At 42.2% G+C, this 475,767-nt stretch overlaps 5 protein-coding genes and 2 long non-coding RNA genes across 26 annotated transcripts; 3 read left to right on the top strand and 4 right to left on the bottom strand.

Annotated features, from left to right (window-relative positions):
* Positions 1-19,511: 19,511 nt before the first annotated feature.
* On the top strand, positions 19,512-93,200 carry SLC16A10 (solute carrier family 16 member 10). Of its 2 annotated transcripts, none has more exons than XM_048081106.2 (6): positions 19,512-19,994; positions 58,369-58,513; positions 61,785-62,223; positions 83,291-83,434; positions 86,481-86,709; positions 87,897-93,200. In XM_048081106.2, exons 1-6 carry the CDS (start codon positions 19,658-19,660, stop codon positions 88,130-88,132), a joined length of 1,530 nt encoding a protein of 509 aa, XP_047937063.1. In that variant the 5' UTR covers positions 19,512-19,657; the 3' UTR covers positions 88,133-93,200. The 2 variants fall into 2 exon arrangements, with proteins under 2 accessions (XP_047937063.1, XP_066850523.1); XM_066994422.1 differs by lacking the exon at positions 19,512-19,994 and adding an exon at positions 33,195-33,914.
* A 3,369-nt stretch (positions 93,201-96,569) lies between these two features.
* On the top strand, positions 96,570-107,697 carry MFSD4B (major facilitator superfamily domain containing 4B). The gene is made up of 4 exons (XM_048081046.2): positions 96,570-96,846; positions 96,941-97,109; positions 100,099-100,215; positions 102,447-107,697. The coding sequence occupies exons 1-4, from the start codon at positions 96,646-96,648 to the stop codon at positions 103,679-103,681; spliced, it is 1,722 nt and encodes a 573-aa protein (XP_047937003.2). The 5' UTR covers positions 96,570-96,645; the 3' UTR covers positions 103,682-107,697.
* A 240-nt stretch (positions 107,698-107,937) lies between these two features.
* On the bottom strand, positions 107,938-229,955 carry REV3L (REV3 like, DNA directed polymerase zeta catalytic subunit). Of its 3 annotated transcripts, XM_066994418.1 has the most exons (32): positions 229,685-229,955; positions 183,786-183,975; positions 180,307-180,381; positions 178,715-178,875; positions 175,777-175,873; positions 163,562-163,656; positions 162,924-163,028; positions 161,859-161,943; positions 161,625-161,773; positions 161,209-161,337; positions 158,788-159,025; positions 154,778-154,917; positions 147,524-151,724; positions 146,165-147,147; positions 145,479-145,561; positions 144,224-144,349; positions 142,478-142,670; positions 139,966-140,077; positions 130,726-130,841; positions 126,013-126,131; positions 125,265-125,383; positions 124,137-124,278; positions 120,887-121,131; positions 119,775-119,883; positions 118,696-118,902; positions 117,965-118,074; positions 116,791-116,905; positions 114,991-115,128; positions 113,752-113,942; positions 112,620-112,866; positions 111,597-111,806; positions 107,938-109,095 (listed from the first exon to the last, which is right to left on the bottom strand). In XM_066994418.1, the coding sequence occupies exons 1-32, from the start codon at positions 229,821-229,823 to the stop codon at positions 108,955-108,957; spliced, it is 9,510 nt and encodes a 3,169-aa protein (XP_066850519.1). In that variant the 5' UTR covers positions 229,824-229,955; the 3' UTR covers positions 107,938-108,954. The 3 variants fall into 3 exon arrangements, with proteins under 3 accessions (XP_066850519.1, XP_066850520.1, XP_066850521.1); XM_066994419.1 differs by lacking the exons at positions 178,715-178,875; positions 180,307-180,381; positions 183,786-183,975; positions 229,685-229,955 and adding an exon at positions 176,826-176,880; XM_066994420.1 differs by lacking the exons at positions 158,788-159,025; positions 161,209-161,337; positions 161,625-161,773; ... (6 more) ...; positions 183,786-183,975; positions 229,685-229,955 and having other exon boundaries at positions 147,524-151,760; positions 154,778-154,915.
* Positions 223,581-229,676, bottom strand: LOC136790463 (uncharacterized). The gene is made up of 2 exons (XR_010830421.1): positions 227,808-229,676; positions 223,581-227,346 (listed from the first exon to the last, which is right to left on the bottom strand). It is a non-coding gene; the product is annotated as an uncharacterized lncRNA (long non-coding RNA).
* A 193-nt stretch (positions 229,956-230,148) lies between the features above and the next one.
* LOC106032578 (uncharacterized) lies at positions 230,149-261,953 on the top strand. Of its 7 annotated transcripts, none has more exons than XR_010830419.1 (5): positions 230,149-230,588; positions 235,386-235,501; positions 246,318-246,465; positions 246,553-256,730; positions 258,505-261,953. It is a non-coding gene; the product is annotated as an uncharacterized lncRNA (long non-coding RNA). The 7 variants fall into 7 exon arrangements; XR_010830418.1 differs by having other exon boundaries at positions 246,318-246,469; XR_010830417.1 differs by having other exon boundaries at positions 246,318-246,844; positions 248,387-256,730.
* TRAF3IP2 (TRAF3 interacting protein 2) lies at positions 261,754-289,770 on the bottom strand. 5 transcript variants are annotated; one of them, XR_007169881.2, is made up of 12 exons: positions 289,468-289,770; positions 288,139-288,306; positions 279,820-279,906; positions 278,837-279,580; positions 275,603-275,792; positions 273,191-273,366; positions 271,864-271,952; positions 270,378-270,446; positions 268,331-268,447; positions 267,267-267,355; positions 267,093-267,167; positions 262,299-262,363 (listed from the first exon to the last, which is right to left on the bottom strand). XR_007169881.2 is itself a non-coding variant. In XM_013175572.3 (11 exons), the coding sequence occupies exons 3-11, from the start codon at positions 279,833-279,835 to the stop codon at positions 262,217-262,219; spliced, it is 1,623 nt and encodes a 540-aa protein (XP_013031026.3). In that variant the 5' UTR covers positions 279,836-279,906; positions 288,139-288,306; positions 289,468-289,763; the 3' UTR covers positions 261,754-262,216. The 5 variants fall into 5 exon arrangements, 4 of the variants coding, with proteins under 4 accessions (XP_013031026.3, XP_047937070.2, XP_066850517.1 ...); XM_013175572.3 differs by lacking the exon at positions 267,267-267,355 and having other exon boundaries at positions 261,754-262,363; positions 289,468-289,763; XM_048081113.2 differs by lacking the exons at positions 267,267-267,355; positions 289,468-289,770 and adding an exon at positions 288,782-288,931 and having other exon boundaries at positions 261,754-262,363.
* An 8,065-nt stretch (positions 289,771-297,835) lies between these two features.
* Positions 297,836-431,393, bottom strand: FYN (FYN proto-oncogene, Src family tyrosine kinase). 7 transcript variants are annotated; one of them, XM_066994410.1, is made up of 14 exons: positions 431,067-431,392; positions 373,751-373,821; positions 351,520-351,654; positions 336,267-336,524; positions 335,578-335,674; positions 331,986-332,084; positions 330,621-330,724; positions 326,179-326,328; positions 322,907-323,071; positions 318,063-318,242; positions 316,384-316,460; positions 316,134-316,287; positions 308,467-308,598; positions 297,836-299,447 (listed from the first exon to the last, which is right to left on the bottom strand). In XM_066994410.1, exons 4-14 carry the CDS (start codon positions 336,511-336,513, stop codon positions 299,239-299,241), a joined length of 1,614 nt encoding a protein of 537 aa, XP_066850511.1. In that variant the 5' UTR covers positions 336,514-336,524; positions 351,520-351,654; positions 373,751-373,821; positions 431,067-431,392; the 3' UTR covers positions 297,836-299,238. The 7 variants fall into 7 exon arrangements, with proteins under 7 accessions (XP_066850511.1, XP_066850515.1, XP_066850512.1 ...); XM_066994414.1 differs by lacking the exon at positions 322,907-323,071 and adding an exon at positions 322,275-322,430 and having other exon boundaries at positions 431,067-431,391; XM_066994411.1 differs by lacking the exon at positions 431,067-431,392 and adding an exon at positions 382,390-382,412.
* Between the last annotated feature and the right edge of the window lie 44,374 nt (positions 431,394-475,767).

Below are 475,767 nucleotides of genomic sequence, written 5' to 3'. Positions count from 1 at the left end.
TTTATTGTTTCTGTATTTCAGTTTTTGCACAACTGCAATACTTAAACTACAGATCATTTTCTAAAGTGCGAACTCTCAAAATGTGTCTGATGCCAGACTGTGTTTTTAATTATTGCACCAAGCCCTACTTTACACTTGCAGAATTGGGAGCGATTAAGGTGTTTTTACCGTGTTCATCACCATGGTAGCAAAGTACCTGATATTTGCTTTAGGCATAAATGAAACCTTTACCGTTTGAATTTCAATCTTTGATGCTTGATTTGTGCCCAGATTAGAAGTAGCAAAGGTACGTTAGTGTTTTTACTGTTCTTAAGTATTTCTACCGTGCTTCATTTTACAGTATGTTTAGCAAACATGAAAGGCCCAACTATTTTTTTTAACCTGCATTTGAAAGCTGCTTCCCTCTGAAGTTTATGTCCATCAGTTGGTGAAGACTCTGTTGAAGGCTTGGATAAAAAGGATGAGAGCTTCAGAGCTTAGTGAGACACAGCTGTGGCATTCTATGTTTTGGAACATACTTTAAAAAAATGTTTTTTTTTATTCTGCTCATCTCTTTGGACAGTATTTTTCTGTCCTTTAGGATAATTATGATGAAAGTGTGTACACAGCAAGCTTCCTCTTCCCAGTTATATTTTCAATACTTCCTTGCTGTTTTTCTCAGAGTTTAATCAACTGAAGTGCCACATTAGAAACAGGCAGTTCATTATTTTTACTTCTGTCCTGCGTCCTGGATGGAAGCTGTTGGGAAGCTTTGCTCTCCTTGTGAGAGTGCTGAGCTGAACACATGGCTGTGCAAATACCTCGTATGATGTTCTTATTGTGCTGGTTTGATCAAACTCGCAGTGTGACAAAGAAAGGGCTTTAAAAATTTGTGGCCTTTTTGAGGGTATTTAGCTAAGAAAAATATGTATCTTCAATGTTTTACCTAAAAAATACTATGCATCGTTATACAAAATAAATTGCACAGCTCTCTTGATCCTTATTTCTAGTCTCTAACTACATATTTGAGAAATTGATAATTCCATAAGCTACTTCAGATTTGTGTTCACCACTTATCTCTCTGAAATACAAACCACTCCAGTGTTCACTGAAAGCAACATCTGGTAAAAGTTACACAAGAACTGCACTACTGGACATGCGGTCTTCTAAGGACTTCTAGTCAATACCCATCTTCCTGATTTGAAAGCTAATACTGGTGCTTACTTTGGTGTGTGAGGACCGATTTTCACAGAAGCAATGTAGACTTTATGATGTCCTATCATATCTTCATGCGAAAAGGGAGATGGTTATTTGGTTGTGCTCGGAGATGAACTGTTGCATCGTGACACGGGTTTTGTTTAAAGCTGCTGCTGGTTGGCTCCTGGTGTGAAGAGGGAGCTCAGACAGGTGAGGGCTGCTTGACCTTCGGACAACTGAGTCTTCAGTCCCTGTGACTACTGCCCAGCTTCCGAGAGATGCAAAATCCCTGAGCACAGGAAGCTGGTCAGTGGAGAACTTGCCTGCATCCATTGCAGGTCTTTTGTCTCTGCTGACTAGAGGTGGAACCTGAAGTGCTTGAGGCCTGTTCTTGCAAATATCCTTTTATTCTTGCTGAAACAGTCACATGAAGGACAAAATTTGAGGCAAGATGTTGCCTGGATACAATGTAAGGATATTTAGGCTATAGCTTTTTCATACTAATTATTTTTCGGTTATGTCATTAACACGGATTTAAATTTGCTCCATTTCTAATAAATACTTTGTGTTAGTCGAAGTGGCACCATCTTGGTGCAAACTGAGTGGGCAATGGAAATTTCTTACGGCAGAAGTGACTCACTGAGTGTGTGAGGAGATAAGACGATGGCAAGTCACAACCGAGCTCACCCTGCTTCTTCTGAAGTTCAGCCTTGCTGTGAAGCAGTGCTTAAGGCACAAGATGTATGGCTGATGTGATCTCAGACGTACAGCGTGCACAACTGCACCTCTGCGTGGCAGGCAGTCGGTACTCTTCGAGTACCTGATTTAACTCAAGGTAAATGGAGATATGAGGGCTAAATATAACAGCTTTCTGGTGGCATGTTCTAATTTCTCACAGTCTTAAAAGCGTGAGGAAAATTGTCAGGTGCTGCGGCGTAGCTGTGTGCGTGGGGAACAGAACACGCTGTGCTCAGAGGGCAGCTGATGAAAGGGGCCTGCCTCACCTCAGTTGCCCCTTGCCTCCAGAGCTCACCGGGTACTGAAAACATAAACACGGCCCCAGGGTCTGTGTGGTGTGGGCAAGGCACTACTGGCTGGTACATTCACCCCTTTCCCTTGGCTTTCATCTCCTTACCTCCCAAAGATGCACCGGAGATAGCTTTGCTTACGGGTTGAGCGCAGAAATGAGTTTGGTTTGGAGAAGCTCCCCGCTGGCGAAGCATTCCTCCCGAGGCTGTGCCTGTGTGGTAAAACGGAGGTGGAGTTGCAAATCAGTAGCCGAGCCCCTGCTGTCTTCAGCCGAGCTCCAGGATGGCAAGGGCAGGGATTTGTGCCTGCTGCAGAGCTGGGGTTTGTAGGCTCGCGTTGCACCAGCTCTACGGCTGGCGTCATCGCTGCTGCTGTAATTAAAGCTAACCTAAGTGGTGATACACTTAGAATTCGTAGTCTACCTGCACTATATGCTTACTTTGCTCTTGTTGTGTGGTACGATTTAAAAATAATGACGGAAGTGAGGTAGATACTTAGTGACACCGTGCCAGGCCCTTGTGGGAACCTAGGCTCTAGGTTTCCCAGGTTTTTGGGAATTAGTACAACAGGACAGAACGAGTGCAGAAGGGAATGAGCAGCATCTGTCTGAAAAGAATGTATGAACTCCTTTCCATTTCCTGGATTTTGTGGGTTTGAGTTTACCTGGTGTTCCTTAGCAACCTTACTTGTTTTCACCGAGTGCCCTCTGGGTTTGACTGTGATGGGTTTCCCGCCCCCGCCCGCGTGGGTGCAGCTGGGGAGGGATAGGAAAAAGCTCGACGAGAGGAAAAGTCAAACACCACAGTTGTCCTGGGTATAGCACTGACTGCTGCCTCCTTCAGCCGGGGGGAAAAGGCCGAGAGGACCGTCGCTTATTCCAGATGCTGTCAAACGTAAGGAAGCCAGAGCAGAGCTGTGTTACTGAGAAGTTTCCAATATTAGAGAGAAGGAAGTCGAAAACATTAGCTATATATAATACATATAACATAGCCATACATAATCCATATTAACACGTGTGGTGCATGTGGTGCGGGACATGTTTGTGAGTGAGCTTCACCACAACTTTCCCTGTGAAGCAGACACCATTTCACAGGTGTGACAGCAACAACTAAACGACTTTTGGAAGGCATTTGCTTTGGGATCAAAGGTAAACCATGCAGGTTGTGAGTTCCCTGCCTATTTGACGGCTTTTGTGTATCTTCCTGTGCCTGTGCTGTAGTGGAGCTGGAGCAGCTGGCACCAGCGCTTGGCTGGAATGATGTTGACCTGTGTGGAAGCACTCCACGTGGGTGTTTTGCTCTGTAAAGCTCACAGAAGCTTTGAGGTTTGTCAGTGCAGACCCCTGACATGCCCTGGTCAGTAGTAAGAGAGGCACTAGTTCATCTGCGTACCCTCTAACGAAGCACAAAGAAATCTATTCAGATCAGTTTTAAGGCAAGCTTCAAAATAATGTTCAGAAAACTTCTTGAAATGGTCTCCTTTCCCTCAGGAGTAACCTTCTGACAAAACTTCTGATGTGGCATCTCTCTTAGCTGGAAGGATTTTCTCTGCTATAAAGATTTTTTTTTCAACAGATTTCTCTCCTCCCCCCTCCCTGCCTTGATGCTCCGGAGCTATGCTATGAATGAGGCTTTTTGAGCTGCATTGCATGCTTTTGTTTAATGAACTCGAATGAAATATCAAGTTGTACTTGTTCTAGTCTGAGCATGAGCAGAATACTACATGGTGGTATGTTGTACTTGGAAAGCCAGCGCTGCAATCCTCAAATCTTCTGAAGACAGATTTAGTTATTTTCCTCAGTTATGAAAAATATTTTACATTTCTTTTAAACCCCGTTAGACCTGTGTTGCTCTTTTCAAGAGGTAATAGCTGATTAGGCTCTCAGTTATTTCTTTTCCTTCTGTTCCTGGAAGGAAATTGTTCTGTGGCTTACGTGATGAAGTGACCGAAGAGTTTAAGTGTGTATGGACAAAGCTGCCCTGTTAAAGAAAAAAGTATAGTTAAAGGAACAATAAGGAAAAGTTAAATGCTTTTGCAGCATGTAGGTGTATAGGACACACAAAATCTAGCCCAAAAGATGCTCTCATAGTTGAGGTCCTATCAAGGGTAAAGCTCGTTCCTTTAGAGACTTGTGCTTGTGGCAGGAGACTTAGGCTACCTGACACGTGTGCCTCGAGGGAAAAAATGTATTAAATGCTAGAAGAGAAGAAGGAAAAAACTTGTCAAAATTTGTGCTTTATTAAAATGGTGCCAGCATTTGGTCAGAGCCAGCTACACTAGACTTGTAATGGATTCTGGGAGCTGAGTTTACAGGAAAGTTTTGTTCTATTAAAAAGTAGAACAGGATGAACTTTTCAACCTAGTGGGTAAAGAGCTAGTTTCCATGGGCCTAATTCTGTAAGCAAAACAAATGCGTGCTAAGAAAGAACAGGCAAACTTTTAAGACACTCTTGGAAGAGGTGTTTTCTCATAGCAAAAGCCAGATGACTGAAATCAGAAACTTTCTGGTCTTCTAAGTCTTCTCCTGGGCATTGAACATCTGACTTGCAAGATGAGAAAAGGAGAGATCAGAAGAACTTATACTTACATCTGCAAAAACAATTCTGAGGCCTGTAAGAAAACTGACGCGTTCATCAGTGTTTTTTTCAGTTGAGAAAGAATCATCACTTATAAAATGAAAGAGTAAGTCCTTTAATAGCTTTTTCTGTCTGTCACACAGAGAAAGCTGTTGCCTCCCCACACACATAACCATATAGGTGTCCATAGGTGCACCACAATATAAAGTAACATTTCATTTCTACCTAAGGATCGTGAATCGAGTTCAATCTAAAAAAGGTCTCAGGGCCCACTGAGACTCTTATTTAAAAATAAAAATCACAACTCCCCAACTCTAGATTTACTTGGCACAGTCTGTTTTATAGCAGACTCATTGGGGAGGTTTGCCTTGAAGCTTATTCTATCCTTATCCAAACCAACAAAGTCCAGCCTTCACGAAGAGCAAGTTTTGAATGCTTACAATTATTTATTTGTTGTAGGACAGTAATACTTAGTTTCCTCAGAGAAGTATCCAGAACCCTGTTGTGCTAGGCAGAGTAAACACAGCGTAAACAAGAAGTCCTCACCAAGATATCGACGCAGCACATGGCTCTTCAGAGACTGAATGTGCCTTTCCCACGTTGTAGTAGCTTCCCTTTAAAAAAAAAAAAAAAATAGTGCCTTCAGATCTTAGCCTTCGAGGGCCCCTGGACACTTGCATTGGACGCTGTAGAAGAGTGTTGAGGGCAGTCTGCCCTAGAGAACCCTGTTTCTTGCTGCTGCTGAGTGAAATCCAAGGGAAACCCTTAATGAGAACAAGCATTCCTGTTTTTGTTTGGAGAATCGTTATTCTTCTTTTGTATTTTGTGCTTGCCAAGAAGCACTTGTGTGATTTAAGCGATTTGTCGTTTTAGATCGACGCTTTGGGTGGGGGATATGGGAATTCCTGGATCCAGGTTCTGTGGACCAGAAAATCTAACTCAGCTTGCTGCTGAGGGAGAGATCTTAGTGGGATCACTGAGGATTAGCAGTTGTTTAAATAACGCTATCTACAGGATAAATGTTTGTAAGCGACATGAAGCCTCCTTTTCCAAACACGATGGCATCTCCCAGTCTGCGATGAGAAAAAAATGTTGAACTTCTGGGAACAGTAACATTTGCAGACCTCGTGGAGTTCCTCATCATGTGAAAAGCCAAAACTTCCCATTGAAGGAAAATTCTGGGGGTAGGAGGAAAGTTGATTTGTGATCATGGAAACATTTCATACCTTTATATTCAGTACCACATGCCAGTAATACAAACAGTAATGCTAATGTTTTGTAAGTTGAAGAACAGTTAAGTAGAAACAAAGTGCTTTACTTCTTCGAATTTTCACCCACGTCACAAGACCAAAATCAAAACCATGCTCAGTTCAGATCAAGAGTTCTTTTGATCTGAGGTGACACGATTCAGAGAAAGACTTCTCTAAAGATAGACGGGTTATCTGTGCATTTTCCCCAAGACATGAGAAAATAAACTGTGTTATCTGAGGTGGCAGAGAGCTACATGTGTGCGTCACCCTGAAAGATTAAAATGAGGGTAAGTGTTCCAGGTGCTTTGGAAAAGGGTAAGAGAACAGGGAGAAACTCAGCAGAGTTTTATTCCAATACCTCCTGTTATCTCATAGTATAAGGAAACCAGCAGTTTATAAATTTATTGAGGTAGAGATAATTTCCTGTTTGTTGAGGGTTTTGTTGTTAATGGATTTTTCTTTTATGACTACCTATTGGTTTGTTGAGTAGATCATTTTGGTATCTCAAATATTTTGTATTGATTAGTTCCATAATTTAGTTTTGTAGAGTGAAGTAGCAATTATTGGCTTAAACTTGAGGCCTGCTCATCTTTTTGGATGTCCATTAACAGATAAACATTTCCCTTCGCCTGTTTCATGCCAGTAATGACTTAATAGGCCTCGGTTTCCTTAGTGATTTCTTCCCCAAGCTGAGGAGTTTTGATTAATTCAAATGCTTTTCCTGTAGAAGCAGTGTCATACTGCTAATTTGTCCTCTTTGTACTTTTTCTAGTTGTTACATTCTTCCCGAGAACGTGATGTGAAGGAGCGTATGTAGTATCAAAGGTATTGTTGCAAGACTAATTACGATGTGCAACAGCTTATTTTTGATTTTTCTCATCTTAATAATGATTAATGTGCTATATGCCTGTTAGATATTGTTGCTTAGTGAGCTATTACTGTCAGAGAAGGAGCCTACGTAAGCCCAAGACGTCTCTTCTCTACTGAGCTTTCTAATGACAATAGCATACTAGAAACTATCAATTTATGTACATAGAGAAGGGTGATTTTTTTTTTTTCCATTTATGCTCTCAGTGTTGAATTTAACCTTCTATTTTCCTCCCCAGTTACTGGCTATATTCAAATTCTTCCACAGCTTATAATTTGGTTTAGGTTGGACATACTTTTTTTTTTTTTTTTTTAATCAGATTTTATATATTTTTAAAATCAGTTTTTATCCACATTCTCTGGGATCTTTGCCAGGTCCTCTGAGCTGGCAATGCTGACCAGTGTTCTGGTAACTCAATGATCTTATGAAATTTGCTGCTGATGTATAACTTGGTGTTGTAGAGATGAGTGCCACCTGCAGAGATATCCAGAAGACTCTTCTGAGAATGCTATTTTAATGCCAGCCAAATTTAATTTGCTGTTGGTAAGTGCAAGTGATGAACAGTCCTGACATCAGCTTTAAAAAAATAAAATATTGAGTTAACCAAGGCTATTTAGGAGTAAGACTTTGAGATTACATTAGAGTGAAGAAATCCCTCTGATATTCTCAGTCAAAATAACATTAAAAAAAAAGGCAAATGTTAAGAATTATTATGGGAGAAGGAAAATTCAAGTACATGAAAATTTGCTGCAGTAAAAGTTTAAAGGGTGTCTGTATCCTGATTTCTGTGTGCAGTTCAGCTATCCCTGACCCCTACCTTGAAAAAATCTATAACAGAACTAGCTCAGAGAAGGACAAAGATAATCAGGAGATACGATATGGGGTGGCTTCTATATAAAGAAAGACTGAATCACTTCTTCAGACTGAGAAAAATATAACTGAAGGGAAATATAGCAAATAGATTTAAATTTATGAGTGATGTAGAGACAGTTAAAAGGAAGTGGTGGTTCCTGTATTGGAAAAGACAGTGAATTTGGGGCTATCAAATGAAGCTTACAGGAAATAGGTGGCACATAAAAGGATGCAGTTTTTCACGCTGCAGTTAAACTATGGAGCTCCTGCCAGAAAATAGTGAGTGATAACTCCATTTATTATAATTCCACTGAGACTGGGGAATACTGTAAGTCACTGCTTTACTTCATCCCACCCTGTTCAGTGGCATAGTCCACATGTTCATGAAGCTCGCAGGTGAGCTGAATTAGAGGAAGCAGTCCTACTGAGGTGCAGGATAGGTAATTCCTCCACCTTAGCAAGTTCCTTCTGAGTGGCCAAGCAAAAACCTTATGGAGTTCGATAAAGGTAAATGCCAAATCCTGCACCTGGGATGTCAAAACCCCATGCACCAGTGCAGGCTGGGGACAGGCAGGACAAACAGCAGCTTTGCAGAAAGGTGCTGGTGGGCAACCAGCTGAGCGGGCATCTGCAGTTTCTCTTGCAGCAATGGGGATGAACCACGTTATGGGTCTGTATCAGCAAGAGCATGGCCAGCAGGCTGAGGGAAGTGAATATTCCCATGTGTTTGACACTTTTGGGTCTTTGTCTGGAGTACTGTGCTTGGTTTGGGGCTCCCCGGAGCAGAATGGGTATTTACAAGTGGGGAAGGCCCCAACAAGATAGTCGGGATGCTGGAGCACATCCTGCACAGGGAGAGGCGGAGAGCACTGAGCTGTTCGGCTGGCTGGTGAGGAGACCAAGAGGGGGCTCCAGCTCCTGCCTTCTACCACCTGATGGGTAATTGTCAGGGAAGAAGCCGTCACATAAACCCACCCTGTGTCTTCTCACACAGAAAGCTCTGAGAGCGACGAAAGTTAATTTCCAACCAGGGCTACTGATCTCCTTCCCTTGGAAGTAAAAAAAATCAAGTTTAATTTCCAGAAGAGAACAATATTTTTCTATCTATTTTTAAATCAACACCTCACCAAACCACAGGAGTGTCGCAGATCCCTGAACGCCGTTCCCTTCTCTGCTTTTTTCCCCCATCCCTTTCCAGAGCGAGCCTGAGCAGCGTGCACGCGCTTCTGGCCCCGAGTGCAAGCTCGGCTGCCGATTGCGTCGTCCTGCTCCCACGTTGCACCATCTCTTTTGCTCAAATCCATTTCCAAATTTAGCCACGCAGATGAAGAAATAAACTGTGGGCAAAGACCATTCCTGGCTTGGCCGGCAGATGGCAATTACTGCTTTCGTTATCTCTAATTAGGAAAAGAGATCTTGAGGCAGCCTTGGAAGCTTACAGAAGCAGGAGTTTGCAGCAAGCGAGTCTCCCCAATATTGCAGTGAGTGTAAAAAACACCTCTGAAAAGGGACTTTGGCTTTCTTGTCACCTGCTAACAGATCAGATATCAAAGCTTAAAAGTCTGTTTTTTTTTTTTGTTTTTGTTTTGTTTTTAAATCTGCTTTGTTCCTGGAATGCTTCCTCTCACATCAAAGGGTCCTGATATTCATCGTCACGAATAGCTGAAATTAAAGAAAAAAATAATGTATGTGTGCCTTTCTTATCGTTGTTACAGACCTAGGGAAAAAGAGCTGTTCATTTCATAAGGAAAAAAGTAAAGCAGAGCATGCAGGTAAGGATAACATTAATAAATTACAAACTCCTGGAGCAGGTTAGCAGTGAGGACTGCTGCGGCAAAATAATGTAAACTAGAGTCAGATCCTTTGCTGAATAAGGAGAATGATTCAGGGGTGACGTAAAGACAGTCCATAGACGCTATGGTTCATGGACAAATATATCAACGCTATCCTTTCCCTTGCCTTCATTCCTGCTTCATTTTCACAGTGAGGTGGCTGCGTAGTGCTGGCTGCAGCCTGGTGTTTTGGGGCCAGTGTCTGGGGACAAGGAAGGGGACAGGGGCCTCGAGCTGCCCCTGGGCCTCCGTCCCTAGCCATGCTGCCGCCTGGAGTGCAAAAGTCCCGAGTAAGCATGGGGGAAAATCTTTCTTAAATCGTTCTCTGGAGGCATTTTTACCCAGAGAAGCATAAAGAGGGCATGAAGCAAGCTTTATTTAGCTTTGCTTGGCTCAAAGTTGAGTTGCCCTGACATGAGACTGAGGGCTGAAGGGAGGAAAGAAGGAAATTAGTGGGAAGAGGAACTCGGAGTCCTCCCAAAAAGGCTGGTTGAATTTTAAACACTTAATATTTCAGGGTGACTGAAACAGCACATTTTTCTTTCCAGTCATGCTGCTATGATCAAACTATAATGAGAATGAGCTCCCAGACTGAGCATGCAATTAACAGTTTTTAACTCAAGGTCCTTTTTCCTGAGCTATTGGAGATAAAGCAGGAGTCAGACGTCTGCTGCTGGGTTTGTATGTGGCCAGAGCCCTGTGAAACCTCGCATTGTCAACAAAAGAAAGTTTCCTTGAGTAAAGAGAGGGCATGCCACCAGAAACAAGCCAGTCAAACGGGAAGTCTGGAGCGGCTGTCTGGCCTCAGGCTTCAAAGGAAGCCCGGGGTCTGCTGGTGGTGAATAGTTGAGGCAGACCACAGGGACTATGTTCAGAAGTTTGTTTAAAAACAAACAAAACCTGTAACTCTTACGTGTTTACGGGTAAGAAATTCCTGTACGAAGGCTGTGCTCCTTGCTTTAACACCAAACTTGTTTCTGAAAACTGTTGTTAGGAAACAGTGTTATTAGGATCAGCAAGGCAGACTGGGAAGGAATTTGTCCGAGTAATTAGAGAGGCTGGCTGGGGGCAAGGGGCAGAAGAGGCTCACGGTGGTGGGCGTGGGGTTAAACAGGGGATCTGTACCTGGCAATTTGCTTGGGAAATTCCTAAATAGAGACACAATGGGTCTGTCTGCACCAGTGAGGCTCTGAAACGCCTGAGGTTAAGGCTGGGCACAATTGCAACAAGTTGGTGTCTACCCAGAAAACAGAGATCAATGCACCTATGACAATTAGCACTTCCAGTCAGTATCTCAGAGAGATATTGTTCCCCAAAATCAGCTCTTGACATCTTGTCCTTTAAAAGAAGAATGTATTGTGGCTAGGGGGAAGAGAAAAAAAAAAAAAAAAAAAAGTGGTGTAGTTCTTTAATAGCATAGGAAAAGCAAAATAAGCAGAAAAGAAAGCACGCGAATCCCCTCGCAGGTTACCCCGAGGTGACGGTGTTGCTGTGGAAGCTAACATCAGACGCAGGGCTGGAGTTCTCTGTTTGTCTCTCTAATTGCTGGCTGCGGTTGGACTCATTGCACAACCAGAAAACTGCTTTTTCCAACTGATAGCCCTCTCCCATCTGATAGCCTTGCAAATTCAAACTGGAAAATGAAAATAGTGTGTACTTTGGCTGAGGTGTCACCAGCCATAAAGATCTGGCAATGGCAGCTGGTGTTACAATTTCGCTAATGCTATTTAAATTGGAGTGAATCGAGCATTCGAACACTGAATAAAGAACAGCTTTATTTTTCCTAAGGAGAAAAGCAGATAGGAGACTGCATGTGTTCAGGTGAGCTTTGCTTTTTTTTTTTTTTTTTTTTTTTTTTTAACACACTACAATTTGGCACTGGTTTAACTCCATCCATTCATTAGATTGGTGTAAAACAGTAAAGTAAAAGCTGATCTGAAGTTAAAGCTCTGTATAATTCCACAACAATTCATGATCCATGGTTTGTATGTAGTTAGTCCACAAAGCACAACAGTTCACACGTGAACAGTCTTAAATCAGAATACATTTTTCTTCTTATTCAACTTTTTCCACGTCTATGATACATTAAGCTAACTTATGCAAAACTAAACCCTCCTTCTACGTGTGGATATACATCGGTATGTATAAGAAAGGTCCTGCGGTCCTTTAGCTTCTGCTTTTCTAGTGACTGGTGGCAGAACGTCAGCTATGCTGCAGAAATGCAGATAGCAAAATGCCTTAAGATAAAAAGGAACTGTAGAATTACAATGTCTGGGAACAAACGGAGTCATAAAAGGTCAGAAAGCACTCTTTCTGAAAAAAAATAAAAATAAAAAAATAAGGGACACAGGTTGTTTTTAAGATCACCTTCCCATGTTAGTCGTGACTTTCTTAGCAAGAATACTCGATAGGTTTGGGTAGTGATACAGAAAGCTGAGATGACTTAATGATTAATAATGCTATTCTGCATGGCAAATTTACCCTGCGTTTGGGATCGTACGCCACACAGTGCACAGTCTTCAGGCCTATTCAGTAGCATTATAGATCTTACTAACGTCAAATCCTTCTCTGTGCACAGTAGTACCCTGCATTATATTCCAGCGCAGTGTATTTCGAAACAATGATACTGCTGCTTGCAAATGGTTATAAATTGGATTCCTACACACTTAGGAATCATTCATGTGGGTTAAGTGCCTTGGGTCTGTGTCATCTTATAGCTTATTTGTCCCATTTTAAGCATAGGGCACTGCTCTGTGTATTAGATTATTCAAGCAGTTGATGACTTCTTAAAGGTTTGGAAGATGTTACTTCTGAACATAGAAAGGTTGAAGGTTTCTAGCACAATGCCTTAGATGGGCTCTCATTTAATCTTAAATATTGCTATCTCAGGAAGAATTAACTCTTAACTAAAATGATCTTGTTTTCAACCTGGCGAGGGAAGGAGGGAAGACGCACCTTTTTCTTTATTTTTCATTGTTTATAACCAAAATATAAGACACTGCAGCACTTGCGAGCTGCTGAATCTGGACAAAATATGCCTGACTTTTAAGTAAACGCTGCATTATGAATGACCAGCTGTTTGCTAACCTGGTAGTTAGTCCTTGTGAGCGTGCTAGCCAGGGGTAGCACACTGTCTTTCTTGGCCTAAGCAACATAGGAAACAGTAACAGCTAAATTTGGGATTCCTTTATGAAGTTTTGTAGCATGAATATTCTTTACACTATAGATTCTTTTTTCTCTGTATTCCTTTATATTATTTCTATACCTAAAATAAGGGTTACTGTTAATCTGGTAAGGATTTTTTTTTTTTTTTAATCAGAGTGTAAACAGAAAGTGCAGGATCTGCGCGTGTGCTTACTTTTGAGCAAGTGGTGTATTTATAGTTAGCACTAAGCAAGCATGTATTTTGAGGAAGGGCATTGATATCTGATTTATTTAACTTCAAAAGAAGAAATCCCTGTCAATTCAAGAATCACCTCAGTTCTGCTTTCTATTTCATGTTAATTATTTTACAGAATACAGTTGTTGCAAAATGAATGAGGCATTTCTATGTGACTTTTTAAAAAGCTATTTTACCCGTATTACCAGATATGGGATGAATCGTGGGTAAAATATTTACCAATTGGAGAAAACCATAGACAGTATGTATTTTCCTTTTTTCTGGATTGACCTGCAACCGACTAGATTTTTTTTTTTTGCTGTGGCATACATCACTTTAAAATCAGTATTTCAGATAGAAGTTAAGGAAGAGATATACAGCTAGCAAAGTAATTTCAAAAAATGTTTAAAAGATTGCCATTCTGTTACTTTTTATATATATTAGAACAACATTTTGTGAATAGAAAAATAGAATGAAGATCTTTTATGCCAACTTTCTTTTTTGAAGTTCTTTTAAAGTGCTTTTATGAAGAACTTTTATGCAAGGTGTTATGCTGTATGAAGTGATTTATCCTATATTTAGTATGTGTCCAATCTGGTTTAAGTATTTCAATGTAAATATGTACACAATCTGAAAATATTCCTTGATATATTTAGTATCCTTATACTACTCTTAAAATGTCTTTTTTTTTTTTTTTAATGTTTGTAATTTTCTACAGAAATCAGTTCAATTTGCAAAGGCAAGTAGGCTTTCCACACGGAAGACTTTGTTAACAGTTTTAATATGCCTTAATATTTGAATTGACTCATCCAGATACACAGTTTTGCTTACCCAGTAAGTAAAATGCTGACAGTGTTGTAAATCATATCTTGAAATGGGGCCACTAACACCTGCTAACCCTTGCTGTAGCCTTTCATATAGAAGCTCTTTCAAAGTGACAAAAAGAAAATTGGTGATATATAAAATTAATTTAATTGGAATAGAAATTAGAATTCTTAAAAAGCAAGTAAGATTAGTCACTTCTATTCTTGGTGATTTGTTACTTACATAGTATCAGCAGTGGTAGCAGCTCTTTTTATTTTTTTATTCTGAAAAGTTAATTGAGTTGCAACTGAGCAGACAACAAATTACTTCTAGAAAATAATCAGATAGGGTTTATTTGATAAAATATTTGCTTCTCTGACCCTCCATACTCTTGTTTAAAACAAAATGGAGCTGTTGAGATTGCAAAGGTGTTCTGAAAGATATTAAATCTATGTAAACAGAGGAAGGAACTTAGAGGTAGTTAGATCCTATGATAAGGAATGCAGTATGAAATACTTGACCTGGATAGTGGTATCAAACCAAGCCTGAAGACATCCTAAAATGATGGCTTGAAGCAGTTCCTGCTCATTTGAAAGAGTTGTTAACTTTGAAGCTGAGTGAAAATGTTGCCAAAAGTGTTAGTTATTTCACTGCCAAGGAAGAGGCAAATGATCATGCTACGGCAATGTATTCTTTGTGCTTCCTCGTTTCTCAATGGGATCAAAACAAATTCCACGTCTGAGGGTCTGAATAAAAGTTACCTTAAGATGTTCTTCAACTTGATATCTGAGGGTGGGATTAGTTTCACCAAATTTTAGATGCCTAGAGTTCTCATATCTACATCTAAGTTATTCATCTGGGCTCCTTTAATATCACTTACCTCATCGTAAATGTTAATGTTTAAAGCGAATCCTGTGAATTGTCCCCTGGAATTTGCTATTGCCTCCTACCAGCAGTATGCAGATGACCAGCTCCAATTGGGTGTTCACCGGGGAGCAAGTCACGAGGTAGTCCAAAGGAATCCAGCGCTGAAAGACTTCAAATACATAGCTTTACGCAACCTGAGATTTGCAGGTGGCAGAGGGCTTTTGTAGTTCATGACTACCACTTTCTTTCACGTATCTCCTTTCAGTAATAGCAGTTAGAAGATAGCTGTCCCAGATAACAGCTCGTCAAGTGCCTTCTACACTTTACTGAAGGAAAAACTAAAAACAAATTTAATTTGTAGAGGAAGAAGGCTTGAGCCATAACCTATGCTCTAGGGGAACCTAAAAGGGGAAAATGTTAAGATAAGTCTGGAACTGTTGTTTTAAATAAACATTGCAGTGGGAATCGGAACAGTTGCTTACTCTCAACTTCATGAGTTAGACATCAGGCTATTCTTTCCCTCTGTTTTTCTGCTCCTTTTCTTTAAAAAAATACTCCCCCCCCAAAAAACAAACAAACAAACAAACAAACAAACAAACATAACTCTTGTTACTTGTGAAGTAGGAGGGAACCTACATTTTGACAAATAATAGTCCTTTAGGGAACTTGTAGCATAGGTATAATCAAATGCTAAAACCAAGGTTTGACCCTCCGAATGCTCCCCACAGGAAAACAAGTAAAATCTCTGCTTTGTGTCTTTGGAAATGTGCCTCATTGACTTGTGGGGTGAGATGCAATCCCTGTGCTTCATACTGCTCAGCAGGAGCCCAGTCTGAAACATCAGTAGAACATCCTGTCTGGCTGAGAGATGCATAAACACTGCTTACTGAAAGGGATTTAATCTGATGTTGATCTTCACACAGTTGGTGATACCGTATGTTTTTGTGTTTTAATGGTTATCCTGTTTATCTCATCTTTCTGACTTAAGGCCAAATCCTTCTGTTGAATAGGTGCATTACAAATACTAGCTGAAAATTAAACAACTAAAAGGCTTAATCATTACGTGCGTGCATTACTGTAGGTGGTCACATAATTTTGTGTTAGCCTCATATATTGCCTGTGTTTCTTGCTTTTGCCCCCGCTGTACTTCTTGTTGCAAATTTGCGACAAAGGCAGAGAATTTTTGATGGTCATGATAAGCATTTTACTAAAGGCCTTTTTTTTTTTTTCTTAGTGTGTAGGCATATACTTTTCATTGACTGCAGTACAAATTCTAATCTATTCAACAGAAGAATTAAACTCTCTGAATATGCACTCTTCAGGCTTGGCATTTTATCCCCTTAACCTTTGCCGAATACTACATAATGCTGAAATGCTCTGCGAATAAAATGATTTATGGAAAAAGACGTCTAGATGCGTCACTAGCAGCATACTTGAATTATATGCGTAATTATTTTATGTTTTTAAGTAGTTGGTAATTTAAACATGCCTTATGCTGGAAGAGGATGCTGCATATGACAGCTACTGAGGTATTGGTCTATTTTCAATGGTTTATGAGAAATTTGCATGGACAATTGTTGTTACTTTATCAGCAGCAGGGCATTAATAAAACATACAGAACAAGTAAATGACTATCAACAAGAAAAAATCTTAGACAAAACCAAGATGTTTCTCACATCTTAGTTTGAAATCGGTATTTCTCAGCTTAGTCAGTCTCTGTTGATTTTTTTTCATTTTCCTCTCTATTTGTGTTGTTTATATGTTTGTTTGTTTCTTTTTCTTACTCATAACAACCATCTAGCTGAAATAGATACAGTAATTTGTATACAAGTCCGTAGTCTCTTTGTTTTCTCTATTTTTATGGCAATTCTCTGTCATTTGTTGTCCTTCTTTCTCCCCTTCTTTTTCTAACTATTTTTCTTGTGATTGTGCAGGGTTTCTTTCAGGTATATTTCCTGAGCTAATCTTTTTCCTTCATCTTTCTTTTTTTTTTTTCTTTCAAATACTTTTTTTTTTTAAAAAAAAAAAAACTCTTTGATAGCAGGATTTAAACTCCAATGATTTTATTTTGCATATTTGGGATACAGAAACTTTAGAAATCAAACTGAAGTGAAACCTGCCCTTGTTCTGTTTGCAAAGTACATTTTCTGTGGAAGCTGGGGATTGAAAATTATCTAATTACGAAGGGTGACTCTTCATTGTTCTTGGGAACTATGAGGGAAATAGCTGGGATCTCAAGAGACCTGTCTTGAAAGGGAAGAGACTTAGTTTTTGACAGGAGCATAGTGTACTGAAGACCAAAGTGGTACTAAATTTCCGTAGATATCTACTTAAGACTTCTAGAGAGACCATGTAAAGGGAAGCCCCACCTGCCCTATTTTTTGATAATATAAACCTTTTTTTTTCTGACTTACTATAAATAGCAATAGCTCAATAAGATAGAGAGTACTGAAGGAACATGCAAAATAAGTATATCCATCAAATTTATAAAAATCATATGTGTTGGAGAACCAGATTTTGTGAGTCTACATTCCCAACAATGTGAGGAGAAAGGGAAAATAGTCATTTCATACTACTCCGGGGGAAAGCAACACTTAACAACTGTAAAATAGAATCTATTATAAAAATGTCCTGAAGCAGAAGTTGCACACAATATGTTCACAATGGTTTTAAAAATAAAGGATGTGATTTTTTTAAAAAGTGGGAGGATTAATTGACAGTGTTTATGGGAAAACAGGGAAATGAAACTGCAACACATACGTATTATATTGAAAAACATATGGAGAAGGAATTAGTCTTATGCTTAACTAAGCACTGTCCAAAACAGGAAAAAAAAAAAAAAAGTGCTTCTTGCCTCATGCTAGTTTGACTATATATCATATAGGTCACGGGGCCCCATTCAGGAAGGTAGTTCAAGTGATCCGAGGAGTCTAGCTAAAAGTTAGAAAAACATTGAAGTGCCTGTAGAAGTGGGACCCTTCTGATTAGCCACATTAAGATCCAGTCTTGGATTTCACCCTTGTTTATTTCAACGCAATCGAAAGTTTAATTAAGTTAATCATTGTTGACAGACATAATGAAGATTGAATCTGGTTTCTAAAGAAGGTTTGCTCTGTCTGAACTGCTCCAAACAGTTATATTGTGCTGGGTGAAGCCAGACGTACTGTAAGAACGCTCAGCAAGATTTGGAGAGCAACCTTTGGACAAAGAGTCACTGAAGAATGTTAAGTGTTAACTTCTGCATGTTAAACTGCTTACGAACTATTCTGGACATACTTAAGCTAACGATAGGTTTGGGGTTTTTCACAGGCATTAAAACTTGTTCCTTGGGGGAACAGATGTGTTTTCCAATGGTTGGCCAAAAGTTCTATTTGTTTTGACAATTATTATGTAATTGATACAACTATACTATGTTTTGTTAGGGATATTTATTTGTTCCACATTCTGCTGTTGTTGTATGTGTATGTTCAATGTGTTTATATTTAATCTAGACCGGCATGGTTAGCAAGACAAATGGAGTGTGGGGCAAGATTGGTGCATCTATAAAATGTATTTAATTTTTATCATGTGTATTTTTTAAAATTTATTTTAAGACAATTTGGAGGATACTAGATATGTAGATTTAAAAAATCAAAGGTTGATTAATTCCCAAAGCCAAGCATTCTTAGATCCGACACCTATTCGATGTGTGTTATTGCATGGGATTCCACTACGTCCTCATGTGTTTTTTTCTTTCTTTAGCTCCTACTATCATGTGGAGAGTGACTGAGTAATTTGTACAAAACAAGACACGGTGCTTTATTTTGGAACAAGTATTATTTCCCCTTGTGGCCTCGGGTAGGTAGGAAGGAGAAGGAGGTACAGGAACAAAAAAGGAAGAGACTTCAGTGGGCAGCAAGCGTGTTGAATGGCGTGGCAGATATTTGCCAGCAGCCGCCCTGGTCCTGATGGGGAACCCTCCAGGTGCCACGGGGAAGGATGATGGGGTTTGGGTCTGATCTGGTGATTTTCCTTCAAGAAGCTCTTCCTCAGCAGGCCCCAACTGCCTGTGACGTGCGTGGCTGCCAGCCACCCACACACCCAGGCGGGTGGTTGGGAGTTTGGAAGTAGGATCAGCGGTCAAAACTCTTGCCATTTTAACACCCCCGTCCTCAGCTTTCCCCGGCCGTTGGCTGTGGGGAGCAGAGGGTGAGAGGAAGCGTTGGTGCCTCCGCACAAGCGGGAAGCGTTTCACGAAGAGTGCAAGCGTGGTGTTTTCTCTTCCTTTCTTCTTAAAAAAAAAAAAAAAAGAAAAGAAAAGAAACCCGGGGAGAAACAGTTCCACCGCGGTCACCCCTGGCTGTGGGTAAGGCGCCGCGGGCAGGTGGGAGCTGTCCGGGAGAGCCGCTCCCTCAGGGCCGTGAGGCGAGCGGGGGCCGCAACGGCCGTTAACGTACACGTGTGTGTGTGTGTGTGTGGGGGGGGACGGCTGGGGCGCCCCTCGCTTAGCATTTTGGGGTGGTTTTTTTTTGCCTTTTTTTAAACTTTATTATCGTTAACAACGCGGGGGAACCGGCTCGCTTCGAGACCCGGGGTCTCGCTCACTCCCTCCTCCTCCCGGCTCGGGGCGGGGGGGGGGGGGGGCGTGAGGCTGGGAGGCGGCCGTTAACGGCCGTTAACGGCCGCCTCCCAGCCTCACGCCCCCCCCCCCCCAGCCACGATCGCTTATCGCCGGTGCGGGGGGGGGGGGGGGGGGAACGGGACAAGGGAAGGGAGGCGAAGCCGCGCCCCCCCCACCCCTCCCGCCTCCCAGCCGCCAGCCAATCAGCAGCGGGGAGAAGCCCTCGCGCCGCTGCCGCCCCCCCGGGGGCTCCCCCCTTTTAAAATAAAGCGGCGGCGGCGGCGCGCGGCGGAGGCCTCGTGCGCGCGCGCGCGTGTGTGTGTGTGGGGGGTCGGGGGCGCGCACGGCCGGCTCCTCGGCCCTGGGGGATGCCCGCGGCCAGGGGGTGAGGCTGCGAGGAGGAGGAGGAGGAAGGCGGCCGAGGATGGCGCCGGTGAGCGAGCAGCTGCCGCCGCAGGGCGAGGGGGGTCCCGCGGGCGCCCCCCCGGCGGGGCTGCGGCAGGAGAACGGCGGCGGCGGCGGCGAGCGGGGCCCGGCGGGCGGCGATGGCGGAGCCGTGGCCGTGCCCCGGCCGGAGGTGCCGGGACCTGGGGAGGGTCCCGGCGAGCCCCCCGAGGGCGGCTGGGGCTGGGTGGTGATGCTGGCTGCCATGTGGTGCAACGGCGCCGTGTTCGGCATCCAGAACTCGTGCGGCGTCCTCTTCGTCTCCATGCTCCAGCTCTTCGGCGGCAGCGAGGACCGGCAGATGGCCTTCAAGACAGGTGAGGGGCGCCGGGGGGGTGGTGGCTCTGACCGGGCCCGGGGGGCTCCGGCCGAGGAGATGGGGTTTGGGGAAGGCCCGGGGTGTCCTGGTGCCGCCACGCTGCCGTCCCCGCTCCCCGCAGCCGCTTTGGGCACACGCGGTGCGAACGGGCTCAGCCGGGCTCAGCTTCACGTGTGTGCGCCTTGAGAAGCGCCCGGTGCTCTGGCGTGGGGGGTGTGCTTCTTGCCTCTCGCCTTTACCGCGACTAGTCTGCCGTGGAAAATAAGAACGGAGTTCGCTCGTTAAACACGCAGCTCAAAGTACTAAAAAGGAGCGCTGAAACAACCAGCGTTGCCTCATGTGTTCTTGTTTCTCCATAATAAAAAAAAAAAAAAAGGCGTTCCAGTGAAATAGCCCTGCAGAGGTGTTAGCCTTCTAGGAAACTTGCAGTGCGGAGTTATTACAGACCTTTACAGGAGCTTTGGAAATCGTCTTCCTTAACTCTGGGGCAAACTGGGCCTGAAGTTGAGGTGCAGGAGGAGAACCCATTCCCTCCTTGCTCCCCCCAACTTAACAGCAATATCTCTGTCTCGAGTCAACAACCAAGGCAAGTGTTCTCTCTGCACCGAGTAAGAAAGCTGTGGTGGAGCGCGAAGTGTTGCACTCCCCGGTGTTTCAGCTGCTTGTGGTGCCAGGTAAGGTATGTAGCTCTACAGCTCTTGAGCTAGGAAGGTGAGGTGCTGCGCCTGTCCCCACATCAGCTGTCACAGCGCCTGCCCCCGGGGGCAGATGGATGCACGGGGCCGGGTGCCTGGTCAGAGGAGGTGCCCAAAACACCTGCACCCGGGGCTGGGAGCCACTGGCAGGTCAGGAGTGAGAAATGACACCGGTGGTTGCTGCTCCCTCCCTTCGTGGGGCAGAGGGATAGCTGCTGCTTTTGGAGACCTGATGCTTTACTGGCCGCCTTTCAAAATAGAGTCCTTGTGCTTAAAAAATGTGACTCGTTAGGTTATGGTGTCAAAGTCAAAACAATCAACAAGAGGAGGGAGGATTGGGATTATCTTTTACCCTCCAGAAAAGTAATTGCGCCACTGGTTTTAAAGTGAGGTGGGATTGAGGGCGTGCTCCACCCATGTTTTTGACACTTCACTCAGCCTCAGAGAAGGGGGGGTGGGACCTGTTTTTGTAGCCTAGCTGTTTTGCAGCCTGTTCAGAAAAGCAAGAAGAGTTTTGAGTCTTGTTGGATGCAGTCACGGTGATCTGCATCACTTCTTTCTTCCTAATTTTGTTTAAAAAAAAGCTACAGCTGCGTTCTGTTTTGTTTGTTGTCAGGTGTGCTATGGTTTCAGTCATGCAGATGATGTTCATTTTGCTTGTTTGTTTTAAATTCAGACAGGTGTAGGTTCAGGGGAAATGGCCTCAAATAGCTGCCTTGGCTAGATGACTTGTGTGCTTGTGAGGAGAAGGGACTGCAAATACAAAAGTGCAACTCAGTCAACAACTGCAGCTATAAAGGTGCTCTCTCTTCTCACACCTGAGAGTACCCTGATGAGGGCAGGCGCCATAAGGACTAAGCAGCAGCTGTCAAACACGGCTTTTTTTTCCTTGATGTTGGATTTTTGTTGTCTTAAACTGCTTGTCTGCTGTTTGTGATCTTGATGAGGATAAGACTGAGAGTCAGATTGAACTAAAACTTTGATGCACTATTTAGCTTGTCAGAAAGGGGATTTATGATCAGAAATGGCAAACTGCTCTTAGGGTTGCTTTTATTGAACCACTGATGGGTTAGATGGCACACTAGAGAGAGAGAAGGGATGACTAATGGATGAAAATGGATGAAGTCAGTATGATTTTAGTGTTGGAGACAACCCTAGCCAGATCATTCACAGGGTTATCGATGATGGTGCTTAATCTAGTTAGTCTCTTGTTCAAACTGACTGCAGCTTGTGTTTGTGAGTCGGACTTAGTGGATCTGAAAAGTGGGATTTGTCGTGAAAGTTTTCTTGCTGTATGGTTTTGCTTTGAAATATAAAGTTTAATATTCTAATCTTTGAGGAGAGGTCACCTTTAAAATCCAGAATGGTGACTTTTGAGAACCGTAAATATTCCAGATCACCTCTTCTGGGACCCCAGCTGTTTATCCATAGTACCACAGAATCCAGCTTCTTAATATAATTACAAAATTACTTAGCTGTTGCCAGAAGCATGCTTGTTGCTGGAGGTATTTGTTTAGGACAAGGTAGTAGTTGTCTGTTGCCTTGTGTTTTCCTTGCGAAGAGGAATGAAGTAGACTATAGCACATGCTATTTCTGTTATTTTTTTTAATGGATGAATACTTAATGTGCATGAAAGGCAAAACAGGAGGAGGCAGGAGGGAGGAGAATGCAGTCAAGAAGCCTTGTAAATAAGGAGTGGAAGGAACCAAAAGTACAGGCAAGGCAGCTGGGCTATCTCCAGAGTGCAGAATCCACGCTGGGTAAACAAGCTGAGTAACTACACTTAACATTGTTGCAGGATTTAGAATGATTGTTACTGGAAGAACTGGCAAACTTCTTTACAAATTCAAAATCTCTCCAAGGGGCACCTGATTCTGACATAGTTTTGATGAAAAAATTTGAACATAACTTGTATACGATATTTTGTTAATTATATTGCTCAAAATATAATTTTCATAGCTTATGTAATGCATTTTGTAAGCGTCTGTTGTTTCCTTGTGTATCCATTCCTTGTTTGTTCAAAAGCTAATTGATGCACAACTGCAGAAAAGGAAAAGTTCCTAATGCTAAGTATCAAGCTTCTAGAAAAATGTGCCTGCAGTCTCAGGAAACCAGTCCTTTCATTGTTTAAAGTTCATTGCATTTGAGAAACAAATTGGGTGGGAAAAAAACAATGGCAATGAAATATATCACAATCTAATAGCCCTTTTTTCTCTTTTCAGAGAAACTTGTCAAAACAAGGATTTAGTTTGGAAATTTGTTGTGTGGGAGGCTTGAGGATGGTCTGACTAATAAAAGGGTAAAGTGGTCTACAAACAACTCTCCCTTGGCTTGGAGCAATGAAAGTTGGATGGCGGGACTTAGATTTGACAGATAAAAATCCAGACTGTTTTAATTAATAAAATAGATATGATGAAAGAAAGAAGGATTAAGTCTATAAATTGACAATTATGAGCTTGTAATAGAGTATGCGCACATCAGAGCGGCTTGCTTAGTTAAATTAGTGGGACCCTTCATTTATTGTCATTCTGGTACAGTCCTGTGGCATGCAATATGTTTTTCAGTGGAGTCATGAATTAGCAAATACAGCAAAAATGACAAATTTTAAGACTTTCAGGAAGAGGTGTGCTTGTACCAGTTTTTATGGCCATCTTTAGAAGTAGTACTTCAGTTTCACAGGTATAAAAGTATAAGAATGACTGGCTACTGTAACCATTCTGCATGTGAGATGCAGGTGCCTCAAGTTAAGCACTTGCCTGTGCTGCCTTTCAGACAAACTGCGTACTCAACAATCTCCTTCAACTGAATCCTCATAAATGCAAAAATTTTACTGTACTTTATGAGGTGACAAGCTGGATGAAATCAAAATGCTATTGAATGTTGTGCAGTGTAATTTGCTGTTAGTGTATGATGTTTTGTTAGAACTGGTGGTGCTCTTGGAGCACTAAACAGCTAGCTGTAGTTTAGTGCCTGCCTGTAGCTATGCTAACCTAGTTATATGCATCCAAGTAAATAATGAAAGAGTTCATGAGTTAACGTGACGTTAAAACAGTTTAAAACTTCTTAAAACTATTAAATGAAACTTCCTTTGGCGTATTTTTTATTCGTAAGAGCAATATGTAGCCTGATGGCTCTTTAGACGTTGTTAAAACTGGTTCCTAGCCTCACCCTAAAACAGCAATTTCTAAACTTTTTATTGAGCACTCTCATTTCTAATCCAAGTAAGAAGCATCACGTGGTTGGACTGTGCTGCAGATAGAAAACCTGGATGAAAACCAATCTGATTTCCAAGTAGCAGAAGAAACTTTTTTCCTTCTTTGGTTTGAACATACCTTATCTGAATGTTTTGCTGGTCTGTCATCTGACATTTTGCTTTCAGGTGAAGTGGCTTTTTAGGACAGGTGTGTGTGTGTGTGTGCGCAGCTGGTGTGTGTACGTATTTTCACATGTGTCCCCCTGTGTCTTTTCTTTGGATAAACCTCTCAAGTCTTACCAATTTTCATGCTGTAGGTTAATATTTTTTTTTCTGTGGCATTGTCTAATTTTTCTATGTTCTTTTGCAAGATGGAGAAGAAAGGTACTGTGTGTCATACTCCAGATGAGGCTTTGCTGTCTTATGGCGTAAGTCATGTTGTGATGGCATTGCGCTATCTATTTTGCATTATTGATATAACCTAATGTTGGCTGCTTTTTGTCAATACGTGCATGTAGCGCAGTTCAGATAGCTGGCTTTGAAGCTTTCCACTATGTATTGCCCCTTCATTTTCAAATTTGTTTTGGTTAATTGGTCCCAGTAGTCTGCTCAGTTTCTTCTTATTCATCCATTTTGGCCAGTGTTCTTTGATGTTCCTCAAATCCCTTCCTGATTTTAAGCTAGTCTAAATAACTGTTGTCTAAAGAGGAAGTTAGCAAATTGTATGTTTATTAATAGACCCTCTTGCTAGACTCAGCAAGATGCACCAGTGTTGTTTGCCTAACCATAATGGTAATTTTTGTCTTTTAACTTAGTCTGCTTTGCCTCCAGACACTAGTTTCCTGGTAGTATTCAGTCTTGTTTCTTATTATTTGATTTCTTTAGCCTCTTGTGACGCAGCGTTGTTAAAGGTTCACTTGAAGTTTAAATGTTATCGGGCTCCTTTCCTTTTATTTACCTACTTGGTCTGCATGCTGAAATGTGATTGACCATTCTCAAACTGTATTATAGCACACCTCTAAATTTGTATACTTTTTTATGCAGTTTGGGCTAATTTGGTAACTTCAGGTAATGACAAAATGGCCAAGGTTGGAAAGGACCTCTAGAAATTGTTTACCACAGCTACTGCACTTGCAGCTGTGTCTACCACAGCATGGTGCTCAGGACCGTGCCTGGTTGGGTTTTGACCATCTCCAAGGATGGAGACTCCACAGCCTCCATGGGCAACTTTTTCCAGTGTTTGACCACCGTCACAGTAAAGATTTTTCTTATGTTTCAACGGGATTTCCCGTATTTCAGTTCATGACCATTCCCTCTTGTCCTTCCACTGAATACCACTGTGTAGAGTTTGGCTCAATCTTCTTCCAGTTCCTCCCTTCAGGTATGCACGCTGGCCCCATATCCCTTCGTGAGGATTTTCTTCCCAGCCTAACCACCCCTGGCTCTGTGTCTCACTGTGCATCAGACGTTCCTTGGCCATCACAGCTCTTTGCCGGATTCTCCCTAACTTGCACTGTCTGCCCGCTGTTCCTTCAGTGTGGTTGCAGGTTCGGACTCCTGAAGCTGCAGGGTCATGGAGAAGGCCCAGTCAGTCCCTGCCATCTCCGACACTGTGCCATGTGTTGAGGTTCTCACGTTTCCTTCATGTGGTGAGATGCTCAGTTCCACCAGCGGTCCCTCTGCTGCTCCCTTGGTGAGGGGTCCAGTCCTGCAGTGCTGCGTCTTCCCTCGGCAGCTCTGTCTGGGCAGAGACCCACTGTGTTGAGGGGCAATCACTCCGCTGGTGGCTGCGCCTCGTGGCACTGCCGCTGCTCCCCTAGAGCTCTGCTCTAGGCCATCACCTTTCCTTGTGTGAGGGTCCAGAAGCTGTGTGAAACTTAGTGTTTCCTAACCTTCATACAGAAGTTTGCTATTCAAAGAGGAGCATGAAGGAAATCTTAACTGAGGAACAGGGTGGTGGGTTCAGATTTAGCTGCGGAATAATTGTTCTACTGTTGGAAGCTTAATCTCTATTTCAGTTCCTCATTTCTAGTGTGCTGTGGCTTAGTTTATTAATACAGATAAAACACTTGGATGGAAATAGGTAAAAGTATTTGATCAGTCATGTGAAAGTGTTTTTGGTTTGCTAAACATTAATAAAATTTGATGGTCAGAATTGTTGATATTCTCTTGCTGTTTACTTTCAAAAAACATGATGTAATGTCACGGTGAAGAAGGGAAGGGTTTGTCAGTCTGGGTTACAGATAACTTTTAATAACAACTTTTAATAAAATCCCACCCCTCAAAAATCATGTTCTGTAACAAAATATTCATAAAACTGTTTCTTAGACTAGTTTGTGTTACTAGGGAAAATAAGGACTTTCAATTAACACTCATTACGTTTAGCAAGCCGTTGCCCAATTTAAAATCGTTTCTGCTGCATGAACTGTAAGGAAGGAGATGGATTGATGACTTGCAGCCAAGCTGATGTGGCACTCTGATGATAAAACTGACTTATTTTAGAACTGCTGCTGCGGTAGAAGGAATAACGTAGATTTTTTGTCATAGATCTTTTACAAATTTTTAATCTTTTGTTTTGTGAACACACATGGTTAAAGCAGCCGCAGCCTATTGCAGTTGAATCTCCAGCAAATGTATACAGAAAGGATAACGCTATGAGAAAACATTCCCTTGTGATCTTACATTCTGTTTTACTTCCATAAATCTAATTTATTAGATAATAGGCGCTCTGTTTTATATCCCGCCTTTAATTTTCATGGGAACTGGATAGGAATGACTTGTTGCAATAGCTAAGTTAGAGTAGCAGCTCTTTAGCAAGGATGGGACCAATTTAAAAATCATCAGTATTAGTTCCCACACATGGGAAGAGACTACTGGGATGTTGACGCCAGCCTCTTGCTGTTATTAGCAGCACGTCTCTGATGCCATGGAGCGCTGTCTCCCTTAGGTGGACTTGGACCGCAAGTTGTAAAGCAAGTTTCTTGTTGCCTTGTGGCTGTCATAAGCAGGACTAGTGAACTTTCTTGCTAACTATTTTTTGCAGTGTGCTTATGTTCAGTAGGGTTGAGTTTGAAGTATGTACATGCCCAAAGTACTCCAGGGTATGTTTTTTCCTTTTGCATTATTAAGAATGTTTATGTGAGGAACAATAAGTAATTTAAAGCACATTAGCTCATTGTTTATTATTATTTGAATTTCTAACTAGCGGTGCTCTTGCAAATCACTTGTAAAGCGGGCAGTAGAGTTTCTGTCTCATGGTTTGAATTTTAGTCATTTAATACAAGACGCTTCACTAATAAAGATCCAAATAGAAAATGCAACTGGATAAGTACCTTAAAAATCTTTCTATTTCATTGTAAAGAAGTTTGGAGACAGATTTATAAAATACTTAGTCATCTTTACTCCTTCTATTTTATCAATGCAGTAACTATGAGCATGGGTAAAACTCCATGGTGGAGCATCCCAAATAAACTGGGATCTTTAAGCTTTCTGCTTCTGCAGCCTAGAAGGAAAGATCATTCCATTCCTTTGGAACAAAGCACAGCTTTGATAATTGCAAGTTCATTATATGATGACAAAGAACACTGTTTTTGTGTACAAGGTAGGAAAGCTGCTCTGCTGCAAAACACCATTTCTCAACTGTAACACCAAAAAAAGGTTTCTTCTAGTGAGAGAAATCCTCATTTGAGCTCTGACTGAGTATTGCGCTGAGTGCTTATGAGCCAAAGATTCCAAGGAAAAAAAAGCAAAGGAACATTAATATTCATTAAAGACTGATCTGTAGTGAATATTTAGATGGGCCTTATCGTCAGAGGCTTTTGTCTGTGCTCTCTGGTATTGGCATGGCAGAGCTCTGCTGTCCTTGGAGTGACTGTTGTGAATCTGCATTGTTTATTTTCTACATCCAGACATCTACGATCCAGATGTCTCTTAAAGAGCTTCTTAGTTTGCTCTGGACTGGAGTCAGCGTGGCAGCTAAGTAGTATATAGGATAAACAATTTTACAACAAAAATCTTGGTATAAAGGAGAAACTGATTTCATATGCCCCAGGAGGCCTGTAAATTCTATTGAAAACATCAGGAGTCTGACTGTTTTTGGGCTGTACAGTCAGGGCTTACTTATAACACAGGATCGTGTTGCTGCCTAATTAAATATGCTGGGAGAACAATTAAAAAGTGACGGCATCAAATAATATTGCAGTTTAGTTCAAAGTGGGATTAGAAGAATCTCAATAAGCTAAGTGAGACTGAAAGACTACTCGTTGCCATGATTAGTGTGTACTATGCTAGTTTCAGTGTGGTTTGAGCCGGTTAGTGACACCAGCTGCTATCTAATGCTGTTTTTCTTCTCCTGAAAAGAAGAAGGTGTGGTAAATGGTGCTTTACCTAGAAATGATACTAACATCCAAAGCAAGTGACACTGAAATCAAGAGCGTGAACTATGGTGCGTATTTTGAACATGTCAGTGGTATGTATCATGGTTCAGAGTAACAATCTTCCCAGAAGGTCGATTTAATGTGCCTATATTTTTCCCCAAATGCTGAATATATAACTTAGAATGACTTTTAGGTTCTGTTTCAATTTATTTGTGAAAACACTGCCTGTGGCCCCTTGAGCTCATTTGTTTGAGGTGTCACGTGACAGAACTGAAGAAAATTGATTTTAAGAAAGCATTTATGGTTTGGGCACACAAAAAGCAAATTGAAATTGCCCCTTATTCCTTTGTACCTTTGAGTTATTTCCGATCTTTGAAGTATTTATGTAGCTTAGGCTCTTGAAAACCCAACATAGCATTCCAAACTTGAAAGAAATTAAAACTATCAGCTTATAATTTCTGACACAGCTGGGTGCAGGCAGTGATCTAGAAAATTAAATCAGCATTAGGAAGCTGTCTGGAAGCTTAAATGTGCAAGCTTGAGATGAGTTTTCTAATCCTATCAGAGTAACCCTAATTTTTACAAATCGAAGCATGGAGCATTAGCAGTTTTCTCACCCCTGTACGTATCAAAATCTTTTGTTCATAGTGCAGCAGTTTAATGAACCTATTTAGTTTCATGCAGTGAAATCACCGACTCTTGAAGGTGTGCACCGAGTGGGGAGGGAGTCAATGACAGAACGGGGCAGCTTAGTGGGACGGCTGGAGCAGTACTGCACAAAATTGATAGGGACAGCGTTACTCTTTGTATCCACAGAAGTTTATTCAGTGTGACCTAACTCTGGTGTTCAATTTTTTATTACTTTTTCTAATAGTAGCTACTCTCATTTTTTTGTTTAAAGTCATTTCATAATTGTAAAGCCTTTATCCTTTGAAACTCTAAGTAATGAATTTCAGTTCAGTAAGTCATGTATATTACGAATGTTTTGTGGCAAAAAGCAGTACTGTGGGATGTTAGAGCTAGCCTCTAGGCTGGTCTCTGATTTAAGGAGTATAGGTTTAAAGGTATTAAGTTTCATTTTCACCCTCAGCAGTTATTTCTGGCATGTGCTAAAATCATAAATAGATAAACTATATATAGTTATTCCCCTCCTTGCTTTTCTTTTTCCTGGTTTTATTTGGATCACTATGGGACTGTTGAAGCCAATGTGACTGTCTGAGGGCTGAAGTACGTTCTGAAAGTCAGAACTGGGGTGCAGTTGGAGCCTTCCTAAATGGTGCTGCTGCCAAATAATTCAGTGGTGTTTGGCATCACATTCTACCAGTACTGTGTGCACTGCTTGTATCAGTGTTTTTTCCTTTTGCCTTATTCTGCTTGCCTGTTTTGCTGTGTTGAAATGCAGGGCAACATGGACACTTTCAGGCAGCACTGCAAAATGAGTGATATTTCTCCAGGAGAGACCTGCGAAGGTGCGGATTCAGCTCACAGTGTATAGTTGATGGAGATCCAGTTGTATGTTCAATGGGATCCAGGGAGTTGCTCAGCTGGCCAGGTGCAGGCCTCTGCTTCAGGGTGGGCTGATCTACTCTGCAGGTTACCCTACATGTGCTGACTAGATCTCTACTGACTTGAGTGGGAGTTCTGACTCCTCGCTCACACAGACACCTGCAATTGGATGCTTTAAGGTGGAAGTTGACTCCCACTCAATGTCCTGTGTCTCATCTGAGCATTTCATATTTGTTGGTGGGCACAACAAAAACGTCATGCGTTTACACGAGTACCTGTTCCATCTGTACAGTCTTAGCTCTGACAGTAACAGAACCCATACTCCCTGACATTCACACCATTTCAAGCTAGTAGAGATCACAAACTCAGTTAGTTGGATCTTTAGGGTTTCTGTTGTCAGAATTATCTTCCATTTTAAAGGTTTATCAGAGCCTGTCAGGATCATACAGCAAACAACACCCATAGAACTGTGTGATGCCCCACGTGTAGCTAGTAATTTAGCTGTATTCCATGGCTTGTCTTCCGTGTGATTTCTGAGCTTCAGCCTCTAATGTGGTTTCTTAAAGTGCAAAGTTAAGCTATACAGAAGAAAAATCAGTATAAATACCTCAAGAAAGACGAAGCAGTTTATTTGCCTAACATTGGTAGAGCTCTAAAGCACGTTCTCAGAGGAAGGTGTAGCTGTTCCGTGTGATTTTCTTATCTGTAACCTCTTGGCTTCCAGTTTTGATGTTGGCAGGATTACAGGGTCCCAGCTATACATAACAGACTGGTGCTGCCCGTCTTCTGTGTCCTGGCTCTGGAGAGTGAGTGCATGCATGCTGAGCCCCGGATTTGGTAGGAGCTGAAAACTGGAAATTGCTGCCTCTCTGAAACTACTGCTCTTCAAGCTGTCATGGCAGGGCATAATGCTTTGCCACAGTATCTGGGAGACGCCACTTGGCGCCTGCCAGTCACTAATTTTTTAATTGTTAAAATATTGGCTGGGCTAGTATGCCATTTGACACTTCTGGTCATGTGTCTACCTTATGAAGATGACTACCTGTAAATGAAGTTTGGAGGTTTTCTAGGTAAAAAGCAAACAATAAGCAAATACATTACCAGAATGCTTCCACTTGTTTTCTTATTCTAAGGAAAAGACTTTAGACAGTATTCTAACAAGTAAAACTTGAAAGTATTCATCTTTTAACATAGAACTTGTAGATACTTTTGGATTATATTGGTATTACAGGTTAGATAGTAGAACAACAATTGAAAAACTGAGCTTAAAGCCTAAATATTAGACATGCTGATCTCTTGATTTAAAAAGTCCCGATTGTTTCACATTAGCAGTCTCATTTTTAAATAAGCTAATGCATACTAAGTGTTTTAAAAAATCATTTATTTGACTTGTGTTATACTTTCTTGTTCTGTAATGCTTTCAGTGTCTATGAAAGTAGATCAGTTGATACAAAAATAGATCATTGGAATAGTGTGCTGTGTTTTGGCTTAAGCAGGTGTGAGCAACTAGTGTTGCTCCCAAGTTGCTGCATGCAAATGAAGGCCCCCTTCTTTCTTTTCTTAAAACTTTCTTAAAAATTAGTGTCTCAATCCAGGCTTTTCCCCCTTCCAGATACTGAGCAGCATCTGGAAAGGTCAGTGCTGCCCAATTAGAAAATGCCTAGAGGAGTATTTTAGTGTTTTATCTTCCTGAACTTGTTTACTTCTCTTAAGTAAAAATGTTATCTAGCCAATTCATTTCTTAAGAATTTGTTGTTGTTGTTTTGGTCTTCAGCAGCAAGATGTAGGGGCTCTGACTTCCTGTGCGTATGGGTGCTCTCAATACTTTGCTGATGCAAATAGCCACTGTGAAGCACAGCTTTCTACAGTTCCTGTAGCTGACTTGTTTGCAACTTGTTGCTTTTCCTGGCACTCAAACCAGAAGAGAAATGCAGGAAAATGAGATTACTCCTCTGTTATTTTACTAGGCTTGCTATTATTTTTACTACATCTATTTTTGCATTCCTTTTATTAAATGAGGTAAAATGGTTTTCCATTTTCAATCGGAAAGAGGGAAAGGTAAAAGTAACTCTTTAATCCAATTAATGTATTTTCCTGCTTTGATTCATTGTAATGACTTTGAGCATCTGGTAGCAATGAGCATGAACTGCTTAAAGTCATGGAAAACCAATCCCCATTATTTCTGCTCATTGAAGAGAATAAATGAATTACCAAACACTAATCTTTGGATAATTGCTCTATAAGCAGGACATCTTAGCTCTTAGAGAAATTACTTTTGTAAGTTTATAGAACTGTCAGAACTAGTGAACTATTAAAAAAGGTTAACAATAGATGAGTAAAAGCTGGCGTTTCTTTTTTATTCGTAATTATTGCAGTTGAACCTTTTGGGATATGTATAAGGAGATATATACTTATTGATCAAAATTGAACTGAAGATGGAAATTTCTGTGGACATTTCTGACAGCAAAAAGCTAGAACATATGTGGAATAAGGTACAATATGTATTGCTGTTGTATGACCAGACCGTTTGGGGTTTGGAGTTACTCTTGTTCACATTGGGTTGATCTTCAGACATGAAAGAGGTACGTGCTTTTTAGCTTTGGCTTTAGACAGCCTAGCCTGTGACATTATGTCACGTATGTAGTTTTCCTGATTCTCCCTTATTCAACATAACATAGGTGGGTTAGTTTTCAAAATTCTTTTTGGTCTTGATATCTGGGTGTACTTGTGTTTTGTCTTTTAGATACAGGTACCTGAAAGTCATGTTTCTTGTCGCTGCTGGCTGACACTTCTTTGCCTTTGGAGAGCAGCCTCAGGATCCTAGGAGTCATTACTCACAGCTCCTACACAGTAGCCCAGAGCTGCCTTTACTGCTTGGACCTTGATGGAGTCTTTGTATGTCTAGGAGCAAACTTCTCCCCTCCTCACAGCCACAAAATAATTAGATAAAAGCAAACCTCAAATCCACCTTAAAAAAAAAAAAAAATACTCTATCAGGTCTGCCTGCTGACTTAATTTCTTTCATTTTGCAGGATATTTGCAGGATAATTGAAGAGTAATTTGTACTTCCTGGATCTTTCCAACCCGATGAGTATTTTCTGTCTCTGTAGATTATTGCTATGGAAATTTTATGCCTTTTTTTTGAGGCTATAGAAATCTGTATTTACCTCTGTCGAATTGCTATTCTGCTGTTGATCTTTTCAAATGATACGATATGTTCCTTCTGGTTTTATTACATTGTGTATATTAGGACTTCTATTACATTACATCTTTGATTAAAATTCCACAGGGATTCTGGCAAAGGGATGACAACATCCTGGTTAACTCAGATTAAATACTCTGGAAGTAATTGTCCCATGCAGTATGTTTCTGCCTGTTAATGAGAACTCGACGTCTTTCCTGTAGACAGTCTTTTCATTGTGGGGTCTCTGCTTGAGACTTCCTCAATTTGGAGAATTCAGTTTTATTTGATCTCCTTTCACTTATTTTAATTACTGTCAAAATATCAGGATATAACAGACCTAACATGTACACTGTTATTAATATTCTGGAAGGACAAAGTGATCCCAGTAAGTCATGCTTTACTTCCATTTTGAGTTGTTGCAGAATTTCATGCTAGTATTGCTGTAAATTCATTTTCCAAGCCCCATTATGAATAGTAGGGGGAAAAACGTTCAATATTGACAAGACTTCTTGATGCACAAACAAGTTTAACCAGTTAACGACATGCTTCTTTACCCCTAGGGACTATATCCTCCACAATTCTAAACACAGTCCAGTTGAGATATCCCATTAGTGCTGAAGGTCTGTCTGGCTGTGCTTTTAAAACCACTTTTCCTTAGACCCAGCCATGCTCAGACCCTCAGTTGGGTGGATGGGTGTTACAGCTGTTTTTAGCTAGCACACTAAGAAACAGAGTGTGTGTGTGTGCATATTTGTCTCTCCTGAGGCATGTTATAGCAGGCACTTGCACTCCCCTCCCCGGGAGCAAAGGGTGCTAATGGCCCTGCATGCCTCCCAAAGGCTATTGAGAATGCTTGTGGTGAGCAGAAGAGGGCACAGAGGCTTTGGGAGCACTCCTCGAGAGTCAACGATCCACAGCTTGATACAGACAAAGTATGCAGGGTTGCATGTTGCAGATACTAGCTGTAAGTACATTATGTCTTTATTTGGAATACACAAACATAAAACTGCTTCTTGCACACAGGAACTTCTGTTTCTGAATACGCGCACAGACACTTCTAGGAAGGTGTAAAAGCAGAGTCAAATACAGCCTCCTATTTTCAGATTCCTGTTTCTGCCATGACACATCTCTGGTGTTTTGTTCATAAAACCTGTAGACAGTGGAAACCTGATCATTAAGAGGTCAGGCATTGTATTTTCCATTACAGATATGAATTTTGATGTTAGTATTGGTTAGCATGATTGATTAATGAAAACAAATCTAATTCAAGACTGACTTGAGTAGACATACCTGTGCATTTTGTCCACTTCATGTGTTTTGAAATCTATGGGTCTCCTGCACCACATACTTGCAATTGTCACGTGCAAAACAGAAAACACCCCCAATATTTTCCTTGAGTGGTTTAACATTTTTCTTTTGTGGACCACAGCTAATAGAAACTTGTTTGATTTGATATTTCCTAGTTTCTTTTTATTGCTATTTTTTTGCTGACCAAGCAAACTTGGAGATGGTTAGAATTGCTTTATACCTTTCTTGCACACATGTAAGAATGATCCTGGTGGCTATAAAACAACATGGCTCAACTTCTGAATTACACGAAGTTGGTGTACACAAAGGAATTTATACATATGTATAGAATTTAAGAATTTTGCAAGTTTTGTTTTTAATAAGCAAAAATACTTTTATGGCAGAACAGAGCAATTGTTCTGCGCCATGGGTATAAATATAGGTCCTGAAATTGCAGTTTTTGATATAAAGTAGCTACTTTCATTGTCAGAATGGACTGAAGTTTACAAATGATACTAAACATGGAACAGTATAAATGAGTCTGCTATTCTTGTTGATGCTGGGCTTTGCTTTCCAAGTTCTTTCTGTAGTTACAAAGGTGAAGTTTTATTGGGTACACATACTGTTTGATGAACAGTTTGTTGATTCATCTTTACCATAGCTATCTTAGCTTCCTGGTGGTATATTGGATGGATGTTTTGCCTTTTAATACATTCTGGGTTTTTGTTTAGAGACGAGGAATTCTATCAAATTTTAAAAATCAAGAACTCCTTTCGTGCAACTGTTAATATTAATATCAATACTAATTCAATAACTTTTATATTACTGTGCAGGGCAGAAGTCAGATTCCTGGGAAGAACTCTCATTCATGTGCTCTGAGGCTTCCATGTCCTTCCGTGTTAAAATGTTTGAGACAAAACCTGTCTCATCCAGAGTTTAACTTTTGAATGTAAACTGAGAACACCGAATCATAATAAGAGTTGGTAATGTTTAGTTTGGACACAAGTGGTCATGTCCATCCCTGACCATGTGATTTGCCATTTTTCTTGAAGGGCCTTGAATTGTCGTGATTAATGAGTAGTTAAATTCTACCAGTGTGCTTGGTGGCATCGCTGTGGTTGAGAAACAAATGGTTTTAAACCCGATTATAAAGGTTTTTATATAATTGAGTTAAACTTTTTGTTTTCAAGTTAGCATTTTCAGTAGTATGAGAACTCATCCATAGAGAACCAGAAGCTACTGACAAAAATGTAAATCAACTATGTAATTTGCTGGCAGATTAGATGATTAAAATCAGTGTTTTGTTTAGTTATCAGCTTGAGCCACTTGGGAGCAAACCTCTGGAGTGAACTATAGAATGTTTCAGACATAACTGAAATGTCAAAAAAAACACAGTTGTTTTTGTTTGTATTTGGTAGCTATGGAGAAGAGAGCCTCACTGCATGGAAACATTCCACTAACTCAATTTATAATGCTGTGCTTGCATGGAGCCTCCAGCTAATTGCCAGGAAGATCTGTGATCTTTCCTTGCAAGTGTCCTGGCAGCTCATCTTAGAGGAAATAGTCCTGTTTCACTCAGTCTTGTGCTGTCGTCTGTATTCATAGAATCATAGGATAATTAAGCCTGGATAGGGTCTCTGGAGACCATCTTGTTCAACCCCCAACTCAGAGAGCGAGTCCAGTCAGGTCAGATCACTTGGGGCCTCATCCAGTTGAGTTTGCAGAGGTTCCACTGTGGCTCCGGGCAGCACATTCCAGTGTCTGACTGCCCTTCTGGTGAGAAATCCCATGTTTTGTCATGTCTCCTGCCTCTTGGTCTTTTGCTGTGCTCCTTGGAAAAGAGTCTGGTTCTGTTTTCTCTGTCCTTTAGGTAGTTGTAGACCGCAGTAAGATCTGCACTGCTTACAACCGTAGGCAAGTCATTGCAAGGATGAACAAAACTCAGTTCTCCCAACCTTTCTTAATATATCAAATGGCCCAGTCCCTGGTTGTGTTGGTGGCCTTCTGCTGCACTCTCTCCAATATGTCACTGTCGTTTTTTGTTCTGGGAAGTAGAAAACCCATCACAAGTCCAGATGCAGCACTATGAAAGAAGCATGCCCACTTCCCTCAACCTCCTGGCATTGCTTGAGCTAATGCAGAACATGTTTTTTTTGTTGTTGCTGAAAGCCATACTGCTGAATCAGATTCCACTCGTGTCCATGAAGTCCCCTATGTCTCTTTTTGCAAGTCTGATTTCTAAACAATCTGCTTGCAGCTTGTACTGGTTCCTGTTTTTTTTTCCATCCCAGGAGCAGGACTTTACTTCTGCCTTTGAACTCATTGTGGTTTCCTCTTGGCTTGTTTCTCAGCCTGTTAAGGTTCCTGCTCGTAGCAGCCCTGTCCTTCAGCATGTCATTCACTCCTTCCAATATGGTGGTGTCCCAACTCAGTGCGTACAAAGTCTCTTTTCATCTGTATTCTCTCTTGTAAAACAATTACTGGTACACAGCAATGAAAGAAACTATAACGCTACATATTGTGTGACTGGATCGTGCACAAGCAAATGGAATAACATGAAAATAATAGGTCACACTTCAAATTGATGTAAGCCAGTGTTCTTTATCCAATACCAGTAAGTAATAGATACTTAGGAAGCTTAAAAAGTATTCCTTCCTGTTGTATACTTTCTTCCCTTTGGCAAGTCAGCTTTAGGACTTGGCAAGACAGAGAAGCCCACCCTATATCAATTGATTTTTTTCAAAGACACTTAATACCTTCTGGACTTCAGAATACTCATTTGTAGTGGATACACAGCTGAAATGTTTCTCTACATACTTTATATTTCCTTGTGTTCTAAATGTGCTTTCTGAAAACTGTGGGAGTCCCATACCGTTTGTATGCTTTATGAGAAATAAATAAAAGTTAATATTTACTCATATCCATTCTCTGTGTGTATGTAAGTATGTGTGTGTGGTGTGCATGTATATGTCAAATAGAATAAACATCTTACTGCGATCACCTGAGTTTTCTGTTCCAAAGTGAGGAGTTCTGTCACTTTAGCCTTGATTTTTTTAATATACCAAACAGCAAGGGGACTCACATTTTCTGGATGTTGCTGGTAAGTGCTCTCTGTATGCTAACGTGACCTCTTCTTGTTAAGCCAGTTAATACTTCAGAAGGCTTTTTCTCTAATCTTATGGAAAATTTCTTTTTATAAGAACATTTTGTGATGGATGAATCTTTTGATAGCTGTAAAAAAAAAAAAATTACACAATTAACACTAGACCAATTTTGAATGGCATGTTTACTTTAGTATATCCAAATAATTCTCAATGACTGGAGATACCTAACCACTTTAAAAATATTTTTATTCAAAAAAAGTTTAATCACAATTCATTACTCACAATTCGTGATTGATGCATGATACATATTTAAATATCTTTTAGATATTCAAAAGCTCATGGTATTTGTTTATCTACTTCGAAGAATCCTTTCATCAGAGGAGGTGAATTTAGTATGGTGAAGAAAGAATAAAAATTAGATGGGGGGAGAAAATCTTTCTGAAAGAAGAACAAAAAAGAAAGTTTGTACAAGGAATACAAGAAAGAACAAGATAATTTTGCTTTTAAGTTTTATTCTAGTTTCTTAAAATGCGGAAAACATACTTAACACATGACTTCTCAAATTGTTTACTGAAATGCCTTTTTTCATCTAGAAGGATTAGTTTCTAAAACAATTCTTAATACCATTTCTGCTTGGTAAAGATGTGATGTATTCTTCTGAAACAAGAATAAGAAGTCTTTCCCTTATCACCTTTTTTTTGATAAAACTTATTTTATCTGGCTTTATTAAAACTCTGAAAAGAATAATTATTCTTCATGAACCTCCTACCAGCCTGCACCTAGAAGGATCTTTAGCTCTGATTTGGAGGAAAACTACTATTTATGGTCACCATTCTTGAAGTGTATGGCTTTTCTTTTGTCTGGGCAGGATTACACGGAGATATTATTTGGCTGGAGGGGGGGTGGTGGGGTTAAGGGAGGAAGGTACTCTTGTCTTCCTTGCAGATTTATAAAGAAGGAAGAGGCAAATCTCTTTGACAGTAGTCCTCCTGAGTATGAGAAACTTCAGTGAATTTGATCTCTGGTTTCTAAGAGGCTGTCTCTAGTTTCATTTGCCAAAGGAAGATAAATACTCATTAACTTTCTGGGTTTGAGTGTTTTTATTTTCAAACTTATGTAATTTCTCATATTTAGTCCGTGATAAATACTCAAGAGTAATCTGGTTGTAGAACTACTGGAATACTTTTTCATTACTGGATATGTTGGTAAGGACGGGGGGGGGAAAAGTCACTTCAGAGCTCCTGAAAGTAATAGCATTGCCTCAAGCTAAGCATGGTGTTGGCAGGAGCTGTGCAAATTTCTTTGTGTAGTTTTTGCCAAAGAACCTCTTTCTTGACCTGAAATATCCCTGCTGTTTCCAGCTGTGAGCTTCATGAACAAACAGTGTGAATTTTGACAAGATGATAATTATTCATGCAGAATAATTTATTAGATCACATTCTTGTCCTAATCATGTTCTGTTTTTTAATAAGTTTTACTTTGTTTTCACTTGTTTTCTAATAAGTCTTCCTCTTTTTAGCTGATTTCATTGGGTTGACTAGGTAGTCCTAAAAAATGACCGAAGGATGCATGTTGCTAGGGATGTTGCTTTGTCTAGCTTAAATGGAAGGCACCACTTATAAGTTCCTGTCTGAGAGTACACTACATGATTGTATTGGTAGTTGTCTGAATTGGTCTTTAAGTTGTGAGGTTTGTAAGCCAGGAGTACTCGGTGAAAATTAAACGGGAGCCATAAAAGAATGTTGAAGTGGTTTGACATTTAAATTCTCATCTTTTTTAACCACAACAAACTAGTGTTAGATGCTACTAAGGAAAGCAGCAATTTTTCCTGCAACCAAATCTTCTTCACAGCCAAATAGTGGGAAATCTTGAGTCAGAAATAAAATGGTTTGTACTAAGTTTAGAGTATGTGATGCCTTAATGCCTGGATTAAAGTGGATAAATGGTGTGGATTATTCCCTTTGCTGTGGTATCATTTTTTTCTCTTACCTATCCCGTTACTCCCACGGAATTTGTGTGGCACATAATGTAGCAAAGCTCACTGTGATCTGTTAGAGGATGGGGAGTTGACTTTTTAATTTAAAAACAAAACAAAACCCGACTATCCTACACTCACACAGTCGTACCTACATATTCAGGAGCATCACACCACATGTCTACAAGTAGCAGGCAGGCCACACAGTTGCATGTGTCAAAGTGGTCTGGTCAGAAATCCTTGGAATGAAGTGAGGGATGAGAGATGCTATCAAATACTTGTCCTCTGGGTGGTTCTTAGGTCAGCAGCTGTATGCTAAATTTGGATGTGGCTTTTGTACCCCATAGGAGCTGTTAGTGGTGAGGATCTGTCCTATTCCACCTCTGTGAGTCATTAACTGTCTTTTGTCTCCTGTTGGCCGTTTTACAGCTCCAGAGCTGTTGTACTGTCATCTCTCAACAATTTAAGTCTATGGTTTGTCCTTTGTTTTAGTGTAAATGTGGTCCTTGTTTTTACCAATTTGTGTACTTTGAGGAGCTGGTATGTAGACCTACTGTGTCCTTTGATCTGTTTATCTAGGTATCATCAGTGCATAATGTGCTTAAGGCCATTCTGACATTCTTTCTGGAGCTTCCACACTCAGGCATTCCCAATTCATTGTCCAATCGTATCAGCCTTAATGTTTTCATCACGTAATTTTTTTTATGGTTCTATAAAACAGGGGCTGCAAATACCTGTCAGTTTCACACCAGCAGCCCCTAATCTGGTATTACTCTGTAAACCACCAAAGTATGTTTATCAGACCTATTGTCTGATGTATTAAAGTTACTCAGTGTTTATTAACTTAGTATCTGCTATGGGGCTCTAGTTCCTCCCCCCCCATCTTTGTTCCTATTCTGTTGGCTAGAAAGTCATGCCTTTTTTCCTCTTTGTCTTCCTTTTCCATCTTGTCAATGCCAGAGGAAACATAGGATTTTGCTGTCACAGCTTTAGCTCTTTGGGCTTATCAGTTTAATCCTTTTCTTATTCTTGGTATTTCAGACTGTCTTGTTCATGCATGCAGATTTCTTCATCTCCAAATCCTATTAACTTGCCCGATACTTTGCAGTTTCTCTGTGCCTTAGGCTCCTCATCAGTTTTTACTTGTGGGTTGACTCATTCCTTGCACAGTGAGCCTTTGTGCCACAAAGAACATACCCAACATACCCAAAGAACAGCCACCACCTGGTGATGGAGTGCCATGGGACTGAGTAGGGTGGTTGTCATTCCTTCTGATTTCACCTGTTCTTGGCACTCCGTACTTGTAACTAAAAAAGAAGCACAAGCAACAGTGCTTTCTGAACTTCAGTGTTACAGGGTGAATTTGAAAGCAAGGCGGCCTTGATAAATTTTGGTTGTATTTGGGCTGGCTGGGGGGTGTTGATTACTAACAAAAGTTTTTCTTTGTGAAGTACTTCAGCTGAAGGAACAGTTGCAGTAAGCTTTATATTTGAGTAAGTTCAGGATATTTGAATAGTAGATACTAAGCTTCTGCTGTCCACAGTTCATGTAGTTCATAATCATAGGATATCATGAATTGTAAGGAACCCACAACCCTCTAAGTCAAACTCCTCACTCCACATACGACCACTCCCCCAGAAAAATCAAACAAATGCCTGAGAGCATTGTCCAAACACTTCCTGAACTCTGTCAGGCTCGGTGCCATGACCACTGCCCTGGGGAGCCTGTCCCAGTGCCTGACCACCCTCTGGGTGCAGACCCTTTCCCTAACCCCCAGCCTGACCCTCCCCTGTCCCAGCTCCACGCCGTTCCCTCGGGTCCTGTCGCTGTCCCCAGAGAGCAGAGCTCAGCGCCTGCCCCTCCGCTCCCCTCGTGAGGGAGCTGCAGGCCGCCATGAGGCCTCCCCTCGGCCTGCTCTGCTCTGGGCTGAGCAAACCAAGGCACCTCAGCTGCTCCTTGTATGTCTTGCCCTCCAGGTCCTTCACTGTCTTTGTTACCCTCCTCTGGACATGCTCTAATAGTTTTATGTCCTTCTTAAATTGTGACACCCCAAACTGCACCCAGTGCTCAAGGTGAGGCTGCATCAGAGCAGAGCAGGACAATCCCTTCCCTTGACCAGCTGCCAGTGTTGTCCCTGATGCACCCCAGGGTACGGTTGGCTCTCCCTGCTGCCAAGGCATGCTGTAGACTCATGTTGTGGGAATAAAAATGTTGTTTTTGCAGAGTTACGTTTTTTAAAAGTAAGGAATGGGGTATTGAGATATGCTTGCAGTGATAAGAAAACTTAGCAGGTGACCTTGTAAAATGCAGACAACCAGACTCCTTAGAACAATTAAGTGAAAATCACGGTGTTAAGTCAAGTCAGATAAGTGAAGAAACATTACCATTTCAAACAGTAAAAAAGTCGAAATATATACAGGCTGGCAACTGAAGGCCATGCATTGTCTGTGAAGCATCAGATAGATTGTGAACCTGGATTACCCACTCAGTGGGGAAACAGGGGAGGGTCCTGTCATCAAAATGTGTATAAACTGTGTTTTGGAACCAGTAGGTGTGCTCCTGCTTGTGGGATGCCTGCCATTGCAATCGCGAATAAATTACTACTACACTGAGATCCTCGCCTGAGCCTGTTACTGGCTACGGAGTGTTTCTCACAATGTTCAACTTGGCATTAACCAGAACCCCGTCTCCTTTTCTGCGGGGCTGCTCTCCACCCTCTCATCCCCCATTCTGCACATACAGCCAGGGTTGCCCTGTCCCAGGTTCAGAATCCGTCTGTTGCTGTTGTTGAACTTCACATGGTCATTGATTGCACAGGTCTCTAATTTGTCCAGATCTCTCTGCAAGGCCTCTATGCCCTTGAGGGAGTCAACAGCTCCTCCTAATTTAGTATCATCGTCAAACTCAATATGCATTCAAGTCCTGCATCCAGATCATTTATAAAAGCATTAAAGAGAGCTGGCACCAAAATGGACCCTTGGGGCATCCCACTAGTGGCTGGCCACCAGCCTGATATGACCCCATTTACTATAATCCTCTGAGCCTCACCCATCAGCCCACTGTTCACCAAATCTACTATATATTTGTCTAGGTGTATGCTGGACATTTTGTCTAGAAGTGTACTTTGAGAAACAGTGTTGAAAGCTTTATGGAAATCCAAAAAGATTACATAAACTAGTTTTTCGTGATCAACTAGATGGGTGACCTCATCAAAGGAAATTAAGTTGGTTAAGCAGGAATTTCCCCTTGTGAGCCCATCTTGGCTGTGACCAATGACCTTCAGGTGTTTTTCAATAACTCATAGAATATTTTTCTCCATAATTTTACCAGGCACTGAAGTGAGACCATAGACCACTACCAAGGTCATCTTTCTTGCCATTCTTGAAAATTGGAACGGTGTTTGCTAGCTTCCGGTCAAATGGGACCTCTTCAGATTCCTCAGATGGTTGAAAAATAATTGAGAGTTCTCATGATGACAATAGCGAGCTCTCTGAGTACTCTGGGATGAATCCCTTTGGGTCCCATAGACTTATATGTATCTAGGTGAGCAGCAAATCCCTCTAAGTTTGAGGTTCCTGGGAGTTTATTGTTCCTGCAGTCATGGTCCTCCAACTCAGGGCACTTGGGATCCCAGAGCTTTAGGACGCAAGTTATACAAGTTAACTACTGTGTAGTCTATTAGACTAAAATTTTTATTTGCAGTCTTACCTGAAAGTTCTTCCAAACTGTACTCACAGACAGGCGTACTATTAATTCATGGTTTTTGATTTTGCCTTTTGATTGTGCCTGCTGGGATCTTTCTTGAGAAAAATATTCCAGTAACTTTTGCCTAATGCCAGTTTACACCACTTTTTGTGATCAAGGTGAAATTATATGCACCAATTTTCCGTATTTCTGATTAGGGATCATAAAGTTTGCTGTCCACTATTTATACGTAAAAGTTATTTAGATATTTGCTATCTTGTTTCTTTCTGGATGCTTTGACTGGTGTAGTTTAGAGCAGCTACTGAGATACTTGGAGATGGGCTCACTATTTCTGTGGTGCGACTGGTAGAAGCCAAGGCATAATTTGGGCTCCCCCTCCTGCTGTTGTCCCTTTTATGGGTGTGCAGATGATAATTTATCACATAACCCAACACTGTACACAAAGACAGCTTGATAGAAAGAGTTCACAATCTGATACCTGCTACGATCAGCAGTGATACCTGCAGCAGGGTGTGCTGTGAGCAATAGAACTAAAGGATGTTGTTCAGAATCTTGCATTTAATACACGTAACAGCACTTTTCCTTGTTCTATTGTCTTTTCCACATTTTCTTTCAGAAGTTGTAACTTATTTGTTGGTGGGGAATAAAAAGCACGTCTTAAGCTTTTTTAGGTCATTGTAAGAGCTTGAAGTTTTTTGTTTTTGTTATAGAAGACCGAAAATCTCTGTATGTAGTATGGCTGTATTCTGTGAAGCGTGAAAGTGTATTTTATATGTTATTTACACTTTATCTGGCAGTGCTTACTGTTTATCATGTAAAAGCATTTCTGTTAGGTTTAGTATTATTTTTATTCCTTTCCTTCCCCTTAAAATCAGAAATAAGAAATTCTGATTTCCTACTCACTCATTCATTTGCAGTTAAGTTCTGACTGCAAAGATGGCAAATTGTTGGTATAATTCTCGTGTGCTGGAATCTAGTGCTCCGGAAATAACATTAAAGTAAGTATGGTTGTAGACATGCTAGTAGGCAAGCTGCTTGCCGCTTAGATTGTAAGCTGATAAAATAAAATTGCACTTAAAATGCTCACTCTTCTAAGAAATTAGAACACAGTGTTAATGGATGGAGATTGATCTTTCAGCAGAAAGACTTAATTTTTTTTTTTTTTTAATACTAATGACTGTTTATTCTATGACATACTATTCTACAATATAACCTGGAAAAACTCTCTGCTGATTATATTACCAGTTCTTGCCATTGACACAACAAAAATAGCTGAGTCACTTCAGGAAAGAGTGTTTCAGATTTGCACAGCTTAAGCACGGCTATTGCAACTGCTATGTAGAGTGGTGGATTTAGGCTTCATCTCAGCAAATAAAGATAAGAATTCTCTAGTGAAGGACTAGGGAGTAAGGCATTGAAACTCCCTGAGGTCATTCAACCCTCATTGGATCTTCAAGGAGATGACTGATTACAACAGTTGTCTTGACTAAATTTTACAGTTCAGAAAGACTTTTATGTCTTAAAGAAGTAATAAACAATGTTTTAATCCAGGACTTCAGAGAAAAAATTCATGCTAGACAGTGTGTGCCTGTGTCTGTTTGCTTATGTCGGGTACAAAGAGTCTTTTTAATGCAGCAACCCAGAAGCCCGAAGAGCGAAAGGCATTGGTGAAAAACGGGGGAGGAAATGAACCAGCAGTATGATTGGCTTACAGCTTTCTGCTGTTGTACATATTTTATGAATAAGAGCTTTGCACTTCAGATATTTTTCAGAATACATCAAAATATTGAGTAAATCCATTGATTTTCTTTTTAAGATAAGATTCTTATCAAGCGGGATTCTTATCAAGCAGAAATTTTAATTCTTTAAAAGAATTTTCAGAAAGTTGTATGTGCTAACCATAACCCTGACTTTGGTTTTTAAGAGCAGGTATCATAGTTTTGGCAAAGGATCATTAATAGGTGGATCCAACGTAAAAGAACAATAAGTAGAAATACTGTTGGAATAGAAAGATGTTTCTTGAGTTAAACAACAAATTTGTTCCAAATACCATTGTTTATATATGCTTTTTGTTTTCTATGTAAAACGTACTTTATTACTCCATTATTTTTTAAACTGGATTTTTGCTATGTAAGATTCTGGAAATACTTTTTTCTTTAGAATTATATATTATTCTATTATATTATAATAAAGAATATTATAATATTCTTTAGAAGTATATTCAGTATTTTTAGAACTGATTAGATGTCTTTCAAGCGTAACCATATTATTTTTGTAGAGCAACATAGCATGATAAAGGAGACCACTTGTGTTGCTTAAAAGTCCCAATATATGTGACAAATGTTGCAGAATAAAATTTACTTTCTATGTTAAGTAAATAGAATTTTAGCTCAAAAGATATAATTGTTTTCTTAAATTTTTAAAACTGATGTAGTTGAATTACTTGCCCATTTGTGTGTATTTTAAATGAAGTTGTTATATTTTGCTATGGAATTAGCTGGTGCTGAGAATGAAATACTGAAGTTGTGTGAAAATGACTATGAAAAAATGAAGTTAATTTTTTGGATAAAAATGCGCATAACCTTTTGCTTTTTCAGTCTGGATATTAGACTAGATGGGACAGATGAAAACTCCAAATCTGCAAACCAACACCTCAGAAAGCTGTAGTTCCTATGTCCTAGCTCTCACAGGTTGAGTTGCAGATGTCAAATGCTACATATGCAGTGAGTCGCATGGATCAGGGATGTGAGTTGTGCTGTATATCTGAGATGAAACTACTTTGTGCAAACTGGCAATTCGTTCAGGTTTTCTGGATGTACAGCATTTGGGTCGCTAGAAAGAAGGTGACTGCTCAAGCAATTGGACATAAAGTTAATGAGAAGCAGTTTAATATCCCAGTTAATAATACTGGCAGGCTTGACAGTTTTGGATGGAGATGACACAAAGATACAAGGTCAAGAGTTACTGGCTGCTTCACTTGGTTACAAGGGTTACAGAGAGCACAAGCTGAGTCACAGGTGCGTGTAGCTGATAAAAAGGGCACGTGCTGACACAGAGAATTACTGTCGTGTATGCTTATCATGTATTTGCTTTTATCAAGCTTTCCATGCAAATATTTCCCTCTTCCTATTAATCTTCTGAAAGAGACAACGTTTTAATGCATTTGTTTGTGTTGCAAAAAAAGACAGTGCCTCTGTTATTTTACTAAGTTTTCAGTGTTTGAAAGGAAGAGAAGTGAAGATGTGGGGGGAAAATGTGATGCATATAAATCACTTTTTTCTTAGCCTGTGACAGTATTTAATTCTTACACAATCATCTGAAAATAGTCCAGTTTTTAACTCTGTATTTCCTTTTGGCAGTGTATTTGTGATGAGACAGATAAATTTATAGGTAAATAGTTTAAAAAACAAGTAAACATACTTTATGAAATATAAGCGTCTCAAACTTCTTATTCGTCTCACCTCGTTTTACCTTAAGGTTGCTTTTTTTTTTTTTAAGTCAAATGTAGCTTTCCACATGACTTCCAGTAGAAAGTGTTACAATTGCAAGGAGGGACTTTTGCTGTATAGCTCAGTGTTTGTACTTGTAATACTAAATACATTTGCTTGGGTTGAAGTGTCTTGTTTCACAATCGACAGTTTTGTTTCCATATACATGCAGCTGCTTCCCCTCTGATGTGGATACTACAATAATTGGGTCTTACCACAAAAAATATTTACCTGTTACAGCATCAAAATGATCTGTCTTAAAATTACTTTTATTTTGGGCTTGGTTAGTGTACTTCTTTATGGTATATTATCTGTCACTTGCTGAAAATGGGGACTTTGAGTTTGCCTATAAAGCCCTAAATATGAAGCTCTTAATGGGTAATTCGAGGTGAATAGTGGTGAATGGTGGCTTATAACGTTAAGGCGTCTCTAAGGTAACAGCTGTTTGAGCCTTGAAGGTACATATTTAAGGCCTAAATCAAGTCTGATTTTAAAGAGAGACCTATAGAACATAAAGGAGGGCATGCATTGGTGTACTCAGGGAACACGTGCTGTTATAGTGGGGCTCGAGGATGCTCACCAAGTTGCTGAGGTGTGATGGGGTCTCTTAGCCAACTGTGATGGGTTCAGAAGGATCTTTGTATGTGAAAAGTTAGAATGAATTTGTGAGCTGCTTGATGGTAAGCTACTGTCCTGGACTGCAAATAGTATACCAAATTTAGCTGTTTTTTTTTTTTATTCTTCTTATTATTATTGTGTCTTTTAATCTTCATCATGGTCTCACAAGGACTTGATGCTGTAGAAGTGCCATAGGCTTGTATCATTTAAAAGACAATTTTGATTTGTAGGTCCTTACCCAATCCAAGTGAGATGGGCGGAAAGGAAAAAGACTAGTAGCTTCACCGAGAACTTTAAAATTTGGGTCTTGTCATATAATCCACAGTACAACTCTAAAACACAAGACCATTGCATGACACGTTTGGTTGCAGATGTGTTCTGGTTATGTGTGTAACTTGGTTGTGACAGCAGTTAGCAATAAACCCTTCTGGCAAATCAGGCTGTCATCTTTGAATTGAGGAGCTAACACTTTGTTATGCAGAGTGTTATTGATCCTAAATCAAAATACAACGTGATTCTTGGTGTTAATCTGGTTGGTATTTAGAGAAAAAAAAAAAAAAAACAAAAAAAAAAAAAAAAAAACCAAAACAGTGCTAATTTGGGGTGGGGGAAAGAGGGAAGGAAAGATGAAAGCATGCCTGGGAATCTGAAATGGAACTCCAATTTTTCAGGCCAGTAGTTAAAAATATGATTATGTTGTGCTTTAAAAACTGTCTCAGTCAGCAGAAAACATTCTTGTATGACTTCTAAAAGGAAAAACAAGGGATTACAGCCATTTCTTATCGATCTGTTCCTTGTTTGTTCTTCCTACCACAGCATTTTCAGACTTCATTAAGTGTCAAAGGTCAAACTCAGTTTGCCATGAAATGGAAACGCGTATGTTTTTCTGTTAATGATTGACTTCAGCCTTTTTTAAAAGGTTCCTGAAGGCTTTTGTTTGTAATCTCTACTAGCAGAATTTGACTAACAGTGCATTTTTTATTTTTGAGCTTTTGTTTTCTGAGCTCTTATTAACTTAAATATTTGTTTATTTTACTTTAACTTTGCCAATTTTATAGAAGCTCTGAAGTTCTAATAGTAAAAGTTGTTTGTCTGTAAGGACATCTTTAACCATTTTAGATTCTTATTCGTTGTCACATAGTTTGAAGAAAACACCATGATTAATTTCCTATGATGTTCGCTTTGGATTCAACAGTACTATCTGATTTGTTTATTTGTTAAGGGTGGGGACCAACAAGCAAAAAAAACCCAAAACAACCTCAAAACTGCCTAAGCCTGTGTTATTTTAGCAAGCATAAATTAAATTGTGAAGCAATCAGTTATCCGCTATCACTGCATCTAGCTGTTTCATCACTGCATTTTTTCTGACTTCACCCATTTTTCTGTTTTCTTTCTCTTGATATAAACTTATTCTGCTACTTTCACAGCCTGTGGGCAAGTTTATACTTCTTTCCACCCTGTTGCATGAAGATTAAAATGGCACATTGAAATCTGAAGTAGCATTTTGGACAGTCACAGGGCGTGCTGAAGAGATGCTACAAATAAACATAGTAAACTGTACAGCTATTTGTAAAGTCTGTTGAGTTCAGTCTTTTCATTCTGTGGAATAAACTGATTCAGGTGGTCTGTTAATGACTTGATGTTGTGATAGCATACAGTTTGATTATGGAGACAGCGTATCTGTTCAGAGATCTCTTTATTGGGATCCAGCGGGTCATATATAGTTCTTGGTTTCTGATTCATTGTAATTCCCAACATCTTTCAGTAATTAGGTTATTTAATAATTGACTTGCTCCCAAAGGACAAGAGAAAGGAGGATTGGGGTAAAAACAATGCGTTGTATTCCTGTCAGGTATTTCTACTCATGCCAGGTTCATCAGTGTTTATGTATTAGTCATGATCTCTTTGTGTTGTGGAAATCTGATCAGAATCATTTATAGATCATTCTGATTCTTAAAGACTGTTCAAGATAACATCTTTTGGGAACACCAAAGCTATTTCCTTGCACTAAAATTTCTTTGCCCTGAATATTTTATAATTTTCATTTAAACCAGGGCTCATATTTTGGTTAGCGTTGCTTTAAGGGAGAGCCTGCCTCAGATATCTGCAGTGTAACCTGAGTTCAGAGTATAGGATACTTCCTGTGGCAGCATTATGTCATAAATTTATTTTTAGACCTTAAACACATACTTGCTCTAAATGGGATCAGCAGTCTTTTTGAGTAGAACAACCAGTGCACTCAGTTAATGACAGTGGGAATTCTAGATGTCATGTGTGTGTATATATATATATATGTATATATATATATATATGTCACAATGCTACCTACATTTCAAATTCTACTGACGTATGGTTCTGTGATCTGTGGATTGCTCAGTAATGGGAATGACTAGGTGGAAATTCAGTTGTTCCCTCCACTGTGCCCCCAGTGATAGGAACACGGGGGTACTCTAATGACATTAAATTCGTCAGAATTCATGAGAAGCTACTGAGCCGTCAGACAGTTTTCATGAGCTCCTGTCAGCAGGGAATGTAGTGCAAGTCATTTGACATCTTTGGCTAGTGATAGGCTGGTTAAAAATAGGGCTGGCAACTTCTAGGGGGGCTGACCTACAGGGGCTCTGTGGGCATGCGAGGGTATTCTGGTACTTGCTGGGTCTGATGGTTCTGTGGGACCGTTACTAACGGCTGTTGAACAGTTCCACGTTTTAGAAATTACTAGCTTTGCCCTGAAGGAAAAAAAAAAAAAATAATTAATGGGGAAAAGAGGATGTGTCTGGAGTGTCTTAGGCAGAGGGTAACCCCATGCTTCTGGGTACGTGCAATAGGAAGAAAACAATTTTGATGGAAAAACTGCATCAGTAGTAGGGAGATTAGTAGTTTTATAATAATGAAGCTCACATCTGTAATGCTAATAATAGTTTCTAGAGATCTGCCTGTAAGGATCTCTTTGGCTTAGAATTCAGGGATGCCATCTACTCCTTTCCATTTCCTGAGGGGGATGAGGGGAGGGAGGGAAGGCATCTTAATCTTTCAGCTTTGCCCTTTTTTTTTCTTCCTAAGTTCCACATACAAGGGATTGATGGCTGGCCTAACATTTCTAGCCTGAGATTTTTTATTTTTATTTTATTCTGAGGAACTGCTGAGGCTTATTAACATGATCTTCAGCACCTATTTTTTTTCAAGAAGCAAGGATTTAAAACAGTATTCCTCCAGAAATGGAGGAGTTCCCTAAATGGACTGTTCCATCATGGAATGACTTGAGTTGGAAGAGGATAATTATTTGGTCTAAGTGCTAATTATTTGGTTCGAAAGTGCATTGAACTTCTGGATTAGATCAGGTTATTCACAGGGCCTTGTCCAGTCACATTTTCAATATATCCAGGGAAGGAAATCCCACAGCTGTTCTGGACCACACTTTCTGGTGTTTCACTGCCTTTGTACCGTCTGACTGGGATATTATTTATTGTGGTTTGTATCAGTTATTCCTTGCCCTGTCACTGTTCACTGCTGAAGGCTAGCCCTGCATTCTCTAATAATCACCTGTTGGATGTCTGGAGCCAGTAATTAGATTTCTTTTGAGCTGCTGCTCTTCTTGCTTACAAGCTGAAAAAATCCAAAACTGTAGCCTGTCCTCATACATGAGCTTGCAGGTAGCCTCCTTAGACTTGCTGTGTTGTGGTACTGCTGAATGACTAAGCATACATTTAGTAGACTGAACTCAGTAAATATACCTGCAAGTCATTGCTAACTGTGGGAAATATAATCCAAATACATGCAGATTTTTTTTTTGTTTTGGTTTGTTTTGGTTTTCGGTGGTATTGGTGTCTGAGCGTGTTCTGTAACTGATTACAGTAAAATGCAGTGAAGCCAAAGTGTTATCGGTAGAGCTAAATGTTCTTGAAAAATGTTTAGATGCAGCCTTCTGCTTTGGAAAACCCCTGTACTCTGCTCTGGTGAGGCCACACCTCAAGTGCTGTGCTCGGATTTGGGTCCCTCACTACAAGAAGGACATCGAGGGCCTGGAGTGTGTCCAGAGAAGGGCTACGAAGCTGGTGAAGGGCCAGGAGAACAAGTCCTATGAGGAGCGGCTGAGGGCACTGGGGTTGTTTGGTCTGGAGAAGAGGAGACTCAGGGAAGACCTTATTGATCTCTACAACTACCTGAAAGGAAGGTGTGGGGAGCTGGGGGTCGGCCTCTTCTCACAGGTAACTAGTGATAGGACTAGAGGGAATGGCCTCAAGTTGCACCAGGGGAGGTTCAGGTTGGAAATGAGGAGACATTTCTTCTCAGAAAGAGCAGTCAGGCATTGGGATGGGTTGCCCGGGGAGGTGGTGGAGCCACCGTCCCTGGGGGTGTTCAAGGAAAGGTTGGACCTGGTTCTTAGGGACACGGTTTAGTGGGTGATAGTAGTGGTAGGGGGATGGTTGGACCAGATGATCTTGGAGGTCTTTTCCAAGCTTAATGTTTCTATGATTCTATGAGGTTTCTAAGCTGCTTATTGCTGGATGTTGGGAGAACATAGCTAGGGAAAAGGTATTACAGTATGCTAGCCCTGTTTTAAATGTTCTTTATCTATGTATTTTGTGGTGGTCAGAAACAGGATGCTAGGCTAAATTAGTCTTTGATCTAGACAGTATTGCAGTTCCTTCTTTCTTAAAACAAATGCCATGTAAATTTGATTATGCGGGCAAGGAATTATTAATAAGAGATGAAGACTGTCTTTCACAAAGCCTATAGTTGAGTTATGGAGTAGTTTGCTGTAAGATGATGTGGGTGCTGAAAGTGTATAAATGTTCTGGGAGAGGATAGAAATAGAAGTTCTCATAAGAGAAGTCTAGAGGGATCTGGGGGTCGTGGTGGACAGCAAGTTGAATATGAGCCAGCAGTGTGCCCTGGCGGCCAGGAGGGCCAACCGTGTCCTGGGGTGCATCAAGCACGGCATCGCTAGTAGGTCAAGGGAGGTGATTGTCCCGCTCTACTCTGCGCTGGTGCGGCCTCACCTCGAGTACTGTGTGCAGTTCTGGGCACCACAGTATAAAAAGGACATGAAACTGTTGGAGAGTGTACAGAGGAGGGCTACGAAGATGGTGAAAGGCCTGGAGGGGAAGACGTACGAGGAACGGCTGAGGTCACTGGGCCTGTTCAGCCTGGAGAAGAGGAGGCTGAGGGGAGACCTCATCACAGTCTACAACTTCCTTGTAAGGGGGTGTCGAGAGGCAGGAGACCTTTTCTCCATTAACACCAGTGACAGGACCCGCGGGAACGGGGTTAAGCTGAGGCAGGGGAAATTTAGGCTCGACATCAGGAGAGGGTTCTTCACAGAGAGGGTGGTTGCACACTTGAATGCCAATGAATGCACTGGGGGCAAAAAAAAATATTATTATTATTTTCAAAACAGAAAAAAAAACTGGCTCAAGAAGTTCCTCGGCTCTGAATGGTTTGAGGCTGGGAGAGTACTTACATTCTTCCCTGTTCTTGCATAAATCACAGCTAATCACTTAATATGAAAACCTTCATACTTCTGTTGTGAATATTATCGTTCCATTTTCTTCAAGTATTTTTATAAAAATACAAGGAAGACACTCCTAAATAGCATTAAAGTTGTGTATTCAGAAGTTACTAAGTGCCATTATTTAAGCAGCTACATTAACTCTGTATTATAATTTCATTGTAATAGATTACTTTTTTCCCTGCAAACCTTTTCAGTGTGTGACAGTGAAAGTTGTTAAACGTCTGCTGCCCATATAACTTGTCCTATATTGCTTATTTTACACATTCACTTCGAAATATTTTTTCTTAGAAATCTACTTTCTAGGGTACTTGAAACAATAAGAATCTCACATGTTTTCTTTAGTATGTGAGAGAAGTATTTATTTCCGTCTTATAAATCTAGAGACTGACAGGGTTTCAGTTCTAGAGTCTGAAGCAGTTTGTCCCTGGTTCTGTACTTTCTGCTCATTTCGAGTTAAAACAAGAGCTTTACATTACCCAGCATCGTTACAGGCTGTACGGACAACCATTGGTGTAGTACAGCCCGAACTACTGTGCTCGTTACCCAAGGGGACAGTGGGAGATAGGGTTTTTAGGAAGCACACCTGACAGCAAGCAGCATTGTAGGTGGTGGTTGGCCAGGCTGTTCTGCAGATGTTTCAAAACAGTGTAGCTGTAGGTCTTTGTGCATGGGGATCTGCTGTGATATTAAACCTAGAAAGCTTGCTCTCGCTTTCGAAGGTCTGTGCTTCCGTCTTAGCGCGTGTACTGCCAAATACATTGTTCTCCCAGCTGTCCTGTGAAGGGTAATTATACTGCTGTCTTGGTTTGCTACATGAGCTACACAAACACGTCTTTTTTTTTTTTTTTAATGTGGGGAAACAAAATATTTTCAGAGTTGCTTTTGAATCCTCAGTTTAAATATTCTTCTCTTCATTTGCCCCTATCACTTCTCTTCCAGACAATAGCTTTTTGTTCTCTGTCTCAACGAGAAAATTCTCAGGGGAAAATATTTTTAAAAAATCTTGAAGTTCATTAGGGAATGAACTGTGTTATTACTGTATTAAGCCAACCACTTGAAAGACATTTGTGAGGATAAAACTGATAAGACTTAGAGTAATGCACAGAAAAATTTTGGTGTAAAGAGGAATGCTATGGAGGGGTAGCCTTTATTTATATTTATGCATAGTTAAAGCATTCCAATATGCTTTGGTATTAATGCTTTCTTTTCTGTTGTCTTCTAAGTCCTTGTGTTTGTGTTTAGAGAGTGAACTAAAACTTCTGACAGCTTGATACGTAGTTTGGGACATAAATGTGTATTGCATAATCCAGCTGTGACAATGGGAATGATTTTGTGAACAGTCAGATATTGGATGCTTACATTTATTGCTAAAGCAAAAGACATGCCATTTAAATTACTAAAAAAAATTAATTAAAAAAGAAGTAAAATAGCAACATATTTGTGGAGTATGCGTATATAGCTGCATCGCTGTATGTGTGTATATATATACTATAGCTGTAGACCTTTGAACACAAGTAGTGTGCAAGCATACACTCAGATTACAGCTGCATTATTTATATTTGTAGTGAACTGATAAGAAAAGGACATGTAGCTGTGATTTTTATTTCGGTATAATTTTAGTTACAGTATTTTTTTTTTTCAGTGGCATAGAAACACTTTTCGATATAGTTGCTGCCAATAGGCATGGTATATCAATGCTACCGATAGGCATGGTATATCAATATCAATGGCCTGATATTTTTAACGTAAGAAGTAACTTCTGTTATGTCTTCTAAGGAAGCTCAATAATTGGTTGTTTTGCAGTTTCGTGGTTTGAGGAGTTAATTCTTAAGTTCCAGTGCCTAAAGGAGGGCTTAAGTCCTCCTAAAGTAAGAATAGCTTTTCTTCTGTGGCAATCAAAATGCTTTGTGTATGAATGTTAATGCAGTTACATGTAGCACTTAGGTGTTGTATTACTGTCTGAACTAACAGCTTTGGAATAAAGCCAGCATGTGGCCAGGAAAGCAGCCAATAGCCTGGAAGAAAAATGTTTTAATTAGTATGTAATAAGTGCTCTGAAGAACTCTTGCAATCCTGGCAAGCTGTGCATTTGTAATTTTTCATATTACTTATTTGGGACAGTTACTGTAATTTATGTTTTAAAATGCAGAAGACAACCACAACTTGTTGTACCTTTCTCATACTGAGTGGAAGAAGTGTGTGAGAATGCCTGAAAGCTTATTATAGCAAAGAAAAATTGAAAATCACATAGATCTGTTGAGTATATTTTATGTCCATCAACTTCTTCACAGGATCAAGATATTGCAGCAAGACTAGTTTGCCTTAAGGAAATAAATGATTCACATGTGCTCTTCTGCTTATGATATCTTAGATTTGTTTTTTTTGGTGCTGAGCTTCTTCATAAAGGATGAAAACAAATTTTCTTGAAGTATGCATACATATGAAGTTTAACTTAGAGAGCCTTCTTTCTGTTAAATAATCAGGGTGTTTATACAAGGCATGCCAACAATATCTCTGTAAGCTGTGTTTCTGTAGGGTCCAAGAACCTCATACAAACTCACAGTTGTACATTAGAGGGCTGCGGTTTCCTGCAGGTGGATAAGTGGTAAAGCGTGGACTCCTGCTTCTGGATTCAATTGCAGTGCTGTTGTGAAATGCATCAGTGCGTTGGGTTACATGGCAAGGGCTTGGGTGCAGGGGGCTGCAGGGGTGGCCTCTGTGAGCAGAGCCCAGCAGCTGCCCCATGTCAGAGCAGAGCCAGCTCCGAAAGGGACCCGCTGTGGAGGTTGTACTGAGCCTGGCAGGGACGGAATTAACTTTTTCTACAGCCCTCTGGCTACCAAAACCTTGCTGTGTAAACCCAGCGCATTCAGATAAGGTCGTTGTCCTTCCTTTCTGCTGCACGCTATGTGGGAAATCTGTGGAGCCATCCTTCTGTTTTAGGCCAGCCTGTCATTGCTGTAATAAGGAGGAAATCAAGTGATATGGCACGTTTCTTTCATTAGGAAACATGAAAAGACAAAGTCAGCATGTTGCTAATTGAATGTCATTTGAGCTGAATGTTTTCACTGCAGGCTTTTATATTCTAATTTTATTAGCTCTGTAAGCCATTAAGAAGTACTATAAACTATTTGATTAAGCCAAGGAGAATGCTACATGAACCACACAGCCTGTGCAAACTGGGAAATAGGACTGCTGCACGCTCACATGGGGATCTGAAGTAACTTAGTCTGTGCCTTTATGCAGGCTACTTGAACTTTTTCAGCTGCCCACCTTCTTCAGCTCGCTTGTCGCAGTGGATGAGGCGCCTGTACCCACGCAGGTGAGACTGGATGCTCACAGCCAGCAATCGCTGGTGGGCTTCTCTGGTGCCGCGGCTGCCCTTGTCCTCTCATACGGAGGCAGAAAGGCTGGCAGAAAGGAGCTTCAGCCGTTCCTTGGACCTTCATACCGCTGCCAACCTGATGGCAGCGGGCATTTCAGTGCCCACTTCTCAAGCTCCAGCTGCCTGTTCTCTTGGCCTTGCAGGTGGCAGAGGCAGCCGTCCCCCTGAGTCACTCAGTGAGCTGGGGGCTGCCCAGGGTGGCAGAGCTGTCACGTTTGACGGGGGGGGAGCGTGGATGTTCCTTCTACCTGCGTACGCTACTTCCTTTGGACAGTGGAACTGGAGGCTCTGTACAGCTCACTCTGGGCAAGATAAATAAAAAAGTGAGGAGTCTTGCAGATGATTTCTTCTTTAAGGAAGAACTCCTTCACTCAGAGCGTCGTGAGGCACTGGCACGGGTTGCCCAGAGAAGCTGTGGATGCCCCATCCCTGGAGGTGTTCAAGGCCTGGCCTTGAACTGGCCTGAACACTTGAACTGGCCTCCAGTGGGAGGTGTCCCTGCCCATGGCAGGGGGTTGGAATTGGATGTTCTTTAAGGTCCCTTCCAACCCAAAGCGTTCTGTGGTGATGAGATATTGCAGATGTTAAGTTGGACATCTCAGAAGCTCTACAACTGGCGGGTCTCCAGGCTGTGAGAGCAGTTGATCCCTCTGACTCCTGCTTATGAATTGTAGAACATCAGCAGCCATCTGTGCATTTGCTTGGGTCTTCTTTTGCCACATCCAAGGTGCTTTTGAGCCTTTTTTTTCTTCTTTTTTTTCGACTGCAGAGGAAGAGGAAGGACAGACATTCCATAAATTTGTCCCTTACCTTTCAGCATCACTGGATTGTGAAAGGTGCAAGGCTGACCGGGCTTGGGTTAGTCAGGCCCAGGAAATGCAACAAATACCCATGAAAGTACCTTTCACCTCTACAAAATGCTCCTTGAAACTCCATGATATTTATCACATGCTCAAAAAAACAAATAAACAAACAAACAAAAACAAAAAACCCACCAACACACACACACATAAAAACAAACTATCCCAAACAGTTCATAGTTCATTGAGATCATTGTTTGCACTAAAATTAAGGTTTTATTTCATGTGCTCTCATTATTTGTCTCTAGCCATCTGTTCTTTTGTCTTTCATTTACATTGTAAACTCTTTTGAAGAAATGGTTCTTTGTTTGCTTGTTTGTTTTAGTCTGTGTTTTTTCAGTGCATAGCACAATGGGGTCTTCATCAGTGCATATGCCTCATCAGCACTTCAGCAGCTTATAAATCTTGGTGTTGGTATATCTGCTTCCAAATAGCGTCCCTTAGGTCTCTTGGATACTTATTAATTTCAAGCAGTCTTATTTACCCTTATCAGTGAATCACAATTGTTTATCTAACTGTCTTTAGCAAAGATACTCTAAACAAAATCCCTGTTACACGAATCTAAACCTATTCCAGAAAGAAGTTAAAGTACTTTTTTCCCAATGCATCTTGAATCAACAGCTTTTTTCACTATTTTTTTTTTTTAACCTAAATAGATGGGGAAATTTACCCACTTAGATACGCTTGCTGTAAATCCTGTGTTAGAACAGCATAGTTTACCTTTATGACCTGGGAACACCATTGAGTGTAACATCACTAAAGTGTATTTAGAAGAATGATTACATGATAGCTGGTAAATGATGCAGTTCTGTATGCCTGTGTAAAGTGAAGCAGAAAGTTGATTTTTAATTTAAAATGAATCAAATACTCTTCCACCTAAGTTACTTGAAGATATTGTAACATGTGATTCGGTATGCTTGAAATTCAGCCCCAAAAGCGTGTTTTGTAACTTTAGTGTACTCATCTGAACTAAGTCTTAATGATCTAAAGACTCGTTTATAAACAAAAAACTATAGTTTAAACAATACTTGTAGAGCTGGAGCTGGATCTAGATCCATGCAATTAAAGTTTGTTAAACTTTTCAGCAAACCTAGCTGTTTAAAGTCATTGAAGCATAGAATTAAATCAAGTGAAATGTATTAATATATTTCAGAATGAATGTGGAGTTATCTTTAATGGCCTAGTCATCATCTTGAATACTTGCTCAGTCACTGGTGGAATAATTGTGTTGAAAAAAAAAAGAAAGAAAAGCAATAATAATTTCTGTAGATAATTGTATTTCTTGAGCTGATGAAGTCTAAATCATTTGATCATGTAAATTGGTCAGGCTTTTAATTTTTACCATGTTAGGTAAATGTATTTTAAAAATTATATAAGTGTACAGTTTTAGGTATCGTGATGTGTTTCTGAATTAAAACAAATAGTAGCTGAAAGCTTAAATTACTCAGTCTTCTAAAACACTGTCTTTTTCTATTCTGCAGCATGGGTGAGCTCTCTTTCTATGGGAATGGTCTTCTTCTGTTCTCCAATAGTCAGCATATTCACAGACCTGTTTGGTTGTCGAAAAGTTGCTGTTATTGGAGCTGCAGTAGGGTTTGTTGGACTCCTTTCAAGTTCTTTTGTAAGGTAAAAGAATTTATTTACATTTAAAGTATTTTTATCAGTTTTACGATGTAGAGGTTATGTTGGTCCTATCAGCAGAATATGAAGAAATAAGCAGAGCTACTTTATATTATCTGCTAGGTGAAGCTTAGAAAGTTTGTTCTATCTGTTTCTGTTTTTCTAACTATATGACTTTTGTCAAAACTGTAAGTGGTGCTTTTAACTTCAAAAATTCTTTTAAACATATAATGTAACCTCATAACAGCACACCCTATTTAACAGGAGCTGCTATGTATGAATGTATCAACAGCAAGACTATGCAGTAACCTCCAGGGAGGTGTTAATGTTTCAGTCAAAACAATGTTTTCTTCTATTCTTCCTGTTCCAGTTGCCTAACCCTAAGATAGTGACAAACTTGGTATAATGATATATGCTTAGAGTTAGAGTTTACTGTCTTTAAGGAAATCTCAGTTCTTTCTTGTGTGACTGAAAATACTTAAACGGTAGATGGGTGTTTTTCTTCCCTCCAGATTACACTTTATTTTCTGTAACTTTTGCAGAATAAATCCTAAGAAGTTCGAGTGACTGATTTGTTGGACATGCACAGTAGAAGATGAGGAAACAGGAAACTTACTTTAGTCATCAGCAGAAACTGGTTAGTGAAGATAGGAAAATAGCAAAATAAGCTATAGTTACATCTAGTTCTCAGTCTGCCTTTTCCACCCTTAGCAGAGAACAGAGACTCTGCTAAGTGCATACAAGGCTTAAACGAAAAGCAAAATTCTGAAAAGTTTTCTACATAGAAGAAAACATATCTATACCAACAGACTTGTGAAAATGTGTTTTCTGTGCCTCTGTTCTGAACCAGACAGATGTGAGCTGTCTGTTACCTGAATGGGTGGATATTGATGCTGCATGGCACTATGCCTGAGCTAATGCATCTACTTTGGGTTATGTCCTCTAATGTGAAAACATACCCACAAGTTTACTGAAAGAGAAGACAAGTGGTCCTGGTTTAGGTGCTGAGATTTGTGTTTTTTTTTTTTTATTCTGGGAATAAAAAATATTTATGGGAAAAGGAAAACTACTACTTGCTACTTGAGCAAGTCGTCTTTTTTTTAATTAATCCAAATGCAAGTATGTTTTATTTAAAGCAAACAAACAAAACAGAGCACCTACTCCCTGATACGTTTTAAGAGGCTTGTCACCACATTTGAGGTGAAAACTAAAGAATATGTATTGGAAAAGTCTTTTCTCCCTGTTTAACACAATATTGTGGTAACTGATAAATACTAACGGAGCCTGATTACTGTAAATTAAAAGGGAAAATGTTTCCTGCCTTTGAAGAAAAGGTTATTATCTTTATACATTTCCCTGATATCCACTGGAACAACATCACAGAAGCTGCATGCAAAAGGAAGTTATTTTGTACCGGTTTTAAAAAAAAATACTTTAGCTTGTTTGAATTTTGTTTTAGAATTTGAGGAGCACTTGTGCTTTGGATAAGAGATGAGTTCTTATTATAGTACTTTACAAGTTAATGTGCATTCTTAGTGTTTTATTATGTTACTTACACTATAAAATGATTTATGCTGATGTTATCAGTTAATTGAGGATGTATAGTTCAGATATAGAAGTGTTCTAGAAGTGATGAAATTTCATACAGCAGGCAAATTTAAATATGATTTACTGCTTTTGTTACATACATACTTGATACAAATTGTATCTCTTAGGAAGCTGAGATGTAAGAGCATTTGCAGTGCAGGAAAAATATTTTTTGATGTATGTCATACTGCAAACTGTTTGAATCCACAGAAAGGAAGCAAAAGTTATTTGTCCTTACTATATTATGTTCCTCCTCTCATTTTATATCTTCTGATTTTATTTTTCTTGGATGTTTTCCATTGCTTAAGGTAATCAGTCTTTCCCTCTTACGTTGTTTCTTTTGGCTACCTCGTATATAATGTTTTATAAATTGATAGTTTAATTTAGAAAGCAACAATAATGTTACACATGTAGTCCTTTTCACAATTACACACAACACCATAGTTGATGGTGTAAGACGTGTTAATCAAATACTGTTTTCTAAGAATTTCTGTAATTGCATGGGAAGCTTGCAGAACATATTGGGGTATGCAGAGATGCTGGCAGGTAACATTCTGTGGTGAAACACGCCAAATAAAGCATTCATACTATTAATAAATAAATAAACTGGTTAATATATTGGCGAACAATTTAACTGGTTTTCTGCAACTGCTTTAAAAGCAGGTGCTAGCAGATTAAAAAGAAGCTATGGTTCATTTATAAACATAATATAAAAAAAAAAAAGTAAAAATATCACATTTCACTTCAGAAAGTTAGTATAATACTTCTCACACGTTGGTGCCCCTTCATCAAAATGTAAAAATGTTTTCTTTGAATTATCAATAGTAGAGTACTAATTTAATACTAACACTGCTACTTCATACTGTTAACATTTCTTACACAACGAGCTTTTTATGTCTGTCTGTGGTATAATGCAATGGTCTTAATTAATTTCAGTCATGTTGTATAGTAGATGATGGTGGAGAAACTTGTGATGGGGATCCTCCTTAACAAGAGCTGAAATATTTCATTATTAATTTTTTTTTCTTTCTTGGCCTATCCAGTATTTGAATCAAAACGAAGAATTTAGAATATATAATAAAGAAGGGAATATTTGTCTTAAACTCTAATAACTAAAAATTCTGTCATTTCCTAATAATGGTTTATATTACCAAAACTTGAAAAAAAAAATATTACTAATAATGCTTACTGCTTTTGCTGTTTTATTTTCATAATAAACTATGTAAATGTTTAATTCTTCTGGGCTCATGAGGAGGACCAAATATTATGTTTGAACTGCTAGAACAGGGAAGCAATGTGTAAGTCAAAGCAATATAATTTTATTTAAACAAACAAAACAAACACTAAAAACTAAAAATAATAATTAAAAAAAAAAACTAAAATGTTTAAAGTTGTATTTGGCTAACTCATCTTGACAATGATTTTAAAAATTTTATTCAGACTATTTGGTGTAATTCTACCGAAATATAATATTGATTTCTTGTGTTCAGTGAAGTTCTCGGAAATGTTCATTAGAAAAAAGAGTTGGTTAATTAAGTCTACACAGTGTAATTCAACCACAAGTACATATAAACTCTTAACTCACACCTGAAAATATGTCAGTTCATTAGAAAAACTCTTGTATATGGTAGTTGAATGTGAGCATAAGTTCTTAACAAAACATTAATTTTTTTCTTTTCTTTTGATATAGCACCATTGAACCTCTGTATTTCACCTATGGAGTCTTATTTGCCTGTGGTTGCTCATTTGCGTACCAGCCATCTTTGGTCATTCTTGGGCACTATTTCAAGAAGCGCCTTGGACTAGTGAATGGCATCGTCACTGCTGGCAGCAGCTTGTTCACTGTGTCACTGCCCTTCCTCTTGAGAGTTTTGATTGATTCTGTTGGCCTGTTCAACACCTTACGGGTCCTGTGCATTCTTATGTTTATTCTGTTTCTGGCTGGCTTTACGTACAAACCCCTCATTCCCAACGCCAAAGACAAGGAGGGAGCAAAGAAGGGCAAGTTCAGATTTCCTCCTGAGAAAAAGATTTTCAATTTCTCCGTTTTCAAAGTTATGAGTTACCGAATCTGGGCTTTTGGGATTCCAGCTGCACTTTTTGGATACTTTGTGCCTTATGTCCACTTGGTAAGTGCAGATCTTTTCCTACATATGATGTATTTAAAAGTACTGTAATTTCCCTTTGTGCTACGGACTAAGATCAGTGATAGGAATCAACATTTAAGTTAAAGATGTCTTGGGGAGAAACATGAAATTAATTCTGATGATGTCTGTGATTAAAGAGATTCCAGGGCTCTAATCAAAACTAGTAGACAAAGCCAGTTAAAATTTTAGCTCCTTGTTCTCAACTTTAGGTTCTATAGAAAGAAAGATGTAAAATACTTTAGCCATGAAAAGAGACATTTGAAAAGTATTCTGTGCTATTCTGAAGATAACGGTGATAAGGAGGATTGCTTGTTATTTTTGCCACTAAGCTGCAAACATTGCCAATGGTACTTGTGCATTTTAGAGATATAATGGGAGGAAGGAGTAAATAACAGGAAAAGGGAAAACTATCTGATTTCTAATTTTTGTTCCTTTAAATTATGATATGTTTGTTAAAAATTGCATTTTAGGCTATATTTTATCGGCTATTTTCCTTTTTTTGTTAAAAGCAAAAGATTAGGATTTATCTGTCTCTCAGACTTTAGTTTTGTGGTTTATCACTATAGCACATATTTCTGGCCCTGTTATCTTGGGGCGTCTAGCTGCCATTTCAACAGTTTTTTATCACTGTTTACAATAACTGCTACAGCTTTAGATTCTGATGGTGGGGAATCTGTCAATCAACCATTTCTTACTCATGTACTGAACTTTTTTGTGTGTACACTGCTAAGACATTTAGATGCAACTGGGAGATGCATTACATGAAGTGTAGTTAATGACGAATTTATACAGTGGTTAATTATGTGTGAACCCTGGTGGTGCTGTCTAAACTGAAGTGTTGCGAACCAAAAAGCTTAAAGGGGAAAGAAAACAAACCACCAAACCTGCAATGGGCTGTGCTATTTACACCATCACTCATCCTCCCATTCAAGAGTATTTGATAAAGGGCATGATCTAGTAGAATTACTACACACTATGAAAACAGTGATATCACATTAATATTTATTATTCATCCATGACATTACAGTAAGATTCATGATAATAAATGTCTTGAATTCTGTCAAAATTTTCTGACTCTTTATAAGCCCTTCAGTTTGTGTATAATATAGCAGGTGGCATTACTGCGTTCTGGTAATACATTGGCTAGGTTACTGACTCTGGATCATGCATACTAACATTAGGAAAAAAAATACCTAGGGATGTGCAGTGGTTTGTTTTTGAGCAGTTATAAACTGATTTTTATTCATGGCTGGTTCTTGTTACTTAATTTTTAATGATATGTAGATCTTATTCTGTAAAACAGTGAATAGTCCCTTGAAATAGTCTAATTCAATGATAGTCTAATTCAATTGTGACATCTTTCTTCGCTATGACAAATTTCTTTGCTGAAAAGGTTGTGAGGTGTTAGAACAGGCTGCCTAAGGAAGTAGTTGAGTCACCATCCCTGGAGGTATTCAAAAGACATGTGGATGTGGCGCTTAGGGACATGATTTAGTGGTAGACTTGGCAGTGCTAGGTTAACGGCTGGACTTGATGACCTTAGAGGTCTTTTCCAACCTAAATGGTTCTATGACTTTACGATTTTATGCTGTTAGATTCTGTACAGATGTTCTGAAATAAAACAGTGTTCAGAGGAATAAAAGGGAAGTGTTGTAGAGCAAACATTACAGAATCACAGAATGGTTAGTCTGGAAGGGCCCTCTGGAGGCCACCTGGCTCCAGCCCCTGCTCAAGCAGGGACACCCAGAGCTGCTTGACCAGGACCATCTCCAGGTGGCTTTTGAGGATCTCCAGGGAGGGGGCTCCACAGCCTCTCTGGGCAACCTGTGCCTCTGCTCTGTAAAACACACAGTAACAAAGTGATTCCTGGTGCTCAGATGGAACCACTTCTGTTCCAGTTTATGTCCATTGCTTTGTGTCCTGCCAGTGGGCACCACTGAAAAGAGCCTGGCTCTGTCTTCTTTGCACCCTCCCTTCAGGTATTTATACACATTGATGAGATCCCCCTGAGCCTCCTCTTCTCCAGGCTTGAAGAGTCCCAGCTCCCTCAGCCTCTCCTCCTCAAAGGAGAGGTGCTCCAGTGCCTTGATCATCTTTGCAGCCTCCACTGGACTCTTTTCTGTATGTACAGGACTTTCATGCACTGGGGGGCCCAGAACTGGGCACAGTGCTCCACGTGTGTCCTCAGCAATGCTGAGTTAAAGGGGAACGATCGCCTCTCTTGCCCTGCTGGCAGGACTTTGCCTAATGCAGCCAAGAATACTGTTAGCTATTAGATACAGCTATTAATGTTTCCAGAGAATTGAAGAACAAGACTATTCAAGCAGAACCTCTAAAATACAAGTATTGATATTTTTTTTTTCCCTCCATATCAGATTGGCACAAATTTTGGTTGCAAAATACAGCTCCAGTACATGAAAAGGCTGCAAAGATGGCAAAGGGTCTGGAGGGGAAGATGTGTCAAGAGAGGCTGAGGTCCCTTGGTTTGTTCAGCCCCGAGCAGAGCAGGCCGAGGGGAGGCCTCATGGCGGCCTGCAGCTCCCTCACGAGGGGAGCGGAGGGGCAGGCGCTGAGCTCTGCTCTCTGGGGACAGCGACAGGACCCGAGGGAACGGCATGGAGCTGGGACAGGGGAGGGTCAGGCTGGGGGTTAGGGAAAGGTTCTGCACCAAGAGGGTGGTCGGGCACCGGGACAGGCTGCCCAGGGCAGTTTGGACAACGCTCTCAGACACATGGGCTGAGTTTTGGGTGGTCCTGTGTGGAGCCAGGAGTTGAACTGGATGATGCTTGTGGGTCCCTTCCAACTCAGGATATTCTGTGATTCTAAAAAAATTTAATGGAGGCTGTTTGTAATACAGTGGTTGATAACCTACTTTTAAATAGTTCTAGTGTTTATAATGTATTATTTTAAAGACTACCTCCAAATTATAGTAAAAGATTTAAATGCCTTTTAATGCCTTTTTTTTGGATTCAGAGGAATAATGAAGCCTAACTTTCTAACCAAGTCTTTGGCAGTCAGTTTGGTTTCTATGTTTATTTGAGAGGGGAAGCTCTACCAACTTTTAGGAACTCCTTACAAGTCTTACTACTGAAAAAAACCAAACTCTGAAACCCACACGTTTTGTTTTAAGTTTTCTGTTAAATACCCAATTTTACAGTATAATTGCTCTGCTACTCCTTTAAACCAGAGGAAAATCTTCTTAAATAATGCATACTAAGCTCCCACTGTTTTTAAATACAATCCTTCTAAACAAGAAGCAGCTTAGCTTTCATTCTTGTGTTTACACATATCATTCATATAAATGGTAACTAGCATAATAATTTCAAAAAGAAGGTATTTTTTATAACTGGAAACTTGAAAGATGAATTTATTTTTATGAAAACATGAATAAGTAAAGAACTATAATACTATTCGCTGGTGGGCAATGATGTGTAGAATCATCTAGGTTTGTTGGACTTGGTGATCTTGAAGGTCTTTTCCAAGTCCCATTGTATGCTTGGTGGACTCCCTAAAACTTTAGAAGGTCTCTGTGAATCTGTATTTGGAAGTCCGAATGTGCAAGTGTTGGAGAACACCTCTGTGAAGGAACAGAATGAAGTCTGCCCTTCAACACAAATACTTAAACTCCAGTAGATAACTCTGGATTTTATTTTTATTTTTTTGAACCTAGTTTTGTCTGCTTTTGATAAAAAAAAAAATAAAAAAAATATGTACTTCTAAAGGCTCCAGATAAATTGAAGGCTATAAGGAAAAGAAAAATGACTTGCTTGTGCATCTTCCAAACAAGAATTACTTTCCTCTGCTTTAGAAAATGGAAGCTACTACTGTCCCATGGCTTACTGTGTTTTTAAAATTGTCTGCAAAACTGGAAAAGGGATTTGATGCTTGGACAACTGACAGCTTTCATTATGCTATAACTCTTGAAATTCTTCTGCTGTTGGGGATGGTTAGCAATAGCCAGGCTGCTAGACTACTGGTTGCAAGTGCCCAGTGAAGAGAAATCTACATACGATGCTCCAGGAAAGATTTAGAGATGGAACTGTAAATTATTCTCCTAAAAGTAACAATAGGGTTTCTTCTGCTGCTGAGAAGGCCTGCCTTGGGCCTGTCCGACTTGAAAACTATGCCCAGCCATCTTCTCTACCTGTGTACTACCTTATATCAGGATTTCAGCTTTGTTTCCAAACACCACCTGTCTTCTTAAGCTGGTTTCCCTGTGTCAGGTAGTTCTCCCAGACTTCCACAAAATCAGCCTGACTGGGACACCTGGCCTGTTTCTTCCTCCCTCCTACCCCAACACCCTCAGCCCTGATTCCTGTATTTACCAAGTCCCATTCTTCCTACCTGGAGCATCAGCTTCTGTCACCGTGTGGGTGCTCCTGGCCACATGGTGAAGCGGGCACAGGCTCCACATGCCTACCAGTTGTGTGCCACCAGTTGAGCCCAGGGGAGCTGAAGATTGCATGCATGGTGTCCTGCAGGCACAGCACATCATCTGCTGCCTGCTGGCTTGGCACAGCAGCTGGTCAGTAAAATAATCTCTGGCTCCGTCTGCTTCTGAAGCCAGAACGGATTTCTGTTTCTTTCATGTTTCCTGAAGCATATTGGGAAGAAGGAGGTAAGAAAAATGTATAAGTTTATTTTGGGTTTTGGAGTAACAGAATTAGCCAGGCCTTCACAATTTTATCCAGCCTCGCCATGTTTGCTAGATTGAGCAAAAGTCTGTTAAAACAAGATAAAAGAACCTCCCATGAACTAGGCTGTAACCAAAATTAAACAAATGAGCAATTTATATGGTGTGCTAGCTGGCATGAGTTACCAGTGCCTGACTTGTAGCCGTCTGCTAAATTTGAAATAGACGTCATATTCCTTTTGGCTTTTCCAGGGGAGAAACAAAAAAGGAGAACTTTTATTTAACCCAGCTTGCTTCATGTCAAATTCTCTTAGTGGGTGTTCCATTCCATACAGTTTTGGTGAACTGGGCTAGGAGAATTAGTATACATAGGTTTTGACTCAGTTTTATTATATACTTTTATCAGTGATTCAGATTGTTGTTTAGGAAGTTGATAGTTCATGGGATTACTAAATCAAATGGCTGCTACTCCTCTCAATTTTAAGGATCTTCTTATCATACATTGTTAATTCTTAGGAGCTTGTTAGTCAACTCCGTCTAAAATGTGATATGGCATGCTAGGCAGTCAAAAAAGAATGCCCTTGCTTTTTTGTGCTTTATTTAGCAGGGTGAAAATAAATACTGCTTAAAATGGGTGTAGTCACTGCATAGTCTCTTCTAAGGTGGGTTCAGTTTGAGTTTAGGACTGTCAGTAATGACACATTTCACAAAATGGGGCCCAGTACTGTGTTGTTTTTTGATAGCAATAGTCAGCCAATGTGAGGAATACTGATAGGACTGGAGAACATCGTCTTAACACGTTGCGTGCAATGTTTCAGTCCCATAGTAATTTGTCCTGGGATGTTCACAATACCTCCATCAATTCAGTTTAAAATAAAGATGTAGTTTGGTGTAGCAGTTGCTTTTATTGAATATGTCTTGTTGCTAATGATAGGTCATGTTATTTTTTTACAGTGCTTGACACCTTCAACCCTGTATTTCAAATGTAGGCTGAAAAACTTAATTGAATAATTAAAATAGTGTAAATATATATTTTTTTCTAAGACAAAACAACATCAACAAACAAACCTCAAAACAACCAAACAAAAAAATGGATGGAAGGCAATATAATAAAAATGCATATTGATAGAGATTGTTTCTAAATCTGAACCTTTTATTGATAAAGAAAATAGGTACTCCTCAGGCATGGCCAGATTTATTTGAAAATTAAGCTTATCTTAGTTTAAATAAGATTATACACTTGGATACAAAGCTATATCTTGTAATGTCTATAATTGATACGCAATGTGAAAGTTAGCATAACACTGAAACATGGACTGTACTCTATTCCTGAGTTTCATAGCTCAGGAAACAGAGCTCAGTATTTCTCACCCTGCTTTGCTTCCTATTTCTTATTTGGCTGTGTAAATCTGACTTTTTCTTCGGATGTTTATCCACATTCATGTTCCATACGTGCATACTTGCGTATGTAGAGATTTTTGGTTAGCAGCAGCTATGTGGAATGCATGTGTTCTGTGTCTGTGTGCTTCATATTTAAGGTCTAAAATGTGGTGTGTTCTTGGCTGTTTTTTCCAACAAATTCCTTGGAAAAATCTGTCTTGGGATCCATATTTAAATACTGGATTTATGCCCTTCCATACATAGATACTACAGATTCAGTGTTTCATTGCTTTTGTGAATCTGAACATACCAGGAATAGGGTCAGCTGGACCTTCAAAGAGCAGGAAAGTGAGAGTGCAGCCACAGCTCCTGGAATAAGCAGGTGGATGTTGCCTCTGGTTCTAGAAGCTGCCACTGAGAAACAAAGCATCTCCTTGAACTTTACTCTAAGATTTTCATCAACTGTACTGGAAGAGAAAATGCCTCACAAATTAAGGATTAAAGAGGCTTCAAAGCAGCTGGCCAGATGAAAAGTGTTCTCAGGAAGATACAGCAGCCCCAGCACTGACGTTAGGTACAGACTAGGGTTCTGCTGGCATCTTACGCTGTTTCAAAATGTCTTTCGCTGCCTCTGCTGGTAAACTGCTGTTCAGATTCTTGGGGAAACTGCAATAATGTGGTGAAGGATTAGCATCTTGGCTGCCAGCAGTGGGCACCGGTTTGTGCAGCTGTGATCACTGTAGAAAGAGAGACCCTGGTTCTCACTGTGAAATAAAAATATACCATAGTATATATGTCCTCTGTATTGCTGTGCTTTTCCGTATGTAAACCAGGAATACCGTGCTTGGAAAAGTTGAGAGATTCGATGCGTAAGCTGCATGAAGGTGGTTAGTTCAGCCTTCTTCTCTTTTTATAGACCTTAGGAACAGCTGGGAAGAAGAGCCAGTTATGTTATGCATTCCTACCAGGCCAGTCATCCCCTGCCCTGCTCAGCCACAGGCAGCTGTGACAGGGATTAGGTGACTGGCCGTGTTATCCTTCGGAGGCCCTTGGCCCAGTCTGAGGGTTTGAGTCAGCATTGCCCACCCCGCGTGCCTAGTCATCTTGGCTTCTCTTTCATCTGGGTGCTCAGGGCGTTACTTCCCGTGGTGTTTCAGCTGTCCTTCCGATATCTCCTGCAATAGGAAATCTCCTGGAAAAGAGGAACTGGATCACTTTCCTCTCAAAATGTTTGGAGAAACTGGTTCATCTGTGAGCTGACGTGTAATTAAGAGACTGGTTCTTACGTCTCGACTTCCAAGATTCCACGCTCCCTTTGCACTACCCGGTGTGTTCCTTAAATTGTGCTAGGTCAAAACCATTGACAGGACAGAGTCCTTGTCATTTGAATTATTGACAGCTTTGAGGATTATAACCCGGGTCTTCAAGGTAGCTGACTAATTAAGAGATCTTCTCTACAGAAAATACTTAGTGGTGAAATATTTAGGGGCCTGATGGAGGAGCTCAGTAGGATTTTTTAACCTGTGGAAGTCAAACCTTTTCCCTTTGCATAGTGAAGGTTAATGAATGGTGGTCTCTTTGGTCTCCACATTTGCAAGGGTGTACTTCTCTGTAAGTTCTAGACTGTGTTCAGTCTTGTAGATCGAAACCCAACAGTAACAGTGTGTGTTTCGCCACATGCCAGCCTGTATCTCTGGTGCAGGTGGGTTGCTGAAAGTTGGACTGTTCAACCGGCAGGTATTTTTTATCGGTAAGTTTCTGCCGCCTTAAAGTTCTGGAACAGTGTAGTGAGTCTCTGTGAGGGACTTTCTGCTGACATGCAGGGCAGAAGTGCTGGTGAGCAGTTCACTGGGGGAAGAAGCTCACTGGTTTTAGTGACAGATACGGTGCCCACAAAACGCGAACTGTTTTGAGAATTTAAGAATCCATTCTTTTACATAAGCTCTGGGCTTAAAGATTATTATGGGCAATACTGCAGTTGTATTTTCTATGATTGGAGAGAAAGGTCATAGTCCTTCCCCTGTGTAGGGAATTCACTGCTTTAAAGCAATTAATTTGTTTCAGTTATATCTCATCAGAACATATGACTGGCACCTAAACTCAAAATGTTTTTTTTTTTTTCTTCTGTCATAGAAAAAAAAACAACAAATGAAATGATTTAGGCAGTCTGCTTCTCAGGAGGAAGCTAATCTGAGTGCAAAATCTTCACCATCCTAATAAGAGCCTTTTTTTTTTGTTGTCTTGGAGAAGGGCATGGGGATGGTTGGAGTCTCTGTAAAGTACTTTGTTAGTCATAAGAACTTGTTTATGCATACAAACAAACTCATTCACCTTCCAGGCTTCATCACAAAATCAGACAGCTCCAGCAGACTTAGTTATGTGCTCTTTGCGGCTTAGTCTGTCTCCAGATCTTCTCTGTTTGTTACTTTGAAGTTGCTGGATCTAGCTGCTACACCCACGCATGTAGTTTGTCTACAAAAAGATAGTGCTGTTCTGGTCTATACTTTCCATCTTTTGCTACAACATCCATTTTGTTCCGTCTCTTTAGTAAAAAAAAAAAAAGTTTTTTTTTTTTTCCCCCACTTTAGAAAGAACATAGTGAACAGGGGAACTTGCTGATATGGATCATGGATGATGCAGATTTTTGTTGCTAAGCAGATTTGATTTTTTTCTTCCTTTTTTCCTCCGTGAGGGCAAGATCCTTGCTTTCCTGTGATTCAACTTTTTTTTCTGGCACGCCCCCCCCCCCCCCCCAATTGGACTGCATTCTTAAATTGAACCAACATGATTTGTCCTTCAGCCCTGTTCTTTAGCAGCCAGCTATTTTGACTTCTTGTCTCTACCTCTTTCTCAGCTGTGTAGCAGTGATTTGCCTTGTTCATGCTAGTAGAAGATCTGTTTCTGCTGTGTGAATTCAATCTATTCCTCATGCGTGCTTGAACCTTTGCCTCGTGGAACACTTGCCAGTACAAACCATCTTCCTGTGCAAGCAACTCACAAGTAAAAAACCAGGCTCTCATGAGATCCTCTGTACTCAGTTTTCCTAGGAACTTACTCAAAGTTCTTGCTATGTGTTTTGAAAACTGTATTCACTTGTGTATATTCAGTTTGTGAAAGGACTTATTTATTCGGGACTATACAGTCTCTCTATTTTGCCCATTCAGAAAGACAGCTATTTTCCACCTATAAACTGCACCTTCCCCTGGCAAAAGCTTTAGTTCCCTAAAAAGAATTACACTGGAAAATACAGACTGTATAGTGACCACCAACATTCTCCAGGTAGATCTGAGCTGCTCTATCTGCAAAAGCTAGGGGTTGGCCAGGCTAAATTTCACTGCAGTAGTTGATGCACTGCTCACAGGACCCAAGTCATTGTTCACAATGACACTTAAAAATATTTTGGTAACTCTTCAATGCCACCCTGCTGATACTGTGTTCCTTAAATGTTGTCAGGTGTGACATCTCTAGATTTGAGTCCTCATTTGAGAAACCAGTGTTTCAGTTACTGTCCTCGCAAGACTGGTCATCTGTGCCTAGGTGGTGGCAGTTCTGCTGTGTGTGTTCCCTGCAGTGGAACATCAATCTGCTTGAGGAGTCACAGTAGACAGTTGTTATATACCTTGCAGTAACTGAAGCTCTTCAGGTTGTGCATTTTGTGTGCACAGTCCTAGTCCTGCACCTCTCTTCCCTCCTTTGAAGTCCTGTGCCCTGGATTCCCTAGTGGGGACAAATAGCAACACGGCTATAGATGCTGTCCTGTATGTCTGAGTGCAAAGGATGATGAAAAGTACAATGTATGATATATGGACTCTAGTAACCAAAAAGCTCTCAACTTAAACGTTTAAAATACATGCACATCCACAGTAAAGTATGTACACATAGCACATCCTGAAGAAATTCAGTTCTTGTAAGGTAAGTTTTGTCTCTGTTTTGTGAACCGCTTGTATTATGTCACAAGTTTGCTACTAAAAAAAGTGTAAAAAGTGTTTAATATCTGATTGGTATATCTGGATTTTTTTTAACCCCAAAAATGGAAAAAAAAAATCACCCTCCATCACCATGTTCACTTGCTTTCATTGGTTGCTGATCAAGAAACTCATTCATTTTTTCAGATCTTCTCCATCATTCATTCGCCCAAAGGCTACTACATCATTTATTTCCCAGAAGTTATTGTTAGTATGTTTTGTAAAGATAGGATAGTATCTTTCAAATGATGTTTAGTACTAACAGGTAACTGTATCAAACGGACATTTCTCCATACTGTAGGTAATCTGAAGATAAAGCTATAGGTATACCTGTTGATTTTAGCACTATTACCTTTCTCATCCACTTTATCTACCATATTTCTGTGTCCCCCCCCCCCCCAAAAAAAAAAGTTAGCAAGGCACTGGTTTTGTAAGGGTACAGTGTAATTAAGGAGGATATTTCTGAGACCTCAAATCTTCAGTGGCTCCCCATGCTTTACTTGCTTTGCTAATCTTTGCATTTATCTCCCTTCAGATCTCAACATCTGCTGCAGTTTGACTGCCCAGGTTAGTGAAATTTTCCCCCTTTACCCACTTCTGTAATTATCCTGTGCACCCCTTTCTTTCTCAGTATTCCTCAATGTTGATCTGGCAGTATTTATTCTTGACTTTTTAGTTTTTATCATCTACTTTTGACAGTGGGGGGTGGTGGGAGTGAAAAAAGAAAAAAAAAAAAAGATTTCCTACTTTATATGAAAACATATTTAAGCTGTTTTCCAAGTACATATTGGAGAAGGGTAAAAATCGTAAGTACAGAAAGAACAGAAACTGAAAAGAGTAAGTCCTATGTGTGTATTTCCCTCTCCTCCCAGACATGAGAGTAAATGACAGAAAATACATTAGGTAGCAGTATATTCAGTAAGACTTTGAAGGATAAGAATGAAGCATAAAGCAAACTTCTGGCCTGTGCAGTGCTAGCAGATTGAAAGGTCTGAATTACATTATAACTTTCTTTGTATCAGTCTCTAATAGTATACTACTTAATATATTTTTGGATAATACAAACTATTCTAATATCAGACAAGATATAGTTAAGTCAGAGTAAAAAAATAAAAATGTATATATATATATATTTTTTTTTTTAAAAAAAATGCTATTCTAATGGTACTCAGCTTCCTGTCTTTTTGGGTGCTTGAAGCATCGTGGCCTGAATTAAACTCTTTCCGCTCCATAGGTGCCCAGAAATCTGGGATCACAATTGACTTTTTATTGTACTATTCACATACAGAGTCAAGAAACCTATACATCAAAATTAAGTGAAGAACCTTCCTTCTCTCATGCAGACTATTTTTTGTGTCCAGTTTCTGCTCCAAGAAGAGCTGCGCAGAAACCCTCTTTGCTCTTTAATTTTTGTTCGGACTTCTGAATTTCTTTTCACGTATTTTGTGCTTTCCTTTGAGGAAATCTTGAAACCTAGCTGTTTCCATTCGGCTGCTGCTAGTGAAGTCATGATCTATTTTCCAGGTTCTTTCCTGCTGATTGAGTTAAATTTTAAGTCATTACTACCGAGTAGAGTATTTCCTAGGAAAAGGGAGGAGTGGTTTTAGGTTGCTTCAGGCTGGAAAGAAAACTGTACACAAACGTCTATACCTTGAGTGAGGGCTGTATCTCTGTAAGAGGAGGGGAGTCTGTCACGATCATCTCTTTTTACTGTGTTTTAAAGGAAAATACAACTACTGGACTGAATTTTGCTGGGCCCTGATCTGGTAGATATTTGTCAGCATTATTTGGCACTTCCGTCTAGAATCAAGACTATCGAGAGATGTGGTTTGTTTTCCACTGTGTCTCCCAGTAGAATGAGACAGGTACTTCACTCAGCCCTGTCAAAACTGAGGTGATTATGAGCATGTCCACAAGCAGATCTTAAATACTGAAGTGTTGTGGATGCCCGCAAAGTTATGCGGTAGCTGAATGAAGGCTTGAGAATGTGGTTTGATTTTACTCACCTGAATCCTATGGTTTCAAGAGTCTAGTCCTAATAGACCTAATATTGTTGTGTGGACTAAGGAAGTCAGCCTGTCTTAGAAGAAGATAGTAGCATTGTAACATTTATGTAGGTACATGAATGAATCTATATTTTATTAACCAGTCAACTCCCTCCATCAAATTAGCTTCACATTATGTTATTCCTCAAGATATGTAAAAAACACGATCTTCTTTATGTTCAAGATTTTTAGAAGGAGCCGCTGCAATCAGCTGCTTTATTTTGACACAAATTAATTCTATAATTTTACTTGTTAATCTTTTTTATAATTCTACTGTTAAGTTGAAAAATATACCTGAGCTAATAGCATTATTTTGTAAAAATGGAAACTGGCCTTTTAATGAAAGCTTTAGTTTAACTATTCATAAATTGTTCCCACGTTAACTACTTTGCTTTATGCAAACACTTATTTTCACTCCGATTTCAGTCCAGCTTCCAGAGTTTCACTTTGTCATCTTCTTGTCTAAGCAGTTATAAAACAGGAATGTTCTCAAGAAACAGAAATAATGAACTTCTTTAGTTTTTCAATAGGGCAGATTCCAGAGACCTTGAATCAGTCCTGCAGCGGTCTTTCAGAAACGTTTTTCAGTTTGAGGGGTATTCATCTTACTTAACTAGAAGATTGTTAACTTGACTGACTAGTCCTTTTGACCTTGTTTGTTTGGAAGTCAAGGCCAAGGCATAATCAATAGCAGACAGAATAATACAACAGATCTACTTTTTTTTTTTTTCTTTCAAGTCCAGGAAGACTAAAACTGGATGTGTAGCAGCAGAACCATATCACAGTTTTGCTTAAGTATGCTAAACAAAATTAGTCCATATTGTAAGTTTCACTCCCATTAGCTGCTTTGAGAATCCATGGTAAATTATGCTTAGAACAATTAGCCTAAGTGTTTTTTAATAAGCCCAGTGCATGCAGTGTTAATCATCAGTGATTATGAAAGTATTTTCTTGTAACTGGATATTTGTACAGGATATCTTGATCCATTGTTTTGGATTAACATAATTTCTTAATCATAGTATAGCATATAATATGCTTGCTTTAAATTAGACAAGTTATAACCTGATACAGAATAATTTATCACATTAGTAAATGCTACAAGGATTTGAAAAGAATTACTGTTTTTCTAAAATGTAAGTGAGATGTGATGTCAGGAAATGTTTTCCTTCAATCATAAGCTTATTACTAATCAAGTGTTCAGCAGAATTTTACCAAGCCAGAGCTTAAACAAACAAACTTTTCAAGTTATAACATTCAGTATGTATGTATTTGTAGTTATATACATCCATCAAATCACTTCACTGATTCATCAAGAATAAGAGTGGGGGAATCACAATACTTTACCCAATTTAAAGTTTAACTAATATCCGACTATAGCTCAACTAGAATTAAAAATCTCCATAGCTGCTTTCAGTCTCTGCTAGTTGGCAGTTGTTCCACGTTTGGAAAGGTTTTCTTAATGCCTAACCTAACTTTCTTTTGGGGTAGCTTAAGCCCATCGTCCTCCTTTCCTCCATCCTTTTTTTTTTCTTTTTTTTTTTTTCCCCTAGCCTTTACTCTCATTGTGAGAACCATGGGCTACCCAGTTATGAGTAATGTCTACACTTGGATGTAACCCAACTGAGGCCTTGGTACAGAGCAGGGTGTGAAGATCACACCATGTGCCTTATGAATTGACATGTCTACTATTGTTTTTGCAATACGATGGCATTATTGGAACATGTTGAAACTTGATCTGCCAAACTTTCAGGTCCCTTTCTGAAGAACTGTTGCCAGGTCGTTCTCCCATCTTGTTTTCATCGATCTGATTTTTTGTTTTAAATCTCAAGCAGTGTTTTTTTGAATATTATTTCCCTCATACATTTTTTTATGAAAATTAATCATATTTAGTTCACACTACTCACACTACTTGATTAGGATGCCAGGATGTCAAGATCATCTTGAAACTGTCATTCTTCACAATACCTGCAAGTATTCCCTCATTTGATGTAATCTGCAGATTCAGTAAGCATTCTCTACTTCACTGTCCACATCATTAATGAAAGTGTTAAATAGTGTTAGATTGGGGCAGGCTTCAATTCTACAATGAATCGCTAATAACTATTCTTCAAGAACAGCTTTTCCAAACAGTTGAACATCCATATCTAGAGTCGTTGAATCTAAATCATGTATCCCAAAGTGGTTCATGAGAACTGCTGTGTGTGAGAGAATTTCAAAACTCTGGCCAAGGTCAAGATAAATTACATCTAACCTCTGTGTCGACTAAGTTTGCTGCCCACCATGTAGTGGAGAGAAATTAAGGTTGTTTGACATGATTTTTTTTTTTGATGAATCTATGTCGATCCCTAGCTTGGGATATTACCTGTTAGATGTTTAAGCATGGGGTTTTTTTTGTTTGTTTGTATAAATGTGCTTGACCCGTAACTTTCTAGGACTTGCCGATAGTAGCTAATTTTAGACATAGTGGCTAGTTCAGTTTTGAGAGTAAGATAGGTTTAGGAAGTGCTGGATGAGGGCCTCAAGGAACTTGTAGAACTGTGATTGTAAGTTGTGGGCTGTAGTCGCAAATGAGAATCAATTTTAGAAAAAGGCTAAGTTATTCAAAGATTTAACTCTCTTTCCTCGGGTACATATAACACTTCGTGCATATCCTGGCTTTACTCCTCATCCTTGCCAGTCACTGTGAGCTTGCCCAGAGACGTGTGTGCCTTTTCTGTCTTGCTGCTGCTTGAGCCAGGCCAATCCATGAGTTTCCTTGTGCCCATTTCTTTAAGCTGTCTCTTGGGGATCCAATGGGATGCAGTCTCTGGTGACATCTCCAGAAACTAGGAGCTTCTAGTGGGGGACGGGACATGAAAATATCCTGAGAGGGAGAAAGTGGAGCTGAAGAGGGAATGAGCAGAAGTCAAGGACCATCTTATGCTGCAAGTGTAGGGGTTTTTTCCTGCTTCAGGGTACTCTCAGACCCCAGCGTGTTTTCTTGCACCATTCCCTGAATATTTTTTTGGGCCTTCCTTGCTGGCATGTACCCTTTCAAGACCTGAGATATGGTTTAATTGCTTTAAAAATGATTAACCTTTGTGACTCTAATAAGTGAAAAAATGGTTATTGGTTAATGACCCTTGCCTTGTTGTCTCCACTTTGTAAGTCTTATGCATATGTTGCCTGTTTTGATCTCTGAGATGATACTCATTCTCCACACGTTCTTAAAGATAATATTAACATCTCCTCAGAGATTTTAAAAAAAATACTGTTTTGGGTGGCAAACTTCTTCAGGACTAGCTATTTTGGAAAACAAAACAAAACTAACTGTGATTTTCAACCTAAGTTTTTCTTTATCTAGTCTGAATTCTTAGCCTTTTTTCGTGTTAAATAGGCCAAAGAGTTAACCTGTTAACTGTTATAATCTGAATTTCTCGAGTAAAACTGAACGTACATATCATCATATCACAGAATGGCTTTGGGTTGGAAGGGAACTTAAAGATCATCTAGTTCCAACCCCCCTGCCATGGGCAGAGATACCACTCACTATCAGGTTGCCCAGGACCTCCCTCATCCAACTTGGCCTTGAACACCTCCAGGGATGGGGTATTCAGTGCCTCGCCACCCTCTAAATGAAGAATTTTCTCCTAACATCTAATCTAAATCTCCCTTCTTTTAGATTAAAACCATTCCCTCGTGTTTCATCATCTACCCAAGCAAGAAGTTGTTCCCCTTCATTTTTATGAGCCCCCCTGAAGTATTGAAAAGATGCAATGAGGTCTCCCCAGAGCCTTCTCTTTTTCAGTCTGAACGTCCCCAGCTCTCTGTCTTTCAGCATTATAGTGTATGGATTATTCTGTTTAATCTGCTTTACTTGGTGGAATAATAGAAAATTTCCTGGTTGTCATGTAATAATCACCTTGTTTCTTGTATTCTTTCCTTGTTTGTTATGTAGATTAAATTGGCCAGAGCTAGAAAGAGGAAGTGTCACTGTTGTGGCAAATATGTAAATGGGAGTGTCTCTTCCAGGAACATATATATACACATACTTTTGTCAGGTGAAGACACTTGATTTATTAAAACAAAAATGAAAAAAGAAAAAAAAAACTTTATCAATCTCAGATATGTTTTTATGGGAGTGCTGTCATTCTATGTTAGGTATTAATAGTGCTATTTCATGCTTACTGGCATGAATATCACTATTTCAGCTGATGTTCAGGAGTCAAGATTATTTCAGAAGTTGCTGGTCCATGAGCTTTTGGTTCAGCAGTAAGCATTTCATCAGAGTCTAGATCAGAAATGTATTTGCATGAAATGATCTTCCATGTGCTTATTATTTTACAGTTCTCTGGGAACCAAGTTGCTTTTTGTGTGTGTGTGTGTTGAGTTCTTTTGTTATAGAACAAACAGTGATTTATCTAGAATTATTTCATGCTTTGTTTTTCAGCACACCCCGAAACTTTCAATCTTCTAGGACAGCTCATTGCAAAGTTCTTGATAAATCTTTATTAAGGCACTCAAGGCCTTTGAAGGAATCAGTTTGTTCAGACATGTGGTTGGTTCTTTAATTGAAAGAAGGATTCTGTGTGATGGCACTAACAGAACAGAAAGGTCTGTGCATCATCAATAAGGCTGTTCTTTTCTCGGATGATGTATGAAAGAAACAATCATTTAGTCTTCTGAAATTTTGAAGATCTAGTTTTTGTCTTGAAGATGAATATCAGTATATTTTTTCCATTTATACCTGCTCCAACCTTGGCCTGTCAATTGCTAATACATTTACTTGGACGTGCGCTTAATTTGTTGCTGTCTTTTGCCTTTCTTGCCCTTCCAGCTTGAAAGAACAAATAATCTGAGTTCAAATATCAACAAATAATCAGATTTCCCGTGAAAATCTGAGCTCAAGGCCATCGTGTCTTCTAATAATACTGAATGGGTTTTTGAATGCCATATTAGAAACAGATCGACAAATCAGTAGATTATGGAGATACTGCAGTGTCTAGACTGATCACTGAGTTTCATGCTTTATGCAAGTCTAGAGTTATTTGGGGTGTCTGGATTTGAAATTATCCTCTGGCTAAGAGGGCCAATTAGTACTTAAAAAAAAAAAAAACAAGAAAAGAAACAGGTCTGAATATTAGTTTATATCTCAGGGTGGATCCCATACGGAGTGGGATGGCCACTATGATAGATCAGTCTCTGATCATAGATTTTGTGTGTAAGGTTATGTTTTAGCCTCACCTGGCACCTCATGCAAAGCTTCGTCTTGGTTACTTGTAGTCACGGGTCACTGCTTTGCATTCCAAGGAATCACCGTTGTGCTTGGACATCTACAGGACTCATGCATTTCTGGAAAGCCTGAAGAATGAAAAGTTTGTTTGTGTAGACTTTTTTTTTTTTTTTTTTTAATGTCTGGGGAAGAAAAATCAAAACCAAAAGAACTTCCCAGCTACTTCAGAAAAATGTTAATTTGGAGCAGTTAGACTTCACTGGAATATTATCTCCAATTTGCATACAGTAACAGCTGTTTCTGTAAATGTTTTCTTTCTTTTATTCAGAACCAGTGTAAGGGTAGTGTCAGACATCAGGACTTGCTTTGTTTGAAGAAAATGCTACATTTTTGATTGTGCTCAAACTTTCATAGGTTATATATTGCTGTTGGCCCTCCCTTTCAGTAAGAAAGAGATTGCATTGCGTTTAACCTCCTAAAGCTTTACTTGATTGGGAATTCCCAAAATGGAATATACACAGGAGAAAATCAGCTGATAGAATAATTTCTTACTAGTTTATCATTTCTCTCAAATTTGCATTCTCTGGTTCTTTGTTTTCGGAAGAAAGAACTGGAGCTGTACTCAGATTTTTCTCTCTCACTGATTCAGTGCATGAACATAGCTGAAACATGTATGCATTGAAAGGAAGATCTTAGCAAAATCTGAGTCTTGTCTGGATGGAGAGTTGCCCAAGATAGTATATCTGAAACCCTTACAGCCACTGCCAAGTGGCTAATCTTTCTTTTAGTCTCATCCTAACAGTAATGGGAATTTGGACAGTAAGATCTGTGTATGTGTTACCCTGATACAGACAGCAATGGTGTGAGGTAGAACACCAGTGCCAGGGAGGCATTCAATTCTATTATGCATGTTCTATATCTTGATTTGGTAAATGATACAAAGATAACTTATTTTAAAACGGTGAAGAAGCTGTGCTAGTCTGGCAAATCTTGAAAATTTTCAGTTTAGTTCTACTTTTCATACTGTAATGTAGAAAAAAAATTACTTCAACTTCCTTTGGGAAAAATGTGTATTCTAAAATTAGAATAATGAAAAAGTGTAAAACTCTTAATAATTTGCTAATTCTTTTATTTATAGATGCGTAGCCTTCATAATTCGGAAGTGTGGCAGATTTTCTGTCATAACTTTCTATTTAGAGATATGTAATCCTAGATTTCCTTCGGAATGCTTTCCTTATCTCCTAAGCCTCTGGAGCTGCATTATTTGTACTGGTTGGCTCAGGCAAAATTGCAGGCCTCTGCTACACGTGGACAAATTAGATTTGCAACTTAACAAGTGTGAAAGGTTTGGTACGTTACTGAGGACAGGCAAAACCCATAGGGAAATGCTTTGGCCTTTGTGTCTGCCATGTGCCTGGGTCCCCCCAGATCTCTGGTCCAACCCCTGATCAAAGCAGGGTCAGCTGTGAGCGCACACCAGGTTGCTCAGGGCTCTGGCCCATTGGGTCTGGAAAACCTCTGGGCAGCCCGCTCCGCTGCCTGCTGGCCTTCTGGGGAAACAATTTCTCCTTGCATCTTCTTGGGAGCTCTCTTGAAGGTTGCGGTGCTCTTATAAGGAGTGAATTCTGGAAAAATAACTGCTAATTTAGATGTTTGAAGCTCAAGACAAGTAGCTGTTGTTTTCCTACCTAAGCTGGTTGAATCTAATGCTTTCCCTCTGTTGACCTGAGAGAGGACAGCATTTCACCCTTGGAGTGTTGCTTTGAGAAATCCAGGTGCTCATTTGCAGATGCACAGCTAGTAGTTATCTAGATGTAGACCTTTATCTTACCTCTTGAAAAGCCTCTGGGGATTGGGTGAATGAGGTCTGCTAATTAAAGGAGCTGGAGGCTGCAGAAACATGAAAGCAGAACAGGTGGAAAGAGTGGCAGAAAATACCTGGGCTTCTCTGCCAGTTGTGCCAGCAGGTGTTGACAGACACAGAAAGGTAGGGTTGGGAAAACTCAGCTTTTCTTCTCCCCTTTGACAGAACACCATCAAGTACAACAGATTATCTTTTATATTAAGTATCACTCCAGAAGAAAAACTTCATCAGAAGCTGTTCCTAAGTGTGCCTTAAAAAGCAAGAAAAAAATCCTCAAAAAATAGAAATAGGAAGTATCTTTCAAACAAGTTAGACTTGATGCTTGAAAACAAAACAACACTTGTTTTTCTTACTTTCTGTCAAAATCAATTATATTAGACAAATAAATACTGGATTTAATAGACTTCGTGATATGTAAACAAAAAACAACTGTTTTTATATTTAAGAAAACCAACCACCACTTAGCAAATGTTTATGTTGAAAAAAATGGCTCTGCTTGTGTATTAACAAGAGAATCCTGAGTATTTCTGTCTCGAAGTATTTCCTAAAACTGCAGTTTTCCATTATAGATAGGGGAATAAGGATTCTCTAGTTTAAAGTGATATTACATAATCAGAATTGCTCTTAACAAAAATTGCTGTGTGGCTTTTGCTAACCAGGTCTGTCAGCCTGCAGAAAAACGTTTGAGTCAAGGTGACCGTGTCATTCCTTAAAAATCACTTTCTTCAGATTACTTCTTACCTCTGAGTCTCTACAATTTCTTCTTCAGAACTAGTTCTGAGCACAGCGATCACGGGACCATGCGGATAATTTCTACATCTCTTCATGCCCACTTTGGTGCGTTTAGTGTTGCCCAACAGTGTTTCAAAAAGTGGTTGCGCAAAAGTCTGTCTGATGGCTAGTTTCTGGCCTTCATGGCAGTTTTAACCCCACACATAAACAAAGAAACCACCAAAACCCAAACAAAATGAAAAACAAAACACCACCTAAAATTATTGGGCTTTAATACCCACAAAAGCTATTATTTGTGGTCCAGAAAGAATATAATAGAAATCCAAATCCATCAAGCCAGTCTTGTGATTTTTCTTCTTCTTTTCTTTTTTTCTTTTACACGACTTAAAAGGTTAGAATTACCGATGCTGGTAATTCATCACGTCTGTATTTGATGGTCTACTTGCAGGAGCATAGGTCAGTTGCTTTAGTTCTGTAGGTCGAAGTGGTTTGTTAAATTGCTTTTCCCCTGCGGCTGCCCTATTTATTGTTGCTGTTAACGCTCCCTCTCCTGCAAGTGCTTCCCATTGTGCTTGGCGCTGCTGGTGCTTCCTGCTCTTCTTCTTCCTTGTCCCTCGATGTCAGGATGAGCCAGCCTGGGAGACCCATCGTGCCTGCACTGTCTGGCCTCTGCCGCTTTGCCCATTTCCTTCTTGCTCCTCCCCTGAACTGTGTTACAAGTTTGGTATACCTGCCTTAATGCACAAAACAGGATTGTGGTGATGCTCATTAATCATTCGGTGCCCTTGGACCTAAGAGTATGACCTAACCAGTGAAGCAACCAGTTCTTCTAGAGATCATTTGTGGATTCAGCATTTAGTCGCATCTATTGCTAGTATATTAAATGTGCCTGGGGGGGATGCTTTTTGAGATCTGTTTAATTTGCTGGTGTTAGCCTTGTTATTTTCTTGAAGTAAGTTCCTTAAAAATTGTGAATAAAGTAACAACACATTCTCAGATTGTTTTTATTGTATTGCACTTAATACTGGTAAGTCGGGGCAGCAAAAAAAAAAAAAGAAATTAAAAACCTGTCCAAGTAGAAAATACAAGTTGGATCATTTGTCGACATATTTAAGTCTGAGGTTCGCAGATCACCTCTGTTTAACTCAAGGTTTTCTACAGTTTCTCTTCCTTTTTGTTCTAAAGCCTGTTTATTTTCTCAACCCTCTTTTTAAACAGATGAAGCATGTAGAAGACAGATTTGGTGACAGCGTGCGAGAAGAAGTGCTTCTGCTGTGTCTGGGCATTACTTCAGGAATTGGCCGATTGATTTTTGGCAGAGTTGCCGATTATATTCCCGGTGCAAAAAAAGTTTATTTACAGGTATGTCTTCACATGGTTTTGAAGGAATATGCATATATACAAAAAGTATTCTGAGGGCTACAGTTGAAGGAACCATTAAGTAAGCAGAATTAACTGATTGAGGATTCAAATTTGAGAGATTTCAGCACTCTAGCAAACAACATATGTTTTTTGATACTAGGGGCCTCTGGTGTAAACTTCATGAATCTTTTTTGATCTTTCTGGTTTTGTTTTTAGTGTTAAGAAAACATGGCTACTACCTACTGGAAATTTTCATCTGGGAATGCCAGAAATTAGTAATTGTTAGCAAGGGAGTGAGAAAACCTTTCATGATTCTCTGGATTCTGCTTTCCCTGTTTTATCCCATAACTGCTTGATGCATACAGAAAGATTTCTTCATGTTCCTCCACTAAGGGTTTTGGTTCTTCTTTCTTGATATTTGTTAGGTGATAATTTGGTCCAGAGTATATTCTGTGCATAGCACATGCTGATTCAGCCAATGCGAATATTAGAGGTGCTCAGTTGAGAAGTTTTTGCTGAATGAAGTGAGTTACTTGCAAAAAGAGTTGTATGGAAGAGATAAAAGTACTGTTCCTTCAGTTTCCGGAAATGCTGAGGCTTGGGGATGAAGATGGATACCCATTTCTTGCCCTCCACACTTATAAACACTTTATTTTTTATTTTTATTTTTTTAGAAAGTGTCAGTTTTAGTTCAGATTTTTGGAAAAGCTTTAGTTAATAACTTACATGTTATCAACTACTGGGTGTTCTTATTCTGATGTTTTTTATAAAATGAGGTATAGCAAGGGAGACATCTAATGGCTATTATCTGTACTACATTACTCAAAACAAAAATTCTTGGGAAGGAACCAACTTTCTGAAGAAAAAGTATTTGTTGCCACGGTTACATACGTATAGACTCCCTGATGAAAGAGACTGTGACTTTATCTCATTCACTGAGATTGATCCAGTACCTATTCTTACACTTTTAGGAAATTTCAATATTAAGTTTTAGAAGTGAAAAGATGGCATTGAGGTGTTACAAGGCACAAATACCTTCAGTTCTTTTTATCAGATACATATCAAACTTGCAGTAATTCTCTGTAAGCTTTTTTATGCTTTTTGTTGGATGGCTACAACTGAAAAGCCATGGACCTACTTAGGGCATGAATTCTGATGCTTCTGCACACCATTGGTTTCTCCTACTTTCAAGTGAGAAAAACACGTTCACATTTGCTAGGCTATTCTCTGCCTCTTCATCTTCAGCTCTCATGTTGCAAGTAAGCATTTGTAGGAGGGAAAGTGAATTTTCACTGCGGGTGTTATTCTGGGTTGTCGAACCATTCATACTATCATCCTATCTTGTGCTAAAATTATTTAAAATGAATTTTGACCAGTGCAGATGAAATCTCTATTTTCTCTTCGAACTTTACTGTGTCATAGTTGAACAGCTTGTAAAAGCTCTATCCAGTAAATCCAATCTTTCTTCTGTTTCTGCACTCCCTAAGGAGCTATTTCACCTTATTTTGCTTTGTAAATGATATCTTTAGTAATAAAATTATATATTCTGTCTCTTACAGATAAAGATTCTGGTTTTAGTGCTGTGTTTAACCTTAATATAATTAATATAATTAATTATAATTACAATCAATTAATAATTAATTAATAATTAATTAATAATTAATATAATCAATTAATTATAATATAATTAATGTAATTAATATAATTAAAATACAGTTAACCTGGTCAACTGTAGAGTTTGTCTACTGATGGTTTAGAGTTTTGTCTACTGATAAGCACATAATTTCTTAGATAAAAACTCAGCTTAAATAATGTTTGTATTTTACATATTGGAATACACAGAACTGAGAATTCCTTCACCTCTGTCCTTAAATTCCTATAAGAAGCTAAGTTCTTCAGTAGTTTCAGTTTCTGTGGAATACTTCAAATGATTCATGGCAGTTTTCTTTAGTATCCTAAATAAAGTACATTACCTAAAAGTAATTTTTATGCTGTCCTAAAAATTAAGGCTTGAGGATTTTTCCTAATGAACTCATTTGATCATAGAATCACAGAATATCCCCAGTTGGAAGGAACCCACAAGGATCATTGGGTGCAACTCCTGGCTCCACCCAGGACCACCCAAAAATCAGACCATGTGTCTGAGAGCGTTGCCCAAATGCTTCTTGAAATCCATTAGCCTCGGTGCTGTGACCACTGCACTGGTCCAGTGCATCTGATGTCACTTACCTTTCAAAAAGTTGTGATGTTTAGGAGTGACAAGTGACCTTGTTTTCTTTCAATGCTTATGTCTTGTGTGGAAACCTGTTTGTGCATTTAAGTGGGACATTGGTTTCCTATGCTTGACATATGGATGGTGCATAAGCGAAACCTTTTCTTTAAATATTTGATTTTACTTGGAATGACTTTTGTTTCATTTTGTGGAAAGACATATTTGTATTCCTTTAATTTACTTCAAACAAATAATAATCATAAAGTTCATAGAACATAAAGATTAAAGAGAACATTAAAAATATACAAAGATAAACGTGGCTACAGAAATACAGCAAGATGCCTTTGTGGAAAAATTGAAATGAGACTTTCAGGTACCACCTGTGAATATAAGCACCGTGAAGTCTTTGCTCCTAATAATGCTGATATTGTTACTTAAATTACAGCAGTGAGGAGTCAAATCATAGAGAGTTTTACTTGTATGATTTTTAAAATATATTTTGTGGCTTTTGTTTGTGAAAGGATTGAAGAGTAACTTTTCAAGAAATGTTGGTATGCAGGAAATTCCTTCCTTACACAATCATCGCAGAGTAGTTTATTACAAGTGCATTTTGAAAAATTGTGAAACGAGTGTTGGAATTTCTGTGATTGCATGTCGTGATAGTTCTAAGTGTTTTATTTTGCTTTGTAATGGTGGCAATCCATGCTTATTTATCTTAAAGTAAATATGGACAGACGATTCGATTCACTACAAATGCAAGAAAGCTCATCTATTCCCATTGTTTTTGCTGATCTGATGCAGTACGTTTTTATATTTTTTCATGGTTACATTTAGGTGGCCTCATTCTTCTTTATTGGCTTGATGTCTATGATGATTCCACTGTGCCATGTCTTTGGAGGTCTCATTGCTGTCTGTCTCTTCATGGGCCTGTTTGATGGGTGCTTCATTTGCATTATGGCTCCTATCGCCTTCGAGCTTGTTGGGGCTCAGGATGTCTCCCAGGCCATAGGATTTCTCCTTGGACTCATGTCAATACCTATGACAGTTGGGCCACCCATTGCAGGTGAGAATAAACATGGTCTGTAGCTGTAAATATGCTTCTATGGTTGCCAATTTTTCTGTTCCTATGTCATCTGCAGTGCATTTACATTGGAAGTTTTTTCTGTCTGTGCTCCAGAATATGTGATGAATTTAACTCCTGCTTGTGGATTATTAATTCACCGTGCTTTTAAAAAGTTTGCTTCAGACTTTTTTTAAAAATTATTTTGGTAAAACAATCCTCTCAAGAGAAATACAGGTTTTCAGGTTGGATTTAGGACCTGACGTTTTCCATGCTGTTGAAGTGATAGCCTATGTGTTGATTGTGTAACAGAAGGACTCCAAGTTAGAATCTCTGAAAATTAAATGGACTCAGAAATTTACTCTTGTAAAAACAATTGTGAGCATAAAAGCTCTGGTCACTTTAGTTCCTTCTTCTAAGCATCCTTTAATGGAAGTCTGTTTGACAAAATACAAGTTTTGAAGATGAAAATTGGGAGTTCTTTGTGAGGTGAGAATAACTTTAGCTGCAATACTTACCATCAGTGATTTTTGGTCGTAATTTACCCTAAGGTGTTGGAGGGCTACTGAAAGATTCTTAGTAAGACATAGCTGACCTATGAAGCATTGTAAAGAACAGAATTATAAAGCAGTAACAGCATAGATTAGGTCATTTCTGATCCGTATATACTATCTCAGCTATTAATACTTAAATAGAATTTAACTGACATAAATAGTTTTGAGATAGGGCGATTAGAGTGAATTGCTGAAAACCACACTTTTCTTTTTAAATAAGAGGCTGCCAGGAATGCAATATGTACAGCATATCTAAAATAAGATTGAGACAACTTGATCAACGGCAACTGTTAGCAAAAGAGGGAGAATTTCTCAAAGTCATTAGAAGACTCAAGTGTTGGAGAAGGTGAAACAAATAACTTTCAAATAGGAAATATGATGCACTTTTTAAATGATGGATGGTAATTAAGTATTTGAGTGATGACATTATGAGATCATCTTTACCTGAAATCTTTAAATCAATTCTGCAATACCTTTCTACAAATATTATGTCCATATTTGGCCTTCAGGTAGTCAGGTTAGTGATGATGATAATCTGTGGCAACCCTCAAGTTTCTGAATCCAAAGACAAGACACGATTTTTGTGTATTCCCAAAGCCCCAGCATTTATTGGTGGTAAATTCTCTGCCTTTCCAGGTCTGCTTCGTGATCGCCTAGGTACCTATGATGTAGCATTTTACCTGGCTGGAGTCCCCCCACTTATCGGTGGAGCTATTTTATGTATCATCCCCTGGGTCCATGAACGGCAGAAGTTAAAAGAAAGAGCAAAAACTGTTGATGGAGAAACTACTGAGAAAATGCTGGAAAATGAAAGCACTTTGGTGTCAGATGCTGCAGAAAAACCAGTCAAAGAAATGGAATCAGGTTTTTGATGCTTTCTTTTCCTGTACCAGCATAACTTTATTCTACCAAAGCTATGTTTCTACTTTTTGGCTGAAGTTACTATATGATACTAAAGAACTTCTGAACTATTGCTCAAATTGCAAAACTGCTCTAAGAATCTTTTATACCATTGAACTTCTTTTGATGAGTTGTTGAGTTTGATTTCAAGCCACGTCTTCAAGGTATTTGAAGTTTTGTAGCATTAGTGTGTACATGCGTAGTGATTCTGTGTGTGAAGAGAATATTTTTCTAATTCATCAGAATGTATTTCTGGAAGTGTGGAAGCTGTTTTTGGTTCACTGACCCAGGATTCTTCAGTAACTTTTATGGTCCATTCAATGCAGGCACACCCGTGGGTGTTTTATACTGGAATATGTAGTAGCTCTTAAAACTGACTTAATTTGTGAAGTTTCTCATGCTGTTTTACAGTCTTTCATAATTCTATATCATGAACATGAATATGCATATTTTAGATTCCCTTAGCTCTTTCTGAAATCATTTTGCATTACAAAGCTAAATTATTAAACATCTCTTTTATTTTCTCTAAAAACCTCAGCTGGCTCAGTTTAATCATTCACCTGTTCTTGCGTTGATTTGTATTTTCACAGTAGCCTCAACAAAGAACATCAAGGATGAAATTTCTTATGGGAATAGGTTTTGAATATGCACAAACTGAGCTCAGAATGCAAACACATTTAGAAGTAAAGCTGCTGAATGATAGATTCTTGAACCCTTTTTTGTTGTTTTGTTAATGCAATACTATTGTGTGTGTACATATATCTATTTTCCGCTAAACCTCAGAATACCTGATAGATCTGAAATTGTACTGACAGCAGTACTTTGGAGCAGTATTGTGAATTAGTCTAAATTTCAAATTATTCTATCGTACCTTTTAGGTTTTTATTTTTTTTATTCTTAAAAACAAGACAGCTTTAAAGAATACATCTTAAGTGCAATAATATGAAGTTGTTTTTAACATGTGGAAATATACGTGAGCTATTTAAACAACATTCAACAATTAAAGATTTTTGCACTAAGTGAACATGCAGCTTTATTATGGGTCTTTACAGCTGTGTTCAGTTGTGTGTAGGATACAGCTCCGTATTTTATTCAAATGTAAAGAAATGTCTTTGCGTGTCCTATCTGTTGCTTACCATCCTAAATATGTCCCTATTACTTATGTATTCTTAGGTATTACGTATTATTTGTCAAGTGTGTATTTCTGAACACCTCTTTCTCTGAAAAAATATTTGAAAACAGGATACTTTGCGATGAAAACATCACTACTTTTCAGTTTATGATAAAACACTTCCAAGTGCATTGTTTATTCGTGGATATGGATCAGCAATGCAGTGGGAATACTTAAATATTCTTTGTTTCAAGTCCGTTTAACACCGACCATTTTTGTCGTCTTCAGAAGTGTCATAGCAAAGAGTAAACTAAATGTGATCTTGAAGACTAAATGCACATTTAAATGCATTTTCTTAATCAGTGACAATGCCTGTTCTTTACTTAAACCACAGGGGGATACTGTTTTAAAATTATAACATTTAATATCCCTTCCATTTCTGTTGTTTTTCCCTTTTTCCAGCATCGTAGGAAACTGCTCAGAAAGCCCGTGTACAGTTGTGGGATATGAAACATTCTGTTAGCAGTACCATTACTTAGAGTGTTTACATCTGTCAAAATGCAAAGTCCTTTAACCGTAATCATGCAGAGCATCCTAATTATTGCAGACCAGAGCTGATACCTTGCTTTTATTGTAGAATTTCAATCCGTGACTCACGTGAGTAAGGCTGAAAGGAACTGGATTTTAAAATGTTAATGAGGTATGTGGAGGTAGAAAAAAAAACAGTCCGTAAACAGTGGTCCCTTCAGGTTCACTGGGACTTTTGCTGCTTCTGCATGTCCTACGTACTTCTAAAAATGTCACTAAACGTTAATAGTATTGTTAATTAAAAACAACTACAAAGTGCTGCCTTCATTACAGAAACGATAACAACAGCCTATGATGTTCTTGTCTGGAGTATTTCTGCAGAACATTTTATTCAGTATTATCTTCTGTGTGGGCGATGCAAAAAATGGTGATTAAGATGTTGATAAAAGTCTCTTGTTTCCTATTGCTTTATGAAAAATTATTCATCACAGGTCTTAAATTTCACGTTTAGCTTTGTGAGTTTTAAACCAAAACTAAGGTTGCTTTTTAGCACTAATGCAATTTTAAATTATTTTGATAAGACATCTTGACATAATTATGGCATCTTCCTGACTTGGTGCTCTGTAGTATCTATATAAAATATCTGGGAGAGAACATAAAGTAATTGCTTTATAAAGTTTTATAAATAATATAGAAACAGCATAACATTAATATGGATTAATTATTGCCAGACCCTTTAAGGACATACCTGTAAATAAAAATCCAAATGTTCATATTTGAGTAACTGAAAATGTAAGTTATCTTCATAAATATGAACAGCATTTAAAAAAAAAAAAGAAAAGAAAAGACTCCAGGGGAAGGACAAAGGGACACAGTGAATAATCATTGAGGCGTGACTACTGCGGTGTTTAAAAGCAGCTAGTGAACTTGGGGTGTCACAGGAGAGGGATGCAGAGTTAGGGTTAATGAAGTTATGTTGGTGTGATGACGTTGGAATAATGAAGCCATTTCCGATGCTAGTGTTTGTTTTACAACAATGCTGAAATTGGAAAGGCTTCAGAAAAATGTGAAATTCCAGAAAAGGTTGTAAAAAAAAAAAAAAAAGTTAATGCATGAGAATTCTGTTAGCATCTTTACTGCTAGTTTGTATCTATGGGGGAAATGTCCAATAGAAAAAGCTCTGTATTGGACATAAGCATAAGAGGACTGTGCCCTATAAGGTAAGATGCAGTTAAAATAAAGGAAAGTTCAGATTGTTAGCAGTGAGGCTAATTAAACATTGAGAAACTTATATAAAGATATATAGCATTCTGTGTGCCCTGAGGTTTTAAAAATGAGACTGTCTTCCCTTTCAAAAAAAATAAAATAAAAAAATACATCACAAATAGCAACTATTCAGTACACTTAAGAAAAAATAACTGCATGATGTGGAAATGCTTGTTACTCGGAAAAGTGGGAGAGAAAAGCACTGAATAGTCAATTTTACTTTGAATAAATGTAAATTGATTTTTGTAACAAAACTTAATTTTAGGTGTGAAAACCTGGTCAAAAAAAATTGTCGAACTCATATTTTGATGACCCAATTTATGTCAGATTTAATCTTGTTCGGGATAGATTCTAAACTTAAAATACTACTTTAGTTCAAAAGAAACCCTTAAATCATTCAAAGATCCGGATGTATCCCTCTCTCAAGTTCATAGTTTTGTATACGTTGCCCCCCCATCCTATAAACAGAATAATCTCCCTCCTTTTAACCATTAAATATTTTCAGGGGAGGCTTCAGAAGAAATTGGATAGAAATAAGCTCATTTAAGATGCTAGCGTGCTGAAATTTCTAGTCCTACTCTGCTGTAACTCAGTGCTCCAGATCCTGAAACCAACGCTAATTTTGAGCAAGGGGTTGGTTTTATGAATGACTGACTCTTGTGATGTCTCCTCAGAAGGCATGAGATCCGTGTAAATCCTAATAAATCCGTTCAGCAAAGAGTCTGAAATAATAATGAAGAACCTTCAGATTCTTATTTACATCTATGCTATGCAACAATATACAAAACAATTTATAAAAAGTATTGTTGGATTTATTCTGGCTACATATTTGAAGACTGTTGAAGTACCAATCGAACGTACTCATTCATTTCAAATGAATGTACTCTTATATAGATTTTTTTATAACAAATCCCTTTTTAACATTTAAAAATTCTTCCAACTTTCCCTCCAATGACTATTCATGGACCTCCCTAAACTGTAAAGTCAAAGATGACATAGCCACGAGTTCTCTGGTCCATCTGTAGGGGCATATTTGCTATCAGGTGAGGTAAACAATTGACAGTTTTCTCCTTTGGCTCCTCATATGTTGTTTGGGCATATACATTCCTAAATTCCCTTTGGAGACACTGGATTTTCAGTCGATGCACATCACGTTGCATGTGGACAGCACTTTTTCAGCCTCCCTGTTCTCAGACCTCTTCCCTGCATTAAACCTTAGCGTAGCCGTAGCCTGATAGATAAGGCAAGTTTTTGTGAAGTGAAGGATGAGGCCGAGTCAACTCAGAAGGACGCGAGGGCAGTTTTCACACATACCAGATGAGTGCTTCACATATAAAATATGGACACCGCCACTTCAAAGGAGAAACGCCCTGCTCAGTTACTCGCATCGGACAGCGTGTACCAGAGGGGCAGATGCTTCCTTGCAGCCCTGAAGGAGGTGTCTGAGGATGCGAAGGAGCACCCCTATCCTTAGGATCATCCTTGGGGGTCAGCTGGAGCAGCTCAGTGGTGAGCAGGCCGGGGCTCCTCCACAGGAGCGTTAATGGAAGCAGATTTCGGGCACCACGGCGCTTCTGTCAGATCTGTCCCCCCGACAACGAGTGCGTCTGCGTGCCTGTACATATATCTAAATACAACATGTTTTGGCCGGGGCATACACAAGCATTCTGCATTTAACTACAGGAGCACTGGAATGTGGGAGACGGCTGAGGAAATAATTAATTTCCCTTGCACGTTTCGCTGTTGACAAGCGTAGCGCCGTTGCAATTCCAGAGTGAGTTTCTGGGAATGTTAACCGGCATATTTTTTGGTATGCCTTTTAGTCTTTTATGTATGGTGTCAGCGTTTTAAATGTTTCAAAACCATGTATGCTAAGATTAGAGTGATTTTATACTAAAATGTGTGCTAATACTGATAACACTGACATGTTTAAGTATCTTTATAGATATCATATTTTGTATGTTGTTTTTGATATAAAGGATATACGTTTTGCTAGCCTTAACTCCATTCTTTAAAATTCTGCTTTCTTAGAAAGGTTTGAAAAGAAAAAAAATAGTGTCTAATGTCTTTCATGGTGCTAAAGTAATTGTGATCAATCTCAAATTATTCAGAATAAAGATGATAGTTCTTAAGTGTCCCATTTGTTACTGTTTATCATTTTTAGTCTGGTTCTCATGGAAAGCTAATTTTTGGAATAATTTTGTGTTATATTCTGATACTGAATCTCGGGTGCGGACTTCTGTATAAAAAGCCCTTACAGCTTTTGTTACCATTTATTCTGATTGGAAAGTCTTCATCACATTTGCCCCTAAATTAATATATTGTGGAATCCATTTCTTTCTAATTGCACTGACTATCCAATTTAAGAGCTGTGGTTTATAAACATAAACTACTGGCTTTCCAGCATTACTTGCTTCTAAAAAGTCTATGTACTGTATTTTACTTTCTGGGGTTTATTATCAAACGTAGAGCAGTTTCATTTACAAAAGGCAGAAGTAAAATCGAGGAAGAGTGGGGAAACTGGTAGAGCAAACTCCAGTGGCATTTTAAAGAATTCTGTATGTTTTGCTTCATGAACTGCTAGTGTAATTGAGTGAACCTCTGATTACTTACTGGCCCAGCGCCAGTTTCACCTCGACTTACCTTGGCAGAACGAAGCGTTTCTTCATCGACAGCCTCAGTAAATCACAGGGGTTCATTCACCTTTCCTTGGTAGCAGGGCCAAGTATTTCCTTTTCTTTAGCAAACATAAACAGTGTCTCCCCCCGATGATACGGGGGAGACATTCCTATTCGTTCTGGCTTAGGCTCCAGGCTACTTGTATTTCAAATTAAAATTTGAAAAAGATGTCTTTTGATAAAAGCACGAGTGTTGTTGCCATTTGTACGCCCTTACGGTTCAAAACATCTTTGTAAGCACAAAAAAGGCAAATAGGCTTCTTTGGAGAATTCCTTATGCAATACATTACAAATACTTTTGTACATTTTTCATTTGGAGTACTCTCTACCTATGGGCCTATTAACAGAGGTTCAGCAGCGTTGTAACTTTGCACTGGCTGCAACGATATTAACATGGCTTTGAGCAAACAGACTTAAATGTTCTCTTGCATGGTTATTTCTCATAGCTAGATTTTTTTTTTTTTTTTTTAATATATATGCATACATCCACTCCTTCAGGTTATTGTGCTGGAGCTGTGCCTACAACATGCTAACCAGTGCCAGGAGAAACGGCTTTGGGTTGCCAAGATCTGCATACAGTGGCTGTTATATGCGGGACATTTCTGTCCTGAACAACTCGGGGGACCAAAACAGACACATCGAACTCGGAATTATCTTTTGGGGTGTTGTTTGTGGGGCTTAAAAATAACACCTACTCTGAAAGGCAAATCCTTAAAGCCTTTCTGAGAGAGTAGCACCTCCGTGCTGAACAGCAATGAAGAAACATCTGAAAAGCCTGTGAGCTACTCTTGACAGGTAGCAAAGATTTATACATGAGTGTTTTAGTTTAAGCTAAAAGGAGACCCTACATGTATGTGCATCTTGGCAAGCTTTATGAGCATGACACGATTCATTCAATATAGGAGACAAGGAGACCTTTCACGCTAAGTTGTCTTAAGAGTCTGGTTTCAGTTATATGTTAATGCGGATTAAAAAGATAAAAAGGCAACTGTTTTGTGTCTCGCTCAGTACATACAAAGTAACACAGTGAGAGCAAGTCACATTAATTTTAGAGAAATTGAGTCCAAAAAATATAAAAGCGACTTTAAAAAAATCGTCTGCTGTGTTCAGTGTATGCTGATTATGCCACCCAGGTATAATGAGAACGATGATTAAAGCTTGGCTTAGTTTCTCTCAATTGCTTTTGCATTGAGAAGCACACAAACAGACTGCTGGGTAAGTGCAGGAGTCGCAGCTTTCCTTGCTCGACACACAGCAGTGAAAACAAGGCCTGGGTTTGGTCCCTTTTTGCCCCGGTGACCTTTTATCAGCAAGAAAGTGCTTTAGGCCTTTGAAAGGTCTGCTCTTAAATGTTACTTTTGTTTGCCCAGAAGAGGGAGACCAAACGATTTTATATTTCTTATAACAGAGGTTCCTAAAGAATTACTTTTTTTTTTTTCTTTTTTAAACTATTTGGAAATTTAATATAGTTTCATTGAAGTGTTTTCCAGACCTTGGATTTGATCACGGGAAAATTTTAAGTTTTACATGAAAGAAAAGTAGAATGGTGCAAGTTAAGGTGCTCTTTGACTACCACACCTCGTTTGGATATTTGTAACTGAAAGGGACGTGTGCGTGAAATTTAAAACCAGGCACACACATTGAACTCCCCGAGAAAGGGCTTTTAAATCTCCCGATAAACACTGAGGGAACCTTTGGTTGCTAGTGACCCTGACACACAGATAAAGTCCAACTAATTCTGAACAACTGGCAACAAAAAGTACAGGTTTTCCTGGAAGATCGTAAAGGCTCCAAGATGAGAAAAAGGTACTCATGGTTTCATAAGGGCACTCTTAATTGTCTCCTGGATATAATTAAAGTAATACTGCATAAGACTGTAACTATTTTGGATTGTGTAAGCTCAGTAATAGCAGTTAAAAAAAAATTCCAGAGGCTGCAGATGGTTGGTTGCAGAGGTTGCAGATAAACTAAAAGTACACAGTACACAGTATTCTACACAGTATTCTTGGAAAAGGCTGTATTTTTCTCAGGCACTAGATATAGATATAGCAGAGATATAACTTGTAGCCACTATAGGATGCTGCCATACATGTGTTTAGAGTTAGCTGTGAAATCACCTCAACTTAATGTTTGAAAAACTGGCAGACAGAAACAAGTTGCCCACTGGGAAACTTCAGAAGAAGGAAAAACTGGAGATGAGAGATGCCTGAGTAAGCTGTTTGCTGGGAAGGAAAATATAAAAGCTTTACATCGTAGAATCAGACGCAGGACACAATGGAAAGAATGCCTCTGCCACCCCCAGCTACTTCAGGTTAGGTGTTTGACCCACGAAGCAACTGTCAGAGCAATCAGCTGGATAAATCCTTATGGCATCACCGAGTCCAACTCCTGGCTCCTCACAGGACCACCCAAAAGTCACACCAGGTGTCAGAGCGTTGTCCAAACTGCCCTGGGGAGCCTGTCCCAGTGCCCGACCACCCTCTGGGTGCAGAACCTTTCCCTAACCCCCAGCCTGACCCTCCCCTGTCCCAGCCCCATGCCGTTCCCTCGGGTCCTGTCGCTGTCCCCAGAGAGCAGAGCTCAGCGCCTGCCCCTCCGCTCCCCTCGTGAGGGAGCTGCAGGCCGCCATGAGGCCTCCCCTCAGCCTGCTCTGCTCTGGGCTGAACAAACCAAGGGACCTCAGCCTCCCTTCATACCCCCCCCCCCCCTCCCCCCCAAGCCCCGGCCGCCATTTTCCCCATGGCAACAGGCGGGGGCTCCCCGGGCAGCCCCGCGCGGGGCACGCCGGGCCCTGTAGTCCGCGCGGGGCGGGGCGGGGCGGGGCGGGGCGGTGCTGCCCGGTGCTGCCCGGTGCTGCCCGCGGTCCGGCGGGGCCGTTGGTGGCGGCGGGGCCGCGGGCGCCATGGGCGGCGCGGAGCGCAAGAAGCACGTCCGCTTCGCCGCCGGGACGGGGGCCGGCAGCGGGACGGGCCCGGGCCCGGCTCCTCGCTCCCCCGGGCCGGAGCGCGCCGAGGTGCCGGCGGCCGCCGGCCGCTGCGGCGGGGAGGGAGCGGCGCTGCGGTGGTGCATCTCCGGGGCGCTGTGCGCCGCCTTCCTGGGGCTGGTGAGCGGGCACCGCGCCGCGACGGGCCGGGCCGGGCCGGGGGGGAAGGGGGAGCGGGGCCGGGCGCCGCGTGACGCCGCCCGGTGCGTTGCAGGGGATGAGCATCGCCGTGCTGGGGCCCACCTTCCAGAACCTGGCCGAGAACGTGCGCAGGAACGTGACCGACATCTACTTCGTCTTCGTGGGCCGCTCCCTCGGCTACCTCGGCGGGTCGGTGCTCGGCGGGGTCCTGTTCGACTGCGTCAACGCGCACCTGCTGCTGGGTGAGCCGCCGGGGCGCGGGGGGACCCCCACGCGCGGCACCCCGGGCCCCAGGCTTGGCGCGGAAGGGCCCCGCTTCGTGTTACAGGTGCCCTTGTGCCGAGCGTCGCTGGGTGGGAGGAAGGGGGCTGTGTGGCGAGGGGTGGCCCCGCTCGCCTGGCAGGGCTGAGACATGGGCACCCAGCAGGCCTGCCACGTAGCGCTGCTCCTCGCAAAGCCCCGCGCCCGTGCTGTCGCTCCCTGTCGCAGCGTTCCCCTGGGTCTGGTTTCTGGTGCCGGACGCGTCCAGTTGTTGCTGCTGTACAGCATCATGTCCGAGTACTTGGGCTTGCAGGGCGTGCTGGTAGCCAGAAATGTTTTAGAATCGGCAAAACTTTGGGTTGACCAAAAGGGGCCTTTGCTTTGCACAACCAAAGTACAAACTTTTCTCCTTTGTAACAAATGGCATCCTTGATGTGGAAGCCTCACGCGACACAGAACCCTGTGTAACATCGCTTTATGAGGTGCATGTGTGAAATAGGTTGAACTGTCTGGGTTTTTACTTGCACACAGCTGAAACCGGCTGTGGAGGTGCCGAGGTACAGTACTGTAGGGAAAGCCATGTAAAGCTCAGCTGAAGCGTTCATGGCCTAGACAAAGACGTTGAGATTTTGACTGGAGGAACCTCAATCAAATTAGAACTTATTTAAAGTGGAAAACTGTATATACCATCTGTGATTTTGAAAGCTTGCTGCTTGGTTTGTGCCTAACTATGGAAACGTTTAAGGTCTATAGGAACAGCAGTTGATGCCCTCAACAGCTTCCTGGGCACATTACAATTTCCTCCAGTGTTAGGGCCTTGTCCTGTTGGAGCTGGGCTGCTCGGCCGTTGGGTTGCCGGGGTCACGCTCAGAATCCAGAAGGGCGACGCTCCCTTCTGAGTCCCGTTACCCCCTTGCTTGGGCAGGGGCTCTCAGAGCAGCTGCTGGGGCTCTACTTTCTCCTTCTCCCTTCCAGACGTTGTCACAGAATAGCTTGGGTTGGAAGGGACCTTAAAGGCCGTTCAGTTCCAACCCATGGGCAGGGACACCTCCACTAGATCAGGTTGGCCAAGGTGTATCCAACCTGGCCCGGAACACCTCCAGGGATGGGGCATCCACAGCTTCTCTGGGCAAAGGAAAAAAAAAAAACAACACAAAAACCTTCACCTGGGGAGATTCAAACAGAACTCTGCGTCCCTCAAGGGCAGCTCTTTAATCACCAGGTTGGGTTGGAGAATATGAGAAGGTCCATTTTCCACTGCTAGTGTTTGAACCAAGTCTCTTCTTATCCCTCTGTGCCTACCTCTGGCTGTCGTGAGCAGTCGTGTCATGTAACATCTGTGTCTTTTACTGTTTTCCCCTCCCTGCATCGGTTCGTCTTATTTGCTCTTGCTCTAAGATGCTGTTCAGCTTTATTTGTTCTCCTCCCTGTTCTTTACTCCTCTGCTCCAGAACTCTTGTAAAGTGGCTTCCCTTTGACTTCCTGATCTTTTTATATACAGTGGGGTCAGAGGTGTTTATGTCCGAAATTTGAGACTGTACCTCTCAAAATGGAAATAGTACACCTGTGGAAGTCAGCATTAACTTGAAGTAGTTTAGTATTTGCTTGTTTTCCTGATGTATCATGGGGTGGCTGTTCGTTAGTAATGCTTGGAAAATACATTTCATCTCCGGATTCCTTCCAATTTGGTAGCACGGCAAAAACCCAGTCTGAACTGCTGAATCGTCTCGTGTTTCCAGCATCGGAGGGCTGCCTGTAAGGGATTGTTGGCTCATGTAGCTATACCTCCCAGCCTTCAGCTGCTGAAACTCTGCTACTGTACAGATTTTGAATACGTAATCTGTCAAGGAGGCTTTAAAGCACCAGTCTTCAGGGGAAGGTCTGAAGTGGGCAGCTGAGGGCTCGCCGAGAAGCTGCTTTTCAGCTCTCAGTGAGGCAGCAGGGAAGCTGTCCTCGGTACGCCCCATCTTTAGCTTTCTCCCTGTGCAGATCAGTAAGCTAGCCTTTCAGATTTCTTTGAAGCATGTATTTCACTAGGGTTCTGGATTTTTTTCTTCTATATTTTTTTTCCATTTTGGAATTAACGTAAGCGTTAATTGCATCTGTCATCACTGATCTGTAAGTATCTGCCACACCAGTGATGAACTAGTGCAAGCTATGTAGAAGCCTAATACTGTATATTCAAGGCGCTCATTGCAGAATATTTTCTTATAATGGTGATCATAAGCACACAATTTAACTGCTGAAGGTCCTCCCAAATTTCAATAAAAATAAATTCCATCGGCTGTAAGATATTTTTTAAAATGGCATGTGAGTTAATAGTAGCAAAACTAATACAGTCAGTGAATTGTTGCTAAATTTATGACGAGACATTTTGTATGTCGACATCTTAAAACTCCAGAAATCACTTGGAATACATTGCTTATGTGAGAGCAAAATGAAAATGAAAGTTGGCATTTTTATATGGAGGGTGCTTATTGGCTAAGGGGAATTTCTTTATAGAATTTTACGAGTGCAACGAATTTTAAGTGGGGCCAAATATAATACCGTGTAGGTCTCAGAGGAAGAAGTTCATTTTGCTCAAAACCACTTTTTAATTCTTCTGTGGAAAAGTAATGCTTCTAAATCAAAAGTCTGCAGAAAAATACTTCTTAGTGTATGTGGTATAACGAGTATGCTTAGCAGCAGATGGTACCCTATTTGCAAATTAAACTTTAGCAAAATAGGTGTTTCTTGAAACATTTATATTCTGATGAAACTCAATTTTTCCAGGTGTAAAATTGTTCTGTTGAGTTTTCTGGCTGCTTTTGCTAGTCGTGAGCTCAGGTAATGAGGTTACATCAGCTGTTGGGATTATCTGTAACTTCAATAATTATGAACAAAGTTTTATTTCTTAGTTTGCTAAACGTTCTGCAGGTTGAGTAGAAACTGCAGTATTTATGGTCTTTGTTTGTTTGTTAACCTCTTCAGCGCTATCCATGCTTGGAACAACGGTTGGCCTTTATGGCATTCCTTGGTGTAAGAAATCCCTGCTGCTGACCGTCCTGATGTCAGTAATTGGAGCTTCCATGGGAGTCCTAGACACAGGTAAGTGTGTCTACACACATCTGGAATTAAAAGAAGGGAGCTGTGTTATCTGCTGCTTTTATCCTGCTGGATTATTCTGGTCCTGAGGCTTCAGTGTTTGTCTCTCTGTAACAGGCGCAGTTCAGTGTGTGTGTCTATAACAGACTTAAGCGGTCTGGGGAGATGGGTATCTTGCTTCCTGGAGAAGATCGATGTGCATTACAGTGGGCAATTATGGGCTTAAAGTGCCGTGTGCCCTTTGAACAGTGTTTTTCTTTGAATTTACTCATCTACAGGAAGCTAGCTGGGTTGCTGGTCGTTAGTACTAGTTGCAGATGAGGATCAGAAAACAACCAAAATGTGCCAGTGGTGGAGTGTTCTGGAGTTCCTGCAGAAGCGGTGGTGCAGCTGCAAGAGGAGCTGATGTGCCAGCAGCGTGCCAACGTCAGAATTGTAGAGCAGCTCAGGTTGGAAGGGACCTCAAAGCCCACCCAGTCCCACCCCCCTGCCATGGGCAGGGACACCTCCCACCTGACCAGGTTGCTCAAAGCCCCATCCAGCCTGGCCTTGAGCACCTCCAGGGATGGGGCATTCACAGCTTCTCTGGGCAGCCTGTGCCAGGGCCTCACCACCCTCTGAGTGAAGGATTTCCTCTTAACATCTAATCTCAGTCTCCCCTCTTTTTGTTTAAAGCCGTTACCCCTTGTCCTGTCACTATCTGCCCATGTAAAAAGTCACTCGCCATCTGTTTTGTAAGCCCCCTTTAAATTCTGAAAAGCCGCAGTGAGGTCCCCCCTGAGCCTTCTCTTCTCCAGGCTGAACACCCCCAGCTCTCCCAGCCTTTCTCCATAGGAGAGGTGCTCCAGCCCTCTGATCATCTTTGTTGCCCTCCTCTGGACCCGCTCTAACAGCCCCACACCCTTCTTGTGCTGGGGGCCCCGGACCTGGACGCAGGGCTCCAGGTGTGGCCTCCCAAGGGCAGAGCAGAGGGGCACGATCCCCTCCCTCGCCCTGCTGGCCGCACCTGTGTTGACGCAGCCCAGGATGCAGTCGGCTTTCCGGGCTGCAAGCGCGCACTGCTGGCTCATGTCGGGCCTTCTGTCCAGCAGAACCCCCAAATCCCTCTCTGCGGGGCTGCTCTCAGTGAGGAGCTCTGTTGACATTAAAGGCAGCCTGTCACAGGATCCAGTAGAGAAAAAAGAGATGTATTCGATGCCGTTGGTAGGATCATTATACTTGGCCCCTGGATTCAAATTTCATCATACGGGACAGTGCTGCGGGCTTGAGGTAAAAATGTCCTCAGTAGGAGCTGCTTGAAAGCCAGGCCTTTGAGACAGGGCGGCCTCCCAGCCTGAGGAGGGGTGGCAGGAGGAACTAAACAAGGCAGTAGGACGTAGTTTAGTTGATTTGGAAGAGTATTAGTGATGGGTGACTGGGGCTGCTGTACTGCAGCACAGGAATTTGATTACTGTCCTTATTCTGCATTCTTCTTGGGGGGTATTTAAAAATCTCTCTCAGATCTTATTTTCTGGCATTATTCTATTTCTATTATTTCTGGAGGGTACTGTAGTTTGACCTCTGCAGGAACATTTTTATAAACCTTTCTGCTTCTGGAAATACCGTAAACCATTTGAACTCAGGTGGGGTAGTCCCTGCTCGTGGGGTTTCCTGGGATGTGTAATGAGACCTTTGGTTCTTAGCACCGCGCATTGTTGCTTTTAAAACTTACGAAGATGAGAAGCAGTTAGACTGGCTATTTCGGGGAAAAAAAAAAAAGAAAGGGCTGAAAAAGCTGCAAATTATAAGTGAGTGTGAGGGATGGTCTGTTAGGACAGTAGTGGTGGTGCTTGAGACTGCTCGATGTGCTGAGGAGCCTTCAATTTACACCCTCCTCAGAGCGAGGGGGAGAGCGTGGGAGCGGCTGGCCGAGGCAGGTCCGTCACATCAGCTACAACGGGGGCACAGACAAATTGTCACATGAGGTAATTAAGTACGGCCGTTGTTGCTCGATTAAGCCAATTTGTGGCTCTTTGTTTTAACCGCTGCGAATACCCTCCGAAATTGCAACCAGGCACGTGAGCTTAAGGTGCAGAGTGACATTAATTACACTTCTGCACATTGTGTTTGCTGAAGTGGGTAGTATCGCAAACGGAATTCATAATGCAGAGGTTTTTTTTTTTGTTTTTTCCCTTTTTGAAAGGGTATCTGGTTTAAGGCTGAAATGAACGAGTCCTTCTCTCTCCCATCTGCAGGTGGCAATGTGCTTGCACTGAACACGTGGGGGATAGAGGCCGGACCGCACATGCAGGCTTTGCACTTCAGTTTTGCTATAGGTGCGTTTGTGGCTCCGATTCTGGCTAAAATGGCACTGGGAAGTTCCGAACCTAGAGACCTTCCAGTAGGTGAGAAGACAAACCAGTCTGCCCCGAGACCTGTGCCCACAGCGTCGGCTCCGCTAGCGCTGAGGCACCGCCTCGGTGCAGAGTTCCTGTGGTCCTATGTTGTCATAGGGACCTACCTCCTGTTTGTGTCCTTCTTCTTTTTTATTTTGTATTCAAAGAGCGGCTCAGCCCGAGACAAATCAAAGGCTTCTGTGCAGAAATGCAAGGTTGCCAAATACCACTACGCCCTTATCATTCTCCTTTTCATTTTCTTCTTCTGCTACGTGGGAGCGGAGGTTACTTACGGCTCCTACATATTTACTTATGCAAAGGTCTTTGCTGAGATGAATGAAAACGAAGCAGCTGCTTTGAATTCCGTCTTCTGGGGCGCGTTTGCTGCTTGCAGAGGGGTGGCAATATTTTGCGCTGCTTGCCTGTACCCTGGTACTATGATCCTGCTGAGCCTCGTCGGCTCCGCCGTCTCCTCCTCGTGCTTGGCGTTCTTGGCGCAGTACGCGGTTTCCCTGTGGGTCGGGACTGCTGTGTACGGAGCGTCGATGGCCACCATCTTCCCCAGCGGCATTTCCTGGATCGAGCAGTACACGGTCATACAGGGCAAGTCGGCTTCCTTGTTCGTGGTCGGAGCCGCCCTTGGGGAGATGTGTATCCCCGCGGCGGTCGGGTACCTGCAGGGGCAGTTTAACCATGTCCCCGTGGTCATGTACACGGCCCTGGCAACCTCTGCCGTGACGGTGCTGCTGTTCCCCGTGATGTACAAACTGGCCAACGCGCCCGGGGAGAGCGAGTCGAAAGCAAGGAGCGAGAGCGAGGACCGCAAAGCTCTGTTGTCGAATTCGGGGCTTAACGAGGACGAAGAGGATGAGGAGGACGCGGGAGAGTGGAACGAAGCGGACTTTGAGGTAATAGAAATGAACGATACGCTGAGAAACTCTGTGATAGAGACCTCCCGTAAGATACAGGGGGACTCTCCAGCCAAAGCCTCCCTCCAGCCGCATCCAGACGATGTTTTGGGCGATTCTCCAGCGGTGGCTGGCGGCTCCCCTGGGAGAAAAAATGCAAATTCCGACCGGGAGAAGAATGATTAAAGTAAAAACTGTTTTTTTTTTTTTTTAAATGGAAATGCAACTGAATTGTAGCTGTTCTTGTAAAGTGGCTCAAGGATCTTTCCGTAGTGGTGCAGAGCTGAGTGTTTCGTTTCTGTGTTTGTCCGGTCCGGTCCTTCCTCCGTTTCCAGTTTCGGTCCGCAGCAAAGTATCTCGGAGCGCAGAAGTCCGTGATGATGTGAATGTGGTAACATGATGAAATGTATAGACTATACCGAAAATGTTAAAACATACGAGATGTTTTCTAAATGTCAGGCATGCGTGTAAGTAATTCATGCTGTAAAATGAGCTAGCTAGGAAGGAGCTGCTCAGACCACGCAGCTTTTTGGAGGTGGGTGCAGGGTGCAATTCCGAGCTGCTTGGTCACAAAATGTTTCCATCGGAAATGGGAGAGATCTGCTATCTGTGGTGCTGAACCTTCTTATCTTGTGAAAGAAGAATGTTTCTACTGTACTGAAATTTGTGTGTGACAAGCCAGGGAATCGAGTTAAATTTCAGGTGATGTCTGGCAGCCGTAGAGTAGTCGTCCTGCTGGCAAGCTACGTACTTGTCTGGTTCTGCCACTAGGATGAGAAAAAAATCCAGATTCATTTTTAGGAGTGGAACCGTGACTTCTGGGACATTTAAAAGTGTCGTGTGGGAAGGGGGGACAAAATGGGTCATATTTATCAGTGTAAGGCTTGGCTCTGATTTACTAGTTAAATGATGTCGACAAATCAAAGCTGAAAGTACTTGTGATTGTTGTTATGATTTCAATTACTGCACTACCACTGAAATCAAGTTTAAGAAGAAGATAAGTGATATGTTAGATATAATTTTAATATGCGGTATTGACACAGGGCCGTGAGATTTTAAGCCTGTTGCTTACTTTGAAGTTGTAACAACTTCTCTGGCTTCCCGTGCCAAGACTTGTACATAGCAATATGTTACAGTGCAAATTTGAAAATAAGATGGAATTATTGATGAGACAATCCCTTTGGGCTGTGCTGTGTCATCGCTTGCCCCAGACCAGCTGGGTTGGTGCCACTCGGCTTTTGTTTCTGTGGGTAGTGACTTACAGGTAGATTTTTCCTAGAGGAGAAGCAGTTTGTGTTTGTGGATTCACTGCTGTGAAGGAGGAAGCCCTCAGGAGTAATTGTGTCAGCAGGCACTGCCCTGTGAGAACAAAAACGCAGCAGCTGATGGCAAAATCTGAAACAGTAGTCTTGCAATTTACCTACTTGAAAACCAAAATTTGTAAGGTAGTATTTTTTAAAGCTGTATGATCAGAATATTTTTAAAAAAATTGCACTTTTCTTAGCATTTTTTTTTTTTTTGCTAAGAACTTTAATTTACTAACACAAGAAAGAACTCTAAATGTAACACAGCACAGAAACTTAGATGTTTGGTGTATTTTCAGGTCTGTTTTGTTCCTTCTCTCGTCCTTTGAGTGTTTAACCTGGAACTTAGTGGCATTTTCCTGTCTTTTAAGAAGTTGATAAGAAGCAGGAATCTACTTGTAGTGAAAACTGTTTTATTCTTTTTAATCTTGAAATGTTAAAGGGCCTCCTTGTCCTGCTGCTATAGGCATTTAAATGCCATTGCATATTTGCCTGATTCCTCTTTCCTTTTCCTTGTGTGCTTACTTCTGTGGCATCTTTTCGGTGCAATGCATGAACTTGCACTTTAAAATATGGATTTGTTTTACTTGCTACGCAAGGGTTTTCTTTTCTGCTTAGAGTTTTTCCAAATGCTTCTAATTATAAGCCCAAATCCCATTCCTGCTACAGGTGACAATGTTTGGTCAACAAAAGCAAGTCTGCTGGCCTTACTCATTCAGTAAATTTCATGTAATAACAATAAATGAAATGGCATGGCAGGGAGAATGATTCACACGAGTGCAGATAAAGATTAGATTTCTTGAAGTTTTCTTTTTCCCTCCTGCACTCTGTAATAACTGCTTCATATTTGGAGATCAGGGAGTGTTATCTGATGGTATGCCCAAATCCTGCCGGTGGGTGGAGAGGGGGGAAATAGCGACTGCTTCTACTCTGCTTTGGGGGATTTCCTTCCACCCCCAGGGAGATCAGAGGTTATCCTTTGGGTTCAGTGCAGGGCAACCAACAACGGATGCAGAAATGGTATACGGCAGTGCTCCACCGTAGTAGCCGTCCATCTGCTTTATCTGAATTCATGTAAAGTCCTAACTATGTTTGCAAAATTAATACAAGACCCCATGAATGTCCTAGACTGGAATAGTTACCAAAATACTAAACCTTTGGCTGGCTTTCTGTCTGAATTAGAATTAACTGTAATTAGCAGTTTAAAAATGGTGCAATGGGGACTTCTGGTGGTGGGAATCTTTAGTGATTTTACAAAAGTCTCCACATACCTGAGATCATGTTGCCAGAAAAAAAAAAAAAAAACCTAGCTTAAGAAACCTACCTGAAACCAGGAAGATTTTTAAATAATTCTCAATTCATACACAAATTTTTGAATGAAAGTTCAAATTGGAATGTGCTGCAGGTAAGATTATTCTCAGGGATAGTTAACAAATGTTGCATAATCAAGTAGTAGAAAACAGGAAACGAAATTTAAGACCTCCATTAAGAAATGTGCTCTACCCTATATATATAATTCGTGTGTATATACCCTACATACTATATGTATATGTATGTTGTACATATATATTACAACAAATGTAAAAATGCTGTGCAAAAAGGAGTTACTGGCTGATACCGCCCACCTAAGGCACGTGAAGTTACGAGGCACACATCAGTGTTGTTCCCCTTACAGATGCTGAGCAGACGGCACAGAGCCGCAGCCGGGAGCGCTAAGGTCAGTGCGTCCTTTTACAGAAAGTGACCCGCAGAAGCCAGCAGCAGGCTGATACAGGGGCACTTACCTGCAGGTCTTGTGCGGCAGCGTGTAGCAGCGCGTTGGACTGATACCAGGCGCCTTTGGCTGGATGACATCTAAATTGTGAGTGGGCTTTGCCAGGACTTGGCGCCCTCAGGGTCTTAATGCTGGCCTCAGACTTGAAATGGCATACACGTCTATAACGTGCTCTCCTGACTCCCTGAATGCAATGCTTTTAATGTCAGGGGCTGCCCTTTAATGAAAATGAAATGTTTAACCCAATTTAAGAGTAAAGCAGCTCGAAGACGTTTCAGTGATGAGGCTGGCTCGTAGCAGGTCTCCAGCCTTGATGTTCAAGGCTGCAGCTTTCTTCCTAGTTAATTGGCTTTTTGGTGCTCCTCAAGACTTGTTTTAGAAAATGAATTAGTTTTCATATGTTTAAATTTCCAACATAAATTACTTTGTGGCATACGTAGTCTTACAGTTAAAGCGAGGATCTATTTACAGTGCCTTTTAAGTTAAGGGTAAAAGAAGTGTTTAAGCTTTATGGAGGATCTTTTAAGTGTTATGGGTTGAAATTAATACAGTAAACTGTATGACCTTCCTATTGCCTTGTTTGTGCTAGAAACTTATCCTAGTGCAGGGGACAAGAGCTGCGGTCAGTGGGTTAGGTATCTGAATTTAATAACATTCGTATTTTTGTCTATAAAAACAGGAATGGGTTGAAGATGGTCATGCGCCCATTTCCTTCAGTGTTAAAAGTAAAGTCTTAGCGTTAAATGTCACGTAATGTTTTTATTTATCCCTGAATCATCCCCAGAGGCTGGTCTGTACTGCAGGCACCAAGGCGTTGGTCCTGGCATTTGCACTTTTACTCAGTAAATGACCATACAGTGCACGAATGCAAGAGCAGGCAAAATTTTGTGCCTTGATGTTTTTTTTTTTTTTTTTGGTTACTTTGCATAAAAGCTCCTAGCAACCTGCGTATGTTCTGTTATATATGGAAAGGTTTTATTCTGCTTGTTGTGGGGTTTACATTGTACTGTATTGTGTGAAATTTAATAGACTGACTCGTATCTTGAATGTAATAAATGCTGAACTGGAGGAGGCACTCAGGTTCCTTTTATGTAAATAAAGTTTTGTTCTATTTTTAAAAGCTACTCTGGACTTCTAAATATAAAACTCACTCCTGGTTAGACTAATGGAAAACAACTGGAAATGTTTCTCTTCCTCTTTGGAGAAGGCCTCCAGGAATTGATACTGTGGTTTTAGATCACAAAGTTCAGGCTGGAGACTGAATTGTGAATTCTGCTGTCGGCAGTCTTGCTTTTGATGCTATTCATGTGCATAACGAGGGAGACAAAGGTGTCTGCAGCTGGGTGTTACAAAGAAGCAGTGTAGAGATTTTTACCATATCATTTTATTCAACTTTAATATGGTTTCCATTATTAACTTCTAAAACAAAATGATTTCCAGTTTAGAAAACAATGCACTGACCACATAATTCCTTTTCCATTTTATACAGTTATACAAATATTCTAAATACACATTTTGTCAAGATGGTGGCAAATAAGATTTAACTGTACAGTACATAAGGAAAGAAAATATTTTAAGCATATTTAGAAGCAATAGAAATGTCTATACAAAACAAGCAAAAATGGAATAAAATTTTATATTTAAAGTATTGCAACAGTCCCACAGGTTTGTAACAAAAATGTCTTTGCACAGTTCCTCACAATGCCCCATTAATAGCTAAAGCAAGACAGCAATTTTTAGAAAATAATGTTTCAAAATGCTACACATGATACTACTGTTTGCACAGTCTGATCAAAATAACAATCTACTTGGAATCAAGCAAAACTTAGGAGGAGATATACCAACCAACTTTAAAATTATCTGTATAAAAGTCATTGCACATTATTTTACTCAGTTGTTTGAAAAGTAAAAAAGTGTATTTACAAAATATTTCGCAGACAAAATTATAAAGTGAATGGATAATATATAATAACACGTCTTGATACTGACAGTTCAAGAACACACACTAATGGTTTTATCGTTTCAAGAGGTTTTCAGTGCTCCTTCCCCCAGGAAGTAAACTTGACTTCTACTTTGAAATGGATTTACAAGATGTTACACATAGCTATTTCAACATCAGCATTATAAAACAGTATGTTAGAAACATGAAAGAAAGAAGGAATTTGTACATCTTAAAAAGTGAGCTATTCATAGATCAACAAATGTATTTATTTATTTTTTTTAATTTAGTTAGGATAAGTGTTCATTATTCTTCAGATAACAAACCCAACAGTTAAAATGGAAATCCTGGACTAGATGAGTTGAAAAAGCACCATGCACAATAGTCTTAGTGTGGTAAACACTGAAAAAAAAATAGCACCTGGAATCCTGTAACAGATCATTTAAAACTGGTCAAGTAGCTGGCGAAGATACGGTGCCTTTGATAATTCTCTGCTCACTCTGGATAGCTTGAAAAGTACAGGACAGTTCAGGGAGACACACTGGATCTGTCGATCAAAGCAGCCTGTACAGTTCTTGCATATCTGGATCGCATATGAAAAAAGCAAAACAGATTATTTTAAACTTAACGCAAGGCTACAAAGCTACAAGACTACTGCGTCCTTGACGTTTCAGCAGCAGAACGGGCAGAGCCCTGCAGGCAGCCAGCACCAAGCTTTTCCTGAGCACAGAGGCTCCAGGCAGCTCTCTCCTGCCCCTGCCAGGCAGATAATTTTGGTGCTAGCGCCTGGCAGGCAGACATCTGCTGCCAGCTGGGCACAGGTCAACAGCTTGGCCACACAGCGTGTTTTTCACTTCTACTCATACGTGGTGGCACTTGGGAAAACATACTAAATGGCTGAGTGGCTTCAAGTGGGGGCAGTGTGGTATACTCATGATAAACCTACCCTGTGGAAAAGTTTCCTAGTGGAAAAAGACAAAAACTGTTATTCTGCAGTCACTTGCTATGCAGGAAAGAGACTTCATTAATAAGCTACTCCTATTTCAAGATAAGCTTCAATTAGAGCTTTTACTTTCCAAGTCAGAGTCAATCAATCCCAAGACCTAAACACAAAGGCAGGTCTGACTGTTCTCTTTGTTCACGGAACTGCTCATTAACATAGCCAACGCTGCTTGAAAGTATTTTTAACGTGAGATACTTGATTGAATAAAATAGCAGCAGGCAGAGTTTTTCCAAAGGTGTTTTTGGAAAACACACTCTGATTAGTTTTCAAGAGAACTCCCCTGCTTTGCTCTTTTATTTTTCAACCCCTCCAGTGCCTGCCACCCCCAACAGTTTTTCCAAAAACTCAGCAATTTGCTTCCCATCCACACCTGTGTTTTGTAACGCAAAAACTTTGAGCCCTCCTACCATTTGCATAGTTTGAGCAAGAAGTCAAAATCGGATCAATGAACGCCCTTCCTCTGCTTTTAAATTTAGTTCCTGTCTTTCTTTCCTTGTGAGAATCCTTTGGACCAGCAGCCCTCAGCCAGACCTGCAGCAGGATTCAATCGCTGCAGACTAAAAACGCAGACAGGAGCTGTGGAGGAGCAGCCCCGCTCAGCCAGGTCGCACACGCTGTGCTGACACCAGCCCCCTGACCTGCACCTGCGACCTTCAGGGTTTAAATTGGGTTTGTGCTAGGATTGTAACCACCAGCAGAGCCTCAGAAATTACCGTCTCCCCCGGTTCTTTTGAAAGAGGCCGAGGCTGGTTTGAAACCATGGGACCAAACTAAATAATACTCAAGACGCTTTCAACGCTCAGTTTGTGTCTTGTGAACAAGTCTGTGGCCCTAATCTAGGGCAGCTAAGTTTTAAGCCAAGTTTTAAAATAACATGTGATTCAGTGGCATTAAACTGATACATCGGTTTTCTGCTGGCTCTGGAACATTTATAATCTAGGAGGGCCAAGAATTTGCGCCATGAGGCACATCTAGATCAGGACACATGCTCGTACTGACAGGTCGAGTCATCAAATACTGACTAAAACTGGATCCCAGGCCTTGCTGACCCGGCGCACGTTGCAGTGACAAGAGAGCAAAACCCCTGGTCCTTCCGCAGGGCCGGACCAATCCGCCCAGTTTTAATTTATTCCAGAACAAAGGCAATGTAAAAGGGCGAGGGCACCACAGGAAAACGCATCGCTTTCCTTTCCTGTCGTTTACAATGCAGATGAGAGCCACTATTGCAAAATACAGCAAGAAAACAGAAGTCCACATCTTAGTAATGTGGTATTTATGAATCGAGAATTATAATGGTTTTCTAGGAACAGAGCCCCGTAGGAACGTAGCTAATTAATGCCCAGATTACAGGGGCATTTATATCCTTGCAATTCAGGCAAGTAATCAAAATGGTTCATGCGCGAGTGCTAAAAATGATTTTAACAATAACAACAAAAATAAACCCAAATGTTAATTTTAAACTACTGCAGTACAAAAAGTAGGTGAGGGCATACTTATGTTTCCGAAAGGGGAGGCACAGTGCTTTGCTATAACGTATTTGGGAGCACAGTCAGCTACCCTCTTAATCGACTTCTAGCTCAAGGGAAAAAAAACAGCTTGGAAAATTTGTATCAAGAGGAAAGGTAACAAAAAACCCCAGACTAGAACATATCCACATTATGCACACAGATAAATATTTTTTTCTGAGACAAACATTTTTTGTTTCTGGAACATCATCAGTTATTTTATAACAAAAGCTGATTTTTTCAACGTATTTTACAACCCGCCATCAACACTGTTATAAAAAGGAACCTAAAAAAACACGTAAGATATTCTTAACAATAAAAAAAAAGGAAGAAAGGAAAAAAGCATCTTTTGTTCAGATCCTCTCCGCCCCCTTTGGCTTCAGTTTTATGCAAAGCTAAGGAGAGTAACAGCTGCTACGCTGCCTTCAACGGCAACGGGAAAAGCAAACAAGTTATAACACGTTTAACACCAGGGCTGCACTTCCTATTTCTGTTGAGGGTATTCAGTAACACGCTGCTTTGAAATTTCAGCCCCTGTCTGTGGCTGACAGACGTCTGACAATGCTTTAATCATACCTTGACCAGCTGTTCTTGCTTACGCTCCAGCTCTCGGATTTCTTGGTTGAGAATCACTGCCACATGCTGTGGCTGGCTTCTGCATTTATTACAGATCCCATACTGGGTCAGTTCATCACACACGGGACAGTGTAAGGTCGTGAAATACTGGGAGATTGTGCCTTTGCGTCCTTCCAGCTCACTGCGGGCAGTGGAGGCAGTTTTTTGAATCTGATAAAAAAGTAAGAGGAAAGAAACTTTGAGGAGAGCAGCTTGCATTATTCCTAGATTACGCAGACTTTTTTTATGGAGTATGGAAGCATAACATAGCTTGTGGGGCACGGGTTCACATGCAAATTATTAATGTGGATTGCATCGCTCTGAGGAGCGCCTGCCCACGCACTATGACCTATTTCACAAGGAAGCTCACCAGAAAAGAGAAACAGACTAACTAAAGAAATCCTAAATCACAGGGTAAATTCCTGAGCTCATCTCAAACCCCGCTTCCTGCAGTTGTTCATCTGTGTGCTGACCTGCTGCTACACATGTCCTGCTGCAGCTCCAGTGGCTGCAGTTTTGGAAACAACCAGTTTAAAATTTCCGGTGATTTTTAAAAAAGTGTTCCTGCTGCTCTGGCATTACCACCTTTTCTATGAAGAGGAAAGATCTTCAGAACATCTTGGAAAAACATTCCAACATTGACTGAGCAGAAATTTAAATTAAGTACAGCCAGATAGATGCATATACAGCTATTACCTAAAAATGAACAATTACAGCGAAATATTATTTTGAACTACAAAAGGAGTCAGAAAATAAAGACGTCAGCGTGATCAACCTTGAACAGAAGGAAAAATTTGCTAAGTGAAAAAATCACACACAAGATCTAAGAATCAGGCCTGCATGTTTAGGCATCAGACCACTGCCTCGTAAAATAACTAACCTCTGTTACCTCCTACAAGCCTCATTCTGTGAAAAAGCAAGATAAAACCCAGCACCGCATAGATGCGCTGCACGTGTAATCTGTTTGTCCTCAAACACACTTACCCGTGGCAATTCGTGGTACCAGCTGAAGACATCTATGCCGATCAGCGAGAAGACCCTGGCCAGCGGTGGCAGAATTTGTTTGGTAATGTAGTAAGTGGCATTCAGCCTCAGGTTGGGATCCTGCAGGACTTCAATGGGCCGTCTCACCAGCTGGATCAGAGGCAGTCCAGGCATGCCATACACGATGACATAGGGCACTCGCTCTCCGACTCGTGGTTCAGAGCGACGGTCATAGGCAAGCATTCTCCTGTTTAAAAATACTTTTTACAATGCACCCAGAGACAAATTACAAGCAAGCGAAACAATTGTGAAAATTCCCCATCTGGTGATATTTAGTAGCTCTGCAGAAGACTGAAGTTGGCGTCTACTGGGAAGCACAGGACCAAGTTGTTTTATTTTTAATCTGTCTCAGGATCAGACCCAAGTTTTAGAACCTGGAACACGAACACTAAAGACACCTCCTCTTTCAGGTCACTTGGATTTGCATGCTGGTTGCTTTCTATCACGTCTTTAAAGAAATATATTTATAAAGAGCAGCCACAGCACTAAAACGAGCTCAGGAACCCAGAAAGCAAAGGACCATGCATTTGGAAGGAGGAATTAATCCAGGAGAGGAATTTTATTTATTTAAAAAGCTTGGCTTAATTTGAAGACATACTAAGCAAGGTAAAACTGGCAAAAAACCAGCTCCCATTATTTATTACACTGTGTAAATTACTTTTTAAGAAATGAAAAATTATGCCTGGTAATGTGTTTCACAGCACTGAGAGAGATTAGTATTACAGAATTTTAACTCTAACATATGCAATATCTATGAGCGACGAGCAACGTTTTTGCTGCTCATCAAGCCCCTTTACAAAAACAAAAGCATTGGTAATAGCAGAGGACACATCACTATACAGTCTTGACATGTCTTGACAAGAGACCTTACTCTTGAACATGCCTGGCTTTTTCCAGGAACAAGGAACGGCTTTCCAGGACTGTCTGATACCTGATCTCTCTCCACACACAGAAGACAGTCAGGGCCGACTGCTGCAATAATACCTGAAGGAGACATCTCACTGCTACCTGTAACTTGCCAGGACAAAGGTTAAGGGGAAAATCTACGATCAACACTTCTTAATTTTATTACCTGGTGATTTCCAGGGCTGGTACACAGGATCCAGGTCTGTAGGCAGAGCTCCCTCTGTACTCTTTCGCAAAGATGAAATCTTGTATGCTGGCTTTTCCTTCCAGTAACTTCATGCACTGATTCTGAACGTACTGTTTGATCTGACTTATGTCACGTGTTTCAAATAGCAGCTTGATAGAACACTCAAGTATCTTTACAACCAAAGGAGAAAGGTTATTTTTAACTCAAAAATAAGTAATTCCAAATAATTCAGTTAAATTATATGCAAGTATTAATACACTGTTTAGGAGAAGTGTAAGTTGTGAACTAGGATGTTAATATGACAACAGGTTGCCCTCTCTTCCACTCACATGTTACTGAATGTTTTTTCTCAGGTTGACACAAACGTGAGCCTGCAATTCACGTATTTTCTTCTCACACTAGTTCTTTTTGTAAGGAAAGAGTTAGACATTATTGACAGTAATTCATATTTATAAATATAAGGATTAAGAAGAAGGTGCCTGGGACACTGGACAATATTTAAGATAGCAATGCAATCCCAATGTCAGTCAATCAGCTTTCTGAAATTTCACATCTTTCATGACATGACCATGCTCAGACACTGAGATTGCTTCAGCAATTACAGAGGTTTTTCAGAGTATGACAGATTTTTTTTCCCTGTCATTTGAGACTTTTTGGTACGACTTTCTGGCTGCCTCAACAAACAAAAGAATTGGGATTAAAAAAGAAGAATGGAAGTAAATCCTAAGTGGTTACCTTTCTTACTGGGATAAATTTGTTTTGACTTGATTAAGAACAAGAAACTTTTCTTTTTAAAATCCCAATACACAGCTTAAAATAAACAAACAATTTTATTTTAAATGAATTATCAGCTGAACTTGATTTCTGTAAGTGAGTCATTTAGCAAACACCCTTTAGGGAAAAGTCTGCCTCATCTTGGAGTTTAACTTACTTCCCCGTAAAGCGAATTGGATCAAGGATGGTCTTCTAGAGAACTTACATGGAGCTGAGGGTTTTTATGTTTTTTTTTAGGGGCCAAAAGACAGTAATTGTTAAGGTAGAAACTGCAAAACCTTGTAATGCTGCACAAGTTCTTCAATTTGTTTTCCAAACTACTCATACCAGAAAAACAAAGTCTCAGACAGCTAACAAAGACTAGAGACTCTGAGAAAGGATAAAAATGCAATGAAATAACAGAATACTGTGATGTTTTTCAGAAAGAATGCACGAGTATCTTACCTTGGAAACAGCAGGACAGGAGTCCCTTCGGACGGTCTCTATGCCTTTTGCATCAAATACTGGGTCCTTCTGGTCCAGTGTTTCATACATGTAACCCACGTACCTCTTCTTAGTTTGCAGGACACATGGCAAGTAAACCTGGAATGTTTAAAAAGAACATAGCCCACTCTGACATTTGTATTCGTTGACAGTATTGAATATAAGGTGGCTCTGAACATAAATGGTTTCAGTGGGGTTCGGTGGTGTTCCATTCTCGAATCGCTTTGTACTTCATCTAGCTGTAAAAGACAGGCAACCTGAAGCTCAGATGCAAAGTGATACACAGTACAATCTGAGCATCCTTACTTTTTTGGACTGCATCTGCCAGCATTTTTAATGCAAATGTATTATCTCTCTTTCTTAAAAAAGACAACAACTTCATTTTAAACATTAGAGAAGAAATCTGTCTCTGCAAAAGTAGTGGTGTTTGAACTTTCTGATCTCAAATTTCATCCAATTACGGGGTGTCTAAAATCAATTAGCATCCTGATTTGGGGAAAGCATGCTTTTTGGATATCTATGCTTAGAGAACAGTTTCCTCATAAATGGATTTTTAGGGTCACGGTCTCTTTTGCTTCTTCTCTCCAACTTTTTACTTCATTTTTGATGGTCTGAGTATTCCTTGAGCAGTTTTAGAAGAAAGAATGGGGAACAATTGCTTCTCACTATTACTAGGACAACGCCACATCTTCTGGGCTCTGCTGGGAAGAGGGAGCAGTGAGTTCAGACACCTGCACATAGGTGTTCCACTTCTTTAACAGATGCTCCAGCTTTGTGGCTGTGTATGTTATACATTTTCCTCTTCCTGTCTTAGGAGGCCTCCAAAAAACTCAGTATTTTGACCCAAAAGTGAGTAAGGGCACTTGAAGTGAAGCACTTGGACATCTGCTCAAGCGTATCTTTACGCCTAGTAATTTTTCTGACTAATTACTCCTTCAGCTTAATGACACGGGATTACCTCAAAGAAACGGGAAGGGTCTCTGTATATCAGTCAGCGAGGAAAGGTTGCTGTGCCTTCCACAGGTATTCTGACTTTTCTAGTTAATATTTTTCTACTGTATTTTCACTGAGAAATGGTAATTTGCATATGAATTCCGATTGAACTTCTTGAATCAGGTATGTACTTTTAAAATGTCTAGAGCATCTGAACTAATTACTAATGACTTTCCAAGGATAAAATTCCATCAAAATTAGTATCACATTGCCTTGCTCTTCTATGGCTTGCAGTCATTAGTGCTTCTTTCAAAAGCCTGCTGAATGAATGTTTATGATTTTTCATTTTATATGTATACGTATCACATGGACATATCCTGAAGTGTGCTAATGCTGACTGAAGAATAAACATCTGGCTAGGAATTAATGCACTGGAATCACTTCAAGGGATGGTGTACATTTTCACTACCAAGTTGCCCACATTTGTTTGGTAACATGCATGTAATATCAAACCGAGGGAGACATTTCCAAAACTTGATGAGATGGGAATTTCAAATTGCCTGGTGCTGCCACGGTAACAAGCCACCAGGCATCCAGATGTGAAAAAGGGAATGTTTCTTTTTGTGGTGCATTCTGCAGCGCTCCTCTGACAGGGTCGCTAAAGCATTAAGAAGGAGCTGGCAACATACGTGCAGAAACAGTATGGTGCACGACTGCTGTATATCATTACATGAAGTTAATGTCCAGAAAAATCTTTTATCTTCACATTGTTCTTAGGATAACAACGCTTTCACTCAACACACTTGCAGTAAAACATTCTCCTTTTACCTTTTCAAACTTCAGTTTAACAGGTTTGGGGTTTGTTGCTGTTACAGCTTCAGCAATTTCTTGACCAATCTTGAAAGACTGCTCCTTAGTTGCTCCTTTCAAGAGTACAAACATGCTACAAGAAATCAGACATAGGAAATAAGAACAAATCTGTTCAGCATAGTTCCTGAAGCTTATAAGCTACAGCTTCCTGGTGGCAAGGCAAAGATGCAAGCTGTTAACAATTCTGTTCCTTGCCTTCATTTTGAAAAGCCAAAAACCTGAGAAGATTCAGTGTTCAGTCTGAGATCAGGAGTGCCAAACGCACGATGAATGCTGGGGCTCTCTTGTAGGCAGGGCATGTGATGGCTCCAGGCACTGCAAAACTTCTGAGTTCTCAGGAGAGAACTGTAGAGAGCTCTGGGTACGCTGTTTATTTTCACTATGGCCAGCAAGAGGATTTTACTTCCTTCTCCCAGCAGTAATTTTTTAGTGTGTGTGAAACTACTACAAATTTAGTATCTTTAAAATTTCAAATCTTCCATCAATTTTGGCTGAAATCATTCACCGGATTCACAAGATATTAAGGAGGAACAACCAGATAAGCTGTTTCCTATAGCAGAGAAACGACCCAAATCTAGCACCAGAGATGGGTAAGCCTACAGCATGGCCATCATTTAGAAGGATGATTGACTAAGAAAGGGGAACTACTTATATAATGTATTTCATGCAGCATATCTTTGTATACTTTGGTGGCTGCTTCTGAACTGATCCACTTACGAAACTTAAAAGAGTGCCTTCCACTGAGCATCAACGCGTAATACCTAATACATAATAAATCACTGTTTTCCAAAATAAAAATGGCATCAGAAACAGGCACAAAAATGCTCATTCAATAAAGATGACTAGTATTAATTCACACCTGAAAAAACGTGTTTATTTATCCTCTCCTTCCTGTTCCATAAAATTTACAAAAGAAAGAAAACCTTCAAAGTGCTTTCTAAGAGTACTAAAAGCAACTCCAGGAAAATGAACATTCTTTACTTTGCATCATTCTGCAAGACAGTAAGCAACATCCCAAAGAGGGTTCGTCTACTTTTTCCAGTATCATAAATCATGTTGACACAACAGAAAAATATATATATGAAGAACTATTACGATTTTAAAACATTGTAAGATACAGACTGTTAGTTACCTGTCAGTATCACCATACACAACGTGAGCACCCCATTTTTTGGTATCATTCACCAGTTTTATAGCACGCTCCAATGTTTCTCTGGCTTTGTGGACAATGCTATCACCAAGCTGCAATGTCAAAGAGAAATTGAAAATCTTTATTTTATTGCTGAAACCAATACTAGCTCTTGGTAAATGCTGGTAACTTGGCTTGATCTGTTTAAGAAAATTATTATATTGAGATAATGTATTGTACTTCATTGTTTAGAAGAATATAATAAAAATTAAAAAGGTTGCTTACATCACCCTAAAATAGCAGGAATTAAAGGAAGAATGACCAAGTTACTACCAAAGGAATGAAAATAAAATTTAGTTTAAACTTCTGTAGGCACATGAACAGTATAAGGAACATGAGAAGATTGCTTAGGTTTGTTTTCTCCAGTTCTTGGATTTTGCTGATTCCTCCTTTTATAACAAGTATCAAAGAGCTACAATGTTCTATTTTATTTCCACCATTAGAACTGCAATGCAGTCTACCTTTGGAGAGATTTCTACAGAAATGCCAACTGCAAATGTTTTTAATAGGAAAAGATTTTTTTTAAAGGACAACAAAAACAGTACTACAAATAAACAGCTTTTATGATGGTACTTTGATTACATGTTTCAAATAATAATACTATGTTATCTTACTATTTTTTAATAATTGTGTCTTTCCCACTGTTTTTCTGTATTGTTATCTGCAACCCTTACCTCAATGCATGGCATTCTTCCAGAAAAATTAGCAGCAGTGTAACCATATGTAAAATTAGCTATATATTTAAGACCCAACTGCCGAGCTTCAAGCATTCGAGTTATAGCCTTGTCATGCTTGTAAGCCTTCATTGACTGTTTCACCATTATCCTAGTCTTCAAGATTTCTTCTAGCATTCTTGGCAGCACACCTTTTCTTACCGAAGGCTGCCATAAAGGGAACAAAGAAAAAAAAAGGTTAAAAAGCCCAACCAAAACAGTTAAGAGTAGAAGCGAAACCTAGAACTATGAGATAATCACCGATAAGATGAATAATAGCAAGATGCCCCAGGCACCAATGGTTTGGCTCGTCATGGAAATATTACAAGCAACACAGAATATATGCAAAGCTCTTAAGGGCAGGGTTAATAGCTTTTTGTTGTTATCATCAGCCCTGCTAATATAATGTTTAGAAAACCTTATTAACTAAAATGGGACTTCAATAGTTAACTTGCTGTATTAATTCTCGAAGTGCTAAAAGGTGAAGGAATATTATTTTTTTAAAATTCTGCAAGCTTTCTTTACCTAAAATTTTGTTTTACATTAAATATACATATGCTGATGACTGGCACATTATTTGTATGTGCTCCAGGCCATATTTATTGATTTCATTATATATCAGCCAGCAGTATGCACAGCATAAAATAAGAACAATAAAAAGCAAGTCAGGGAGTTTCATCTCCCAAACCACGACTCTTTGTCTAGGAAAGCGTTGTGCTTTTCAAGCAGGAGAATGAAGTGTTACACGCAGATAATTACTGTTTGATCCCCAAACTGCACAAGTAAAATACAGTTTAATTATAGATGAAATAAGCCTTTGGTATAAATGAAAGCATGAAGATGACATTTTATTTTTTGAACTGTCAGAAGTTCAGCATGCTGACAAATATCAACAAACACTGGGAAATGAGAGACTGAACCTCCCCCCTCTTCTGTCTGCTCTTAATGCAGCAAAATATAAACTCCAACATCAATTTGATCTTAAGCTAGACAACCAACAGGAAGTAAAAATGCCTGTCACAGAGCACTAATGTCATTACCTTGACAAAAGCCACTCCACTGGGTGACACTGTGATATCATGCCTAATCTGGTAAAGCAAGTCAGGAGGTACTCGCAGAGATGTGCAGCCAAATTTGAACGCATCGTATCTATTAGAGAGAAAATTAAATATGAAGATGATTCGTTCATTTACAGCCCGACGAAGCAAAAACATCAACTCACATTAAAATGCTGATAATGCCAGCAAGGACAGAATCACAAGGTATAAATCTCAGGTATAAACAAACATACCATCATTTAAATTTCTTAGCTACATGCAAAACACTCTAGGAGAAAAGCAGCAATATATGTCTGAATTCCACGCAGTGTAATTTACCTGCCGTGTGTTAATACATTACTTCCAAATGCTGAGTTAGTGGAAGCCTCTAATCACACCCTAATCCTGTATGGAAACCATGCATGTCTACCAAGTAACATGCTGCATATATTTTCTTCCTACGACTTCAGAATTTCCAATCAGAAACTTGAAGGCCTGCTGGTGACACCTAGTAATCACTGCATGCACCTTCCCATTCTTCCAAATATTGTTTTATAAAGGTAATTATAATGAGAAGTGGGATTTTTCTTCTTTTTTCCAATTAACACATTTACTGTTAATCTCAATAAAAGGTGCTACATAAAGTAACTAATTGTATTTTTTCATTTTCAGTAGTTAAGACAAGAGTGAACCGCAACTCTTAAAAGAGCACAACAATTTATGAACATACAGTGGAATAATACTAGTCCAGTTTTGAAAATACAGTAGATTTATGTTTCAATTTATTTTGAAGCAACATTAAAAACTAGTATCAACACAGCAATGCAACATGTGTACACACATGCACGTACACACAAATTACTATTATTATTTTAACAGAACAGAGACTAATTCTGTAATCAAAAAGCACATATTGATGTGCATGTGTTTGTGTGTATACACACATGCACACACCCCCATGGTTGATCTTTACCGTCTCACACTTTCTAACAGAAAATGGTGCTATTCATACATATCCATAATTTCCAAGGATAACCAAGGGTTCTCAATATCTTACAAAGGATGCTGAAGTCTCTACCAAATCAAAGTTTGTAAGGGAAAGAAAAATAACTTACTTTCCTAAGTTTTCAACATGTCCCAGGCAGGTTGAAAAACAGTAGTTGTATGCTATCACAATGGAAGGATATAATGACTGGAAGTCTAATACAAGAACAGCGTTGCTGTAGAAGCGGGATTCTGGCTCCATTATTAAGGGAACACATTGAGGGGCTTTCATCTGAGCTCGCTGCTGGATACTGGGTGTCACAGGAATATAATTCATTGGCTTTGCAACACGTAGCATCATAGACTCCACACGATACTGCAAAACAGATTGGATACAGTCATTATAACTATAATTCCAAAAACGTAGAATAAATATGGATGTATTAAAATTATATAAATACGCACTTAGATTTCCTGAATTTAAGGTCCAGACAAATAGTTTTCCCAAATAAACAACTATACTCTTATTTGTAATGTATATTTTCTATCACACTTAATGGAACTTTTCATTGTGTTTCCTCAGCATTTAGCCCTAACTTTAAAAAACAAAGTACTTCTGAGTGATATCTATGGAAAAAAAACAAAATAATAATAATAATAAAAAACACACAACATCCAGCTCAGGGTAAAATTAAAAATCCAGCAGGCTGCAAAAAATTATACAGCCATGCTACAGTCAGTGAATGAGCATTTGCTAATTTGTGTTTTTGTTAGACTTACAGAACATTAAAAAAAAAGATATAACGTACAGTTGGTTTGCTTACCATTTTCTATAGGAATTTGCACAGAAATTTTATTCAAGAAAACAGAAAAATGACAAGCAAGCTGTGTAAGGTAACAATTGTACTTCCAAGTTTGTGACTGTACAAGGTAACTACAATATACTTGGCAGCAAGAGAACCAAGGGAAGAGTATGTCGGCCCGTTTCTAAAGTCATTTTTTGCATTTAAAGCTTTTCACTGGGTACCATGATTTCTCCCTCATGATGCCACAAATACTACAGGAAGGATAAAATAACAGAAAGTTTAAGTACTTTTACCTTGTTTAAGATACCACAAAACGTCATCTACGGAGGCTGCCACGTTAGATTTATCTCTAATCATTTATATATTATTACAATGTTATAGTAAGGCTTTAGAAGCACTAATAGCAGGTACTTATATTATTGTATGTATTTACAATAATAATAATAATAAACAGCTGAAAATTAAGTATATAAATGTCAAAGGAGTGAAAATCCTGCCTTACCAAAGAACAATCCTACATAATCCTAAAATCCTCTGCTTTGTCAGCAACTAGATAACTCTTCACAAGCCCTCTGCCTGATGCACTATATATTCAGTCATTGTACTGAACTGGTTAGGTAACATTTCAATAACTCTAATTTTATAAATGAACTTACAGAATCAGTAGCTTTAACAAGACCCTGTGACCTTACAAACAGGTTGGAGTTTGAAAGTGCAGTGGTGCAGTAGCTTAAGCTGCTGCTGCCTTCCTTGTGCACATGCGTATCCAGTGATGAGCTCAGATGCGTGATGAGATGGTCAGGGAGCAGAACTGTGCAAGAACTAATTTTTTTTTCTATTTTTCAGCAAGTTCTTCAACCATCTGACTAATAGCCTATATGCCTACGACCATATCATGTTAGACTTGTTTAGTCTGCTATGGAATATCCAAAATAGCTTAATAAAAGAAAAGAAAATCACCTTTAGAACAGTCTTGTAAAACTTAATGAAAGAAAAAATTTTGAAAAGAAAAACCTTAAAATAACTGAAATCCTTTCTCAGTACAGAAATCCTTTCTAACATCTGTTTCAGATAAGGAGAAAAGGAACATCTTCCTAAGATGCAGTGATTGTTCTTTGGAGTGAAAAAAGGATTATCTGAGGTAACTTGGAGTTGTTGCAACTGCCATTTCTGTGATCTAGGAAGTTTCAATGATAAAAAAAAAAACGTGCACAGAAGGAAAGAGAAAAGAACAGTCAGGATTGAAAATGCTGCATGTTTCTGTTGCTCACTCCCACTCACAGCCATTTGAGAAAATGACAGGCAGAACAGTCTTCGCAGGCTGTAATCATGATAGTTTAAGCATATCTACGTTGGCAGTATGCCAGCCCACCCTCCCTGTCCCTAACTGTGCATTTCTCTTCCCTTGTGGTACCTTTCTGATGGTATGGTAAGCCAGTTCAGGGAGCTGAACTGGTGAATAGCCCTTTCTCCTCACCTCCAGCTCCTCACCAGTAAAAGAAAAATCAAAATAAAATAAGGCCAGTATAGAGCTCTGTACCAGCAAAAACCTCTGTTGGGTTGAGAGATGACACAGGCAGTTGCAGTCTCAGAAAGTAAGTGGCAGCATTTTAAAATTGTCTTTATTCATTTTAATTTTTTGAAATTGTTAAGGAACTGACACGCTAGTTTCTGGCTGCCTTAAGACAATGTTGGTCTGTTTAGGTCATTAATTTTTAAGTTGTCTTTCTGTTGACAGAATTTGGCAAAGTAATCAAATCCTGGTCAGCTAGCTGAATGTCTATTTAAGCAGAAAGATGGTAAGAAAGAATAATTATGGTAGGAAAGGAAAGACAACAGAAGCAAACACGTGAGTAAGAGCAATTGTCTTCTAATTTCAGGTGCTGTTCAAGGCTCATGTGAAGTCATAAAAAAAAAACAGCTTAGTTAGCCTAGTCAATCAGAACCTGGGCAAGAAAAGCCTTTCTAATTAATGAAAACTCCTGTGGTCCCAAAGAAAGAGAAGGGTAAATCTGTCCTGCTCACTTTTCTTCTGATGCTAGTGTCAAGTTAACAGAACCATGCATCTTGCATTACACATGTACTTAATAAAGCCAGAGCCATTTCTGTCTCATCATCAAATCTTGCCCAGTGGTCTGCTTCGCAGGAAATGTCAGTTACAATATAGTCAATGCAGCTTTGCCTCCCATGGAAGAAAATCATCTCACCTCTTGATTATAAACATGTTTGATTAAATTTCTTAATGTTTTATAAAGTGTTCACTTTCAAACTCATGTAAGTGTGAAAAATATCAACCTAAAATGAAAATTTAGTGCTCTCAAAGTCATTAGAGGAGACTCAGTGTAGTAATTATATTTGGGGCAGTCTTAACTATTTTTAACAGCTACTTTTAATCTCTGGAGACTAACTATTACTGTATTTGAATTGCCTTTCTTAACATTTCAATTTCTTATTATACAAAACAGTCCTCTGACCTTATGAAAATACATACACTGACTCTGAAAATATTGAAGAACTAAAACATTTCGTAATGACTATTTTGCTTTTGTGAAGTGTAAGGTAAACTAAATCTTACCTGGGAGCCTCTTGTTAATACATGTAAGAACTGAATGCCAAAAAGTCTTGCCATTTCACTTGTTCTGTCAATCAAATCCAGTTTTTCTAATAACTGGAGGTTCCCATGGACCCGACTAACATAATGATCAACCATTTTCCATCTGTGAAAGTGAACACCTTGTTATAAACAATCAGAACAATGCTGCTCTTTCTAAGAAAAATGTATTTTTATGACAGCTTATTACAAATGAGCAAATAAAATTTCCCATAGGACATTTTTATACAGCTCTTTCAGAAATGTGGCACACAAGCATACACTTACGTATTCTAAAGATACACACACAACGTGGTATAGGAACCTAATGCTAAGAAATATCTCAATAACTTTCTATATCCTGTTTGCCTTAGCACCCTAAAGAATTACTAAAATAGAAACCTGAGTTTTTCTTCACCTGTTCATGTTTGCTTTTTTTCCTTCCCAAGTGGAATTCTGTGGAAACAACCTTCTGTATTTGTTGAATATAAATTTGTAATTTCAACACTAGGCCAAGTTTCCACATAGTCCAAAAGTATTTAAGAAAACAAATACATGTTATTTAAGACATTCAAATCAGTACTCACAGTATATTATGAATTGTTGACATGACACAATACCAAAACACTCCAAGGAAGAGTGAAGCCCATTGTGATACGTGTCATATACAGGTATTTTTAAGCAGCTACAGTTACTCTCTGAACATCTTGTACACTGTTTTGTACTATTCTTAAGCCTAGCTTGGTTTGCATGTACTGTGAAGTAAAACAGAAACCTGACAGTTCATAAGAAATCCTTCTGATGAATACTACATACTGAATAAAGACCTTACAGAACTTCAGAACAGAAGATCTATTCAGATATGTTGAGACTGCAACTGAAAAATAGCTTTGCTTTTTTAAATAGAAAAACAAAGATATCATATTGAGGGTATAACCATACAATAGAACACATCAGGACAGCAAAGTAAGGTCATGTTGCTGTATGTAGACTGTTCTAGTACCTGAGCTAAACTGGTCATTTCTATCTATGGTGGTTTTAGCTTATACCTATACAATTTTAAGAATCTGGCCTTAAAAAGAGCAAATAAAAAAACTCGTAAGAATGGATTACCTGTAGACATCTGCCTTGTTATCAAACCAATCAGAAAGAACTCGGAAAGTAAATAAAGGAAAACGCTGATGAAGAACATGAAAGCCCACATTTTCAAAGGTGTAATTCATTAGATTCACCTGTAAAAATGCAGAGAATGTGTTAACATGCATAATGTCTTTCACAGTCAAAGAAATCTATGCTTTTAAAAAATAGTAATAACTGATTTATTACCTTTTTATTAGCATTGTTACCAAAGTGTAAACATTTATATTTAGAAGTCCCTAACTATTTAAAAGTCATGAAAGAATATCCCTCATCAAATGAAAAGACTACATAGAATTAAATAGATCACAAAGATCTGTTTGGTCAGAACAAAGTCTGTTAAGACTCAATCAGCTGAATGTTGAATGTAAGGTCACAAACAGCAGAACAAGTAAGTATGAGAACTCAAAATAATTTCAAGTATTTAATTTAGTACAAGCACCATAATAGCTGACTTACTATAACTGATAAGTTGTTCTCAAGACCCACAAAGAAGTATAAAGGAATATCATTAAGAAACAATACTAGAAGAGAATGGCTTCAGTATTTTACGTTTTAGTGATATGCAAAATCCATTCTCATAGAGTAGCAGATAGCTGTATTTGAAAGGGTATTAAAAACAAAAAAGAAAGAGCTATATAAACTATATGAATTTTTCAACAAAGTCTCCAATAATTAAAAAAACCACATAAATTTAACACACTAAACTGTTTTTTAACGTTACCTCATTTCTCATCATTCTCCAAATATTTAAGGTAATTCGCCCAACAATATTTATTTCACTCATTGTATCTGACCCATATTCATCCAGCTCAGCTGCAAATCTGTTCTCCTTCTTATCATCTAAAGACATTAAAAGAAAATACATTTAGATAAGTTACAGTACAGTCAACATCAGATCAAGTTATCTCTCTGCCCATTTGAGCTGCCTAGAAAAATAAGAATTCCTAAAAACTGTTACTGATTGTACAAGATTATTTATTTACCAGTCTTCTACAAAACTGCTAAATAAAATTCCCCCATGTTTTTCCACTCTTGCACATCCCTCTGAAGGTAACTCTTACTTTGGGTTCACTGAAATGGTGTCCACGGCAATATATTCTCCGTAGTGAATATATTGGCTAAGCAGTGCTGAATGTTACTTGAGAGCTAGCTGCATGCACGTTAGTGCACAATACACACACACGAGAAAAGCGATCTCTGTCCTAAGGAGTTTCTAACTCAAGGTTTTACCTTTCATGATCTTCCACAATCAGAACCAAGTCATGGGAGAGAAAACTCAGCACCTTTTATATTGTGAAAGCAAAACAGAGTGGGAGCAGGTGGACGTAAGTTCTGGACAACACAAATGGAGAGAAGGATACAGGAAGGAACAAATGCAGAGGCAGAAGGAACAATGTGACTCTTTCTGTAACAGTGACTGCTGTAGAGAAAAGAACCTCTTACGCCTTTTTTTTTTTTTTTTTTTAAATATACTTTGAAATACTACTACACAAGAGAGGACAGTCCTTTTGGTATATGTCTTTCTTTCAGTAAACCTAAGGCTACAGCTTTGACATTCTTTCCTGAGTTTACATAGATGTTTTTTTTTAAATGCATAATAGAGTTTAAAATTCAATATGAAAACGCTCTGTATTGTTAGATGTATTAATCAAGGTGCTTTTAGGGCCACCTCCACAAACCTCTAGTCTTGTTCCTTCTTTTTAGTTTAACGGAAGAAGAAAGCATTTTGAGACAATTTCCCCACAATTCTACATTCATACCTATTTTTCAACTGTTGGTTGGGTACTCTGACTCTATCAGATATGCCTGTACAGTATCCTACTCACAAAAACTCACAGTTGCTCTACAGCTGGCATGGGGAATATCACCAGAACCATTTGAGCCTCTCTGGGAACAAAGTATAGAGAAGGAGAGCCGGGCAGTCTTCCTGCCTTCCAAGTGTGTGAGATGAAACGAAAAGAAGTCTCCTCTCATCCTCTGTTCCCCACTCCCTATCTTTGAGTTGTGATGCAAAGGAGGAAACAGGAGGCCACAGTGCACACACAAAAAATGCCACTACGCACAGGCACAGTACTCACTTCTCTTGTGGTGTGTCCTAATGACTTATGAATAGTTCACTTGCAAATGGCAGAGGCAGCACCAGACTCAGCCAATAAAGCAAAACCAGAGAGAAGTCCAGCTTTCTTTTGTTAAGTTGAAATCACAGGAAAGGGAAGGAAAAGTACCTTCCATCTTTATTTCAATAGGAGGAAAGAGGAGCATACTGCTTGAAGGAGCACTTCCTGTTCTGAAAATACAGCATGTGAAGAAGGGAGGGAAATATGAAGCATAGGGGTTGGAAAAGCAAGAGGGACACAGATGGGGTAAAACCCATGGACAAGAAGGCCACAAAGCAACACAGAACACACTTGTATGTTTATGGTCATGCATGCAAGCCAACACTTTCGGCATGACACTTTTGGGAGGAGCTCAGTGTGAATTTCCTTATCTTTCTCCTGTGGTTCAACAAAAGAAGATACTTACCTTACAATAACCCTGGGTCTTAGAAATATTTTAAGTGTTATGTATTACACTTCTGGGTGTACATCTAACACCTAGCACAAGAACTCATGTACTATGAGTAACAGTGCAGTGGAGATCATGCCTATGTCCTGCATGCCCTCTTGCACTTTATGTCCAACGGTATTAAGTAATACAACCCTTTATTCCTTCACTAGAACTAAACCCAAGCTGTGTAGGTAGGACCCCATAGATGTAGGGATGGAAGCCTGACTCTGAAATACACAGGGACATCACCAAGAACCAGACAGTTCCTACAGAGGTAACCCTTCTTTAAGGAACCCTTCATGTGTATTCCACTTCTAGTAATTCGAACAACAGCTTATGTTATGAAGGTGTGTACTAATTAGAGCTTTGCTGATTTAACTGTTGATTCTGCAACAACCAAAGTGCAGGCGAAGTTATCTTGCAAGACAAGAGCTGTGATTCAGCCTTTGAGAACAAAAGCAGACACACAAGTTGATGAACAGAAGTTATGAACCCATCCTGAAATGAAAAAATAGTTGAGTCATAATTCCACAGTAGAGCAGTAAGCCCTTGTGATCTTTGAAGGTTTAGGAAACCTTTGAGTGCAACGCTTACCATTACTCTTACCAAAGAGATTGCTAATCTCAAGGTAGGTCAAAAGGTTTTCTGAACATCCTTCAATACATCTTAAGATTGTACCCAAAGGCATTATTATTGCAACCACTGTATCACCTCAGTTCAAGCCATCAAAGGAATTTAATAACAAGGTTCATCCAATTAGCTATTTTTCCTGCAGCACAAATTTGAGATCTTTGTGCTGAAAAGAGAAACTTGTTGTAACCTCTGATGACCAGCTCACACTTAAACTGTTATGTGCGCCTGCTTTTGATAGATTAAATGCTTAGAAATAGACTGAGATCCAGTTACAAGCAACTTTCAGCTGAAGATGTAAATCTGTTCTTATGTTTTCTTGTCCCTGGGTGGTCTCTGCAACTCAGACATTTTCTAAACAAGTCATAGGTACCAAGAGTATCCAAAGTTTTGGAAGTATAAAAGGAGTGCACAAATATTCAAACGTCAAGGAAGGAGTGAGTGAACTTAGCTCCTCTAAAACATGTTCTTCTCCTGCCCAGGCAGATAGGATGCCAACATAAAAGATGCTACTGCTACGTTGGTAAGTCCAAGGATGCAACTATCCCGGTATCACGTTCTATCATGTACCCAAAAGCAGATGCCTCAGAAATAGGGGAAGCAAATTACAGATAATCCCTCTAAAGCTCTTTTAACATCTAGCAATTTGCAGCCTCCTGGGCCAGACATTACTTTCATATATACCATAGTACCCAATGGATTCTTCTTCCAAGAACTTCTCTCTTGAAGTAAACAAACTTAAAGCATTCATACTGTCTTCCGGCAAGGAGCTCAATAGTTCAACAAGCCAGGGATGAAAAATCAACTCCTCTTCTGCAGCTGCCATTTGCTAGCTTCATTTGATGATTTCTGGTTTGTGTCAGGAAAAAAAAAATCACGAACAACCAAGCCATATTTCCCTTTATACCCCTCAAGATTTCACAGGATTCTTACTGAGGTCTGTCTATTCTGGAATCATACCTTACTAAATCATTAGCCACATTTGAATTACCCTCCTCATGTTTACCAGTTCTCCCATATCCATTTTGATTGGCAAGAGGTTATGAAGAGGCTAGAGCCACACTATCTAATGTGCTAGCACACTACAGATTTTTTCATGTATATTTCTTGTTTTTCATTTTATTTTCTCCATATCTTCTAATAATTCATTTGCTCTTTCAACCATTACAGAGTAACAAGACCAAGTTTTTAAAAGGACAATCATAGGCAAACACTTCTTATTTCATGGCTATTTAGTTTCTGTACAGATCTCTGACAAGAGCCCTGTCAAAAGCAGCTTTTTTTTTTTTTTTTTTTTTAACAAAAATCCTATCTCCCCCATCCACATCTTTTTGACAACTGCAAAGAGCTACGACACATTTTTAAGGCAGTTTTTCACTTCATAGAGCTATCTTGAATCTTCTTGGGGCAATATATTTATCCAGCTGTTCACTAATTGCAGTCTCCAGAATTATAGTTTCTATTAATTGGCTAAGTACAGACACCAGGCTTACTACTCTCCTGGATAACTTTCCTTATGTTCTTGAGAAAAAAACACCACCACAAAGAGATCTTTTTCTGAATGCTGGAGGAAAGCATCAGCAACTGGAACAGTAAAATTTCCCTGAAGCACAAGAATGGCTATTTAAAGCAAGGTTTTTATTACAGAGCTGCTGACCAGGACAAATAGTGCTCAGCAGCATCTTTATGTCACTGTACTCCAGTCAGAGAAACCACATACTATGGTTATGGTGGTTACCCTGAATGACATAGATATGACTGAAGCCAAGGAGAAGCAAGAGAAGGTAGCAGAAGCACCACCAAGACCTGAAATCTTTCTGTAATTTATTTATGCTACGGAATTACAATTAGAACTAACACCAAAAGATACACAACGCACAGAAACAGGGACTGTTCTTCAGTGATGAGCTGGGGAGAAGCTTCAGCAGCTCTATACCCCTTCTACTTTGGGATGCAGCATAGCATGCAAAATGGGGGCCTGGCAAGAAAACACACACAACTATTCAAAATGAGCTTAGGTTCATGCATAAAGGGCACACCCAGAAGTGGAATACACAAGAAATTTCAAGATTCAGAAAACATTGAAAACCAGTATCTTTTTTTGTGTGTGTGTGTGTGATTATAGCTATAACAACACAACAGCAACAACAAAAAGGAGGTCCATACAAAAAAGTACTCTGCATTATTTATATGTTTATTTTTAGATTTTGACTCTTTTCCGTTGTAACTGAACTGAAACCCTACATTAGTAACTTACCTGGCACGCGAGAAATCATCTGGCATAAATCAACATTTAATGCAGCAGCCCTCTGTAACAGATAACCCCAGGAATGCATCTGGACTTCATAGCCTAACAAAATGTCTGGGTCATATCTAGAGAGGGGGGAAAAAGGAAAATGAGCTTCATATTATTTAAGAAAATATTTTCCATGAGCAGAGAATAAACAGGATTTCATTCTAATCATGGTCAGAAAAGCATTTTCATAGCATTCAAGTGAAAAAAAAATTAGGAGTAGTATTTTCATTGGGAAAGCAATTCTTTTTTATATACTTCTGTTAATTCAGCTTTTACAAATAAAGAACAAAATCTAGATCTATCAGGTTTTAGGTATTGTAGTCAGAAGACCGATCCACAATGAAGTGTAGTCCATTCCTCAAACTTTGCAGTATTATTTTTCTTTATGAAACAGAATAGAATTTGCTACTCAGCTACTCAAATGTTTTGCAAATACCAGTGTGTCCTGCATATTGTAGTGTATTTTATAATAATCAGAGGACATTGCTGGTCCTAAATGATGACCCTATTGGGAAAGTTACAACTGACAGTTGAGTGAGCTGTCAGCGACACGGAGAAAGGCAACCTCATCTGGCAACTTCATCTGCCAGTTGCATTTAAATACCTCTTACTTTAAGGTAGCCTTTTCTTTCTTTAAGATACACAGGAAAAACTGATTTTACGTTGTACTTCATGCCAGGTAGAAAATTTGACGCACTCAGGTATAAGAGAAAGAAAAGACAGCTGTTTTTCAACACTGTCACTGCCTATCTTCCAGTTCAGGCCTCAGAGAGGAGTTGACTAGACAGAAGGACAAGCAAGGTGGTTTCAAATCAAAGTGTAGGTAGGAATTGGCTCAGAGGAGCCTGTTTCATCTACCTTTTCATTAGGCACTATTAAAAATGGAAGTCATGATTTGGGCAGCTGGTCACTTGTAGGAGAAGAGCTTAAGGATAACTTTGTTGTGCTGGGCAGAAAAAGACTGCCCAAACAGATTTCTGTTATTTTTATAGCCAAAAAAAATAGCTCGGTTTTGAGTCCCAGCAGGCAGGATTCAATACAGCTGAATGATGACAAGGAGGTAGAGGACTGGACAATAATGTGGGTCCTGCACCCACAGTCCATGCCCAACCCCACAACAGGATACAGGCTTGTAAACCTTGGTTATGGAAGAAGTCGGGTCCCTGGCTTATGGACAGGATCTCTACTTTTTACATCCTTAAACACATCAAAAAAGGCCAACATTTGCTGACTGCTCGATATAGGAAAATACCCCTTCCCTACATCTTAAGTTAAAGTTATGTCACAGACATGACAAATGAAGATTCAGACTTTCATTTAACATGGAAGCGTCTCCTTGCTCACATGTCCCAGCCAAAGGTGCATGACAACTCACTTTAAAGTAAGCAGCTACTCTGAGAATAGCTCTACAAGAGGCTCTCCACACTTCTGCCACAAACACTAACATTTTGTCAAAAATATAGGGAAAAGTATCTGAATCTTCTAACTCATTGCGACCATCTCCTTACTACAGTTTGGGCTTTTGCATCACCTAGGAAAATCTGCAAAATCCTTTTTACCACCTACTTCTACCTCTGAAGGAAAGGCTTTTATACAATTTTTGTTAAGGCAGAAGACTTTAAAGTAAATTTTTGATTTCTCACATTCTAAAGACATTAGAAGAACCATTAAAAGAACTTTGCATTTGGGGGATGTTTTGCTATTTGCTTTTAATGTCAAATGAAATGATTCTTTGTTTCTGGATACAGGTAACGATCATCTGGAGCAAAAGAAATATAAATACTAATTTCTGTTCTCCATTCGAACAGCACACAGTGGCACAAAACCAAAGTTACTTGGAACTTGGACGGACAAACAAATGAATTTAGCCTGCAGTTTCTTCCAGCTGCAGAATCACAGCATCAAGAAGAATGATCACTATTTGCTGATCAACACAACACACAATGATTGTCAACTGAGGTTCTGAAACTATGAATAGCTTCGATCTAAGATTTGAAACCAAAAGAAATCATATAATATTTTATATAGTCAGGCAATAAACATCAAAAAAATTAACATATTTTCACGCTAATTCTCATAACTAAACTATCCAGGTACCAGCATACCATAAAATGCTGTTTATTATTTCAAATGAAGGAAAACATTACAGGACTGGTCATTTATTTACATTCATATTTGAAAATTGGTTTCACACTGCCCCAAACGGAAAATGCTTCTATATTTTATGCAGGTCAAGATGTTACGCTTACAAGTTCTACAACAGATGCATGCTTGAATGTGAAACTTGTGAAGAACTGCTTATCTGATAAGAAAACAGTATCTATTATGCCATGGGTTGCTTGCTCTTTTACTTCAGTTCTGAACAGAAACCAGGATACTATTTGGAAGCAGCAAGTCACTGTAACTATACTAGCAGCTACCATCTGTGATGAAGGAAGTGTTTTGTGTTTTTCCTTGCAGAAGTAGTGTATTACCTCCCCTCACTTCCTACTTATTCAAAATTTGGTGGGTATTACATTCTTACTGCAAATACCCCTGCTTGTATTGCAACTGAATACAACATTCGATCACTTCCTGCATTAATCTTACTATTCACTTTTAAGCTAGTGAATAAAACAACCTCTGTAGACCATCTGCATGTAATCTCAAGAATTGTTTCTCTGGTATCCTTCAGATGTGAAGATGTTCTACAAGACAAGACATTAAAATACTTCAGTTTGCGTTTTCAGATACATGCATTTTCTTACATGAATAAACTGCTAGATCTAACTTAAAATACATATTTTGACACAATTTTAATGTCAATTTACATGTAAGTTGGAAAATTTATCACTCAAATGATTAAAAAATGAATGTGCTAGATTTGAACTCAGCCTTGCATTGACAAGGCAGGTAAAGGTTGCCTGTAATGGCACATTACTGAGTCAGAGATTATCACTTTGCAGTGCATTGCCTACCCTGCTTTTCCTTCCCAACTAGACACTGCACACGTACTAAGGGAAGGGTCTCATTCCAACTGATTTAGGCATCTGAAGTCTTATAAGCTAATCTCATTATTGTCAATGAAGAAAAAGTTTACCTTTGGGTAAACTATCCCTTATATTTTAGCCACCTCTTGCAGAATGAGATCCGGTTCTTTCCATTTAACACACATTGTGACGAGGGTACTAGCTATTTGGATATGGACAATTAAGTACAGATTTCTAGCTTTCAGTCAGATGACTCTCATATAAAGTTATCTACATGGAAAATCAAGGCAGAGTAGCTAGCAAATGGTAAATTCAGACAGTAGCGTAAATTCCCTGTAAACATAGTCCCTTAGCCTCATTTAATCATATTTAAAGCTTGTATCCAAGTGGCATCCTTCTGGAAGCATTAAAAAAATGCTAAACACACTACCATCAACTGAGTTGCTCAGATCCTCCAGTAATAGTTGCACATCCACGTATTTTTTGCGTACATCTATATGCATTGAGAATGCATATGCACAAAGGACTATAAGTATTAAGAAATTTGTGGATACTTCGATACTTCCGATCTTAGCTGTTTAACTTTACAATCAAAATAACAATCTTTGGTTAAGTGTATCTCTGAATTATCTTTGAAGGCAAAAAATACCTAAATAAAATTAAGTTCCAAGTAAAACTCTGTTCTACTGAACAACACTGACCCCTCGAACTCCTGCATGAGAGTAGTCAGGTCTACTTTATGAAACAGGTTTAACAGACCTGTTAGATTTCTTGCACCTGACATGAGGTGCTGCTGTTTCCTGATCATTTTCTTGCTGATCAACTCTGTTTCAATTTATGTAGTAAAATTGCCCTCTCCTGCAGCCCAATTCCATGTATCAGCTGTACCAATGGGCCAGTGTGTCTTTTGTTGAGAGCTCCTGTGCTGTTCTTTTTGCTATTAGAGAAGAGGTGACTGGAGCTAGAAGTTATTATTTTAAATGGAGAAAAGAATAGGTAAACCCAAGGTTTAGCCAACATGGGGAGAGCTCAACAGAAGTTTATCTGTCTCTTTCCCCATTTCATGTTGTAACATAAAGAAGAGAGGCTGTGAGCAAAGGAGAGGACAAACTCATATTCCTCATTCTCCCTTCTCCCAGTTTTTACAGTATACTATCCAGTTGGTCTTCATCACCAGATTAAGCTGTCTTATTAAAAGAAATTGTAATGAGACCAGCTTTTACACCTGCAAGAAACTACTAAGTTGCAGCACTGATACTTGAAAGCCCTTGGCTAGAACTAACATGACAGGAATATGAGGTGTGCCTGCCAACACAGTGCTCTTTTGTTAAAAGGATGGGCCCTGATACTGCTTTGCATGCTGTTGCCAGTCTCTCTGCAAAGATGAAAAGCAGCATTCATACTGGCAGGATTTACACATGACAGCATTAGCATTCAACTCATACATGCTGCAGAGAGAAGAAATAAAATTATTTTCCTTTCTAGCTAAGTTGTATGTGCTGTTATGCCATCTCTTCCACTTTCTCGCGTGATAATTTCATGAATGAATACTAAAGCTCCCAATTATGCCTTCCTTTCTATTATGAGTCTGCTTTTCCTGACTGTTATTTTTCTTCCAGCTAAAATTGAGAGAAAAAGGGGGAAAAAAATTAGGCCAGACCTACAACACAGACAAAAGCAGAATACTTGGTGACTCAAACATATAACTGAAATCTCTGAGAACATTTTTCCAGTTTGCTTTGGACAACAAAAATCCATGAAGTTGATAAAGGACATTAAGCAGAGATGTTTACAGGAGTACTCCCCAGAAGATGGTACTAGACTGGGAAAAGAAGGTTAGATTCACAAACACATCTCTATTTTGTACAGGAAATGTCGCTAGAGCATTTACAGAAGAACAAACATAATGCATTGTATTTAATACAAAATTTTGATTAGCATTGTATCTTACAAGAAAAACATTAGACAAAACATTTAAACATTAAGTATTAACAACTAAATAAATTACAAATGGTGCATCCCCCCAAATTTTAAAGAAAATCTTATAGCTTTATTCTGTTTTTTATACTTTTACCAGAAACTACTTCCATGGGGACAGAGCGCAGTTGGTGGCTAGTGAGTGACAAGTAATAGTGAATCTACTACCTTTTTATTTAAGCCCATTCTGTTTACAAATCCTCTGTGTGTCACAAAGATGGGGACTGTGCATTCCCACATAGATTCCCCAAATCTTGCTCCTCTCATAATTGCAGGACCAGCCCTTTTCTGCTACCTGGTGGTATTTGCACTTACAGAAGAAAGGCATAATTTGCCTTAAACTGAAAGAGAGGCCCAGACATTTAATTTCTCTTTCATGGGAATCCACTGCTCCATCAGGCTTGGATATCTCTAGTTTTCCTGCCATTTTTTTTAACCTCTCCAAGACAAACATTCCTGTAGCATTCCCTTCCTTCTCCTCCAACAGCCAGCTCTTCTATGTTTTGTACAGACGGGTTTATGGAGCTATGTGAATGTGTTTACCCATCTTTGTGCCCTTAGATTCAGAGAGGTAGTTCTGTTTTGCAGGCATTCTTCCAGTTTTTCTCCAACTCTCTGAAGCTGACACCTTCTGATAAAGACAGGGTCTATTCAGGAAGGCTGTTCAGGTAGCATCACAGAATGCTTTAATACAACAATAAAGATACAGGCTCCATATCAAGGAAAAAAAAATAGAAAAGAAATTCCCCTATGGCAAATCCGAAGGGCCTACAACTCCTGTACTTGGTCTCTGGGCTACTAGATCACCCTCACTGGCTGCACAAGATGGAAAGCAGGTTGTTTTTCAGTTGCTTTATGCCAGCTTTGAGCTCTGGTCCTACTTTCCTGTTTACAGAGGACAGCTTACCAAAGATGGGAAAACTGGACATATCTACGTGAAGCTTCCTCTTAAACTCCTAGACAGCTGTCAGGGTACCAAGAATCACTTTAATTGTGCTTTTCTTTGTTCCAAGTACTTGTTTACTCTTCCCTGCCTCCTCGAAACTCACCTCCCTTGCTCTTCATTTCCAACTGTTCCCTGTCTCTCAACCCTCAAGCAACACAGTATTTCAGTATCTCTGAGAATTAGAGAATTCTCAAATTTCCTTTGCAATGATGTGCTTTCTTTCAGCTGTTCTTAAATAGTTTTGATACCCACACTTGTAAGTACTCCCATTCCACAGCTGAATCACACTCAGTAATAATATAGAAATAAAGGTACTTATTGCCCTCAATATTTGGACAAATATGGTAGTTTTCATCATAGATGAAATCACAGATCGTGATTCCAGACAAGGAACAATTAAGTTTTCTTCTGCTCTGCAGGCCTCAGGATGTCATTTTCATTTGCCAACTGCCCCAAATTAATCAGAGACGACCTCTATTCATTTCACAGGAGAACAATTAACCTGCTGTTTGCTTTATCAAGGCATTTACTTTGTCTTGTTGGAAAAATGCTTATCTTGCTGTGCGCGTTCAGATCTAGTAAACAATTTCACAGTGGAAGTATAACTCAATCCAACTTCAGCTAACCAATTCCACTGAACTTTCTGAAGCAATATTTGTCTTTGATGAACATACAAAACAGCAACTTTAACTCCACTATAAAAATTAGCTTTGGGAAACGCTATTCATTGACAAAGGACCAGTGGTACAGCCCAAGAATAAAACATCTTCAAGCATTAAAACCTCACTGATCACAGAACCATAAAATGGCTTAGGTTGGAAAGGACCTTAAAGATCATCTAATTCCAACCTCCCTATAACTGGGGATCTCCCAACCCTGTAGTAGAGATCTATAACCCTAGTTTATTTTAGCATCTCTGTCCCTCAATATCAACCAGCACACTGTAAAGATTATTTGTATAGATACTCTTTGTTGTTTAACACTTGTGGATTTCTGATGGAAGAAGAGGCTGCTGAGCTAAGTGATAAAGTAGTATTTGCTAAGTTGCATAAAGCAAACCTTTCGCAGAATCACCTCTCCTCATCCGTATGCTGAAACAATGGTGAGGAATTCTATAATGTACTCTACCAGAATTTACATCTATTGACAAAAAGTGACAGAATCAACCACTTCTAATATTCAATGACCCGAACAAAGGCCTAAACAGAGAAATGAAAGATTGGAACTTGAAACAGATGAGTACGTTCCACAACATATATGAAATAAGAGCAAGAATTAGGCCAACTGATAAGTGAATGACTAGAAATGGGAACAAGAATTCTTCAATTGGACAGCATAAGACAATTCCTTCCACAGATGATGTACTCTGTTCAGTGTACCAACAAGCTGGTATTGACAATCAAGACTGAATAGAAGTTCTGTCATTCACTCTAGCCTGATGCACTGCTCCATGAGCCCCAAGTGGTAATGCTTCTTGAACGTGGCCTGACTGTTTCCTTTCTCTGACCTATCAGACCTCCTATTAAGTGAACCTACCAGAATAACCAGAGTATCTAGTCTGTGCTGGAAAAAAGAGCTTAAAAAGCACAACAGAAGGTTATTTTAGAAATAATTCCTGAAGCTGAAAGTTTCCATTAAAGCTGTTGGCTTGTTCATTTCCTCTTGAGGAAAACTTTTGCAGTCCACTACTTTTTAATCAGGCAGTTTTACAGTAGTTCTTCCATCAGTTAAAGCTACTCTGAGTCTAAACCCTTATTTTGTGCTTACAAACTATTTACTCCAGCAAAATTTCATATTCTTTTTGGCCCATGCTAGAGAAAATAAGAGGGAAAAAGAGCTTCAGTTCGTAGATGTGGTCCAAGTTTTAAAAGCATTTTCATAGAAAATTCAGTAGAAGTTTGACTCCTTAGGTCATACTGCATAGATGGAGAAGGGAAGTAGACTAAGAAGAATTATATAAGATAGCAGTCTCCTCCTTCTCCATAAATAGATCAAATCTTTTGTATTCTGCGAATACAAGTTACCTGACTCAACCTTTGAAGATAAATTTGTTGAGTCAAAAAGGCATACTAGCACAGTGTGGAAAGAGAGCATCTCTTAAGAGATTTGTCAGTCAGTAACCTAGTATATTCCATCTTGGAGTACTACAAAAATTGAATGCTTTTTTCATCCAGTAATGCATTCAGTATGTACAGCTGTAGACTTCTGTTCTTCAGCAAGAAATATATATCCTAACTGCTGAATTCTCTTTCCTACACTCTCTCTTTAATGTTTCCCACAACTGGTGGAGGATTTTTAATTTACTGGCAGCTTCTCATTCTCAGTATTTTTCCTAAGTTTGATGGAGCACTAGATTTCCAAGAAAGAGAAAAATAAAATTATTTCCTTACCTGAATTTTGTCTTCTCTGAACAAGGATCTGCTGCTCTGTCAGGACCCACCCTGTGCTGGTTGCATTCAGCAACTCTTTTTGTATTCTGGCTTCACGGGGTTGGTCATTGTCTTTCTCATCAGAGGTTTTCTGGTTGGAGAGAGAAAGAATTGCAAATGTACTCTGCCTAGTACAATTTTTTTTTCTTGAGCCTGTATTCCAGCAGGGTGACTCTTAGTTTAAATCTGTTCATTTTTTCCTTGCAATTTTATGGATTTGCACTTCTGTCAGTAGGGCCTGAAGGCCTACTGTGGTATTGTGGAGTCTGTGGTTCCTACCTGCTCACAAAGCCAAGGGCTGCAAAACAGGCCTCCCAGCATTGGTGAAGATGGGGAAAACCAGCAGTTTTCCAAGTCTGTTGGAGCAGGGGATTTCCATTCAGAGAAGACAAAACTAATGAAGGAAACTAATTTTCAACTACTGGTTACTGTAATTTGTCCACAGCAGTTTCAGTAACACAGAAGTTTTTTATGCCTTGCCTCAGAGTCCCTAGAAAAAATCTTCCTGTCTAAGGGGTTTTCTATAGCTCTCAGCACTGTTAATATCTACTATTCTGAGAGTTTGAGAGAGAGATGTGTGATGAATTCTGGGATTAACTGGAAAGGTTGTATGTTAAAGAAGATTACCGATATGGCTGATTAGTTTCAAGACTGTAACTCAGCTGCTTAAGAGGATCTGAATGTGCTTGCTGTCAGAGAAAAGGAAAAGCAGAAAAGTATTTTTATTCGAAAGACCACCATGCTTGTCCACTCTAGAAATAAGCCTTTGAGGGAAACAACAACAACAAAAATCAGTATTTGAGAGACTGGTAGGGGTTGAAGGAACTAAATCTGCTGTACCAAGCCTGAAAAATAAAAGCAGAACGTACAGATATGCTACCTTTTTACAATATTCACTACTTCCTGGAAAAGAGTTCTTTCATCAGTAGCGTAACTGACTTCTAGTCCTGTAACTCCAGATCTTGTGAGCAAGGGTGCTTGGTCTCTGCTCCCTAGAAAATAAGTAAAACAAATCATTACATTTTAGAAGGAATTCCATGACTTCAGTCAACAATATTGCTATAGAATAAAACGTTAAAAAAAATAAAGTAAAACAAGGAATACATCTATTTTAATCTTTAACATTAATTATTAACACAATTAATTCCAGAAACTTATTCTGTTCATCTTGGGTGGAAAAGTTTGTTCATTTCACTTGGTAAAATTACACTACAGCGGTAATCTCACACAAATTCTCACATATAAATGAATTTAATTCAAAAGATGTGTCACCATTTTAAATGCACAAGAGTCCAGATATTAGAGAATTATTTTTGAATAAGAAATATTAAAGGACTATATGATAGCTCACACAATGTTTTCATGCAAAATATGTACTTTAATTGCTAGCTTAGAGTAGTTCTTTGTAAAATCCTTTGAGGAATGGAAATGCTACATAACAGTATAGTTCTGTTTTTCGGTACACTTCTTAAAAACACTGTGAAGTCACCAGTAGAAATGGAAAACCATCAGCAAGTGTGCTCACAGTCTCACAGTGCAAATTAAGAGTGTCTACACTGGTAATGTGTGTGTAACAGCTAAATTCATGTTCATGTAGGAACTGAGCATTTGCCTTTCTGAATACAAAAAAAAATTAAGTGAAGAATAATATACAACACATACTCTGTCTCTTCATTTTCTCTGTACAACAGATTGTAATATCTCTGATTAAGGTAACAATCTGCAGTTTTTAAAAGGCATTCAGCTTTGACACATTCTTAAGATCCTGATAATTAAAAAAACCCACATGCTTTCAGAAATAAATGTTAAAATGGGTACTGTAACTTGCAAAGCAATAATAATACAAAAAGGGAAAAAAAGGTGTATCTTAATGTCAAGTCACTCCACAGGGAATTCAAAAAGTTCTAACCAAGGAAATACTGACAGCCCACATCAATGAAAGCAAGAAATGTCACATGAACATTTAAACATCATTTCATTTCACTAATAAAAACAAATCAGAACCTTTTTTTCAGAGTATTATTGGACCTCTTTACAGAAAGCTTTTTCTTGATAATTTATCAGACTGGCACGCACCTAGGGAGCCACAGAATTCTATACTGTGACAAATCTCACTCAGTAAGTTAATGGAGATAATTTTCCTAAAGATAGTAACAAGCATATAATATCAGAATAAACTTCACTGAGAGTAGTAAGGACTTAGTGCAACATGATAAAATATCCACGGTACTTTGAAAAATAAACTGGTAAAAGAAGGAGCTGTTGCCTTAATGCTAAATTTATTTTTGGTAGGTTTTTGTCCAGACTTTTTAATTTTAGACAGTATTTTGTGGTTTAATACTTATTACAATGCCAAAGAAACCCTAAAGGAAAGAGGACAATTTTTTTTACTAGCCTAAACCAGTGGTACTCAACCTTTAACAGCTGGAGAGCCACTTCTTTATTAAATGGAGTTGTAGAGCACCATAAAAATCAAGTATCAACAGTGTGATTTTTGTTTTCTATCATGACACTTCAATGTGTGATGATGCTGCCTCATCATCATCACATATTGATACATCACGACATGACACATCAGCATCCTCTCTCCCAGCAGCATTCTGTCTTCAACCCCTTCTGGCTGCTAGGAAGAAGTGAGGTGGAGGGGTGGAAGGGGCAAAAGGGCAAGTTTTTCCCCATTCTGCCCCACGGCTGCTGGGTGGGAGGTGATCTCTACTCTTACCTGTGGGGGGATCCCAGCAGCTCCTTTTCTTTCCCCCTATGGGAGGGGGAACTTCAGCGACTCCCACACTGCTGGTCCATTTGCTCAGTGCTCCCCGCGCTGCCTGATAGAGTGGAGCGCCGATCAGATGCCTACATTGCGAGAGCCGCCTGTAGGGCCATGAAGAGCCACATCCGGCTCTAGAGCCACAGGTTGAGTATCACTGGTCTAAACAAAGCCAAAAAGGTACAATAGAATAAGGGCCCCTGTTTAGATCCTAAAAGGATCAGATAAAACCACAAAAATAACCCTTAAGTAAAATATAAAACATACTGTCTTGCTTTTAACATTTTCTATTTGTAGCTATCCAGCAATTTGAGTAGGAAACTAAAGGCAGGTTTTCCTCTTTATATTTTCAGAACACTGCAGGAGCTTGTCCACAAGTATGCAAGCATAGATATTTTGCACATGTGTATATTATTTGTGGTTTACAGCCCATGCAATAGTTCTTTAGAAGATATAAGCAGGAAAACTCTATGTTTAATATGGCCATTCATCCAACAGTCAACAAGACAAAATTAAATGAGCTAAATAGTAATATAGATACTCGATTATATTTTGCTTGCTACTGTTTGATTATTATGAAACAAGTATTTTTGTAAAGTATGTTAAGAAAAAAAGAAATAGGAACCTTGGCTTGAGAGTGTCCTGTCTCTATCAATCACAATAGCACCAGTGATTTCTTTTTTATCAGTATTTGGCAGTGCTGTGTCTGATGAGATGCAATAGAATAAAGCACAGATCGGATCAAACTCCGGGTCTGGTTCCAAATCTCGTCTGGTTCGAGCATGTAACTCCATGCTGATGAGGGTAAGGTGTTGGACCTACCAACAAATAAATACAATAAATTAGTATGCTTTGGAGCTTTCTTCAAAAAAAAAAAAAAAAAAGAAAAAAAAAGAGATTATTAATGCAAATTAACTAATGACAGGCTTTCATACGGTCATTCTATATTGTAACTGAGAGGTCACACTTGAAAATTAATAGAAGTGATCAAACATGCATCTCTGGACCTCACCTTTTTGCAAAAAGCACCATATTACAAATAAATTTACCATTTAATGCATTTTTATACTCAATTATTAAAATTCAGTATTTGTTTCTGAGTATTGCCTTCTTGTATCCAAAGCAAATACAAATAAGCAGAAATGCTCAATAACAATTAAATTCTCATAGTATTTTCAAACAGCTTAGTATATCAGGCAAATTCAGTTACCAAATGACTCAGGAACAACATATCACTGTCATTCTTTATTTTCCTTTCCCTCCCTCACCCCAAACTTGCAAACAGGCATGAAGACTAACTCACTTAAAGGAAGATGTGGAGAATACCTCTTTTTCCCTTAACTTGCATAAATGAACTTCCACATCATGTTGCTATACCTTTTTGCAAAATAGTTTGCATTAAGAAAATGCTAATTCCTGTTTATCGTACACTTTTTAATTTATACAGTATTTAATGCCGTTTCAACACTATTTTGTTTCTGCATTGTCTTGCATGATATAGTTGGTAAAATTAATGAGTGAGTTGGGAGGATTACAAGAGAAAAATTACAAATACATCTGAGTAAGCAAGCTGCTTCGGGGACAGTCTGATTTGCTTTGGGTTTGTGTCCTAGATCACTAGAGCCATCACTGAAATAGAATTGCTCTACCAAGCTACATCTCTATTTCCTGCGATATCATTAGTTTCTTGTGGCTTCTCCTACGTTATCTACTAGGCACATAACACTGTCTCCCGACCTCATCTGTAAGTTGGTTGACAGCTAACTCCAAGTCATGGGCACAGGGACTGTCTGTGAGTCAGCTGGCCAGTCAGCAGCCAAACGCAGCAGCACAGCATTCACATTACATCCCTTTCTCCAGCATTAATTTTGATCTTTCTCCTCAGACCAAGCTCTGACTTACATGAAACATATCAAAACACTTTTTGAGGTATCCAGCACTCTGTTAAATGCAGCAGCAATGGCCAACAGATCCAGAAGTTACCACGTAGAGAGAGATACAAGGAGGGACTACTGACTGAATGAGGTCAGAAGACTTGTTAAGGAAATGATCTGTGGAAGTTACGACCAACTATTTTTTCCAGTAACATCTTTATAGAAAACCCTACTATTTCCTCCTCCTGATCTTCCCCTTAGTGTTTGTTTAAAGGAAGGTTTACCATCTACTCAACAAAGTATTCTGAAATTTAGTCCAACACTATTAAATAAAAGCATGTAGAGATCAAGTTGAAACTAGTACAGCAATTACTTAAAGCTGCAGACATCACAAACTGACTACTTATAAGTCAGGAGGAAAGGATTTGTAAATACTGCCATTATAAAACTAGTCTGATGAACTATCATTTTATAAAATAATACATAATGTAAATTACCTCATGTAGAGATTTTGCTTCTTGCAGGTTTTGCACACTGACTTTAAAACCATAAGTGTTATTTAAAGATGGTCCTTCGATCTCAGAAGACTCTATCTTTGGAGCACCAAGGGCAGCAAACTGATTCTATTGAACAACAAAAAAAGCAACATACACACACACACATATTGAAAAAAATGCAGGTTGCTAAATAAATACACAATGGTGTCAAAATTAAATACAAGTTTATCAATTAAAATTAAAATGCTACACTACAATTACTAAAAGAAAGCTTTCACTATTCCTATCATTTTGCAGCCTGGAAACAAAAGTTGTATCTTTCTCCTTTTTAGGAATAATGTTAACGAAACATCATAGTAAAGCCAAAGGCAGTTTAAAATACCTGTTTTTGTTTGTTTGTTTTGTTTTTTAAATAAATTCATGTCAGTTTTCTTAGAAACCTGAGGACAGCAGAACCATCAAGTCTCTATTTGCTCTTGACCAAAAATTCATATTAAAATTACCCTGTTTTGGTCACTACTTTATAATGGCACTGAATTAAGGGTACACTTACCCACTCGAACTGGGTGAATACCAGTATATTAAGAACAAAAGAAAAGACTGTCAGGTCAGATCCATGATGCATTTAACCAAGTGTTCTGTTTCCGGTAAGGGGAACAGAAATACTCTTTAAGGAAAACATGCCAGTCTTATCATTTCACATGATCCATTCCCTTTCTACTCTGTCAGCATACCAGTGCCATTCACTGTCTTTTATGTTTTCAGAAAATGCTTAAAACATTGTCTGAAAACTAATATAAACACACAGAGATATAAATATATATATATGTGTATGTGTGTATGTATTAAAGGGAAATCACAACAGAACTTAAAAAGTATGTTGTAAACAAAACAGCGACACAACATTCTTAGATGGTGTCTCTTATTGTTTCATTAGTGTTTCACTACCCTAAAATATAGAACATACCCTTAAAATTCAACTTGTTTTTTTCTGCAAATAAAACTTATTTCTTCTTCCTGAGTGTATACTGACTGTACAGCAATCGCACCCTCCCATCTTAAATATCTTTTCAAGATCTTAATAACAAAAGAAAAAAACAACACAAATTATCCTAAAGAATTCTAAAAAGTTCCAAAAAATATGTATTAAAGGTATCTGTTTAACTTATGAGAAAGATTACTTTCGTTAGAAAGAGAATGGCAATGTAAGTGTAGCATAATAAAAAATACATCTGTGCATAAAATCTTTATTTACCTTCATTTGTGAGGTTAGAAGTACTCTTCGAAGACCATCAGTATTATTTCCTCTCTTATGACACAGTTTCTGGGTTTTTGGTTCTGCAAACAAAGAGAAGCGAAAAACTGTTTAGCCTCAATAATATTGTCTAGACATTAAACAACATGCTGGAAACACAACCAGAGGCATTTGGTTAACATTATAAACATATATATAACATATAAACAAATATAACATTATTCTCTCTCCAATCCAAAGCACAACTATTACGATTTAGTATTTACAGACATTTAGGAATGCACAGTACACAGCCAATAATTTACCACACCTTATCTCTAGCATCAGAATGTTATTTACACTCTACATTTAAATGATGTTTGTAATATAACTTATTAAAAGCAATGTAACAAACAAGATTTTCAAATCCTCCAAGTTAAGCCATACTTTTAAATAGATTTTTTAACCACCATTTTGGAGTTCAGACACTAAACAACATCAAGAAGCAAAAGTGTCTTCTGCTACTAGACTTTTGTCATAATTAAGTAGTTACTTTAACAACGATGCGCAGGCCTTTTCCTTTCCCAAACTAATTTAAATAAATTTTTGTGAAAATCTAGGCATTTTCTCAACATGTCAAAAGAAATGTATCTTATCATATTCAGGAAAACATTTTGAGTATCATTAAGATCAGTTAATGAGTTTACCTGTTGATAAAGGAGTAAACCCCAAAACTTCAGGTATTCCATCACTATTTTTTCTTTGCATGATGGGTGTACTATGTAAGCAAACGGATTCAGAATTTCCAGGATCTTCACTAAGTGGAAATGGAGACATGTCAAAAGTCATCTTGATATCCTCTTGGGTGGACGGAGAATTTTGTGCACTTCCAACAAGTGCTACATCATTTTCTTCCACAGAAGACAAAATAACATCCTGACTTTTCCACTCTGCATCTTCTGCATTGGACTGCTTGGGATCTGGAGATGCTACTTGTTGCCAAGGTGGAAGCACTGGAGAATCTGGTGAACTATAATTGACATAATAATCTTCTTCCTCCTCCTCCTTATCCCGTTCTAGTGTTGAAGGAGTAAGCATCTTGCTTTCAGATGGAGTTTTATTGGAGTCTATGTCACTTTTAATATTTATAGAATTTCCTGTAGTACTTACAGACTTATCACACATTTCCTTGGTTTGTATTTTTGTAGGATCTGCCACAGAAGCAGGAGAATCCTTTGTAGGCACAACAGGTCTTTCATCTTCCAGGCTTGACAAATTTAAATCTTTAGTTGCTTTTACTACTTCTTTAGGTTTCTCTCCAGACAATACTGTGGAGCTGAAATTCTCAGCTGCCTTTTCCAGCTCAGCAGGATGATTCTTAGGCAATTTCTTGAAATGTTCATACTCTTCTTTGGCATGAAGCCATATCTGAACTTGTTGCTGGCTTGGAGCACACTTGCATGGCATTATAACTATTTTTTTGTCTTCACTAGTTTTATGGCTATTACTTTCTCTTTTATTAACAGTAGAGTGACTGTAACGAGGAGGTGACCCTGGTCTAGGACCTTCTGTCATTGCTGAAAACGCAGTCTTCCAGAGTCGTAGACCTTCTAATGAGAAGTCTCCCTCAAACTCAAGCAGGTCATTTGGAAGTCTAGTTTCTACTGTGAGAAGCCGTCCTCCAATCTCCCTGAAAAGAAAATAGTTTGAATTATTGCTTTGCTCTAAACTGAATTGCAGGCAGTCCTCAAGATAATAGGCAAGCAGAGTCCTGCTAACTAGTTTTTTCACAATGCAATTCCTGTGGGCAGTATCTCTCTTTTACAAATCAAGTAGGCAGACTTCCACTAACTGCAATAATATCAAACGATAAAAAAAGAAAGTGTCGTGAATGAAAATGGGTATTTGCAGGAGAAGTACAATAATTTTCAGCTTCAAATATAGATATATCAGATGGAATCTTTCATGCATCTGTGCCACGTAACAGCATAAATTTGTTTACAGGAATAAATTAAATTTAATGTAATCACAAGCATATGTAGACAGAAACGCCTTTAACACAGTACCTTGGCTTTTCTGGAGCATCGGAAGGATTACTGCAAAATGGTTCCTGATAAATTGTTTCTGAGAGATCATGATCCAGCAAAGTTGCCATGATTTCTTCACGGCTGGGTGGGGACATGAGCGGCTTAAGAATGTGAGCAGTACGAGGTGTAAAACTTCCATTCTTTGATTGTGAGGGAGAACTGGTAGACCTTGGTGAACTATCTGGAGTTGGAGTTAATGCCTCGTTGTTTCTCGAAACATATAATTCTAAATCCTCAGAGGCTGCATCTATAAGTTCACCATCAGGAGAAGACAATATGGATGCAAAGGAGGTATTAACAGAATCAAGTGGTTGACAGGGTTCAAAAGTGGTTTCTTTTCTCATGTGGCTCTGAATCCAGTCTGAGCTGGTTGGCTGAGGAAGGTTAAGAAATCTCTCCTTATTTACCGTACTTCTATTCAATTTGAACTTTTCATTTAAACAAACCTCTGTCTCTTGCGTACAAGAGGTATCGACAGAGTTAGATCTAGAAGCTGAAGGATGAACATTTTTCCTCCATTGGCTATGGCAGTGGTTCTCGTTATTATCCAGTGATGTTTTCTCAAAAAGCTCAGGGCTCAGAGAACCAGATCTTATCCACTTACTTGTGCTTGACGAATGCTGTTTTTCTTCATCAGATTTTTGGTCATTATGATACAGAAAGTCATTTTCTGTTGTTTGTCCAGAACCAAGATCTTGAACTGCATCACTCAAAAATTTCTGGGGTAAATTTTGATCTGCTGGGACAAACTGGCTTGCAGAGTAAAAGCTACAAAATCCAGTTTGCCCTATAGTATTAATATCAAAGTTGTAATTATGGTCTGGAGACAAGCTATCTTCTAGCGAGTAACAGCTTTCAAAACCAGGGTCTGAAAAAAAAATGGGGCTGTCATCAGACACAGAATGATCGATGCGACTAGAGACCTGCTGGCTTAAGGACTCCATTTTGGAAAGCTTTGCTGATTTTTCTTTAGGTTTTGTATTCCTGGGAGCACGTGCTTTTCTAGGCGATGTGACTGTCCGTGACCTTTTGACTGCTTTATTCTGTTCCACGGGGCACGGCGTACTTCTGCTCAGCTGTGTTTTAACCGGTAATGGTTCTTGTGTAACATTTGCATTCTGAGCTTTCTGCTGCCTCTTCTGGAGCAACTCCTTCAGAACAGCTAGGCCAGACTGTCCTTCACTGAACACTGACGGGGCCACTATAGTCCTGTTTTTATACTGAGAGATGGGTTTTGGCTGCATGGTTGTTTCTGAAAGAGGTTTCTGTTTTACCGTTTCAGGTTTAAAATGTGACATGTCGAAAATAAATCCTCTCTGGTTTTGATCCCAATTTAACTGTTTCACTGGACTCTTCAAAGAGGTTACAAAACAGTTCTTAGGCAACTGAAGAGGCCCAGGGCTTTCCTCAGATGACTTAAGAATAGAAGAACAAGGATCAGAATGCTTGGAAGCCTCTGGTAAACAAAAAATCTGCTGTTGATTATTGTCTTTACAATGCAAATAGTTAGTGGCATGCAACTGATCCATCTTTGTTGTGTCCAAAGAGTCACGAGCTTCATTTAATTTTCCGGCTGACGGTAAATACCTATTTTGCAAATTTTTTATCTCTTCTGCTTTTACAGAAGTCTTATCTTTAGAGATGCGCGCATTCTGTGTTACCTGAGTTGAGTGATTAGACGGGTCAAATATGTTTTTAATGAGAGCAGGTTCCTTCATTCTAAATACAGCATTTTGAGTCCTAGGCCTTTGAGAGCTCATTTTTGGTACTTCCCTTCCAGATGCTGGAGGAGTAGACATGAGAGATGAATGAGGATCTTCTCGAGGAGCAGGTAAACACTGTGCATCTATAGGCTTATCAATTTCCATCAATGAGTGAAAACAGCCTGACGAATTACCTTGTGCATCAGCTCCTGAAGGGAGCTGTGCCGATGGTAGATATCCTGCTGGATAGCCAGGAATAGGACCATCTTTCGGATTATGAAGTGGCTGTGCGCTGTAAGAAATCTCAGGCAGATCTTGACGTTTCAGCACAAACTTCACTTCTGTGGTAGAGTGAGTATTTCCTTTTTCATCTTTAAATACCATGCGCTTTCTTGAGGACACTTTTTCTGTTGTTTTCTGTCGTTGCTTTGTTCTAGGTTTCTTCTTTCCATCATCTGCTGTTTTATCAGCCTGAATCATCTTTTTCTTTTTCTTGGTTGATACAGCGGGACTAGCAAATTTCTTTTTACATTTCTTAACCTGAGTTTTTGCTCTACTATTTTTTCCTACGCTAGAATTAACAGCCTTGCTGTTGTACATATTAGGGACTCTAGTATGTAAAGCTTCTCTATCCATGTTGGTCAAGATTTCTTCTGCTTTTGGATCAGTGGGAGACCAGCAGCGAGGTGGGGATGTGTTTACTGGGCTTGTGCTTCTCTCAGAAAGAAAACCTAATTTAGACATAACATCACTATAGTTATAGTCACAGTCTTCAGCTTCAGCATTATATGACGGTGAAGGAGGAGAAAGAATTGTATGAGTCCTTTTCCTGAAAGATAAAGTTCTTTTAATATTTTTACTACCTGTTTTTTGCGGTTTTCCAGCTTTTTTCTTGGTGGACTTATGTTTTGCTTTCCTTTTGTGACTTTTCTTTGGTGTTAGTGGATAAATAGGATATTTGGTTGCAGGAGAGTCAGGAACTTTTGGCCAAAAGTCTTTTAAAGGTGCAAGCTTTCTATATAAATTCATCTTTTCCTCTGTAAGTACTACTCTTTCCTCACTAGAATCTACTTTCCCTAGTTTAACAAGCATATTTTTTCTCCCTCTAAATCTATTGATGATAATATATTTAATAATAACAGGTGGCAATTTTTTAGAAAGTCTTCTACGTTTTCGAGACTTCTGAGACCCATCCAAACTTTCAACACTTTCTATTGGTTGAGGTAGATTAATTTTTGAGTTGTGTGCGACAAAGCTTGATTCACTGTCTTCAGTCTCATAATTTACCTTCCGTTTAGTTCGAAGTGTGTATTTATTCCCACATAATCCAAATGACTGCTCAGTTTCAAGAGATCCATCTCCAATCTGGCAGTCATTACAATTAGCAGTACTTGTAGGCATTTTGTTTTCAAAAGCCTCAAGAGGAACTTGGACTAAGTCACTAGGTAAAGCACTATCCTTATCAGGAATATTACTACAAGCATTACCTTGTGTATAGCAGCTTTCCTTCACTGATACAACATCATTTACAGTTGCAGGCTCCTGATGATTGATAAAACTATGTTTCTTTTTATTCAGCTTCAACCTGGACTGTTTGTTGCCTTGCTGTAATTTATATGTTACAGGAGCTAACTTTTGTGGTCGGCTGAGACAATTAGAAAGAACAACACTAGGAAAGAACATATAATGTGCTGCTTGTTGACTGAGGCTTGGCTTTTCTGCCTTATGCTCCTGAAATTCTTCATACCTAATTTTAAGCTTATTAAGGCCACCTTCATCAGTGTTATTTTCAAGTGCATGTACCACAGTTCGACTGCCTCCTGAACAAGACACCAATTCACAATTTTCTGTAACTGTTGCTGGAAAAAAACTATTTATACTTGCACTGCTGGATTTTTCATTTACTTCAGAGGATATTTTACCTTTGGAGTGGCCAGAGTGGCTCAAATCAGAAAAGTTAAAAGAGTTTTTATTCAACATGCTGTCACCAATGTGGCGGCCCACATGCATAAAAGAGACATCCTTTTCAGCTTTTCTGATGCTAGTATACTTCCTGCTGGGTATTTGTCTGCTCACTGATGAAATATCATCTTCATACTCAAAAATATTATTTTCACATGAAGGAACTGGGAGGGTATCTTTCTTGTTACTCTCTTTATGCGAGTTTTCCGCATGGGTACTATTGCTGAATGATGTTGGGTACTTTGCTGTGTAAGTGCTTTCTTTTGTAAGAGAATGGACTGAAAGTTCAGGTCTTGTTTCCGTGTTTGGTTGCGAGAGATCTTCTACTAAATCTTCATTATTCAAAACGTGGTTAGAAAGGGCACTTGTGTGTTTACACTGAAAAGTAATTTTAGCAGAAGACGGGGGCTCTAGTGTAGCAGCATCTTTGTGAAAGATTGAGGTCTTTACAGACATTTTGCTTGTTGCAATGACGGAGGAGTGAGTTCGAGAACTTTCATTATTCAAAGGATTGTCTGAAATGGAAGACAAGCAATTTTACTCTAGTTTTCCTGTAAAAAAAAAAGAACACCTAAGGTATTAACCCTTTTAATGATATTTTCATGAAAGCCCTCCCCTACAAAAACAAACAAACCCATCAAAACCTCTTCTAACTCATATTCCATTTATGATCATGACAACTACAGATCCCAAATACATGAGTTGCTTAATCAAAATCACATCATTAGTACATTTCTGTCTCAGACATTCTATCTAATTACTCATAAATGGTGGACATATATATTTGGCAAAGATTTCATGCTGGCTTTCTGAAAGAAGGTTTCTAAAATCATTTTCCAAAAACCAAATACAAAGAGATTTACTTTTAGAAAAGCTCGTATCCTGCTTTGTCCCTGAAAAGTACGCATACTTACTGGCTCTAAAAAACAAGGGAATGTCCTTAGATGATTTTCTCCATATAGAAAAGTCATTTCAAAGAAAGCTGAAGCATGAGCTTATAACACAGCAAGGGCTTTGGATCAGCTATCCTGTGGTTGATCCATTCAGGCGTTTATGTGAAGAGCTTGCACTATTTAGTTAGATTATAAATTCATATTCACACATTAACTTTCCCATACAGGTCTACAACCAGCATGTGCTGTGATAACTGTCTGTGCAGACTCGTGACATGAACTAGGACTATTTCTCCTCTCTTTCATTGTTACTTTCACCACATTTACTGCAGGGTAAGTGTGTGCAGGCAGACGGTAAGTAACAAATTAACATCTGCTTTGCAGTACGTATGCTTGTTCATAACGATAGTCAACACAAAGTAACTACAAAGAGCTTATTCCACTGCAGAGGCAGATACCACAGAGCTCCTGGCACATGGCAGTTTGTTGATGTGCCCACAACTCTAGCTGAAATGCTGAAGGGGAACAGGAGTTAATGAAACATGCTGTATGATTTGGAAGCATGAGCTGCAAACTGTCATACTAGATGTGAGACTCTTTGAGTGTTTGCCTTTTTTTTTTTTTTTTAGTCTAAACTAATTTGTGGATTATCTTAGATTCATAGTGCCTTCATCTTTGCAATTTATTTGTAGCTGGGTGAGAAAATAAAAGGAAGTTTCAATCTGTTTCTAATAACACTTCCTAACGCATACACAGAGTCACTGAGCTGTGAAGCACAGCTGGGAGATGCAGCCTGTGATTCTTGGGAGTAGGAGGAAGTATCCACACAAAGAACAAGGATGACTAATTGAAGACCAAGAAAATGGGAGTTCAGTGAAACGCCAAATGAACATTTGCAAGATATCTGACTATTCAGACACACATGAAAACTGCAAAAATACTATCAATCAATCAGATGTTATGGACACTGAGATTCATGTGTGGATAAACATTTTTAAAATTCCGATGAACTGGACTGAGATCTGTTCTGAGTATCTCCTGTTTTACAAAGTTTATATATAGTAGAAGTTACTTTATAACTGATTAAATGAGCAGTAATAAACTTATTTTAAGTGGACATTCTTTTCCTGCATGTGAATATTCAAAATACTTAGACTATTCTACAATTTAAGCAATGATTTAAGATACAATTTCATTAGCCAGAAACATCCCTTTTTACAGTAAGTTACAAAGTATAGCAGATAAGGAAATCACAATTGTGCATTTTGCAAAACCAATCATATGAGTAAGTACATCAAGTAATGTATTAATCCTACTATTATACCCATAAAAGCAAAGGAAAAAAGCCAACTATGCTTTAAACAGTGAACATGAAAGAATGGTTGTGGTTGCCTACATACTAAGATCATATAGCTCACCTTCTTCAATACAGAATTGCTTATAGGTATATTAAGGTATATTTTGTGTACTGATACATGATGTTTATTTTTTTTGTCAAACAGCTTCAAGAGACACAAATACATAACTTCTGTTATAACTTCTAACAAATACATAACTTCTTCTATATATAATATATATATATATTATATATAATATATAACAGATTATATCCCTTCCCCTAAGACGAAATGCAGCAATAGGATATTAGGTACACGCATGTGCGCCAACAAGATTTTTACACTAAACAGTTTTTACTATGGATTAAGGAAAGTTTCTACCAAAAGCGTTGTTAACCACTAATTTCAGATTTTAAAGACAATGAAATATGAGTAATACAACGTCTCTGAAACAAAGAAAATCAATTACTGTTGATTATACCAAGAACAAAAATGAACTTAATACTAGGATAACTCTGGATACAGACGTATTCTACCCCCACCCCAGGATATGTACATTTGACATTGTTTCACTCAGAATTTTATAAATATGAAAGTAGGTAGCTTGGCTAATGAAACAAATAATATTAGTTATGTATTTGCCTAATTTCAAAGTGTGCATTGTAGTAACCAAGGTTATTTCAAACAAAGACAGCCTGTTAGAAAGAGATGGCAAGACCTATCTCTACGTATTATTTTTTTTTTTAAATATTTTAATAGACTTTTGAAAGGCAGTTTCTTCTGCAGCAGCCTTCTACTGCATAGTTTTAACTCATGCAATCCCAGGATGTGAACATGCAATCTGCTGAATGTAACACAGGCTCAAACAAAGGCTCACTGTATTTTAGTATGGGTGGCAAAATACTTGCAAAGCAAAGTTAACCATCTAAATTTACACAATAATAAATTTACTACATACGATAAAACCCCAGCAGGATAAATGGTCCTACGGAATCATTAATTTCAGCACCATATTTGTAGAACAAGTAGTAACAGAAAAATACCCCTTGCAACAAAGAACTTCTCCCTAAAACTTATTAAACAATACCCTTTTTGAACCATTTATACAATACGAAATGCAGATTCTGTTAATTCACTGTAGATGATGGGATTACAATACTGTTGACTGATAAGGAAGATGTTAAGGGCCTTCTTCTGCAATAGACTGCAATACATTTCCTTCCAGCTGAGACAAGAATCGAAGACGCTTAGGACTTTCAAGAATTAGCAAATTGATCTGAAAGCAAACTATGACCCAGTTAGTGATTCAATTCCAAAGCCATTTTTCTATTTACTTACCACCATTTTCATCTGCAGTCCCATCTAACTGAGGTATAGAGAGATTAGTTAGGAGCATATTGCTACCACTCCACTCCATTTCTTCCTCTGAAGATGAATCCTCTTCTGTTGAACTTCGATGCATATTTTTGCCAGCTGACCTAAAGAAAATGAAGGAATTAATTAATGCAGAATACTTCAAGTAGAAAATACCTAAAGCCACAGGGAACCTCAAAATCAAAATGATGCGATGTTATATGGTTGTGAAATTTTGGCAAGCAAAGTGAAACAAACAAAAAAACTATTATATTTCTCACTAAGAAACTCAAAATATTATTATTTTAACAGGCAACGAAAGTAGTAAAAATTCTAAAATCTACAGAGAAGAACAGCAGAAATCACTAGGTTAAGAAGTTAGGGGATTTCAATGCTTGATTTTGCTTCAATTTCACTGAAATTTAATTTTATTGCTTGAAACTTGAGGACTAAAGCAACTGTCCAACATGCTTTTCAGTTTAGCTCTTAGGAAATGGCTTTTTTTTTTTTTTTTAAGGAATCTCTCTCTCATGGCAGGCTTAATTAAAGCACAATCACCAAAGAAATGTTTGTTTCCACCCCTCCTTGCATATTCTGAAGTTACTGTTGCTAATACTTCAACCACTCTACATTAACTGCTCCAAGCTGCTGTTTATACAGTCATAAATCTGCTGGAGAAAAAAGAATAAATCTACAAATACAAACTTCTGATGATTTTTTCCAGGTTTTTAAGGTGGAATTACTATATAATGGGAAAAAAATAAAACAGAAAACCTCCCAAAACAAACCCATAAGTAAATTACCACTCTAGAAGCACTGATTAATTTGATTTCTTCTCCTTTAAAATAAATCATGAGATAGACTTAATTCTTTGAAGTGGCAAGTTATCCTGTGGTTACAAGAAGTGAGTCCAGATAAATCTTTAAGAACTTTTTGTTCGTCTGTTTTTGTTTTTTTTTTTTTTAAGATAAAAATAAATCTATCCTAGTAAAGAATTTTTTCAACAGATGAGCAGCTTGACATATATAAAAATATTATTGTGTAGTACCTTAGAAGGTGTAAATAGCAAGCTTTTGAAGTCATCTAGGTTAGTGTGCTTTCTCATTGCTAATTTGTCTATTTCTGAAGAACTCTTATCTGTGGAGTACAACTAGATCATGAATTATATGCATCATAACACCACAGACATCTGAATGGGCTCAGCAATGAACCATCTTGGATGAAGCCATGTTTATTAGTTCAGGAGCAATAAGCTCAAAGTCTGGAAGCAGCATGGGTTGGAGGAGAGATCTCAGTAACAAGGATAGATGGATTCCCAGTGGCCATGAACTAAGTCAATTTAGTTTTCCCTCTTCTATGTTCTCAAAACACAAAACATGGAAAAGTACAGTGCAAAGACATTCAGCTATACATGCAAGTGAATATCAAACTGAGGGGAGCAACCAATACTCTGGAGAGTAGGGCTGTTATCCCAAGGGGTCTCAACAGGTTGTGGAATAAACTGACAGAAACCTCAAACACTCCACCAAAGACAAATCCAGTGTCACACAAATTAGATGAAATAACTCCATACACTGCTACGGGCAGGGAGCGACCTAGCTACGAAATGGTTTTGTGGAAAAGGATGTAAAAGCCCTGGGGTCTGAGTGTGCAGTGTGCCTTTGTAGCAAAGGTGCAAGACTGCAAGACTGGAGCCAGTATCAGTAGCTGTGAGGCTGCATCTGGAGTATTGGGCTCAGTTTTGGGCTCCCCACTACTAGGCTGACACTGACAAAACTGGTGCAAATCCAACGGAGGGCCACCAAGGTGAATGGAGGCTGGAGCACATGATTTATAAGGAAGGGCTAAGGGAATAGGATTTGTTCAGCCTTGAGAAAAAACTAAGATCTTGTTGCACTCATCAGAGACTCAGTGGGTAGATGTAAAGAAAAAAACAGATTCAGAGGGCCATGGTGGTATGATAAGGGGAAGTGGACACAGGGCTGCCTCAGGGTACATCATGTATAAGGAGAAAATTCTTCACCATGAGGGTGTTTGAACACTGGAACATGTTGTCCATAGAGGCTATGCAACCTCTATCCTTGGAGATATTCAAAATTCAACAAGAAAAGGTCCTAGGCAGCTGATCTGGTCAAAGCTGCTTTGACCACAGCACTGGACTAGGTAACATTTAGATGTTTCTTCCAGCTGGGATTACGTTATGATCCTGTGCACAAAGCAAATCTTTGTCAATATTAGTAAATCAAGTCAGGCTTGAGATGACTTCTGCAAAGAACAACTTGGATCTCTCTGCATTCAAGCCTAGCATTTAGACTCCAGGAAAATTTGTCTAACACAGCATGACACCACCATATGGCTCTTCGTGTCTCGCTGGGCTTTTATCTCCCATCACAAGTCAAATCCAAGCTGTTTAATTTAGTCACTAGGGTGTTGTGGCAACCCATTATCTCAATGTATTATTTGATATAATGGAAGATTTGTGGATTTCCAATAACAAAAAGTCATAGTATGTATGCATGCATTAAGAAGCAGCACAAATAGAATGAACCATGAGCAGAATCGGGTTGGATCCATCGTCAGACTCAAACTGGTTCTTCATGCATGACCAGAATCATACAGGGGGCTGAGATACCCATGCTATCTTCTGAACTCGGTCCAAATTCTGAAGAGATCACACTGAAGCAAAGCTTGTAACTCCCTCTAGATATCATCTGACTCTGTGGAAGCACTTGCTATGTACATTCTCCCTAGTGCTTTCTGTCTGAGATGAAGATGTAGGCATACACGAGCAAGTTACTCATGAGCCAACTCATCATGTCTGATGAGTTTTTAAGTTGGATTCTTTATCGTATAAAAACAGTTAATTGCTTCAGGATCTACTTGACTACAGAAATTGTACAGTCATGCCAATAGAGAGCCATGCCCAAGCTAATAAATTCTACAAGATATAGGCTAGTTTTACTAGCCACTAAACTGCCACTAAACTGAAGACTAATGTTAAGTGTTTTAGATTCTGGAAATTTCAACTTTCCAGAGTACTGAGGAAAAAAAAAAAAAGAAAATAAAGGTCAAATAGGAAAAGTTATTTTAGAGATGAAGTATCTCTAGAACTAGGAGACTAATGATCTAACTTTGGATTCTGTTACAACTTTTCTGCATGCCTTCACAAAATAAAAGATTCAATATTTCTATGCCTCTCTTGCTCTCTGAATCATAGTATAATTGTGATTTTCTATTAAAAAAATAGCAAAATGTTACATCTGTTAAGTTTCTCATCTCTCAGATAGAATTATAAATACCAGAAGGTCTGCCTAAAGCATGAGTGAAGAGAAACTGGATATAGCTTCTTTCAACAGTCATCAGTGCAGACTACAAAATGTCATTACAACCTGAGAAGGTGTTCCAAGAATCTTGGCCTTAAAAATATTCAAGCTGCTGACCTTTAGCAGTCCAACAAAGTGAGCAACATTCATGTTTCAATTTAAGCTTTGAGCATGGAAACAAATGCCTGTTCTGAGAAGAACACCCATTCTGGGTCAGGTCAGTCTTTGCAAGAATGTTTCTTAAACATTCACTTTAATGAAAGTTAAGGCACATGCACGAAACACACCTTGCATTTGTCCTATATTCATGGTGTGACTTTAAAAAGAGGTTACAACTAAAATTTTCGTATCTGGACTTGTAGAAAAAAACCCACACTACTCAATTTTTCCCCAAACAGCAAGCTAGAAGCTTACGTCTAGTCAAACCTAAACATTTCACCTATATCTGCAATATGAAACTGGTGAGTCACAGCATCAGCTGCACAACTGCACTCGGTCCCAAGATCTGCATAATTTTTTTCAGTGCTTTCAACAGAGACACCTCTACAGTTCACATTAGCACACTTGAAAATGGGGGGGGGGGGGGGGGGGGGGGGGGAAGGAGAGGAGGAAGAAAGGAGGAAGAAAGGAACCAGAAAAGAACACATTATGAAAAGAAAATCACATATATACCTCCTTTTTGGCCCAGGCTCTTCAATGCTACTGTCCCACCTTTGCGACATTACCAAGCTAAGTTCCATTTCCTCTTTCTCGCGCTGTGGCTCATTTTCTTCATCATCACTGTTCTGAGAATTTCGACAGCTTCCAAGAGAACGATGGTGAGAGAGTGTTTTGTGATGTCCCATCTGATAGCCATCATTCTCCAAACCAGCCAATAGATCAATCATGGCATCATCAGCACTACTGTTCACTGCAGAAAGAGCCCCCAAAACACAATTGATATTTTTTTCTACTTGTAAATGACTAGTTATACTCTCCTGGTAAAACAAAACAAAACCCTCAACATTTAAAAATCTACTAGCTTGCTACTGTCCAAAGCAAGGTGGCTACAGAAACAAAGCACTTTTCATACTTGTCTTATTTATACAGTTTTACCATTTGTTGTGTTTTCTAGTTCTTTATCTAGAATACTGACAATCTTTATTTTATTTCTGCCCTTCTGTTCCAACTGTAGTAGGATTTAATGGAAGCACTTCTCTTGGCCTCCACCCTCCTATACCTCCTCTTGTTCAGTAAAGCCTCACTCTCCCCTTTCATTTCAGCATGCGTGCCGTCTTCTGAAGCATCCTTGCCTTCTCTTGCTCTCTCCATTTCAATGGCTGCGCTAAGCTTTGTTGGGCACTTCTCTGTGTTGCTTGAAGACTTTCTATTACTGCATCTCATGAAGGATGGTGCTGATTTTTACTGACTGGTCCTTCTTTCCTTTTGTTATTGCTTAACTTCATCTCCCCTTTCTTGCTACTATAACCTACTCTATTTCTGTTTTCCTTTATTTCACACCAAAAGTTCATCTGATTTCATTCATCCCTTTTATCTTATTTTTGATTTGCTTTGTCTGAACTGAGTTTATACTAACTCATGCATGTTTTCTCATTCTTCATTTTTATTTCTTAAGCATCATTCCAAGTCATAATTTTTCTATCACTCTCCTCCTGTTTACCTTTGATTTGACCTCATCATCAATTTATGGTCTCCAGTCTATTAGGCATCTTTGTTACTTCTCTCTCCTTTTCCTCTGGCTGAAGAACTACAATGTCTATTTTCTTTCCTCAGGAAATATCACGATTTACAGTGATCCTGAGAATCATATAGGTCTCAGTATCTGTGAGAAAGGCATTTTCCAAGCTTTACAAACGCTTCACAAGACACCACACTATCATTTAGAATGGAAAACATAGCCTTGGCTGGAGTTCTGAATAAAACTTCACTTTCTTTTCTTGCCTTCTTTGCCCTTCATAAGGCCTGTCATTAACCTCCAAACTTGACTTCCCATTAATGTAAACATTATTATATATTTCACACCAGCAGAAGTAGTGTGTTTCACAGCCCCTATGGCACTTTGACTCTACAAAGGCATAGTAAAGACTAGTCCATGCTATGAAGGAACATGAGAAACTGATGGTAACATGAGACACCAGCCATTAGTAGCCACATGACAAAAAGATAAAAGGACAGAAAAAGAAACAAAAAAATAAAGCATAAGATTTCCATCTGATTCCCTACCCACTGGAAAAAAATGCTCCTTTCAACAGCCCTATTTAGTTGAGCAACTCAAACACACAGACACAGGACACATCCGTATAATTTTAGCCATTTCTCAACCTCTCGAAATAACCTTTTCACTACAAAAATCAGTGCATATGTTTGTCAGCTTCCATGTACCTTCTTAGAATATACATAGAATAGCATGAACTATGTACCTTTTGTTTCCCCTATAGCATTTCTACCTGAAGTAACTTTCCATGCAAGTTCCTTTGTAGTGCTATTCTATTATTGTTTTCCCCTCATGCCACTCATGTTTGTTTGCTGTCATGGTCTCTCTCCTTCTCTTTAATATTTTATTGTTCTCGTTTCTTTGCTTTCAACCATTCTTTTGTATCCATACATTTTGGGAAATATTTCTTCTGTAATTTGCCTCTCATTAGCATCCTACCATAGCCCAGTATCTCCAGACAGCAGAAATTCTAAAGACAGCCCATGAGCGTGTTCTCTACCATTACTGTGAAAAAGACATGGTAACTGCAAGAATATCACTGACAGACAGTCAAAATCCTGTTTAGTCTAATAGTTTTAGTCCTACAATCCAAGGAGCATAAGGAAGAGTACTTCCCTCCAAGAGGCTGCGTTGAGCTGACCCGTCAAGAGGACAGGCTTACTTAACCAGTAAAGCACAGTAGCTTCTACAAACACACTGTACTGGTGACATTATTAGAAAATAAGATGTTTTTGTGGTGGCGGAGGTGAAGTTTCTATTTGCTTGACAAATTCTGTGAGATAAAATACTTCCTTTCACAACCAGTAGGGTAAGAGAGCACAATGAAGACTGGAACAATAAAAACAGCCCAGAAGAAAAGACATTCCAATTATACTCACTGAAAACTGTAGTCTGACTCAGTCTTTGAGACAAATGATGAAAACTCTGACTATTCTCCACAATGTTTAAAATTGCTTCTTCATTAATAAGTGCTTCCTCTTCTTTATCAGTATGCATCCTATTAGATTCTTTAAAAGAAAAACAAAAAGCAAAAGGATAAAACTTCAGTCACAGACATCAATACAGTATGAAAGCAAACTACTTAAAATGGATTTTACTATTCAAGCATGTTTCCATTATTTGCTGTAGCAATTTTTAAAAGGCTTACTCTAACAACAAAATAAAAGTAAAACTACTCTTCAGAGGTTTTTTCATACTTGACAATCAAATCTTCCTTAGCTTCTGCTAATAGCATATACAGCCAAAGCATGACATAGATTTACGCCTAAGCAATTATGCTATTAAAAATACTCACCTTTGTTCATCTTTTTATCTTTATGCACTTCTACCATATTAGCTGGCGTACACTGAAAGGCTTCAGGAGAAAGTACCTCAGAATGTAGTGTTAGCTCAGCAGAGAACTCCTCTGATCCATTACTGTAGTCCACTGATCCTGACAACGTTCTAGTTAATTGAAAACCAATTTTTAAATGCATATTTAAGGTTTACACAGAATACTATAGTTTATGGCAAATGGCTAAGCACTTACACAGAGAAGTCATTTTGCTTGAGGATTTCTTTAAGTCTCTTCTGAAAATATTTTTCACTCTCTGTTGCTGGCACAAATCCACGGTCTTTAAAATTTAAAAAAGATATGTTACTCACTTTTACTTGGGCCTACCAACACAGAGAGAGGCTAAAATTCCTAATTCTATTAGGAAATAGCTCAAAGTGGAAGTGTCCGCTAATTTTAAGTGTCAAATTTGAGGGCTGATTTTTCAAGTGTATTCAAAAACTTGAAAATACTTCATCTACTCCCACTGATCTCATTTTCAACTGCAAGTATTAACAGCATTTAAAAATCATGTGGCAATTACATCAAGGTGAGCATCCAAGAAAAGACTACTTAATCAGTGAACGATTTTGAGAATTCTGGTTTATGAAGCCTGAATAGAATTACAGAGAAACACAGGAACAAAAAGCAATCAGAAAGCAGTTTGCCTCAGCCAGAAACCCATCTTTTTCCTTCTTACAGTCCTCTGATTTGCTTGCCAAATATCATTCATATTTTAAAAGAAACAAGGCCTAGGTTCTACAGAGAATAGTCTTGTTCATTATACAATTAGTTTGCAGAGCACAGTCTTCCCTGTGCAATGAATTTTACATAAAAATAAGGGATTTCTCTATCCTTCTATGATTTTCATCTAACATCACCTTAGCTTTATTTCAAAGGAACTGGCCTTATGCATAAACTACCATAGAAAGCTTCAGGATAAGAGATTTAATTTTGCCAGTATTTAAACATTTAAATATTTTCCATCCACAGCACACAATCTTAATTGTCATCACCATTTATCCTGCAGAATGCTCTGCAGCTAGCTGAATCAAGACGCTTTTAGGCAAAGTTTTGTATCGTACTTTTAAATCTGGAATACACATCCTGGTCAATCAGTAAACTTGGAGCAGCAAAACACTACATCCAAAAAGCCCTGAAATTTGATACGCTGCTTTCAGTTCTACCTCCTGCTTGTTTCTCATTCAAATTTTTTGATAGACAGCTGCATAATATATGTTTGGTGATGTTTTTATTTTTATTTTTATTTTATTTTTTTACCTTGTGAATCTGGTGTCTTAATCTGAGAAGATTCACATTTCTCTCTCCGTCGCTGCTTCTCATCTTCCCATATAGCTTGCAAACCAGGGTTTCTGCCAATCTGGGCTGAAGTACACAATAATACATGAAGAGAAGTCTGTCAACATGTTGAAATGCATTCTTTCCCCCAGATTAAAAAAAAAAAAAAAAAAAAAGACTTTTCCACCTCTTTTGTCATTCTAACCTGTTATCATTTTTACTGCGATTCTTGCCTTACTGAAGGATTCAGTGTTATGCAAAAGTTATGGCATAAAACTCCTAATTGTTTCTAGAAAATTCTTTAGCTTTTGCTGGTCTTCTCACCAAGTTTGTCTGTGTATGTATATGTACGCATACTTGACATTGGTATTTTACTCATAGGTCTGAAGCCTTCTGTTATAGATTAACAAAACCCTTTTTGTATTGCTCTGAAAATAAACTATATTCAAAATCTGCTTTCTTTTTTTTTTTTTTTTAACTTTAGAAATGTTATATGTTAGCAGATCACTAATACTGAAATCTGGAATCTGGACTGTGGCTTAACTAAACTGAACCTTAACAAAGAGATGACAATACAGTTGTTTTAAAATATTTTATGTGCAAAGTTATTGATACTTCACCTTCAATATCCAGTTGATTTAAAATGTCAGCAGCTACTGCATCCACCTCCAATTCACAGGTACTTTGTGGCTCAACACCTTTCAACATTAAAGAACTGTGACAACATAAATAATGTCAGTTAATTTTATCAGTATGTTGATTTTAAAACATTCATCATCACTGTTTTTTAACTAACATCTAAAGTATTTCACGGGGGATGAGGATGAGTAAATGAATACAGAATTACCAGTTCTCATCCTCACCTGCGAAGTCTTAAATTAATGGTTATATCCAAATCTAATTAGATGGGGAATTTGTCTCTTCAGTTTAAAGGGATTACATTTTTTCTTTGGTGGGAAGAAGAGAAAGAAGTGGTAAACAATACTAAATACTACAGCATTTATAATAATGTTCTCCTCATCAAATACGGTATGAAATGGTCTGTAGAACTCTCAGCCAATAGACCACCTGTGTTAGCATAACCTTATATCCAGAAGAAGTATCAGGAAGAACTTTCCTTCCTTGTTCACAGTTCAGAGCAATCAAAACAGTGTAAAACTTCCTACTAAGGGAAGTGAAGCAAAAAATGTTTTATTTTTCACAACCTACTTTTTATTTAGGGGGTGGGGTGTGTGCCTGGGGAAAGCCTAGTAAATATGACCCGGGTATTAGCATCCCAAACATAAGCACAACTAGGGATAACTAGCTTAGTAAAGACTTAAAATACAAGAAACAGATTTAAGCTTATTGTGTAGTGATCTGATCATCTTTCTTTTCAGTGACATATCTGTTAAGGTCAGTGGCCTTCCACCTGTTGCTGTCAGTGAGCTAAATTTAAAAAGTCCATGGAGAAGGCTAAGAAAGAGAAACCTCTCAGGTTTATGTCAAAGTCTGTTTACCCTTTGCAAACTTTTAGGGAAACAGCGAAAATCCTTTTAATGCTATCAACAACTAAAATAGGCTATTCTTTAATTAAAATAGGATAATCTTTAAGATCCTCTGTCTAGGTTAATTATCTCGTTACTTACAACATCTGCATGTATTCTCTAACAACAACAACAACACAGGCTCAAGAATTTCAGTGTAGAATCTAAGATATAATTCATCCGTATTTCCAATCCTCTCTGTAAGCTCTGAATAGAAGGAAGTATAGTGCAAAGAGGCAGCAGGTGTATTTAAAAGCCAGATATCCCTGACACCTTCTCTGAAAATGAAGTATTAAGCTAGCTAGAAAACTGAAAGAAAGGTAAAATTAAACTGCTTAGACATATCGCATATGTTTTAAGAGCAAAATTCTGACGACTTCTCAGAAAACAGCCCATGCAAAGACCTGCCTACAGTCCATGATGTAAGTGAATTGCCAAATGAAGGAATACTTCCAAACGCGTGCAACATTTCCTTCGTCTCACTTTCTTCTGGTCCCCAGCTTTCCAGGGTTCCCCCAGAAGAACAATCCTTTCCTCTGCAAACTGAGGTCCTACTGCCCAAAGGTCAAAGGCTAAGATATTGTCTTCAAAAGAAGAAAAGGGTGTAGGGAGTGGGATAAATTAAGAGGGCTATCTATAGATAAGGTCTTCTATAGACACGTAGGAGCAGCCTCACATTCACAAGCCCTGGTCCTAATGAGGGACCTTAACCACCCCAGTATCTGTTGGAGGGACAACACAGCAGGGCATAAGTAATCCAGGAGGTTCCTGGAATGCGTTGGTGATAAATTCCAAGTGATAGAGGAGCCAACAAGGAGAGCTGCCATGCTGGGCCTTGTTCTCACCAACAAGGCTCGTGGGGAATGTGAAGCTCAAGTGCAGTCTTGGCTGCAGTGACTGTGAAATGGTGGAGTTACAGATCCTTAGGGCAGCAAGCAGGCACACAGCAAGCTCACTGCCCTGAACTTCAGGAAAGCAGGCTTCAGTCTCCTTCAGGGATCTGCTTGGTAGAATACTGTGGGATAAAGCTCTGGAAGGAAGAGGGTCCCAAAAAAGATGGTTAATATTCAAGGATCACCTCAAGCTCAGGAAGGATGCATCCCAACAAAGAGAAGTCAGGCAAAAACACCAGAAGGCCTGCATGGATGAACAAGGAGCTCCTAGCCAGACTCAAACAGAAACAGGAGGCCTACAGAGGGTGGAAGCAAGGACAGGCAGCCTGGGAGGGATACAGAGAAATTGTCTGAGCAGCCAGGGATCAGGTTAGGAAAGCTAAAGCCCTGATAGAACTAAATCTGTCTAGGGATGTCAATGGCAACAAAAAAGGCTTCTGTAAGTACATCAGTGATAAAAGGAAAACTAGGGAAAACGTGGGCCCGCACTGGAAGGAAATGGAAAACTTGGTTACCCAGAATATGGAAAAGACTGAGGTACTCAATGACTTTCCTGCCTCAGTCTTCACTGGCAAGGGCTCTAGACACACCACCCAAGCTGCAGAAGGCAAAGGCAGAGACTAGGAGAATGAAGAACTGCCCACTGTAGAAGAACACTTTGGGACCATCTAAAGATCCTGAAGGTTCACACGTCCACGGGACCTGATGAGATGCATCCAAGGGTCCTGAGGGAACTGGTGGATGAAATTGCTAAGCCACTCTCCATTGTATTTGAGAAGTCAGGGCAGTCCAGTGAAGTTCCCACCGACTGTAAAAGGGGAAAATAGGAAGACCCAGGGAACTACAGGTGGGTCAGTCTCACCTCTGTGCCTGGCAAGACTGTGGAGCAGATCCTTCTGGAAACTATGCTATGGCAGATAGAAAACCAAGAGGTGATTCGTGACAGCCAACATGGCTTCACTAAGGGCAAATTGTGCCTGACAAATCTGATGGCCTTCTACAACATGGCTACACTGATGGTAGATAAGGAAAAAGCAACTGATCTCACCTATGTGGACTTGTGCAACATGTTTGACATTGTCCTGTGTGACACCCTTGTCTCCAAATTGGAGAGACTTGGATTTGATGGATGGACCATTATCCATTTGATTTGATGGACCACCTGGTGGATAAGGAATTGGATGCACGGTCACACTCAAAGAGTTGTGGTTAACGTTTTGATGTCCAGGTGGAGATCAGTGATGAGTGGTGTTCCTCAGGGGTCAGTACTGGGACCAGCACTGTTTAACACCTTTGTTGTTGGCATGAACAGTGGGACTGAGTGCTCCCTCAGCAAGTTTGCTGATAACCCCAAGCAGTGTGGTGCAGTCAACATGCTGGAAGGAAGGGACACCATTCACAAGGACCATGACAGGCTTGAGAGGTGGGCCTGTGCAAAACTCACAAAGTTCTACAAGGCCAAATGCAAAGTCCTGCACCTGGGCCGGGGCAATCCCAAGCACAAATACAGGCTGGTCAGAAAATGGATTGAGAGCATGCCTGCAGAAAAGCACTCGTGAGGGTGTGGGAGATGCTTGATGAGAAACATAACATGAGCCAGCAATGTGCACTTGCAGCCCAGAAAGCCAACCTAGGAACTACATAAAGATTAAGAAAGGCACTGGAAAACAAATTCTTTTCCTAGTAAGACTGTTTGATCACACTATTATGTAGAGGGAAAACTGAAATTGTTAGGCTATAACTACTTTATTACTCCTGTATATATTTATCAACCTATGAAGAAATATTATCAGTTGAAATATCAACTGCATTTTGCATAATGCAGAAATAGCTTCCTGCATTGCTGGGGAGAACACTGAGACCTTCTAAGTAAATAAGAAAATTATTTTTAAACATAAAAGAATGAAGTTCTGAAACAGTTCATCTTTTCTATTTTATTTAAGTCTCATTTCTATACACTTACAGCTTGGTAGCTTTGTTTAGGCAAAGAACTGCATGACAAGATGGAAATAAAACCAGTGTTTGAGTTTTAAGCAGAAAATTAAACAAGTCTTAAGTAATCTTAAAATATTGGCATTTATGGGTGTAAAGACAGAGAGCACTGAAAGGAGATATATAGTTATTTGGTCATTGATTCTGTCCATGTATCACAGTAATGCAAAGCTCTAGTTTGGTTGGTCAACTGATGCATAATGTGACTTCTCGGGTAAGGAAAAAATATTCTTCTACAGTAGGCTGATGGTGTTTTCTGTGATAACCTCAACCTGTCTACAGCAGACTCAGCTTCCAAGAATCATCCTTGCTCTCCTCTTGTATCACATTATAACAAGGGAAATGCTATTGGGAACTGAAACCCTGTATTATACATACTATAAAAATGAGAAACAGAACTAAAATGAAGGATAACAAAAAAGGAATAGGTATCATGAAAGTAAATTTTTAGAAATTGGTAGACACTCAATATTTTGAAAGAACATCATTTAAAAGCTGAGAGAAAAAGTTTGCAGAATAATTTCTGGGCAGCCATAGTTTTAAAATTTGTGATGTCAAGTTTTGCAGTTGCCTTAGTACCATAAATGTAATATTGCAAATTTATTGCATTTTTCTTTTGGTTTTGGTTTTTGCTCTGTTAGAGGAAAAGAATGCAGAGCAGGACATTTCTTTATTTTAAACATCAAAAAGCAGTCCAGCAGAAGCAGTGAAGCACCTATGTAGAATTCATTAATGACTGTAAGATACGTATTAGCATATGATTACCAGTCCCTCCAGTCAGCAGTATTGGTTCAGATCTTTTGTGATAATTAAAAAAGTAGATCATAGAACTAAATCAAAGCAGCTCAGCCTTCCACCTGAAGCAGACTGCCCATGCCCTAATGCATACTTAATGCATACATGAGGACTATCCATTGCTATCATTTCCCTTCCCTCCTAGTCACATTATGAATTATTATGAATTGAGAAACGAATCCACAATATGATCAGAATGCACACTTTTCATGTCACGTCACTGCATCTCCCAATACTCCTAAATCAAATCACATATCCTGAGCAGCTATAAGGCTGCAATTACCAGGTGAGAAGTCAGCATGAAAATGCCAGAAAATATCCAGTCTCCTAACTTTCGCCAGTTGAACACATGAACTACTTTAGGTGATTAGCAATTATTATGACTTGGAAGATTCTCAAAGTGGTCTGTTCATCACAGATTGCCCTATGGATACAATACGGATAAGAACAATCATTGAGCTTATACCATATGAAAAAGACAATGTCTATGTAATCTCAAAATCATGGTTTGAGAATCTCTCTACTAAAACAAGGTTAGAAAATAAGATTTACCATGTCCCAGCCAACACTTCTCATATCATCTAGGTTTCATTTTGTAAAACAGAATGTAGACAGAATTGTTCACAAGACACAACCTGTAATACACATGTATGAAAGGCAGGCTTAACCGAGGAGCACAGGATTGGAGGCAACCTATCTGTACAAGAATAAAGTTTACTCTGATGAGAAGCAAGATAAATCATGGTTGCTAAACATTGTGTTGCCATGTCTAGAATACTAGAGATATTCAAATCAATTCATTTAAAATTCCCTTTTATACCTGCAGACTATGCTGAAAAATGGAAATACAAATCCATTGTACCTTTGTTACTAAGGTCCAAATCAATTGCCAGGGAAGCTCATGGAGCAGATTATCTTGAGTGTCATCACGCGGCACTTACAGGGCAACCAGGCAGTCAGGCCCAGTCAGCATGGGTTTATGAAGGGCAGGTCCTGCTTGACGAACCTGATCTCCTTCTATGACAAAGTGACACGCTTGGTGGAGGAGGGAAAGGCTGCGGATGTGGTCTACCTTGATTTCAGTAAGGCTTTTGACACCGTTTCCCACAACATTCTCCTCAAGAAACTGGCTGCTCATGGCTTGGACTGGCATACGCTTCGTTGGGTTAAAAACTGGCTGGATGGCCGGGCCCAAAGAGTCGTGGTGAATGGAGTCAAATCCAGTTGGAGGCCAGTCACTAGTGGAGTCCCCCAGGGCTCAGTACTGGGGCCAGTCCTCTTTAATATCTTTATCGATGATCTGGATGAGGGGATCGAGTGCACCCTCAGTAAGTTTGCAGATGACACCAAGTTAGGCGCATGTGTCTATCTGCTCGAGGGTTGGAAGGCTCTGCAGGAGGATCTGGATAGGCTGGAGCGATGGGCTGAGGCCAACTGTATGACGTTCAACAAGGCCAAGTGCCGGGTCCTGCACCTGGGGCGTAACAACCCCAAGCAGAGCTACAGGCTGGGAGATGAGTGGCTGGAAAGCTGCCTGGAAGAGAAGGACCTGGGAGTACTGGTTGATAGTCGGCTGAATATGAGCCAGCAGTGTGCTCAGGTGGCCAAGAAGGCCAACAGCATCCTGGCTTGTATAAGAAGCAGTGTGGCCAGCAGGTCTAGGGAAGTGACTGTCCCCCTGTACTCGGCTCTGGTGAGGCCGCACCTCGAGTACTGTGTTCAGTTTTGGGCCTCTCACTACAAGAAGGACATGGAGGTGCTCGAGAGAGTCCAGAGAAGGGCAACGAAGCTGGTGAGGGGTCTGGAGAACAAGTCTTACGAGGAGCAGCTGAGGGAGCTGGGCTTGTTCAGCCTGGAGAAGAGGAGGCTCAGGGGAGACCTTATCGCTCTCTATAGGTATATTAAAGGAGACTGTAGCGAGGTGGGGGTTGGTCTATTCTCCCACGTGCCTGGTGACAGGACGAAGGGGAATGGGCTAAAGTTGCGCCAGGGGATGTTTAGGTTGGATATTAGGAAAAACTTCTTTGCTGAAAGGGTTGTTAGGCATTGGAATGGGCTGCCCAGGGAAGTGGTTGAGTCCTGGAGGTCTTTAAAAGACATTTAGATGTTGAGCTTAGTGATATGGTTTAGTGAAGGACTTGTTAGTGTTAGGTCAGAGGTTGGACTTGGTGGTCTTGGAGGTCTCTTCTAACCTAGACGATTCTGTGATTCTGTAATTATTTTGAGATAAGGCAGAGAGGCTAAAGAGAATGATCCTAATTTTTGAGGAAAGTAGAAGCTTGTTGGCACTATCCACTGCCATAATAACAATGTAGGATGAAAGCTGAGCTCACTGTACTCAAAGAAAGTACCAAGGTTTGGTTCCTCAGGTGCTGAGACATTGAACTAAAGCAAGAATTGACACAGTATTAAAAAATTACCCACTACAGTTTTCTAGATCAAAGCCCTCAAAAACCTTGAAGAATGGACATCAAGGTCGGTAACTTAATTCACCAATATTAATGACAGGCTAGGGAAATGAGTTCTGTGATGACTGTCTCAGGTATTTATAATGTTAAACTGAGGATAGCAGATATAAAATGAATCCCACAGAGGACCTGAGATGTCACTCAACTGCACTGACAAGGACTCTACCCTTTCACATAGTAATTTTATTATTTCGTATTCTGTTCATGGAAGAAAAACTTTCTTTGTCTGCAGCTGTTCCAATGACTTGAATAATATATGTATTTTGCTAAAAGCCAAGTGGCTAAATAAAAACATGTACATTCTGACAAGGGAGAAAAGCAATTATGACAGCCAGAAAACTAGTAGAAACCTTTAACATTATATAACTGCTAGACTGCACAATAGTGTTATTTGTCAGACCTCTCCACTTCCACATAAAACAGAGTTCAGTAGCAGATCTAGGATTTAAAAAAGAAATCTTTTCTCAAAAAACATCCTGCCAATTGTTCTGCTTTTAACACACCATGTCCAAGTGGTAGACTTGACTGTCAGATCACTCCAAGCCTGATGTTTACCAGAAAGTCCTCACTGGAACCCATGGAAGTGTTTCATCATTTATTATCAGCTACCTGAGGGATAAACATAAATGTGTCCCATATGAAGAATTCCTCTTGTCAAAGCTGTTGGATAGCACTGTCAGGTTCAGGTGACTACTGCCTATTTTTTGGCTGGCTTTGCAGGTTCCAGTCTGATAACCCTGGCACGTATCATACCTAAAAACCTTACAACATCAGAGATTCCTGGGCAGTAATGGTTTTGGACATCTGTCTACTTCATAACAGAATTACTCCAGAATTAGATTAAAAAAACTACCCCTGGCTTAATAAAGTAAGCTAACAGTAACAGCAAGTTAGTCATTAGTAATTCAGGTATTTACCAGAAGCAAGACAGAACATGGCAGGGTTAATGGTGTTCTGGAGAAGCGGTACAGTAGCAAGGTGCTACCTAGCACTGAGGAGTTGAGTTCAGTCACCAAGAAACTTTGGCACGGTTCTCAATTTTTTTTTTCTGAAGTAAGAATTCACCGCTGGCATTTACTCATGCAAAATGCTGCTAATGTTACATACATAAATTGTGAGTAATGTTTTGTATATTAAATACCAGGCACCAGATTCAACCATTTACTATACTGTACCACAAAGTCAAGAAATGACTAATCACTGGCACAGCTTGGTCAAATCAGAGAACTTGGTATCACCTGCAGCAAGGACTTGGCAGATACACGCTAGAATTTATCTCTAAGACTGATTCTGAATGTATGCAATACCAAGAATAATGATTCTAAACAGATATCCCCGTCATTAATACAAGGCAGCCCTATAAATTTTGTGGTCTCAAACAACATTTGACTCAGTTTTCCCATTTTGCTTTTTCTTGAAAGACCAGCTAACAACCTAAAATACGTATAGGTGTGACAGATTCATGAGATCTTCTAATATGATACAAATGAAGAGCAAAGACTTAAGAGCTCAGTACTGACATGTAAACTCCAAGTATGGCTGCAAGCATTCAAATGGTGAAATACAGTAAGTAAAAACTTTGTGCTCAACAATTCACAAAGCACTTAAATATTTAACTTGAACTCTTCAAGATAACTGAATAATAACACGAAGGGACTGTGCTGGCAGTGCACAGCAAAGTACATACTAATACAGCTGTTGATATAGCTATACACAGAAAACTAACGTTTGGAGTATAGAACATACTTTGTTAAGGAAGAACAGAAGAAAAGGCAGGACACCTTTACATGTATCCAGTAGTAATGCAGAATACAAGAATAAAACGGCATGGAACAAACCTGAGCCACAATCATTTTAGGTAACAACTACAAGGGTTTTCTTGGATAGACATCTCCTATACCATCTGGGTCAGATCTATCCCTGAGCAAGGTTGATCATAATGCTTACGGGCCCACTAAACTAATGCAGATGGAAGTTTTCAGAATTTTAAAGGAAATGAAGTAGGAAGGCAAACTGAAATTGAGACAAACTACAATATGGTTATAATGACAAGAATACTGTTTTAAGTTGATGTCTCCCATAATTAATCCAGGAGAAATTAGGCAAACAATTTTGTATAGATTTAGAATAAAGCAAAATCATGAACAGAAAAGAGTTTAGGTTTGTTACTTTGCAGTGACATGTACATCCTATAGCACATGGAAGACAGTCATGCTAGAAAACCTTTAATAAAATAATTAATTTTCTAGACAAAGGAACGTTTGACACAGTATCAAATGGGAAGCAATTTAAGTTGGAGGAGATGTAAATTAGTTCCTAAATTATTAAAGCAAGTAAAAAGCTGGCTAAAGGCAAAATTCCTACTGGTTATACAAAAAAGACAGCTGGGTTGATAAAAAAATTCTTAGCATGGAATATGGATCAGTTTATGGGACTGAGTTTATTTGTCATCTCATTAATATTGTTGTCAGGAAATCCAGAAATGTACTAATGAAATATGCTGATAAGACAGTCTGGTAGATATACTGGATACATTGCCAGATCATAGTATCATAAAACAAGAACTGAATAACTGAGAACTAAAATAAGAGAAATATGATGAAATTAAAAAATGGGATACAAGACCCTACGTGAACTTATAAGAGATTCCAACTAGAATATTACTACTTGGAAAAAAATGGAAGAGGAGAAACATCTTGTACTAATGAATCCTAAAATGACTGAGAGACAAAGTGACATGGTAAATGAGACTATAAAAGATGTCAGGGAGAGAACTACCAGTATCATTGCATAACGCGCTGAAGAGAATTTGTTTGGTATTGCGGTGGTTTTACCCTGCTGGGCAGCTGAACTCCACCACAACCACTCTCTCACTCCTCCTGCTCAAAGAAAAAAGATGGAGAAAATATGATGGAAAGGGCTCAGTGGTTGAGATAAGGACAGGGAGATCACTCACCAATTATCATCACAGGCAAAACACATTCAGCATAGGGAGATTAATATCATTTATTGCTAGTAGGCTAGAACAGACAGAAACTAAAAACAAACTAAAAACACCTTCCCCCCATTCACCCTCTTCTACATCTTCCCCTAGTGCGGCGCAGGGAAATGGGGAATGGGGGCTGTGGTCAGTCCCTAACGCTTCATTTCCAATGCTCCTCCACGGTCACTCTCTGCCCTTGGCTCCAGCGTGGGGTCTTCAAGATGCCTCCAACGTGGGCCCATGCTGTGGGGTGCTATCCTTCAGGAACAAACTGCTCCTCCACGTGCTGCAGCGTGGAGATCTGCTCCGTGTGGGACCCATGGGCTGCAGGGGGACAGCCTGCTCCACCAGGGGCCTCTCCACAGCCCGCAGGGGAACTGCTGCTGCGTGCCTGGAGCACCTCCTGCCCTCCTGCTGCACTGACCTGGGGGGCTGCAGGGCTGCTTCTCACTCTTCTCTCCCAGCTGCAGTATTTTTCCCCTTTCTTCAATCTACTCTCCCAGAGGCCCACCCAGCGTCACTCCCTGTGACTTGGCTCTGGCCATCAGTGGGTCCCTTTTGAAGCCACCTGGAGCTGGCTCTGATCTGACATGGGGCAGCTGCTCTGCTCTACTCACAGAGGCCACCCCTGCAGCCCCCTGCCTCCAAGCCCTTGCCGCATAAACCCAGGACAGGTAATAGTGTGTAGTATGCAGGCTTCACATTTGAACAAACTCCTACTGGCAAAAGAACAAACGGACAGGCTTGATATTTGCCCCATTACTGTTAACATCCCACTGTTGAAGTGTGTGTGTGAGCTGGGGATAGGATGGCACAAGTGAGGTGTTGCACCCCTGGCTGTATACACAAAAGCATGGAAGCAGGGGGAAAGAAGGCTTGTGTGCAGAGCCATGAACATGAGAGCCTGGAGAGGAGACACCCGTGGCTCCTACAGCACTGGGCACATCCCTCTTTGGGTGTGACAGCCAAGGGAGAGCTATTTGTTTTCTTTTTCTGCTTTCCCCAGTATGCATCAAGTAACATCAGATAATTCTGGCCTACGTTATGATCCACCTCTGTACCCCCAAAAAGGTCAAGTAATTTGGCTCACATAACCTAGTCAGATAAAGGTCGAAATGTGCTATGAATGAAGGAACCAGCCCAGAACGTGAGAAGTAATAGCCCAAGAAAAAATGGCTATTACTTGAGCACAAATAAAACCATGAGACAACTATCAGATTAATGTTGTTTCAAAATCTCCTTAAAGTAGGAGTAGCAGTATCATAGAAACAGACATTACATTGCACAAACTCAAGTTTTTAACACACTGGAAAGATAAGAAATCTGGTTTAAAGGACTTGCTTTCTTCTGTGGAAGTGAATGATCCCAGCATATAATGCTAGCAAGCAGTGTCACATGTTGAATCTGATAAACTGCTCAGGGAAGAATGACAGGAACTACCCAAAGACTAAGACTACTAGATGACAGAGTATTTAAAAGGACATGTCAAACATTAAAAAGTAGCATAAAAATGGATTTGTTACGGGTAAACTACACAAATTTGGGTTGCAGCAGATACTGGCTGTTTTCCTCCCTCCCTCCCTCCCTCTCTCTCTCAACTGCAAAAAACAAATACATGCTTTTTCTTACAGAAGCAAAGCTGTTACAAGCTGTAGACTATCAAACGTCTAGAAAAAATTAAGAGCATGGCAGACAAGCATGAGAATTCTAAGCGGAGATTCTTACATAGCTACTATGGACAAATTACAACAGTGGCAGCACACTATTCATCTTAGTTAAGGGTGATTACAAAAACAGAATCTGTGAACTGATGCGTAAGTATTCGCTGTAACTTCTAAACTGGTTTAGCTTTTCATCAGAAGTCGTTAGCTAGAAACATATTTTCTAAGAAACAGAAAACTGAATCTGCCTTATATATTGTTATTGTTAATTCCCAGTTAGATTCTCCCCACCATTTAACCAAGGATACAAAGTCTCAGAAGGACAAAATACTAAGAAACAAAATAATGATCATCTGTGTCACCTTAGTGCCTTTTTAAAAACAAACAAACAAACAAAACAACATATAAAACCCTGTATATAGGGTTCCTTTAAATGTGAGACTGGAACCCTGTAGTACATAGAAGTTGCTACTAATGAGCAAATACAGTGTATGTTAAAAAAATTAGGCACACTGACCTTGGTATTTCATCTTCATCCCATTCAATGAAAGATGTGCTGTTTGAATTTTCTGCAAAATGAATTCTGTGATGTTTACTTGCACCTGATATATCACCTAAAAAGAAAAATAGTATGATAAATTAATTAACGTATGCTTCAGTAATGTTTTAATTTTTTTACAAATATAATTACATAATTTCAACTATTATTTAATATTATCAGCCAAAATGCTTCTGAAGAATGAACTGCACTGCGTGACACTAGCTTCAGAATAACTACACTATCATTGAAATGACTTGGCTTTCTTAATTGCATGTGGACACACAAGAAGAGAAAAGTTTTTTCAATACACCAACTTTATTAGAATTGAATTTGCTGTCATCTGCTCATATCTTAAGCTAAATTCTAGCTTTTATTTTTTGAGTACGTTAGTATATCATTGCTTAGTCTTAAGTAAAATTCAGGACTCCCAAGTGTCTGGGTCCTCAGGTCAGATCCCAATGGAAATTAGAAGCCAAAGTAAACACTAAATTCTGCTTCACGCTTTTCCTCTTTCTTAACCATGAGCTGAAAGACAATACAATACATTCCAGAAGTAGTGGCATGGTAGAAGTTAAGTGGAAAACCACAATGAAGGCAGACGTTGTCTGACCTACAAATACAGAAAACACTCGCTTGGAGGTTTCAGTGTAAGGAAGTGTGCTCCAAGGTCATCCTGGAGAAGTCCCCTTTGAAGATTTACCACCTCCCTTTGTGGTCTCCTTCTGAACCTTTGCTCTTCAGATGAAGGAAAGACAATATACACAGGATGTGGCACAGGAAAGTAAAAAGCCCTGGAATGGGGTTGGAGAGGAAACTGGAGGAGAAAACCTGAAAAATTACTCAGTCTCCCACTTCAACATAAAAGACCTGCTTGAACCTTGAATTTTCTCAGCTATATCAGCTTATATCTGTGTATTCCTGTTACTACAAATTTACCAGCTGACCTCTCTCAGCCTTCAAAACTGTCTACTCATCTAAGTGACAAAAATAGCACTGGAAACAGGCTTTTGATGCTGCCTACTTACATTTAGGAACAGATTTATTATGGATGTTTCTGTTCCTCATCAAACTGATTTTTAGATCATCATCTGCAAGGGAGGAAAAATAAATATGCTGCACGTATTTAGGTGAAGGCTTATATTGCCATCTAGGACACACAGTTCAGCCTGGCCTGCGTGGCACAAACTACAGTTGACTAAAATGAATGTATGCACCCAAGACACAGAAATTATCAAGCAGGCAGGTTAAGCGTGCCAGTCATAAACAGAGACCATGCCTTCTTCACCAGTCTGACAGGTCTGGGCTGGGAAGGGATGGCTCTTCTTAGGTCTGCTGTGCAAGGACTGGCCTCTCAACAGCACTGCCTATAGGCTGTAGCAGAGACAAACCCCTTTGTTGCTCAGCCACTCTGCTAGGGGTAGTAGATAGCAATCCTCTGCCTGGGGGCTACAGCCAACTGAGGCAGGCTACAAGCATGATGTGGAGACACTCAAAGCAGTATTAATCCTGTGAGGAGCACTGCTTCTATTATCTGATCAAGCGAGGACAAGGTAGTCTGTTTCTTGCTTTTATCCTCTTGGATTCTCCCCTGTAAGAAGTTAAGGTCCGATGGTTTCAGCCCCTGCTACTACTCTTCCATCCTCTCCTCCCCATTCAAGACTTGGTCTCTCATTCTTAAATAAATGATGAATGAGAATATAAACAGCTTACATCTCTATCAACTATCACGTGCAAGGGAAAGGAAGAAGGGCTATGGAAAACCAACGTGAGCAACTATTTAATAAGTTGGATTATGTGTCTCCAGAATGTCATCCAAAACTTTGGATGTTTGGAAGACGACAGGTAGTGACTATACTTCCTCAGGACTGAAGGTCCTGAAAATGCTGTGGCTGAGCTTTTGATTTTCTACAGTTATGACACCACCAAAAAGTGCGGCCTACTGCTGTGTATGGAAAGAGTATTTTTCTTTAGATGTTATGAAACTCCACGCAGTAATCTATTGCTGTCTAGATATATATGCATAAGAATAATGGGAAGAATTAAAGTCAGCATGATTCATTTCCTGTTTTTACAGAAAGGTACTTTACTGTTCTTTTAAAATCTTGCTTTAGCTGTAAGAACAATTATGATTTAACAAAACAACACTTATTTTTCTAAATGTAAGTACCAAAGACATAATGTTTTTCCTACTGCTACATCCCCTTTATACTGAAGCATTTAGATAAAATTATGGATGTTCTTACGAATCTTTTGTTTTATCCAAGTGTATACATTACAAATGCCAAGCTAATTTTTAAAACGAAAAATGAAAAATACCTCCATTGAGGTATTGCTCAGACATTTATACCTCAAATTTCAACAGTGAGCTAATGACCTTAGTACAAGCAGAAGCATTCCAATTAAAAACAGTGGAACATTATAATCTAGCTAAAATTTTGTAAAGTCACTACTGCAGCAAAAAATGAATTAAAGTTGGCATAGGGATGAAAAACAAATGTCAATAAAATTAAAGAAACACAATTACTATGCATCTTTTGTAGAAATTCAAATACCAAACACTATAAATGATAATTTTTGTTTTAAATGTCTAACTTGAAAGGAGAGATGAACATCTTGTGAAAATGGTCGAAGTGACATTGCTGACAGAACATGTGGTTTTTGATACATAGCATCTAATTTCAGATAGTCTTTTCTCCAGTCCCAATACACAGGCACAAGAAGGAAAAAAATACAAAAACAGAATTTTTACACATGGAATTTGTTTTGACCCAGAAGACAAATTATAAGGAAACAAGATATAATACCCATTCAGACACAAACCATGGCAGGAATGCGACAACTAGAGACATTTTATTCAAAATGTTAGCTTTTAGCTTTCAGAACAATTATTTAGTCTTAAGAAAAAACTCCTTACTTTTCCTCCGTGCCTTTCTGAATTTTACAGCAGCCAGGTTTATTAAATTCATTCCATATAAGTTGTAATCTATAAAGAGTTGAAGGAGGTAGGGAATATGGGCTTCATGAGGCTGGTAAGATTTGTTCATTATGGCTCCACCTTGCAGAAGCTCACATACTCTAAAATTAAAAACAAATGGAACATAAAACAACAATTGTGTTTCCTGTACAACAATATTGATGTCTGATTTTACCAAAATATAAAGTATGTAAACTTCTTAAATTTTGCTTTAGTCGTAAATCTTAAGAACTTTGTTTTCACAATAAAGGATCCACAAAAATGTCTCCTGGTAATGAACACTGGGTGTAAATTACAAAGGAGCTGTAAATCCTCCAGCTTTAAAACAAACAAACAAAAAAATAAAACAAAACCTCCAAAGAAAAATCATACCATGTACTATTTTTGCAACATGTCCAAAGCTACTGTGGTCCACGGAAATCCGTTTACAAAACAACTACGGCAGCTGTAGGCCTACAAACCAGTAATAACTTTGAATTTCTCTCCAGTTCTCCCTTGCATATATATGAAGTCCTGCATGTTTTTAAAGTTTCAAACTGTCTATGTGGAAGCAGCATTTTAATAGCTTCCCAGAAGCATGACAAATCTGCTGTTTTAAACACCTGCACGTTAAAAAGCAACTGCAGGTATTTGCATAATTATGTATTGGTGCAATACATTTATCCCTAAGTAATATGAGATTTATAGATCAAAGACTAGCACTAAGTATTTCTAAATGCAATAAACTGTATTCAAAAAAATAAAGTTTTATCTAAGATTAAAAGAATAAACTATGTGAAGTGTCAGTCCTTATTTGGGTAAGAGTAATTCAAACATGAGAAGTTTCAAAGTAAAAGGTCCAAACAACTGTCACCAAGTCATACATGCACGTATTTTACATTAAGATGGAAATTTAACATAATGTGGAATTTTACTAGCCTAGAACAAAAACAGGCAATCCCATCTTACAATCACGTATTAGATCTTTAAAAAAAGTTTGATAGGTAATACCGGACAATCAATGCTTGAGAAATCATTCCTCCTCACTTATTACTGTCACAGTAGTTGCAGCAAATTCAGGAAGTCTGAGGTCAACAGTGCTTTTATTTTATAGGATATTACTCTTGAGAAATACAGAAACTGTCTAATAACAAAAACTATCCAATTTTCTAAGTATATTTTAATTTTAGTAATGGGTACTGGAATCTAAAACATAAGAACTACCAAAATCCACTTCATAATATATGAAAGAGCACTACATGTACTAACTACATCATTTTCCTTAGGCGTTACAGGAAAAATAACCTGATGCAAGTATGTTCAAATGCAGAGTAATTACAGTTAAGACAACTACGCACGTATAATTTGGTCTTGCTTTCTTAACGTGTTACTCCTTTAAAAAGATTATTGATGTGCTTAGAATTAGTAATTTTCTCACTGTTTTGAAAAACTTGAACAATACTTCTCTTGTTAAAATGTTGTTGAGTCTTGCTCCAAATATTACTTTTTCTATTCAAGATACAAGCTAGAACTTCACACCACCATAGCCTTACCTTTTAACCATTGCAGGATTGTAAAGATAGATCTTCATGAACTGTCTCTCCTTTTCATGGTAACCATAAAAAGGCCTGGAGAGGAAGAAGTAAAAGCAAGAGGCTAGCCAGTTATACAGTGGCATTTATTCTGCTGCAATTTACCATGAAGCGTATTAAAATCCAGAGGGGGGAAAAAAAAAAACACAGAAGAACTGCATATCCAGGAGACTGAAAACTCCCACGCACTGGGCCAAAAATCATTATAATCCAAATGTATTACTTAATAATACAATGTCATTCAATTTCAAAACAGAATCTTAACCCATTATCTTTACACACTATTAAAAACACATCACACATTTCTGAACAGACATATCATAAAAGATGCTGACTCGATGGGATCAGATCTGGAGCACGCACATGTGAATTTGGGGAGGAAGGCAAAGCAAGAATGGAAAAAAAGAATGCAGAGGCTGGGGTAAGACAGGGCTACACTGCACACTCTGCAGTAGAAATTTCAGTCTAATGCAGGTAGGTGGGTTCATCAGGAAGCTCTTACCACGGGTCACAAGTTTGCCAGAGATGGCAAGATTACAAAATGACAGGTAGGTAGTGCTTTTTCAATGTTGCCACTCCTTTTCTGAAGGACTAATTTAAAACAGTTTCCACTTTATTTGGTGAAATGCCAAGTACTCAAAGCTGCAGCTGATGCTGAAGAGGGCACTACTTTACTAATATAATGTTAAAGATAAAAACAATAGGTTCTGTGCACGTCGGAATATCTAACAAAAATTCACTTAAGCACTTCTGCCTTAGCATTGTTTCTTACCTTCCCCCCATGTAAACACATTGATGTCATATCATAATAGTACTTTCACTGCATTTATTAGCGCTGGACTGCCTCAAAACAGCGTTCAACTCTTCTGATAAATGTTTTAACAAAGTCCTTGAGAACATTAATTCCGCAGATCAGGTGTAAATGAATAAATATCGGCTGTGTAATGTAAATAACCGAACAATGAGAGCAGCTTAAAAGAATGAATAGCTGCCCCTTTCCAGTGATTACTAGTCATCTCGTGCACTAAATGAGGCATGAATCCTGAAGAAAATAGGATTTGAGAATGCAATTAAAGAATACATGTCATAATGAATATGTCAAGATTAAGCTGAGGTTGCACAGGCAATATTAATTCTGGTATTACTTGACTGAATTACTGACTTTTCAGCATCAAGAATGCTAATCTAATCTAACATGCTTGTAATACAGCATGTTAAGGAAACAGGCCATAATTCAACACATTGGGTAAATGCAAGAAGCCTATCGTTTGCAGGAAACGTGACTGAAGTCAACAGAAGTTCGTGAAAACATACATTTAAATCTTAGGTCTCCAAAATAAAATAAAATCTCTTAGTCAAGAATATTATTAGAAAGTGCAGCTTTGATGCTTACTTGCTAAGTCTAAAAAACGAGGTAGTAAGAAGGTTTTCAGTCCTAAATGAAATGCAAACTCAACAGAACTGTACAACCACAGCATTAACACTGCTGTCCTTAATACGATTATGTTTGCAGACATTTATACTGAACTGTTTCAAAAGATGTTTGTGCTATTAAAGCTGAGCTAAGTTGTAACAACAAACTTAGAGCTGTTGTGCTGAAAAGGAGAAAATGAGATCTTATATAACGAAGCAATCTCTTACAGAAACAGTAGGAAACTTAATGGCAGTTTATACACATTGAGTTATAATGCCTCAATATGCTGCAGGCAGGTAAATTAAAAGCCGGTTTTAAAAAAGTCAGCACTTGCATGGCAAATGATCCATACTTACACTGACCTGGCACAACAGGGAAAGTAAGATTTATGACCCCTTCAAGGTTAGATATGAACACCTACTTTAACTACACGATGCAAAAGGACAGCGTATTTTAACCTCTTGTTTATTCCTGGACTTCTGCTATATTTGGAAGTTAACACGACAACAATCCTATGTTAAACCTGCAAAGGTTTAACAAACATCCTTATTACATAACAATTTTCCTACTAATACAGAAAGGAACAGGTAAGATAATCTCCAAGATTTAAAGAAAAATACAGGTTTCTCACCACGGAGACACTCTAACATCCACGACTCCAGTCAGAACAGAAGAAAGCAAACAGATTTCTGTCACTACATAAGCATGTCTATCCACCCAGCTAAAAGATGAAGGTGTGTTGCAATTTCTGCTAGGTGTACCGCATCAGCCTCTTATGCAAGCAAAGAAAATACTTGAAACAGTCTTTCCAATGCTTCTTTGAGGCAGTGAGTATCTCACCTTCAATAATGACTTGAAGCTCTACGGCAAGAGAGGTGACAGAGGCAGGTTCTCCTACTCTGTGTCTGCTGCCTTCTCACTGATTTGAGGAAGAAAGATTGCCTTCAACATTTTAATCCGCCTGGGTTAAACATGAACAAGCTATGCCAATGTTCACATAGCTCTCAAAGAAATAACAAAAATAAAAGATACGGTGGGTTAGCTTTCCTGCTATTTAAAAACAAAGTTCTGATTAAAAATATTAATAAAAAAAGGTATTGCAGCCACTTTGCCAGCAATATCTAGAAGATAGCACTACAGCTAGCTGGGAACAGAAAGATTATCTTCCTGAAACTAATTGTTAGAAAGGATGTCTTTCAACAGAGCGTGGAACAAGACAAGTAAAAGGTAGTGCTGCACAGTACTGAAAATTAGCATTTACATTGTTTTGCAGATGAAAAATTCAATGCATATACAGATTAACTGTTTTCCTCCAGGACAGCTTCCTATTATTCACCATGATTTGACATATTTTTCAGTCCTTGGTTATGCAAGTCAAATAAAAATTGATCAAGAGAATCCTTAAAATGTTAACATTCAGTAATAATACATAGTTTCAGCAGCAGTAGAAAGCTACTCTAAATAAAAACAGAGCAGTCAGCTTGACAGATAAGTGAGAGCCTCATCTTCATGGTCTGTGCTGCTTGGAGAATCAGATGGATAAGCATGACCTGACAGTCTCTGTGGTAGACTTAGAGGGGCCATCTTAGATGATCAAAAAAAAGAAGACCTGGAGGCAGACTCCTGCAAGACGTGCTTGGTCACAGGGAACCTAGAATAACCCAGACATGTAGCAAATGCTGGCTGGAAAGTACTGCTGTAATAGCAGAGACAGAAAAATCTCAAAGGAACAGATTTGGAAACATGACGGGCAGTAGTTTAGGAAAAAATGTTGTGCCAACCATTTGTGTCAAGCATAACTGTTGATTATGTTAGATCAAAGCAAGTGAGAAAAGTTTTCTAGTTGTACAGGCCTGTAGGAAATCACACATTGAGGGGAAAAGAAAAAAAGAGAAAAAGAGAAAAAGAAAAAAAGAAAAAGGAAGAGCACCACAGTCACCCAAGTCCATGTTAAGTGTTTCTAAATCGAACTGCAAAAAGCATTTCAAAACAAATAACAGAAAGAACCGTAGCAGGTCATACTTACATTCCGGATACTAATGACACTTTGAAAACATGTTGAACAGTAGAAGACGGATTGCCTAAAGCCACATTAAGTGCTCTGTCAATGCTGAATGCCACTTTGCGGAGATAGTGTTCTGGATGCTGTCCAAAACCATCATATGGTACGTAGAGGTAAGGAAAGATACCATGTAAGTGGAGACAAGTCTTTTGACCTAAAAAGAGAAGGTAAACTTTTATTTCTGAATGACTACATCATTATTTCTTTTAAGTAGTCCCTGAATTTGAAAATTTTCCACGATATTTTCAGGTTCCACTGTCAGGGTAAATTGAAACAAGTTCAGGTCTAATTCATACAAAGGTGCCAATCTACAGCAGTTCTCACATTTGATTCATTGACTAAAGCAATAAGAATCAGATGTGGTTAGATGACATACACAGTGGCAAATTCTGCTATTGTATAAGCATGATCCTAATGATTTTATTTGTAGTAACAAGACAACACCATTCTGAGAATAATTTTGCATAGTTAATTAGTGTTGGATGGTTAATGGTTTCCCAGCCCTTGTAAAAATTTTGCGATATCAAAATTCTTCTCATTCCTCACTGGGAGGAACATATAACTTCCCAGAAATTAAAAAAGAATGACATGGTGGATGCTCTGGACATTCAATGTTCTAGCCATTAAGGCATAAATTAGGACGTAGAAAAAAAAAAACAAAAAAACAAAAAAGTGATTTTCAGCTTTTTCAGTACGTGAATCTCTGTGAGGTCTCCACTATCAGTGCAGGTCTTTAAACTTCTACCAACATGCTTACTTCTCAGCATCAACTTTCATGAGTTTGCAATAACAGCAGAATAAAAAACCACACCATGAAAACCTTTGTGCTAGCCTAGACCACAGCTCAAGCTTCTGTTTTGGACAAGGTAAGGACAGTGACGTGGATTGGGATATCCCAAGCATGTCCATTTTATTTTTATTTTTTGGCTAGTCTCAGCTGTAACGCATGTTCTTTTTGTTCCTCACCATAAGACACCAGAGCATGCATTCACTCCTGAAGCTAACAAATTCCACATCACCACCCTCCTAGCCCACAAAAGTCCTCATGACTTCTCACTGGTCAGTGAAAAAGGTTCGCAGAAAACTACTGTAAGCACACATTGATTATCCCCCATCCCACTGCAGTGACAGGCAAAGAGCAGCATTTTGTATTCTGCTTGGATAGGCACTCTGCGTGAAGGCAGCCAAACAGTGTCTACAGGCAGCGCTTTCATCAATCACAAGATAACACTGCAGGGAGGCAGCACAGCCTCACTGGTCCACAACTCCAATGAACAGACTTCCACAAGTTTATTCTTCCAAACTGAGATCATTTCTCAGCAGAGGGACCTTGCCTGTACTACTTAACACTCACTCACTCATCTCGCATCTGCATGGGCGCACCACGGGCCACCCAGTAAAGAGAGCTCTAAGTCCTCTAATGAGCAAGCAGAACAGGCTTCCAGGGTCAGGACGTCTGTCAATTCTTACAGCTGTGAAACCCGTACCTCCAAATACCACAAGCAGCACAGTTTAAAAAACAAAACAAAACAAAACACCCCTACCAAACTGGGTTTCAGATAACACCGTTCTTTCTTCAAAGATTTATCAGTCTCTCATGTAATGTCCAGAAGTGAAAGAAATGGCTCAGAGGATGCTAGCACATGGGACCGTTCTCCACTGTGATTTTTCTCTTTTTACTTCCTGGAAATCAACCCCATCAAGTCTCTTCAGCGATGTTTAAATACAACGCAAGTACACAATACACATTCATAACGTCAAGGTCACGTATGATGAAATCTGCCCACATTAAAGAAACCAAACTAACTAAAGAAACTAAACAATATGAACTAGAATTTTTGGAACGGCAAAACAAAGGACAGAATCAGCGGCTTTTTATGGCAGGAAAACCTCTGCTACCTTTTTGTGGGAAAAGTCATCTATTAGCAGCATGTGAACTGAGACAGCATTGATCTGTACAGTGATGGCAGACAATTAATTCTCTGTACGAAGTCACCAACAGATGAGTGTCTCCCCATGGCTGTACTTAAGACTGACTGAAATAAAGGGTTTTTAACCCCGATGTTAAAAATAGCAGTGGTCTAAACCTCTGCAGTTCCTTTTTTTTCCCTTTACCTTTTTTTTTTTTTTTTAAAAAAAAACGTATGCAAGGATGACATTCAGGGAAAAATTCAATTTTTTTTTCATATATGTTTCTGCAAATGCTTACTGAGGCATTAAGAAAATGAACAAACCAACCCACCCCGAGCTATACTTGATATTGGAGCTACAGAATAAGAACTTCTGGCAGATATATAGGTCTATCCCCCTGTGAATGTTAAAAATTCCCACTTTTGTTACCTTTAACTTGTCAAGCCAAATCAGTTCTTCACTTGGGTCTGTGTTCCAGAAGTAGCTATGAACTCTTGTTCTTTCTGATAATGCTTAAATACCTTTGCTTTAATGGTTGCCAAACTATTCTGAATTATAATTAAATCGCGTTCCCCCACAAAACAAAATTACAAAGCACTAAGTAAAACAGGGAGATTGTCTGAACTTATTATTTAAATTCAGGTTCCTTTCAAGTTATGGAGAACAATTAATAAAGCTTTTATAGCTAGCATCCGGTTAGTCAAGTTAATTGAATTAAAAATATATATCCATTTCAATTGCATATATTGAACAGTTTTTGCTGAACACCACTTTATTGCTGAATAAAAAAGAACATGTACAGAGGAAGCTTCCTTCTATTCCCTTCTGTCCCCTTGCCCTGTACTCCCTTCCTGTGCACAAACAAAAAACCCACCAAAAGAACCAATACCATGGAAAACACTATAGCTTTCGGTTGACCAAAGAATCAAAATGCCATCTAAGTCCAGGGAAATCTTCTAAAACACACACACTGAGTCAATCCTCGTTTTTGATTCTGCCAAGAAAGCAAGCAGGCTAGCAGCTGTCAAGTTGCATGGGTTTATACGGTTCCTCACTTTGATCCTTATCAGCATTAACTCATTTGTCATGGCATTTGGTTATACTTCTATTTTTATTTACAATCTGCATTACTACGAGTCTTACCCTACTGATGTAAGCACAGAGTCATTTGCTCCTGTCCTTGAAGTAAAAGCCCCAAATTGCACCAAAGGTTGTGGTGTTGGGTCTGAGGCTGGACCCCAGGAGCAGTGGCCATGGTTTGCACTACGCCGCTACGGATTCGAGTGGATCCCTTCCAACAGAGCCACAAGAAGAAAACAAATCTACCCGCTGAGGATCTCAGACCACACAGACTTACCAATTAACATAAATTAAAAACTTGGCCTGGGATAAGGTTAAGAGGTTTTATGCTTTAAACACGTCAATCTCATGTTTCTCTTTCTCTTCAGAGATATAGACAGAAGCAAATTTGTACCACTGGAACAAGAGCGACCACCTACAGGGCCCTGCAGATGTTATTTTTACATCTATTCATCAGTCCCTTTGCATCTGCCGAATCAATGGAAGCAGTGCTCTACAGCGCGTTCTGGAGAAGAGCCATCCAGGTGGCAGGGCCGCTCCCCTCAGCTTCCTGAGGCAAACCTGAAGCCATGCAGAGGGATTCCCAGGGTCTTCAGACCAGACAGGCCACCTGCCTCTCCTCTGCAAGAAGAAGGTTTCATGCTACAGCCCCGCTGTGGACCTACCGTGCACGTACATCACAACCATTCTCTACACGAGCAGTACATATGATGTCTTCGTTAATAAATGAATGCAACATCTACGTAAATACACCAATTGGTGGTGATAATGGGCTATAGGTCTGCTTGCGGCTGCTGCCCAGACACTTCTCTAGCCCAAGCTCTGCTAAAGAACAGGGCCTGCACTGGTTGAGCCATCTGCAAGTCACAGAGCGAGCCACTCCAGCACGTGACTCGAAGGGGCTCAAGCTGGGAAGCAAAGCTGCGGCTTACTCACAGGTCTTTTTCAGGCACTGAACGAAGCAGTGAATGAATGAACGTGAGAAGTGCTGCTACAGCACAGAAAAGAAGCACTACACAAAACCTTGAGATGTTACGAGATACTCTACTAGCAAACTGGCTGTATTCCAAGAAAAGAAGGAACTGGAAACTAAACGTCGATAAAGGTGAATAGCCAGAATAACAACGAATTGATACGTCAAAAGTTTTTTAGACAGTAAAGAAAGTGAGCCTTAGCATTTTTTTAGACAGAGCCCTAAACCCATACTTACCGAAGCAAGTGGCATAAATGTTGCTGAAGCATTAAAGCCAAACATAGCATTTTGTACACTTGAAACCCATGAGACAGGGATTAAGAAATCAAGCCTGCTAATTTTTGAAGCTGGTTGCTATATGCATTACAATTAGGAACACATACCAAACATAATCCTTGCTCTACGGTATCATTTAAAATAGAAGAAGAAAAAGCTGTGGTAAGCCTGAGACAGAAATCTTCGATACGATTAGAAGAGAAATGAAACCAGGAGCATAAAGGATTGCAAAGCGACTAGACTTCTACTCGGGAACTGATTTCTTCTGACCACCAGAAGGCTCAGCCACACGGGATGATGGGGCACGGCTAAAACTGAGATGCAATCTATACAGAATCACAGAATGATTGAGGTTGGAAGGGACCTCCGGAGATAATCTGGTCCAACCCTCAGCTCAAACTTAAGTACACTTCATTTCCTAGTACAGCAAGCTACAGAACCTGAGGATTATTATTCCAGCATCCTCAGAAGTGCTTATCCTCAATTTGAAAATAAAATTTATTTTGCTTTGAACTTCTAAAAATAGCTTTGAGCTAAGACTGAATTGGACAAATTTCAGCACAAATGAAAACCATGAAAAATATTATGGAAATATGACTGGTTTCGGTTGGAAGGGACCTTTAAAGATCATCTAGTCCAAAGTCCAAGACCCCTGACAGAAGCAGGGACACCTTCCATTAGATCAGGCTGCCCAAAGCCCCATCCAGCCTGGATTTGAACACTTCTAAGGATGGGGCATCCACAGCTTCCCTGGGCAACCTCTGCCAGTGCCTCACCACCCCTTGTGGTAAAAAGATTTCTTTACAATATGTAATCTAAATCTAGCCTCTTTCAATGTGAAACCATTGCCCCTTGTCCTACCACTACAGGACTCGGTGGAAGTCTTTCACCATCTTTCCACCCTTAAGTACTGAAAGGTTGCAATAAGGTCTCCCCGAGTCTCTTCTCCACGCTGAACAGATGACAGATATCATCTCATTTCATATTTAGGAAAAAAAACCTAAGTTTAGATAAACACAACATTAGAGAAAAGTTCAATGATGGTCTACAAGCAACCATATTTTGCTGTGGTGTTTCTGCTGCAGAACAAGATACCCCCGTTATAAGAAGCTAAGCAAGAGCCATAGGAAACAAGTGCACAAAATCCATTCCTATACGTAAATGAGCATTGTTTTGTTGAAACTCTCCCTAGAACTGTTACTTTAATTATTGAACCATGACACACTTTTCCCCCACCACCATACAATGCAACAGGATGGGACCAAAAATAAGAAGGCAGCAGCACTTAACTACATGGCAAAATCCCAAGATTTTAGGAAAATTCTGGCTGGAGATTAAGAAAATGATGTAAAATATGGAAGACAAAGGGCTTTTTATGCATTTGCGATCTACTAAAAGAACTTTAAGTGCAGTTTTGTACAGTGGCAGGACTAATTAAGCATGGATTGTATCAGTGGAAGAATGCATGTGAATGCATCAAGTGTGTGTCACAGAAAGGCTGGGCACGCATAAGAGATGCTCTTCCTTTACCAGTAATAGTAAAGCAAACTCAACAGAAATCGAAGATGTGACATTGGCATCTTTAAAAGATGAACAGGTATTTTCAAGTAACTGTTTAACTACCTAGATTTAAAATTTTCAAAAGAACCACAAACCACCAACCCTGTAAGTGATAATGACTACTGTGAGTGAGAGAATTAACAATTCTGTTAGAAGAAAAAATAATCTAAAAATCAAAATTTGCAAATGGCACAAATACTAGAACAACAAATGGTAAAAATATTAGAGTAGTACAACTTATTCTACCCCAACTGCTAGCTAGTAGTGGTATGAGCATCCCCTGCACAAGTCAGATGACACTTTAAACCATCTCACTCACTGCAGCGAGTTTGTCAAGACACTGATCACTGAATACTACTCAATACTGAGCTACTAAAAATGGATAGGACTCCATTGCCTTATACTGCTAATACAACCTACTAAATGAAAGCCATCACTCTTTGATTCACACAGAAAGCAAATAAATCACATACATGAATTCAGAAACAAGGTAATACTCTGATGAAGTCAAATCCCTTCACTAGCATAACTCAGGAAGGTCCTTCTCTCTTACAATGTCTGCCACGTCATTAAAAACGTAAGAGTTTCATCTCTGAATGCTGAAGTGTCCTTTAGTAGTATATTACACTTATATAATCTCTTCTGTGACTAAGTGAAAACTCAACATTTCCCAGAGTCCTAAATCAAGCCATCTTTTTTCTAAGAGGGTGAGAAGAAAGGGAGGAGTACACGCATTGTAGTCTTAAATACTGGATACTGGAGAAACAATAATAGAAAAAGATCTTCCATCAGCAAGATAACCTCAAAACAAAATCAAGAACAGAGCCCAAAGACCATATTTCATATATAATATTACACACTTGTGTCAAAGCTTTCAGTTTTTCTCTGGCACATATGAAAACACTTATTTCAGTAACATTTGTAAAAGGAATAGAAAAATAGTTTAATTAAATTTGTTTGAATCCAAACGGAGTGTTTGGCTAGAGACGTGCCACTGTTTATAATTCGTCAGTCAGTAACTGTTTCCTCTAACATGCAACACCTCTACTCTCATGAAAAGAAAAAAAAAATAAATAAAGTTTATCCATTAGGAAGATGAGGGCCTGTGATTCATTACAGCTCAATTATTCCTCACCCTCGATGCAGAGATCCTTAGAGGGGGAGAAGGACTGGGTTTTCCATTTGTAATTTAAAATTAGGAAACCGTGTTGCTAGGTGCATATTGAAGTAATGCCTAGCCTAAAAGCAAAGAGAAGACTTCAATTACCACCTAGGGAGACTTCATGTGTGGCCCTGGGCAAATTGCTTACCACAGATGATGCACTTTCTCGTGAAACAGCTGTAACAGTACTTTCATATCTGAAAGATCTGTTACAGGGATAAATATACAAAAAGAACACTAAGGCAGAAAGTTGGCTTCTCGGAGTGTGCAACAGCTAGAAAAACAGGATGAAGCGTTCACATGAGCAGCAGTATCCTGTTGAGGACATTGCCATGTCTGTCTCAGCAAGCCTTCGTGAAAAGAAAGCAAACTGGCACAAGCAACTTGTACACCTCGAATCTCACCACTGCACGTATTCTTAGAGTAGCAGGTCCCCTGCATCCTTTCTGATGTCACACTAAGAAACTCTGAAATTGTACCCAGCTTTCTTTAACACTTTCACGTCACCAAAACTGAAACAACATGCTTCCTTGAATCCATTATCTTTCAAATGACCAATTCCTCTGAAATTCTTTAAGTTCCAAGGCCCACAGGTCTGAGAACGCTGGACTGTTTCTACTGCTCAGAGGTTCAAAGACAATAGCCCAGGTAACACCAAACAAAATTACCTTTGAAACACTGATTTAACTGAGTGCTTAAGTATACACTTCAGTTGTCACATCGCCAAATGATATCTACTCAACTAATGTGCTTACAGGCAAGCTTTCTTCTCAGCAAATACAAGTTGTGTCAGTCATTTGAAACATGAAATGTAAGAGACAATTTGGTTCACCAAATCCTGTTTTCTCCAGTCTGGAAAGCCGCACAATCATCACACAGAACTGAAGGCCATTAGACACTTTTAACTGTGAGGTATTTACAAAAGAAAAAATCTCTGTGGCTGCTCTCCCTTGAGTACACACTGGGCATTGGTGTTGATGGAAATTATCAATTGTATGCTGCCAAAGCAAGGCTACTCTCTTCACCTTACTGAGGATTTTCAACAGTTCCCCCCCCGATATGGAAATATGTAACACAGACTCGAATATTCCTTTTTCACATAAGCAACAAATAAACCCAAGGAAAAGCACAGAAATTGAAACAGTAATATGCCAACTCAGTGAGGTTGTTCTGATGATTTCCGTAAAACTACCTGCTCCTACCTTGAATTGATTAGGACCTTTTCTGAACTCCTGATGTGACATTAGAAAATAATATGGTCTCCAGTTTCAGAAGTACTACTGATAAACCTAGCCATTTACAGGATGTAAAGGCACACCGTCAGACAGGAACAACGATTACCTACAGTTCTGATCAAGGAAAAGAACAGAATACATATTGGAGGTTCTAGGAAAAATCTTACTCAGGAAATTTACTGTCAAGCAGCCAAACCAGAATCAGGAGGGTCCAGAAGTGAGGAAGATTGTTTCAAGTACTATTAGTCTCCTGAAATGAAGGAGATCGAGTAATTTAAGCACCTCAAAGATCAAGGGTGAGCTATGTACAAACCACTCTTCGTAAGTTTGATGATTTCTGAATTAGGAGGAAACAGCAACAGTATTTTCTTCTTTTCTTAGTACAAACAAGCGGACATACAAGACTAGGTTTGGTATTTGTGTATCAAATACCCATCTACAAAATGAGCCATACAAAATGTTATTCTTGCTTCCTCTACTGACAGATAGCTCATGTAAGCAGCTGGACAATATCAGTAATATTTTTAGTATGAGTGTCAAAAATCACTGGATAGGATGCCAGCTAAAATGACCTCATGAAGGTGGAAAATGCAGCTGGTCCTAGCTGTAGATCCTAACTGTCATACTAGGCTCTTGCCATGTCCAGGCTGGCAACAGAGGCCAAACTATTATTCCACTATGAAAAAGTAACCCTATGACTACAGCAGAGAGGCAGGCTGTATTAGACCACACCGACCAAAGCACAGCTGAATATAAAATAGAATATTTCCTACTCCCACTGCCAGATAAGCTAGTGGTGTGTGTGCTTTACTGCATCCCGTAAAAGATGGAAAAATAAGTCAGCAATAAAAACGGGAAGCAGAGCAGCCACACAGCCTCTTTCTTCCTATTTCTTTCAACTAGCTTTCATTAAAAACCATTACTGCTACACAGAGTTCTCTTAGCTATAAGTCTTTCTTGATGAGCGTAAAACAAATCACATATAAATGTATATCGGTGCATATATATCCAAAGGAGAACAAGTTTCGTTTGTTGTTAACTGAAGTTGAACTTCGATCTCTATATGAGTGTATGCACATGATTTGTACAAGTACTGTAAAGTGCGCGCATCATTCCAATCACGACTCTCGTCTTCCCTGCATCAGACAAAACCAGCTGAAACATTTTTGTTCAACCAGAAGAAAACACATACTCTTCTGTCAGCTAGATAGTACGTTAGAAAAAACACACCGTAAGATATTGCCAAAGACCATTTATTACTCTAAATTGTAGGCAAAAAAACCTGACATTAATTGTGATAAGGTTAACAGTGTTTTCATCAGCATTACCTTTCCACAGACACTATTCAGAAATGTTGAATATTTATAAATTCATGAATACCACCATGCTGGTGTAATCCCAGAGAAGTGATACACTGTAGAGTATAAACACTCTCACAAGTCAGATTTGTTTATGTTAACAAATAAATGACACCATATTCTGTTTGCTTTCTCTTGTCCTATTCTTCAAACAGGACTAACTAACTCCATGAATACCTCTTGGACTTTTTTGCCTTTTTTTTTTTTTTTTTTGCATTTGCATTACTCACAGGTAAATGTCTCATCTCAGCCTATTCCTCTGGCTGAAAGCTAGATAACATGCTCCACAAAAACAACCGCTGTTCTTATCTATCAGGTTTACATGACAAGGGCTTGGTAGCAACGGGACTGCAGGGGTGGCCTCCGCAAGCAGAGCCCAGCAGCTGCCCCACGTCAGATCAGAGCCAGCTCCAGCCGGCTCCAAAAGGGACCTGCTGCTGGCCAGAGCCAAGTCGGGGAGCAATGCTGGGTGGGCCTCTAGGAAAGCTGTTTGAAGAAAGAAGAAGAAAACCTGCTGCACAACAGCAGCTGGGAGTGCATGGAGTGAGACCCAGCCCTGCAGCCCCCCAGGTCAGTGCAGCAGGAGGGCAGGAGGTGCTCCAGGCAGGCAGCAGCAGTTCCCCTGCGGCCTGTGGAGAGGCCCCTGGTGGAGCAGGCTGTCCCCCTGCAGCCCACGGGTCCCACACGGAGCAGATCTCCACGCTGCAGCCCGTGGAGGAGCCCCCGGTGGAGCAGGTGGATGTGGCCTGGAGGAGGCTGCGGCCCATGGAGAGCCCCCGCAGGAGCAGGCCCCGGGCCGGAGCTGCAGCCCGTGGAGAGGAGCCCACGCAGGAGCAGGGGGTCTGGGGGGAGCTGCCGCCCGTGGGGGACCCGTGCTGGAGCAGTTTGCTCCTGGGGGATGGACCCCGTGGTACGGAGCCGTGTGGGAGCAGTTCTTGGAGAGCTGCTGCCTGTGGGCAGCCCACCCAGGGCAGAGAGTGACCGTGAAGGAGCGGCGGAGACGAAGCATGACAGAAGGACGGAGTGGCAGAGAGCAACCAACACACACTGGCTGCAACCTCCCCCCGTCATCCTCCATGTGTGGCTTACAGGATGGGGTGGGGTGGTTTGGGGACTCTGGTGTGATGGATGAAGCTGAGCCTGGGAAAAGGGGGAAGAAAGGTGTTGGTTTATGTCTGAGTTTGTTTCTCATTACCTGAACCAATTTTAACGGACAATAAATTAACTTAATTTTCTGGCTGTCGACCTCAGAAGCCTAAAAACTATTTCAGAAGGTTTGAAAAAGGTAACCAAGTAAAACAAGTCCTTGTGTTAGTTGACTTATACCTGCTACCGAGTAATCTACAGTTTCACCAGAAGATTTCCATATTTACAGTTGAAAATATCTGCTTTAAACTTTTATTCAGAGTAGAAGTTTCAGCCTACCCGCATTAACGTAATATAAAACAACACGTACCCTCAGAGCCCAAGGTAATAAAAACTTTCAGTGCAACATTAACATATTTGACCACAAACTTTCCATAAATTAGCCATATTACTGTAACTTACATTGAATACCATAATGGTATAAACATTGTCCATTTGTTGTATTATAACAATAATAAATGATGTGGAAGAAAGTAATATCCTTTACAAGGAACCTATCTAAAAATATATCAGTGACAGATACGCCTGCTCATGAGTCTTCCAAGAAAGGCTACACACAAAGGGGCAGGATGTTCGAGACATTTCCAAGTGTGGGAAAAAGAAACTCCAGCAAGCAGGCCGGGCCTCAAAATACTCTAATCCATTGTAGCTTTTTCAAACGATGCTATAAATTGAGATTGTACATATCTCAAATCCTTATTCTAAGTTTTCCCTATGGATTCTCATGATAAGACCCTTCAGTTACACGAGGGAAACGCTTTTCAGCTGGTGTTGCTGTAGCAGACCGGTTTGCTACGAACCAATCCCCGGCCAAATTCGATTCTATGGAGCTGTTACAGAGGGAGCAACTCCACAAATAATTTACAGAAGCTGTATTCCTGAAAGCTGGTGGTCTGAATCCCAAGTCATCTCGCAGAACTGTAAATCCTCAGCAGTTCTACAGTTTGTACCATAGAAAAGCCGCACACTGAAAAATGCTCCATCTTACTGTCCGCCTTTCCCCAGATCTTTTTTTTACCCCCTTTGCTCCAGTTTAACAGCTGTTCAATGATTATTATACTTATCATCAATAGGTATTCAGGATTAACTTAAGAGGTACTGTGCAAGTGCAAAAATAATAGTTTTGAACTGTAGAAATAAAAGCAGCATTAGAAAACTTATATTCAAGTTACAGTATTTTTCAGTATCATTTTTTGTTCTGATGAAAGATTTCTTCATCCTTTACACTAAAATAGCATGGAATATAGAAATCACACATTATTTCTGTATTTTTATGTTGCTTGCTATTCAATTACTAGGTAGCCTCCTTGCTTGTCAAAAGACACATGACGGCAAGTCTTATACAAGAAAAAAAGTCTTTGAAAACCAAAGTAAATGAAACTAGCTCTTTTTACACTTATTCTTTTCCCCCAATTTATCCACTATATCTCAAAGAAATCTGTATTGTAGCTTTTTGTCTTCAGCCACCACGCCCTCAGCTGCGGTTTCTACCAAGCTGTTGGTTTTTCATTTACTCCAGGTAAACAAAGATCTAGACATCCACTAAAGCCAATAGATGCTAAGCTCATGCACCGCACCTGTCACTCTTCCAATGTGATCTTTTTATGCCTTCTTCTGATCTTTTATATATTGCAAAATATGTAAATGAATGCTCTTTCAGTAATACAGCTGGTGTTACTATTTTATTCTGCACATTTTGCAATACTATTAAGTATCTTACTTCCTATTTCGGTTTCTTTTGTAACATGCTACTTCACTTCCTCATCTTGAATTAGGCATCCATCCCCCTCTTTTCATCTTCTGTAAAGTCTGCTGTCTCTTGGCAGCACTTGAAGGGTTCCATGGCTTTTTGCCTGCTCTACCCTTTCTTTCTGCAAAGAATGCCCAGCCTTTGTAGCACACTTATCTTAGGCTTGTTACAGTCATTAATTGGTAACATACACACTGTTCTAGTTCTTCCCATAATTAAAATTGCAAGGTCCTTTTCTGTCTCAGTGTTACAGAAAAAAATATCCAACATTTGAGCACTTTACAGAAAGCACGTATCCAAAGACCGTTTGCCTTGTACAGATCATTTCATGTGGTTGGCTTGTATTTACTCAATAACCTTCAGAGTGACTGCAAAGACTGCGTAGACTGGATGTTTCATTTGCCAAGACAAGGTATTTATAGCCATGTCTGCATTCTTTAAGAAATATTTAAGAAGTGTTATTCAGAATTATCTGTTGCTAATGCAATATCACCCAATGCAGATATTCCTATTTTACAGGGTCATCTCACTGGCTATTAAATTTTGAAATGTTGAAGTTCTGTGCACAGCACTACTCAAATTACTGATCACCTTTCTGCATGGAAAACAAAAGCTCTCCCTCACACATAATTAAAAAGAACAAGGGTAGAAAGACAGCTAGCAATCTAGCTTCACATTTTAAGCTAATACACTAAATGCTCAGAGTAGAGGGAGTACCTAATACCAATCGTCCCCCGCCTTTTACTGTTCAGATTTAACTCCCATCTCCCCCTGCTTACCCTTTTTCCCAGCCCAATGACAGCAGTGATATGTAGGCAGTACGTTTTAACACCTTTTAACCATAAATCCACAAATTAAATCTTGTGCAACAATCATAATCACTTCAACTTTGCTCATCCTGCAGTTGTAAAAAGCAGTAGATGAGGGAGCTCTTAGCCACACTTGGAGACACATCACTGCTCTCCTGGGAACACGACTACTAAGGAGAGACTTCCAAACTACACTTTTTGTTAAGATACCTGTGTCAGTGCCCTCAAAAACTAGGTTTTGTTTTCCAAATCAAGAGGAACGAGTACCTAAAGTAATGCTCTTGCATGATTGTCCGTGTTAGAATAATTGCAGAAGTAGGTGTTTCAATTTTCTTCTGAACACATTTTCTTCACATTTGACCTTAAAATTCTAAGATCCGGACTAGAACATTACCGATAGCAACAGAAGCGTGACAGATTCCTTCTGGCTGATGTGTTGTCAGAAAAGATGTTTAATTCTCACCACCAGACCCCTACTTTTTCTGAAACGTAGCTTTCTGTTAATGCTTTCAGAGATCTCCTGCTCTTTCACGAGTCAGGATACCGTGCTTCAGAAGCTCCCTCCACCCTGTGTTTTGAAAGGCCCACAGCAGACTGAACTCAGGGAGGAGGAGGAGATCGAGTACGTGTACTTGGGGAATTACCAGCACTGCTCAGGCTCCTGAAAGGTCACTGTGAACTCACGACTCAGGCAGCTTGCTAGGATTATACCTACTGGAAGACACTTAACGCCGTTATCATTGATGATTTAATGAACTGTGGATCCACATACTGATGATAGCAACTATATGGACGACCACATTACTTTTTAAGTAGTGCTATATAAGGAAACTGTTCATGTATCTGATTTTCCTTTAATGTAGCACATTGTTCAGAGAAAAACAGGGAAAAACCTGGGAAACTGTAGAATCAACAAGAAGAAAGGAGAAGTTAATACTTGGTGACAAGGTGATACGTGATACTATTAATAAAATTCTTTATGAATTATTTTGAAAATTGCTCATTTGCAAAGATCTTTAGATGAGACTGTTTCTAACAAGTTAGCTTTAAAAACCTACTTACATTTTTAATTTTCAGATGTATGGCATATTATATTTCAAGTCGGACAAGTTTTCACGTGTTATAGTTCTTTAAAAAAATCACGTCATTAAAATGACTCAGACAACTGCAATTTTTTTTTGAGCTGCATTTTCATATTTTTAGTGACTGAAAACAGGTAACGGATTCTCTAGCCAATTAAACAAACCCTAAAGTAACACTAAAAAAGTAACATTCATTTTTGATGATGATTTAGCATTACTTGAGATTACAGTATTCAAATAGTCTGCATAAAGCATTATGTAAAAAAGTTTTAATTGCTCTCATTGTATAGAAATGCTGTTACAAACAAGGACTACTAAACTACATAAAAGGAGATGCTTCATTTTCATCCCATAAACAGTCCCACGGAAGGCGACGTGAAAAGACAAGCGTGGGCACAGGGTTTTTTTTCAGAATTAAGGAGTTCCTGAATACGCTGCTGTCAGATTTAGCGACAGCAATTTTACACTAGAATGCTTAAATTTAGCTTTCTTCCCAAGATTTACCATACATATGTAGCTATTCCAGTCCTTAGCACATTTAATGACGTCTAAAATTAAGCAAAGCCAAATATGGCCACACATCCTTAAGTAAAACTTTTCCTTTAAAAATAAAATCTGAGCAATAACGGGGATTTCTTCTGTGGTTTTGTCTGAAAGCATAGCTACAGTGTGCAGAAGGAGCAAAATAACTGCAGTCAAATACTAAGGCCACCTGCCCCCTCAGGTTTTCAATAGCCCTCCCACTGGGAACCTGCTAGCATAGGAAGAAAAAAAGCAGAAAGCGCATGGAGTGGGGGAGCAAGAAGATAAATGGAGAGACACAGAAACTCAGGGAGAAGACAGGAAGCAGGAGTCTGAGCACAACAGGAAGGACAGACAGAGCAGTCTGGCAGATAACCCTGACACCACACTAAATCCAACTTGCAGCTCAAACAGCCCATCTACCGAGAGAAACCTGAACTAGCTGCTACTATGAAAGCCTCTGGCTCCTCAGGTATATATATTAAATGAAGTTTATTTGTGCAACTGATAGCGGTTCTTTCACGGAACCTTAGCTTCACTTGGTACACAGGAGAGAGCTGGAATCTGCAAGCAAGTCAGAGCTGCATGCCGGGTGAATTGCTTACATAACGCACACATCCCGTTTGTCACCGTAGTTAGACGTTCATGCAAGCACAGCAGGCACCAACACAGAGGAAGACTCATCACCGAGGCAGATGAATGTCATTCTAAAACAGATATCATTCCCACCTTTCTCTTGGAATTTTACTGGGGCTGAATCAGCCGTCAGTTAAAAAAAAGACAGTCTTTTTTATACTCAATCAGACAGAAATGTTTTAGAAAATTGCTGAACATTTGCACGTTTTAAACATTTTTAGTTAAATCATTAAGCACAGCAATAATATAGAAACTTAAACCCTGATACTTTGGGGTCGAGACCCCGCAGGAGTTCCTAGAGTTCTAACTCTAGTATCGGCATTTTGGAATCTCAGTTCTTCACGTACAAGACAATAACATTACCTCAGCTCTGACTTGTGGGGAGCTTCACAAAACATTATAAATACATCAGTATTACAGGAGAAAGCCTCTCATAAAGTGAAGGTTTTACTTGGAATCCGTTTTTGACTGTAGATGGTAAGATTATGCCTAGCAATTGAATAACTGGATAAAATGTCACTAAGTACCATGTGTTAATTGGTGGAAAGAATGTGAAAAAATAGCAGTTGATCCCATTATTGAAAACCACTCTAATGCTTTCACACAAGGAAAATGAATTCTGGCATACCTTCACACTATTTAGTGACTGCCACCCTGGCTTTCTTTTAAGAAGGAATTTACACGCAACAGACTGATAAATAAGGACTGCAGAACTCCTACAGAAGATGAGGAAAAGATGAGATGGGCTGGCGATGGGGTTGGGGAACTAGTTAAAATTTGGCAATTTGGAAGAGGAAGAACAACCTATTTGAACTGGCCATTAAATGCCGCCAGACAGACCTTGCTGAGATAGATCAAGAGCTCGAGCAATCCACTCCTTCCTCAGGACATAGCAGGACCTAAAGTCTTTATTATCAAAATTTCTGATGGTATTTCCCAGGGCCATTATTGGCCCATATTTTTCTTTTGCTGCTGAGATGTAGCTGATTTTTCCAGCTAGGCTTCTCTGCTGATTTCCTACATGTTGATAAACAGTTTAAAGAAGCAAATCAATTAACAATAAGAGATTGAATAACCAGAGAGTCTGAAATAGGTAAAAGCTTATGCAGTCAAGCTGAAAACATCAATTTATAAATGTTCAAGGATGCTGGTAACTCATAAAATTGTTACAGGAACCAGCAATGCATTACTACAACTTAGAGAACACAGCAACCATGAACGGTATGATGGCAAGTATGCTTTACTGGTGTAAGCTCCTACATCAGCTCTTAAACGCGTCATGTTTGAGAACAACTGCCTACCTACCACAAAGCGACTGACGGTAAATTCAGCCTCAGCACAACTGACACCTCTCAGACTATTTAATCTTCTCAGTCATGATCAGGCCAGGCCAAAAATAGGGAACCTGGCTCTTTACAAACTGCCTTGGGTTCGGCCATCTCCGCATTCTGTCCTTTATTGCCTATCTATTCTTTCCTGCACAGTTTCAGTTCTGCAAGAGTGACCTAACAGCAGGAGTCACCTTGTGGCTGGAATGACTAATATGCTAGATTCCTTATGAACTTTAGCCTAAACACAGTTTTATGACAGCACTGCACATTCAGCATCTGCACACATCAACAAGTGTATCAAAAGGTGAAGCAATGAATGCAGTTGGTTGCAGAGATTTACCTCTCACACTAACAGAGCAGAAGCTACATTATAAAGGTATGTAGATACACGAGGTCAAGCATTTGCTCACTGGTTAGTTTTTGCAAATTAAAATGTCACATTTATGTAAAAATATATATGACTGTACTGTTGAAAATATGCATATTCTAATTTATTATGTTTTAAAATAACTTTTAAAAGAGATTTATTAAAAAAAAGAGATTTATTAAAACATCACTTGAACCTTGCATATAGTAAGCTGTTTAGATTTCTGAGTTTTCAGATTATGCTAAACTGAATGGAAAACATCTCAGTGTTCAAGATACTACCTCCTTCTCCCCCACCCCCACTTTTAACATAAACACCATTTAGGAAGAAATGAAGTAATACACTGCTGTATAAAACTGAAGTATTAAACCTGCTATATATGCTCCTTAGTTTTAAATTTTAGCACCTTTATTCCTCTAGGAGAGGTGAAGAAAAGAGGGGAAAAAAGCAAAATATAGCAGAAGGAAAGAAAAAAAAAATTGTCCTCCAAGCATTTAAATACAAGATATTGCCTGTGTATTTATACTGAGAGATGACTTGACATACAGAATGATTATTCTTTAGAAAAAGCAATTCAGCTGTAGAGACAAAATCAGATGAAAATCAAGCTGCCACAGTCATCTGCTCTTGCCCCATTTCTCCACTTCTTGTTTGAGAGTGTAAAAGTCTTTGAACATATGCACTAAGAACTGGGATGGAACATCGATTTAGCTAAAAATTCACCCTACAAAAAGATTACCCTTTTCAATACACCAGTTCCCCAAGTCCGGTTCACCACTGCCACCCAAATTACTGTGCCGGCATGCACACAAAGCTGCATAAGGCAGATAGCAGTTCTTGCTTTGTACAGTACCAATGCCAGCAAAGAGACAGCTTAAGCAGCATTCAAAAGCGTAACCTAAAAGTTCACCGCCTCCAAAGCAAAGGAAAGCACGCTCCTGTACTGCCACATTCTTGAAAGTGGGAAGGAACTGTCAGACAGTATGTACATCCATATGTGCACGGTTTTGCTGAAGAGATAAAAAGTGGTATTTCCTGCAAATACAAGGAAATAGCAAAAAGGCCAGTTAACCACCTACTAAAACATAATTGGGCAAACAGTCTTCTGTGAGGTCTTTTATTGGTTACTGACGCAAAACTCTTAAGTATTACAAGAAAATTAAAAAAAAAAACAACAATCTCTAGATGTCCCTTGCTTTTCAAGCAAGCAGGTCAGACAGCAGTTTACAACTGTTTTGGAAAATAGACTGAGAAAGCAAATAAGTTCTAATGACTAATAAAATGAAATGGGATTTGTTCTACATTTGCAAGATGCAAATCCTACTATTCTTATCACTTGTAAACAACATAAGATGGCTTGAGGTTCATTCGGAAAAAAGACCTAATCAATCCAGAGTATAAAGCAAATCAAGTGTTTCTAAAAGCAGAGCAACTCTATCAGTGTTAATATACTGGATCTGAGTTAGGACACTGGTTATTGAATGGGAAACACATTTTCTTCTCACTTTTTTTTTTTTTTAAAGTCATATAATCAAGAATTTTGCCAGTAAAGTTTTATATACCTTGCAGTTTTTTATTGTATAACGTAAACAGACAAAATAAATAACTAATGTTAAATCATGTAATCATACTTTAAGGCAATGGGAACACAATACCCCAAAAATGAAGAAAGAAAGTACAGTTTCAAGTGCACCACTTCAAGACAGGTTCTCTGAACACCTACTAACTAGAATACAGCCACAACTCCCAAACTGGTTAGAAGAATTAAGAAGAACTCAGACATGACAAAAATTTCATACAGTAAGATTTTTTTTCCCCCAAAGTGAATTAATGCCAGTCTGGGGAACGTTCTTTTTTTATAAGGATTTATACAATGAAAACAAATGGGCAAAAAAGTTCAGAAAGAAATCACAGCACAAGAAATCGTCTTGGCAGTGGAGCTTCAAACACATCTACACAATAGAAGCAACGCATCCCCCAGGGATAGCACAGCACACTTTTTAGTTACTGTGTCAGAACTATAATTTATCAAACCACTTAAAAAAAAAAGTGAAACAAAAGCAATCTAATTGTAATACCCCCAATAGTGGATTTGAGACACACCCACCACAATCTGTAGCTAGGCATGCAAAAAGAACACCAGCTTACTTGAACATTTGGAAAAAAAGTAAGCTTATTGTTGAAAGAAAACAAAACTTTTAACAAATACTGATGATAGAAATCAACATTGTGGCCTGCCATGTGACCAGGCTTACATTTTTCCTCCAGAGAAATTTGAGGTTAACCAACTAATAATTAACATCTGCACTCAACTGGAAGACATATAGCTCTAGGGATGTGTATTACAAAACACGGTATTTTCTAAAGTCTTTTTATTCTAGTTAAAAAGAAATGCTTAACAGTAATTTGCAGCTCATTGCTTATAAAAAAAATTGTGCAGACAAGCTCCCAGTGTACACCATAAACATGAATAAATATAACTTTCCTTTTTCTAATGGAAACATCTAACGAACTATTATCTAAGTTCAGATGGAAATAATATGGTCAACATCGTTTTTAAAGCTTTCCTGGTTCCCAGTCAATTATTCCAGCAGAGGCACAATTATTGCAAAAATAAGTAGACAAAAGACAATATACTGATAAAATTACTCTTTGTTCATACACTTTGTTTATCACACTGTGCGTAAGTAAGTTAATCTGTCTAGTTACCTGCCTGCACTTTCAGACCATATGCATCCTGTCTGTGTGAGGCTCTTTATTGGTAATTCCCTTTCTTGACTCATTTCACTGTTTACTTGAATCCCAACTTTCTATCATGTGCTTTGTGCTACCGTTCACTCCAAGAAGATGTTTCTGTACTGTTGTCTCCTGAGGAAAAAAGGATACATTTATTTTCATCTGTCTAATGGTCAACAGAACCGTACCGTTTACATGAACTGAACAACAAGAGGAGCCTCAAGACACCTACCACTGAAGTCTGACTTGGGAGGAAGAGGTTAAGTGTTCAGGTAGAACCATAGAAAATAGTAGGAATAGCACCAGCATCTCTAACAGCCTGAATTTCACACATACCTGCTATAATGAGTCAGATGAGTCTTTTTTTCTTGGTCCACAGACCTACTTTTTCTTTTACACACGGAACTCATCCACACAATGACTTAAGCATTATGCTCCCTCTACAGTCAAAGAGGTATGGGGCAGATGGACACCTTCAGCAGGTAATTCATCTTACTTCAAGACAGCGGGTACGCAGACAACACCCCTGCAGTGTTTTGGGAGCACTGTCAGCTGTGCCCATCTAGAATTGGCTACAAAGCAGCACAGCAGTAAAAGATGGAAAAATGAGTCCCCCATCCATGTAAATTCTGAATAGCACTTAACAGACGTGGTACATACGTAAAGATTTGGAAGAGTTGGGTGAAATTTCAAGTTCTTACCACGAGATGCATTTTTCTAACAAACTAGTTACCAGACATGACACTAAATCAGGTTTCTTCCTACTACCACCCAATCTAAAACGTTACACTAAGATAGAAAGGAAACAAACTGAGCACCACTTCTTATCATACTATCACTTCCTTTTGAAATTGAGGAAAAAAAAAAAAGATGTTTTCATAAGCACAAAGAAAATCACTTCTAATACTTAATTTGATAAAATATAAATTAAATCATAAATTTCACTGCCTTCCTTAGGCAGAGGAATGGTCAATGGCCGTCACCTTCCTAAAGTTGCCTAGGGAGAACCTCCTGCTTAAAGAATCAAAGCCACAGTAATATTTCATCAGAAACATCAAACCAACCAAATCACAGTGATTCTATGCTGCGAAGCTTTATGAGAAACACAATGAAGACTGCCTTGATAGTTTGCCACTAGGATATAATGTCTTCTTAGCGAAGTACTTTTTCAAGCCTGTCTTTTACCCCTCGAAAAGGAAGATCTGGCCTGGTTTTGCTGGAGTTTCTACTTGCCTGAACCCTAAAACTGGTGGGTGAAGACTGCTGACAGAAGGGGAACAATTGCACGTTGTTCAGAGGTGGATGAGACAGAGAGCAGTGATCTTCTGGCAAATAATTTTTCCTTTATTAATCAAAGTATGAAGGGGTGCATAAATTCCATTCAAATCACATTTATTTTACAAGCCAAGAACTGAATTGGTTACTCACTACGAGTTAAGGTACGCAGACATCACAGGTTTCTGCCTTATAAGCAGCAGATGACAGCAGGTTGAAGCCACTTGCCCTTTATACTCGGAGCTACCCAAGATGAGAGCACGCACAGTGCAGGCATCATCATTCAGATCAAAAGCAGTCAAAAAAATCCAATCCTGCCATGCTGAATTATTAATCAGTTGCATTTCTAAGAATAAGCCGATCTCAGAAGTTGGATTATTGACCCAGAGATTACTCAGACTGTGCACTTAACAGCTTCTTTCAGAAGGCAATACAAGCTTCTCCGCTCTGTGACACTAACCTCCTTTCCCCTTAACAAGATACTAAGATAATTGCGGAGAGAAACCCTGATTACCTGAAGAGACATTTCACAGGAAAGTTACATTTAGCTTCCAATCCTGACTCCGCTGTGACAGGGCGAACGGTGGCTGTAACACCAGGTGAAGATGCAGCAATTGATTGCTCAAATGCTTTTGAAAGCACAGGCGTTTTGTTTTGCCTGTCATCCCTGAGACACGCACAAGCTACATCAGGGTTAAGCAGCACGTAACTTGACCAGGTACCAGCTGCTCCTGCCAGGGCAGCTTGCCTAGCTGGTACCACAGGGTAACACCGTGAGAGTGGAGCTGCTCGCACGAGCTCTCAGTTACAGCAAGCCCAACCCCGTTCGTAGCTCAGCAGACTGACTACAACATTTATCGATATCCCCAATTCTTGGGGTCAGCTGTTTAGATGTAACTCCGATCAGCACAAGCCACTAAGTTCTAAGATAATGCATGGAGGGAGGCTCACAGGGAATTCGATCTCCAATCCTCCTTCGCACGCCTATAATTAGCAGTCCACATTGCTGAGACTGGAGCAGAAGCAGAACTTGTGCCCAGGGGCAGCTCTGCATTGAACTGATGCAGTGGACTGATATTTAGTGTACTTTAAAGTATGGGGGAAGATGTGATCATTGTATCTGCCTTCCAGATTATTGCAGACCTACAAGTTAACCTGGTTTCACAGCAGCTCACATGACAAAAGCAGTCCTTTCTACAAGGAAGATCAATGTCCAGCTTTAAGAGAAGAGACAGCTACCACTTTCCTTGAGCAGGCAGTCCCAAATGCCTCACTCTCTAAAACTCCTCCTTTCTTGAGTATGTAAGATGTTGACTAGCTTAAATACAAGGTATTTGTTCTTTCTGTTCCCCCCCACTATGCTAGAACTTCTAGTACAGAACTAGAACTTCCCCACCCTCCTGGTACAATCTAATGAAAACATGTCTTATTATCCTCTAGAGGAGGAAAAGCATATTTGAGCTCTCTTCTGATCTCCATTTTTTCCAACATCACTTAAAATACATTGGTGCAGGAGTCAGAGACACAGCTTGCCACACGTTTCACAAATGCTACCTTCAACCTCCTCAGCATTCTCCTGTTTTTAATGTAACCGGAGATGACACCAGCTCTTCCAGCATCACACCGAGATTCGCTCAGCTGCTTGTCTGCAATCACCCAAAATTCATGTCACAGCCATTGTTTTCTATACAGTGGACACCACTTACATGCTTTGTTCTTATATACGTCACTCTCTGTTTGAATATCCAAACTTTATTGAGTGATTTACATGTGTGATTGTTGCACTACTTAACTTTCTGTAATTCTTTGCCTTCCTCGAATGCTATCAGCATTATACTTTATCGATACAAATCAATTGTACAGTAAACTTGCACTAAAATAGCTTATTATAAATACAATAACCAGTAGCTTCTCCTGGAAAGCATGAGAAATATTTATGCTCCTTAAAGGGGCTAGAAGTTAAACTCTTCCAAAAATGAAAAAACAGCACTTATTCTGCAACCACATACTATAATTCAAAACACATGAAAGCATATAGCACCAGGTGATATGCTCTATCAGGAAACTTTGACCTTGAATTCTCTACATCACAGTGTTTATTTTTTTTAAAATCGCCAAGCAGCAATTCTGTGTCTTATACCCTTAAAAAATTACTTTCCTTACTTTTATTATAGCTGCAATGAATATTGCTGTTCATTAGGCCAGAAACAACCAATATACTTATACTTCATGGCACATGGCTCAAGAACAATAAAGCTGTAATAAAACAAACAGTGGAAAAATAAAAACATAAAAATGCATCAATTACAATATCAAAAACACATGTGCAAAAGCATGCAAGAATTAATATTTTTACCATAGAGGTAAAAAAGAACAAACTAAATGCAAAATGCATTGGATATTTAAAAAGATAATTATCGTTTCTAACTAGATATACTACATAAATATGGCGTGTGTGTGTGTTCAAAGCAGCAGCACTGCAGCTGAAATGTCTGCATGCTAGAATTTTACATGCAGCACTAAGAGAGTACTGTCATACTCTGCATCTTTGTACTTGCATTGAAGCATTCCTAGTTTAAAATTCTTTGGTACTCATTGCAATCACCAAAACTGACAAATGAAAATTTGCTAAAGGGATACTCTGCATGCTAAGTGAGCTGTTAAATGCCAACAATCAAATGTAACAATCTGAACTATGCAAATTCTACCAAGTGTTGGCTGTTTGCCTTTGTTCCATGATTGAAGATTTAATCACTTACTGCCTTAATAGTATGTCTCTTGTCAAACTCTGGTAGTTCTTAGAAGTCTGCAGTGCTCGAGTGGAACAGCTGTAGTGTGTCACCATGAACAAATACGGTGTACCTGTTAGCAGTGCTGAATTTCTCCCTTAATTCCACCTGGTTAAAATCACAGTCCTATATCCAAAGAGGCAACTGTCACCCTTACATTTTTAGGCAGGCACAAATTATGTCAGTACTATCGACAAATCACATTTCTGAAAAGACCAATCAATGCGAACTAAAACATAATCAGCCCAGCCCTGAGCCTTAAATCACTTAAGTGCTTATGGCAGTGCCATTTGACTCTTTCACAAAATGGATACAAAAAAAGCCTCAGCAACTAAATACCAAAAAACTATTAAACCTTTTTGATAGGGTCATATTAGGAGGAGACAGCCATAAAGCCAAACTGTTTCCATTTAAGTAACTTTCAAACAAACCCTTTCCTTTTAAAGCAAACCTTTTAAGGATTAAGCTTGAAAGTACAACAACTTACACTGAGGTTTTTAAGTTTGATGCAATCCATTAACATCATTTCAATTAAATGGTTTTAAAAGTTAAGGAAGCCATGTACAACACAAACATTTTAACAGAAAATCAAACCATGGAAATAGAAAAGCAAGCAACCTAGAATTACATTTTTTTTTCTAAATCCAGTTTGTGACAGTCTCTCTCAAACAGATGCAGAACATATCTTCATTTTTTTCAATCAGCTCAAAGCTCAAAACTTGGTTTTAGTTTAGATTCTATGAATAAACACTAGGTAGAAGTGGCTTTCTTTTCATTGAATACAACAGAACGAGTTGAACTATTTCAACAAAGAATAAAATATTTTCAAATATAAGCTAGTCAGATATTTTAATCCAACTATTTTAATTCAATTAATTGAAATGCAATACTTCTGTCACATTAACAGAATCACAGAAGAGTTGTGGACAGAACATCTGGAGATCTATCAAGTCCAACCTTCCTGCTCAAAGCATCAACTAGATGAAACATCGGCTAGCTCAAAGGATCAACTAGAACATGTTGCCCAGGACTTTGTCCAGTCAGCTTTTAACTATCTGCAAGTATAGAGGTATATGTTACTTTATATTTTGTTCTTGTTTTCTTTTTTTAGATTTGACTTGAGCTTCTAGTTCAATGTATTTTGACAAAAGTTGAATCCATTCATTCACAGTTAACCTTTATCCTAACACAAAAGAGAAACAAGAGAAAAAACAGTGAAGGTAGTTTTTCCTCAAGAAATTAAGTAGCTCTAAACTTCACAAATGAACGCGTGTATGCCCTGTAAGTACAACATCCTGAATTGAAAATAAATATATCAGTATGTCTACACTTTTACAATATTTATTTCAGAAAAGTCACATCAATTCTAAGAGTTTGCTGCTGGTTGGTTTACTACCCGTGTACATATGTACCTCTGCTTATTTCATTGACTCTGCCAGCCTGTCTAGGCTCTGCATTTTACAAAATGTGAGAAGATGCATCATGGTATTACTTTCTAGAGCTTGATGAATGGTCATAGTAAATAGTAAAATCAGAATAGTAAAATACTCTGACATTTTAAAACGTCATTATTGGCACTCAAATTGACAAAGTTAAGAACAAGTTTGTTCATACCTCAGAGCTGTTGCCTCAAGCTCTCTTACAAGCTCAAGCTGACAGCATTTTATCGGACTGACTTAGTTTTAGCGTTGAATGTTTCTTTGCAATTACAACTACAGAACTGATTCTTATTTGAAATCAAAGCTAAGAAGACAAATCACAGTTCTACCTGTTTTCCCAAGTGTTTTCTTTCATGTCCTTTGGGATTGCTGCTAATATTCTAGGAAATCTGTCTTCACACATGATCCTGCTTAAATCGAAGGTGACAAGGAATAGTATACATTATACAAACCTGCATACATAGTTCCACTAAGAGAACTTTACTGATTCAGGCTTTGAAAATTTAAGTCTACAGATTACCACGTTTAGAAAAAGGAATCAAAGATCTATATAAGTTTAAAGACAACTATTTCAAATCACACTACATTAAGTCTTTGATTTCAATAGATGATCAAAAGCAATTCGATTTGAAAAATGCAGGAGAATATGCATTTCCAATGCACTGAGAAAATACCAACCAAATACAACCATTGAATTGGATCAAAGTAAATCCACAATTTTTACCTGTTTAAATGCTACACGTTTTAGTAATAGGACGGAAGACATCCCACATTTAAGATACCTATAGGACTTCATTAAGCTCCTCACTTCACACTGATAACTGAAGAAACAACATCTAAATAAAATACAGACATCTCACTGTATTAATCAAAGGGTTTTTCATACAAAACTACATACTACAGGGTTTTTCATACAAAAGCATGGGTAGTGAAGACCTAAAGAAAACCAAGACAACAAAAAGAACATTGGAGAATTTTAAGACTAAATGTCAGCTCAAAATGGGAAGCAGTCAAAACAAAGCAAAACAATCCATTCATTTCCCAGGACAACATACACTTTGTAAGTAAACAGGATGCAATCTCTTTATCAAAGGAACAGAGGTAAAACTTGGGGCTAACGCTATAGGTTAGCTACGAGATGTGATTTTATCTGCTTCGACTGTAACTTTTAATGAAACGACTGCAAAGCAAACATTTGAAACCAGTAAGTTCCATACTGATTGGCTTTCTTCACTGACTCTGTTGCTTTTTACCCAAGGGCTTACAGAAACAGAAGCATTTATAAGGTCTTTTTTTCAGCTGATGGCAGAATAGACATATGGCAATCTTCTGAAACCATTGTTTTCCTTTGGTACAACTACTGGAATACCAGAAGCTAGCACTAAAGGAAAACAATGACTACTAGAAGCTACTGAACATGTATTTTTTTTTTTCCTTTTCAGAGATGCAATTGCCCCCATCTCTTTGGAAATAGCTTTTGTTTTATTCAAATGTACTGATGTTTTCCTCATGAGAACTCAAATGAACCTGAAGATCCAGGTCAGCCTTGCAAAACTGCAATTCTGCTCTCTCAGTACCTTTTGCATTCATCCATTTACCTCCAGTGGCACATTCCAGTTGTTCATGCTGAGATCCTCCAAGAGCCTTTACCAGCCATAACGCCTGCTCGTGATCCCTTCAAGAACTGCAGCAAGAGGACTGGAAGACTACAGGCCATTAAATAATTTTACCTGCATTGTCACAGCAAGCTTGAGTAAGAAACGTGCTTGAATTCTAATCTATGGCTTTCCCAAAAGGCAGTAAATTTGACTGAATTTGAAACCATGTGCAGGTTGTTAATATAAATGGTATGATACACTTTTGGGCAAGAACCAAAAGCACTACTACTAATTGCTTAGTGAAGGCACACCGTAAGAGAGCCCTTAAGAGTCCTCCTCAGAAGCAATTATTTAAATTTCCAAGAGTTGAAAAGAAAGGTTGTCTTCCTGAAGTCATGCAACAACTTCACTCTAATGAGTGTCAGGAGACAGATGAATAAGTTTATACAAGTTCAGAAGCATACTCTCAAATCATGTCTCCAATTTTCTACTCACTGAGGTCTGTTGGACAGTTGCTAATGCAGTGAACTCACAGTCCATAAACATTACTAATTAGTAAAAATGTTTGGGGGCTGCTGGAGTATAAAGTCACCATCATCTCTCAGGGTGTACTCAATTTTGAAAAGCGAGAGGTCTCTGAGAACGCCCGTATGAGAGAACACAAATATCCCATTCCTGAGTTGCAGATTTACGTAGCACTTGGATTTTATTTCCACTACTAATGGTATGACTTTTATTTTAGATGTTGAAATCTATTTTGCTGTCCCAGCTCCTGGCCCTTGTGAGAAGAGCTGAGTAAGTTTAATTCAACCCTCTGGATGATAAAGATGTTATTATTAACAACGAGTTTAAGAAACAACAGACATACTTCAACTTGTTCTGGCACCCACAACAGAAGAAACTGGAAATACTGATAGCAGAGACAAAGTCCAGGACAATGAAGAAACAGAAGGGATATGTTTCTTATTGACAATTAGACCAAAAGGTAAAAATATGATAACGTAGATTTAAATTATTTTGGTCAGACTATGTGGACAGCACTTTGCCAATTTATTAATTTAGTTTTCTCTTCTGCTTTATTTTCTTCTTATAGATATCAGAAGCTTCTTCCAAAGTGTCACAGGAAATCGTTGGAACAAAACAAAATCTGAACTCTTAACATCTTACTGCTCTTCAACTTTTATTCTTCCAGTGAACACTCAAACACTTGGACAACTGGAGGAAACATATGACCATAACCAGGAATAAACGTGTTTAAAAAGTATTTGCATAGTTGGGAACAACACTTAGTTATTATTTCAAATCCTGATCAATTAACTTAAATATATCAGAAGTAAAATAAATGAGAAGTGTGTCCAGAGCAAACCCCAGATCAACAGGAACTTCTCACACAGAAGGTGACTGCTACGTCATATCAATAAGAGCGATGGCCGTGAACTGGGAAACCAACCTGAAAACCCTGTATTGAGAGAAGGTAACAGTAAGGCCTGGGCAACTCTTAACAGAAGCTGCCTATAGGAACATCTGGGGCTCCGGCCCCTCGAGAGACAAAGAATTCCTTTGTTTCTAGGAGAAGTAGAAAAGAAGCACCATCAGAAGCAACAAAAGACCCTGAGATCTAAAAACATAGATTAGGCTATTTTTTCCTTTATCTTTGGTCAGAACATCATTCATCAGTGCTGCCAGGGGCGTTTCTCCACTGCCCTGTACTAAAATGAATGTCCCATCAAAATTTTTGAATTCTAATATTACATGTTATTAATTTCCCCAGAAAAACTTTAAGAGAAGAACTGTGTTTCCAACTCTGATGACAAAGGCAAACTTCCAAATACGAATCGTTTCAACCCTATGCCTGTAGAAAAATTGCTCCTCTGCCTCTCCTGTTGCTATTCATAGATCTCTAAGCAGCTACTAGTCCAGACCAGATGACTGTAACAAATTCAAACACTTCTGGCAGAGGCATGTTTATTATTTTCCAATATGACTGTCTGCCAAGTTTCCCTGTCCAGGATTTTTTTTTGTTGTTGTTGTTAAAGAAAGGAACTGTGTGAGCCAAACTATGTCAGGGACTAGCCTTCAAATAATTTTTTTAGAAAGTGGAAGTGCACTAGCATACATACAGCCTAGTATCTGAAAGTGGGTCAAAACATTAGGAGACGCAGCACGATCAAAACTCAAATCTTCAGGAAACAAAATGCTGTGCTGTCACTCCTAAATCATTTATCAGTACAGAATACTCAAAAACCTTACTAATACATGTGCTGAAAAAAGCATAAACTTTAATGAAATAACCTGAAATTGATGAAAACGGACATCTTTATTTCCCCCTAAAATATAGCTTTTTAATAACACCCTTTGTTTTATGACTTTTCAGTACATATTCCACAATGTCTGTTTCCACTCTATTTCTCATTACTTTCGTTGTACAACTCTGCACACAAAATTATGGCAAAAAGGCACGGATCTTGTGAGGAATTGTTAGAGGCACTGCCTCGTACCGTTATCTTAAATGCCGCTGCGATTAAGACACCCAAAGGCAAGAAAAGTGGGGTGAATCCCACTTCAGCCACTCCATGACCTTGTACAAGTCATTCAATCCTCACTCTTGATTACCAAATTAAAAATTACCCAAGCAATTTAAAGCACAAGATCATTCACTAACTGTATGCATGACACTCAAACAGAAATATGGCCATGCAGTCTATAAATGAGAAACACACACAAATCCTTCCAAAAGAAAGTAGAATTAAAAGAGAAAATTCAAGAAGTCAAATGTCTTCAAAGGGGTTCTGCATGTGATTGACTGTTTTCAGTCTGAAAACAATCCTGAAAAGCAAAGTTGAATGAATTAGCAAGAATTTAATCCCGTTTACAGTTACTCTAATTAGCAAAAGTACAAAGTAAAGACCAAACAACACAGGTACTTCTTAAAAGAGCAGCGGTTTGATATGCCAAGTCTTTTGATTTTTCTTGCCATTACCAGGTTTTCAGGACGCGGTATCTAAAATTCGGTTTGGGACATGAACTTCCCATAGGGAGAGGAGAAAATATCCCTGAAGTTATGACTGCAAGAAAAATGCCAATCACATAAAAATTATGACCCTAAGAAACAAAAAGCTTAACCTCACACGCAAAGCAGAAATAAGACTATGAGTTCTGTCTATTCTCCCCTACAAATAAGTAACTACCCTTGACAATTATGCATTAGAAGGAAACAGGACTCCAATTATTGTTTCTAAAGAAAAACATTTGTAGCACATTTCCATTAAAAAAAAAAAAAGACAGACCATAAGGGCGGAACTCCTGGACGCAGCCAGAAATACCCTGATTTAATAGGAATCGTGAATGTTACATACATTTAAAGATCAGGTCTTGATGTTGTAGAACCACGTTAGCTAGATAATCTACTGACAAACTGCTTTGCACCCAAGGAACTGTCGCTTGAAATTTTAATAACATCCCAAATATTAAGAAGCTGTCTTACAACAAAGAAAGATCTAATACATGATTTCCTGCAACTGGCTAGTTACCAGAAATCTTTAATGTGAGATCTGACACATTAATCCTGTTGTTGTGGCTGCTACTGTTCAATATCTAGGGAATCGAGATCTCTGTTAACAACAGACAATTACAGAGCATTAATACTTGTGTTCCCGCTCAAAAAGAGGCAGCCTATTTCTAAGTAAACAGTAATTATAATCTTTTACTACATTTCTCACTTTTTTCCACATTTCGCTAACGGAAATTGCGTTTTAATTGTATCTAGTTTCTTTTGTGTTGTTTATTTCTCACTTTTGGAGAGGGTCACTCCATTTTCATCATATTCTTTAGCAACAGTAGGGAATGTCTGACTTTTTACAGATTTCTTAACCGGTTGAGCAAATCTTAATACAAAACAACATGAGTTCCAGCCATTACAAACCCTCTTCGGAGTAAAGCCTTTTGTCTATGATTAGGCCTACGCAGAAGTACCCCCAGGCCTTATGAGAGATGATTTTAGAAGTCTTTTTTAAGCTAAACAGTTAACCATAGAGGTTAGCGATGAGAGGCACTGACAGCCAGTTGCAACCGAGCTTCTTTGCAAAGTTCCTGAATGGAACAAAGAGCTCTTGAAGGCATTGCACAACCACAAACCCAGTCAAAACAGCAACAATCTTCACTACAGATGTGACCTGTGCTTCGTTAATTCAGAGCTGAACTTCAAGTAACTCGCAAAGTCGGAAACTACCTCAGATCGGATTTAATTCCGAGTTAGGGATGAGTGTACACAGAAGCTATTTGCCAGAAAAACAACGCTCCCTGCAGTTGGCGCCTTATCCTTTTACATGGCCAGCCTCCAACATCAACTTGGAGATTTCCTTCTTCTAAATGCTGGCAGCTACTAAAACACAGGTCGATGAAAACACACTTTTCTCCTTGTAATATATGTAATGTACCATGGTGGTGAATTCTGTTGGTCAACTCAAAAATAATCAGAACTAAACAAAAAGGTTAAAAAAAAAAAAAAGACTGCTTCCTTACATAGAAAAAACAAAATCCACCAAAGACCCACATATTCTCTCCTTTCAGTTCCAATCCTGGCTGGCAAATAATACCAGAGGATATAAAGTTCCTTCATATTGTGTACTAATAATCACAATACATTAAAGGCTAAAATTAGAGAGTGCTTAAAACACAGTGCTTTGGAAGAAAACAATTATTGTAATCAGACACTGTAAAACGGCTGCTGTACTGCAGAATGTGTAATTTCATTTTCTTTCCTAAAGTGATTTTTTAAAGACATTACATAGTTAAAACCACATTTAGTTCTCACATTTCTTTCAAAAACTGAGAGCAATACAAGCACTGCAAGGAGAAACGAAAGATCTTTCTTTTTAAAATATAATCGATCGGTATTCTAACAGCAATAACAATGGTGGTTTTGTGTTGTTTTTTTTCCCCTTAGCTGGAATGAGGAGAGAATTCCCAAAGGTAGGTCCAGTTCCCTACCACTATGACAACCACACCATGTTGCCCTTTCCGCTAGCATTGTAAGATTCAGCTTAGAAACATCCAGGCAAGTAGCAGCAGTGCCACCAACAGATTTGAGCTGACAAATCAGTAACAATAACCTGGTTTTAAGAACCCGTAGAAAACAGACGCCAAAAGAGAACTGGCACCACCTTTATAAAAGTTTGCTAGAAGTAATTCCCTTTGTATATGTAACACTGTCACCCTTCATTACAGTTATTTTTTTAAACTGATTTTTTTAAACAATATTTTACCAACATTTTCATTTTCTCTAACGAACCCACAGCAACATATAAAATACACACTTCCAAGTATAACAACAAGAGGCTGCAATCATAACCAGTCACTCCAGTAACTAAATATTGACAGAGCTAAAGATTTAGGAGATAGCTCTCCCTACCATATTTTCCTCCTCACCTATCCTAAAAACATGCCTCCAATGATCACTGGATGCTGTATGAAAATAAATGCTTGCAATACAACACTTGAAAAATTTTCCGGTTATGACTTAACTGCAAGAAGAGGTGAAAAATCAAAATCATACTGAATTTTAACACAGCTTCAAATAAAATTTTGGATACCATAAGATTTGTAACAGCTACACTGGGTTCTACTCCATCACAAAGACTGTGGTTCTGGGGTTGCATTTAAACATACAATTTACAGATATTGAGGAGCCAGGCTCACACTCAGAGTAACAGAATATATCTAACTACATACGGTACTGTAATGAATTCCTCACAGTAAGGAATGGCTTGGTATCTGTAACAAATCACTACATACTTGGAGAAATTTAGAAACTGTTTCTAATAATGCTTTGAAGGAAAAAAACTGAGACTCCTTCGCAACTGCAGATGCAATGGACTTCTAATTCCCTGAGTTGTATTTTTGTCCTCTGTATGTCTCCTCCTGCAATCTTCACATGAATACACTCTCTCCAGTACCAGCAACAGCCTTTTGTAGTGTTTTGATCAACTGAAACATAGCAGAATTCTTCTGCAGAGCTTCTGTAACGTGAAATATTTAAGAATAAAAAAGCAGTAGAAAATCGTGTACCCTTCTCCAATTACTTCTTACAACATCAAATATAAGCTCACAAAATACCCTGTAACATTATTTTCAGCTCTAGAATAGTCACGACCTAAATTATGCTGTAGTAGCACGACGAACCCAATTATTTGAGGGCAACAGACTGAGTCTACCTCCATAAAAACAAATCCCCCAAACCTCCTCAGCTCTGCAAATGTATTGCATCAATCTTTCCCCTCCTCTTTCCCATTCCCTGCAACTCTGAGTGACTTCCTAGTGTAAAATCACTAGCGCAATTGCGTTTGTACAAAATCAAGGCAAAAAAAAATTGAATGGCTTCAGAAAGCCACATTCATGCAAAGCGACTGCTACTGCACCAAAGTCTTGGACTAAAATTCCCAGTCAATATTGCACATCACAAAACATTTGAAATTATTAATATAAAATAAAAAATGCAAGCTACTAGATTTGAAAGCTCATTGGAAATAATGTTAGAGACGTGCACACATATTCAACTGTACGATCAAGCTTTGAGATTTAACTGATGGCTGCTGCAGAGCAGCTACAAAAACTGCCAACGATTTGTACGACAGTTTTAAACGTTACTTGTGCTTCCCCCGACTGCTGTGTATCAAATTAAGTATCTTCAGATGATAAAAGCATTATAATGCAATCTTATTCATCAGATTTTCTCCTAAACCAACTTATCACAAAGTCTCAAAAGGAACTGAAAGAGACTCATTGACATTTCCGCCTATATTTATGAATGCTGCAATAGCTGAAGCTTTATTTGTAACAAGAGGACAGTATTTAGATATAGACACTTGATTAAGCGATGAATCAGCTTTTTACTCCAGAAACCCTATGCCTGGGCTAACATGGAACTCGCACAGGAGCCAAAGACGTGTATACACACCGGAGGATTAAAATCATACAGCCCAAGCACCACCCTGATAGCCAACCCCCTGTGAATGCTGACCTAGTTCCCACTAAGCCTTTACCCCTCCTTTAAGATTGTTTTAAGAATGAAATGTTTTTCAGAAGAGTTTAAGAAGTCCTGCAGAAGGTTCGTAAATGGTAATGATGCTATGTCTGCGTGAGATTTGTCTACCATGTAACAGAGAATGTAATACGCAACATGCAAATTATTCTGCTCACTTGAACTGCATCCAGACTAAGAAAATAAAAGACTTCTAACTTCTAAAAGTGTTCCCTGGCATTTGGTAAAGCTGCAAGTAAGGTTAACTGCTACTGTGCTCGCTCAGCTCATTCACAACATAGTTACTGCGGGTATCTGTGAGAACACAGGACATGAGACTATTGGGCTTTCAAGAAATATCTCAGTCACCTGAATCTACTAGAGCATTCTGTACGCATATCACATGGTGTTCGCCCTTCTTTTAGTCACACACAAGAAAGTCCTTATTCAAGGTCCTAAAGGTGCCCATGCCACCTTCACTCTGGTCTACTGTCATTTTTCCATCACCTTTTTATCTCCACAGCTTTCTTTTCACATGCCTACACTTCAGCTTCTCACCATGAAGGTACTGCTATCAAAATATTAAATCTCTCGTTGGGAGGGTGTTGTAAGAAATGCAATCACTCATTCTTTAAAAACTATAGGGTTCAAAATTTCGGTGAAATTAAACAGTCTGCTAGGAGTCAGACAGCTACAGAAGCCAGATTATTTATCAAATTAAAACACTGCATTGCTAGTGGGCTGTGTAAGAGAACGACATTCTGAAAATGCTGAAGATGAACTTGGAAGGAATAAAGCCTTGCTAAGGCGTCTCCCTGCCCGACACACCGAGCTTACACGAAATGAGTAAGGTTTGTACGGAGGCAACTGAGGAACACAACCTGAGAGCAAGCTACTGAAAGCATCATTTACACTAAAGAGATGATCACTTGAAGTGATTCATTCCTCTCCTTTTTTAATTTACACATCTGCCACATACATCCTCGTGTTATGTGGACCCATCTATCTTCCTCTGCCAACAAAAGATGTATTTTCTCCCGCATGCTTCACACTGCAGCGTCAGGCTTGAAGTGTGCCTCATTTTATTTTATTGCCACTGATACATTGGGAAGACGAACACAGGATATTCAAAATTTGTTTTATTCATGTTTTCACATCCCTTCACCTAAAAACAGTGATACGAGTTTTCATGAAAGCCAACAACATAAAAGATGCTTGCAAACTGCAAATCCTCCTGAGGATATTGTAGTTCTCCAGGACGCTCCACACCTCTTGGGCAGTTCTCGCTACCGGGGGCTTTGTTTTGTTCCTCTTCTCCCATTGCACAGAGCAATAAGCCTCGTGTAACACCTCCTCTGCTTCCAGCCACCAGGCTGGAGAGAAGAAATTCCAGGGGATGAACCAGCCCCAAGGGCCAAAGCAAGTGAAACCAGAAGGGAGCAGCCTCAGATAACTGGTCCCTGTTGTCGCCGCTCCAACATCCAACATTTCCACAGGCCTGGCCCTCAGCATTGTTTTGCCTGCCTCCCCCTCCCCACCTCACCTCACATGCTCTCCATATCCCCGTCCGCTCCTGGCTTTCCTTTCAACACGTCCTCCCCTCGTCCTGTTTTTCCATTCAGACAATCCCTCCTACAAAATTCCACTTCAAAATAATGACTAGCAATATCGCCGCGCCATCTGCTTTCCTAACATATCACTCTTTCTACACCTTTTAACGTCCCATTTAAACAGAACACAATTTTCTTGGAGCAAGGACTACCCACCATTATCTGCACACTGTCTAAAACAACCGGGTTCTGTTCTTAAGCCTTTCATCTTTATTACAGCAGTGGTTAAAAACACCAATTTCTTTCTTTGATTAGGCTTCCAACTGCTGGCATAAGAACACAAGCTCACCAAAATCTGACACGCTAGCACAATCTGTAAATGCTTAGCAGAACTTTATTTCTTCCCACCCGACCTAAGGTTTTTGGTTTGGATTTTTTTTTTTTTTAAATGCATCAGACTCAAAACAGGAATCCAGCCTGTGATGATACTAGGGTCATCTTTGCATGGAATTTGCAGGTTTACAAACCTGTCTAGTATACAGGAATGCACAAAGTCATGAAGAACCATACCTAAAAAAATGTAATAAAGAATGGCCTGAATCACCATGGCAAGTTAAATTACTTTATTCACAACAAATGCCACTTTACCCGAAGTAGAGAAAATGGGAGGATTTAAAGAAGTAACTCTTGATACAGAACACAGTTTTAGTCAAATGATGATGCAGTTATTTTGTATCATTCCCACGTTTTCTGTTCAGGTAAAACACACCATAAAAAATAGAGAATGTAAAAATAATAATGTTGGGGTCTGTACAGTTATACTTTACTTGAGGTATCTACATATAAGCGTTACAAACACTACAAAACAAACCTGGCTGTAAGCAGGAATGACGTGAAGCACATATTCAGTCACCCCAGAGGATGACACTGTTAAATAAACGAAGAGGTAACAACAAAACACGCTGCGGAGAAAGAGCTCTGAGATGGCTTTGACTTATGCTGTGAAGTAAGAAATTAAGCGTGAGTGAGGGGGAGAAGTCTTGCAATAACACAGAGGCAAGCCCTTTGTGCTATACCCCAGAGGTCAATACTGGGCCAGTACCGTTTAACAATTACCTCAGTGACCTGGACGTTGAACAGGTGCACCCTCAACACGTTTACAGATGATACAAAAATTGGAGGAGTGCCTTACACACCAGAGGGCTGTGCTGTGAGATTCAGCAGGACCTTGACAACATCGGGAAGTCCAGCAAAGGGAAACACAAAGTCCTCACCTGGAGGGGAACGACTCCACACATCTGTACAAGAGGCTTTGCAGAGAAGGACCTCAGGGTCCTGGGTGAACGCGAGCCAGCAACGCGCCTCAGCAGCATCCCCAGCTGCGCTAGGAACACCACCTCGGTCAAGGGAGGCGACCCTTCTCCTCTCCTCGGCACTGCCGAGACACGCGCAGAGCACCGGGTCCAGGCCCGGGCTCCCAGGTCCAAGGCAGACACGGACACACTGGAGCCAGGGCACGAAGGCGACCGAGGGCTTACAGCACCTGACGCACAAGGGGAGGCTGTGGGAGCCCCGACCCCGTAAGCCTGCAGAAGAGGACTGGGGTTCGGGGAGGCACCTTATCAGTGGGTATAAATCCCTGACGGGAAGCAGGGGAGGTGAACAAGTCTGACTCTTTCCCAGTGGTGCCCAGTGAACGGACAAGTGGCAACGGGCACAAACTGAAACATGGGAAATTCCACTCAAACTTGAGAAGGTAGCGGGTTGTTGTTGTTCTGTTTCTAAAATGGCGAGAGTGGGCAAGCACAACACAACAACTTATTACTCAAAGGGAGGTCGTGGAGTTCCCGTCCCTGGAGCTGCTCCGGGTGACCCTGCTTGGACAACCCAGCTGATCTCCAGGTCCCTTCCGACCTCAACAATTGTGCAGTTCTGTGAGCGTTAATCTGAGGGCAAAACCACGCTTCAGCTGAAGGAAACGCACAAACAGCTAATACCCAGAGCAGCACTGGGTTGTTTTTACTGCTGCGATTTAGGCCTAACAGTAAAGACGGTTAAGCCATAGTTCTACAAAGCTAATTCAAACAGCTCAAATATTAAAATATTTGATTCCAAGTATTTATAAAATATTGTCAGTGTATGTCAACATAAGAAAGAGCCTATAATCCCTTCTAATTCCTTACAGATATTAAAATGGGTTTTGCTGCTTATAAACATGAATTCACAGAACCTCTTGCTTAATGGTCAACGGATAAAAACACAACACGGAAGAACACGAAGGAAGAGTGATCTGCAATGAGAACCTCTTGTAACACCTTTGCGAGGTTAAATAGGTAACTTTTAAAACGGAAATGTAAAAGCTGCTATATTGAGAACTCCACAAAATAACCTCCTCATCTGGATAATAAATATAATAGGGGTGGCAGCAATAAAAATTTGTTCATTACTGATCTGAAGGCAGTACCTGCAGAAATGAGGGCTGAATCAGTTTCCAATTCCCACGGCTTAATAGGATCGGCGCTATACAGAAAACTACCTAGGTAGTTTCAAACACAAAATGAACGACTCATTATACATCTCATTATACAAAACTCAGAAAACTTGTATTGTAAACCTCCCCTGAGGAGTAATGCCAAGTATTATGGATTAGGTGCAACATTACACAGCCCTTTCAATATTCGCACCGAGTACTGCATGTTGATATCGCACCTAAAATAGGACATGCAGCCTTGCTGTAGTAAACACTCGTTTAGTCAGCAAACAGTATAGAGGTGCAATTTGAATGTAAATCAGCAGTGGCTGCTCATACTCTCTCTGTAATTTGGGGGGAAAGAACCTGTCACTGAGGGACAAGCCCAACCCAGCAATGGTATATGTAGTGAATACTCTTTCCAAATCTCTACTGGCTTTCAGTAATACTACCAAGAGCTTCCAGGAACTTTTACAGCAGTAACGTAACCAACTCAAAGCCATGTTGCTGGCACCCTTCCCGCACCCTCTGGATGCCACCATGCTGCCCTGGACACAGGAACAGGCTGTACGGAGCACCTCGTGCTGACAGGAGCGGTCCCAGGAAGCACAGAACGGCTGAGGCTGGAAGGGACCTCTGGAGGTCACCCGGCCCAACCAGGACCGCTTGCCCAGGCTCACGTCCAGCCAGGTTTTGAATACCTCCAAGGAGGGAGACTCCACAACCTGAAAATCTGAGAGGGCATGCACACGCACACCAAAGCCACACACGTGAGCTCAGAAACACACAGGCAATGTTATGGGCTGCATACATACGTGAGTGGTGGAAGAAGTTATCTGAAATGGCTGTCTGCACGCTGATGGCAGGACAGGGAAAAGCAGGAGCATGCAGACATCAAATGGCTCTGTAATAACTCATGAGCCACTCCCGGCCATCAAGTGCGAGGTTTTATTTAAGCACTCTGCCAAAATACCCGCAAACTTCTAACACACCTTATAGCTGCTCTGTAAAAAAACAGCTCTTGAAAGAAGAGAAGCTTAACAAGCATGCATGAATGAAGCCTGTGCAAACGCTGGCATTTCAGGCAATCCCTTTATCTTGTACATTTTTTTTTTGATATTTGTTTAGATTCTTGCATATTTTGGGCTGTATCCTCATCCTTAAAGTCACTGTAGCACAGGCAGGAAAATATTGCCTGTTTGTACGCTCACAGATTTGATTCTTCCTCTGCATTCTGCAAAATTATTTTCACCAGAATACACAGAGGTATCATGAGCAACAGTGCAATTACAGCCTAACTATGCAGATTTCATGGCAGATCTTGCCAGCCAGTCCCTGGACTCTGTTAATCAAGTCTAGGCTTTAATGTTATAATTGTTACCATGACTATAACTTTTCTCAGCATATAAAGGAACATTATTTTGCTATTTACATAAATTTATCATGGGGCAGGGTAGTATCATAGAAAAAAAATACTGCCTGCAGACAGTAGCTGCTTCACTGTATTATCAGTTTTGCTACTGATGTGATGTGGGACCCTATGCAAATCCATTCTTTTCTCTACCCAGGTATATCTCGCCATCTGTCAAGAATACGTTCCTGAAATGCACGATAGCAATTCAATAGACAGGGAAACAATTTTTCCCCACAGAACAAGTTAATATAGAGGAGATGTACACAGGAACGTAAGGAAGGCACACAGCTTTAATATGCAGGGACGGTACATACGACATGGCAAAGAGAGGAAGAAGCAAGTCCATCAAGGGTCAACTTGACGTCCAGCAATGACAGGTGAAGCGCAAGAGATGCAGGCTTGTCAGAGGCTCGCTTTGTGACAGCTGGAGACGCAGAATGCTTTATTAAAAAAAAAACAAAAAAATCTCCCCCCCCCCCCAAAAAAACAAAACCACTCAAAGGTTTGCTGCTAATTGGCCTGAGACTTTGATCAGGAGATCTCCCACAACATGAGACCGAATCTCCAGTGATGCCGTCCAATCATTCCGAAAGCTTTCAGCTGCTTCATCTGAGACCAAACTTCCAACATAAATCTTTCAGCGTGAGCGCTCTTGCTGCCTCTCTCTGAACAGTTCATTTCATTGTCATCTTCGTCCTTCTCAGAGGCACGCTGAGGTCAATCAAGTCAATCAAGGGGAAAGGACAAAAACAGGGTAATGACAACAGTTAGCAGAACAGGGTATTAAATGATCGATACTGGAAGTCTGAAAGAGGAGACTGAGAAGAAATGGATAGCATGGTGTTACCACACCTGCTTCCTTCTTCCAGAGATTTATCTTGTCTGCTCAGACTGCAAAAATTACTAAGCAGGAGCTGTTTCTCACTGAGTGTTTACACATTGCCTAATCCTGCCAACCTCAGTTGTGACATCCATGTGCTACTCTGGTAAAAATAAGAGAGACGACTATTTTCAGCCCAGCGTGTTATTTTGAGGAGGTTCCTCTTACACACCGAAACAGAAAATATTTCAACAAGCAGCCAAAAAAGACCCACAAGAAATATGCAGCAGAACTGGAAGTGGTATCTGAGACAGATAAGCTGCTTCCAGGGGTGCTGAGCATAGAAATGAGTTCCAAGTCAGGTACTGTGGACAATACTCAGTATGGACCCGGCTACTTTGTGAAAAACTCGGGACTCTACAACAGCTGAAGGGGTTCTAGGCACATAGTGCCAGTTACACATCTATTTCTGACTGAATTACAAGAGCACAAACATTCAGTGACTTGACCGGGAGCTACTCGCCAGATGCAAACAGAACAATGGTTATGAAACCAATGGTTGGATTCTAATTAGAATATCAACTTTGTCACAGTATTTTAAGGTTTATTTAAGAAACAATTATAGCAGGTCTACATATACACAGGTACTTAATTCGCTGCTTAACGATTTTCATACCAGCAGAGCAGAATCTCACAGTTTATTCAGGCAGCCTCTCATTGCTCAAACACCTCAGCAGGCAACCTATACAAAGTAGGTAACAAATGCCTCCAAAAAAAAGTACAGTTTTTAAAAAATATAAAACAAAAAGAAACCCTAAACCAACAAATGAAACAAAAAAACAGACTAGAAAACATTATTTTTAAAAATCAGGTAAGTTACTGGTTAATGATCTCCAATCACATCACCGACAGACCTCAAACACCGAGAACAATCTCAGCATGAATACTTTATCCCAAATTCCGCAATTCCTACTCGAGCCCTGTTCACATCTTATGGAAACTATAAACCTCTGGAGAAAAGCGAAACAAATGGGCATGAGGCTATTTTTTAACTAGCTTTCCAGAAGCATGAGAAGCGTGCCACTGCCCAATGCAGAACTGGTATGCTGGAAGTGGAGCTACACTGTGCAGCCCCAGGCCAGTTGTACCTGGGTATATTGAGGGAGGAGAATAAAGAGGTAAGGCAGAGGCATAAGCCACACCACAGTGGCTGCAACCTATTTTGCATCCTCATATCCCCCCAGTGAAGGAACTGGAAGACCATAAGAGAAGTGCCCGCTCCTGGAGAACTGAACATTGGAAGCAGGGGCAACCAGAAGGATCCCTGGCTGCGAACGCTGGGGTAATGAAACAAGAGGCTACGGGGAATGGCTAGCGCTGGACAACGTGTCTGGAGTGGTAGCAAGAATGAGGGGAGGAAAAAAGGTTAATCTTGAGCTGAGCATAAAAAGCAGCAAGTTCCTGTGATGAGCTCATTCCTTCTCGAGTGAGCAGCAAGGGAGGAGAGAGAGACACTGAGATGGGATCAGATATACAGCCTAGCCAGGTCAGTGAAGGGGGAGAGGGGAGGGAAGAACAGAAGAAGATAAGCAGGCCCCCTCACTGAGTCATAGCAGAGCTACCGCCGCTGGAAGGGAGCCAGATCTGAGCTGGAGCATTTGCCTCTGCTTTTTTCCTCTCGGAAAACCGAGAAACCAAACTCAGCTGCCTACCTGAGACGCATTCAGACTTGGTTGGCTCCAAACCCCTGCTCTCAATTATGCCCAGCCTCAGAAAAACGCGGGGCCAAAAGTAACTTAAAAACATCCTCTTCTTCAGCTGAGTTTTTGTGCTGCCCTGAAGTAAGATTCAGTCTTGAATCAGTGATTTCGTAACACAAAATATAAAAATTCTTCAAAAAGAGATGAATAGTGGCAGTTGAGGACAGCAGTCTTACGTTATCCCTCAAATTGGACACCACTTTTTCTAAGGTAAATTTCTAATCTGCCTTCTCCAAAGTCTCTTCCATCACTTGAACAAACATTTCCCAGCCTAACACTCTTCAAAGCAATTTCAAAACATGCACCTATTTCTGTAGAATTTATCACGTCAGCCTCAAATCACACCCAAATCTGAATTCTGATTATTTATTTTTTTTAAATATTTCAACTATCCATTTAAAATACGCATTATCGTGCACCAACAGACATCTTCTGTGTGGCTTAAGAGTGTCCTCAGCTACTTGGACTCAGTGTTGTTAAGTGAAGTGATTAATTTAGCAACCGCAGCTCATTTATTAATGTCTTCTGTAACACGACACGTATTCTCACCCTGATTTCTTTATGGATGGATTTACAGTTTGCTTCTGTCTTTCAGCAGTTGAACAACACCTGACAAACACGCAGCCGAGCATTCAGATACTTCTTTGGAGGTAGTCAGTGAAATCCTGCGGAAAAACTCCAAGACCTTGAAATGGCCAAGAGCTAGCAGGAAATAAATCACAACCTTGATAGCTCCACATGCCACGAGTCAGCAACAAGAATGACAACTCAAAAACCACCAATTAAAGAAAGGACCGTACATAAACAGAAATTCAATTTTCAGCATGCTTTCATTGTTACAAACAGGCCTTGCCATTTCTCAGAGGCTTATTTTTTTCTAAAAAGCGTTTACAAAAATTGCTAGCCAGCAGAACAGAAATACTGCCTGAGAAGATAATGAAATTTTGTTTCATAGTTCAGCATTACCTAGTGAATTAAAGCCTATTGTTTTTAAACAATATCACGAGACTCCTTTAGAAATACAAAGATGTCTACATCAAATAGTATCTATGATCTTATACAACAAAGCGTGAATTTAATACTGCTTTTACTGTACTACCACCATGGCAGCGTTGCAGCATTTCTGGAATTTTACTTTTTGCCCAATTCATTATGCCAACAGACGTGCAAGTCTGCTTTTCAAGCACCAAACCGCTAAAACGAAATGAAATGGCTTAGCCAGCTAAGATGCATTCAAACAGGAATTCTAGCAGTGCTTCACTTCGCCGTTTGCCATCGCAGTCAGAATTCTGCTCTTTGTGTTTCACAGAAAAACAGAAAATAGTAGGCGGGCTCTAGGCTTAAGGAAAGTTTTGATTCCTTGCCTTTTGAGCTCTTATTCAGCAAAGATGTAGGACACCAAAGGATGACTCGCATGGTCTTGCTGAACAGAATGACATTTCTTCTTCTTCAAAAGACCTAAAGAAGTTGTCGAGCATTATCACAAATACAGCTCATTCTGGGAGTTCAGTCCTTCGTTATTTTTAACTAGAAGCCTTGTTTTACCTCCCCCAACCACCGTTACCACAAACCACTTCAATTTTGGAATGGTTTGCCAGTACAATCTCTAAATCAATTGTTAAGTATAGGATTACAAAAAAAGCCCTCAAAGATAAGAACATTGGCAACCTTTGCCATTCATACACCTCTTTGAACGCAGAAGAGGAGGCAGAAAGAGCATGTGCCTTCAGAACCAACGTCCATTGCTGGTCCCAGACACAAGATACACTGCTGCCAGACGTTTTAACTTTCTGAACATCTGCATAAACCACTCGCGTACACCAATCAATCTCCCTTCACTCAGCAGGTGGAGTTTGGAGCCTGGTCTGAACCTGACTCCCAATTAGCTGCACAGCATGGACGCGCAGCTTTAAACATACCAAGATTCGTGCAGAGCTAATCATGCCGGAGGTGAAGCAGCCTACGCAGACGTCGTGGCTTGCTATCACGCAGGCAGCGTGGCAACTGAACACCTGTCCTGCAGGCAAGACGTACATGTTAAACCCAACGAGACGGGGCTTTTCTCCTCCCGAGCAACTCACGTGAAGACAAGCATCACGGTGCCTGTAAACCAGACAATAAGCACACACTATTGCCCTATATGGTGTATTACAAGTTGGTTTTACCTTTTTTTTTTTTTTCCCCTCAAGGAAAACATCAACGTAGATGTGACTGTACTTGATTTCATTTTATATTTTGACTCTCGAGGCACGAATCGGATAGCCCTCTCTCTGAGGTCAGGCACTCTGCTTCTGACAATGACCGCTTACTCCCAACACCTCTGAAGACAGGCTTACAGGTTTGTTTGTTTTTTGTTTTTTAAATAGAGATGCAATAAGAAACTCTTGAAGACAATGAACGAACATTAGGTGGACAGAAAAGAAGAGAGCCGTAAAAAAGTTTAACAAGGAAATAGAGAGAGGATAGCCAAGTCATGCTTCCTTTGCAGGCTATAGTAAAACGTGCTTTCTAACCAAGATGAATTAGAAACACTTCAATTATGCAAACTAACATTAAAGCTTATGGTTTGGGAAGCCAAGGATTTCCTACTGTGTTCCTAATAGCTGGACAACTAAACTACTGCACTGTTTACTTTAGGATGCCACATTCATGATATGGCATAGCCTAAACATTTTCTTTAAAGAAAACAAGCCTTAATGAGTTAACCACACACACACGCACGCACACAAAGCCTGCTACCTGCCAGACAACCTCAGGCTCTACATTTTTTAATAATGAAATAGCTACTCATGCCATTACATAAATATTATTACATAATATCTCCTTTGTATGCAAAATCAGAGCTACAATAAAATAGGCCCCACTACCTCAATATTGTACCTATTAATCCCACTCATCCACTTCATAATTCGGAGCTGGAGATGCACCAGATCACAACAGCTTTAATACCTCACGTTTCTCTGTATGTGAGAACAGATAATTGGGAAAAATGAAAAATGTCTGTTCTGCCATGTAAGTGGATGAAGGAAAGACGCTATTGCTGGGCTATTTTATTACACGTTTTTTTGTCCTGCTTAACGTTTTAACGTATACGAGCGGTATCTTTTCCAGCGCGTCAATAAAACACGGAGAAATGCCTTAATCCCCAAGGTCAGCATTATACAACGTAAGCATAAAGGGGACGTAAGCAGTGACCCCTTCGCACGTCTAACACCTCGGAGAGGAGGCTGTTGTTTAAAAAAACCACGCCGATTAACGCGGGGGGAGACGGAAGGGGGCACGAAACCCGCGCTCCCAGGCACCACGGCTGGTCGGCGGGGCGCCGAGGGCCCCGAGCGCGGCGGGGCTGCGGGGGGCTGGTGACACGGGGCAGCCCCGGGGGGCAACGGGTGGCCGGCGGCGGGGCCGTGCCCCTCTGCACTGCAGCACCCGCCGCCCCCGGGGAAAATAACGACGATAATAATGATAATAATTAAAAAAAATAAACCGCTGGGTGAGTGCCACCCCCCCCCCCCCACACACACACACACACACCCCGGCCTTCCCCCTTCACGGGGGGCCGGCAGGTGAGAGGCGGGGAGGGGAAGGGAAGGGGATGGGGAAGGGGAAGGGGCCGCGACCCAGCCACAAAGAGCAGGAGCTGCCTCCCCCCTCGCCGCCGGGCGGGCGGCCACAGGCCCGCCGCCAGCGGGCCCCGCGCCGCAGCGGGTGAGGGGGGGGGTGAGGGGGGTGTCTGTCCGTCCGTCCGTCCGTCCGTCCCTGCCTCTGTCCGTCCGTCCGTCCGTCGGTCCCTTACCTGCGGGGGTGGCGCCGAAGACTCTGACGACGGGCACCCGCCCGGCCGGGGCCTCTCGGAAGTGGGCCTGGCAGGGGTCCAGGCCGGGCAGCGGGCTGCCCATGTAGTAGTCGGCGGTCACGATCCTCACTGAGAACATGGTGCTGCCCGCCGCGAGCCCGCACCGACACCGCCGCCGCCTCCACCTCCGCCGCCGCCACCGAAGGCGCGCGACCGGAGCCGACGCCGAGCCCGCAACGGCTCCGACACCCCCCCCCCCCCCCCGCGCGCCGCAGCCAGCGAGGGCGCGCGCGCAGCCCCCCGCCCGCCGCCTCCTCTCCTCTCTCCCTTCCCTCCTCGCGCGCGCGCGCACGGCCGCGCGCTCCCTGCCTGCCTCCCTGCCTCCTCTCGCTCTCGCCCCCCCCCCCCCGCCGCCGCTCCGGGCGCGTGCGCGCGCTCGCCCCGTCCCCCCCCCCCCCCCCCCCCGCCTCCCCCGGCCGGGTCGTTCAGGGCCCCGCCGGCCGGCGGCGCCTCAGGGGCGGCAGCAGCACCACCGAGACCGCCGCCGCCGCGCGTGAGGAGGCCTGGGCTGGCCGGCGGCTCCGCGCTGCGGCTGCCGTTGCCATGATGGTGGCGTCACGGGCGCAACCATCGCAGGACGGTGCGGGGAAGGAGGGGGGAAGGAAGGCGCCGCCCGCCCCTCCCCTCCCCTCCCCGCCCCGCCCCGGCCGCGCGAGGGGAAATGTCCGCCCGCGGCTCGGCGCTCGGCCGAGCGGGCTGAGGGCGAGGCTGCGGAGCCCCGAGCCGCCGATGGCGCCGAGGGCTGAGGGGGCCGGAGGGGCCGAGGGGCTGAGGCAGCGCCGCGGCGGGGCGCGGGGCGGGCCCGGCCGCCATTTTGGACGCCGAGCCGCCTCGCTGCGGGAAGGTGAGTGTCGGCACGCTGCAGGGGCCGCCGAGCCCGGCAGCGAGACTGAAAGGAAAAAAAAAAATAATAATAAAGCAAAATAAAACAGAACTACACGCAACGGGGGCGGGAGGGGGGGGGGAGCCGGGCGATGCCGTTCCCCGGCCCTGCCCGCCGGGGCCTGCGCCCCCTGTGGCCGGAGCGGCGGTGGGGGCGGTTGGGGCCGGGGCGGGGCCGGGCCCTCACCTTCCCTTCACGGCCCGGCCTCCTTCGTTAGTGCCCTGCCGTAATTTGGTGGGGGTGGAGGGGTGAAAGGGGCTCCTCACGCCGCCCCCCGGGCCTCCAGGAGGGTGTGGTTCACGGTGTGCGGCTGGCTGGGGCGGGCTGCCCTCCAAAAGGGGCACAGCCCCCCCGGTCACATCCCCCTCGTAGCCTCTTTGTCTTGGAGGTGAGGTGTGGGGGAAATAACCAAGAGTCGGCGGTGCGGGGGACCCACCTGTATGGACATTCAGCATGCTTACACCTAAAGTTAGGTTGTTACGTGTGCGTGCGAGACCGGATGGCAAGAGCCGGGTGTACGAATCTATAAAACCCGACAGAAGCCCAACATGTAAAACATGTGTTTCGCATTTTCCTTACATGTGTTTTGGGTTTGGGCTTAAACAAAAGGCAGGTCAGGCAGTTGCTACCCTTCGCTTTTTCATTGTAATGAACAGGAAGCTTGCCTGCCTGCTCCGAGGGTAAGCGTTCAGCTACTCTTTCTTAGTAAGCTGTTTATTTTCACTACCTTACCACTGTTTCCCGTAAACTCATTTTTATGCAAGCAGAAACAACGTCAAACTACCTAGTCTTCAAAAAATCTTGTATCATAAAAGTGAGTAGTTGAAATAGGGCCGAAACCTAAACTGTTTTCAACTAAAGAATAACTGAGCTACACCTTCATTTTTTATTTTTTGATGGATATTTACTTTTGCAAGGCTAATATTTGGAAAACCTTTGGAAATGAAGGAATGTTCTTTTATGATCACTTGAATTGCATGAAGACTAGTAAATCACTAGGAGGTTGCCAAGCATGTTACCAAACAAAGTTTCTAGCCCGTGCTATTTTAATACATTTTGTACTGCTGCTTAATTAACATTTTCTTGATTTTTCCATCGGACTTTGGTATGGACACTACTTCGTTCCATGCTCTTGTCTTTCTGTTCACGTGACGGTAGGACTTCCTCAACATCGTATCTTCCAACCACTCCATATTTCAGTGAGATCTTTATGGCTTTGAACTCTGGCAGATGTGCTTTGGCACCCCTTCCTGCATAGGTGTAAGGTACTGCAATATCAGCAGTCCACCTCTGTAGTGGGAGGTACCAATCCAGTACCATATTGTGTTGTTACAGGCAGCAGAACATGAGTGTAGCTGTACCTCAGCTGGGTTGGAATATAATCCAAGGCGTTTAAGCTACTGGAGGATTCTGGCTTCTTCTGAATGAGTGCAGTGTATGAGATGCAGGCACAAGTTCACATCTGCTAGCCCGGCTGAAGGGAAGGCAATCGCCCATGACAGGGTAGTGTAGATAGCTGGAATAACAAACTTTTTAGAAGCACAGAGCAAGAGTCACTGAAGCACATCAATCAGTCTTCTATTTTGTTACCAAAAAAATTTGTTTATTAAATCAGAGAGGGCTGTGTTTTGAGTTAGGAGGAACTGTTGCAAAAAGGAAGGCAGTGGGACCGAGACAAGAAAAGTTGATACCTAACCAAGAGCCAGCTTCCTGTTCCTATGGGCTATTTATTCAATTTCTGAATGTGTTGCAAGGCACTTTAAGAAAAAATTAAGGGTCTTTCCTTTTTGATGTAAGTAGCTTGATCCAAGTGGTAGTCTTAGTCATGAAGACATTTATTGGGTACTTCCTCTGAGCTATACTTTTTCAGTTTCTCTTCATTTCTTAGAACACACTTTGACTGCAAGAAGGATATGAAAGCAGAATAAAGAATTGTCTGCAAGGTCACACCGGGGTAAGAATGTATTTTCGGAAGAGATTTGAGTCAGCACTGTCACGAGAGGTCCCCTGCCTCCCTCTTCATGGTAGTGCAAGTATTGGAATAGCTGCATAATAAATTGGATGTGGGAACTGAGCCAGGTAAAAGTGATCCAACTAAAAAGTTGGGGTTATATTTAACCTAGAGCAGGTCCCTTGTCTGCCTCGTTATGTAGGTGTGTGAGTGCCTGTGCTTGCAGAGTGGAGGAGGCGGCGCAGGGGCTGAGTTTGAGCAGCAGGGAGGAAAAGAGAACGCTGCTTGCAGCAATGTTGGCTTGTGGTAGCTTAAGTTGATCGCTCGTTTAAGTTGCCGAAGTCAAAAAAGTGTTGATGGTATTGTCAGTAACCCTTACAGGAGGTGATGGAAACAAAGTCTGTTTCTGGATTTTCCTACATTTCAGCTTGTGTGTCAGGGTTTGGCTTTAGTACGCGCTTTATTTGTTGTTCGTGCATGCGTATATGCGGCTATTACATACACATTTCGTTGTAGCTGATCCCTTGTTACCTGAAGATGCCAACGTCCTAGGGTGTCAAAAATCGCAAAAGGAAGCGTCGTGGTTAGAGAGCACTGTCGCCCATTTCCCCTGCTGTCTTCAAACTCTGTATGGACTCTGTAAGGTTTTAGTCAGTTTTAAAGCAAGTCACCCCCTTTCTCTCTCCTCCAGTTGCTAAGCAGCAGCTGTTCTCCCCATTAGCCAGCCACGTATTTGCATGAAAATAATCAAGCTCGCATATACAACTGCTTCTAATCATGCAGTTAAACAGCTGTACAGTAAAAAATGGAGCGTTAGTAGTATTAGTTATCACTGTAACTGATTGCTGTCTTAAAAGTTAGGATTTCCATGTAGCGTAAAATCAGGACAGCTACTCTTTTTTTAACAAAAGACACGTCAGCCTTATTTCTCTTAATCCATACTATATGCCTACTTAGAAAAACTGTTCACAAAATGACACCTGCAGTTCACAAAAAAATGATAAATGCAAATATGAGCAGACAGCTAGCAACTAAACATGGTAGGGGGCAGGGAAAAGCCACCTCTTCCAAATATCTAATTATAATAGCAAGATCCTAAAAAAATTGGCATTAAAATGTTAAACTATCACCCAGAAGGTAACATTTTGTACGGGACATCTTAACTTACAACTGACTTACGTACCCATGTTTGCGTTCCTAGTGATTTCCAAGATACTCAGTTTTTCGAAGGTCTATGCTCTGAAATCTTGGAGTGCTCTCTCTGCCTGAGGATGCCCTGGATTTATTCCAACTGTGTTTCAGAGCCAGAGCCGGGTGAGGGCCGTATCTTCTCAAGTGTCGGTTCAGGTTACAGAAACACGGTTTCTGCAGGGAGAAAACCTGGGCGTACTGGTCTGGAGTAGTGTCTAGTACGCTCAGCATCCCGATCTAGACAGTCCGTCTGCATTGCACAGGAACTGAATTTCCCTGTGTGCACCACAGGCTAAGTGAATAAAGGCTAAATCTTCAGACTAACGTGTTGGGTGCTATGCTGTGTAGTGCCGGACTACTAAACTTTGACATGCTTTGCCACGTGTAAGAATCCATAGTCTCATGTTAGGCTCAAAGCTGTCTAGAAATGCTGAGAAAGTATCACCTAAATATTCCCCTGCCCAAAGGAGTAAGGGTCTAGTCTTCTCTTGGGATTCTCACTTTGGAGTCCTTTCGTAGTGTTAGGTACCTAAGCCCAGTACAACCTTGATCTTATCTGGGAGATGAAAGAGCAAGGAAAGCTCTCTCTTCTAAGTTAGGCAGATTTGGGGTTTGAAAACAGATAAACATATGGGTGCCTTAACAGCAGGCTAATGGATAAATTCATGCACCCATGCAAAATATTAAGAAGGATTAGTTTCTGACTGTCTTTAATGTTTTAAGAATACTTATTGGACTGGGCATCTTAGGCAAGATACACAGGAAGATTCTTCATATGACAGTCCTGACAAACCCTTCTTATGCTCTAGGTAGCTAGGCCTGCTTTGGACAGAATTTGAGGCAGCGTTGTGCGTGCCCATCATGGCAGTGGAAAGTCAAGTACTGTGTGGATGTTACCAGCTAAAAATCGAAACACAGTATATGAACACCAGGGAATTGAGCAACTCCCAAGATACCAGGCTGGCTTAAAGTGCCACTTGGGCTGCAGAATTCATTTGTGGAGGTAACTGTACTTTGGAAATAGTGCTTAAGATCCTAATTCAGGAGAACTCTTAAAAAAAAAAATAAAATTCTTGTTGAAGATACCGGGTAGGCAACTGGCTCTGAAGTACGATGCCGTTGGGTTCTATCAGAAGCAGGGCAGTAACACCTTTCATTAATGGTCTTACACCAACAGTGTCTTGCCACTAGAAACCTGACGGGAAGACTAACCTAGGTCTCAATTGCTTTGATACTTCAAGTATTTTTGTAATGTTTTAGCAAAGACTAGTGCCGTATGACAAATTTAGTGGGAATCATGAAGAATTGCTAATAGGAAATGACAGTAGATGGTGTTGAAAAGAGAACTATAAAACTGGAAGTTGTAAGTAGTCTACCAATCGAGTGTCTTTCGGTTATTCTTATTTAGCATATAAATGAAAGTTGCTGGTAACCTTAATTTTGTAGAACAGGCATATGTAAGAATTGTCTGGGTTGGATTTATATAGTAGAAATATCGTAATATCTTGCTTATAAAATGCAAGGTTTTGAACTTTAAAATAGCTGAGAATTTTTTAATGTTTTAATGGAAAGTTATGCAGGAATAACAGGTATTTTTTTTTCCCCATCATTTTCAGGTCTTGCCTTGGCCTTGCATCAGAAAAACCTACCAGTGAACATGCGTACAAGAAAACACTGAAGTATTCAAGAAAATGATATCATCTGAAATGTAAAAATGAATAAAGAATTACACGTATGTAACAAAGCAGAACTTACCGCTTTTTTTTTTTTTTAGTTGAAAAAGTGTCTTTATTGATTTAACAGCATTAGGGTTGCAAATGTCATACAAGAAAATTGACAGTAAACACTTCATTTTGGTTCCTGAGATAAGACAATATTCCTGATCTGTTCTTTGCTGACAGAATTCTGTATTCAGGATGGGTTGAGGTTCCCTCCCGTGCTAGGAGAATGACCTGTTGTCAAGAACAAATATTTACGTGGTTCTGTAATGAGTTCAGGTTAGCATAACAAGAAAACACACATTGTTAGGGAACAGCTAACAGTATAGTAACAAGTACGGTTTATTGATTGTATGTATGATGATGAGAAGTTCATAAATGAAATTTGATTAAGATGAACTGATTAAGTCTTAGGTAATTGAGGAGTAGTGCTAGAGCTGATTTTATGAGAGGTATTGCTGAATCATAGTGATTAAAAAAATAAAACTGTCTACTGCTTAGGTCTAATGACTAAAAGTTGGGTATGGACATAAAAGAGAAAATTGTGTATAATGACATCTAATATTTGAACATTAATACTGTTTGTGGGAATGGTGTGCTCGACAGTGAGGGTTACTGGCAAATAGTGGAGTGATGGGGAAGGATTTGAGCGTTTGAGTAGCTTCTGTTGTATAAAGTAAAAGTCATTGGTTTATTTTTACAACAGAGCTACCAGTTGAGGCTGGGTGTAGATGATCCTTCCATCGCCTTTCTGGGAGGAAATATGTGTGACTGGATGGGACTAACTTAAAATACATATCATTTATTTGTACACGTGTGTGTGTGTGTACATAACCCTTCCAAACTGAAGTTTCTATTCCATGCAACAGAGCTCAGGTAAATGGTTGTAGGAATTGTTTTTAAATTAGCAAACATAACATATTTTTTCATATTATTTTTCCGATAAATAGCCAAAACATTTAGCTGATACTCTCCATGGAGGAATGTGTCTGATGTGAAGAGAGTTAGCCCAAATAGTTCAAATAGTGAGTAATTAAAAAAGATTTCATAATGGAAAAATTTCAAGTAGCGTAACTGCAAAAAGTCCTATCAGTCTACTGTGGCTTATGTAGGCGCATACATGCACGTACAGTGATTCAAATTTTTGTTGTTTCAATATGTGAAATGTGTTTTTGTGAATGAATCACAGAAATGGGACTGGATGGGAAGTGGTGAAACCCGTTTCATTTTAAATGCTGTATTTTTTCTGCCGTGTAGTCTGACTTACGGGAGGCATTCCCCATTCTTGCATCAGACAAAGCAAAAGAAGCCTCAGTCCAATATGACAGCCATCTGTTATCCAGGAAGAGACAGGAGAGTCACCATCAGAGTAAACTTAAAGTGCTGTAAGATTAAATTAGAGATGGGAGGGACCAATTAAATGCTTTGCCCATATCTGTCAGCATTGGGTCCTGTAACATATGGGTGCACACTTTATGCTACATATGTTCCAGATACCAACTTTTTTTTTTCCATTAGGACAATTACCTGTACTTTAGAACTCAGTTTATGTTTCCAATATTGTCTGAATCTTTCTGCTCCTAGTTAATTATATGTGTATAACTTTTTATCACCTCATATAATTATTTTCTTTTTTGGTGTTTGTTTCTTTCAAATAATTTTCCAGAACAAGCTGAATGTTAAGCAAAATAGCATTTTGAACCCTTTAGTTGCCTACCTTAAGCTACACTTGCTGAGTTTTGTTACATTTCCTTCTGAGTCTTTCCAGCTCCCAAAGAATTTCTGTTATTTTTATGTGAATTCCATCCAATTTGCTGAGATCTTTTTGGTAAAATGCCTAGAACTCATTGGTGAATTCCAGGTGTGGTTACAAAAAGCGTGGATGAAGAATTTATGGTTTATGTCCATACAGTCTTTTATTTTGTTTCAGGCATCCATATGACCTCCATGTGTAGGGCAGAATGAATTGCCAGAGGGTATTAATGTTTGGTTCACCAAGAGGCTTGAAGTGCTTAGTTAGTTGTTCATAAAGAAAATGTTCTACGGTCTGCCCTAGAGCTATAGAGAGGGAAAGTGTTATCTTCCTGCTCCAGGATACAATGCTTCCAAGTATGCAAGTTAAATCTAAATTAGTCTTTTTGTTGGTATTCTGTTACAAATTTATTTGTAGTTTCTGCTTGCTTGTTATCCTTAGATCCTTTACAAATATTATGCCTTGGGGTTATTTCCATCCTATTGAATACATTCCAGAATATGTTCCAGAATATTTTTCTCAGTCTTTTCCGTAGCAGTAGCTTGCTTTTTTCTTTAACTTAACTTCATCTTGCTGTTTTCTGACTGCATTTGAGCCACAGTAAATTACTTTGAGCTATCTCCATGTCCTCAAAGTTGTCCACATACTGGCTGCTCAGAGATTAATGAAGACGTCAAAGAAAACAAGGCCTCATAACAGTTCCTTTGGCACCGCACACACACACACATACATTGCTGCATGTCCTTTTTCCTAGAAGTCTTTTATTTGCTGACAGTTTTTACAGTTTTATCTCGAGCCCTGCAATATTCACTGTTTTCTTTAAGCTTCAGAATTTTTACACAGTCCTTGCTTGTTGTATAATCGCCTCTCGTTCAGCACTGTAATCTATCCAACACATTCTGAGGGATTTGGAGGTTTCGTGAGAGCACCAAATGCTTTCCTGAACTTGGAGTATGTAATATGTAAAGATTTCCTTTGGACCTTGTATTTTGTTTTGGCTTTTGGGAAGAGTGTTATTTGTTCTCTGGTAAGCTAAATATTGCCTAAGGTTCTATTGTCCTTTAAGGCTAACATGTTCAGACTTGCTTGGCCTAAAGTTGAGTTTAGTGTAGTTTAGAATTTCAAAGGTAGTGTTCTTACCTAGATGTTAAAAAACAAACAAACCAAAAAAACCCCTAATTTTATGTGGCAACTACTGAAAACCTGATTTAGAAAATGTTCACTTAGTAATGAGCTTAGTACTCTTTTTCTGTACTCACACTGATGGGGCTTTTCAATGTTTTCAGGGGGTTGCTTCCTCCAATGCAGATCTTAATGGTGTAATATATAATCAGGAGCAGGAGAAAAGAATGGTGTACGTACGTTCAGATGTATCTTCCTAAAATGCAGAAAGCCACAGAACACCATGGAACTATTTAGTAGATACTATTCACTAGATATCTGATATTTAGCCAGCAACTAGTGACATTTTATTTTGCTGTGACATCCATCAGTTAACACAGTTGCACTTCCTAACTCTTTCCAAAATCAAAGCACGCTTCCATTTGAAGATGCGAGTACTAGTATTTATGCTAGTTAATAGTACTGTAAGTATTATTAGATGTTGCTAGGTAAATGGCACATCTGGGAAAAGGCAGTGCAAACAGAGTGGCTACAAGTAATCCCGGAAAGATATTACTGGAAGTTCTTCCAGAACCTGGTCTTCCTACATGCAGATGTCCTATATAAATACTTTTGTGTGTGCTTGAGATATGTATAGATAATTATTGTTATGGTCCACTGATTACAGTAATATCTGCTGAAGGTTGATGCTGCACAAGTGCAGGTCCCTTCAGCAGACAGACCTACCTCAACAACTTTGGAGTCTGGCAAATAAAATAAATTTTCTTACCAGTACATTGGTCGTTTTGTATCTCAAAGCATGAGATAGATACTGTTCGAGATACAAACTTAGGAAGAATACAAATTTATAGAGTAGATCTGTTACTCTAATGAGATACGGTACTAGAAGTTAGGAAATATTGAAAGGAAAGACACCATAATTATGGATATTGGTTATGGACTTGTAGTCAAGTAGAGAAATCAGATACATTCACTCTGGAAGCTGTGCAGTTAAGTGACTGAGACTTGATTCTGTTACAATGTGGTCTGTGTTTCTTGAGTAGTCTTGCAGCTGCTGCAGTTAGAAAAGCAGTGATAGCTGTTTTCCTTCAGAAGCATTAATTTGATGGCTTGGCTAATAAGATTAAACAGCACTAAGCAAAATCCTTAAAATAATACCTACTGTGCCATATTCCAGTCTCCCCACCCACAGCACCGTCACCTTCCTTTTCCTATACTACTTCAAAAGCTATTTTGTGGAGATAGCATTTTGAGTAGCTGTGTTTCTCAGGACAGAACTTAGGCTTTTGACCTGCTTGGTATTTTTCCTCTAATGATTACATGATTTGTTCTCATTAGGACCATGTTGTTTTTTTTCAAAGAAAAATCGTTGATTGAAAGTATTAACACTTAAGGAAAAATAGGAAATGATTATGTTGTAAAATGAAAGGGTATCAGATTGTTCAGAGAGGAAAGGGAGCCTTCCAAGAAGTGATCACATTCTCACACTCAGCTTTAAACACATTCTTTATCTTTAAAAGGAAACAGAAGAGAATCACTCAGTAAATCAAATGTAGTCCTGGTCTCGTCTGCAAAACTGTATCATTCTGAAATAAGGACTTAGGTTTAGACATTGGAAACAACTGTCAGTGCCAAGACCTCTTGCGCTTTGAGAGAAATGGGTATGTCTTTCATTAGACGATACCTTTCTTGCATCTCTTGATTGTTTTTCTTCCTCATTGCGTGAAGATAGCAGTTATGGTGGCTATTCTGGGTGAATCTTTAGGTACCCATTTAAAAAAAAAAAAGATATTTTTGTACTGCAATGAAAAAGCTCTTAAAATCAGCAGAAAGATGTTTTTTTTTTTAATGTCTATTTGTTCAGAAAAGGAAACTGGATTTCTTACCAAAAAGTCTCCACCTTGACTTAGTTGTTGTTGGCAAAAAACCCACCCTGTTTAAAGATCACATGTTCTAGCTGCAATTTTTAAAATCTGTTTTTTGATAAAGATTTCACTGCCAGCAACCTGAGTTTCTCTCTATTGCTCCAGCACCAGATTACCAGTCAGCTCTCTAATTCTGTCTTTTTCTGGCTGGTACGGAATTGCTTTTTGCCTGGAGTAATGCAAAAATTGGTTCTTTTAGGCAAAAGAAATCAGCAACGTCCATGCGTTGCAAATTCCTTCAGAGTAGCTTTATCTTTTATCACTCTTTGAAAGTATTAGCATTTTTAAAATTAAATGGTTCTGTTTAAGAGTAAATTTTGCTCAGATAAGGAAAAAACATGGAAGTAGTTGCTGAGAGGGATAAAGTGCACTACCTGGAAATGTACGCTTTTCTTCTTACGTCCTGATGGAAAAGGAGATGAACAAGCATGTTAGAGTCACAGCATTTCTGTAAATATTGTATTGTTGGCATAATTTATTAGCATGTCCTTAATAAAACCAAAACATTTCTAGCTAACTTTATTTCAATCATCTATAAAATGAGAACATTGTTACTTCAGAGGTTAAAAAAAAAAATAAATCCAAGTTGCTTGGCAGTAAGTGTCCTGTGAGAGCAGAGTTCATGCTTTCCTCATTGGGTTCCTTGTAACGTTCCTTACCGTATCTTACCTGTTATATCCTGTGAACTAACGACGGACTAGGGAGCTTGCTGGGTCTCCCTGTGTCCAAAGGCTGTCCCCTGAGCCTGTGGGGGCATTGATTGTTACGGGCCCACCCAGACACCGTGAGCGATGAACAGTCTGGAGGTCAAACTTCTTCCGTGGTACCACTCTGCTCAACAGCACGAGCAGGGCAGCAGTGTCTCAGATAAGGTTTTGTAAAGGTGCCAATCTGCCAAACTCAGATCAAGACTTTTTCTAAAAGTCTTAGGTTCAGTCCCACTGATTTCTTTCTTTTCAAAGTGCTTCAAATGCATTAATTACTCTTTGTAACATCCAAATAAATGAGTAATAAGGGCACTTGCCTAGGAGTCCTTAGTCCCTCCACTCGGTGCTATGTGTGCAAGCTGTATAATCACTGTTCAATGAAAACATATAAAACAGGCCCAGGAGATTAAAGCATCCTTATTGTCTCTGGCCTCAAAGTCTTCCATTCCCCAGCCCTGATTGGCAAAATCTCAAGCTGGAGCTACGAGATACTTGGTATGCAACCATCTGCTGATGGGGGTGCCCTCCTACCAGACGGGAGAGGCTGGTTTGAAGTGCTTCAAGCAGTGGAATGCCTAAAATCCCATCTACGGTTTCCTCTCCAGCTGCTGCTGAATAATGCATAGTCCTAACCTCTGTGCCATGATGTAAGAGTAGGCAACAAAGGTATGTGTCCCAAAGGAGGGGGAGAAATCCCTAACTTCTGCCAAGACTTAGTTCTAGGAAAGCTCTCAGGCAGCAGATGTAAATTTGTGCCTGATGACTGACCTAAATTTCACCAAGGAGAGAGGCGGACTGAGCAGCAGTAAATAGCCTTCTGTAACCTGCCTTCCGAGCTGTCATAAGTGTGTCTGTGGTTAAAACTGTGAAGAATGCAGGGTTCTTGTGAGTTCCTGTTGCTAGGTACTGCTTCTCTTGGAGGACTAAACTCTCCAGTTTCATACATTTACCCATCTTTGTCATTCAGGTAGAGTGCTACTTGGTGCGAATAGCGGTGTTCTGTACTCGGTTTGCGTGGGCATAAACGGCCACACGAAGCACAAAGTTATAAAGAATTAGGGCAGTAGGTTTTATTTCTAATTAGGCCTCTAATCCTACAGACCGCTTACGGTTTTGCGTTGTGATATGTTCATGCTGTCTTAAATGGGACTACGTACCTGAGTGGAGTTCTGGGTGTAATTGCATGCGGGTTCCGATCTGGGCCATCACATTTTTGCTTATTATTCATACAGTAGAGCTGTTACGAATCGGGTACCTCTGCTGTTACCCCTTGCCCGGTCAGGGTGAGGGGAACCTGAAACTGTGTAATGGTTTGAGGGGAATCTGTTTCTGTGTAATGGTTTGCACTCCATTTCCATGCCTATCCAAACTAAGCGCTTGCTAAGGCACATCATACAGAGTATTTCAGCTGTGGGGTTAAGAGTCACAGGGCATAGATTTTTCAATGCAGAAGGTCATGAGGCTGCAGTTTCACTGGGCTGTGTGTTGTATTTGCATAGACAGATACTCAGTTAATGGTAGTGCAGAATGCTTTAATGATTTTCATTTGCATCAAGCTGTTCTCACCTCTTAGTAACATAATGGATAAATAAGAGGCCTTTTGTTTGCTCTTCATGAAAGTTACCAGTGATTAAGTGGTGCTGAGGGAACAGACTCATGCTCTCATTTAAAAATAAAAAAATAAAAAAAAAATCGACAACAAAACTGGCCTTCAAAGCTGACTTCAAAGTGACCTACTTCATTTTGATTTAAAATGGCACTTGAATAATTTTATTTTAATTTTCTAACATTTCCTAACTCAAAACACAGAGCTGGTCATTGCTAACAAAATACAGAAATAGTTGTTAGATCAGACACAAAGTTCTCGTCATCTGTCAGGGCGCTCTTTATGGTGTTGAATTACAAACAAAGCTCCGTACACTTAGACAAGCTTTTCTTCCAAATGGATTCAGCAGTCACTCTTATTATGAAAAATTATGTCCCGAATGTTGTTGCAGGTAAATTGATATCTTTTTGCGCTATACTATGGTGTCAGACAATGACATTTCATAAGAAAGTCCAAGCCAAGGGCTTGCTAGAGCAAATCTTTCCTTAAGGTGTTTCCTACAAGTTTTATTCTCAGATTTGGAATTTCCCTGTGGAAGATTTCTGCAAACCTTCCTGGAACATGGCATATTCTCTTAAGGACAGGGAGACTTTCACAGTGACTTGGGCCCTTGCAGCTCAGCATCAGCTTGTTGGGGACCTCTGCCACGCCTCAGCACAGAAGAGCCTCTTGAAAAGGAGTCAAAGGAAGTCTGACTATGTTATATTTTTAACCATTTTCTGAAGGACTTCACGTCCTTTCAGCCTCTTTCAGTGTTACCTGTAAAAAATCTGAGTGGCCTTCACAGCACTTTGAAAATAAAGCTCTGTTCTTAGATACATTTGCATCAGAATGTTTGTTCCTGATTTATAGGACCATGCATCATGACTCCATTAGCCTGTTTTTAGCACTGTCACCTCAGTGCCAGTATTTTTAAATATTTTTTCACCTAGATATGTTAGAGTTTCAGCTTTATGTGTGATGTTGAAAACCACAGCCACTGCATATCTTGAATACCCAAATTTCCATTGTCTCCACTTAGGGTACAAGGGTACAATATTCCTGATGTCAGCAAGGATAAACAATCTTTCAAGTACTTGGGTCTTTTATTTTCAGCTGATAACTTCTAGTCCTTTCAGTTTCTAGCCTCCTGCCTTAGAGATAATGATCTTGAGTACTTCTCGTGGCATTCAACTTCTCTCTTTCAATCCCTGAGTTATTTAAATCAGGATACAGAGCCTGACTTCGTGTATTTGGAATACCTTCCATTTTCACGGAATGAATCGGCTATTTGGGGAACACAAAACATGCAAATGCGGATCTGCTGAATGCGTAGTTTTATGGCCCTTCTGCTTTGTGTTGGCTGTGTGATTTGTCCACTGTCTGACTGGGGGCTAATTAAATTACTGAATGTACAATAAGAATATATTAGTCCATCTTTTCCTTCGCTGATTTTAATTCCTTTACTCCTCCAGTTAATTTTCGTTTGAATCTGCCTTTGTGTTCTCAGCGTAGCATAAAAGGACCAGGCAACAGCCTGAAAACAGGGGCAGTTGAGGGAAATTTCCATCTGCAGTCAATCTCCCCCACTGCAAGAGGAGCGTTGGATATCATTACACGTACGATAAAGATGGCTGAATTCAGCGATTGCTGCCTGACTAGCATAACAATTCCTTAGCAATTTGTTACAGGTTGGGAGGGCAAGGGTTTAGGATGACGTCTAGGAAGAGATCTTTGCACATGAGGATATGATTCTACCTTGGGTTAAGAATAAAACACTCTTTGCAGGTATGCATAATTCAGATGTATAGTAAGATGCAAAGTGTCTTCACGCATGGGAATCAGATCCACTACTGACAACATGTGTCAGTACGTCTAGACAGAGGTGTATTTTACATGTATTAGCAGTGTAGTTTTTGTGTTTACAGCATAACAACGGCCTTGATCATCTTAATCCGGGGTTTTTGCCCTACACTTATGCGCAACACTTAGAAGTAAAACTTACCAAGTATCTCTCACTAAGGAGACGTTGCGGAAGCAAACGCTGTAAGCGAAGGTGGAGCACTGTAGCTGATGCAGACAGAGAACTAAAGCAGCCCTACGTGTCCTTGCTATAGTGGGAAAATTTTGTTCAAGCACATCCTTATGTTTTTAATAGAGGGGGAGAAAATTGCTTCTGTGTGGCCATCCCTGCTCAGAGATTCTTCAAAACCAACGTTTTCCATTTTTCCTTCTTTATTTCTTTTTTTGGCTAGTAGTTGCCTCCATGAATTAGATTTATAAACTATGAATCTAAAGAGGATAAAATGTTGTCTAGAGAATTTGATCCAGATGTATGTTAGGGTTTCAATAAATATCCTATAAGCATTTAGGGTGAAGAAGGTTGCTGGGTTTTTTGTTGTTGTTTTGTTTTAAATAATCATCCTGGTTAACTTACAAGCAGCCAAATTCATTCTGTGTAAAAATCCAGGAAAGTCAGTAGTATTTCAGCAGGGATTCATGCGGCCCTTGGGTTTTGGACTGTATCATATTGCAAGCTCCTAAAATAAGACTGTTTGGAAAGCTATGGGCTTCCCATCTTTTTGTCTGGAAAAGTTATAAAATGGAACAGGCAGGCTTTTCACTGAGCTGCTGAGAATGCAATTCTGGCTATGCAATCAGGACTAAATAAGGAGCAAGATCTGCACTAAAAATAGAAATGGAGGCTGATCCAACTGCAGCATGAGTTACAATCCTTGCAAAGCGAAGGATTGGTAGGTTCAATTGAGGACACGCAGTTGCAGAGAATCAAATAAACTTCATCCTGCTCCTATAAAGCCATCATACCCTAGCTGCTCTAACCGGATTTTTACCAGTCAGCAAAACTATTAATCATCTTGTAAATTAACACGTTATTTCAGATTCGGATTTTTTTTTTTTTAAGAGAGGATTATATTTACCACATAGTAAGGGTTGGTTTTATGTAACTTTGGAGAATATAGGGGAAAAATGGCACAGATGGATTTACTGCAGTTTCTCACGGCTGGATGAATAAATTCTTACCACTCTTTTGGGTATTAAGCTAATGTGGCTGCTGACGTTAGGGGACTCTAAGTGGGCATGCTCAGCTCATTTGGCTATCTCACCGGGCCTGGTGCCTTGTCACAGACTGTACAGTTCACAGTGTGTTCTTTGAGGGAAGTTACTCTGCTTGTTTAAAGAATAAAGTCCAGAATGCTGTAGGCCAGTCACTCCTTCCCTCTACCGTATTTTGTCCTATCTTGTCCTGTCCTGTCTTATCCTATCCTTTATGGGTAGCACAGTTCAGAAAATGTTCATCTTTTATTTGTCTGTTTTGTTTTAGGTACCACATGCCTCATCAGCTTAATCCCAAAACTTGCCTAAGGAGTTCAAATACATTCGTTGATACAGAGTAGATTAATGTCACTTATTTATTGTTAGGAACACTGAGCTATTAGATGTTTGGATTACATGAGCACAGCCAGCTGCAGCTATGTACTGCTTGCTTTCTTTGCCTGTTCCTTCAAAAAAAATTAGAGGTTATATAACAGGCTTAGATAATTCATTGTATATTTTCAATTTCTTTAAATATGGTTACATGTGAAAATTAACAAAATTGGTAGACAACAAAGCAATCTCCTCTGTTACTTAAAAGTATTAATTTCTGGCTTTCAGTGAGCTGCAGAATTTGTTATTGAAAATGCACATTGTTCATGTACCTGTGCCTTTTAACTACAGGGGTAGCTCAGTCAGATTGGAAGACAGTGGAAGAAAAGCATTTGGATCCTTTGACACATGGGAAAGCTTAGACAGCAGTGAGAGCATGTGGAAGACGACCAAAAGACAGAGATCATCAGACTTTCACAGGCCAAGAAAAATTCACAGTGTCAGTGAGTCACAAATCAGTTGTTGCATTTTCCTTCCTTAGCTCCGTCCCCACCAGAATATCAGCTACAGTATTTCCTGTGTCCAGACTCCCGTCCCAGCACCCGTATTTCCTCTCTTCCACGTCCCACACTGAGCGCACAGCTTAGCAGAAGCCGAGAGCAGCTGCCTCACAGAAAGACGCGTTGATCAACACAATCTTCTTGATGGGGAGGAAGCAGCCTCTGTCTCCAGCTGAGTTCAGAGGCCTGCTGTTGTTGTTGCTGTTGTATTCTCATTACTTACGCTTATATTTGAAGAGCTGTATTTTCTGAGGGGAAGAAAAAAGGAGAGCATGCAGTCCAGGAGGCATAGAGAAGGGATGATGATCAGTAATTGCAGTGAGTAATTAATGGTGAAATATATATATCGTTGTGTTTTGGTCACATTCAAAACTTACACGGATTACTTCATTTACCAACTTCAGCTAAAGACTACACAGGGCTTTGTTCTCATTTAACTATGGGCTATGCATGCCCCATTTTTGTATACCTTTAGCTATTGTTCTTTGGTACGAATCATTTGGTATAATAAAAGCAACGTAAGCCTGCAGTGCAGATACACAAATATTAGTGACTTTATGGAAATAAGCTGCATACTTGTAGCAGCTTAATCATTATGCTTTAAAAGACCACACCCAATCCAACAAAGGATTTTGAAAATTATGTATGCAAAGAGAAAAATAATTTTAATGACATGTTTTAGGTAACTGAAGGTTATAGAAAGAGGAAATGGTCTTACTTGAACTCGCAGTTTCAGCCTAGGTAGATGCTTGTATGAACATTGTACCAGTTCACAGTGAGTTTGGTTATAGGTTAGGAGACAATGGTGGTATAACTGAAGTGTTAAAACGCCCAATCTGAATATGAACAGCTATGTAATTCTACCTTAGCTGCCTTTTTACTATTAATTTTGAATGTGATAAAGACGTAGGATTAGTTCTGCAGGTCCTTACACATGCAGAATGAATGAATTCAAATTAAGGATTTTTTTTTTTCCTTAAGTAGGATTTGTTTGTTTTTGTCAGAGCCCTTTCAAAGTACAAGGAGAGGTCACAGCTGTTCTTTTCATTCACATGTAATCTGGTAAAACAAACAACATATGTATCGGGCATAAGAGTTTAGCACTCAGAACACAGGGATTTGTATATGAATTTGAAAACTGTAAATAACAAATTATGGTTAACCTTTATCCTACCGCCCATCAACCTGATTTGTTAGTAAAGATTTGTGTTGGAATTGAGGTTTTCATGTGCTACATTGTTCAGAAAAATAACACACTCTCCAAGTGCAAGATAACAAGGTCCACGTTTACATTCTCAGCTTTAATTCTAATTGTCGTGTCTTCTAGATTTACATAATTAGTACATTTACATAATCACTTAAGACCTTCATCTGCACTCCAATAAAAGTAGACCTGACCTGAAACCTTGCTGAAAAATCACACTTATTCACATTTTGTACTGCAAGCGTACAGGACTGACCACAGATGTGGGCGCACAGCCTTTTCTTGAGAGCTTCATGGCACCTGGGTACCTGAGTGAGCTTGGTGGTTCAGCGCACTAGCACAGAAATGCTCACAAGCATTCTGCTGGCAGTCCTTGCTGCCATAATATATCTGGAGCAGATAGGGCCTGGGCAGAGGAGGTGCAGAATATGGTGTGCTTACATCTGGTCCGAAGGACTTTTCGTTCCATTACAGTGTAAACATAGTTGTGATGTTATTTACCCTGTGAGAAAGAACATCCAAATACTGAGGATTAAAAAACAAACCAAAAACATGTCACTGAGTTTCTTGCAAGTCAAGTGGTAAGATTAGCTGAATACTTTGTAAATACTAATCAATTTGTCTTTCTCCCTTTTTTTTTTCCATGATGGAGACAGCTACAGAAACCCATCAGTTTGCACACTGTCACAAGGAGATTTGCTTTTGCAGTAGACGTTGAACCTCCCTTTGACTTTCTCAAAGCACAGAACCTTTACCTCTCATTTCACTCTAAAAATACTGACAATTCAGGGGAAATAGGCTTCCTAGACTGAAACAAGAAAAAGCAGACAAATACTTCAGCGCAGAATAGGTGTTTGCAATTCTGTTAGATGATAGTAGTGAAGATGAATTTCCTGTAGGAAATGAGTAACTTGTGGGATATGGGTTATATCTTGTCAGCATATAAGTCGTGACAGAAAGTTATAATTTGATAGTTTTTGGATGGCCTCTTTACAGTTAGGTCAGACCTTAAAACCAGTTTCCAGTGGACAAATACTTGCAACAGAAAAGCCATCATGATTGTTAGCTATCTTATATGGCTTCGTGTCAATACTGTGCGAATGTGGCATTGCTGTCTGTTCCAGGAAGAAATTAAATTATGATACTTGCATGAAGTCTTGTGTGTGTGTGTGTTGTGCATAGTCTACAAAGTAGCTGGGTAAAAGATTTCAGCACTCCTATTCGAAACACAGACAGGAAATCAAGAATATTTGGAGGCATCTTCTCAAAATAGAGTTGTCCTGAATTGACATCTATCTTCAGGTCAACGAGAAGTTGATTTCTGCATTTCAGGCATAGGTGTTTCCTTTTATACTTACCTGCCAATCCTTCTAATTAGCAGATTACTTGGCAAAATCAGTGGGACTCAGCAAAATTATCTTTTTAATCTACACTTGCCAAAAGAGTTCTGGTTTCCAGATATCCTGAATAGGATAGTCCTTAAGGACTTCTCTGCATTCGGAGCCACAGAACAAAGGAACAGTTTGATATCTGGACTTAAAGTTGTTTCCTCTCCTATCCTGAATGCTGGATGGCTGTTAAGTATAGGAAGTCCTGCTTTTCACTTGGTCTTGATCAGTGGTAAGAAGGCCTATGAGGCAAATTTAATTGGTGAAGGAAATGAGATTTTCCTCCTAGAGCTCTGAAATATCTCGAATACATTTAAGGAATTGCTGCGTGACATTTTAAGCTATCTTCTGGCTTTAGAGCAGTAGCCAATCCTGAAAGGCTGAAAGGAGTTCAGAAGTCTGTACTCAGTGGCTTCTCCCACCTCGCTGATTCTTGAAGGATCCAAGCAAGGTAAATACGACAGTTCTCCTACCTCAGACTGAAACCTGTGCCTGGACCCATCAGCCCCCTCCTTGGCAACAGCTTTATGCTCTCAATGACTTCTGTCAGCTAAAATGACCTCCTGGAGGCTGTCACCAGTGAGAGGAGCAAAGGAGGAGCTGATCCCTCTCTTGTAAGTGGTTACAGAGCATGTAATGACATCCTCTGATTTCTGCCAACAGTGGTTACAGAGCTCCATCTGTACTAGAAAATCCATCTTTCCATATTCTTCCCTCAGACCACACGTTCCAGGTGGCAGCGTCATCTCTCCACACTTGGGGTGTAACCACTACCCTGTTAACTACAAAATGTGAAGTGTTTTAAGACATTCATTTGACATTTCCTACCTGGTTGTATTCCCCACTGCAGGTCTGTTTTAAGATTATGGCAGGTCACAGTCCAGGTAAAGCATCGGATCTTGATCTGTCAGCAGCGTCTGCGTTGGGAATTTCACCAAGGAAATTATTTATCTTAGGCATCTACAAAGCAAGTACTTGAAGCTCTGTCTTCCCAATTTGATGGATGTCACGTAGAGTATATAACAACTTTTGGAGGGAAGAAACGTAAGTGATGTTCCAGCCACAACCACAAGACTCTGCCATGGAAGAAACTGATGACTGCTGTGGAGTACACTGTGATGGAAATACGGCGATGTATTGCATGCAGGTAGCTGCCAGGAGGAGGATCTTAGAGAACGTTACCTATCAGTAATTGGTTAGTGCTGGGTGTGTGCATATCCCAGCCAGCCTCCCATTTTCTTTTTGTTACAGTCCTGCACACCTGGAAATTCTCATACACATAGGGTGCACTGCGTGTGCTATTGCCCAAATTAAAATCTCAAGGAGCCTGAAGGCTTATATGTGCTATACCACATAAACAAATGTTCAGCTCTGGCAGATATGCATTTACACCTCTCCTAGAACTCTCGTTGCTGTATCATAAGTAACTTTTCATTCATTCTGAGGCATAAAAGGCTTTTCTACAGGTTCCTTGTGCAATTAAACTAACAGTATCTGATAGCATAAGGATATTCAATCTTACAAATAAATAGCTTGTTTTAAAGCTATGCCTGCACAGCAAGTGCAGATATTTAAGAACCCAAGTAAAATTTTCAATGCATTGCCAGGCAAACAGTTTTAAGATGGAGGTAAACCCTCATCCCTAAAAGCAAAAATATGGACCAATCTACACAGAAATAAAAATTGGCAAGAAAAGTTCACATTTGCTCTCGAAGAATTCCGTACATTTCCAGATTACAGCCAAGCAAAACCCAGGTACACATCTGTCTCCAATCTGCATGCTTGCAGGATGTATCTTCTGCCAATTCATCCCTTAAATAATTTCTGAGTAATCATATTGTTGTCATATACAGTTGCTCGAGCTTATTCAGTGTCTCGTAAATAATAACAGTAAACAAAACCAGGGAGTAGATATCGCACAGGGTGATGGGAAAATAAGGACTAAGGAGGCTAAAAAAAAAGTAAGAAAGACTGGGAAAATAGAGCAGAGCAGAAGGAGAGCAAAAGAATAAGCTCTGAGGAAAGTCAGTGCCAATAAATGTAATACCATACTCTCAAGAAAAAGAGAATAAAGCACAGATGGAAACGGGAGGATATGTTCATCCAAATCCATTATAGGAAAGCAAGCTGATTGTTTCTGTTATGTTCTTTACGGTGTTTTAACACTACTTCTGTATAAAATCATGCACTGTCATCGGTGAGGGAAAGGTATACCTGGAATTCAGATGGTCCCTTAAAAGGAAGCATGCGCTGTACAAATAGTGAAGCACAGAGACAGGAAATAAATGATGGTGGCCATTCCTAGAGAACTCACAGGCCTTCTGAAAGCTAGGGATCGAATTCAGACTTCATTCTCCAGTTTAGTTAAATAAGCTACAACTGTTAGCAGCAGGTTTGTTTTCTTGTAAGTCAAACTCCAGTCTTACCTCTGCCCTTTTCTTTCAGTGAAGGACCAGCACGTACATATGAACGCAGAATTATTTTATTTTCTGTAATGATCAAACCCAAATGTTACTTTACCTTTGCCAGCTTTGTGTAGGGTGATGTGCCATCTTGCACATTTATTTTCCTGGAGTGATTCCCAGAAGTATGCTATGCTTTTTCTTGCTCATGTCTCACTAGCTTTATTTATGAGTTGTGTACATCAGGTTTTCAGTCCCTGGGGACAGGCCTACACAGGAAATCTGTAGACCATATTTAATACATACAAGTATGAGAGTAGTAAAAAGCGTGATGATACTCCAAATGATCTGATTCAAAATTTCAGCTAGATCATGGCTAGGTTGGTGTCCGTGTTTTTAAACCACAAGCACCTCTATCTGCTTTGTCACATAGGAGGAAAAGATGTGGTAAAGATTAGTAAGTCTAAAAGAAATTTTACTTAGCACTCACTGATGCTCTTCAGCTGCTAAATATTTAGAAATTAAAGTCTCACAATACACCTTTGTAATAGTTATGTAGTGCTAGAGGACTGAAAAATGAAATACCATAGCCTGATTCTCTATTTGGAATTCCTAGCCTCAGTAAGCCTCACGTTTTCAAAAGCCTCTATTAATTCTTGTGGATTTGATGAATTCATTTTTCTAAAACTGGACACATGGAGCTCAGGGGAAACAAATTTAACATAAAAAAAACATCCTGGCTTTTTTCATTTCTAGCTGCTTAGTAGAATTAAGAGTAAATGATTCTTACCTGAATTGTTTTAAGTGAAGTGGGGGAAAAAAGTCTTTCGTGTTCAACATCCGTATATAATCTGAAACACCAAACATACAAGTAGAATTGAAGAGAATGCTTTGGGGAGGTATGTTCAGTTCCAAATATCAAAACGTGATTAAGGACAATGAGCCAACATTTCCAGGAGACTTCCCTGTCAAGTGGAAACAAAGAGCAAATTTTCACTTGAATCACAGAATTACAATTAAGTCATCTCCGATGACTGCACCTAATAGCAGTATCATAATTTTGAAGTTATTGATTCTTACTGATTGCATAGAAAATACAGTTTTAAAGATAACTTTTTTTCTCACTTAATAGGTGCATGAATTGGCTGGAAAATAAATCAAGATAAGGCCCTCTTTCTCCCATGCCATCACAGCTGGAGACAAGCATTTTGCTGATGAAAGCTGATTGGTATCATATTATCCCCTTGATTACACCTGTGCAATCCCATTAATTGAGAAATAGCGTGACCTGGGGAAACGTAATGGCTGGTAACGTTATATAGGAAAGCTGATCTACAAAGCTTGATGTACATGTTAAGCTGCAGGTGTATTTAAAGGTTGGCTGCCTGAAAAAAAAACACAACACACATCCCCCAGAACGTGTGTGAGGCGCCGTAACCACCGGACCGTTCCTCAGAACAGAACTGATGGATAAAGCCCTCCTTCACTGAAGGAGTTGTTAGGCATTGGGATGGGCTGCCCAGGGAAGTGGTTGAGTCACTATCCCTGGGGGTCTTTAAGAGACGTTTAGATGTAGAGCTCAGTGATATGGTTTGGTGGAGGACTTGTTAGCGTTAGGTCAGAGGTTGGACTCGGTGATCTTGGAGGTCTCTTCCAACCTAGACGATTCTGTGATTCTGTGATTCACTCCGCAGTGCGACTGCAGAGCAGGAGGGAGCGGCAAGGGCTTTAGTGTGGTAACGGAGGTAGCGCTGCCCGCTTGGTTCCACCACGTGTCAAGGGAGATGTCGCACCTGCTGGTGATGCTCAGGACGGACGGGCGCTGAGGTGGCACACTGCTTACCGCCCTTCACCCTCTTGTTTCTCCTGCCACCTGAGCTCCCGAAGCAATTCCCTTTAAGATGGTTCTCCCCGTGACCCTAAGGAACAGATTGCTCAGGGGATTACATGGAGTGAGGTGGCCTGAGGACAGCGCTACTGAGGCTGGCTTTGCAGCTGCTGCCAAGTCAGCTACTGCTTGCTGGGTCTGGGGCAAAGCTGGTCTCAGCAAGGAGCTAAAAGGAAAGGTGTCATCCGTGTCCCCGTCACATATTTTCTGATTTCAGGGTCCCAAGTAAAACCAGTTACCTCACTTAAAGCCCACCATTCACGTATCTCTCCCCGTGCTCGTTCAGTACCGTACGCAGCTGAAATGGTCGCCCCCTCCATCCTGACACCTGAACATAGTAATGTTGCGCATGGTAATGGGAGCACGCGAGTGTTGCTGGTCAGGGAGCAGAGGCTGCTGGAGTCTTCCCATCACCTCGGTCCCAGGACCTGAAGAAGACTTCCTCAAAGGCACCCCGTCCGTCGTACACTTGCTGCAGCCACCAGCTGAGCCAGGGATATAGCACTGGCCTTGGAGAAGCAGCGCCACAATTTCTGCCAGCTGATGGGGCTGGAAAAAGCACATCCATCCCATGGAACAACAAACTGGGGAGAGGTCAGAGCTGTCAGGTGCTGTTGTCCTACCCTGGTCATCGGTCCTGGAGGGGTTGGCCAAATCTGCAAGAGATGCTCCCGAGCGGGGCTTGCTCTTTGACCTCTGCCACTGTTGCCAGTGAAATGAGGTTTACCCTGCGGCAATTCAGGCTGACTTAGATTTTTAGATTTAAAATAAATCAAACTAGTTTGTGTTACTCATGAGTTTATGGTCAGTTCTTGTTTGGTTGGTTGGTTTTGTTGGTTTTTTTTTTTGGGGGGGGGTATATGGTTTTCTTTAATAAGAAAAAAATCACTCAGAGGCATGACAAGGCGTGCTTTGCAAATGGTTACACTTAGCTGTAATCTGCCTGGTGGAGTGCTCGGCAAACTGCAGGAAGAAAAATGCGCTAGTTTGAACTGGATTTAGGAGCGAGGATATTTCGATTTGGGGCAGCCGAAGGAAAATTGTACAACACTGTTGTGCTGTCCTGAGCAGGAGAAGAAGCCAATGAATTGCGTGCTTTTTCCATCTTTGTAATCGGTTTGTTATGCACAGAGCAATGCCGTGGGATTAAGCATTTTGTCTGCTGGGTTTCCCCTGGCAGCATGTGAAGAAGTTCATTATAAGTGCTTATCACATGATCCACTTAATCAAACCACTGGAACTTGGAGAATAAGTCATTCTAACAAGACCCGTCAGAGCTGCCTTATAAACCACTTACTGATATACTCTTCCTGGGTTAGCGTACAATGAGTTTCCTTGTACCTCAGGGTACGACGCAGGAAGTTCATTATCCCCAGTCCGAATTCAGACGTGAAGAAAGGAAGCAGGGCTTACAAAGAGGCGACAGATAATTTGCGCAGGACTCTGGTTAGCCTCTCAAATCCCTCGCGTAGCGGGACTGCGAGCTCTTCGTAAGAACAGCCTTCTGGTTTTCCGTGCTACGCACGGGGCAGCTATCTCCATGGCTGCTTTTAGTGTTGTGAAATACAGATGACACAGGAGAAAATACTTTCCGTTGTTTGATTAGATGCTTAAATGGAAGCACGTGGGAAAAAAAAATCAGAAGCGAAACCATGCTTTTAGCAGGGCAATAGTACATATTCTGCGTAACAGTAGCAGAGCCGACATCCGGCTGATGCAAAACGCCCTGAGAGCCTGCTAAATCCCAGCGTGTGCTAGGGTTTGGAGTACTTAGACGTGTGTGACAAGCTAGGAGCACACACACGCGCTGTCTGCAGCTCGTGTTTGTGTGCTCCGCGCCTGGTGAGGTAAGATGCCCTTCCCCGTGATGTACCTAGGGACTGTTCTGGATGCAGGGAACCGGCAGGTGGAGGCTCCTCGAAGGCACTCGTTTTACTGAGCCCTGCCACAAGCGGTGCGACACTAGACTTTCTGGCACTCCCTGGGTTTTGTCACCGATGTTATTTCACGGCCAGTGTCTCACGAGGGCATGCAGAAGCTTGCCTTTCGGCTGCCTGCTGAAGGACAGTCTGGGTGCCACCACGTACGTTGGCTCGGACCAGCCTTAGTGTAGAAATGCCCAGATCATTTTCCCAAGCAGCACCCTGTCTACGGGCAGTAGTGCTGCTCAGCTGCACCTCTTCTTTCACCTCCCAAGCTCACGTGAAAGCGGCGTAGTGTCACACCAGATTGAAGGTTGCTTTGCGTGGGGACGCACAGGCTGAGCCTGACGTGGGTCTCCGGATGAATTTTTTGTGCTGGAAATTGCCATTGGAACAAGAAGCATCAAGTAGGTTGAGGCGACATGCTCTGTAAGGCATGAAAAACAGGGAGGTGTGCAGGGCTGAGTAGCACGGGCAACAGAAACAAAAAAGCAAGCTGGTTTGATGGGGATTATGCTTTATTTCCTACAGTAGCTCCAGTGAAGCAGGTCAGAAGGTTCATGCCATCGTCCAGGTACCGCTTTGAGAAAACAGTGAAGCCTGTCTCTCCAGTGCCAAAGTCCAGCCAGCCCAGAGCTTTAAAATTCGTCCTGCTGATTGCTGCTGGGCCCAGCCCAGAGTGAGCACGGGGCCTGGACTGTGTCCGCCAACAGACGTGAGGTTTGGGATGCACGGATTTCATTCCTACTGGCAGAGTTAGGCGGTGATGCTGTGTTGCTGCTCTCCTTGTACTTTAACCCTGGCTGTCTTGCCTCGGTAAAACCATGGGTCTCTTGGCCACGGATGTACTGATGCATCAAGCTGGCATTGCTAGGGCTGCATACCAGCAGGGATGGTGCTGCTTCAGTGGGTTGGTTTCCAACTGATAAGTTAAAGGAGGACACACGAGCCTGAAGGAAAATACCATTTTGCTGTCTTTTTCTTCTTCATTTTAAAAATAGGTAAAATAATTTACCTTTGACTCTTTCAACATAAAACACGTAACAAAAAAGATGAATCTATACTAGCTGGTTAGTTTGGCTACTTCCTTCAATTTGATTACGTTATAATTGATTTCTTCCTTCTCACCTTTTTATCACGCTCCCCATCTGTCTTCCCAGTTTCTGTTGTGCCTATTCAAAGACCCCATCTCGTCTCTTCTGGGACCGTCTCACTCCTGGGTTTCTGCTATTTCAGCTCCGACACCAGACGGTGCTTCGGGAAAAAAGCATCTCAGTTCTAAGAGTGGGAGGAAAATGGACCCATAAAAATACAAATTATTTGTATGTGCATAGTACTTGTCAGTAAGCCTCAAATAACTTCACCTAAGTGGCCCATTTGCTCTCATCTCCACTCCTCAGGTAAGGCACCTGGAGCAGAGCGAGTTGATGGTGTTCTGCTGTCTGCAGCAATTCGGTAGCGAAATGGAGATAAATGTTCTTCTTCTAAATGATTTCTCAGTGCCTTATCCATTGCCCTGTACATGGGGAAATACACTTTTGAGCATCTGAAATCATTATAGGCAGGGATATCTTTAGTCGTCTTTAAAGAGAAATGGTCGGTTGTCCTCTGAGCACTGTTAATTTGGCATCGAAGAACGATTGGTTTTGGTGTAAATACTGAGACTGGCTGTCAGTGTCTGCACGTCCTGGCTGGGGGGCAGCTCTGGGAGGAAGGCTGCGGTGGGTGCTGCGTGCTTGTGGCTGCGTGCACTCCTGTACGTGAGCGAGGTGCACGCAGCATCCACTGAGAGTTTAAGCGATGCTACCAGCCCCTAACCGGAGTGGTTTTGGTCAGCACCAAGCCAGGCTGAACTCTCTCTGCCAGCCTAGGGATGAAAGGCCCTTTAAATGCATTAGCTACTCCTGGGCTGTTCAGCTCAATCCCCACTAGTGTTATCTTTTTAGAAGTCTTTCTCACTAAATTGCTTCCTTTGAAGACCGCAGGCTCTTTAACAGCGTACTGCAGCACCCGCTGCTTGCTGAAAATCCCGAGGCCGGCACGCTGGAGCACTGCGATGCCAAACACGCCCGTCACAAAGCGCCGCATTTAGGGGGCTTTCACTGGAGGTAGCTGACGAAAAATAGAACGGACACGTAAGAACCCTCAGCCCAAGGAACAGAAGCTTTGAAGGAAGCCTCAAAGTCAGTATTTCCAGAACAGAGTACTTTAGAAAAAAAAAAAGGAAAATCCAGAGAATGAAATACGGCCAGAATGAGCTCACTGCAGGTGGCGTTGGTCATGAGTTTTTTTAAATCACTTTTAATTATGAACTATTTCAGTCATTATTTTTTGTCCGGTGTCTACCGTTACGATATCTTTTCCTACAGCCCCAGAAAAAAAAAAACAAAACACTCTTTTGTGTGCTCTGGGGCTTCCCCACCGCATTTTTTCTACCTTAGGAGGCTGGCAGGATCCAGCAGAGAGGACTTCGTCTGCCTAACCTGCAAATCAGGGGGCTGGAAAGTCGCCCGCTCCCTAGCAGGATTTGGGCCTCCCCTCTCCCCTTCCCCAGCAGCCCGCCCTGCTCGGGTGTGCGGGGTGCGCCCGTGTTTTGCCTGGGATCCCCGGGCCCACCCGTTAATCCCCGGGGACCCCTGCCAGGGGCCGGGGAGAGGGGACAGCACCACAGGCCGGGTGCCGTGGCCGGGCTCTCCTGGAGCAGCACGGTGATAAAGGCAGGCCGGGAGGAGGCTGCAGAAAGCTGTGGCCTGCCCGGCAGGGGCGGTTTCCCCAAACACGAGTTATTTATGTGGTGGTTATTAAACCCGCAGGTGTGGGCAGCGGAGAGGGATGGGGGAGATGTTTGCTCTGTGAGATAACACGCACCTGCTCTGCGTGCCGAGCCGGAGGGACTCTCCCGGGCCTGTGTTCCTGCTTTACCCCGGTCGGCCTCTCGCACTGCAAGGCCCCATAGCTCCCTGCCTTTAAGACCAGATATTTTCCAAAGCCTTAGCGTTCCTACGAGCCACCAGCCCAGAACTGTGCCGCTCTTAGGGCAGCATTTCATGCCCTGCACACGGGGTTTTGTGGGATTACCTTTGTACCAGAACCGCCATGCGGTCCCCTCGCCGCGGAGGCCGATGTGGCTTAGCTGCGGGATGACAACCTTACAGCTGTGTTCCTGTCACACAGGTGACTCGCACCGAGGATCTTCGCGTGTAATGCCATCCGATTTCTCTGCAAGCCTGCAAGGCAGGCTGCTTCTCAGCGGTCTCTGTCTCTTGATGCCGCACTCATCCCACCGTTAGGTAGGCAGCTCTCTTTCTTTGCTCCTTACTTCCCACGTGAGGACGATGTATTTCCCCTCCCGTCCCCCTGCAGCCGTACAGGCACTGAGAGAAACCCCCAGCACTTCTGCAGCGCTTCAGGCCGTGCCTTTTGCACGCTCGGTACCTGCAGCTCCCGCTGGGCAGCGGTGCCAGCCTGCGGGAGGGATACTTGCATACTTTGAGCTACTTCCCCACTATTTACACGTAAAGTTAATAACTGACTTAAGAGATCATCTACAAACACATTTTTAGGGCTGCTCTTGTGATTTTTTTTTTCTCTCTGAGCCACAAGGCTTTTGTTTTCTCTGATTTCCTTCCTGTACTTTCCTGTAACCTTCATCTATTTTAACATTAACAGCCTGGTTTGGAAACAGCCTGTGTATTTTCAGCCTCTTCTCCCTTACCTGCTGATTATTTCTGTTTCACTGTCCTCGATCCCTACTTTTGTTGTTTGCAAAAAAAACCTGTTTTCTCCTCCCTCTCCCTCTACACAGCTCCCACCATCTGTCTCTCTACAAATACAAAGCTTTAGGGGAAATGATTCACGAGGCTGCTAGCTCATTACTCACACTCTCCCCATCATGGTTTCTGTCCTTGTAGGATGCTCTAACTAATGTAAAGATCAATGGATCCTGGGAATTGTTATTCAATTAAAAAAAAAAAAAATCCCTGCAGTTAAATAGATGGGGCTCTTTGTAATTCCTAAACGCCAATGCTTTATTTTTCTCCCTCGCTCTGCAATCATTGTTTTTCAGACAGGGATCGTTGAAACAGAAGAATAGAAATGATCGCTGGACCATTTAATGCAACCTTGTGTATCACATGATGCAGGAATTACTTAATGAAATTCCCTGGCCCAAACCAAGCAAATCTGTGGTAAATCTAGAGCACATATTTTAGGATGACAGCCAAAATGATGAAAGGAATTTACTACCCAGCCTTGCTAATCATTTTGAACGCTCAACTGGTCTCCCTAACACGCGGCTTTGTAAGCAGCGATACTAACGCGGCCTCATTTCCTACGGATTCCTCCTCCAGACTTCCCACCCATGCTGAGCACCCCAAAAATCCCCTCCCAGTCCCCTCCCAGCTCTGCCGGGGCCGGGGGAGGCGATGGGGCACAGAGCTCTCATTCCTTCCTGCCAGCCTCCGGGAAGAGACGGAGGCCCCAGATGGCAGCTGCCCCTCCTGCCACGCAGGTTTGGGGTGCTTCTCTTTCCCCGTTGTTTCCCTGAAGCTTACAGGCACTTAGTGTCTTTGAGATGCCACCTACAAATGTGGTAGAAATTGGCTTTTGGGGTCAGAAGCCATTTGAGATGGGTTGATCAATAGGTGCTTTCTTTAGAAACCAAACTAGAAATGGAAGGTATTCGTGTCACTTTAGCTTCTAACCATTAGATCTCTTTTTTTTTTTTTTTTGTCTTTGCTAGAATAAAATGCAAAGAAGCACAGGGTAACATCTTTTTGTCTTACACATGCATGCCTTTGGGTTTGTCTCCTGCAGGGATTTCCCTGGCCTGGTTGGTTGTGCCTTCAATGTCTTGTACCATGGCCTTGTTGTCAGATGACATCCCGCATTTCCAACCTCAAGCTCCCTCTTGTGCTCCCCCAAATATGAACGTTCCTAAAAAATGCACGTTCTGAATTCTGGGATTGTTTTTGAGTGTTAAAACACTTTAGTTATCTTGAAGTACCTGAAACAGCTGCACAGGGCTGGCAGACATGCCACAGCAATCCAAGAAAGTTGCATTTTCTAGCACGGAGGCTGAGCTCGAAGTTGTACGACACTCCAAGTGACCCCAAATGCCAATGTTTAGGTAACCAAGCCCCTTTCCCTTCCCTCCCCTCTCTTTGTCTTCACTTTGTTGACCTTTTAAGAAGGATTTCGGTCATGATTTTAGACTTGTGACCGTATACTAGAAAATTATTCTCCTAATTAGAAGCTGTTTTTATTTTATCATATGGAAAATGTCACTCCCCCCCCAAGTAGATGGGAAGAAGTGCCACAGCGTAACAGAACTGTGCCTTGCCTGGAAACTGCCAGCATGGCAGGTGTTAGCCTCTTTCGGTTGCTGAGCTTCCCTCTAGAAACTGGGCAGAAACACAGCAAATACCACATTCACAATTATAAGATTTGACAACACGGGATACACCCTTCTCTTAGTGCTCTCAGGCAGCTGTAACTCTGTATGCAAATACCTGATAAATGAAAATTTGTCCCAAGTATAGCTGCAAGGTGGGTCTTTAATTGTTTCTTGTCAGCAGCACGAAGCACATCCTCTATCAACACACCATACAGGCACAACTTTGATGGAAAGCTAATTAAATAATTTGGGCAATGTAACAGGAGTATCAACTTCTGGTTAATTTACTTTTCAGACTGCTAAACACACCTGCTTTTTTGTGAAGCTGTATTTGGGTCACTTTGTAACAAATAATAAAGAGGATCTTGGAAAGAGACTGTACTGAGCAGGCATGAAGTGCTCTGCACCAGAGCAGGTTGTTCTTGTGACTGCTCAGAAGATGACGGCTGCGGAATTTCAAGCCAACGGGGCGCACTGTTATCTCAGTAAAGGTTAAAGCACTGAAATAAAGAAGCCTTACCGAAGTAATGCTTATGTTCTCTGCAAAAACACGCTCAGATTTTAGCAGATGTGATGATGTTGAGCCTTCCCGGTTGCCAACACCCCATGGCTCTCCAACATCTTTGATTATTTTATTATTCCATACTGCCTGCACGTTGTAGGAGTCAGTGTTATTTCTCCTAACAATCCCTGGTTTCCAACTGGCAATCCCTCTTTGACATGCTGTTTTAAACAAGGGGTGAAGAGCAGTCATGAAGCTGAAGGCCCGCTGTAAAAGTACGGCAGCATTCCAGGGCGCTGACTGCACACGTAGCAGCGCACTTCGCTGTCCTGTTGCGGACTGCTGCTGTGATATGCCGAAGGTGTTAGAGGCTGTGCTGTAAGGAAGTGGAGCTCCAGAGACTTCGGATCCAAGAGGCCTCTAATTGAAGACAGTGTCTTGATGCAAGACAGTCTAAGTAAAACTTGGGTTACTCCACCCTTCCCATTCCTTGTTGTTCCCAGCAATAATAAAAACTGCCGCAACGTAAAAGGTAGCCTTACAAAAGGCAAATATATTTAATAGTGCATGTACAATGTGACTGTATGTTAATGCTGTACACGGCAGGAATGTCTATGAAGAAACCCTGAGCACAAAGGAGGATGCAATTTTCATTTTACACTTATTGCAACATTATTTCTGGTATTTGTTTGCTATATTGACTAATAAAGGAATATGTTCAAAACAGATGTTACAATAAAGCCGGACATTCTTTCCATTTGCAGCTTATTAAAAAATCTAGGAGAAAAAGAGTTCTGCCCCATCAGCTTCAGAAATAGGTGTTTAACATGGTGGGGAACAAGCTGAGCCTGAGTTACCCGAGACAGCTAATTCCTTTAGCAGAAAGAGTGTCTTCTGTCATCAAAAAGAGCCATCTGGAAGAAGGCTGGCTCCCTGCCAAGAACAACTCTTTAACAACAAAGCTTCTTGTGCACTTTAAGTGATAATGTTCATAACGGCACAACCTGGAGTGTCGGTAAAGGTCCTATTGGAGGAGCAACATACTCCTCCTCTCTCAGCAACCGCAAAAGGATGTTCTTCTTATTCTTTGGCCAGTTGTAAATGTGAGTATTCTGCAGCCAGGTAGGCACGTGTTCCTGAAAAACAAGAAAAAAAAAAAAGAAGTGAAATCCCATAAATCCTCCTGAATCTGTACCAGAACCTTGCAGATTTCATTAGACTCTGCCAAGCAAGATTTCATTTTGTCTGTTCTAGACACTTTCCGTAACAACAAGAAATTTTAATTTGGCTTCAAAATTGTATTTGGGTTCCTAAATAAATGAACTTCGAATGATCTCACAGCTTGCCTGTCTCTCTTTCTGTTCTGCCATCATGTTGGCTAATTTCACCACGTTTCAAAGGGATTCTGATCTCACTGATAGGCGTCTAAAGGCTTGTGAAAATAAACACTGAGGAGACAAGGCAGACATTTAAGCCCCTACCAGGGAAAGGCTGCAACCCATGTTTTCCCCCTTAGTAGCTGCTGAAGGACCCGCACAACGTGTTAAATGCTGGGAGGAGAACCCACAGGGTTCGCTTCTCATCCCAGTGGCCTTCTCCCGCCTTGCACCTGCCTTCACCAAGCATGGTGTCCTCTGGCCACCCAGAGCCGGGGGCTGAGACCGGCGCTGAACTCAAGGAGAGGCCAAAGCATCTCCAGGCACATGGGGGCAAACCCCCAGCACTCCCGGCGTCCTGGGGGAGATGCAGCCTGTCACAAGGCTGGCCGATGCCCGTTAACGTGATGAAGCTGGGGCCACCAGGGGCCTGCATGGTGACAGAGCACCGCGGTCCCTCCCAGGCCAAAGAGCCGCTGGCGTACGCCACAGCTCTGGCGCCTCGCTGGGGGATGCCCTGGCATGGGCAGCGCGTGTCCTGCCTGCCAGCAAACAGCCCATCTGCAGGCCAAACCCTTCCTTCCCGAGCCTCGTGCTTTCCAACTTGGCTGTCACTTCATCGGCCTGCACGGCTGTAGGAACCGGGCTGCGGCGCTTCCACTGCACGGGGAGCGGTTTGCGTTAATTAACCGCTTGGGTGGGTTTGCAGGATTTACTGCAAGGAGGAGGCGAGCGGCCCGGGCACCTGCAGCCCCCCCGGTGTGACCGGGCTTCTGAACAAGCAGCTTGCTGAGGGCAGAGCCAGCTGAGCCTGGCCTCCCGCTTTCTCTGTGCCCAAGAAGGTGGAGGCTTCAGTGAAGGGTTTTTCCGAAGCAGTGGTTTTAAAATGTTGCTCTTCCAGGTGGACATCCCACTGTCCAACAAAGGGGAAGCGGCAGCCCCCTTAGTAGGGTCATTAACAAGGCTCCTTGCCTCTGCTTGCAAGTCTGTTTTCGCGTAGGAATGGATCTGAATCTTTGTGAACTCTACTCCTTTGACAAAGTGGTTTGAAACCGGCCAAGAGGTTCAAATGTTACTGGGAGAAAGAAAGACACGAGTAAGTATGTTTGCATGCGTGTGTACACCCTCATTAAATAAAATGTGCTTCTTTAATAAATCTCGTTAAGAGCCACAGAAGGAAATGTGAGAAAATATAGAGGTTTACCAAACGAGCCCTCTATCTGTCTTTGATAAGAAGCTCCATTTTTTGGAGGAAGGAAATGCAGTAGACCTGGTCTGTCTAGACTTCAGCAAAGCATTTGATATAAGCCCACATGGGAAATCATTAGTTAAGCTTGAAAAGATGGAAATTAGTGTGAGAAATGGATAGTAGGTAAGGAACTGACAAGTGGGGATATAAGGACAGAGGCACACTATGCCCAGAGACAGGCTCTGTGCCTTTCTTCCAGAGCTGGTCCTGTGGCCAATTGCATTTAATGTCCCTCCAGAATGAAGTTACCTGCATGCTAATCAACCCTGGCAATGATTTTAACATGACGGAGGTGTGTGGGGGCAAGGGGTAGTGAGAGTTGCTATTTTGATCTAGAAGAACAGTGGAGAAAGCAAAAAGGGGACTTTGTAGTGCTGTGTCCCCTTCCTCACTATGTGACACCAGCTGTCACACCAGGTGGGAGTAATGGGAAGATGGTTACAGCCCTTTTCTTTCTTTCTTTCTTTCTTTCTTTCTTTCTTTCTTTCTTTCTTTCTTTCTTTCTTTCTTTCTTTCTTTCTTTCTTTCTTTCTTTCTTTCTTTCTTTCTTTCTTTCTTTCTTTCTTTCTTTCTTTCTTTCTTTCTTTCTTTCTTTCTTTCTTTCTTTCTTTCTTTCTTTCTTCTCTTTCTTTCTTCCTTCCTTCCTTCCTTCCTTCCTTCCTTCCTTCCTTCCTTCCTTCCTTCCTTCCTTCCTTCCTTCCTTCCTTCCTTCCTTCCTTCCTTCCTTCTTTCTTTCAATTCAGATCTGTATCTGTGAGCAGGGAGGAAATTCTGAACCTCACAGAAAGAGCACTTGATAACTTTATGGATCAGAGGAATAGGAATAGGGCAGAGTGCCTTAGTGCAGAGAGCAGGGCCATGTGTTTAGGGCTGTGTGTGGGGGAGCCTGGTTTGAGCTGTCCTGGCCGCCGTGGCACAAACCCTGCTCACGACCTCCCTCCCGCTGCCTCTGCTCTGCCTGTAACCCCCAGCCAGGGAGAGGCAGCGAACGTCCTGGGGCAATCACAGCTTAAGGCGCCCGTCATCGGGTGACCAAATCAGGAAGATAAGATTTTTGTTGACTGGCTTGATGCAAGCCTTGAACCAGCAAGACCCAGATTTCCTTTATGAGTGTACGATGGGAAGCTGGAAAGGCCAGTTCCACCTTAACTCTGCGTTATGTTTTTTCCCCTCATTATTCGATTTCCCGATGAACATTCTTTGGATCGCATAGATCTGTTCCCCTTGGAGGTCAGCTAGCTTTCACATACCATCAGTGTCTTATGATGTACTTCAGATGAGATTAACTCATCTAGTATCCACGTCCCCAAGTGAAACCTTCCAAACCTTGCTTCCCTGCTCTTTTCCGGTGTCAGGTATAGCAGGACTTACACATATAGAGAAAAGTCCAGTGTAAAAAAGACAAAATGGAAGTATTTTGCCTGCCGACATCATCTCACTGTATATATACACGGCATTTTTCAGCCCTGGAATACGTGCAAGTGTTACAAGTACTGGTACCTAACCTCCTCTACAGCCTGCATTACCACAACTCGTCCAGATCCCTCAGGGCCGGCGGGCTCCTTCCACCCAAGAAGTCCCCAGTCACATTATTACTAGCTCGTTAGATGAAGGTAAACGATGTACCAAAGAAACGCGTGAGCAAAGAGAGCGAACCTTAACAGCACCAGAAAATGCTGATCTGCATAATTTAGGTGAGAAAGGCAGCCTTGGGAAAACTGAAGGGTGATGTGGACTGCGGAGTGATTGGCAGGAAGGCTGCCTGGAGACTGATGCTTTGATAAGAGCAGCTGAATAAACCAGCCCTGGAAATTCCTTGTTCACTGTCCGAGAGCTGCTGCTATATGCTGTACGTCTTCTGATACATAAAGTTCAGCCAAATTTAACGTGAGTTTATTGTTCTTGTGTTTGCCTTGAGGCCCAAAGAAGGCTGTAGTGCCTCCTGTGCCAATTGTCTCTGCGGCCCCTAACGTCACGTGCGCCAAATGGCTGCAGGCTGTAGGGTCTGCTCGCATAGCAGCCACTCAAGGAGCCCCCGAAATTAGGAGCAGTCCTGCCCTTTGCCCTCACACCGAGCTGCAAAGACCAACCGAAAACCCTGAACAGTTTGCTGCTTTGGTCCGCTCAATTCCCACCGGTGCCGTCTCCGAGCTTTTCACACTTAATGCAAGTAACAGACCGCGATCATTCAGGAAGGAAGCTGAATGACATGAAATACCAGAGGTAATGCTCATTCCAAAGAATCCCACATATTTTACAAACCCAGGAACATGTTTTCAAAATTACGAGCTTATACTAAGCCAGGGCCTAAATAAAGAACTTCATCACACTAAAATCCACAAGTGTTGTGAGATTTCACAACCCTACAGTCAGTGATAACATCATTGAAATGTTGACTTAGGATCCAAACTCTGGGCACCCAAATAAATTGAAAGAATCTGTCCGTCCTCCTCCAAAATGCAGCTGTACCTAGGGGTAACACAACAGCTACCCAACAGTGCCACGCAGCATTTAACAAGGAAAACTGAACACAAACACAATATACCCATTATAAGTTTGGGTAAGAATGCCATTTCTCAGCTGTAACTGAAGCCATTTAACTTTTCTGATCTTTTAAAAATCCAAGAGATTCTCTCAGCATGAGGAAGAAGGGTAAGGGAATCTGTTGCCTTACGTATTTCTTATTCTCAAATGAATCTTCAATAAGGAGGGCAGATGAAATTGCAAGTCCTAAAAAACCTTACAGTTTGCCTTTGATGGGCCCATCAAAGTTCAAGTGATGGTCTAGTACTTTAATATTTATTATCCTCTTTATTTTTATATTCTCAACCCGCCCTCTTCCAGATCCTCACTTCAAATCGGTCATAAATCTCCCCCATCTCACTCATCAGTGCTACATCTGGACAAAATTATAAAAGGGTTAATATAAAAAGTATGCTTGCTGGATAGATCGTCTCTCTCCATTTAAATTCTTTCAATGCTCAAGACAATCTGTGTTTTAGTTATACATTCATCCTCAGAAATACAGTTATGTATTTAGATTTATATTGTGGGTGAAATGCTTTTATTTGTATGTACATAAAACTGCAAACTTTTCATGTAAAATTTAGCTTGGAATATTACTAGTGGGATATTAAAAATCAAAAAATGAAGTTTTTGGTTTTTAAGACTTCTCGTGCATTGTGATCAAAATAATATGTCTAATGATCTGAGAAATATATATACATATTTGTATGTTACCTTTTTGGCATTTGGAAAAAGCACAGGGATGAATCTGAAGTTCATACTTCCTTGTTGTATAAATTCGATCTGCATCTAGAATAGAACAAATTGCCAGATTTATTGTGGTGAAGGTTATTTTCATTTTGCTTTGCATGCATCCAAATCCTATGCATAAAAACATTGGTTGCTTACTTAAACTGCTCTTCTGTTAAGTGATTTGATCTATTGCTGCTGGACTCTGGGTATCGTTTTGTTTGGCCACTTAATCTGATTCTTCTTTACTACAGAAAGGATACAGGAAAGATCCGTCAACATTTCTTAAGCATTTAGTTCTGTGGTATGAAATTATTGTGGTTTTAGCTGCAGTTGGAAGTCCCATGAAATCCCTCTAGAACCAATGAAGCTTGACTCAAGGCCCCTGTTCAGGCTCCAATGGGGTGAAAGATTGCAGCTGGAGGCGAGCTCTGCGTCCAAGCTAGGTCCCAGCCTGTCCCCTGTGTCCCTGTTCCATGTCTGAGCTGGGGCTCAGCTCGTCCCCCGTGTCCCCAGGACACCGACTGAATGAGTCACAGGCTCCCGGGGGTAGAGAGGTGAGCAAAATGCTGCTGAGAGCTCACCCCTGGGTGCCAGCTTCTCACAAGTATGACTGCAGCATCAAACGGGGGGATCAGACCAGTTATAGGGTGAGAAAGGAGGCAGACTGTGAACCCAGGGAGAAAGGATGAATTTCACGGCTCTGTGAGCTCTGCTGAACTAAACATCCGTCCTGTGGCAGACTGCAGAGATGGGCCTCTGTGCCCCACACTGTCCCCCTGCCACCCTGTGCCCCCAGGGCCCCTCCTTTGCAGCTCTGGCTTTGCTTTGCAATTTCGTGTTTTAGCCAGCTTTACTGCTGCCCGAGGAAAGACCTTACGGGGAGGAAGGTCAGGCAGCATTAGGTAAGATTGTGCTCAGGGCCGTATGATAGAGCAACGTGGGCTTGAGAAGGTGCAGGAGGAAATATACATAGAACAATAAAGAATATGGAAGAATAAGATGAGCACGTTTAATAGGATTTTTCTTTCTTGAACCTCTTAGCAGATGTTAATGAGCATACGGAGCTGATGAGAGGGAGGATTAATGAATTCCAAAGGGGGGTGTTTAACTATGGGGATTAGTGAAAACAAAGCAAAGAACCTGCCATTTGGAGACAGATTTGTCTTTTGAGAAGAAGAGACAGAGTCTTTGTAAAACAGTAAATGCATGTCCTTGCTTACCATCCTGTGGATGTATTTAGTATGTAAGCCGTGTTCATCCCTGTCCAGCTGGGATTCAGCCCCTTCCACATCCTGTTTGTATTTTGGACTGATTGCTATGATTATCATCACCGTCTTCTGTTAGGGAGAAAAGCACTTTTATGAAATTGGGAAATGCAGTGTGTTTGGTAGAGGCAGATCGGAAATCTGCCAGTTTGTGTTTTAAGTGATCTTTATGTTCTTGGCAAACGAGAGAGGATCTCATTCATTCTGGCAGGAAATACAGGAGAACTCGTATACTCATCCTCTTTATTTCTCGAGATCGCATTATATAGAAAATCTAAATGTCAAGAGATATATTAGCAGCTTCCAGTTTACAGTTGGAATCCCTGTAATAAAAAGCTACTTTTTTATCAGCGTGGAGTGCGTATGTACATACACAGAAAAGTTATCCTCAAATTCAGGCCTAAATGTTTTCCAACAGCTTATGGAAAAGTGCATCTTTTTAACCATCTATGGCTTTTTATACACAAAGCCACTAAAGGTAGTTTTCCGTGGAAACTACACCTAGGGCTTTTGGCAGCAGAAAGAGGAACTTCTCTTGCTGATCCTTAGCATGAGGCGCGCAGAGAGGTGACTGTGCAGGGAGCTGGGCTGTGTCAGACAGCCTGGGCAGGTTTAGGGGTACCTGGTGGCTCTGTGCCACCTTGCTGCGGTGGGCTGAAAGCGGTGCTCCTCACCCTTCTGGGACAGCCCGGGTCCCACCGTGACCTGTTTAATCCCAGGCTCACTGACCTCAGGTTTCCACAGAGAGGCCGTCCTTCATATCTGGGAAATCTCTCTCCTCTTAGTAGTGGGCCAGTGAAGAGGTTCGCAGATGAAAGCCTCCTACTTTTGTTTATCTAGGGCCTGTCTTTTATCCCCGCCACATCAGGCTGTGTAAGGCTTCCAAGTATGTGGCTCGTAGTCAGCCTGGCACCTAATTAACTCTTTCCTTCTGTGCAATATCAAGGGAATTTGCCCCACCACAGGGTCAAATACGGTAAAGAACCATTATCCCTTGCACTGACTTAACATACTCCAGAATTACTTTTGCTTCTGCCTGATGTGCATGTAAGCATTTACAGATGTTGAGGGTTTGCAGAGACATGCCTGATTGCACACATCCCCCTGCTTGTGTCCAAGCAGTCCTTTCTTGCTCACATGTGTAAAGGTTTAGAAGTCAGAAACTGCCTCCACAGGCAGTAGAGGAAAACAGACGTCTCCAGGGGGGCAGCCAGAGAAGGATCCTTATGTGCAAGGGGGGAATTGCTCTCTGCACATATCAGGCTCTCCTACTGACTGTGCAGGAGTCCCTAGGGAGTTCTGCCCGTTTGTATTTTAAGTGTTAATGATGTTCTTGGCGAAAGCAAATTCACTGTGGCTTCTAGTTTCAATACCTCAATTATACACGGTGAGTCCAAGCCTAATTTGTCCTGATGAAAACCCCAAAATGCATGACTGCATTGCCACAGCAGAGGCCCCAGGCTGGCTGTGCACGCAGTAGCACCAGGCCTGCGTGGTAATGCGCTGGAGCTAAGGTGTCCTGATGGACCACTTTTAGGAAACCTGTGTAGTGCTGTGTTGGGGAGCTTGAGCTGCTTTGCTCGGGTTGGGGAAAGCCCACCACTTTGTCATCCTGTTCCCAAGCCATGGAGATCTGCCTGGAGTGAGTCAGAGGCCAGATAAAATTATATTCATTCATGGGTAAAACACACTGCTTAAAAATGAGACAGAGGAACAACTTGTCCAATGGCAGCTTCAGGCTGAATCTAACAGCCAGCGCTAGAATTTGTCAGGAATGCCAGGATTAGCACTTCATTTCCTAAAGAGTTTTGAGACCATAAGAAGCGGAAGCAAGTGAGATTTGCCCGTGCTTTCTATCACAGGCCTCTGCTATTCCAGTAGGGGCAGGAAAGGGCATAGTAGGATCATGCATTCTGATGCTGCTCCTGTTACTATTAGAATAATTCAGCCATTTTCCTCAGGTCACCTCTGCTGTGAACAAGGTTAAATTGCCTTTACATACATCACCTAGGTAGCGTTCCATCCACTTTATGATGTCAATACCTCGCACCGTGTCCTCGAATATATCAATCTGTAAGAGAATGAAAGTCCGTGGTGAGCATCCTTACGCCCTTCTGGCTGCAAGGATATATTCCGAGTGTCAGGTTTTAGCTTTACATCACATTCAATTTTCAGAGCGTGCGCTGGGAAGTCAGGCAGGTCACTGGCACTGGATGCAGCAATCCAGACTTCAGACTGAGCAGAGAGATGGAGGACTTGCCAGCGCTGAATGCAGCCATCACCACTCGCTCCCTGCAAACTCAGTGAGCCCCGGAGCTGGCAATCAAGGACTGTGACCAATGGAGTAATTATTAACTTCTCCAAGCTTTTGATAGAAGAATTGTGTTCCACTCTCAAGTCTCTCTTTCTTTTTTCTTTTTAAAAGCAGAGAACACATTTGTTTCCCTGTTTGGGGGCTATTTTGCTGTATTTATTTTTTCCTTTAGCATGCACCAAGAATTGCCTGTCCAGCAGAAGTGCTATTAATGAGCATTCTACTCTGTACCTCCATGACGCCCTGAGCTTTCTTATGAATTGGTCATAGTACAGAACTGCTGGGGAGAAATATAATTTCAGTCTCTGGAAAAAGTCTTTGATTCATGAAGATAAATAAGCATGGACAAAACCCCCACTGAGTCTCATTCAATTTAACGACAGCCACTTGCTTAAATGCTTTCCTGAACTGAAGCCAGAGTAAAGGTTGAGGGGTCAGATAGCATATGGGCTTGAAATAAGAAAATATGAATCAAGATTTTGACGAATGCTGAATCCTAGAGTCTCTGTGGACGGGTCCCTTAGAGGGGGTAGTTACGATGAAGCAAGCTCACGAGAAGTTAAATGAAAATCTGGATGGTTTATGGGATTAGACAGTAGGACACAGGCCTTTTCAGGCCAGTGATTTTTGAATTCCTTTCAAAGGTATAACAAAGCAAATGAAACCATGAGATGGACTGTTTCATTAAGCTGTGTGAAATACACTGATTTTAGATCAGTATTTAGCAGAAAGGTATTCACATTTGAAGAACCAACGATGTAATACCTTCTCAGAAAAGAAGCTCGGATGGGATGAATGTGAAAATTGACCTTTTTTAATATTGGTATTACAGACCAAATATGAGACAACGTTAATGGAATAGCTCACAAAAACTCATATTATTGCCCGTCTGGTATCTGGTGTCACTAAATGGAATTTTCCAGGGTCATTATTAAAACACAATTCAAAGTATAAAATTCAGTTAAAATAGGGGCAAATGAAATGGCTAATCATTTAAGTTACAGCTTTTAAAACCGAGGCCATTTCATTCCATTTGTAGCCTCCTTAATCTACAAACTACAGCGATAAACAGCAAAGCATTTAAATGCACCATGTATGCCCTCTGCTTTTTTTTTTAAAACGTGTCTCTTTTCTTCCCTGGTTGAAAGTAATTTTCTCCGGAAGGAATACTTACAGCAGTTTGAAATCCATTTACAAGCAGGAAGTTCACAAATTTCATGACCTCCACCGCTGTGTCCACGGAATAGGTTATAAAGACCTTGCCTAAAAGAGTCCATATGAACATGCAAAGCATTTAAAATACACTGTGCGAGGGCCTCCATTTCTGCTGTGCTGCAGGTTCTGCCCACATATGTGCCTCTAAGTTGTTTACAAAACAAATTTACAAATCAAGCTTCTTTTTTCCCCATCCCTTTGGCATATGTGAGGTTGGGCCCTCACCCAGAGCTCGTGCCACCTAGCCCCAGGTGCAGCCAGCCTCCCCAAAACCTCACTGACCCAGCTGAGAGCTGGAGGAGCCCACACAGGTGCTGCACAGCCTCCCCTTACAGCAGCAACAAGCTCCTGTGCAGGGCAGGATGGAAGGCTGAGGACAGCAATGTCTTCAGCTGCTCTCACCGACGTCGAAGGAGTTTTCTTACACATTAAAGAACCATGTGGTCAAGGTAAACCAGCTGCATGGGTATCAAAAATGACACAACATTATCCAGTAATTCCTTTATCTAGGACACACTGATAAAGTAGGGCTTATACAAGAGTGGTTTCCAGGGTCATAACTCAGTCTTTCAAACCAGAAAGTTGTCATGTGGGGCTTTGAAAGGTCATGTGAAAAAATGGAGACTAAAGGAAAAACTGAAACCTCAGGAGAGATGTGGAGGGATCTTAGCAATGGCATATCTCACTGGCCGGCCAGTGTGGCATTAAGAAGGAAGCCAGCTTTTCTGAGACTTGACTTTCCCAGAAAAGCCGAAGAGTGAAAGTGTCTCAGGGGCTGGTGGCAAGGAAAGAAGCTCAGCGGGTGCTCATGATGCCCTCGGCCCTCACCGTGAGCTTCTGACCCAAAGTCGTCTCTACTCACCAGGTCAGGGAGAAACTGAGGTCGAGACTTGACATTTTTGTCTGGTTTGGGACAGGCAGAAACACTTTATCCCTAAGGCTTTGTTTGTTATTAGTCTTTTACTGTAAGCCTCAGTGCCTCCTGCCTCAGAGGGACATCCTGTTTAGCAAGAAGTCATGAAAACAATCTAAACGGTATTTATTTTCAGTAAACAAAATAACAAGCAATTAATGACAATTATGTTTTCAGAATTCAAGGGAATAATTCCATTCCACCAAACACGAATGCTCACACCCTACAGATGTGATGACATCCAGTGTTTTCCTTTCTTCTTGTCTTTGTGTCTTAATGTTGCTACCCCCACTTCGTCCCCCGAGCTTTCCCACCTAAGGCTGTGAAGCTGCTCTGTAAAATCTCGCACAGAACAAATTTGCTAACCACTTACGCAACTCCTCCGGCAAATTGCTGGTTCTCAGAGTTCCCTTGGCTGCAGGGTTACTCAGAGGTCTTGGGACAGCAGCTGGAGATGGAAAATTGTCAGAAGGACAACAGCATGCTTCATCCGGGCCACATGCCTTGGGGGGTAGCTGACCATGAGGTAGCTGGTTGTAGATCTGGTTTCTACAAAGAAAAGCAAGCGAGGATTTAAAAATACTTCTTTTCAGGTAAAATTCAGGTTTTTCTTTTTAATAACAAACTGACAACTTTGTCTGCATATTACCTAAGAAAAGTTCTTGTAGAAATGATAGACTTGGCATTTGTACTTAGTTACTACAGCATCTTTTGATCTGAGCCCTCTTGATACCTTGGTGACAGTCTACCACAAGACACAGTTTATTGCAGATGCAACATTAGCCACAGGAAGTAAATGTACCTCGTAGCTGAAAGCTGCTCCGTTTGCAATTAACAGAAGCAAAGAGCATTTCCGAGCAAGAAATAATGCCGTGCCATGGATGTTGTTGCACACATACCAGAGCAGAATGGCACTTGTGCAACCTCTTCCCATTATCTACAGGGTGCTTCGTGACAACTCAAGTCATGTTCATGGCACCACAGCTTTCAGGATGTCCTGTGCTGCACAGGAGACACGATGCTAGGTGGGGAGCAGGAAAATTTGGGTACAGAGCACTCCAGTTCCAGCTGTGGTACAGCTCGGAGTACCTCCAGTTTTGGACAGAACTCGAAGTTTTTCAAAAGGGATAAGTTCAACTTCTTAACCAGCAACAGCAGACCCAACGAGGATTTGTCATGTTAGGAATCTGTGCTCTGGACCTGCAGCAATCTTGCCTAATATCTGCTCTACTGTAACAAACAGAGAGAAAGGGGTGATTACAGGAAGCTTAGCAGTTCTTATCCTACCATGCTTTGGGCTCACAGTTGAAGTCATTAGGAAAGAGAATCTACACAGATTTTTACATGAGGTGTAATTTGAATCTGCTGGGCTGAATCTGTTGGATGAGTGTTAGGTTTCTCTGAGGGCTTTTCCCCACAGAGCAGTGATATTTAGTCAATCAAGCCCACTCTCTTTTTTTTTCTTTGCCTTCCTTAAATGAATGATGACAGTCTGGGCACAGCATGTTTTCTGTTGTCACATTAAGATTTGGTTTATTCATTTTGGTACAGATGTTTTCTGTTACAAAACCCTCTATAGGCAAATATTACCAACATATAACTGCCGTTCCTGGAATCAGCACGCAGACACCAGCAACGTAGCCACAAGACAGAGAGCGGGTATTGTGGATTCCTTTTAGCAGAAGGAAGTACCAAGAAAAGCAACATACACCTCATCAAAGGCCACAAAATGACCCTGTAGTTAATTTACAGATCTTCCCGAAACTTTACCTTATGTAACAAATATGCCAAAAATTAGGAGTCTTTTTAAATTTTACTAACGCATAGGATACCTGCTGTTCCTCAGTGTTTCTGCATTTTCATACAAACTCTTTAGCGCAATTACCTCTGCTGCTGCTACTGACTTATCATAATGTCACGCTGTCCATCCTGCTTTATCCTGCCTGTTCTCTTGGTTTTCTGCCACGACCATGTCACGTAAGTGGACGTTTTCAAACAGGGATGCCTGTAAGTTTAGCACCTTTAATGTATGTTGTCACTTAAATAAGAGCAGCCTGCTTTTCAGATGTGCTAACTACCTACAGCTTCAATTTTACTTCAGGCAGCCGGGTCTGCAGAAAACCTTGCATAGATGATATTTCCCGTTTGTTAATGATGCACTTACACTGGGAGGGAGATAGGAGGCACGGTAAATTAATATTTGAAAAACAGTCAAAAAAACCCAGATGAAAAGTGGTAGACAAGATGTGCTTTATTACTACATGAGAAATCATAGAAAACGCTGCAAAATGCAATGGAGAGATATATCAGTGACAGACAAGATTTTCTCCATTTTTCTCTGCACTACGGAAGAGATAAGAAGGAAATTGCTGAAAGCCAATGCCTGAGGCAGCCCAGGCTGGTACACCATAAAGCTGAAGACTGCAGCGAGTCGCCAGATTGACCTTTGCACTCGAGCAGGAGAGCTCTAAAGTTTCAAATGAAACATTTTCAGCCCCTTTTTAACTCATCAGCCCCATCTCTTTAACTTTCAAGTGTTTTTCTTCCTTAATGCATGAGTTTCAGGGTGCGCTGTAACAACATATCGGGTAACCGGCTTTGAAACTCTTCAGGGTAAGGTCAGGTCCCTGCTGCACGTAAAACAGCAAATAAAGAAAACTGCCCAGCATCTTGAACCCCTACCCCTGCAGCCCGGGCATGCTAACATTACAAGGCTTCAGAATTACCAGTTAAAAACCCACAGAATGAGATTAGAGGAGCTTCAAACCCCTGGAGGCATACTTACAGGAACCGAGGAGGACCAGGGGAGGAGCACAGCCTCTGGGGTGGTCGGTCTCCAGCGCCCTGGGGAGCACGAAGGTTTGAGCAGTTTGGGATGACCTGCTGGGCCGGGCGGATAACCCTCACGCAGGGTCCAGGAACGGGAGGAAGTGGCTGCGACGTATGTGCAAAATGCTGGTAAGGAGCTCTGCCATCTGGGAAGGTGAGAAAATAAAGGCAGCAGCTATCATTTCAGCCAACACATTTTTGTATCAGTTTGTGTTTATTCCTTTCCAGGCACGTCCTCCTTCATTTCTAGGGAAACCGAGCAGTTTGGAAGCATTTGCAGGTAACTGAGTCTGAAAGAAGCGAGATTAAGGAACATTTTATGGTCTGGTTTCCTGTTTCCCTTTCACGTATGACATGGTTCAGATCCCTGCTGTGGGCTGCACTACTGGGACAACTGACAGTTAAATACTCAGGGCTGCTTTGTCCCTGCACTTAACATGCCTCAGTGTTGGATGCGTTTTTTATTTTTTTAATTTCTTTTTGGCAATAATTTGAGAAAATGAATCATCCCAACATTCTCATGAAAGCAGATGCAAAATCCTGGAACAAATCAGTTTGCAACACTAAGGCTAAACAGACTGTGATTATTCTAAATGAAAGGAGAAAAAATAATCTCTCGGTTTGTTATTTCACTCTGCACAAATTTTCTGCCTAGCTGACCTTTTAAGGTCTTGCTGCTGGTCCAGTTGCCATCCAGGAGACTGCAGGGGAAACCCAAAGTAACAATTTTGCTCAAGCAATTCTGAAAAGTCTGACTGTTGCTGGCTGGGTACACGTAATGCTGTTTAATAACTAATGTACAGTGGAACTGTTGGCATAAATTGAAAGAGAAAGCAATGTAAGCTGTTTGTTTCCCAAATGGGGAAAACTATATATTTTTTTCAGTCTTTCTGCTTGCAGTTTTCATTAGGCAGCAGCTCTGCACACTTTCAAGCTGCTGTGTGCAGATCAAAGTCCAGCCTGGCAGGGCTTATTAGCACTGCATGATTATGGTGTTATGAGCTGGCTCAGAAGGCTGCAGTGCTCAAACACTCTTTTTTCCCCTCTAGATTGTTTTTTTTTAAATCCTTTTTGCTATTTTGGTGTCATGCTTTCCTTTTCCTATCAGCCATGAGGACTAAGGTTTAAAAAAAAAGAGGAAACAACAAAGAAAACAAAGCATTAAGGAAATCATCCAACTCCAGGAGCCAGTACTTTAAAACCAACCCCACAATTACAGAGGTTTCTGATGGAACTGTGAGTCGGCGATATCTTATTTCTTGCGATTGTATTTGGAGATATTCCCACCCCACTCTTAACTGTTTGTAACAGGCCAGGGTGAAAGAGGCTGGGAGAACAAAAAAATGAAAGTAATTATGAGCTTCTCATAGGTTCCTCATGACCAGCCTCGGGAAAGCTGTCAAGGCTCTGAGAGATTCAGTTCGTTTACAGGTGAGGAGCCCGGTGTGAGTTTCACCAGCTTCCCTCGGCTCCCTCTGATGCTGCAGTGTTTTAATGGCTGCAACCACTGCTGCTCAAAGCTCAGTGTGGTGAAGCACGCGCGGCCTCACACACAAACAGCTCTCGTATATGAATATCTGAACTAGTGCTCCCTGGTTACCCAGCACTGCTGCGAGGATTTCTTTGACTTCAGAAGTAGTTTTGCTGTCGTATCACAAATAGCAGGTGTTCAGAACCAGCTGAGAGCTTAGGGGCACGATGCACGCTGTTGCTAGTGCCCGGAGAGGCGCGTTGCGACACACAAACTGCACGGCTTTGTTGTGGGCTGCCACTGCCCAGCCATTATCTGAAACACAAGGAGCTGTCAGGAGGTGATTTATGCTGTACCAGGCATGTGAGAAACAGGCGTACAGTTGCCAGCTTCTTGGTCCTGACCAAATCTGCTCCAGCCATCTGAGTTTATTTTATCCTTTTTGCCCTCTGGATATGGTTGAAACACCAGCGATTTTTCTAAAGAAAGCCTTTCAGAGCCCCTGCTTTGATACAAAGCGGCCTGGTTCAGTAACTGTCCTGTTTCTCACGATGCCCACATGTGGAGGAGGTAAACAGTGAGAGGTATTGTGCAACCAGCTCTTCATCTGCTTCAAGCTAAACTGAAACGAGAAGGTACGTGCAGAAAAGCAGGGGACATTGTGCAAATGTTCAGCCCCAGTCATTGATGAAAGTCCATCTGTAGCCCCTTCCCCATCACAAAGCCCCAAGACCAGAGGTGAAAACTGCAGCTCTGACACTCTGACATCGCTGGAATGAGAAAACTCTTTAAACAAATGTAATATAAATGCTGTGGAGTCAACAGAAGGTTAAGAAAAAAGGGTTATCAGAACAGGCCTTCAGCTTTTTATTACAAAGCGAGCTCCAAACTGGTTGGGGTCTCCTGTGTCTAATGTAATATAAATTGTATTAAAACAATGATATTGCTGTTGAATGTTCAAAGCTCACTTCATAACAGATAAAAATCTCGCAGACTGAAAAGGAATACTAATTAATAGCAGCCTGTAAACTGCGCCATAGTCTCCGAGAGCCAAAACACCCATATTGACTGGGTCACATCAGCATTCAGTGATACAATCGCCAGCAGCTGAGAGGGGTCCATTTTAAGTAATGAGCTTCCATTTCAGCTGACAACAGAAAAAATGAGGTTGATGGATGTCATGCTCTTTTCATACAGAAATAAAACACATGGATTAGTTTGGTCATAACGCTGGTAGATACTGTTTAAAGAGACCAAGGGTAAGCACCCATCCTGACTCTGGCAGGAAATTCTCAACCTCGGGGATCCAAGTGGGAGCAAGGAAATCTATGAAAACAACAGGAATTAAGTCGGTATAGGAGGCTGCTGAATGACTGATGCAAGGAGGAAGGAAATGACTAGAATATGAAATAACAGCAGGGAGAAGGCTGCGTATGCTCAGCATGACTGACAAAGGCTAGTTTCTAGGCAAAATCATTAGCCTTTATTTGATGAGCAACTGTGAGCTCTTTAACTTTCTCTCTGGCTCAGAGGCTCTGCATCAGAGAATCCGTCTGCACAACCCTAAAACCTGGAAATATAAAGTCAACTGCAAGTAATTGTTTACAAATATTAATAATTGCATGCTGCAAAGGAAGCACAGTAGGAAAATGCCAGCTTAGTGAACGATGGCTGTGATGCCCCCGGAAAACCTGCCTCGGGGTGGGCAGTGCTACTCACATGGGCTCTGCAGGTGCTGCTCTGCCGGGCAGCGGTGCCCAAAGCAGCCGTGGGCTTGCGGGGAAGCGTTGGGATGGGGCAAGTGCTGGCACACGGGGTACTGCTGGTGCTCAGGTCCAAAAAACTCCCTGGAGATCAGCGGTCCTGGGAGGTCCTGGGGGTTCAGCACGGACACGAGCGGTAAGGGGGGCTCCAGGTGCCTGATGCCCATCACGTCTCGCGACTGGGAGTTGTACCCCGTGTCCACCGTCGCCGGCTCAGCTGGGGGTCTGCTTCCCGAGGGCTGCTGTGACCGTGAACTCCCTTTGTTGCTCTCCTCCGGTGAGGGCTCGGGAGCATCAGACAAGCTCTGCTCCGACTTACTGGAATTGTGCCCAGTGTCAGCTGAAAGCTGTGGTCTTGGCTGCACGCCTGATTTGTCCATAGCTAAAAGATGCATCTTGGGGTGAAATACTTCAGCTATTGATTCACCAGAGGAACAGAAGCGCCCATCTCCATCAGGATAGGTGTATTTTGACCACAGCCTGCTGTCTGGCTCCGCGGGCAGCTGGTGATGTGCTGGTGCTCTGCAGAGGCACGATGGATCAGCCACAGGTGTTCGAGCAGCACATCGTCTCTGAGGCTCCTCATCCTCCACATCCTCGCCAGAAGGCTGTGGAGCCTCTTCCAAGACACCTTCAGGAAATGGGGACCACGACATGGATTCATCGACTTCCACTGGTATGCTTCGGCTCACAAAAGTGCCTGAAAAAGTGGAAGAAGAAACACTGTAGGTTGACAGCCAGACAGACCAGTGCCTATTGCCAGTCATCACTCGGTGATGGTGAGCTGGAATACTGAAGAGCAATGTGCATTCTTTATATTTACATGTTTTAAAAAGACAGGGAGAAAACAGCAAGAAAGGTCTGGCTGAATTTTGGCAAAGCAAGACAGCGGAGGGTTAGCTGGAGTGTGGCTAGTGCAGATTTATAACTTGGACTTACCTGACACGGAGGCCATTTCCAGGTTCTGTGGTCACACCAGAAATGAGAGTCGACTGCCTTAGCGCAAGGCCAGAATTTTCCAGCAAACTGGAAAACAAGAGAAAGTACTCTTGTGAACATGGTACAGTTTCACACAGGCAATAATCCCAAAATAACTCCATCTCAGAGACTGGAAAAGAAATACTGGTTAGAGTTCTGGAAATTGCATTTCGCAAAACAGACACTTTTATGGGATTTCTGGAACTTACTGTTCCTGCTGAGACTGGGGAAAAAAGAAGCACATGAACTGTCTCTCATAGGTAATTTCTGCACCTGACAGAAAGGCAGGCTGTATAAATCTGGAGATTTGTATGCTCAGGCATATTCTAGGGAATACAATCATTTGCAATATTTTACTCCAGACCTTGTAATAATGCCTTCATACCGATTCCTTGGATCTAAACTTCACCACATACCTAGCTGAGTAATTTCAATTCCAAAGCTAGCTTCCAAGCGTTGCTGCTTGTTTTATCAAACCAGTTCATCCATGCTGTTATTGCACGGTTGTTATTTGAAGTTATTGAGAATTATAAGACAATTTAGAAACTTTAGTTACTGTTTGGATTATTTTTTCCCTTTCTTCGGAATTGGCTTCTACTCCAGACATCAAAATCATGCCTTCCTTTTGGAGGTGCTGTCAGTACATTTGGTCCACTCAAACGATCCTTGATGACAGATGCCTCTGCTCCAGAATGACAGCAGCAGTGACGGGTGAATGACATGCTCTTGTTGTACCACCCTTTGGGATGAGAAGCACAAGCCTTGCTGCAGGCTTGCACAGAGCATTGGTTTTATGCTGGACCAAAACATTGCTGGACTGTGGAGGTGCAGAAGCAGAAGCAGAAGCTTTGGGTGCAGTGTTCATTATTCATATCCACATCCGTAAGCCACAGGGTGCTGTAGTGGGAAGAGGCTCAAGCAAATGGTAACCGAGCTCGGGCAGGAACTGGGAGCCACCCCCGGTCCCAAACCAAAGGGCAAGCTTCCTCCTGAGCTGGAGGCAATCGAGGCTGAAGCACAGCGGGGCAGGGTGCTGATGCAGCCGTGCTGCTTCCCATACCCGAGCCCCTGCCTGCCCAGACTGTGGCACAGAAGTGTATCAGCACATCTGAGGTCAGCTTGCTGATCTCTGCGGACATCTGCATCCTCTGGTGCAGGGGTGGAGGTTACCTTGCTCCCAGCAGATTTTATCCCTTGCCACGGGGTACAGAGGAACAAGTCTGGTACTCAACGTTTCCCCAGCTGTTTTCCCTCTGTCACATGGGAGAAGCCAAAATCCCAGGGGTGTTATTGGAGAAGAATGGTCTGAGCGCTCAAGCAATGGGAATGGCAATGTTTGACAAGAGAATCTGACTTGAAAGCCCGGTACAGAAAGTCGAAATCGCAACACATCTGAGGAGACTTCAGGGATCCAAGGATTTTGCCCAGCTTCAGTCACAGTAGCTTGAACAGAAAGGTCAAATGAAGAACATATTCAGTTAACCACAGTGTTAGAAACTGTTGGACAGGCTCATGGAGAGGCACAAGGCAGTGTCCCAGCCTTTATCCTGGCTCCCACAGCTATTCTGGAAGAGCAAAGAACGTGCCCGTGCTACAGGACAAGAGCTAGGCTTTATGTTCACGCTGATCAGATCGACTGACATGTATTTCCCCCTGAAAGTACCTCTGGCATCGAAAACTCCCGGTGTAACATTTTCTGGGAAGTAGGATAAAAATTGTGCTTTGCTGCTGCTGGGCTGCAATGTAAATATTCCTCCTCCGTGTAACATAAAACCCACCTATGCAGCAGATTTACCATACATTCAAAATACACATCCTGTCTTATAATAAGCACATCCACGGGGAGAGTTACGCTAGGATAATTACCGCAGGGTAATTACGCTGGCAAATTTTCCCATGTAGACAAGTCCTGTGAGCAGCTATGAGCTGCGCCAGCGCAGCGAGCACGCTGCTGCTCCGAGAGCTGCACCCTGGCGCACGAGAAGGCAGGGTCTTGTCCTAAACCAGCTCCTTCCGACACGAGCACCCAGGCTTCAGATCCTGACAGCTGGCTTATCGCCACCACGCAGCCTTCCTTTCCCGTGGCCCACAGCACTTTTCCTCTGCGCCACGTCCTCGTCGCCGGTCCCGCTCACTGAGTCAGGGTTCCCTGATTCATAACTGGTGAGACGGGAAAGAGGAAACTCTGAGCTCTCGTTATCAGCCCGGGATCGTGACAGAGACGTGTGCTGAGCTCTCCTTTGCGGCAGTGACGAGGCACTATGAGCCTGGGAACTCTGGCCGGATCAGAGCTGAAATGGGTGCCTCCCTGGGGCCGTGACTCAGCGGGACAGCGCGGCGCGAGGCCAGGTTTGCACGGTGCTCCGGGCTGCAAGGCGGCTGCACGGCCCCCTGCCAGCCGCACAGAAGCGCTGTGAGGGCCAGCCGCCCTACTCCCTGCGAGGCCTTTTGCGTATCTGCTCACCTGAACGGCCCTGTAAGGCTGGCCCTTAGACCACCTGGCCTCCGAGTGCCTGCTCCGGCGTGCTTTGACCTGTGGGTATCTCTGCCTGCCCACTCACGGGCTGAGTGACGTGCAGGCGAGCGGCACAAATCGTGTTGCCAGCCCTTATCCCCACCACTCAGCAGCCCCGCCGAGCGGGTTCCTCGTGCGAAATCCTCCCTGGTGGCCAGAGAGAGCCAGCTCTGCCGTGGGGTGCCTGGGTGCAGCTCCTCCTCTTGAGCAACGCGCTTTGAGCATCTCACCATTAGATACAATCGCTAGCCAACACCCAAGCACGGCTTCTCAGAAACAAATTTACAAGGCCTGTTACACTATGCTATTTCTTGGTCGTCTCTCAAATAGCCAGATCAACATGCCACTTTGAGTTCAGATCCTCTATATTCAACAGCCCTTGGTTTAGCACCACAAAACGCACTTCTACTGAGAAACCAGGAACTCAATCCAAAACTGAGTAAACTAAACGGGAATCTCTCTGTTGCCTTCAGCAGGATTCGGACCAGCTGTCCGCTGGGATTTAAAAGTTAATAAATTCCTTTGGAGGCTACAACCTTCAAAGTTTTTTGCCTTTTTTTTTCAGTTGCATCGTTAATGCTGGCTATCTGCGAAATGGGTCACGCACAGACTATGTGAATCTAATACTAGGCACAACGCAGGCAGAAACAATGCTTACTTCAGAACAGTTTAAAAATGTATTTCCTATTAGTTTGGCCCTCTAAAAGGACAAATGACTCTTTATCTCTTCAATCAACTAAATATTTAAATGACTGCCTTATCTCCTTCCTGTGTTACATGAGCTAAACATTATGAAAACTACTGCAAGTATCTGAGTAAAAATAGCCTGGTCAGACAGAAGAGAGACCTGATTCCGTCGCCTGTGTGTTTCCCTGCAAAAACTTCTAGCTTTTTAAATATTATCCCGCTGCAGGACAGCTGAGCATCGAAAGCTGAGCTTTGATGCCCACGCACAGCTCCTGCTCCTGCGGGGCTGAGGTAGGAGGCACCAAGGGGCCGAGGGCTTTGGTGTTAAAACAGGCACACCATCAAGGAGGAGGAGAAGTGACTTCCTCCTCCTCTCTCAGCAGCTCTGCTTGGAAAGGGAAGCTGTTACAACAGCAGAGCTCTGTCTGTGGAGAGAGCCCCGTGGATAAGTTAACCCTGCGAAATGCTTTGAGCAATGCCGGTGGTGGTGTTTGGGCTGGAATTCCCAGGAGAAATCCCCACTCTGCTAGAAATGTTACAGATGATTCAGAAACATTTCTCCTCTGACACCAGTGTGTCAGGACGTTGTTTCTGCTCCACTGACGCCCCTCAGTTTCTAGGAAAAAAAAAAAAAAAAAGGAAAACCAAAAACCAGCACTGAGCCCATTATCCCGGTATTTTACGTGGCCTCACAGTCTATGATTTCATTAGGTCTCCTTCGACTTTTCTATAGGACTTATCCTGCAAGTATTGTAAAGCCATGGACAGAAAAATAACTTGCTTAGGTCCCCAGTGTTGAAGAATTAGGGTAAAGGAATGCTTCAGCATACTGAAACATCCAGAGAAACCTGTAGCCTGATCCCTTTCTGGCACTAAGACCACCGGAGAATGTAGATCGTGCCCAACCTCATTTCCAAAGCCACTGCAGCTTCGAGTCAGATTGTGATATTGCCAGGAAGCTTCAAGAATTTAATATACCCCCTGCACCGATGACTATGCAGGAGATTACTGATAACCAGCTGGAGCTTTTGCTTATATTCCTGCCTGTAATAAAGTGAAGAGGCCCTTCCTAAAGGGACAGAGTAGCCAGGCCTGGGCTGCTCTTAAAAATGACGATGAAACTCCTTAAACCATCCATTCTCTTTCTTTTCCTTCTTCTCCTTGTACACAGAGTTCTCTGATGTGTGTTTGTTCAGCAAAAAACATTCCTGGGTGGGTGCTCAGCAACCTGCCAGGCAGTGACCCAAGTTTTTGGGAAGAAACGTCCCAGCTCTTTTGCAAGGCTTCCCAGACCCAGCGAAGTTCTCTTTCTCCGGCCTGAGAGCCCCGAGGGAGGGCTGCCCCCGCTGCTGCCCTCGCAGCCGCTGTCTCCTCCTTGTGACCTGCACGCTGCTGGTGATGGCCACTTCTGGGAAGCGGCAGGGACAGCATAAATGGAGGGGAACAAGTTCTTTTGCGGGTCCGTGGGGACAGGCCTGAGCATCCAAGTTTGAAGCAAGGGCCAAACTCCGCTAAGAAACGTCCAGCAGAGGCAAGGGGATGGCTGGGGAGAGGAAGAGTGTTGGGTCTGGCCCCATCTTTGCAGTTTTCTTGTGGCCAATTGCGAAACCCATCAGGCATTCCATCTACTTCCCTGGCTTGTCAGGATGCACTGTCCCAAAACACATACCACCGATCTGCTTTTGATTAGGAAAGTCCTGTCAGTGAAGAAACAGAAGAGAAAACCTGCAACGCAAGTGTATCTGCACTCCCCGCCACTTCCAGAGAGGGGGAAAATATCTTTACCCTTTTGATCAAAGATACATTTGTATACCTTAATAAAAAAGAAAATATTAGGATGAGAAAGGAACCTCACCTTCCTCGTTGCACAGCTCACAAGGGAAAGGTTTTTTATTCACCAGTCATGACATTTCTGAAATAGCACGGATTTAGATTAAGGCAAAGCTGAGATCACAAGGGGTGGGGATTGATAGGAATTTCTTCATTTCCATATAATTCCTTGTACTTTGGCTGAATCACTTAAGCTCTCTGGAGCTGCAGATATACATCTGCAGGATGGGAGTAATTGGATGCAGAGTTTGCAAGCTGTCGTGAGGATGCACACATCACTGAGATTGCAACAAATGCTGTTGCGACGGGGTCACATAAGTGCAAGTGCTTAAGTACACTGTGTCAAGCGCAGCTTTCTCTACAGAAATGCTAGGCAAAACTTTCCTCCAAAAACCGGAGACAAATCCTTTTAGGAAGAGCAAGTGCAAATGTGGGAACCGTTTTGGGTCTATAACTTAAATAAACACAGACAAGGAAATCCAAGCTGAAGAGTTTCACTTCACCACGAAGAATTTGGGTTGCTGTCATCACAGGTGCTTCCCCTCTCCCTTGGGTACCTTCCCCAGTGAAGACCGAGGCAATGCGTCACGTTCTGAGCCCAGATTTTAAACTCTCTAGGGCAGGTAATTTTTATTTTTACAACTTCTGGAAGAAGCAGAAAAACAATATGAAAACAACATTCCTCTTCCACGCTGACTGTACGGCTGCTCTTACATATTTCCTGCAGCCATGACATGGAAGTCTACATACGCCAGGAAAACGGGAGAACATGCTTCCACGCCTCCCTGCTTGGCAAACATCACATCCTCTTTTTCAGCGCTAACGTCTTTTCACTTCTTTGAGCGTAGACTTCGATATGCACGTAAAAGGAGCACCAGACAGTAAGTATTAAGAAATTAGAAGTGCAACACTCTTAAAAAGGATCCAGATATCTCACATATAAGTAGAAATCCTTGCCAGTTTTCCACGTCTGTGAAATACGAAAATGTCTGCAATGATCTTAGACATCCACAAACAGGCACCTTAAAAACGTGTTTGCTTTCTGGAGATTATTTCCCACCCATTTCTGATGCCGATAAAACTTCCATAGGCACTGAATAACCCTCAAACTGGGATATCCCATGGTCCCAGTATATCTGAAAATCCTGACACGCAACCATTCTTGACAGGCAGAATTTAGGGTAGCTGAGTGGGGTTGCATGGGGGAACCACCCTGAGAGGAGCGAATCTCCTTGGGAACCACGAAAGCCTGGTTTCCTATAGCTTTGTACCTTATGTTGGACCGACTGGTTCCTAATAAGGGAAAATCTGTGGCGTTTCGCAGGGCTGACGTACTCGCCCTCCCCGTGCCGCAGTGTGAGGGGTGCCGGGTGTGTGGGTGGTGGGAGGGTGTGGGGAAGACTCGGGGACCTGACGTGTCTCCCTCAGCTGGTGTGATAACAGTCTTTCTCACACTCACTCGTTTGCTTTCATGACACGTGCAGAAATGTATATATCTCACAGACATGTACCCTCTGCCAAACTTCAAACGCCACTGCTGGTGGTGAGGGGCACTCATAGGCACGAACACCATAACTGCACATGCTTGTTTCCTTCCTTAGAAAGATTAAAGGGGGGGGGGGGGGAGTAAAAAAATAGCACATTATGCTTCAAAACTTTGCTGGCACTCAGCAAGAGCAAGCTGACCTCAGAGACTGATGGTATCACAGGCTGCAGCACAATTAGCAGACACTTGCCAACAGCCGGCAGTGTCAGCGAGTGCTCACCGGAGCGCTGACCCCGCTGTGTGCACCCCGTGCATCCCTGTCTTCAGCATCATTCCCCCCCCCCCCGCAGTGTGCACAGCCCCTGGCCAAAGACAGGCAGGCAGGAGCTCTTAAAGCCTGACTTACACAGATGACGGCATTGCTAAAGGCACCCACACGCTTGCAGGAGAAATGAGCGTTTAAAAACCGGCATCGGTGAGGGATCAGGAGCCCTAACTTGCCACGGGTGTCACTGGGGGCCTGGGTCCTGACCCAACACTGTCACCTTAACTGACCACTGCAGTGCTGTTTTAAACAGAGTTTTGTCTCCTTGACCCCAACCAAAAGGCTTCTGGCCATTTCCCAGGGGCCTCCCCAGCGTGGGGGCATGACAGTGACCGACAGCGAGTGGCCCAGGCACGCAGGGGGCTGCGTGGGGGCACACCTGGGATCTCCTCACGGAGCAACAGGTCTTTTGTACGAGGCACCAGGGCTGGCACCTGCTTCAGGCAGAGCAGGAGGATGCCTCAGAGCCAGCCCCGTGCCATGGGGCTTGGAGCACCCTCGGGTCACTGCGGGGCATCGTTGCCCATGTCAGACAGCACACACGCATCTCTGTGCTCCCTGTCACGCTCCCAGGGAGATGGCCACACGAGCAGACGATTCCAGCATCCAGGCCAGGCCCTGAACCTGCGTGGGGCTTACAGGGGCTGGGAATTTCCAGTCCTTCGGTAACTGGCAGTGGAGGAGGATCAATAAGCCCAGATCCGCTGTTCTCTCTACCCAGCAAATGTTAGCCCCACAAAACCCATGTCCTGAAACAAACGGCTACGGGATGAAATCGGAGAGATTTTTATATGGCTGATTTTACTCTAATTAAAAAGAAATACCGCTGGCTCACTCCCACCGTTTCCATACCAACGCCGTGGAGGACTGTGCGAACCAGGTCTAGAAACCTGTTTTCTTCACGCTTTCCACCGACCTCTCCCCTACCAGGTCTGAGGACCTGTCCGACGCTGCTGGGAGCTGCCCCTGGCACTGGGGGCAGCAGTGCCCGGTGGGGGCCAAGGCAGAGCCCCCCGTGCCCGCACCCAGCCCCGTGGCAGAGCTGCAGAGGGGCAGAGGAGAGGGGAGGGCTCTCAGCGAACAAGCCGCCTTCGGCATGTACAGCCGTGCAGGGAGGGACTGGGATCAGGCCTGGCTGACAGGCATTGCCAGGCAGCTATGTAAATACGCAGGACAACATTTCAACACCAGGCGTGTCCATTTCCAGTGTTTACCCCAAAACTCTCCTGATTATAAAAAAAAAAACCTGCAGTGAAATGGCTGAAACATGTTGTAACCATCTGTGAAGCTCGGTCTATCATTAGATGAGAGAGAGGGGGAAAAAAAGGGAGGGAAGAGAGAAATTTGAGGGAAAGTGTACCCACGGAGAGCCAAAAGTGGGTCAACAGCTAATCACAAGCAGGGACCGAAAAGCGCAGTATCTTTAACACTTCTTACCTTGTGGCTGAGGAGGCTCACTCAGCTGGCCAGAGAAGGGGAAAGGGCTGGTGTGTCTCCTACGCGCTCTTTCGCTCTGCGAGCACCCGGGTCTCCCTCCTCGGCCGTTTTTTTTCCTCCTTTTACGACAGCCTCTCTTCCTCTCCCAGGTAAGCTGCAGAACTGGCTCTGTAGCAGGAAGTGGAAGAGGCATGCAAATCACAACTCTGAAGTGGAGAGCCTCCGTCTGCAACCTCCTGTGGGGGAGTGAAGCAGCGGCGGAGGAGAGACACTTTGAAGCTTAAAAACTCTCTCCAAATGCCTGTGTGCGTCTCTCTCCCTCTCTCGTAGGAGGCCAGGCTGCCTCTGCGTGAGCCCTACAGATAAATAACTGTAGGGGAAACCCAGTATGATTCCTAAACAATGTGGCTCACTGGAAAAGTCATCCTTTTTTTTTAAATCCCCGGTTACTTACTGTCAATCCCAAACACTAAACCAACTGTGATTCAGCCTACCGAAGAAAATCACATGATGACTGCAAGAACTATATAAAGAACAAAAAAAACGATTTCTCGTCTGATTTTTTTTTTTGTTTAGGTTTGACTTTTAGACACTTCCAAGTTTTCCTTCATGCCTCAAAGGAGAAGAAATGCTCTGTTCATACATGCTGAAGTCCTTATGCATTCGCACTGCTCCTGAAAGCCGAGTAAGACCGGTGCTCGCAGCATGGCGTGGTGGGCTTTTAAGAGCCACGCCGGCCATTTCGTGGCAGCGGTCCCCGCTGCTCCCGCTGGACGCAGCTGTGTGTCCCAGCCTACACCGCCTTCCTGACCTCCCCGCTCTGCAGACCTCCCTGCCAAGAAGCTCTTCCTGATCTTTAGCCTACATTTTCTTAGTTTTACCCTAGGAGGAGTCTGTCTTGGCTGCGACTCGTGCACAGTACTTCATCCTTCAGGCGTCCACGGGCTGCCACCACACGCCAGCTTAACGCTTGATCGGCCAGCCTGCACACGCAGGGATGTCTAAATCGCCCCCTGAGGTCTGTAGCTCGGGTGGTGCCTCTGTTTCTTGCTCCTGCGCCCTTCCCGTGGCATGGGGGGCAGAGGAGGGAGCCATGTGCCCGGCATCCCCCCTCCAAATGCGCACCATCCTGCCAACCCTATGTGTGGCCATGAGGTGAAGCCGTGACCCAGATACTTATTTCCTCTTGTCAGAGAGCTACTGCCAGATTTCCAGGGGGAAAAACCTAATGGCTGGGAGCAGCGGGTGCCTCCAAGCTGAGCATTAAATGTGATTATATCCGCGGTAGTGCAGTGTTGTCCCGTGGCCTGAGTACCCCCACAGGCTTACCTTCTTCCCAGAGAAACCCACTGTCCATCGGGAGCTCAGCCCGGCCCTCCAGCTGATAGTCCTGGCCCCTTCCTCCTCTTCTTCCCCGCCCTCCGTCGCCGAGGACACCAAGCCCTCCTTTTGGGTCATCCGAAGTCACGCTACTGGGCTGAAGCCAAAATTGCTTTCGGTTAACACGTGCATCCTTAGTGGCGTTACAGCTGTGGCTGTTCAAGTCAGCTCAAAGTTGTCACTCAGTTGTACAGCTTCTCCTGTATGGCAGTGTTGCACTGTGATCGCTCTGACAGCTGCTAATGGTGGCTTTTTCAGCAGGGTGGCTTTTTGTCCCAGGACCGTGGCTTTGTTCAGAGCCCAGCCAGTGCTAAAGGGGCAGAAACGGCGAGGGCAGAGATGCAGCAGGGCTGGTGCTGGTGGCTGCACCCCTTGTGCGGGGCTGGGCTGGGCTCTCTGGCTCCTGGCTGCATGGTGGCGGTGACACGCTCGGGGCCCCTCTGACGTGGGGCACGGGGAGGGGACACACATCGGTCATCCCCACGGGGGCTTCACGGCAGAGCCTGTGAGGGCACAGGACCCTCAGCCACCACCTTGCGGCCCCGTGCCTCATGGTGGGCTGGGTCAGGTGGTGCTACTTATGCCCACCAGCGCATTTGGTGCCTGGGGCCTCCCGGGGTTTTGGCAGGGCAGGCTGCCCCAGTGTGGGGGGCTGGCGGGGGAGAAGGCCTGTGGGGTGGTGGTGCTGCCTGGGGAGAGGTGTCGAGTGGGACATGGCCCTGATGCCTGCAGCCTTTTCCTGCTTTCCCCTCAGTTACCATGGAAATCGACATGGCTGGGATAGGAAAGGCACAGGCACAGGCAGCAGACATGACATGCAACGTGCCTTCCTGAAAGAAGTGATGGGAGAATTGTAATAAAGCTGCCCTACTCTCGCTCCCTCCTGTTTTTCCTTCAGAAAGGATCAGTGGAGATACAGTTCACTACTGCTGTCACTGCAGTGGTGGCACCTGCTCCTGCAGCCAGGGCACTGCCAGGGACAGTGGCAAGCCCTCATCTGCACTCGTGGCATCAGGCCCAAAACAGGAATCACTGATCTGCGAAAAATAAATAAATTCACATACTAAAGGTTGCATTTCACTCTCATGCGGGCTGCAGGATCAGGGTGGGGGCAGCTGAGTCCTTCTGAGGGCAGGCCATGCTGGGGAGCACTGCCCAAGCTGGGCATGGGGCTGGCCTGAGGAGGAATGGCCCAGCCCCGCGTTGCACCAAGCCCGGCTGCTTACTGGCCTTGTGACGGCCCTGCTGCATCCTGCACCCCATGGTGGGGAAGGGGGTCCGAGGCCACGCAGGAACTGAAATCAGGGCCTTGTACAGGGGCCTGCCCCGGGAATGTTGTCCCTTGCTGCTGAGGGCTGTTTGTAAAGGACTCTGCTGTGCCACCATTGAACATCGTTCCCTTCACACGGTACAGTGGTCTCCCTTTCCGACAACAGTTACGGACAGGCCTCTCTTAGTCTCCATTGCTTATACCCTGGAAACCAGGCTACAGAATCCCAGAATGGCTAAGGCTGGAAGGGACCTCTGGAGGTCATCTGGTCCAACTCCCTCCTCAAGCAGGGACACCTAGAGCTGCTTGCCCAGGGCAATGTACAGACAGGTTTGGAGTAGCTCCAAAGATGGAGGCTTCAGAACCTCTCAGGGCAACCTGCTCCCATGCTCAGTCACCCTCACAGTAAAGAAGTGCCTCCTGTGTTCCAGTTTGTGCCCATTGCTTCCTGTCCTGTTACTGGGCACCACTGAAAAGAGCCTGGCTCCATCCTCTTTGCACCCTTCTTTCAGGGTATTTTGTTACACATTGATAAGAGGCCCTGAGCCTTCTCTTCTCTCTCAGCCTCTCCTCATAGGAGAGGTGCTCCAGTCCCTCCATCATTTTGGTGGCTCTTCATTAGAATCTCTCCACTAGCTCCATATGTACTTGGCCACCTAGAAATGCCCCTAGGAGTTAATGCTATCTCACTCAGCATTCAGACTCTTGGGGTCATTTCCATTCTGACCACATATACATATCTTTATTTGAAGTGGCATTCGTGGCCCAGAAGAAAGAAGCACAGAGCAGCCGGTTCCTCAGGACGTGATGCCTGGGGGGATAGTGTGTGAAAACTATCCCTCATGTGAGTACTTCTGGGTCCAGAAATCACTCCTACAGACCTAATAGTGCCTGCAGTGGCAAGCAGAGAACTCTGGTTCTGTGCCTTCTTTAACTTGCCAAACCACAGAGACCATCAGGTGCTTAGAATCACTGAATCACAGAATCATTTAGGTTGGAAAAGACCCTTGAGATCAACCAAGTCCAACCATCAACCTAACACTACTAAGTCCACCAGTAAATCATGTCCCTGAGTGCCACGTCCACATGTCTCTTAAATATCTCCAGGAATGGTGACTCTACCACTTCCCCGGGCAGCCTGTTCCAATGGCTAACCACCCTTTCTGTGAAGAAATTCTTCTTGATAGCCAATCTAAACCTCCCCTGGCACAACTTGGTTGTTTGCTCACGTCCTATCACTTGTTACTTGAGAAAAGAGACTTAACACACCCACCTCACCGCAACCGCCTTTCAGGTAGTTGTAGACAGCGATGAGGTATCCCCTCAACCTCCCTTTTTCACTTGGAGCGTTTCCTCTCACTTGAGCTTCATGTACATTCTTAGAAGCCTGACAAAAACAAAACAAAACAAAAACCCAAATGCACGAAAGCTAACTGTGCTAATAGCACTGTCTGCTGAGTGGGTATAAAAGCAAAGACGGGGTCCAGCCTAAACCTGCAAATTTATGGAAACCATTATCAGATAACTGATTCTGGATTAGGAAATGTAGAAAATAGGTACCTAAGTTTATTCCAGCGTTTCAAATGCCTCCCCATCCCCCAAACCCGGGCCATCCTAATTGCTTTCTGAAGGCCTGTTTTATATTTCTGAAGTCTGCCTATTGACTTCACTGAGCACTGGATCAAACTCAGAACACTTTAAAGTTAGTATCTCATCTGTATGTTATTGAAAAGCAGAATGTGCTGTGTCATAATGGGCCCATCATAGAAAGTACAGATTAATATTCAGACGCAGGATGACTGTTTTCATTGGCAAGGCAGATAACGTGGAGCTTTTTTATAAAAGTGGTTGGTAGTCCTTCAGGAGCTGTAATATTTATTTTTCAAATCAGGAAGATAATGTCAATGTCTAGTTCTGCTTCTTGCATTTTCTACTGCATCTATATATTCAGTGAGCTAACTCAGTCATAAATGCTTCTGCTCCCAAATGATTAACTGTTTGAAATAAAGCACTGTCGCATTGCTCAACTTTTAACATTAGTGAGGTGAATTAATCTGGAGACACTGCAATGAGCATTTAATTCCATCTTCCTACGTGTAAGGTAAACTACACTTTCTCCCAGTTGTCTGCATTTGGCTAGATCCTCACTGCTTGCTCTGTGAGGGAAACTGGGGCTTTCTTCCACTGCCTGTTGTTTAGAGTGTCAGGCACATGCCTACAAAAATATTTACCACTTTTTTTTTAGGCTCCTGCTTTGGCATTTTTAAAGTCACGCCCTGGAGAGACACCTGAAAGGAAAGAAAACAGTACCTATATGTTAGCTCATGCAAAGCTTCTAATTAAACCTTGCATAATAAGAAAAACCCTCCTGCCATTTGTTAAGATTTTCCCCACAGCATTATGTATCCTCTTAATTAAGAGCAGGAGCTAAGTAATACCTATTTTATTCCCTCTTGCTTCCAATTAGTCCTCCATTGATCGTTACCCACTCAACATTTGACAATTAACAGAACCCCCACGCTCTGCAAGACCAGGATATGTATTTCTTTAGAAACGACACGTTTAGAGTAATGTACAGGGGGAGCTATGTGGGTGAGTAATGGGGCGAGAGGTAGGGGGAAGGGGAGGGGATGGGATGGCCACCCAAGTGGAACAAAAGACGTGTAACATATGCAAATGTTCAGGATGCGGTACGAGTTTTATACGCTGGATGTGTATGAGGTCATATACAAAGCTCGGCTGGAGGCCTTGCTGCGTTTGGGAGGCATGAGAATTTGAGGGAAAACTTTAGTTCTCATATGATCAAACATACCTCATCATCTGCCTTTAAAATGCAAATTGGTCCCTGGTTTGGCTCTTTGGGTTTTTATGAGACCAGGAGTTAGCATCCACTTCTGGGTCAGCACCACAGCTGGGGGCTGAGGCTTGTGTAAGTGCAGTCCCCACCAGATCAGTGGTGGCCAAAGACCCATTTTCAGCTACGTGAGGTCGTGCCCAAGCTGCTGCTAACAGCAAGGATTGCGGATGCTCCAGGAGCTAAATGGGACATCAGGGATGGAGGCACCACTGCATCCATTTCCCAACACCCGGGGGCCCTTCCTGGACAAGCAGCAACTTCTAGCTGGGGGAATCCAGTGGTGTAACGGGGCTGGAAGGCAGCCCAGAGCCCTAATGCGGGTGTGAATAAAGAGTAGGGGATGCCAAGGTTTTTGGGCAGGCCTTCTGTGTGAGGGTGAACCCCAGAGTCAGTAGATAAGGCTTCAACATAGTCTGAAATATTCCCTGCATCTTTTTTTTTTTTTTTTTCCCTTGAAAGAAAATCCATCCATTGCAGGCCTCAAGGATTTTGTGTGAAGATGTGACAACCAGCAGCCAAAAATTCACAACACCCTAGGTGCAGGGGCTCAGCAACAAATGCTGATGCACACACTCACAAAAAAGCAGACCAGAGCTCTCAACAAGCTATAGCACTGCCGTGGAGGAAGGAGGATAATCTCACTTCTTTGCTCTTTGCCCTTTTAGCTATTCACAGAGCTTAATGCTGAGTTATTCCCAACAATGAGCAGAACAATCAAACTCCCATCTGGCTTAGTCAGTCAGATATAACATCTTCCCTTTAGTCACAGACTCCCGTGAGTTTTTGACCATCATCTTGGATATATGCTATTATATCATCCCTGCAACAGAGAAGATGTTTACATTTGGTGACAGAAACTGCAGTTCAGGCTCACCAGTCTGCTCTAATCTGATCACATAAATAAATCCCTGGCCACAGTGGAAAGCAGACACTGCAAGCACAGCTGGTGCTGCAAACTCTACATCTCCCTGCTCGTGACATGATGCACAGCCTACAAGCTAATAGCACGTCTGTCCCGGGAGGGCACTCTTCTCCCTTTTGGCCCTCCTGTGAACTCCCATAGGCCCCGCACCATGGCTGTGTCCCTGGGAGAAATGTTTTCCCTTCCTGACTCAGAAATCAGCCGCGGGTTGCTCTTTGCAGTGGCTGGGGACCCCAACCATCACAGGGCTGCAGCGGCAGCGCTTGCGGCTGCCACTCCTCTCCTGGCCTGGGAGCAAGGACTGCAACTGAGGAAGGAGTGGAAGAAGTCAGAAGAAGAGGAAAAAGGAGAAGCTCTCTTGTTATTAACACCATTCTGTCCTCTAATCCACTCACATCCTGGTCTTACAAATGCATTTTTGTTAAGCATTCAGCTACAGGGGGAGAATACGAGGAGATGGATTGATGTTTGTGTAGGTATAGATGCCTTTGTGTGCAAATTGCATTTTGATAGATAGACACGCACACACGCACAAGAACACTGGCTGTATTAAAAACCAACAGAAAACATCTCACAGACTTAAGTGAAGCTAGCATTTCCCCTCTCACATTCAAAATGAATCTCAGTAACCTGGTTTCAGCTGTCAGAGGTTCTCCTGATAAATTCAGCAGCACTGGGAGGGAGAGACTAATGCCCTATGCAAGTGGCATCCTGGCAAGGAGCCTTTCTTCCTTTTCTGCTGCATGGATTCTCTTTTGGTCTGTGCAGGAAAATCCAAAATTAAAGCGTGTCCCCCCCCTTCTTCAGTTTTGATTGCAGGGAATACTGCCCTGATTAACAGAAGCCCCTTCAGTGATAAAATTTCCCTGCATATGAGTCACAGGAAATTATAATCACTGCTTTCTGAGATTGCAGAACACAATGAGATTTCTGAGCTACAAACAGACTTCAATTATTCTTGAAAGACAGACAGACCTTCAAACTGACACGATTTGGGAAAATAAATATTCTTTTGTCTGCACTGCTGGTGGCAATTTCCCATTAGGCAGGAAAAGCCTTCTTTGATGAATGAATATTGTCTACACATTAGAAGAGGAGCTACTGTGTGTATCCTAATAGCTCTCGTATACTTGGGCTCAGCCCCACGTGAGGCCCTTAAACCCTTAGGGTACAATGTGGTAGCAATCATTAGCATGCTGCATTCTTTATTGCAGCAGTTGAGAAAAGGATGGTGCATATTAAAGTAAATTTGACCAACTTCCAACTCACCTTCAAGTTATGTGGCAAGGTCAATAACATTTAGCAATCCGCCTTCTTGGTCTGCGGTTAGTCCTTTCCAGCCTAGAGACTTCATGAGAAACACCCTCTTCGGAGAAGTTTTTTCTTCATATATGATTATTTTTGTAATTTTAACATTTAATCAGTCTTCCATTTTGTTTTTACATTGTATTTATTTTTTACAGTGGTAATTAAACCAAAATTAGAGTGCCACATAGAACTAAACAGAATGCTGTTTGCAGAAGCCAAAGGATATCATGTTAGTGCCTTTGACAAGCTTTGGATCTTTTGGACGATCCACCAAGTCTCACATTATTTTCTTCCCCAGGAATACATTAACACGCATTAATCGTATTAATCATCCCTTTTGTGGCAGCGTTGCATTTTTACTGGTCATTTTTTCCCGGGACTGGTATTGGATTAATTGGCCTGGAGATATCTGGGTCACCCCATGGAGTCCCTTCAGCTCTTCTGGGACTTCGCTGTCACAGCAAAGATTGGTTAGGAGTGAGGTGGGTTGGTGTGGGGAGCTTTCGGCCAGTTGTTTTTCTCTGGTTGTGATTTATTTAGCCTTACATTAATAAAAAAAAAACTATTAGAGAGGATATTTTTAATCTGATAGTTCTACTTTTACAGTCACCACCCAGCTATGTGTGCTGTATACACAGTGCCTAAGAAAAGTTTTTATACTAACTTACAGCAAAAATGCTAACAACCTTGTTTAAATTTTTGCTGATGTTTTTATTTGAGAGATTAAAAACCCCAAACAACAAAACTCCCGACATTAAGAAAAAGAAGCAGAAGAGCTACCGATGAGAAGTGGTCTGCATTTGCCACTCAGCAGTGGCACCAGTCTGCACACAAGCCAGCTGCAGGCAGAGATGCGGCAGAGACCGACGTACTCACAGACCGAATGTGATACACGAACAGCAAACCCGAGAATCAGAAAGAAAGGCCATAAAATCCTGACGACTCCCTGTCCAAGTCTTACTTCCAAAGAGAAACACAGGCAAAACCCCAAATGTTTTAGCCTCATCCCGACTGCTAAGGACCTCGGCAGCGTGACCACACTTTGCCGCCAAGCACTTGTCTGAGTACGGTACATTTTGGCTTCACCAGCCAGCTGAGCTACTACCGAGTGCTCAGCTCAGTGGATGATGTTTTAAGGCAGGGGGGTAGCTGTGGGAAAAAAAGAGGACCACAACTCACCTTGTAAGTGTTAAGACTGGTTTTAAAAAAGCCCCACAAGAATTATGGCCTCTTCGGTGTCCCACAGCTACAGGTACAGAAACATTGAACACAGCATGTACATAACATTACTTACAGACTCTACACGGAAAATGTTAACCAATTTGTCACGGAAATCTGGTATTGAGCAACGTGGCTGTATAAATTCACACCTTGAGAAAGGCTAAGTGTGGAACACTCCTCTGCAAGAGGATCTTCAGTTGATGCTTTGTATAGAAAGTATTAAAACAATGACGACAACTTCTTTTCTGAATCCCAATTCATTATTGTGTTAGATTTCAGAAACTGAAAAAGGTTCCCTTTAGAAAATGTGTGACTATTCAGACTATGAATTCACAACCTAATTATTAAATAATTAAAAAAAAAAAAAGGTTTCAACTGTCATGAAGTCTTACATGGCTGCAATATTTTAAAGCAATAACAACAATACAAGGCATAGAAATTTTCTCCTGCAACACTTGTAAAGGTATTCACATGAAAAGCAAAAGAGCTATTAAAGAATAAACTGCTCTGCAGAACAGGGAGGTGAGAGGCTAGCCATGAATTCAACCATATTCCTTAAAGTTGAACTCCAGCTGCCTAAAAACATATTACTTCATAATTCAGAAAATGATGACCCATACATCTGCATACTCCCATTAAATATGATACCCCAAATGGCATGACACCCCTTCTTGAAAAGTTTTTATCTCATCTCCACCGTTACCTCCACAATTTAAACAAAAGAACAACTATCCAAATGTAAAATGCTCTTTTTTTTTTTAATTACTAAATTAAGAAAGTTAAACAGTTTTAAAATGTAAACTTGCAAATAAACCATAACAAAATGTAATTAAGACTTTAAAATTTGCAACTCAGTATTAAAAACTCAATAGAAATAGAAAGGAACTTTTTTTTGGTTAAACGTAAGTAATTCAAGGCTGGTACAGACAACTGAAAAGGTAATACTTTGTTCTGTGCATCCCCCATGAAATGTAAAGAAGTGCATAGTAATTCCACTGGAGAACTTGCAGACACAGAGAAAGTACTTTCATTAGCAGTACAGGACATTTAACACACTTATTTTACAATGGAAAAATGTTACACATAAAACAGAAAAATCCTAGTTGCGTGACCAACAGTTTAGCAGGTGGACATGGCTAAAATGCTATGATCTGAAGACCATCTGAATGTGGTTACACGGTTTAATAAATCTTTTTGAAACATTTCAGTATACATGTTTGGATACAAGAAGTCCTTGCAGTTTCAATTTTCCAGTTCAAACGGTGATGGTGTAGTTTTCTTGCTTTAAATATGTTCATTTTAATTTCAAGAACAAATCATCACACACTTGTCAAACATTGGAAACATTACTGTAAATACAGCACATGATTCCTGAAAGAGCAAAGTTACAACCATCTACAGGTACATAGTCATAAACAAAAAGTGCAATCCAATTTAAAAAAATCATGCTTGGCAAAAGCCAAAAATTAGATCACTGGCTTTCAGAATCCCACCAGTGTTTTCATGTCTGCAGTAAAATTATCACTTTCTGGGTACTGCTGCAGCAGGATTCATTCCATTCAAAATGAGTTTCCTCTGCAATAGCACCCATATACTGTATGTACAGGTATGTATATATATTATATATATTTTATATATAAAAAAAGCAAAAAACCAAACACCTGTCCTGATTTTTTTTTTATTTTTTTTGTTAAAACATGAAAAAAAATGTTTTAGACAAAGAGGCCACTTCTGGAAAATAATACTTTTAGTTGAATCAGGAGAAGACTAGTTAAAATCACATAGGTTTTGCGTTTTAAAAAAAGGAAAGCACTAGGATCAGTTATTGGCACTGAGTTACTATTTACAATGAACGGAGGTTTTGCAGTTTACATAACATCAATACAATGCAGTTTTGGAGTCTTTGATTAAGAAAAAACAAGTGTTTTTCTCCTTTTCATCCAGGACATTCAGATTATTAGGACAAGTGGTCATAGGCGAGGGCTGCGGAAGTTCCCAGCTTCAGCCCCTCCTGTGCACGGCGGTGCTGGAAGATGCTGCTGCACTCTTAGGAAGCCGATCACGGGGTTGGAAGCTGAAGGGCAGGCGGGGCAGGGCTGAGGAACACCTGGCAATTCGTGACAGTGTGTGGAGACCAGGGATTTACAGGTTGTCGCCGGGCTGGTACTGGGGTTCTGTTGCAGTGAAGTAGTCTTCGAGGAAACCCTGCAAGTATTCGAAAGTTGGACGCTCCTCTGGGTCTTTTTTCCAGCAGTGGATCATAAGCTCGTGCAAGGAGATGGGACAGTCCTGAGGACACGGCATCCGATAACCGCGTTCTACTTGCTCCAAGACTTCACGGTTATTCATGCCTGTTAAGGACAGACAGATCCACGCTACTGAATTACCAGAAAATTAACCCAAATATCCAAGTTATGTTTCTACAACACATACGAGTTTCTCAACCATCCTTATTTCTTTCAGTTAAGAGGAGAAGAAAACCAAACCACCTCCATGTCCTGTTTCAGCTCTCCATCTCCTGCAAAGTAACCTGGATTACTTTCTTTTTCTGTAGAGGGTTTTAAAATCCAGTGATAACTAAAATGCTGCTCCCATGGTTACCCTCTTGGCTTACTCAAAATGGGTAGGATTTGGCACCTTCCCTCCCCAGCAACAGTGGCCACGAAATATTTTATGTGAAATGGGTGCTTTATGAGAAATACCATTCAAAATTCTAGAAATTAAGATTAATTTTTGAAACAGTCCAAGTATGTCCCCTTTTTAAGGGCTTTGTGAGGTTGTGCTGCAGAGGCTAAGAAAGATGACAGACTCCGCTGCTTTAGGCTACCAGGCACATCCAGCAGCGTTAATTCCACGTCAGTTCAGAAGCTTGCTACTGCTAATGATCTGTGCTGTATTGCTTCTAGCTTATTGTATTGCTCCATCCCGCCCCAGAACAGAACAAAGCTGGTCAGAAGACGAGACAAATGCCAAGCCAAACAGCTCCACGGCAGAACCATGGTTCTCTCTCAAGTAAAGAAAGAAATACTATCATGCACGTCTCTGTTTAAGAGGTAAGCCAGGCCCTTTGCTATCTTGTTTTCTTCTATGTAACCCCTTCAACTCTTGTTTCCTCTGCTGTTTTTACATTACACGTTACAATTCACCGTACAGTGTTCTTCACCGTACATTAATTGCAGTCAACCTCAGCTTTATGTATCTCTTCCATTCCATATATCTCTTCCATTATATATCTCTCTTCCATTCATTCCGTCGGCTTTTTAATGGTACCAAGGGTAACACTGGCACCACAGGCATGCGGAAATATTTCAGAGAAAGCACACACGTTGACTACAAGCTTTACGCTTGCCAGTTGCCAACTCATGCCCCAGTCCCTTGCTGAAAAACATCTGCAGATTTCACTGCCCAGGCCTGGTGGGCCCTGCCAAGCAGCGCTGCAGGAAAACCAGGAGGGCCACTGAAGTTTCTCCGTGACCAAATCTAGAAATAAGTGCATTGATGTTGCTCTTTCTGCTGGCTGCTCTTCCCCCTGGCTTCCAGGACGCCGTCCTGCCACCCAGTTCCTTCACGGTGCTCCCCTGACGATCCCATGTTCAGGGCTCAGGGGACCTCTTCCTTCCACTCCGTATTTTAGCTGAAGTTACTTGTGAGAAATGATTCAACCACCTGTTTCATTACAGATTCACTTGTCTACTCTGCACCTTGACTGGTGGGTGCAGTATCCTTACGCTGAGTGGCATTTAGGCTGGTAATTCAGCAGTATCCTTGGGCCCGGTCTTTACTCTGTGTCCTCACATCCCGGTTGTTTTTAATTCTTAGAGATGTTTTGAAAGAAGAAACTGCACGATACAGCCTTTCCTGACGACCCACATCTAGATTCTCATCTCATGTTCTGATTACAATACAACTTTTCCTCTTATCTTGACAGGGCAATTTCCTCCTGCTGATAATCCATTTGCAATGTCTCTGTAAGGATCATTTTCCTAGCCTCTTGCTGTAACCATCCCTTCCATGGCCTTGCCACTTGCTCCTCGTTGCCTACTATGTCAAATACAAGCTGCTTGTCTTCCCTTTCCCAGCTTCTCACGGGCTGCCCCACGAGTGTTTAGTCTCTCGTTTGGTCACGTTCTGGCTGACTCACAGTTCTGGTTAGCCTACTGCATCACCTTAGATTTCCAAATCAGTACTGACATGCTGTTTCCTATGCCGCCTGCTGTGCATGGAGGAACCTCCCCAGAAAACTGCCTCATCCTCCTATGAGCCTCTCTTTACTATCTCCTTCAGCAATAACTGCAAAAAGAAAGGTTAGATTACAGGTTTACAGTATTCCATGGCCTGCAGAACAGCCCTTTGGCACTGGTTTCTTGGGTTAATTTATCACCTGCTATTTTTGGTGTGAGGTGTCTATGAGGAGGAACCAACACTTTGTATGGGACATAATGGTTAGAGCTCTACAGCGTGATGGAAACAGAGCAATAATGGTGCTCTGCAGAGATCAGACTCTGCGTGGAGTTAATGTTCTCCTGGCCTATCAAGTCCGAACTGATGCTGTTAGGTCACACGGGCTCACAACAAATGAGAAAGGCTTGCCACACGCAGAACAAACTTCTGGATGTTCCTCGTTATTCAGCTAGAACATTTTCAAACGTATTCTACTTTTTTTGTTAAATTGAAAAAGAATACTAGTGGTCTGTGAGTCATCGCCATCCCAAAGGCAGCAACAACCCAAACCTTCTGGTGCCTTGTTGTTTTTGAGATGCTACAAGAAAAAATAGCATTTTGCTCACGTTGTGTTCTTACTATTAGTTTTTTTCTTTTAATTTGTGTTTTGAACAAAAAAATGCACTGTTTTACGCACTGTTTTTTCACACCCTTGTCTTTGAATCAGTTGAATTACCTTATTTTTTTGGACTAAGAAGTTCTTCTTTGCTTTGCTTCCCTTACACAGTAAAGGCTATGCAAATAAGAGTTACCAGTAACTCATCTACTGCGTATACCTAACCCCCAAACAAACTGAATTCTTCGGTTTTATTTTGGCAGTACCCCTTTAAGTACAACACGGATGGAATCAACAGCAGCAGGAAAGCTCCTTCCCAACTGATTTGTTACTCTAAGATATCAAATGCTTGGTATTTTTATCCAATGTATTACTCGGTGCTGCAAGCGCACACTGAAACTTGATAACAAACTCTGTGCTGGAAGGAAAACCCTGAGGAGGGGTGCGTGGGGAATAAAAACACAAACAGCTCTTCCCTTCCCTTTTCTTTTAAAAAGATAGAGAAAAGAACATAAAAGAGACTTTGCTGCCTGGTGTCACAGTCATTTCTGTCCCAGGTTTTGCTCATCACAATATAATCCAGGAAAAAGCCCTTCTCTGCCTTTGTCCTTTCCCCTCCCTCTCAGTAAAGCCCAGATATGAAACTAAATCGAGCAATCCTCACATTCCTTGGTGGAATTCATGTGTCCAGCAAGGGTTGCAGAATCCTTTTGCCAAAGAAATTCTGTTGGTTTTGATGTGTGCTACTAATTTTAAAAGGGAGATTCAAATATATATATATATATATATTAATCTTGTTTGTATGATTACTTAGACTTATAAAAATAGCAATGTTTCAGGTATGCTTTTTACTTCTTAATGGCCTATTTATGTTTACAAACCTATTATCTGGATTTGCTTATCTTATCCTACAGGTTTTAGTGTTTCTCTTTTGATAGCAGGAGCCTGTTGTATCTGTACTTCTAACACCACAGAGAGAATATTTGAACAGCCTGTACAACTCTTCTCTTCTAATGAATACCCGAGAGTTTCAACTCTTTTAGTAAATAATAAATGAAATTCTGATTGCAATACGCTTCTAGATACCTTAAAAGTTTATTTAAAAAAGCCCTAAGTCTGTGGAATAAACTACTCAGCAATGTTCTTCTGTTGACTACAGCTATTTCACCTGCTTGAAAATCAGTTTGTGCTCATAACGTTTCTAGAATTAGCATTTGAACCCAAAAGTAAACATCCAATTTCCAAAAGACGGGTTTTTCATTAGCTACTCAGTCCCCGAGAAAATCGAAAATGAAATAACTTCCCACCATCTAGCTTTATTAGTGAAACTTGCAATAGTCCTAGGGTGCCCCATGATATGGCATCTTTAAAGCTCAATACAATAAAAATCTCCTGCTCATACAGACGGGGGACAAAAACGCAATGCTGCTTGAATCTTCCTAGAAAAGCTGCAATAGTAAGAGTTATGGTGACATAAAAGGGGATGTAAAATTTCCAGTTGTGGCTAAAAAAAAAAACCCTGGAGCTTGGTTAGACAGAACACAGCAGATGTGCAAATAGCACAGACCTGGGCAACGCTGCTGTTCCAGAGGGCAGGAAACAAGATTGCTGGAACTAGGCAGCATCCCCACACCCAAAGCTTATGTTATATAGATTACTTTGGGCAACGTGAAGTCCACTGAGGACAGTGATGGTTTTAAGACACTTTATTCTTATTTTCTTGTGTTGGACTGAGAATTATGCTCCTTCAACCCCCACTGCATGATTTCAGACCAATGACCAAACACTAATACAGACACAAATGCTTAAAGTAGGACTCCTTAAACAACAGCTCAGCTGCTGCCTGTTCCCTGATATGCTGTCTTTCAGGTTCTCCAAGAATCCAGAGTTGTGCCTCTGCTCATGTTCACAGGTTCCTCAGACCTGGACAGGTTTGCACTTCTCTAGTGCAGATGAGAAGGTAAAACGGTGCTGTTGTCCATAGGGACTGGATCACACTGGCACTCTCAGAGAGGTAAAACAGAGAGAGGTTGATTTGTGGGTTTTGTTTAGTTTGTTCTAGATGCAGAATTCCTAAACTCTGGGGGCAGCCCCAAAGAAAAGCTACAGGTGAGACGAGAGGGATGGGGGGCTTAGGAAGGGGGACCATGACATACACTAGAAAAATAGTACGGTAAAGGGAATGGGAAAGCTGTTCCCAAAGGAAGACAACCTTTGAAGCATAATGATGTTTTTTACAGAGAATAATACAAACTTAATTATTCCAGTGCAAAAGTAGTAAAAATTTTTAAACATCTGGAAGTCATGCCACTTTATTTAGAAATTAAGGCCTGAAAATCCCTAAGTACTTATTACCTGCGTAACACCCACAAAACAAAGCTATCAAAATCTTTTTTTTGTTGTAATTTCAAATAAGGTATTTAAAGGTATTTAAAATATAAATAAGGTATTTGTAATTTGTGTGGTATAAGAGTTGCAACTTTGAGCTGTAGCATTTGTGAACTGAGCTTTCCTGCTTACAGAGAAACCCACCTGAGCCTACCTGTGCTATGTGCTGAGTACGCATCTCTCTCAAGTCATTAGCTACCATCCACGACGATGGTACCCACACGTGCTGGGTCACTGACGTGTACTCGGCCCCAGCCTTCTGGCCCCAGCCTCCCACAGTGATGAGGAGGCTGAACAGGGACTGCAGAGCTACTTGGAGTCCAAACTCGAAGACCAAGCTGGCTGGAGGCAGCAATGTGGATAACATCGTGGTGGCTGTCACACTGGCCATAAAATGCAAATGCTTTCCATGTGACAAGTTCAGTAGAAAGCAGAAGGGGCAAGTTCAGAGGTGCTTGTTTAGTGCAGCTGAGAATTTTGTCTATCCAAGAGGCAACGTATTAATAAAACAAACAAACAAACATGTTGACTGCTGCTAGAGAAATGCAGCCTCTGACTCTTAACCTCCATTAAAAAGATACTAAGATCCAAGGGGACATTTGTGAAAGTGGAAAGAAACAGAACCTGAAAAAGGTTGACTAAGCAGATTATTTTTTAAACTTGGCTCCTCTTCTGCCCATATCCAGTTTTTATTTCCCCACTGTGATAGTGAAAATAGAACCCCAGCACACAGAAAGACTGTGAACGTTGCTTATTCCAACCTGCTGTCTTGTGAAAAGAATGAGAAAGCGCTGTTGGACAGCAGTGCGCTATGTCTGTTGACAGAGAAACAGGCTTGGTCAAAGGATGGAGATGGGGGCAGCTGTCAAAAAGTCAGTCTTGCTTGTGGGAGCTATAATGTCTGGGGGCAAGGCTTGATTGTGAACTCTAGCCTGATCTTCACCTCTGCCAGCAAAATCTTTACTGTTCCTGTGTCCTGCCCCTGCTGCAGCTTTTCTTCCAAAAGGGGGTCATCCATCTGGTTGAAATCTGGGGGACAAGGAATGCCAACTCCATACACAGTGTGTGCCCCTCCTAGAAACTGCCTGCCTTCTCCTTCTGTCCTTGTGGTGTTTCTCCCTCCTTCTATGCGAACTTAGAACAATGCCTGGTTCTCCAAGGCATGAGGCCTCGGAGAAGGCCTTGGCACCTACTGTGCCCCATGGGCATGGTTACCACCAGAGAACCAGGGTGCAGATGTAAATAACCTCTCCATGCACCAAGATACTGTCAAGCAAGAGAGCGATTCCTTTGTCTGAGGACATTTCCCTGCTCTCCCTGGCCTGCTACATGCTAAACACAGGAACATCAAGACAATGTGCCCACCACTACAAAAAAAAAAAGGGTATTACAGCAGAGTGTCAGCTCCATGACCTTTTTTGTTTCAAAACTGACCTTGTTCAGAGCTTGCAAATCCACACACCAAGTTGGTCAGCAGTGAACTGCATTCTCTCATCTACAGCCTGTCTGCTGTGATATGTGTGGGAAGGGCTCGGTCCTGCCTCTCAGAGTGGCTGAACTTCCATCTCTTCCTCCTCATGCAAGCCACGGCACGAAGGCAGGAAAAGTCCCATGGGTGGGTCTGAACCCTGCCCCAGTCAGGGACCAACATTCATGAAGCCTTGTCCTTCCAGAAAGTCCCTTCTCTCCCCAGCATGAAGCTGGAGATGGATCAACTTTTCTATGCTGGGGAAAAGAGCCTTTTTTCTCAGAGACGTAGGAGGACTTTCTCACCTGAGCCCTCTTTCCATCCCACATGCACAGGCAGCCTCAAGAGAAATCCCCAGTTCCTCTCCAGTATTGCCTCAGCCTACAAACGCCTCCCCACTTAGGGTCTGGAAAATGAGGCCTAATGGAAATCTCTAAAGGCTTTGGAAATAACACTTTGAAATAGAGCCTGCTCTTAGGTAAAACTGACAGAGAGGGGAGTGAAGGTGATCACGAGAATGGTTAAGGCCTGGCTGAGCAGCGGTGGAAGCCCTGGCAGGAAGGAACAGCCCTGGTGCAGAGCTCAGGCAGGGCAAAACCAAGGAAGTACGTGACCATCCAGTAAATTGCTGACTCTGAGCTATGTAACACGCAAGAAGTCGTTGATGACTTCCTAGCGTGGCTAGGGGAGAATGAGCCGTGAGCCGGAAGGACTCTCAGTGTGTGAGGGCTTTATGCAGTGAGGGATGAAGGGGCAGGATGGTGCTGAAAGAGGAGAGACGCCGCTAGCTGTCTTTGATGTGCTCAGACTGCCATCTAATAAAACTGTCCACATTTTCAGGACACAGACCATGCCTGAGATTTCTGTCACGGGTCCTACAAGAAGTTATATATTGCAAGCACTTAAGTGCACGTCCAGTGGCCTCGTTCTCCCACAGGGAGGGAAAGAAACACTTGGGAAGTGCAGATGTCCTCTACTGACCTGGCCAACACAGGGTTCAATTACGAACCTGTGAGTTAACACAGGGCTTAGACGGACACTTTTGCCTCCAAGAGTATTTTTTCTGTGTGTATTTGTTTGAGCTCATGCACATGACGAAAGGCTACGCGCTGAGCAATGCTGCCCCACAAACGTAGGGCTCAACAAAAAAACCCAAATCTTTAATTCTGCCCTGGCTGGCAGAGCAAGCCTGCTAGTACTGACCGGGAGCATCCTCTTCCTGCACTCCAGCCAGGATCTGTGCCCATCCCATAGAAATAACACCCTATCAGCTATGTCTTACGCATCTTCTCTCTATCTTCAACCTTTGCACACAGTCCGTGCCTGCTCATTTAGCCCTCAATAACCTCCTGGAAACCACTGCTCCCCCACGCCACTCCCAGTAATCCTCAGGGCAAGAAGACCTTTGTGCCTGCCACTGACACAACTGCTCCATGCGGTGGCAACACCCCCCTTTCTTCAACCACACGGGGAAGTGCAGGGCAGAGGGATTCACCCATCCCACAGAAACACACCCCCTCACTTTCTGCTACCTCAGCTCTGTGACTGCTGGCACAGTCACAGCTTTGCTAAGCTGCTCCCTGCTAATCATGCCAAAATTCACCTCCAATCATGAGAACCCCTCCAGTCCCCGTGTTCTCTTCCCAAATAGGGGCTGCTGGCCGCTAGGAACTAGCAAAGCTGAAATTTCTGGAAAAGCTCTGGGAGTTCAGTTTTGCTGAGCTCAGCCTTCTGAAGTGGCGTGAGATACAGCAGGATAAATTGGACTCCACCTTGATGCTTTTCCTGCTGGATTTGATATGTGGCTCTGCCTGCTCGATAACAGCACAGACTGGGAGCGTGAAACTGCTTTAGGACACTTTCTACTAAATCAGCTCTGGCGTACACAGCCAAGGTTTACTGGTGAGGAATTAAAACCCCAAAAGAATAAAGATGCAGCTAGATACCCTGTTGTTAGTATCCGTGGTGATAGGTAAACAAAGGGATTAAATCCTTTTCCATGCAATGCACTGCTTTCTCCTCACCCCTTTCCTCTTTACCTGAATGCCTGCAGTCTCCAGGGGCTGCAGCAGAAGGTAAAGCTCTTTCTGCACAGGCAGATCCAGTCACCCTGGCTACAAATCTTAATCCACGGGATACTTGGCAGGCTTTCAACAAAGAGTTACGGGGCCTCCGGTTCCCCCATGCAGAGAACCTGGCCCCTCTCTGACCTTGCCGTGAGCTCTGGCCTGCACATTACACTTTTTTTTTTTTCTTTCCTTTCCATCCATGTCTAATGCAAGGATTGAAATCTAACAGTTTATAGGAAGGAGATTTGGTAATACCAGACACTCAGACAGTCATCAGACCTTGTACAGAACCAGACTGACAGAATAAATGCAGTAATGCTACTCTGGGAGCTTGTTGGTATTTTAAAGTGAATGCAATACTGTGGAGAGCTATTTGCTCCATTATGTAGTTGTTTTACCTTGCTTTCATTATTTTGCTACAAAGTAAATGAATTGAAAACAATTAAAAAAATAGAAATGAGTATGTTGGATTTTCTGCCTCTTGTTACTTTTATCGTGATGATCACATACTGTCTTTCAGTCAGGACCACTTTCAAGCATAAGCAGAACCTATGCACGATAACCGTCCTCCTTTGAGCCCAATGAAAATAAACACACTTTCCAATTAAAGCATATGGCTCACTCCCACTCCTTTCCCAGGTGATGCAGGGCTCAGACTATTTTCTTACCTGGGTATGGCACTCTGCCTTTTGTTACCAGCTCTGTCAGTAGGATCCCAAAAGACCACACGTCCGACTTTATTGTGAACCTTCCATACAGTGCCGCTTCTGGCGCAGTCCATTTAATGGGAAACTTTGCACCTAGCGAAGGAAGAAATAAATCTTAATCAGAACAGAGATGGAATCAAAGTACCACTTCGCAGGTGGCTGTTTTGTTCTGCAACACTTGCAGGCTGACGGAGCTGCACACAAGTATTAGCAAACAGGTCCGTGGAGGATGCTCACAGACGGGTGGAACGTGTAGGGCAGAAGGAAAGACTTAGCAGGCAAGGAGTGGGTTTGTCCCCACATCCCAAGAGAGGGTTAAGATGTTTTAATTCGGATTTGAAGTTTCATAATGCAAAAAAGGTTTAAAAACCAGTAAGCTCAATGTAATACAAATTCTTTCTCCTGAAGTGTTTCAAATGAACATTTCCCTGTGACATGTGCGAGTCACACACAGTTAGCACATATGAACAGGCGTGAGATTTATTAGAAATGTACCTCCCAGATTCCCTGATCAAACTGAGCAAAACACAAAACAAGCAAACATGGTAAAAATGTAAATTAAAACCAAACCTAATATTTCATTAGAAACATGCAAGGATTTAAAAATAAGATTGCCATTCAAGTTGCTTGGAGTGCAAAGATGTCAAGGCACAACTTTGCCCTGTGATTTATAACTTGACAGTGTACTTTAAGCTCCTGGCATTGAAAAGCCTGTGTGCCTTTAATATGTGCAGTCTAATGCGCTCATCCATCAACAGAGCTTGCAGGAGCCAGTTGTGGTAAGGATGGTACGATAACAAGCCTTTAAACTCTGATTTATTTGCTTTTCCAATCATTTACTGTTTTCTTAGGGAAAATATTTTCAGTATGACTTTAAAGAAAAGTCTTGTGGTAATAATTAACTTGTAGTATGTATGAAAAAATATGCAGACATTTCCCTGGTGCCTTGTATTAACATACAGGCAAAAGAGTTGCGTTGCTTATTGCGGATCCCAAGTGACAAACACTCACATTTTGAAACATACTGACTTTGACTTCTCACCGTCCTCTCATAAAAGCTCCCTTAGCTTTCGGGAGGAGTGTGGAAATTGTAACGTGGACAAATCACTCTCAGGGAGTTAAGTTATGGTGCTGTTTACAGTTCTCTGCAGGCGCTGTTCTGCTGCCATATCCAGTGCTTGATGCCTTGCATCTTCTGCTATATGCTGCAATGTGAGTTGGACCAAGAGTACAAAGCAGACACGGCAATTCTCATCCCCTTACTTTGTAAAACATGAGGTGTGCTAAATTTTTTCCTACCCTACTTGTAATTGATCCTAGGAGAGAATATTACTCAGAAACAAATACTTTTTTTTTTCTAGTAAAAATTGCAGATGCTCAGGTAAGTACTGCTATATTAAAAGACATAAGACAGAGCTTCAAATCCCTAATGCCTGAAGTTAGGAACTTAAGGCTAGTTACGCATCAACACATAAGTGGTTAGATTTGCAAAGGTGCTGAAGGATTTGTGGATGTCTATTCACTTTCAAAACAGCCTGCCTCTTCTGCATTTCCATTATTTGGCCTGCAGGCAGGAGCTATAATTCAGGTGCTCAGCTTTGGCCTCAGTCTCCCCAGCTTACACTTCTTCATGGGACCAATCTTGGTTTACAAGACTCAAAATTTGCAGAACTTCATCTTCTTTTAAAATCCATCATGGCTGGGATGTCTGAGGTCTCTGCAGCAGCCTAGTGTCTGGTGGTGTGTGAGATGGCCAGGCCTGAGGGTTTGCTTGTTCATTTGTTGCACACATTATATTCAACATCTATTTATTTATTTATTTATTTATTTATTTTTGATCAGTTGTCTTTATCTGGGAAGATGGGCACTTGTGCTTCCCGTTTGGACCAAATGAGGTCCAAATGAGGGACCTTCAGAGGTCCCTTCTGACCTCAAGCCATTCAATGATTCTGTTCCTGACAGTCAGATAGAAAGGCGGTGACTGGCCTACAAGTCATCTTTGGAGGACAGAAATCTCTTCAGACTCCTTTGGGGTCAACTCCCCCAGCATTTTTACCTTCCACATTTGCTGCTGGTGGGGCATGAGGAGGTGAATACGTGGTGTGTTGAGGGACCATGGGAAGATGGGAAGCAAGGTAACTAGGTGAGAAGGGGGGACAACTCCAGTGCATCCTTCTTCCAGGAGCTAGAGCAGTATAAATCCCACCAGAACGTGAGGAGCACTGCTGGAGAAGACTAACAGTCTGTGCTGTGGGTTTTCTGATTACAGGACATCACTACATTGCCATACTGCCCCTGCTGCAGGTGACACTCTGTCAAAAACAACTTACACAAAAATCACGTTCTGCATTCTTCGCAGTGTTTCCTGAACTCTAATTTGAAGGGATAGATGGAGAGGAGGGGAAGAAAAGGCTGGCAGAGAGGCTGCTAGCAGAGCCCTGCCTCGTGGTTTTCTGGCCCTGCAAGGCATGCTGGAGGCGAGATGGTCTGAGAGAGTTGGCAAACTGGCACAGCAGGGCCAGAGAACCCCAAAAGGCGCTGAGCACCACTCCGAAGCCTCCCCACTGCTGCTGGAGACACTCGTGCAGGCCGGACGCTGCTCCCCTTGCTCAGCAGAGCTCCTGGCTCACACGCAGCCTCTGCACACACACAGCACGGTGGTTAGAAAGAGCAGCCCCCTGCCCAGGCCTCGGCAGCTTATTAAACAAGCTGACTCCGTGCTGCACACAAATTACTGCATCAGATCATCAGATAAAATGTGTAGTACTGACAAGCATCTTAATAAATCTGATAAGCCAAATTACCCCAGCTGACAAGGCAGCCTATCTATCTGCTTCTGTCAAGGCAGAACGCATCGCTGGGGGGGATTCGTCTCTTTTTTATTTTGTTTTTCTGGAACATGCTTTATTACAAACTAGCAAGTCAGTAATTCTGTCTGTACAAACCGATCTCACGCTGCATTCCTAGATCAGGATAGCCTGTCTTTGCCCGAAAGCGAGGTCTTCATCTGTGGCTTTTATCTCTATCCCTTTTTTGCAACATTTCAGCACAGGCAAAGCCTTTCTTGGGCTTCTGCACTGTGCGGCGAGCCAAAGCTCCTGGTACAATGTTGGGTCAGAGTTGTGGCCCTGCCTCCTGCCTCTGAGGATTTCTGTGAGCCCGGGCCCTGCTCTGCCCCGGTGTTCGCACCCGGGAGGTCACCTCCCACCCAGGGGGGCTCCCCTGGGAAAAACAGCCCCTGCCCCTGCTTTGAGTCTTCCTCCACCCCAGCCAGGCTGCGTGAGGAGGAGGAGGAGGAGCAGAGGGGGCTGGGATAGCCGAGTGCCCTCGACACACAGCTCTCCGCACGGTTTCTTCTGAGGCCAGCGAAAATCTCTCGGAGCTTTGTCTGTCAGATCTCAATCTCGACAAAGCAGAAACCTCTGTGATTAATGCCCCAGAGCCACTGCCGGCTTGATAACGGCCGTGTTTCCAGAAATGCTACGAAGCTGCTGCCTCTTGTACCTTAAAACCAAGCCCAGCACCCTCAGTGCCAGGAGCCGGGAACATGGGAATCGCTGGGTGAGAGCTGGAGGGCACAGCTCAGCACCGCACTGCTCCCGAGGGTGAAAAGGGAAAGCCGCTAAAGGTAGAAATGAAATGCTGAAGCAAGCATGTAACAGGAAACGAGTCAGCCTCGGTAGGCGATGGTAAGTGCTGTGTGGGAGGGACTGCGCAATTACATTTTTTGTGCTGTGAGAAATAACGTGAAATTCACAAGCCTGGCAAAACGTCAGGAGCCAGAGGCCGGCTACGGAGGCTGATCCCTCCCCAGGAAGCAGGGAACAAGGCGCACAACCGCAGGCCCAAACGCAGCCCTGGCCTTTGCCCTGTGTCTTTGTCTCCTTCAGCTTCCTGCTGACCCGGTCCCGCTCCTCGCTGCGGAGCAGACGGCACCTCTGCCATCCCTCTGGGACCCCGGGGGTTGCTGCTGAGAAGCAGGAGCCGTCCGTCCTGCCTGCTCCGCGCTGGGCACAGAGCGAGGGCAAAGCCACGGCTGCTGTAGCCGGTGGTACTGCCGGTGGCCGGCACGAGCGCTCTGAGGAGCTGCTGAGCTGGGAGCCGAGCCTCCACACAAGGGCCGGGGAAAAGAATCCCCGCTCTTTTCGAGGAAACAAAAATAAGAAGCATCACTTGTTTCTAAGCCGGGCAGGAAGGAGGTATTTCTAAGCACTACGGAGGCAAAAGTGATCTGAGAGTTTACAAACATGTAGGAGAGCTCCCAGAATAGCTCTGAGTTGCCCGGGAGGCACAAGATCCTTACTGTTTCATGTGTGCTCGGAGCAGTGCTACTGCAGGCCCTGCCAGTGAATGCAGTAGAATCATGGCCTGGAAAATAATTCTGCTTTTTTTTTTTTTTAATTATGGCGAATATAAATTTGTATCAGCTGCTACTGCTTAGAATAGTAACAGTTCTTTCCCAGCAGCTCTGTGGAGCACTCGGCACTCTCCACAAAAATGCCATGTGCTTGGCCAAAACTCCGCGGAGCTGTGAACCAGATAAGTGTGAGGGTAGCAGAGCTGGGAAACCCTGTGCCGGAGGTGATAGGAAGTTTCTCTCTGTCCTGCAGAACACCAGGAGTCTCGAGGCTCGCCTTGCGAGGCTAACACAGGCAAAATCACGGATGGAAGGAAACAAGACTGAATACGCCCGACACTGTGCGGGGGGAAAAGATGTTGCAACAGCGACTGCCAGAAGAAGCAAGCCGTGACGGTGCAGGCTGCAGCAACACAGTTCTCCACTGCAGCCTTTCAAATGGGCGTCACTTTAATAGGCATGTTTTTCCCCTTTGATTACTCACTTCCTCTCAGAGCAAGAGGAGCCAAATGTTCATTACGAGCCAAGAACTTTTTTTTTTTGGGGGGGTATTATTTAATGGCGGTGTACGGCTGCTAGTCACACACTTTAAATCATCAGCGGTGTGACCATCTCTTTCCTTCCTGACGATTGCTGAGAAACGGCAGCGCAGACAACGAACCGCTTTTTATTTACCTCTCATAAATCAGGAGCGGCCGGGCCTCCTTTGTTCAAACCAAAAAGAAAATAAGCCGGTCGGTAAAACGTTACCACCAGGCTGAGTAATACCCACACAGGTTCAGGAATCCCGCACTCTAACCCGCCGGGGCTCAAAGCATCCCCATCTGTTTCCTTTCAAAATATTTAATCGGAGACAAAAGTGACAGTGGGGGAAGGGAGCAGGAGATCAAGCGAGGCTGGAGAAAACCACCTCTTCCTCAGGCTGACAAGAAGCTCCCTACGAACACACTTAAGCCCTGAGAAGCAAAACTGCTGAGGAGAGAGTGGCCAAAGGCTTTAATCTGCAGATTTCAGGAGGCAAAACATTTCCTCTCTCCCACAGGAGCTGCCGGTCTGCAGCGCTCCCCACCCCCTTCCCTCAGCCGGGCTCTCCTCCCGTGTCAAAACTCCCACCGCGGCAGAAGCTGGCTGGATAAACACGGCGGCCCCCAGATGCATCCCCTCGGAGGCCGAAGTAATAGGTCATGGGAAACGAGCACAGGCGACCATTTCCTTCTGATACTGCGGTCGCCACCGAAGCTGAACAAAACAAAACAGGACTGAATCGCACTTGGAGAAAAGTTCCAGTAGCGTATTAGAAGTCTTTCTTCCTCAATAAATTGGACTTCCTAGGCTCAACCCTGGCTGCCTACCTGGCTTGGTGTCCTGAGCATCAGTGGTACAGGCTAAAGGCCAAGCCATTCCCCCTTTCCCAGCCACTTTTTCCACAATACAAGTGATTTCCATGGGCAGGACATACCTATGACCATGCGCCCTCCCCCTGTCAGTCCTGCCATTTCACTTTCTGCAGTTCAAAGCTTTCCCACCCCAAACCCAATAACTTTTATTGTTTTATAAAATCTGAGCTTTTCCTCAACATCAGTCAGTCAGGTTTTTATGGATTTTTAACACGTCAAGAGGGCACAACTATTCTAAGATATTTAAACCAGGAAGCAACCAGGTCATCAGAGGATTTCCTAAGGATCATGAGCTTGAAGAGATTTGGCCAGAAGTAGGTTACATACTTGTCTATTCAAACAAATAATTAGTCCTGTCAAACTATACACTGGGACATTTCCAAAGGGGACAAAAGACATGGCAGTAAAACAGACAAAAATGAAGATAATATAGAAAATGATTTCAAAGCCATTTTACAGACTGGATCTGGCTGCCTTTTTCAAGACAAACTCTTCTTGTTTTGCACAGGGGAAGGGCCAGAAGGCAGCTTTCTGCTGAGCAGAGCTTGCAGACACTGTTGTTAACCTAGAGAGAATGACACGAGGCTATTTTGCTAGCAAGGAGCAATTCTCACCCTCAGGCTCCACAGAATAGTGGTTAGCTCTGCATTAGTACCTACCACAGGTTCCTTAAGGGCCCCCACGAAATAATCAGGGCTCGCCTCCTGAATGTGAAGTTGGCGACTGTTAGCGTGGATGCAGCCTGTGCTCCCCGTCCCCGTGACTAGGTACTGCTGGCAGCAATTAAGAGGGGTGTGATCAGTGGGAGAGCTTCTGCTCCCAGGCAAGAAGGTTTTCTGGAAACTCTCTGGCTCGTTCTGTCAGCACTTGAAAGTTAGAGAAAGAGATTAGCCCTTTCCTAAGAGTTAATGGCGAAACTTGTGCTAAAAGAGGGACTTCTGGTGAAGAGAAAAAACTCTCAATAGGAAGGGGTAAACACGGGTTATGAAGTACTCAGCCGACCCTCACCTTCTGATGACATACAACGTGGTTTAGTAAGACACTCGCTGGCTTTGGAACTGAAAAGGGACGGAGCGGTATTTACCGACACATATTGAGCAAGCACTACCAGCGTACTGCCAGCAGAAGGAGAACAAAACCGTAGCTCTGCAGACTTGGACCAACATCTGACAACTAAGCATGACTTGTAAAGAACAACTAACTACAAAGGGCCTGTGTCATGCCTCAGCCTGAACACACACACACACACACACGCATGCTTTTTCAAAAAGCTATGGTACTCTTTGATTTGTTTTTACAGCATATCAGTGGTCGGCGGTGCCCAGCATTTTGTGTGGCACTGGAAAACGGCTTTCCTATTAAAGTAACTTTAAATTCTCAAAGTTAACAGTTCTCAGAGAGACAGCTCTATTGCATAAAGACGTTATTCTCAAACAGATTTCTTTGACCAGTTTGAAACACAGAAATCAAGAATAACATAGCAATGTTGGTAGTGGTTAGTAAATACTAGAAGGCACCCTATTAAAGAACTGGCTGACAGGCTTTTCTGTCCCCAGTCAGGCTTTCTACTGTGCTAAGTAAAGTATCTTTTTTGTTACAGCACCATGAGGATCTCATCTTTACTGTCACTTCACCCACCCCTGCTTCCATTCATCATCTTTCATTTAAAACCCGACCAAAATGAAACAAAAACAACTAATCAGACCTCCCCTGTAGGGGATGCATTCAGCAGTGGAGTTCTGGGCTAGGAGTTCAAGATTTACTGAAGGCAACTCCAAAGCACAGGAGAGAGATTCTTTTTTTAAATGATGTTCTACTCTTCCTTTCCCTGTCACAAAAATGATGCTCAGTGCTACTCTTGCTGCTGTATGTACCTTGTCTTGCTGTATACTCATTGTCTTCAATCAGCCTTGCTAATCCAAAGTCAGCAATCTTGCATATTAGGCCATTTCCCACCAAAATGTTTGCAGATCGCAGATCTCTGTGTATATAATTCATTCTTTCGATGTACGCCATGCCAGCAGCCACCTGCATGAAACACAATGGGTGCATTTTAAAAGGAACTCGGACATCAGTGGGCTACACAACACGCGCACCTAAATGCTCAATACTCTGAAAACAGACCTGGGCTGCCATGTCCACTAAATTCGGTAACTTCAAGGCTCTTCCTTCGCCATCTTTTAAGAAATCTAGCAAACTCCCTGTAAATGCAAAGTAGACACAATACAGAAATGTTACGGAAACAATGGCTATCAGGTTGGAGATGCAACAATATATGTAATATTAAAGACAACAATACTTTGAGTTCAAGCAGACAATTTCAAAACAACAACAAACACAAGAGTTTTTTTTTCCTACTATACTTGTTTCACTCTGCATTAAGGTCGGCTTGCAGAAGAGTATGTCACTAGTCCCAAGAAAGTTGCAGGAAAAAGAAAGTTGTTTTTAATTTTCCTGACCATTACTAAGAAAGCTGATCTTTCTTAACTTTTCCAATGCTCTTTGAAACTGTATACCTGCTGCTCTCAAAAGGCCTCAGCTCGCTGAAAAGTATCAGCTTGGTTCCAAGCCACACAAGCTATGGAAAAAGTCAGATCCCAGCTCAACCTGCTCCAAAAGAAAGGTCAGCCTGGAGCCTGGTAAGTCCAAATGGGCTAGCACTAACAAAGGCTAATTTTCTTTAGGAAACTGGTAACACACTATTGGTAGCCTTCCTTCTGTAGTTAACAAAAAACTAGCTGTAGCATGAACCATTAATTTTAGATGACCACTGTGCAAAACTAGAGAAGACCAAGCAGAGATCAAATGGAAGTGCTTTTAGCAAAAGCAATATGCACACAACTCCGTTTTGTAACGAAAAGCAAGGAAGTCCCCTGTAGCTTTTAAAAATAGCATAGAATGCTACAGCTCCCTTCCCAATCTTTTATTTAAACGGAGAAGTGTAGCAGTCTCCTTTAAATAAGGTCAGTGAATTGGTTTAATAAATAAGGGGAAAAGACAGATGATTAGGCATTTCTCCCTTGATAAATCCTCAGCCTCAACCTCAGAAACAAAGACGTAAAATGGTACAGTAAAAAATAGTAAACTAAGCCAAAATAAACCACACATTTCAAAAGGCTTTTGAGAAGTTGTTCTTTTCTTTCTTTTTCTTTTTTTTTTCTTTTAATGGGAAAAAGCACATGCTTGTCACTAAGACATATGATTAAAGTGTGAGTTAGTCAGTGCTTGGATGCCTCTGAGCAGGGAGGTGGGCAGGCACCTGCCAGGAAAATAAAAATCAACTCCAAATAGGCTGAAAAAATGTACTGAAAAATTCAGAGTGTATCCTCCAATGTACAATGAAACTTCCCTGTGAGAACTTATGTTTCCTATTTGGTTCCTTTGCTTTTCCAAAACAGGCAGATTTTTTTGCTCTACTCTCAGCACCCCTGCTGGAGATCTGATGGAGCTAAAAGTTTTTCTTTTCTCATTTTACTACATTGTTACCAGTTAGGTAGCTTAAAGAAAAAGAGAAGGGAGAAGGAGAAAGGAAAGGGGAAAGAATAGGGAAAAGAAAAGAGGAAAGAATCATATGTGCAAATCATATATTAAAATGATGCAGTTGGAAACACTTAAGATGCACTGGCTTCTCGCTTCTCCACCTCATGCAAACTTTCTTTATGTGTTTCTTGCTTGTACATCTAGGGGATTTTAGTTTTTGGGCCCCATTAAGAGTTGGATGACTCTGTATGAGACTCAGAGACTTCCTCTGAGCTTCGACAAAGAAAAAATACTGTTATCAAGGGCAGCAGCTCTGGCTTCACCTTTGCTCATGTACTCTGTGACAATGTAGATAGGTTCTTCAGATACCACGGCGTAAAGCTGGACCAGTTTGTCATGTTTTAGCTTCTTCATGATTTGGGCTTCCTCCAGGAATGACTCTGGAGACATAGTGCCAGGCTTCAGAGTCTTGATAGCCACTTTAGTATTTCCATTCCACGTACCTACAAGCACAGACATTTAGTTAGATTAAACATTTTCTGCTCCTTTTTCTGACTGATACATAAAACGGAGGAGTAAACTAGCAAGGACACAATACTGTTTTTTTAAGAGTGGTTTCACATTTTGCCTTTTCATTTACATTCCTCCCACGCCTCCCTCATGTTTTAGTCTTTTTCTATTATACCAAAAAAATAATACTCCCATTGGCACTGGGGTGTGATCTCTCTTGTCTTACTCAGACAACGCTTCCAGTGATGTCCACGGAAACCTCCTCTGAGTAAAAAATGCAGGACTGCTGAAATCCATCTTTATGTATTTCCCTGCTAATAAGTAATGACTCCAGACAACAACGCAGCTCCAGTCACAGATTTTGGATAACAGAACTGGTTAAACCCAGAACTTTCCATTTGCAAGACATTTTGACATTTTGTTTTTCTTCTGAGTCAGAGGAAAAAAATATATAAGAAAAATTCCCAAGGAACAAATTCGGAATCGATTTCATTTCACAAACATGGGCCTGTCTCCAGAACGAAATGTGTCTTTTCCCTTCCCCTCCTCGCCCCTGGAAGCCCGGCAGCTGCTGGCTGAAAATGAGGAGGTTCCTGCCCACCTCACCTTGTTCTCTGCTTGTGGTTAGGACTGACATGGTCCACCGTCACGATCTACCAACCCTCACAGTGGGGCAGAGGGGCTGAGGATGTGCCAGCGCTGCTCCTGAGGGGCTGGGGCATCCTTGTGCCTGCACCGGCCCCAGGATGGGGAGAGCCAAAAGGGCCCTGGGGTGCTGGGGTGCAGGGAAAGGAAAGGCAGGCACCTGGCTCTGGACCCCAAAAGCCTGCACGAGGACCTGGGGAGAGCCGGGGAAGGCTGACTCAGGGCTTCCCACAAGAGGTGGGGTGGCACTTGGGAATTTGCAAGGAGGGCAGGGAGGACCGGAAAGGAAAAAATAAACAGCTACCTACGTTAACAAGCTTCTCTGGGGCGCAGGGGAAGGGAAAGCGCAGAAAATGAAAGCGGGCAGAAATATCACTTCCCTAGTGCCTTCTGGTTGTCCCCGGGGCAGGTTTCCCAGAACCCTGCTTCAGAGGCTGGGCTGCCGTGGAGCTGAGTGGGAGCCCTGAGCTACCAGCAGCCTGCAGCGAGGGCTGAAGCCACCAGCCCTGGAAGCGCAGGATCCCCAGCAGCTTGCTCTGTGAGCTGGCAGAAGTCCAGACGAAAACATCTCAGCTGTGTGTTTTCATACAGCGTTGTGGAGTTGTCAGACACACACAGAACTACGGGTGTTCAGAAAAATTCTTGACTGTCTTTACCGATAAATTCACTGCTATGGTCCTACAGTAAAGAGGAGCCAAATGCAATGGAAGCAATGGTAAATGCTTTTTTTTTTTTTAAAGTTACTTTTAAAATAACTAAAAAAATATTTTTTATGCAGCTACAAGCAGTCCACGCTCTCCCCATCGTCTCTCTGTAGAGCACTCATTGACTGTAGAGTGCAGCCGTGCCATTCTTCTGATTGAGATCCCAAAGATCCCATACAGTGTGTGATCTGTTGACAGGGAGCTGCGTTTTAACAAGGTGGGAGAGCAATACTGTGTGACTTCAGATGTAAATTGTATCGGGAAAAATCTACGCTGCTGCACATGAGCATGAAAATAGCAGAAGACCTACAAAGTACGTTGAAGATTGAGGCTCAAATCTAGCTTCTATAAATTAAGGTGTCAACAAAAAGGGTAACGCCTAGTATGTATTTGTGAGAAGCACATTGACAATCAGTTACCGTGGCTCAGCCACTGTGCAGGAACTGGCTAAGCCAAAATAACTTCACTGTGAGCTTTTGCAGCCTGCCAGGGCATAAATGAAGTGGGTCGCTTTTTGTGTGAGCAGTCAGCTCCCAGCTGCCATCTCGCCTCGTCCGGGGCAGGGGAGAAGCGGTGGGGGAGCCACTGCGAATGCTGCCTGTTGCTTCCAGGACTGCTCATGCAGCTACAGGCTGTTTGAGGAGGGCTTGAGGTGTATATTAGCCAGAAGTGTGCAGTGTGAGTTTGGTTTCCGCTGCGCCTTGGTTTTCTTCTGCCAGCTCAGTGCCAGGTGCTGTGACCACTGCTGGTGCTGCAGTAATGTCCCGAGCACCTACGGCAGGCTCCTGAGCTCTTGGTTTCACCCAGTTCTCCAACGCACAGCCGAAGCAGGGCTCCACTTCAGTGGCACTAACGTGCAAGCTGGGAAGGATGCAGCTTCTAATGGATGCCCTTCTAATTTCAAGCAGAGTGGCCAAAACCTCTTGGGATGGGTGAAAGGGAGCGTGTCCCATATAGAGCCACTGAGACACGGACCCGCAGAGCGCTTTGGTCCCAGTCACTCGCAGAAGGACCACCAGTTATACAAACTGGGGCAGAACCCGAGCCTCACGGACACCAGGGTTTTTGTCACTGACATTAATAAACTAGGATTTTTCCTGTGGTTAAAAAAAGAAAATCAGACAAAAAGGTTAACTTATTCTCTCATCCAGATTTCAACCGAATTGTTAAATTTTCTTGTTGTGTTTTGGTATTTTTATACCTCATGGATAATTAAATAACTTTCATTAGTGGAGCCCTCCTTCTGAACTCCTCCTGCAGGTAGTTAGTTACTACTTAATGTCTTTTTTATTCTTTTTTTACTGTGTTAATCTATTCCAATTTGGTAACGCTTCAGGGCTATTAACATTTTTACTTTACATTAGGAAAAATAATGTCACAATTGTAATAATATTTTCTCCACTTCTGACAGGTATTTGGTACTGGCACCTGGCACTTTATTTCCCATAGCTGATTTTTTTTTTAAATTGCATTTGCTACTTTAGCTTATTGTAACAGTTTAAGATCCATGGCACAAAAAGCTGACCACTAACTATTAACATCAACTTGAAACTCTCACGTGCATTCAAGATGGAAAACAAGAAGGTGAAACTGCAGTTATATAGGGATGCTAATATAAAACGCAGTTTGTTTTTATCTTTCTTTTTTTTTGGTAATAGCTCAAACACATTCTACAAATTTCAGAGACTTGCTGCCATGCTCCTTGCTGTAGTCTTTCAACGGAAAACAGCTGCAAGAGCCCAGGAGAACCCACTGGTTATTTTGGTTTTACATTCTTTGTGTTGCTGCAACAAAAAGAACGACCAAAGCACTCCACCAAATGACTATGAAGTAAAGAAACAACATATGGTGATTCTTTATTTGAATCAGACATTTTAAAGAGGCTACACAGAATGCAGTTTGGCACCAAAATTGAGCCCACCTCTTATTAAATGGCCACTACATTGTGTTTCAATGCTATGGCTATTCTAAGATTTATATATATTTTTAATTGCTATTGTTCTGTAGTCATTAAAAGAATGAGGCCCATAGAAAGGGAGTAGTAAGTAAAGCTAGCAAGTGGGCAGAAAACAATGTCAGTGGATTTGGAAAATGTCAGTATTTCTGGACTTCAAAGTGTGGGTTCAGCTGGGCTGGGCAAGTCTTGACTCTATTGTCCCTGGTCTCCATATTGAGTTACAGGATTCTGCTGCAGATACAAATTTCAAAACAGAATTAATGAAGTGGATGCATGGGAAAGCTAGCTTGACAATATTAGCTTGCTGATACTTTGTTTTAAGTCTGGGGGAGGGGATGGAAGCATTTTCAGGGTCTGACCCCACCAGTGCTAAAGCAAATGAGGAAAGAAAAATGTCTGTTTAACAGGTTAATTTCTGGTTAGCCATTCTGCTTTAAAAGTTTAGCATCATTTCTATTTTAAAATCTGACAACTGTGTAGTCACTCAAATAAACTCAATGCAATTAATGAAGTTGAAAGCCCTAAACTCTCGTATCAGTGTGTGTAAATGAAACTAAGTTTCCATAGGGATTACTGTATGTATGTCTGTTTGAGGTGACATAGACTAACATTTTGTATTATTCTGATCTTTTAGCTTTAAGATCTCTACTTGAAATGCTCATTTCAGCCAAGAGGGCCTTAAAAGATCCATCCAAAGCAAAATATATTCTCTGCCTTACCACGCCACACTTCAGCGAAACAGCCCTGACCAAGCTTCTGTTCCAGAAATAATGAATCACGTGCAACTTCCCATGCATCTTTAGCCAATCCAACAGTTTGTGGGGTATTATTCGTAGCAATCACAGTTAAGTTAAAACACAAACCATCAGCTTTCTCTATAGGAGAGGAAATTAATAAAAAAAACACACTTATAATCCAAAATTATGCATGCATTGAGAAAGATGGAAGGTGACTTGTATTTCAGTGCTGCATTAAAGTTCATTTGCAAACACTGATTTTTGGATACTGAAGGTAAAGACTTTTTTTATTAGCTTGCAGAAAAAGGCTCACTGGTATAATTAACAGATTGCTATGTGAGCTGTGATTTATTATTAAAATGGTGGTAATTTGTCATAATTGAAGCCTTCCAAGGAAACATGAAATTTCAGTTTTCTTTTGCCATCAATTACAGTAAAAGTTGAAGATTAAATTAAATAATTCCAGGGTCAAAGATGTGGTTCCAAAGGTATTTCTCCTAACAATTCGAGCTTTGCTCTTTTTTTCTTGTGGGTCACGATGTCCTACATTTTCACCTTCCATCTTGCAATCCCCACACAGAGAGCTATTTTAGAATAATTATTTTGCTCCATACCCATCCATACTTCCCCAAACTGCCCATTTCCCAGTCTCTTGATCAACTGTAGGGATTCTCGTGGAATTTCCCAGACATCTTTGGTTTTGACAGACAGATCAGTAAGCCTTGGCATTCCTTTATGACAGGGGACTACTAAGCGGCAGCAAAGACCTGCAGCTCTCTCTGATGGAGCCAGAAGTGAAGCCAACAGCAAAGAAGAGGAAAGAAAAAAAAGTGTGACATGAAACAAAAACAGTAAGCATAAAAACAATGCTACTCACAACAGCTGTTAGTTGCATACCACAAAGCATCCTGGAAGATTAGAAATTGAACACTGAAACATATTCATCTGAGACAGAACAGGAAATATTTTAGTTTCTGCTTCCACCGCCTGCAATTGAAGGTGACCATCAATGGTTTCTCTTGTGGACTCAGGATTTCCCTTCTCCCACAAAGCTGCATTAAGATAACTTCATAAGTAACTGGTATAGTATAGTACAGTATAACTTTTAAAAAATTGTCAGTAATTCACAAGCTGATTTGTTCCTGAACTAAGTAAAAGAAACATAGGGAAGATTCAGTTTTTCTGAGAATCACAGTGATGAAAATTAGGCAGAGCTTTTGCAATTTTTTTGATGTGACCTCTGAAAAGGTATTTTTTATACCCTGTTCTGTGAAAATGTATTTTTCTGGGTATCCTCTAGCAGTCTTTTTCTTGCACTATTTTTAAAACAGACCTTTATTAGTACATGAAGCCAGTCCTGCATCATTTGGGGCAGATTCATTACACTTATCTCTTGCAAAGCTTCACAGAAGACTGAACTGTGACAAAAGTCACAAAATATTTTAGCCAGAGTAAAAACAATGGTTTTTATATATATATATATTTACATACATGTTGTGTAATGTACTATGCAGCACAAAGTAGACTATGATACAAAGCTTGCAGAGCAGCTTGCATCTTAAAACAGGGGCAGTAGAGCAGGACAAGGTGGGGAACTGCTACTGTTTTTTAGTCTCAAATACAATCCTTATTCTGCTGAGAAAGATTTCTTTCTGGGAAGGTGTTTCAGCATCACAGGGTGGGCAAGCACCAAAGTTCCTGCAACACCACACTCTACCTCCTCAGCACAGCTGTTATGAGGTGGTGGGTCAGTCCCCAGAGACACCCTGACATGAACGTTGGGCTTCCTGTAGCAAGACAGCAAAGTCCACAAAACAGGGGAAGATTGGTCAGTTGGCACATCTTATTCCAAGATAATTGCAATAGGAATATCAGGGTAGGGACTACTCCAAATACGGACAGTATCTGGAAAGCTTCCTTATAGTTTGGATAGCTGCAGAGAAGAACTAGAGGTTTTCAAGACCTCCTTGTCTTCTTTAATTGAAACAACAACAACAACCCAACAACTTGGCATGCTGGTGCTCCTGTAAGCCTGGGCTGCACGCACCAGAACAATACTTATTCTTGACAGACTTGCTGTTAGGGAATGGTGAATGGTGCTCCGACTCCAAGCGCGCTGTTAGTGGACTTCAGCCTGATGTCAGGACACCCTGTGGGTCTCAATATTTTTGGCCTGGAAATCTCATCTGTGAAGCAGGTAATTATATCCAGGTAATATCCAGGTAATATCCAGGTAAGCAGGGGCTGGGATAAGTCTGGATAACAGGGGTACTCGGCAATGTGATGGGAGTGCAGCGTAGGGATACCTGGGCTGTGCCTGTGCAAAGCTACACTTGGTACTTTCAACTCCTGACCCAGGACTGGACAGCGATGGGATGAAGGCTGGAGGCACTGACCTATGGACACTGCAGTGGTTCTTCAGGAACCATGCTGATCTTTACAGAGCCATTTGGGCATTGCTGAGTTCTTTCCAGAAGTAAATCTAGTTAGTCACAAACCTATCTCCCTGAATCCAGAGTGCTGAGCAGGTAGTTAGAGGCAGTGCTTATGTTTTGAGTCATTTGGGGCTGGGCTTAGGTTACCTGGGCATGGGAGACTGCAGGTGAAACCTCTGTGGGATGGGTCTGCACCATGCACTCCTGAGCTACCCTGCCTGGATCTCACCAATCGTGTCTCTGTGTTGCAAGGAAATGACTTTTTCCATATTTGTCCAGAGATACATGTGTCTCTGCATCTGTGCATGGGATATACGCAACCCAAATATTTTGACCACAGATAACTAAAAGTTGATATATACCAGTTGATATAAGGAGTTTGAAAATTATCATGCTTAGATGTGAGTTTCTATACATTATTTAGCTTAGTTTAATGCAGAGTCACCAGAAACAGCTAGAAATTCTCCCAGGCAGCATACACCCACGAGAAACTGGGCGGAGAAGACAGCCAGATGTCTAGTATGAATAGCATAAGAATACAGCAGACAGAATACAAAGAATACGGAAAAAAACACCCCACAAAGAAGTTGATTTCCCAGTAAAATTTATGAAAAGTTTTTGAGCAGCGAGCATTTGGGGTCACTTGCTAATATTACGAAAAGCTAAAGTGAGGAAAAAATAAAAAGAATAATTTAAAATTCAAACTTCTGCTTTGAAAATGCCCATGCTGAGAAGCATGGCAATCTTCTACATAAAAACCAGTGGTCTTATGCAGAGGTCTGGGGTTTTTTTAGTTGTAACTATTGTATACCAGTCCCCAGTGACAGCAGGATGCACTTTTGGGTTGAATAGTTCATGTTACATTTTAATCACAGGAATTTAGAAAGAAAAAAAAAAAGAGCCTGGTGGGTGGACACAGTATGCATAAAGAAACACCCACCTTGCTGTATTTATTTTTAAAATTAGACCAATTAAAATTTAAATGTAAATACTCTGCACAATGAACACAAACTCAATGGGAAAAATTGAGTCAGGTAATATACGCAAACCTTTTGGTCATTGCTTTAAGTGACTGAATTCCACAATGCAATTCCCTATTTGCTTTATTAGGAATACTGTGCTGCAAAAGGTACGTATTAGCACTCGCTTATGCAGAGGGAATTCAGATGTGCTAGTCAAATTGAGTAATTCTGTTTGCTTAGAAAAGGGAGAGCAGGCAAAGCCTTTACCTCAGTAGAGTGCTAGCTTTTAAAAGCTCAGACACTGTATGCTGTGAACAGCACTCAAAGCCATTTATAACTGTAATGGGAAAGGGATAATGGAAGATGCATTACAACAAGCAAGAGACATAGCTCAAATGACTCTTTAGGGCATCTTACACATCCGTCAGCTCAGCAGTAAACACTTGCTTTAAAGTACTTAAGAGTGCTACCTATTATCTGAAAAGTTACCTGAATAATGCTGAACCAGCTGCTGAAGAGTTTCAAATTGTGCCCGAGTTGTGATATAATATCCACCATTGTCAAGTTTGCGAATCTTATAATGCTTGACATGATCTCCTTTCATATCATCCCAGTCACGAATAGACAGGGAATAGGCACCTGTTCCAAGAAAAGGAGAAAGAAAAAATTGTAAGTGGCTTTTAGACACAAATTTTCATTTGCTGGTCACTTGTTATAAAGTGAAATAGAAATTGCTTCAAAAATACCTATTGTATCTTGAAAATAACAAGAGAATCTAACACATTAAAGTAGGTTATCACAGAAATTTTAGTGTTCACACCGTGTCTCTTTCATACTTTTCTGGAAAGAAATCAGGATGTCTATGTAAATGAAAACTCAGATTTTAACATTTAGTGCTTCAGGTTATTAAATTAACTTTTCCCATTTTAAGTGCCAGGTCACATTGCAAATACTCTACTTTAGGTAAATGCCAGTAGGTGGTAAATGTCAAGATTTTCATAGGAAGCACTGGAAATAATGACTTTACATACAGGTAGTGTTGTCACCCAGATGGACCCCAAGCTTCTTTACAAACACTGAGCAAACAAATTAGCATACTTTGTACGTCACAGTCCTGGGAAGGTTGTACTCTGCTAATACTACACACCAGAAGACCTGCAGGAATTGCACATTTCACTTCACAAATCCGTGCTGGAACTCTAGAGCTTACTGATGGGATTCAGATGCAGTTGCCCCCAAACACAGGGGTTAAGGGCCATGTGAGACGCCTCAAGACATTCTGCTTGGCAGCAGTTTTCCCACAGGCTGGGCCACCAACATGGGGACCTACACATTCGGGCGTCTTAATTTGAAGCACAGTCCTATTCGAGATACAGTGACACCGATCTGTTGGTTCTACATAGATTCAAAGATGAAGCCGTATTTTACAGCACAATGCAGTTTTCTGAGCAAAAACATGGCCGTCTCAAAGGCAGTGAAGTCATGTCTTCACTCGGGGCTTAGATGGATATTGTGTTTATTCAAAGATAATTCAGGCATTAGAAGAAAAATACAAGGGTAACTGGCAGCTGCAGAGATGTCAGAAAGGTCCTCCTTCTGGAGTCCAGGCTGCTTGCGCTGGTAACCATTTCAGCTAAGAACAGGGAAGGAAAACCACCAGCAGACAATTTTGGATACTCTGAAAGGTAGAATGATTCCTACAGTCTGATGGCGCTGACTACTGATGATCCAAATCACAGTACTTTTCAACACACACGACAGATTCACATCCTCCAGAATCATCTCCAGCTAAATGAAATAGTTTAAAAAACCCCACAGTTACATGGTTGAGATTCCTGATATAAAATGTCTTTCTTGGACGTCTCCCCAGGAGGATGTTTTACGGGACTCTAAAATTTATCTGACTGTGTTATACTGCAACAGGTCACACTGGTAAATGGCTCACCACTGAGTGGAGCAGCAGTGGAGAACAAAACTTCTCCACCCTGACTCCCTGACACCAAGGACTTCTCAAATTCCCTGTTGTTTATCCTCTAAATAGGAGGAACAGAGCCAGCACTTACACACATGATTCTCTTTTATGTGAATGGCAGACACCCTCAGAGAAGTGACAGGGTTTTTATTTCTAAGTGTAGAAAAATACTGTTTGTTTAGGTTATTTTTCTGAGGAGATTCTCCCACTAAGTAAGCACATCTCTCTAAGCTAGGAGTTCAAAGCTTTTGGGGAATTTGCAAGCTAATTTTGTGCATGCCTTGTACCAGCACTGCTGGTTGTACACTGTCTGCCTACTTTCAAATTTTTCCAGGCAGGGTTTTCCACCTCTGCATTTGTGAGTTTTGATCCACAAACACAGCAGCAGCTGTATTTTCTTTAGTCACACTCCCTGCCTATCTGGTCACTATTTCAGATTCTTTAGGAAAATGTAAACAATCTCTGGCTCCAGGTCTGCAATCAGATCTGCGCGGGTGGCCCTTCGTGGACCCCCGATGACCTCAGATCAAGTTGCAGGACTGGAGCTTTAGTTCAAATCTGGACAAAAACAAGAACCAAGATGGATTTTATTATTCATTTATTTAGGCTGTTGATTATTTAGACTACTCATTATTATCTGCTGATAGATTGAAATATAAAAGATACACATAATAAAAATTTGGGTAGAAATATGGCATTACAATATATCATTCTAATGAATTTTTTAAAAAACGAACCTAAAACCAGACAGCATTGGAGGGTGGAGATTGAAACCAGGTGAAGGATTATCCAGACAAGAGCTGATGAAGTACCTTGGTAGTGAGGCATTGAAAGAAATGAAAAGCCAGCTCTGACTGATTTATTTTGGAAGTAAGGAGAGAAGGCGACCATGATCAAGGGAGGTTAAATTCATGCTGAAGTCATCCATGATGATACTTTTAACATGATCTTGATTAATTTTATTATTGTTATTATTTAAAGCAGACCGGACAATTCTAGGTCACCAAACAATTCCTGCCTCAAGCCCAAGATGACTAGCTGGGGCAAGGCACTTTGAGAAGGCTTAGTGGATAATGCACCATGCAGTCCTCCCAGCTGATTTTTCCTTTCCCATGAACAACAAACTCCCTTTTTTGTCTTCTGAGAACATATTTACACACCACAAAGATGAGAAGGGACACAGGCATTTCTGACAAAAAAACATGCATGTTTTGTTTTTGCCAATGGCTGTGATGCAAACTCAGCCTGAAGATGCAGGAAGCCTTAAGCCTTAATATAGAGAAATTCAGCTTGCAGCTATAAACCCCACCATGATGGATGGATTGCTCCATTTTCCCCAATTACAAGAAGCTCTAGTAAAAAACCTGACTTACTTAGCTACGTAAACAGTCCTGCAAAACATATCCCCTATCACTGTGTAAAGAAGGTCAGAACAGACTAAACTGATAACAGGGTTTAGAGAAACAATGTTGTGTTTGTTTTTAGGATCCAAGCATGCTTGTATTAGAGAGTTCTTAAACTCGGCAGAGTGGAAAGAAGCCTGCCTGCTTCTCACATACACAGCAACAACTGCTGGTGAAAATGGACAGGTGGAGGCTATTTGCAGAAAAAGAGCAAGTCTGGGCACATCTTGGTCCTTGTGAGTGTCTCACTGCAAGATAAAGGATGATGAAGCTGCGGGGTGGCAAGACGGGAAATCAGCTGTCTGAAACAACAGCATGTTGAGGCGGACTTTGTATCATTAATGGTCCTCTGAGGTCGGTACAGTGAAGGAGGATTCCTGTGACTGCAGTAGGCAAAATTCTAAAACTGACAAATTCAGGAGGCAGAATGCAGCACCTGAAGGTAGCTCAGACAGAGAAGGGAGAAGTGGTGCTTCTTTAAGTCCTTATTCCAGCCATGACTCCAACCACTTTGCATGCTAACACGAGCTGACAGAGTGTACTCTGATCAAAGCACTGACAACTCAGTGCTTTAATTACATGAACCATCATTAGACTTCAGAACTTAATTCCAGTGACTTCCCAGAGCTATTGTTTCAGATTGCTGGTTAGTTGAGAAATGGCCAAGTTTGTTTTCAGTTAGTTGCATGTTTTCTCCTCAACAGCTGTATGAGTTAGAAAGATCTTTCCATACATACGAAGCTTTGAAGAAGATGTTGACAGGCCTCACGAACTAAATGTAGAAGCAATGATAGCACCCAACGGGAAAACTGGAATGCCTCCAGTATTTTTACAGGGGAGGAGGAGAATACATCCTTCCACTTGATTTCAACAGAATGTATACAGCTGAATACTTTCTGAATGTATTCATTATAAGTACTTTAAAGTTTTCTCATTGTTAGTCTATGAATTTAAAACTATTTTTTCCCCAGGGATCCAGCATTTCAGAGAGGAAAGACAAAAAAACAAACCAACCCTAACCTTCCCAAAATAATAATCAGCATCTTCCTCCCCCACAAACTTCTTCTTACATCTTGCGGCCAAGAAGATCCAGATATTCTGCTTGTTCTGAAGGAAGCAGTAATTTTCCCCCAACTACACTGCAGATTCCCGGCACCTACTCCCAGTAAGCTAGCCAGCTCTGTCTCTGTCAGCCCCACAGTACTGTTCTGAGGGGCCCGACTCCACCCAGCTCCACTGCAGTGGTGCTAACCTCAACACATTCAGAGAGACAGCACAATGTTCAGAGTGTGGCAGCAGAGCAGAGCACCCTGCCTGAGCACGACTTGAACTGCAGATGCCACGGGCTGAGCTTGGCATGGGTTGCACTTGGGTTGTTCTCTGCTTCAGACACTCACTCCATAACTCAGGGTGTTCCATCTAATTCCCTAGCACACACACATGCAACACGACACTTTTCTCTGCCTTCATAGCACTGAAAACAGTATTTTACAAACTTAGCGTGATTTTTTCTCACGTCTTCTCATTTGTAGTCAGAAAAGCTTTGGCCAGCATACCTTTGGTAGTTTCACTTTCCCGGATCAGGAAGGTACCTCTTGGGTTTCCAAACGACAACAGCTGCCTCTCAGCATCTTTTCGGCCAAGTTTGCCAAAGTACCACCTTAAGGAAACATCAGAAACAGTAAGAAAAATGCTATGTAGGATTACTGGATAGTGCCACAGAGCTCAGACATGGTAGACAATTTGTGAAAACTACGATTAGTCAAGTATATTCAACCACTATTGTCATACTATGTCTCTTTTATTGTGGCATGGAAGTAATGTGACAGATCTGTGAAGCAGATATTGTATATTTTGTACTGTAACCTGTGCATTAAGCTTATAATCAGTAGACGCTGAGAATGCTTGTTTGGTGTCTCACAGAAAAGGCCAGATTTGAACAAACTGTAAGCAAGACTTGGAATGGGAAGGAGTAGGCAAGAAAGAGGGCAGAAAAATGCACTGCTGCTGAAAAGCAGTGTTTTTACAGATATTTCAATAAACTATATATTTGACTTATATAGCGACAGATTAGTATTCAACATTTTTTGCTCCGGCACAGCTATGAAACCTCAGTAGAAGGACCAGATGCAACCACTTTACTGTGGTTTTATAAAGCTTTTATAATTTCAATACCTTTTTCTTTCCGGCAGCAATTAATATATATTTTTTGATTTCACAAGCAATCAAGACAGAGCCATTCCAGATGATGTCTGTGTCCTTATAACTGAGTTATCAGAAAAATGCCAATGAACTACAGCAAAATGTAAACTAAGGTACAAACTGTAGTAGCTCAACAGTAGAGTCCATGGCCTTTTGCAGAGCTGATTCAGAAAATGTACAGATGCCCACAAGCCATGCTTTGTGGCACTGCCATGCTCTACCTGCTCAGACACATAAGCTACTCCAATGTAACTCAGACACTGGAAATAACATGGATACACACATCACTCCATTCTTTGCATAGATATGTCCTCATTATGCGTCCTGTTCTACGCTTTGTAGGTATAGGTAGGTATATGTTGATCCAATGTGCCCCGTTTCTGAGATGGTTTGCACACTAATTGACTCCAAACATTTTTGCAAATCGTTTCAGGAAACGTAAGGGCGTCTTTTGCTTAAAGCTTGAAATTATCTGACACTCGAATAAAGGAAGCAGACCAGTGTTCCTTTACGTTTTCTTCCTATGTTTTGACATTGAAAAAGCACTGAGCTTGTGCTGCTTTTGTTACTAATTACCTAATTATTTATCAGTGCAGTCAAGAATTGAAATAAAAATAATGTGAGCCATTTGAAAAATCACTGCAATCAATCAAAACAAACTCCTCAAATCTTCTTCTAATACAGCACTAATGGGTCTTTACAGTGAAAAGAAAACATACTCCTCTGCTTGGATGGAATCGACTGGAGCCACATAATTACTGGGAATGTAACCAGTTTCGCCTGTTGTCAAGGACCGGGCCTCCCACCAGTCTCCTTCCCTGCAGGAAAAGATGTGAGGAAAAGTGAGAGAGAGACACAGCTGTACAGACAGTGCTCTTACTGCTAACAGCACCTGCAACGTGTGTGGCAGGAATTCACAGCAGCATTCACTCTGTGTCATGGGTGTACTTCTGAGAAAGCTGTTTGCATCTCAGCCACGATAATCTACATATTTCTTTGCATCCGTTATTACTTCAGTAATTATTAGGAACGTAGCCTTCCAAATGGAGCGTAATGGCATAAACAGGCGTAACAACCCAGTGAAATCAGGTTTGGTTACGGCTGAATTTGGACTGAAATATTGAAAACTGTCTCCATAGCAATTATTCTAATACAGACCCTTGAGAGAGCTTATAGGAGAATGGCAAAATTGAACACACTCAGATCCACTGCTAATTTTAACACGACATTCAGACTTCCACAAGCATTATCCATCTGAAACCCCAAGTCAATAAAAAGCCACCTATCAACACAGAGTTTTAAGTTGCCCTTAAAGATCACACTTCATCCTCTAGGTTACCTCTCCTGGCCACCTGGAGGAGATACCTTAAATAGCAAAGGACTTTGCTGCATTATTAAATACTTAAAAGAAACACATTTTTCTACAGTCTTTAAATATGAAAAAAGAAACACATTTTTCTACAATATTTAAATATGAAGGAGTCCATGCAGGACCACCTTATGGCAGTGCTCCACAGGCTCAGCATCAATTTTTGTCATACACGTGTACAGTGGGACATGGTATCGTCCTTTAGACAGTGCATGTTGCTGCATACAACTCACAGCTTTAACAAACATTTATCAGGATGCAATGATTTGGGATTTAGCAATTTGTATTTGGTTCTCAGTACCAAATTCCCTGATATGTAACTCCTACTGGTCCTAACAAGCATTCTTTTTTTCTACTTCTGGACTGCTTAGAAAATTCTTGGATTCCCTCTCTGAAAAAAAAGAAAAGAAAAGAAAAAGATTTGTTCACTAAATTATGCTATTACTAATAAACGCTATTATCAAACGTGGCCAGAAAATTCAGAAAATCCTGCCTCTTCAATAAGCAATCAGTTAAAGAAAGTATATTGTCTGGACTATTACAAACAGGCAGGAAAGGTTGTGTGAGGGTGAGCTCTCTTATTTTAAATTTTCAACTCCACTTTCTTTTACAGCTAGAAAGAATACAGAAAACAACTAGAAAACAGCTGTGACGAATCAAAAAAAAAAATGTTTCCAATCCTACAGCTCAAAAACTGAAGAACAACTAGCTTTTCTAGATGCTGGCAGCTGTCACTATTTTAATACACGTTACATGTATATTAGTATGTCAGACAAATGACCCTGTTTATGTCCCTAACTTTACCAACTGAAGTGCTAAAACTACCCCCATATGCCTCTGCAGATGATTTCTGAGAGATTATGCCATGCCATGGTTGATAAATAGTCCAGCTCCTTGATGGCTGTCATGAACAGCCAGCAGAATTGTACCATGATCACCGGTTCCCATTTATTCTCCCTACTGCACAGACAGTCCACTAGATGGAGGTATCTCATCGCACCTAGGGAGGGAAAAAAAGACGTGCCCTAGATCTTAACATCAGGAAAACCCCCCTCTGCTTTGAGAGAGACGCCTGAATCTCTCAAAGCTCTGCCAGAAAGGAGGAAGAACACAGCAGACACCCACCTGATGAGCCTAAGTTAGGAGGAGGCTAGTCGGTGCAGCTAGCCAGGGCATGCAGGAGTGGCCGTGGGGATGGTGGGGTGTTTCTGAGCTCTGAAGTCTGCTCTGAACCGCCCCAGAAACGACCACTTCTGACATCAAACGGCAGGGATGCCCTCTGTGTGCCATTTCAGGTGGTGCTGACCTGAACTTTTCACCCAAAGCGCAAATCAAATTTCATTCATTCAGAGATAAGAAAAACCCGACCCTCTCAAAAAATTCCCGAAAAACTGGTCTAGTGCACTTTTGTACTTCCTTGTTGCGAGCAGCAGTGGCAAACTCCAAAAAATGGTCTGCTTTCATGTCATTTCTGATATAAGTGAAGAGACAAAACATTCTCACAGAAAAGCTGCTCCCTGGAGATTCCCAGCCTGGCTGTCAGTTCTCCAGGAGCGTGGTTAGGTCCAGTGTTTATAAGCAGAGCTGGCTGCAATGGGAACTGAGCATCTGTAATCCTACAGGAAAGTCACTGAATGATTTTTTTTTTTTTCTCTTAAAAACCCTTCCTCCTGGCAGTAATTACCTGCATTAAAATGCCTGCACCACAACCACCCACAATCTCTCTGTCCCACCGACTCTGAGTATCATTGCTCGGCATGTCTGTGTGAGCACCCTCTGATTTCATCAGCTGGCACGTGTAAGGAATTCACAATGCATGCAATTTCTACTTATTTCAGGTTACAACATAATAAAGTTGGGAAAGCAGCAGGCAACATGAAAAAAAAAGGATAATACTTTTAAAAAGTTTTTTTTTTTTCCAAGTGGTAATTTAGAAGCAGAGAGGTCTTTAAAGTGCTGCTCCCTCTACTAGTTGTAACTGAAGTTTCTGTGCTTTCATCTACATCAAAGGTCTTCAGCTCCATGGCTTCATGAAATATTCCCCAGAATTACCTGATTATTTTTTTTCCCCACTTTAATTCACATTGAGTCAGCTCCAAGCCTGGAGTTGTTCTATTAAAATTAACAGGAGCTGCACCAGGGATGAATTTTCTTCACTGTCACATAGTATAAGAAACAAAGATGAGAGCAATATTACAAAGCCTCTTAAAGCTACATACTTGCTTGTTAACCCATTTTTACTTGTACATGGTACGTAGCCTTCAACTTTATGTTTTGAGCCAGGAATTAAAAGATGTTCTGATATAGGTCAGTAGCACAGTAACTTTAGATGTTATTTTAAATTGCTAGTTTTTTTTCCTCTGGACAGTTAATAAAATTAATTTTAAGTTGATGGCTTCCAGGATGAAAGTGTGGTTTTTATATGAAATGCAATTGTACAGTGATGTGTTTTCACTTAACTTACTAGCAAGTTCAGATTGTATCACCTACCTTTAAAACAAAAAGAACTGTCACTTCTAAGCGTATGTTGACATGCAAGTCTGTGCAAGTTCTCTTGTGAATTGGTTTTTAGCTTGTTCTTGTGTAGAGATACTTGCAGCAGATTGCAGAAAGTGCTAGTATAAATCTTGCAGAACTTCTGTGGCTTCTGGTAAAGCACAGAGCTGGTACTCTCAGGTCTGAATGTGAGTTTACTGTGAAACGTAAGCAGTGAATCACACAATCTAATGCTTACTTTTGAAGTAAAGCTGCATGTGGTTGAGTTGTTGTTTTTCTATAATAAACACTTGAAAGGCAAAGACAAGTAAACAAGTAGAGTAAAAGCCCTACATATATTGAATATCCAACATTATATTTTACTAATAACATAAGCAGACAAATATAATTGTCACTGTTACAAGTTTAAAAATATTAAAAAGCATATTCCCAAGCCTAAAACTTACGAGCTGTTAAGTATTTGAAATTTTTCTCCTTTGTGAAAACTTAAGTCATCTTCTGTTCTTGCTTCATAGTCATAAAGCGCCACAAAAAGAGTTACACCTAAAGAAGAAGATAGGTGAGTTACACTCCATCACCAAAAACGGAAGAAAAATGAGCTTCAAGAGAGCAGGTGGCTAAGCTTAATGTAAGCCATTCCAGTTGCTGGGGAGAAAAATAAACTGAAGTCTCCTGCTTTAGCCTCCTACTAATCCTTGTGCTTTTGTGCAGCTAGTGGGCACACCACCTCCTTCAGATTTTAGGATTCATCAGTCCTCTTGGTTTGGCACCCACACACAAAGCAGGGATACCAAGTAGGCAAGGTGTTTTTGAAGAGAGAGTTGAGACATACCCACACCAAATATTTCCTGTTAACCACCTGAGGTGCCTCAGACCACACCTTCCATTCCCTGGTAGAGGGATGAGGTGGTCAGTTGGCCAAGCTTTTTATGTAACTTCTCATCTCCCAAGCAAACTAGCATCTGCAAGTTTGCAAAGGCAGGGCTGAGGACCCAGCTCCACCCCAACTTCAATTCTTTGCACTAATTGATGAGGTTGCATTTACACAAAAGAGCATGCCAAGACAGCTGCGACCCCAGTGAAATAACGTGATTGATGCCCAACGAGTGCACTGAAACAAGACTTTGAAAGTCACCTGTTCCTCCTCTTGTACGCAGCGTCCCTGTATGAGAGGAGGAGTTGACTCCACCAAACACCGTCAGTCCTTGGCCTCCTGTGGCATGGAAGTTGTTGTAGTTTGGAATTGAAGTCACACCGAAGCTCGGATAGTGCTGTGGCGTGGGATCTGTGCCATAGCGGTAGCCTGAACTTTGCGTTAAACTCCCATCCCTCTCATCAGTCAGTTTTGTTGCTTCTTTGTCCTTACATTGCACACAGCCCATTATCTAAAATCCTGCGGGAGAAAGGAAAAGAGAACCGTTCATAGATTTATGATCACCATCTCTCTCTCGAACCCGCATATGATGAGGATCAAACTAAGTTCACTGCTCAAAAGCTAGTTATTTATTTATTTATTTTGGAAAAAAAAAATCGAAACACTGACAACCTGTTTGAAAATAAACAGCAACGGGTTGGAAAAGCTCACATCAAATTCTTCCTCACGGTGGTTTCCCACCAGGGCTGAGAAGGTCCCACCTGTTCTTACAGCAGCCTCAGCTCAAAGGCTGAAAATTGCTTGCTTGCAGGTGGGTAGGAGGAAGAAATCTCCCTCACTCACCCTTTGCCAGGAGAGCACAACTGCCAGGCAAAGACACAGTCAAAAAATACTGATGGAGGTTTTCAGGTCAGGCTCCAAAACAGAGAGCAAGGCACTTAACTCGCTGTTCGTTTCTGACATTGCCAAGCATGCAAGAGCTCCTGTTGACTTCATGTAAAGGCAATACGGCCTTTTTGCATTGCTGGAGCTCTGCGTGACAGACAGAAAAGCAGATACAATGAGCTGATAATTATCACAGCACAGGAAAGTAGGAGGGAACTCATCAGATAGCAGATGTAAAACAAAAGGAAGTGCTCCTTTATGCTATGCCGAACTGAACGGTAAGGCATCTTGATACCGGATGCTGGGGTAGCCAAAAGCATAAATGATCTAAGAAAGCAGAGAAAGTCATGGAGGAATTAATGCGTTAAATGCAGATGGTCTCAAAGCCCAGGTTCCTGACTTGTAGAAACTGAGAAGGTTCACTTTGGAGAAGTTTTCTCTAAGTTTTCTAATTCTCATAACCTCATGTTCACCATCCCCCAGGGGCACTGCAAGGGCCTGGAGGGTTGATCTCTTGTAATTTTATCTGCAGACCAGTTAAGAGCCTAATTCTGTGTGAAGAAGCTCAGTCTGTAGAGGGAGACAGAGGGTGAGCCACCACATTCAGGCACAGCCCTCTGTCAGGTCAGCTCTGTTACCTGCTGCTATTTTTCCTCTAGGAGCTCCAGCACCGTAGGATTCACGTGCTGCTGCTACCAAACGCTTTGCTTGTGACCCAAGCTGAATCTTGGCACAAAACCAAAGTTTCTGAAGTCACGCATGATGTATCCAGGGAATCAGATACCTGTCTGGATGGACCCTTAATCCAAACAGCTATGGTGCCATGTAACCTGGCACACAGGCACTGTGCTCTAGACACTCAGGCTGCAAGAAAGAGCAGTGACAACAGAGAAATATTTTTTTAAAAATTGAATTGCTGGACATACTTTCTCCAGAATATATACATAGGCAGGGAGAAAATGCACAGCTCAGGTAAAAAAAAAAAAAAAAAGAAAAGAAAAACACATTTTCCCCCCCTTATTTCTTTTCACATTTCAGCCAATATCCATCACTTAGAGTAAATAAGAAGCATATCCTTTTTCAAATATCCTTGTTTTTCTGTAGCTGCCAGGCTGGCTATTTTGTATGCCTTACCCCAACATCAACACAGGAAATTAGCTTTGACAAACTCCTGGGATTCAGAAAAAGCGTATTTCTCTGCTGCTAATGGTTGAAAAACATGCGGTAGCTCCCTGTTAGTCTGTGACAGTTCACAGACACCTAGACACCTGCTCTGTAAGTCTAACCAGCCTAATTAGAAAAACCTTCTGTTGAAGGGTGTTTTCCACAATTTGAAGATACCATCAGCTATTCTGCAAGCCTGTTCTGAAAAACAATTTCCATTTTAATGTATTTCCCTGAGCCATATTGCCTGCAGTTAGCACACATCCACCGTCTCCTGCTCTTAGCTTAACTTGAAGGTGCTCTTCTTGCATTTCTCCATTTCTTCAGCACTTCTCATTCACTCAGCAGCGTGCCCACACCAAAACTTTTGTGCTGGGGCTGGAGGTGTGGGATACTGTGCCGGAGCTCGAGGTTGTCCATTTCTGGGACTGTCAGGGACCTCAGAGGATCCCACAGGGACTGTGATGGGTACAGAGGTGCCCAAGCCAGCTCGCACAGATTAGTAGACTAGTTTGGCTTGGAAGGGACCTTAAAGACCATCTAGCTCCAACCCCCTGCCATGGGCAGGGACACCTCCCACCAGAGCAGGTTGCCCAGAGCCCCATCCAACTTGGCCTTGAACACCTCCAGGGATGGGGCATCCACAGCTTCTCTGGGCAAGAAAGATGGGAAGCCCAGCGCAGCACATCGGGTCGGAGGGGTGGCTCGGGGACTTGCTGCTTGGACCCGTGCACAGAAAGCAAGGCCCAGGCAGCAGAGCAAATGCTGCCACACGGGGTGACACCATGGGGGAATCCCCGATCAGGAGGCTCAGATGGGGAAGAGCGAGCCATTGCTGGCCCATACATTCATTCACTTCAAACCAGTGAAGTGATAATGCAGGCTTTACTATTTAATGCAGAATCTCAGCAGCCTTTTTGTTGCCTCGAAACCTTACCTCCCTGTGAAACTCTAGTGCCTCCTCCCCTTCCCTCTCCCAGCTCTGTTTCTCCTCTTATTTGTTCCCATGTGTTTTCACTGGAAAAAAAAAAAGTAGAAAAGAAAGCAAAAGAATGAAAGTAAAAGAAAGAGATGGGAAACACGAAGTCTAGAACAGTACAGGAGAAAGAGATTTTCTTGTGGCTGCTGCTTTTGCAGACATGAAAAAAAAATATATGAGAGAATTCTTGTTCAGCTAGCCCTATTGCTCATTTGCAAACTTTCAGCTGAGCAGGGGAAAAACCCTCCACTGAAATCTGGGAAGATTTCACATATCAAGTCATGAGGGCTGTCAGGACATTTAATTTACTAATTTTAGTCAGATGGTGAGGAAAAAGTCAAAACTAAAATCTGCTGCAAAAATAAAATCCTTCAGTGCATTAATTCTGAAGAAAGTGAATAAACCAGGAGATGGTACACGTATGTACCAGCAGTCTCAGAATAATAATGGTTTGGGGGGGTTATTGTTATAAGGAATGATATGAATAGAAAACCACTGAATTATCAGTGCCTTGGTATTTTTTTTCTCCCTTTATATTTTGCTGCAATGGCAGCACACAGGGAAGGAAAATTTGATGCAAAGTCGGTGACTGACAGAAAGGGTTTTTTCTTTCTGTTGCCCCTTTCCAGTCTGTCACCGTGTCCAGACAATCCAAGCATGAAGACTACTTGATTGTAGTCTCTTGTAAAATGTGACAGAGGGTGTTACATGCATGCATCTTTTTGAGCCAAGTCCTTGGAAGTTGTTTACTCCTGGCTGAAAGAAGCCAGCTAGCTAGGTTGTGTCGGGGGAGTTTAAATGTGAGAGAATACATGCATGCATGTGCACGCTTCAAGCAATTTCAGCTAACTCAGGGTTTTCCTAGACAATAAATATAACCTCCATTCAGCATCAGCCTTTGTATCAATGAATGGATTCCAAAACCCAATCTCCTTCAGTATCACAGAGCAGGCATTTCAAATCCTAAAGTCTCCTCACCCTGCATGTCAGCACTTGGAGCTCTGTAAGGCTGGAGTTATTCAGCCAGCTCTGAGATCACCAAAAAAACAAAATCTGGAGCTGTTTTACACTGAATTCTCTGGAGACGAGCACACAGTGTTGTTCAACCAACATGCTGTGCAACTTACGGTAAAGGAACAAGATTTTATTCCATTTCCATTAGAAAAGGCAGCATTTCTCAGATGCTCGAGTTATGGGGTCATGCAGCATTATCATAATTTGCCACTGGAACTGCTAAAAGGTATGTAACTAGCCTAATTAAAATTAACTTTTCTTATGCAAATGTATTGATTTTGTTTGTTTTAAAGATGCATTTTTAAGGGCAATATAAAATGTGTTTTCATTAAAATACAAAACATTTACATGGTTTTTGAGAATTCCTCAGAGACAAGTGAAAATACCCACTATTTGTCTCCTTTCTTGACCTTGTTACATTTCTTGGACTCTAACATTTACATTGCAAGTAATCCAACATCAGTTCAACCAGAAGAGTAGTTTCCACCCACATGGGTTTATTTGACAAATTTATTTGTCATGCCATTATTTGACAAAGATATAAAATTAATTTCATCACTACTAATTATTTTATATAATAATAGCTCCTTAATTATGTTTGGTGCTGTTGCCTGCTTGGTAATCAAAGCCTAAGGAAGGTCCAAGAGTACTAGTAAGAAAAAGCCTGGTTTTCGTACTTCTACTTTAAAAGGAAAAGCTCCAACATGTAATATTTGAAAAGTAAAAAGTATTGATAAACCATGGCCTACTCTAGCTTCTGCAGCTGTAAACCATCAAGAGATGGATGGGAAGATAACCGGTGTAAATTCATTGCTTCGCAGCATCAGAAGTTTTTCCAAAAGATTTTGCAACTAGAGGCTGAAAATACTGAATTTTCCCAAACCTGCTTTTCCAAAACATGCTTTTTTTTGAATATTCTAGGAGAAAGTGGGTTCTTGAAATGCTTGAGGGACGTACACAGGGAGATGCAGGGAAACATCCCACTGTTCTGCACACTCCCACCCATGCCATGGTCTCCTTGGCGTCCCTTGCCTGGGGATGGAGATCACCCCAGGGGAGAGAGCTTCGATCGGCAGGAAAGATGGGGAGTGAGTGCAGAGCCCACAGGGCTTTGTTCCTCTTCCTCTGCACAGCTTTCTGTGGAAGGAAATCTGATTGTGCATTTTCATGACAACTTCTTTCAAGTAAGTGAGAGATATGAAAGAGAAAGACTGGATGAATGGTAACTGTCAACTGTCTTTTTCTGACCAAACCTTACAAATCTTGACTGGAAAGCACCAGCAGGAAAGCCAAATTAAAGAACAGTCATGTTGAAAGGGAATCAGAAGAACAAAATCCTTGGCTTTTATTCAGCCTCTGTGGTGAATGTGTTTGCTAATCAAACCAAGGCTTGCATCCAGCATGGCAGTGAAGAAAAACATCCTCTAAGGGATATCTTCTTGGTGTTTTATGTTTTGCTGAAAGCAGCACAGAATTATCAGTCTGTGACATCAAATAAGCCAAATTTCATGAGTTACAGTAGGATTTAATATTCAAAATGCCACATTCTGGGTTATCGTGAAGATGAAGAAGAGCGGAAAAGGCTTTCCAAGAATAAGAACTACAAGAACTGTAAAAAGAGATTTCAGCTTTCTGTGGAAATGCCTCCTGCAGGCCAGATAGAGGGAATAATCAACACATAAATTTATCCTGAAATTGAAACATCTTACTTTTCACGTCACCATTAGTAGCTCCCCGGAGAGAAACCGATGGAATAAGTATTCTGAAACATAAGCCTGAGACACGTTAAAAAATCCGATTTTCAGGAAACTCTTGCTCACCCACTTTGACTATTACAAGCCATAGGAAGGCATCCCAAGATGGGCAACAAACGGGCACTTAAAACTAGTCCTACATAGACTGGGAATTCTCACGGAGCCTGCTAACTGACCTCTCGTTGACTTACATGTACGCTGATAGTAGCACGTTGAATTTCCAGAATCCAGTCTGGGCCTGTTTCAAAAGCAACACATGGAATATCTCAAAGAAACCGGTCAGGGAGTACCGGACCCTGGCAGACCTGTTAGAGGACTGCCTCCAGCTTGACCAGGGATTCCACAACTTATGGGAGTCATGGAGCAGGGCAGAAAGATACAAGAAATGTTGTAACATAACTGGAACTGTTGAGCATTATTCTTTATTTCTCGGGCTGGTAGGTTACTGATTTCTGTATAAACACATACCATTTTTATACTCAGCAGAACCAATGTAACTAACGTCTCAATCTAGACAGAAGGGAAGTTTACTGTAATGTGATAGATTTGGTTCAGCCTTAAAAGACAATGGAGAAGGGGGATTTGTATAGGCTTCCTGCAAACCTACATGTGCACTACACCTATCATACTGCATTAAAAATGGAGATCAGGGAAGACTCAATCTTACAACTGGATGTATTGTGACTATTAAGAATATGTACAAAATCTCACATACGCAATGTGGTATGCCTGAACAAAAGGCCTGAAACAACAGGGCAAAACTTCAAGTTTTGTATGTACCAGGTCAAGTATGTTTCAGGATCAATGAATGCACTGAAACTGCATTTTCACAAGAAAAACAGCACTGAAAAATGCTTGGGCTGCATTCATTTGATTTTTGAAAGGAGTCCTTTAAAGCTCCACCCCCAGTTTCTCCTTCAGTGGGCCAAACAGAAAAATCTCTGCATTTTAATGGCTTGTTTGCCTGCAGCAGCCCAAAGTCTGGCAACAGAAGCAGGCCAATGCTCAGTGTCAGCGAACCTCCATGGCAGGAACAGCAGGAAGAGCCATCTTAGATGAACTCCTGCTGCCATACTGCTCTGGCTCAAAGCAAATGCCTTTTATCGTGTAGGAGCACCCTTACTCTTGTTTCTTGTCAGCATAAAGTTGCTTTGGATGTCTTCTGCAATGGTGCCCGAAGACACTCAGGAGAATGAGCAGCTCCTGTGGCCACGAGAAGAGCAGAGCTTGCAGGGAGCTTTGAAGTGCCGCTGTCCGTCCCGCTGCTCCTCCCCACTGACAGCGTGATGGGGGATGCAGCTGTGGAAACGGCAGCCTCCTGACACCACAGACCATGTTTAAGTTCTAACACATGTCCGCAGCTGTGCTTGCCTTCCCTTCTTGCCCCCTCTGGGGCCTGAACTAAAAGCCACTTATGGAAGACTAAGATTTGTGCTGCTTCTTGCCTGCTCAGTTTCAGCCAGCCTCCGAGGCCAGGACCAGCGAAGGGAAGGTGCAAGCCGAAGGATTTCACTGAACTACGACCAGACTGTTGGTTTCTTTCAGAGTCTGTGAACAAAGCTTTCCCCAGGGCAGGACCACTGAAGGCCAGGAAGAAAGAGTGATGATGTCTTGACAAAGAGCCCCATTGCCCTGCTGGTGCTGCTCAGTGGGTCCGGCATTCTCCAGCCCCTGTGTTGCTTCAGTGTAAGAGAACTACTCAAAACTAGGTCACGTTTATTACAGACTAGAGAGGAAAAAGGAAGTCGGTGTTCCAGTTGGGCAGGAGTGACAGTAAAAGCCTCCCCATGTGGTGCTGGCTGGAGGGACCATGGTGGTGGTGGTGGTCGGTAGCTGGCTGGGGAGGGTCACCCGGCAAGGCCGCGAGGAAATGCACATGCACAGTGCAGCTGTCTGAGCGGTCAAAATCAAAAGCTTGTGCTTTTGATTTCCCAGTGCAAAAGCTTTCCCAGTGCAACTGAGGAAAGAACAGGAGACAAACCCTCCTGCCAACAAAAGGACACCTTGCCACCTCTCTGTTTTCTAGTTCCTTTGTCAGCCGAGTCTGTGAATGTCATGGCCTTGTCTTTTTTTTAAAAAAAAACGCAGCAAATTCTTTTCCATTCTCTGTGACATACTCCTTTCAGAAAAAAATAAAACAGAACAAAACATAAAAAGTAATTTTAAAAACATCTCACCCTGCAATCTCTTAAAGTAGCAGTAGTTGAGTTACACCTGGCACTATCTTAGTGTATTTGTTTCTTTAAAAAAAATGCCCTGGAAAAATGCAGCACAAAGAAAAGATCAATTGTGAGGAGAGGTTCTCTCATGTTTTCTTTTTTTTTTCCTTTTGCCACCAACATCCAGACTGCAGTTGTAATCTAAAAGAAAGAAGCTTACTTACAGCCAAGTTGATAAGGAGTGCCTGCAGGTTTTACATTCACACTGATGAACAAGTCAGACTCAAACCTTCAGTCAGGATTTCTTTTCTCTTTCTTGTTCTTAAAATGAGTTAAGGGAAGATTTGAAATTAACAGCTAAAGGCAGCAACTACACACAGTGAACACACTGCTTACTCTGCAATGCAAAACTCAGAAAGGATGAGTCTGTCCTCGGTTCTGAGTAACACACAAGAAGACAATGTAAATTCAATAGCATGATTTCAAGCTACGTTCCTCCTTCATCAAGTTGCTTGTGGTAGCTCTATTCACTAGCCGAGAGAAGTGGGTGGATGGTCTGCATAAGCATTTTGAGCTAATGTGCCTAAATTTTAAAGTGCCTTTTAAGTATATAAATTAGAAATCCTGTATCAAAAGAACAACTGCTGCAAATGCCAGAATCATTTTATCTAGGAAAGAGAAGAAGTGAAACAGTGTCTCTGCTGATTTCCTCTTTCTTTTCTCCCCTAAGAGAACAGAAAGATGATTGCAGGTTGATGCACACTTCTGATTTTTTTCTCTCAATTCTTATTTTTAGAACCTACCCAGGATTAATGGGTGTTCATCTGATTCGCAGTATGGGAGCTGCACAGAGGAGAATGCAAAATGTGAATCAGGATGGGCAGAGAAGGGAGGGGAAAAAGGGAAAGGGAGAGATGAAGAAGTTTATCCTGTTTGCTTATTTGGAACATGTAAGAAGCACAGAGTAAGATTTTCAAAAAAAGCCCCACAAAACACAAACATTGCTGTCTCCCCACCTCTCTTCGCCCATGCACAAATTAAACTAACAGCTTCTCTGCCTTGTCTGATTTCTGGCTTGCGACTGAAGAACTTCGGGGATGTGACAGCAAGGAAATGGGAACAAGCTGAGTCTCAAACAAGGAGAGAATTTGCTTTGAGACCATTCAAGAATCTGTTCCCTCCCAAAGGGGCTCGCATTTCATCTAGGTTACTACTGCTAGTATTTTAGAAGTGTTACTTAGATTACTTAATTTGTCAAGTTATGTTGGTGAAAAAAAAATTATCTCCTTTCTTAACAGGAGCAAAAATTTGCTTATGGCCAGGTCACAAAAAAATCTCCAGTCTTCTCACCGTAACTGCAACTGGCTTTAGCTACAAGAGCAAAGATACTCACAGGTAGAGACCTCCAGAGAGGATGGCAACCACATGGTGACAAAGGCCAGCGAACAACTGAAGTATTGAAGTCAGACTACATCAGTAGCAGGAAGACACTAAAACTCTGCCTACACTGACACAGAAAATAAAACAAAGGTGCTGCAAGTGAGACCTATTTTCTCAAACTCACTGTTGCCACTGTGGTTTTACTGCACAACAGCTGAATCACCCTAGGTAGAGTGTACTAGGTCTGGCTGGGACGGAGTCAATTTTCTTCATAGCAGCCAGTCTGGTGCTGGTTTAGATTTGTGACCAAAATATGTTGACAGCACACCAGTGTTTTAGCCATTGCTGAGCAGTGCTTTCACAGCTTCAAGGATTTTTCTGTTTCTTACTCTGCCTCCATGGACATGAGGCTGGGGGTTGCATTGGGTTTACATGGCAAGGTATTGGTAGCGGGAGGGCTGCAGGGGTGGCCTCCATGAGCAGAGCCCAGCAGCTGCCCCACGTCAGATCAGAGCCAGCTCCAGCCAGCTCCAAAAGGGACCTGCTGCTGGCCAGAGCCAAGCCAGTGAGCAATGCTGGGTGGGCCTCTGGGAGAACAGATTTAAGGAAGGGGAAGAAAACTGCTGTGAAACAGCAAGCTGGAGAGAGGAGTGAGAAAATGAGAGAAGCAGCCCTGCAGCCCCCCAGGTCAGTGCAGCAGGAGGGCAGGAGGTGCTGCAGGCAGGCAGCAGCAGTTCCCCTGCGGCCCGTGGAGAGGCCCCCGGTGGAGCAGGCTGTCCCCCTGCAGCCCGTGGGTCCCACACGGAGCAGATCTCCATGCTGCAGCCCCCCCGTGGAGGAGCCCCCGGTGGAGCAGGTGGATGTGGCCTGGAGGAGGCTGCGGCCCATGGAGAGCCCCCGCAGGAGCAGGCCCCGGGCCGGAGCTGCAGCCCGTGGAGAGGAGCCCACGCAGGAGCAGGGGGTCTGGGGGGAGCTGCCGCCCGTGGGGGACCCATGCTGGAGCAGTTTGCTCCTGGGGGATGGACCCCGTGGTACGGAGCCGTGTGGGAGCAGTTCTTGAAGAGCTGCTGCCTGTGGGCAGCCCCCGCAGGCTCAGTTCCGGCAGGACGGCATCCCGTGGGAGGGACCCCGCGTGGGGCAGGGGCAGAGAGGGACCGTGAAGGAGCAGCGGAGGCGAAGCGTTAGGGACTGACCGCAGCCCCCATTCCCCGTTCCCCTGCGCCACTTGGGGGGAGGACATAGAAGAGGGTGGATAGGGGGAAGGTGTTTTTTAGTTTGCTTTTAGTTTCTCATTGTTCTAGTCTGCTAGTGATAGACAATAAATTATATTAACCTCCCTATGCTGAGTCTGTTTTGCCCATGATGATAATTGTTGAGTGATTCCCCTGTCCTTATCTCAACCCTTGAGCCCTTTTCCATCCTATTTTCTCCCCTTTTTCCTTTGAGGAGGGGGACTGAGAGAGAGGTTGTGGTGGAGTTCAGCTACCTTGCAGGGTAAAACCACCACAGGGGTGTTCAACAGGCTGGGAGGAGACACAGCTGGGACAGCTGACACAAACTGACCAAAGACATATTCCAGACCATATAGCATCATGCTCAGCCATAAAACTGGGGGGGGAGTTTTTGAAAACAGCCATAGCTCAGGGGCTGGCTGGGCATTGCTCTGCTGGTGGGAGTTGGTGAGGGAGTGCCTTTACATCACTTGTTTTCTTTTCATTTCCTTCAGTTATTAAACCCTATATATCTCAACCCATGAATTCCCTTTGCTTTTGCCCTTCTGATCCTCTCCCCCATGCTGATGGGGGACAGTGAATGAGCAGCTGGGTGGAAGATTAGCTGCTGGCTGGGGTCAGCCCTCCACAGGAAGCAATATGTAAGTCTTTCTGTTCCTGGCCCGGAAAATAACCTTAGAGGCACACAGGTTAAACTGTGTTCACCTGATAGGCAAGAATTGAGATGCTGCCTGGAGATGAATTTGGATTGTAAGACGACACATTACCATCTCTTCCTTTTTTAGCAGAGATTTTGAAATTTGGAAACGAGAGCATAGGAGGCTGAGATTACAGTGATAAACACTCTGGACAATGGGACACAGAAGGAGACAGGTCCTCACTTGCATTCTCTCATACAGAAGAGTGACAGCGCCGATGCATGCAGTCCTCTGCTGTCCAACTATGACGCCGCTAAGACTGAAGATTCCCTGCTCTGTTTTGCTATGTACCCTACAAATTGCAAGTCCCTTCTGTTAGCCAGTGAAGATGGAGCTTAAAAAGACATCAGCTGCTAGCTAAGGGCCATGAAAATAGATCCTGCTATGATAACGTGCATTTTCCAAAGGAAGCCAGCAAACAGCTACAGGAGCCTTCCACATTGATCAAAATATTTAAGTATTGCTAAACATATGGCAGGCAGATCTGTTTTAAAGCTTTACGTCCATGTCTGAGGGCAAGTAGAACAGAGAAGGATGCATTAATTTGATTTCATCATGAACCTGAGGTTATTGCCCATACTGCTCTGGGAATGGTCTCCAAAGGATATTCATGTGTAGCGACCCTCAGCTACAGGTCAGAACCTGGTCCTTCAGGTTAAAGCTACTGCAATCTGCTCACTGCAGCTATAGGAGGTCCCACTTTAATCCTTTACGGCCTAAGCAGAAAGTCACACAGAAATAATGGACTGAATGGCAGTTGTGGATATTTATATTGGTGTCAGGGATGAAAATCCTTTCTGCTGGCAAGGACAGCAAAACGGCCTAAGGCAATGTGAAGGTTAGCCATCAGACATGGCACTGCCTCTGCTCAGAAGTGTGGACTAGTCTCTTTCAGATTATTTTTCTCTGACTCAGTGAGTGATAAAAACAGCAAATGCCAATACTTCTTAATAGTCTCTCACGCCAGAAGTATCCACCCAGAAGTATGACTTATTATTTTTTTTCTCCCACTTTCTTTCTTTCTCAGGGTCCATATGCTTAAGAAAAGAAACTATGCTTTAAATCAGGCCTGTGAATGAAGGTACATTTGCAAATGTCTAAAAACACACCTGAAAATCCTGCTAGTCATGCAGAACAGAGCGTGGATGTTTGCCCAAATGGACATTTGCTCAACCTGGCGTGCAGGATTATCTACAACAGTGTTCCTTGACCTGTGATCCAAGGGAGCGCTGGGGCCCAAAACCCAGCAGGTGGTCCACAAGCCCATAGCTCATGCATGAACAAGCACATCCATATCCCCTAGACTCTGGCAGCATTACGCAGATGGTGCTTGATCTCCCCCTCACACTCCCTGCATGCCCTCCCTGGTTTGACTGGTTCTCTGAGTATGAACAGTTAACAAAGCATTGACCCAAAGTGCCCCTGCAGACAGCTCCAACCATCCTCACTGGAAAGAAATGAAAAGAGCACTCTGTGTGGAAGAGGCGGACAACAGAGGTTTCTGTTTCTATGTATTTAAGACACAAAAGGGAAGTGGAGAACTGGATGATAACCTGGAGCAGACAGGCTGGGCTTCACTAGAAGTGACTGCTTTGTGATACACCTGGTAGACTACACAACTGCAGATAATTCAGGAGATCTGGAGATCTTGCCTGGACTTCCTCCCTGTTTCCTCGCACAAAAAGACAAAAATCAGAAGTTAACAACTAGGTGAATAGCACAGAGTACAGATTTGTGGACCACGGGAGAGAGTGTTGCAGAGAAAAAGTGACCTCTCGACAGGCAAAGAATACACACTCCATAAACCAGGCTGGCAAAACAAGCCAGATTAAATATGCAACCAAAAGCACATTCAGCACAAAACCGTGGTACCAAGCACAACACTAACCAAAGCAGGTGTTGTAAGAGGATGACCCTTTTCAGTTCCTTGTATGCTAACTACAAGCATCTGTAAAAACAGATAAACCCTTTGTCTGCAGAGGAGCAATGCAAATGAATATTCCTGAAAACTACTGGCTAGATTTAGGTTATTAGAATATTAAAAGAAATAGTTGTAATCAACTCAAGAAGTCCAAATGGAAGAGGGGAATTGACAGACCGTGTATGTCAGAAATGATGTCTGAGTGACTGAGAACTTGGAAGTAAGTAATGTAAGGAATCTCGGATATTTATGAATCAAGATGCACCCAAGTTGAGGTATTAGCTGGCATCTGCCACAGGCTGCTGTTATCACAGTAGAGGTTAGGATAACTGGCTTCTTCAGTGCCTCTTGCCAGTAAGTTGACACTTGCCAATGAGTCATATGCAATGTAGACCTTGCAGCACCGAAGGGAACGGAGAACTCAGAGTTCACAGAATGCTGACCACAACGTGAACAGCTTATGGGATGTTGCTAAACTGCACAGCTTACTCCTAAACCCCATGGTTAGCCTACCATGTCAAGCAAGCAGGACTGGGTGACTTGCTCCTTGCCCCAGCCCCAGGGACAGCAACATGCAGGAGCTGCAGTGCTGGCACAAGCACGGCACAGTGCTGGCCATATGATGTGGCTGGTTTAACAGAGGAGCCAGACAATCCCTGCTGCAGACCTTGTCTCAGTAGAGAGGAAATGATCACAACCTAGAAGGTTACTGGTTGTTTAGACTGAAAAGCACTGACACTTTCTGTGCAAATAGCTAACATTATCTACAATCAAATCCAGACCAGTAAAATTTTATATGTTATATGAACATACACTCTTCATCTATACATAAATTAAAAACAGTGCGTGCTTTCTGAGAGGGAATTTCACAAAACTGAAGCAAATGGAAGTCAAATCAGGCTGTAGACAGAATTTAAAGTTGCTGACATCTGTGAATGGTTTAAGACATTTCCTAAATGCCTACAATGTTACAACTGTGAAAAGAAGACTAGGATAGATAAAAATAACGCACAATGAAAAAAAAACACCAACAGCTGGGCTTACCAGGGAAGTGAAAAAAGATATAATGTGTTATATATAAAACCTACATATGAAGAGAAAAAGAGGAAAAGATAATAACAAGATAAAGATTATATCAAAGAGGCAAAAGATACTAGGAAAAATTAAGACAGATAAATCAGATATGAGATTTTTTATTATTCTAAGCAGATTATGAAAGACAGATTCTAAGCAATACACGTGGTAGAATAATTCAAAACAATACAACAGAGGCAGAATTTACTTAGTAAATATTTTGATTAGCACACAAGTAAAAGGCCGGGTGTCCTGTCTACGATCATGATAAAATAATTTCCCACCACTGTAGCAACTTAGAGAGGACGCTAAGCAATGTATACAAGATACTAGGTGTTTCCAATTAGTTGGTAGACAAACTTGTCTCAGAAGCTTTCAGACAGCAAGCCTTTGAGCTGCTGCTGCCACTTCTAAGCAGTTCTGGGCTGCTGGGGATGTACCAGGGGCAGGAAGATGGTTCATGTTGGGTCAGTGCTTAAGAAAGGTAAAAAGTAATTACCGGCCAGTTGGCTTAGTTTTAGTTTTAATTGGCTTAGTTTTTTTTGTTGTTTGTTTGTTATTTTAAGTATTTTGCATAGGTTAGAACAGCCAACACAGGACTAAATATATATTTTTTCAAAGCACTACAATTAAAGTCAATCAACTTGACTTTAAGAGAAACAGACTGTATCAAAGTAATCTGATATAATTTCTTGCAAACGTTACAAGTTCACTTGATGAAGGCAGCGTTGTTGACAGTATGACAAGCCTAAGTCATTTGTCTTTGTCTGTAGAACATCTTTATCACGAAACAGAATGCTTTAAAGTCCCTGCGGAGTACACTCCATCCATTCATGGACAGCAAGACTCTATACATGGAGAGTACTACATGAGGTCATGCAAAAAACTGGAACATATTTTATACTGAAGTCACTTCTGAGTCCACAATCGTATTAAATGTATTAAAAAGTTAATAAATTAAGTCCAAGTGTAACATTAAATGGGAAACTATTAGCAAACAGATGGGTTCCTACTGGGTTCCCACAGGAACTGATGATCAACCCTTTGCTATTTAATAGGCTTATCAGCGACCTGGATTAAAGTTAAGTATGGTTAGATAGCAAGAGTGGGGACAGCAAAAAAAACAAACAACAAAGGGACGAGTCTGAGACAGAGCAAGTGGGAACTGGAGAAGGCAGGATGCACCAGTTTGGGTGTTAACATGGCCAAGTGTAAAACCATTGTATTACAATAAAGAATACAGGCCATACTTACAGGATGAGAGGGAGAGAGAGGACTCTATCCTCCGAAGCAGAGACTGAATACAAGACCAGGCGTCCTGGCAGGCAATCAGCTCAACATGAATTCCCAACGCAAGGCTGTGGCCAAAAGGGCTAACGCGAGCCTCAGCTGTACAAACAAATGAAAATCAAAAGATGAGTAGGTAGGTTATAGTAACTCTGTATTTGGCTCTTGTTCCTCTGCTACTTGAATAATGTATCAGGTTCTGCTGCTCCATTTTTCAAATGAAGTGTTGAAAAAAAATGAAGAATGGCCAGGGGAGAGCAACTGAAGAACTGAAAACACTGAGGAGCAGAAGGCTTCGTTATAAACAAAAAGCTTAAAGGCAATTTTCTAATTTTGTTCGTAGTATAGGAGTATTCATATGGGAAATAAATTTGATAACTGTGGGTTCTAATCTAGCAAAGACGGAAAACTCATTGGAACTGGAAACTAATCCAATCCAGACTGCAAAGGGGCTTTTTTTTTTTTAAAGTAATGATCAGTTATGGGTAATTAACCACTTTGTACCACGAAGCTGTGAAGATGATCATGGTTTATATAAAAAGGATGCATACCCATTCAGCTTTGGTTATTAGGAGCTCTTTCAGGTAAGATCGACTGCCTGCAAAACATCGGAGGCCAGACGAGCGATCACAGCATCAGACAGTGTCTTGTTTCCACTAAAAAAAACTCACTCCTTTTCCTCTTGTCAGTAATTCTGACAGCCAGGACCAGCTCATGGCACACTGAGTGACACCGGGGGAAACCTCAGCCTTCTGGGGCTGAGGTGCTGTCTCAGTATGGATGGCCCTGCCAAGGGACCTGGGTGCCACCAAGAAAGCTGCTGGCTCTGTGCCCCCAGGCTGGATGCTGGCAGGTGGGCTCCTGAGGACTGCGTGCTCTGCGGGGTGCACTGGGTACTGAATTTGCCTTGTCCTACAGCCTGCCAATATTTACTTTGATGGATTTTAAGGACACAGTACAAGGTTTTTGTCCAAGATTTAAAAGGCTTTATTTCATACAAACATTTCATTATAGTTAACGACTGATGATTCTACAGATAATTTTCTCTTCAACAGGTGGGAAAAGAATGCGTTTTCCAAACTTTCAGTCCCTTTCACTGAGCAATGCCTGCTAAAACACAGCATACACTATGTAGTAAAATTGTGCTACCAGGTTACAGACCCAGAAGCAGCACCCCATCCTGAGTGAACTGATCGTAATACACAACTTCCGTAGAGTGAACTAAAGCAAGAAAGCTCGTGAAAATTTTAGGCAGTAAAAAAACCCGTCTGAGTGTAATATATATGTGCATATATACGCACATGCATTCACACATGCCAACACCAAATGGTCTCTGCTATACCTGGTATTCCTCTCAACAGATCTCAAGGCTCAAAAGTATGCGATCAGCAACTCTTTATTAACTAAAGAAGCAAAGGTTTTGGAAAAGTCGAAGAGAAAGGCTTCAGAGCTACTAATAGAACGTGAATCAGAGCCTGATAAAGTACAGTTTGAATAGTGCATTTTTGTATCTAAATACTTGCTGTCCTCCTGGATGCATTTTTCTCCCCCTTCCTCTGGCACAATCCCACCTACAACCTACAGCATTAGGATGTTCTGTTAAGCATGTGTCCAAGTAAATTTTTAAACCTTCTAAAGGCTTGCTTATAAGAAAAGATGTACTATTTTAGTACTTGGATTACAAAGATCACATAACCAGAATCCACAGATTTATTTCAAAGGACGGATTAATTGTGGTAATTTCCTAACCATAAACGTGTAGAGACTGTATAGAAGAAAATAGCTTTAGCATATAGATTAAAAAACCCCTAACTTTTTGAAATATTAAGAAATAAGTCAATCCTAGGCTTGTCCTTTTACTCCAGACACACAGAGAGAGAATTAAATGGGAGAATGTGAGACTAACCATCCGCCTCTGTAGCTCACCCAGACCAGACGCAGCAATGCTATGGAAGTGAATGCAATGAACCCCAGAAGTGTCACTTTCACAGATCTCAAGAGGCATCATTGACCTGAGGCTGGCTGCAGTTTCTGCCCCAGTTCCAGTTTAATGTATTCCAGTTTGACCCTCAAGCGACAGTGCTGCCGGAGAACACGCTAAGAAACAAATGCAGGCAATTGCTTTGACATAATGCTTTTGGACGCAGGCAGATCGAATGTGCTGATGTAAACACAGTCTAGAAAAGGGTTTCACCAGGTCTCCTCTCCTCACTGAAGAAAACAACAAGAGAAAACAGCGCTACCCAAAACCTAGCCAAACACACGCTCACCTCTCAGCAGCAAAACTAACGCATGTTGTCCAAGAAACAGAGAACTAAGACAAACTCTTCCAAAGTATCGTTTAGATACATACATAGTGTTTGATTTATAGCCTAAATTTACACGACTTGTATATATAATTTGCTCTTTGCATGTAACTCACACGAAACATCTGTTCCTTAGAGGATATTCATCTACAACCCCAGGAACAGCATAATCCAGTCCTTTATGGCCACTGTATGTTCAAAATGCTTACTGACACACTCCCCTCCCCTTAAAGCACTGCTCTTCTTTCCTCTCTTCCCTTCTTCTAAAATTCAGGGTACTGCACGGACCTGCTTTCAACGCTATGGTCAGGATGACACATTTCTGCCCTGCCACTCATTGAAATGCCCAAGCTTTAGCAGCTTTGTGGCTACATAGCTTGATGTCAGAAAACATTGAGGCGATGCTTATTTTTCTGCACAGGGACGGCAAGAATGAACGCTGGGGAAGTTTTTTCCAAGAGAAAGATGAATTGTGGTAGGAAACCAGATCAAGGAAGCCACGATGGCGATCCTGAGAATAAAAGATTAAAGATAATTTTTTTTTGACTAGTTGCAGTTGCTCCTGAAATAATTTCTCTATGAAAGGGAAAGAGAGAAGAACACACAGAGGTAGTATAGTTTTTTAGAACTCATATGGGAAAATACCAGGGTTGAACGTGGCTCTTCCCCCAGCTTTGTACAATGAATACAGAACAAGGAAGCAAATCCTAAACTGATCCCCTCCTCCCTCTACCTCCTTGCTAAGAAAGGTTTCCACCTTTGCAACTCACAATTTTCCTTTTCTCCCATTCCTCCAGCTCCCCATCAGTCCATCCAGACAGGTTGCCTGTAATGCCATCACGCAAAAAACAGCTAACATCCTCAAGGCTTCCCCTTTCTGTGTACCTAGAATACTTCCAAGGAGAAAGTCTTGTGAAGAAATTGATTCTCACTTCCCTTTTCTGCAGCTACTTGTGTGGGTAACTCTATCACAATAAGAGTCTGCATCTGCTGTCCGACCATGACAGAGACAGATAAAAATCAGTTTGAACGTCCATAAGAAGCAGGGGCTCTGAGAGATGAGTGATTACATGTTACAGCCACTAAACTCCTTGATCCAGAATATTAAACCACCCGTGCACAAATGAAAAAACCAAACTTCTGTCCTTTATCTCCTACCCTTTATGGGACCTGCTCCCATAATACGGCTACAAAGTGTGGCCCACAGTTTGCCTCATCATCGGAAGCTGTAGGGCTTTTTCAGACCTATTGGGACCTACGTGAGTGTTTTGATGTCCAGGGAATTCGGGTTCTAAGACCACCAATCATCAGGAATTATCAAACACTTTAGTCACTGTAGCGTATGGTGTTCTGTCCCTTGTGCAACCTTCCAGAAAGAAAACTTTGGAAGCACTGCTCCAGAGAGACAGGGGACAAAGGCTGGTCAAAAATAAGACTGGACATCCAAAGGAATTCCTTGACTTTCTCATGCTGTTTTGTTACATTTTTAAAGCATTTGTACAGGATGCAAAAACATGGTTGAAACGTTTTCCTAGTACTAGGAATGAGGAGGGGGCTTTAACCAAAATAGAAGTTTATTAGTATTAAATTGGATTCCCAGCTCTGTGGCTGCTATCACGGTACAATGACAGGGCGGTTAGCACAGCGAGGATTTAATAGTGCTGTCAGACAGCTTGAGGAGTAGTGTTACAAAGCAGTATTACTCTAGACAGAGATAAATAAAGTATCTGCACAGTAGAATTAAAGCACATGAAACAGAGAGGATAAGATACCTGCACCATTTTGTCTAGCTGCATAGAAGACACAAAGCAAAAAGCAGGAACCAAATGTGCCCGTATCATTACACTGCCATTTGCACGACGAGTCAAGTTTTATAATTCCTTCCATACAGCAAAGCTGCAGTTGTTGACAATCACAGCAGTTATCAGGTAGTGCACGCTCACTGCCTTTTCAGAGCACTGGATTGCTGATCATCTGCATGCTTTGAACATTTCTCCTTAAACATGCCAGTCTAATTGACTTCCAGTTTTCAGTGACAGTGGTTTATCGGTTATTTGACTACTGCAGGCTGTTACAATATTTTTACAACAGGAAATGTTTATTCCATATGTAAGAAGACTACGCTTACAAGAAATAATGCAGGAAAGGAAAGTGATCTAGCTTCTATTCTGCTTCCTTCCTTCTGCAGCGTGCTGCATTGCGATGTTTGTTCCAAAACACAGATATTAGTTCAAGGCCAAGATTTGATTTAGCCTGATCCTACAAAACAAGCCTGCAGGTAAACCACATTCAAACATCTCAAGCTGTTGTATTGCATTCACGCTCGTGTAAGCGAGCTTAAAATTTCTCTTTTCAGGGTTATTGAGCCTCTTATATCTACACGTTAGTTTGTGCATCAATGCTGTAGTTTTCAAACTTCTGTGAATTAAGAACACTTCCTGAAGATGCAAACAGTATGTTAAGGAGGAAGCATCAGTTTTGAAGGGTTCTTCTTATGGTCCTGCGCTCTAGTACTCCAGGTTGTAAGATAACTGCATGCTGCATTTAGGGAGAACAGCACAATGCCTTCATAAAGTATGGCACGCATCCACGGGTGTTCCCCAAATGCTACCGCTGAAAAAAAAATAAACAGGACTAACTGACACATTTCACTTCTTTGCTTTCATAAAACCAGTTTTTAATTTAGGAAGTCTGAGGTAGCCTTTTAAGAAGAAGCATTCATTCTCCTGTAGAATCCCATTTATTACTGCGACCTACAATACACGTATGTTATAAATTATAAATGGCCACAAACAACTGCCTCCTGTCTACAAGCTAATCACTGGCAAGGGACTCTGTTATGCTTCTGGGCCAAATCTGCTGCAGGCAGACTGGTGAATTCGGGGAGTTTTGAGCATCAGCAGATTCACAAGCTGACCGATCAGTGCTGACTGCTCGTTACTGAAGTACTTGAAGAGGGATAAGCAGATTGGTCTGGAAAAGACAGTATTCTGAAGTGGGTTGTACAGCTGTAGAAATAATTCCAGAGTTCATTTGTTGTCTATCTTCCATGCTGTTCTAAACCATTAAAACCATCCCCACTACATCCTGTATTTTTGGAGAGTTGACAGCACTAACTCTTTCATATTTGTGTGTAAGAGATGTAGGGGAATTCAAAATATAAATAAAATCAATGGACACTTCCAAAAGTTATGTTTGCTTCATTTATGATGGGAGTGGCGTACTTTTCTGGCAAGGCAATATTGTCCCTGAAATTTAGAAGCTTTCTCTAAGGATCAAAAGCTTCTGCTTTTTGTTTGCATTTGAGCACTCCAAGCGTCTTCAGCGCAGGTTTTCTTGAGCGTGAAGAACGAGGCTACATGTTTCCTTTTGTATATATTTTTCAGAGTGGTCTCCAGATGCCAGGAGCATAAATGTAAGTGAAAGAGAACAGTCCCAACTTTGTCGGCTTCCCAGCACAATATTTTGTATGCTGGCTCTTTTGTTTCCTTGCAAGCTCAGCACTGCTTTAGTGGCAGCACCCCGATTCCCCCTGCCCCCCACAAGTGATACATATTAGTACATCTGTTTTCTCTGTAAAGTCTTTTTGCATTCTTTGCAGGGCACAGGAAGGATGTGGGCTTCTTTTCACATTCAAATGAGGCAAATTAGCCTTTGCCTGGTTCCAACAGCATAATGCTTATTTTACATTTAAGCGTGAGAAAAGAGGTGGAAATAAAACCCAACACGTTAGGTGGGTTACGTGTTGCACTTTGGTACAAGCCTCACATAGCCTTCTTTTGCGAGCTGCTCTCCACATGACATCATTTCAGGATGGGGTTCAAAAGTTTGGTCATGTAAAATGATCAAGTAGTTTGCACAAAGAAATAGCAGCCACAGACACGTTTAACATGGGAAAAGGCTGAAATCAGCAACGGGAATCAGCGTCCCAGGAGAGATTCCTGAAGAGCACTGATGGTAACTTCCTAAGAGAGGTGATTGAAGAGCCAACAATGGGAAATGTTGTGCTGGACTTCATGCTTACAAACAAGGACCGTGGGATGTGAAGGTCAGGGGCAATACTGGCTGCATTGACCGTGAGATGGTGGATGGCCTTTTTTCCAAAAAGCAGACTTGGCTCCTTCAGGAATGTGCATTGCATTGCATGGGATTACAAGAATTACAAGGGATTACAAGAACTGCATGGGATACATCCCTGGAGAAAACAGGGGTCCAGGAGAGCTGGGTAATTTTCAGGGATCACCTCCTGGAAGCTCCACAACGCTCTATCTCAATATGCTGGAAGCTAAGCAGTGCTAAGCAGCAGGAGACCCACATGGATGAACAAGGAGCTCCTGACTAAAGTCAAACATAAAATGGAAGTGTAAAAGAGCTGGAAACGGGGTCAGATAGGGTCATGAAACCCAAAGCAGCTGAATCCAAGAGATGTGAAAAGCAGCAAGAAGATTTTCTATATGAATATCAGCAGCAAAAGGAAAACTGGGGAAAACATGGACCCGCTGCTGAAGGGGGCATTAGTGGTGTGCCCCAGAAGTTGATACTGGTGTCAGTACTGTCTGATCTCTTCAAAAATGGCAGAATGTGCATCTTCAGTAAGTTTGGGAGGAATAGCTGGTACAAGAGATGGTTGTGCTGCTATTCACAAATACCTTGACAGGCTGGAGAAATGGGCTATTAGGAACCTCTAAAAGTTCAACAAAGTGGAATACAAAGTCCTGTGCTCGGGGGGAAATAACCCTATGCTAGGGAGAACATACTGAGGGCTGACCAGCTAGAAAGCAGAAAGAAAACTCAGTGTCCTAATGGATGCTAAGTTGAACATAAACCAGCCATGTTTCCTTATGGCAAAGATGGCCAACAGCACCCTGGACTGCATTAGAAAGTGTATGTCCAGCAGGTCAAGGGAGGTGATCCTTCCCCTTTACTCAGCACTGCTGAGACTCTTACGGAGTGCTGTGTCCAGTTTGGGGCTTCCCAGTGTACAACACACATGGATGTACTGGAAAGAGGCCAGCAAAGAGCCACAAAGATAGAAAGAGATTGGAGCTTTTGTCATCTGAAGAAAAGCTGAGAAAGCTGGGACCATTTAGCCTAGAGAAGAGAAGGCTGAGGTGGATCTGATCAATGTGTATAAAGACAACAAGGCAAGACATCTCAGTGGTGCCGGTGACAGAGAAAAAGGCAATGGGCACAACGTAAAATACAGGAAATGCCATTTAAATACAGGAAAAGAAACTTTTCCACTCTGAGGGTGTTGAACACTGGCACGGGTTGCCCAGAGAGGCTGTGATTTCTCCAGTGCCGGAGATACTCAGAACCCAAAGGGACATAGCTCTGGGATACCAACTTCAAGCTGCCCCTGCTTTGAGCAGGCGGTGGATCATCTCCAGAGGTCCTGTCTAACCCCAGCGATTTTGTGATTCTGTCAGGTCACAGACAGATCTGCTGCACTTAGCAGCATCCTCCTCTCCTTCCTTCCAGGAAACTAGTGACAAATGCAGCAATTCAGTAACATAACCAAATCACGGCACACATTTTGTGAGGAAATGGCATGGTTCAAATTCCTGCTTTTTCAGAACCTGTGTTCTAACGTGAGTGGTAGGGCTATGAGATGCATAGAAAAAAAAAACCAAACAAACAGCTGCTTGGTGAGCAGTGGTTTACCACAGGCAGTTAGCACTAGGTGGAAATTCAGTGCAGGCTCTTTGTGCTACACCAGCTTCTTGTACACTTCATGCGTGCTGTGTGAGGTAACGTGCTCTGTGTGCAGGGAATTACTGTGAAGCAGTCAGGGTGCTGTAAACATACACTTGGCTTTACTGACGGCAAGTGCTGTCCTCATCCACGCAGCTGGGATGAACCAGTCGTGCTGACACTGATGGGCTGTGCCCTTGGCCTGGCGACATGTAAGATCTGCATCCCAACTCCTTGCTCTGCTCACAAACTACCCCTTGAAATGAGTCACTAGTAATTTTTTCTTGGTTTCCCCCTATTTTGTCCCGAGCCACCACGCAGTGACCTCTTTTCTCGGCCTGTGTGAGCACAGCCCCACCAGGGCCTCCCACCCAGCCCCGGGGGCGCCTCGTCGCCTGCCCCGGCTGGAACGGGGAGGCCAGCGAGGAGCAGCAAGAGCCTCTTCTCCCTCAGCGCTCACACCGGTTGTGCGGACACCTGGCTGCCCAAAGCACACAAACGCCTACTGTTCTCGCCCACCTCTCTCCCCTCCGAAGCCAAAGGCATTCAGATCGATTAGTCTTGCAGCACACAACAGAACAGCTAGCCCATTATGTGTGGCAGCCTGAATTCCCTTCTCCTGCTAGCTCTCCTCTTAAAACAGCACTGTAAAGCTCCAGCTCGGCCTGAACCACTGAGGAAGTTCTCGAAAACAGCGAGGGTGAAAAGATATTTTAGGTATCCTAAGAAGCAGTCGGTTTCTCCCTGCTGAGGTGCTCATTGCACCTTTAATGCATAATTTCCATTGTAGCCTGCTAAAATAATGAGATTTATTATTCCTCTCACATGTCCTTTCTGCAGATGCTGGGCGAGTTTGGGAGCGGGAAGAGAAGATTAGTTATCAATCGCCACTTGCCAAGAGTAGATTCAGATTTATACATTCTTGTATAAATGACTCGAAGGAGTCTCACTGGTTCCTTCTTCTCTCCTAAGTTATGCTTTTTCCTCCTGTTCCACAGCCCTTGCTCCCCTGTTGTACCCAGTCACAACCCGCTTGCGGTGGACAAGCTGGAGAGCGGTAAGCAATTCTGGGCTTCTTCCCTTTCATCGTGGGATTTCATTTGGACTCCCTTTCCCAGGCCTCAGAGCACAACTGATTTCTGAGAGCAGAAAGGAGAACAAGAATAGCGTTAATCTTTAGTGATGTGATAAAAATCACTCTCTCATACAGACAACTGGAAAAGGATTTCAAAAGAGCTGTTGTGCCAAGAACCTGATAGCAAAACCTGAAATTAAAGCCAACCCACACCTTCCTGTTCACAGACAAAGCTCTTTCATTTTCTCCCCAGCACTCCCTCTTCTTGACTAATACTACTTGGGACTAAAATGGAAGCTGCCACCAAGCACACCTTCCCACCAAAATGCCCAGAGCTTTCAGAGGCCACCAAGCATTCCCATAACAAAAGCACAAGTGCTGCTGCTTCACACGTGGGGTCACCTCATCTCTCTCACTTTTTTTTAAAAATTAAAGGTAGTAAAAGCACATTATGCTTGGAGAGATGGGACAGGAGAACAGGACACACGGAGATTTTGTGGATTGGGTGCAACTGAAGCCAGCAAGGAGCGTGCAGGTGAGGCAGGGCGCCGGAGGAGGAGGCAGGAGCCCCAGCAGCTCGCGCGCTTCACGTGCGTGTGCCAGCTGGCAGCTGCGCGCTGCTGGTTGCGTGTGGGCCGCACGGATAACAGAAGAGATGAGCCTGTAGGGGAGGAGCTGTCTGATAAATCATTAATGAAGGAAAATATGAAGTAATCTGTCTGCCTAGGAGGCAAAATCATCTAATAATGAGAAGGGTGGACTAGGAAGCCAGAGCTGAGGTTCCTACCCCATCCTCGCCCCAGCTCCTTTTTCCGTGCTTAAGAAGATACGACTGCCTCCTTACATTGAAGGGCTTCTTTCTTAAAATCAACACAGCAAAACCATGATGTATATTAAAACGATAATAAATTTTACAGCATAATTTGCAAAAATGGCAGTCCTTGCTCCTCTTTTGTCACAGGCAGCATACAAAGACAATATCCGTTCCCAGAGACAGTGCACACTAAACCAGGGGGTTTCTCAAACCCATAACAAAACCTAGTGTGACCTTTTGCCAGTGCCGGTGGCATTTAATTTGAAATCGATTAACTATACTCACAGTGCTAATTACCCATGGGCATTTTTTTTTTTTTTAGCAATCTGACTACTGGTTGGAAATGCGTGGGTATGCCCGTGTGCGGACAGGGACACCGCTTTCTCTGCGCTCTCTGAAATGAGGAAAAAAAGCTCAAGAAATGATTTTGAAAGTTACATATGTGTTTATGGCGATAGCTGCAGGGTGACCAGGCACATTCAGCTGGAAAACGATGAGGTTGTCAGGGGAAGGGTCAGGAGGTCGGTGTGGTTTGTTGTGCACAAAGACCTAGCAGGATGTGTCATGCAGCACAAAATCAATATGGACCCTGCGTGAAAAAGCAGTCGTCAATTTTGTACAAATCTCAGACTTATTTGGAAAGATCCTCTTAAGGCAATTCTTGACTCGTGTGAAATCTTTAACTCTTCTCTCTTTCCTCTGTCTTAAAAAATCCTGAACATTCAGGGATTAAAACGGTTTTAATGTAAACACCTAAGGAAGAGATGGCAAAAATCAACATGAATCCATCTAACGGATTGGATGGTTGGAGCAGTTATGGGGTAGGAAATAGAAGTGTTTTATCAATCAACGTGCTTATAAACTACGATTTTCTGAAGCAAACAATTTATAGATTACAGTGGAAACCATAAACAGAAGACACGTATGGTCACAACTGAACCAACATACATGGAAACCCAACCAAGCCTCTGAGCAGACCTGTAGAGTTTTCCTGTATACCTATTTGCAGCGCTGAAGTCCATTTTAATTAGCCTGCCAAACCCTATTGAGCCACAACAAGGTTATTACTGTTTACCAAAGGGCCTGCTCGGGCAATTTTAAAAGGAAATTGCCTGTGCCTAATCTAATCACTAAGAAGTATTTAAAACTATGTTAGATCTAAAAAGACCAACAAAGAAGCAGGAAGCTCTGAAAGGTTCAAGAAGCTTCATAATTCTGTTCCCGTAAATCACGGCAGCAATTTGGAGATGAGCTCTCTGGAGACATTCCAAGTCATAATCAGATGCTGTATTCCGCCGAGAACAAACACAACGCAGGTGAGCTGACTTAAAGCGCCCAAAAGTATGATTTCTCACATACATAACCTTACTGGTTACTGAATACATTTACATAATAAGTGTTTTCTTTTTTTTTTTAAATTATCCACTGGTGATGTCATACAGATTTAAATAATCTGCAGCGCCAGTCTCTGCTATTTGCGAGCCCTATCTGAGACTTTAAAAGCCTTTGCAAAAGATTTAACTGGGCTCCATTAAATAATTCTATTTCTCAAACTATTTTAAGCATAAGATGAGCAACATCTATGAAACGTAACAAATGATGACGTGGATGTTTCTGGATCCTTGCAGAGAAACAGCATGCAACATGAGAAGGAATTACTTCTGAAAATTACAGAAAGTTTAATTGGAGGTTGCTGGACCTTTTTAAGCTACAGTCAAGCTTATTAACGTTAGCAAATGTACGGCATTACCTGCCGAACGACTGCAAAAGTACATTTGATGAGTCACTTGCTAGATTATGCTTTGCCAAACTGACCAAGAACAGATTTCTGTTGCTGCTGTTACCAACAGCTACTTCGACATGTATGGACTGCCACGATTTCAGCTTCGGTACCGCCTGCTCTTTTGCTTATGTGTTCTGGGTGAGAGGGAGAGAGAAAAAAAAGGAAAAGCTCCCTTCACACTCCACCACTCCACTGACACAGATTAGCCTAGGAGAGATGACCTGGATTCAAACTTGGTTAAATACCAGAAAGGGAAAGTTGTGAGCAGATAAAGCAAGCTCCAAGGGGATTTATCTCAGACTTCCAAGAGTTTTCTGGTGTTTCACCCAACCCTGACTTGTGGAGCATGTTAAATTTACTGCTCTCCCTGTCCAGTATCATTAGAGAACTGTCCATCAATGAACAGATTTCTATAAGAGCTGGTTATCAACCTGAAGAAACTATGCAACTAATCGCCAGCTGTGCCTAGGGCACCTTCCTCCTCCACCATCTCTGAACTGAAAAGAGTTTTCTTTCTTTTTTTTTTTTTAAACAAGGACAGTTCTTGTCTGGGTGACACGTAGAAGCGTTTCCAACCCAGAGGAGCCTAAAGCTACACCATAAAGCTCCTGGAATTTTTCCCAGACATAAGAGATACAAAAGAAAAAAAGAAGAGAGCAAGACATTGAATATATTCATGGGTATCCTCTACAAGAAGAGGAAAATTCTAGGAAAAAAATACCACGAGAATTGCTTGTTACAGTGGAAGTGAAGCAGCAGTGATAATTTGACATAAAAATTCTCTACATGGCAGCACTATTACAGCTCCTGCTGAAGCAGGACAGCGGCCTGGGCTGGTGCTGGTCTCTCACTGCGGTTATGAAGAGTTTTCCTAGAGAAGAAGAGATGGTTAAAAGTCATGGCTTAGGAATTTATTTCTTTAATCAGAAGTACAGCTAGGGAAATATTTAATACAGCAATAGAAACCACTGTGCTTTTGCTAAGTCTCCTGTGGTACATGTGACTTTCAATGATGCCTCAAATATATGCCTCAAAGGGAAAGCACGCTTTTCTTTTGATTTCTGGAATCTGAAAGGTGCTGTAAGAGCGGTCTGGTAACATGAGATTAACAGTCTGCGTTTCCCCCAAAATTTAAAACTGAATTCCCACATAAATTCACCCAAATCTTACTTGCATAAAAGCATGGGTAAAAGCAGTTACAAGTCTGGGGACGTAAACCAGATGGGAAAGGCAAAGTAACAAAACCCATCTTTGCGCGAGCTCTTCCCAAGCACACTCATCCGTGCACAGCTGAGGGCTTTGATCTCTGCCTCGAAACCCAGCCCTCTGGCCTCAGAGCCCTGCCCGGCTGCTGAGACGTCTTTCAGGTGGGCTGATTTCTGCATATTACGCGACACACGGCCCTCCTGGAGGCCGCTGTGAGGGAGGTCACAGGCAGGGCGCTACCTCTGAGCATCGGGCACGTGAAGCTGCTGGGACCAAGCCGCAAGCCACAGTGCCTGTGCAGGACTCGCTCCCGTCGAGAAGTCAGTAGCGCGTTTCCCGCGCGTGACCTGGCAAGCCTCTGCATACGACTGTTTCTGGATAACATCTACACCGCTTGCAGAGGATGACAGACATGCGGAGGGCACACGCCACGCTAATAGTACGGAAATGATGAATACTTCAGGGTTAACGTGCAAGAATTCTGTTACGCTACAGCGATGGGGCTTGTGTCTTCAAGGTGCTTCAGTATGAGCCACGATCAAAACGTTGCTGCAAGCAGCCCCTGATTCAACACAAGCTTTCCTTCTGCTTCGTCAGCTTAGAATAGTGCTCCCCCTCTTCCGAAACGCCTGCCTTATAAACGGCCTCATCCAAAAAAGGATTAGAGGAAGATATATCCTGTCATTTACAACCACGCAGGCTGATCCCCTAACAACGTCTAATGACATGCAGGAAAGCTGGTGGTTAGACCCGAGCTAAGCCTCCCCGTGTAATTACAGCCAGTTAGAGGGCAAAACTCAAGAGCAAAACTTATTAAAAAGCAAATGCAACGATCTCGGGCTCCTGCAAAGATACTTAGCACATACCAACATGGTCAGAGAGGATGTCTTAAAAATAGGACTGTGGATGTCGCTTGGTCTTCCCAGACAACGTAAAAAAGGCCACTTCATTCATATACAGATTTGTTTCTCTGTGTTTTGACAGATTCGGCACGAGCACCATGGTAGAAAACAATGAGAAGTCTACAGGATCTCTCAGCTGTCAGTTTATACATTTTCTATATGTCTACAGATGTATTTGCAGATATCCTGCTCTATAGACAGAGCAGAATTTCATGTACTGGATCTCCTCTCAGCCTCCATCTTAGAAGAATAAAGACACATAATTGTCTAAACCCATCAAGTGATGTAAATGGGAAGAAATGGGGAATAAAACAGTTATGTTTTGACAGTAAATGGCACGTAGAGACAGACTAGTGCCCTAATAACATGGAATAAGCTGTGGGGAAAAAATGGACAACTCCTAATTGTCATACACAACCAACAGATATAACAGCTAAACGAGGACTTTCCAAAACTCATGATTTGGTGCAATTACAGCTCACCAGAATGAGCACCCAGCAGCAACGGGTGCTGGGGCACTGATGTAACCACTAGCTTAAAGCACATTGTGCTAGAATTTGGTGCAAGTTCCCACTGAAAAAATGACAAAACTTCTAACTTTTGATGAGCAACAAAAGAGGACAAGAAATGACCTGAACTCATGTTTACAAAGAGTGCAGTGTGAGTTTCTTTCCACATCATCTTCCTTCTAACTAGCATCTTAACTGCATAAATTGGAAAAAAAAAATTAACCAAGGACCAAAGCAGGCAATGTTTCAAATCATATCTAAGATACGTGCATGCTTTTTAACTAGTAATTATGGAAAGACTGTAAAAACTCTCATGCCACTTATAGTTTTATCCTTTTACCTGTAAAGCCACTTGCTTTGGGTTGTCGTGATTTTTGCACAAGGTAAAATACAACAAGAAATAGTTTGATTAAAAAATGCAAAACCTATGCCAGGACATGGTCTGAAAAGTTGTTACAGGATGAGATACCACCTTGTAACAGCAGAAAGGCAGGACTCTCAACACCCAGAAGGGCATTCAAAACGCTAGCAGACTGAGCTATGAGATTTTGTATTTCTCAGGGCTGCTGCTGCATGACGTGATCAAGGATGCACGCAATCTTCGAGGCTTTTCAAGCTTTTGCTGGAGGGAGAATTTCAAAGCAGACTTCTCCCTGTCTCATAGTACTAAGTGGGCTGGGCGAGAATGACATTTACACAGTTGAATCTTTTACTATTTTCCCTGAAAACAATAGAAGCATTATGATTTACTGTACTAGATATATTCCTATCTATGGGCGCAGTGTAGGTATGGACAAAACACTACTTATTAGAAGGCTGTACAAACCTCTGTTAGCTCCGAGGTTTTCAGGATGATGCAGCATAATCGCAGACTTATGCTCTTACGCTCGTGGATATTGTCTAAAAATGGCTATTCTCTAAACAGCACTAACAGTGCTTTATTTCCCTGATAACGTGCCTTGGAAAGAGCTTTCCCACACCAGCGGCGGCTGCAAGGGACCCCTTGGAGCTGGGGAGTGCTGCTCACTGCTGGCAGCAGGGATGCTGCAGGATGACGCAGGGCGCTCCAGCAGAGCCGAGCTTACCCAGTGTGACACATCCAGCGGGAATCTCCCCCACCTCCGAGCACCGGCCTTCCAGATCCGCCCATCTCACTTTTATTTTGAAATGGCTATTGTGAGACAGCACTGCAGGCCTCCCGAAAACACTCACTAATGCAGCGTCTTCACACTGTCTTCTTTCTTTATTTTTTTTTTAATTTTTTTTTTCTGGATTGCTTCCCAGGCTTTCTTTTATCTTTGAGCTTAGCAAACTGATTAATATAAATAACTCAATGTCCAGAAATACTCAGCTTTGTTAATCTGCAGTGAGATTTCTCCTCCCCTTCATGCTCCTTTCTATGCAGTTTCATTATGTCCATGCCAGAGGAGCATTTAAGCAGGAGGGAGATGGAAGGGGAGATGAAGAACGAAAGCAGTGTGCTTATGCTGTGAGGTGGAAACAGACACTTGTGTCTAGAGACCTATAACAAGCTCTTACCAAAGAGGTAGCTTGCCTATATGCAAAGTATTTAGTGCCCAATGTAAAGTTTCACAAAAGGCAGACAGAAACAAACCCCGCAGTAATTACATTTGGATACTGCAGTACCCCATAATACACCCTGATGCGTACTGTCCTCCATTTAGCTTCAGCAGCCTCTGCTATGCCTGGCTGATAAAACAATCTCCCAAATGATTTTAGCTCTAAAATCTATTAAATCCATGAAGTATTGATGAGGCAGAATTAATGTCGAGAGAATTACATTAACCGCCCCTTTCCCCCAAGATTTCATAAAAGGAACTCTAGAAACAAGCCGGTGCCTTGGCTCTACTACAAAACATAGCGTGCTTGTGTCAGGAAGGGGAAATTTACACTCGTCCACATACCTTGGTCTGTATCTATAGATGCATTTAGTATTGCAACATGCAGTCAGTTAGCATGAGTCTTATCTGCAGTCAGTGCCTTATCTGATGCACAGAAATCACGTTCTCCAGGCCTGGTAATCTCGGGTCCGCTCCATGCACTACGCCGCACATCACAGATCCTGCTTCCTTGCCTCTCACACGGGTCGCTGCAGGGTGGCAACATTACCTGCTGAGACCCCATTGCTGCCTGATTATAAACTTGGCACAGCTTCCAGCTCTGGCAACCTTCTCCACGCTGGATGTTTGCTGGGAGATTTCTTCTTTACTTTGTTGCCGTTTTGGATTTTTGGCATGACTTCAGCCTGATTTTTTCAAGCTAATTCTGAAACAAGGCATGGGAAATTGGAGTGATTTGACCATGTTAAAAGCCTCTGGTCACTCCTTGAGCAGCTTGAGAGGTTTTGTCATTGGGACCAAAAGATTGTAAGATGGCAAGGCAAAATCTTTGTATTTTGACCTCTGCAAAAAACTCCTCCCAAAGACGACCGAATTACCAACCTCTGAAAAAACAAGTAATAAGTTACTGACCTCTGAAAAAATAAATCTCCATTTGCATGGGCTCACTGGAGAAGTGATATTTCCTAGTGACTCCATTCCCTGGAGACTACACCTACAATGCCCAGGATCCCACTGGCAGGTTGGTGGGACCAGCCTGCTGCAAGCTGCACCTGCACTTAAATATGTGAAACCAGGTGCAAGCCTGCTCTGTATCTAAATCTGAGCTCGCAACAAGTTGGATGGCAGTGACCCCTACAGTGTATCGCATAACCATTTTTATTCAGTCCTCCGGAGGGGAGGAAGGGGAACAGAAGGTATAAGAACACGCAAGTGTGATGGAGCAGGAGTTTTTGTATCAACTGAACAGTGACAAAAATACCCCGAAGCACGTGCAGAAAAGAGCAAAGTTGATGTCACACTCCCTACAGCAAACATCTGACTTTGCAAATTTAATGCTCTTCTTTCAGTGGAGCATTTGGAGAGCTTGTTAACAAAAACCCAAAACCAAAAAAAGAAAAAAAAACACAGAAAAACAGTTTATCACTTACAAAATTCTGTCATGGATCTTCAAGTTGCCATAACATCATGGTTCAAAGGTCTCTGCTGCTGTGCCAGCTAAGAAAGCCAGAGGTGCAGCAGCATGTGGTGCTCTATTGCCTGCTGTCATACCAGTCCTTCCTTATTTCTTCTCCAGTGGCTAACGCAGGAGGGTCCTCCAGACGGATGGCCCACAGACCGACTCTCTTCGGATCATCTCGACTTCAGCCTCCCAAAAACCCAACAGCTAAACTAAATGCATTAGCAGCGAGACTTGGGAAACACTTGGGAGAATGTGTGCCAGAGACCAAGACACAACAAAGATCTGCTCTGCCAGAGGCTGGAATGCAGCCTCCCTGTGTGGGGTTACCTTGACCACTAGAGGAACAGAGCTTCACAACTGTTAGAGCAGACTAAACCCAGCCCAGTCGGGACTGGAGCTCTGGGCAGGGGACAGGCTGCATTCCTCACAAATCTTATGGACCAGCTTTAATGTTTACCACACCCAGTGGCACCACCACGCACATCTTTTGGATGGAGGAGACTGGAAGAAAAGAAACAGACTAAAATTGGAGGAATTACTAGCATAGCGTAGCAAATCTCAGTAAAACCCAAGATATTTTAAATGCTCAAGAATTTCCACACACTTTTCTTCCTAAAGAGGCACGATAATCGTCAGCCAACAGGAAGAGATAATGAAGTTACACAACAGAAGCACATCATGAGGTGTGTCAGTGCCCAAATTAATTACTCTGGAAAACTAAAAGCTACTAGAAACAGGACCAAAATACACCAGGTCATCCATAATTACAAAGAACAGCTAATGATTCTGTCAAAGCCTCTCGTGGGCATGGCAGAATACAGGTAATGAGGCACAAGTTATGGTGGGTTATTTTTGCAGTAAGAGCATATATTTCAAGCTCTTTGCAGATAATACATAGTTGATCTGTAATACTTTATGTCAGAAACTTGACAAGTGAGAAGAATCACCACAAGAAATTCCACAGCATTTTTGGTAGACGTCCTGGATGTAAATAATTGTGCCATGGAAATCGGACACCCAGGAATGCACAAAGCATCACCATCTTTCTAAAGGCAAACAAACTTAATATGCATAAAGTTATTGAAAAGCTGTTTTCATATAATCTCTAAAAATCAAAGCAGGCACTACCTGCTAATTTTTCATTTGTTTAAAATAAAGAAAGAGGAATCTGACTGTCCTTAATGGGACCCTCCCCCCCCCCCCCAAATACCAGAGGAGTGTCTTAGCAGCTGAAATACAAATTTTCCATGATATGACTGAGCAACTAAAAATAGCCGAAACCATTGTTTAAGATGTGCAGTTGCTTTGAATGTATTGACAAGTGTTCGGATGGAAGCACAGCATCTCTGATTTCAACTGAAACATCAAAAAGCCCAGCGCTTAGGAAGGTACCCCTGCCTAAATTCAGAGTGAAAGGAGCAGTGGATTTCCCAAGTATACTTTCAGTTTCAAGACCTGTGTTTCAAGCATTCACAGAGTTCCTGGAAAGAGTAAATCTATAAGAAAGGACGAATGTACAGCATCACACCTGCTGAAGGAAGCACTCCTGGTACTCCTCGCAGTTGTGCAAGTATTTCATGTGCTGGAGAGATGGTTGCTCCATGACTGCCTGCTGAACAACACGAGTGTTCAATACAAGGGTCAAATATGTAAGTGCCGAGCAGTATCTGCTCTGACATCCACGAGGCTGCTTTACAGAAATCTCATCAAAAGAGGCCTCTACTCACACTGCTCAGGAAGATATCATCAGCTCAGCTGAGTGAGTTTTAAATTCAGTCAAGATTTCCCTCACAGCATTCGAGTATACTTCTCTAATCAGCTCCTACATCCATAATGAATTTTTGATCTGGAGTCTGCATGACCTTTTCTAGGACTTTGATCCAGGATGAATAAATAACTTCTGTGCCTCTGAGCTCAGATGATATGTCAGGATAAATTCAAAATGTTCTCTTGGTGCTCAGTCCTTCTTGAATTCAGTGGGTTAGGGACAGAGACTGGTCAAAACTATTTCCTTGCCTTGTATTTTTTGCAATTATTTTTAAAATCTCTGTGAATCTGGATTGCCGTAGGCAAACCTACAGTGGGCAGGGAGATGCTTCAGAGATCCTTACAGACAAGAAAGTCAAGGCTCCTGATTATTCTACCTCAAAACGAGATTTTGCAAACTGTTTGAAGTAAAAAGAGGGAAAGGAACAGCTGTGAAAACAAGCAAAAGTTGCAGAGGCTGTTTACATATTATAATGGAAAACAATATTAAATTTTGGGGCAAAATCCTGGAGCATGGAGTGCCACAAACGCATTTCCAGGCTGGCTTGAAGAAATTCCAGGGTGGGTACACAGACCAGCAGGGAGAAGTGTCTCCATTTATTAGGTTATGTCTCTGAGCAACTCAGGAAAACAGGTGATTTTCAGGAGCATCAGTTTGTCAGCTAACCTTCTTCTGAGTTTTGAGATTCAGCCAAGTCAGCAGCCATGCTCCTCAAGTCTGAACATGAACTAAAGGTTGAGAAACGTTGTGCAAGTAGACTCTCAGTAAAACCAGACTGTGTTTTTTCCCTTACTGACAAGTTTGCAGCATCTGTGTGACACCACATTTCTTTGGAGCCACAGGAAGCAGCTTCGCTGATGTGGGGTTGGAAGGGTCTTCTCCAAAACCCCTCTCTCACTGGCAGAGAAGATGCTCCACATGGATCAACAGTGAGCAGTAACAATGAGAAGCAACAAGGAAACACTTTTTTACTCTAAAGATGGTCAAACATTGGAATAGGTGCCTGGAGAGGGTGTAAACTTCCTACCCCTGGAGTGCAGCTGAATTTTGAAAGTCAAGGCCCTGAGCAACCTGATCTAATAGGACCTGTTTTAAGTGGGCATTTTGACATCCAGCAGTTTCTTCCAACCAAATTTATTCTATGATTCTGATAAACGTGTTTCTTTCATCTCTTTCCTCTTGCTGCTCTTGAACTATGTTATTTCATTAAGGACAGCCATGGAGCCTAGACCAGCCTCAGCTGATGCAACTTTGAAGGGAAATTTAAACACAACAATCTGACTACCGGGTCTGCCCATAACCTTATTTTCCTTTGTGTTACACAGAAACACCATTTTTGCATTACGATGCTGCTTCTTGACCTGACAGCACCATGGCTTTGTCACGCAGAGATCAGCCAATATGTAAGGACACTGGACAGCTTCCAGTATCCAAGTATAGGGCTTATCACCAAAGAGCAAACTAGATATACATCCTATATTCTCTTGCAGTAACAGAAGTCCGCACAAAATCTCATGGATTAATGAGTTCATACTGCTGGTCTATAGCTCATCTTTGGGCCTACAACTAAATTCCAGTTAAATAATTGTATTCATATTTTCCTGTATATGGATATGGGTGGAAGCTTACAACATGCACAATTGTCAAAAAAGCCAAACTGTAGAGAAAAAATGCTTAAAAGATCTGCGGTAGGGTTTACCAAGGTACAGTTGAACAGGGCTTTTCATGCATTTGGCTGACTTTTTTTTTTTTTCTTAAATTCTGATCTTGGTCATCTTTTCTGATCTTTAAGACTATCCATGTTGCAGAAGGCTAGATGATCTACACTTACACATCTGCTAGCTAATCCTGATCCTTCTGTATGATGTAACAACATCTGCTTTGTGGTGTTGGTTTGTTTCTTTTTGGTTATTGTTTGTTTTAAATCGCAGAAAAGAATAAGTGTTCTCACAGAGCCAGTCTTTGATTTTCAGTTTTCTACCCCTGCAGACTATCTTACTCTGAAGTCTTCTGCCAGTGGAGAATAAGCCAGTTTTCATCTGCAATCTGCACATGCTAGCTGAAGAAAAAAATTTCTGTCCAAGACCCTGCTTGGCCAAGGGAAAGAAAGGACATAATCTTCTGCAGGCAATTTTTTTTTCCAAGGGTGACGGTGATCAATTGGCACCAGCCACAGCTGCATGCATTGAGTCTCCAGGGGAGAAAAGCAAGATGAGAAAAGCAAGATGAATCTACAGACTGCTGTAAAACTGTTGGTGTTTTTGCAGGTTGAGCTGGAGATAAGTGAAAACTAGGAAGAGTTTTCTCAGGACTACTCACTTCTAGTCAGGGGCACGTCACTAATTATCTTTCATTCTTCTATGCCTCCTTCTCCTCCCAGTGGCACAACTCAGCCGCACAGATACATCACCCACAACACGCCACGTTCCCACAGCACCAGTAGGACCAGAAGCCTCTGGAAGTGTGGTGTCCAGAGACCAACCAGAGAAACAGCAAAGTTTGTCATGTGGGATGGAAAAGAGGAATATGAAGGCTGGTACATCACACAGGAGCACTGACTGCCTCCTTATCTCACCGTAATAAGCAAAACGTCCTGGCTCCATGTGGAAGCTAGAGGCAAGTGTGCTGGTCAGATGCTTTGGAAACAGACAGGCAGATTTCACAGTGACTGGGCACCCCCACTGCTTTGGGAGGTATGTGCTCCCCCTACATTACTATTTTTCTCCTGATTGTTTATACCTCTAGCATGCCTTTTTTTTTTTCCCCTTGTTTTTCAGCTAGGCTTTGTGTTTCTTCTGCTACAGATCTTAGCTCAACCACTCTTCAGCTGAATATAACAGCTACAAACACAATAAGCAGATGCCACTGGAGCAAATGAAACTACATTCCTTGCCTTGAGGCCCAGCATGCTGCTTTCTGTCAATGCTTCTCACACTGTGAGCCCCCATACCAAAGGAAGAAAAATACATATAATCAACTACATCTCTGTGAGCTGTATTTCCCATCAAGTAAAAAGAAAAAAACACTGAAATAAACGTTAAAACAATCTGTCTGAAATTGTCATTGAAAACCAAAAGTGATCAAGATGGCACCACTTACCAGAATTTTCCCCCAAAACAGAGCAAGTTGACTTTCACCACATTTCCTCAAAAATGGCTCAAAAACATGCCCTGTAAAATGAGAGAGAAAGGGAAAAAAAAATTAGTGAGTAGAACACCACAAATTACATTACAGCTCTTTCTCACTCTCTGGCATATATCTCCAAACTTCCACTATTTTCGCTGTTTTAATGAATGAGGTAATTGGATGTGATCCCCTCACAACAAATTATCAAATTCCACCAGTATTATGCAAAATATTAAAGTAATTGCAGGATTCCTTCGGACTGCTCAGACACATCACCGTCACCGACATGACAGTGATTCAGACGTCAGGGATACAAGGTCAACAGCACGAGGCAAGCTGCGGCATAAAGCAAGCGCGCCAATTATTTCAGACCCATTCCTAAAAAATTGGTCAGTATCTCCTAGTGATTTTGCTTTACCGAAGTGCTTTTGAACTGGGATGCATGTAATGCTCTTGACGGCATCCGCGTTTGAAAGCTACACAAAGAAAAAAAGGGCTGTGCCACGCTACATTTTTAGACGATATTAATTGCCCCCCGCTCTCCAGAAGAACAAAGGCGGAGAGCAAGTAAGCAAACACAGCATCCAGTCCGACACGCACGAGGGCCGGTTTGAACAACGCGGAGAGCAGAAGTGACAAATGCCATCATTTAGCCAATGCTGAGTAAATTTCAAATGACAGCAACTCCTCATTTTCCCTCGAGGCGAAATCTTTGAAAGAGGAGCTCGTGGAGCACAGGCTAACAATGATGTTAAAACATTTATTTTGGAAGCGCCTGGAAGACGGAGCAGCTTACGGCTTTGCTGGTGTTCAGGTTTGGGAATGGTGGCTGTGCAGGAAATGGAGGAGGGCACACATTTCAGCGTCCTGGTGTCCAAACCAGCGAGGTCAGACTGAATTTGACCTGCTTTCAGAAACACTCCTGTTCCCCCCTCCCTCCCCCCACCAAGTACATGGCTGACTTTTCCACGAGAGAGGCATCTGTGAAATTACTGCTGAATGAGTAACTTTACAACTACGCACAGCTCACTTCGGGGCCTGCATTATTGATGGAGAAAACCCACCCCAGCTGCAGAAGCAGCAGCAGATCTTTGCAGCAGTGCCTTTTGTGAAGGATGCTGTAGAAGGGGGCATGGCTTCTCCGCTCAAATTGCTTTTACTGGTCCTTGTTCCATGAAAAGAAGCTAGGAAAACAAAACTGCTCTTAAGAAACAAGCAAGCAAGTCGTCTTTAAAATCACGGCAACTGGGTTACGCTGTTCTAAATCCCAGTTAGAAAGCAGACCTCTGATTTCGTAAGGCCGAAATGTCATTTTGGCTGGAGAATTCAGGGTGGGGAGAGAAAGGAAAAAAAGACATTAAAAATCAGAAGACGTTTTTGTGAGAGGTTTAAGGAATAGACATTTCTAATCACAAAACTGCAAATCACAGCGTATTCTTCCCTGCTTGCTTTCTTAGCTTAGTGGTTGAAAAAAAATCCTGGATGTACCAAGGAATAAAGAAAAAAAAAAACAGCAAATCCTCCTCCCTTGACATCTATTGTACAGCTTGGCAGAATTTGTAATAACACTGAAAAAAAGATGGGTCTTAACCACTTTGCTCAGGCTTGGGGAAGGTGGTTATTATTCCAGTACCATCCGCTTCCCTCCTTAGCTTCCAGGCATTTGGCCTGGAAAGCAAAATCAAGTCAAGAAACTATTCCTACCTCACAACTAATTGGATAACATCTGCATAGAGAAAAGTTGGGAGCTTAAGAGAGGAGCCAGGTTCGAATCAGTCCAACAGCACCTCAGCTCCAGCTTAGCTCATTATTTTCTCTTGCACCAGGCCAGAGAAGCGACACGTATGGGGAAACTCTGTACTCCACGCTGCTGAAGCCACGAATCCCTGAAAGGCAGAGGCTGGCACTGCTGCCAAAGCAGGCAGAGCCCCCCCGTGCTTGTGTGTAGCTTCTGGACACGGCCCTGGCCGTGCTCCCTCACCCCAGCACACATGGCTGTGCACATTGGGATGGGGAAGCAGCCAGCATTAAAACCAGCTGGACGCAGGTGCCTTAGTACGTGCTGAAGGAGCCTCATCCGAGCCCTCAGAGAAACTGCGTATGAGAAAAACTAGTAAGAGGGCGAGGCAAGGGGGTACCTAGCTAAAAGGTTGAGCAGAGATACGATTTATCGGTCTTGCAAGATCTTCTGAAGTTCGGGGGTGTCAGGTAGGAAGCTTGAAGCTTTTCCAAGGGATGCTTTTTGCTTGATTTTGGAAGTTGATGCAAACCAGGCCCTGCCTCTCCAGCTACTAAGGAGGTATCAGGGGATACAGCAGGGCAGGGAGGGAGAAGGGAAGGGAGCATTTTCTGCAGCAAAACTGGGGGTGAGGGCTGGATGTGACATGCAGAGAAAACCAAAGACTACTCACTCTTTCTTTGTATTCAGTCTAGGGGCTGTACAGAACTCAGCTTTAGCCTTAATGGTTTTCCTTCTGCCTAACTACATAGAAGGAACTTTCCTCTTCCTTGAGGGCTTTGGATAATGTTACTTATCTACAAACTCTGACCAGCACTACTCAGAAAGCTTTGCTGACCTTTGGAGAAAACAGCATAGGAGGTGCAAATAAACGAACGTTAGAAGTGATGCAGAAGTAGAAACACTGTGAATGAAAACCTTTTCTGAACAAAATCACATTGAACTCCCCTTCCACTTGCCATCTAAAATCAAACACAAAATGAGGCTGTTTAAAATACAATCAATTGAATAGGATTAGGTTTAAGCAACATCAGCTTCCCGTAAGTTGCTGCGACTTGCTACCCATCCCAGTCCAAAATGCTTACAAGGGGGTCACCCCAAACTGTGTCACACATATTGCTGCCAACGTGGAAGTGGCATTCAAATGAAAGCTGTCCAAGCATCTTCTCCTAAATGGCAAGGCATGGTAAAATACTTAGCAAACCACCAGATGTGAGAAATTGCTCTGAATCTCAAAGAAGAGACTTTATTTGAAACTTAAAAAAAAAAAAAAAAAAAAAAAAAAGTAGTCTTGGGAGATAATCAGGCTTATTGTCTGCCAAGAACAGCCATTTCCTGTAAGCAGCATCAGCTTCAACAAATTGGAATTTTTTACTGAAAAAAAAAACAACAAAAAGCGATACCCCCTGCAGTGTTGCACATATACTAGTGGTGCTTTTAAGTAGCTTTGTGTACAAGTTGCTTTCTTTCTCTGCAGAGAAAAGTATTTTGTGAAATACGATGCGGTGAGTAGAATCACGTCACCAGCACGTTTGGTTTCCTTACTTTGTCTGCTTTATGAGACAACCCCTGTTTACCCTCATCAGTTTCCAGATATGTTTTTGTCAGTTCATACTGGGATCAGAATTAAGTTTATTACCACTGGCAAAAGAGAAATCACTGACAGCAGACACAGTAACTACTTTTTCCAAGCCTCCATGCCAAAATCCATTAACACCCACCAACTTCCAGGATCTTTGGAACAAGTCCACAATGAACAAACCTAGACAAGAACCCACAAACGAAAACGGATTTCCATTAAAGCAAAAATCCTTCAGTGACAATTTGCCCACTGTATGAAACATACAAAGCCATGACTTAAGGCATAAAAGCAGTTAAGTGAAGGATTCTGGTCCGGTACATGCTGCAGGTGTTGCAGTTTGCACGCAGGCTTGGCCCAGCTGGAGGAAGCGACTGGCTGAAGTCATAAATAATTTTCAGATGGATCCCGGTACATGCAATTCAGTTTGTGATACTCAGACACAGAATGAAATCTAGATGATGATAAACATCTGACAGTTTTCTACTAGTGACGTGCTTTTGTTGCTGCCTTTTCAAACCTCGAGTAGAACCACGCATCCCTGGTTCTTGGGCTGCAATGTTACTTGGTAAAAATTGGGAAAAAGAAAGTTTTCAGTTTGGAGAACAGCTTACAAATAAAAGTGCCTGGACTAGGGTGCATAATCCGTAAATTAGCTAGATCCACTTTGTAAGGAAAATGTTGGTTACTCTGCCAAGCAACAGTCTTCCTTCTTCAAATGTTCTAACATAATTTGTGTTCATTATGCTACACACCATACCAAGGAGGTTTTGGGCCATGAATTAATCGAGGAAGTATTTTTCAGTAGTGGGTTGCTCTAGCCTTACAGTACCAAGGCCTGGAGTTCCTCAGAGCAGGTTGAGGACTCTACAGGAGGTTGCTGACACTTTTGAACAAACGCACAGAAGCGTGCTCAGTTTTGCTCGGGGTGCAGCATTTTCCTGATACTTCCCCCTTAAGATTTCTAATCTTATTTAAACAAAATAATAATATCAAAAACCACTTGGAAAACCCTTTTAAAAGCAATGTTGAACACAAGAAGAAGCAAATTTTCTGTATGCTGAGTTTATACGACGAATTTATAAAGGGACTGCACATCTTAAACTTAGCTTACATAAAGCAATCTTTTACTGTGCGATGCCAGATTATATATAAAGACCCCTTATCCAGTGAACATCTGAAAGCTTTCCAACAATAAAACGTTTACAGTTTAAAGGAAGCTTATAGGCTTGCTCTTAGACAAGGACAGAAGCCTCACTGTTACCCCGAGCCTCTTCCTTGCTGGGGGAGGGTCCCGGGGAGCCACGCGTGACACGAGGAAGCTCAGCCAGCATCGGGGGGAGCTGAGGCAGGAGCTCCTGCAAAAAGCAGCTCCTGCAACTAGGGCAGGCACGACCCTGGGCAACTGCAGAGGAAAAGATACAGCAACACCATTACAAGACTCTGCTAAGACCAAACATTACGATTCTGGTTGATTCCTCCTCCTGGGTGACAAAATTTGAAAGAGGATGGTGGCTACACAGCAGGGCAGGCACCCTGCCTCTGCCACCTGAACCCCACTGGGTATCTAAAGCAGTTACCTGAAAGCTTTGTGCAGTTGCAGGACGTAAATACGGATAACCAGGTCCCTCTCCTAAAAGAGTCCCAAAGAAAGTTCATGCTATCAAAACAAAAACATCTGTCCCCACCATCAAACTTGCAGCTATATAAAAACCGCATCTTTCAAACTGCTGCCCTTTCCGTTCGGAGCAGGAGGAACTCTCCAAACAGATCCAAGGTCACTTTTGCAGTGCCAGCAAGTCCTGAGAAGCAGGAAAGAGGAGGGAAAAAAACTTTAGGAGAATAAAGAGGCTTTGCTTCAGCTTCTAGTTTTACGAAAAAAAAAAAAAAAGGGAAAAAGAAAAAACAACAAACCAAACCCACAACACAAAACTGTGCTAAAGACTATAAGCTAAACTGCTTCTTTTCTGTGCCACTTAAATCTCTTGTGCACCAGATCTACTGACTCATCTTTAGCGTATGTGCTGCTGTCAGCGGGTCCCCATATCCTGCACAACCTTTACTTCCAGCCCTGCCCAAGCACGCTGCGTGGTTTCCTTTTCCCTGCGATGCTTCACTACCAAAGAGCTTCAACCCCTTACTGACACAGTTGATATTGCCAGCTCCGTACTGCTGACACTAGTTCCTTTTTCCCTCTCAACTTTCAGGCAGGCTAAACTAAAACAAACCTTTCTTGCACTCCGCTGCTTTCCTAGGCGTCAACTTGCTTTGTAACACGACAGCTACAGGCCCACAGAGAAAGCAGAAAACACAAAGAAGCTGGGAGCTGAAAGCAGAAAGGAGGCACCTAACTAAGCACTACAGCATGGGAAGTGCTAATAGAGGTAGAAGTGTGCAAATGTTTAAAGAGAAATACTGAGTGAGGGCAGATACCACAAATAAGAAGATGCAAAAGCATTATGAAATACATCGTGGGACAACTAGGAGTTGTCATGAACAAGTGGAAGAGGGCTCTAGCATGAGAAGAAAAGAGAAGGGGTACTGGTGATTGAAAGGCAGGCAAGACCACTCATGAATCCTGCCTTTCAAAATCTGAGAAGATCCCAAAAGCTTTGGCATCCACACCGCCTAAAAGAGAAGCAAGCATGTCTTTTAGCTGCCTTTTTAAGCTGGAAGCCAACTTGCGTGCCGCATACCTCACCCGTGCCGTGGGGCCGGTCGGCCTCTGTGTCAGGCATCCGCAGCCACCTGGACTGAGCGATCCACAGGGGAACCTCCAGCCAGCTCAACAGGGGGCAGGCACCGAGGCTGAAAATGCCATTAATACACGAGGGGCATGTGATTGCAGAGACGTACTTCAGTTCTCAAAACAGTAGGAAAATGACTTCATTAATTGCGGGAAGAGTGTTCGCATTTCTCTCTACAGAAAAATGAGAAGTGCTCTGCACCAAACAATTTTATTTTTTTTAAAAGAAATGAATGGGTCCCATAGTCCTAAGAATAGATCGCACTCCCTGACCCTCTTAGCTGGCTCTCAAGAATGCTGCTGGGTACGGCTGGAGCTGAGGGAGGGCGCGAGGCCACTGCAGGCAGCGAGGCAGCACGCATCCCTCCCCTGCACCCCCGGCCTGCCAGCCCACGCTGCCTCGTGTCCCAGTGACACCAGGGGACTGTTTCTGGGACCAGGAAAGGGGAAAAAAGAACAGCAAGAAAAACAGCAGCCAGCATAATGTAAGCTTTTAGAACGTTTAGGACGTTATAGCCATGCCATACAACAAAAATGAACACACATGTGTACACTGTATGTGGAAGAAATGTATTTAGGTTGCAGCGCCCCCAGTGTCAGCCATTCCCCCCGTGCAAGAAATCACAAAAAATACACCCATGGGAAGAAACAGTCTCAAGTCATGGCCAATTTCCTTCAAGGCTTTAAACTTATACTGAAATTGAGCACCTATCCTGTATTCTTAGGACAAACTGGAGGTGAAAGGTATCCTGTGTATTACTAAGGACTTCTTGTAGTTCAGTCAGTCGATAGGATTAGGTACGTATGTGCAATGCTTTAATGGATTATTCACCCCCGAACAAGCTACCTGACGTTTCTGAGCGCAGCCTGGCCTCACAGGATTGACTCATCTCCAGGCCAGCACGTGGCAGGTGCTGTTCTTCTTCCCGTGCAGTAAAGCAAAGCAAAGCAAAGAGGTTCAGCGGTGTGTGAGCTACACGGAGCAAGCCACGAGACAGCTGGAAACTGAACAGGCAGCGCAGGGCCCCATCCATGTGCACAGATTATTGTGGCTTCCTGTGCTATGTCCTTGACTGTGGAAAAAAAATAGTTTGCACATTTGGTTTTCCTAACTACTGTAATTCAAAAATTGCCCCGGAGCGACACAAAGGAACAGCACTTTCTGCAAGGAACCCGCAGCCTGGGCGGGCTGGGGCTGGCGGAGCCGAAGCACCCGATCTCAGCAGGCGCTCCGCCACCTACGCGTGGTCCCATTGCCTGATGCTGAAGAGAAAACGTTGAAAAAATGCTGAAATTTTGCAAGAGCAAGCTATTTGTAAACTTATTTCTGTATCAAAGAAAGCCTGTAAAGGAAAAAGTAAACAGTGCAAGAAAAGAATACACCAATGTGATTAAGGGGCAAACAATGAAAACACTGTGCTGTAAACTAATGATTAAATACGACAAGCTGAAAACAAACTGTTTCCTTTTCGCCCTCTTCACGTTAATCTTTTAAGATACAAGGATGGGGAAAAAAAGGAGGTCAGAGTTTTAAAATCGTGGAGCTTATCAAATCCAAGATCAGATGAGTAGAGCAAACCTACGAAGAAAACATCCTCTCTGCCCACCTTCCGTCCCCAGAAAGGAAGCCCAGCAGTTACAACCCATCAGCTGCAGTGTCGGTCTGGTGTTTTTAAAGGATTGCTCTGGAGAGCATTTTTGCCTAATCCGTTTTTATCTTTCTGCAAGTTTCAAGGTAAATAAATACTTCTTATCTTTCTGGAAGCTTCAAAATACTGTAACTTGAGGAATAGAAAACGTTGTGTTGTTTTATTTTTCATAATCAGACAAGTTGCATAAAGCAAATAAACAAGGTCCTTGCTTGTCACATGGCATAAAGCAAGGAAGGAATAAGAGCTTTAAATTAGAGAAGCACTGGTGTGAAAACCTATGTAAAGCTGCTGGTGGACTGAGGGTGGGGAAAAGGGAAAGAAGAGTGCTGTCTCCATGCTACATCATTGATTTACTTATTTACTCATTTATTTATTTTCATTATTAAATTTCATGTTGGCGAGTTCTGGATTCAGGAAAGTGGAAAAACAACCAAAAAATTGTCACTGTATTTTGACAGTTTACTTTCCAAAAAAAACCCCTGCTCTCTAGTAGCTTCCAAAAAAGACTCCCACATAATGAAAAACAGGAAATTAAATCCTCAGGACAACACAGCAGAAGTACAAATGAAAAGATTTTGCAGTGACATAATGCTTCAGCCTGGAGTGCAGATCAAGTCTTTATTCCTTCACGCTGTTCTCAAATCCATCAGGTCCCTCCTTCGAAAGCAAGTGTCCCAGCATGAACCAGAACAAACGCGGGGCTCTTGTAATTCCAGGATCGCGCTATATTAATACAAACCCCTCTGCAACACAAAAGCCACACAAAAGCCCTTATTTTGCTGAAATATCCTATGGATTTAACTGAGCATTTTTATGCTGAGCGGTATTGCTCAGCAATACCCCCTACTCCCTTGCTTTAAAGATTAAGCAAATGCCTGTGTGGGGGAGCTAACGAACCTGGATTTTCAGCTTGTTTGGGGCAGCCGGTGGTTCACCACCCAAGGAAATCGTGACTCCAGATGTACAACGTGAGCTCCTCCGGCACGAAGCTCCCCCACGCCACCAGGTGCAGCCTCCGTGCCCCGGTGCCCGTCGGCACCAGCTGGGCAGCGCCGGCGGCCGGCGAGGAGGTGCCGGGGGCAGAAGCCCCCTCCCTGGATGGTGACAGCCTGGCAAGCTGTAGAGATGAGGCCTGACCCGCAGACGCACCGCTGACAGCCTCGCCCCCGCTTCCTCAGGAAACCAGGCTAAAAATCCGGCTTTCCCCTCGCTGCGCCCCCACCCCGCCCCCAACCACGCAGATGCAGCGTAGAAAAAATAATAAAAGAGTAGCGTAGATGTAAGGCTCGAGGGCTGTGCTGTATCCCAGAACAGCATCTGGATTACTGTCTCATGCATGTTTCAGAAGTGTCACTGGCTTCCTGTTTAATATTCTTGTTTTATTGCTGCACAAAGCCGGCCTCGTCTCTAGCAGCAATATATTACTCTCACATCCTCAGAGCGGATCCCTAATGAGGGTATTCTGGTTTCTTGATATTCAGAGACCTTCTGTCGGTATCAGCAGAAGATCAGCGTACGCCTGAGCGCCCAGAAAACAGAAAGGGAGAAGCCATCTCTCCGTGTTAAAACAGAGCCGTGGGATTAAAGGGAACTTGAGGGACCATCTAGGCCACGTCCCTGCTCACGCAGCATCTCCAGCACTAATGTTTTCTTTTTGTTAGGCCACCGACGCAGCTGGGGGAAAGCAGAGATGCTCGTGGGCGCCGAGCCCCCTCCCCAGCCCGACACCCTCGCCATGCCGGCCTGCCCCAGGCCGCAGCCGCCCCAGTCGGCCTGGAGAGAGCTGCCCGCCCACGAACGCGGCCTGTTCACATTGCCATGGTTACGCCGCCGCTACTGCCGTGCACGCCTGGCCTATTTTTGCAAGCCTGCAATGGCAGGGGGTGTTGGCTACGGGCTTAATCTCAGCAAGGTCTAAAGCTCCTCCAAGCCGCCGGCTGCACAAGGGAAGGGCCACGCTCAACGTGAACATGGATCGTGAAGCGCCTGGAGCGGGAACTCTGCATCGCCCCAAAACCAGCTGAAAATTGGTGGATACAAACCCCTGTGTGCAACGCAAGAAAGGGCAAGCGCAAGAGCCAGCCAGCCTCGGCACGCTGGCAGCCCCAGGGCCTTTGGAAACATGCCAAGGAAAGAGTACTTTGACGGAAAGACCTGGAGGACAACAATAAAGTAGTCTTGCCAACGTTAACGGGGCGTGTGAGGTCCGCAGAAAACCCACAGCTGCCATTTGGAAAGCAACTCGTACCCGCTGGAGAGACTGGCAGCATGGGTGGCAGGAGGAGACCTCTGAGACCTGAAGGACAGGTGGAAAGCAGAGACGGAGAGGAAGGCTTTGGGGCTGAAGACAGGCGGCTGGTGTGCTTAAAGGAGTCAGCTGAGGAATGAGCAAGGGAGGCTACACTGTTAAGAAATGAGGGAGCTGGACAAATTCCCTTAGCAAAGACATTTGGGACAGACAGAACTATAATCTGTAGAGGGCAGAAAAAAGGATGCTGCCATAATTCAAGACATGAAATGAGCACTTGGATGTGAATTTCAGCAGCGTGGTCTGGCGAGCAGAGGGCATTTGTGAAGAGAGATCACATGTGAAGAGTCCGCTGATCTCTGACTGAAGATGAAGGGAACTTGGAGATGGACCCATGCAGATTTTGGCCTCGCTGAGGGACCCCGGTGTTGTCCATGGCAACAGAGACGGGAGATAATGGGGAGAGCTGCAGGTGGAGCTGTATCAATGGATTTCTGTTTAGCCATGCTGAATGAGACTTGATGACTTGGGATCCACAAAGAAGTGAAGAAAGCCCAATTGAGATTATAGCTTGGACAAGGAGAGAGAGGACTAGTTTTATGTTCCAGCTGTAAGAATCACATATACGTATATCTATGCAGCTATGACTCTGTGATGACTTTTTACATGTATATGTGTATATATACATACATATATGAAAGATTATTTGTATGTAACATATATTTACATATATAGATGTAATAGATCTGTCTGTAGATGAAGGAACCCAAAATGAAATTGTAGTCAGAAGACTATGATTTGAGGAAAAGCACTGCCCTGCATCTCCTGCCAAACACAGAAGTGCAAAAAGGGCTCTGTCACTGTTCCTTTTTTGTACCATTACAGCTAGCGAATCCCACAGTAGCAAAATGGTTGCCTGATAACCCCATGGAAAGTTTAAGCAGTTAAAAGAAAAAAAAAGGTTGTGATAAAGAAATGGATGCCAAAGCAGAACACTGCTATTTGCAATATATTTCGGAGCCTTTACAACACTGCTTAACCTCTCAGAGGAAGTGGGCTACGTCAGCTTCGGCATCCCACAGCGTGACAACCCGCTCCCTGCTGTGTGGGCAGCACCCACGTGGCCACGCGCCCCGCGGGGCAGGCCAGCAGCTACCCATGTCGGCAGTCACCCAGCTCGTACAACAGCCCGTGTAATACCGGGGACGCGCGTTTCGGCCCGGTGACAGACGTGTGCTTAACCGTGTGTCAAATCCACCGTCGTGCCGAGCGCTGGAAACAAAGGACACGTTGGGAGCAGCACATCTGGGTCACTGCCTGCTCCCACCGTGCCCACGAGCACCCCGGGGATGAGTGCGGCAGGGAGCGGGCTGAGAAACAGGGCTGGCAGCTCTCACCGAGTCCACTAGCCAAAAACCAGGGAACCCCGTCCTGGGACAGTTCTGCAGATGTAAACGGGGTTTATAAAAGCACATTCAGCCTCCGCGCTGCCCCCAGTAAGAGGGACTGTAAATCGCTTAGAATAAGGCAAGAAACAACACACAGAAAGCACTCGCAGGCTCCGCTTCTCAGTGCTGAAACTAGTTTGGACTCGCGCGTTTTGGAAATGTCACGTTTGATTTTGCCCTAGAAACCGCCCCGCGGAGCACAAGGCGTGCCATTCACCGGCTGTGGCACGGGGCCACCAGGAGCAGGGACATCTGAGAAGGAGCATTCAGAGCAGCACGTGCGCGGCCGCAGCGGCAAAGGCACCGAGTTATGAATTCTGGAAAATGTATGAATGGTACGGGCTGATGGTACGGTCCCTGAAAGTACAGATCCATAACAAGCCCCTGGGAAACAAGTGGGATATGTGCCTAAGAACCACAAAGAGGCAAGACTTTTTTTTTTTTTTTTTTTTCGAGTATGAAAGCAAGCTCATTAATTTCCCCTCCAAAAGTCATTAGCACAATCTGGGAGCAGCTGCAAGGGTCAGTTGTGTGGATTTCAGCAGCAAACATCACCAGCAGCAGCTACAGGAGCCACTAAATCAATAGATCAATAGCCACGTTTTAAAAACAACCAACACATGCCAAAAATGTCAAGTTCACTTCTCTCACATGTATGCTTACATCTAATGGCAGAGTGTCAACAACATTTGGGACTACCACAGCCCTACAACGCCACTGGCACTGCAGCTGGGCAGCCTAGGCGGAACCGCTACCTGTCACATCCGCAGACCCTTCTCTCCGTGCCCCACAGCCGTGGCCACTGATGACAACCAGTTTATTGTGTCAGCTTCCCCTCCCCTTGTCACACACGTGCTCATCCACGGCTCGCCTCCACTTCTAACCCACCTGCACAGACACAGGGCCGTAGCAAGTGCTTTGAAGCACTGCACACATGACAGTGCATTGAGAAAGGGAAGTGTTTGACCTCAACAGGCGTGCACACGGGGAGTGGAAACAGTACGGTCCCCACAAGCAAGCAGACAGATTAAAAAAGGGCAGACTATGAAAGAGCATGTGTCTTCATAAACACAGATGTTTTATCAACCATCTGAACTCCCAGTTGCGTCCCTTTTCCAGACAGACACCTCGAGGTCGCATCGCCCAGCTCTGATAACATTTCAGCAGCCACCTCATGCACAGCGGGGAAGGGCCATGGGCTGGGCTTCAGACAGCCCAGCTTAAAAAAAACAGATTCAAATGGAAGTTGAAAGCCTTCTCCCAAGGAGAGGATTTCCAGCACTAGGCCTGCACAAGAGGAAGAAAATAAAAGCGGTGGTTTCTCGGTACTTATAGATGTGCCATACAGCTGGGACTGCTTATCTCCGCAGCATTCGCATTGCTCTAGCAGTAACAGAAGACATTTTTCTCCTGGGTAAGCTCTTTCTCACTCAAGTATCCACAGCGGAGCAATTACAAGCTTCCTAAAAGCCCAGCGCAGCTCTCAAGGTCTGCAGTAGCTGCAGCTTCTGACCAAGGCTGCAGCATCAGGAGAGATCAGGGCGGCACAAAGCCATGATGAGGAGGTCGAAATTTTAACCAGCAGTGAGCACGGGCTCCAGCAAGTTCCGCCCCATTTGCCTTAACAACGTACACGCCCAGTGGTCCTTTGCTATCAACGATGAAAAAAATGAAAGAGGCACATTTATGGAGGCTACACAAGCCTCACTGCACAAGGGGCAGGTTCACCTCTCGTGTAGAGGGGGAAGAGCTGGCCTCTGAATGAGCACGCGCGAAGCGACGAGGACATACAAAGTATTCTGTGGGCTTGGAACAAAACCCTGCTTGTAGGATTCATTTGGTGAAAGAATGTATGTTAACAGAGCAAGCTATTTATAGCAACCCTCCATAGAAATGAACTGTCTCTTGGTTCCTGTCCCTATGAAATGCAGCTTTCTAACTGGAGAAACCCTCTCTTTAATCCAAAAGCATGGGAGGTGGGGCGGGGGGGAGAACGGGAAGCTGGTGCCCGCCATACCCCCCGCTACCTCCAATTATACCAGAGATAAGGTCTCCCTGTCCTGTCAGCACAAGCCTTCGCTCCCGGCTGGAGCCCACGCACAGGGTCTCACCATTCTTCCTCGGCGCGTCTCGGTGAGACGGCCACAGTGAGAGAGCCGCCTGTACGGCCGCACGTCCCTCACAGCTCGGCCGTGTCCGTCCTGCTGACGGACGCCGCGGTAACCGTGAGGGATTGCTCCTTTTCAGACCACCCGCATTTAGTCACAGGCTTTTAGTCAACGCTAAAACACATATACCTAGGGAAGACAACAGCCCCCTGAAACAGGGATAAACCGCCATTCGAAGATCCTACGCCAGAGCATGTTCACACACCCTCGCTTTCTACACACTCCTAAAATAAAAGTATACATACTTTAATCCTGATCACACAACATCAGCCAGCTAGAAACCCCCACCCGTGTGCACACCTGCTTAGGATTTTGAGCAGCCTGCAAAATTGTCACACCAAATCTCACCTACATGTTATAAATGACCCAGATCCACAGTCGCTCACCACGTGTTCATTTGTTCACGCACCAGTATTTCCTCTAACGCACTCCCTGCTCGGAGCATGGACATAAATCATTCCCCTTCCGAAATCAAAACAGTGGCGTGGAGACGCCGTTTGCAGCATTCCCAGGGAACGCTGGCACTGACCGCCAGCACACGCCGCTGCTCCGAAATCCAGAACTGGGGCACTTTTTGTTACGCTTAGCCATTCACCGAGAACAAAAACCAACAACCTATTTTAAAGAAGGAGGCAGTAGTAAAATGTTGTAAAGAAATAAACACATTTGCATAGAAAACAATAGTTTAATTTAGGTTTCCAGGCTTTATTTCCTACACAAAAGAGCAATGGGCCACAACTAAAGATGTACTTGCCCCTCCCTTTCATCTAAAATGAGGCTAAAGCTTCTCAGTTTATCTTGGGACAAGCCTACGCTCTCCCACACCATCAAACTTTTGGAAGAAAAAAATACTATTCTTCATTCTTTCTCTTTGTATAACTGCTTTTCATCTTGTTTGTCTTATGACTTTCCCTACTGCTTATTTTTTCTATCTGAGCCCAATAAATTATTTCTACCAGTTTACCCAGACAAGAAAGAAGCTGAGTGAGCTGCAGGCACGTGACTTTCCTTAATAAAACAAAAAGCTCTTCTGAAAAAATTAAAAGCAAAACATAACAGGTTCACTCTTTTACGTACAAGCAGGTAGGTAAACAAATGCATGAGAAAACTAAAACACACACACGCAAACAGACAAACCACATAAGAAAGATTTCCAATTAGCTTTCCCTCTTCTCTCTTCCTTAAATATGTCCACAAATAAGATGCAATTAGTTCTCCCCATCCATATGTATGGGAGCTGCTGAACACCACAGTGTTCAGAAATTACAGTTTAGAGCTGGCTGGGGGGAAAAAGAAGGTAAAATGATTTTTGGTCTACAGAAGGGTTTTTGGCAAAAGCTTTTTTTTTTTTTTTAAGACTAAAATTGCCTCACTTTTTCTAGTTGGGACCCTACATATTCTCAGTGTCCCCTGCCCCTTCCAAATTCTAGACAAAACACGGGATCTCATTGCTCTCCCTTGCCCCTAGATAGCATCCATCAACAGCTTTGCAGTAAAATGCCTCATAATTGGTTCTGCTTCTTTCCATATCTCACGTTGACACCCCTTGTTGGTTAGAAATAAAAGCGCATATCTTAAATCTAATGATTGTACCAATAAACCTAAATTAGACTAAAGGGAGCACTGAACTGAAAATAAAGCTCTGTAAGCTATAGGGCACAGATATATCATGAGACTTTATTAAACTATAAATCCGTTGATTACAACTATATTTTCTAAAGACAGAATTATCTTAAGCCAATTTGTTGCCCAGCATAACAGAATTTGGCGTCTATAATGAAAATTAGATTATATCAGGGTAAGTTTGTTTATAATTTCAGATGAACAGAATTAGACATAGTGAAGTGCTCACGCAGATGAAATAATGAAATGCAGCATGTTTGCTTTTTAATTTTCATGATGCAATATTTGGAGCTCTCTAGGCCATAAGCAAGCATCTTGATTCACAGGTCCTGAAATTATATTTGAAAAGAGTAATTTCTCCTTCTGTATCCCATGAAGACTTCGGTTAAGCTGGTATATGACATTAGCTATTGTAAAGGTGTAGATCCGATGCAAGCTGGGAGTGTGGATGAAAAATGCCGCAATCTGTTCCCATTCCTTAGGCGCTGCTGTTCCTCCCTACCTCAGCTCAACGCTTCGCCTGATTGTTGCTGCACCGACCACTGGATCCCAGAGAGACTGGAGTTTAAAATCAACCACACCGAGACAAAACATTTTGTTTTCTATGCAGAAGCAGCAGCGGGTGAGCAGCACAGGAGAACAGGAGAGCAGGAGCCTCGGAGGTTGGCTATGCAGCCCCAGCAGACCTGTCTCGAGCCGCATGCTCAAGGGAAAAGCAGAGAACACCCACAAGTGATATGTTCTTGGACGGACTGACAGCTCACACTTGGAGCCCTTCAGACCCGATAAGCATTGTGACTGAGAGATTTTCTCACCAGCTCATTCACTGATGACTGATAAAGTCACAAATCTCCATATGAAAAATACCGTGCAAGCTTCTACACGGCCTTTCCTCCATCACCGTCTCCTCTCCCAGCAATGGCTGGGTGATCCAGCTGTGTCCATATCGTCCTCAGCTCTCAGTAAGGGCCGCACTCGGACTCCTTCAGAAGGAAATCGATGACATTTGCTCTGCCTCCAGCCATGGCTTTTACACACAGGCTGCTTGAGAGGGCTGGGAGCAGACGAAGCGATGGTGGCGTGCAGACAGAGCTCCTTCTAAGAGCTTCCCCTGCCCTGCTCAGCCCTTCCACTCTGAATCTGTTTCTTTACAGTGGCTGGAAATTAACTGCAAAATAGGGACGTTTTTCCTTCTAACGATGGCTATTTTAAATTTTCTTTCTGTCCAGTTTCACAGGAAGGGAAAGGGAGACCCCCATAGCTTGTTTTTTATTTTGATCTGCTGCAAATACCCAGAGATATCAGCAGCCCTGTTACCCACAAGACAAACAGCACCGGTGATGCACTCTAAGAAAGCAGCCCCCAAGCCTACTCTGAGCACCAAAAATTACTGCCAGCACCGACTGTCATTTGTCAAAACTCAACGCTATTCTTGGATCAGAGTGCAGGCTCAGTAATTTCTTTATTATTTTTTTTTAAAGCAAAGTAGCTTCAAACCAGCCCAACCAACACATGTGAAGTGTGCGATGGTCTTGGCAGCCACCAGCTTTCTAAATGATAATTACTGGCACTTCATCAGTCCTAACAGTTTGAGACAGGCCGTTTGACAACGTTAACCGACGGTGCTGAAACCAAAACACAGTTCCCACGGGGGCTCTCGTGCTCACGTTTTCTTTTTGTGGTGGTTGGAGAATTTCTAGTGCTCTACTCTGAGCTGGCAACTCCTCGCCCTGGCCCTGCAGCACCCCTCAGATGAACGCCAGCGGGGCTCCATTACATCTCCATAGCATATGCCATTAAAAAATAATTCATTTTTACAATGTATTAATTGTGCCCCCTCTGCCACATGATTGCAAATGGCTCTGGCAAACAACTGCACCTCCATGAATAAGAAGTTTGTTTGACCAAAGAGTAATTGGAGCTGCTTGGCACTGGAGATGAATGCGGCGACGCTGCAGCTGACACGTCTTGCACAGACAGTCCTATCAGCTCTCCTGGGCTGAGCTGGGTGTACAAAGCACAGCGAGTCAACCTTTCTCAAAGCTTCACACTTAGAAGGAGGTCTCTGGGCAAAATGAAATATTAATCTCTTCAGACTCTAAATGACTGAATTTATCTCCTAGTCCTTTACATTCGCTAAGCCACAATGAAGTGTCTTTGCAGATGAACTTTAACAACTTCTATTTTTTCCTTGAGCAGATGGAGAATTTTTATTAAATGCATCCATACTCACAAAGTAAACTGACATTAAATAAATACTGGCAGGAAAAAAAGGATAGCTTTTATACTATTTTTTTTTTTAACCTGGAAACTGATCTTCTGCTTTGCATTAAAAAGCTGCAAGACTTGGGTGAGTCGACCAAGTTAAATCACAAGCACTAAACCTTTGTCAGTGCTACACCCACTTTCAGCCAAACCTTCAGTGCTACTGATGTTTTTTGCTTCTACTAAGCCAGTTTCACGCCATTAAATGAACATGAGGCAAACAGTCATCAGCTATGTGTGTTTTTCCCCTCTCGCAGGTTTTGACACCCTCTGTCTTTCAGAGTTTCTGATGGCAATCTCTCTGTGCCAGCAATCTCAAAGTTTCTGCTGCTGAGGGGAAATGCACTTTTTATTATCACCCTGCATCCAGAAATCACCGTTCTCATCGCCAAGGATTTTATGGAGCATCATCTTCCCGGGGAAAACCAGATGCTCTAGATCAAAAGGACCAACACCACTAAGGACTCCGAGAGACACCGAGCACGGAAACTTTGCAAAGCTACGCATTTCTCTGATCACCCTCCCTGCCAACATCAGTGGGAAAATTCCCACTCGCTTCTATAGGCGCAGGCTCCCACAGACAGGGAAAAAACACAAAGCACGTAAAGCTGCCTTCTTCCTGCCAGAAAAATGCAGGAGGTTCCTTTTCACAGGGTAGCAGGGTCAACTACAAAAACCGCATTTAGAAAGTTACAACTGTTCTCTTCCGAAATAAAATATGACACCTTGGTGAAAATACGTGGCAGGCCTTCAGAAAGAGACAAAACCCGTTGACCATAAAAGAGGCAAACCATTTAACCTTTTTGTTTGAAAACCTAGAAATGAGCTGCGACCTTTCGTTTCACCTTAACGCTACTATAGAAGTCTCAACCTCAAGGCAAAGCAAACTTTTGAAAGGGACAGAAAATGAGCCAAAACCCCAAACAGCATCAAACCCCAGGACATACTAAAAGAGTAGACTGGGGAGCTGATCCAGGTGACCTCTTTGACAGGCAGGGATGCTGTCTCTTGTTCTGAAGCCTGCCAGCCAGCACCTGTAGCAGGCCTGTGCCTGGCTAGGGAGTACTCCTTGCCCACGAGCAGCCCCCAGCTGCTCAGAGCATGGCTGATGATGCTCTTCCAGCATTTCAGTGAAACGTTAGTTATAAAAAACCCATTAGTGGGAGAGGAACTAAAGAGGAAACACACTGGACAGCAGGCTGATAGTGGACCTCAGAAGAAATCTTAAACTGCGAAGAGACAGGAACGGGGTAAAAACATAATGGCAGGCAGAAAGAAGTCCTTAAAAAAGGTTAAGGAAACACAATTTCAGTTTAAGTCAGCGCCAGGTGATATTGCCCAGTTACTGCAAGGGCAATGAACAAGGTTGTGGTTGGGGAAGGTGGGGAAGGTACCGCCACACAAAAATCCCCACCAACGCTCCTCCCAGCATCTCACCACTGGCGGTCTCTGCTCTGTGCACGGCTCAGCGCAGGTCTGCACCATCCTCCCCCAGCGGGGAAGGGGGCAGGGAGGCATCGGTGGCAGTAGGTGTGAAACCAAACCCAGCAGATCAGAAACGTGCGTGGATCCTGGTCAGCCTCTGGTGATGACATGGGACTTGCTGCAGAGGCTCTCCAGCGCTGCACGCCTCACAGCTAAGACTCAAGCAGACGTATCTTACGATACACGTCTGTGCACGCACGTGCCCTGAATGATCAGCAGGCAGAACGCCCCCCTGCAAGAAATACCCCGACTCTGCTCAGGCGAGGAAGGGGGGCATTCCCAGCACAGCCTGCGTGGGCTGGCACGAGGGTTTTGCCATGCAACAGTAGTTGAGTGGCTGTAGCTAGAAGATGAACGTATAGTATCATCTGTGCTGTGGTGGTGCACGCCACCATTTCCCTCCAGGTAAGTGCTCATTCCTGCTAGAAAGCTGCTACTCCCTTTTTCGGGCAGTGGATGGCTTCTGAGGAGGGAGCAGACCCGTTGGCACATCTCCTGAACTTCGGGGCCGGTGCTGATGCAGGCTGCGTCAGCTGCAAGTCTCCTCTGCGAGGGCTGCTGGCCAGTGCCAGTGATGACTCTCGTCTTTCGGAGGAAGCTCGTGTTGCTGGGGACACCAATTCCGGCCTCACCTCCTCTTCCATCACCCACATTTTGGGCAGCAGCTAGGGAGACCTTCGCCTGCTGGTAGTAAACAGCAACCTAACAAGTTCACGGCTTCATGCATTTTTGCACTCTTCTGCTCTCCCCTCTATTCTTTCACACTGAAAGATAGTACGGAGCTTTCTCAGCTGTGGCAAAAAAGACGAACATGGCAACTACCGTTTAAAGATTTAGGGACAAATCCAAAAAAATGTATTTATGAATCTGGTTCTTAAATCCTATTCGATATAAATTTAAATTCTTAAATACCTCTTTGACTTTAGCCCTACAGCTTTAAGGGAGAAGCCAACAACATTTTGAATATTCAAACTTGATTTCAACTTCAAAGTTCTTTCAACTTCACATTCTTTCATGAAAGGGAATGCTACAAAATAACTAGATTATGCTTCTTATTGAAAAAGAAAATCAGAAAGTCTCTGGTATGCACCAGTGATTGAAAAAGAAGGGTTTTAAATATCTGGCGCATACATTTCTGAATGTAATCTGCATTAGAAACACCCACCCAGACAGCTAAACACAACTGCAAGCAGCCATGAGATTTATGCATGCATGTAAAACACAGCAGCTTTCGTTATTTGTAACCTGACTGACATGGGTGACCATGCAAAACATCTGTGTAGGTCTGCTTTCTCTTTCCCTTCGAGCCTACTTCCTTGCAGCTATCTGTAGCTACGATTAGTCACGTGTGCTTGGAAGAGGAAGATCACTTGGTAACAGCAAGGTCAGGGGGTGTGTACGCTGTTTGTTGCTGTGGCCACTCTAAAGGTTCCTCAACGCACCCAAGAAGAGCATCCGATTGGTCTCACCGCGTTCAGGAGAGTATACAGGACAAATTCGGGTAGTACTCCAGCAGGCGTCTGCAACCAGTAGGAATGACAACTCGCTATATATATATACATATATATATATACATACCTTGAGAAACTCTTAGGGACTGATATTTCTTTAGAGAAAAAAGGGAGAGGGGAGAACAAACTGTTCAAACCATTCCCCCCCAAATGCTATGTGGTATCTGAGATGCCCACTTCCAACCCCCTGTGTTGTGTTTGCAGGAAAGTAGATGAAGAGGGAGCGTAACCCAGGGTTCAACATGGGCACTAATGATGCTCTTTTGTCTGTAATCTAGTAAATTGAGCCAGATCCCTCAAGAAAGAAAAGACCTTCCAGTTCCAATAGCTTTTTTTGGAGTGCTGTTTCACTGGAGATTTCTGTTGACATCAAGATCCTTCTGAAAGTACTTTGAGCATCAACTTGTTCCTAGCAGAAAATGATGTTCCAAAAATGAAAATGCACCATTATCTATCTAAAAAATCTTGTAGTCCATACGTTTCCCCAGCTCTCAAGACCAATACTGGAAAAGGACACACAAACTGGGATTCCACACATGAGGATTTCCTCAGCCACACGAGACAGTAAAAACTCAAGGCTTTGACTATATGGCAAAATTAAAACAAAACAACAACAAAAAAGCCTATTCATTTTACACATCCAGGGAGGACGGAACTTGATGGCTTGTAACTGCTGGTCTAAAGCTCCCTCAGAGCCTCATATGGAAAAACAATGAATTGTATCTACTCCTAACAAAATCCCACTTAAAAAGTTGGTATGAAATGACTATTCCATGCTAACAAGCATACTCAGTCTACAAAGCACTTGGAGGTCTGTGCAAGTAAGGAGTTGAACATTATACAGAACAGCACCAAAACACTAAAAGGAGTAGGCATCTAAATGTAAATTATCATTTTCATTTAAAACAACAACAAGATTAGATACCCTAGGTATACAGCTTGGCATTTGGATGGGGCTGGATTTTTTTCAGACAGTTTTCCTAAATAGCTCCCAAGAGTTACAGGTCACTTAGTGATGGTATCACCTTTGGGTGCCCCACAGACTGTTACAGATGAAAATCACAAAACCAGATTCCTTGTTTTCTTAGAAAACTTGGTACAGGGAAAGGCTGGAGAAGAATGAAATCTTAAATGCTCATCTGAACATCCCATGAGAGACACGTTTGTACAGTAAGAGTATTAATCTAATTTGCTCTCAGATCAGTCACAACTGAACGTTTCCCTCCCAGTGCTCAAATTTGCTTGCTTTACAAAGTGAATCTCAAACACGGAACAGTAATCCTTGCTGCCAAGGCACTGCATGTGAAATGACCTTCTTCCTTTGCACCTGAGCAAAAAGACTCTTGAGCAGCACCACAAAAGGCACCACGACGCAGCAGGAAAACCAAAGACACGAGAAGCAATTACTCCTTTTTCCTCAAGGCCACATAATCGTCAAGATAGCTACTGTTATTGCACCATCGGTTATAAGCTCCTACGTGGGAAGCTAATGGCAGCTACCTCCCTTCACGCTTACCAGTGAGAACCGTTTCACAGAAACAGATAATCTTTACCCTTTATCCACCAGTTTCCTTTCACAGTGCAAAAATCGGTAGGCAGCATCGACACCTATCTGCAGATTTGTCTTCAGACAGCTGTGCCTAAAACCTGTAACCTTTCTGCTCAATAAATAAACTTTCTTCCAGTCAGAAGACCTTCCTAAGTCTGCTGCTCTCAGCTCCACCACCTCTTGCTCTGCAGTCCTGCCAGAAGAAGTAAGATGGAGTTATGTGATTAATTTAGATGCTGTGTGCCACGAGATCAGAGGTTTTATGCCAGAGCTTCCTCTTCATGTCTGCCCCCTCCAAGTCCACCATTAAGCGTGGTTACCGTGACTTGCTCAACAGTCAGCAGCAGAGCTGTGAGTAGGACAGCAACTCTACACAGATGATCTCTGAAGCACTTCTCTTTTTCACCAGGAAAGTGAATATAAGTGATTTATCTTGAACTTTTGTTCACCGTTTACTCGGTATACATTGCAACACAATTCAGCTTGAGGATTTTCTACAGAAGATAAGTCATCTGCTTCTGGAAAGTCATACGCTTACACTTGAAATAATGCCACAGTTGTGCTAGCAGAGAGCTGAGAGGGAGCTCTACAGAAGTGATGGTGCTGTGTGGGAAGGAGACGGTTCGGTCGTCTGCACCAGCGACAGAGTGACACCTCAGAGACCAAAGTCTCCCACTTGAGCACAGAATGGTCACAGTGAGCATGACCACACAGGAAGGGGCATCTGTAAGCACAAGTGGATATTAGCGTCCTGTGACCCAGAACACTGCCATTTCAACAAGTGCGCTGGACTTCACAGGACCAAACACGCTGAGGTCAACTTCAGCTTAATTGTTAATATAGACACAGGCAAAGCCACGTTCACCACCACTCATACTAAACCATGTGATGAAACATTATTGTTTCCAGCTAGGGACAAGACCGTGGTTACTATAACAGCTCGATGTCCAGCTTTGCTAACACAGTTGTTCAGTATCCTGATACCTCATGCTCATCAGAAGACAGATTATAAATCAACACATGTAATATAAGCTGCAGAAACATTCCTTTTCAAGATGGAAGATACACAAGGAATCTTCTCGTAAGTCAAGTGTGATTTGTTTTTTAAACTTATTCTGATTATGGGATACTGATCTGAGTCTTCATGCAATTTTTATTATGCTTAATAGTATTCAAGTAAATGGAAAAGGACATTCACGATTGGTTGTTTTAAGGAAAGAATGAATCAGAATGTGTAGGACTGCTAATATCAGAGCAAAGAATGATGGCAAAGACCAGCTAGCTTTAGATTTGCTTCCTTTTTCCTAGGTTCAGTATGAGGGTCGGAAATAGGAGACTTGCAGAATCTTCTTTGGCAGCTAATTCATGCAGAAATAAAAATGGAACAATATCTGGGAAAAAAATAAATCTGTGCTTCTCTTGGATCATGGAAAGCACAAAACAGGAGAGAACGCTAATTCTTGATAAACACAAACAACATGATCCTCTGCATTGCACTACATTTAGGAACAGGACAGTCAGAATTCACACGCAAAAGACCAAACTCCTAACTCATCAATAACTTTAGATCATCAAAAAAGAGTAGACAGTTGTGATTCTGCACAGTTTGTCTATTTGAAAGAATTACCTCTTTGAAGTATTGTTTTTATTGAAATGGTACTCGTTGCAAAGACTTTTCTGACTTGGCAATCTGAGATATTTGGAGACTGTGTCAGTAATTCAAATACACAAATACACTTCCTTCTACCAGTTAGTTGTCCAAAAAGTTTTGGGAAAGGGATATTTGGCATTTCCTTTGACATTCAATAATATAAAGCAGACATGCAGAAATACAGAGATTTTGTACAGTGTACAAGCATGAAAAGGAAACAGGATGAGCAATAAAGAAAAGCAGACAGATCTGAGATTTGACAGAAAGCAAGCTAATTTTTGTGGCATATCGGCTTAAGAAGTTCTCTGCTTTGGTTTGCATTGCTGCACAGTAACAAAGCATAGTCTGAGACGGTGTCCCTGCCAGTCTTCCTAGGCACCATGCAGAAATTAAAAATTAAAAAACAAAAAAATCAGATGAATTCTGCAGATTTAGGCAAGTAGTACTCCTCAGGACCATTTTGTAGGAAGAAAGCTTCAGCATACACACTGAATTTGCAGTCTTGATTCAGTCAGGATGAAGGCAGTACATTCCTCTGTTCTTTGGCTAGCCTGAGAAAGGACAAGTGTAGAGGCAGCAGATTCACTCCCTGAGCTGAGAGAAAGGGACGTGGCTGTCTGGAGAACGATGCTGTTGAGCTCCTAAGATGTTACATTGGCCACCTCTGAGGTTGCCACTAATTTATGGGCTCTGAAGTAAGATTAGAAGTCACGGGGGAAAGGAAATAGCCACCTTTCCCTTACAAAACTGTAAGGATTTGGAGGTTTCTTAGCCTTACCATCACTTTGCCAAACTAGATGGAAAAGGAATTAGAAACACTAATGTCAACAGTAGATTATCTGGAATTCGAAAGCAAGACCCTCTTGGTTCTCAGGCCTTAAAGTATTAATTCAAACAACTTCAAGCAGAACCGTTTGTCCATCTCTCCTAGGAGCCATTATAATGAAGTCAGTAACTATGAGAAAGCAGATGATGAAATCACGAATGTATTATGTACACACACAACATATGCACGCAAGTGAATTCCTTGGAAATAAATCTCAACTTTTGAACCAAACAAGGATGAGAAATATGCTGAAAGGTACAGAAAAAGTTCAGCTGGACTGAGGTAATTTCTGTTTGTCTTGATCCGTAAAGAATGAAGAGATACATTGAATAGAACAGATGCTCTTGACAGAATTATATTTCCTGTATCCGTCATGGGGATGGATCATGGTGCAAGACAGAAAAGAAGCTGTGGCTGAAGGGAAGTGCAAGACCTCCAGATATTTTGTGGTGTTGGGGTTCCCCTCTGGACCAGGGGTCCCTCAGGACGGTGCAGGCCAGATTGAGTAGCCACGTGGGGCTCAGACGTGGCCCCAGAGCCAGAGACGCTCACTGCTGTGCCCATGTTCCTGGAGCCTGTGACACAGAGCAGGGTAGGATTCCCACTGTGATAGGAATCTCATGCATGAAACTTCATGACTTAGAGACTAATTGGTTAAGACACTCTTCAATATGCAAAGAATAAACTGTAAATTAGGAAAAATACTCTGATAACCTTATGTGCAGGACTGCCAGCTCAGCACAAAATCTAATGTGTTTCACGTTACCCAGTAAAGATATTTAATCTGAGGTCATCAACTTATCCCAATCCTGATACTAACCTTTTCAAAAGCGATAATAATAACAAAAAATATATATATTTCCAGGGGCACTATGCAATTTTTGTATTTGTGCAAAATAGATTTTTTTTTTATTTTTATTTTTTATGTTTCCTTGGACAAGAAAAAAATCGACACCAGGTTATTCTGTTTACTTTTTAGGCTACACACAATACCTTAACATTCAAACTGGGACATGTTCTTGGTATAGCTGTAGTTTGGTACACCGACGCAGTCAGAAGGGTCCTGTTTTACAACCATTGACTAGCCAATCTGTCACACAAAGAAGCAGTGTGGCAGGAATAACTAATGAGTAAACCTCAAAAGAAAGGGATGCAAAAAGGATGTTTACAGATTTCTGCGTGGATGTGGTCTATTATGAAGTTATAACTTCCTATTTATTGAGTGTTTACTAGAAAGGCTGAGAATTACGATAGCCTTTTGTGGACAGGAAATGATCCAAGGAAAATTAAACAGATAGAGCAATTCAGTGTCAAAATAGGAAACACTTTAACCACTAAATAACCAAAAGCTTACATGGTACTACAATACTATTCTAAATTAGGAAAAAGATTTCTCTTAGACATGCACTCACTTTCTGAAGACCTTATGTTAGATTTTATCCAGCTCTCCTTTGTTTGATCAGATGGCTATAAGTTCCAGTGGGACTTTGACAAATTAACAACTGTAGGATTAGATACACGTTTAATTAAACACAAAACCACATGATGTTATAGGTATGTTTTAAAAGCTTATTCATTTTAAGCATGATTAATAGCATGATTAATGAGATAACCAGAGACACATCCGCACTTACACACCCATACATGAACAGAGAATTTACAGGAAACAATACCCAGTAATATTTCATCTCTAGGCTCGCACCTAAGAGTCAAAACACAGCTTAATTTTTTCCTGTAAAAATCTCATGAAGTTGCTTTATATAAACAGACACCACCGATCTTGGGGGAAGAATGACATCAGCCAGCAAGATTAGATACTTAGAATTTTAATATCTGTTTTATCAATTACAACCTAATCTAGATTTTCGAACTGCAGAATGATATTTTACATATGGCAATTTTAATCTATATTCCACAGGAAAGGCACTTCCCATCTGCAGCTGAGCTCTCGGTACACACCCAATGGCTTCATTGAAATCTGTTCTTCAGCAGCCCATGATATCACTGCACATGCAGCCGTGCACATGGTAAGCACAAAGAGCTGTTAACTGTTCGTGATAACTAGGAACTAGCACATTAAAAGGGAGTGAAAACGGTTACAGACAGTCATATCTTCTCTGCTTTTACAAAAATACTTGCAGAAAGACTATCACAGAAGAGCCTTTTCTCCAAAGGGATTGCATTATAAATGCCTGATTCGAGTTCCACTGATGTCAAATTAAGGTCTTCCCATTAATTTCAGTAAGCTCCTGATCAATCTTCCAGATTTCCGTTGTTAAAAGGATTTAAAATAGGACAGCAAAGAGGCAAGATTTGGCTTATAGCTGAGGCTGGTGGTTTACCACCCCTCCTGCCCCAACACTGACAATGTCATTGAAGGGCTTACGGTCCTCAGTGTTGTGAAGGAAGCTGTAAGTGCAACTGGAGTATTGGAGTATTGCTGGATCTGAACTGGGCACGAGACAGTAATGATGCTGCTCTGCTTTCTGTCTCTTGCATGATGCTCCTCTGATACACAAACATCACGTAGGTCCTTTACCTATCATACACATATTTTGGCCAAATTAATAATCTTCAAAATAACTTAAAATATTTTGGGAATATTATGTTTCATTGACAATCTCTTAGCAGGGCATCAGAATACTCCAGGGAGAAAAAAAAAAGTGGGGGAGGGGGATGTTCAATTCTCATTTCCATCCTTCTTGCTGTTGCTCCAGAGCTGTTTTTGGCTTCATTGCCACAACAAAGCTGAGAGTCCTCTACGTTTTCACCAAGATAAACATCAGCTTGGCACACTACCATGAAATGAAACTTGTACTACCTATTTATATTCAGAAAGGTGATTGAATATATATATATCAGGTTTTGATTTTAGAATACTCTGCTATTAAGAAACAGTGAAAACTAACCCAAGCCAAGTATCTAGTTCCTCTTGTGCTATTTTAAAGTGAGCTCAGTCTTAAAGTCACAGGTCCAGAATGGCCACAGAGACCAATAAACAACGACAGCTCAAGAGAGCTGAGTGATTAGATCCTGAATCCGCATATTGTAAATGAGGATAGATGCCAGTTTATATAGGAGTTTCATGTCAAAGATAACTACGGTCCTTACCCAGATTAAAATCAGGAAGCATCATTCACTATGAGGGAGGAACATGGCCTTCAAACCTTCTGTCCTCCCATGCAGATTGCAGTAACACAGCTACAAGGAAAACATTTAACACAGACTTCTTTGCTAACGGAAATATGATCTGCATGGCCCAAATTTCATGAACCGTGGGCCAGAAGTGCTACTTCATGGTTTGAGACACTAACAGCTACGCGGTAACGTGTAGCTCATGAACTTCTGCTAGAACATGCATACGGTGCGGTAGCTGCCCACAAGCACATTTTCACCTTTTGTAGCAACTGCAGAAGAGCAAGGAGTAAGCAGCCTAAGGTAAAGGCAGAACATGCAAAGTCAGATCATTCGCCCAGCAGTTGCTGCTCAGAAATCCACCGGCTGCAAGCATGGATCCCGACTTGTCCCATACTGACTTGTTTCCTCTTAATGTCTTATTTCTCTTAAGTGGATAGTGCTCCCAGCACTCATTTACTGCAGTTATTACTAGAATAAAGTTCACATTAAATAACCTCTAAAAAAATTTTGCAGGCATTTTTTTTTTCTTCCAGCTATTTACTGATGGCAAACATCTTAGAAGTTAATTTCCCAGTTGGAAGCAACCAAAAGAATGTAACTGTACTCCCCAGAATACACGGAAAGAAAGGAGTAGTTGAAAGCTGCATGCATGCTTAACAGAATATTTTGAATCGCTCTTCATCTTGCCCGTCAAACTTAAAAATACAAATACACAACTATATATGAGTTCATTAGAACTCAGATTCATAAAGCAAGCATTTAAAAAGTATTTTTACTTTTACTCAAATCCATCTACTAAGCAATTGGTATACGCAAGTGTTCTTGTATATGAAAAATGTATGAATGCACCAAAGTGGGGCAATCTAGCAGTCATTTTGGCAAAGGAAATGTCTCTGAAGCTGTGGAGTTTTGCATGTGTGCAGTCTGCAAGGCTCAGCTTAGGTTGCAGAAGATAAAGACTGCATTGGCAAGCATTAAAGAGAAAAATAGAAACACAGCTCCAGATAACGAACTAGTAAAGGTCAGGTTCAATTAAGACAAATCCTCCTGGCTCATGCAATGAGATCTCGTCAAGCTCCCAAAAGACATTTCAATGCTTCCATTGACTGGTGAAGTAGTAAACAGGATTTTAAATTTAATTTGGCCAAATCTAGCTCTGATTAGTGCTACTGAAACAAGTACAATAAATTACCGAACCACTTCAGTAGCCAAGATGATTCCAGTTTTCTTATGGCTGCCAGTGACATACATAGCGGAAGCAGATATCTTCAGCAAATTCTTGTGTTTGGTGAAAAACACTGACTCACTTCTATCAAAGCGACACAAGTTTAGTCAGAATAAATTCACAGGAGGAGGGAGGGAAGAAGCTGATGCTGACAAGGAGATGCTGACCGGGAAGAAGACTGGAAGCTGAGCATTTCGTCTTGCCGTCAAACGTCCTGATGTGAACCACAAGATACAAGGGGCCAATTCTATTGAAGAGATGAACACTTGCTGGAATTAAGTCCTTTGCTTTACTTCCCAGGACTTAAGAGTCACTGGCACAGGTTGCCCGGAGAGGCTGTGGAGCCCCCTCCCTGGAGATCCTCAAAAGCCACCTGGAGATGGTCCTGGGCAAGCAGCTCTGGGTGTCCCTGCCTGAGCAGGGGTTGGAGCAGGTGGCCTGCAGAGGGCCCTGCCCACCTCATCCGTGCTGTAATTCTGTGACTGAGCCCTGAAGAATCTCACAAATACACACTGACGGGACCAGGGTGACTAAAGCAGCCTTACAGAACATGGGGGCGAGGGGGAGCAATGCCCATTCACGCGTCTGTTTTAACATAATTACCTCAGCTTCACCCAGTGCCGGCATGGCGGAGGACCACACGCTCCCCACACCTTCAGCTCGTCACGGCCTCTGCAGAGACCATGCAGGAAGGGGCCTCTGTTGTGGTTCTGGCCACTTCTCTCAGCCCCAACCTGAACCAGCCATAACCACTCGCCTCCTCCTCACTGGGTTAAAATCCAAGGGCTCACCCAAGGCAAAGGCCTGAGGGTACCACCGGGTGCTTCAGCGAAGTGCATCGCCAGAACCTCCCTAGCAGTTAAGGACTGGAGAGTCAGAATATAGACTTTATTCAGAAACCACAAATACTACGATATCAAGTGGAGAAAAATTCTGCAATAAGCCGCAACATATTTATTTTAATACTATTTTCTGTCTTATAAACCATAATGATACTTGTTTATAAACTCCTGCCTCTCTTCCAAAAGCTTGAAGTGGCAGGTTGACATACAATTTCCCTTCAGAAAGTAGGGGTCTGGCAATTTTGACCTGATTTTGCCATTTCATGAAGGCTGCAGCGCTAAATAGCCTGATAAAAGGAATTTCAGCTGAAGCCTGTTCCATCATTTCTACTTCTTAGAGCTTATTCTGCAGCACTTCAGAGACTGCCGAGGCATCCCTGTGTCTCTACCCTACGAAATACAGCACAGGCACAGTTTCTTCTTAGGATTTCAAAAATAATTAAAGGCAAGATACAACAAAGGAAGTGCAGAAGAAAGAAAAACGTGACAGAAGCAGCACAGATCTGTTACAAACCAATACCTGCACATTCAAGTCTGTTAAACAGATCTTTTTTCCATGGTACTTGTTTATCTTAGCTACAAACCTAATTTGATAGAATAACCCTGGGGCTCTCTTATTTTTTTATGTAAGCAACATGGGCAAAGTTTATCCATTTTGTCACAGAATTGCTTCATTACAACGCGTTTCCTGAACTGAAAGTCACCCTATTCTTTTCAAAAATTGTGGTAGGGATGATGCCTGATTAACCTGAACACAACCGTGGTTTGCTGAAGGAAACTTTCTGTTTGACAGGACGACGTTTACAACCACTGCTTTAGCTGCTCATTATCAGTAGCAGTTCAGAAGGTTCCTGGTTATATCAAGCAAAACTACAAAACAGCAACAACAAAACTAATCAAACAAAAGAGAAAGAGAAGGAAGGCGGATTACTTCAGGAGGCAGGGGCAGCTCCTCCTGGTGGAGGTTTAAAACTGCCTAAAGCTTCTTCACAGCAGCCCCGAAGGGCGCCCCAAAGGGCTTTAAGGGAGAGGGCAAGGAGTCCCTGCACAGTGCTGCCCTAACCCGCCCAGGTGGTTGGGAAGCATCCACAACTGCTGCTAACATGAGCTGTAACAGCCTAGCAAGGGCAGGGCCCAGGGGACATTTAGGTGTGGACATCAAGCATCACACACACAGTCTGAGCTGACAGAAGTATGACAGGCATTGTCCCCCTATCCATCTCCCCCACAGCAGAAAGGCCCTTTCTTGGCACTCAAATAATCACACGCTGAAAACAATAAAGGTAACATTAGGTTGGAGACAGAATAATTCCTGCACAGATACCACATAATGATGAAATATATTAACATAAACATGTATTATTTATGGATGAAATGCATAACATATCCCCACTACTCTCTAGTGCATTTACCATTTCCAGAGTGAGGGAAATGCTCATGAGCCACAAGTAGTTTGTCATCTTATCAACAGCTCCCAAACCTCCAAAAATACTCTTTAACTACATCCATAAAAATTACAGACCACAGCCACGTTTGCCTTGTGATTACTTTAAAGCTAAATAAATCTTCTCTTTGAAGCAGAACCTTTTTTTTTTTTTTAAGTTTTTACCAAGTTTTTTGGCCACAGATTTTATATATAACAGCACAGATTCAAAACTTATTATATACCAACCAGGATCATTTTTGGAAACACCCTACTTGCTTCTTGGATGGGTTTCCATTTGATTCAATCACAGTAATTGTACAGCTCTCATAGTACTCAGAACTAGTCAGGAAAACAAAGGATGTTGCAGAGGTTTCCATTTATAGATGAGTGGGTTCCAGCGTAGTGATCTTGCAACCAGAAGCAGGGTAAGTCATTCTCTTCTTTTCAGTAGCGATTAGAATTAGTATCTAGTGACACGACTTCTCTCTTGCTGATTTCATATATATGTGGGTATGCAGGTATACACATCCGCTTACCTTAAGCCTTGTGGATCATCCTCAAGCCCCAGCTCTGAAGAACTAACACTACACTTGCACCTTCAGACCCGTCTCCGCAGAGGCTTCATTAACTGCGGATATTCCTGGTGTTTTATTTGGAAAAATTACTTCAGGATCACATCGATCCTGAAGAAAGACTGAGGCCCAAATTAACATCACCTTCTGAAACACCCAGATGAAGAGATGGTGTGTGACAACATCTGGCCTCCTCAGAACCATATGGGATGGTGAGGTGCTGGTAAGTGAACGTGGGACCTGGCTCAGGATATCACAACCCCCGAGGGGTAGTTGGGCTGGGAGGGAGATGGAGCACTCAAAGCTGAACATTTACAGAGGCTTGGGCACCATCTGGAACACCGGGCACCATCATGATCACCCCCATTAAACAGAGGGACAGCTTTGAGGATAAAATGGACCCATGAGGCTCAGAAAAGAGTGGCAATGACCCGGTAGGATGGAATGGAAAATTAGGTTTGTATAAACTGAGAGATGCGGAACAAACAGGGAAAATATATATATCACAAGGCAAATATATCCGGAGAACAGAAATTAATGACACCCATCTCAAATTCAGTAAGAAAAGGTACGATGGAAATTAAGCCACAGTAGAAGGAATATGTTTTCATATGAGCAGGTAGCCTGCTGAACTCACCATCATGAGAAATCTGCGGGCCTGGAATGTGTGATTCTATGTAAGTCAGTCTCTGGACTCTGTTATACATGAAACAGCGCCCAGTTTTGTTGTAATGCTGGTAATGGCATTAGAAGGGCTATTAAACATCATGTGTATTCTTTTATTACAGTCTAATTACAAAGGAGCTAAGAGAAGATTCCTTATTTCCTCCCTGTGGTGTTAAAAACCTTTCCTAAAGCACCATGATCTGGTTAAGTCAGAGACAATTTACTGGATTTAGTAGTGCCACAGGCACGGCACAGGTGTAGGAATTCTCTGGCTTTTGTTTCATATGGACAAAAAGAAAAGGCTATGGGATAATAACAGCAGAAAAGAGACAAAAAATGGCCCAAACTGAATTCTGACATGCAAGTATAAAATCCCAAATCCTGAAAAGAAAAGCAGTGATTTACATTTGGGGGTATCTATAGTTTTACAACACATTGCTTTTCATTGCTTAGGAAACCTTTGCGACTCTTTAGACCTTTTGTGCTGAATCCCTATGTATCAAGTCCAGGCTGAGTTTTCTGAGGAGCTGCAGCCAAAACAACCCGGTCACTTCCAAGAAAATAGCTGGGCAAAAACAAGAACCTTTTATTTGGAGAACACAGGGCATTGAAACTCGTCCCAGTGCAAATGCTTTTCACTACCCAACTTCTGAGTACTTGAGCTTGGAATCTGCATGGGTTTCTTCCGCGACATTTTATCCACGGGCTCTGGTAAGCTAAGTGAAATTAAAACATCATCCTGACCTTCGTTTTGCAAACCTTTCCATTTAAAACATGGTAAAAGGGAACACGTGGCTGGGTTGCTAAATCAAGGGACACAATTAAGACTTCTCAGTCACTTGGTAGGCAGCAGCCCCAACAGCACTCGCTGACACCACACTATGGTGTTGGGACACGCAACACGTTCATCTTGCACACATAACCAACCTTAACTAATGTCCATTGAGGACTCTTATCAGATGAAGTTTGAAGAGAGATTTATTTGAAAGAGATAAGAGAAACATTTAAACTGCTATCACAGACCACAAAATTTTCTTGAGAAACTTTTACTTCTACCCATCAAGCATTTGAAGCATTTGTATAAAATTCACCGTGTTCTACAGCACCTTTCCTTCCATTCAAACAGGCTGATTCTCATTTTAATACAAAGCAGAATTAAATTGTGAGCTCAGCTTAGCATTAATGGGGACAGCAAATATAACACCCTAAGATAAAGTACCTGTAACATACATAACTTATCTGTACAGAACAAGCTGGCAGAGCAGTTACGTCTTTAGCAAACCAGACTCAATATAAAAAGGATTTACTTGCATGCAGGAACATTTGCAGTCTCTGTGCAGTTTTACTTTGAATAGATTTAACATTTAACTAGTTCAACCACATTAATCCTGGAGCTCCAGACTCCTGGAGAAGTATTTATCATTTTCCATTTAGAACTAAAAATGACATTTGCAGCAACAAAACGTGGAATTTCAAAGAACTGTATGCAAATTTTAAAACATCACTATCTAAATAAATACGAAAACCTCCCAACTTTCTCAGAAAGAAAGATTCATAGTGAGACTACGCTTTTCTCATTTATACCAGAATGAGTTTTAAGCTTTAAAAGCCTGAACTCGGTGCAGCTTTTTCTAAGATAGGGAAGTCCATCATGTTTGAAACGTTCAGATTGCAAAGGCTAAATTGTAGCAGTAATGATGAAATACTCTAGTCAGAGGAGCTCTAGATTGAAAATTTAAATGAGAAACCAACTCAGTGCAGTTACTGATAATGCAAGTTAATTAAGAGCGTTTTTGAACACTTGTCTCATTTCTTTGCTGTGATTTCTAGGTTCTCTGAAAGAGTTCCCTATTGTGCTGCACACCAAGCTGTGGGGCATGGCAATTGCTGCCCTTTATGTAACTCTTTTATTTGGTCCTTAGCATTTTAAAGTTTATCTTGAGATGAAGTAGTAGAGAAATGGAGCAAAAGAAAATGTGTGTTACTGGCATTACACTTGCTTTGCTAACAGAGATGGGCAGGTAGGTGTTTGCAGGGCTTCCAAAACCCAAAAAAATAACCCAAATACCCCCCCAAATGCTAACCCAAGAGAGAAACACGAAGGAACTGAGAGGAAACGAGAGCCCCAAACCTTGCATCTCCCACTCTAAGCTACTTAAAAACACGCAGAAGTGTTTTGACATTTTACCACGTGCTCATTCTGCTGGGAAGGCAGGCAGGGACCGGCAGGCTGAGAGGCTGCTGGGTTTTCTTATCCCCAGTAACTCCCATGTAAATCACCCTGGCACCTGGCCTCCAGGCCTGGTTAAGCAACATATAACCTGCTCTTTATCTCGATGTAACATCTTCCCTCTCGCAGGCTACCGGAAGGCTGAGCCTCACACGATTTGGCTGCACGAAATTTCCTTGGATGCCAAAAGCCTCCCTCTGCTTCAGGCACGGTGAGAGATGGCTCTGCCTCCTGCAGCAAGGCCCGGTGCTGTAAAAATAGCACCTGCGCTGATGAGTGAAGCTGATTCCTGACGTGTGCTTCCTAGTAGCTTCACCAGAGCTCCCCCCGCCCCAGTGAGCCACAGAACGATGCTGAAAACCACACTGTGAGGCGCTAGGAGCAGCCTCCTGATGTACAATGCTGCGCTTCCCTCCCCGGCCCAGGCCCCTGCAGCTGTGGGGATAGGGGGGCTGTCTCCGGCCCCCCAGAAGCACAGCCAGCCGCTCTGGCAGGTGACACTCCACAACCCTGTCACCTCCTCTGCCCCCTAACTGCTCTGGAAACACTGCTACAGCATCTCTTCCCTTCTCTCCTCCCGCGGGGCCATCCCTCTCCAAGGAGTCTCCTTCCTACAGCTACCTCCCCGCCTCTTGTGCTGAGCCGTTCTGGCTCAGCCTTTCCCATCTCAGCACCGTCACCTCCATCCCAGATGCTTCACGGATTCTCTCTGCACGCGTACGTGCTTCCTCTCCAGCCTCATGCTCAAACTGGGACAATAGGAAAACCATTATCCCACTCTTGACAGATAGTTCAGATTAAACACTAAAGCCCTGCACTGCCACATCCCAAGCAGGCCCACTCTGAAACGCCAAAGTGCTTATTACAGCATTTAATTATAACACAACCAAACAGCTTTCTTGTCAATGAACTCTCAGCATCTCCTGTGGTTTTGTTAAAAACGTCTTTTGACTTCTTGGCTTCAATCCATTCTCATCTGTATTACACACTGCTGTGGGTTTCTGCTTGTTTCAAGTGCGTTTTTTTGTTTTAGCTTCAACACTTGTGCCTTCCGCAGGCTCTTTCCTGTCCTGGCTGTATTTTCCATCTCCACCACCACACCTTTTTTCTCAACACTTACTAAAAAGCCCCCATCTTCTTCCTCACCACACCCACCCTCTGACACCCGCACGGGCTCCTAGCCTTGCTCGTGCTTTGCCTCCCCCAAACCCCATAACACCTGACGGGATAGCAAGCAGCCCCCCGGACACTGCTCTTCGTCCTCCTGCACCTCACGGAGCAGTGATGGTCCCAGGAAGCCCTCCAGCAGAGCTGTGCCTTCCCTCGACAAAGGACGGAGTCAGTTCACCCCAAGCAGAGGAGCAGGTTTTGTTTCCAAAAAACCAACCTCCACCGGGGACAGGAGGAAAGCAGTACGGAAAGGGAAATGTTGCAAAGCTACAATTTCTAGCGACTCTTGTTTTTCTAGAGCGACTTTTCCCCTGAACACAAACCGAGTCGGCGTGGTTTTCGTGCCTCTTCATCCCCTGACCTCTCCAACACAACAGCCGTCGGACGTTGCGGTGACTTTCCTGAGTGGAAACACTGATATCACAGGGCAGTGCATCGGTGGGGGAGAGGGCAAGGAGAAAAACGCAGAGAAATTTAAGTCCTTCCTTTATTTATTTTTAATTTTTAATATTGCATTTATCTTCCTGATCCTTAAGCAGTATTTGGGAATAATACAAATGCATCATTTTCTTATGTAGATTGCAGCAGAGTTTCTCAAGCGAGACTTTCATTGCAGTGGGACACAACCAGACTGATGCAGTGGCTGCATCAAAGTCCACAGGTAGAATGGAAAAGGTCTGAACTGAACGGCAGACTGCAGAGAAATTCAGTTATTAAAGAAGGAAAAAAAAGAAAACCTCAATTCTGTGGACATCTATAATCTTTTCACAGTGTTTTTCATGGCACAGATGCTTTGGTCACATATGTACTATTGTAATCTTGCTTAATAGCATCTTTCCTAGACTTTATGAAACATCGCTCTAGCACACTTGCATTACATTTTTGTTAAATAATTTCTCTTTCATGTGGCATTTTAACTGACAAGTCTCTCCAAAAAATTGATCGCTTCTCCACAACAAACACTGCTACAGTGAAGCATTTTTTTTTTCATTGCAAAACCAATATAGTAACAATCTTAAAGACAAGCAAAGAGACAGAGTAAGACCAAAGAGCCCGCATGGCCCATTTGGACAAGGTTTCCCAGAGCTGGAGTGAGAGAAGTTTCACGTCGTGCTAACAGCTGCATTAGCCAGAGGGAGAATTTATTTTCCCCTCTCCCCAGAAAGAAACAGAGAGGAGAGGAAATGGCAGAAAGCAGATAATCTCTACTTCATACTGGCGAACAGAATGACAATGGAAAAGACCACTGTCCTCGGGAATCCTCAGGAAATCAGTCACAGGATGTACCCGTTCGAAATTAGTAAGTTAAGTGTAAGCTCTGTTGGTTTGTGTCCTGAAATACAATCAGGTTTTTGTTAAAGCTACAACCGCAAGCAACATCACATTGTGTAGAACCTCTTGCTATTTCTATTTTAAAGATTATAAAGATATTCTTGAATAAAGTTATGTAGATTTCTGTCTAGAAGGCCTGACACAAAACCTGTTTGACATGCATGTAGCACTTATGGCCTGGTTTACTTTTCCTCTTAGCGAAAAGAAGTAAACCTCTCACAGACACAGCTGACCTCTTTTTGTTGTTGTTGTTGTTCTTGTTTAAAGAAGCAAGAATAAAACTGCAAATCCAAGTTCCAGCAAAAGGCTTTCACCTAACCTTTTCTCAGAGCACAGTATAAATGTTTACCCACCTCTCTCAAAATGTCATCACCATCATGTTGGGGACATGCAGAACGGGCAATGAATCAGCTGTTATTAATACAAAAATGTAATGAGCACTAGGCTCTGTTTACCTATTTATTTATTTTCCTCTCTTTAGACTCCTTAAAGTGTATCAAGTGCCCAAATCCTTCTGACCAAGGGCCTGGGGGGATTTTGCTTTTGTATCATAAATTATAAGCTGATTATACAAGCACACCAGGGATTATATGGATCAAATGCTATTTTGTGGCTTTAAAAATATCTTTACTTCAAACAGAAGTCAATCACCAAACAAGATCTCTTCTCCCCTAACCTCTTTCCTTCCTCTCACGATCCTATCCCCTTTGCTTTCAAACAATGAGGTGGTAGGAGCAAAAAAACAAAAGAGGAAACTAAACTCCTCTTTCTCCCAGTAACTAAAATAACTTTTCAAAATTCTATCTGATAATTTATCAGGCCTGTTGTCTTTAGTTTAAAAATCATCATGACACTCAAAACCAGAATTTTTAAAAAGGCAAAGAACTTAACTTTTCCTTTCTATTGCTATTTATAAAATTTGGCTGGCTGCAACATTGCCAGCTATTCAACAGTTGCCTTTATGCATAATATTTCTTTGTACAGTAGAAATGATGAAAAAATTCAATTCACGTTTAACAAAAGGGTTCATTTACAAACACCTCATTTACCAAGTAAAGGCTGTATTTAGCTGCTTCTTTGCGTGTCTTCTGTGCATCCTATAATCCCGCTTAACAGCACAAGTGCATTTCATAATATTCTATTACCCCCACTGCAGGCACTCCAGATATTTATACATTTCCCTCAAGTCTTTTGCTGAGAGTCAGAAAAGGATGATGACTCGATGAGCTTGTGCTCTGACAAACAGGGGGGCCTCCAAACAGCTTTCAGAAGTGTTTTGCCACTTATTTTTAAGCAGAAGATACGCTAGGTTATGAAATTGAGAAAAATTTACCTGGGAGTATTAACTCTCAAATGAGAGGAGGGAAATGGGATCACAGAGCTGGAGCTCTTCACAGAAATGCGTGAAAAGTGATGGTTAATTAAGATCGCGCTGATAAGTGCCAAAAGTCAAGTTCTCAATTTCCCCTGCACCTTCCAAATATAATTGGGCTTAAAATAAAGCACAGTAACTGTGCTGACATACGTGGCGTTGCTTGTTTACGTTCTGACTTTCCTTTGTGTTACCTGGAATGGACAGTAAGTTTTAATATATCACAATTAAAGAGCTGTTTTACATTATTTTTAACTGCAGAGTTATGGGGTTCTTAGCATAATACAGACCAGGCTCTTAACTATTAGTGTTTGAAAAAAAAAAAAAGCCTCTTTGAACATCTAAAAAGCACGTGCTATGAGCCAGACAATTAGAAAAACAGAAGTTTTAAGATCCCCTAGGGTCCCAGCCTTCCTCTCCTTACAAAGCACAGCTCCTCTAACCCACCCAGGTGCCTCACAAAGCCGACCTGAGGCTCAGACCCTTTCTTTTTCACCCGTCCCACCAGAAGGAACACAGATGAGAAGCCTGCCAACACCCACCTCTGTAACAGCACCGAATTTCCATCCTGCGCTCTGTCTGCCTGGTTTCACGCTCGCACAAAGGCCGGTTTGTCATCTTTGCCACAAGCACTGCGTGCACCAGCAAACGAGCATGGTTCACAAGTGCTGACTTGCAGCACGGGCGAGCAGCGAGACCTCTGTTTACCCGGTGTGTTACTTCACATGCGGGCAACGCAAAGCCGCGCGCCCCAGCTCTCAGCGTCCCACACCTCACCAGAGGTTTGCATTCAAGGACCAATTACACCGCTCTGCACGACAGAAATGCAAATGGTACAAATGGGGTGCACAAACCTACATCTCTCCGGAGCTGCTCCTGGTCACGCTGCCTTCGTTCACCTGCCCTCTCCCAGCTGGCCCCTGGCTTCACGGCGATGCAGCTCTTTGGTACGTGAGCATGCAGAGAGGTTTCCGCAAGAGTCCTGTCTCCTTCAGTGCCTAACGACTGGTACTTACTCAGTGTCGTCATTTAATTTCTTTTTTTTTTTTTTTAAATATATATATATATATATATATCTTTATATACAGACTACTATTCCCAGCCTGCTCTGAACACAAAACAAGTTTACTCATGGGTCCCCGCAGAGCTCAGCACTCGAGTTTTTCCTCACAAAGCGTGCATTTTTTTTCTTACAGCATCCTAAGACACCAGGAGCATTATTGGCACTTTATGACAGGAACTGACAGAGAGAAGATAAATTCAAAAGTGCCCTTTATTTAGGTGCCCAGTCGGAGACAAATGGGGCCTGACTATTCAGTACACTCAGAGCAATGAGTCCATTGACTTCGTTTGCAGTTGCATGTACTCAACACCCCTCCAGTCACCCCGTAGCCTATTAGCGTGGGTGCACAGGGAAAAATCAGTCACTTTTCATAACTGTGTGCTGAAGCAGATTTTGTCCCCCAGATGCCTGGCAGATCCTGTCTTTTTCCCTCCCACAAACTTCGCCGCCTCCTTCTTGTGGCAGCTCCCAGCTCCTGCAGCAGGTTACGCCGTGGTTCTGCAGAAACCCATCTCCCGGGCTCGGTCGCTGTCTGGAGCAATCTGCTGGTCCGGCAAGGGAAGCGAGGATCCTGACGGGCCAAAAGCCCACGATCACACCATACAACCACAGACCATACACACACCCTGACGCTGCAAATGCTTCTCCGTCCTCGGCTTCAGAAAAAAAATCATGGAAATGTTCTTTGAAATGAGGCTATTTTAAGACTGTTAAAAGCAAACTAACCTTTCCCATCCCCAGAGGAATGTTCATCACATGAGTGCCTGTGATTAATCAGCAGGCTGATGCACAATCTCTCCTGTTTAAGCTCAGGGAGAAACTGAAAACTTCGTGCTGCTTTTGCCTCTGTGCTAGCCAGAAAGGAGGGGCGGCGGTGGTCGCGGGGCACACAGCGCTACATTTACTGACAGATTTCATGGGTTTTTGTTACCAGCAGATGGAAAAAAAGCCCTCAAATCCTCAGCTCAATTACCTCCACAGCCTAGGGGAAGGAAAAAAAAAAAGTCCAGTGGGTAAAGGTTTCTCTCAGCCCAATGGTGGTCTCCTTGCCCAAGTAATCCGAATCAGACGAACCAAGACTTCTTCCTCAACCTGCCTGAAGGTCTTTTCCATGCCTTGGCCTACGCAGAAAGGCTAGAGAAATCAGCAAAGTTAATCAAAAAGGGAGAAAACGGGAAGGGTGTACACTCTCAGCCTTGAAAGAAGGAAAAGGGTGTTACAAGGACGCAGACTTTGCCCATAGTGGCAGGGTATTTTGCTAGCATAAGTAATGCGCACAGGGATGTACAGATGAGCTTTCAGGACTGACGTCCTCTCAGTCTTCCCGTTTCTCCACGTATGCTGAAGTTAGTAGAGATGCTCTGTACGGAGCAGTAAGCTGGATATTAGGAGAAGCTTTCCAACCACTGACGTGTAGAAGAGAGCAGCGGTGGGAGATGCCCATGCCTTGAGGTCTCTAAGAAAGGGTTAGGCTAAGAGAGGTCACCAACAGCCTGAGTTCGCTTTGTCCTAACTCTGACCATGAGAAGTGCAGTGACTTAAGACCCCTTCCCTGCCCCAAGTTCCTACAACGCACAACTTTGTGCCACTTACCAAGGCTTTTCTTAGAAATGCAAGATGCAAAAACTCACTTTGCATCCAGCCGCCCTTATTTCAACATGCCCGTGTGCTTTGTGGTTTAAGACCTAGCCTGAGTCAATGCAGATTTAAATACATGCATGTTATGGCAGTACTGGATACAGACGGCGCGAAAAGCCAAGTGAGATATTTGGTAGAGATTACGGGCAGCACCCCTCCCACCTAGCACCCATTACTGCGCTGCTGCTGCAGCCAGGGAGCTCGGACACGTGTTTGTAAGTGGGCTGGCAACAGAAGACTATTATTTTCCTCTTTGCCATACCAGTACTTAGGAAAAACAATTTCCCTTACAGAAGCAGTAGGTTATTAGCACAGACGTATTGGCAATACTTTGAGCAGCAACGCTTCTCTGAACACTTTGCTCTCCTTCCGAGTGTATCAAGTCTTTCTTGAAAAGCAGCAGAGCTACTGCAACTACACGTTCCTACCTCTGAAGTAGCTGCAAAATGATCTGTTCTGGACATGTACGAGCAGCCCACACAAACATACAACACTGGGAAGATTACAAAAACAAATGAGTGTGTACAGCTCGCTTTCTTCCAGACTCTTAGCAGTCCAGGTAAAGACGACTGGGAAGAAAGGAACAGGTTTTGCCAGACGTGAGCAGCCACAGCTCAGGGTGCCATCGTCTCCTCCGCAGCGAGGGCAGGTTTTCTGTGTCCACGCCGTAGGTGCCTGCAGCTCGGTCAGCCTGTATAAGCAGAGGAACCAAGTTCCTCACCCCCCAAAACTGCAGCAATAGTTTTCTTCCTCAGCCTCCGTTCCTCCTTCCTTCCTTTTCCCTAGAGGCCGTGTTTATCCTGAAGCCCAGTAAAAGCAGAAAAAGCCGGTCTGCTGTTGAAAACACAGCACAAATTCAAAGCGTCAGAAGCCTGATGCTCGCAGAGGAAAGGGCTAAGCCTAGCCAAAGCTGCTAGATTAAGAGGCAGCGAGGGAAACCTCAGCCTAGAAACTGAACGGAAAAGTTGTGCCTTTCCTCTCTCTTCAGACCCAGCCCTCTCTTACACTAAGCAGTCCCCACGATTGTCACTGAACTGGGGCAGGGAAGCCCTGTAAGGGCCCCGGCAGACAACTCCTGGAAAGGTGAAGGGAAGAGTTGCAAACAAACCTTCACTTTTAAGGATGTTAAAAATCCCTATACCTGGGAAGAAGGGATTGAAAATTAATGTGACATATTCTGCATGTTAACCTCATGAATGTAAACTTAGTAAGGCATTACTTCTGGTTACACGCAAGTTGACCAATTTTCCGTCAGACTTCAGAAGGCACATTCCTCAGACACAGATGCCTTCAATTCCCACTGCTGAAACGCTGCAGCTGGCTGGTAGAGCAAGCTGGTGAGGTTCCTGGGTATGCCTAGAAGGCAAACTGGTTATCAGTTTTTAAAATCCTTTATTTTCTTTTTTTCTTTTTTTTTTTTTTATTTTACCACTGCTAGTTGAAGTGGCTTGTGGTTTTGTTCGTTTCTGTTATAAAAAAAAAAAAAAGATAAACCTTCATCTGCTCATGAAAGACCTGATAAATAGAGGTCTAATGACAATGACTCTGTCTTTAAAACTTTTATTTCTTTAGAAATAAAGGTCACTGAATTTAAAAGCCAAGCTACAAGCCCTGGGCCAATGAAGCTTTGCTTCCTACAGATGCGTCCCTTCCCTGCCCTCCCTTCCTGGCCCTGGGATCCCTCGGCCTTCCCTTTCATCTACTCTTTCCTTCCACGTCTCCTGACACCCTAAAGAGATGAGAAAACACCTACGGCTGGTCGAGCAAAACCTACGTGCTGATTTGGTTTGGCAGCCGTCAGCGGTCTGACAGCCCAACGCACCGAGTCCGACTGTCCTTCGAGGAGGGTTAAGAGCAGAGCCCACGAAGACAACTCACAGCCAGCCTCAAATCTGCTCCCAGGGAGCAAGAGGAAGCCATGAAAGTGGCACAAAACCTGAAAGTACTCATTATGGAGACCTGAAGAACTTACTCTACTTCATACTATTAGGCTTAGTTTGATAAAAATTCTTCCTAAAGCAAGCAAAGTTGTACATACGGAAAAAGCGAAATGGTATTAAAAAGCCCAAGCAACAACAACAACAGCAAAACCCTAACCCACAGGTGCCAACGAGGCACTTAAAATTCATTTGGGGAATTCTGGCAACTCATCACAAATGAGCTCTAATAGGAATACCAAAATTAGTTCAGCAGTTTCTCGCTGAACATAAAGAAAAAATAAAACTGAAAAATAAAAATGTCAAGAACTACTGCCAAGAAGGCTTACGCTGCTTTTCAGAGCTCAGCCACTGCTAAGTAGTACAAACCATCACTGACATCTCTTTCTTCTTCAGTCAAAAAAGGGGTCAGATTCCTTCTTAAAGATGTTTTTCCCACAAAAGAAAATCACAACAACAACAAAGAAAAAAAACTGTTAAAAAACAAGTTATCTACATACACAGGCCATTGCATAAACTGTTACCTCTGGTGCAAGCATGTGACACATATGCAGATGTAAGTACTCCAGCAATGCTCATTTGCAAAATGAGGTTTTAGAGATTACTTTTTAGAAACCTCCTCTTCCATCCCTGTTTTTTTTTTTTTTTCCCTTTAAATACATTGTATCCCTTGCTTTGGGTCTTTAGCAGATGTGGTAACTGGTTTCCAGGTGCTAGGAAGTAATTCCTGACAAGACTGACACTTGGAAATCTCGACAAGAAACGAATCAGAGGAAATAAGGAGCCAACTCAGAAGGGCAGCCAAAACGTGATGTGCTCAGGGGCAAAAACTAAGAAACCTCATTTCAAGCAGCAAACCACCACAAGTTTGTCAGAGAATAAAGTCATGAGATGACGGGAAAAAAATCTGACTCATATCTATAATATTAGAGGAACGTTTCTGACTTTTGTTCATGCACAGATTGCATGAAGACAGCGGGTGTACCTGACCAGCCCAAGGCCAGCTCTTCTGGAAGACACATGCATCCTGAGGAAGGTACGGGGTATTTTGGCAGGGAGGCAGTCTGGTGAGCCTGTCTGCTAGGGCAACGCTGACATTGCCCTAACAAGTGCAAACAGAGGAGAGAAAGAGTTTTTAAATTACTTATTCCTTCTAAACATACGTTGGGATGACCTCAAGTGCTTCATCCTGAGCAATACCCTGATCTTGCCATTCCTTTTATAGAGACCTTTGTTTTGTTTCTTCTTTATTTTTTTTTTTTATTTTTTTTTTTCCAGAGAGATTAAACACAATATACAAAGAAGTCAGTGTGTTGTTTGGAAGCACCTGCCAACATTAACAAAAGAAAAAAACGGAGAACATTTGAAGGATCGGCCTCTATCCCACCAGTCCACGTACCAGCGATTTCCTAACAGCGTGTGTTAGCCCCAGCTCAATGCTAACAACTAGCCTTCCAGACAGCCCAGTGAAAATGCATGTATCAGGCACATATGAAAAATACCTGAGTCACGCTGGTGGAACTTAACTCCAGCCTGATTTGAATATCTTAGATTTAATTAGAAGGTGTTAACGAGAGCACAAACACACGTATTCCGTAGGAGGCAGCAGCGTTTGAGATGCTCAGCGGCAGCTACCACCAGCCTGGACGTGAGCACAGCCTCCTTTCCAGTACTGCTGGTTGTACCATTGGGAAGCTCCCAGCTCTAGCCCGCTCTCCCTCCTCTCAAAAACCACCAAAATATTTAAATGCCTGGGGTTGGTAACGCTTGGTTCCAGTCCTGTCACCGCCCAGGTTTTACTCAAATGAGCGTTCAGGGACAGGATGCAGGAGACTGTAGGCGCTGGCATTATCTGGAGTGGGTATTAACCTCCTGTGCTCAGTGCTGGTGCCTTATCTCCCAGGGTTTCTACCAAGAGAATGTATTTTATATTCATCAGAGAAGGACATCTTTTGCAACTTCTCTAGTTTGCTAACAATAACCTAAATTGTTTTGCATAACCCGCTTAAACAAATATTAACTACAAGCTGATATACATCCCCCTCATCTTCCCACTGAAACTATTTTACTCAAGCTGCCGCTGAACACCAGAAAGCTCGTGAGCTTCTCGGGCGAATTAAGTCAAATCTGGAACAAAAATCTGAAACACTTTAAACTCTCAGCATCTCCCCCACGGGAGCTTGCATATAGCACAAAGCCGCCCTAATTTCTGACTCAAAGAAAGCAAATAAATAGAAGAGGCTTTTCTGTTCTTGAAGGAGCACGCACCCTCTTGAGACAGGCGACCACACCTGAGCAGCCACAACGATGTTCTCCAGCACTGCTCACGGGCTCTGGGGAAGATCCGGGTTCCTGAGGGGTCCACGAGGGGCCATTTATTACAGCCTACAGGCAGAACTCCCCATTTCACCACAGAATACAGGGATCTGGTCAGTAGTGAGCCTCAGCTTGGCGTATAGCTACCTCATATTGTTCTTCAGCTGTGCAATGATGTCCGGATAACCCAAACAAGCTACGGTATGTAAGGCTCATTGCCATACTAAAAGGGGCTTCTTAGTCACCTCTGAGTCCTATTCAATGTAACCTACAGTGACAACTGTATGGAGTAAAAATATACAACTAATTCTCTGGGGTAGGGCAAAAAATAATCCACTTTTTATTTTTTAATCGCCGTGAATATAAGCAGTTCTGCGGCATTATGGTCGGAGCATTCGAGGCATCTATTAGTTCGAGGATAAACAGCTCGGTGGCGTGGGAGACGGCGTGATCTGAGGGTAATGAAAGGGAGGTAAGCGACAGAGGAGGCTGAGGTAAACAGGCATGAGGGCAGGATCGCTGAAAGCAGGGTTATGGGAAAATGTGCAAAAAGACCTGAGACAGAATCACAGAATGGTTTGGGCTGGAAGGGACCTCTGAGACCACCTAATTCCAACCCCCTGCCATGTGCAGGGACACCTCCCACCGGAGCAGGTTGCCCAGGGCCCAGCCAACCTGGCCTTGAGCACCTCCAGGGACGGGGCATCCACAGCCTCTCTGGGCAGCCTGTGCCAGGGCCTCACCACCCTCTGAGTGAAGGATTTCCTCCTAACATCTATTCTAACCCTACCCTCTTTCAGTCTTAAGCCATCCCCCCTTGTCCTGTCACTGCACTGCCTGACAAAGAGTCCCTCCCCAGCTTCCCTGTAGGCCGCCTTTAGGCACTGGAAGGCCGCTGTAAGGTCTCCCCAAAGCCTTCTCTTCTCCAGGCTGAACAACCCCAAATCCCTCCGTCTGTCCTCATAGTAGAGGTGCTCCAGCCCCTTGATCGTCCTCGGGGCCCTCCTCTGGGCTTGCTCCATCATGTCTATTTCTCTTTCGTGCTGGAGGCCTGACTGCCACAGCCAGTGTCATGGAGGTTGTAATAATACTTTAAAAAGTAAACATAGTGGCAGCAACAGCCAAAATAGAAAGAGAGACTTCCACAGCTTTTAGGGAGCCAGAATTTCCTGAACTAAGAGCTTGCATTACATTAAAGCATGCATACGCACGTGGAAAGTTTATGCCTTCCGCTGCTCTCCCACAGCACAGCAAGAAGACTTCTGAGCCAAGTGATGTGAGCCACACACACCTTGAAGCAACAGCAACTGCAGGACGAATCCCACACACAGGTTTGGTGGTGGTTGTGGGTTTCTCTGTTATTTCAACTGCTTTGCTTTTTTTTTTTTCTCCCTCCAAGCAAATGTACGTGTAAGTACTCAAACTGTTAATCATAATGTTTTCATTTTGTGTTTAAAAACATACATTAAAAAAAAATCAGAGATGATGAAACCTTCAAAAAGCACAGACTCCAGCAAGTCACAGGCACTTCAGGCACCAACAACAATGCAACACGCAATGCCTAAGTCTCAGAAATCCAGTGGGTAAGAAACCCCTTCTGGATTTACTACAATTGTAAGCAGGTGTTATGGGGCCCCAGTTCCCACGAGGCTCATCTGGGTGGCACATCTGTTATTTCAGTCCTCATCTTTGTTAGCAAACATTAAAGAAGGTAACTTGTCTAGTAGCTAAGGTACTGCGAGGAAAAACAGACACATTGTGTGAATTCAGTTTGTCGTGTGCGTTGTTTACTATGCATTTTCCTCACTGTTTTACTGAAATAATCAAGGCAATAACATCTTATTGCTTCAGGTTATACTGCTGCATGCAGCGTGAAAGGCCGGTGCAAAAACTCACTACAGGGAAATGGAAAATGTTACAGTTCTGTGTATGTAAACACTGGCTGGGTTATCTGCTTCATTTCATTCGAGCAAGGCCCTGTCTCAGCTCCAGCTCTGAGGTGACAGGAAGCCTACGAGCACTCCAGTGATACAGCTCCTCAGCAAGGGAAAGGTGACAGCAGCTGAAGACCTGGCTCAAAATAAGCCACTTAATTAGGCGGCAGGTGGAGGGAGGTAATTATTCCCCCTATATAGTGCTTGTGAGACCACATCCGGAGCGCTCAGTCTGGGTTGGGGAACACTGGGAAGAGAAAGATTGACGCACTGGAGTGGGTCCAGAGGATGGCCACCAGGATGCTGGAGCGGTTGGTGGATGAGGACAGATGGAAGGAGCTGGGTTTGTGTGGTCTGAGAAAGAGGAGGCTGAGAGAGATGGGGGGAGCATCTCTGTCCAAACGCCCAGCGGGCGGTGGAGGAGAAGCTGACGCCAGATTCTTCTTAGAGGCACACACGAAGTGGCAAGGAACAACAGACTCGAGTGGCACCGGGGGAAATTCCTGCTGGAGAGTAAGGAAAAAAAATGTTCACAATGAGAGGGATTGTGCCCTTGAACGCGCTGCCCAGAGAGGCCGTGTAACCTCCGCCCCTGGAGATACTCAAAACCCAACCGGATGAGGCACCAGCCTCTCAGTCAGACCCAGCCTTGAGGTCAGCCCTGTTCTGCGAATGGAGATGTTTTCCAGAGGTTCCTTAAGCCTCAACTCTTCAGTGATTAAATTTTAAAAGGAAGAATAACACTTCTCAGAGGAGCTGGAAGGACTATTAAGAAGTAGTTTAATAGAAGAACTATTAAAAAGTAATTTTAGCAGACAAGTCTGTTAGCTCTAGAGAGCTCAGTCACAAAGAAGCTGTTACAATATGATTGCAGGAAGAAAAAACAAGAACAAAAAACAACTGCAGGTGATTGTTCCCTTAAAACAGAACAAAGTTTTCGGTGTTTTTATTTTTTTTTTCTTCCCTAGGTTCAAAGCATGATATCAGAGTCCAAAGCTACAAACTTGTCATGATAGGCACAGTTTAGCAAGTTCCCATACCAACAATCATACAGCAAATCTACATAATGTGGTTTCACTGTCATTTTCAAGATATTTTCTCAGAAATTATGCTTGAGTGACAACATACTGCTGATTATGGAAGAAACTCATATTGCAGTTTGGGGTGACCACCTTATTGCCAAATACAGATCTTATTTCGTTTGTACAGTTGTTTATACCTGCATTATCTCGAGATCTGTGATATTTCTCCGTAGGAAGAGGGTGTTAACAATAGTCTGGTTACACCAAGAAATCCATAGAAATGTATTAACACTTCAAAACTAAATTTGAGACGAGCAATCCTAAACCAGTTTACTTTCAAAAGCCGAGACTCATCAAGAGAGGGACTCCTATAGCACTCTGCCACTTTTGTGGCAATATAATTTGAATGGCTAGTCCATCCTTCTTCTAAAAAAAAAAAAAAAAAAAGACTGAAAATAACCACTGCATACAAGTGTAGCACCATGTCATTTTAAAGCTTGTGGGTAGCTGTTACAGATGGAGCTTCCTGAGAATATAATCACTCTTCTTCAGTGGGGCAGATAACATATAAATAGAAGAGAGTTTCTCCATAGTTTAGCACTATTTTTTTTAAACTAGTTTGAATAGTCTTTGGTGCTGTGAAAATGAACATTTATCTAGTTAATCCACTCTTTCAGGCCTTTTCACCCATGCCTCTTCTTTTTTGTGTCAAAACCAAGTAAAGCACAGCCTCTCCAGCACCAGGCCGTGCTGTGCAGACACACTCTCAGTAACTAGCACCCAGTCTCTGGGGCCCTGGACGTGGTGCAGGCACGTCAGTGTGGTTCTGCTCCTGGACTGCTGGGGATACCCCGGTTCTCACCCACGAGCTCCTCTGTTCACAACTGCAGCGATGTGGCTGTGCATCCAACCCTACCCGGGGAAGTACAAAGAAAGCAACGCTTTTTTTTTGATCTACCCTCCACGTTCAGCTCCAGATTATTCTCAGCATGTCTTGCTGTGCCACGTTAGCTCTAGCAGACAGCAACTGGTTTTACTAAGACACAAGCTTACAAGGCAAATAGTAAGAGTTGATCACAAAAGCAAAATTTCACTGGCTTGTTCAACATCTACAGCCATACACAGTCAGCTTCATAAAGCAGAACTAATTATTTTGCATGGGGGAGAAAAACAAAACAAGAAGCAGCCAACCAGCCTAACCTTTCAACAGTTCAAACCAACACTTGCTAAAAACATGGCAAGAGCAAAGACAAGGTCACCTCACCCTTGAAGTCACTGAATCACGATAATGCTACAGGAAGCCCACAACTTAAAAAAAAAAAAAAAAAAAAAAGCCTGTAGAAGAAAAATGGTTTTTAACCTCTCACAAGAGTGGCAGCAAATCGCTCTGAATGTCGAGTCATCAGGCAGCGCATAGCCATCGATGCTCTTGCTGTTCTGCCTGCGATGACTGGGCAGGAGGAAGAGGCAAAACAGCCTCCTTACGCACTTTGTCCCCAGCCGTATTTGTTCGTTTTTGGCAGCCCCACTTCAACATTAGGACAACAAGTTCTCCAGTTTTTAAGCGTGTCAGTAATGCTGCCCTAAGCAAGAAAGACAGTCAGTGCCTGCCTCCTACTTCCTCCAGTGCACACAAGGTAATTTTTGACCTTCAGATGTAAAAGGCATTTCTCCTCCACAATGTTACATCATTTGGTGGCTCTCTTCTCAGCCAAACCTTTGGGTTCATTACATTTCCTACAGAAGGAAAACTCCAAGAGCGGTGCTCAAAAGAAATTAGAGCCAACACTACGCACATTTTTGAGAGCACACAGACTATTACACTGAGAGTTAAATCTGGTTCTTCAGTTAGCCATCTGTTGTACACTGACCTTCTGTGAATTACAGGGAAAATTCAAAACCCAGTTGCTATTCCTCCTCACCAGTCCAACGTATCAGGTCTTGTGAATATAAGGTCACTGACTATTCACAGACACCTGGAAAACTTCATATTTGGAACTGCATATTCAGCTGGATGCTTTACATGAAAGGTATGAATGGCATCAGAGAGCGGGCCATCAAAAGGATTATTTAAATATAGTTTTATTCCTTCCTTAGTAGTGAAAGCAGCAAAACATTATCAGTGTATTTGAAAATGGGATCTGGGACCTTTCTTACAGAAATCACCAATTCAAATGCTGCTTGGGGTGACAACGACCAGAAATGCCATCTATTGCCTACTTATATCCAAACTCCAGAAAGAAGTTTAGAAATTTTCATTTACTTTCCAGGAAGGCAGAGAGGCAACAGAATAGGCATTTCTGCAGGTCTTCAGAGAAAAATCTTACTGAACATGGGGTGGGGAGGTGGCTCCCTCTGAAATCTCGTTAGTGACTGCTGTTAACCACTTGTGCAAGAGCACAGTAAATGTGACTGGGAAACAGTGTCCCAAGCAACTTCAACCTCTTAACTTGTTTTCTGAAGGAGAAAATAAGTGATCAATAGGGAAAGCAAAGGACTATTGCATTGCAAGAAACTGGGAGAGGGTAGAAAAAAAAAGAAAAAAGCTTGTGGTGACCGAGTACTGCTCCTGTCATCTTCTCCCAGAAGCCAGCACGTGGTTATTACCTCTAACTGCACAGAATTCAGACCTGCCCCTTTCCAAACATTCTCAGCATACAGTGACAGCGTGCACGAGGATCTGTCCACAGGGAGGTCTAAAAACATGCAAGAGGTCATTAACCTCACCATAAAAAGAGAAACCAACAGAACACCATTAACCTCACCACTAAAAACAAACACGGGCCTCTCATACAGTTTAAGACACAAAACAGCCCAAGATCCAACTCCGAAAAATAGAGGTTTTCATTCCAAGTCACAGAGCTGCATTTTTCCTGGAAAAACGTATCGTTGCTTCCTAGCAAGAGGTTGCCCACAAAGAAAAACCCAGTCAGAGCAGCAAACAAATATTCTGTCCTTCAGTGGGGCGAGAGCTCCTTTCTCTTACCCCTGCTCTCCTCTCCTGGGGGAGCAGCACCTGGCTATAGGATGCAACCAGATCTACCCTGCAACTATCTGGTCCTACGCTGAGGATTAAGAGATGACCGGGTATGGGACGAAAAAAATACTTCTGTGTGAAAGTGATACAAACCCAGGAGTTAAGAAGTAGCAGACAAGCTTCTGCTGTATTTTTCAGGGGAAGGCCACAGTCAAGCAAGCCCTGAAAGTAGCAGGATGTTGGTTGATACAGATAGCTACTGTCCTCAAGTTTTGTGCTGGCTAAAAAGAGCTACAGGCAGCCTGCGAGCACCCGTACTGTACGTCTCAGCGATGGCCCCAAGCACCACACTGCTTCTGGCTGGGGAGCTTTCAGGCCGGGTAGCAGCAGGACTTCCAAGTTACTCTGAGTGAGAGCATCTACCCCTTCAATAATAATACCCAGGGCAATTTTGCAGTTTAAAGACCAGACACAAAAGGGAGGAAAAAACAACATATTTGTAAAAAAAATAAAATTATATATATATATATATAATAAAACTCAATACTCAACTGTACACCAACATCAGAAGTTACGATAGGAACTGTGCGATGGCCCACTCACGGCAGGAAGACCTTCCTAGCTGCCTCTCGAAGTGCTACAGCTGCAAGTCAGAGATGCAAGTTGCACAAAGTGTTCTTCCCCACGCGGGCTGTTCTGTGATAAGGGGGTTGCAAGGTCTTTATGAACACAATGAGCGTGCTTCAAATGAATGATGAAACCTCTTTGTTTAAAAAAAGTGAACTAGTAAAAAAAATGATGAAGTTTAAAGAAGAACAATGCTAGGAACAACCAGATACAGTCATTACAGAACTCTCGTGAAACAGAAAAGTTCTTTAAAAAAAATAACTGAATGGGTATTTAATACTATTTTCACTATCATATCCTGTTTAACTTCTCCATACAGCTTCATCTACCAAAGTGATGCCTGACAAGGTACGAATTAATTGGCAATAATGCTTTCGTCCTGGAGTACACCAAAGCTTAAGGATTATTTTGGTCAATTCTGTTAACAAGGGAAAACTGGAACCGAGAGGAAAAGGCCAATTTCAAACAGAGAAGATATTTCAACTAAGCCTAGCCAATCATTTGAGGTTTCCTCCCTCCTCCTCCCAAAATTGTTAAAACAAAAGTTATCCATGAGTTTAAGTGGTGTGAAACACTTGCCACCCACCCCAAAAGCAATGTTCAAAAAAAAATGTTCGCACACACCCTAGCTTTCTTGGGTCTGCTTCAGCCAATTCTTCACTTAGGCTGTTCAATGTTCCCCCAGCCCAAGTATTTCTCTGCTTCTGCCTATATGTTGTGCTCCTTTCTGGTTACAGCCACTGAGTGCCCAGAGCAGGAGGGGACTAAGAATTTCCCTAGGCTAGAAAAGGCATCCAGTGCCTTCTGTCCCCTACAAAAGCCACCAAAATAAAATAAATAAATAAATAAATAAATAAATAAATAAATAAATAAATATGGAGGGGGAACCCTCTTTGATCCCACCAAATCATTGACACATCACAGCTGCCTTGTATACTTCAACATGAAGAGCATCAGCTAACTTGCACTAAGAATTTAGGCCACCTGCTTAATCAAGTAGGATTTACTACTTAGAGATGCTCTGGAAAATTATAGCATAGAAAAACAAACAACCTCCAGAGGTGCAAGACTTCCTTGAATTGACAGAAGCTCATCTGGAAAACCTGGGGTAACCTCTCCCTGTATAACACTGTCACAAGCAGCATCAGTAGAGCCATTCAAACTGGAATGCCTTTGGTCTCAAAAAGAAAGTGCATTTTGGGAACGGCAACAAAGAAAGATTCACTTTCTACGACAAGCTGACTGCACTCAAGCCATCTAATTCACATCAGCCGATACTGCAAGGCTAGCTTTTTGATGGCTTTTTCAGATGAAAAATATTCACTCAAATGCATGGTATACAAGCAGGAGAACTGGTCAGGAAAAATCTGACAGTCATTCTCTGCAAGACTATTCAGTTCTAGCCACATCTAGAAGCTCCATAAACGTGTTGCTAATTTCATATATACTTAATGGGAATCTTCAATAAAAAGTCAAAATGTCAATGGTTTTATTTTACTCCAAACAGTTGCACATATTTTGAGCTGCAATCCTTCATTTCAGAATGAGTTACAACTCAAAGCAGTCAGAGGCAAGATGAGGTGGCATGTTTTGGTTGACTTGAATTAATCTCATTTTTTCATTTCCTTCAGTGGAAGTGTTGATATTGCTGGGCTTTGTCCCAGTTCCAAGTGAAGGAAAGTTCTGAAAGTTCTTTACAAAATGTCACTGTTTTCCTGCAGCCAATTGTAAGGAGAACAACGTGGCACTTCTCCTTGGCTGCAAATTTCCGTGAGGTCAAGTTGGTCTCTGGTTTCATGGCTCAAGGACATCTCCCACAGACAGGCTTAGCTTTTACCGCTCTCTTTAGCGCCAGGAGTCTGCTTACCTGCACTTAAGAAGCAAGGCTGTGCCCTCAGACTCCACGCACTGACTCCTCCAGGAGCAGGGTACATGGCTCAGAGGCCGCGGAACAACTAACGCCCTGCACCTCTCATCCGGGCCTGACAACTCTCGGTCTAGGAGGAAGTCAGGCACCAAGGGCAAAACCTGCGAGGGGATGCAAATGCTATAAATCCTCCTCCTACACCTGCATGTTTGTCACCTATCGAAATTTCGAGTATTTTTTGTTGCTGGTGGCTTTTTAACCATCTTATCAAAAACAGATTAAGGTTTTTAAATTTTAAGAGCAAGCTGCTGCTGTGCAAAGCGAGATAACCCAGCACGCAGGCAGATGCAGCACTGAAGCTTCCCCTCTTCCTGAGATGTTTTGTTCGGGGTGGCCCCCCAGCATCTCCCTCAGCACTCCGGTGACTCGGAGGTGCTTGTATGATGTCCAACAGCACGTAGAGAGCATCCACATCCCACGCTCAGGGATGCCAAAGTCCGCGGGGCTTGCAAACACCCTTGCAGCAAGGCCTCACGATGCTCCGCACTGAAGCGCACGAATCCTCTTGTGGATTTCACTCAAAGTAAATCGCTGACTTGCACTACACAGATCTGCAGGCCTTTTGTCACCAAAGGAGTCCTTAATTGCTAGATTTCAATGAGACTGCTCGGGTGAATTAGATTTGTCTGGTTCAAGTCCTGTTTAGGGAGTAATGGGTCGAAATTACTTGTGAAGACACTTGTGTGGGAGCTGCAGGGGTGGGAAAGGGTAAAGAGTTATTAATTTTCTTCCTCTTGAAGGTCACTTTGCCAACACACGCTGTCAAAGCAGACCTGCCCATAACACAAATTACAAAGCGCTGGCCATGACAGAAATGAATTCCATTATTATACATTCAAATACCACCCAGGCCGACTTCGGCAGAACTTTACCAAACAAGTTTGGATCGAATATTAATGCGTACCTGAGAGAGCGCGAGGAAGGGAAAACACAAGCATGCAACACATTCTCTCCCTGAAGTTAAAGCCTTCTGACGCGGGAAGACAGCACAGGGAAGATTACTGGCTAAGTAACACTAATGAGGCATAAGATAGCAAACAACTCTAAGTCTTCCTTAACATAACCAAATGCATGGTGCTGTAGATGCATCATATCAGAATGCTACATCGCCGTGGAGGCACTGGACAGTTTTCATGAGTCTCACCACAACTGTATTACCCCATAAATGTACCACAGACCACACCACGTCCAGATTAGCATATTCAGTTTAATTCCGAAGTCCTTTCCGCATCCAACTCCACCCATGCATTTTGGATAACACTATTCAGGCGTTTCATGCAAAGTTATTGTGAAATCTATGGTATGTCAAAAATAACTCCTCAGCAACGCTTTGTCTTTCTTACTCAAACGAAACAGAAATTTGTCAATGGGTCCTAACTTTCAAAGACTCTTAAAACGAAAGGGGTTGATAAGCAACCACCTTCTTCACTTCTGTCTTACCCTGATGGCCACGTCCACATGCCAAAGTTGTTTACCATTCACTGAAGGCGTGTATTTAGTCAACATCAAAACAACTTCCAGAGAAGCCTGTTCAGGGCTTTATACTTAACTGATATTTCATGCCACTACACCTTCCACCAGCAGGTAACATGGAATTTCTGAAACAATGTGCCCGAAGCATAAACCACAAACACCAAAGTCAGTAGCCTACCATTAGACAACCTCACAGGGGAAATTCTTATTTTTGCCAAAGATGAACCTTTCAGATGAGGCACTAATTTATTAGAGGTGGAAAAGAAGCAGGCTTGCAGGCAAACCCGTGAGTCACCTGAAACTTTCAACAAAGTAAGAGCAATCCGCCACCTACTACCAATGAAACACGAATTTTGAAGGAATTAATTGATATTACTTTCTCTTTCTCATCAAATCACAGCTTTGTGAGGAAAAGGGAGTCAAGAAGGAAACCATTGTTCCCCCCGAACTCCCTTTAATTTTTTTTTTTAATTAAAAAGTTTGAGAAGCCATAGACCTACTGACATCCACCGTGCATTACCAGCTTTCTGAGCACGTACACCAACACGCTGCCTGCCTCCTGCCTCGCTGGGGGTAAGGTAACAATCTGCCGCTTCAGAGATACTAAGCGAGCACTCAACTTGAAAAACGAACAAAGAGTGGCTTCTCTCCCTCCCAGGGCTTCCCACTGGGCCCAGCTGTGGCTGAAATGGATACAACCGAATAGTTGGAGACGTTTCCTTCCCTTCCCACTCTGATATTCTTCCTGGGGCTTCCTTTGTTCGCTCACAGAACTTTGTTTGAAGCATGTTGAAGCGTTTTCCCTCCCTCGCTGCGTGACGAGCCCACGCGGCCGGGAGACGGGCTCAGGAGAACCACAGAGGTCCTGCTGGGAGCCCTGCGGCGGGCGTCCGAGCGGACGCGGCTCTCCACTCACATTCTCTGCATTTCGAGCCGGTGGCGTCCCTTCGGCTCACTGTTCCTCCTCGGGGGAGACCGGACGAGTCAACCTTAACGAAAACACCTCCTCTCCCAACACAGAGACATGGGGATCTTCACCTACAATTGTTCTAGGCTTCAGTCGCGGCACGCCAGCTAGACAGATACCGGGGAGAAACAACACGAACCCGAGTTGCGCCTGTGCGGAGGAGATACTGGAAAGTGTTACAGCCGCGGGGATGGTGGAAGGAAGGATGTGGGAGTCACGGAGGTTGTACTCAAGGAGGAAAATGACAAGGTCTCCGAGGCGTTCCCAGCGCCGTGGATATGCCTCACAAGCCCAGTCCGTCCCCACTCGTTCTGTAGCATTTCAAGGCTGGGAGCGGGGCAGAGGAACGGCTGGACAGCCCGGGGGGGGCTCACCTCCCAGCCCGAACCCCCTCCTCCAGCATCTCCCGGCCCTGCCCTCCCCACCGGAGCCCCCTCCGTCAGCGGGGTCCCCGGGGGGGGCTCGGGGCAGCCCGGGGGGGGACGAACAAGGGGCCGGGGGTGGATGAGGGGCCGGCCTCCCCCTGCCACCCCCGGCCATTTCGCGCTGCCCTCGCCCCCTCCGTGCAAGGGGCCTTTGTCAGGGCACCCCACCCCATCCCACAGCGCGGGGGGCACGGCTGCTGCCGTCCCACCCCCCCCTCTCCCCGCAGCCTTTTATTTCGCAGCCACGAATACATCCCCGTGCTGGGGGGGGGGGCGCACGGGGCCGCGCCCCCGGTAAGCGGCGATGCCGGGGGCTGCGGGCAGGGGGCTGCGGGCAGGGGGCCCCCCCCCGCGGTGCCGCCCCCGCGGCTGGGCGCACAAAGGAAGCCCCGCGCCGCAGCATCGCCGCCCCCTCCTCCTCCTCCTCCTCCTCCTCCTCCTCCTCCTCCTCCTCCTCCTCCTCCCCTCTCCTCCCTTCCCCTCCCCGCCCCGCCTCCCCCGGGCGGCGGCCCCCCGGTTACCTGCGGCGGCTCCGCACGCCCGCTCCCATCCTCCTCGCCCCGCTCCCCGGTGCCCCCTGTCCGCGGGCGGTAGCGGCGGTGGCGGCGGCGGCGGCGGCGGCGGCTCCCGCTGCGCTGCGCTGCGCACCCCCGGCGGGCAGAGCAGGGCGGAGCCCGCCGAGCACGGGGACGGGGCTCTCGGGGGAGCTGCGCTGCCTCCGCTCCGCTCCGCTCCGCTGCCGCTCCCGGTGCCGGTGCCGGCCCCGCTCCGCTCCGCCCGGGCGCTCCCCTCCCGCCGGGGCTGCTGACAGATGGCGCAACCGCCCAGCCGCCGCCGCCGCCTCCCCCGCCCGCCGCGCCCCGCCGCGGGGGCGGGCCGAGACTGGCAGCGCCGCCGGCCTATGGGAGAGCGCGGCCCGCGGCCGCCGCCGCTCCGATTGGGCGGCGGAGAGGGGAGGGCGGGGAGAGGGAGGCCGCGCCTCAGCGCCCGCTGCGCGGGGGGGGGGGCAGCGCAGCGCAGCGCCGCCATCTCCGCACCGGCCGCGGGGGGCTCGGGGGGGATGGCAGGGGTGGGGGCTGCTCGGGGCTGCAGCCTGCCCTGATGGGGAGAGCAACCTCAGGCAGATCGGGTTTCTTCACAGAATCACAGAATCGTCTGGGTTGGAGGAGACCTCCAGGATCACCCAGTCCAACCTCTGACCTAGCACTAACAAGTCCTCCACCAAACCATATCACTGAGCTCTACGTCTAAACGTCTCTTAAAGACCCCCAGGGATGGTGACACAACCACCTCCCTGGGCAGCCCGTTCCAATGCCTACCAGCCCTTTTAGTAAAGAAGTTCTTCCTAATATCTTGTCTGGTATCCGTAATTCTTGAGATTGGTGGTAGTGGGCGGGAGGGGAGCGGAGAAGTGAACCGTGTGGAGGCTTTCAAGGTCTCCGGTTTTGTGCTAGGCGCTGAGCGTTTCAGGTGGCCACACTGGGCGTTGCTGTGACCTCGCCATGGCCATCTTCGAGAAGGTGCGACCACTGGCTCCTCACCACAGCCAGAAGCCCCCACTGGAGCCTTGCACAGTGCTCAAACACACGCAGGCTTTGCTGCCCTCAAGTCACGGTACGCATTGCTCCATAGGCAGGTAATAGGGAAAGCTGTCCGTACACTTTGTTCCCTCCACGTCCTCGGCGATGCCGTAACTCCTCCCGGCGTTTCTCAAGGTGTTTGTGTCCACCGAGCTCCGCGTGCTCCAGCTTCAGGCACCTTCTCTGAACACAGCCCTGCGTGTGACCTCGGATGCTCCTGTGTTGACGGATTGGCACATCTCACTGTCACTCATCTCCTAGGGTTTGGAGAACTCTGTTGCCTTAGCACTGAAAAAACGATCATGTTGTAGCCTTCAGCAAGAACACATGTAAAGTACGGATGCAGACAGAAGCTTAATAAAACAGATTGAATTAGGAAAGAGAACTATAATGCAAATATCCAATAAATAAGGTTTACATTTCTCTCTTCACCACATTTCATTGTTGTCTGCCGATAATTAACCCAGAGAATCATTTCATCCTGATGACTTGATTTCTTGATGAAATTACAGTTTTATACGTTCAAACGTAACCTTGTTTTCCATCAGTACGCACATAGCTGTGTGTTTACAGCAAAAACGTTTCACCTGCCTGTGTAGGTGACAGTGAAAGTTGTGTAGATAACTCTTCAGGACCCTAAAGAGTTTGTCCCACTAATTCATACCAGTAATTTGGAGAGGATGGGAATTCCAAAAGAAAATGTCACTCAAGTAATTTTATTTTAAATCTGATTATAGATGTATAAGCAAGCATAATTTTCAGGCTCCTAGGCGGTTTATTTTCAGTTTCCCTAAAAAATTTTAGTCTTTCCACGTAAAGTGCTATACTTTTTTATATTTTATCATATAGAAGATATAAACAGCATATGAACAGAAACGTACAGGTCAATTGAAAAAAGTTTTTGCTTTGCATCCTGGTGGGTAGTGACAGGAGTACAGTAGAGTGGTCTGGCTCACCTTTTCCTGGAATCCTGATCCTGTCGTCTCTGAAGTGCTCAGGATTCATCCACCGGGCCAGAAGCAGCAGCAGCAGCTCTGGAAGCGCACAGCCTCTGTCCAGAGACCAGCCTCAGCAGAGTCTGAAGGGAGAGCAGAGTTACGGACTTACAGCCTGGAGAATTTCAGGACTGCAAATGGTGCTTTGATACCCTAGGCTCTTCTGGAAAAAAGAAAAAAAAAAAAGTGCCTGTTTTTACAATAAGGTGTGTTTTTGCATGCCCTAAATTTGCCCTTTTTAACAGGGTTATGAGTAATCTTAACTCCCCACAAGTCAATAGATGCTTATATTTGTGTGATCATAGGCATCCGGGAAATTAATCAAAGAACCAGATGTTCTTCCTGCAAGAGATACAGGAAAGAAATGTACTTAATTTATAATCGAGCAAGTGAGAAAAAACAATACTTGTCCAAAACTATGGATGCTCTTGCCAATTAAAACCAGAATGGCACAAAGGAGAAAAAGGAAAAAAGAACACTCTTTTTTGAGCCAAACCAGACAATAACCAACTGATCAATGAAGGCAGACCAAAACAATATCATACATCAGCCACAGAGCCGCTGGAAGCCTGGGCAGATAAACTGGCTTGGCAGCATGCCGTAGAAAGTCTGACGCTCTGAGCTAGTACAGCTGAAGAGGAATGAATGAGGTGTGGAGTCAGAAAACAAGTCATGGTAGTTGCATGGTAGTTGCATGGGAGGAAGCCTTGGGTTTCCCCTTTAGGGGAGCTGCTATTTCTTTAGGATCGTAAAGACTAGGGGAGTTGCTGGGAGTTCCCGTGGACCCGTGGTAGAGGTTAGATGTGCTGGAGCGTTGCCTGCTATGTGAGTGGAGCCTGCTCCTGCACACAGCAGTTCCTCCTCGCAGAAGTTACGTTCTTTGGCCTTCGCCATGAACAGACCCACCCTGTTCTGATGATGTCAAAGCCTGCCTTTAGGAATCACCTGGAAAATCTGACATGCATCCTCCCAGCTAAACAAAAGAAATAATTAAAAGTACTTAGAGAATACAGAAGAGGCTTTTTACACTTCTCTTCCTCAAATTTTATAGGCATCTTATCTTAGAGCCTGTAATGCTGCTGGCTCCCTGGGGACACCTTCCTCCAAGTGACCTTTCTCCTCATTCCAAACTTTCCCCTTCTTTCTCCAGACTCACCTCCAAATAGTTCATCAGTAAAATTTTCAAATAGTGTCCACTAAGATGCTTCTTCCTCATCAGCCTGTATAGAAAACATGAAAAATAATGTCAAGATCTTAATTCTGCAAATAGTTACGTGCAATAAAGGATGTGTCAGGATTTTCCCTTTTCCTTTCCATTCTGTGCTCCTGTCTTGCAGAGTAACAAAACCCCATGCCATTTTTGCAGTTGAGCCACATGAAAATCATGGAGCCTCATTAAGATTTATTCGTATTATTAATTTAGCTCCTGGGAGCGTGGTACAACAGTCACAAAATGAGGCACTATTGCATTACTGCCTGGCAGACTTCTCAATGAACAGGAAATCAGGAATAGGTGTGAATCTATGTTGAATGAATGATAGCCCCAAATTGTCTGAAATGTAATATTCTGAGAAGTAAAGCATGCTGAAGTTTGTGGTAGCAGGGAGATGTAAAGGTAGCTCTTTTGAAGAACAACTCAGGACGTCAGTTCAGTTCTCTTGGTTGTTTCAAACTCCTGTTTGTAAAGCCAGGCTGCATCCAAGAACAAAACACATCAGCATTACTCTGTGGATTCTTCCAAGCTGCAATTTGGAAAAGTGAGAATCTAAGAAACTTTAAAGAGATCCAAAAAGAGCTTAATTTTCCAGTGTCTTTTTTTTTTTTCCCATGAACTTTTTGATTGGTGCTACCTTTCAGAAAGATAACCAAATGTTATCTTCAAATTCTTCATTCAAAACAATGCACTGATCACAAGTAGACTAACAGATCACTAATCAGCTTCACCCTTTCATATATTCTCTGATGCTTCCTCCCTTTTTACATTATTAACTCGGTACTGCTGCCGTTTGTTTTAGTTTTGGTTGTGTGTATTTTGCCAGCTATAGACAGCTATAGACTGCCATGTACAGCATATTATAATAATAATTACAGAGTAGTGGGAAAAAAAAATGATCAGAACTTGCCTACAGTATTTTAAGAGGCTGACAGTATTTGCCTGAAACATCCCACTGTGTTTTCAAGAGTTGCTTCGGCTGGGGAGTGCTAAATGGGTCCTGCTGACTCACTGCTGATTACTGCAAGGGGATGTTGAGGTGGCAGATCTGGCTCCCTGGGGACACCGTTTCCGATGTAGGAACAACAGCCTCGAAGTGGAAGGGAAGGGTTTGAGCTGAGCTCTTCATCCTCCTGGTGAATCCTAATAATGCTAATAATACGCTTAAACTGAAGGAAGGGTATTGGCAGGGGCAGAAAAATTGTGCTTTGCGTAATATATAGAGCATTTGAGAGAGCAGGTAGACAAAGGGGACTTGATCATGACTGTATCTTTAAAAAATAAACAGAAGAGGCCTTCCTTACTGTTGTATAGTCTAATCTTGAATGTTTATACCAGTCTTTTTGCATTATTGTCTTAGAATGTCTCTAAAACACAAGTTGGAGGAGGCGTTTCCTCAGACACTTCACAGACGTTTTCCCAAGCCAGCAAACCAGGTGCCAAACTGTAAGAATAACATCTTCAAATGGGATCACGCAGTTTTTGAAAGCTAAAATTCTGTTTATAAGGTTTGGATGTGTTTGTAGTCTGTGTGGCTACACACGGACATGGGGGGAAAAAAAGCGACGTGTGGAGTTACCTAAGGAAATCCAGAAGTAACATTAAAATATTAAATGCATCTTTTCATAACTTTCAGACTTATGAAAAGTCAGAAAAAAGGTCTAATTTTAATTACTCAAGTAAACATTTTAAACTCTCTGTGCAAGTTCATAAAACGTATTGACTTTCAGTAAAAATATATATATATTTTAATGACAGTGAAGAGCCTGTGGGAGAAGAACACTGGGAGCAGCAGTGCATCTATAATCCAGCCAAGAAAGATATTAATTCTTTTATGGGGACAGTATCTTTTGGAAGATACAGGAGGCAACACGTATATTGCATTACATGATTTTGTGGAAATGAAGAACAGTTAATACAATTAAAGTTGCGTCATTGTTTTCCTGCTATCAATATTAGCCCTGTGCTGAGCACCAGAGGAATTCTGGGAAGGCTGACTTTCTGTGGTAGAGTAAATCTGGGGCAAAAAGCCCAAGTTTATTCTTAAATTACTTAATTTACTCAGAGACCAATCTCATAGCATAAATTGCACACGTATACTGTTTCCCCCAAAACAGGCCCATGCAGGGCCTTGTGATTCCCAGGAGGATGTACTTTCCGGTCAATTATCCCCAAATACCAAAAAATCAAACTCTTTCTTGTCTGTCACTCTCCAAGCCACGGTGTGTGACAGAACTAAAGCGACATTCTTCATGTCTGAAATGCACGTATGTCAGTATGCACTAAGTAATAGCTCACCCCGTATGGGTTCCCATTACCCAAGGGACAACTTTTACCCTGATTTTAGTGCTTTTGTTCCCCACGTCTAAAATGGGGATAACTATATCTGCTTACTTGTGTAGTGTGAAGATGAATTACTATTTGTAAAAAAATCTAAAGTATTTTGGGAAGAGTGTATTGCTGAAGCTCATGAGGAAAATTAATAATTTCACTTCCACTGTGGGACAAGATTTCTGCACAGGGAATATTACAGCTGCCACATCCTGAATTAGAGGAGAGCATTTTTTTTTTCTTTTTTCTTTAATCCTTTTGGCCATTGTATCACCGAATTAGTCATGATTCTTTGGAAAAAAAGCCCCACCATCTTGTGACTAACAACTATATTTGCTCAAATAAGTTAAATAAACTTATGTAAGGAGCCCAAGTTCTGGCATTACCCAACTGTTGGATGCTTGACCTTCCATTTCTAATGTTCTTTTAATCTCTTTTTGGATGCAATTTCCCAATGTTTTGGTTTTAGATTTTTTATTATTATTATTATTTTTTTTTTTTTTATGGTAAAGTAACCCAGAGATCTTTCGTATGGAAGTAGTCTGGTTCCATATGTATCATTAGCAGAGACATATGCTAATGAGCCTATTAGAGGGTTGGGAGAGTTGTTAGGCTGCCTGCACTCCTCCTCCTGGGTGCTGCAGTTACCACCCAGAAGTAGTGGGCTGTCATCATCCGTGTAGGTCAGCAATTAGGAAGGTACAAAGTGCGTATTTCACCGACGTGTTTCCAGCTATCTGCTGGCAGTGGAGCACTGTGCCAAAGTTTAGTGCAGAGGTCCATCTTCTCATAGATCCCCTTGCTCACCTTCTTTCCCAAATCCACCCCTTTCTCCTCCCACTCATGGAGGCTGTCTTCACTCTAGTGCCCCATCAGCGGAGCCTGTCCCCTGCCTAGGGCCTTGAAGTACTGCTTTACTGATCCTAACCCTATTTCTAATGATGCGCCATGGACTGAATTCCAAGTAAGGATTAATAAATCTCATTTGCTTTCGGCTTATTGATAGGAGCCTCTCCTGCTGCTGTTATCTCCAAGGAAAACACATCTAAGCCAGCAGAGTGCTCGTCATACTCTTTGCCCATACCACGCTGTTGGCACCTGCAAACGGATATGATTCAGTGCGACTCTCCCATGGAACAGCCACCACCTTGGCAGTCATCACGTTTGCAGCACTGTGGGCTGCTCTTGTGGAGCTGCAGGTTTGAATTCCACCACCCTTGTTTTGCCTGGTTCTCACCTCCTGCAGTATTTGGAGTTGGCTATATTGTTGACAGTATCAAAGTGAATGTGCGCCCTCATAGGCTTCGTTTCTAACTAGGTCGCTTTTTTCCTTGGAATTTGTAATTGCATCCATCATTAAGGATGAATTCTGGATCTTTCAACTAAAGAAACAGCAATAATCATGGCACCACACCACAGCTGCCTCTACGCAGATAGACTGTGCTCATAATATGGACATTCTCTGGCTTGCAATGGAAAACAGATACAGGATGTAGCGAAGCCAGACAGAAGGAGAAAAAAAAAATAAACCCAGCCACACAGCACTCTGCAGCAGACATGCAGCTGTAAGCTGAACAGAAGTTTTGGCACTGAGCTGATGTGTCCCCTGGTGAAGTCCTAAAAAAGTCTAAGAACGCTTCTACCCAGAAAGAGTATCTGCTCGGTGCGTGCAGTTGGAAGACTGGAACAGATGACCAGCTTGCTGAACAGTTCAAGATTAATGTGATTATCAAATCTTAAAGGACTTAAATGCAAGAATTTTAAAACTTAATGATTAATTTTAAGAATGCTTAACAAGCCTACAAAAGCAGGAGATGTGTAAAGAAAAGGTGCAGTTTCCCAAGTAAATGTGAGATGGAGCAGAATTAGAATTATCCATCCACTAAGCAAAGGAGTGAAAACATAAAAATGTACTAATCTGAATGCAAATAAACAAATGGATAGTCATAAAAAAGGAGACAAATAAAATGCAAAAGGAAACATGAATAATCTGAGGCATAATGAAGAGTGTCCTGCATAAAGACTTTGAATACAATAATTGTGGAAAAAGAAGTCATTGAGTTAAAATGTACTGATTAAAACAAAACAAAACAAAACAAAACAAAGCAAAACAAACTATGAAATGACTTATCAAGGAGGCAGGAACAGACCAAGATTTTGCAGGCTCATAATATTAATGCAGTGCTAAGTCATGAAAAAAAAATGCTCCTGTACAGCTCATGACGCAAATACAAGATGGCATCAAAAACAAACAAACAAACAAATAAATCAACACCAAAAACTACCCCAGATCAAGCCCAGTAGTACAAATAGAAACAAACAAACAAACAAGCAAACAAACAAATAAAAAACCTCAGTATATCAGGTGCCAAACAAAAACTAATGCAGTAGAAAACATGTGAAGCTACAAAGACTTCCTCAGCGTAGCCTGGATAGATCTCAGCCAGACGAAGCCAACTGGAGTACTGTAATGGGGGTAGGATGTCATAACTTGCAGGCTGCCATCATTATTCCCTTGAGTCCCTTGAGGGTGAGGTCAGGAGTGCTGTAGTGGGTGTCACCGTGTGAATGACTGTACCCACTCAGGAAGGATAAGCATCTTTCCTTACGTATCATGACTGCATGAGTGTGTGAATGTTTCACTGCACCCTTCCCTTGCACACTTACCTACCAAACAGGATGTTCCTTGTTTTCCGATGCCTGTCCTTTGCTTCACTTCAGCGCTTCTTTCATTTGAGAGCTTAGAGGAGTTGCCTGGTAATCAAACTTCCTTTGCCCCAAAACGCCTTTCACATGTTCCTGAAGCACTTGCGTGAGCATGCTTCCATTTTACCCGTGCTAAGACTGTCTAAGGAAAAGCCAGGCAGACACCATAGCCATACAGGTTGCAGACAAGTGGAGTTCATGGCTAAATACCTTCCTGAGTGAGGATTATCTGCTTTGGAGAAGCACAACAGTCAGGTGGCTCCCCTGCAATGCTCTTTCCTCATGTAGGCACTGAAAGTTGGGAACGGCATTTAGGATCCCATTTGCAGAAGAAGGGTGTAATTATCGTCAACAATAGAAATGAGATTGATTGGATCTGCTGGCAGCAGCACGTATCTCGTAACTTCCTGCTGCACCGAGGAAACACATGGCAGCAGCTGACACTTATCATGGCCACAATCAGCTTTGAGAGAGTTTGGGAAGTGGATTGAAAACTGACTGGGAACACAGTAAGTTGCACATTTCTGCCATGTCATTCACAAGCATTTGCTGACCTCCCAAGGATTATGCTCCATAGCATTAAAAATAATGCAGCCATGTCTAAGGGCAATTTCTAAAGGGCTTTGATATTATTATTTTTAAACTAGTTGTCATTATTTCTACTGATTTTCCAGCACCAGACAGCCTCTGATTTCTGGAAAAAAAAAAAAGATAACATGAACACGACTACCACATATAACAATTGCATCCCACAAGAGAACAGATGAACATTTATCCCATCCAAAAACATGGCAGTATGACTGAAAAGGCAGCCACACAGCGTGTTGTTAGTGAGCTGTAGTTTGGAGTATTAATTCCTGCAGCAGAGAGAGCTGGTAGCTTTTGAACTGAGTTCATTATTACCCCAGAACCAAGAGACACCCAAACCGAGTGAAAATATCCAGTGATTGTGTTTGCTGTGAGTTGTTTCATCATTATGTTTGAGGATGTAAAGCAACTCAAGTAGAAAATGACACTAAATCACCAGGGAGCATTTTTAAGGAATTACTGCTAGTGAGTCTCCATGATGCTGAAACTGCAATGCTACAATTTTGAGACGCGCAATGAAAAGAGGGAATTAGATATACATAGATGACTTTGTATCCCTGTCATGAAAGTACAGCAAATGAACCAAAATATGAGATCCTCAAATTGCTAGAAAAATGGATGGCAGAAAGGCACAGAAAGCAATCAAGCCAATTATTTACAATTGTCAAGGAAGTGCCAGAGAGGAATCTGAGAACAAACCATATGAAACAAGCACTTATATCTATCATTCTGTAGAGCTGGGCATATGCCAAAGGAGAACTCCCACCCACATTCGCAGAGTGCTGGAATTATCAGGACAGTCTGAGCATACGAGATAGCACCGTAGTCAGAGGCAGTTGGCTCACAGTGCTCGGATCCCAGAAGCTTTCTCAGAGCGCCTTCTGAAACTGAAGCGTCTCTCCAAAAACCTGGAGATGTCACTGCTTGGCAGACATGACCAGGGATATCAAAGACCTGGTAAACAGTTGGGGGTTCATCTGGGAATGTGCAAAAACAACCCGAAGCTGATGAAATGTATATAGCATTTGGTTCCTCCGTGCTTTAAATAAGGGACAGCGTGGAAATGAACTTGAGCATTGGTAGCACGCTGTCCACTCTGTTTAATTGTCAGGTCCCTTGCCTTGTAGATACCTCTTCTCTTGGATGGGTCACACTTTTCTTTTTTGTAGGTGACTACCCCAGAGATGGATGGACGTGAGCTAGTCCGTGCCATGTGGAAACTGGGACCAGTGATCAGACCCTGACCCTCCCTTTGACCCTGCTTTTGGCCACTCAGTTTAGATGATTTAGCATGGGATGGGAGCTCTGTGTCACCATCATGTTACAATGACAAAGCTTAATCACTGCTTAAAATTGCTATGGTTCTATTAAAGGGAGCTGCTAAAAAAGAAAACACATGTCAAACTGTTCCTGAATGGAGAAATCTTCCCTGCAGAAAGTGTTAACAGCAGTCTGGTGAAAATGCTTGCTGTCAAGATGAATATATACCTCGGTATTTAGCTCCTGCAAGCAGCAGTGGCAGTGAGAGCAAGAAATAGGACAAAAGAGAAACACCTATGGGCTAAAGCCTGCCACTGTGGGCAAGCCACAGACCTCTGAGAACTGTGCTAAATTGATAAATCCAGACAAAAATGTATCAGCACGTAATGACTAAATATCACAGCGCTGGAAGTGCAAGGCGATTGATTGTCAGTGGGAGAAAAAACTGTCCATATTTCAGCATCAAGCACCTGCAATGTGTACACCTGATGCCTTGCAATACCTCAAAAACCCAGGGGAAAGCAGCCAAGCAAGCAGATCAGCCAAAGAGAGATTATCTCCGTAGACGGTAGGCTACGTGCCGTGATACAAACAAGAAGCAATATTCATGCTATCTCATAAGGCTGGGGTAAAAGAAATGGTACAGTGAAAGTCATCCAAGGGGGAGGGAGCTTTAGACCATGACCAGCTGTGGGATCACATCCAGGGACCTCAAAAACTCGACACATGGTTCTTGGTGAATGCAGAGAGCTGCAGCGTGGTTGCTGGCCGTGCTGGAGCTGGCATCTGCAGCCAAGGGGCAGCAGCTGGGGAGGCTCCAGCACCTGAGCCCCTGCCTGTGAACCGCTCCCTGCCCCTTGGCCAGGGCACGCAGGGAAGGCGTTTGAGCTGAAGGGCTTATTATCTCCCTCCCTCTGCCCGTGTTTGTGTGCAGAGGAAAAGCATGGTGCTCGGGAAGCGCTTGAAGGCCAGCCAAAATGAAAGCGAGAGAGATTGCTGGAGCAGCCAATGGACTGCAGTAAGAGGTAAAAGGGGACACTGAGGTAAACAGCAGTCTTTCCATTAATTTCAGGGCAGGCTGGATCAAACCCATTCGAGCCCAAGGCCAGAGACAGGAAACGTCACACTGAATATTAGGAAACAAACTGTGGCAGGGAGTGCAACCAAGCAGTTTGTGCACAGGGAAGGAGAAGAGCCTTGCCCTGATCTGTATGTCAACATACCATTACGGTGTGCTAGAATCCTTCAGAAAGAGATCTCTCATTGTTATCTCATTACTGTTTATTTTTTTTTATTTATTTTTTAATCCATTGTGCACTGAAAGGAAAATACAAAGAGAACCCTCTTCTTTCCTCCATCCCTGGGAATAAGAGGCAGTTTCAAGCAAAGAAAACAGTGACACTTCAAACGGCAGCAGTAGAGCTAACATTCTTTAATGAATTATTTGGTGACATGATATGACAGTGCCCAAGAGACTCATACTTTGAAAAATATTTTTGTTATTTAAATATATAGAAAGGGAAATTGAGGCTGAAAATCACATTTAAATCTTAAGCCAAGTATCTCCCTTTTCTCTTTGGGGTCTGTTACTTTTTTTCTGCTTTGAGGCACGCAGAATTTACGTTGACATTGCTTGGGCTTGGAATAGTTTAAGTGAAAGCTGATTTTTTGACTAAGCAAGGTAATTTGCAGAGGTTTGTGTTTCAACACCTCACAGATACTTGGACTCAAATGGTGCAAAAAGCCATATTATCTGGCCACTGATCTGGTTCCCGTAGGACAAAGGGAATCTTTAGGTTCAGCACAGTGAAAAAAACAAGGGATTTCACAGTGGGGATGTTTCATGGACATAAAGAAAGAGGCTCGGTTTGGTAAAACTACTCTTTTACATCACGCCACGTGTGTATGTTCTTTACTCACTCACAGTCTTCTCTGAATCTCTGATGGAAGCATTTCTTTTCAAAATGTGCATTGCTAAATACTGTCACTGAAAAGACTACATCTGGAAACCCTCCATGAGCAATCCCCAAATGCACAGAGAATCAGCAATCTATTGCTTTTCCCCCTTGTTCTAATCTGGGCTTTTCTCGCGAGCTGCTGCTGGCACAGTATTTGTGCCATGCCCTGCATCTTTAAGTGCGGAGACTCACGTTCTAATCTGTATTAATGACGGGAGGAAATGATGGGCATTACCACTCACCACAGTGCAACGCAACGCACTGCAGAGATCCACCAGTTAGTATCACACGAGCTATTCTGGAACAGGAGAGACGTGTCATCAGTATCACCATTTATTTATTTATTAAACAATTTTGCTGCTTTGCTGAAGTTGTACTGCTTCTGGAACCCAGACAAAGGTTTCTGCTAGATGCTTCATACACCTCATGCAAGGCTTCTGGCACCAGCTGGGTTTGGGATTGGTAACGGTGTGCTCCTTGGTGTAGATCTACCTGTAAAGGTAACTAGAGCTGCTAAATGCAAAATTCTCTCAGAAAAGAAAGGCAGACACTAAGACTGGAAGGCTTGCCTGGGTAAAAACTACAACTTGCTTATGACAGTTATTTTATCCATACCCTTAACAGAATTTAACTTCTATACTCCTTGATATCCGTTGAGAGTAAGCAGCAGAGGCACCATGTATGTGCTGGGATAGCTTTGCTGGATGGAGTTCTTCATGGTGGCCAACTATGCTGCACATTGTAAATATCTGAGAACACGCAGCACGTCAGAGCCCGTTGTGCCTCACACCCTGTGCAGAAGGAGAGCCAGAGCTGCTCCTTCCCTTGCCTCCCTGCAGAAAGCACACAAGGTCCCCCCTTTCCTATACTGACTGGGAAGGATTAGGAATGAGCTTGTGGCCTGAGGTGAAGGGGTGCCTGCAGGAGGTGCCATGACTGGAGAGATTTTTAAAATCAGTCACCAAATGCAAAAACTAGCATTACACTGTATATCTACAGTTGTCTTTTTTTCAGCTTTTGAGTTACATTAGATCAAATCTGAGGATCAGTTACTGACATGAAAGGACCATGCTAGGACAACTAGGGACCAGCTTCAGATTTGCAAGGAAGGAAGTGAATGTGTTGTAGCAATGGTATTTTTTTTTTCCTACATAGTGGCTGCACGAAGCTAGAAATGAAATGCCAGGAGAGATACTCAAAATTGTTTGATAAATACCATCTTAAGATGTATCATGCATCTAGTAACTGCAATGTTTACATTTTATATTTTAAAATTCACGTAAGGGCAAAGGAAGAGGTGGAAGTAGCTGTGAAGAGCTGGACCAGCTCATGTCCAAGAATATCTGGCTCAGGCACAAATTTAGGAGACTCCAGGTCACCTGAGAGATAACTAGCAAAATAAATAGGGGACTTAAAAGCCCTTTGCATTTTACCTAAATGGCCTCTGTTCGGTGTTAGAAACATCTGAGTGATCTGGCCTGGCCACCTGAACTGTGCAGCAGGCTGTTGGAATTGCTTCCTTGAGCCAGATGCAGTAAAAAATAAGTAAATTACAGTGTTTGACTCCAATAGTTAGTGTGTATGGAATTAGCCATCTGCACTTGTACATAAATGGACATGTCACTGGAGAACGGGACGATGGTGTTATCATCCTCGCTGCGGGCCAAGAAGGAGAAATATGCTCTGTGGTGAGCCCCTGCTCCAACACAGTGCGGGCTGGCAGCCCCAGTGTCCTTTATTGCAATGGCACTCAGGCTCTCTTTCTCCTCCAAAAGAAAGCATTTCCTATTTGTGCTGTAATTTTGCTCAGCATGTTATGCCTTATTCTGAAAAAAAAAATATTTCTTTTATTGTATTTAATATGTACATACAGATTGAATGTATACTTACATTTATATAACTATGACTAATTGTACTCATTTATAAGAATCTGTGATTTTTATTGTTATGTAGCATGGGTTTTTCATATGCAATTCTGGAGTACTGAAATCTTGTCATTTCTTTATTCTTCACTGAGGGTGTTTTCCGTGATCAAAAGTATTCATATATCAATGGTAAAAGCATTCAAAGGCATTCATGCCCCATAAATTATTCCACACAATACAAACACACAGCATTCACTTTTCTTCATTCATCTTCAACTACTGTTGTCATTTAGCTACCAAGCCATTCTCTTTCTCTTTCTCTCTCTCTCTCTCTCTCTCTTTTTGTTATGCAAACTTGGCAGATTTAGGCTGTGGATTAGATATGTTTGATGCTTTTGCTTTCGCTTCGTACTGCATGGACTCAAAACCCAGTTTTCTATTTCAAGAAAAAAAAAAAACACCAAGAACTGAAAACTACAGTTGTTGGAAACTCAGGCCTGCCCAGATTTCCAGCTGAAAACAGATAAAATAAGTTGCCTGTGGTTTGAGAGAGATTTCAGTGGTCCATAAAGCCTGATGAAAAGTTTTCTAACCTAGTTATTTGAAGAAGTACAAGCCAGCCCAATTGATCAGACCTGAGTTTAAGGCTTACAATAGCACCAAAATACAGGTGGATTTCTTCACGTTTTTTGTTTGTTTCTGAATGAACTTTGCTATTTGTGATGGGTTTGAGTATATTGGAAAAGGAAACATTAATTGCTATTACAAATCTACTTCCTATGGCTTAAAAACCTTGACTGTTACAACAGCCTGTGTACCATTTCAGCCAGGCCTTTGCTTCTTTATCTCCAGTGTACCCGTAACCTGTCAAATAATATTTTCACACCTACTCAGCCACTTTTCATATATTATCTCAAAATTGACAGTATTTGTCTTGGAAATGCTTTATTGTTTTAAGTACTTTGGCTTTGCTGTATGCATTTGGAAAGCAAATCAGCTTACTAAATGAAAACATACTGGTATTCCCTTTTTATAAGGTGTCATTCTGCAGTGAGTAGAACAGTGAAGTGCCTTTATTTAGAGTTGTTTTTCTCAATTATTGCTAGAGGCCTTCAAGAAAGGTAGCATCTAAATGACAATTGATGAGAACACTTTCAGGACTGATTATGCTGTCACAGTGGGACTACACTTGCTATATTTAGTGTCATTGCTCCCAGTTTATACTAGCACAGATGAGAATATTCACAGAAATAAAGGCTGTGAAACCCTTAGAAATATGTCATCTTATGTCTTTGCTGTTTCAGACCTCAATTTTCCCATCATCTGAATTTTGCTTTGAATCTCAGCAGTTCATTAAGTCCTGTGTGCCATCGAAATCAAAATTTGGAAAATCTTTTAATGAGTTACTATTGGGGAAGGCATTTTAAGAAGATGGATATGGTATTGGATTTTACTGAAGTATCAGTGAAGAAGATTTAGGAGGCTTATGTAAAAATACCAGATGATTTTAAGGAGGAAAGGAAATAAACTGGAATCCTGCAATGGTTCTTATGGACTCGCAAGACAGATGCTCTTGATTCTTCCATGGGAAGGAGGAGATAACCCAGCAACATCCTCTCAAACCCTGGAAGTCTGAAATCCTTCTGCATAGCATGAAGCATGACAAACTGAGACTCCACAACATAAACAGTGACCACATCTCCAATATTTTTAGCATAAACATTTATGGCCAGCTTAATTCTCTCTTCCTTTCAGTACATGGTATTTAAGCTTTACTTCAGCTTCCTGGGCTTTCTGTGTGCGTGGTGTGCATGTTTATTTTTTTTTTTTTGTAGTTGTTTAAAAAAAAACTTTTACTTTAAACTGTGAATCTCTTTAAAAAAATTCTGAACATTTTATAGCATGACCCTTCTCTCAGCCAAGCAGTATATGCACTTTCTCTGATGAGGCCTGTGACTGAAGCAGATATGAGAAACTTGATGGGGTATCCAAAATGGCTCCAGCACCCACCCAGCTTATCTCCTGTAAGTGAGCTCTCTTAAGTCAACAGGCCACCTACAAAATGATCATTCATATTAACCTTATGCAAAACCAAAACAGAACAGGCTATTCTTTGAAGACCAAGGCACACACTCTCTCTCCAAACCTTGCAAAGGCCAAGGCCTTTTTTTCCACTCTTTTTTTTTTTTTCTTGAGATAGTTTTGTTTGTAGTATTCAATATTTACTACTCTTTATATATGAGACACAGTATCACCAAGTATTAAATAAATAGCTCTGGAAGCTACCCTGAGGAATAAATTCGTCCACAGTCCTTGCCCGAAGGCAGGTCCAGCTATACCAGAATGAGTCCTAACTTGCTTCTGTCACATTTATTCTTAGAAACCAAGAGTGATGGATATTCCTCAACATCCCTAGGCAAGCTTTCCCACTGTTTACTGCCTTTATCACTAGAGTAGGTTGTCTCTACTACCAACCCTCAGTCTCTCTTGGTGCAATCAAAATGCATTGCTCTTGTCCTATCTCCAAAGAATGTAAATGTAATTTATTTTCTCCCTTTTTGCATCTCTCTTGCCCTTCAAGGCTCTCAAGGATCTCCTTAGATGTTTCTTTTTTTTTCTTTTTCCGTGTTGTTTTTCTTTTTGTTGTTTACTAAACTGATTAACTTCAACCTTTCTTGGTATGTCATGTTTTCTACAGCCTCAGATTTTTGTTTCTGTCCAATAATTCTACATCTTTTTTGAAGCTTAGTGCCCCTACTGGTTGTTATGCTCCAGCAGAGGCATTATTGGTGACAAATAGAACAGTAAGATTATTTTATATGTCTTAAGAAGAGTTCTTCTACGTGGCTTACTGGAGTCCATTGTAACTTTTATCAGTCTTGCAAGCCAACGTCTATGAAGGCTGATGTGCGAGACACTTCCTTTGAGGGACTGCTCAAGACCACAGTGACAACAAACATGTGCCATTGGAAGATGTAATACAGAAAGCCTGGAAACGAAAACAAAAGAATAGGGGCCTATTGTAGCAAGCACTATGCGAACAGTCCCTCCCTCTCCATTTTCAATCTGTTTGGATTTATGGAATAAAAACAAGTTAAGAGATCTTAACTTGTTCTAGAGAACAAACAAATAAACAAAGCAAAACACACTGATAGCCTATTTAAGATGTAGATATGACAAGTGCTGAAGGAAGTCAAGACGCTATCCAAGATGAAAGCAATTGGAGTCATCCGAGTCATCCGAAACTGCCGAAGCGTGTGGGGAGTGTCAGAGCTTGTGACACAAGTGCTCTGGTTTTAGGAAGTGAGCAGCAGTGATGGAACAAAATCTTGTGATGTGGGATGCTGAGCTGATTCTGGAATGATTAATAAAAACAACATCATTCTTCACTTACATACATTAGAGAAGTGAGCCAAGCATTTAGCCACTTACTGTGGATGAGATAGTTTGTCCAGAGAACTTTCAGGAGCTACCATCCGACCTGGAAAAATGCCCAAAAGAGAATGTTAATTTTTCAGATGTTTTAAATTAAGAAGTTAACTTTTCACTTAACAATGAAACCTCATCTTAATCCAGTGCCTCTCTATTGTAAGCAGAGCTGCCACCAGTCATGCCTCTCCTAATGCAGTGCTGACTTTACGAGTAGCACATGGTTTTTAAATGAGGGGATAAATAGGATAGCAAATGCTCTGTGCAAATTTACCACAAAGACATCTGGATCTGAGATCCTCCCAGCAGGCAAGTTGCTAATGATCTCAAATGTTTCCTTCAAAGGGAACGGCTTGCTTGGGTTTCTGTGTTCTTTGAAGATTTACAGGAAGTTCAAATAGGGAAACACAGCATAGGTGTATTTTTAGTCACGGACAAAGCTTCCTTCAAAATAATACGCATCTCATTCTTGTGAACTAACCTGCTTCTTGGTAATGTGCCCTCTCAAAATGCTCGTGCCTTTCTGCTTTTCAGTATTATAACATTTCTATTGAAACAGCAATATTTCAACGTGGTAGTGACAAAGGCCCTTGTTCTCTTTCGGACAAGGATATGTTTCCATAAGGGAAGCATAGTTTGGGTAACTTGGCTTCAAGGATTACTTTTCAACAGTCTTGGGGCTGAGAAGGGACAGGGCATGCTAGAGAGACAATGATGCTGTGAGAAGTCCTAACCACTGGTTGAACTAAGTTGTGCAGTTCAGCAGAGCCTGCTTGGTTGCTCTTTGGGACCAGCCCCTACTGGTTTGACTTCCAGCCGTAAGGCACTGGTTCAATTTCCTATCTCTGCCCTAGCAGGACTGGCTACATGGAGGACTCATGGTAGCTCATTAAGCCAGCTTTCTGCCACTCCAGTAGAAATTATGGGTGAGGACATAAAAGCTTTAGGGATCTGTGTGGCCACGGGTGTCCTAGCCCAGGCCCTTTGAGTCTGAAAAGCCTGCGTGCCCCTATATTACTGACCACAGGTTTCTCTGAAGACTGGAGCAGAAGTCCACCGCATTGGTGGAGATGGGTCCTGGCACAGGATGGGGTCCAATGGCCCCAGAGCTTCCCTGCACTTTGAAATGCCTTCATCTTTGCTCAGTCTTTACTTCAATGATGGAAGCAGGAACTGTTGCTACATACATCCTTAGAGTACTCAGGGAGCTCTATCTGTTTAGTCTGCAGAACACCTTTTAACTTTATTTTTTTATTTTTTTTATTTTTTATTTTTTGATGGTAGACAGGTCTTTGCCTTTAAGTCCTGTCCACACAAACATGTGTACACAAAGCACATCTTTTTCCGGAAAGCCAGGCCCCAGGATGGAGGATGTTGACGTTGGAAAGGTTTCCTAGTCAAACTGTTTTCCTGCTCTGATTCCTCTCTGGGGTCCCGGGCATGATGTGCGTGTGGCGGTAGGGGCAGGGAGAGTGGGAAAATAAAAGACTTCAAAAGGCTTTGTGCTGCGAGTTGCCAAGTTTTGTGCAGTAACTGCCTGCAGAAACCAAGCTTCTTTTGGAAAGTCCTCCTCAGGGGGATCCGTGCTTCCTAGAGGGAATTAGCACTGGCCATACTGTGGCTGGATCACACCCAAGGAAAGCTGAGGTACTCAGCGCTACTGGTCCCAGTCCTGCTGTTTTCCACCAGTCTCACCATTATGTGGGCAACAGCTGGGGACTCCTAACCCTGTGATAGTGCCCCCAGGGGAGTTTCACATCACCTTCTCATGGGGATCTCAGATGGGCTTTGGTTGATTTTTGCCCACTAGCTGTATGGACATGCAGGCTTTGCAGGCTTGTATGACATCCATGATACCCTTAAGGACCACTGCAGTTGTGGCACTGGCAGTGAGAGTCAGTAAGAAGTCAGGGTGAATAAGATGAGGCTCTTCCAGCTGATTGTGAGACAGGGACATGGTCAGGGATCCCTCTCAACATCAGGACCAAGTGGTCTGAAAAGCCCAGCTTTCCTCCTCCCTCTCTGAAGTTGCAGGAATGGCTGAGACAAAGGATGCCCTGCTGAAAAAGACAGAAAGACAAAAACAGCCTGGGAAAGGTGCAGCTTTTGACTCCAGCTGCCCCTCTCAGGATGCAGGCTCGCCTGTTTGTAGCCCCCTTTGTTGTGTTTGTAGTGGCTTTGTGCAGCACTCTCTCCAAGTAGGTGCTCCCTTCTTTCCTCAGCCAGAAACGCTTTCCAGGCAAACAATGTTAGTTTGGCTACAGGGCTTATGATCTGAAGTTAAAAACACCGCCCTGTATGACAAGCAATACTCTCTAGCATCAGGCAGTTTGGCAGAAACACATCTGGGCACGGTCCCTGCTCGTCCAGAGCCTGTCTGTGCTCTGCCAGCTGATAGCCAAATGTTGGAGCAGATTTTCTCGCTAGTCAGAGTTTCACATCTCTTGCCTGAGCTCACTAAGGGTGAAAAAAAAAAGTAAAATAAGGCCAGAAATAGGTGGGTGCAACCTCATGGAAATTCTGGTTCAGACTCAGTGGTGGCTTGGCCTGGGGATGGAAAGTTACTGCAGTTGGGCCTTGGAGAGAAAAGTGCACAGATAGCACGACAGCACAACTTACAGTGACACAGCATCAACGCGAGCTCCATGCTAAGCCCCGTGGTGATTTTGGGTACAAAAGGCACGGGAGGGAATTCCCCTGCCAGGAAAGCAGCAGGGAGCTGGCATTACAGCTCTGCCCTCACCCTTCCCAGCCCCTGGGATGTGGTTTAAAGCCCCCCGGCAGCAAACGTGAAGAAGGAAAGCAGCTGATGAGATAAGGTCGCTTCCACACCCTGTTGTAGGCCTGCCCAGATCCTCCAGGTTGGCAGCTGCAGCCTGGTGTCCTCGGTGGCGTCCCCTCCCTCCCTCCCCGGCGTTGTGTCTTGCTCTACCACTGCCTCACACCCCGGTATGGGCACAACAACCCCTCCATGTGACTCCCTCTGGAGGTTTGCGTACCACCATGCAGGCTGGGCGTGGTGATAAGAGACCAGCAGCGCATCCCCACGGCCTAGGGAATCGAGGGCAGCTGGAAGCAGCCGTCAGGAGCTGCCAACCTTGTTTTGGGGCTACCTGACTGCGTCTTTGAGTGCCCATACTGGGAAAGAGTGGACTCAGCCTTTTAGCCTTCCACCTCTCCTGTCTAGGCCTGGACTGCAGCAGCCTGGGCTGGCAGAAGTGACCCCCCTGATGGCTGCTTGCTCCTGTGGAAAAATCCCCAGCAAGGACCATTTCCATATTTGCTTGCATGACTCCAGCACTGCAAGTCTACACGTCACCCTCCGAGGGGGGCTCCCAAACCCTTCGGAGCCAGAGTTGTGCAGTAACAATGAGATTAAGCCATTGGCTTAACTGATTGCAACCCTCTGTAATTACAATGGAGGACAGCATAGGTCTGGTGAAAGCTTTTTTTACACCGTGCAGCAAGGATGCTGCTAAGACGTGACCACAAGCCAACGGCCTTCCTGCTGGTGCTATCTTGCCAGCTAAGAATGAAGCGAATTTGGATGGAAACCAACAAAAGGATTCAATTTAGACATCACTGCTTCTCATGGCAGCACTGCTTTCATGCTCTGTGTGCATACTTCAGACGAGGCCTGTGCAACCCTCCCAAGTCCTGTGCTTTTCAGACTTCTTGCTCTATATTTTGGTTTGGAAAGGAAGAGTTTCATTTTGGGTAAACTATTATACCCTGCAGTCCATACTCTTGCTTTCAGTATTGAAAAATTAATTTAAAACACGTATTGCCGTACTACCACTACCAGCAATACCTGAAAATATTAAATTTGAGATATGATAAAAAATCTCCCTTTAAATTTTGTGCTTTTTTCTTGGCTGGGGAACTGAAATGCAGCTTTTTGGTGTGTGTGGGCAGTTTCACTGTTAGGCCTGCATTGTTTGTGCTGTGGATATTACATAGTAACATAATATTTATTTGTCTAAACCCAGCTGTTTTTACTGGAACAGACCCCCCCAAAACCAACTCTTTCAAAACATTTCTATTTATCTTCAAGTCCTGGCAATAAAAAAAGGAAAAAGGAAAGAAAGAAAAGAAAAAGGGCCATCTGTAAAATGACAATAGCCTTTTAAACACGGTGGTAATGGTCCAGCTAATTACCGAAAGTACTTTTCTAGTGAGAGGGAAGCTGCTGCTGTAGGCTGGAGCCCATGGAGGGACTCTGTGGGGCTGGGGGCGAGGGACACCCATGGGGCAGGGTGGGTGCATGGTCCCCAGCAGGGCAAGCACCGACCCCTCCTGCCTCCCTGCTGCTCAATGGGAAAAAAGTTTGTCCAGCTCTGTGCTGTGCGTTTCTGAGCACCAGGAGGGAAGAAGTAAGCTGCAGAACTCTGCTCCTAGTTCTTATTTTATTTTTACTATGTATTTAATTTTTGGTATTTAGCTTTTATATGTATTCCATTTTTTCACGTATATTCTATGGGGACTGCTGCTGGCAGCTTCCTTGCAGGAAGGGACAGTCCATCTCCCGGGCTGAAACCTGCTCAAGACCTTCAGGGAAGCTTCACCAACCCCACAAACATCCCATGCAGATCTGCTGGAGAGGCTGGTGTTGCTGGAGAGGACGAAGGCACCAGGGCAGGCCGTGTCCCCATGCCAGCAGCCCTGGCATCACCATCATCCTCAGCCTTCCTCCTCCCGGGGCGATGCAGCTGCCCAAACGTGCCTGTGGGCTTTGAAACCCCTTGATCCTCACACCCGCACCCCAGGTTGTGGCACGTGCCAGCCCATGTGCTGCTCCCAGGGATGGGGAGGCTGTGGCTGGGGAGGCAGCCGAGGCTCAGCCTCTCCCCACTGCAGGCTGCGGCTTTGCCTGCGCACGTCCCTGTCCTTTCACAACCCCTTGTTCTTCTTGCAACATCTCTCCAAGCCGAAACAGCTCTTCCCTCTCCCTGATGCTTGCCCCCACCCAGTGGACTTGTAGTGAGCAGGCCTAGTCCCTCTCAGCTAGACAGAGGCCACGCAGACCTTGCTGCACTGCTGTTGCATCCTGCACCTGATGAAAACAAAATCTCTCATCTCCAAGTCCAGATTTCACACCAGGATGCAAAAATGAGTGTGAACAAGGGAGAGGTCCTGTTGGTTAGCATGGTGCTGCCCTTCTGTTAATCTTCTTCCTGTCTTGGCTTTCATTTTTGACCTTATTGCAAGCTTTGGTTCAGGACTTTCTGCAGCCTTTCCCTGTAGCATCCCTTGCGTGCAGATAGTCAATGTTAGCAGTCACTCAGCAGCATTTTTTCCACCCTGGGACTCTGTAGCTCCCAGATATCACTGCTCCTGCTGATTGCTTTGAACCTATTTTTTACCATCTCGAAAGGGTTGCTAGATTTTGGGACCTTGTTGGGTAAGATACGGAGATGTTGCTACTCAATTTCCTTTCCATTTCTCCACTCCGTTATTGCTCAGTACAACTCATTATAACATGCAATCATTCTCTAACCAGCATGGACATGGATTGTAGCCCATTCATTTCCCACCCTGTGCAATTTTTACTATTGCCTCACTTTTTTTTTTTTTTCTTAGTGTATGTAGCACATAAGATTCCTACAAAGCCATCCGTATGATTTTCCAGACTATTCCTGCAGCTTCTTTATTGGTATCTAGCAATATTTATGTAATGTTAATTTTGAACATGCACGTTTTAGAGCCTGAGTTTTTGGCAGTTACGGTCTACATCTGGGTCATCAGTTCATTGTTGATTTTTGGACAGCTGCTCCTCTGGCAGATCTCAAACACTTGTTTTGGTTAGGGGTGGGCAAGCCAATTTCAAGTAGGAAAAGATTGGAGCCATCATTCCTCATGCAGACTTGGAGGGGAAACGGAGAAAAAACGTGGGAATGGGACAGAGTTTTTGCCCTGCAGCTGCAGAGAAAGCTTAATTTAGGTGATTCATTCAGTTCCCCTTCAGATGTCAGTCAGGTAAATGGTTCCTTCAAGCTGGCATCTTTTCCTTGGCTGAAAGCAGACAGCTCAATGTGACCGCGTGGAGAGGCTGGCCTGCTTTCCCTTTTCAAGTAAAACAGGTTTATATGTTGAGTGGAGCTCACCGAACAAACAACAGGTGGGTCTAAAAAAGCTCTCTGGAAAATCCCAGTGGTTGACACACTGAGGAGTGAGCAGGGAATGTGCTGGAGGCCCCTCCTCACTGGGGCAGCCTGAGCACAGCTTGTCCCCAAGGAAAGCAGGGAAAGGGAAGGTGGGCGAGAATCTGGGGATGGGGAGCCAGCCCTTGAAGTTTAGGCAAATGGCAAAAGTTGGGATTTTTGTGTGATCATCCCTATTCAGTCCCAGATCTGTCTCTCTGAAATTCCTAGGGTTCTGCAAAGAGCCCGCTTTAAATATAGACAGGCATTTGCATGCTTGTTATAAAGACCAGTGCAAACAGGGAAGTGGCCATCTAAAAATGGGACACGGTGACTTTTCACGTAGCTTCTAAATGAAAATGTGACAGCACAGCGCAAGGTGTTAAATTACTCGCTTGTCTTTGAGGAGAGTCCCACTTACTGTCTTTAAAAGTGCAGTCTCTACCTTTTTACCCTGCTGCCCGTAGTAGGTTCAGCTACCGGTGCAATGGGACCAATCTCCAAAAAGGATTCAATTAAAAAAATAAATAAAAAACTTCCAAGAGGAGCCTGCAATTGGATCCGATTTCATTCTCAGCCCTTAATCCCTAACTCTTCCCTGGCCTATTTCTGCTCGAGGGTGGGCAGGGCAGCCTGAGCCGGCCCCACTCAGGCCTGTGGGGTGAGCCAGCAAAGGGCGAGGGCGCAGCCTGCACCCCAACCCGCACCCCGCATCCAGGTAAAGAAGCGGGATTGCTGTGCCCCGAGGCAGCCAGCTGGCCTGTTTGTAGCTGGACTGAAATCCCACAAGACACAAAGCCAGCACAGACCTAACGAAGTCTAACAGCACCTCTAATCAGAGGATTTCAGCCCTCTCCAAAAGTAAACTGAACTGACAGCGCAAACTGGGCAAGGCTCAGTAACACACGGTGCTGGGCCAGGAGCAGGGTGGGCTTCTGGACATGGGCTTTGCTTGCTCTCCAGCTACCCCTCTGGCTTCACACACACCTCTGTGCCAGAGAGCGATGTGCACTTTCGCCAGAAACATGGGGGCACGGCTCCTCTCTGCTGGCTTCCCTCTGAGTCACAGGGCCTGGAAGTCACGGGGCTGCAGGACATGCCAGTGGCTGGATTTGGGGTTTCAGCCATCACAACCGCAGCTGCTACCTCTTCTCCCTCAGCGGCTTCCTGTGAGCTTTTACCAAACATAAGCCACATGCGGAGGTCACATATAACCACCCAGCTGATATTTGGGTTCCCGGGAAGCATCCCTCCGAGTGGATGTCACCGAGCTCTGTACCCACAGATCAGTTTCCATAGTAACTCACGTGCCTCAATGAGGGGGAAAATCAGAGGAATTTGAGAGGTGAAGACTAACTCTCCACGGGAGCAAGTGGAATAAACAGGCTGCGCAGTGGTCTGGAGCACGAAGGAAAATGGTGCCTCACAGCATTGCACACACACACACAAGTCACATGTCAGGTTATATTTACTCAGACACTTGTGAGCACATGGAGGCGAGAGGAAAATGGGTTTTTATTGGTATTTCAAAGAGTGTTGTCATAGCACTGTTTTATGAACTGTGAGGAAGGAAATACGCATCCTTCTGACCGCTTGTTCCTCATCCTTGCTGCAACGGTGGAGTACATCAAGCAGTGGGAAGGAACAGGACTCAGGCAGAGCCACTGCACAGCATCTAATTTATTCCATGCTGTCACAAATGCCACCATCGGTGGGCACAAAATTATGTTGCTGCTGATGTTCATTCTTCTATATCACTGCTACTGATCCATTTCTGCTTGAACAGTTGGGAGGACTAACTTAAAGGGATCCAGTGAACTGGAGAGAAGTATATATCCTCCTTCAGTCATGTGCTATATAACTCAGGGAACATACATGTTGGTCGAAAATGTGTCTGAAATTCATTTATGACATGAATCCAGCAACTGTTCAAGACATTAATTCTGAAAAATAAAAATAAAAATAATAATTCAGGAGTCAGGAACCATCAGTTCATGAAAGCATAGCTTGCACTAGTACATGTGCACCGGTAATGCAGCAGTGTGGCCGACTGTGTGCACGCCTTGCTGCCTTTTGTCCTCGGGCTCCACAAGGTAGCTAAGAGGCAAAGCCACATAAAGCACGATTGACATCAACCGAGTTTAGCCGTGTGAAGATGGATGTCTGAGTTAATCCTCTGGGCTCCATCTTTAATTAGTGGATAGTAACAGACGTCTCCTGTTGGTGACTCACCCCATCTATTTTAGGATGCCCATTAGAGGTTCCTGTTTCTGTTTCTTTACTAGGAAGGCAGACTAATGACTGCAGCTCTTTTTCACCTTTGGTGAAGCAAAGTCCTCCCAAAGATGTACATGCAGTACAGCATGGAAGGGGATAACCATGCTTAACAGAGCAGTATGGCTCGCTAGCCCTTACTCCATCCATAAAATGGGCTGGGGTCCGTTTGCTGCCCCCACGGCGCAGCGTGGGCTGTGCTGATGTAGCTACGTGCTTCACCTCCACCCAGGTGCCTGCGCCCACGCTGCCTGTGGCCTTAGACAGCACCCGGGTGCTGTCTGGGAGAGCTGCGGGGTGCAGGTGCAGATCGACGGGAAAACCCCAGGACGGCGGATGCAGTGCCACATGGCTCAGTTTGCTGGGGGAGGGGGGGGGACAGCATATAAAAACCAGTGCCCTGTCACATGGAGAGGCTGTTGTGACACTGTCTGGTAGGTCGGGAAATGACTAACACATCTGCCCTGACTCGAGCAACACAGGCAAGGGCTGTGGTGGAATTTAAAAGCAAAGCCCACGTGGGTAGTGAAGATCTGGAGAATGCACAGAGCATCGCTCTCCTGGGCCTGCTGAGAGCCATGGCCAGACCTCTATGTTTTTGACAGCATAGTCAGAGGCAGCCGCTTGGTCTTCAGTTTAGATGTGCGGCCACTTCTTGCCTCCACAGCCAAAGCAAGAGGAGCAATGAACAGGTGAAATGGCAAAAGGCCTCCTGGGCTCTGGGTGTCCCTGACTGAGCAGGGGGTTGGACCAGCTGGCCTCCAGAGGTCCCTTCCCACCTCAACCATCCATGATCCTGCGACACGGCATCACCCCCCCATTGGCATATCCCAATGTCCAGAAGGAGGGACCAAAATCCCCAGAGGCTTGCCAGAGGCACGAGGGGAGCATTCCAAATGCTCCCCGCTCTCTCCCATGGACGGACCCCAAGAACAGGGGTAGGTGAGCAGGAGTTTTCCCTTCTCAGTGCCCTGCTGCAGGAAGGCAGACACAGACAAAAGGGAAAAGAAGGAGGGCGACCACCAAGGCATGAGCACCCCGAGGGCTGTGTGAGCACACCGGGGTGAGCACTGTGTCCTGATGGCGGTGGCGATGGCAGCGGGGAACCAGACGGGAGCCCGCAGGGTGCTGCAACCCGGCAGCTGCTTGGGCTTCAGTGAGTTTTGCCCTGTGATAAAGAAAGTACACGGATTGCAGCCGACCATGGAAAATATGATTCACCCAGCCCAGCGCACCGCTTCCTCCGTTCACCACACTCGCTGCGCAACTGCACTGCTCCTGGCCCGGCTGCGGCGCGGCTGGTGCTGCAAACTGTGGGGCTGCCCCTGAGGCTCCCTCTCCGTCCGATCGGCCTCCCTTGGTTCCTAGACAAAAGCGAGCGGCTGCCCAGCGTGTTAATATTCACATGGCGCCGACGGACAAGTTTTGCGGGGGCTTGACATCGGGCAGGGCGCTGGGTGCTCCCGGCAGGGCGCGCCGTGCGCCCCGAGCTCCCCCTGGTGCCTCTCCGGTGCCCAAACCTCGGCCGCCCTCCTCCTCCATGTAGCAGGGCCCTAACATCCCCACAGGCCCTCTCCCACCCAGGCACCCCGCCTCACTGCTCTTCTTTCCCCAAAATAATCTATCGGCCTTGGTGCGCCAGCAGCCATCGGGAACGTGCAGGCGTAGCGGACGTGCAAGGGAAACTGTGACTCGCCTAATTTGTGTAGATAAGTCACGTCCCGTTCGCCAAGGTGCTGAATTTCCTGTTGTAACAGCGTCGTGGCTGAGCTTGTGTTCAAAAGGAGAGTGCTGAATTTACTGGGTGCGCTTCCTGAGAGTGCGTAATGGAAAGCGCGAATGGTGTTGCTGAAGATGCAGGAGTCCCGTCCAAAGTGATGGGGAAACTCCAGCCCAGGTGCAACCCCGTGCACCAGCTGTTCTGGGGCTAGGTGTACATACAGGCAGTGCTTCCTATCCACTACCACCTTTGATTTACAATAGCTACATGAATTTGGAGACTGAAGCGAAGTACTATAAGGCTTTGCATTCCTTGCAGGACTTAGCAAGCTTTAGTTGGTGTAAGAGAGCTGGATAAGGGCTGAGAAACTGCATGAGAGGTTGAACTGTAATATTTGACATTTTTTATTCACACACAATTCATTACTTGATTTTATTGTCATGGGAGTCTCATGATCCATCATGGATGCAGAGCTCTTAGGTTTCAATTAAAACTATCACTTCACATGATACCATAGGAAATAAATAGCTCATTGTTCAGGTGTGAAGGAACAAACAACACGTAATCAAGTTAGGGCAAATTAGTTGTATACCTGCCTGTTGGCTGAGCTGTTGATGTGCTTGTAGCCTTTTCCAGCAGAAGGTACCAAGCTTCAGTGAGGCTGTACTAACCCACCAGCTTTGCCTCGCCTAAGCCTAAGTCTAAGGGCTAAACCAGCCCCCCCACCCAAAATGTTTCTTTATTTCCTTCCAACGTTGTCACCCAAGGCATATTCTATGAGGCGTTTGTGGGGAGCAATCATCCTCCCCGCTGGGTCACAACAGGGACCCCTGGGGCAACCCTGACCTGTGTGGATCCAGTGGTGAAGCCTGGGCTGCAGCAGTGGCTGGAGCAAGCTCATGCAGGGGCCTGTGCACTGGACGATGCGTGCCCACCAACATCCTGCTCCTCTTGCATCCATCCTAGATGCAGGTCTGTGAGAAGTATTTTAAATTGAGTTTGATGATGAGACATGGGAGAGCTTCCCAATGCAGTCAGGACGATGCCTGGACACTGGTAATTCCCTTTTTGCTCTCCATGATCTGGTTTCCACCAGCAGGAAACCTTCATGTTGAGGGAAGAGGAAGCAGCTTGCTCCACTCAGCTCACCACCATCTGGCCCACCCTCAGCTTTGCCTCCCTGTGCTGAGGCTCAATACCTACTGATGAGGTTGTCACAATCTCCTGGTTTTGGCTGATTTTCTTCATAGTAGCTGGTATGATGCAGTATTTTGGATTTAGGAGAGACACAAGTTGATAACACGGGGATGTTCCAGTCACTGCAGAGCAGTGCTCGCACAGAGCCAAGGCCTCTCCTGCTCCTGGTGCTGCCCAGCCAGCGAGGGGCTGGGGGTGCCCCAGGAGCTGGGAGGGGACACGGCCAGGACAGCTGGCCCAGGCTGCCCAAAGGGATGTCCCACACCATTTGGTGCCATGCTGAACAAAAAAACGTGGTAGGAGTTGGCTGGGGGGCTGCCACTGCTCAGGGACTGCCTGGGCATTGGTTGGTGAGTGGTGAGCAACTCCACTGTTTTGAGTGTATATAATTTTATAATAGTAATAATGACTATTATTATTATTACTATTATTATTTCCCCTTCCTTTTCTGTCCTATTAAGCTGTCTTTATTTGAACTCATGAATTTTGCCTTTTTCCAGTTCTCTCCCCCATCCCACAACATACAGCTGGAACATAAAGTGAACTCCTGCAGGGCAGTCAGGATTAGGTTAGGGGAAACTGCTCATAAGAAAGCGGAGAGAGAGCCCAAGAGGCCTCAAATATTTTAGTTACGCAGCCTGGTTTGGGTGTTTAAGTGCCTGCAAGGATTAACACTTTAACACCGTCCACCCAAACTCAAAATGTCAGCCTAATAAAGTTTGCCAAAGTTTATGCAGCTATTCAAAGTGGAAGATTAATGACAGATTATTGGAAATAGAGACCTTGAATACTTAAAAGAGCTTTATTACTGTTATTTTGACCTTTCAGTATGTTTTCCTAAGTTTTATTATGAGGCAATACTATGTCTGGAAAGGAGGTGTGTGACCTGTAAGGTAGTGTTCAATGGGAAACGTCGCATATGCAGTGAGGAACTGGCTACATGTCTTCCACACTGGGTAGGGTAAATTCAGTAAAATCTTATTCATCTGCTCAACAGGGTCAAATATGGTCTTGAGATAAGTCCCCTGCTGTTCCCTTGCTTGAGCTAATGTCAGCAGGCAGGCGATACTCTCTGGGTTGAAGCAGATCCCGTGCCTGTTGCTGTTAGACCCTTTATGGGACATCATGAACCATCTTTGATTCACAGCAGTTCTGTCTGTGCACAACTGCTACTGCTGTTTCCTCCATTTGGACATGACCAAGAGACCAGGGAAGTTCTGGCACGGAAGGACACTTGTCTGTGCTTTATGAGCCTTTGTTGGAAATCTCTGGGCTCTTTTCCTTTGGGACACTCATTTCTCTTCTTCCAGCATTATTACCACTCTTTGGAGTCCAATCATTTTTAGTTAAAATTTCTCATACCGACAGCATGAGAACTTGACTTTCCTGCAACTTAAAAAAGATTAATTTGCTTCTCGTATTGCCCTATTTCATTTCCCAATGGTCAAGTTCCCTGACTGGCAGTGAATGACTTGTAGTTTTAGAACAGATGCTCCAAGTTAGTTAAAATCTACTTCTTATGTGCTAAAACTCAGTGGGGAAAGAAGAGAGAAATACAGCCATTTTTTGAGCAAATACTGTAGCCACCGATGGACATGTTAGTACCAACTGCATTAAGTTCTTCAAGGTTTATTCCTCCTTTGTGCTTTGCTCACTTGCAGGGCTGCTCAAAATAGTCATTGCTGTAAAAACACTTCTGGTCTGGGAAGCAGTTTCCAAATTTTCCAATTGATCTTCAAGATCCCACACTTGCATCTTCAGAATCTTCACTTTGGTCTTGGTTGCACACAGATCAGAGATACGCAACATCCTCACCAGGTTTGCAGTGTGCTTCAGCCAAACACTGATATCCTGCAGCAGAGGAAAGTGTTTGTTTGTTTGTTTGTTTGTTTATTTATTTGGGGTTGGGGGGAAGGGCTCTTTTGATCCTTGTCCAGCTAGAGTGTTCTTTAATAATATTACCACTTTAATAATATTACCACTTTAATAATTTTCTTTAATAAGATTAGCACTAGAGAAACATCATCTGGGAATACAGTTGCATGGAAATATTTCAGTTTTTCTTTGAGAGTGGTGCTGTCCAGTAAGTCTTGGAAGGTCCTGCCCTAATGTCCACCTTAGTGCCAGTCCTCATTTGCTATTCTTCTCTTCTGAGATGTTATTTCTGATTAATTTGCTATAAACTTTATAAATGACTAACCTTATTATGTTTTCTTTCTTTCTTTCTTTCTTTCTTTTTTTTTTCCCCCAGTATATTCATTTTTATGTTATGCTCCCTGTTGCTTGTGAATGGTATTTATGGTTTTCCTTGTGTTTCTTTTAAATTTTACCATGTATTAAACTACTAGGTCTGATGATCTGACTCCTTGATGTTCCTCTATTTTAGCACATACATTCTTCTGGAGTTTTTCTTGCACATCTCTTAGGAGAAAGAATATTCTTTTGAGAAGATGTCTTTAAAACTGAACTGGAAAGTGGTCATCTGGCAACTCTTTGTCCAGCCTGATTTGCAGCAGTGGGCTTGGTAATATGCATGATGCAATTGCTGGGGAAAACTTTCTTTGTAGGGGTGTTTTTCTTGGGAACAGCAGAATGAAAATAGCTCATGCTCTATGTTTCTCTGGACTTGTCATGAGAGATGGTGCTCAGTCATGGATTTCTTTGCCTTTTTACTCAAAATGTTTTGAAAGATGAGTTTGGTTTCAGATTGCAGGCTATTTATCTGCTTCAGATGCTGTAAAGATCAGCTCCATTAGCTCCTTCTGTTCAGTTAATTCCTCTACAGTGCCTTCCCTGTAAAATATGTAGGTAACATTTCCTGCACTGTTCTGTGTGAAAGAAGTAGTAAATAAATGTCTTTCTTCCGATATGAAAAATTATGGACTCACACATGGCGGGTTTTTAAAGTGAGTTTTCATTAACAAACTTCTAAACACTTCGCCCTCCACAGCTCAGCCAAGATAGAAGTGTATCAGATTAGTGTCCAAGATGTGGCACCTTCTACGTTGTGTGCCTCCTAAATGATGTGATGGACTAGTCATCTGGTGGTACATGAGTCAAACAGAGAGAGAATATTGGCACAGTTAGATTAGACACAGACTCTGGAGATATTGGGTTAGCTGCTACCATCCTATTGGGAAACATGGCTGCCTTGGTACATTTTGCTTTCCTTTTCCCCTTGCACTAATTAGGGCATCCTTGTTGCCTCCCTTTTTCTTGTATACTTGTAATATACACTTATAGGCTGTGCTGTCGGGCTGTCCCTCCCTGCCAGTGGCACTGGGCTGGCCACACAGTGCCCTTTCCCTTGCTTGTCTCGTGTTTATTCCCAATGTTGAGGTGGGGCTGTGCTTCCCCTGCTCTTGCCTCTGCAAACCAAGGCTCCTTGGTGACACCCTGACAAGCAGCAATAACTATTACAGCCCTGCTTTCCTTACAAGGGGACTTTTTATATCTGATATGTGACAACAGGCCCTTAGTGCTAGCTGGATGTATTCAAAATGCATTTGCATTTCAGTGTGTTACACGGGAACAAAGATTTGCTTACCAGTTATTCCTCTCCCCACCCTTTCTAAAGATTAACTCTAGTTGCTGGTGCTGGCAGTGTCGCAGTGCAATGACAGGCAGTGTTGGGAGAGGATGTGTCTGGCCACAGCCCTGGAGGTGAGATGAGGTCCTGCCGGCGTGGCGTGGGTCAGTCACCTATCAAGAAACAGTTGGTGGCCCTGTTTCACACACGCTGTATTACACGATGCAGCCTTGTGCCCATCTCCATAAATCCTACATCCCTGGGGCCACAGGGTCACCGTTCATGAAGCTCCCATCATCTGGAGGGGGAAGCAGTCATTCATCCGGGCACCGAAAGCCTTAGAAAAAGAGCCAGCTCCGTTTGCATCACATCATCTGTCAGCAGAAGGCTCCCCTGCATGTTTTATTTTAAACTGAGTACCGCTTCCCTTACATTTTCCTTTGTTTTCCACCAAAGTAAATAAAGACATTGGTGATGCAGAAGTGGAAGGTAATTACAGGCTCATTACTCCAGTCAGAACATCTTGCAAATAAATTAATGAACTTCACCATCCTCTGAGGCAGAGAGGCTTTGTTAATGCTACCCTTAGCAGATAGCGTGCTGTTGTTTTGACATGTTTTTCCACATGCAAAAGACAGCAATATGCTTACAGTCAGTACACTTTCCTGTTAGGCAGGGAGGGGTGGAATGGGAAAGGAGGAAAAACAGGTGAGAGGCAAAGAGAGATCTCCATGAGGATGCACGCTGTTTCCATTGTATCAGGGGGCACCCGCATGACTTTGCTGGAGGGCACCAGGCCTGCACACTGCAGATCCTTAGCAAATGGTTTGGGAATCTTCCTGTTGCAGTCACAGAGGCTCAGGAGTCTCCACAGCCTAAGCCTGTGACAAACACCAGTCAGTGAACACAAAGAGATTTTAAAACAGGTTGTAAAATAAGAAAAACTACTGCCCAAAGGGCCTCTCTGGTCACTTAAGGTCTTTCCAAGGGCTCTGCAGAGGCATACCTGCAGTTTCCAGTGAAGATGCCGTGTTAAGATACGCCCAATTAGGATGGTGGCCACAGTTCAAAGGGACAGCACTCGAGGACTACACGAACCTCTGCGCTATTTTTGTACCATGGAGACAGACTAGTGTCCTAAATGGCCCCAGATTACAGGAGATGCAAAAGTGGTTTAAAGCCTCTGGTCACAAATGCAGGACTAAACGACTGAGAATTAACTCTGTGGTTCCCAGGTCTCCCTGTGCAGCCCGGTATTAGTCTCCATGAACTTTGCAAAACCATGCTTACAAAACACAAGGAGAGGGTTATAAGAAGGCAGGTTTCAGGCCTGTAACAATCTCAGAAGTCCACCTGGGATAAAAGGAAAAGCCCAAATCATTCAAAATCCTGCATAGATATCTCCACGACCTAGCAGTACATCATGCTAAGCATTAATAGTGATTCATTTAGCATCCAAAAATTCATCATACGCTTCCATCCCAGCCCCAAGAAACATTCAGCCAAGTGACACGATGAAATTTTGAGTGTACAGTTGCTATCCTACTCCTTGACATCACTCGAAAACAATGAAAACCTTCATCCATACAAGTACCGTGTGAGAGCATGACCTCGCTTGGGGAGCAGTGCAGCGCGATCAGACTGATCTGCTGGGAAGCTGGGATAGAGCAGATGTGGAAAACCCGGCACAGAAAGGACCTCGGGTGTTGCAAAGGTCCTGTGCTTGCAGGAAGCCATGCCATGAATCTCTTTCCAGCTCCATCCTAAAGCTAACAAGGGGCCTGTCCTTCCCCCACTCATTTCAGAAACTTTTAAACCTGACATTAGAATTATAGCTCACATTTCACCCAAGAGTGTTCATGCAATCTGGGTAAATTCTTGATGAAACAACACATGTTATGATTAATTTATTTTTCTCTTTTCACGCAAATGTAAAATTTGTGTTAATGGAAGTGGGATGCCCAGCACAGCATTATATAAAATGTGGAGCTGAAATATAATGTGTCTGACTTTTAGCCTTACTAGAGTCTTCCAAACCATTCCTTCAGAGGGTGAATTTTTAGGAATAGAAAAACGAATGAAGTTACCACACTCTAGTCTGCTTTTGCTTGATGATTAAACTTGAGAAATATACCTATTGTGGTCTTCTGAAGAGTGACCTGCCCTCCCCAGCTGTCATGTACACCTTACCAAAAAGCTTTCCAGAGAAAAGTATGGTGATACTCATGTGCAAAATCTGGATCAGATCTCACAATTCCAAGTGCTTGCAAATAAAGGAGCAGAGATATAATCTGAAAAAATGTGTGTGCACCCAAGTTTGGACCCCATGGGGGAGAATGAAGACCATGTATTGATTCAGAGCATGTACAGCAGCCCAGCTTAGAAAAGGAGCCAGTGTCTGGATTTATTGCATGCAACAGCATCAAAATACACCTTATCTTAATGCTGTCTCCACTATTTCATGTGACATTTTAGAAAGGTCAGTGTGAGTAATGTTTTATAAAAGCATTAGAAGGAAAGTCCCTTTAAAAAAAAGGCTTACAATCATCTAATGCACTGATTTTCAAATTTTTCTTCTCATGACCTTGTTCTTTTGTGGTCTCCAGTGGCAGTGACATCAATGCTCCCAAGCTCACCACTCCAAGAGAGGGAACCATTGACCTAGAAACGCTGTCTGGCCAGCAGCTCTGAGGCAGGCCCCTTGCTTGTTATTTACTTGTGTTGCAAGGAGGCCTACAGAGATGGTTCAGGACGAGGTCTCAGCAGCCAAAGACGTGCAGGGGAGGATGCCTCAGCAGGCCAGCTGGATCCCTGCCACAAGGCCTGGGGCAGGTGGCGCGGCAGAGGGACGTTTGAGGGAGCATCAGAAAGGGGGTGATGCTGGGCTGCTGATGGGGTTGTTAGTGGGGACTTCTGTCCATAGAAGCATGGCAGAGCAGGAAGCATTTGTGTCTTTGCTAGAAAATCTTTGCAGTTATGGGAGCCATGCTATAACATGAATTCCTCCAAGTGATCAACAGACTACGGTTAACTATGTGCAAGGTCTGGAAGGGAATTGGTCTGCTTTTCTTTTTAGCCTCTCTGCATTTCAATGGTATCATAACAAGTTTTTTTTTTTTTTCTTTTTTTCTTTTCCCCATCACAAATGGGTGTCAGAAAGGTAATGAACATGACCAGAGACATTTTGGCAGAACGTAATGTTACACTATGCAGAAAACACTCCCCAGATTCATAGTTCCAGATTGTTCCTCCCTGACATTTTCTCTAGCACATTGTATGCTTTACATGGAAAATGCTACTTTAAATGAAAATTGTTAGACTGAAATAAAATGCAGTATTTTTTTTTTCAAATTAATTCTTTCTTGGACAGGGAGAGACCTGTAACAATGAGATTAATGTTGGAAACAATCCAGTCTTATAGTGTCTGGGGTATACAAACTGGAGATGAATACTCAAAGACAGGTAGAAAGCACGGGGAATTACTGTGTTGAAAAAGGCACAGGAGAAGTAACAGACACAGGCAAAGGATGAACGGAACCTGAAACTGTAATATGGAGTAGCTTTAGAAAACTGAATGTAAGTTTCACGTGTAGATATAAAGCCTAAAAGGCCTAAATATATGTGAAATTTCAGAAGAAAATAATTAGCAAATATTTGAACAGTGTTGCCACAGGAGATGAAGAAATATTCTTTGGCTATCCCTAGGCTGAGAAAGCAGACAAAGCCAGGAAGACTACATAGGGAAAGGAAAGCTGATAGTTACAATAGAAATATTTAAAACTGGGTGTCATGGAGAGTGTTTTGGCAGAAGTCTGTATAGGGCTGGGATGACCCTTGGCTAGATCTTAGATGAGTTTCTGTAGTGGCGATGGGTTCATCTCTTGGTGTATGATATCTGATCAAGATGAAACATGACAAAACACACAAGTAACTATCATGGAGGCAGGCCAGGACTGTGAGATGAGCTGATTTTCTGTTATCAGGGCTGCCCACCACAAAAATACCTTTCCCTGTCATATTCCTGCTTCCTGTGTCATCTGACAAAAGGAAAGAACAAATTTGTGAAAATGAAGTGAGTAGGATAAAGGAATGCCACACGGACATGAAGCACTGGAATTGACTGAATAAAGAGAAACAGCTGACGAAATACATTGTTGGCCACTGTGATAAGAAATCCCTGGACAGGATGTGCCACGTGAAGATGTGCAAAATCATCAGGAACCATGGTTCCTATAGAGGAAAGAAAACAGGAAGCATGTCATGAATCATCAGCAAGCAGGCCCTGGACAGGTTACATGGCTCAATCTGCAGTGAAATTAATAATCTGCCAGGGGTTGGGAAGAAGGTATTTAAATAGCATCCTAACATTATGACAGAAGCCTACAGAAGGCAGACTGAAAATTCAGGCTGATCATGTCTGCTTGGCAACACGTGACAGAGAGAAATTACCCCTGCCTGAATGTGGGATGCCTCATTAAATAAACAGTCCCAGAGACTAATTAAGAGTACATAGAAACAAAAAGACACAAGAATGTAAGCTTGCCTGGAGACTTGGGAGGCCTTGGGATAAGTTGACTGGCACATGGTTGGCAGTGACTCTCTCTCTACAGGCATCTACTTCATTAGCATCCCACCTGTAATCCTCAGCTAATTACCCACTGGTTTGCATCTGCGATTTATATTAAAGTGCCCTATGAACATTTATTACCAGCACTATTTATCAAGTGAAACTGATGAAAATGAACTTTTTTTTTTTTCCAAAATAAATGGTCCCATTCCTCTGTCATTATCCCTTTCTCCACACATCTGAAGATTTCTCTGTAACCGAATAGTTCTTATTCAGTGACTCTTTACATATAATGAAGTACAATATCATTCAGTTAGCTGTTGCTTTTTGCTGTGAGTCACCTTGTAATAAGGTGAAGAACAAAACCTGCCTTACCTGCTGGCTTGCTCTTTCTTTTATTATAGCAGTGACCTCTAGTGTACAGCTCTCAGTATCCAGGCCTGGCACTTCCACTTGCAGAGCAAGGCCATTTTCTACCTCATGGGAAGGAAGCAGCCATACAAAGTGACCTTTCTGTTTATTTTGGATTCTGCTCAAAGAAAATAAAAAGCGCTCCCTTGAGACCTTGATAATTGATAGAAGACCAACAGCACAAGGTTAGATCTGCATCGCCCAGCCCTCGTGCTCTAAAGCATTCTCATTTTGGTGTGGCTCTGTGAGAAATTTTGCAGCCTGTAGTGCTGCCTGTGCTGTCATTTTGTGTGTTGGCAATCTAGATTACCTGCCCATGAATAAAGCTTTGTTAGAAAGCCGAATCTCAGGCACATTTTAGTGCAGGACATAGTAATCTATTGTCTGGTAGGTAAAGTCAGCTGGGATTTCTTGAAATGAAAAATGCTAATTACTTGAAAGATGAGTTACGTTTAATTTGTTTCTGCTGTAGAAATTCCAGGGGAATCACCAGGAGACACAGTAATAATCTTTCCTTAGCTCTGAGCTCCGTCTTTGATGGAGGCCAACGCTGGACATTTCAGCACTTGTATTCCTGAGGGAATATTGAGCACGTTGTCATGTGGTGTGTTTTCTTGACATCACGTTCCCTGTGGAGGTTCTCCTACCCAGTGGTAGGTGCCTGAAGGGATGCCTCTCACGCAGGCTAGTTTTCTGGTCATTGCAGAGGGGTAGGAAGGCAAGACCGGGGAGGTCAGAGACGTGCCCCGAGGTGCCCATGTCCCTTTCCATGGACCACTGTGGGCTCACAGAAAACGGGAGCTTTGTCCCCCTATAGATCACCCAGATGACTTACAACCACTCCATCCTTATCTCTCCTGCAACCAGAATTGGATAGTGCTGGGATAGGAGCTTCCCAGTGGCAAGAGATGTACACCAGAGAAGTCTCTGGGCCTCTCCCTTAGCCATAGAGGGCCCATATGCAGGGAACAGGGCTATGGGGCATTCAGCTATTGGGTTTTCATGACCACAAAGCTGGCCTGGGCTTTGCCTCCTCTAGAATGAGTCCCATCATCTGAGACGTTATATTGGATCTTGTGGTGATGCGCTGGCAGGGGGCACCTCCAACCTTCCACGACCAGGTTTTCTGATTGCAGTTCCATGTTCAAGGACTATTGTTAATTACCAGCATTAATTTAGCTGTAAGGACTTAAATGACCTTGTGAGGAAAACCACTCTTCATAAAAACATGTGATTATCTTTCAATCTGTCCGTCTTGACAAAATTGACTGCATAATTGACAAAAATGAAACATAATGATGTAACGAGGAGATAAGTGGTAGCTAGTAGGGTCTACGCGTTGTCATCAATAACCTAGCCTCACCTACAAATTGATTTCTAGTTGGTGAAGTTACAGAAACTCATGGAGAAAGGGGTCAAGAGCTGACAGGAAAGTGGAGAAAACACGTTTCAGTATGGTTGGCTTCCTGCTGCAAAACATCCAGCCTTACTGCTGAAGTGCTCCAAAAATAGACAAGCTGGCTCATTAGCCTTATGAACATTTAAATAGGAGAGGGATCATTACCCAGATTATATCCCTTAAAAGGGACTTTCACACTGGGGTAAACTTAAAAAAGAACATTTACACAAAAAGCAATTTTCTTTGCCTGCAATCTTGTGTATTCCCCTAACTCTCATTGGAATAAAAAACTTCCTCCCTCTCCAGCCTGATTCTCTCTCTCTCTCTCTTTTTCTCTTAATCCAGCTGTGAAATCATAAAGCTCAGTGTTTATGACAATAGTTTGCTGCCATGGAAACAGTTATGTCGTCATAAATTTAGCCATATGACATGACCTCCCTGGCTGCAGGAACAAGTAGAAAAGGAAGATATTCTAGAAACGAGACGTTGTTTAACCAGAAATGTCTATTTGAAACCCTTTTGCATAGCACACTCAGCAGCCCTTTAATAAAAGGACCTTTGATACAAACTGTGTACCTAATTACATATGCTTTATTATGCCATTTGAATTGCTTTTGAATGTCACCTTTGAATGCCAGCTCTCTTTTTATTGCTGAACATTTTGAATTCCCAGCATCCTAACACAGCACTGTGATGATTTCTACAACTTCAGATCATTGTCCTCCTGTGCAGTTTACTGTGCCCTGTGGTTTTGCTTGTTTTCTTCTTTTCAAACCGAACAAAATTTTGAAAAATGAAAAGAAAAAATCTATTATTCTGCAGATGTTGGAGTGAATCTATTAGGATTCTGGGACACCTCCTGCTGTCAGACTGTACATGCAGTCTCTCATTATCTTTGCATAGATGAAGGGTCTTTTGTGCATTGTATAGCCAGACATTTAACATGTACGCGTACAGGCATATCTGTCACGCCTTGCTGCAGTACCCTCTGCCTCCAAGTGAGATAACCTACACACGCACATACACACGTGGTTTCTCATATGGAAGGTGCTGTCTAAATACAAAAACTAAACAGCAAAGGGCCTGGTGAAAGACAAGAGCAACATGACCCCCTCTACGCAGAAGCAGACATGAGATTTGGCCAGGCCCATGGCTCTGGGGGGGCTGTAGCATGGCTTGGGACGCCAAGGAGCTCCCTGATCCTGAGCCTTGGCAGGAGTGACCCCTGGAAGGAGGCTACTGGATGACGTATGCTTCCCAGTGAATAATTAAACAACAACAACAACAACAAAAACTTTCAGAAAGTCCAGATTACAATATTTGGGTGGGAAAAAAAAGCCCTGAAATTAGGAAAAAGATTAAAAAATTATCCTGAGCATTTCTAAAGAGCAGTCTGTTTTTTCTACTGTAGACAATGCTCAGCTCACAAATGGGGTGCAGTGAGCCTGCTGAAGCTGACACAGTGCAGGAAAGTCCCTTGGCACCTCTCTGTGCTGGCTGATATGATGCTTTGAATCTCCACTCGGAGGCAATTCACACCGTTTTCACATATAATTGTATCCCTGTTTTCTCTACTTGTCTCCTGCTTTTCATTCTGTCCTAGATGAAAAGACAGTGGCCTGTGCAATTGTGGAAATACTCTTCTACACCTCACTGACCTCCCTTGGATATCTTGTTATCCCTGCGTGAACATGCTCAGTTCTTTTTTCCACTGGCAGATTCTTTAGACTTTCTATCCTTTTTTTTTTTTTTTTTTTTTTTATGTCTCTTTGGACTTCCTCAAAAGTTTTCTTGTCAGTTCTGAAAAGGAGGATGCCCCCAGATGAAAGCTGTGTTCAAACTAAGACCTACCTTTAACAGTCTAGCTGGGGAAAAGCCCCCACCTGCTTTACACTTGAGAAATAATCCAGCTTGGGATGTGCTTGCCCATGTGATGATGCCTCCTGTGCAATCTGGGATCCATTATTCATTCTGGGATCCATAATCCTTCTAGGTTGGGCTGTGCAGGGCAAGTACCATTTCTACTCTGTATTTATACGTCTGATTTTTTTCCTTAGATAGCAAGCATTTCACATTGTCTTTTTAAATCTCAGTTTGGTTGCACTCTATTTCTGCAATTTATCTAGCTTGTGCTGTATTTTAAGTCTCTCCTCCAAATGACTCCTCAATTTTCTGTCATCCACAACCCCTCCTGTATACATTTTCATGTGGTACTTTCATACTATAAGAAGGTATCAAGCAGAGAAGAACTTGAGGCTTTTATGAGATCTATCCCATCTCATCATCTCCACTTGTTGCAATACTGACTTAACTATTAAAATTGTCCTCTCTGTATGCAATTCCAGAGGAATCCTTACCTCAAAAAGCTCTTATCCCTAAATATCCTCCATCTGTCAGGCTGCCCAATTGTCTTCTATGCCTAAGTCGTATAGAGCCACTCTAGCTAGCAGATGTGTGCTGTGTGAGTATTGCCACAGCCCTCCTTCAGCCTGGCACCTCTTCTGCAGTGGCTTGTCAGCTGCTGGGGTGTTCTTATAATGTGTTGCTTTTTCCCCTCTGGTGCTAAGCAAAACATGAAGGGCTCAGTCCTTTTGGTTGCTGGCAGTGGCTTGCAAAATGCAGATGTACAGTAAATGACAGACCTTGTGAGGGGTGTTGAAAGGAAGCAGTGGTGGGAAGCATTTCAGCTGAAGGAGAAATAGTGTGGGTGTGGTGCAGTACAGAAAGAAAATTGGACAGAAAATGAAACTGGGGAGTGAAAACCTATTTTTAACAGGGCTTTGAAAATCTGGCTGTGGCCAGGCCCTGTCTGAAATGATTTAGAGCTGTAACTGTTTCCTGGAGTTTGCATTTTCCACAAGGGAGAACATTTGAGAGCGGAGCAAGAGGTTTGTTATTTCTGAGTTTATCCGGAGAAAGCCTTGTCATTCTTAGGGGAGAAAAGAGATAACACTCGCCTGAACATGGCACAGATGCCTGGCTGTTCTCCACGCCATGTGTGATCTTCTGGGCATCCAGGGGTAGTGAGAGCTCAGATGAAGAGAGATGCATCCCTCTGCAGTAGACAGGAGACAAGATCTCCCTAGGCAGACATCGTATCTGATGAAAAACTACCAGGGGAGAAGGAGGTTGGCTTTCTGGACTGCAAGCGCAAATTACCTCTCATGTCAAGCTTCTTGTCAACCGGCTCCCCCAGGTCCTTCGGCTCAGGGCTGCTCTCTGTCCATTCTCTGCCCAACCTGTATTTGTGCTTGGGATTGCCCCAGCCCAGATGCAGGACCTTGCACTTGGCCTTGTTGAACCTCATGAGGTTCACTCAGGCCCACTTCTCAAGCCTGTCCAGGTCCCTCTGGATGGCATCCCTTCCCTCCAGCATGTTGACTGCACCACACAGCTTGGGGTCATTGGCGAACTTGCTGAGGGTGCACTCAGTCCCACTGTCCATGTCACCAGCAAAGCTGTTAAACAGCGCAGGTCCCAGTACTGACCCCTGAGGAACACCACTAGTTACTGATCTCCACCTTGACATTAAGCCATTGACTGCAACTCATTGATTGTGACCATCCAGCCAGTTTCTTACCCACTGAGAGGTCCATCCATCAAATCCATGTCTCTCCAGTTTAGAGACAGGAATAACATGGGGGACAGTGTCAAATGCTTTGTACACGTCCAGGTAGATGACGTCAGTTGCTCTCCCACTATCCACCAGTGCTGTGACCCCATCGTGGAAGGCCACCAGATTTGTCAGGCATAATCTGCCCTTAGTGAAGCCATGTTGGCTGTCAGCAATCACCTCCTTAGATTCCACGTGCCTTAACATAATTTACAGAAGGTGATGTATGTATTTACTTTATCCACTAAATTTATCATGAAAACAGACTTTTTTTTTTTTCCTACAGTCTCTGTGGTTATTCTTTAGTTAGAGTTTTTTACTCTGAAAAATTTAATAAAAGAGAAAGCCTGCTTACTGTTAAGCATTATGAACGTGAGAGGGGAGTTTGGCAGGAGCTAAGAGCAAAACTTATGGTACCCAGAAAGCATAAACACACAGGGCAATGATACCACCATCCCTACTGGCTCTCTGCTTCACCCCTTGCAAGCTGTATTTTCTCTGTCACTTGAAATATTTCACTTGCTCAGCCTCCTTGGTGTGGAGAGGGCCTGTTCTACAACCAGATAAAGAGGAAGGACTCCAGACCATCAGGTTCTTTACACCAACTCTTGATGACATTCAGCTATATATTTCCCTGTTTCTGCTACCAACCTGTGGATAAGCAATCTAAACATATGCATTTTCCCACCTTCTATTTCAAGAAATTTGAATTGCATAAGCAGCAATATCTGTGCAGTGTCTCTGCTTTCCATTCTCTAGTCTTTTTTTTGGAGAGTATAGCTTAAGAAGCCTATAGAGTTGACTGAAAATAAATCAGTTTTTATATGGGTAGGAAGAAATCTGTATGCTAATATATACAATCAGCCATCTATCAGTAAGAGTTAAGTAGGTGGTTGTCTCCAAACAAAAGGTGGGGGGAGCTGTAGCACCAGAGGTACTACATTCACTTGGTGGATGGCTTGTTGGACATCTTCGCCTACAGGAGATCAATGAGAAGCTGTTAGACACGATTTGCCAGACCCTAATGCAGCTATTTAATTTTCTTCTGCCTCTTTCTGACACTATGAAACAAGCCAGGCCTTGCGTGTCACCTCCCAGAATATGATCTCAGTCTTCTAGGAAAATCTGCAGTTCTCTGTAAAAAGGGGTTACCAGCAGATTTTGTGAAGTGGCAAGTGGCCAGTTGACCAATTTAGTAATTAACATAGTTTGTCCCCTTGGAACCTAAGATCTTGATGGTCACTGCTGGACCAAGATACTACAACAGGATGAGAAACAGCAGCAGTAAAACCAAGGAAATATAAAACCAAGGAAATATATTATCCTGTTGTTAGGCTTTGTCCAAGTCTTTGGGTGAGGTGTTAATGCTGTGGTTTAACTTCTAGCCCTCCACTGGGATCACAGCCCAGATATCCACGCGTTTAGGAAAAAGCCATCAGGCAGCATAGGTTTTACACACTCAAAACCTGTAAGATTTCAAATGGCTGTCCCACCCAGGCCTACGTGAGGTTGTTAGCAAGAGGGGAGCCTGCACCTCTCTGAGAGCAGATCCAAATGATGGATGGACGTAGGTGTTTCTTGAACATGAGTCCTCTGACCTCTTCAGACCCCTGCTTTCTGCTCTCCACCAGCCCCAGGGTGGCTGAACAGCCCTGAGGTCACTCGCTTTCCTGCTGAGGATGCGGGAAGGCCTGGTTGCCCTACAGCTATGTGCTGAGCAGGGGTGGGCAGGAGCAACAGCATCCGGACTTCAAACAGGCTGCTGAATCCAAGACTTTTAGTCTGGACAGGACTTCACATAGCAGAGGGACAACCCTGCAGAGAGCCCTTGGCATGTCCTGCCTCTGGACAGGTGGTGGGTTTGGCCTTGAGGCTGGAGAGGGGGGGCATCAGCAATAGGCCCGTGTAATTGTTGTGTATATTTGTGATAGCAGATAGCATCCTCTTTTCTTCTGATATAGATATATATATAAGTATATATATGTATAAATTATGTATATATGTATATATATTTTTCCCCGCAAACATTTTTCTCCTTTGTTCACCTGAATAATAGCTGCTAATGGGCTAGGTGTACTATGTGGCACATCCGCAGTAGTGGTGTGTATATGTATTCACATGGCAATCTTCTATTTCTGGCACAGTAAGCTTTCTTTTGAAGTGCATCATTTACTGCTAACAGCTAGTTTTTAGCTGTGACACTGAAAACGCCTTCCTTCCCTCTGCATACACTGAGATCTGCTAGAGGACAAGCAGCAGAGACAGCTGCATTGCTGATAATCCAAAGTAAATGCACACAAGAGAAAGAACCTCTCAAGCTGAAGTGCATCCCTTGTCTCCACATCCTCATGACCCAGGCTTCCTTACTGCCTGAAGAAGATGCCTAATGACTTCTACACATTCAAGGTGGTGGAGGGAGCAGCAGCCACACAGAGTCACTGCCAGCT

Source organism: Anser cygnoides, chromosome 3, assembly GCF_040182565.1.
Source record: "Anser cygnoides isolate HZ-2024a breed goose chromosome 3, Taihu_goose_T2T_genome, whole genome shotgun sequence".
NCBI lineage: Eukaryota > Metazoa > Chordata > Aves > Anseriformes > Anatidae > Anser > Anser cygnoides.
This window is presented reverse-complemented; position numbering and strand designations above follow the sequence as displayed.

What these genes read in the sequence shown, in the direction of transcription:
- SLC16A10 (XM_048081106.2), top strand. Translation starts at nt 19,658, where the DNA reads ATGGCGCCGGTGAGCGAGCAGCTGCCGCCGCAGGGCGAGGGGGGTCCC. An exon ending in GCAGATGGCCTTCAAGACAG is followed by an intron (nt 19,995 to 58,368) that starts GTGAGGGGCGCC and finishes TCTATTCTGCAG; the next exon opens with CATGGGTGAGCTCTCTTTCT. An exon ending in CAAAAAAAGTTTATTTACAG is followed by an intron (nt 83,435 to 86,480) that starts GTATGTCTTCAC and finishes GGTTACATTTAG; the next exon opens with GTGGCCTCATTCTTCTTTAT.
- MFSD4B (XM_048081046.2), top strand. Translation starts at nt 96,646, where the DNA reads ATGGGCGGCGCGGAGCGCAAGAAGCACGTCCGCTTCGCCGCCGGGACG. An exon ending in CAACGCGCACCTGCTGCTGG is followed by an intron (nt 97,110 to 100,098) that starts GTGAGCCGCCGG and finishes TAACCTCTTCAG; the next exon opens with CGCTATCCATGCTTGGAACA. An exon ending in CATGGGAGTCCTAGACACAG is followed by an intron (nt 100,216 to 102,446) that starts GTAAGTGTGTCT and finishes TCCCATCTGCAG; the next exon opens with GTGGCAATGTGCTTGCACTG.
- REV3L (XM_066994418.1), bottom strand. Translation starts at nt 229,823, where the DNA reads ATGTTCTCAGTGAGGATCGTGACCGCCGACTACTACATGGGCAGCCCG. An exon ending in GATGAAGATGAAATACCAAG is followed by an intron (nt 163,657 to 175,776) that starts GTCAGTGTGCCT and finishes ATGTTGTCACAG; the next exon opens with TTCTTTAATGTTGAAAGGTG. An exon ending in AAGCAAAATCTCTACATGAG is followed by an intron (nt 142,671 to 144,223) that starts GTAATTTACATT and finishes ATTTGTTGGTAG; the next exon opens with GTCCAACACCTTACCCTCAT.
- TRAF3IP2 (XM_013175572.3), bottom strand. An exon ending in CAATTTGCCGGAGGAGTTGC is followed by an intron (nt 271,953 to 273,190) that starts GTAAGTGGTTAG and finishes GGACTCTTTTAG; the next exon opens with GCAAGGTCTTTATAACCTAT. An exon ending in CTAAATACATCCACAGGATG is followed by an intron (nt 267,168 to 268,330) that starts GTAAGCAAGGAC and finishes GTTCTATTCTAG; the next exon opens with ATGCAGATCGAATTTATACA.
- FYN (XM_066994412.1), bottom strand. Translation starts at nt 336,513, where the DNA reads ATGGGCTGTGTGCAATGTAAGGACAAAGAAGCAACAAAACTGACTGAT. An exon ending in GATTCCATCCAAGCAGAGGA is followed by an intron (nt 330,725 to 331,985) that starts GTATGTTTTCTT and finishes TGTTTCCTTAAG; the next exon opens with GTGGTACTTTGGCAAACTTG. An exon ending in GCTGGTTCAGCATTATTCAG is followed by an intron (nt 323,072 to 326,178) that starts GTAACTTTTCAG and finishes TGGCTCCATCAG; the next exon opens with AGAGAGCTGCAGGTCTTTGC.